The following is a 576,716-nucleotide window of genomic DNA, read 5'->3' on the forward strand; positions in this document are numbered from 1 at the left end:
ATCCTCAAAACTCACCAGGATTAAGTAAATACCAGGAAATGTAGAAAATTTGCGAGAGATGAAAGAGATTACAGAGAAAACTGCGTATTTACTTTCCAACCTAAATTGACGATTTATCCAACAACGCCTCAAGGGAGAGTACTCCAAACAGTTCCCTTGCCAGCTATGATGTTGAAAGTGATCCAGACCCTACAGCAAATGAAGCTGGGGCAGGACCATCAGACCCCAGAACTAGCCAAGCGAAAATGAACACAACCAGCAGTAGAAGCCTTGGTTACAATTATTTTAGACCAAATACAATGCTACAGAAAGGGAACACGTACACCAAATCAAAAACGCGTATGTTTCCAGGAACCTCTAGTGGACAACACAACCCCAAGAAAAGACACAAGAGAGGTATGAGAGTTGGGAATAAGAAACGCAATGGAAGAATACAAAAGTGCTATTAGACTAACACGCTCACAGACGCAGCTACAGCAGAGGGAACGGAGACGCCAAATCTAGTCGTGAACCTTTCCAGCCAACCGCTGTCTAACATGGAGATCCATGTACTCCACAAAGGACTCTCCTTTGCCCCCACAGCCTCAGTCAACCTCAATGAAGCACATATAGACCGATACAAATACACCAGAAAGCTTAAGCTTAAACATTTCTTTGCTAAGCAAGTTAGATGGCGCACTGAGGACAAGACCAAATCGACAATCAGCCAAATTAATATGGAACATATGGACCTTATTCACCTATTAGTCAACTTGGGGAACAAAGATGGTACCACCATCCACTTCAAAAAATATATTTTGAATTATCTCAGCATCGAGGAAAGCAATTTGAAAATACCTAAAATCAAGACCAAATCCAATTTCACCCCCAACTTACAACGTGACAATGCCATAGACATCTTCCAGCAAGCAGTGACCCGTGACTTACATTCTCTGGAAGGCAAGATGAGATATAAACAATGGATGGATCTGACGATTGGACACAACCAAGGGAAACTAGTCTAACACCTTCCATAAACCAACGGATCGGAATACCTTATTGCATTTCGACAGTGATCATCCACAACACATACAAGAGGATCTACCATACAGACAATTTCTGAGGAACCGCAGAAATTGTACCTCTTTGGATGATTTCTACCATGATGCTACTCTTCTGAGCAGCAGGTTACGAGAAAGAGGCTATCCGAAGAAAATGGTTTCTCGAGCTTGGAAAAGAGCCCGCTTTACCTGCCGGGACACACTTCTTACCCCAAAAACATCTAATGCAGGGGAAGACCAGATAACGTGCGTGGTAACCCATGGACAACATGTCTTCGACATCAAAAGGATCATCTACAAATACTGGCCCATAGTTAGACTCTGTTTACCAAACCAACAGAAACCAAGATTTGCATTCAAAAGGGCCCACAACCTAAGAAAACACTTGGTTCACTCAATGTACACCAAAAAGACAACCCAGGGAAGCCTTTGCAACCTCCGTCCCCTGACAGGATATTATCCCTGTGGGTCCTGTTCGGTTCATCAATTTACTCAGAAAATACAACAATTCCAATTGGGAGAGAAAACATGGACCCTGAAAGATGTCTCAAATTGCAAAACAAACCAAAATTTATATTGCATCGAGTGCCCATGCCATTTGCGATATGTGGGCCAAACGATGCGTAGTGTCGGCACACAGATCTCAGAACACCATTCAAGGATCCGATGCAAGAACCTCACCTCCCACCTAGTACAACATTACACAGAGAAGAAGCACAGTCCACAAGACCTGAAATGGTGGGTCCTCGAATGGGTTCGGAGTGGCCCCAACATTCAAGGCCAACTACTAGACGGAGTGTAGATGGATACACAGGATGAACTCGGTGGCCCAGGTATTAAATGAACAATTTTTTCCCCACCAGTGATCACAAGAGGTCTTTTCAACCCACACGGCCCAGAATTTGAAGAAAGTGCCCGACACATGTGGTTCTCACAAGGCAGTACACTCCCACTGCTCCATGAGAAGCAATATGGCAGCCAGGCAGATACTGTTTCCGGCTAGTCCAAACTGTGCGCGGCGGCCAGCCGGACCTGATTCCAAGTAGCCTTTTACATGCCAGCTTGGACACATACTATACACATTACACCCACCAAACCAGCTGGGTCACAGCAAACATGCACCAACCAGGGGCATACGGGTCTCTACTGCAGTCACACCTATGTATACAGTTTGCAAACATCAACTCGGTGTGGATTGGGAACTAACTACACGCAATCCAAACATGAGATATCCTAACATACAACATATATTCACCTCAAATAGAGGCGTATGTGGATCAGCAATTAGGCTCCCGCTCTACAAGACTTTGATTTCAGTGGAAAATCTAGCATCAGTGATTAAGGGACCCAGGCATTATTAAACAGACGCAGGCAATGTAACTACCAGCCATTCATTCCTTTTCTCTGCGCAACGCGAAACTCTTCTGTGTTCAGGACGTCACAACCAACCAGGGATCAAGAAAACCAGCACCCTGATTGGACGGCTTTGACACACTGCACACAGATTCCCTGCTACACGGCCCAACATCTCATTAATATAGCGTGGTCACCATCGAGGCAGCCCTACGTTTGGGAACAGCATATAAGACTGATTCCCCGTGGTTACCCCACGCAGCAGCACCCCAGCACCCACTTCCGTGTCTACCACATCACATCCAATCGGGGCACAGGCATTCCTGAACCCCGATTGGATGACGGAGACTCACCCACAGCCATTTGGGGCCTCGACCATTGCATGCACAGTATCCAGCTTCGCCGCACTGAATGCAGTCTCTCCTGACACGGCTCTCCAGACTGAGAGGACACCGCTGAGCCCGACGAGGAAGCCCTATACCCAGGAATGTTTTTGAGGATGGAAATCTCTCCAGACACACGATCTCAGGTAAACATGGCGGACGTATTGACAACAATATGTCTTTCCTGCTTCATGGATGGCAGCACTTACAGCTGGTTGCTGTAATATTTTATATTTTAACATTTTTATATACAGCCAGAGGACCCAGAATGTCTCCCGACAAGAGGACCTCATTACACTCTACCATATTGACGCAAGGTACCACCTGCTACGCCCTTCAAGATTGAATCACCACAAGGGACACCACACACGTGCCCGATTTTTGAAGGTACTTCTTTATGACTATATGCAAGAAGCCCATTCAGAACAGTTTAGGATAGGAGTTCGGTATCAGTTCGGGGTTTCCCCAACAAATGCGCGAAATGCAGAGAAAGGTGCACGCAATTACATGCCTCCCCTTTCTCTTTCTCCTTTCCCATCTCCTTATATGGGCACTTTCTTGAATGGATTAGTAATCCTTGTCCTCTCCCCACGGGACCTGTGCTTACCCTACATCTGTGGCGTTTAGCAGTTCTGTGGTGCTCACATCAATTTGGTACCCTGATTTGGATGCAGTTTTCCGGCTGAAGAGCGGGCCTCAAAGAGAAAACCCTTAGGAGATCTTTGGTGAGTCAACATACTTATGATGTACGCCAACCACAGAAGGCCAGAGGTAGCAAAACATTTTTTTACCCTTTTACTTACTCCAAGCCCACTTAAATGACAAGTTCCCACATTATCATTTTTCGATTGCATTAAATGCATGTTTTCATTACTAGTTGCCTAAAAATGTCCAGGAAGAAAACACACAATTGCTCCAAGATGATATACTATTTATTCTTTCATCTCCTGGCTTTTTCTGTTACAGGGGCCGTTTTTTCACCCGGAAGAAGGCGGCCGCCATGAACAACCAGAAATCATTCTGATTCGGTTGAAATGAGTATGCAATTGTCGCCAAAATGTAAATTCTCTGTAAGAGGGAACACCAAGTCCCACTCAAGGGTTTTCAGACTGACACTTCTTATGTGATCTACATTCACCTGTTGGTTGTACTAGAACCCCACCCCCTGCAACGTTACGTTTCTATGCACTAGACACTTGACATCTGTTTATTGAAGGTGTGGCATTTGTTCATTAGAATTCTCACTGCCACAGATACGGCATCTGTCTATCAGAATTTCGGTATATGTTTATCAGAAATTCCACTGCAATAGAGACTTGGCATCTGTGGATCAAAATGTTGACATCTGTTTTTGAGAATTTTTACTCCAATAGATATATTGAATGTGATTTATGTGGCATTATTTTCTCAAAACTTAGGTTTTAATTTACCATCAATATATAGGTGTATTCAATGTTCTTGTTTACTGTTCTTTATGTCTTTACTCTATTTCCCTAGATAATCAAATTAGTTTAGGGACCATTGTATTTTGTATGCTTTTATGTTTATGATCATATATTTTCCTGTTTCAAGCATAAAAAAATATTTGTTATATGTGCAAGTGTATATAAGAAAACCTTTTGTTTCACTACAATTAATTATACTCACTATGCAGCCCCTCAATGTGTGTTTCTTTCTGGACAATACTATGGTCTACATACTTTGGGATGTGTTCCACTAGTAAACAAAAAGGGTTCCCCAAAATAAAAACTCCCTTTTAGAACACTATCTATATGGGAAGAACCCCTGTGTAGCAGTACTTCCTCACTTTGGTTCATGGTTATGATTGGCCGAGTCTGCTACCAGTCACCATGGACAAACCAAACTTTTGATGTTGGCTAAATAACACGAGACATGGCAACCTCATGACCAACAAATGTCATGCTCTTAATGCACTATGAGATAACAAGGCGATCATAATCAAGGAGGCTGATAAGGGCGACAACGTCGTGATTATGGACAAAACTGACTACATCACTATGACTGAGACACATCTGGCAATGCACAGATGCTACAAAGTTCTCCCCAATAATCCCACCACAACATTGCTGACTCTGCCAACGAACTCCTGAAGAAATGGCACACACAAGGGCTCCTGACAGATGTAGAGCTCAAGTACCTCCAATCCAAGCATCCCAGGATGCTCACCATCTATTTCTTGCCCAAGTTCCACAAGGAGTTTCTCAACGTACCCGAGGGACGACCCATACTTAGTTTAATAGGATGGATCACTGAATCCTTTAGTAAATACATAAACATCCTTGCCCCAAAAGCACCAGAAATCCCTACATATTTGAGGGATACAATGCACTCCCTGCTTGTACTACAGGACAACACCTGGGGACTCCAGTATTCTCTGGTGACACTTGATAAAGGCATTATACACAGCCATTGACCATGGCCTACCCCTGAAGTCCATTGACTAGACCTTTGCAAAAGCTTTGGCGTAATTGTTTTTCCCCCATCTTGAATTTACCAAAGAATTCCCCGAGTTCTCACTAACCAACACCATTTTCCTATTCAACCAACTGTACTATAAACAAATGAAGAGGATAGCCATGGGGACAACATACGCCCCAGTGATGGCCAATCTCTTTATGAATCAGTACGAACAGGTCCAAGCCTTATCTAATCCAGATTTCAATGGTCTAATTCATAAGCGGTATCGATATGTCAATGATATCCTCATGATAGGGACAGGTACACCCGAGCAACTTAATCACTACAAGGACTATCTTAATGTCAACAAATTCAGATTGGAACTAATAGGTACCTCCAGTGATCGCACAATAGACTTATTGGATATTATGATCAGCATCCATGACACAGAATCGATAACAACAACATACAGCAAACCCACTGAAGTCAACTCCGTGCTCTTCGCCACCAGTTGCCATAGAGGATCAGTAATTAACATAACCAAAATTGAATTTTTCCGAACCAAATGGAACTGCAGCAGCAACAAAAAATTCAAAGCTGAGTGCACCCTCCTACAGCACAGATTCTCTGAGAGGGGCTACCCCAAGCAAGCCATTGACTCTGCTATTTCCATGGCATCGAGGAGAATACGGAGGGCCCTATTGACACCTAAAGCCACACCAACCAGAGCTGCACCTGCTGATGAAAAAGATACATCACCAGGTTCAATCAGGACAGCCATCAAGTCCAGAGAATCCTACAGAGGCATTGGCATCTCGTCAATATTGACATGGATATCAAGACTTGGATATCTCTGAGACCATTACTAACATACACAAAAGGCAACACTGCGGACAATGCTGAGTCCATCATATATGGCTCCACTCGCAACAACTACAAAGACTTGTCTCAATAGCAAGAAAGCAATGGGCTTCCACAAATGTGGAAACTGTAGCATGTGCCCACAAGCGAGAAATGCCAAAACACTAATGTTCAATGACACCAATGAACACCATGGCACACAATTCATTAATTGCAAATCTAAATTTTTTGTCTATGCCATAATCTGTAACTGTAACCACAAATACATCGGCAGCACAAAAAGAGAGTTGAGGATAAGGATCAGAGCATTCAAGATACCCTCTGGCCCTGCACTGGCAGGAAAACCACCAGCTTGATAAAAAAGACGACATGTCCATCCTGATCCCAGAGGCGATGACAGGGAACTGTATTTGCGACAATGTGAAGGGAAACTCATTTGTAAATATAGATGTGTCAGTTTAGGCCTCAACTCGGATCAGAAGCTAAATGGGTTCCTTTGAAAGGATTAATGACCACTCAATCCAGACACATACCCGTCCACCTCCACCTCTGTTCATTACCTCTTTCCAAGAGTCTTGCATCACAGGCCACTTCATGCCACGGGTCCAGCACAGAAAAGACCCCCTACTTATCAACTAACTACTGGCACTTCCATCATACATTGTTAGCAAAGCATCATCGAGCCCCATTGCCAATGATGAGCCAATCACAAGCCTCCTGCCCTAGTACCTTTCCAAACCCGCTCTCCCCGCCCCCCCCCGACCCAGCCGTCCAGTACAAAGTTGACCCATACCATGTGATTCACACATTCAGATCCGGTCGGTCCACCATGACCTCCCTTTAATATCTGAATCCTCACTTTAATGTAAACCTGTCTTCCACACTTGGATTGATGGTTTCTTATCTGTTTATCTAGAACCATATACCATATCACGGTATAGGCTTTACCGTGTACAGCTCACAGCAACCAGGCTTTCCTTGTTGTCCAAGCCTGATGCATCTCCCTGGTAACCTCAAATCAACGCACGGAATGCTGAACCATCACGACCAATCAATGGCTGTCTTCCTTCAGCCTATCATTGACGACTGTTGCATGGTTATTGGGATCGCTAAATAGCTGCCACTGTGCAGACCACTTACAGTAACTCAGATTCACAGGTAAGGTGTCGCCACATTTGACCACGCCGCACTAGTCTTCGCTCACCCTTAGTTACCTGGAGTCATTATACCTCACACAGGCATGTCGCTCATCGTTATGCGCGGACTTGCACGTTAGCCGAGGCCCGACTTGGTAAACCCTGACCCAGTCCATGCCGCCCATCACCCCCTTCTCGCACTCCTCACCTGCTGCTGAAACCAGCCGCCACTTACATTGGGCAACTTCACCTCCAGCATGCTAAATATCTCGTGACTACTACCAACGCCATCCTCTCTCACTGCCTGCCAATTCACATGGGGTTCTTACCCGTACATACCCACTTACCTTACCACACCTAGCTAACGGCACATAGACTTTGCACCTCGCCTTCCCACCTGCCTGTGGACTCCTCAGGCATCGTCTGGCAATACGCCAGACCAGCCCACTGCGAACGGTGCCCTCCATATCAGTATGCTGACCTTAATGCGCCCAAATGCGTACAACCTCCATGCTGCCTTACAATAGGTAGGCTACCCACTGATCCCCAGCCTCAGGCTAACCAATCCCTCCTACGGGACTGTCCTTTCGCATGCCATGCCTGATCTATCTTTTCGCACGCCTTGCCTGTGTGCCCCTGTGCCATTATGTAGGCACTGGACGCAGTCAATGGGACCCTCATTGTTTCACTCTGACGCCGTTCATGCACCCTTTTAAGCTCACTTCCCACTCGCGGGTTACAGCTATACGAACAATATAGCAGTGCTTTGCAACAGGATTACTTATGTGCTTCACCCATGCACCTCCCCTAACTGATGCCTGTTCTCCCCCTTGTTATAGTGGCTATCCAGCCTCTCCTATGCGGGACCAGAATAGCTAACCATCCCGGGCCCTCATTTTCCTTATACAAGGACCTCCAATCATTGCCTATTCTGGTAAGGACCACTTATAATCAGCTATTGACCTTCAGCCATTGGAGCTATATCTAATAACTCACCATCTAAGTCTTGTCTCCTCCTTGGTACATTTCTTTGATAATTGTATGTTACAAATCAATGTGGTTTTATATTGGACGCAATTGTATTCTGCCAATGTACATTTATATTTGTTACTGTCACGGCACCTCGACACTCACAGTGTATATATCGACGATGTGTGTTCTACTTATGTAAATGAAACAAACTTGTTGCGCGGTAATTCACTCACTTTGTCACAAACACACCCACATATCACCTTCACATGCACAAACTTGATAAAGACTTTGGTAAAAACACATGTTGGCTCTTCCACATGCAAAGAACACTATGTGCTAGGATAACGGTCACATAAATCAACAAGAAGAAAAAAACCAAATTGTGAACCAAGACAAGGTGTATTGACCTCCTTACCTAATAAGCCCTAGCCAGGATGTTAACGTAATCAAGCGCCATTACAACAAGGTTTGCCTACCCACTCATATATACTCTACCTTTGGCAATTTCAGATCTTTTTTCCAAGCAAACTATGTACTAGGATGCAGGATTCAATTAATTACCCGATCAGATCGAACAATAGCGCAGGGGTCTGTTGTTCCACCAAGCTCTCAACCCTCCTTTATCTGATTCAGTGGTACCTGTTCAAATGGAAACGTGCTGTGTTTTTAGCAGAAAGACACCTTTCCAGGAGGATATGGATTCTGATCTAATACCAAAGTGGAGGCGATGAATGAAAGCCACTTTCAAAACTCTGTTCCTCCTCCTCACCAGATTCGTCAATCAATGAAGAAGATAGAGAATCTTGCTGGAATGTTCTGACCTTCTTCTTTTTGATGGTTCTCCTCTCCTTGTTGAGATATGATCTGCTACGGAAGGAAGCCAATATGCCAAATCAGCAGGTATCCAGACACAGTACCCCTTTCCGGAACAGCCGGTAACTGGAAAAAGCCACATAGCTAAACAAAAAAACTGGATGATGGGGAGTCCAGCAAATGGTAGTTGGTTTCAATGTCCAGAGGTAAGCAGTAGAGAATCCCAAGAGACGTGTGTGAACTGACACAGAGAGATGTAGATTCCAACCAGAAGGGAAATCCCAGAGCAGGGGGCGTGGGGGGGAGAAATATGAAGAAAACAAACAGCACTTCCACCATAATGGAAAGGGAGCCGGGATCTCAAAGGAGCCAGAAGGGGAGAGAGTGCAGACAAGAGAGAGGGGTTCTGCAAGCAGGGTGCCAAAGAGGCCGAAAGAGCAAAGCAAGCAAGATAGCTGAGCGCTGGGCTCGAGAGTGAAAACTTGCAGGGTGTGACCCAAAGGAACGGGTTGCCACGCATTGAGTGCCGGCGGATGTGGGGATTAAAAACCACTGGCAGTGGCCATTTTGAAAATGAATAGACCGCTAACGCGTGTTCAGGATAGAATGTGGCGGCACATTAATGGTGGCAGAGCCTCCACCTGCTCCACAGTCACCACAAAGAAGGCTTTGTGACATCCACCACCTTTGCAAAGCTGCGATTTACAGCATGGCATCAGCTTTGCCTACCACCATATAAGGGGCTGGTAAGGAAGGAATGTATTCCGAGGCCTAGAACACATCTTCTGCACCAGCCTAAAGAAGTGTTAATTAACGGCACCCTGGAGGAGTTAGTGCAATAATTATGAAATATTTGCTTTTCATAAAAAAAAGTTTGAATGAGAATATGTATTAAAGCTATTACACTAGTAAAACACAAGATGAACGAAAGACTTCCCGCCTAGTAAACAGAGAGCCTAAAAACAAAAATGGTCTGAAATGTGTGGTTTCCTTATCACATTGTCAGTGCCACATTTATACATTACAGAATTACTTATGTGCTTCTGAGGGTCCGAGAGCTCTTCAACACTTTAAGTACTGCAGAAACGTGTCCTTGCTTTTTGCATTCGGGCCATAGGTGCAATGTGCACGGTAACCGTGCAGCACTTCATCTGGACATGTTTTACATTCATATTCTTGGCTACTTCCATAGCACCTATCCTCAACTCCTTCCGTCACCCTCACAATGAGGTTGGGAGAATTTGGAGGGGGAAATGTCGTGTTTCTACATGGTATTCAGCCGAACTCTGAATCAGGCTCTGATTTGCCATTTGCCTGTTGGACCCAAGCCATACAATTGAATCTCATCCGTTTCCCATCAGATAATTTTTTGGGTGATATTTACAGTCAACCAGGCTGAAAGACAAAGACAAAGTTTCTTCAAAGCCCTTCCACTGTTGATTAAACTAGTCTCCCGGATAGCCTGGATCAGGTTTGAATAGCGAAGATTTCTAGATATTACTTTCCCTACTGCAGATACTTATGCAAGGTAAGCACACCAGACCTAAAAAATAACATGGCATTGTTAGTTCATAGGCAGTTTTTGTTGTGACCAAACTGAAGAATTGAATTATGGCCAGGCAGATCGCTGTTGTCTTTCTTTTAACTGCTGTGTGATTTCCAAGTTCAACGGGAGTCGAGTCGTAATCCACAATAGCAATATCTGAGATTGGTTTCTAGTTTGTTCACTTTGTAAACCACTTGGATTTTATATTTGTTTTTGGTTGAGAAAGACATTATTTTTGCCTTATTTATTTTTATTTAATGGTTATAATAATAAGCTAATGTTGCTAGTAACTGCTAAAATCTCACTGGTGTTTCATCTAAAAGAATGGGGTTATCATTGAAGGAATAGAATGGGTTGGCCATCATATTTCCAGGGAAAATATTACAGAAGAATATACCTTGGGTAGGGTGCGACACAGAGAGTAAAGAGAAGGGTGACATGATTCAGTCTTACCAAAGTCCATTAGCTATCTCAGTTCTCTTGGTAAGATGACCAACATGACCAAGCTGAAATTGAATCCTTGTATCTGATGTAACTCTATTAACATATCCAGGAGTTCAGAATTCCCCATGTATTATGGTTATTTCATGTGTATTTTAATCGACTGACATAAGGGCCATTACATAGTCTGTGTATACAGACGAAGGGAGATTTCTCTTTTGTGCCCTGGATGTCGCAAAAAGACATTTCAAGAGCTGGTTTTGCGCACGCCTGAGGATAGTAAATTGCGAACACCAGACGGTGCGGTACTCGTTAGGTAAGGTTAAGTCATGGGTGCAGGGCATAAAATGCAGCTCTGGCACAAAAAGCTGCTACTATGTATCAAGAGAACAGTTGCGTCCTTATTGTTAGGCACTCCCGTCCCCTGCACACCAAAATCACTGAGATATACTCAGTCACAATTTACAAATGTTAAAGTTCGAGTATATGTACACCAAGGTTACTTTGTTTTGTTCTAACAGGTGTCAGAATTTAATGAATAATACATACAAAATAAAGATAAACAGTAGGAATAAACAATACAGATAATAAGCAGCACATCTGTTTGTCAATACAATTTTTCTTCATACTTAAAGCTTTGAGTATATCTACGAAGTGAATACAGAGATTCTTTTAGTGTAAGGATCTACAAATTAATGACATTCAAATTTTCTATGTCGATTCTAGTGCAATAGAATATCACCTTAATCATTGCTTGAGGAGCAGGTAGTTGATGCATTCTTCATAAGCAGTATTGTCTACCGTTGTCAGCATAGTTTCAAAGATAACACTCTACTATGATATGTATGCATATTAACTAGATGTGTTCAACATGTAATTCACTAAGATTCTTTAACCCCTTAAGTGCTAAGGACGAGGTATCTCGTCCGCAGCACTACGTTTGCAGTGCGGAGGACCAGACACCTCGTCCTTTTTAGCATTTTAGTCTGTGCGATCGCGATAACTGGAAATCCAACCGCGGGGATATGTGACGAGGAGGTTCTTCCTCACGGCCTGGGGGTTAGATTTCCTTCAGTTTCACATCAGAGTGCGTAATAAAGGCTGGTTCCTCCCTCCATCTCCAGCATTTCTATGCCATTTTGATCGAGAGAGTTGTTGTTGGAAAGGGGAGTGTCTCCCCTTTCCAAGGACACCTTCCTTGAAGAATTGCTGGGCACAGATCGCTCGATCCATGCCCAGCAATGCCCCTAGACAAGCAGGGAACCTTTTTTGAAGTGGGGGGTTGGGGTGGCTGCTTATTAAATACGCAGCCCCCTTCCCTACTGCCCCTAAAGCATGGAGCAGTATGTTTTGCCCACCCTGGGGGCAGATGGGCACAATAATGTGCCCATCTGCCCCTAGGGAAAGGGCAAATGAAAAGAAGACATCACCTCTGACCATCCTGGAATTCTGGCTGGCCTGTGTTACAGCTTTTCCCCCGGGAAAGGACGGGGACCCAGCTGGTGCTCCCTGGAACTGCTGTTGGGCTTGAGGACAGTCAGGCCAGATGGGAGACAGCCGCCCAAGGCCTGGGACATCACCACCAATCATCCTGGAGCTCTGGCTGGCCTGTGTTACAGCTGGTCTCCACCCGCGAACCCCAGCAGTGTGCCAATACTTCCTCAATTGGAAAAGCTGTAACGCAGCCCAGCCATAACTCCAGGATGGTTGGAGGCGATGTCCCCTGCCTTGGGCATCCATCTCCCCATGCAGGTCTGCGGTCTCCAAGCACAGCAGCAGTCGCAGGGAGCCCCAACAGGGTCCCCATCCTTTCCCTGAGGAAGAAGCTGTAATGCAGGCCAACCAGAGCTCCAAGATAGTCCGGGGGGGAGGTTCCCTGAACTTGGGCAGCTTTCTCTCATGTAGGTTGACCGTCCACAAGCCCAGCAGCCATTCCAGGGAGCCTCCGCAGAGTCATGGCCTTTCCCAGAGGGAGAAGCTGTAATGCAGCCCAGCCAGAGCTCCAGGATTGTCTGGGGTGATGTCCCTGGCCTTGGGCACCCGTCTCCCATGTAAGCCGACCACAGCAGCAGTCCCAGGGAGCCCCAGCAGCACCCCCCACCCCCAATTACCGCTGGGAAATCCTGTAAAAAAAAAAAACACAGCCAGAGCTCCAGGATGGTCAGGGTGATGTCCCAGGCCTTGGGCACCCGTCTCGCATGTGGGTCGTCCATCCCCAAGCCCAGCCTGGAGCTCTAGCTGGACTGTGTTACAGCTGGTCTCCACCCGCGAACCCCAGCAGTGTGCCAATACCTCCTCAAATGGAAAAGATGTAACGCAGCCCAGCCATAACTCCAGGACGGTAGGAGGTGATTTCCCCTGCCTTGGGCATCCATCTCCCCATGCAGGTCTGCGGTCTCCAAGCACAGCAGCAGTCGCAGGGAGCCCCAACAGGGCCCCCATCCTTTCCCGGAGGAAGAAGCTGTAATGCAGGCCAACCAGAGCTCCAGGATAGTCCGGGGGGAGGTTCCCTGGCCTTGGGCGGCTATCCCTCATGTAGGTTGACCGTCCACAAGCCCAGCAGCCATTCCAGGGAGCCTCCGCAGCGTCACCGGCCTTTCCCAGAGGGAGAAGCTGTAACGCAGCCCAGCCAGAGCTCCAGGATTGTGTGGGGTGATGTCCCTGACCTTGGGCACCCGTCTCCCATGTAAACCGACCACAGCAGCAGTCCCAGGGAGCCCCAGCAGGCCCCCCCCATTACCGCTGGGAAATCCTGTAAAAAAAAAAAACCCAGCCAGAGCTCCAGGATGGTCAGGGTGATGTCCCAGGTCTTGGGCACCCGTCTAGCATGTGGGTCGTCCATCCCCAAGCCCAGCCTGGAGCTCTGGCTGGACTGTGTTTTTTCCCTTCCAGGAAGGGACTGGGACCCTGCCAGGGCTCCCGGGGACTGCCATTGAGCTCGAGTACTGTCCGCCCAAATGGGAGACAGGCACCCAAGGCCGGTGACATCACCCCGACCATCCTGGAGCTTAGGCTGGGCTGCGTTACAGAATTTCCCTCCGGGAAGGCATGGGGACCCTGCGGGGCTCCCTGGAACCAAGTCATTCATTGGTATTGAATGACTATGCAGCATTTTGTACCATAAAAGTTCCCTATCAGCATAGTCCGTATTGTTTACAAACTGAGAAAAATATAAAATTCTTTGCAGATCAATTTAGGACGCACTAATAATAGATGCATCAAAGTTTCTTTCACTCCAATTACCTAACAAAATCTGCAATATTTGGACGTATCAGAGAGAGGACAATGAATATTCAATATCTCCTGCGTGTTTAAAACATTAAAACAAAATCACATAGTGCTGTTTCGAAAGGTACGAGAAGGGTATTTCACAATGTATGTTTCAAGACTAGAATACCACTTCCAATAAGTTACAGAGTGATAGGACAGTTTCGAATTCAGAATCACAACGTTGTTCCCCATCCAAATTATCGATTTTTTTTTTTTTATCTTGGATGGATTGTTAATAAGAATCTGAAGAAAAGATCACAATTTATGTAACAAAATTTCAACATCCCTTTTAAGAGAGTTTATAAATAGACCTGAATTTGTGTCACCAATTTTGGACTACATCGAGTCTTTTTTACTCACTATGCATTTTTGTAACGAATAAGTTCAAAAGGAATACATTTCGGTAAGAAAAACAAAACATTTCTCCACACGAGAGCCTCGATAATTTTTAAATAAGACAGTAACTCAGAGGGAAAAAATTACAAGCCGTATGTCAGGCGTGGCATTACTTTGGAACAATAAAACTCTACACAGCCACATCGAAAATGTCCCATATTTCCCTTCATTGACTCATTTGCCTGGAACCAGCAACTGTTTTAGTTTTTTTGCCGCATTGCCTCTATCGAGGAGGGCAGGAGCACTCCCCATTCCATTTGTGCCGCTTCAGGAGAAGTGGATTACCCAACCTGAAATTTGGACCCGGACCCATTTGCACAACGGAAGGCTCCACTAACCAAAGGTATTGAGATCTATGGACAGGAGTGCCGACTACCTGATCAACAGATGTCTCTGTCCATGTATTGCATAGAGCAAATGAAATGCTCACGACGCACAAAGCCGCACACAGCAACAAGCGAAAATGGCCGATGCACATTTGTCTTAGCGTCACAAAGCAACCAGGCAGCATCTTGATTGGCTGCAGTTCCTCAGTTATCCAGACCGGCTCCACCGGAAGGTGTGAGCCGGCCATCTTTCTAAGGGACTCTTCACAAGGGCAGGGCTGTCTGTGCCTGTCCATGGCGGTCCACAGACAGGACACCTTGCCACATACCCGACCTCTACACCAACTGTAAGTACTCTTCACCCAGTCCTAGATACTAGCCCATCAATATGTTGAAAGTCACGCCTTGATTACGGTCATCTTATCCTACTAATGCTATCAGGTAATAATATCGCCACATATATGGTCGCCGTAAATAATATCGCCGGGAAAATGTCGTGGCGATATTATTTGGGTGACCATATATGTGGCGACAGGGGCAAAAAAAAAAAAATGTAAAAAAAAATGTGGGGGTTGCGGGGGTGTCCCCCGCATGTTCCATGAAATAATGTCGCCACAAAAAATGACCATTTTTTGGCGATATTTTTGCATGGCAATATCTTTATGGCGACATTATTACATGGAACCCTACTAATGCCATACACTTCCCATCCGGCTATTCCTGCATAACTCATTTCGTCAAATATCCATGACCGTTGGCCACGTAACAATTTCTGTATGCAGCATACCTGCTTAATGCTCATCATCACTGGGACACTAATGTGTGTATTTTAACCCTGCCTCTGTATAAATTGCTTGGGTATGCTGTGTCATGCCCGCCAATTTGCTCACTGCATATTTGCCTGCTCACTGTCTATTAGTACCCTCGTCTGCGTGTCCTACCGTATGCTAATGGTATTAGTCTGAGGTATTTCCTTTAACCCATGCAACTGCCGACCTCACAACCTAACTGAAGCATACTGCCTGTAACTTGTGGCGCCATTCCATTAGGTAACACCTCATAGCCTACCGCCTCCCGAGCAACAAGAATACATATTGTCCTCGATTACCATTGCTTAGAACGCCCGACTAGCCTATCCTAACTAACTGTGTTGCATTACTGATTGTGCTGCTTTTTACCTCTACTAGTTAAGTGAACCTGCCTGTGTAGCACTACCTCCACCAGCAAATCGAACTAGCCTATCCTAACTAACTGTGTTGCTTTATCGATCTCTGCATCACTGATTGTGCTCCTGTACTAATTGTGTTGCATTACCTCTAGGGGCATACTGAACTTGCCTATCCCAGCAGCCTGTGGAGCACTACTACTACTACTAGTAAGATTGTGTTTAGTACATAACCTTCAGAGGTAGACACCTACAGCACTAAGTTTGTGACTGGAATATACACAGTCCTGCTACAAACTATATTAGCCATCATCTCAGTGTTTAGCACAGCAGGCCTAAACCCAAGACTTGCACCTAACCCCATCCATCCCTAGAGCTAATCTCTCAGCATTCATGGAGGCCACACCGACACTACTAGCACATTATAACCAGAAACAAACCCAGCTGCAATCATCTGATGCCTGCACTTAGTGTCTATATAAAATTAACATACCTTGTAGCACTGCTGCCAGAAACAACACACTCCGATCAAGGTTACGTAGATTATTCGAACCTCCAGCCAGATCAATAACTTCTACTAATATCAGGGAAAAATGCCCATCACCTGAACCACCTAAAAAAGATAAACTATGCCAGCGCCCTCAGGCCACTGGCACCAGTGAAGGAGAACCATCAGCAGAATAAACCCCTTACTGCTGTACTCAATGGTGCTATAATCACCTCTACCCCACAAATACAAGTGACAAACAACAACGTGCCGCACCTCAAGGGAGCGCTAATAAACGCCCGTTCTCTAGTGGCGCATACCTCAGAGATAGCCGACCTTATACAATTTAAAAAACTTGACTTCCTAGCTATCACCGAATCCTGCCTGCATATCGCAGCCGGCCCCGCCCTTAGGCTCGCAGTCCCCAATGATTATGTTTTACTTAGAGCAGACAGAACCAAGGCTCGAGGAGGAGGTATTGCTCTTATTGACAAATCCTCCCTCTCCATGAGACTAATCTCATAACCAGTTGTCAAATCATGCGAAGCCCCGACTGTTAAACTACCTACAGCCGGCTCCCAAACTTTATTAACCTATTATACAGACCCCCAGACCCCATTGGGTCCTTTGAAGAAGACTTAACTACCGTCCTATCAGAGAATCTAAAAAAACTCCTCGCAAGTACTCCTGCTAGGGGACTTCAACTTGGGATTTAAAGACTCAAATGACCAGCAAGCAACTATAGTTGCTGACACCCTTAACAAACTCGGATTCACTCAAAGAGTTTCACAGTCCACCCATAACAAAGGAACTCTTGACTGGGTGGCTGACTAGAATTGCAATGTGTCCATCTGGTCCATCACCCCTCAGTTTTGGACAGATCACCACCTCCTAGTATTCTCACTAGCAACCAAAATGATTACTACGCATAATAACCCCTCCAGCAAAGCAGTGATGGGGGACTCACAGAGAGTGGAGATTTCGCACTAAGTCTGCAAAATTGCGCCGAGTTCATAACCCACCAAAAGAGCTGCACACCCAGCCACATACACCAGCAAAGTGGTGTAAAAGCAGGAATAACTGCTGACATCTGTCACTGGAAATAAGCCCACAGAAAGGCTAAAATCTGAAAATGCCCCTAAATACAGTTTCCTAATCAGTGGCAATCTTCAAAGTGCTGTTTTGGCTCTAAATTCAGTTATTTTCCCCAGTGAATTATTGAAAGGAAAGTGTGCTGGAATCATGGATCCTTCAGGCAGTCAGAGGAATCCAGGCATCACAGCCCGATAGCTGCCTAAAGAAATTGGCTGTAAAACTCAGCTTAAAGGTATTTTCTTTGTCCTGAAAAATTGCAAAATCCACTTTTTCAAGCATGTTGGTGAAGGGCTAGTTCTTTTAAAATCCTTCATATACTGTGCTTATACTTTATATTTGAAATGAAAATAATTTAATGTCCAAGAGCCCAGTCTGGGGCCAATCCACATGTGAATTCTGATCTGACAGTGCCTGGCCTGGGAAAACTAACATCTCTGTTTGACACTCCCTTGGGAACAGGAGGGCTAATGGTTGTTAATGGTCCACACATAATCCCAGCAAGCAACTTAATGGAGCTGCATTAGCCATTTGTCTGCTGGCTGACCAAAGAACAAAGGACATGCTGAGAATTGGCCTCTGCAAGGAGGAGCAGGATGTGTGGGAGGTTTCTCATTGAACTTCAAAGGACTGGCCATCTGCTCACTGTGGAAGTAAGACAAGAAACCTGGACTGGATTTTGAATGGAAATTACTTGTTTTGGCCTCAGAACTTTATGACATTTAACATGACAGCCAAAATAAGTCGACAAGTGAAAAATACAAACTTATAAATCTGAACTCATGCTAGACAGTTGAAGATGTGGTAGGAGTTCTTACTACATAAGGAACCAAAGATACACTAAAACACGGATTGTGGCAAAACTACTAATGTTGCAAGCTTAAAATTGTATGTACACGATCCATTGATCAGCGCCGAGAGGTGCATCAAATTAGAAATGATTAATCCAAAGTGTTATGGGTAAAATTGATAAAAATCCATAGAATGACCAATACAGCTCTCACAAAGATGGAAATTGAATGTAAATGTAGACAATCAAATGTGAAAAATGTGTCTAATTTTATGTGGGTACATAATGGTAGAAATGTACATTTGTGCAAAAGTATGTTTTGAGTAAAAATCCAGGTGGGAGTTCCTAAATCCTGTCATTAGATGACAGCTCAGTGTAGGCTGCTAATCAAAACAAAGCACACGCCTGTAGCCACTCACAGACATGGGGGTGTGTTTTGAAGTTCTGCACACGCCATCAAATTTGCAATGGATAAATATAGGACGCGCACTACACATAAAAACACTGCTTCCAGAACAGACTGCTTCCAGAACCCATCCAGATGTCTGCGCAGCACCTTATTGCAGAACTTTTCAACTTGTAACTGACTCCAGAATTCTTTGAAAGATCCAGATTTCTTTGCAGAATCCAGATACTAGCATTGCAAAATTATTGCTAGCCTGACCCCATTGCAAAAATCCAAAACTTGAAGGGACTTAATTTTAATTCAGTTTGGCTGGCTACCATTAGACTTGCCCGCTGAAAACTTGCATCCGGCTATGTACCATTTCCAGTAACCAGAAGGGGCCCTTCCAAATCCAGTCTGAGGTGCAGCCCAAACTTGACCAGAACCGCACTGCTGATCCAAATCCCTCCAGAGGTGCCTGTTTGCCAGTAGAACTGCCCGATCCAATGAACAGAACTGATGGTCGAATTTAATTACAAAGGGCTGTAAGTATGAATAGGAAGAACAGTGGCCATTAATATATCTGCATTGTATGATCCCAATCTCAAACCCATCCCATCTTTAATTCTGACCCATAGTATGGTTATAACTATCCTTGCGCTTACTTTTCTCTCATTTGTGTTACTAAACCATAACTCCTTATTGATTTGATTAAGAAACGTAATTCCCAAACCAAACCATCAGGAATGAAGAGTTATGATCGGCTGTGAATAACTAATTCCTGTGTGGCATTCTCTTTTCCGTAGTCCTTAATATAGTATAAGAAAACCTATCTGTCATTTTTAAACCGGAATTTGTTTTCCATTTTCGCGCCTATTTTGCAAAAACGCCTCTCACAAAAACCTCTATAACTCCTTCAGTTTTAAAGATAGAAACAAAATTTCTCCTCTCATGCATACCCAACATCCTTAGCTATCTCCAGAACCCAAAACCGCAGTGCGAAACAGTTATACCCAAAATCGCATAAGGAAAAGTTTGCCGCGAATTGACGTTTTGAAAAGTTTACATGTGTGAATAGCTTTAAATTATTTCCCACTTTGACTGAGATTCCAATCGTTTTCTTTTGCTTAAATCATTGCTTTTGTTTGCTTGCATCTGTTCAAAGTGGCTCCCGTAGACATTTATAATAATTTAAGCATTTATGACCACATTTGGTGTGGTGCTCGGGCAATTTCAAAGCCATGCTGACAGTTGAAGTCAATTCCGTTTTTGTTTTGTGTTTAAAGGGGAAAGGTGGGAGTGATATTCTGTTTGATCTGTGTTATTCCTGAGTATCTGTTCTTTCCTCACATCTATTTAAATTGCCTATTGGTGGGTTGAGGGGTGTTGCAGGAGGAACCCTAACCCTAGTGCTATCTGTTCCAAACAACCCAAAAGTATCCTTTTCTTTGCTGCATTTGTTTTTGTGCTCATTACGTGATTACTAGTGAATTCAAGATATTATTCAGTGTTCTGTCACCCCATTGGTGATTGTTTTTACCTATTAAAATATATTGATATTTAAATTCTAAATACATAATTAAATGATACGGTTGTGGCTATGTTGGGGCAGGCTACAGCAGCCTGTGGGAGAACAATTCCTGAGCATTGATGCTATCTCCCTCACAACACTTCGGGTGGCCTTTCTTCCCTTTACCACCTAAGTGTTGATCCTGAGTAATACAAGGGGTCAGCACTTCAGCACCAGGGAATGTTGTGCATGAAAACGATTCAGGGCAGAAGCCACATGAGAGTTGACAATTGGTTGAAGGTGGAAGAGGTAGTGGCACAGGGGCCAAGACCTCATAATTTGCATTTGGGCTTTGTTTGAACAGTCATTTGATCTAGCGTCCTTGCTACCTTAGGAATTGGCAAGACAATGCACATCCCCTGATGTGCCCATGTCTTCATTTCACGACCACATGCTTTATCAGCAACTGCCTGTCTGTGAAGTAAATGGTTGCTGTGGCCCAGAACATCAGCTAACATTTCAGGTGGGCTTACCATAACAAAAACAGCACTGTGGAAGATGCTGGTGTGCCACAAATTGCAAGTGTAGAACATGAAGACCTCAGTGGCAACCAAATAGAACTCTACCTTCAACTTGTTGGAATGAATTTGTGAATAGTGCAAAGCGATCACAGATGACTTTAACACAAAGCAGAGCTCTGGATGTGGCTCTGCTCTCTAATGTCTGCAGCATGTTAAAGCCCTCAAGTGTTTTAGCCATAATAATGTTTCCCTCATTGCAGCTCTCCCTCCGCTATACTGGCTTGAACTGAACCACAGTCTTTTCCCTTCTGTAATGGCTTGGCAGGCGAAGAACGATGGTCTGGAGGGTTGCCCAGAGAAATGCCAGAGGTTAAGATTCATTCTAAACCTTCCAGCCATCACCTCCTTGTTTTTGCTATGTCACCCCGAGTGGGATGGGTATGCCCAGACGTGGGTCCCGTGCCTGCTGGGCCTAGAGACACAAGCTACTCCCCAGTGATGAGGCCCAACAAGGCCGAAACATGTTTGGGGATGCTTGTGGTCTCGTGCAGAAGGGATGTGACCTAGCAGTTCGGGCTGGACTGCCCCTTTTGGGGTGGGGCCAAACCTGATTTGCATATGGTCTTTTCCCTTCTGTAATGGCTTGGCAGGCGAGGAACGATGGTCTGGAGGGTTGCCAGAGCAATGCCAGAGGTTAAGATTCATTCTAAACTTTCCAGCCATCACCACTTTGTTTTTGCTATGTCACCCCGAGTGGGACTGGTATGCCCAGACGTGGGTCCTGTGCCTGCTGGGCCAAGAGACACAAGCTACTCCTCACTGATGAGGCCCAACAAGGCCGAAACATGTTTGGGGATGCTTGTGGTCTTGTGCAGAAGGGATGTGACCTAGCAGTTCGGACTGGACTACCCCTTTCGGGGTGGGGCCAAGCCTGATTTGCTTATGGTCTTTTCCCTTGTGTAATGGCTTGGCAGGCGAAGAACGATGGTCTGGAGGGTTGCCGAGAGCAAAGCCAGAGGTTAAGATTCATTCTAAACCTTCCAGCCATCACCTCTTTGTTTTTGCTTGAACTGAACCACACCAACATGGCAAGGGCTCGGTCCTTGGTAGGAGATGAAGATGCTGCACTGCTGGTATGGGAGATGCTTTCAACCCTGTGTGGCAATCCATGGGAAGTTGCATTTAAAAGGTAACATTGGGTACCTGCTGACTTCCTTTATGGACCCGTATCTCAAAGTAAAAATTAACCCCTTTTCATCCCTATGTTTTGGGTGTTTGAGAATTTAGCAAACATCACAAAGAGGAAACACTGCATAAATGGGCAAAGTTGCTTTGCTGCAGCATTTCCAACTTCAACTGGAGAAAGAATGCAGACAGAAGGAAGAAAGTGAACCAGCCCAAATGTTGCCAGCTGCACCAAGAGTGTCAAGCTCAAGACTGACCAGTGCATCAATGGGCAGTATATTAGTGACACCTGTTGAAAGCATTGTGAGAAGGACAGAGCCTACAGTAAGGACATTCTGTGGAACACTCCCCTAAGTGATCTGGGCATATTTATTTTTAAATAAAGTTGAGTCATTAACAAGAGCAGACCATCAGTTATGACTATTACCACTGATGGTAAAGGGTGATAATCCAGTTATGTATTGGTACATCAAGAAGGGCATCTTGCCAGCTGCACTTGTGTGATTTGCTTTTGAACTGGTATATTAACTCCTCATTGACGAGTGCAGTCAGAGAGTTTTTGGTGCGCCCAGGGTTTTGGTCTTGCAGTGCTGCATGAGGAACAACTGATATTACTAGAAATGCAGTTGCTTCATTGCAGAATACTCTGTTATCGAGTGCATTCCTGCCCCAAAGGCAGCAGGGCGCTGTACAACAAATACTGTATACAGAAAACGCTCCAATAGCCAACTGACCAGCTCAGATGATGGTGATTTTTGTACATGGTTAAATCAGACATCTAAATGTAGAGCACGGTTGAATGGTGGCAAACTTGGATGAGAAAAGGATAGCTTTAGTAGAGAGTCGGAGTTCGTAACCAGTTGCTGGCTTACACATGCGATTGCCTATTGTGCCAGTAACTTGATTTCTACTATTGTCAAAATCAAAAACTATTTGTCAAATATGTTTTAAGGTTTCTGATGGGGGCAGCCATCACTTAAAGTTCTCAGTCTCTCACACAGCATAGCATCTGAATACAGTTATCAGGCTCTCTAACAGGAGACACCTCCCACTGATGTTCTCAGGCTCTCTCAAAGAACACTGCCACCCTCTAAAGCTCTTGAGCCCTCCCACAGAGCCAGCGGATGCAAGTGGATCTAGGTCAAGCACCTACGCCCTACCCACCTGTCAATCACTACTAATCTTTGGGAGCCTTCTTGTTTTACAGCCATTTTTCCCTACTTTAAGCAGCCGCATAGCCTCTTTTCTTTTGCAGTTGGGAAGCTTGTTCACGTGAACTTGGCCCCACCCACCTGCTTAGCCCTGCCCCTTCCTTTCCTGTCTTAACTGTTGGATGAAGATTGTCTCTTGCTTGGGCATCTGAAATGAAAGGCAGATGAATTTCCTGTTTGGATCAGAAGGACCCAAAACACCTGCTCCACTAACATCAGGTAAGCTCCCTCAAATGTGTTTCACCCATCTCTCCTAACATCCCATCCCCACCATCACCAGATAAAGCCAACCACAGCACTCAGCAGCAACATTATGGACACTGCATCGCAGTAACCTTACCCGTGTTCCAAAAGACCCCATCAGCACTCCATCAATCCCACTGCATGAAAACAGATGCTCGCCAATGTGCGGTGAGCAATCAACCTTGTGGCAGACATCTCTTAACTCATCACCACACATCACTTGATCTTTATTACCAACACCTGGATGACACCCACCTGCACCCTCATGCTAGTTGTCCTTATCCTCAACAGCTACAGAGTTCTACATTGAGACATCCAAAAAAGATGGAAGGAGAACTTGCTATTATTCACAAAGCATCACGGCCATGCACCAAACTGCATGTTGCCACCATCGGCTGTTTGGAAAACCTCTCTCATCAGACATTTTTGACCTCATCTACTAACTACCCAAGCCCAACACCCCCTTCATCAAAGACTTCATGGACTTGGTTACCAGCAGGTCTCTCACGCATGCCAATAACATATTCTTTGGTGACATCATCCCTGGCAACCCAGCAACCATTCAATGAAGGAAGATTGCCAGTGCCTTCTTGACACTCTGAACCTTACACAGAACATTAAGACGCAACTGAAAGGAAAGGTAATATTCCTGACCTCATTATCACTGCATTGCTGACCCCCCCCCCCTGCATCAAAACTCTCCAATCCTGCGCAACTGGTTGGACCCTCTAGCAATCCCCTTTGACATTTTTCACATTACCCCAGTCAAACACATTTCATTGGAAACGCAGCAAACAAGCCTTCAGATCATTCAAGAACTGATCTATGTCAGACAAACCAGGGCTGCGACTCACTTCTGCAAAAAATCAACATAACCTTCACAACCAACATCAACCACCATGTCCCAAGACAACAACGCACCCTTAAGCTTAAACCATGGTATACTCAAGAACTCAAAATCAGCAAACGAACCGTCAGAAAAACAGAAAAGACTTGGAAAATCCAGCAGTGCATCCAACCTCATCCTGTTTGAGAAACTTGTGCTAAACACAGATGACTGATCACCACTGCAATGGCCAACTACTACCAATATACCATAGCCAAGACAACAATGAAGGCAGAGCTCTCTTCAAAGCTGTCAAGCAATGCATCAACCCTCTGCCCAACCATACCACACTGCAAAGAACAAAACACAGCCATCGACACTTTCTTCATCAAAAAGATCAGCATGATCCACAACACATAGATATCAAAACCACAATTGACAGCAAACTACACATCGGATCTTTCAAAACCACAACTACCTGGACACCTTTTAAGACACTGACTATGGAAGATATCACTGCCATCGTAGCATCCCTCAAGTCCCAATCGTACATGGACAATATCCTACCTGCCCCTGTACTCAAGATCCTTTCCTACTGAACACTCCTCCTTTATTTGACATTCATCAACATCTTCCTGACGCAAGGCACCCTCCCCTTGACCCTCAAGACCAGAAAAATCACCCACTTCTCAAGAAACAAACATTGGACCCTGACAACTACAATATAATTATAGTTGTTCTTTTATAGCGCGCTTGATACCAATGAGTGGCTTCTAAGCGCGGGATCGGAATGCAAACTTGTGTTGCGCTGCGCTGTCTTGCTTCCAAGACTAACATGATGCCCCTGAGCTATTCTTCCTCACCATACAGACCCATCACCCATCTTCCCTTCCTAGGAAAGATCATTGATAAATCTCCTTCACTGCTACCAATCTGGCTTTAGACGCAGATACACCAGAGAAATGGCTACCATCATGGTGATCGAGGATGCCCTTATGCCCCTTGATGAAGGCCATCCTTGCCCTCCTTGATCTTTCAGCCGCATTCGAAACAGTAGACCATCTTACACTCATCGAAATTCATCATTGCTGCTTGGGGATCAGTAAGTTCATCCTCAGCTTGTTGAAATCCTATCTTGCTAACAGCCATCAATTCATCCACATAGATTCCTCCAGATCACCAACCGTCCCTTCATCTGTAGACTCCCTCAACAATGTATCCTCGCCACTGTGATCTATAATCTTTACATGGATCTGCTCAAAAAATGCTCCAGACTCCACACTATAAACAAATGCACCAATACGCAGATGAAACTTGGCTCTACCTCAAGATATCCTCCATCAAAAAGACATCCACAGGCTCAAGACCGAATTCCTACTGCAGACCAACAACACCAAACACCCTAACATCCAGAACTGGCTGTTCACTATGAATCTCAAGGACTTCACAACCCAGCTGACCAACCGTACCATGTCCCATGGGTTCTACATCAATAGACATCTCTCCTTCAAACAGCACGGTTCATAGTCATAGTTTCAAATCAAAAGATTTGAAAAACAAAAGTTTTGAAACAAAAGTCTCGAAAACAAAAGCTGTGACATGCTATGTTTAACATGCAAAGTGCATTTCTTTCGAAACCAATCCGTCGACAATAGTCATGGATTGGTTTCAATTGAAATGCACTTTTACATGTTAAAAGTAGCATTTCAATGCTTTTTTTGGTAACGTTGAAACGTTAGATGGAGCTGTCCAGTGCTTTAATTTCAGCACTGGACAGCTCCATGTAATGTTTCAAGGTTTTAGTGTATATTGGGGGGTTCCCCCCCCATCCCCCCAACCCCCATGCCACCCTCCCACCCCCCAACCCAAGCCCTAACCCTAACCCAAGTTTCGAAAGGCAAACTTTCAAATCTTTTTCAACGAAATTGTCATTCTAAAGAATGGCATTTTCGAGAAAAAAAAAGATTAGAAAGTTTGCCTTTCGAAACTTTTGTATTGGAAAAAATGACTGGACACCAAACAGCACATAGCAAGAAAGACAGAAATGGCTAGGTACAAACTTTCTTAGCTGCAGAAGACCAAGCCCTACATCACAGAAAACAACTTCAGATCTGCTGTCCAATGCTTGGACCTCTCACACCTGGATGGTAGGAATGCCCTTTTGGAAGGCCTGACAGTGATTACCCTAGCACCCCTGAGATGTTTCCTACATGCTGCAGCACGACTCATCAAAGGACTCCTCAAACTGCTCTAGCTCCCATTACAAGAAAGTATCTCGAAATCCTGCTGCATCATCTACAGGGGTGTGTCTCCAAGACACCAAGCCACCTCAACGAGAAACACAGCAAATCTGGAGGCTTTCAATTCACCAGAAGAACATGTGCAGACTTGAATTCTGCCAGTGCAGAAAGGAAAGAACCAGAAGACAGGCCTTCTCTCTGTAGGCCCCCAGACTCTGGACCCACCTCTCCATCAACAACCGTGAGACAGGCATGGTATCAAGAGATGACACAGACAACCGATTGTGAATTCAACAGTAGAAGCTTTATTAAGTATCAGTATGGGTGTAATGCCTAACTTGCCCTATAGCTATTGTGGGGACATACCTACCGAAAGAAACTAAGGAAAGTCTATGGGCCTCATTACAAATCTGGCAGTCTGGAAATAAGGGTGTCGGTAGCAATGTATCACACACTTTCCGAACCACCAGACTAGGAGAATGCTTGCAGGAGCCGGTGCTCCCGACAGGTCTGGCCTGCCAGCAGCACCGGCCTCTGCAGACATGGTTTTCATGGAATTATAGAGGAGCAGGAAATCCCGCCCCCCTAAATCCTATATGTTGGAAGCCTGAGATTGTGTTGTGTTTGACACCAGCAGTTGTGCCAATTCTGCAGCGTATATTCAAAAGAAGATACCTATTAAGACAACCTTATCAAATGTATCCCCGAAGAGAACAATCTGAGGGAGGAGCTCCCTGAAGGAATATGAAAAAGAGCAAAGAATGAAGTATGTGACCTCATAAGAGAATATGGACGTCGTCTCAGAATATTGGCTAAAGAGGTTGTATGGGCCTTATAGAAACTAATGAAGAGGTGAAGAATCGAGTGAACTTTTAAACAAGGAAAAGAAGATTACACGTGCATGAAGCACTGCAGAGAACCAACCGTTAAATAATTGTACAGATGCTGAAACTCAAGTAGACCATGTCATCATCAGAAGCTATCTCTATGTAGTGAATAGCATGCAAGCAGAGCCACCATTGTATAGAGGCTGGACATCGGTATCATACATTTTAGTAAGCCAGGACCCATGAAGAAAGAAGAGAGAATTATGTCTCAGCAAGAATAAGTTGACCCATGGAGCTGCATGGAGAGGCTGTCTTAAGCAGCCAAGGTCAGTTATCTATTCTTGAAAGGAGTGAATCATCTCTTGTTATGGTGCAAATAAAGAACACCAAGAGTGGCAAGTGTTAATCATTTAAGACATCTAAAACTTGCAAAATGGACAAAATTGTGGTCTCCTGTCACTTGAGCCAAGGAGGAAAATAGAGTTCAACTTGGAGTTCTAGAACAACGATAGTCAGGGCCCGCACTCCCATATATTCCCAGAGACAAGGATACTTTGCAAGGCTAAGTTCAAGGACAATCTTCATGGTAGAAGGCATGGGCGATGAGATGTTGTGGCAATTGGCTGGGGAGGTAGAGTCAGGCCCACCTCCTTGTACCTGGGTCTGGGCTTACGTGCTGCTAAGTGAACCGAATGTTCCAGACATGGCAAAAGCATGCTAACCAATTGTAGATGGCCATATAACAAAAGACCGTATAGTTTGAAGACCAATTGAAAGCTGTGTACTTGATGGTTTTGAAGATTACATGTTTTAGAGGTAGGCATATATTGTCCACCTGACAGTGGGCAGCCAATCACAATCCTAGGTCCTATTTAATGTATACTTAGAAGTTCCCCTTAAGCCTATCACAATCCCTAGTAGGTTTTTCATGATTTGCCATGTAGTACGACGGCACCTCTGACGTATTTTGATTTTTGTAAACAAAAAAGAATAATAATTGCTGATGGAAATCGAGCGAACGTCCGTTGATGGTCGTAACTCCCCGTTTTAGATGGTACGACGTCCTTTCATCGCCTGCCTTTTCATTCCATCAAATGTGCTCATTGAATTTTTTAGGGGGGGGGGGTGGGAAAGGGCAGATAAGGAATTTGGCGTGTGGGCAATGGCAAAAAATAAGTGTGGGACGCTGGTTTAGGGCGGTACCCCCCCCCCCCAAAAAAAAAAAAAAAAAAAAAAAACATGAGCACATTCTATGGAATGTGCACGTTACAAAGCCTGGGGATGAAAAGGCAGGCGATGAAATGGCATGGAACCTTTTAGATAATGGTTAACAGTACTTTGGCTTCTGTCAACCCATCCATTACATGCACGTTCCTAAAGAGCCCTAAGCTTACGTGGTATCGGTGCGGATGGTTTAAAGATCCAAACCAGTTTGTCTACAGTATTTCGGACGATTGGGCATCCTACGCCATTAGCTGGAAGATTGCGGGGTTTCCTGTGGAGAGCGGCCAAACAGAAATAAACTTAAAAGAACTGAGATGGTGGGCAGGTTCCCCTTTGACGAAATCCCTGCCCGGTTTCCACGGGTGCTCTGCGGAAGGAAGGCAAAGTGGTCTGATTGAAGTAGGAGTTGATACCGAAGGCCTCGAGTCAATTAACAAATGGCGAGTAGACTAAGGGGAATGGTTAATAAGAGGATGGGATTGTAATAATGTTTCATTAACAGGAAATATTGTGAAGAAGAGATAGCGCCTATTAGCCCTCAAGGGAGTCAGAAGGCGACATCTCAAAACCCAGTGGGGTAGAGTGAAATATAAAACACGTAATCAGGATTACTTAATGTGATGTCTCAATACCTGTACAGGGTATAAGTGAAGGCGAAAGATGAGGTTTTGTTTGTAAATGTGTAATGTTTGACTAGTTGGAATGTTTGTTGAGTAAAAATATCGAAGAGGGAAAAGAGATTATGAAAAAATTGAAAAAGTTGAGGAGCAATAGTGATTGAGCAAAGCAATTGGTGCCAATCAAGAGAATAGATGCGTCAATCAAAAGAATAGACAGTCTAACGAAGTCTGGTAAGTATCGACAGTCAATTGAGAATAGACAGTCTAACGAAGTCTGGTAAGTATCGACAGTCAATTGAGACTTGTCATTATGGGGGTTACTCATCTCATGCACCTATGCAAGACACTGCCAAAGCACATGCCCAAGTTCAAAGAGTATAGTGCGGAATGGGTAAAAGGCACGGCAGATAAATGTTCATGACAAGGCGGATCATTGTCAAAAGCGGTATTGCAACACATGACCACATACTTGCACGCTGCGTACACAGGGAAGAAATTTTAGAGCTTTGGAAGATGTATCAAGAGGAAAGAGAAGACCCGCCACCTAAGGAGTGGATGCTTAATCAGCATAAGGAGGAAGGCGTTGAGCCCTCAGCTCCACTTACCTCACCTGAAGCAAAGGGTTTTGTCATGGAAGAAATAGGGGTGTATCCTTTAAAAGAACTGAAAGCAGCGGCGGGGTATAGTAATCTGATATATGAACCCCCCACTTACAGTTATAAGATCATACAAGACAAGGAAGAAAAGGGTGAGCAGTCAAATTTGTCAACAGAAATAGACTGAGAAATCAAGAGATGGAAAGGAGAAAAGGATAACGCTGATGAGATAGCGCCCATACAGAACTAATGGATGGGAGGACAGATTACTTAAGATAGATGGGAAAAGTATTGAGGAAGTTAGGCAAAGAGAAGATCAGGACGAAAAAGAAAGAAGAGATAAAGAACGAGAGAAGAGATTGAAAGAAAATGAGCAGAAAAGGAAAAGCAGGGAGCGAGGAGAACAGATATATAGCAGATGGAGGAGCAAGAGAAAATAGAAGAATGAGCAGAAGAACAAAGAAATTACGACAACAGACAGAGCGATAGAAGAATATAGAAAGGAAAGAAAGAGGAGGAAGAAGCACAAAGATAAAGGGACAAAAGATTACAAAGATGAAGGGAAGAAGAGGAGAAGAACGAAGGCCAGAGGAAGAAAGAATTAGAAGGGATGCAAGGAAGCAAAGGGAAGTAGATGAAGAAATAGAACAGAAAAGAAGACAGCAAGGTCTCGACGCCAGCCTCATTCGTAAAGAACAAATGAGGCCAAGCCCAGAAATACAATGGGACATAGCGGAAGAAATTATCCTGATTAAGTAAGTAATGCCAGCAGTACCTAGAGTAACATTAGAAGAAGAAAGATTTGATGCATAAAGCATTGGAGAAAGGATCAAATCAGGTCTATCAACAGTTAAGGTGAGGTAGCGAGTATGAAATTCGGTGGGACGGCGATCAATCCCCAGTGCCTCAATTACGAAGTGAGGAGGGAAGCCATTCAGTGATGAATGTCAAGCATTGTCTTTAAGCACACTGAATCTGGATAAGGGCGAAGGGGACAATAGTCACATCTGCAACTGGATAAAGAAGTGGGATGGGCGGATTTGGAACAGCCTAAAGATAGGCCACCAGATCCCATAGCATATCCTGAGCATCCCCAAGGATGATCACATAGTGAGAAGGGAGTGTCGCCACCATATGTAAGCAGGTTAAGGTCATTATGCACAAGAAGACAGACGGACAATTATCCCTGCCATGGATAGACTAATAGTGGAATCTAATTATAGGACAGGGTTTAGGCAGTTTCCCTTGTTAGGAAAAAGGGGGAGCCAGACTACAATACATTCCATGCCCACAGACGGACAAAAGATTCACGCTCCCTAGTTTGACTTTGGGTGCTGGGAGATGGATATATGAGGAAATACACTGGTCATAGGGGATATAAAAGGTGTCCTGGCAGCTGCTTCTCCCCTCTTGGGGAGAGGGCTGATGGCATATGGAGGAGAGCAGGATATTCAAGTGTGACTGCACAAAACACAGCGTGTGATGGACCGCCGTTTAATAATTGTAGAGCAGATGTTTGGAGGGCACTCAGGGTACAGTATCCTGACACATCAGATATGGGTGCAATTATGACACGTAAGATGAAGGAAAATGAAGACCCTATTGCTTACATTCAGGATATTCAGAAGAGATGGCAACTTGAAACTCGTGATCCGTGGGAAAAGACAGTGGCATAATTTTACCACATTTTATGTCAGGGGTTGCCTGAGCCAGTACAGAGGCAGATGAAAAAACAAGTAGGGATGGAAGCAAAGCCATGGGCTGAAGTACAGCTGACGATAGTACACCAATGTCGGTTATTACAAGAGAGCAAGATGAAAGATGAAAGATGAGAATAGGAAAATAGATTAAGCCAAATTAGTACAGAATACATTTTTAGAATTTGCCACAGAAGGGGCGCTTTTGAGAAGCGGAGAAGGATTATGAATGCAGGAAGCAACAAATGCATCGCAGGTGGATAATCTGCGCTGGATGGACCAAGATGGATATGGGTTTATACCACGAGGCAGAGGATTGGGTTACAGAAGAAGAGGAGGCGGATTTCAAAATAATCAAGTTGGGTTTCAAGGTACACAGAATGAGAATCAGAATGCTCAGGGAGGATATAACCAAGTAGGGACTAATAGGAGAGTTCCTCCAGTATGTTGGAATTGTGGAATGATGGGATATATTGTGCCTGTATGTGGGAGCCAAGGGAATGTACAGACAGAATAGACAGTTCTCAAGAGGGAGGCAGCTTATCCTCGACCATATAGTACACAGACCAGAGAAGGCTTTGCCCAGAATCACACATCTTATCAGACACGAGTGCCACTGAGTACAACAGCAGGGACAAGTACAAATGAATCCACCACGAGGGCAGTAGCAATAAGCCCCTATGCAGACACAGCAGTATGCAAATACAGGACAAGTATTGACACCTAGAATAGGAGGTATCACTGTGGTAGGTGGAAATTCTTTCACAGTGATGGGGGATGAGCCTGTATCCACAATAGGACAGCTCACACAGGGTGACTTGATGTGTTCAGAACTACCTGTGACACCAGAACCCCAAGGGGAACCAAGGGTCGATGTGACGATAGGAGGCAAATCCTTCTTTTTTCTTGTAGACTCTGGAGCAACTCGTTTGTGTTTACGAGAGGGAAAATATCCAATGCCAGGTATTGCCATGAATGCTCAAGGGTTCTAGCTACGAGTCGAGTTCCTTTTACTGATAAATTACCAGTCTCCATAGAAGAATGTGACATGTACGTTCCCTTGTTATATTCACAGCAGACACTGGTTAACATTTTGGGAAGAGATTTGATGACGAAACTTAACATGACAATTTAATTTACTGATTAAGGAATAGTGTGCTCCACTCCAGGACTACACTAAACCTGGGAGAGTTTATACTGGCATTCACAGGGCAAGTGGCTCTACAAGGTATTCCCGTAGATCCAAAGATGTTTCTATATGGAGTGAGCATTTTACTGACATGGCTGCCTGGTCTGGTGGGAAAGATTGTGAGAATACCCAATGAGTTTCTGTTTAGACCACAAATACCTATGGATGAGGAAGGTGGACAGACCATTCCTATAGAGTTGGAAGCAACCATAGTACAAAAGAAAATGGCAATGCTCAAAGGGATAGACCATGAGGGTAGACCCTGGATTACCATGATAGCTCTTGAGGAATGGTATAGATTGACTGACATAATTGATGACGATGTGTTCAGGGAGGACTGAACAGATGACGAAGTGGTGTTCTTCATGAGCATTACATACTGGATAACAATAGAGAAAAGGTAAGTACCACAGCGAATGACGATATTGCGGCAACAACCAGCATTTTTTCAGGAAGATTTGGAAAAGGTGCCAAGTGTCCTTTGGATTACAGGCCCTTATGATGTAGGTTAGTTGAAGCGGTTAGGAGAGGTTAAAATAAAGCTTAAGCCAGGAGCGATTTTACCTCGAGGAAAACAGTACACATGTCTCAAGAAGCCGATGAGGGTATATTCCAGACTACTTCAGCGTTGATGAATCAGGGAATTCTGGTGCTATCAGAATCATTGTGTAATGCTGCTGTGTATCCTATTAAGAATCTAAAGGAGGATCGTGGAGATGTATCCAGGATAGGAGACCGATTAACCAGATTGTAGATGCCGAGTTTCCTTTAGTTCCTAATCCGGTAACAATACTATGTAGTATCCCGTGGAAGCCCGAAATGTTATGGTGATCAATTTGAAAAATGCATTTTTTAATCCTGTTGCACAAGGAATCACAAGACTTGACTTCATTTACGTTTCGCTAAAAAAGACTGAAGCATACTAGGCTGCCTCAAGGGTACTTTGAGTCCCCATCAACATTTAACAAGAGTCATACAGATGGATCTAGGCAATATTGATCTCAAAAGTGTGGTGATACAATACGTAAATGACATCTTGATTTGCAGCACCACAGACTATGAGTGCTGACAGGATTCCGTTCAGTTGATGACTATTTTAGCAGACCAGGCATATAAAGTAGACAAAGAGAAGCTACAATATTGTCAACAAGAGGTGCTATATATAGGTCAGTTAATTTTGCATGAAGGAAAGAAAATGACACCTGAGAGCTGAGACAATTATGAAAACCTCAAAACCAAACACAGTGAGAAAGATGCAACAATTTTTGGGTTTGTGCAACTATGTTAGAGCCTGGTTGTTTGGTTATGGTATATATACACACAAGGCCGCTTCTTCAAGCATTAAAGAAAGCGCAAGTTGGTAAAACAAAACTAGAATGGACTAAAGAAATGGAGGAAGGATTTGAAGAGTTGAAAAAAGCAATTTGTACAGCCCTTGTTTTAGGAATTCCCAATTATGCTGAGGAATTGTATTTGTTTTCGCACACAAATGGGACAGTCACGACAGCAGTGCTTATACAGTGAACTACATTGAGGTACAAACCTTTTGCGTATTACAGTGCAATTTTAGACCTAGTTGTGAGAGGACACTTTCCTTGCGAACAATCTGCAAGTATTCGAGAAGTCTACAAGTATTGTCATGTGCTGCTTTATGACCCTCTTCGTAGAGCATGCTCCATTTGCCATTTTAGAGAAACCCAAGGGTAGATTGACATCCCAAAGCGCTTCAGCTTATGGAGTAATTATTTCTAACCTAGCGATTGAAATCGTAAGATGTAAAATAGTGAACCCTGCCACACTTATAGCTGGGTCAGTAAAGGAAGGCGATCATGTGCATGACTGTGCTAATTATGTTGAATGATATGATATACGCTGTGTGAAGGAGAATGCCTTAGCAGGAGGGGATATTCTCTTTATTGATGGTTCTCCAAAAAAGGATCAGACTAGTGGGGAAAGGCATTCAGGCGCTGCAGTGATAAGACACAGGTTAAAAGGAGAATTTGAAGTAGTGGCAAGTGCAAGGTTACCATCTAATTTTTCACCGCAAGCAGCAGAATTAGTAGCGCTCATTGTCGCGCTTGAGAAGCATAAAGGGTAGGAAGTGACTGTGTACAGTGACTCCGCCTATGTGGCATCAACCACACACACAGGGCTAGCATGTTGGAAAAGGAGGGGCTACATCTGTGTAGACAGTTCTCCAGTGCAGCATGTATCCTTATTGGATAGGTTCATTAAGGCACTACAACTCCCACTGGCCATAGCAGTAATTAAATGCGCAGCACATACGAAGCAAACAGATTTTCTCTCTTGCGGGAACAAAGCCGCAGACGAAGAACCCAAAAGGGTTGCATATTCCTCAGAAATGTTGAGTATTGACACAGAGTATTAAGGAAAAAGTAGTTACAACAATGCAAGTGCAAAAGGGGTTTAATTAATTGTCAATAACCCAATTACTAGAGATTCAAGGACGTGTGCTGCAGGAAGACCAAGAATTATGGAAACGAAGCGGGTGTTCTTTATTCCACACTAAGCTTTATGGTGACAGGACAGCACTGGAAAGCCAGTGATGCCAGTAACTTTATTGAAGGTTGCACTTGAACAGCTGCATTACCCAGCACATGTAACTAGAGAGAGTCTTGCTGCTGCGATTGCAGAAGACTGGTTCATTCGTAATTTGTTGGAACACGCTGCACTATTTATGGTGAACTGCATTGTGTGTCAAAAGTTTACTTCTGGGCATACACTGAGAACAATTAGAGGAGTAATACATTAAACGAAAGGCCCATTTCAACATTTACATATCGACTGTTGATATGCTGCAGGTATGTAATGGATATAGGTAACTATTAATGGTGGTGTGTCCCTTTATTAGGAGGATCAAGGCAGGTCTGTGTACACACCCTAATACCACCTGCGCAGCAAAGGTTTTAGTGCGCAAGGTATTCCTGAGGTGTGGTGTGTATGAGGTGTTATGATCTGAAAATGGGCCACATTTTGTCAATGAGCTATTTGAACAGATGGGCTTCTATTAAGCATAAAGCACAAGTATTCTTCTGCTTATTACCCGCAAGCAAACGGAATATGTGAGACTAAACGGCCTCTTCAAAGAAAGGATTGCCAAGATCAAATTGACTTTGAAAAAGGGACGGATGTATTGCCTACTCCTAGCCTTATATGCCCTTCATAATCAGACCACCACCTCACCCCGCACAAACTAGTTACAGGGCATTGAATGAGAACGCCCCTCACACCTCTGTCTAGGAGTAGAAGTGATGCCCAGAGAGTAGCTAAAACTTTAGGTGATGAGATGCATGATTACTTGACATGTATGACCTCTAGCATTACTTTCATTTCAGATCAAGTCAAGTGCCAGGGTGGTCAGGCTAAGAACACAGAAGAAGATATTTCGGCAACCAATCCAAGCAAACTATTATCACCACCTAAGTTATTTGTTGGGGACCTAAGCTTAATTAAAATGTTCACCAGAAGGTGACATGAGCCCCGTTTTCATGGCCCTTTTATCACCAAAGAAGTGTCCCCTTCTGCGATTGGGGTACAGGGAAGAAGAGCTTGGCTACACATGGGCGATGTGAAGATCTATAAAGGAAAGACCTACCTCCCCACTGTTGCCGATCCAGAAGCAAGACAAGAAGAAGAATTTCGGCATGTGCAGATCCGATCAATGACCATGAAGGATGATAAAACGAGTGATTAGGTTTTATATTGGACTGGAAGTCAATGGACACTCCTTATAGCTATTTTAGCAGAGAGTAAAAAGCCTTGCAGAGTATTCCAGAAATTTCTAAATGAACTTTTAGAAATACATATTGAAGCAGAAAATAATACATCAGAGATATTCCTAAATGTCAGTTCTTCATCAGAAATTGGAAACGAGATCAGTATTCATACTCACTTCATGGTGAATATTTGTTTTAAGTGATTAAACATATGGTACCTGCCGATAGTGACGTTCACCGGCTGGTGCTAGCGGTCTGTGTTTATACTTCAGTCTTACCCTGCTTATTAGAAGAGACAATAATATCCACACTTTCTTGCAGGATCCTAAAAATGTCCCAGTGATAAGAAGACTTCATATTAATATAATTGAACAGATTTTACAGTTACAAAGAAATTTGATGATTATATTAAAAAGGATTTATGAAAAGTGGCACAGTTCTAGAAGATGAACGAGTACTAGGATGGCATAAGAAATGGATGCCTATGTTCTTATTGTTCTTATGCATAACATAAACCTGCATGATTGTTCCCTTTGTCTTTCTGTTCCTCATCTTTCACAGTCTCTATCATGTTAATACTTCCGCTGAAGAAGCCCCTGTGGTTCTCCCTACTATGAAAACTTTTTGATTTACTTCATGATTACTATTCAGATTTTAGGAGACACAAGAGAGATGCAGAGGAAGATAGGGAAGGGATAAATACGTATTTAGATGACACAGCGCACTTGGGGAATAACATGGTACCAGCACATGAGACAAGTGGGGGAGAATGCATCTAAGGAGGTATAGAGAGGTCTGGGAAACCCTCTACCGGTACGAACATGGCCCATTGACCTGTTCTTGGGTGGATGGCTCCCGGGAGTGTCTCAACCATGCTTTAGCATTACCAGGGGATTCCAGACGTGGACCCTTTGCTCACTGTTCTCAGAGAGGCACAGCTCCACCTCACTGATGATGCCCAACAAGGCTGAAACACGTGTATGGGGTTGCTGTTGGTACTCTTGTTCAGAGAATTGCCTAGCATTTCGGTGCTGGACTGCCTCTGGGCAGGACAAAGACTGATATGCAGGGATATTTCTCCTCTGTGAAAGGGACAGTGAGCTAAAGACTTGGTTGAAACTCTCCCCGAGGCACTCCACCCAAGAACAGGTCAATGGGCTGTGTTCGTGCCGGTAGAGAGACTCCCAGAACACCCTTTGTTTTGCATCTAGGGAGGGTTGCTACGTCTGCTGTCTCATTCCCTATGTCATGAATACAGTACAAACTTTCTGTAACACTTACCGGAACTCCTCGGGAGCCTAACGCCTTCCTTGCCTGTGGACCCATTGCGCGAGCACCTTTGGGATTTCTTCCCTTTGTGACAATAGACCTTCTACAATTCCCTTTTAACGTTGCGAGGTGAACCTGTATGCCCCTGTTGATACATCCCTTCTCAACTGTGTCTTTATTTTGGGGAGCTCTCCATCCTGAATTCAACAGGGGCACGTTGAGAAGGAAGGAACTTAACATGGAAGGCTTAGGAGACAGAGTTCCTTGCTTAAGCTATGTCCTTGCTGTTCCAAGATTTATGTGGGTTAAATATCGGAGGTAAGTCTTTAGTCTCTTAAGATTCGTAGTAGTCCCTACGTTGGAGAGATCTCTCTTTCTAATACTTTTTCCTCTTTCTGTTGCAGGTTCTTTGAATCCCAAGAGGTTAATAGCTGCAGATGACTGTGGCGTTAACTAGGGATGAAGGAACGCTAACTAGCGTAAATTCATCTCAGCAGAGAGACTTTAGTCTTTAGACAAGCGCAGTGGTAATGGAGCAATGAAAATGAGAAGAAACGTCAGGTAAGTTAACTTATTTAAACTTCTATTTTCTTAGATTAAACTAAGTTCATTGGCTAATCAAATACCTTTTGTCTGCAGGGTTCTGGAATGCTGAGGCAAATTCCTTTGGACGCTGCAGAGACTGCTGAGGTACCTCAGAGTGAGATGCTGTGGCTGCGAACGGTGCTGCGTTCCTTTTGAGGTGCCGCGGCTGTGAGGGAGCTCCTTACAGGAATTACTGCGGCGACGAACAAACTCTTCTGACAGAGGAAATTCTGCGAAAAAGGATTTGGTTCGGTAAGTATTTCAGATAACTATGAATTCATGTTTCTCTCTGAAAACGAATGTCTCTAATCTTTTTCTTGACAGGGTGCTGTGGAGAGCGGCGCCGGTAGCGTTACCTGCTGTCAGCGGTGCAGACGTGAATCGAGCACACAAGCGGAGGCAGGGCTTAAGAAGCTCCCTCTGCTATAAGCATGGAGCGTGCAGCAAGTTTTCTCCTCGGGTCTAGCGGCGGCCATTTTTGAAGTATAGAAACCACTGAAGTGCTATGAAAGTCTATGAGTGCATGAACAATGAATGATACAAGTGCCTTTTCTGCCAGGCTTTAAGACATCTTAGACCTGCTGACTGAGATTGTGGACCTTGCTTCCCCTGTGTACCTAAATGGGGGCTGTGTTGGCTTTCTGGAATCATGACACTTTCATTGCTAGGGAGGATCCAGGGCACAATGCAAAGTGCCTCAGTCACCTTGCAACATGTACAACTCGCGGAAAATTCCACGGAAGCTGGGCAACCTTGCGATGGAGATCGAAATGGTTGTTTCCATAGAAGGATGACTACATCAAGATCTTACAAATGGAAAAAGGAACCTGGATGGAAGAGCAAGATGCTTGTGTATCCTGCTGCAGGACAGGAAGAGGTGATCATTGAAGAGATGAAGAGAATGAATTGCCCTGATGTGACAGAAATAGCTGAAGTATCACCTGGATGTTGGGAACAAACTCTGTTTTTGATCTATGGATGAGTAAAGTCCAAGAAGGGATGGGAAGAAGGAATTATGTCTTGTGCAGCTCACCTACTGAAGATGGAATATGTGCGAGAAGAGCAGAGGGGCGAATGATGGGCGTTTAAAGTCATGGGCCAAACACGCCAAACTACTGACATGGGTAGAAGATGAATCAGGTCCAGTACTTGTAATCCCATTGGTTAATGCAACACTGCTTCCGGAGGCACGGAAATCACATGGGATTTAACAAAGAATGCAAGACCACAATCAATGTTCCTAGGATGGGAGAAGGGACAGCCGCTGTTATGGACCGATATTGGGCTTGTGGCTCTAGAGCTTACATAAGGTTGCCCAAGGATTGGGGCGCAGTATGTTCTATAATGCTCATCCATGTTCCAGCATTAGTGATTCCTCAAAGAGCCCTGAAAATTGGTGAATTTCCAAAAGTGGATGCCCATTTGAGAAAAAGAAGATTGCTTGAACTTCTGCGTCGGACAAGGAGAGAATTATTTCTCAGCCAAATCTATAACAGCATATGGGTCCATTCCTGGGGAACATAGGTTGTTCAGTAAGACTGCCACAATATTAATGACTATATTCATGCCTGGGATCCAATCAGTAGCAATGCCAAGTGGCTACAGATCACCAGATGGGAACTTCTGCATACAATTAATGCTACCATAGAGGGATTCAACGCTATCCAGGAAGAGCTGAGGGCCATACGACTGATGACCCTCAGAACAGATATGTCCTTGATATGATCACAGCGATGGAAGGAGGAGTTTGCAACCAAATCGAGCCATCATGTTGCCCATTCCTACCTTGAAGGAAATGGGACCTTGACAGAGGCCATAACGTTGTTGACAGGCCTGCCTGCATAACAGGATGGAAGATGAGACAGATCACAGTTGGTTTGGCTCCCTGTTCACATGGATTACGCAGTGGTTGGCAAATATATTCAAGATCCTTGGAGTAATATTAGTGTTGGTGATCAGGATAGCAATTGCCCAATGCAAGAAAAAGGCCAAGTAGGTGGTAGGAATGAAGATTATGATCGATGTCGAATCTGGACCTAAAACCAAGGAGCTGACTGATGAAGTCGTCAGAAAATATATAGAGGCCAGCATCATAGCACCTGAAGGAACTGTCACGATCCTACTCATCTGCCACCCGGCACCGCTACATGCACACATTAAGAGACTCACTTGCAAAGTTAAAACCTGCACACTGCCTCTGCATTTATTTACTTGTTTTACCCCTGCAGTTTTGGACCAATCTAATTGCATGTTCCATTCCGGCTTTCGGGTTAAACCAGCAGATGCATTCTGGGACATGTATGCTGTCCAAAAGGCAGAGGGCTGGAGGAGGCATACTAAATACATTTGTTTGCAGAAAGCTACTAAGAGCTGCAGAGGACCTGATTGCATTCACCTGTTCCAAGCTACTGCAGGCTAGGCTGCAGAGAGCTAGAGAGCCCTTAATTAGAAACCAATGCTGCAGGCTACTGAAGCCAGGGCTGGGCATAATTGAACACAGCTGCAATCCGCTCCACCCTGCTGGCCTACTGGCTGGGAGGGTCTTTATAAGCTCACTTTGAACAGGAGCCGTTGTCAATCAACTGCTTTCACTGGGATTTGTTCTTGTGTTCCTTTTACCAGTTTTTGACCTTTCCTGGAAATCTCTTTTGGCCTTTGAATCCTGTTGCTGCTGATGCTTGCAGCTCCCTCTCCAGTCTGCTGGTGCCTTCCGCCCACTCCTCTGGGCGCCTACCTCACTGCTCTGCCGCACTCCATTGCCTTCCGCACTGCTCCTCTGGGCGTCCCGCCTGGCAACCCTGTCGCACTCCGCAGCCTTCCACCCTGCTCCTCTGGGCCTCCCGCCTGACAGTCCTGCCGCACTCCTCTGCCTTCTGCCATATTCCTCTGGGATCGTTGCCTTGCAACCTAGCTGTTCTAGCTTCCGATATCTTTCTGTCTTGCTTTTCTCTCTTCCAAGTTCAAACTCAATCTGTTGAGGTTTTCCTCTTTGTTCCTCGCCTACGATATTTACAGACTTCAGTCCTTAGTTCTAGTTTCTGTATCCTATCCTGTGCTGTACCTGGTTATTTCTTTCAACACTGCTTTCTACTTGTATTACATCTTGGTCCACTGTGGTGCCTCTACTTGAATCCGCTTTACAGTGTGACCCTGGGTTGGTCTCCATTCAGATCAGATAAGGGAAAGACTTCTGTTACATTCGCCTACCCCATTGAAGTCGTACCTGCCTCAGTATATGATCTTCAGTTTTACCCTTGCACTGAGTACAACAGTTTCCTCTGCACACCTAAGTCATGACGCTGCTGTATGACTGTTAAGAGAAATCTGCTGGTATCTATCCCAAGGGCTTTCCTTAATCCCTGGAGACCCCTCATCATATTACAGTACACCCTTACTTCCGATCAATCCGTGTTGCGCAGTGTACTTGCTTGTCCTTGCTTTTTCTCTGTCTTTGTTTGCAGCCTGCTTCTGCTCCTGCAGTTCCTGTGAATACCTGTTTCAACTAACAGCTTGGTATATACCCTTTTTCTGTTATATGCTAGCATTGCCTCCGGAATCTCCACTAATCTACGTGCATACCGTGAGAGATAGCCTCTACCCTGTGCTCTCTGTCCAGTCTTGTGACAGGAACGAAGTTCCTTTATCCGAAGAATCATAAGAAGTACATGGTACAATGGGTCTATTATAATCCGAATGGGCAATGAAACTACATGACCTGGAGGGCAGATGAAGATGTCAAATCAGCCGGCACCGTGAGCGAGGTGATGAAGATATGGACCCCAAAGGACTCAACCAGAGGTGGGAATGTAGAGGAGCAGCTGCATGCCTATGCAGGATATCCCACCCCCTTACTTCCTATATGTTGGAAGCCTGAGATCGTGCTGTGTTGACACCGGCACTTGTTCCAATACCACAGCGTATATTCGAAAGAAGATTAAGATAACCTTATCGAATGTATCACTGAAGAGACAACAATCTTAGGGAGGAGCTCCCTAAAGGGATATGAGAAAGAGCAAAGAATTAAGTCTGACGTCATAAGAGAATATGGACGCCGTCTCTGAATATTGGCTGAAGAGGATGTATGGACCTTATAGAAACTAATGACAAGGTAAAGAATAGAGTGAACTTTTAAACATGGACAAGAAGATTACATGTGCATGAAGCACTGCAGAGAATCAAACATTCAATAATTGTACAGATGCTGAAACACAAGTAGACCAAGTCATCATACAAGCTAGCTATATGCAGTGAATAGAATGCAGGCAGAGTCGCAATTGTATACAAGCTGGACATCGGTATCATACATTTTAGTAAGCCAGGACCCATGAATAAGTAAGGAAGAATTGTGTTGCAGCAAGAATGAGTTGTAGTGTGGAGCTGCATGGTGGGGCTGTACGGCCTAAAGTCAAGACTGAAGAAGCCAAGGTCAGTTATCTATTCTTGAAAGGAGCGAATGTGTGAAGGATGAATCATCTCTTGTTAAGGTGCCAAGAAAGAACATCCTGGGTGTTTTAGACAATCAGGATTTAGAGTAGCCCATGGCACAGAAAATGCGCTATTGGAATTAATATCTAAGCTTCTTGTGCGAATGGACAAGGGACTTTCATCTATGCTTATGCTCTTGGACCTTTCAGCTGCGTTCGACCTCGTAGATCATCCCTTTTTGGTCTCCAGGTTGGAGGAAGTGGCAAACTTTTCCCCAGCGGCTACTCATTGGGTCTCCTCTTTTCTCAATAATAGAGAAAGAGTTTGCCTTGAGATGGCCAAGGCCGTTGCAGTACCAATCGAATGTGGTGTTCCGCAGGGGGCATGCATCTCCCCTTGCTTGTACTATCTTTATGGTTCAATTTTTTGCATTGCTGGAACAGGAAGGGTTTTGGTTTACCAACTTTGCTGATGACACGCAGTGTGTCGTCCCCTTGCCGGGCTCATGATCGAGAAACAAGAATTGAATAAAGCCTATGCTAGTATTGAAAACTGGATGATTTGGAATGGCTTGGCTCCAAATAGGTCTAAGACCAAACTATTGATTGTTGGCTCGCAGTTCACGTTATCTAAATTGGGTTATGTGAAGATTACCTCCCCTCAAAAAAGTTAACTCATTAGGGGTTACTCTCGATCAGTGTCTCACCATGAAGGCCCATGTAGGGAGCTTGGTCTCGTCCGCTGCCTGCTACATTAAACTTCTTGCTCACCCGCGTCCCCCTATAACACAGGCTAATGCTGAGATTATAGTAAGAGCCATTGTTGGCTCTAAATTAGATTATTGTTGTAGTTTTTTGTAGCTGGTCTTAGTAAAACGGAAGTGAGCAGATTACAAGTAATCCAAAACGGTGCTGTGAGGGTGGTCATGGGCCTGTCCAGACGTGATCATGTTACAGAGGCTAGAAGAGCTTTGCACTGGTTGCCAGTGGAGCGCAAATACATTCTCGCCTCCTAGCGATCACATTTAAGTGCACTCTGGGCATTATGCCATGTTATCTGCAGGAACCTATTGCAAAAAAGGCCTCCAACAGCGCTCTCAGATCCAACAACCAGAAATTACTAGTGATCCCTAGATGCAGAACCCGGATTACAGAAAAAGGGGTCTTTTTCAGTTGTTGCCCATAAGGCCTGGAATTATCTCCCGCCTGATCTCAGATTCCAGAATAAGCTAGAACCGTTAAAGTTAAAACAAGGCCGTTTGGCTGACTTTCTCCTGGTTTCTCGATGTGCGTCCTCCCCAATAGTATCTTGCTATCTTGCATTATTGACCGCTTGCTTCCCTGTTTGTCTGCGCCCTCATGCCTATGGGTCCAAGGTTGCGCTATGCAAATAATTAAAGTAAAGAGTGCCAGGTTTTATTCATTTAAGACATTTAAAATCTGAAAAATGGACCAAATCATGGTCTCCGTCACATGGGCCAAGGATGAAAATAGAGTTCAACTTGGAGTTCTAGAACAACGATAGTGAGTGCCTGCACTCCTATGTATTCCCAGAGACAAGGATACTTTGCAAGGCCAAGTTCAAGAACAATCTTCATGGCAGAAGGCATGGGCAATGAGAGATGTTGGGCTAACTGGGTGGGGAGTCAGGCCCACCTCCTTGTACCTGGGTTTACGTGCTGCCAAGTAAACCGAATGTTGGGTCAGCATTATGACCCAACCCGGTGGCCATCTTGGATGTGGTTCGTGGCTTGCTTGGGCACAACGCTGGATGGGGATACATGGCAAGTGCAGCAGCATAGCGGTGAGTCGATTGGGGCTGCCACAAGCAGCCTGGAAGGAGCGGGGTATATCTGGTAAGGACAGGAGTCCTAACACATTCTTGATGCCGCTGGCAACATTTGGGCTGGTTTACTTTGTACCTTCTGTCTGCATTCTTTCTCCAAATGATGGCGCAAGTGCTGCAGCAAAGCAACCTTGCACATGTATGCAGTGTATCCTCTTTGTGAAGTTTGCTAAATCCTCAAACACCAGCCAAATGGGGACAAAAAGTGTTCACTTTTACCTTGAGATACAGGTCCATAAAGGACGGCAGCAGGTACCTAATGTTACCTTTAAATGAAACTACCGATGGATTGCCACACAGGGTTGAGAGCATCTCCAACATCAGCAGTGCAGCATCTTCATCACCTACCAAGGACTGAGCCATTGGCATGTTGATGTGGTTCAGTTCAAGCCAGTATAGCGGAGGGAGAGCTGCATTGAGGGAAACATTGCTATGGCTAAAACACTTAAGGGCTTTAGCGTGCTGCAGACATTAGAAAGCAGCTGCTACTGACACAGTGTGAAAAATGGCACATCCAGAGCTCTGATTTGTGTTACAGTAATCTGTGATGGCTTTGCACTATTCATAAATCTATTCCAACAAGTGGAAAGAAGATTTCTATTTGATGGCCACTGAAATCTTCAGGTTCTACAGTGAAACTTTGTGGCACACCTGCAGCTGCCACAGTGCCGTTTTGTTACAGTAGGACCATCTGAAATGTGAGCTGATCTTCTAGGCCACAGCAACCATTTAGTTCAAAGACTGGCAATTGCTGAAAAAGCATGTGGTCATGAAATTAAGACATGGGAACATCAGGGGACGTGCATTGTCTTGCCAAAGGCAGCAAGGACGCTAGATCAAATGACTGTCCCAACAAAGCTCAAATGCAAGTTATGAGGCCTTGGCCCCTGTGCCTCCACCTCTTCCACCTTCAACCAGATGTCAACTCCCTGTGGTTTCTGCCCTGAATTGATGTCATGCACAACATTGCCTAGTGCTGACCCCTTGCTTTACTCGCGGTCAACCCTTTGGGTGGCCTTTCTTTCATTTACCACCTAAGTGTCGATAGCCACAACCTTACCATACAATTCCAGTGTCACCTTGCGGTTAGAAAAAAACAGCACCTTGGAACTTTCAGCGGTGATCAACGTTTCCCATAACACACTGGAATACACTGGAATCATGGCTGTTGCTCAAACGAGTAGAGCAAGAGGTATATTGGCAATAATAAAGCCATGTTAGAATAAGGCAGGCACTGTCATGTGGCATGTAATGTTTTGGACCATGTTAAAATGCTTCCATATCATTTACTGGATGCCTTGGAGGATCACTGCTATGCATCTCTAGAGTACAGGGGTGGAGCTTGCCATCCAACTCCTACGCAATGATACAGCTACGGTATTACCAGAGGTGATGGTATGCAATGGTGGAGCTATGCTGTGTCTGTACATGGTGACACAGCACATGGGATAACTTGGTTGTGGTACCCAAGTTGGCTGCTGTCTTTCTCCCAACACACTGTTTTTTGGCGGATTGTGCAAATGGCTAGATTACATTGCTGTTTATACTGTGTGAAGTACTGCCACACTTTTGACCTTCATGTGGTCTAACAACATTCAGGTTGGGCTCCTCTGGCCATGATGATGCTGGTGGTGTTCTGGATGCCATGTAGTGATGTGCTTTCTGATCGGTGACAGAAAGGCTGTTACTCAAAGAGACTGCTCACAGGTGGGAGACGAGCTTCCATTATTACTACAGCAGATGTGTCTGGTACCATTCTCCTCATCTTCCTCCTCAGTATCCCTGCTTTCCAACAGCAACACATGTTCCTGACCGGAATCTGATAGATCGTAACATTCGTCTTGGTCATCATACATGCTGTTGTCATTATCATTATTATTTTTGGACTTATCAGTGCATGGGAAAATGGCGATTGGGACCTGGTCTTTTCAATAACCTCCCACAGTTGAACAACATGATGTGGTGTTCTTCCCTGATGTTCTGTACATAATATCTTTCCCCCCTCCCCTTATGCCCCAGAGGTGGTGGAAGGCGCTAAAAATGCAGCCTCCTCTGTTGGTCTTGTGAAATCCATCATTGCAACAGAGTCTCTGACCAGTGAATTCTGCGCACGACCACCTTTTTCACTGAATCGCTTTAAGCAATTTGGCTAGTGACTTCTCTGCTTCCTGGGGCCCCCTTCAGAGGTTCTGCCCCCATTAAATGCTCCCTCACATATCATACCTCTCTGTGAGGGGGGTCCTCTAACGCCCATACACCTGCCCATGACCTCCCCCAATTGCTGCACACCCAGTCTGACGGCCCCTGTTACCTTGCTCCCTAGGACTCCCAACTCTTATTTGTGTATGCTTCCACACCACCAATCCCATCACGCCCCATACCCATCCGCACCTTGCCGCCTCTTCCATGCCACACTGTTCCTCTGCACACTACACACACTCTCATAGAACGCAGACCATGCTTTCTAGGAGTATGCGTTTGGCTCACAGATGCGTCGGCGGGCCAGCCTTATGCTACCTCATATTCATCAAGGGTACATTTGATTAATAAGTCTTCGTCGAATAGGAGTATAACCCATGGTGCAATAGCAATGCATGTACTGGTTTACTGGTGCATGTATAGAGTGACTTGTGATAGGGTGTCACGAGAGTTGGATGATACCTTCAATTGACAAGATGCAAAAGAAATGAGCAGCACATATCGCAGACTTGTTCTGATGTGTCATTCACTCACTGAGTGGTTTATCACTTAGCCTCCATGAATCTGTGCTGCTTCCTCCCACAAAAATGACTTGAGTGTTTGCAATGCTTCACTTACGATTTCTCCACAGAATCAAAACACACGATGCGGCTGTTGGCATGCACATATTCACTAAGGCAGCCACATTCTTAGCAAGTTGATGACCTAGGAGACTTGTAATACTTTAAGGAAGATGTTCAAAAAGGTGAGTGTGTAAAGTTTAAGAAACTAAATAAATAATTTTCAAAGACGTATTGCCATACATTTTAAGTTGTGTGATCACAAAAACACGCCCGGGATATAAAATTACAGCCACTGCATGCGCCTTAAAAATCATATATACATTTGTGCAGTGTCAATTTGCTGCTGGAAAGCTTAAACTACCCCACATTCATGAATTTTGCTGCTGAAATATGGATGTTGATGTTCCTTGGGGAGGGAGGAGGGTGGCAGACATTTTATTATGTGCCATCCACATGCATCTTCAGCTATCTGTGTGGCCTCCAGTTGGGAGGGTCTCCCTCCTCGGGGCACATAGTGTCCTAACACCAGCAGGGAGATGATCGTTTGCCCAGTTGGGAGACAAGATGGCGTCTGAATGTCTGGGGATCTGCACTGTGCCCTAATACTCTCTGGACGTAAAGTGATCAAGTTTACTCCCATCCAAGGGCAGTGGCTTGGTGCATCACCAGAAAGCAGTGAACTTCAAAAATATATAATACAATTTTGCTATGGACAGCAGTGACATAGCAGGCAAGAGTACCATGGGGTATTCTTACCCCTTCAAAGACCTTTAAGAAGATGGAGTCAGATGGACACTATGATTTTCAATCTCAGTACTAAAATCCAGGAGGTGGGCTCCAAAGAGATCAACCACTAGACATCAGTGCTTGCCTGGGGCATCCTCAACTCTATGGTCATCTGGCAGGTTTTGTCTTCTTAGAAAAATATAAATTCAATATAATAGTTGCTATTTTTTTTGTTTTTACTATTCATGGCGCTGTAAGCACTGCCAAGAAGTCTGGGAGGTAAAGATGCAAGAGAGCTAGGATACAGAGGGTGCGGGGGAGACAGCTTGTTGGGGTGTGTGGGTTCTTAAACACACATTGACACCCCCCACTATCTGCCTATTCCTCTGCCTATTCCTGGCCAAAGCACATTTTGCTCAAAGAAATTGCAGAGACTGTGCTTTTAAGGAGATGCCACGGTCATTTCTAATTAGTCATCAGAAAGATAATAGCTGAATTTCAACTATTAATTAGCTATGCGTGCAATGAAAAGTCCTAAAACCAGTGGGTCTGCAGCCACGATTTATAAGCGGTTTGTGTGTCCCTGCATCTCCCGCTTGAACTGAATTCCTGGTAAGAACAAGCATTGACAAGTCCAACAGTTTTGGCTCTTCTGTAGGCGTTAGATAAGCGTTTGCCAATCATTTCCATATTATGGACAGACACTAATACCCTTTGGAGCTGCAATCATCTTATAGCCATGTAGTTCCACTGTAAAAGTACCTGGACAATGACTATCCAATGATTATTCAAAAGACCCAGATTTTGGCTTTGCGAATGCTTGTTTGCATGCTGTGAGTGTGCCCCTTTCTCTTGCTCCACGAGAAGAGTGTGCATCATAAGATGAATGTCCGTGAGCGGTAATTCTTTGATTTTTCTTGCCACCCTACCCCCGCATAAGCCTTTTTAATGGCTCCAAGTACTAAGCCATCAATTGAGATCACGTCAGCAGAGTACTTTCTAGGAGAAGGCGAAGTAGGCGGCTGCACAGGGCTCAGGTAGGCGAGGGGGCAAGTGTAAATCCACCCGCACCCCACGCGTGCATCAGGGACAAGTAGAGAAAGAATTATGCTATATCTAATTAACATCACTGTCAGTGGCACTCTGACAGCAGGCAAAGGGCAGAAAGAAGCTTACCTTTGGCCTGCAGTGTCCGCTTACCGCCCCTCCCACATGCAATTAGCACCTCTTTAACGTGCTAAACTCCTTAACCGGCGCAGGGCCCAGAGAGGAAAGGGGGAGGGGGGGAAAGAGGGGGAAGAGAGAGAGAGAGAGAGAGAGAGAGAGAGAGAGAGAGAGAGAGAGAGAGAGAGAGAGAGAGAGAGAGAGAGAGAGAGAGAGAGAGAGAGAGAGAGAGAGAGAGAGAGAGAGAGAGAGAGAGAGAGAGAGAGAGAGAGAGAGAGAGAGAGAGAGAGAGAGAGAGAGAGAGAGAGAGAGAGAGAGAGAGAGAGAGAGAGAGAGAGAGAGAGAGAGAGAGAGAGAGAGACTGGAGAAACTTAGTGCAAAAAGTAGTGGGAGAAAGATACAGGCTGAGATTTGGAACATTAACACAAGAAGGAGAGGACAAAACAGAAAGAAAATGGATAAGAATGTCAGAATTAAAGAAAAGAGGGGATGTGGGAAGAAAGTGAAAGTTGTAAAGAACAAAGGAAAACAGCCAATTGAACGAATTACGGTTGTGGGGTCACCCCTCCCCCCATTAATTAAATAAAGTTGACACTAATTGTGTCAGTCAATTAGCACACAGTAATTTATTTCAATGAAAGGACATGAACCCGAGTCTGACAATGGTGTCAGAGAGAAGCTGATAGGGATAAAGGTGATAGCAATATGGAGTGAGGCCGTGGTGGGAGAAAGACCTGGAGAAATAAGTGGCATGGAAAATTAGACACAGAAAAAAGTGAGAGTAGGACCGCAGAGGAATGGAGTATGAATGGGATAGATCAAGGAGAAAGATGCATAGGATGGAGTAGAGAACAATAGGGAGAAAGTGGGGAGTAGAAGAGATCTGAGGCGAGGCCAGAGGTGCATTGAATTAGGTGCAAGAAAGAAGAAGGGATGGAAGAGAAAAATGAAAACGAATAAACTACAGTTCAGTTATTATGTATTTCCCCAAAGATAACACTGGGGTTCCTGATGCTGCACTGACTGAGATGCGCGATCAACCAGTGGGCGGCTGTTGCTTAACAATGAAGGCAATTACAGGTGGATCGATCACAGACCCATATAAGTGTGCGGTGTTATGAGGAATTGATTGACACTACATGTCCCCAGAAGGAGGGATGAACTGGAGTTCCATGGCATAAAATATTAGGCAAAAAAATGTGACTCCTGCAAAAGTTAAAGAGAGGAGCATCGTGTGGCATTATGAGAATTTGGAGGCAACAGGAGTCTATCTCCATTGCCATGTCCTGAAGAAGGTGGCGTAAGCAAGCTGGCTCCCCGATACAGGTCGACCGACCATGATAATTGATATCCTTGTTAAAGTAAAGGGATACGTTGCTGAGAACTGGTAGACCAGCAGGGGTGCTATGACCATGGCACATCTGATTGGTGTTATAAGGTTAATCTGTGATACACTTTCGATAAAGAGTCAGAATACAAGTTTCATTTAGTACCTTTCTTAAAGGTATATCTATAGAAGATACCATCTCTTTGTTCTAGTTGTGCAGAAAAGAACCGCATAACTAATTCACATAAACTTTTTTTGTGTAGTTTAGGAACAGGGACAGTTCTCTCCTTGCTATCCATATTAGATAGGCAGCGCACCAGCGTAACCTACGGGGAGCGGGCCTAAGGGAGAGGAGAGTGCTTCGAGGGATTGATATAGTTTAGAAACAGTGTTTTTCTTTTTCATAAATTGTTGGGTTAATCCACCCATTTTTGAGATACAAAGAGAAAAATGAAAGCCAATGGGAGGGGGAACTGGGACAGATTGCGGAGAGCTGGCCACAGGTTGTGTGAGAGTGTTGGTTGCAAGAGAGCTTGGAACTTGGTGATGTAAGTTCAAGTGACCGGAGGGTTAAAACACAGAATATTCAATGGAGGAAGGTGATGTAAGAAGGAGGAGCGCTGGAGTGCACAGGAGTAGGTAGTGAAGGGGGGAGTCTAGAAACACTCTCCTCATCCTTCACAGCCTTATACCTTCCAATCTCACCTTGTTCTCCAAAAGAAGAGGATAAACGCAGAGCAGGTCAATAAGAGAGACAGTATGAGAGGCAAGATTTAGAACAGAGAGCAAGAAAGGAATATGGGAACAGGAGAGGAAGTAGGGACTAGAAAGACAGGTGGAATGAACAGGTGAACAGAGAGACCAGGCGAGTGAAAAGTGGGGCGGGGGGAGTGTTGAGGAGAAGGGAAGGGAAGGACCAAACTAACTGAAGTGAAAGAACTTACCTTGACACATCAGTTTGAACAAAGAATGAATTACAAAAGTCAAGTGCCTCTTTTTTGGTGGTTACTTTTTCATTGTAGCCACTAGATCTCATAACCATAGTGTAATTCCGAGTGAGGTCTAGGAATGCTCACCTCTACCTGGATCTTCGGTACCTCCTGCTCTATGTCAGGATGGATCTTTGTCTGGATCGGTAGTATCTTATCTCCTTGTTGGTAGTGTCCCTTCGTAAGTGTTAGAACCCTACCTATTCTGACAATTACTGGCATTGATATTTAGGTCGGTTCACAACAGTTCCTGAAAACATATTGCACACTGAATTCATAAATGCAAACGACCATGTGGCTGGCTAACATCTGGAAAATCTCAGGCAATTTTCCAGCCCACAAAACATTATCCTTCACTACACAACAAAAACGAGCTCATACATGCTTTTATGGTTTTTACAATTTTGTATACATTTTGTCATCATTTGTGTACACCACAGACTGAATCATCTCCTTTCGCACTCATAGCATCATCACTTGCAGGCTGCCATCCTTTCCCAACAGAAAGGTGACATATAGCTGAACTCATGCCTTTGGCGGGTGTCACCCTCCATGGACTCAGTTCATAAACACAGCTAGTGGACTCTGCAGCGAAATCTGATTTCATCTGCCAGGAGGACTCCGAGTTTTAGATGTATGGATGAGGTGTATAAAATAGGCAGATAGAGGTGTATCTGGATGGGGCAAAGCATTGAAGTGGGTGGGGAGTCTGCCTACCTCCTCCTCTGCCCCCTTTTCCCCATTTGATCCCTTTACATTCACTGAACACTCAACCCACACCCCCAACCGTGAAACGTCAATAAAGACTCAAAAGCATACGCCAAATACCAGTAGAGACATTCGTCAGGCTGGTGAGAAATAGCAATAAAGCAGGCTCCTCCGTGGACCCCTGCCCTCCAGATATCTACAAACAATCCTCACAGAGGGCACACCTCTGGAATGCTACAGAAACCTCTTTAACCTATCACTCGCAACAAGGAAAGTACAGTGATCGTTCAAATTGCCGTACATCAAACCACTCCTCAGGGACACAGCAGGCAATGTGGAAGATCTCTCGAACTACACACAGACCTCTCTCAAACATTCCCTACGCAGCTAAACTACTAGAAGACTATGTCTACGGACTAACACAGGAACACATAGAAAATAACAGCAGCTAAACCGTGCAACAAGTCAGCTTTAGGCCTAAGAGAGGGACAGACAGCACTCCTCTCAATCTGGGACAATCTAAAGACAAACACAGGCTCTTATACTGCTGGACCTCTCTGCAGCGTTCGACACAGTCAGCCATGACATTCACATCAAAGGACTAGAATAAATAGGAATCACTGATTTACCCCTAATCTGGATTAAATCATTTCTCACTGATAGAGTGGAAACCATTTTGATTAAATCTTTTAAATCCACTCCAAGGAAAACCAACTGTGGAGTACAAAAGGGATCGTCCCTATCCCCACTGCTCTTCAAGATCTACCTGAGCCCATTAATCAAGCTCATAAAAAGACACAGAGTTACGTGCTACAACTATGCATACGACACGCAAATAATTTACAAAATCGAAGACGCACAAGAAGAAAACTCAATGCTGGAAGACTGTCTACAAGAAATCTATGAATGGATGACCACAAACAGCCTCAAACTCAACCCAGGCAAAGCAGAAATAACGGTTATACCCAAAAACCAGGAACACAACCACTACATCCTAAGGCCAATAGCACTAGGAACAGCACCAACACCATCAAAAACAGTAAAAAACCTGGAGTCCTGATGGACAACGAACACTAGAACTACAAGTAAACACAATAATCAAGAAATGTTTCTTCCGCCTTCACATAGTAAAATGGATCCTACCATTACACTCCTTCACCCATAAAACACTTACCATCACCTTCCTCATCATGTCCAGAATAGACTATGCCAATAGTCTACCTCGGAATGCCGGAACGCCTGCTAAAGAAATTGCAATTTATCCAAAATGCAGCAACCAGACCTCAGACTATCGCGAAGGGAACACCACCCAGGTGCTAAAAATGCTACATTGGCTGCCCATCAAACAACAAATCACGTTCAAAACACTGTGCATAACACACACAGCAATCCATGGCCAAGGAGCAGAATTCCTACAAAAGAAAATATCGTCCTACCGACCGAAAAGACCACTCCGATCAAGCAACGACATTCACCTCGCACCAAAACCTTAAAGAAGAAAGAAACGTGGGGGGTCATCTTTCTCCCACCTGGCAGCAAAAACTTGGAACATCCTCCAAAGAAAAATAAAAACACAATACGAAGGATATGATGACCAAAAATTCAGAAAACTACTTAACACCTCACTTTTCACCTCAGAGCGACTAGGAATGACAGACACCACTGGAAACAGAACACAACCAGACAAGCAAACCTGGAAGGAAGAAGCCAGGGACGGACACTAAAAAACGTCCACCATCAAACAATAACCCCACTCTAGACATCACCCCAGGGACGCGCACCATAACTGCAGAGGGAGGAGCATTACCCAATTAACTGGCACCCCTGGAGGCCCCAGCGCGCTTTCCTGAGGGTGTGGGGACCCTGCACCAAGGGCTGGGGGGAGGCATGGGTAGGCACACCCTTGCCAACCTAAGAGCAATCCCTTCAACCAAACCTATCTACACCCAGGGATGGGGGGGAGGCCTTCACCACCACATGATGATAGACCGCTAGACAGCAAAAGATGAAAGCCACCACCATGTGCAGATCCCGGATAATGAACCGCTACAAATGCACAGCACAGGCAGAGACACTGGGCACAGAAGTCTGAACCAACGAGGTAAGAAAAGCCCCACTAACCCAACCCTAAAATCTCAAGTTCCACATACACCTCTTAAACACTAAACAAACACAAACACTTTTCTGTAGAGCAATCCGCAAACTCTTCATTACACTGCAACACAACAAAACAAACCACACATAGTCCCACACAACAGCACACAGTAATCTACCGAGACGTAAATCGCAACACAAGTTCACCGAATGGTGCAAACCGAACTGAAGCAGGACATCACAACTCTCGCTATACCTCTTCCCGCCACGCCCTACTAACCCACTCCACACTCCATCACACCGCCAGGGGACCACTCCGGTGGTGATAGTGCGTGGTATAAAAGATCTTTAACATTAACATTCAATCAACATCCTATCCCTACTTAATTTTAAGTCTGCATAACATTCCCATTAAAATTCTGCCGTTTTCCTGGAGCTAAACATTTACCATTTGAGCTTTGATATTTGATCTTTCATGAGAAAATGTGATGCATTTCATTTTGGAAGCTTTAATTTGGTTCGTTACCATTTAGTTTCCTCTTCATGACACTTGTTCATCCATATTGGTGAATAAGCAATGATTACGAAATGATCATTTAGACAAGAGAGACAAGTTATCTTGCCATTGCAGGCTTCCTTACCAATCCTTTTGCAGTGCCTCTTTCTCCAATTTACAGTTGGAATTCTGTGAAGCTCACTATTAACTAAAATAGATCAACCCATTATGTATTAACATTACTCCTACGTCCCGTCCCCTTTCCTCCATACTTATGGGACATTCCTCCGTCCTGTGGGACGGCAACGGAGCACTTTGTAAAAAGCATAACATTTTTCAAAAATGTGTCCTTCCTCTCTTTTTATGCAGGGTACCGCATACGGTCGTAGCCCCGAACTTCTTAGCACCGCCCAGTGCATCGCCCATCAGTCCTTTTCTCCGCTCGCTGGTGACTGGACGCACTTGCATCTTCGGAAGATTTTTTCCTTCCAGTTCCTCCTCTCTTGCTCTGGTTTAGCGGTCACGTGGTAGTCAGTCTATGCCGTTTCAGCTAGACTTTCCAAATTGTTCTCGTCAGCAATGCTTCGCTAGGGCGGATCCGCATCCTCTGTGCTTAGAGTTTTTGGCTCCGGACCACCGGTGGGACTCGTGCTTTTATTGCGACTCCCTTTCGGTCGTTTGGAGCGGTTGGAGGAGGTGTTTCAACGTACTCCCCCTGCGCATTTTCAAACTTTCATTGACGAAAAAAGAAACGCCTGTTGAGTTCTTTACTTTTTAGGGCACCCCGGCTGGGGGACTCCTTTCTGGGGTCTTCCCGGTCTGGGAGGAGCGTCAAAAGCTCTATTACCGGAGTTAGCCCTGAGGTGCCTTCCAGGCCTATAAGTTCTACCGGAGTTTTCTCCGAGGGCATCCGTAAGGGGCCTATTGACACCGGATTACATTCCGAGGCCCCTCCTCTGGGGGCTGTTTGTGGGCCCAGTTCTACTGAGGCTTCGGGTACCGGAGCTTGCTTCGAGGTCTCCTTGGTTGGAGCTTCCCGTAAAATCACTGGGGTACGCCCCGAGACCTCGGTTGAGGTTGTTGACAGCGAACAAAAGTTCGAAGCCCCTCGGTGAGGGGGATTTTACAGGACTCTGGTCCGAGGCCCATCATTTAGAGGCTAAGGTGACCAACAGTTCTGAGAGGCCTGTTAAGGTCTTGTCGGTGAGGTGTGTTCCTCATTGTTCCCACTCTTGCGGAGAACCCAGTTCTGTTTAGGGGGCACGGAGTGAGGTTTTGGACCGTAATCCCTCCATCACCGGCAGTGCTTCCTTCAAAGGCTAGTTTGGCTGTTACGATGTCACAGAAACATTCTAGGCCACATAGTGCCGGCTTGGCCGAGGTTCCTTGTGTTAAGGCTAAAATGAAGATCCCTGACCCACCTGTGGGGACCCCTGATTCACTTCCACACGTGTCGCAGTTCTCCTCAGGTGCCGACAAAATGGCGCTGTTCCCGCCAAAACCACAGTGGCCATTTTGGTTACAACCCTTACAACTATGCCATCGGCCCTAGGTGTAGGGGGTGCTTTTTCAGGTGAACATGTTTCCTTGTGCACATCCGTTTCGGCCAGTTTATGACTGGAACACTCGGATGCCACTACCGCACAATGTCTGGCTTCCTGCAGCATCAGCGCCCTTGATTTATGTAGACAATAGTGGGGAAGGGCCCTCTTGGTAACCCTCTCCCTTACGCCCCTGGAATTACTCCGCTCATGAGAGGCCTCCTCCTGTCGCACCTAAATCATCGGCGGCGGACGCCTTTTACGACAAGTTTCAAAAACGGATGCGTTCCAACCCCATGAAGGAGTACTTTTCGAGGCTTTTTCAGGGAGATATTCCCGCCTGCGCCGACGGTCCCGGCCACGGTGCCTGTGCCTCTGCTGGCACCGCCTTTACCGGCTGGGCCTCCCCCAACTATTCCACCCCTGCCTCCATTGTCCCCAGTGTGACTCAATCTGATCCGGACTTATCGGATGTTCAGTACAGCGAAAGACCAGCCACGCTCCGTCAGAGCTTTTCATGTCCGGGTGCTGGACATGATGTGTCTGTTAGATGTTCCAGTACCTGAGGCACCCACTCCGCATGAAGGCGTGCTTTCGGGGGCGTTCACCTTATCTCCTTCGGAGCATACTGGCTTGTTCTTGCAGGACGACGTTTTGGCCAAGGTCTGTAAAGTTTGGGAGAAGCCACACTCTGGACTGTTTGTCAACAAGAAGATTGACATGCGTTACTGGCTCCATTCTTCAGAAGAGGTGGCCTTAGCGTCGTGTCTGCCCCCCTCCTTCACGGTAGTGGCGGCAGCCACTTTGCAATCCAGACCTGCGTCAACCTCTTCCTCGACGGCTACGCAGGTTCTGGCCAAAGAGGATAAGCTTTTGGACTCCCTTGGGAGGAAGATTTTCGCTATCTCAGCTCTGAAACTGCGTCAAGCCAATGCAGAACTGGTGTTAGCTGGGGCGAATATGAAAATGTGGAAAGGTCTGTCGGAGTTTGAGGATTTTATTCCCACTGAAAAGTTGGAAGATTTCAAAGAGACCAAGGTCTTGGCACAGGATCTCCTGGAGGCTGCGGCGCACCACGTCGACACCTGGGCCTGGGGCCTTATGCTTGGTGTGGATAACTCTCATCAAACTTGGCTGCATGCCACCAAGTTCTCCAAGGGGGTGCTGGATAAGGTTTTGGACCTGCCTTTCAATGGCAAGGAGCTTTATCACTTTACAACAGACATGGAGCTGACAAAAACTAAGGACAGCACTCAGACCGCTAAGTCCTTGTCGGTCCTGGTTAAACCTCCTTTCAGGGCACAGAGATAATTGTCAAACCCTCGGCCTTCCTCTGGTTTCAGGTTTTTTTTTTAGATCGGAAATCCCAGAGGGTTGACACCCCTTTGGGAAATTCCCACCGAAGGCAGCAACTGAGTCGTTTTTTCTCCCGCTCCTCAGCCTCCTCCTCAGGTTCAGGTGGTGCTGCCACCGACAAACCAACAAAATGAGGGTTTTCTGCTCTTGCACGAGACCCCGGTGGGAGGACGCATTGAGTCTCATTGGGAGGCGTGGCAGACCATCAACGAGGACCGGTGGGTCTCGTCAGTCGCTCGGGCGAGTTTTTGCTTACCCCTTCCCCTCTACCCCACCCATCAATCCTCCCTTCCAGCAGTCGAGATTCAGAAGTTACTGAATCTCAGGGCAGTGGAACCCGTTCTTCTAGGGGAGCGAGGGGAGGGCTTCTATTCCAGGCTGTTTACAGTGCCCAAATTCAACCAGGCTGGCCTGCACACCATCACAGACCTTTCCCAGTTCAATCTCTCTCTACCCAAAGAGAAATTCAAGATGATCACGCCCTGTCAGATAAAGTCCTCTTTACAGATGGGCGATTGGCTCAGCGTGGTGGACCTCCAGGATGCGTATATGCATAACCTGATCTGGAATCTGCATCGGAGATACCTGCAGTTTTCTGTGGGGGAGGAGCACTTCCAGTTCCAAGTGCTCTCTTTTGGCCTCAGCTCGGCACTGCATGCTTTACGAAGATGATGTGGTTATCGCAGCTTATCTTCGGCTATAGGGTATCCATATTTCGACAATAGCTGCTGCGCAGTCCTTGTCCGCTGGAAGCCTCGAGCAATCTTCAGTCTCTCCTCCAGCTCCTGTTTCACCTTGGGCCGTCGGTGAACTGGCGGAAATCTTCCATGATGGTCTCGCAGGACTTGACTTTCCTGGGTTTTCGTTGGAACACGATCGACTGCAGAGTTTACCTGACCGGGGACAGAATGGCGGATCTGTTGGCCACGTGTCAGATGTTTGCGCAGTCGGAGAGCATGTCGGCCTGGAAGTTCCAGAGGCTTCTGGGCCTCATGTGTATTGGCTCTTCCCCTTGCTCGACTCAAGATGAAGCGGACACAAATGGCTCTTCGGAGTCCAGACTCCAAGATAATATCGATTCTGGCTTTCATGAGAGTGAACCTGGTGTGGTGGTCATCTCTCAGCAACCTGTCGGTGGGTGCATGTTTCCAAGACCAAGCTCCGATGGTGACGATCACAAGGGACCCCTCCCTTCTGGGGAGGACGACGTTGGATCTTCTTCAGGTCTCCGACCTCTGCTCGCCACAAGAGAAGTTCCTTCATATAAATCATCTGGACCTTCAGGCGATCTTCCTGGCACTCAAGGCATTCAGGTCAGTCATTGCCAACAAGGTGGTTTGTGTCCACACGGACAATGTGGTGTCCATGTTTTACATCAACAAGCAGGGGGGCACCAAGTCTCCTCTAGTGGATCTTGCCATTCAGATTTCGGAATGGGCGGTTCAGCATGGTGTCTGGCTGGTGGCAGTACACATCCAGGGCCAGCTGAACGTCACGGCAGATGCCCTCGGCCGACAAACAATGGTCAGCTACGAGTCGGAATTGAAAGCGGAGGTCCTCTTGCAGATATTCCTGTGTCGGTGCACTCCGGAATTGGACCTCTTCGCATCTTCGGCAAACAAGAAACTTCCTCTGTATGCCTCCATTAATGGGCTGGGAGCTTCCTCTCTGGGAGATGCTCTCGAGATTCCATGGCACAACATGAGGGCCTATGCTTTCCCCCCTCTGCCTCTGATTCATCGGACGATTTGCAAGCTGAAGAAGACAATGAATTGTTCTCTTCTGCTCATAGCTCTGGTGTGGCCGGCCAGGTTCTGCTTTTCAGAGCTTCAACATCTGTCGGTGTGTGCACCGATCAGGCTTCTGCTAGTTCCCGATCTGCTTCACCAGAGAGATTGACCGCTGTGGCACCCCTCCCCACAATCGTTCAGCTTGGCGGCATGGTGCCCGAGTTCAGATCTTTAGAACATCTTAACCTGTCTGCTGACAACACGTGCATAATTCAGGCAGCCAGGAAGCCCTCAACGAGGTCGCAGTATAGGAGCAAGTGGCTTTGGTTCTGTCACTGGTGCTTAGCCAAACAGTTGGACCCCAGGGTGGCTACAATTGACATGGTGCTGTCCTTCGTCTCATCTGGCAGAGTCGGGCATTCATGTCCTATCATGCAGGACTTATCTTTCGGCTGTGGCCACCTACCTATCCACGGACCAGTGCTCTTTCTCACTATAAAACCCAGTGATTAAACAGCACTTTGCGGGTCTTCTGCGTCTTTATCCTCCTGTTCGCAAACCGCATCCGGGGTGGGATCTGAATGTGGTTCTTACGGCCTTATGCCATAAGCCTTTCGAACCAATGGCTACGGTAGATCTTAAGCACCTTTTGTGGAAGGTGGCTTTTTTTGGTCGGTGTTACCTCGGCAAGGCGAGTGACTGAGCTCCAAGCTTTGTCGGTGGAGCATCCCTCCTTAGTTTTCCACAAGGAGTTGTCCTTAGGACAAATCCTTCTTTCCTACCAAAGGTGTTTTCCGATTTCCATTTAAATCAGTCAGTCAATCTCGCTGCTGTTTTCTTTCCAAATCCGGCTTCGGAAGCCGATAGGGTCTTGCATTGCCTGGATGTTAAGTTCTATCTGGACAGAACTTCTGAATTTATGAGTTCTTCTCAACTTTTGGTGACCTTTTGTAACCCGCAAAGCAAGCAGGCCTCCAAAGCGACTATCTCCAGATGGATCGCTGCCTCTATTACGGAGTCTTACACTGTTCAGGGTCTACAGACTCCTAAAGGGATTCATGCACATCTGGTACAGGGCAAGGCAGCTGCAGTTGCCTTTCAAAAGTATGTCCCCTGGGAGACCATTGCGAAAGCGGCTACTTGGGCCTCCCCATCGGCTTTTTGTAAACATTACTGCTTGGACTTGAGCTCCAGATCTGATGTCAGTTTGGCCAGGCTGCGCTGAAAACCCTTTTTCAGTAAGGGGGTTTCCATCCAACCGTAGTTCCTGTGAGGAGTGCTTGCAAATCTCCCATAAGTATGGAGGAAAGGGGACGGGACGTAGGAGTATAACCAGGTTACTCACCGTAGTGACCAGCTTACTCCTAGTCCATAATCCCCTTTCCTCCATACGCCCGGCCGCCGTCCCCTCTAATAACGTTCCTCTATTATTGCTAAAAGTTCTCTGACCTGGCAATAGAAAAGGACTGATGGGTGATGCGCTGGGCGGAGCTAAGAAGGGTGGGGATATGGCCGTGTGTGGTACCACACGTAAAAAGAGAGGAAGGACACATTTTTCAAAAATTTGATGCGTTTTACAAAGTGATCCGGTCCCGTCCCACAGGACGGAGGAATGTCCCTAAGTATGGAGGAAAGGGGACTATGGACTAGGAGTAAGGTGGACACTACGGTGAGTAACCTGGTTATTATTCTTCCCCAAATCACAACAAATGGTCTTCAAAACATTGAACATTCCCCTGGAAACTTCTGCTTTAGATGACACAATGTCAGAATATGGTTTCAGATTTGGCAGTGGCATGGCACATCTTGACTAGGCATCAAAGCATAAAAGGATTATTAATCTTCACGCTATACGGGGTCTACACCAGTACGTTCATTATGTAATGCCGAAATCATAGGGCTTCTGAAGTCGAGACAGAAATGCAAAATGTGGTTATACTTCAGTGCCTTGTTTTTGTTTACAGACCCTCTCTGTGGCAAGGGTAGCCCAAAGCTACTACCGATTCATATTATGCAATAACAGCCCCTTCCCATCATCCCCATGTGACTTCTGAGATGGGCCTGTCATAGCTTGCAATTTGTGACCATGCAGATGTGTAGTGCTGGGACACGTGTGCAGAGAGGGTGTCCGGTCCTGCCCATGCAGTAATAGGTCAGTGGAGGACAGTCTGCATGGGCATGGCCGAGGCCCCCTTTTACATCCAAGAATCACTAATTCTTTTGAAAATGATGATTTTGCCGTGCTGACAGGATGTACAGCGCAAGCGTTTGAACGCAAGAGGACGGGAAAACCGGGTATATATGCAACCTGGAATATTTGAGTGCAGTGATGCTTAACACAATGGGGTGCCACATATCTGTGAGAGGTATTGCCCTTTAATGTCCCTCTCATGAACCATTCACACGTATACTTTAAATTGCAGGAGCCTAGGAAATGGAAACACATGGATCAGAAATGTACCCTTTAAGTTACTTACAATTCTCACTTATGTCAACATATAACATTACTTATGCTATCATTATTTGTATTATTACTACCTTACTTTCTTCTTGAATTTCGGAATAAGAAACTATCAAGTCAACAATAGAAACACACCACAAATTCACAGAATCACTACAACAAGTTTAATAAATCAGATCGTATAACACCAAATTCGATTAAAGACAACGTGTTGTGAAACTGTTCTTAAGACGCCGAGTAAACACAAACCTTTATTTTTTGGCCTAAATGTTGCAGAAATAGACGGAACACCACTCAAGGGACAATAAAAGCACCAACAGACAATTACAAAATATTTCCCTCATGTTCTATCACATACAAAAGACAACAAAGTCCTGGCTACCTGTGCGCATCCTTTTCTATACTTCCTTACATTAAAAGTATAAAATCTTGTGACTGATGGTTACTTCAGACAATGTCTGGAGTACAGAGCACCCAAAACAGTAACGCCAAAAATCAGTGCCAACACTAAACGTTTTACAAAGTCAACAGGAACGCCTGCTTTCATCCTGGTGCTGCCTCACACGTAAGAGGTGGGGAAGAAGTGGGAAAGGGCTGGCCTCCTGCTGGGTCTAATTTACGTCAAGCTTAGCCAGTTCCTGTACATAAATACCTATGCTCTCACTGTCAAAGAGCACAAAATAAACCGTCTTGATTGAAGAAGACATTGTGGATACAAAATAGCTGTTGATCGCTTTTAGGATCAGTTGAGCTGCCGTTTGCTTGGGGAAGCCATTTCTGAAAGATACAAAAGAAATAGACAAGCAAGTTGAATGGAAGTCACTCATTCTGGCAAGGTGAACACTGTCTGCAACTCTTCAAAACCGCAGCGAAAGAAGCCTTAGCACTTGGGAACCCCCTTGCACGACTAGCGAGCTAGAAGGCACGTCTCTACAAAATTGAAGACAACATGCGATTGTGCATACTTTTTATCACTATGATCGTCCATGAACAAAATCAAATACATTCTCACCGTGGACAGTGAAGGTATCTTAAAATAAGATATATAACCGATAATGGCTGGTTCTGACGAAATTGGAAAACAAAAAATTCAAGGTTAAGTACTTTGTGATGTACCCCCAATCAAAAAACCTTTAAATAACTTAAGTCACATAATATTTTTGCGTTTGTAATTATGTTTTATATAGCGCAAACCCAGATTAGGAGCAACATGTGTTAGAGATAACAAGATGGGTACATTTACAAGACAATCCAGGAGCAGCGGTAATTCGGGGACAGTGGATCCCAAGCCACACCCAGAAATTCCATAAAAGCAGGGTCATACATTAATTTTCTGAACTGCAGGAGCATTGGCACATTCCTGCTTGGGACGGGGAAGGTATGCCAGTCTGTTGGAGCATAGCAAGAGGAGGAATGTTTCCTGGCCTTTTCGCCAGGTGCCACTTATAGTTCAAGCCATGTGGTAGTCAGGCTCCTGGACGAGTGTGCCAACAGAGTTGGTAAGTTTGGCAGTGAGTTAGGCAGGTGTTCAGACAGTGGTTGCCCTGTATGTGACACAGGTGCTTTGGAAGAAAATTGCGATGGTGATAGTACCAGGTGTACGGTACACAAAATGAGGGTGACGTGTTTGAATTTCTTGGAACTTATGAGGTGTCCCACAGCGTGATGGGTCCCCTTGAGACGTGCTAGGTATATGGCAGAGAGTCCAGCAAGGAGGGCATTTTCCCCATCAATGCAGGCAATCTCAGCGGCCTGTATCACGATCAGGAAGTGCTGCGATGGGAGAGGGAATTGATCTTGCTGAACAGTGAACTGATACAAAGAAGTCTGAGCCCTTTTGTTACTATGCCACTGGAAGAAGGTGATACTTTATATGATGAATCCAAGGGATTTGGTGGCGAGGATGAGTTCGGAAGAGTATCCATGAAACTGCATATCATTCAGCCATCCATGGATTATTTCCTATTTGGATGGGTGACCGGGGAGAACAAATTCGTTTTGGCTGGGTTGAGTTTTAGTCCACATTTGAATGGTGTCAAGCTGGTTGTTGTCGTAGTAGCAGTTCCCCCTTAGGTACAGCTGGGCATTGTCCGCATATTGGTGTAGAGATGTTAGGATCATTGCACAGTGACTCTAGTGATTCCAGATACATGTTGAAAAACTCTCGGGAAGCGTAATGAGCCAAGTGCGACTCTGCAGTTAACCGGGGGGTGTTGGGCTCTGAAAGAGCCCATCTAAACACATAAGAGAACCCCCGGAGAACAATGCATAAGAAGCCGCTTCTTTGTGAAAGGAGGCAGATCGAAGTGTGGTGGTTGACCGCATCAAAGGTGGCAGAAAGTCCAGAAGCACCAAGAGGCAAGAGGCCCATTTGTCAATGATCTGGAGAGCATCACCAATTACCGAGATATCAGCAGTTTCTGTGCTACCTATGGGACAGACCGCAGATTTGTAATACCTGCGCAGGTTGTGGGGATGATCTCCTCTAGGAGTTTACTGGCTACTAACTTATCAATGATTTTACCATAAATGGGAGGCTGATTGGCCTGTAGCTGGCATGGTCTAGTAGGGCTAGAGTGTTAAAGAAAAAAACATTTTAAGATGTTGGCAGATCAGTCCTGTCTGCCCACTCTATTTTATAAGGTGTTTTTATGTTTCTTCATTGCACTTTGACAGCCACCATTAACCTTAGTTGGTTAATTAATGCACTTCAGTGTAATTATGAGTTAGTCTGTAACAGTGTTTCACAGTATGGCAGATTATAGCTAGAGGAGGTATTTTCTTCATGTGGTATTTGGGAATACCACATGCAGATAACACCTCACAATACGAGGATTAATTCTGATTGAAAGGGTGGAGGTAGAATGACTTGTTTCTCTCCAATATGTTAAAAGGTTTTTGTCCCTTAAGTTAAGGGATGTGCTAGCACATGACATGCATTACTCACCGTAATAGCATTTCTGACGATTGTATCGGCTTAGATTCACATGCTCTGCATATGGTCCGACATCCAGTGGTAACTGCAGAGTATTGCATCTTGTCTTTCGGGGACCGAAAGGGGATGTCGGCATAGGCGTGTCTGTAACACTATCCCTATCGTGACGTGTAATGTACCCAAAATCCCTCACACGCCGAGGTCCCTCCAGTTGTATTTTACTGCCATGAGGGAACCCCAGGCTATTGTGAGTGAGTACATAAAGAGAGAAAGTAGTAAGACTTCTACGTTCCTTCCACCCCGAGCGGAGAGGCAGGGAGGGCGCATGTGAATCTAAGCATATACAATAATTAGAAATGCAATTACGGTGAGTAATGCATTTCTTCTGATGCTCGTTAATCTTCTTAGAATCACATGCTGTGCATAGACTAGCGAGCAGTACCCGGAGTTGGAGTTGGGTTGTGAGAAGGAACAGTAGTGAAAGATGTCTTAATACTGCTTTTCCCACCCAAGAATCAGATCTAGAATGAGTTTTGTAAAGGTGTGTACAGAACTCCAGGTTGCCGCTTTGCAGATCGACTCAGGGGGAACATTTGCAATGAATGCTATGGAAGCCCCAGTGCCCAGAGTAGAGTGTGCTCTAGGCCTGAAGGGCAGTTCTCTCTTAGCAAGAGTGTAACAGTGTGATGCATTTTACAATCCACTTTGAGATAGCTAATTTAGAGACAGGATTCCCTTCTCTACCAGCTGCCACTGAAACTAAAAACTGGTTTGTCTTCCTCAGTGGTTTTGTTCTCTCCAGGTAAAATATGACTGCCCTACGCACCTCTAGTGTGTATAGGCTTCTTTCGGCCATGCTAGTGGGATTCTGGAAGAAAGTGGATAGTTCAATTGATTGGTTCACATGGAACTTTGAAATGTACTTAGGCGCACATCTAGGATGAGCGCGCAGAACCACCTTATCCCTGTGGACTGTAACAAAAGGGTCTAGAACTGAAAGGGCCTGTAGTTCACTAACCCTTCTAATAGAAGTGATAGCCACTAGGAAGGTCGTCTTGTAAGCAAAGTCTTTTAGAATTGCTTTATGCATTGGCTCAAAGGGAGATCCAATGAGTCTGGTTAAAACCACATTTAGATCCCATCCAGGAGATGGGTGAGAAATGGGGGATGGATTCTCTTAACTCCTTCCATAAAAGCCTTAATAACCGGTATTTTCCACCACAACACTTTCTGTTGTGACATAGTGTAGGCTGAGAGAGCAGCTAGATGAACCTTTAGGGAATTGAAAACCAGTCCTGAGTCTAACAAATGGGTTAGGTAGAACACAATGTGTGTAGGTGAGCAATCAATGGGATTGACGCCCTTGGTATTACACCAGATGACAAAGCGTTTCCATTTACAGGAGCAACAATAGAACGTGCTAGGTTTTCTAGCTTTCCCGAGTATGTCCATGCATCTCTGAGGGAGTTGAAGGTGTCCAAAACTCTATGACCTCAGGAGCCAGGCCGCTAAATTCAGAGTTTGCGGGCATGGGTGTAGTGTCTCCCCCCGTCCTGAGACAACATGTTGTACGGGCAGGGTAGTTCCACCAGGGGGGGCGGAGAGGGACATCTCCATTCGATGAGCGAACCAGGGTTGGCGGGCCTACATGGGGGCCACTAAGATCATGGTAACTGGTTCCTGGTGCATCTTGTGCACTATCTTGTTGAGAAGGGGAGTCAGGGCAGGAGTTGGGCGAAGCGGAGAGAAAGTTCCCTGACCATGCTAACCAGAGTCTGTTCCCCTTGGAACGGTTCTGGGGATACCTGGAGGCGTATTCTTGGCATTGGGTGTTCTCCCGAGTAGCAAACAGGTCTATCTCTGGGAAGCCCCATTCTGCAAAGATGTTGAAGACGATGTTTTTGTGTAGACGCCATTCATATTCTAAGGGCAGTGGGAAATCTCTGCTGAGCACATCCGCCAGAAGATTGAGTCCCCCTGGAACGTGTTAGGACAACAGGAACATCTTGTGTTTGAAAGCCCACATCCAAATGTTTTGGGACAGCTTGGATAGCCCGGGAGAGTGTGTGCCCCCTTGTTTGTTTAGGTAATACATTGCTGCCGTGCTGCTGTCAGGACCAAAACTGTCTTCCCTTTTAGCTGTGTCTGAAAGGCCTTTAATGCTTTGAATAGTGCTAATAGGTCTAACAGATTTATATGGTTGGATGCTACTTGTGGGGACCACACTCCATGCGCTGTCTGCTGAAGTAGGTGAGCCCCCCACCCCGTGAAAGATGTGTCTGTCGTGAGAGTGGCTTCCACTGTGGGGGTGGTGAAGGTCTTCACCTTCAAGATGTTTTCCCTTGACCACCACTGCAGAGAGAGAACGAGGGCTGGCGAGACAACTACCAGGTCTTCCCATTGTCCACTGGCCTGACACCACTGGCTGTTGACCCACTCATGCATGGAACGCATTCGCAGCCGCGCGTGCAGAACTAAATAAATGCATGACGCCATCATACCTAGCAAGCACATTGCCTTGCGTACCGTCACTTCCCGACTGGCTACATACTGAGGGATCTGAGAATGCATGTTCGCAACCCTCTCGGAGGAGAAGACAAGACCCTCCTTTGTCTGAATCAGAGCACCTAGGAATTGTTTGGCTTGACTGGGGTCTAAGCTGGATTTCTTCTCTTTGATGGAGAATCCCAGACTGAATAGGAGGTCTATTGTCTTCTGAGTATTTCCTAGGGATGTCTCATAAGAGTCCCCTGTTATGAGCCAGTCGTCGAGGTAAGGGTAGACAGGGACAGATAGTCTGCGCAGGTGCGCTGCTGCCACTGCCAGGACCTTCGTAAACACCCTTGGCACTGAGGCAATGCCGAAGGGGAGTACTTTGAACTGATAGTGCTTGTCCTCTATCATGAACCGTAGGTATTTTCTGTGTGCTGGCAACATTGAAATAGGAAAGTATGCATCTTTCATGTTCAATGTTGCCATGTAATCCCCCTGTTTCAACAGTGGGATTACTTCCTGCAGAGTTACCATACAAAACGTTTGAGGTTTGACAAACTTGTTTGCTGGGCGCAAGTCTAGTACAGGGCGCATGGTGAGGTCCTTTTTGGGTACAAGGAAGTACACTGAATAAATACCCTTGTTTACCTGAAGAATAGGGACGGCTTCTATGGCGTCCTTTTCCAGAAGTGCTTCCACCTCTTGTTTCAGGATTCGCAGATGGTCTAGCGTCTTGTCTTGGACGGTCTGCGAATTCCACGCAGTACCCATGGGCAACTGTTTTTAGAACCCACTGGTCTGATGTAATCCCATCCCATGCCGAAAGGAAAGATGTTAAGCGCCTCCCGACCGGGGTGACATTGGAGGGGACCTGGAGTTGTGGCCTCTGCTCCTGCATCGCTGACCCCTAGATGGATTGTTGGCAGGGGTGCTTGATGCTTGACCTGAGTTCCAGTTGTTTCCCATGTTGTACATGTTTTGGGCGGAACGGGATTGGCTTCGAAAGGACTGGCAGGAACCGCTTCCCCTTTGAGAGGATGGTTTTTGTTTGATTTGTTACAGGGACTTAAGAGTCTCATGCTCTTTTTTCGCAGTCCCCAGAGCCTCATCGACGGAAGGTTTGTTAATAAGAGCTGTTTGGGTCTCCGGCTTGAAGCCCAAGTTTCGGAGCCAAGCATGCCGCTTAAGCAGTGTGCCCTGAGCCAGGGATCTTCCCGCCTTCTCCGCAGTATCCAGAGTGTATTTTAATACATTTTGGTTGACCTGCATGCCCTCGGCCACGATGGCGAGTAATTTGGTCTTTGCGGGTTCAGGTAACTCCTGGAGACCTTCTTGCATAAGGTTCCATTGCACATCAGCATAACTGGCAAGCAACATGGTGTTGTTTGCTATGCGAGTGGTAAAAGCAGCTGCCGTGGTAATATGTTTACCCAAGGCATACAATCTTTTTGACTCCTTATCGGGAGGTGCCTCTCCCGTAGCAAGGGGTAGTCCTGCCCGTTTCCGGGTGGTGGTAAACACTAGGGAATCGGGACTGGCGTGGCTTTTAATATATTGAGGGTCAGTAAGCGATGGCCGAAATAATTTTACCACCCTTGGATTTTCTGCTCTGGTCTGGGCTGGTGTGACAAGAGAAGGAGCCAATCTCCTCTTAATGGTGTTTAGGAGAGGAATGGCTTGACTTGAGGGGGGTTTTTCTTTAAGAATATCCTCCACGAAATCTTGTTCAGGTATGGCTTCTTGGGTGGCGATCCGAAAATAAATCGGCTGCCTTCCTTAAGATGGCATTAAAGGCCATCAGATCGTCTACTGGTGAAGCCTGGCAGGAGGGGTGGAAGGAGGGGAGTCCAAACACAGCACATCTGTGTCCTGATTGTGAGTAGAGAGCGCCCATGGCTCTGTCTCAATTTGATGAGTGTCCTCGCAGTTGTCCGTGGCATCCGCCTGGTCATCTGCAGTGTAGTCCTGTAGGAAGGTAGTATCTTCTTCCTCATCATATATGTCTTGATATGGGTCCATTTGAATTTCATCTTCAGGGTGGATAGAAGTGAAATGTTCCTGAGAAGGTTCTAAATGTCCAGGAAACCTTAAGGTTGCCACAGAACGAGGATCCTCCCGAGGTCTCTTGGGTGTAGGGTGCTCTGAAAGTGAGACAATCCTTTCCAAGCGGTCCATGCACCCTTCAAATCTTTCCCTGGTCCATTTAGAGGTACCAGAAGGTGCAAAAGGTTTGAAAATCTTCATTTTCTTGCCTTTGGCGCCGGAATGTATTAGTAATAGTGCTAGACAAAGGCTCCTGACGGTCTTCATAGTCTTTGCGAGCATCGGGGTGCTGTGGCGCGTCTTTAGACTTGTCCACGGCACGCTCCTTGCATTTCTGTGTCCCACCATTAGTGCCCTGAGATTTCAATATATAAAGTTATGGCGAAGTACATACATTGGGCATGGCTTGCAAGATCGAATCTGTTAACAGGCTATGCAAGTTGACATGGGTTGCCCATGATGCGCGATCCTGTTATTCCTGGACGACACATCCACATGGCCTTCCTGTATGAGCTATGGCTGTGCTTAAAATGGAAGCTGTAGAACTGCTACAGTAAATTATTTTATATAGGGGCTGCGAGTTCTCTCCCCTTGGGTGTTTGTATTTAACTGCACAATTATCCTCCGAGCTGTTTTTTATTAATGCATTTTATTCGTCAATTATGTTACTCTTTTTAATAAAATTGTATGTACTGTATTTATGCTATTTGGACTTTATGGCCCAAGAAGAAGCTGGTGACACTGCTGGGCTTTTATTAAATGAAAGAACGGACATGTTTCATCATTTCCTATTGTGACCACACACATTAAAGACAGTGGCAGTCAAACACCAGTAGACTGCCATGAAGAAAGTAATAAACGAGAAAACAGTCTATGTTGCTCAGACGAGGTCTATAATTACATATGTTATTTGTGCATTCAGAAATGCCAAGCAAGGGGAATGTCTGTAGACTTTGTCGCAAAATTGAGGAGAAACACATTGCATGTTTTGCTCGAGTTGTTCCATAACACTAAGGCAATTTCAAAACTTGGTTCTGAAAGGAAGAAAAAAAAAATACAGGTATAGTAATGTGTTCACGGAAAATCATGAGGTTATATTTGTGAGAATAGAGAAAATACTTGTTTACATTTGAATTTGTGGTCCCAAAGTGATTGATATCTGCTAAAGTGCATTCTCGAGTTCATGGATTATGGGCTATTCTGCACACACTGACTAATGGTTTCTAAGCCAAAGGTCAAAGTTAAGGAAGTTTCATGCTAATGTTAGTTCAAAAGCACCTCAGGCCTAGCATGAAGGAAATGAAATAAAATGTGAAGTAAAGTTATTTCAAGTTGAAGCTCGATAGAAGAGAATTCAATGAATGCCTTTCCTACACCATCTGTTTCGTGACCACGTAACTCAAGAATCCAGGTCTCCAATCTACCAATTTCAAGAAGAACTTGCAGAAAGGTTTAACTTTCTAGGGGACATTCAATTCTAAAAAATATTCATAATTCCAGTACCATTGTGGCCAGGGAATTAGGTATACAAGTTCAGCTTTGTTGTAATGCACAACCAAAATAATATAAATAATATAATATATAATATAATTAATTAATAATGCTAAATTCGGTTTTCTGTGCGTTGTAGAGTTCAGAGACATCTCATAAGCATTAGAACATGCTTCTAAACAATCTAATGGTATTTAGCACAATCTTAAATGTACACAAGTATAGCTATTTAAGAAATCATTACTTTAACAGACAATCACCCACTTGCAACGGTGGAGGCAAAATACAAGTTAGAAACACCTTCTGAAGACATTATAAACCTTCCGAGGATTGGTTATGGGGGTCATGCAATAGAAATGGTCTGCATCAGATTATTGTGATTTGGGAGCAGTATGAGGAATACAAATTCTAAACCCTATGGGCACAAGGGGAGATATTTTATTACTGAAAGTTAACACAGACAATTTGATCACGTAAATGCATGCCAAATCTACAGACAGGGAACCGATTCACTAATTCCACGGCACAGGAGGATTCACCCACAGAGCCAGAAAGGGGACACGGCAGGGGATACCAGGTTGCCTGGATGCAAGGGCTGAGAAGGGGAATTTACCTGTTGTTCAGGTATTTGCTGTTCCAGCAGCAACTATAGGGTCCATGAGGATGTATCTTCAATGCAGACTCTGGTCCAAAGGTTCCCAGTCAACAATTGAGAAGGTAAGTGGACCAATGCCTCTTGTTATTCAGATGCAATAATTTGTTAGAAATAGAATATTGGGAAGAGGAGAATTTCCGTCTCTAGATAAAATAATATAATGGGCCTCATTAGGACTGTTGCGGCAACATCACGAGTTGCTCGCGGGTGCCGCTCTGGACGCTTGGTCAGACCAGGCGTGCAGAGCGGCACCCGCGAGCAGACCAGGATGGTAGCAGCGGTACCGTTATAAACGGTACCGCTGCTACCATCCTCCCCATTCCCATTTCGTCCTATGTCATGCTTGCCTTCAAATTTTGGGGCACCTGTAATTTCCTTTTGCAGCACACAGCACATTCTGTGCATTGTTGCTGGAGAGCCCCTTGGGCATCCCTTTTATTTTCATTTTCTTTTGTGAGATTAGCACTCATCACCTTATGCGGAGTGCTGAGGGGGTTACACTGTATCCCCTTTCTCACTGCTCTGGTAACATTTCTATTTCAGTAACAAACAAACCTGAATGGCTGGTGGAAGTGGACATGTTCTACCGACTTTTGTGTAATTTCTATTTGCAGACTTTGCCCACAGCAGCCGTAATGCACAGAAGGGTCACCATTGGCCCAAAATGGTGACTGTATTCTTTTTTCGTCATTTCTGGTTTGCTTGTCCTTTCTTGGTCCTTCTGCCGTGCTGGGTCGGGGGAAGTCCTGGTTTGACCTTTGTCTTTGGCAGGAATACTTTGTGAAGCCTGCTGAGGCTCCACAGTGTCTGAGGACAGGAAGCAGGGGAGCATCCCGAAACTCTGCAGTTCTTTGTCTTCTGGCATGCCTGCCTGGAAGCAGTTCCAACTGGGAGGTGGGCTGTCCTAAAAGGATAGCCATCCCACAAAGTTTGAATGTAGCACAAGTGCTGATTGGCTGGGATCCTGGATAAAAGGCTTGGATTCAGAGACTGAAGACAAGTCGACCACTGGAATTGTAGATCAGAAGAAGAAAAGGACCAGAGACGCCTACAGCACCTCCAAGCAACCAGAGAAGACTGCTGAAGTGACCGTAGATATCCTGACCCAATTTTCAAATCGACAGCGATGTTGGTCTTATAACTGCATTATATTCTTGAAACAGAATATTTTACAAAGTTTACTAGAAAGTGCTTTTTACTTACCTTGAATTGCATACTGCCATTCTATAAGTCTTTTACACTGTGGTTTACTTACCAGAAATATTGCATTGGTTATATGTGTTTGCTAATTGCGATAGTACTTACCTTTTTTTGAAGATGTATCTTTCCCTCGTGTATAAATAAAATAAATAACTATTTTGATTCAACTCAAGTGTGTTTCTCTTTGCACCATATGTATGCTATACGTTCTTTGTACTTTCCCACAGCCCTCTCTCCCTCCCAAGATAAGCCTGGCTGCTCAATCACCTATCAAACCTTGTGTGGTACAGGCCTGTACTAGTAGTTGGAGATCTGTATTGCCAAGTAGAGCGAGTCGTATACATCTCTGCACCAAAGGGCCAGGTTATGAAGTCCTAGTGGTGGTGAGATTTTAGAAAGACTCCCTAACAGACCATGATTCGGAATTCCTATTGTGGTAGGAAGGGCTTATCTTCTGCAGGGATCGAGTGGATTGCAGGTTGCTGGGACTTTAAGGATGCTGCTTGGGGATGCTGAAGATTGGGCCCATGAAGTTACATGTTACTTAGTCACCATTGAATGTTATCCGGTCTAGCTAGATGGCCTAAAATGTTTTTGTAGGACTGAGCTCAGATAGGTCCTTGTCATCCATACTTGGATGAAAGCAAGGCACACAAGATGGCTTGAGCTCAGCTCTATGAGGTCTAACTGTATCACCACATACTGGTAAAGTGGGATGTTTGGATTAGAGTGGAGCGACCCCAGAAGCTCCATTAGGGAATTAGATGATATGATGTGATAAGCCATTTATAACGCGCCTGTACACAGGTGTTTCTAGGCGTGACATGACACGGAAGGGTAGACAGAGGGAGGATGAAAACGAACAATCTTACTAGGCCTTGTGTCATTCAGATCGTGCAAATGCAATGCGGAGGGAAGAGGAGAAGTGCCAGGGGGCACGCAGGACAATTGTAGTGGCAAAACGCGGTAGGTGCTGCCAGACGTGGTCAGTGCTGCCAGGGTGGTGGCTCAAGTAAGTGCAGAGAGACAGGGGACTGTAGGATTGCAGATACAGTCCTGAAGTGGGTGGGATGCCCAGAGGCAGTGCAAGGGGCGACTGGTCATGCAGGAGCCTTGTGCCCTTGAGGTTCAGTGGGTGGCCAAGTAACCAGTTAGCACAACAGACAGGAGCATCAGCAGGAGAGAGAGAGAGAGTGTTAGGCAAGATTGTATGCAGTACCCTGTGGGTGCACTACAACAACACTGACCTCCTGGCAATAGGAACCCAACCTTAGGTATAAGTCTGTACTACACAGGTTGGTAGCGTGTTGAGCAGTCAGGCTCATCTCAAGAGGGGTCAATGTGAGCTGTGTTAGGGAGAATTCTCAAAAATGTGCCAATTCCCTCCACCTTAGAGAGCCCCCAACAACTTTGCTAGATTTGTTTAACTCAGAGAGAGTGAGACCATTTTTCCCCACACTCATGTATTTTGAATGTGAATGTTACCTCTGTTTCTTTTGGCTATGGAGTCTGAAACTCCATAGGCATCATCTTTTACATTGCGTCACACAGCACCTTCAGTGCAGTGACACAGGGAAGTCTTTTAGATTTTCCAAGGTTTAAATAACTTCTCTGAGATAAACTACTGTTTCCCAGAACAGTAAAGTGAAATTGACTTTACTTAGAAGTGTACTTGCTAGACCCAGCACACCCTATCTTACAATAGAGTGGAATGCTGGAGGGGTTACTTGGTATCCCCTGTGTCTAACTGCTCATGTAACATTTTTATGTTACCCTTTCCTCACAGAATGGCTGGTGGCATTGGTTTCGTTCCAAACTAGCATGGTTTGCATTTACCAAGGCTGTTCGCAGCTTTGCTAACGCTAACCGCGGGAGCCATCTTTTTAAAAATGGCGCAGAGCCATCTTTGACAAAATGGTCCCCGGTCTTTGTTTTTCCCAATGTTTTTTGTGGAAAGGTCCTACTAGAGAGTTTCTCTGTGCACCAAACCAGGTTTGGTCTCTTTGTTCATTTCGCCTTAGGCGGGCCTCAGGAGTGAAACGCACCCCTGGCTCCAGAGTGTCTGTGGTAGGCAGGAAGTGAGGGAGGTGCCCGAAACTCCATGTGCTTGGTCTCCTAGGAGTCCCAAATGCACTCTGTGGTGATTAGCAGGCTGACTGTCCGCCAAGGACAGCCACCCTGCTGGGTGAGTGACAGCTAGGCTGGAATGAATGGGAGAGAACTGTATAAAAGGAGAGTCTTTTGGCTTGGAAGGCAGAGTTGACCACTGGACGAAGGAACCGAAGAAGAGCTTGAAGAGGACGCCTGCAGCAACTCCTGGACCGCTGGTTTGTCCGGTGAAGCCCTGCTGCAGTGCCAACTTGCCAAGGTAGTATCGACAGAGAAGTCCGTGCAAGGACGACTTCGCCATTTGAGTTGGTGGGACCAGTCAAAACCAAAGTAAGCCACCTGGCCACCCATCTCGTAGCTGGTTGAATTTCCTCAGAGTTGCTGCAGGAAAACGTATAGCCAGGGAGAGGGACACCAGATTGTGTCCGTTACTTATAAGCTGGCCTAAAGCTTTTGGAAGATCCTCCGGACTCCCACGAAGCAAGACTGGCCAAGCCTGAGCTCTCTCAGCAGAGTGCGGGACCCCAGAAGCAAGAACAGTCCACCTTGATGGCCAGGAACCACGTTGTTGTCATTTGCGGTAGCTGAAACGCAAAATAGCCACTGAAAGTGAAGTTTGCCGGTTGCAGGTTTTGACAGTCCCAGTGCATTGCAGGAGTCCCCATACGTCCTCCCTCTTGTCCCCACAACTCAGGCTCAGGAATAGTGAGATCTGCACAGGAACAGAGGTCATCCGCTGCATCTTTTCTTCTTTACCAAGGTACTGTAAAACAAGCCTAAGAACTTACCTCTTACTGTAGAGGTGCTTGTAACTTCCACAACTCACAAGTCTAAAAAGCTTGTGGCCCTACATTTGATTCTTCTTTTCATCAAAGACTCCTAAGAACTTGTGCAAAGACTTTTCCATTTACTTACCAGAAGTGCTTTATCCTATCCAAGACTTTTGCCCATTGCCTTTGGCTTAGCCTATTGAATTGAATAACTCTTCTAGTGAACTCTAAAAGTATATGCACTGCTTAAGAAATGTGTGGCCTCTTGTGTTCTAATAACCTTTGCCTTTTACCAACTTATTAAGAGTGTTCTGAATGCCAACAGTAAGATATTAATGTCCCCAGCACCCGTGTTACTGAAGTCACCTGTGGGTGTAGGTTGTGTCTGTGGGCCATCCCAAAAGGGTCTTGTCTGACACAGAAACTCAAAGTGTACAGTATTGAAGTACATTTGTGTGTTACTATTCTATTGCTCCCTTCTGAAGAAGGCTTTATAACTGACTGATAAATAAATTAATAATTGTTTATGCAAGAAACCTTGAGTGTAAGAATTTATTTGAATACCTGTAACTGTGAATCTTTGTGCAACTCCACTACTGCTCACATTTCCCCTCTTCAGATAAAACCGGCTGCTCAACATGCTACCAAAACTGTGTAGTACAAGCTTATACCAAAGGTTGGGTTGCCTATACCTGTAGTCATAGTTGTTTGTAGTGTTCCCAGAGGGTACTGCATTCAAACTTTTCCTAACAAGCTGTAGGGGAGTTCACAGAGATTCACAGTGACAACTATCCAAATAAACTCTTACACACAAGGTTTCTTGATTAAACAATTATTAATTTAACAGTCAGTTTGAGTAAGCCTTCTTCAGAAGGGGCAATATAAACCTAACACACAAATACACTCTTAGTTTCTATAAATCAATAAGTACCCATTTGGGATGACACACAGACACTACACCCTCAGGTGACTTAAATAGTTAGGACACTGTGGACATTAATATATCACTGTTGCATGTAGAACAATACAGGAGTTTGTCAGAGAGAAAGGTTATTAGAATCGAACAAGGGATGTTACAAATACTCTGAAGCAAGTAAGTACTTTTGGTAACCCCCAATGCAAAGTTAGTAAACCCGTTCCTGGAAGGAAGACAAAACACAATATCAGAGGGAAGAAGAGCCATTCAGGGAGCCAAGCCAGGTCAAAGTCGATTGGGCAAAAGTCTAGGTGAGCTGAAGCAATGCTTGCAGGTAAGTAAAAGTCTTGCACAATGTTTTAGAAATCGTTGAAGGAAAGAAGAAATCAAAGTAGGGGCACAATCTGATTAGGCTTGTGAGGTAAAGAAGCTGATAGCAACTCCACAGAAGCAACCAAGACAAGTCTCCACCGAGACAAGTGAGGTTACGCAACAAGAGTTAAGTTCTCTTAGAATTTACAGTAACTTTGGTTAGAAGAAAAACGGTTTCAGCTGGCTTCTGTTCCTGTCCAGCTCTGCAGATCCTGTGTTCCTGGGCCTCAGTGGCACTTCGTAGTTTCAGCTCCTCGCGTCTCAGCAAGTAGCACCACCACGAACTGTTGGCTTTTGAGATGGGCTTCCCCATCTGGGGTCCAGCACTCTGTTGAGGTGGCTCAAGCTCGGTCAGCCCTGCTTTCTGGGTTTCCAGAGGATCTTCCTTAAGTTCTTGGTCAACTTAAAAGCAACGCACACAAACTGGTGTTCCTCTCCCTTGATCTACGGTTTCCAGTAGCAATTGCAGTGGAAATTCAACCAGCTTCGAGAGGATGTCCAGGTGGCTTACTTTGGAGTTGATTGGTTCCACCAACTCAAGGGGTGAAGTCGTCCTTGCAGGGTTTCTCTAGTGGAGGCGAATTCAGAACCTCAGCACAGCAGCAGGGCTTCATCGGGCAAACCAATGGTCCAGGAGTTGCAGCAGGCATCTCTTCCAAGTTCTTCTTCAGATTCCTTCGTCCAGTGGTCGACTCTGCCTTCCAAGTCAAAAAGCCTTGCCTCTTATGCAGGTTTCTCCCATTCATTCCAGCCTAGCTGTCAGTCACCCAGCAGGGTGGCTGTCCTTGCCGGACAGCCAGCCGGCCAATCACCTAGGAGTGCATTCCTGTCTCCTAGGAGACAAAGCACAGGGAGTTTCGGGCACCTCCTTCGCTTCCTGCGCCTGCCAGACACCCTGGAGCCAGAGGCGGGCTTCACTTGTGAATCCCGCCAAAGACAAAATGAACAAAGGGTCCAAACCTGATTTGGCACGCAGAGTAAATCTTTGGAAGGACCTTTCCACAAAGAAATGGCAAAAAAACTAAGACGGGGGCCATTTTGACAAAAATTGCACCCTTTGGTGCTTTACTGCAGCTGCGAACGCAGCCCCCGGTAAAAGCACTCCACGGTGGTTAAAAGTAAACCACTGCCACCAGCCATTCACTGAGGAAAGGGTAACATGGAACAAGTTACTTACCTGTAACTGTTGTTCTCCAGCATGGGTCTGGCATGGATTCTCATGCTCATGAATATTCCCAGTCATCAGGCTGGGAATCCTCAAACAATCAGTTTCACTTCTTTCTCCTAACAACCAATCACTGGTCTCTGGGTCATACTGCCCCCAGCCAATGACTGCCCTCTACCTAAGCCCCTCCTCTGGCAGCCATCTTCAGATTTGGTAGCACGTAAAGTGGCAGTAGGACCAGGAGAAGAGCCGCAGAGGGGTAGGCGGGAGGGTTCGCGCATGTGAATCCATGCCAGACCCATGCAGGAGAACAACAGTTACAACAGTTACATGAAACACTTGTGTATAGGCGCGTTACAAATGCCATATCATATATCATGTAAGTAACCTGTTCCTTCTCCAGCATGGGGTCTGGCATGGATTCACATGCTCATGAATAAAGAATACATAGCAGTACACAAATGCACAACCACGGGAGGTGGCAAGGCTCAATATTAAGAATCTCAACATTAATCATCTCTTACCTCCTCACCAGGCTCACCTTCAAGCGAATAAGTTGCGCAGCACTGCTTGGACGACTCTGGAGTCCTACCTGGAGTCCTGGGCGAAGCAGTAGAATCTCATGAAGGTGTGCGTTGATATCCACGTAGCAGCCCTGCAGATGTCCAGCAGGGGCACACCAGACAGGAACGCCGTAGTTGCAGCGATTGCTTTGGTCGAATGGGCTCTCAGGCAGCCAGGCAACGGTCAGTTTGCCAAGCGGTGATAATGGGTAATGCAGCCGGGGAACAACCTGTAATGTAAGCCTTGGAGAGGGCCTTCCCTTGGTTCACAAACAGCTGTGACGTCTTCCGAAAACTCTGTGCGGTCCACGTAGAACCTCAACGCTCTAGCCACATCCAGCGAGTGCAAAGTCCTCTCAGCTGGAAATGAAGGTGACGGGAAGAAAACAGGTAACACCAAGGGATCGTTGAGATGAAAGTCCGACGGCACCTTGGGCATGAAGGAGGGATGCGCCTGTAGCACTACTCTCGTCTCTTGACATGTTAAATACGGTGATTTACAAGGGAGAGCCTGGATCTCTCCCACTCGTGCAGAGGTCATGGCCACAAGAAACGCTGTCTTCCACAATAAGAATTTCAGTGGTGCCGAATGCATAGGCTCGAACGGTGGGCTCGTGAGCCTAGTCAGTACCACATTGAGCTCCCACGCCGGGGCCGGAGCCGTCACCGGCGGGAACGAACAGTAAAGTCCTTTGATGAGCTCCTTGACCAGGCAGTGTGTGACCACAGCGACGACCGTCCCGGAGTTCTGGTGTAGCAGGAGATAGCCGCCAGATGAACCTTGATGGAAGCATGTGCCAGCCGTGCTTTGGCCAGCGACAGCAAATACAGCTGGGTCGATCTTCTGTGCATGGCATTAGACTGCGTACCTCTTCTACTTATGTCAGTTGCATTTCAGTGTAGACGAAGCCCTGGCCTTGGCAAGCACCTCTTTGCAGTCCGCCGGGATTACATATCCTCCAAACTCTAGCGCTGCAGGAGCCAGGCCTGCATCTTCAGCAACCCTGGGTCGGGATGCAGGATCACGCCTTCTTCTCTGGCGAGACATCTGCGACCACCGGGAAGCTTGACTGGAGGGGACACTGACAAGTCCAGAAGGTCCGGGTACCATATCTGTACGCCGGTGCGACAAGAACCATCCTGCACTGGGACCGTCTGAGTTGATGAGTTGCAGAAGCAACGGCAACTGAGGGATTGCATAGAGAAACAGGCCGTCCCAGGGGAACGAGAATGCATCCCCCATACTCCCCGGCTGGGGAAACCTGCTGGCGAACCTCCGGCACTTGATGTTCGTTGCTGTCGCAAACAGATTGATATGGGGATTACCCCGTCGGAACTGAAGATCCACTCGGTCCTGCAGAAGCTCCCACTCGTGGCATGAGTGCAGCTCCCTGCTGAGGGAATCAGCGATTATGTTCTTCACTCCTGCCAGATGAAAAGGGACGAGGAACATCCCCTGGGCAACAGCCCAGTGCCATAGCTCCTGCGCCTCTCTGGAGAGTGCTGGGGATCTGGTGCCCCCCTGCTTCTGGATGTAGAACATCGTGGTGGTGTTTTCTGTGACGCACCGTATCACCTTGCCCTTGAGGGACAGAAGGAAAGACTTGAGGGCCCAAAACACTGCCCGTAGCTCCAGTCTGTTGATATGCAACGTCTTTTCCTCCGGTAGCCACAGGCCTCTTGCGTGGAGACTTCCAGTGTGCGTGACCCATCCTTCCAGGGAGGCGTCCGCCATGACCGTCTCCTGATGAGGTGGCGTCCGGAAGTCCGAGCCCGCTGACAGATGCGCGCGGACACCCCACCACCGTATCGCTGGACGGAATTTCTTGTCGATAGAGATCTTGTCCTCCAAGCTTCCCTATACCTGGATCCAACGGGCGTCAAAAAGCAGCCTGCACAGTCGAATGAGGTATATGCATGGCAACATTATGCCGGGAAAGGGACTTGATGGACCTTACCCTTGCGATCTTCAGGGTCAACAGCTGTTGCACCTTGCCCAGGATGGCCGCTATTCTCCCCTCCGATGGAGACACCACGCATGACACCGTGTTGAGTCGAGACCCCAGAAACAGTGCGTCTTGCGATGGCACCAAGCAAGATTTTGCATAGTTCACCGAGAACCCCAGCTCAGTCAGCAGCTGGACGGTTTCCACCGTATGTGCGACAACGATCTCCCTCGATTTTGCTCGGATGAGCCAGTCGTCCAGGTAGGCGTAAACGTGGATCCCTCATAGATGCAGCTGCGCCGCCACTGGCGCCAGGCACTTGATGAAAACCCTTAGCGCGACTTCAATCTGAAGGGAAGGGCCTTTAACTGATAATGTTGCCCTTGAACCACGAAGCGCAGAAACTTGCGGTGTCCCTTGTGAATGGCGGTGTGAAAGTAGGCATCCTCCAAGTCCAGCGATGACAGGAAATCCCCCTTTTCCAGGTGTCCTAGAACGTGCTGAAGGGTGACCATCCGAAACTTCTGAGATCTGATGTACTTGTTCAGACGGCGGAGGCCCAAGATGGGCCTCCAACTACCAGTCTTCTTCTTGACGAGGAAGTACCGAGAGTACACTCCGGAGCCCCGGAGCCTCTTTGGGATGAGCTCTATCGCGCCCTTCTTCAGCATGACCCCCACCTCCAGCAGAAGCTGAGGGACGTGGGTTTCCTGCCTGGCCACGGGTGGTATGCAAGTGCAAGGACACTTTTATTGGAATTCCAGGGTGTGTCCGTGAGCCAGAGCATCCAGCACCCAACAGTCGGAGATGGACTTCCACACGTTGACGAAGTTCGCCAGCTGGCCTCCACCGGGGTGCGAGGCTGGGGGCCCGACGTCATGGCCGGTTCAATCTTGCTTCGCTGCGGAGGCGCCGGGCCTCCTGAGCCGAAGAGCGGGACGGTTGACAGTAAGACTATGAGCTTCCACCGAAGCACTTGAAGGAACCATGGGACTTTCCTCCGGAGGTCCGAAAGGATGGCCATCGCTGTTGTAGGGTGCCAAAGGCACGAGCTGTCTCGGTATCTGCCTTGATGGCCTGAAGGGACTCGTCTTTCCGCCATTGCCCATTTGGCGGAATCCTGTATCGGCAATGTCCATGGCCACTGTAATGGCATGGTCCGATGCCACCTCGTCCTCCTGCAGGATCTCCAAAGCTTCTGCTCTCTTGTCCTCGGGAAGGAAGTCCAGGAGGGGAGCGATCTTAAACCAGAGCTCCCAGTCGTAGCGCGACACAATGGCGACGGCGTTGACCGCCTTGATGGTCGTTGCTGCCGATTTTATGACTTGTCATCCCATGGCATCCAACTTTTTCCCCTCGCTCTCCAGGGAGAGGAGGTCATTCACACTGCAGAGCCACAGGATTTCTTCCTTGCCGCCGCAGAGACTACTGAATTCGGGGAAGGCTGGGACCTCAAACGCTGTACTTTTTTGTACCGGTCCCTCTTCGCCGGAGCCGAGGACAGGTTCTTCATAAGGGAGCGCCCCTCGTCCCAGATGTCATCCAACAGAGGAATCGACAGCATGGTCTTCCCCTTAGCCTTAGCCTTGCTGTGTTGGTACAGTAAACCTTCTTTCTTCTTTTCCTCAGGGCTCAGCTGAAACAGGTCCGAGGCTCTAGAGATCATGGCATGGCGGGGAGGCTCTGGGCGGCAGAGACAGGAGGTCTCCTAACCCGCCGTCATTGCCCTTGCCCGTGCCCGTTCCCGTCGTCGCTGTGTCTGGGTCTGTATCCTCCTTCGGTGGAGGAGAGAGGGGGGGTCATGGCTGAGAAGGCGGTGGAGGGTGAACTCTACTCTTCTTGGTAGGGGGTGCACCCGATGGCCCCAGTGCCGTGGGTTCTTCTGGTGCCTCAGGATCTTCCATCGGCGGAAGGGGCATCCTCGTCCGAATCTCTGAACACAAGGTGTGGAGTGCCTGGAGAATGTCCACCGAAAAGTCCACTGGGGGTTGAGGTGGTTGCTGAAGTGTCGGAAGTGGGAGCGACAGAGGCAGCGGTGAAGGGGTCTCCAACTCCTCCATGGCCTGCTCGGTCTCGTTGCCACTCTCGACCTCTACCTCCCATAGGCCTTGGCCTGGATGAATTTCTTCTCCAAAATGGTCTGGAGAGTAGAAAGCTCCTCCTTAGAGGAGATGTCTGTGCCCAGCAGGACTACCGTGCCCCCCCCTTCTTTTCAACCAGGGGAGACGGTTTTGGGGAGATGATGGGCATCGCCTTCCCCAGCGTCTTCTCTATGGGCTGAAACGACGATTCCCTCCTGGCAGGCAGGGAAACTCTCACCTTGGGGACCGTACCCTGCAAACCTGCGGCCTTTGCTAGGGACACCAACACGCCTTCAGTGGAAGGCTTTGCCAGGTGAATCTGGGCCTGCTCGACCTTGGAGGGGCCTTCAAATTGGGGGGAGGGTCAGCACCCCGCTCCCCCTTTGCTTTCTCCAACTAGTCCATCCGGGGCTTCTCCAGAAGCTTACCTGGGTGGTCTGACTTAACTGGAGCGCTGGCTCGTGGTCAAAGGTGCCGGGGACGCTGTGCCCGCCCTGGCTGCCGGGGAGCCTGTTGTAATGGCGCTCCCGGGCTCACAGTGCTTGGCCTTATGTTGGGCCCTCGTCGCCGTCAAAGGTCTTAAAAGACTGGTCAGATTTCTTCTTGTGACCAGGGGACTGACCCGTAGCAGTGGCCTTGGCCTGAAGCCACGCAGCGAGACGCCTGCACTGATCCTTCATGGTGCGGGGGACCATCTTCTGGCAAATCGCACAGTCATCCTCTACGTGCATTTGGTCGGAATGCAGGCAGTAAAGGCACACGGAATGCCCATCGTCGATGTTCCTCAGGCCGCATCCTGGACAAATCCTGAACAGAGGCGTTGAGTCTTCCTTCTCCTCTGCCATTTCTAAGCAGGGTAGGCCTTGAAGAAGCTTCTGGAATCCTCCAAGAAGAAACTTGACGTAAAATCGCCATTGAGGGGCGCTGAAGAATCCGAAAACGGGTCCCCGTTAATCTGAACATGGATCGATGGAGCTTAAGGCTCGATTGACCGGAAAAATAGAGTAGAACTCGAGAGCTGTAGCACAAGGACTACCAACACTTGAACGTGCAGTAAAAATCTGAAGATGGCTGCCAGAAGAAGGGCTTAGGTAGAGGACAGTCATTGGCTGGGGGCAGTATGACCCATACTGCCATTGGTTGTTAGGAGAAAGACAGTTCAGATGTGAAAATAAAACGGATTTTTTCTTTACCGAGGATTCCCAGCCTGATGACAGGGAATATTCATGAGCATGTAAATCCATGCCAGACCCCATGCTGGAGAAAAAATTGTTACATGAGAAGCTAGACAAAGGGGATAGATAGTGTGTGCTGGGTCTAGAAAGTTATAAATGTAAGTAAAGTCAATTTCACTTTACTGCTCTTGGAAACAGTAGTTTATCCAAGAGAAGGTATTTAAACCTTTGGGAAATCTGAAAGATTTCCCTGTGCCACTGCATCGAAGGTGCTGTGTGACAAAATGTAAAGATGAAGCCTCTGGAGTTTGTCAGACTCCACAACCAAAAGAAACAGTTCAAACCACATTAAAAAATGCATGAGAGAGTGGGGAAAAAGGGTCTCAATCTCCCCAGGTAAAAAATTTAAAGTTCTAAAAACCAGCAAAGTTGCTGGGGATCTCTAAGGTAGAGAGAAGTTACCACATTTCTGAGATTTCTCCTTAACAGAGAGAAAAAGAAGATGTGAAAGGGAAGGTCTTGAGTTGCTTCCAGAACCTTAGGTGGTCCTGCTCAAATTTGAGAGGAGAAGGCTGTTGCATAGGGGGGCCCAAGTCGAGGACAGAGATCTTCCCCCCACACTCTGCCTGGAGAAGCTTCTGACCCAGGGAGTTAGAGGATGATGAATGCAGGGCTCGAGAAGGAAGATGCTTAGGGAGAGAGAGTTGGATGTAGTGTGGTCCTGGGCCCCAGAAAGCTTTGTGGACAATGCAGAGGGTCTTGCACTTGATCCTTGCAGCCACCGGGAGCCAGTGGAGAGATTTCAGGGATGGAGAGATACAATCCTTTGGCTTGAGGCCAAGGATAAGTCTTGCAGTACTGTTCTGATTTGTTGCATGGGGCAAAGAGTAGAGGCAGGCAGATTTAGAAAGAGGCTGTTGCAGCAGTCCATCCTAGAGAGAACAAGGGCTCTGGAGACAGTGAACGTCTGGGGGGGGGGGGGGTGAAAAAAGGAAGAATACCTCTGAGGAGGTGCAGCTGCTAGTGTGACATCTTAGAGATGTGGGTTCTTGCCTTCTTAAATGTCCTTCATATTTTGAAGCTTAGACCTTTCCCCTACTGTCTAGGAATCTCTAATTCAGCTCTGTTTATATCTGCCATTAAGCTGCATTTATGTCCGCCATGCTGTGAAACCCAGGACTTTCCCCCACTAGCTAGAAATCTCAAAAACCTAGGTGTGTTTATACCTGCCACTCTGATAAAACCAGGCCTTTCTCCCACTAGGTAGGAATCTCAAATGTAGGTGTTTTTATATCTGCCACTCTGTGAGAACTAGGCCTTTTTTCCACCATCTAGGAATCTCAAACTTAGCTGCGTTTATATCTGCCACTCTGCGAAACACAGGCCTTTCTACCATTATCTAGTAATCTCACAAATTCAGCTGCGTTTATATCTGGCATTTTGTGAAACTCTGGCCTTTCTCACGCTGTCGAGGATTCTCAAATGTAGGTGTGCTTATATCTGCCACTATAAAGCCAAGGAATATTCATGAGCACAGAGCAATCCACAGCCGAGGAACAGAGTTCCTAAAGAAGAAAAGGAACAAGTTACTTACCTGTAACTGTTGTTCTCCAGCATGGGTCTGGCATGGATTCACATGCTCATGAATATTCCCCGTCGTCAGGCTGGGAATCCTCGGTAAAGAAAAAACCAGTATCAGTTTCGTTTCTGATCTGTCTTTCGTAGTAATAACCAATCACTGGTCTCTGCGTCATACTGACCACAGCCAATGACTGCCCTCTACCTAAGCACCGCCTCTGGCAGCCATCTTCAGATTTGGAAGCACGTGAAGTGGCAGTATGACCAAGTGAAGAGCCGCAGAGGGGTAGGCGGGAGGGTTCGCATGTGAATCCATGCCAGACCCATGCTGGAGAACAACAGTTACAGGTAAGTAACTTGTTCCTTCTCCAGCATGGGGTCTGGCATGGATTCACATGCTCATGAATAAAGAATACATAGCAGTACACACATGCACAACCACGGGAGGTGGCAAAGGCTCAACATTAAGCATCACATCAACTCAACATTAAGCATCTTACCTCCTCACCAGGCTCACCTCAGGCGAACAGGTTGCGCAGCACTGCTTGGCCGACCCTGGACTCCTCCCTGGAATCCCGGTCGACGCAGTAGAATTTCGTGAAGGTGTGCGTCGACCTCCACGTAGCAGCCCTGCATATGTCCAGCAGGGGCACACCAGATAGGAACGCCGTGGTAGCTGCGATCGCTCTGGTGGAATGGGCTCTCGGACGGCCAGGCAGCGGTCGGTTTGCCAACCGGTGACAGCACATGATACAGCCGGAGAGCCATCTGGAGATGGAAGCCTTCGAGAGAGCCTTCCCCTGATTGACAGGTCCAAAGTTCACAAAGAGTTGTGACGTCTTCCGAAAACCCTTTGTGCGGTCCACGTAGAACTTCAGCGCTCTAGCTACATCCAGCGAGTGCAAAGTCCTCTCAGCCGGCGACGAAGGCGACGGGAAGAACACAGGTAACACCAAGGGTTCGTTGAGATGGAAGTCCGACGGTACCTTGGGCATGAAGGAGGGGTGCGTCCTGAGCACTACCCTCGTGTCGTGGAAAGTCAAGTACGGGGCCTTGCAGGAAAGGGCCTGATCTCTCCCACTCGTCGTGCGGAGGTGATGGCCACAAGAAAAGCTGTTTTCCACGATAGAAACTTCAACGGGGCCGAGTGCAGAGGCTCGAACGGAGGTCCCATGAGCTTGGTCAGCACCACGTTGAGCTCCCACGCCGGGGCCGGAGCCTTCACCGGCGGGAACGATCTGAACAGTCCCTTCATGAACTCTTTCACCAGACGATGAGACCACAAGGACGTCCGGCCCGTGGTTCTGGTGTATCGGGAGATCGCAGCAAGATGAATCTTGATGGACGCATGTGCCAGACCAGCTTTGGCCAGCGTCAGCAGGTACGGCAGTACTTGGGGAGCCGTAATCCGTAGAGGGTTAATCTTCTGTGCGTGGCACCAGACAGAGAACCTCTTCCATTTGTGTCCGTAGCATTTAAGAGTCGAGGACGCCCTGGCCTTTGCAAGAACCTCTCTGCAATCGGCCGGTATGTCGTATCCTCCAAACTCTAGTGCTGCAGGAGCCAGGCCTGCAAGTTCAGCGACTTCGGGTCGTGGTGGAGGATGGCGCCTCCTTCCCTGGAGAGTAGATCCGCGTCCGCCGGCAGCTTGATCGGCGGGGACGCTGACAAGTCCAGAAGGTCCGGGAACCATATCTGCCTCGGCCACGCAGGTGCGACGAGGATCATCCTGCACCGTGACCTCTTGAGCTGGTTGACGAGCCGGATTAGCAGAGGCAAGGGAGGGAACGCGTAGAGGAACAGGCCCTCCCAGGGGAACGAGAAAGCATCGCCCATGCTCCTCGTCTGGGGAAACCTGCTGGCGAACCTCCGGCACTTGGTGTTCGTCGCCGTCGCGAACAGGTCGATCTGGGGTGTGCCCCACCGTCGGAAGAGGCGATCCACCAGATCCTGCCGTAGTTCCCACTCGTGGCACGAGCGCAGCTCCCTGCTGAGTGAGTCGGCGATGGTGTTTTTTATCCCTGCCAGATGAAACGGCACCAGAAAAATCCCTTGGGCGACGGCCCAATGCCACAGGTCCTGCGCCTCCTTGGACAGCGCTGGGGACCTGGTTCCGCCCTGTTTCCTGATGTAAAACATGGTGGTGGTGTTGTCGGTGAAGATCCTCACCACCTTGCCCTTGAGGGACGGAAGGAAGGACCTGAGGGCCCAAAACACTGCACGGAGCTCCAGGACGTTGATATGTAGGGACTTCTCCGTCGGGAGCCAGAGTCCCCTTGTGTGCAGATTTCCGGTGTGCGCTCCCCACCCTTCCAGGGAGGCATCCGTGGTCACAGTCTCCTGGTGGGCTGGGGTCTGGAAGTCCATGCCCGCCGTCAGATGCGCGCGGGTGCCCCACCACCGTATCGCTCGTCGGAAACTCTCGTCGAGCTTGATCCTTTCCTCGAAGCTGCCCGTCGTCTGGATCCAGCGCGCATCCAGGAATTCTTGCAACGGGCGCATCCGGAGCCTGCACATGGGAATGAGGTAGATGCAGGAAGACATCATCCCGAGGAGGGACTTGATGGACCTCACTTTGGCCGCGTCGGCCACCAACATCCGTTGCACCTTGCCCAAGATGGTCCTGGTCCTCTCCTCCGACGGGGAGGCCAGAAGGGACACTGTGTCGAGCCTCGCTCCCAGAAACAGTGCGACTTGCGCGGGCACCAGGTGGGATTTGGCGTAGTTCACGGAGAATCCCAGGTCCGTGAGGAGTTGGACGGTCCTTGCCGTGTGGACCACGGCGAGCTCCCTCGTCTTGGCGCGGATGAGCCAGTCGTCCAGGTAGGGGTAGACGTGGATCCCCTCGCAGCGCAGCTGCGCCGCCACCGGTGCAAGGCACTTGGTGAATACCCTGGGTGCCGACCGTAGTCCGAAGGGAAGGGCTTTGAACTGGTAATGACGCCCTTGGACCACGAATCTGAGGAATTTGCGGTGCCCCTTTAGGATGGGAATGTGGAAGTAGGCATCCTCCAAATCCAACGACGTCTCGAGTAGACTCCGGAGCCCCGAAGCCTCTTTGGGACGAGTTCGATGGCGCCCTTTCTGAGCATCGCCTTTACCTCCAGGAGAAGTTGAGGGACGTGAAGTTCTTTCCTGGCCACGGGGGGGACGCGCGGGCACCTTCTTTGAAACTCGAGCGCGTGGCCCCGGGCCAGGGCGTCCAGCACCCAACGGTCGGTGGAGATGGACTCCCACACGCTGACGAAGCCCGCCAGCCGGCCTCCCACCGGGGTGCTTCGGTGGGGGCCCGACCCCACGGCCGGTTCAATCCTGCTTGGACGCGGCCTTGCCGCCTTGACCTCCTTGGCGACGACGGCGGGGTCCGCTAGACTTGCCTCGTCCTCTGTAGGCCTCCTGCGACGACGAGCGGGCCGCTTGACGGTAGGAAGCGAAACCGCCGCCGGAACCTTTGGAGGCGCCCTTGCCTCCGCCGCTCCGAAAGGGCGTCCGTCGTTGCAGGACTCCAAGGGCCCGGGCCGTCTCAGTATCCGCCTTGATGGCCTGAAGGGAATCGTCCACTGTCTTCCCAAACAGGTTGTTCCCGTCGAAGGGCCGGAAGTCCGTAGCTTTGAGCCATCCACAACGTCGAAGGCAAACACCGTTGCCCAGCTGGCGGAATCCAGTGTCGGCGATGTCCGTCGCCACGGTGATGGCGTGGTCCGAGGCCACCTCACCTTCCTGCAGGATCTCAAGGGCCTCCGCCCTCTTGTCGTCCGGCAGAAAATCCAGCAGGGGAGCCATCTTGTACCAGAGCTCCCTGTCGTAGCGGGCCACGATAGCCAAGGCGTTGGCCGCTTTAATCGTCGTCGCTGCCGACGAGATGACTCTACGCCCCATAGTATCCAATTTCTTTCCCTCGCCGTCCGGCGGGGAAGTCGATGTGGAGGCCGCACCCCCCCCCCGCTTTCTTCCTGGCTGCCGCAGAGACGACGGAGTCCGGGGTAGGCTGCGCCCGGAGGCATAGGGGGGCCGTGTCCGGGACCCGGTACTTTTTCTCGTACCGGTCTCTTCTAGCTGGCGTCGTGGAAGGGTTCTTGAGGAGGGAAAGGCCCTCATCCCAAATGTCGTCCAACAGAGGCACTGCGAGGACCGTCTTCCTCTTGGCCTCGCGCCGCTGATAAAGGAAGCCTTCCTTTTTCTTCTCCTCAGGGCAGAGTTGGAAAAGCTCGGAAGCCCTGGAGATCATGGAGTGGAAAGATCCGATCTCGTCGGGCGGAGAGGCCCTGGTGGGAGGCGACGACGGGAAATCCTCGTCGTATGCCTCGTCGTCCGTAACCGTCGCTGCCGTGTCAGTCCCCGTATCATCCCCTCGGGTGGACGGGGAGGAGGGCTGGAAGGGGCGCGACGGTTGAAAAGGAGGTGGTGGATGGATCCTTCTTTTCTTGGTAGGGGGAACACCAGAAGGTCCCGGTTCTGGATCCCCCGACGGGAGAGGTTCCTCCGTCGGTAACGGTAGCCTCGTCCTTATCTAGGAGCATAAGGACTGTATGGCCAACAAAATGGCCGCCGAGTTGTCTTGCGGCGCTGGCAGAGGGGAATCCGACGGGCGAGCAGGGGCCCCGTCGGTATCCTCGACGATGTCGTCGTCGTCACCTGCGTCGGGGTCCATTCCGACGGGCTGGCCTTCTTCCACGCCTAGGCCGTGGCTTAAGACCTCGATCAGCTCCTCTTCTGAGGTTGAGGCCGACTCTACGACGACGCCCTGCCCCCCCTTCTTCTTCCCCACGGAGGGTTTCACGGGGGTCCTATCGATGGGCACAAAGGAAGACTCCCTCCGAGGAGGCAGGGAGATTCTGGGCCCTGAGGTCGCCACCACTGGTGCAGCCACCACAGGCTGAGCCAGGGCCGCCGCGACCGTTTCGATAGAGGGCTTGGTCGGATGGATCAAGGCCTTCACCACCTTAGGTGCGCTCACCGCCTTATCCTTGAGGGAGGGGGCACTGCCACGCTCCTCCTCTCCCTTAGAGCTCGACCGGGGCCTCTCCAGGAGCTTCGCCGGGTGCTCGGCCTTCCTCTTACCCGACCCAGAGCGTTGGCTCGTGGTTGATGGTGCCGGGGAGGGTGCGCCCTGCCTGGCGCCCGTAGAGCCCGACCGTTCGGCGCTCCCGGTGCCAGCGGACTCGCGGTGCTTGGCCTTATGTTGGGCCCCCGTCGCCGGGGCGCCCCCAAAGGTCTTAGAAGACCGCTCGGATTTCTTCTTCTTCTCGCCAGACGGGCTCTTACCCTCCAGCCAGTTGGCGAGACGTTGATGGCGGTCCTTCATGGTCCGTTCCGACATGTTGCCGCAAAACGCACAGTCCTTCTCCACGTGCGTCTTGTCCTCATGAAGGCAGTAAAGGCAGAAAGAGTGTTCGTCCTCCTTGAAGACGTTCTGCAGCTGGCATCCAGGGCAGACCCTGAACAGCTTTCCGGGCGTCGAGCTTCCCTTCTCCTGGGCCATCTCCGAGACAGGGCCTGAGAAGCTTCTGGAGTCCTCCGAAGTGTAGCTCGACGAAATCTTCACCCTTGAGGGGCACAGATGAATCCGACACGGGTCCCCGTTGATCGGATGTAGGATCGGTGGAGCTTGAGGCTCTTTTGACCGAAAGAATCGAAGTTTTTTGTAAAAAGCGCGAAAAAATAGCACTAACGCTCGAGAGCAATAGCACGAGGATCCCAACACATGAACGTGCGGTAAAAATCTGAAGATGGCTGCCAGAGGCGGTGCTTAGGTAGAGGGCAGTCATTGGCTGTGGTCAGTATGACGCAGAGACCAGTGATTGGTTATTACTACGAAAGACAGATCAGAAACGAAACTGATACTGGTTTTTTCTTTACCGAGGATTCCCAGCCTGACGACGGGGAATATTCATGAGCATGTGAATCCATGCCAGACCCCATGCTGGAGAATAACCATTTACCATCCCACAAGACCACTCGGATCAAGCTACGACATTCGCCTAGAACCAAAACCATACAATGAAAGAACAATTCGGAGGAGCATCTTTCTCACACCTGGCTCCTAAAACATGGAATTCCCTACCAAAAAACATACGCAACACAAGGGATCATCTGGAATTCAGAAAACGACTAAAAACTTGGCTCTTCACCTCATAATCAGAAGGGAACGGGTAGGAATCAAACTCGGTTAGAAAAAGGAAGACCAGGGAGGGACGTACAATCCATTGCCTAACCATCCCCAACTGGTGGGCGTAGGGAGGACATTTTGGACCTCTCATGCACACACACTGCCAAGTTTACAGATAACACAGCAGACAGGGACCCCCCCCACTAGAAGTCAAGGGCGAGACTCGTAACTTTCCTAACCTAATCATGTCTAACCCTAGGGCGGTGGGGGAACACACCTCCACGACCCATGTCCACATACCTCTAGACATCTACAGAAGATAATTACCAACCCGCAACGTACCTGCCGACTAGGATGCCAAACAATATCAAAGCATGCAGGATGGTCATAGAGGTCGACCACAGAAACCAAAAGAGGTAAGAAAACCTGAGCTGCTAACCCAATACTAAAACCTAATTTTTCCGCAAACTCTTCTCTTACAGAAACTCAGACGACCACATCTCTGCACAGCAAACCGCACGTACTTCACCACACTGCAACAACATATAACCATGCACAACAGCACATGGGAATCTCCCAGACTCGAAAATTGCACCCAAGCTCAGCGAACGGTGCAAACTGAACTGAAGCTGCCAACAGAACATTATATCTCACTTTCCTATTCCCACTGCACCCTACTAACCGCTCCCACAGCTTCCCTGTTTCACACCGTCCTTTTTCAGACCCGCCAGAGTGCCAGGGGACCACTCCGTTGGTGATAGTGCGGGATACAAGCAACCTTTAACATTAACATGTCTGAGATGTGAGGAGAGAAGGAGAGGGTGGAGCCGAAGATGACACCAAGGTTCTTTGCTTCACAGGAAGGTGCGGTGGAGGTCCAAGGGTGGGTGGCCAGAGTGCAAGAGGAAAAGCGGGAGCAGGGGTCCCAATGAGAAGGGTCTCAGTCTTACTGGCATTAAGGCAGAGATCGTTGGAGGCACACTTTTCCTGAATCACAGATAGACAGTCAGGAATGAGCAAGAGATTAGAGGAGGCTGAGGAGAGCCTGAAGGAGAGCCGAGTCATCCGCATAACACTGAAAGTTAGAACAGAAGGTAGCGATGAGGTGGGCCAGAGGAGCCACGTCATGGTTGAAGAGCCAGGGTGAGAGGTTAGAACCCTGGGGAACACCACATGTAGAGAGAAAGTGGGAGAGAGAAAGGACCCAAGTTAGACTTGAGAGGGTCGATCAGAGAGAAAGGAGGTCAACCATGCTGGGTCTGACCCTTGATGCCCAGGTTGTCACAGAGACGATTGATCAGGATGGCGTGGTTGACCGTATCGAAAGCAGACGACAGATCAAGGAGGATGAGGACAGAAGGAAGGTTAGAGTCAAGATTACAGAGCAGGTCTTCAAGGTGTTCGGGAGAGCAGTTTCTGTGCTTCCGACTGCTCTAAAGCCAGACTAGGGGTCATGGAGACAACCAATTCAGTATAGAGATTAAGCTGGGAGATGGCCAGCTTTTTCAGGAGTTTGTCCAGGAAAAAAGTGATGGAGATCCGGCGGTAGTTTGCTGGAGACGAAAGATCGACAGAGGGCTTAGTGAGGAGGGGGTGCACAAGGGAGTGCTTTATGGGGAAAGGGAAGGTTCCAGTGGCAAAAGAATGATTGCCGAAATCGGCCAAGGCTGGAGCGAGGGTGTGGATGTGATCCTTGATGGTTCTGGAGGAGCAGGAGAGCACCTGCTTTGACAAGACTTTCATAGATCGGATTTATCTAGAAACATTGTTGTGAGTGAACACGGGGAAAGAGGAGAAAGGAGGAGGAGACAGCCGGACAGAAGCCGGGAGTGGTAGAGGGAGAGGAAGAGGAGAGAGTGGACAGGATGTTCTGAGTTTTAATGGTGAAGTGAGAAGCCAGTGCCATGCAAAGGACCTGCGAGGGAACAGGAGAGGTGAAGACTGCAGCAGGATTGGCCAGCTCCTTGCACACTTTGAAAAGTTCAGACAAGTTGTTAGAGGCCACAGAGACACGGGCTTGAACGTAGGCTCTCTTCTTGGACAGGACAGAGTCTATGTTGCCTTTGGAGCAGGTGATAGGCCAGTTTGTCAGAGGATGAGCGTGATGCCCTCCACTTCCTCTCAGCCACCCTACACTTGGGTTTAAGTTGGTGAGGTCAGAATCATACCAAGAATTGCACTTAGATGTGGGCTTCAGACGGATCCTCATGACAGGGGAAAGACATCAAGAGTGAGCGAGTGAGAGATGCAGGTTGGATAGGGCTGTGTCAGAGTGTGAGTCAGCCACAGGTAAAGGAGGAGGAGAGAAAGTAGCAGCAAAAGCCTCTACCGACACACGCTTCATGGGCCGGATGACAAGAAGGTGGGTGGCAGTGCTGGAGTCAGCTTTACTTGGGGGACAGAGCGTCAGGGAGAAAAAAGTGGTCAGTCTAGGAGAGGCGTGCCAAGAGGGTTGGAGAGGATGAAAATAACTGGGGAGATGATTGGACCTTGTGGGATTCCACAGGTGATGGGACTACCGACCAACCAGAAGTTATCCCTCTGGACTGGTGTATCCATTCAAGAGATAACAGGCAAACCGTTTGAGCACTGTGCCTGTGAAACCCATTATGTTATGGAGAAAGCCGATTTATATGGCATGGTCAACGATGTTAAAACATGGCAGAGGAGGACCAGAAGGCAGGTGTCATCTTTGACCATGATCTGGGGATCATAGTCTATGGCCTGGAAGGTAGCAATCTGTGTTCATCTAAATCTGATTTCAATTGGTAATCACTGATAAGACCTTGTTGGATGATCAGATCATATAGTTGGTTAGTCATTGCTTTCTTAAGGAGTTCAATGATCCATGTCTAGTGTGGGCTTTTTGAGGAGTGATTGGATTAGTACTATTTTACGGCTGCTTGGAAAGATGTCCTGATTGAGCAAGATAGTTACTCTTAGGTAGGGGGTTTGAGCAGATCATGTTTGATATAATTAATATCAGCAGGTAGTGTGTTCTCCTTGCACAAGGTAGGGCTTCTTCAAGTTAGAATGACTGCAAGGTCTTAGGGAGTGAGGGGCCAGAATGTTGGCCATGGTTGGGATCTACGTAGTGAGACCGATTTGGGAGGTCACAGTTTTAAACGCTTCAATTGTCTAATTTTGTGGATCTTAACAATGAAGTGGTTATTAATTGCATTACATTTTTCATTGGACCCTTGCCTTGGATTACCGATTTGTATAGAAGGTTGGAGCAGTGTTTGCCGCAAAGAGGGCTTCAGTAAGTTAACAATATTAGTGATGTACTGTGAAGCTTTATTTGGTGATGACCAGTGGCAAGCCATGTGCTGTGGAGAGTCTTTAAAGTGAGGACCTTGTTCTTTTTGCACTTTTTACCTACCCTTTTTCTTTTGTGCACATGATAGGTATGTTTTCAGTTAGTTCCAGAGTACACCAAGGGGTGGAGGGTTTAGTGCTTGTGCGATGTTGCTTCATGGGGGCATGTCCATCAACCGGACCTGTCATTGTGTGGTTAAAAGTAGATAGTAGAATGTCACTGGTGGAGCTGGAAAAACTCAGGCCAGTGTAGCAAGACTTTGTTCCAGAGCTTTATGGGGTAAATTCTTGGAGTGCCATGGGCACAAAGTGGAACCATCAGCAGGGAGGATGTAGGAAAGATTAATTTTAGGGATATGGATGGTGCTGGTAGCATGCTCTGTCTAGTCAAGTGGGACAGGGTTGAGACATGTTGCTAGTGGAGAGGCGGAGAAGGCGGCATGGTGTTGCCCCAAAAATGAGTAGGGTCCAATGCAAGCTGTTTTATGTTCATTGATTAAATGTATTTAAGGAGAATGTCCCAAGTGCTTTCAGTGTTGTGAGTTCCTGGTAAGTAGACATCACCAAGGGAGATGTTTATGGAATATGAGACTGATGTTAATGTGACAAAGTTGTCAAGCCTCATCAAGGAATGTTCTTCACCAAAGATTTCAACAAAGGTAACAGGCGCCCCTCTCTCGGAAGAACAAGGCATGATAACCTGTTCAGTGGTTGTTAACCACATTGAGAGTTCGCAGCCATCTGCTTTTTGCTCACTCTACCTTTCACAGATGGGAAATATCCATTTGCATATCAGTCTTTGTCCCGCCCACATGGGCAGTCCAGCATCGAAATGCTATGGCAATTCCTCTCTGAACAAGAGTACCTACAGCAACCCCATACACGTGTTTCAGCCTTGTTGGGCATCATCAGTGAGGTGAAGCTGAGCCTCTCTAAGCACGGTGAGCAGGGAGTCCACGTCTGGTTGCCCCTAGGTAACCTAGGGTGACCAACCCCCACACACACACTGTACAAATGTGATCAGCTCTGCACCACAGCTCATAGAAAGGGAATCCAGACAGAATTTAATAGTATATGTATACCCTTGAACCGGTCTCAAAAGCAGAAAGGATGGGATACAGGGAAGGTGCCATAAGGGGGTGGCAATTGTCATCTCCCTGGCTTAACCGAGATAGCCACTGGTCCCCCATTATACGGGCAAGGCCAGAATTAGGGAAGATGACAAGGTAAAATAGGAACGTCAGGTACATGCTGTAAAAACATTGGGCATGCCATATTACACACAGTGAAATAAAATGAGGGATTGTTACACAACAACTCTGCGACAGTTTGTCAATTGGGTGCAAACAGAACAGGCACACGTCTTCCAATTAATTTTCTGCCTACCATTTTTGCCTCCTTAACTATCACATGCAGCACTCGGTACTCTGCTAATGTGAACCATGGTCCGAATGACCAGGTGAACTGGGGCATGTACACTGTTTTCAGAATCACAGGCATTTTCATTCTGATATGAGCTACACTACTTATGTTCTGAGGTCACAGGACAAGGGAGGAGGAATGGGGGAACCTCTGTACACTACCTTAGTGGATGGACTTCCTATGACCAGAGGTTCTCCTGAGCTCCTCTTCCAGTCTTAAGGTTAGTTACTCAACCCCATAATCAGGGATGTTGCATTCATATTTCCCTGATGCCATGGACTATTTGTTGCCCAGGACACCATGTTTTTTAAGGGAACTTTCCCAGGACAAATAAACCATCCGCTGCATGTGTGACAGCAACTGCTAAAGTAATTCAAGATTAAGTGGTAGCACCTGCTAATGTGATCTTGCAGTGGTGTGCTTACAGATTTTCCACAGAGACTGGGCTGCAGAGGGAATTGGGTTGTCATAGTCCTCAAAGGCAGCTAATGCCAGAGTGAAAAAGCAGAGTCCAGACTTTCCGTCATCCTAACTGCTATAAGTTGTGATGGAGGATCGGGGGGTAGGTGGGGTGGAGGCGAGGTGAGGCGACGCTGGGCCTGCCCTGAAGACCCCCTTGATAGGTATGAGGGTGGCTTCCTTTTTGCCACTGTGTGCCCTAATTCAAAACAGTTTTCAGTGAGAAAGTTAAAGGGTTTATGTGTATGTCAGTCACCCTGCAACCCATATCATGCACCCAATTTGTAAGAAACCTATAACACTGCACTCAGAAAACAGTGCAATGTACTAAATTTAGTGCTGTTTTTTTCTCAACAATATCTCACGACTAACCAAAATGCAAAGGTTTCAATGTGTAGGTTACAGGAAATTTATTTTTATTTAATAGCATATACAATGTGTGCACTGTTATGTTGCATTACCTCATCTCTGTAGCCAAACAATGATTGACAGGGCCTTAGCTGCAACCATTTATACATTTGCCAGCTTAGCTAAGAACAAGGAAGTGGTGGGTTTGCTGTCTCTGCCAGCTGGATCCCAAACCACAATTCAGTTGGCAGTTTTGAGCTGCGCACTGCTGAGTGTTTGTTTATAAAACCAATATAGGAAGTTGCCATTAAACGAAGAGTCACAATGGTCACTTTATAAATGGACAAGCCAGTATCATATAGTTTGCAGTGAGTTACACTTGGCAACGGTTCAGAAGATTTTACATCTGATACAGAAAGCCTTTTGACATAGCTTGCAGAAGAACAGGATTCTTTAATGTTACAAATATTCTACCTATGATAAAGAAAAGCGACTGCCACCCATGTATTGTTAAAGAATCGGATATTACAAATCCACACATGCAGGGAAGCCTTTTTTGTAGAAACATATATAAATATATGGCCCCAGCTCAAAGATAGGGCACACACGAGAGGCCAGCAGACTGGCCAGCACTTGGAAGCCAGAGGTGCTGTGGAGAGCAGAGGAGAGAGACACAGCCAGGTCCAAGGAAACAGATCCGGTCAACCTCAGAAGGAACCGTTTACTTTGAGTTTTTTTCCTCTCTAGACGAGAGTACACATGGATTACCCTATTGCATAGATACTAGAGGTGTCTAGTGTAGCTTAGCAGCAGAACTGTGTTTCCAGTGTTTTTGAACTAAACATCACTTTTTTAATTATTTGAATACTCGACATGCTCTTCACTTACATGATAATCTTGTTAATAGGTTGGATGATATGTTACGTTGTATCTGCTTTTATACTTGCTTGTTTAATAGAGATAAGAACCCTCCAAAAACAAGGCATTATTAAATACATTAAAATGAGAATTCTTTGTCAGTGTATATTTTGAGCACTTAGTCAGAATGTTATCTCTGAGTGAGTCAAGAACCTTCATTCCTGAACCGTATAGGTTTAAATCGGGATGATAGCACCAGAGCCTGGGCCCGACTGTCCTTATCCGCCGGGAGTCAGCCTAGAGTGTTTCAGACATGAATGACTCTGATGACCAGTGGTCACAGCCTCATAAGGGGTGGAGGCAAAGTACTCGTGGTTACACCCGAATCATAGGCAATCAAGATAGGTTGGCAGGCTGCGAGATGGCTCGAAGCTCACTCTACCATGCTCAGGAACTGTGTTCAGTGGCCTGCTGAGAATTCTGCCCGTCAGGGTAGAAGGTGTTTGTGGGGCATTGGTCGGGATAGGGACCAAAGTACAGGCTCATTTTGTCCAGAGGTCTACCCTGCTGTCTTGTTCAAAACTTCACACATTCAAAAATAACCCCCCCCCCCCACCACCCCTACTGCCACCAATACTGCCACCAATACACACACACTGTTCATGTGGCACCAGGCTTTCAGTATCAGAGTGATGTTGCAATTCTGCATGGGATTCTTCATGATTAAACACAGAGCATAAAAAAATGGAAGGTGAAGTGTGGATTCCTTAAAATGTGCAGAACCTTGGCGTAAAGAAAGGATGGGGAGGTGCGACAGCTGCAGGCTGTTGAAGAGCAGTGTGTTGGCAGTGACAGACTGGGTTTTGAGGTTAAGGGATATGATGGACATTCCAATAAGACTGCAGTCTTTCTGGCCCCTTTCTAGCTAACGGTCTCTAGTGGCTTTCCTTACTTGTGCGACATCTAACGGTTCTAGGAATTCTCTAATTTTCCTGCTGTTCTTAAGACATGAGGCCTGGTTGCCGATGACGAATGGGGTCAGCCCTACATCCCTCAAGATGGGGTTTGGAGGCCACATTGTTTATTTGTGTTAAGTTTAAGGGTAAAGCACTCCTACACTTAAGCAGGGAGTGTGGGAAAGAAGTGTCAGATGCTAGTCCTGCTGTCTTTCACTGTTCCTTCCTTTCCATCTGTGTTTGTTATCTGCACATACATCCCAAAGTGAAAACCACAAACAGCCCAATTGGACATTTAACATTTCCCTTTATTTAAAAAAAAAAAAAAACAGAAAAGAAGAATCACAGTAAATTGTTTCGCCATCTATTCTGAAAGCTTGTTTGTCTTGTAAAAAACATATTTGAATTGTGCATTTAACAAGACTAATTGCAAGCTGCACACCTTATAGGGATTTATGGTGTGATTTATCACTGGGTTGTGAGGGTCTTTAAGGTCTCTTGTGTTTACGAGTGATGTGCCAGTCAACTTTGACAAAATGTCAAATTGACAGTCACACATATATTTTAATGTGGACACACAATACAAGTAGCAGTTTAAATCATTTTGGATCTATGCAACGTTTTGCCTAGGCCAGGCCCTATGTTTCTTTGGTGAGAAATTAAGGAATCAGATGGGATGAAGTAACATTGCAGAAAAAAACAGCAGTGTTTTGCAATAATTTCCAAACATGTCGGCCTGTATCTGTGTGCTGTATTGCATTGTTTTAGGAAGCAAGACAGGACAAGTGTACGCTTTTTAGGACATGAAGATTTCATAAACATTTTGTCCCTTGGTCAAGTACATTTAAAAACAAAAAACATGTATTCCATGTTCTGGATTCCTCCCTTTACATTAGGTTCCCCTTATATACTATGTTCCTCTCTTCGTGATACGAAAGGAGATGATCCATGTTGAAGGTAAAATGGTATAAAGCCAAAAAATATCTCATAATATAGACCTATGTATCTTTAATCCTTGCTAACCAAGTTAAGGGGCATGATCCTTAATGAGTCTGAACCGTAAACTCTTTAGATATTATGCCAAAGCTCAACAGGCCATTTAATTGCGAAGATGTTGGATGAATAGTAGCATGGTTCCGTACTCTAGGAAAAACATTTCACCTGATATTAGAGGATTGCTTTTTCCTGGATTTCTTCACCTGAGAACTGCCCCTAGCACAATATGTGAAGGATCTCACTAAGGGCTGTGAGACATCAGGCATGATCATGATTTTAGCCTTCTCTAACGCTTTATCCTCAGCGGCAACCATTGTAGCTAGTTGGGATAATTTGACTTCAACAAGAATAAGTGTTCCTGCATTGGTGGAACATGCAAGAGTAAGTGATCAATCGTACCATACTGGGCCCAAGAATCGCCCGAATTCTTTCTTTGTTTAGGGTAATGGGATTCACTGTATGGCTTCCACCAGGTTGGACGGAGGTTGACTTGAAAGGCAAGGAACTTGAAAGTGTTTTTTGTCAGCTAATCGTCGTGTTTCCTGAAAGATTAGACCACTAAATACAGATGTCTCACTGCAACCAATCTCAGTAAGGAAAACAACCTGCGATTCAAGTGAACAATTTACATAGGTAGGAATATTGTATGTGTAACTGGTTGAAAAACAGTTCTGGTCATAAAAACATTTGAGCACAGTCCTTCTAGGATGGCAATATTTGATTTTGCTTAAGTGAAATTCATACAATTGAAAATAACCTGGACAAAACTCTTTCTAACAATGTGCTTTAGGAACAAATCTTACCCTCCACTCCCAATCGAGGGAAACGCAACAGACTTCAGCTTCTTCTCATCGGCAAGCGCCAGGCAATTCTTCACAGTTTTCTCCAGAAGTTCCTCACACTTATCTGTGCCCCATCCTGGACTGTTGCAGTGAATCACAAATTTGGCAGGTAACCCATGGCCAGCAGTGATAGCAGCTAAAGAGAAAGAACACAGAAATGTGCACTTACTGTAAGATGTTTCACATTACAAAGGAATAAAGAAAATAAAAAAATAAAACGTTTATACATGAATAATGTCTTGCATTAAAATAGCATTTTGATATGGTACAATTGTTAATCTCAATGTGCTCTTGGATGCGACCTCACTAAGTGGAGGGCTATGCGACAACATAGCGTTGCAGTTAGTTGGAAACTGGGCATTCTTGGGGCAGAAAGGAAGTGGATGGTGGGTTTGCTAGCTAGGACACACACGGGTCTGGCAGCGCTAAAAATGTGACTGAATTTCACTTGAGCAAAACCAAAAAGGGATGGCTTACAGGTTAACCACGGGCACAGCTCTAGTCGACTCACCAGACTATCGATTTTCAGCCTGCCAAGCCATTAAAGAATGGACAATCATTAGTACAACTATCTTGAGAATAAACCATAGCCCAACTTTAAAAACTGTACACTCAAAATGTACCATCAAGTTTGGACCATTGATGTTCAGCCTGTCAAGCCATTCAGAAGGGATTGTCCATATGCAAATAAGGCTTTGTCCCAAGCCAAAAGGAGCAGTCCAGGTCGAACTGCTAGGTCACATCGTTCTGTACGAGACCACAAGCATCCCCAGACATGTTTCGGCCTCATTGGGTGTCATCAGTGAGAAGTAGCTTGGGTCTACAGGCCCAGCAGGCTTGGGACCTACAGGTTTTGAATTAATAACTTCAGACTTTCAGCCTGCCAAACACCACATTTGCATCTTTTCCGGTTACGTTTAGTAAGAGGTTGTTGGACAGAGAAGCCCTCCAGGAATTTTTTTTTCTCATTACCCCTTTGGAATGGTAAAGGACTAGTGCTGATACAGAAGGGGCTGAGGGGGCTGGCCGAGTGTAGGGGTGAAGAGCATAAGGTAGTGTTGCTAGTGGCGAAGTTGGCTAGCCTGGCCTGTACCGACAGGTATGTTTCCCAGGGCCCACCAGCAATGGGAATGTGAGTGAAATCAACAGGTGGAGCTACACATATTTTGAGATGTCTTCTGAAAATTGGCACCCCCCAAAAGGTCTGCTCTCACATTCCACACTGAAAAAGCCTACACCTCTTCTTACAGTTAAAACATTCATTTGCTCTACTATCTGCCTGCATCCTCACCACTTAGGTTGGTAGCATATACAATTAGAATATTTAATCAGGAAATGCAGCACAATGTATACTATACATACAATCAGCCAAAAATTCAGATTCTTTTGTCATTCAACTAGCACACATCCAAACATGGCACTGAAGCAGCTCCATACAGTACTGTCTCTCCTGTTAACCAAAGAAAGTGTCAGCTGGTGCCAGCAAGAAAGACAAGTGCAATTTTCTCTTTTTAAATAGGCGAATTCACTATGCCAGAAGATGGTTTAGAGTAGAATGCAAAAGCACTGAAAATACCTTAAAGGTTGCATAGGAATTCAGGTTCCATGTAATATAGGTAACCAAATCTACAGCGATCTCAAACAATATAATGCGAAGCCTCTATAAATTCCCAGAATGTATTTACTTTTAACACTATTGCGTGGGATGAATCTGGGATATTGTCTCTCGAGACCTGGGCACCTCCTACTTTGAAGCATAAAAACGTAGCTTTGTGGATTAACTCCATCTGACAAACATTGTTGCAATTCGTACTTTATGCCGAGAAAAAGGGGTTTGAGTGAGCAATCATACCCCTAGTCGAGCAATGCTCCAGTTACATATTGTATGTATCCAACTTAAAAGGACTCCTTTATTAATCCATTAGTGTTTAGGGCATTATAATGCACCATACGCAATGCAGCTTCAAAGTATGGGGGGCAAAAGAAGATGAGGTAAAGGAAGGGAAGTGGGGAGGAGAGGAGAAAATGCCCAGGTGTGCTACACAAGGTCACGAGGCTGAGCTACGTACCTTGACCAACATGTATTTTCAGTTTTCATTTTTTTTAATAAAATGAATGTACACAGATTATGCACTAGATATCATTTCGGTATCATGACTAGTCAGGCGAGTCCTCTCAATGATTAAGGTCTGACTGAAGGTGGTGCTCAATGGTCACGTATGTGTGCTATGGCAGGGCTCTCAGATGTGGCAGAAGGTCTTCACTGAGCCAAGAACGGTTTGATCTTTGCAGACTTAATGATTGCAAAACTATGCAAGTTGGCTCATCCAGCCGTTTGAGAGTGGAACACTGTTTTTTTAGATAAGAGTGGGAAGGAAGAGCAAATGAAGCCACACAGGAGCAAAAGGTGAGCTGCACATATATCGGATTTGGTTTATAGTATATATGTGCATGTGTTGTGCAGTACACTTGTAAGAGTAAATAAATTCACAGGGTACAACTGGTTGGCAGGCAAGCATGTTACAACACAGGGGGCACTGAAAAGTACAGTGTACAGGGTGAAGACCTAACAGGCTTGTGTTTTAACACAAAAAGAGGATCAACACACAACTGTTTGCAGTTTTAAAGGAGCAGTGAGGTAAGATGAGTTAAAGAATGAGCTGTAGTTTAGGGAGTTTATAGATGACAAAGAGTGAAAGGAGAGGTTAAGAGAGGACATCTAATGCAATGCAATATAGGCACTTTTATAGTGTGTCATTTAAAGCAAGACCAGGTTTGTTTGAAAACTACTTTAAGACGAGACCCAGATTTCTTTGACTTAAATTGAATAAGTCTTTTGGGATGGTTTGTGGACCGAGGGGTATCAACAGCAGTGTCTAAGCCATCAAGAGGGTTGTGCCTTTGGTTAATTACACAACACACAGGTCGGAGGAATACCTACAGGGAATGATTTTAACAGAACAGAGTTACTCTTCAGTATAACAGCGCAGGGCTCCAAGTGAAACACAAGCAAGTGAAGGATATTTAAGCCACAGTCTACATAGCACTGTGTCCCTGAGCTAAAGTTTCCTAGACAACAACAGTTCATGGTCAAGGCTGTATCATCGTTACTTGTTTCACTCAAAGCCACTTACAGTTCCTGGTAATTCCCAGAGTGCATGACACCTCTGTGTTCGCCTTTGGAAAATACAGTCCCTCCAGGGATTTGTAGCTTGATTTCTTCCCTACCTGTCTCAGGTGGATTTTCAATATGTAGTCACAGATGTCACACCGCCCAGCCAATGACTATTTGTTAAGTCAATGTTTTCTCTACTGCTTTCCCTTGAATCTGAAAACTAAGACACCAGTAGGCTTACTCTACATTTTCCTGTCCATCACCCCGACTTTTGCATTAACCAGCAGCTGGAACAAAATCCACAACAAGTTGTGGGCAAGAGTCCTCCCTTGCAAATGCAGGGACTCAAGTGACTTTCCTCAGCCTCTGTTTGATTCCCTCGCTCCACCTCTTTACTGCAATGGATAGTGTGCCAAACCACCATTTATCATTCCAATGAATTGCCTATAGTATATAAGGCAGGGTATCAACCCCTGGCATTAGTTCTGCAGTAGTATGCGGTTTGTTCCTCTATGTGCACATTCCTATTCCTACAGCAGATACATACTGGCATACCAAAAGGCTTACAGACTCTGAGAAACTTCCTGGATGCTGCATAGATTGATCAAGCATTTCTGTAACCTAACAGACCGATCTCTTGGGCTCAGATGGGATTGACTCAACTCCAAGGTTCTGTGGGCACATGGGGTTCCCAGCCTTTGTTGCTCACATCCAAAGGAATTGCCTATGTTAAAAGATGTATCAAACCTGCCCTTTAGTTATGCAGAGTTTGGCCTCATGACTGGCACTAAGAAGGTAGCAAATCCTGTTAACATGGACTGAGGCTATTTGCAATAATATGAAGGTGTGTATTCAAGCACATCATGCATTTTATTCTTCACTCCATTGATAAAGGCCTGCGTTCCAAGAAAAGTGTTGGTTGCACCTTCCCGGTCACCTGGCTAACAACCTCCATCTTACACCTCAAATTAAGAGAATATTTTTAACTCACCTGCCACCTCCTCTAAATCACCAGCCAGGCCACCATCACCCTCTGACCATTTTGCACAGCACACCAAGCTTTTTTTTTTTCTTCACACAAAAGATAGCACCCCTGACATTATGCGTGGTGCTAATATTTGGCCAGCTTTTAGGGCCGTGACTAAGCCCTCGTTGAAGGCCCAAGCAAGTCAGTATGGCTCACAAAATCGCCTCATTATGACCATGCACAATAGCACTTATTTTATGTCCTTCAGTACAGGTGAATGTTTGCGTTTTGCTTGTCCGGATTCAAACCAAGGACCTGCTGGTTGAGTTGGCAATCTAGGTTCCGACTAATCTAACCCTTAGATGGATACATTTCTCATGTTCACTATTGAAACAGCTAAGTGCTTAAAAAAGCTATCTATTATTGATGCACAGAAATAGAAGGTGCTCTACATCTTACTCTCCACTCGTAAAATGTAGCCTTCCAGTTGCAGCATCTGATATTTGACAAACATGAATTCCTGAGCAAAGGATTTTTGGTATGATAAATGTACAATTGGTTAAGAAAGACTAAGAGAAATGCTGTCATAAGGAAAACACTATACACCTAAACTGAAAACTGATGGTTTTCATCAGAGAGCAGATTAATTAGGACGAAGGTTGTATCCAGGGTTACTAATAATGGCGACGGATAAAATTCATACTGAATGACCATGAATACGAGCAGATATTCCACAGTGGCTCTGTATTTATTTAACGTAATTTATAGATGTGCTGCTTGCCATGGAAATCCATTTGGGCGCTTTGCTGAAAGACAGATGATACATACAAACATAAGGTCCAAAAAAGAAAAATACACAGAATCGCACTCATCGTAAACTTGCTAGTACACATCTTGAGAACAGAGTTGGAGTTGTTTTAGTCTTGGGACATTCTTGGTGTATCTAAGTGACTTGTGGTGCAAAGCCACATTTCATTACATTTTATAGTTCGAGAAGCTCCGTTATATGTGTAATTACACAGAGAACTTCTTCCAGAACGAAGGCCCTTGAAATGCCAGAAAAAGGGAACTATCTGAACACAGAAAACACCATATCTGTCACACTTTATCATCTGGTATTTATCACTTTGGCACCAATATGATTTTAATTAAAGCATTGTATTCTAGGCAGCGTGGATGTAGCAAGGTTGCAAGCATTTCTAAGATTCTATATGGAAGGTTAAGGCTACTGTTTCAAAAAATTGGAGAAAATAATATTTGGCTCATCAATGGTGCAAAAAGGATTTCTGGACCTCTTTAAAAACACAAAGAGTGCTTCTTCGCCAGGTTACAATTTGAGTGGTGTTATCAAAGCATTTGGAAACATCCAGGAATACTATGCCCTCCTCTGCTATCAACAAGCCTTCTCCAGTTTCCCTCATGAACATACTGAACAACCTTAACATAAGACAGCTCCAATTTATTATAATTTATGTGCAAGTGGTAAGCTCAGCAGATGGTGAGTGTATCATAAATCCAAGAGAAATGTAATAAAAGGAACGAACATGTCTGGAATCTAAAAGGGGACTTTTATGCTGCACAGTTGACCTTTTTACAGTCCGAGATGAATATCTGAATTACGTGCGATTTTAATGTCTCCCCAGTCTCTTAAGTGAGGTATGTCCTCATTCGAACCACGAACGAGAAGGGGCGTCAGTTAACAAGAGCCAGGCATATGTCTTTCAAATAAGAAACAACATTTGGTGGGGCAGGCCCTCAAAGATGACTGCAAGCCTCAAACATCTGCTTTTAGAATGGTGAACTGCCTCATTCTGGAGCTTAATGATGGCACAAAACATTGGATAACATTTCTTTTAATGACCTCGAGTTTAAAGCTAAACACAAGGGGCCTGATTCAGGGAAGTGTTTTATAATGGTGCAATCCCATAGGAAAACGTTCCATGAATCAGGCCCAAGGTATTTGGACCAGGTTCCTAATAGTTAAGGAATGGCTCCTGCATTCTTTTTTTCAAAATTAAAGTTCATAGCAACTTTCAAAGTCAGGAACAGTGGCGTTACAAACAAAGCAAACAACCTTGATGGGCCTATGCCCTTTTCAATATTTAACATCCATCCCAGACTGTCCTCTGCCCTCCTCCCCCCACTCTTGCCCTCCACCTGCCAACCCTATCTAAATTGAGTGTCCAGTACAAATACAAACAGAAAAAGGAGCACTAAGCAATCACACATAAGCAACTCTATTGTACATATTTGTCGAAGATAGCGATCCACTACTCCTCCTTCGATTCATCCAAAAGACAAGTAAGATACTCCATGGAGTATATATACACCTCTGCCTCAGGAGCCATTCCCTTTTAGACGGCACATAAGACATTTTCCACTGTTGCCCCACGCAACTCCTGGCTGCCACCAAGAGAGTATGAGACATGTGACTTATCTTTCACCCCAATATGACCAGCAGCGGAGAGTGGACCCTGGAGATGCCATCAATTTCCTTTGAAATATTGAACAGAGAGCTTCATTGGATTTACCATTTAGATGCAGTGAGCCCCCTTTAGATGAATGAGGATTTCGACCTGGGCTCATACCTATAAATAGCTTGGATCTGGTGTCCTGATTCCATTTCTGGACTTCTCAGATAGTAGCCTTTAGATTGTGCACTCAAACGAGGCAAACACCCCTTGGCTACCTAATAGTATATTTTTTGGGTCTGATACCCAGTGAAATTGAAAGATCACCAATGTGTCATGTTTAGACAACCTTGTCCTTGATTGCCTTGCATCTCAAAAAAAGCTATACTCTTACTGTTTCAGGATCTAAGAACCTTAGACTGGACACTCATTGGAATTAGAGCAGCCCTTTGGGATCATTGTGATCATAATGTCTGTTCATGGACTTACATATTGGATATACATAGAAATAGGGCTGTTGAATGCTTTTGGTCGTTTCCCATTTTAGGGTACATCACTTCACAGGATATGGTCGCTCGATACCCATAACCCAGTTTTACTTTTCCTTTAAACCTCTAAATTTCAAAGCGAGATGTTTAATTGAAAATCATATCTTCTAACCCCTGATTTAGTTAATCTAAATTTATGAGCGGGCCTGGATCTCCTTTCCTGCCCAACAAGAATCTAATCTTCTGCATGGGAGATAGGAAGAGTCTTACTTTGCAACAATGGTTTGACCGCTTGTCATGTGAGCGTGTCTTTACTTATATTGAACATGCTTTTGAACACTGATCAGACAGCACGGTTCACAAGCGTGTCTGCATTTACATTGATGACGTCACAGTCGTCTTTACGGCATGACATCGTCACATTTCCCATTAACGCTGATAAGTGATGTGGCCATTTTTACAGCATACCCTACTGTGGACGCTGTTTACATACATGAGGATTCTCTTATATAAGGCAGATAGGTAAGCTTTTCTAATCCACTTCTGAATGGATCTGGCCCACTTATCCCACACAGGATTGGGCTTTTACTTCATCCCTGTTCTCTGTCTTCACAGATGAACGCTCAGACACAACTAACTGGGAGCTCCATTATCGTTTTCCTCTGACAGCATATTGTGGTAAGCGAGTTTTATTTTAACTTTGGAATAATGCCTCAGTGTTAGGAGGCAGGCCATTTTTATGAAATTCCATTTCATGTTTACAGAGAGAAGACGGACATCTCTTGATCTCTCACATGATCGCTATTGTTTTTTTTTTATAGAACATTCTTTTAACCTCAAAGTAGTGAGGTGAGTTAATACCTTTAGCATTGTTTTAGCCCCTGCTCAAGTAGGGGTATTATTTTAGGCAATAATGCATCTATCTTCTCCTATAGGATAACTCAATGGGACAAGAATATTGATTACATTGGAATATTTAGTTGAACTTAGTACCCATTCATGATTGACATCTTTCAAGGTACATTATCTTCCCACTTTTTTGGGGGTGGCTTAGTAATAGAAGCACTTTGTGGACAGATGGTCATGTTGGATTGAGACAGTAGTTTAGAATTTTGAAAAATATAACGATGATACCTGTGATGTTTATCTTTTGAATATGTTCTATCAATGAACAGGGTGGCCGCAAAGGGAGTTCACCAGTAACATGATGATTATTTCCCACAATCTTCTTTGATACTTCCTGCTAAGCATATTGAGGAACATGTTTCTTTATTGGAGTGATTTCCTGGAATCGTACAATATGCAGTGATTGTAAATTGGTTCTATATTGCAAACATAAATTATTGTTATTGATCATTTTGTAGATCAATCATTCTTTGAAGACCCCGGATGAAGAGAACATATCTCGAAACACGTTGGGTCACTTTTGTTGAATACAAGGTTTTATGAAAAACTGAGATAAATGTCTGGTGTTTGTATACAAACCAGTCCTTTCTTGAAATAATCATATATTACTACAATTGATACAAAATATTTTTTATAAGCTAGTGATAGAGTGCAGGGGATGGGAGTTCCCTAACCTTATTGGTTACTGCTCTATCACTGCCATTCCTGAATCGAGAAAGAGCAGCTGACCAGGATTCGGGGAATAGAGAGTGGCCATGGTGATGCAACAACCCCTTAATCAACAACAGCCTATCCTCTAGCTCATTCCTGACTTGTACATCGCAAAGCTCAAAGGATTTGGCAAGGAGCATGCCCACGCCTCCCTTCTTCCAGACCCTCTTCGAGGCCCATAATTCCTGTCCTACAGTTTTCCCAATAAATCTGATTCCTCCCCTCGTCGAAAGTGCATCTCCTGCTAAGTTTTCTAAAAAGGAGGGTGCGCTTATGTGATGAATTCAGTCCCTTAACATTCATCGTAGCAATACGGATCTTAGCCATGATCTAAAATGATCAAACCATACCTAATGTGCCTTGTGCATATCTGCACTTGTATGTCAACCAGCCAGACATTCAAACCTAGAAAAAGAAAATAAATAATTCCACCATCTGGGTACCCACCCCGCATACTCCAAAAACATAAAACTGCAAAACAGGTGACCCCAAGAACCTCAACCAATGAGACGACCAGTCATAAGCACCCACTAGGAGTTGCAAGACACCCCCCAATGTACGCCCATCACCATAAAAACCTCCCAAAAGATTCATTACAACACCTGAAATGCTCCAAAAATAAAACATACAACACGCCACACACGGATCAGTGTCAAAGTAATTGCTGAGGTAAACCTCCTTTATCTCCTCCTTGGCAGTCACCTCACTTTCCTCAGTGAAGGGAGGTTCAATTTCCAGAATTACTTGGCCCCAGGAGACCTTTTTCCATATTACCGGCTGCACAAAGGCCTGTTTTCCCTCATTTGCAAATGTCTTTCGGCATTGGGCCTCCTCTGGGATTTCCACAAGTCCCTTAACAGCTGAACTGCCAGGTCTCCATCTCTTAAATAATATTGTTCCCCTCCACAATCAAAGAATAGAGCCAAAGGATACCTCCATCGATATCTAATCCCCTCAAACTGCAACAAGGATATCAACGCTGTGCATTTACATCTTTGATCCAAGGTATTATGTAGATAAATCTTGGGATAAACAAACCAAAACTCCATCCCACTCAGAGTTCACTTCTCTCACTTTCTCCAGCACTTCCTCCTTATCCTTGAAGTAATCATTACAACTGAGCTAGGCCCTTCTCCAGTGAAAGCACCTTGATGAATTCTGTCAAACACAAATGTACCCGTCTCGTCCGCACCCACCAATGACTGAAACATGCCGCTCACCCTCTTTTCCAGGTCTCCAGATATTTTGCCAGCGACTTGAGGAAAGCCCCAGAGTCTTCTTTCATTTCTTAGATCTCTGTTCTCAATTTCGTCCAACTTTTGCCAAACCCATCTCTCTGAACTCCAACTCCTTAATTTGTGCTCCCATCTGGGTCTCCAGGACTTTTGTGGAGAGCTAGTTACTTTCCGTGGCCTCAACCCCATCTTCCACTTTCTCCAGCCTTTCCCTGAGGGCTGCTCTGGACGACTGTACCTTCACTCGGATGGCTTTAATCGCACAGAGAACGTTATGAATGTCAGACTGGAGGTCCTCCAAACCTCCACCCTGCTTTGCTTCTGCCATGGCAAAAGACTATGTGCCCCCGTGATGTGATTAGTAGGGAGTCTATTGCACAATCTCCCAAACCTGAGGTAGCTAACACAGCCTAAGGTCAAGGCTGAGTGCCCACCACTCCCCTTCCGTATCTGGCTGCTTTGCTGAACCTCCAAAAGGGAGCTTGCGCCAGACCTCCTCCAACGCAGCCTCATTGGGCTACAGGTATTATAGTCTGGGGAAGGACCATCTTCGAGGTCATATAAGGCATGTTATACCCTTACCCGTACCAAAAAGCCACTCTTCAAACACAATGTTGTCAGATCAACTCCTTGTACATGCCTCTCCAGGCAATCCTCCAGCGTCCTCTCTGTATGCCACTCAGGCATGGCCTCTGAAATGCCCCCCCTTGAACACTGGTTCCCCCTTGAACACCGGTTCAAGAGGGATTGGGGGGTCTGCAACAGTCCATATCACAGCACCATTATGGGTAGCGTGTGGTCCATGCAGCCATCTTCTCTGTGCCCCGTAGTGGGTGCCCTGGCTTAACACCATCTCACTGGACAGACTTTATTCTGAAGCCCAGACATTTCCACCCCAAATGTTGAATTACAACACATATATGCCTGCATGTGGCATGTCCTCCAGGTTGTGCAAGCAGAGGCACATGTAAAACATTAGATAAGTGCTATGGTTGTGTGGGTGGCCAGAGCAAAGCGCCTGTAAACCGCTGCAAGACGAAACTACAAACTGAACTGTATAAAGTTACACTTTGTAGGATCATCTTCATCATTCCGAAGATGAAATCTGTGCCAAGACCAGGGGCAAGCATTATGCTCAATTTTCTTTACTCAAAATCTTTAGCAATATGAAATATCACAAAAAATGGTTTCATCTTTCGCTCTATATGGGCCTATTAGTATAAGATTTTGTGTAAGAATAATGCACATGCCAAGTTAAGGGAATTTAGTGGGGCGTTATACGGTCGGTGGCACAACAAGAGTATTCATGTTCTGTTCTGCCAGTATCCTGTTGTTTAAACCCATATTACTTCGAATTAATTCACTGTGAAGGCTTTACTTCGAATTACTTTGAATTATGCAGATTTAGTTGTGTGTTAAGAGGTAAAAAGGTGGTGGGAAGTGGTTTGGTGTAGGGGTGCTAGTGAAAGGGATGGGGGCATGGATGGGTGAAACCCCCAATAATAAAAACAAATGGAAGTAACATTTCGAAGTCAATTACCTCAAAGTAATTTTTCTCAGCGAATTAACATGGAAACAATATTTCTTAAGGCCAACACCCTACTATGCCAACAGCAAACTGTTGGCCAAATGATGTGGCAGAGCATTCTCCTCGGGGGTGGAGTTGCATCATTCAAATCAAAAATCTTTTAAAAACATGGCTGCAAATGTACTCTGCTGTTTTACTGTTTTTATTCTTCAAAACCAGTAATACTGTCAATATTACAGGCCTAGAGAATACAACAATGAACAATTGGAGTGTGCTAATGCATTTAACAAGGGTCTTCACAATGCTAAGTGGTGTTCCTGTCTGCGGCTCCCGAGGCCACTGTATCACTCCTAGAAGAGCAACTGGCAAGACCAGTCTCGCTAGAGCTCAAAAAGCCTAAATTCTACCACTTGGGTGCCCTGTTAAATCCAATATGGGAATAACAGTTTGTCAGGTGCAAATGTACTTTCTTGAAAGGTTTGAAATGCACACTCTAGAACCATAGCTATGGGAAGGTCTTCCCAGTCATGTAAGTGATCAGGACTAGAAAGCAAATACCACACGTGCCTTTAACTTGAGGCATGATTGATGCAGCAAATAAATGCCACATCTCCTTTTGGAGCTTTGGCGCTCCAAATAAAATGACCCATCAACTCCAAAGGGAAAGATGGTGGCTTCAGAGAATCTATTGGTGGATGTTTTGATGGAGAAAATTGTTGCAATTTAAGGTGACAAAATAGTGGAGTGATTTAGCATTACACTGTATATGCCTGGTTCTTTTGCTCTGGAAATATTCCCCTCTGAAGCAAACTCTTGAACTGAATGTTTAGAAGCAGATAAGGACAAGTACTTCCTCAATAAAGAGGTTATGCAACAGAGACTGAATAAACTGGGTTTCAGCACACATTAGCAAATCAATAATACACGGTGCAGACAAGACCACGTCTAAGCATAGCAGATTTGCCAAAGAGGTTAATGTCTAAATACGTATGGTACCAGCTAATTAAACACAATTCTAAAGCCTAATGGTCTATGGGGAACCATAAAATACACTGGCCCATTTCTGAACATTATTAAAAGTAAACCTTACAGGCTAAAATGCCCATCAGCATGGTAACATCCACGCTGCTAGATCCACAGGGGTTCTGTTGAGAACTTACAACAGTATACTGCGGTCAGAAGAAGCATATTATTAATCAACAAAGGGTGATAGAAAACTAGTTATGCAATGTTTAACAACTTTCAGAGTAACAGAGGGCCATTCAAAAGGGGGCTTGTGGCAATGAGTCAGATGACTAACCATACCGCTTGGTGAGGGGCCCTAAAAAGTGTTCCTAGAATCCCCAAAAATAGGACTTTAAATTGGTGTAGCTAATAACAGTTAGAGGTAAACTTAGATTGCTTTTACGCGCGAAGAAGTGCGATTACAAGTCCTCTGCTCTTTAAGGGGGATTTGGCAGTAGGGGTTAAGAAAGGTTCCTCTATTTGATTGATATTCTAGCAGTCATTCTTGGTAAAAACCCTTATAAAAAAAATGATTGCAAAGGGAACAAATAACGGTCGGGACACATCAACATTAGTTCCCCATAAGAGTAACCATCATATACATGGAACAGTCAGCCAAGTAAAATATGCGTATAGTCACCAATTGTCACTCAATGTATGTAATTGGAAAGGACCATGCTCATCACCAAAGGGCAGTCAAGCTAACAGAAACAGCTATTCATTTATAACCGTATTAGAAATGCAATACCGTCAATGACAAGTCTCAAATCTTCCTCTGATGACTGTTGAATTCTCATTTTAAAGATTTCTGTCAATTCTTAGAACGCCCTGTCGATTCCATTGATCTTGAAAGATCTTGTGAATGTTCTTACAGCACAGAAGAGGAAGATGTACGTTATGATAGCGCATTTGTTGATCTGAGCTCTCAGGTAGGTCCACTCCAAACGATCACCCTCACTTTGCTAGTCATCATACTTGGAATCAAGTTTAGAGGAGGGTACTTGGATGTATCCATTGCTCCAGTATCTTGTGGATGTAAACATTTTGAAGTTCCTCACCGTTAAGGAATTCCTTGTTTTTCCTATCTTTAGTGACCAATATTCTGGTTGGGTCCTGTAGACCATAACGCAAGTTCCATTTCTGCAATTCTGGTCGAAGGGTGAGAAAGTGTGTGCACTTGTTTATAGTGCCTTTTGAGAAGTCTTGGGAAAACCTCCTTTATCATAGATTAATTTCACTCCATCCCTGCTCCCATAGACCTTGCTATCACTGAAACCAGGATTTCTCTATCTGACACTGCCACCATTGCGGCCCTTCATGGCTCCAATTATACTTCATTCACTCCCCTAGGCTGATTGGCAGAGGTGGAGGCATCAGACACCTACTCTCTTCCCGCCTCAATACCTCACAAATCTCCAATGCAACGTCCTCTCCTACCTCTTTTGAATTCACCATCTCCACTATTGCTGCCTCACTCTGGTCACATCATCTCCATCTGTCACCCTCCTGGTCCCACTCGAACATTCGTTGATGATCTTGGGCAACTCCTTGATGTGCTTTCCACTAAACAAACCCATTCTCTTAGGTGACTAACTTTTCCTCTACAACCACTTCTCAGAAATCTGAACTTCAGTCTTTTCTTAGTGACCATGCTCCCCACTCCATCCATAACCTACCTACCCACACAGAGGGTAACTCTTGGGATTGGTTATTCATTTCCACCTCTCTCTCAGCCGCTAATACTACTGTTACACCATCCATATCCACCACCATCTCCTTGCCACCCTCTTATCTTCCCTCATCTCCTCATGCTTTACCTATTACTAAAAGGAAATTTAAACATTCTGCCATTTCTCCCCTTTCGCTCCGACCTACAGACTCTTTCGTCCTTGACAACTGATGGTTTCTCCACCAACACTGCCTTCTACAGCTTCCAATCCCTACTAAAGGACTCATTCTCCTCTCACTTCCCACTGCTTACTTTCAACCCTAACTCTAAGCATCCTCAGCCATGGGTCACCCCATTCATACGCACAGACATTAGTCGGCTGCTGCGCAAATGGAGGGCTACCCACTCGCATGAGGACCTGCAACTCTACCTTTCTGCCTTGAACTCTCTCAAGCCCACTCTTGATGGAGCAGAAAGAGAATTCTACCCAATTCTCAGACTCACTGCAACTATCCACACCGACTACAGGGCACCCTACACTCACTCCTCCTAAGTCTGACTATCAACTCAACTCTCATATTTTGCTGCAAACATTTCCAAAATTAGAGATTCTCTCCTAACTTTCCACACACACCCTCCTCTACATTGTACACTCTGCCTACTCTACCATCATCCTCTGCCTCCAGCTCCCACTTTAGTCACACTAATACTGACAAAGTGCTCTCTCTACTGATGAAGGCTAACCCCTCTTGTGCCCCATCTGATTACTTGCTCCTCAGCTAGTCAAGCCCATTGCCCATTTATTGGCCTCTCATCGCTGAACTCTTCAACCTGTCCTTCAACTCCGCTTCCTTTCCCTCTGTTTTCAAAACAGCCACGGTCATCCCCATCTTAAAAAAGCAAGGGACTGACCCGAACCTACCAGCTACCTTTTGCCCTGTCTCTCTCCTTCCGCACTACTCTGAAGTGCTGAAAAGGATTGTGTTGAACCATCAATTTCTTAGACATCCACCACCTTTGAGACCCGCTACAAGCAGGTTTCCGCTCCCATCACTCCACGGAAACTGCTCTCATGAATGTGTCGAACTTCATCGCCTCTGCTAAGCACTCCAGCCTATCCTCTATCCTAATTCTCCTTGACCCGTCTGCTGCCTTTGACACTGTCGATTACTCATATACTCTTTCTTCTTGGGATTTGCGACAAAGCCCTTGCCTGGATTGAATTTTGCACCTCGTCAATTCTCTGTCTCCTGGAGCAAGAATACCTCTCAACTCACTCCTCTAACTGTTGGTGTACCACAAAGCTCGGTCTTAGGTTCGCTCCTCTTTACACTCTACACCTTTGCTCTTGGGGCACAAATCTCCTTTGGGTTCTCGTACCAACTCTTCACAGATGACACCCAGATCTTCTCCTCTGATCGCTCCATCAAAGTTTCCAGCCGTCTCTCTGCCATTAAATATTGGATGACTTTGCACGCTTATGTTAAACCCTACCAATACAGAGGTGCTCTTCTTACCTGCCAAAAGCTCTCTCTCATCTCTTCCTCAGTCTATCCAGATCCCACCCGACACTCTGCCCTACTCTTCTTCAGCTAAAAACCTCAACGTCATCTATGGCCCTTCTCACACCTTCTCTACTTTCATCTCCACAAATGGAACAGCAGCTCGCCTCAACCTCCTAAATATTAGGAAAATCAGGTACCTCCTTCCTTTCAACACCACCATGCAACTCTTAACCACTGCCTTCTCTAAACTGGACTACTGTGCGAGCATCCCCGTTGGTCTCCACAACTGTAGTTTCTATCCTCTCGACACACTCATTAACTTTTCCACCAGAACTCTTCCCTCATTTCACACCTACTTCCTCATACCGTCACCAGGCTGGATGGCTGATGATGCAAAACAGAGGTAGATTTCAATTCTCCTGGCTCACAAATCTATTCACGGTACTGCACCACACTATCTATTCTCCTCTATCTAACTCTACAACCCTTCTACTAATCTCTGCTCTGCCTCCTCGACTAACCTTGTGACTCCTTGCCCTCTCACTTCCGCTCGTTTTCTCTTCTTGCTCCATTTGCTTGGAATTCTCTTACCCCAGACATCCGAGAAACAGGCCACCCGGTTTTGTTCAAAACCAAACTAAAAGCCTACCACCTCGCTTCAGAGTTATCCTCTTATACCACCCCTCATCTGCCAGCTAGCTAACATTTTCCCCTCGTCTATAACCTGCCTCTGTCCCTAACTTCCTATCGCCTCCACTCTAGCACTTCACCCATCATGATCACATCCTGAGCACGGCTGGCCATACCGCCCACATGCATTTAAAAATGTCCAATGTTAATTGTCCTTAATGTATGTATGTTCACTTATATATTTTCCCCGGCAACTTTTCCTTGTGCTCCCCTCCACAACCTGGTCAGAATGTCCCTCAAACTCACCCCATTGTAAGAAGCTCACCGCTTCCCATTTAATCTGATTTATTATCTATTGCACATGTTTTGGTGATCAAAAGGGCATTGTTCTTCCTGTATATAAATAAATAAATATGTACTTTTTGTCCTTCCTGTGTAAATGGATTTTTCTTTTTGGCTTCCTGCAGGATAGACTCATTACGTGTATATCTAATACATAAACAAACAGTTTGGGAACTTGGTTTTGTCCAGGATTCTTAAGCCAGACACAGAGTACTCACTGCAATGTTAATGCAGGGTCACAAGTCAAACCTGGGAGTATGGGCATGAAGAATTGTATACAGGATACTGGATCATCCCATTACGTGAACCATTCTGAAAAAACATTCCTTTTCCTCCTACTAAGATCTTCCAAATTCTGCCATCTTATTCATCAGTTCTGAGACATGCTATTGTGTCATTGGAACCAATGACTTCAGCAGAAGACCAGTTGGATAGCATGGATGCTCCGGCCAGGTGAAGCCATTCATTCTGCCCCAACATCTAAGTGGCTTTTGTGAGTTTTTTTTATCTATTTTGAGGTTGCTAAATTCAGTGTCAGCTTCCGATATTTTATTATCAATGGAATTAACAGATCTGTGCATAGAGGCCATCTCTTGTAGAAGGTATAAAGTTGATTGCGAGACTTGTTGCATTGAGTCAGTCATGACTTGTACAGTTGCGTTTGTTTCCAATGGATGACACGCAGCAGTGATGTTAGAGATGTTAGAGACGGTCTGCATCTGTGGATTACCTTCAATTGGTTCTGCTGCCATATACAACAGTAAATGAGAATATAAGCATGTTGTATCAAGACGATAATAGAACATTCAAATCCAGCAATGCTATTCTAGGGTATTGAACATCCTGCAGGTTTTAGAAGAGGATCCACCAGGAACAACAAAGTGCTAATAGAGCAGTGCTAATATAGCCAACAAGGCTGATTTGGATTTCTGCCAATAAAAGAATGATATTCCGCAGACAAGACTAAGGGCCTTATTACTAATTTGGCAATAATGCAGAGGTAAATCCACCAATTTACTGCCAAAATCAGTTATCTTTACTGCCACTCAGTCCAGTGGAATTACCATGGAGTTCCCAGTGATGGTATGGCAATGTTAGTCCCCATTTATGGATCCAATGGACTCCATGAGAGTTTACCGTATTTACCGCAAGTAGTAATTCTGCCGATGTAAATCTCCCAATTTTTGGCATTTACGTGAAGGGCTTACCCTCCAGCACCAAGCTAGAGGTAAATTTTATTTCAGTTGAATTCATCAGCGTGCATAACTACAAAGTACTGCACAGAATAAACTGCATCTGGGCGCAGGTGATATACAAATCGGGACAGTTCTCAAGATGTTGGCTAGGATATCTATAGTGACTACCCAGATTGTGAGAAAAGAACGGTTATGAAAAACAATGAGATTCCAAGGAGCGAAGGGCGAGAAGGAGGTTGTTCCATACCCTTGGGGCAAATATCGAGAAGCCACAAGCACCTCTTGTTGAACAACAGCTTTTGGGAACTGTGAGAGGTCAGTAACGCGAGACAGACAACTGTTTGATTTATCAAAACATGTCATTTTAATCTCAAAAGAAATAGGATAAAAAATGCCTCACATCCCTACTCTGCCGAAGATTTCCCTGCCTAACCAATGTTAAGGGGAAACGCTCAAATACAGGATAACTGGCCCTCACACTTTGCAACACATACACAAAGAACCTATATGGCAATACAACATGACATGAACAACATTCAGAGTTTCTTAATACCCTTCTGATTTCCTGAGTAATTTCCCTTCCCCAGGCTTCAAAGTCAGGTCTGTTAATATTCAACCTAAGTGTCTCAAATCAGTTCTTGATGTTTCAAAGTATAAGTTTGTTAACCAACGTACCACCTAACACCACCAATGGTAATCCCAGCCACGATGCTTTGTCACCCCTTCAAGAAGATTTGCCACAGCTAAAAAGAAATGCAATTTCCATAACTGCCCTTGACAGAGTTCTTATTTTATTATTTTTATTTTGACATTTATATAACGCCCAAACCCTGAGGTATCACTGCATTCATTACATTGGAGACATTTGGTTACAGATATTGTTATTCATACTTATTGAAAAGCCATGTTTTTACAAGTTTTGAAATGGTATGATTGCTCATTTCTGATGTTCATCGAGAGGTGTTCCAGATGGAGGGTGATGTGACCCTGAAGCTAGAGCCACCTGCCCTTTTGTTTCTGAAACGAGGGGTGACCAGGGAGGTGCTGCCATTTGATCTGAGGGCTCTAACTCCATGTTTTTGGGTAAATACGTCATTGAGGTAGGAGGGTGCTACATGAGGAGCATGTTGCAGAAATCCAATTTCCGAAGGATTAATGCCCCTGCTAGCATGAGGAAATTAGTTGGAGTTAGAAATTGTCTGCTCAATGAGATTAGCGGAGCGGTATAGGCCGTGGAGGATGATAGTGCATTTATGTGTTTTTTTCATGGCCAGCTCGGCTTCAAGATGTACTAATAGGGTCTTCACATTTTTCAGGACAGGATTGGCGTTACCATCTATACAGATGGACGAGATGGAGGGGCCCAGGTATTTTAGGTGGTAGGGGGAGCCGGCAATGAAGAGCTCGGTTTTCTCATCTTTCAAGCATAAATTGTGTGGGGCCATCTGGTTTTGAATGGTGCTATACACAGTGTTTATGGTATTGGTGTCCTGAGAAAGATTGTGTGTGACGGGAATAAGTACTTGGGTGTCATCTGTAAAATTGGTGAAGATGACACCCAGGGTGTCCAGGTGGTCAGAAAAGGTGCTTGGTGTATGTATTGTAGCGTGTGGGTGAGGGTCAGGATGCCTGTGGTACATCTAATGGGGCTGGAATGGGGTTGGCGGCCGCTTCCCCTATGAAGACTATAGTGGTCGGTCGCTAAGGAATTAATTTATCCAGGCGGTGGCCTCCGGAGAGAAGTGGAAATGCTGGCTTAGATGTTGGCAGATTGTGCCATGGTCGACTAAGTCAAAGGCTGCAGAAAGGTCTAAGAGAAGGAGAATACCGAGATGGCCCAAGTCCCTGATGAAGTCTATTTGATGTTTGAGGCCCAGGAGTGCAGTTTCAGTGCTGTGTTGTGGTCAGAAGCCTGATTGTCTTTTACCAAGTAGGTGGTTGTGTTCGATAACATTCTGCACTTGTAGGTAGGCTACCCTGTCTAGAAGCTTGAGCAGAAAGGGCACAGTGGTGATTGGCTGGTAGTTAGCGGTGATGGTAGGGTTCGAGGGCAGACTATTTTGATTCACTTCTACTTGATTCACTATCAAAACAGTCACCTTTGTCTCACAGTACTCCACTTTGTTTAGGCTACTACAATGTTGCATCTACTGACAACCAGATATACTACCACGGCTTCAGTACTTTGGACTACTACTTCAGCTTCAGTGATTTCTACTTCTAGACAGGCTTCGACAAGATCCACTTTAAAGTACTTCAACAACTTCAAGTAGGCAAGGCACTCTTCCTCTGAATCTCTCACTTCAAAAGGGGCAGACTCTTTTCCTCTCTTGTCTGTCTGCCAAAATAAGAACCTGGGTTTGCCTTTAAGACTCTTTTCTCTCAGTCTTCCGCAGTTTTAGGCACTACAGGTTGTGTCAACTTCAAAATAGTCTTTACAAACAACCAGTTTCCCTTCCCCGGCTTTACCTGCACCTTTCTGTCAGCTATCAGCCCAAGTAATTATACGCAGAAGCCTTGGAAACAAACTCTTCGCTTCAGGTAGTGCTTACACATGTGTAATTTAGGCCAATTGAACTGTTATTAACCTCACAGAAAGTTAGAGTGTGTTTAACTCTGAGAAAGGTTGGTTTCACCGTTTCACTGTGAATATGGGGAGACTCTTGGCTTGGGCAATGCTTGTTCTCTTCAATAATAAATACACTAACTTCTTGTGTAGGTAAGGTATGCCGTTTTAAAGTACAGCATAAAGTTCAGTCTTTCTTTAGGAATCCCAATTAGGCACATACAACCACTTCTTAATGTGGTTTTCAAGGTTAAACCCCTTAAGTGCTAAGGACAAAGTATCTCGTCCTGAGCACCAAGTTTGCAGTGCTGAGGATGAGCTACCTTGTCCTTTTCATCACTTATCTTTGATGGGGCGGGTCGCCTCCCCCTGTTGCAGCTCCCATCTCCCCGACCCACAGGCAGTGAAGAAAAAAATGTGCCCTTCCATGTCTGGGGGTCAGGGTGTGGCAGCGATTAGGTTGCCACATGCTACGCGCGATGACGTCATCAGGATATGATCGTTACATGCTGAACATCACCCCCAGCTGTCCTAGAACTCTGGCTGGGCCACGTTACAGCTTTTCCCTCCGGGGAGGAATGTGAACCTTGCCCATGCTCTCTGGGACTGCTGCTTGGCTTGAAGACAGTCAACCCACATGGGAGACAGGCGCCCAAGGACAAGGGCAGCACCCCGTCCATCCTGGGCCTCTTGCTGGGCTGAGTTAAAGCTTTTCCCTCCAGTGAGGGATGGGCACCCTGCTGAGCTTGGGGACGGTCAACCCACATTGGAGACAGGTGCCCAAGGCCAGGGGCAGCACCCCCCGGTGTCTTGGAGCTCTGGCTGGGCTGCATTACAGCTTTTACCCTCTGGGGAGGGATGCGAACATTGCCCGGGCTCCCAGGGACCGCTACTGGGCTTGGGAATGGTCAGCCCACATGGGAGACATGCCCCCAAGTCTAGGGGCACCCCTGTCCATCCTGGACCTCTGGCTGGGCCGAGTTCAAGCTTTTCCCTCCAGTGAGGGATGGGGACCCTTCTGGGGCTCCCAGGGACGGCAGCTGGGCAGGGGGACGGTTGACCCAGATGGCAGACAGGCGCCCAAGGACGGGGGCAGCACCCCTGCTGTCCTGGAGCTCTGGCTGGGCTGGATTACAGCTTTTCCCTCTGGGGAGGGACAGGGAACCCACTGGGTCACCCCATGACTGGCGCTGGACTTGTGGATGGTCGACCCACATTGGGGACAGGTCAGGGTCCCTATCCCTCCCTGGAGGGAAAACCTGTAACGCAGTCAGGTGAGAGCTCCAGGACGGTCAGGGCTGATGTCCACGTCCTTGGGTCCATGTGGGTCTACCATCCACACTCCAGCGGCAGTCCCCAGGAAGCACCCCCACAACGTGCCCATTCCTAATCCAGAGGGAAGAGCTGTAACATAGCCCAGTCATAGCTCTAGGACGGTCGGGGGTGCTGCCCCCGGCATTGGGCGCCCGTTTCCAATGTGGGTCGACCATCCACAACTCCAGCGGCAGTCCCAGGGAGCCCCGGCAGGGTTACCATCCCTTCCTGAAGGGAAAAGCTGTAACGCAGCACAGCCAGAGCTCTACGACGAGCAGGGCTGATGTTCCTGGCCTTGGCTGCCTGTCTCCATTGTGGATTGACGATCCCAAAGTCCAGCGGCAGTCCCCAGGGAGCCCTGGCAGGGTCGAAAAAAAGAGGATCCAATGTAGGAGCCCTCTCGTCCCCTGCACTCCATCTATAATCCACCAAAGAGGTGGTAATTAGACATCAATGATACTACATTCAAGTTAGTAAGCTGAATTTCCAAAAACATGGTTCATAGAAAATACATTCATAAAGCAAAGAGTTCTAGAAACACAGACTGTGTTAAAAATTAGCAAGTATTTTCTAAATTACATATGCATGAACAAATATGGTGGCGAGCAAAAATACATTCCACAGATTCAATACAGTGAGACTTTATGCGTTTCGAGGCAGATCCTCTTCATCAGAATCCTATATTGAGCATATTTTTCGCAGAATGTTCTAAATCATGTCCACAATGGCAAATGTCTGGCTGTGAGGGCCTCAGACAATCACCTCATCTGTTTAACTCCCTCCAAGACTTCCTAGGTGTGACCTTTTCCACTACCAGGTTTGTATTACAGATTGTGCAGGTACCTTCCAGACACTCAAGCCACAAGCCACACTGCCTTCTTCCTTTCATCCCCTGTTGGTTCTCTAGCTACATCTCTGTCACTCTCCCTTCCTCCAAATACTCTTCTTCTCCAGGAAAGGGCTTCCCATGCATTGCAATACTGGACCCAACAGAGTAGAAAGACGGCAAACGGACAAGCGAAAATCTCACGCCACTGCCATTTTAGGGTGCTAGCCATCTTTACTAGTTCTTTGCGGAAAATGCAAATGTGCAGAAGTAAAAAGTATAGCATACGGTAGAAAAATATCTGCTACCACCAGTTCAGCCTAGGCACATTGTAAATGTAACGAAAAAGCTATTACAGAAAAAGTTATGAGAATACAAAGTATCTCAACTGCACTTCACTTTAAGGGGATGTGTGAAATTGACATAGCCTCTCAGTACTCAGTTTTATGGACTGATCAGTTCCCCCATAAGAATGAGCAAAATGGGAACAGAATGAAATCATTTTTTTGGTTCAGAATGAAGAGATTAACTACATTTTCATAAAAGAGTAGTTCTGGAACTGAATGACCAATTGAAGATCCAATTTGGAAATGGTCATTTTGTATAAAAACATTACTAAATGATTTAGGTCTCCCAATATTATGGAAGGCAAACATTGAGATCCTGAAATAATATTTTGGGTAAATTAAGTCAATTTATGAGGAATGGTCATTATGCCACTTTTTTGTGAGCCCAAACCTAGGAACAATGACAGTACAATATCCACTGCACTACTAGACGTGCAGCAACTGTGAAAATGATAATCTTACCCAAACTTATTTAATTCCACAATGATGCATGTTTTGCCTACACTTTTTGAAGAGGTCAAGCCCATTATTTGGAGACTGGACGGATGGGGTGTGTGGGGGTGGCACTGTAATTAGTGACTGCACCGGAAGATTGGCAACACCAGTCTTGTTCTAGTGGTACTTGGTGTCACAAGTACGCTTTGCAATATACTGGTTTCAGGGATGGTGACAATTTGCTGCTTGCAAAAGTGGAGCATATGTCATCCAGATAGGATGCATTGAATGCAACAGATATATTGTGACGGGGCAGACCACCCGCAAGGATTGGACACTGTTTTAAGCAAACATGGGGCTTGACAAAGTATAGTTATATCAATGTACAATCATATTTTCTTACCCGCACTGGACATTTGGAAAGCACACATTCTGGAGGTTACGCCCGATTCTGTGATGCACGCACGTTGGCAATTGTTTGACATTTGTACAAAGTAGCACCTGCTGTTAGGGGACACATTTCCTTCAGTGAATGCAAACCTGGTGCACATTCCTAGATCCCAACAGAGTGCGCGAAGGGTTTGGGTATGGGTATGGGGTTAATGTCTAGAATGTATTGCCAGCTATACGTTGGCAGGTCGTCACAACACACACTGCACTAGTAAAGTGGAGGTGGTCTCTTCAGATACAGCAGTGGATACAGATTTTGCTTGTTGACCAGAAATAGCAACATTATGATCACATTACAAGTGGGTACATCACTTATATTTTACAACAGCCAATCTATGCATGTTAAACCGAAATGGGGTGACATCACAGATTTGATGTGTTGCCTGCAAGCTTTTCCACTCTACATTACACCTGCACAAAGTTGTACAATTACTGGAAAGAGGTAAAAAATACACTAGGGGTGATCATTAATTACGCAGTCCCCCTTTCCTGGTGCTATTCATGGACCAATGTGAAACGTACTTGTGCGCACAGTTGCAAGAAGAAGGGATTTTGATAAACTGATTGGTTTAGAGATATGGTTAATATCACTGTGCCAGGAAAGAGAGAGAGAGAGAGAGAGAGAGAGAGAGAGATATATATATAAAATGGGATCTTATCTCGATAGTACACCAAGATACCCTCTCTGCTTCTCTCACGCTCACAGCACAGCACGGTTTGGCAGAGTTCCATGGCTTTGTGTTGGTGTTTTCACGGCTCCTGCAAGCATTGCTCTTGACACACCCATTAATCAACAAGCAGCTACTTAACAGACTCCACTGCACTCATGCGCGCGTGCTCACAGCAAGTGTGCAAAGTGAGCGGTTTGGGGAGTCAGAGGCTGGCGGTGGCCGGTAAATTGGCTGCGTGCCCTTTGAGACTGAGACTTTACCAAGCGTTGAACCTGAAAAACAAATGAAATTAGTACAGCGGGATGCTACCTTTAGTACAGCGGGATGCTACCTTTAGTACAGCGGAATGCTACCTTTAGATCTGTCTGTTTATGACTCCAAGTGAAATCACAGCCAGCGAGAAGAAAAGGAGCGGGGCGGCCGATACAGCCGATTGATAGCGTATATATGTTTATGAACATCTATGCATATATTTGCGCCGGCTCTAATGGTCCGGTGAATTCAGCGAAACTATAAAGATCTATAGGACTGCCGGCTCGAGCACGTAGTTTGCGATTGGATTGAGGCAGACGCTTATAGTGGTGTAGATGGAGGGGAAAAATAGCTAGTTGGATCATTTGGAAATCCGTGGAACGTACAGAGACGGTGAAAGAGACACCCGAGCAACAGAAAGAGCGTCAGACTCAGTAAAAGGTGGCAAAAGGGTGACTGTTGGTATTATACCTTTGAGCCCTAGACATTTGGAACCTGGGGAGTCCGGGTAGGTTACTGCTCTATGTTCGCCGACAGGGTGTGATTCCCGTCACCGTGCTCTGCTGCTGACCGTGATTGCCAACCTTATAGACGGATTTACCGGGAGTCAGGTGGAGGGTGCATGTCCATATAGAGGAACAGAAAGCAGTGGGAACGTGAAGCTAAAAGCGCTATTAATCCACATTCCAATCAACTAATGGCCGATCAGCAGATGGAAAAGAATTGGGTGCCGTCAAAGGAGGGGGGAAAGGTAATTTGACGCAGTATCTGGCAAATTGCATGATTTCAACCGTGATAACAAGAAAAGCGATACTAATGACTGAGGCGGCGAAAGAGCCCGGTATCACCCCTGAAGTTCCCATGCAATACTGGGCAGAGTATGACATCCCTTTGGCACAGAGGGACGGGGTAAGCGCATCCAGGACTAATAGATCAAACGCCAAAGCCCAGCGTCTGAGCTCTACATCTACATCAAAAGGGGCAGTACAGGGGAATTTTAAAAAACTAAATGCAGAGGCGTTGCCACTGGGAGAGGTGCAGCTGCAGATACAAAGCACCCCGCTTTAATGGGAATTCCAACCTTAAATATACACCAAACTAAGGTGCAAGGACATTCTGAGGCCAACTATTATTCTTCAAGTGGACTCATGGATCTCCCAACTGCAGGAGTGAAGTCCCAGAAAAACATGAAATATTTCTTTATGAAACTGGGGTGAAAATCAGTGCCAGAAAAGAAACGCAAAATAAAGGCTATCCAGGAACCGCATATGGGAATTTACGATCAGAGCTTTTTAGAAGCACACCCGACCGTGGAGAAAGAGCTCGGTGTTAGTGCAGATGGCAACCCCACAATAATTGATAGAGAAATCAAGTTGGCGGAAGTGATTGGCATTGATTTTCTGGGTGACTCAGCCTCGTGCCTTACCGAACATCTGACCTTTGACTCTGCAGATATATACAAGGTCCAAGAGGGTGGTGCTATGCACGAAACATTAAAAGAAATGGATGAAATTGACTGCACCATCAATCTCTGCCCTGAATCTGGTCTTAGGATCTTTTGTTAATCTTTATGAAAATATTAAAGATACCCTTACTGCATCAGTGTTACAGACGAGTGAAATAAAGCTACTTATCAGTATTTTAGATGATATGATGGGAAAACTAAACACAAATATGACCAATTTAATACAAAAACACTGGTTCTTTGCAAGAATAAAAAAAAAAAAAAAAAAAAAAAAAAATCAAAAAATTGAAAGTGTGGAAAGTACCAAGGAGAATCATCAGTGAATACTGATGCATCGTCTGAAAATGATGGACACAAGGAGCAAGGCAATGGTGGGCCCAGGAGATATCCAGAGCACGGAGTTAACTGATACTGCCCAGTGTAAGGAAGGCATGGTATCAAACAATGAAGAGAGACACAAGTGACCACAGTTCAAGGGTGTTTATTTAACTTCAATGAGTTGGTAAAACGCCCATCTAAACCTAAATCAAAAGATGGGAGCAAGCTGCGACGTTTAAATAATAATAACACAGTAAAAGTGGAGTCTGTCAAAATAAAAGGGCCTATACTAACAACCCTATTGCCAATCCTTACTTCTAAATACAAAATAGTTTGGGGTAACAATCTATGCAAAAGAAAGGTGTTCAAGAACTGATGTGTCAGGATAGTTGAGCAGTTCGCTTTCCTTCCCCATGTGTTCAGCACAGGGAAAGGCGGCACGTGCGGGCTTCGCACACACTCTAGCTTCTTGGCCACAAGGTAACAGTTCAATACATAGGCATCAGGGCCTTCTGCCAAATTCTCTCTCACAATGACAGTCTCTTATCGCAGAGGTCCTGATGCAGCAAACAAAACACAAAAGTTCCTTTCCTTTGTCAGGGTTTCACTTTCACAAGTTCAGCACCCCCCTTGTCCTGGCTCAGACCCCTTTTCTATAAGGTGCACAACTTGGTCTCCCTCGTTTGGGATCGGACCATGTATGCCCCTCGTTTGGCATCAGATCCCCTTTTGATACCAGAATTGAAGACTTTTCAATGTGCAATGGGTTTTAATTCACACAATTTACACTTCACATCAATCTTCTGCTTTTGTTTCTTTTGTCAAGATACCATACAAGACCTTCGATTGAGCACATTCAGTGCCGGACCAGTATTTTATCTTTTCTTCTAATGTTCAAATATTCACCAGCAATTTAGCTTCACTCACGTCTTTCATCACACGCGTTTAACAACGTTCCTTCCAGCCTCACTTTCCAATGTTGCCGCTTGCAACCTTGACTTCAACACAATCCGGTCTGCCATCAGTCTCCTCAACTCACCAGCTGTGTTGTGCTCCGTCGCTTCCTTGTTCTTGGAGCCAAGAACGATACCACACCGTCTGCTGCTCCTCCCCGCTTTGCTCAGTTACGCGGGAGGACCCTCAGTATCTTCCACACACAATGCAGGATTCTTCAGCCTTGTTTCATGGTCTTACGTTTTCTACCTTGAAGGTTTCTCGAAAGTAACTGCTTCCTGTCAAAAGGGTCATGCGTGTTGCCCTCTCACGAACCGCTCGTGTCTGGCTGTCTTTCTCACCTCGTTCAACTGCCAACTCGAAACTGCTGTACCTTTGTGTGTTTTGCCTCGCTCAGAGTGTGCTCTGCCTTTTATCCATGTGGGGAAGTGTAATGGAATTCAGGTGTGAGGGATTGTCGATAATTGCTTGACCTCACCTGATCATAGTATTGGCGCATGCCATGTACACAGCTCGGGTGTGAATGTTTTCTACCAGAGCCGGCTGTCCATGTAAAGGTGGTCAGGCAGGAAAAGGGGGGGGGGTTAAGGGAGGCGGGGCCAGGGGTTTGAGTTTCTAAATATCCCATCGGGTGATCCTCCCGCACTGGTCCACCCCCAGGGTCTGGATCCAAAGGCTATCGTTGTGCCCTGGCCACCGAGGGGTGAGGGGAGGGGAGAGAGAGAGCGAGCGAGCACGAGAGAGCGATATCCGTGGGGACAAGCGGGTGAGACACCTTCTGGTTTCTCACACCAGGAACCATCGTCGGGCCTGACACCTGTTGGAAGTTTACAGGGGATTGAATGGCAGAGTCCAAACACCATTGTCCGGTATGCAGAAACATTGTAAGCCCGATTCTGCACAAGCTCAAAGTTGAGTAATGATGAGTGAGGTAAGACCGGATATAGTCTCGCTAGGCCCTCCAAATTTGGTAGATAAAAGGAAGAGAAGGACAGGAAAGAAGTACAACAAGAAAATAAATAACAATCAGTTGCAAAATGGAAGAGGCTCAAGAAAGACCAGGTTTTGAGTGCTGCGGTTCCTGGTCGGAATGAAGGCAACCTAGGTGAAGAGTCTATTAATCCTGGGAAAGCTGGAAATCGAATGGAGGAAGTCAATGATATATCAATACAGGAAGATCTTATTACCCCAAACTTGGTAAATGAGATCAATAAGGAGCACAATGTCCCTACCCGTCAGCAAAAAAAAGCCAGGGGGTGGGGGGGCAAGGAAAAAAGATTAGACTGGAAAAAAGGCTCATTCCGCTCTTCAAATGAAGAAAGGATATGCCAGTGAGCAAACCCAGGTAGACTAGAAACATATGCAACTGAATCTGGACAGACAGGTAAATATTTCCAGGAAGCCTTCTATCCCACCAGCGATGAGACTGACCCCGATTTTTTTGATGGGGGAAAATAAACCAAAAAGAACGACAGAAGTAGGAGAGCCTATGCCTCTGGCATAAGATCCTCAAAGAGGCATCAGTTCAAAATCAGCGAGGTCTGATTGTGAATTTTCCTGTCCAACAGAATTTACCAACAGCGTCTCAGAAAATCAGCCAAATACAGGAGTGGGAGAACAAAGAGGATGCTTCAGTGGACGGTGAAGAATTCTCAAATCCTTCTTTGCATGTCCTCATGTCTGGTAGGAACATTATCGACTTCTGGAGAACAAATAACATTAAATAGACAATCCACTTTCAGAATAGTAAAGGATGTCCCTGAGCTAATCTTATAATCCTCTCATGACAGAGTACATTCACTTTTTATATCAGAATGCAACGGACATAGTTGAAGTGGGTCTTCAGTCTCGTTTGGGGGGGGAATGCCTTGTTGTCAGTAGTGTGAACATTTTTGGAAAAGGGTTTCAAGATATCTACCATCAAACCAAAAGAAAGTAAAAATGTTCAATGGACGGGAGGGCTGGACAGAAGCAATGATGGGTATGGGTTCCCAGGCGACGGTGCCCTCGACCTCTCAGGCAGTGGGGAATGGAGCCGTGGGAGGCTATAAGAGCAATGTTTGGTCCCACTTGCCAGGAATTTTGACAGAACATTTCCAGAAACTGGATGAAAACAATGCATTGGTTTAGTAAATGTTCAATTAAATATCTTAAGTTGGAACACAAGGGGTTATAGAAGTTTTACCAACAAAATTATGTGTGAGGAAATCTTTGGCTCTTTTGATCTAATCTTGCCTACAGGAAACCTGGATGTTAATCAATCTGAAATCTGATGGACTCACCATAATGGGACAAGTGGCGACCAGGGGGATCACTGGCCGGCCTTCTGGAGGATTAATCATTGCCTCCAGAAACTTCAAAATGGTGTAAATATTGAATGCTCACTATGGAATCCCGCTACTAGAGGGAGTATGAACATCAATGATGAATTGAAGAGAATGATTGTCTTTAATCTATATTTTAACACCTCCTGCTCCAGCCTCGATGAATATTTGGAAAACATTGGGGAAGTCATGTCTGATGCTACGAGTGAGGGTGAGGCGATGAGCACAATAGCAGGAGACCAGAATTCACAATCCCTGAACGTTGCACAAAATCAGAAGGGAACTAGGATGGGGGGAGTGACAGGTAAGAAATGGTGCACATTTTTTGAAGATTGGGACGTAGTGGTTTTTAACGGGAGTATGGAAGGAGACGAACGGGCGACCTATACCTGGGTAGGAAATCAGGGTAAGTTAGTTATTGACTATATAATTCTATCAAGAGATCTGTTTTACCAATGCCCAGGAATATGGGTGCGACCATCGCAGAGAAGTGACCATAATATGCTGACCGCTAGATTATTAGATGGGGGAGGGGTTAGGTAACAGGGGAGAGCAGATAGACCGCTTGGTCAACCAAGTAGGAAATCTACTGGCAAAATCCCGGGGAAATGGGAGATCCCTAAATAAAAAACTAAAAGAGTTTGTATGTCAGAAAACTGATGCGCAGGTAAAAAAGCTTGCTTACCACAACAGTTTTTGCTTGCCACAACAGTCATTCCTCTCCCTGACACCCCTTTTTTACCCTTTCTCTCTCTCTCTTTCTCTCTCTCCCCCTTTCCCTCTAGTACCCTCATCTTTGTTGTATTCATCTTCCCCCTTCTTTCCCATGACCTCTCTTCCTACTACCCACTTTACTCCCTACTCTCTCTCCCTCATCCTTCCTTCCCCATCCTCCTCCTCTCCTTCTACTATATGCAAATTGTTCTACATACTGTTTTTTGGTTTGACTCATGTAAATTGTTTGCTTCTACTGTTCCATGTTTGATGTATTCTTATTGTTAAACTGTAAAGCGCCTTGGATTAAGCAGCTATATAAATACAATAAATACAAATACAAAATAGTTTGAGTCTTTTCTGTGGGATCTGGTGAAGCTCCAGGTGGGTGGGAAAGCCATTAGACCAACCCAAAAATTCCATTTCGATGAAGCCAATTGGCTCAGAAAAAAAGAACTCAGAACAAATCTGAGAGCTGAGACTGGGGGCTACTGATAAAGTTTCTTTTCTGAAGGAGAAAAGAAATCATTACTACCGAAATATCAGATTTGGAATAGGGCCAAAAGGTTCCTGAAACTCCAGGGGGATTGAATGTTGGAAACACGGGATTCAAAGAATAGTAGGAATTTCTGGTCCCTAATAAATGGCAAAAGGGCAACACAAATGAGTACACAAAGTAACTGTGTCGTTGGATCTATGGATTAGACACTAAAGATCATTGTTTTGTGAAAGTATGGAAGACGGTTCAGGGCAACTTCCAGATGTGCCAGGGCCAGAGTGTGTCACTCCGGCGGTGGTAGGGAGCCAAATAAAACATTCATCATGCTCGAGAGCCGTCGGGCCAAATGGCCTTTCTAACACCAATTTGAAAGGGGATGAGGAATCCTGGACTGGAATACTACACTCTCTCTTTGAAAATATAATTGAAAAGAGTCAATGTCTTTATAGTTGGAAGTCTGCAGTGGTTATACCGATCTACAAGAAGGGCAAACGAGCGGGTCCGAATAAATATCGCCCAATTGCCCTCCTTAAGGCAAACACTAAGATCTTTGCAGGGGCAGTGCTGTTGGGAGTCCTGGCCGGAAAATAACAGTATTCTTTATAAAGCTCAAATTGGGTTTAGGCGAGGCTGATCTACAACTCTAAATGGGCTAGTAGTGACCTGATGAGAGATCAAGCATGGCAGTCTGGTAACCCTCCACTATATGTAGCCCTAATAGATCTTAGTAAAGCCTTTGATACCATGAACAGAAGCCATTTGTGGGGAAAACTAAAAGCTTGGGGTATCCCGCCCAGGCCCTCTTGGCTATCTGGATATACCTGCATGAGAACACCCATCCAGATTAGGTACTCTGGGGCATCTTGCTCGATCCATACGCACAGAGAGGGGGGTGAGGCAGGGCTGCATGCTCGATCCTTGCCTCTTCAATCTATATCTGGCTGATCTGAATGAGGCTCTGAGTGCGCATGCGTTTGCTAGCCCCAAGAAAGGTGCATGTGGGGTCATTTGGGTGGCCTATGCTGACAACATTATGCTAACATATTTTACTCTGTGGGTAATCCAGCAGCTGGTGATGGTGGTAATGAACGATTATGTAAATAAGAAATGGTGATTAATCCTGGTAAGATTGGGTCAGTAAAAAAGAAGGGGCGGTTGTTCAGTTTGTCGCTGGAAGGTAAGCGTATGGAAAAGGTTCTGGAAACTATTTGGGATTCAGATTAACATCTTACCCAAATAAGAAGCAGGTGGGGTATGACTTGAAAGTCAAGCGTGACCAACTGGCGGCCCAGATGAAGAATATTCAGGGAAGACTGTTGATTCTCATTGATTCCCCTGATAAAATTGTATAAGGGTAAAGTGATTCTGACCTTGGCATATGGTATGGATGGGGAATCTCAGGCTTGGGATATTGATTTGGATCTCCTGTATGGGAGACTTTGGAAAAAGGTCCTGGGGCTGCCACTATCCTTATGAATTGCCTCGCTGAGTTTTGAGGTAGGTTTAAACTCTCCTAGGGCAAGTATGGAGTGGAGATCGGTACAACTTTATAGCCTAATGAAGAGGCCTTTGTGAAAACACCCGCTATGTGGACATGCACGAGGAAGAGCCTAGACAATTTAGTCACTTTATGAGATCTTTGAGGAGAAAAGTGCTGAGCATTCTGATTAATATTCCCAGTAAAATGGCCAAAAGGCTGTTAAATGAAGGGAACCAGATTAGAACGATTGCAGAAATGTGATTATTTAAACTCCATGGTATATCTCAGTTTTGGATAAGCCAAGAGGGGTTCTATCCAACTATCTGACCCGAGTCCCAGACGGCCGAGCAAGACTAGCCCTTTTAAGATGCCGTCTGAATGCTCTGCCAACTGGTGAAATCCTGGCACATAGATCCAGAGTTCGACCAATAAGAGATTGTGTTCTACGTGTCAAAAGGCAATCTGTCAATGCTTTTACCATATTATGATTGAGTGCCAAGAGCTTAGAGAAATTATGATCTCTGCATTTGGTAGATTTCTAAGTGCCCAGTGGTGGCTTCAGACGATGGACTTTTGGAACCGATTGTGCTCAGCACATGAAACTTTTCTGTCTTTAGAACTAGTAAAAGTGTGGAAATTGAAGGATCTATATAATGATTCTACCGGAGGACAGGTTGGAATGTATATTGTTTTTGTTTCTATCACTGATTTTAGGATAATTGTTACTCTTCTGTTTGATGATATTTATTAATTATGACATACATTTATTTTTTTTAAAGGAGGATTTTGATACATTGAATATAGAGGCTTCCCTGCAGCAAGGCTGACTGGTAAAGAGATATGATTAATATCACTGTGTCAGGAAAGGGATGGATTCCTTTCCTCACCTAGCTATATTCAAGAGATTATGATGCTGACCCCTTGCTTGTTAATATTGACTACTGGACACCACTCAATGCTTGCCACTAATGCACTCATATTGAATGTAAATATGTGTTCATTTTCTATGGAATATTGAAGTATCAATATAAAAGCATTGTGTGCATGAACACTGCGATGTAGAATTGAGAGTCATAAAGGAGCAAACTAACACTTTCTTTTGTGATTGCACTGTGCGTGACATACAAATGGCGACCATCTTGTTGAGGCGGAACTGCTTTTCTGCTTTTCATTTTTAAGTTTATTAAGTTATTTTTAAGTCTGCTTTTAGTTTTATGCCCGATCATTGCCACCACTTTTCTTAGGGATTTTATTTTGTTGCTAAGACTAATGTTTTCAGCACGAGGAAAGAGCGATATGTCCAAATGTTGCTCTGAAGTACAGTACTTAAAGCATGATTTGTATCGATTCACCAAAAAAGGCAAAGCATTTAAGGTATTGGATTGGAAATAGAAATTCTTGGATTCAGAAAATCCGGGCAAGCCTTGGGGTGGTGTGCTGGGTCAAATATAGGGTATACAGGGAAAGAAAGTGACACTATAGATTGGATAAGAACACCAGGCCTATAATCAACATAAAGCCTTAAAACATGAAAATTATTGTTTTTTTGAAAGAATAGACAAATAAGGTAAGAGCATATCTCATGCTGGACTGTTTTGTGTATTTTGAAATCAAACAGACTTTGTTTCAAGTGGCTTAGAATCACATGTGGACATGCAATTGACTCTTCACGTTTGAAAATATTTCTGAGATCGTGAGATCGGGTTAGTGTGTATATACGTATCTGCATGCTGTTTTAGCATTCCACAGAATTAATATGGTGAAATCATCAGTGTATATCATAAGTTGCGAGACACAATGGGTCATCCGTGAACTATAGCCTTCATTGGACTTCTGCTTTTTCATGTTGGCCAATCTGTACCCCGTAGGTGCTTCATTGTGATTCTATAGACGGAAGAATAAGAATGTCTACCATGCGAGGCACAGGCATTGAACACTCACACCTGTACTTCATCAATCAACAAAGAAGGGAGCGAAATGGAGATCCATAAGTAAAAGGTTAGGCCACATTTATCATAAACACTTGTGGAAGAATTCAAAGCAAAAGTACACCAGTTTTCTTGAGCATCCCTGCCCAACGCATAGGATGCACCCAAACAGCCTCATTAGCATTAATGGACTCAGCTCACCACTTCGACCTCATTATCACCCATAGCCACCATTCTCACTCAGTAAAACCATTCAGGGGAAAGATGATTTTTTTTTGTCTCAGAAAAACTGCACACCAACCCTAAGACTCAACCTTACCCGCAGATAAAGATGCTATTAGAACAGGCAGAGGAGGATCATGGCACCATCGTCAATTTTATCAAACCTAAACTCGAATAGTTCCCCCAGTAACAATGCAAAAAGGTTTTTGTCACAAAACCAATCAACTATTATATACAGTAATTAATTCAGAGCAGGCAAGCACAATCTAAATTGTCTTTTAGATGATGATATTCCTACAACCGCAAATCACCCAAGTCAGACACAAACATGCTATAACGGTGGGACAGTAACCGACAATGAATCGGATGCTAAACCAACATGAAAAAGCACCCAACAATGCACTAGTATTTCCCCAGAGCATGAAATTCTTCTCACATTTGTGAATGCAAAATAAGGATGGGGGAGGGTAGTGTGCACCCCCCACCCCCACCCTAGGTTTGAGCGGTGGGATTTCTGCTGGGCCCATCAAAAATCTCAAGAGTGCATAGAGTGCAATACAAATTAACATGGCATCAACACTACAACACAACAAACGGCGAGGACTGATCTTCAGAGCAGAACAGATCACTGCCTATGGATAGATTATTTCAAAATTTGGCAGAAATGACTTCACCTGTGCATAAGAGTTCCGTGCAACACATAAGAAGTTTAGCAGGATTTGCACAAAGCATAACTAAACTATACAGCATGCACTGATAGCCTATTACCCAATGAACAGTTTATATGAAAAAACCCACCTCCTGCTGTATCCAGTGGTCCATTCTTTTTCCGAAGTTCAACAACTGCGTCTGAATACTCTTGGCCCCCTTTCTTCGCCAAAGCGATACCTGAACAAAGAAAATCTCATTTTAGCGGTATTAGAACTCCAATAGCACAAAAAAAAGATATTTAATTTTCATTGCCACATTTCTTAGATTTCTGAGCAAAAGCATTAGTCAGATCTGCACAGTAAGATAACAGCATTTAAGGGTGCAATTTCGGGACGTAAACATCTAGACTACGTCAATTCTTTCCCAACATATGCTTTAATAGCTCAGCAATTGTGACACTCTGGCGTGTACCCCCATACTGATTTAGAAAACAAAACAATACTACGTGAACATTTTATAGATTTGTTTTTGCCAGAAGCCGAACATGAAACCTGTGATTAAGTCATCTGTTGCATTATGGGGAAGTGATGCATTTGGCTTTAGACTTCAAGTAGAAGCTTATGATTTAAGAAGTAAACTAGAAGGAGAAAATACATTGTATCTCTGCTGGAAGTTAAATTTGAAAAAAATAAAACAAAATCTGTGTAATCTAGGGGACATGATCTAAAACAGGTATCACCTGCGGCAGAAAAGACATCTACCATTGGCAAGGCTTATCTGTAGGGCTGGAAAGCTTTCTGAAAAACTTCAAAAGAATGATGCATGATAAAAGGAGGTCACTCCCTTTTGTCCCAATCTTCACTTAGAATTACGTACAGAGTCACCCAAGTGACCTAAGGGATGCAGATATTAAAAACAGATAGCGACGAGGAATCCTTGGTGATCGAATAAAGTAAAAAGGTTAAGGGTGAACAGACAAAACGGTCTTAAATGTCAAAGCTAGAATATGAGACCACGGAAGAGGGCAAGGGGTGATTGGCACCCTTCATTAAGTCGGTCTTGTTTAATGCTTGCACTGTCAGCTCCCAAAACGTAGTTGAGTTGCGATTATAGATGTCCCACCCAGTGCTCTGGAAAAGGGGGCACCAACCCAAGGTGCAAGAGGCATTATTGCCTCCATCTATTGGAATTCTTCCTGTACTTTTAAGAGTTGATCGGATACATCTTGGTGCAAGGATGGCAGTCTCCACACACAAGTCAAGATGGTCAAGGAACTGGTAATAAGATCATTTGCCTCAATGCTCTAGTTACCTCTATCAACCTGGATGGTTTGTAGTCTGGGTATGCCTGACTTTGGGCTGGAATGAGGATGGTGTAAACATATGGATTGTTTGTTTGAAATGTTCTCAGTGTAGTATTGTCCGGTCACGATATTGTGACCAATTTAGACCCAGTGGGGTTTGGTTTGTAACATTTAACATACATGGACCCAAATCCTTGACAGGGGAGTACACATTTTGCATATGTGGAGGGCTTTAAAGACTGATGTGGCCCATGGTCTGAAGACGTGCCCCCTACACACAAACTAAAAGAGTATACGGTTTTGATACAAACAGTATGTTGATTCCATCAGGGAAAATACAAAAGGGGTAATGATCCTGATGAGAATTCTTTTCTTTAAATGTATTTATTTTTGCATTTGTAAAGCGCCTAAGCCCGGAGGAATCAAGGGTCTGTTTCAAGACCAGTTACGCAAAAAGGAAGCTTCATAAGATGAGGGTGGTGGGAAAAGCATTACAGACATATGAGAGGTTTCACAATGTCACTTGCGGAGGCATGCATGGGGCATGTCTCATCATATCCACAGGTTAGGAAAATAGCCAAGTTTTTAGGGCTTTTCGGAAGGCCCACTATGATTTCTCCGCTCGTAGTGCAGATATGAGGGCGTTCCAATGCTTGGCTGCTAGCATAGGGAAGCTAGAGCCTCCTCCTTTGACTCGAGTACATTTGGAATTGTGAGGTAGTGTGCGTGCAATGAACTGGCTGGTCTAATTGAATTGGCTTTTACAATCCTTTGTGCCAGGATCATTGGTGCGGTATCCGATAGGCATTTGTGTGTGATAAGAGAGCGCTTTGAATATGATCCTTTCACGAAAGTGGAGTCAGTGGGCTTCCCCTTCTGGCTGCCAAGATATTTTCTCTTTTGGAGATGTAGGGTGCAGCACGCAGGGCATTGTTTTGGATTATCTGCATTTTGTTGATTTTTTGGGAGGTACCTGCAAAGAGGACATTAAAATAGTCTAGTCTGGCCTCAATTACAGCTCGAGCAATGGTAAGTCAGCTGGAAGGTGTCAAGAATGATCTGGCAGCATTGATGAACTTGGATGTGTAGGCAGATAAGGAGATCAAGTTCACTTGTCGCATGAGGGAGAGAGTGGTGCCCAAATGGACTCCAAGCACCGTCGATAGTGAAGGAAGTGAATTGAAAGTTGAGTTTCGTCCGTGTTGCTGGTGATCCTACCAGTAGGATCTCAGACTTGTTGTCACAGAGGCATAATTGGTTTGTGGCCATCCACACCTAGATTGTCGAGTACATTTTATTGATATTGATGGAGTCAGTGTCATAAATGCCGGTCAAGGGAATGGAGGATCTGGGTATCGTCTGCATAATTTGTGTACGAGATGCCAGTGGAGTCCACAAGCTCAAAGAGGGGTTTGGTGAAAATGTTGTATAGGGTGGGGGAAGACGCAGGAGCCTTGGGGGACCCCACAGAGAATGGGAGGGGCAGCGACTGTGTCTGAGGAGACTCTCATTGATCTTCCTTTAAGAAAGAAGGCAACCCAAGTGGTGGCTTATTGGGAGAAGTTGGCAGCTGCTGTAAGGTGATGGCAGAGTATATTGTGGTCCACTAAGTCAAAAGCAGGCGACAGGTCAAGGGGGAGGAGAAGTGCATGTTTTCCCTCGTCTCTAAAATTGTCAAGTTGGTTTTTCAGGTGGCATGTCCGGGATTAAAACCGGATTGTGGTGAATTTAGGATGTGGTTGGTCTCTTGTATTTGAATGTAGGCTGCCCTGTCTAATAACATTAGCAGGAATGGGACTGTGATGATTGGCCGGTAAGCTATTGGCTATAGACCAGTTGGTCGTTGGGGAAGGAAGGCATCTTTTTCTGACAAGAAGTGTTCGGGCATATACTACTCAAGATAGCCGCGATGTTTACTGTGTAAGGCACCCCTCGAAGACTTGCTTTACTTTTTAATCCTGTGTATACTTTTATTGGAAAGCACCCTAAAATGTCTATTGCATAACTTTCATTTCTTTCAATGTCGACCGGCCTTGTATTTATTCCTTAGTCAGTACTCCCCTAGTTGGCTGGACTCTATTTTCTTATCTTCGTAGAGCACTAAAACAAAGAGAATCATTGCTGAAATTGTTATAGATGACGGTTGTAAAATATTTTATTGTATGCCAATGGTTATTAGTACTGAATATTTGCTAAAATATACTTTATTTATTGGTTTGTATTTGTGGTGAAGATGCACCCTCAGTGCTGCCATCACATGGCGGGGAAACAATTTTCACCATGTTGAGTTATTGGTCCCGAGGAAATTAGTCTTGAGGATGGACTTGGGGCACTGGAGTGCTATTCTGGACTGTCTTTGCACTATATGCTGATCCCACAGTCAGAATATGCTGATATGGACTGGAGCTGGGTAATGTGAAGAGGTGAGGAAGTAGGGCTGAGGGGGCCAGGAGGAAGGATGGGTCATAAAGTTCATCAATGTTATTGTAGCAAAGATGGTTTTGTTTGAGAATGCAAAGAAAAGATCTTGATGCACAAAAGAACAGATGAATAGCAGATCATAAAAATGTGCATCTCAATCACTCTCAGACAATGAATCATACAGATCCATCGCCTACATACTATTTCCTTGAAAGACCGCACCTGCTAAATCCGGTGAACGGAGGGGTTTTTAGTTAAATTAGGCCTTCCTGCAGATGCTGTGACAGTGAGTGACACATCTGTTCTATCAAAATGAAATTAGAATGTCATCAAACCTAACCATCCATTGCATCTTTGTATATTGCACTATTTGTACCCAATAGGCTTGAAATGGTTAAGAATGTGCTTGTATTTTTCATTTGATCATAATCTCAATGCTGTGCCCTATATTACAAGGGTAAGCCATTAGAGTGGGGGAAAATGTGAATTTAAATTTTGATGAACTCCTCAGATATACTGCTGCCTTTATGAATAAGAAGAGTCTGTGCTAACTGCCATGTTAAACAGTGCTTTATTGCCATTCCAGTGCTTGTGCTGTTCTAATTTGCATTGGTTAATCAGCCTTTACCGTTCACTACCTAACAGTGCTTGCTTCCATAGTTCACGTCTCTCGTGCGTTTCCCTTCTGCATTAGAAAAGCGTGTTTTAGAGGGGCACCTTGCTAGACGAGGAGTCATTAGTAAGCTAGCCATTATATCCTGAACCGTGTGAGAATCGCAGAGGTAGATTGCACAGAAGGAATTGTAATTCATCTTAAAATGTCTTTCACTGACATCCAGATTGTGACTTCTCAAGCGTGAGAACGTAGCCTTTGCCTATGACTTGAATGGTGAGACTGAACAGTCACCCGAAGCATTGTTGCTTGTCGATATCCTGCAGTGCTTGAACCACGCCTTCCATTGAAATGCATGTGTATTCTTCTCTATAAAAGTGCTGTGCAGTGAAATAGGGGAGTTGTGGCACAGGGTTTCGTTCCGTCATTGGCTTGCTGTTGGTCCTTTGCAGACTGCTATTAAAGACATTCAATAATCCACCTGGATAGTCTGTGATTGTTTTCCACAACACTAGTATATGTTTTCTCACCGCCACTTATTACCCAAGTAGTACTTAAAAGCAGACTTAACAAATATCAGGTTCTACAAACATTTAAATTGTATCAAAACGTAAGGGGTATATAGGTAAGTGGTATTTAAGCATGGTAGGATTCTGAATGATAGGGTTCTGGCAAAAACGAAACTTCAAGGAACTTCACTGCTGTGTTTTACAATTTATGAGCATCCCACAATCACAAACTGCCTTCTGTATATGTTAAAGGGGTACACTACCATGTACATCTTCATATTTTCTGACTACTTATTGAGGCAATATATTTTGATTACGAACATGTTTAGAATCCACACATAATGCTGTATTTTATTTTGCAGCTCCAACTTCAGCATCTGGATTACAAGGGAACATAAAAAGCAACTGGGTAAGCAGCACTCTCAATCAACTTGCATGAGCAGGATTCCAAAATAGATAAGCAGACACTAGTGACCCATAGGGACAGAGGTGACCAGAGAGGGTAAGGAGACATCAGGGGAAAAGCAGCTGCATATATCCCAGGGAAATAACAGACTCATCGACAGTCCCAATGGTGCAGGTGGAGTCACCCTCATTGACCCATTGCCTGTGTAAAGGTCTAGGTGCTGGGTATCGCAGCGTGCATTCACCACATTTTGCAGTGGGACCCCTCATTTTGTGTGACACCAGCGTGTAGTACATGCAATATTCAGATGTGCAGTTAGCTTTGGGTTCATGGTTCACAGAATAGACCTTCCATTTCATTCTTCTGTAGTTTCACTTTCAGGGTATGTACTCCCTGTTGAAGTGCCGGTACATATGAGCAATTTCTCTTTCCCGATCCTTCATCTTCTCCGAGGTGCTAGTATAACCTTCCTCACACCTCAAGAGTAAGAGCATTCTAGCACTTGGACAATGCTGAGAGGCTGACAACGTGAGAAATACTGAGAACAACAAAGAGAAAACCAGACAACATGCTGCAACTAGAGTCACAGTGAAAATGTGAAAAAGTTACTGTAAAGATTATGACGACGTAGAAAATGACCACATGGCCTACAAATGCTGAGCACTGTAAAGCAACAAAAGAGGATTCTGACTTTAATAGTCAGAAACAAACAAGTGTGCTGATGAGGTTTGGTTTGCTATGGGGGCACATTTTAAATATTCAGTACATCACAAACATACACTTTATCAACATTATGTCTTTTTTTGTCCGTCAATCCTTAAACTGAGCACATATTTGCCCTTTAAAAAAAATATGGCATTTTCGCCTCTCAAAAAAAAATACAATAGCGTGTTAATTCCCCGTTGACTTCCATACTGCTGTTAACACAAGCAAGCCAAAACCAACCCTGAAGCCACCCATAAGGAGTTTGCTTGCGAATCCCAGATAAATAAAGAAAAATGAAAAACAAAATCCTACATTAACCAACTATTTGCAACAATATTTACAACATGTATTGAGTCATACAAAGATATAACATTAACCATGAAAGACACCTTTGGATTAAAGTTGCATGTAGGAACACAATATCACTAGCAGCACTATGTTTTATTGTTATGAGTATCATATTATTATGGCTTGTATTATTGCTAGTAATGAAAATTATAACATGCTTTTATATAGCTCTTCTTTTTGAGTGATTCGCTGCACTGTAATTAACCAGCATTACTATTTATTTATTTATTGGCACTCCATTTATCAACGTTACAAGCACGAAGGGCTGAAATAGCCTTGGTGAGATATGAACAGGTCACCTCTGATAGAACAAATCAGGGATTGCTTAGCTCACACAGCGATAAAAGTGGAATGTCAATACTAAAAATGCTACAAGCCTGCCTTTTTTATTATTCTAATGATGGGATATTGGCCAAGTCTGCCAAGAATTTTTACTCAGACTTGTTAGCTCATTGTACTCGTTTTCAGACTGTAATAAACGAGTTGCACATTAGTGTTTAGCCGTACAACACAATAGATATAAAAGTGCGAGTACTTACAAAATACATGCATCCTTCTTTTCAAAACAACCACAGCAGCCAGAGTAAAGATGCATTTTATACATTTCTACAACAGGGCTTTGGTAAAGAATACTCTTCATTACAACCTTTCCTGCTAGCATATCAGACTGCATGGTTTCTTACATTATATTTTTTTTAATCACGCAGAGTCTAAAATTGGACAGCACATTACTGACGTTGTTCACTCCCAACAATCAGGGTGCACCTGTGGCAGCTAAACAATTTGATATTTTATATAGTTAGTCTATATTCTGAAATTGAGCAGCAAATTCAAATATTCATTAGTGTTTTACTTTTATTGTAATATTTGTGTGTGATTAGCAGGAATGCATTGTACATTTCTTGAGTTGAGAACATTTACATTGCTAAAACAAAGTTTAATTTCAGGTTTCCATCATTGACTTTCATACAGTTTATCATATAGTAGAATATCGAAGAAGATTGCAGATGCCAAAGTTAACATGAAACACGCTTGTTAAGCAGCATTTAGTTTTGGTGCTCTCCCAGGAGCTGCAGCCACTCATTTGCAAAGGGAGAGTTTAGGGTTAATAGGGTTCAAAAAGAGAGCAAAAGGAGAATTACTATTGCGATCAACCCTCTAAATTTCATTATTAGAGGATGAGAGAGACATAGCAAGCAGAGGTTAATCATCAAAAGCAAAGCATTTGTGGGCTTGCAATCCTTCGTCCAAGAGTGACAACCAATGAGAAGTCACCATAGTGGTAAATCTACGATAAATACATATGTATACATTCCTAAGTGTGAATGCAATGGATATGGTATTCAAATCTAATCAATCTTCCATCCTATCCTCACCAACCAATTTGAAATGCTCCCTCTCATAAAATATGTTTGACAGTTCTCTCAGGTGTGGACTGTCTAGGCAAATGATTATGACTGTTCGTTAGTTGTATTGAAAACGTCAGTGCCAACAACATATTTGCTATTGGCGAAATCAGATCAATGCAGCTAAAAAGTGCACCATACTGTAAAGTCCAAGCACCCATGTGGGGCGCTGACTGAAAAGGCTGAAATGGCATGCACAAAAGTACTATTGCCTTTTGAGTGCCTGTCTACTGAGGTCACAGAGTGCTGGTCACTAAACGGGTTTCCAACTTGAGGATGAGTATTTATATGTCTTGTGACAAAACTATGCCATCGCTTCAGTGCATTATATATATTTACACACACACACACATTTAGGGTATCTATAGGGTTACTGAAACTGTTCACAGGTTTTCGGAAATATAGAGAACCAATAAAGTGTGCCATGTTCAGGTGTAACCTACTCATGCATGCCACCACGCATTAAGGAGTTGTTAAACCAGAGACAGACTAGGCAGTCCAAGGATGGCAATGGTCTTCAATGAAAACAGACATGAATGTCGTAGATGAGTGGATAACACACATCCTATGGTCGAGCTGCTTTATAGCATCACGTCCAAAGAGCAGGTTCTCATGGCATTTTGTGAGTAGCCTAAACTTGATCATAAATAGGCGCACATTTTATAAACTCTAGAAGTTTAAGTGCAGGCAACTCAAAATGCTGATTTTGGAACCAAATTTCTTTTAAGATTAGCCAATAAACTTGATGACTGGGATTTGTTTGTTAGAATAAGTGGGCCATTGTGCCTTAAGAAGTCGCCTTAACGTATCTCAGTGCAGACTGGCAACAAATTTCACCCACACGAGATGGTTTATACACGTTATTCCTTCTCAATTGTTGGCACTGGCAGGAAAAAGGAAGGCAATGCATACCCACAAAAAGATCAAGCTTGGACTGCTGCTTTGACCATACACACACACACAAACTCAGCACTGTTGAACTTTCCATTACCTACTTGACCACCGGTGTAGAAGTCAGAGTTTGTTGGGTGAACGACAGCTTCACTCTCAATCGTGGAAATGTCAGCTTTTGCAACTTGCAACTACAACAGGTAAACAAATGGACATCAAGCAGGTTGTATGGAGGGTGTATTTGCAGGCGCACCACATATTCCTAATGTAGGGCTTGCAGTGCCCTCTGGCATGTCAAGCATAGCAGTGGAAACCAATAGTGTTCACAGCTGTGAAGGCATGTGCTTTGAAGGTGAAAGACAGAATGGTTGAATTTAGCAAGCTAGAAAGAAACCAAGCTTTGATGAGGGTTTCTTAGAAAACCTATTTCCAAGTCAAGAACAGCACCATAGGTTTTGATTTGTAGAGCTTTGTGCTACAGCACCAGCAATGCCAATACCACTAAAATCTAGAAACGGTAAAAAATGGTTCACCGGGTCAAACAAAACAATTAGTTTCTCTGCTTTGTCAGAGTAATAAACTTCTACATTTTACCTCCTAGAACGGTGGAATTAATCATCTAATCTGCTGTGCATCAACAACCCTTTCTATTTGTAAAAATAATATCAGCGTATTGATGGCGGCTGTTGAAAGTGTGCGTTCACAGCGGGGGAAACATTCATAACATAGCTTTGACTTCTCATTGGGTAATTCCAATGTTCTTGTTTGGGTTTACTCAGGAATGGCACCTTTTGCATAATGTCTAATAGGGAATGTATGGCAATGTCATATGATAGGCTTAAAGGTAAAAACATTGCAGCAGAATTCTGGCTTATTCTACAATTGAAAATAACATTTATAACAAACACAACATTCCAGAGTGCTGTAATGATATTCCTTTCTTTGGAAAATAAGAGAAAGGCAATATATCATTTGTTGAGGGCAACAACAAACCCACACTTTAAACAGATAAATAATTGTCAATTTCTTTGGGCTATAACATGGCTCACCACCAGCAGCTCCATGTATTGCATCCTTCGTTGTTTCATACAATTGGTTTCCTCCCAATTGTATTTGGTAGCCAATGGCCTCTTAATTTGATCGTGGTCCCTACTGACCTGTTACGGTCACATTTGGTCCCTTCCAACTTTCCCTCGCTTTTCTGTTGGCAACTAAAATTCTATTTGTTTAATTTGTTCAGTTGCTAGCGGCTGATTATGCGGTCTTTTGTCACTAATGGCCTTTTGTACTTCCTTGCTCAGCGATACAGAAACCTCTGCACTACCAACAGAGCTGCATTCTGTGCTTTTTCACAGGACCACACTTCTGCTCACAGCAGTCTCCATACCGTTTAGATGGCTCATTTCTCATTCCATGAATGAGGCGCACACTGTGTTCCCATAAGGCAATCAAGAAGTATATATCATCCCCCATGACACAGCTACACTCTAAGCACTCCACATTGACTGTGGTACTATCTCACAGTCTTGTTGACTACCAAAGGGAGGTAGGGATAGGTCTCATGATCAAGGGTTGTCCCATCCGCTTCGCTTCCTCCCCCTCCAACTTCCTCCCCTATTCCTACGTGAAAATTGCTGTTCAACTTCGCGCACCAATCCCTTATCCATCCTACCCACCGACAGATCCTTGAACTCTCTGAAGTCCTATTTCCCTGGTCTCATTCTCAAAACTCTCCCCATTGCTGCCCCAACCACCCTAATGGGTGACTTCAACCTTCCAAACATCTCTAATGCCCATCGTCTTGACTCAACCAAGTGCAATTATTATACCAACCGCAACTCATTTCCACTGCTCCCATTCCCATAAACTATCCTCCTGACAACTATCCTCCTGTCCCCCTCCAACTCCCTCCAACTCCTTGCTCCCTTCCACTGGAACTGTCTCCCCCTTCACATCGCTCTTCTCCCTCCTACCCTTCCTTTTGCTCTTCTCTCAAATCTTATCTTTTTCACTCACTTCCCTAACACCCCACGTTTCCTCTTCTCCTCCCTGCCCCTCTCACCTCTTTACTCCTGCTCTTCCTTACCTTCTCCATCCCAGCTACCTCCTTTCTCCCTTCCCCCTGCTCTCTTCTAGTCTTACTGTTTCCTCTCTTCTTCCTCTCACATTCTTCAATTCCCTTTTTCCCCTGCTCTTACCTCCTCTAACATCTACCACTCCCTTGCACACCTCTGCCCCTTCCTACTACCTCCTCACCTCTGCAATATTGTAAAAAAAAATGTATGCTGTTTTCAGGTTGTAATTCATTGTCATCTTATGCTTGCTGTATGTTACTTGTTCTCATGTAAAGCACTTTGGAGTAAAGGGCTATATAAATTCAATAAAATACAAATACAACACACCCCTTCTTGTCCCTGCTCTATATCCTCCTCTGTCTCAGCCAACGACTTTGCTTCTTACTTCTCCTGTAAACAGCCTAAAAGACAAACACTGACCGCCAAGCTGCCCCTCCCTGCAGATCCATTTGACCCACAGACAATCAAGGGCATAGTGCCCCATGACATTCTGTAACATCTCCTAATTTCTTTGTTGCATCTGCAACCATCACTGCTTGCAACAGAACACCAACTGTCCTACACATTTTAAAAAAATGACCTCTGCAATTGACACTGCAACCCCCTCCAATCTGGGTTCTGCAGCAAACGTCACTCAACCATGACTCCAATGTCCCCACCACTACTCGCTATTCCAATTTCTCACAGATTCCCAATCTCCATCTCTCTGCTACTTTGAAATAGTCCATTATCCCTCTTTCCCTACTCTCTCCAACATTGACATCTGGGACTCTGCCCTGGGCTGGATCGGCTCCATCTATCAAAATGGCCATTCTCCATTCTCTATTTTATGTAGTACTGGCACCTACACTCCAACCACCCTATCAGTGAAGATTGATCAGGATTCTGTTCTTGACCCATTCCTCGCCACACACTATACCTACTGTCTTTTCATTCAGCTTTTTCTACCCCAGATTTTCTGAAGACAATAAAACTTTACCCTTCCCTTGTTGAAGCAACTTCTCATATGCAACAGTCTTTCTGCCATCACTCACAGGATGGAACGTGTTTGTTCAATGCTCTACTATTCTAGCATCCAAGCCACCTACCTAGCAGTATTCAATATCTTTCCCGTTCTCGCCTACCAGTTATCCTTCGACCATGACCTCCTTGCTCCATCCACCAAGGTCTGCAACACTGGAGTCCTCATATAAAGTGAAGTAAAGATCCAACAACTCAGTCACAGCAGCCAGAATATGCCTTCTGAACATACATTAGCTCTGTCGTCACTTGGCCTGCCACTATATTAAAGACATAGCTAACCCAGACAGCCAACTTGTGTGCAAAATGTTCACAAGTGTGCACAGGACCTGTGGGCGCAGCATGGTGTTCCTCCTCCCTCGGCGTTGTCTATCCCCCAATCTTTGTTGCCCATTCCTGGACACTCATCCGTGACTTCGAAACCCAGCTTGATGTGGAGGGTCAGATCTTTTGGTGCACTTTGGATATGCAGCAATTATGCCACTACACCACAAATAGCCAGCCTAGGTGAATGGTGAGATGGCCATCCTTGCAGTGAGATGAGACTCTTCTGGAGGCAGCAACAAGACTAGAGTGCAGCACCACACTGCTATTATGAAGCATCACTACTAAAAGCTTAGTTTCCCTCAGTCCCTTTCAGTTACACTTCCCTATTATGGTAATGTGTGTGGTAGAGCTGCTAAAAAATTCAGAGAATTATAGCGAATTAGATACTGCATGATTGTACTCAAGCTAGACTAGAATGTGTTTGAGCCTTGTCCGAAGTTGCGGCAAGGGCCTTCTGATTTGACCAGGCATGGTTACACTATCTGCAATATTGGTTTTAAAGCTCCCTTAGCACGCTGGTTGCTGTAGTCATTGTGGTTTTACTTTTTCCAAGCAATTTAACCAATTCAGCACCTTTGGAGAAACTGCTTGGCATGACATTAGTTTGAAACTAAAGTTTGCTTGCATTGTCTTCTGTAAGTTTGCCAATTGAAGTACTTCAGCCCCATCTGATTTTAGCACCCATTGCCTCTGGTTTTCTAGCTAGTCTTTGCAGACACTCCCTTCAGTCCATTGATTATCTTGAGCATGCCCAAAAAAAGGATCCTTAAATGAAGAAGAGGTTGATGCTTGGACCCTGCTCATTGAGAAACATGCAGTCAAGCAAAAATAAAATGCACACAAGTAAAGAACATTTCTAGGGGATACCATGCTGTACACGCCTAATAAAAGTTTAACCCAGAAGCAACTAGGCCTAGAACAAAATCCAAGGAGTTGTGGTAGGTCAGAAGGAGACAGACTGAACAAATTATTTATTGAAATAATAAGAAAATGGCCTATCTATCCCTACTCTAGGGGTTTCCCTACCCAACACCACCAACTAGTGCTTGTCGTCAGCAGTGAAGTCAGAAAAGTAAACAGTCTGTCCACCTTCCCAAAGTGAATCTCTTCTGGCCCTACCACCAAGGAAAAAACAACAAAAGGTCCAGGAGAATGACTACCTTCTCCTGGATAGGCTGTTCAGCTCTAATAGGTGATTTTCAAATAGTTCTTGGCCATCTCTTGAATTCATTCCTTTAGTTCTTCTCTAGGACATTTCACCACTCCTGGCATCCCCCTTTCCTTTTAGAGATGGCCCTTTTCTCCTTCATATATTGCAGTGTTCACCCCGTTGGACTACGTCCTCTTGAAGTGTCTGTAAGGTTCCCTTTCCCCAGCACTTTAAAGAAACCCAAATGCTCGTTCTCCTGTGATTCTCCGCAATCCTTTGCTTCCTTATTTCTCCAAGAATGTGTTTTACACAAATCTTTTCTTTGCCTACTAAGGTCATTTTCGCTTAGGACTGAATCAGATATTTCCAACCAATGCAAGGGTTTTATTGCTCAGTTCCAGTCTTGTAGTGCTTAATGAGACAGGTTCCACATATCTGGCTTTAGGGTTATTCTCACTGGGACGAGTAGACCAAGTCTTGTATTTATTCTCACTGTAGTAAACACATATTGTGCCACTGACGAGTAGGCCGAGTCCTGTAGTTATTCTCGCTCTTACAAAACACTTGTTGTATCAATGGGACAGGCAAACTGCATGTGTCCCTCCTCCCCGAACCTCTCTCCGGTTCTGCCGCCTTTCCCATTACCGTCTGGTTCACAGGCTTGCGTCACCAGATCTCTCTTTGGGGTATGTCTCCAGCATTGGGACAGCTCCTGCGGTCACACCAACTCTTCGTGGTTCTTCAGTGTGGCACTGTGTAGCCACTGCTGCAGCAGTCTCAGTGCTGTTTCTGGACTGAACATTCCATCTTTCCCAGGTCTCACCACCATTCACTTGGTTCTCCTTTTCGCAGGGTTCTCTTCCCCTGCATGACATAGACCTCTGTTTTCCCTGTCCCCCTTGGGTACGCCTACTGGCTAAGTCCTCACAACTGAGGAACTCTCAGTTCTCAGCATCTACCAAACTACCTGTGCTTCACTCTCCATCGTAAGCCCTTCTTCCATTTTTATATCCAAGTTCTGGGTCCTCCCCAGTATAAGATTAAAGTCCTTTCTCTCTCTCTTTGGTGAGTATTCTCTCTTACTCATCTAGGCTTCTTCGTTGCAGTTTGGTTATCTTTAGCCCATGGACCGATATGTATTACTTGCTCTTCTCTTCTCTTCTCTTCTCTTCTCTTCTCTTCTCTTTGTCCTTGTGATTTTGGCAGACATTTCTTCAAAATGAATGTTAGGGCTAACATTACAATAACAAACAGTGGCTTGCTCTGATGGACTTCTCTAAAGCATGGATTTTATTGATGGTTCACAAGAAAGGGTTTGTGGGAGTTCCTTGATGGAATGGGAGTCCTTGTCCTCAAGAGGGTGAGTCTCTTCCTGTGAGGTCCCGCTTACCATCACCACTAAGGGGACTGCTGCGTAGCAGGCTCACCACCAAAGCTTCACAAGGAAAGGCTCCTCTCTGGGGAGAAGTGACAAAACCCTGCGATTTGTCACAGAGTGCAATTTGGGAAAAGAAAGAACCACATCTTTTTATGATGCAGCCAAAAGAGTAGGACAGGAGATGTAGATTACAGAGTTATAAAAAAAGCAAGGTGAGCAAACCCCAACTCAGGGTACAAACAGGATCCAAAGTGATGATCGGAACTATGGCAAAAAAGGCAATTACCAGTATCTGTATAGAAAAGAAGGAATTGTATTTATAAAATGTTTTAAATTACAATGGAGGGATGTACATAATGACAGCAGGCAAATGTGCATTGGAGGTAGAAGAGGATACAGTGTTTGCAACATTAAATAACTGGCCAACACAGAAGAAAACTGCAGATAAGACAATGGGGAAAATAACTCTCAAACAATACCTCACCGGCAGAGGAAGAATTGGGGATGGCAATGGTGAATAACAAAAGGACTCATCAGGCCACACTACAGCATCTCCACAAGACCTATCCCTGAAAAAGCAAACAACAAGGACACTGACAATTCCAAGCACTAGTGTAATGGACCATATGGGCCAGTATTGAGGTAAAAGGGTCTTGCACCTGTGAAAAATCTAGGGAATGTACCCCTTCTCCCCAAGGGGGTGCCCCCCCTTGTGAGGTTAAGGAGGTGAGCCTGATAAAGATAAACCAATCAGTACTTAACTCGAATAGCTTTCCCTACCTGAAACTCGGGTGCTTGTCAGGAAGTCTGTGTATGTCCAAATCAAAAGGCAACGTCCCAGTCAAAAAGGTTTCTACGCTATCCATGTCACAACAAACAATAATAAAGTTCTGTTTCTGCTCATAACCCAGGAGAATGACTCCCTTCTCCTGTATGTAAAGAGCCCCAAAGACATCAAATTGTCTCAAAATAAGAGTTCCATTAAGTTCCGGCTATTTGTGACACACAAACAAAACAGTTCTACAGGATCCTCATGAGGCTAGGAGAATGACTTTCTTCTCCTAGATGGTTCCCCAATGATCCTTATAGTTTTAAGCAAAATCTGTAATTCCTTTACGGAGGTTTTCACACTTTCAGCTTTCTTTATATTCTTTATTTTGCCTTCACTAGGATGACAAAGATGCTCAGTTTCCCTCTCGACTCTACAGCACCATACTCTTGTGGAACTGTCCAGGTGTGAGAAACCCCAAGGGTATTCTCCCAAGTAGATCACAGGAATCCCTTATTCAGGTGGCCAGGGAAGAACTGGCCATGTCAGATCCCAACCCTAGGGGTAGATAAACGAGGGAGGTTCACCTGGGTAGGGGAACCCAGGGTTATGCTCAGGGGAATAGCCCAGGTGAGACACAGTATTATACCAGGGAAGAAGGAGAGAAGGACGAGATCCCTAAAACCTTTGTAGGTTGCACTACTGTTGGGCAAGAATTGATGTAACGCTGTGTGAGACTACACGACACTTGTCCTCTTGGTATTAGGTAACCCACCTTTTGGTATAGGCCTGTACTACACAAGTTGGTAGTGTGACTGAGCAGCCATGCTCATCTCAATAGGGGTATGTGTGAGCTGTAGCAATGAAATTCACCAATACAAGTAGCCAAGTAACACTTACACTCGAGGTTTTAGTTATAAATAGTTATTTATTGAACATCAGTTTTTAAATAGGCATTCTTTAAAAAGGGCAATATAGGCACCAATCAAATATACTTTAAAATACTTTTTCAGAATCAGCATAAGTTTAGTGGATACTCTTTTGACATGCTTTTTACACACTACGTACACCCGCAGTTGACTTCATTCACATGGACAGTAATGGCATTTATATATCACTAATACACTTTGTAGAGTCTGCGGTTGCAGAAAGGAAAGGTCCTCTTGGTATTAGGTAACCCACCTTTTGGTATAGGCCTGTACTACACAAGTTGGTAGTGTGACTGAGCAGCCATGCTCATCTCAATAGGGGTATGTGTGAGCTGTAGCAATGAAATTCACCAATACAAGTAGCCAAGTAACACTTACACTCGAGGTTTTAGTTATAAATAGTTATTTATTGAACATCAGTTTTTAAATAGGCATTCTTTAAAAAGGGCAATATAGGCACCAATCAAATATACTTTAAAATACTTTTTCAGAATCAGCATAAGTTTAGTGGATACTCTTTTGACATGCTTTTTACACACTACGTACACCCGCAGTTGACTTCATTCACATGGACAGTAATGGCATTTATATATCACTAGTACACTTTGTAGAGTCTGCGGTTGCAGAAAGGAAAGGTTAAAGGAAGGAAAAGGTTAAACAGGTTCTCAGGGCACGCGAGTATACCTACATTTTTCAATGAAGTCTAGACAAAACCTTTCCAAGCAATAACAGTCGAAAAACGAAGTTATCACCTCTGAAAGACAGGACATATCAAAATCAATGGACTAGAAGAGTCTGCAGAGAGCCAGGACAGCCAAAGTCAAGTGGGGCACAGTCTATGAAGCTGAGCCACTTTGTAGTTACTAAATGTCTTGCACAAAGTTAGAGAGTTTGTTGTAGAACATAACTGTAGGGTCACAACCTCTTACAGTTGTGGAGGGTAGAGCTGAAATCAACTCTAACACAAGTAGCTACTGCAAATCTCAACTGAGAAGAGCAATGCAAAAGACACTGAGGTAAGTGTCCCAAGTCTGAACACTACCACTGGTTAGAAGAAGAGTGGTCCAGCTGACTTCTGTCCTGTTACATGGATGCAGATCCAGGTTTCCTGGGCCTCAGTCGTGGGGACAAGAGGGAGGACGTTTGGAGAACACGTGCAGAAGCAATTTGGAGGTCGGTGGCAGCTACAGGCTCTTTTCAGATCAGCTGCACTTTGTGGTTTCAGCACGCAGTAAGCTGCACCACCGCGGACCTTGGATACCGGTTGGGCTTCCTTCACTCCTTGGGTCCTGCACTCTGGTCGTCCTGCTTCTAAAGGGTCCTTAGGAGACTCCTGAAGCTTCTGGCCAGATTGCAGACATTCCACTCTACTATGGATTTCTCAACCCCTGGCACTCGGTTCCTGCAGCAGCAAAGTAGTACAGCCAGGCTGGGAAGGTGGTCCACTGGAGTTCGTCTGGGGGTTAGTTGGTCCCACTAACCCAAGGAAAGAAGTCGTCCCTTCTGGAGTTTCTCTTGTCAATCAGAAAAGGGAGTTTCAGCACAGCAGCAGGTCTTCACCGGGCAATTCAAAGGTTCAGGAGGATGCAGCAAGCTTTGTTTCTCGGTTTCTTCGTCGGGTGTTCTTCCCAGTGGTCGACTCTGCCTCTAATCCCAAAACCCTCGCCTTTTAAGCAGGTTTCTCCCATTCATGCACAGCCTAGGCTGTCACTCAAACAGCAGGGTGGCTGCCCGGAAAGGGCAGCCAGCCAAACAGGACTGGGTGCATTCAGGCATTCCTAGAGACAATGGCCAGGGGAGTTTCGGGAACCTCCCTCACTTCCTGCCCTTCCAGACACACTGGAGCCAGAGGCAGGTTTCAGGACCGAAGCCCGCTAAAGGCAAAATGAACAAATGGCTCAAAACCTGGCTTGGCTTGCAGAGTAAAACCCAAGAAAGACCTTGCAAACAGAAAATGGCGAAAAAAGAAGACCGGTGCCATTTTGACAAAATGGTCACCCATGGGTGCTATACTGCAGCTGCGGATTCAGCCTGCGGTTGGCAAGCACAATGGTAGGAAAGTTAAACCACTGCACCATCCATTTAAAGTAGTGAGTAATATTTTTTGTACATGAGTAGGTAGGATAAGGGGCTACTAGGTAACCCCCCCAGCACTCCCCATACGATGGTGTATGCTGGACCTGCAAAGAGAAAGGGTAAGTAAAGTCAATTTCACTTTACTATTCTTGGAAACAGTAGTACACACATGAAGTTATTTAAACCTTATGAGAAATCTAAAGGATTTCTCTGTGACACTGCACTGAAGGTGCATGTGTCTCCATACAAAAAAGTAGATGCCTATTGAGTTTGTCAGACTCCAAAAACAAAGGAACAATATAATCCAAATCAGGTCAAAACACATGAGAGAGTGAGAAAAAGAGCTCACTCACTCCAGGGTTAAAATTAAAAAGTCGTGAAGTCAAGCAAAAGAGCTGGGGGTCTCTAAGGTTGAAGGGAATTAGCACAGAAATGAGAATCGTCCCCAACAACTACATCCGTCTCACTTCCTCCCATTGAATCTTTCTTTCCAACGACCCCTCCGTATATAACAAATCCCTTAGGATCCCAAATCCTGTTACACGCAGAAACTATCTCCCTGTTTTCCTGTGTCTTACCCTAATACTCTGGGTCATTCTTTTGAAAGTCCCTCTGGTCATTTTCTGAACACCCAATCTGCATTGACAAAACACAACCGTTCCCACAATCCCCCTGTTCATTTCACGATAATAATCCCAGTCATTCTGTTTGTTTCACAAACCCTACCAATCTCACCCTTCTGAGTTTACCAAATCCAAGTCCATATAACACCTTTTCCCCTACCACCATCCTTTTCCAACACAAACACTTTCCCATACAATGAAGAATGATGGACTAACCACAGAGCCGTTTACCTGACATGTCCCAACACAAAAGTCAGGCAATTGACCAGAATCACACACACCTGACGGCCCTTTACCTTCCCCACAGGGGTAAAAGGCAACAGCACACAACGAGCAAGGCCGAAACGCATGAGGAGGCAGCTACACCAAACGGGCAGTTCAAACGGAGGATAAAGATGACGGGACCTGGCAGGACAAAGGCGGAAATATCCTTGCCCTTTTCAACTCAAGCCCGCAAATCCTCTGAAAGGGAAATCATAAGACCGGGAGTTACAGCTGGCATGTGGAGGAGCAGATGTCAATGGTACACAGGGGCTTAGATAGCACAGGAGGGGAGATGTGCTGGCTACCGTGATGTCGTACTTGACTCCAGAGGAAGACCAGACAGCGGGTTCAACACAGCCGGGGAGTCGGAGGAAGCTGATGGGAAACCGACATGTGTTGAGCCCAAGGATGCAAGTGGCAACATTTGATGAATGCAAGACCCTAAAACAAAGAACTTGTGTGTATGCAAACTTTGTGAAAGCCCAGTGAAGGGCGAGCTGCAGAGTGGTCAGGTGTCGCAGGAGTGCTCAGTCGAAGGACTCTTGCCCCTTGAGTGTTGAAAACTGCAAGTACCAGAAGGCCCTAGGAAAGAACGACGTGATATGTCAGAGTGTTCCTACAAAGGTCACAACAAAACATTTGTACATTTGAAAGTCTGACTCTTAGTTGAGAGAAAGCTAGGGGAAGGAAACCCTGCTTTCTGAGAAGACTGTGAAATAAGGTAAGTGTGAACCCGACAGAGGGATGCCGAAAGAAAGCTAGCTGAAGGGAACCCACGCTTTCTGATGAAAATAAACAAATCACAAACTGTGTGGAAAATACATGAATTGTGTTAAAGAAGGCCGTAGTGAACCCGACGGAGGGAGGCCCATTTTGCAAGAAGGATCCGAGCCCAGAGGAGGGAGATCCAAGGGGCGAAGAGCAATCGCCCAAGGTACAAGATTACCGAAAGAACTTCTGTCTGTTTGGTTCCACGAGTAGTGGTGAAGAATAATACACCCGGGAACAGTGCATCAACAAGAGTTTAAAAAGACAAAGCTCCTGAAGGTTACGAGCGATATTTGGAAGGCCGTAGTGAGAGGGATGTCCAATGTTGTAAAGAGGATACAAGCCCGGCAGTAGGAGGTGCTAGGGGCGAGAAGCAGTCACCAAGAGGTGCAAAAAAACAGAAGGAACTTTTGTTTGTTTTTTGTTTTGTTTCAGCCATCAGGCCTTCCTGGCAAGAGACTTTACAGAGAAGAGTCTCGGTCCCAGAAGGTTCTGATATTGTTGAACTGGAATTGTGAGCCTTGTGCTAGAGAGGTCCAGCAGTGCACTGTGCTCAAGAAGTCCTGCTTTTTCCTGTGCCAAAAAGAGTGGGGTAGGGAGACCCAGCCATATCATCCAGACTATCATTTCTGGTGAATGTTATCCCATACTCTTTTTGTAACTTAGTGGTAAGGATTGGCAATTTAATTTTTTTAGTATAGGCACTATTTTATTTGATAAGACACTACTAGGACTGCCTTATTATTTGATGGTCGTAGCTTGCTTTTCTCACCCATTATAAAGTTCAATAAACACCCTAGAACTCTGAACACTTCTGTCTGTCTTTACTGTTGCCACCATGAGTTCCTTAAACCTGGAAATTGTGCTACAAAGTGATTCACTACTTTATCTTATCTGTATCTTCCCGGCCCCCTCCCAGACTTATACCTGTTCCCAAAGAACTCTTCAACGTTTTCGTGAGGTGTCTCAGGTCCACTGCCTATACAGGAACTCTGGGCATCCCGGAGGCCCGGGGAGTGTTTAGGATACAAACCGCGCTGCTGGGAACACCAAAAAGACAGCAGAGCCGCAGCAGAGCGAGAGGGGCTCCCGAACGCCACTGAAGCCCCGTGACAGAGCCCATTCACTCCAGAAGAGCCGACACATGTGCAGAGCGTGCAATAAGGTGTACAGGTGACCGGTGCGGTGCTGAAAGCCTAATAAGGTGGTGGTACGAGCTTAGATCCTGGGAAAGGAGGGTCAGGGACCCTGCAAACATGGGAGAAACAGTTGATTGGACATGGGCTTGGACTAAGGCTTGGCAGGAGGGTGAACCAAGCCTACAAAGTGGAAAAGTCAGAAATGCGTGTCTAGGACCGACACCCATATAAAGAGAACCGTGATGATATGAGAACCGTGAAGAACATGCAGTACTTGGAAGGCAAGTAAACCACCTATGTACGTGACCCCACAGCTTGGATGAGCATCCAGGTTTGGTTATGTATGTCGGGGTGCCTATGAGTTTTTTTAATATGCCTTAAGTATTGTATATTCCCGGCAACTATGGGCATGAAAAAGGTTATGACAATAGCCCTGTGAGGCTATTTTTTAAAATCATATGAAAAATAAAAATTGTTAATGTGTTACATGCAAATTGGGTGCTCTCTTGTGGACAGATTATATGCAGAGATCTGTTAAACGTGTGTTGTATCCATTACCAGCAAGTGGAAGACAGGTGGGGTAGCCTGTGTCCCCGCACCAGAGATGGTGCCATCATTCCTCCCCGCCCCCTTTTTTCAATTAATTTAAGCAGCACGGTCCTTCCGGCTTTTCATTTATAACTATGTAGATCTGACCCTTACATAGTCAGACCATAGATAAAAATCAATCTATCTGTGTTGCAGATCACCAGTTGATGACCACAACTAGAGCCGAGAAGCACTCTCCACTCCTGGCAATTGATGAACGTCATTTTCTGAATACCCAAGACTAGTCCCGAGACACAAAAGCTATTGAAACAGGTATGCTATGTCACACACACATGACAAGAATTCTTCTTCTACGTAGACACTTTTTTAATTTGACATTTCCTTATTTATCCATAGTGACTTTGGTGCAACTGTTAAAACGTGGAAGAATAGCCATCAAACTTTGCCCATCCCAGTCCTGAGGAAAGCTTCTGAACACAACTATACCAACACTACGTTTATGTTCTAAGCTGGAAACACAAAACAGTGTCAACTTGATAGGTGCATCTCCACAAGAACTGAACTCTCAGTCAACTTGTACTAACCCTCACACTGGCTATGGCTATGAGACAACCACATTATATGATTGTACAATATAATGAAACGCATGGGCTTTTAAGTTTTTGCTTATGTATATAATTCCTAAAAGGATGGTTTTCATCCCATTTTTCCTTTTCTTGTAATAAAGCATGTTTTGTACCACAAAAGGGTTGAGATCTACTGAATGAAAATACAGATCTCAAGTATTACTGTCTGTTTCATGTATAGTGTACTACACCTGTAAGTGTTTAGAGGAAGAGGTAGCCTGAATCCACCCCCACCCCCCAGCTCCCTACAGGTATACATTTGCAGCAATCCCATCAGCAACAATGTCTTCTTTTTTTTAAATTTCTTTATTTAAGCCATATTCGAAGTGCACATATTACCATAAAAAAGGCAACAACTCAAATATGTAACAAGTATTTTTTTTTACAATAAAATGGTCACCACAGCAACATCACAGAAATGCCTCAGAGTGAGCCCCAATCATGACTAAAGGATGCTAACTCCCAAAAAGACACCTATGGAAGAAACCAGCTGTCCAAAGATGTTACCAGGGGAACAAAATGAACTACGAGACCCTGGATAGATGAAATCATTAGACACTGAGATAAAAGCGCTCAGTAAACCAGAAACTACACAAAACGGGAAGATCAATGATTCTGTATAACACAGAAGCAATCGCAAATCACTGCTCATTGGGCGTCATAGCGCATGGATATTTGCAGAAGGGCAAAAAAAGGCTATACAGAAGGGTCAAATGTCCTTTAATTTTTACATTAGGGCAGACAAAAGTGCAGCCTTGGCTTCGCCCTTCCTATGTCCGGTTCCAAGACTTACCATTCAGTCTTTTTCCAATCGCCAAAGGAAGTGATTGACTAGCAACGAAGGACATTTTAAGAGAGGAAGGTGGGCTGGCGTAAGCATGAAAAGGAACTCTGGACTAGGAGTACGTTTGTCACTATGGTGAGTAACATTTTCTTACTCCCATGCCCAGTTCTTTTTCCTCCATACTTATGGGGGGTTCCCCAAGTACTGAATTATTGGGTAAAGGGTTGTAAATCCATATGAGGATTTTGAGAACTGCCTGCCCAAACTGAGCATCAGTCAAAGCAGTAACGTTTGAAGAAGGCAGATAGAAAACCCATTTAGCTGCTTTTGCAATGGACTGCCAGGGAACACATTTCTGAAAAGCAACCAAGGCCGCATTGGCCCTTACTGGGTGCGTGTCAAACCCTTTCAGTGTTGGAAGACCCAGAGTAGAATAGGCTTCCATGGTGGCTTTGGAGAGCTAGATACCTCTCTTCGAATTGCCAAAGTTAACAAAAAGGCTTGAAGCTGAATTTAAGAGCTCTCCTAAAGTGTAAGTTATGCAGGACTCTTTCCAGGTCACAGGATAGTCGTAGAAAGAATACTGGTAAGAAAATTTCTTGATTGATATCAAATTCTGTAAACACCTTCAGTAATATTGATGGGTGTGTGAAAGGACCACTTTATCCTGATAAACGTTTGTAAAAGGTTCCTCAGCCCAAAGAGCCAGTAGCTCGCTAACCCTTCTAGTTGATGTGATTGCCACTGGAAAAGCAACTTTCCATTAGATTAATTTTATATCAGTTGTGGGCATAGGCTCAAGTGGATTGTGACAAATTGGGTTGGGAGCAATATAAAAGATCACATTTAGCAATAGGGGATTTAACCAGAGGATAAAGTTCAAAAGGCCATCAAAGGGGGGTTTTGCTACTAGGTTTGGCAAGGGAAAATAACTGTTTTACGGCTTTAGATATGCTCCCAGAGCTGACAAATATTTTCTGCAGGAATCTATCTGGATCGCTGTGGCTGCAAGATTTGATATGAAGGAAAGAACCTTGTAAAAAAAGAAGCTGAGCAGGCAGTATATCTCTTATTTAAACTCTAGCAGCAAAAGCAAGAAGCCTTACGTGCTGCCTGAATGATGTGTAGGTTTTAGTTTGAAATACCAAGCTAACCTAGTGATCTCAGGAACCACAGTGCAAGGTTTAGTGATCATGGGAGCAATGTATTACCAATCCATTGTCCTGATGAAGCAGGTCTGAGAGATCTGGAAGACAAACGGACTGGAAAGTTGTGAGGGTCACCATTTCGGAAAACCAGAACCGCAATGGGCACCAAGTTTCTATGAATACGAGAATTTAGTTGGTTGTGTTCCGCAGTTTCAGTAATGCGTGATGGATTGAACGAAGATGGGTGAATGCTAACACATTCATATTGTCCAAGGAGCTCTCCAGAGCATCCCCAATGAGTCTGCCCTGCAATCCTCTTTTGATGCATAAAAGGAACGTTTCTTTTTTTCCCCCCGACCGTTACGAAAAGGACGACATGGGGAAGTCTCCACTCAGGTCTTGTTCAGGACATCAATGTTCAGCTCCCACTCATGGTTTGCTGTTGCCAGGCAACTGTGGGAATCTGCAGCTGAATTTTCTATTTTTGGAATATGAAATGCTCGAAGCCATAATCCTCTCTTGATTGGCCATTCACAAATACCAACTGCCAGCAAGATAAGGGCGTAAGATTTAGGTACAACGGGTTTGTTTATTAACATTGATAGCGCTTTGTCGTTTCAAATGCATACTGCCTTGTTCACAATATTTGTCTGGAAGGCTATAAGCACCAGGAATATTACTGTAAATTCCAGGACATTGCAACAAATCGGAGGATGTCGTCCCTCCTCACCTAGGAGAAGACCTTTCCCATGGGACCAGGGCCCTGTGCCAGAGTACAATAGCCCCCCCTCTTGTTGGTGCACCGAGGGAGGATCACACGGGGATAGAAGACCCCTATGGGATTGGGGATGACTATTCTCAAAGAAAACAGTATTCCCCCACCTTAATACATCCAATCCCTTCTCAAATACCAAATCATCCTCCGCTGCTATAGGGAGAGCAAATGTACTCTGTTGCAAGATCAGTCACTTTAATATACTTGACAAACCTAAAATACAAGAGAGTGCCAAGTATCTTGCATCAGAGTTGAAAATTAGTACCGTGAAGATGATGATCATGGAGAGTCTGAGGATCACTTGGAGGAAACCAAGTGAGTGGTCTAGCTTTTCTGGAGATCTCATTCCCCCAAACACATACAGCTGGCCAACGTCGGAGTTTAAAAGGAACTCGGCTGTGAGAAAGGAGATGAATGATCTGAGGAGAAGGAACTGCGGCATTCCTGCATCAGGTGGGCAGAGAAAAGCCAAAGGGGAGGAAGCTGCTGAGCGGGGAGAAGGAGAACCCGAACCGAATGCGGTCTAAGCTGGATGTGCCATTCAGGTTGCAGCAGATGTGCATCTCAGAGCACCACAGGCGCCAGTGAAACACTTGAAAGGTAGGTGCACAACCGGGTAAAGAGCGACACCTGCGGAATCGCTGCAGACCCCACCATTCATCAGAGATCTTCCGGAGCCTGGAGGAGCAGCGCCAAGGCTGGGGAAACCCTGGTACCAGTCAAGATGAAGGAAACAGGTATGCAGGTTTGCCAGCAGGCGTTGGAGGTCTCGGGGAGCAAAAGGGTGAATACTAACATTGGAGAAAAAGGGTCTGTGACACTGAAGGGACATTGAAAGTCTGTAACCTGCACCCACAAGGAAATTACAGTATAAGAGAGGTGGGGACCCTGGCAAACGCCAGGCGAAAGAGAATGATATGCTTGGCAAGAGAGTGAACCAAACAGATACGATAAAAAATTTCACCCGAGACCTACACCCATATGTGAAGCCGAGAGTAACCACGATAACAGAATCATGTGTTTGGCAGGAGAGTGAACCAAACGTATATTATACCAAATTGCTAGTCGGGGACTCACACCCATGTGAGAGACTGAAAGGGGCAAGGACCCCGGAGCTGGGAAAACAGAACCCTACAACCTATAACACACTGTATCAAGTTGACAAGACAAATAATTATGAAGCTAAAACAATATATTTCTTAATTAATAAAAGTCTATACCCAGAAGCATGCCACCATGGTGTCCCAGCCTTACCTCTGCACCCTTACAACATTTATCTGGTTCTTCCTCTCTACTGGAGTCCTTTCATCAAAAACTTCTAGATGCTCCCAAGTTGCCCCAACTCAATGAGGGGGAATCTGTCGTAATCATAATGTGAGGGGCAGGATCCAAGAAAGTTCCAACCTACGATAGATTGTTGGTGTTCGACAATCATATCAGATCATGTCTCATACCTGTTGTCACAGGAACTAAACAAGAATGAGCATTTGAATCTTGAGACCATGCCCGACTCAATGCTATTTGCGCCCGTTATCTTTAGCCACACTAATGGTATTGCTCAAACGCAGCGGCTATTAGTCCCAGCAGTCACTTAAAATGCCAGAAACTCTTGTACGTTGATTAAGGAAAAATAGAACAGGCCTTTGAGAAGTCCAACATTCTCTCTTTAGAGAAAAATACCCTTGAAAACACTGTATCCCAAGGAAACCTTATGAAAATCTGGTCTTGGGAGATCGTCATGGACGATTTCAACCAGGTTACTAGCAGGCATAGGCGATCAAGCAGATGGAGAAACAGTCTTATCAGACATGGACAATGAGACCTCAAGGGCCAATCGCCAAATATGGATACACATGGACTCCATGAAGTGTCAGGAAGGCTGTGAATGCTGACATCCTCTTTGTTAAGACTCTTGAAGCCAAGTTTAATCTAAAAGAAAGAGCTGTTTATTGGCAGTGAGCCTCTCAGCTCGAGAATTGTTGGAATTGTCAATTAGAAGGCTCTATGGGTATATGGAAATAGGCATTTTTCAGATACACTGCACAGATTCAATCTCCCTATTGTAAAGTAGATCGAATCTGTTTAGGGGTGATCATCTTTAACTTTTCTTGGGGAAAGTGAGGTTAAAATGCAACAAGTCAAATATCAAGCGCAAGCCAGCTTGGTTGGGTTTTGGCACGGAAGAGGCAGGAATGAAAGCTCCCTCCTCGGTTAGTGGAACATCTTCTATTGCTTTCATAGAAATAATTTTTCTAATCTCTTCTGGTAGAGCTGGGCATCCATTCTGATGAAGGGGAGGGGGGAAAGCTGCAATAGGGGGATGGGGCGGAGAAGAGGAAGGTGGAAGCCGTTTTAGGCAACTGAAATTACCCCAGAATCTGCGGTGATTGTCTTCAGGGATTCCCGATGATGGGAAATACGCCCCCCATCAGAGTTCCATGGGACTAATCCTGACCTCACAGGTTTTATCTGTGCTGGAAGAGGATGATCCAGTTGATGAAGTGGAATGGGAGAAGAAGCCTCTATCTGCTGTGTTTTGCTGTTTACTTCACTGCACACTAGGCAAATCGTCTGTTTTTGTAGACTTTGACCTGACAACCTCAAAATCCTGCAAAGGAGTGGCAACGAAAATCAGACCTTTTGAGAAAGCAGATTTTTGAGACACAGTATCAGGTAAATTTTCCTTCTTGAGTGAAATTCTCCCCGCCTGCGAGTCTCTCAGCATTTTTTGCTGGACTATTGGATTTTTGGACTGATTCTCCGGAGTGAGTGGAACATTTTTCCACACTCATTCCGTTACTCTAACCTCAGGGGCCCTTTTTACCTCTTTTTGGTACCTTTTAATTGAGTTATGCTTTCCTCCATGTTTTCTGGCATCTACATTTTATTATTATAGCACACAGCACTTTCTGTGCAGTGTTTCTGGAAGCTCCTTCAGCTTTCCTTTTGAATTTACCTGTGTTAACACAAGTTACCAGAGTAGGGGGGGACACCATTTTGTCCCTCCTGTATTTTTTATTTTTTTTAGATCAGTACACCCCACCTTATGTGGAGTGCTGAGAGGAAACAGTGTCTCCCTTTCCATTAACTTCTAGTTACTGTTACACGTTCATCTGACACGCTGGTGGCAGTGCACCTTTTTGCACGACTTTTTATGGACTTTTGTCGCAGGCTCTATTTGAATCTGCGGTAAGGGAATAGGAGTCACCATTTGCCTAAAATGGTGGGTGTACTTTTCAAAGCCCTGTTCATGATTATTTGTTCTTACCTGAGCCTTCTTCTACCTGGCCCTTTCGGGGCGGTCCTGATGGGACTTTTGCCTTTGGCGGGTTTCCCTTGAAAAGCCTGCCGTGGCTCTGTGTCCCAGAAAGGACAGAAAAGAGGGGGCGGTGTCAGTCTAGAAAAACCAGACACCCCTCGAACGGAAGGTAATGCATGATAAATGGTTGGCCGAAGACCAACCGCCTCATTTAAAGTGTTAAGAATGACAATGCATTACTTACCGTAAAAGCATTTCTGATGGTTGTATCTGCTTAGATTCACATGCTGTGCATAGGTCCGACATCCAGTGGTCACTGCGGAGTATTGCATTTTGTTTTTCGTAGTCGAAAAGGGGACGTCGACAAGGCATGTCTGTAACACTATCCCTATAGTGACGTGTGTTGTACCCACAATTCCTCACGCGTCGAGGTCCCTCTGTTTGTATTTTTCTGCCCTGAGGGAGCCTTCTAGACGTGAGTGAGTACAGAAAAGAGAGAAATAGAGAAAGATGTCTATGTTCCTTCCATCCGAGCGGGGAGGAAGGGTGGGCGCATGTGAATCTAAGCAGATACAACCATCAGAAATGCTTTTACGTTAAGTAATGCATTGTCTTCTGATGTTTGTTAATCTGCTTAGAATCACATGCTGTGCATAGACTAGCGAGCAGTACCCGGAGTTGGCGGTGGGTTATGAGAAGGAACAGTAGAGAAAAGATGTCTTAATACTGCCTGTCCCACCTGGGAGTCAGATCTAGAGTGTGCATCTAGACAGTAGTGTTTTGTAAAGGTGTGCACAGAACTCCAGGTAGTCGCTTTGCAGATGGACTCAAGGGGAACATTTGCAATGAATGCTATGGAGGCCCCCGTGCCTCGAGTAGAATGTGCTCTTGGCCTAAAGGGCAGTTCTCTCTTAGCAAGAGTATAGCAGAGAGTGATGCATTGGACAATCCATCTAGAAATAGTGGACTTTGAAACTGCATCCCCTTCTCTTCCTGCTGCCACCGAGACGAAGAACTGATTAGTCTTCCTCAGTGATCTGGTTCTTTCCATGTAGAACATGACCGCTCTGCGCACATCTAGTGTGTGCAGAGTCCTTTCTCCCAAGTTGGAAGGATTTTGAAAGAACGCTGGTAGTTCTACAGACTGGTTTACATGGAATTTTGAGTTGAATTTTGGAGCAAACCTTGGGTGAGTGCGTAGAACCACTTTATCTTTGTGAACTGTAACAAAGGGGTCTAGAACAGAAAGAGCCTGTAGTTCACTTACTCTCCTGATGGAGGTGATAGCTATTAGGAAAGCAGTCTTAAGGGTGAGGTCTTTAAGAGTTGCTTTGTGCATGGGTTCAAAAGGTGATCCCATGAGTTTTGTAAGTACCACGTTAAGGTCCCATCCGGGAGCAGGGTCAGCTATCGGGGGGTGTATTCTTTTTACTCCCTCCATGAAGGCCTTTCTAACAGGGATCTTCCACCACGACACTTTGAGTTGGGAAGTGGTGTATGCAGAAAGTGCCGCTAGGTGGACTTTAATGGAATTGAACACTAGACCTGAATCTAATAAATGGGTCAGGTATAGAACAATGTGTGGGAGAGCAGTCAATTGGGTTGATGCTCTTTCCTCTGCACCAGATGACAAATCTCTTCCATTTGCTAGAATAGCAGTGGCGAGTGTTAGGTTTTCTGGCTTCCCTGAGGATGTCCATGCATCTCTGCGGGAGCTGTAGGTGTCCAAATTCTACGACCACAGGAGCCAGGCTGCTAAGTTCATGTTCTGGGGGCATGGATGCAGCATTCTGCCCCTGTCTTGTGACAGCATGTTGTACGGGCAGGGGAGTTTCACTGGGGGAGATAGAGACATCTCCAACAAGTGAGCGAACCATGGCTGTCGGGCCCACATTGGGGCCACCAGTATCATGGTTACTTGTTCCTGGTGCATCTTGTGCACCACCTTGTTGAGAAGGGGAGTCGGGGGAAAAGCGTAAACAAATTTCCCTGACCATCGAATCGACAGACCGTTCCCCTTGGATTGGTTTTGGGGGTATCTGGAGGCGTAGCTTTGGCATTGTGAGTTCTCCAGGGTTGCGAACAGGTCTATTTCTGGGAATCCCCATTGCGTGAAGACGTCGAAGACGATGTCTTCGTGCAGTCGCCATTCGTACTCTTCGGGCAGGGGGAAATCTCTGCTGAGTTTGTCTGCCAGCAGATTGAGTTCCCCTGGTACATGTTGTGACAGGAGGAACATATTCTGTTTGAGAGCCCACTTCCATATGTTTTGGGCCAGTTTGGACAGACCTGGAGAGTGGGTTCCCCCCTGCTTGTTGATGTAATACATGGCTGTGGTGCAGTCTGTAAGGACCATCACTGTCTTGCCTTGTAGGTGTTCCTGGAAGGCTTTTAGCGCCTTGAACACCGCTAGTAGCTCCAGAAGATTGATGTGTTTGGATGCTACGCTCGGAATCCACTCTCCGTGAGCAGTCTGATGGGATAGGTGAGCCCCCCATCCTGTGAGGGATGCGTCTGTGGTTAGAGTGGCTTCCGCCGCGGGTGTGGCAAAGGGTTTCCCTTTTTCTAGGTTTTCTTTTGTCCACCACCGTAGCAAGAGAACTAAGGCCTGCGAGACCACTACTAGATCGTCCCATAGTCCGCTGGCCTGACACCACTGGCTGTTGAGCCACTCTTGCATAGGGCGCATGCGCAGGCGCGCGTGAGGTACCAAATAAATACACGACGCCATCATGCCTAGCAAGCGCATTGCTTTGCGTACCGTCACCTCTCGACCGGACACATATTGAGGGATCTGAAACAACATGTTTTGAACCCTCTCTTTGGAGGGGAAGACAAGGCCATCCTTTGTTTGAATTAGAGCCCCTAGGAATTGTTTGATTTGGCTGGGGTCTAGGCTGGACTTCTTTTCGTTGATGGAGAAGCCCAACTGGAACAAAAGGTCTACAGTCTTTTGGGTATTGGAGAAGCATGTTTCGTAAGAATCCCCTGTTATGAGCCAGTCGTCGAGGTAAGGGTAAACTGGGATGGACAACCTGCGCAGGTGGGCCGCTGCCACTGCCAGTACCTTCGTGAATACCCTCGGTGCTGATGCTCTGCCGAAGGGTAGCACTCTGAACTGGTAGTGTTTGCCCTCTATCATGAACCGGAGGTATTTTCTGTGCGCTGGCAACATTAAAATATGAAAGTATGCATCTTTCATGTCCAATGTTGTCATGTAATCTCCCTGTGATAGCAGTGGGATCACTTCCTGTAGGGTCACCATACGAAACTTTTGGGGTTTGATAAACTTGTTCGCTGGGCGCAGATCTAATACAGGGCGCATGGTTAGATCCTTTTTGGGTACAAGGAAGTACACTGAATAAATACCTTCCGTTACCTGAGATAGAGGCACGACCTCTATGGCTCCCTTTTCCAGCAGTTGCTGTACTTCTTGTAGAAGGATGGCAAGATGTTCCGGTGACATGCGTCGTCCCCTCGGGGGTTTGTATGTTGGGGAACTGTTGAATTCGATGCAGTATCCGTGGGCTACAGTGGAAAGTACCCAGCGGTCTGACGTTATACCCTCCCATGCTGGAAGAAAGGATGTTATCCGGCCCCCGACCGGTGTTGCATGGGAGGGGATGCGAATCTTCGCGTCACTTGGTGTTGTTAGGGGCTTGGGAACCTCTGGGGGTGGAACCTCGCCCTCTTCCTTTGCCCCGACCCTGTCCTCTTTGACTGTACTGGCCACTACTGGTCTGGAAATTGGTGGCAGGGTACTGTTGCTGCTGGTTTTGTTGTTGGCGTTGGCCATGAAAAAAGCGTTTATTGCCATATCCGCGCCTGGTAGCGGGCTTAGAGATTTGGTCAAGAGTTTTGATTGTATCAAACTCTTTTTTAGCCATCTCCAGAGCCTCATCCACCGCCTTCCCGAAGAGGTTGGAGTCCTCAACAGGTTTATTTATTAAAGACGCCTGTGTCTCCGGTTTGAACCCTGAGTTGCGCAGCCATACGTGACGTTTTAGGACTATTCCCTGAACTAGGGAACGTCCCGCAGTTTCTGCCGCATCCAGAGAGCTCTTTACAATACTCTGGTTGACCTGGGTTCCTTCGCCAATAGTTGAAAGCAGGCGTGTACGTAATGGTTCCGGCGCTTCTTCGGCGTCTTTGCGCAGTTTGGCCCACTGCGCGTCCGCATAGCTAGCGAGCAAAGAATTGTTGTTGGCAATTCTTGCCGAAAAAGGCGGCCGAGGATGTAATTCTTTTAGCAAGGGCATATAACCGCTTGCCCTCCTTGTCAGGTGGTGCCTCACTGGTGGAAAGTGGTACCCCTGCCCTCTTTCTTGTGTTGGTTACTGCCAGGGAATGTACAGCGGGTCTGAGGGTGAAGGAGTGAAAAGTTTTTCAATTCTAGGATTGACCCCTCTGATTAGTGCGGGTGTGGACAGCGAAGGGATGATTCTTCTCCTCACCGAAGCGAGGAGGGGAATTGTCTGACTGACTGGGGGTTTCTCCTTAATTACCCTTTCTACAAAGTCTAATTCAGGAGAGAACTCCCCAGTGTCTAGTTCGAAGTGTGCTGCTTCTTTGCGCAACAGGGCATTAAGTGTGGGTTGATCGTCAATGGGAGACGTGTTTCTAACCGGTGAAATGTCAGGAGGATTTAGGTTCAGGACATCAGTGTCGGAATATATTGATGGTGATTGCCAGGGGTGAGAAGGTCCTTCTTCTGGATTTTCTCCGAAGCCTTCTCCTACCGAGTCTGGGTTGTCCTCCAGACCTTCCTCCTGGTTCCGTCCGTCTTCCTCGTCCATACAATCATCCTCTTCCTCAAAATAATGTTCTTCCCCAGTGAGGTCATACACACTGTGGAAGTCTGAGGCTGTGTCCTGGTGGGGATTGACTAATCTTGGAATTTTGGCCCTGGGGTCCTCCTGAGGCCCTTCTCTTATTCTCTTTGGAGTGGGAGGGTTTTGGGCATTCATAAACCTCTCCATCCTTTCCATGCAGAGATGGAGCCTTTCCATGGTTTCATGGGGTACCCCTGAGCGGTCTAGCGGGGGAAAATTAGTGTCTTGTAGCTGAACACGGTTCGACCTCTCCCATAATGTCGAGGAAAGTGTCCCGTCGCCTTCCGAAAAGCCTTCAGGTGTGTCTTTCGACCTTTGCGTAGCGCTCGACGTGTCTTTCGGCGTACGCTTGTGGGCGTCGGCTACCACGATCCTCGCCAAGCTCTCAGCGACTCGTTTGTCAGCGGGGAGCTGTGGTTTCGACGTTATGGGTGTCGAACGCTCTACGGCGGCATGCGCTTTCTGCTGATGCGCTCCGGCCGATGATTTGGGGGCGGCGCCCTTATTTGCCGAAAGCCCAGTCGCTGGTCGCTTCGAACCCGAACAGTCCGAGGAGGTTGCCGGTGAAACATGCGTCTCCTAGGGCACTGATGCTCTCTTTGCCTTTGGCAAAGAAGAGCCATGGGTTGTGTGCTTATGTGTGGTCTTGTGTGCGTCAGTGTCGCCGGGGTGTTCATCCCCATAAGCAGGCCGTGAGCCGAGCCCGTCGGGGCCGGGGACAGACGACGAAGCGCGTGTGCGCTCTCTAGGGGGGTTTACGACTTCCGTAGCGGAGGTCGTGGTATCACGTTCCTCGTCACTGTCGGAGGTAGCGACGGTGGGTGGAGCGTCGGCCTTCGACATAGCGTAGGCCGCCCACCTTTTGACCCTACGGTCTTTTAGAGTCTTCGGCTTAAGAAGCCGACAAGCCGTGCAACCTTCCTCCTTGTGATCGAGGGGCAAGCAGCGGTTACACCATGAATGCTTGTCCTTCCAAGTAAACTTGCCCTTGCAAAGCGGGCAAAACCTAAAGGGTGTCCTCTCCATAGCTGAGGCAATAAAACGTGATAACCACCCCAAGGGAAAGGAAGGGGAAAAGGAAAGGCATTCTCAGAAAAGAATTAGAAATGTCCCACGACCCCCACTCTCCCTACTATATTTGGCCTGCGAGGCCAGGCCACGTGTTCAGCAACGCCGAAGGATCTCCTCCGCTCGTCCCCTCCATCGAAGATCTTGCTCGGCGGAGAAGCTTCACAACAGCGTCGAGGGGAGGATCGATATGTTCTATATTAATATAGGAAAACGACCAAAGGTCGAGGAGATGAAATCTGCAATGTCTCTCGAGGAGCTCCGCGTAAAGGCGACCAGTATCTGGGCGGAAATAAACAATCTGAGGGACCTCGACGCGTGAGGGATTGTGGGTACAACACACGTCACTATAGGGATAATGTTACAGACACGCCTTGTCGACGTCCCCTTTTCGACTACGAAAAACAAAATGCAATACTCCGCAGTGACCACTGGATGTCGGACCTATGCACAGCATGTGATTCTAAGCAGATTAACAAACATCAGATATATGCTTATTAGTCATTACGTAGCTATTAGTTCAACTAGAGTGCGGCCATTTTAAGATGACCAAAATCGCCATTTTGTTTTCTCTCTCTGCTCTCTCTAACGTTGCCACCTTGCCTCATGTAAAACTGCTCTGCTGTAGTTATTATTCCGCTTCAATTGTCCAAGGTTACTAAAGACATGTTGAAACATTACGCTGGAGAGCCAGACAGAAATGCCCGGTTCCCTCTCTCACATATCCTTGAAGGCAAGGAGCAAGGCATTTTAATCAGTACACAGATGCCAGCGAGTCTCCTTAAAATAGCAATGTACAAAACTAATATTAAAAGGTTTGAATTATGGTCTTCTTACGGCCCCCCCTTTCTGAGCACTGTGAGGCCCCAGAGAGCAAGCTGACCTCTAGAGCGTGAATCGAAACCAGGAGATAGTGAGGCCTGGAATGTGCCAGTCCCCTACGCGCAGCTTGCCCATGAAAACAGAAGCGCTGTGTTCTCTCAAATAAAGAATGGTGTCTGTAAATTCGAGATTGCAAACGGTTACTAAATATGGTGGTCTGAGGTGTCATATTCGTCACCATGGTCAAACATCGCCTCCAATTCAAAGGGAATGATTAGGGGCGGCATCAAATGTGTCATTACTGATTATAAGATCCTCATTTTGTATATATGTAACTGATGTACAATTTTCGCTCTCTTGCGTCCCCCGAGGTCCGTTACACACGTCACGGGGCGTGGGACCATTTGGCCAACTGGGACTATTTGTTTTGCAATAAACCCTAGATTCTGGGAATACAACCTCGTGTCTGGCGTATCAGTTCATGTGTGTGGTGATTGTGTCTTGTTTCCACATCCGAGGGTCCCTCAGGGGCCCCTTCAGCGGAAGGCAGTGACCGAAACCCCCCTGGTCTTTGTCCTGCAGTGTGCCTGCCTAGAGTCAGTTTGTGCTGGATAAATGAATGTCTGGTGATTGGTGGGCTCAGTTAGTATTCCTGCATAAAGGACAAGAGTCCTGGAACTCAGAGTCAACCACTGAAACTGAAGAGCTAAAGAAGAAAAAGGACATCCACAGCTACTTCCAGCAACCGCCAGAGCCATCTGAGTAACCGCTGCAGTCCTGACCTCAATTTCTGTGTGGCAGGGAAGCCCCAAAGCAGACAACTGCCTCGCTTGGACTGGTAGGCGTAACCAGTTACAAGACTAACTGCATTTTGCGCCCTCCCTGGAAGAGCTGTGACCTCTACCACCCGAAATGTACCAATACCTGGGGTCCTACGCCATTTTACAGTGCAGTGTCAACTGAAGCACGGCTTCGTCCCTACCTCTGCAGGCATCCTCCTGGAACTCCAGAGACTGGATCCCGCTACTGAAAGTCCCCTCCATCGAGACATGGATAGAGAACCGCACCAAAGTCTACCGCACGACAACCATCCTTCAATCAGACCTTGAAAAAGGCACCAACAAGCCAGTGCTGCGAAGATATTTGACTGGGTGTCCAAATACTCGCAAGCAACCACCAGATCTATTGCAAATTCTTTTCCTCAGTCACCAAGAGCAAAACACCCGAACCAGGGTCTGCCGTCACGTCTCTGTGGGAACAGTCCTGCTGCACAAGATTCTCCACCAACAAGGTACTGTGCAGCCCCTAATATACCTGGCACCTGCTTTCTTGTTCCGGTGCATCGGAGGGTTGCAGTTAAGCTGTTACTTGCATTCCCTCTTAGGCCTCCATTGAGCTACATTGGTGTGGACAACCCTTTGCGCTCTGTACCAAAGACATCTGCTGCTACTTACCTGTAAATGTGAAGGACTCATAGTGACTGCCTTGTTTGCTGCTTATATGCTTTTCCTTCCTCTGCCCTTGGTCACTGGACCCCCAAGTGCCCCCTTTGACTCTCTAAGACTTACCTAGAATAGGGTTTGACTTCTTAAGACTGACTAAGCAGGGGTTAACTTAAGTATACAAGTTGGTCTATAGTTTGCATACTTGTTTCAGAAGTTCCTACCACTTCCGTGTTACTTTAAAAGTGTTCTAAAGTAATCATCCTTTTATGCTGGTTATATTCTGTGTTTAATGCTACTGCATGATAGTACTTAAAAGTTATAAACTTCAGTGTACATAACATAAATGCTTATTTCTATATACTTGCATACTAGCAGTGGTTTCCTTGTACTAAGTGCGTATTGGCACACCTGCTCTTTAGTATTTATATCCTGGAGATAATAGACAGCCTGGAAAGGGATTGCCTAGATTGCCCAAAATGGTGTCAATGAAATATCCAGCATTATTTTATGCTGAGGACACGGTTATCTTAGCAAAAACTCCCACAGGCTTGGACAAGGCACTAAATACATTTATGTCTAAATGTCAGGAACTGCACCTTGAACTGAATGTAGATAAAACCAAGGCTATGGTGTTCAAGCAGCAATTCGCTAAACATTGCTCATTGTCGATAAAAGTAAATCAAACCAAGCTGGAGCAGGTTAGACATGACTATCTCACCATCAGATTTCACGAATCGGGTGGGTGCTCCCCTGCTCCTCCAGAACCATCAAGGACCACATCATCACCCTCTCTCCAGCCTTGGCAGAGTTCTGCAATCGCTCTTTTGCCCTAGGAACTTTCCCGTCCCTCTAAAGCACTCCCTTGTGCACCCCTCATGAAAAAACATTTCGCCGATCCTTACTGTCTGGCAAACTACTGTGTGATCACCATCACTTCTTTCCTCGGCAAACTCCTGGAAAAGCTGGCCATATCCCAGTTTACTCTCCACACCGAATCTGTTGGTTGTCATCAGTCTGGCTTCAGAGCAGCCAGAAAAGGAACAAGTTACTTACTTGTAACTGTTGTTCTCCAGCATGGGTCTGGCATGGATTCACATGCTCATGAATATTCCGTCGTCAGGCTGGGAATCGTCGGTAAAGAAAAAAATCTGTTTCAGTTTCACTTCTGAACTGTCTTTCTCCTTCTGGACATTCGCCAGGCGCTGCACAGCTTGTGCTCGGAAATCTGGACGAGGATGCCCCTTCCGCCGGCAGGACACTCCACGGCACCTGGGCCATCAGGCGAACACCCGGTCAAGAAGAGGAGAGTTCACCCTCCACCACTGCCTTGTCACCCTTCGTCTCCCCCCCTTCCACCGAGGGATGAGACGGACCCAGAGATGGCAGGCACGGACGACAGCGGGTTAGGAGACCTCCCGTCTCTGCCGCCTAGGGCCTCACCGCCCGACAAGATCAGCTCGTTCCACGCCATGATCTCCAGGGCCTCAGAACTGTTTCAACTAGCCCCTGAGGAGAAGAAGAAAGAAGGTTTCCTGTGCCAACACCACAAGGCTGAGAGGAACACTGTGCTTTCAATTCCGTTCTTGGACGACATTTGGGACGAGGGACTCTCCCTGATGAAGAATCCGTCCTCGACCCCAGCGAAGAGGGACCGATACGAGAATAAGTACAGGGTGCCGGACTGTGCACCCAAGTGTTTGAGATCCCAGCCTTCCCCCGAATTCAGTCGTTTCAGCGGCAGCGAGGAAGAAATCTTCTGGCTCTTCCACATCGACAAACTCCTCACCCCCGGACAATGAGGGGAAGAAGTTAGACGCCATGGGACGACGGGTCATCACGTCGGCAGCGATGAATCAAGGCGGCAAACGCCCTCGCCATCGTGGCGCGCTACGACAGGGAGCTCTGGTTTAAGATCACTCCAATCCTGGACTTCCTTCCCGATGACAAGAGAGCGGAAGCATTGGAGATCCTGCAGAAGGGTGAGGTGGCATCAGACCATGCCATTACAGTGGCCACGGACATTGCCGACACGGGATTCTGGCAAATGGGCAACAGCGTTTCGCTTCATCGGCGAGGGTGTCTAAAAGACACTAACTTCCGCCAGGAGGTACAGTTGAGGGTGTTGTACATGCCCTTTGATGGGGAAAATTTGTTTGGTAACACCGTGGACGAGTCCCTTCAGGCCATCAAGGCGGACGCCGAGATGGCTCGCGCCTTGGGCATGCTCCAACAGCAACGGCCGTCCTTTCGGACCTCCGGAGGCAAGTCCCAAGGTTCCTTCAAAGGCATCGGCAGAAGCTCCTCGTCCTACCGTCAACCAACCCACTGCTCGGCCCAGGAGGCCTACAGGGGCCGCAGCAAGTCTGGGAGGAGGTCGCCATTGTCGTCAAGGTCCCCAAGGCGGCGCCTCCACAGCGAAGCAAGATTGAACCGGCCGTGGCATCAGGCCCCCACCCGCGCACCCTGGTGGGAGGCCAGCTGGCGAACTTCGTCAGCGTGTTGAAGACCATCTCCACCGACCATTGGGTGCTGTATGCTCTCGCCCACGGACACACCCTGGAATCCCAACAAGCGTGTCCTTGCGTACCACCAGTGGCCAGGCAGGAAAACCACATCCCTCAGCTCCTGCTGGAGGTGCGGGCCATACTGAAGAAGGGCGTGATGGAGCTCATTCCAAAGAGGCTCCGGAGTGTACTCTCGGTACTTCCTCGTCAAGAAGACGACGGCCGGTTGGAGGCCCAATCCGAGACCTTTGCCATCTGAACAACTACATCAAATGCCAAAAGTTTCGGATGGTCACCCTTCAGCACGTGCTAGGACAGCTGGAAGAAGGGGACTTTCTATTGTCGCTGGACTTGCAGAATGCCTATTTTCACATCCCCATTCACAAGTGGCACCGCTAATTTCTGCGCTTTGTGGGTCAAGGGCAACATTACCAGTTCAAGGCCCTTCCCTTCGGATAGAAGTCAGAGCCAAGGGTTTTTACCAAGTGCCTGGTGCCAGTGGTGGCACGGCTGCGTCTATGAGGGATACACGTTTACCCCTACCTGGACGACTGGCTCATCTAAGCGAAAACGAGGGATATCGCCATCGAACACACAGCGAAGACTGTCCAGCTGCTGATGGAGTTCTCGTTAACTATGTGAAGTCCTGCTTGATGCCATCGAAAGACGCAAGGTTTCTGGCGTCTCGGCTCAACACGGTGTCATGCCTGGCGTCTCCGTCGGAGGAGAGGATAGCGGCCATCCTGGGCAAGGTACAACGGCTGTTGACCCTGAAGATTGCAAGGGGGAGGTCCATCAAGTCCCTTCTCGGCATGATGTTGTCATGCATATACCTTATTCGGCTGTACAGGCTGTGGGTGCGCCCTCTGCAGGATGCCCTTTCTCGATGCCTGTTGGATTCAGGTATCGGGAAGCTTCGAGGACAAGATCAGTCTCGACGAGAGTTTCCATCGAGTGATACGGTGGTGGGGAGTCCGTGCGCCTATGCCAGCGGGCACAGACTTCCAGACCCCACCTCATAAGGAGACGGTCACGACGGACGCTCCCCCTGGAAGAATGGGGCGCTCGCACACCGGAAGTCTCCATGTAAGAGGCATGTGGCTACCGGAGAAGTCTTTGCATATCAACATACAGGAGCTGCAGGCAGCGTTTTGGGCCCTCCAGTATTTCCTACCGTTCCTCAAGGGCAAGGTGGTGCTGGTCTTCACGGACAACACCACCACAATGTTCTACATCCGAAAGCAGGGGGGGCACCAGATCCCCAGCGCTTTCCAGAGAGGCGCAGGACCTATGGCACTGGGCCGTTGCCCAGGGGATGTTCCCCATACCGTTTCATCTGGCAGCAGTGAAGAACACAGTCGCCGACTCCCTTAGCAGGGAGCTGCGCTCTTGCCACGAGTGGGAGCTTCGGCAGGACCAAGTGGATCTTCTGTTCGGACGATGGGGCAATCCCCAGATCGATCCATTTGCGACGAACACCAAGTGCCGGAGGTTTGCCAGCAGGTTTCCTCACCCGGGGAGCATGGGGGATACATTCTCATTTCCCTGGGATGGCCTGTTCCCATATGCGTTCCCTCCGTTGCCGTTGCTTCTTCGACTAATCAACTCAGATGGTCCAGGTGCAGGATGATCCTCGTCGCACCGGCATGGACGAGACAGATCTGGTACCCGGACTTTCTGGACTTGTCAGCGTCCTCCCCCACCCCCTGTCAAGCTACTGGCTGCCACAGATCTTCTCGCCAGAGAAGGGGGCACGATTCTGCACCACGATCCATGGTCGCTGAACTTGCAGGCCTGGCTCCTGCAGCACTAAAGTGTGGGAGATATGATATCCCGGCGTACTGCAAGGAGGTGCTTGCCAAGGCCAGGGCTTCGTCTACACTGAAAAGCTATGGGCATAAGTGGAAGAGGTTTGCCGTCTGGTGCCCTGCACAGAAGATCGAACCTCTGCGAATTACGGCTCCGCAGGTGCTGCCATATTTGCCGTCACTGGCCAAAGCAGGTCTGGCTCAATGTGGTTCTGACTAGACTCATGGGTCCTCCATTCGAGCCTATGCACTCAGCACTGCTGAGGTTTTTGTCGTGAAAAACAGCGTTCCTTGTGGCCATCACCTCTGCATGACGAGTGGGAGAGATTCAGGCCCTGTTCTGTAAGCCACCTTACTTGACTTTTCACGACACAAGGGTAGTGCTGCGGACGCACCCCTCCTTCATGCCCAAGGTGCCGTCGGACTTTCATCTGAACACGCGCTTGGTGTTACCTGTGTTTTTTTCAGCGCCGGCTGAAAGTACTTTGCACTCGCCGGATGTGGCTAGCACGCTGAAGTTCTATGTGGACCGCACAAAGAGTTTGACGTTGCACCTTTTTGTGAACTTTGGCCCTGTGAACAATGGGAAGGACCTCTCCAAGGCTTCCATTTCCAGTTGGCTCTCCGGTTGCATCACCCATTGTCACCGGTTGGCAAACCGACTGTTGCCTGGCCATCTGAGAGCCCATTCGACCAGAGCGATCGCTGCAACTACGGCGTTCCCGTCTGGTGTGCCCCGGCTGGACATCTGCAGGGCTGCTACGTGGAGGTCGACGGACACCTGCACAAGGTTCTATTGCGTCAACGGGGATTCCAGGGAGGGGTATAGAGTCGGCCAAGCAGTGCTGCACAACCTGTTCGCTTGAAGGTGAGCCTAGTAAGGAGGTAAGAGATGCTTAATGTTGAGCCTTGTCACCTACCGTGGTTGTTCATGTATGTACTGCTATGCATTATTTATTCACGAGCATGTGAATCCATGCCAGTCCCCATGCTGGCGAAGGAACAAGTTACTTACCTGTAACTGTTGTTCTCCAGCATGGGTCTGGCATTGTTTCACATGCCATCCTTCCCGCCTATCCCTCTGCGGCTCTTCTCTTGGTCCTACTGCCACATCACATACTACCAAATCTGAAGATGGCCGCCAGAGGAGGGGCTTAGGTAAAGGGCAGTCATTGGCTGGGGGCAGTATGACCCAGAGACCAGTGATTGGTTGTTAGGAGAAAGACAGTTCAGAAGTGAAACTGAAACTGATTTTTTCTTTACCGAGGATTCCCAGCCTAACAACGGAGAATATTGATGAGCATGTGAATCCATGCCAGACCCCATGCTGGAGAAATGGAAACTGCTGTCCTGAACACCCGTGAAGATCTGCTCGCTAATCTCAACTCTAGTGTTCCTTCTGTCCTCATCTTTACTCTGCTTTCGACACGGTCAATAATGCCATCCTGATAAATTGTCTGAGTAAGAACCTGGGAATCACAGATAAGGCATTTGCTTGGTTGATTGCTTTACTCCTGGACCGACCCTCCTAAGTTCAACTTGGGTTCTTTCCCTCCACCACCTTCTCTCTCCACATGTGGTGTTCCCCAGAGCTCTAACCTCTCACCATGGCTTTTCAACGTCTACTTGGCCCACCTCATCTCTACCTCCTCTCCTCTCGCTCATTCCTATCTGCGAATCAGGAGTGGTGCGCCTCCAACGATCTCTGCCTTAATGCCAGTAAGACTGAGATCCTTCTCATTTAATCCCTGCCCTGCATTCCCTCTTTCACTCTGGCCGCCCTCCTTGCGCCCTATTCCTGTGAGGCAAAAAACCTTGCTGTCATCTTCGACCCCACTCTCTCCTTCTCTCCTCAAAGCACAGACATCGCTAAGAAGTCCCACTACCACCTGCACCTCCCCTCAGAAGTATTTTTCCTTTTCTCACTTTCCCCCAGAAGCTCACTGTCTCCAGAGCCCTGGTTCTCTCTAGGCTGGACTACTGCAACAGCCTCTTTCTCAATCGGTCTTCCTCTACTCTCCGCCATCTGCAATTAATCCAGAACAGAACTGCAAGACTTATCCTTGGCCTCAAGCCCAGGGACCGTATCTCTCCAGCCCTGAAATCTCTCCACTGGCTCCCGGTGGCTGCAAGGATCAAGTTTAAGACCCTCTGCATTGTCCACAAGGCTTTCTGGGGCCAGGGCCCATACTACATTTAACTCTCTCTCCTCGAGCCCATTGCTCAGCCATCGCCAACTCTCTAGGGGGTCAGACGCTTCTCCAGGCAGAGAGTGGGTGGTAGACCCATCTCCTCTGCAGGTGAGTCCCTCTGGAACGACCACCCTGTCCAGCTTGAGCCAGACCACCTGAGGTTCTGTAACCAGCTCAAGACATTCCTTTTCACTTCTGCTTTCTCCCCCTCTCCTCTGCTGACCTTCCTGTCTGCTGCACTGACATGCACCAGCCCTCACGTAAACATGAAAAAAGCACAATATTTGTTGTTGCTACACAAAACAGTGCTCTAGTACAGTTTCAAAAGACGAATTGTCCCCCCAAGTATGGCGTAAAGAGGACGCAACATACCGAAACAATCTATGAGAGACTAACACACAGATAGATAACATTATTCTGAAGCTTGCATTTTGGTACAAGAACTTCAAAATCTGTTTGATGGTATAAAGGGTCATAATGACCTAAACTTAGAAAGAAAACCCAATATGGAACAGTACGTAAATATTAGCAACGACAAAGAATGGAGGATAATGGATATAATAAAAGGGCATATGCAACTCTTTTCTGAAGTTAACTCAGAAGAGGCAGGGACTGCAGGAGAAACAAGCAAAAGATTGAACTCCTAAAAGAATTTGATGAGATCACTAACCCCTTTGTTTACAAAGGGAAACGGATGAAGATACCCACCGAGGGAAATCCTGGTAAACAAAGATTAGTTTTAAGAACAGTGCCAATGCAAGACGTAAAGAGCTATCAAAAATGGTACATAATTCAGTGGTGCCAAGTAAAATACTGTCAAAGAAAACTACAAGAAGTTGGAAAAAGTAAAGAAGGAAATGCTAATGAAAGGAAAAGAGGACAATTTAGAGGAAGTAGCTCTGGAATGAAAAGGTCTTCAAATTTCAGGAATGCATAGCTAAAGGAATCAGCATTAAAACAAAGTTAATGGACCATGATTCCAGAACTGGAATTAGGTTGTGTGAAAATTAGAATCCTCAATGTCGCCCAATATAGAGCATATACCAAGACATTCCTGAAGAAGGTCATCATGACATCTCTACGGAACATGAGGAAGATAAGCCAAACAAAATACAGCATCCACTAAGCCTTAAATGGACAAACTTTCCTGGGAAATGATAAAACCCAAGAGCTCTCAGACTCACTACTTACCACTCAAAAAGAACATATACCTTGACCCGAAACCCAGTTTAGGCGCCAGGGGCACCTTGGTACAGATACCAGTCAGATCTTCCCAACACCTTGGGTAGGTCTTCAAAGCTATTCATGTTGGCTGACCGGGCTGGCAAATAGCCTGGAAATAACAGATAGCCTTTCCAGGATGCATTTGAGAAAGGTGGTGAGAACAACTGGGTACACACCATAGGCTGCTGCTTCTGTGTTAGAAAGTCCGGGAAACCCATTGGTGGGCAGGATCATGCACCAGTGAACTCTATTCAGATGTTTGAAGCGCCAAAGTGAATCACACTGGGATCAATCAGGTCAGGCCTGCTGAGGAGACAAGCACCAATGGCACATGTGTATGTCAGCTTCCGAAAACTGTCAGGCACTTAGAAGATCCTATTAAACAACATGCTTGAGTCATGACCAGAGAAGTCAGCAAGAAGTGCAAAGGAAAGAAGCCCACGCACCATTTAAAAAGAAAATAATCAATCCTAGGGAAGGCGAAGTGCAAAGTGTGAGGCACAGAAAAACACATCCAGTCTCCAGTACGGACTAGGTAGTCTGGACAACTGAACCCTGTGGATGAGGAAGGAGGAGCCATGGCATGCACAGAGCTGGGCATGTGCACTGGGTTTCCCTTGAAAATGCTCCAGTCTCTGCACTATGCAGATGTCCCATGAGTCTGGGGAAAAGGGGACAAACTTACCAGCACTAGAATTGCTGGCATAATGTGTGACAGATGCATTATGATGAGGGCAGGAACAGCATGGCAAAGGCAAGAAATTGAGCAGCAAAATGAAATATGCGGCACATCGCCTTCCGAGAGAAAAGTGCAAGCAGGTAGGGAAAACATGCACCAAAATGGTGATCAAGACATACAGCAACATGCTAAAATGCATTACAGTAACTGGAAGATGTGAATCAATTGAAGGTATAAAGTCACCATCATATTGGAAAAAAAACAACGAGAAACACGTGTTTCATGCTAAAGCATGGTTCCATGTTTAAAAGTCAACTTCGATTTGTGAATGTGCCTGACGGTAGACTACTGAAAGTCGACCTCCCCAAAGCCATTGGCCATTTTTAAAAAGGCATGATTTGCTTTTCTTTTAAATGTTGTTTTTTCTTTAATTAGAGTTTCTCCCAGCACCATGTCCCATTTTGCATTTCCTTGATTACCTCTCTTCTTCCCCGCTGCAAGGCTAACTTCTAAATCGAACCACAACCTGTAACGCCGCCAAACTGTAACCGCCTGCAACCTAACCACAACCCTTACACCTCCGAACATCCACTTATTGCAATAGTCAACTTTCGTACGTCGACCTTTAAAATGGCCGACCTATACCAATGCCATATTAGGCAGCATCACATTTGAAGGTTGGCTTTTGCATACAAGAGCAAACATAACCGCCTTTTTGATGACTTACTCAAGATCAATTAGAAATTCAACAAGTTAGGCTGGTTCAACTCTACTTATTTATTTGATGTGTACCTTGGGAGAACTAGCAGATCTAAACTTGTCTAAAGCAATTTAAAAAACATTGAGCAGCTCAAGTATGTATTTATTCAGTTAACTAATCTAATTGTGTCATTAATGGGCCATAAATGTACACACACAGTGATAACGTGTTAGTACAGTTTTTCTGCAGACCTACCAAAGACCTTTTGTTTCAGTTTTCAAAATAAGCCTCCTCCAATACCATTGCAACAAGTCTGTTTCAGCTAACAGGGTTCTGAATAAGATTGGACTCATGTCTGAAGGGTATCAGGTAATATTATCCCCATAAATAATGTCGCAATACATATAGTCGCCGGGAAACGGCATAGGCGACATTATTTCGGGGTAAATGGGAGTGGAGATACGGGGTGTCCCCCGCTCCATTTAAAAAAATGTGGGCGTTGGCAGGGTGTCCTCCGCAGGTTCAATGTGGCAATATTGCCGCTAAAAAACTGCGCCATTCTTGTATGGCAACATTTTTGTAGGGATATTATCACATGGAACCGTCTGAAGTCCTGCAGAAGGCCAATTGTGAATAAAGACAACGCAGAAACAACAAATGACAATGCCATAAGTATTTGAAGAGTAACAATAGACATTGTTGCTTTCTTAGTAACATCTGATCTTGGTGAACCATTGTCCATTTCCATCCAATATTTGCCTACACTATACATGAATACATTTGTAATAGTGACTGTATGATTATCTCACAACACCCTTCACTTTGCCAGTCATTTTGACACCCACTGTATTATATTGCTTGTAAAAATATTGCATGACCAAATAATTGTTAAATGTCTTAATACCCATTTCTAATACCAGTTTTTGTTTCCATAACCAGCACAGAGACATTTTGTAACACCCTGAGTTTATAGTGCTACAAGATCAAACGCAACCCACTTCACCCTGGACAATTTGCTTCACTTGTATCGAGCCTGCTGCATTTTGAATTTTGCCTCTGGCTGTGGTCATCGAATGGTGAGCATTCTTTTTATTGTAGCAGGCTGTGACAGCATTGCCAGTTCACCTGAATGATTTTCCTGGGAAGGGTAGCTATATAATCACACGTTAGTCCTTCAAGAGTTCCAAGAACTCTGTGACTTGGACAAACTTCAAAGGAGGGACGAAAGTGCAATAGGTTGGCTGGACATCAAAAGGAAATGGAGGGGTGCATGTTTGTGTCAAGCATTATTCCATCTGATCAATATCATTCCTTAGAATAGGCAACCCTTGTTTCAATTTACAAATAAGCTAGTTTGAGGCAATTATACGCTACTCACCATTAAGAGTAAGGGCACTGTTTTAAGTCTAAAGCTACTGCCACAACCGCAAATTGGATTGAGTTGCAGCTCCTACTGTTGGTATTGGAGACAGTCTCATCAACATACTTTTCGCAAAAACTGGAGATAAATGCAACTTGAATAGCATGAAGTGTCTCAGTTAAAAGGTGTATAAGGAGCATCATTTAATATACAGAGAAACGCCTGAAGTGTACAGCAAAACAGTTAAGGTGAAAACAAACATTTCATCTGATTTGGTTTTCCGAGACTAGTTCTGCAGAAAATGTTGGCATGTTCAAACAATCATTGATCCCTTTCATACATCAATGAGGATCACATATATGGTTTGAAATTAGAAACGGAAAAACAAAAAGAAACTAATGTGCCTTGTAAACCGAGAAAAAAAATGGAGTCCCTGCAAAAAAGAAATAAACAACCCCTCTAAAAAGCTAACAGCCTGGCCTAGAGCATTATGGAAAACAGGTGCAATCGGGGAAACGTGGTGGACATGTAGCCAAAGAGACCCAAATTAAAAATGGCAACATGTGACGAATGGCACTTGACATTGTGCACCATGCAGGTCCATTTTACAGATTTGCAATCAAAGGAAATCCAGTGATGACCCATTTCATGCCAGTATAGGAGAGCGCACTCCAGGTTCCATAATGCTCCCCACACTGTTAACTCTTTCAGCCCTGTTCCCCAATTACCTAGGTCATCTTTAAGGTCAATTTCTGCATTTGTAGGATTGATAACAGCCTCCACCTCATAGCCGGCTAAATTACTGATCGCACTGTGAACAAGGTGCAGCTGAAAAGAAAAGCAGGGTGTGGAAAGTAACAGGAGAGCCAGGAAATGAGAGCCAAGCAGTAGAAACATATGCAACACCACACGCCAAGGTGCAGAACAGCATGCAGCGTGAAATAAACAGGCATTTCCCACCAAAACACTAAAGAGTTATCAGTTACAACTCAGGACATGGCTGTGCAAATCCAACATGTGTCCTAATTTTCAGGGGAGATGGTGCCTACACAACACACATTGAAGAAAACAGTTTTGAAGCTCTAGAAAGCAGCAGTACTACCAACATGAACACAAATAATGTTTTTGAACCACATCTGTGATTGCGGAAGGCACAACCAAATGGCAGCCAGAGGGCTGCTTGTGTTAAAGGTATATTGCTCCCCACAGAACTAGGCATTGCACATTTCTCAAAAAGCCTTTGAAGGCGGCCTGTGGCCTATTACATGGCAACAATGCTTTTGTGAACACTGCTTTACATAACAAGGATCGTTACCCTTTAACTGCACTTAGGGTGTATATACACGTCCTAATTTCCAAATTCCCCAGCAGTGAAAGGTTAAAAAGGTATTAATAAAACATGTGAATATATTTTAATACACCATTATGTGACAAACTAAGGCCAGAAGTTACAGAAATCCCAGAAATTCAAACTCTCGGAACTCATATTTGGAAAACGTTTGCAAGATTGACAGTCTAGGGCAAAACACTACATTTGACCAAGCTGGTTGGTACTGCTGATTTACGTGAGCCTACATGACAAGTTGCATAGTGCTCTGCTGCAATTCAAACATAGATATTTGAATACACCAGTCTGGAGGAAGAAAATAACTCTACCTTGGATTGAATTATCTTAGCTCTGTTGGGTCCAACTGCCACAGGCTGCTATTACGAAACATTAGCGACTGAGTGATATTACATAAGAATCTTACCTTCTGTCTGCAGTAAAGCAGGTGGAGATGGCATCATAACCACTACCCTCAAAGCAAGGTTGATACAAATATGGCACTGGAAATCTTCTATTGTTCAACATGACTGCATAGTGAGTGTGGTCTCATAAGGCGAGCTTGGAAGCTTCTGGGCCTAGCCTCTGAAGTCCCTGTGTTGAGCATGCTTACAATAACCAGACAGACTGAAACACTTGCATTATGAGACCAGGTTCACTAAGCACACTCACTATCATGATCAGACTCCCACCCAAGTGTAGGGGTCAACATCTTAAGTTTTCTTAACTGGGGTGATAGCAGGGTGTTCCAATTATACACTACGGGAATCAGAAATGAATCAATAAGCGTCAAGGAAAACACACACTGGAAGACATTCCTGTGCAACGAGTAGTCAAAATATAAAAAAGGCAGATCCGACCATTAAAAAAAATAAACACAGTCCATCGATAAAAACCTATAGTGGCTAGACACACATCGAAAGGAGGGCAGCCAAGTGGAAATAATTAGTGGCTTGGAAAGAGCCAGTTCGAGCAAAATATTATAGATTTCAAGCGGAGGAAGGTTTTGATAGACTTCCATTGGTTCAAAATTTTAGGGATAGAAAATCGGTGCATATCACCACCCCACTCAACACACACTCGCCTATTTGCATTTTGACTTCAAGTCAACAACACTAACAAAGCTTGCTGGCATATTATTTGATGTAGCTGAAAGTACAATATATAGCAGACTGCATTTGAGGAGTTGTCACGTATTTCAGTGTGTACAAACCTAAAGTCTCAAAAGCAAATATAGCAGTGACTTTCTCGTGGGGAAAAAGAAAGTGGACCAGTGGCGCTACTCAAACAAAAGCAGGGCAAACCAAAATTGACACATGCATGTATCCCTGGATCACCTTATCCTTGCAGTATTACAGATAACCAATTATAGCCCGTGTTATTTGAGCTTGAAAAGGTAAAAAGGGCATGTCACAAAGTCGTTAGGAAGCACCACCAACCATACATGGTTCAAGCACTGTGACTTTAGTGGGCTTTTACAGGCCGCAGGATGGGGAATAAAAATAAAGATTGTTAACCAACCGTAGACTCGTAAACAAAACAGTTGTCACAGTTTGCTAACATGGCCCCTGGTACTTCCGAGAGGTTCTGAAAAGTACTCCAGGCATATGTGGGTGTCCTCTTTTTGAACTTTGTACTAGGGGGACACTTGCTTCCCCTGGAATGTCACACTATTCCCAATGTCCGTCTGGCCACCCCACCAATGGGGTGGTCTCATGTACCAACCCATTTTAGCAAGCAACCTCTCTCCTTCTCCATGAGTCAAGGTTTCTGTTACCAACCGACTTTCTCCAGGTATTGCCTTGGCATCAGTTGTAGCTCCTCCTTTCAAAGGAACCTTTATCCCAAAAACGACACCCATGTCTTTCCACTGTGTTCTTCACAGCATCCTACACAAAGTCGCCCCTTAAAAAAGAGGGGAGGGAAGGACTGGATGCTATATAGATACCCAATCACCAGCCTTCATTGGGGTGCTGAACCATTAGCCTCCAATTCCTTCATACTGCCCTTATGACTCATGCCTATGTGTCCGTTACTATACCTTGACTCTAGTCCTCGAGCTGGCTGTCTCTAACCGCCTTGGCGCGCCACTGTATGCTGGTTCACCCTGAAACTTCTCCCCAATAACAAATTGGCTGCCGTTGCCTTACTCCCTCTCTAGCACCCTCTCTTCTCCTCCAAGGAACTTCCCACTGTCGTCCTCCCTCTATTCCTGCCTCTCTCTCCTCCGATATTCTTTGTGTGTTTTCTTTGTAGCAGTCGTCAACTCTCCCCTTTCTTCACTCCCTTGGTCCTCTCTTCTGTCACTTTCGTTCCTCTTGACTCTTACTTCCTTCACTACCGCTCATGGTCTCCCAACTTCCTGTATATAACACATCCAAATCCCTATGCACCTCCAACTTCTCCTGCAACTCCAAATGCCCTGTGCCAATAAAAACTCCTGTGCCCATCCAATTCCTTCACTTCTTCATATGGTGCACTGCTTCTCATAGCTCCACACTACGCTTTCCCTTGTGTTTTTTTATTAAAGAGGTTGCACCAGACCACTAGGTAGGGCTTGTGTGGAGGACCTGCAGCTAGGCGCAGTCACTTTCCATCCACAGGGATTGGTTAAAATGCAGATGCTTCCCGTGCTAATCTGGATCTCGTTTATAGTTATTCATTTTTCCCACAGCACGGACTGAGATTTTTTAAAATGGCCAGAATCACATATACAACCATGAACTGGCACAACATTCTCTGAACAGAGCCGGAAGGGCCAGCAACTGATCAGCAGTCCCTCACACGTGCACTCCGCTTTAGCAGCAAGAGAAAATGATTATGGTAAGCTCAGAAACAATATTAGTACAGTCTAAGCTGAAAGGGCCAACAGCTCTTGAAAGTGACAGTCAGGCTTTATGTACATATCTGCATGTGTTGCATGAAACCACTGATCCACTAGCAATAGAGGAGATGACAAAGTGGCAAAAGAGAAGGCAAAAACTCTGAAATTTGAGAGTTGCAAGAAAATACAAACAGAAATCTATTACAAATAGAAACAGAGAAATAAGATAGGGTTTCTGAAACTTGTGATATATTTGATCCAATCTTCTTTATTAAGCAACACAGGCTTTTGTTGGCCATGAGCCACTATCTCTTTAGCCTTCGGGGCTATGCTAATAAAATAGCCTGACCATTAGCCTATCAGGACGTTCAATGGACTGGTTCACCACTGATGAATCTGAACATTAATTCGAAGGGATTGAGTCCTCTGACGTATTCCTCATCTTTGATAATACGTCTCCAGCTTGCTGGCCTCAGAAATGTTTTCTGTAGAAGGCACTGCGCGTCGACGTCCGCCGAGTCGATGTCCCTCGGCGCCCACTGTATCGGCGCCGACGTCACCATGCCCATAAATAGCCATGCGCGGCGTCCGTTGCTCAGTTCCGTTTTTCCGCGCTTCGTGGTGCCTCGGAACATTGTTGCTCAGTTCAGTCAGATAAACCTTCTACATCTACTCGAATATACCAACTCGTTCTCGATGGCATCTTCATCTGAACCGACAACGCCGCGATCCAGCTTCAAAAAATGTCGAGACTGCGGTAAAAAAATGTCGATAACGGATCCACACAGGATCTGCTTGTGGTGCTTGGGAGCCGAGCACCATTGTTCGGAGTGTGAGGACTGCATGTCCATGACGGCGAAAGCCTTGAAGGAGCGCAAGGGGAAGCTCGAGAAGTCAGTCAAAACCTCCTCGAAAGTTTCTTGGGCCGAGTCGATGCATTCGTCTCCTCGCCGTCGAAAACATTCCCATTCTAGATCTCGAAGTAGCTCCCACCATTCGTCGAGATCAAGACACTCAAAGAAGAGACGTCGAAGATCCCCTTCCTCGTCGTCTTCTGTTTCCCCAGAAAGGGTCTCCTGCCCCACAAAACACAGCTCTCAGGCTGAGTGGGAGGAATTCAGGAAGAAAATGTTAAGCGTTCGAGAAAGCGGCCTCGACCCCCTCGAAGACAGCTGAGGGTGATACCCCGGGTGAAAAACCCCAAAAATCAAAACGCCGCGAGTTGCTGCACCCGGCGAAACATTCCACCTGAGAGCGCCACGGGCCATCGGGTAAGAAGGCACCGTCTTCGACGCCGTCGTCGAAGATCCCTTCGACGCATGGATCGGCGCCATTGACGCCGTTGTCGAAGGGTTCTTCGACGCATCGGTCGATCGACTCGACACCATCGTCGACATTGACGCCGATGAAAGAGAAGACCGCGGCTACTCCACAGCCAACGGTGATTCCAAGAGCCTCCGGCATGACGCCGAGACCGTCGTCGACATCCTCGAGTAGGATCCCGATCCTCTCGAGTTCAAGGCCTCTTCCAGTTTTCTCGACGCCGTTCTCGGCGGCTTCGAAGCCTGTCACATCGACGTCGACGACATTGACGTTTTCTCGCCCAATAATGACGAGTTTGGCTCCTTCTGCTTTAGAAATGGGTTTTACACCATTTCAGAGGTCAGAGTACCCTGGATTATCTTCAATTTATGAAGAAGGGGAAGAGTCTGACCAGGAAACCTTCGGGTTGCAGAGGACCACAATACCTGTTTCAGAGGATTTCACCTCTGAAGAAAGAAGTTTGAAAGACCTACAGGAGTCATTACATGAGGCAATTGGGCTGGACACTTCCCCAGAAGTGGAATTTGTTAAGCCAGACCCAGGGGAACATGCCGAAACACCCTATAGAACCCTGATGGCAAGGATTATTGAATTTATGGGTTGGTCTGCGCCTTCGCCTGTTTTTTAACAGGATGACCTGACAGACATATTAGACAAAGGTCCACAGGAGGATCCTGTGGTCCCCTTCCATGCTGCCTTACAAAGAAAGATTGCATCTAATTGGGAAACTCCTGAAGTTATCCCTGCTGTCAATAAAAGATTATCAGCCAAGTATAGGGTAGCTGCAGCTGACCCTGAATACTTATCAAAACACCCGACTCCAGAGGCCTGGTGGTCCAAGCGGCAACTTCATCAAGCAGCAGGACCGCTTACCCTACTGTCCCACAGGATAAAGATGACAAGAGGTACGATTCTATGGCAAAGAAAGTCTTCTCTGCTTGTAGTATGGCGTTGAAGTCCATCAACGCCACCTGTACGCTCGCCAGGTTCAGTCACACACTGTGGGAGTGTGCTTCATCAGCGGCTGACTGCATACCCGAAGGAGAGGAAAAGGAAGCCTTCCTTAACATTATTAAAGATGGCAAAGATGCCATGTGCGAGTCACTTCAAACTGGCATCGATTCCGCTGACAGTATCAGCAGGGCCATGGCGGCAAGTACAACAATCCGCAGGCATGCGTGATTGCGAAAGTCTGGCTTTGCTCCAGATGTACAGGCCAGACTTTTGAATATGCCCTTTGACGGCTCTTCGTTATTCGGAAAAAAGGCTGATGACAGTCTGGAAAAGTTGCAGACATCTAAAGCAGCAGCAAAATCGTTAGGAGCTGCAATCCGCCAAACTCCTTTTCGCCCCTCAGGAACCTCTGGAAGAGGAAAGTCCTTTTGCTATTATTCCGCATTCGTGAAAGGCAGAGGACAGCCGGCTCAAAGAGGCCAAAGGAGATCCACCCGAGGTGGACGGGTCAAAAGTACTAAAGCCGCAGCAGCAGCAGGTGCCTCTTTACCCTCGGCATCTGCATCAGCCGCCCCCAAACCACTCCGAGGTATTTCCACACAAAACACCTGTAGGGGGCAGGTTAACTCACCATCTGACAGAATGGAAGGCTATAACGTCAGATGCTTGGGCATTGGAGATAGTTGCCCAGGGTTACTGCCTACCCATTCTACACATCCCTCAGAGTCATCCACCGGGGCACAGCTCTCTAAAAGTTCCAGATCCGCTCCTCTTGCAGGAAATTATAGACCTGCTAGAGAAAGGTGCCATAGAACCGGTACCTGTAGCAGACAGGAACAAGGGCTGGTACTCCCCCCCTACTTTCTCATACCAAAGAAGGACGGAGGACTGAGACCCATCCTGGACTTGGGAGAATTGAACAAGTTCCTCAGGAAGGACAAGTTCAAGATGGTAACTCTCTCTCAGATCCTTCAGGCCCTCCAGCTCCAGGACTGGCTGGTATCCCTGGACCTTCAGGATGCTTATTTTCATGAGCCAATCCATCTCAAACACAGGAAATACTTGAGGTTCGCAATTGGCGACTCTCATTATCAATTTCGAGTTCTACCATTTGGGCTGACCTCCGCCCCGAGGGTCTTCACCAAGCTAATGTCGTTAGTGGCTGCGAGTCTAAGGAGGGAAGGGATCCACGTCTACCCCTACCTGGACGATTGGCTGATCAGAGCTGTATCTTCGGAACAAGCTCAGATCCAGCTAGATTATGTCTGCCACTTCCTTCACAAACTGGGCTTCTCCCTCAATTTAAAGAAGTCACAGATGATACCATCACAGAGACTCCAGTTCATTGGAGCGGTCCTGGACACTTCCCTGGGAAAAGCCTCGCCACCAGAGGTGAGGGCTCAAGATATTCTGCAGATGGTCAACAAGTTTCAAAATGCCCAACGTCTCCCAGCCTTCGCCTTTTTGAGGTTGCTAGGCCTCATGGCATCCTGCATCTTCCTTGTGCCAGAGGCTCGCCTGAGAATGAGATCTCTTCAATGGGCACTGAGAACTCAGTGGTCGCAATTCTCAGGGAGAATGACAGATCTCCTCCGGATCCCGGACAAGGTAGCCCGCGACCTTCAATGGTGGGCCTATCCAGAGAACATCTTGAAAGGAGAACTGTTTTGGCAACCATGGCCAGAGATAACAGTAGTCACAGACGCCTCACTCACGGGGTGGGGAGCCCATGCCAACGACTTGACCATCAGCGGTCGTTGGTCTCCATCAGAGTCCAGACTACACATCAACCTATTTGAGCTGACAGCGATCAGACTAGCGCTGAAAGCTTTCCTGCCATCAATACAGGGGATAAATGTCCTGATAATGACAGACAACACAGTAGCCATGCACTACCTCAACAAAAGAGGAGGCGTAGGGTCACTGCCACTGTGCAGAGAGGCAATACAGCTCTGGTTTTGGGCAATTCAGGAAGGAATCCCTCTATCGGCAGTCCACCTAGCCGGAGAGAAGAACTTGACAGCGGACGCTCTGAGCATGCAGAGCACAGTCTCCCACGAGTGGGAGCTGGCTCTGGAAGTCCTTAAAGAGATCTTCGCCCTGTGGGGAACCCCTAAGGTGGATCTGTTCGCCACAAGCACCACCAGGAAGTGCGATCTGTTCTGTTTAAGGGAATTTCCCCCGAGAGGAGCTCTAGGAGACGTGTTCGTAGTGGACTGGGAGTTTCCACTCCTTTACACGTTTCCACCAGTCCTCAAATGATCAGGAGGTTGAGAAGATTCCGGAAAACCATGATCCTAATTGCCCCGGACTGGGCCAGGAGAACGTGGTACCCGGACCTTCTAGATATGTCCATCTGCCCTCCAATCCGTCTGCCACTCAAAGAGAATCTTCTCTCGCAGAAGGGAGGTCAGGTTCTCCATCCAGACATCAGAACCCTCAACCTTCACGCTTGGCTTCTGAAAGGGTGAGGTACAAGGATTGGGACCTCGCTGATGACGTCATGGAGGTGTTGCTTTCGGTCAGAAGGCCATCAACAAAGTCTTTATACCGCTGGAACAAATTTTGCAGCTGGTGTAGAGAAGGGAATATCGATCCTTTTTCATGTGGTACACAAACAGTGTTATTGTTTCTACTCTACTTGGCAAACTCAGGCCTTCAAGTTGGCACTGTAAAAGGCTATCTCGCAGCGCTTTCAATCTTCAAGCGCACTGCGGAGGAACCATTTTATTTCAAACTACCTCTAGTGATACAATTTCTCAAGGGATTAACTAATGTTTATCCTCCAAAACCATTCCAAGTTCCCTTATGGGACTTAAATTTAGTCTTAAACTTCCTAATGGGCACTCCTTTCGAACCACTTCACTCTTGTTCGCTGAGATTTCTCACGCTTAAAACTGTCCTATTGGTAGCACTAACATCCGCTAGGAGGTTGAGCGAGCTACAAGCTCTCTCCTGTAAACCCCCACATACAATTTTCCACAAGGACAAAGTTGTCCTACAGGTGAAGCCTAATTTCCTCCCAAAGGTGGTTTCTGAATTTCATATTACTCAGAAAATTACCTTACCTTCGTTCTACCCTCCTCCCTATCCAGGGAAAGAGGAAGAAAGGCTACATAGGCGGGACCTAAGGCGAGCTCTAAGCTTTTACATCAACAGAATGGCTAGGATCAGGCAAGTAGACCAACTGTTTGTAGAATACTCAGGTCACAAATTGGGATTACCCATAACAAAACAAACCATTTCCAGGTGGATTATTTTGGCCATTCTGGAATGTTACAAACTGGCAGGGAAAGAGCCACCCCAAAATCTTAGGGCTCATTCAACCAGGGGTATCGCAGCCTCTTCGGCCCTCCAAAGAGGGGTACCGGTCAGAGACATATGTGCGGCTACCACATGGTCGTCCGCACATACATTCGCAAAATTTTACAACCTGGATTCCTCCACTAGTCAAGAGACCAGATTTGGCAAAGCCGTATTACATTCGGTCCATCCCTAAAGGGATACATGACATTCTTACTCCCACCTCCAATTACATGCCACTGTATGGGAGTCTATCAAAGATAAGGAATACGTCGGAGGACACAATCCCTTCGAAGAACAAGTTACTTCTTACCTTGTAACTTTCTTCCAATGGGATGTTCCTCCGACGTATTCCTTATCGCCCCTCCCATCCATCCCCGCAGTAATACTTCCCTTGCGGTTGCAGCTTACGCTCCTTCAAGGTCAATAACCAATTCAGGCATGGCTTTTCTTATGCTACAAAACGGAACTGAGCAAAGGACGCCCCGCGTGGCTATTTATGGGCATGGTGACGTCGGCGCCGATACGGTGGCCGTCGAGGGACATCGACTCGGCGGACGTCGACGCGCAGCGCCCTCTACAGAAAACATTTCCGAAGCCAGCAAGCTGGAGATGTATTATCAAAGATAAGGAATACGTTGGAGGAACATCCCATCGAAAGAACGTTACAAGTTAAGTAACTTGTTCTTCTCTTTGTCTGACAGGAGAGTATTCTTATCTACCATGTAGTCCGACTGGGCTTTTGTTTGGGTCTTTATATACTACCCGATCAATTTGATTGTCACTTGATTTTAACAAACATTTCAATGTAGATCATTCTCCAAAGTCCTTTCCGTTTCTCACAAGCTTATCCAAGGACTGATTTCCGCTCCCCTCTGTGCTGTTGAAACTTGCATAGGAACTCACTTTCATTTTAAAACACACTGAACACTGGAAGTACTTTCGATCAATTCAAATTCTAAATCCGACAATGTCTCATTTTCCTGAAACCCTGTCCGATCCTCCAAACAGTTTGTGCTACATAATCTTGACCTACTGTTTAATTCCTCTTGAAATTTCCCCTGACCGAATGTCCTCCCTAAACTGTAGTTGAAACTTTCAGTCATACCAGAACTGCATTTTCTTAATTTCTTGGCTTTGCTATTACTATTCTTAGTAAACCCTTGTTCTTGCCCAGTAGAATAACTACTATTCATTATACACTGGAGTGCCCAAAAACAAATGCACCTTTACAGCCTCATCTTAATGGGCTTGCTTATAAAACACACGTCAAATTTGCATCAACTTCTGTCTGTTTTGAATTTTCAATGTCACTTTGTTTTGCTTACCGTCTTCCATTTTATGCCCTTTAGTTACTTCTCATTAACCCGCTAGATGGGTGTGTTCTGCATTGTTTGCACTTGGTCTACACTCATGACCAATATGCTGCATTTACATATCTATAGTTTTCATTACTCTGGCTAACGATTTGGGACATGTTTTCTGTGCAGAACTGTCTGTGATCCTGCTGGAAAAGTTTTTAAAACAGTCAATTTACATTTTTAAAGTGCTTTGGATACAAGCACAACATAATTAATGACAAATTTAAATTAACCGTCAGAGGGACACACCTTTAGTTAACAACAGAGGCCTTCATAACCAGTTTTGCAATATTAGGTAAAAATATGAATTACTGCACATTTTATTCGAAACACTGAGGATATGGATAAACTAACTTTTCTAGTAATTTAGTAAATGCATTCTGTTAACGCATACTGCACCACTATTAGCAGGCACCTCAGTGCCATGGCATACTGTAAACAGAAGAGTGATGCGCTAAAAAAATTTTTTTTAAACTATTGGTTGATAAAGTGCTAAATTGAGAACTTCATCAAAACAATGAGCATTTCTGTACAGTGCTCGGTTGTACATTCTGCTGTGAAACGGTAAATATAAAGTACCTTCTTTGTGATTAATATTGGCCTAAGCCTAGTGCTCTACGAAGAAAACTGCGTTGCAAAGTTCTGATTTTTGGATCGACTTTGCTGCCAATTTAAGATTCATCCGCAATTTTGATTTCTGTTCATACGATTCTCTTTTCTAAAATGGTGGACTGTGTTTTCAACCTGCAACCAAGCCTCCCAACCTTTGAGTCCTGTTAATGTTTAGGTTGTCCGAGAGCTGACTGTTTAGACCAGGTAAAGAGACCTAGTGCTCCATATGAACTGCCATCAGAGTATTGTCTGCGCACATAAGACTCATCCCTGTGTAAACGTAGGAATGATGTAAAATAAAGCTCAAGCGTAGACACAGGCCAAAATACATTGTGTAGAAATATAGACTAAGGCTTACCGCGGGATCCGAGAATATACACCACCATTGTAACTTGATGGAAATGCAAACTTATGTAATCCTTCTGCATATTATTGTATAAGCTGTATGAGAACTAGGCACGAACTCTAGACCACAAATTATTAACGAGAAGAGAGGCTGGACAATATTATTCAAAATTGTATAAAAGTACGAATGTTAAGATGTCCAGCACTCTCTCACCTCTCATTGTCAGGCTGGTATATGTTGCGGGGTGTTATCTGGGTTTCTTTGTAAACTGTGTAGAATAAAAGATCTGTGAATCTTTTCAGCCCATGATTGGTGTATTTCATTTGTGGTACTCAGCCTCGATATTTCTTTGCTCTTACACTGCAGACAAATATCAGTTTTATGGTGAACAAAAGCATGTATAATTGTTTCCAAAACCGCTATATCATTTTGTTCATGTAGACTTGACAACGGGTAATCTGTATATGATCAACAAATAGAAATACAATTGGCAAAGGGAGCAATAAATACTATGGCAAACGCAGCCAACCATTCCGCAAGTGGCAAACAGGAATGGTAATCTCGAATTAGGGTATTAGAACTTTGCAGCACATGAGCCGATCATGTATCCTCTGGCTCGACCCTGGGCTCTGAAACAGCTAATGGTAAACCAAATTACTCTATGTCAACATCTAGTGTACAGGTTGCATCTCACTGAATGAAGCAAGGGTGCCTGGGTTTACAAAATAGGTGCCTTCTGAAATAAGGCGACAGGCACCCATCCAGCAGATGTTCCTCCCAATGATAAATCAAGCATCATTGTGATGCCAGAGCACCCCGTTGTCGGGTTTCAGAATTATAGAATAAGCAACACAAGTTGATGTTACCGTTCCGAGTGGTTCTACATCACAAGGAAAAGATCACAGCACAATACACGTGCATCTAGATTTGCTGAGTGCTTAGAGTTAGGGGAATTTGTGGCAAACACATACCATATCCGATCAAGCGAATGCACCTTCATTTCATGCAGCACATATCACATTGCAATGCCAGGGTACATTGTTGTTGCTCCGCACATTCATAGAAGCAGGTGGCAGAGGTAAATGCTAAGGCACCTCAACTGTATATAATGCCCTGTTTTACTATTTTTTTTAATAGTCAAAAGAAAATTGCTATTTTTAAGACTAGATGTGGTTAATTAGATCCGGTGAGATGTGTAAGAAACCGCCCTGCGATTTAGAAGTTGCAAATGTTTCATCTGTTCACAACAATATGCGTGTGGGTTTGTGTGTATAGATGATCATTTGTGGGTTCTAATACAACAGCAATTAACCCAATCTGGCCTGGGGCAAATTTACTGTTCCGCTTGCCTATTCTCACGGATCCTGGCAGAGCTGTAGTTCAACTAAATTCAGCATTGTGTGGCTGACATCAGACCATTCCTATAACCATTTGCTTGGACACAGTGAAGCAGAAAGGGGGCATTCCTCAAAGACGAATTGCGGCTCTGCAAGTTCTGCTTATGGTGGTTGTTCTGGCATCTTTACTGTGCTACAGTCTGTATCTCACAGGCTACACCCGCAAGCGCCTTACGATGGAGAAAGAAATCAACAGCTGGTTTAACACTGCAGTCGGAGGAGCACCCTTTACTGTTGCCATTTGATGAAAGATGCAGTCCACCCTATCGGGTGTCTACTGAGTAACCATGCTATGGAAACTCAGGAGCAGGAAGTTATGGGAGCAGTGGGGCCAGCAATCCCACCACTCCAAATCTACTGTATGTTAGGTGGTTATTTAGCTGGCAGATTGCTGTGGTTCGTAGTGAAACCGGACTGTTGAGGGGTGAAAACGGTTCAAGCATCTGTGCAGTAGTAGGTTTGTGGACAAAGGTTCAAACAGGCCACAAAATCTGCACTTGGCACTAGGCTTTGGCTAGTGATAATTGACTCTTGGTGATTAAGAGATGGCATGCTGTGTGTATGTGGAGAACTAAGGGGGGGCGGGCAGTGACTTTTTATGCTGGGTAGGAACTTGCAACTCGCTATTGCTATTGCTGGTACAAAAGATCGGACCGATGAAAAGTTGCAGTATACCACAATGTAGTATATCACAATGTAGAAGGTGAATGACTGAGGCCAGCTTTCTATGGGAGTACCAATGGCTTTCTTTAGTGACAAGGGCATGCACAGGGTGAGTGGAAATCAGAAAGCAACCAAGAGCAAGGAGAATACCAGGAGATTCCTTTTTGGAGATATGCGGTTTACCCGTCTTTGACTATGAACAGGTAACGATATACAGTTTTTCTACAGCTGTGGGAGCTGAAATACCATGGTCCCCGATATGACATATGGTATGATATAACATTTATTACGCGCCTGTACACAAGTGTTTTTAGGCATGACAAGACAAGGGAGTGGAGGGGAGGGAAGAGCGAGGGAGGACAAGATAAAAAGACCTTACTAGGCCTGGAGTCATTCAGATTGTGCGATGGCCACAAAAATGCCGGCGTTCCATTAGATGTTCAGAAAGGATATTAGTAACATCCAAAACCTTAATGCCAGAGTCCTTCTGCAGATGGATTTGAAATCGTTTTCTTGTATAGGCCAACAAAACGAATGACCATTTAATAAAGACGCTAAACGTTTGATCTACCAGAGGCATAATATCTGATCAACCTACATTTTAGAAATTGCACTTCTGCCGTCTCACGCATCTCTTCTAAAGATACATTTGGAAAGGGTAAGGCATTATTTTCCAGAAATGTGATGGTAAGGTGAAGCAATAGCACAGATGAGGATTACCAGGCACAACCTGCAAAGAAGTAACCTTACTTCGAAGGGATTGTGTCCTCCGACGTATTCCTTATCTTAGATATCTCTTTCCAGCTTTGCTGGCCTCGGAAATGTTTTCTCTCTAGAGGGCGCTGCGCGTCGACGTCCGCCGAGTCGATGTCCCTCGACAGCCGCCGTATCGATGTCATCCTGCCTATAAAGGCCGCGCGCAGCATCCGTTGCTCAGTTCCGTTTTTCCGCGCTTACTCAGTGCCTCAGAATATCGCTGCTCAGTTTCGTAGAGAATTATTCCATTTTCCTCGAGATATTCGATCCATACTCGATGGCTTCCTCGTCTGAACCGACGACCCCTCGGTCCGGCTTTAAAAAATGCAGAGACTGTGGAAAAAAGATGTCGCTGACGGACCCTCACATGGTGTTTGGGAGCTGAACACCATTGTTCGGAGTGCGAGGACTGTATGTCCATGACAGCTAAGGCCCTGAAGGAGCGTAGGGGGAAGCTGGAAAAAGGTAAGACTTCTAAAGCTTCTTCTTCCTCGACGAAGTCGAGACATTCGTCTCCTCGTCACCATTTGCGCTCCAGGTCTCGAAGCCGGTCCCATCACTCCTCGAGATCAAAGCACTCGAAAAGGAGACGCCGAAGATCCCCGTCCTCCTCTTCCTCTGTTTCACCTAAGAGAATCCCTTGCCCCACGAAACATAGTTCCCGGGCTGAATGGGAGGAATTCCGAAAAAATATGATGAGCGTCTTCGAGAAAGCGGCCTCGACCCCCTCGAAGACTGCCGAGAGCGATGCTCTGGTCGAAAGACCCAAAGGTCCAAAACGCAGCGAGTCGCAGCACCCGGCGAAGGAAGCTTCTCGAGCGTGTCACGAACCCTCGAGTAAAGCAAAAACCTGGAATCCTTCTTCGAAGGGTCCGTCGACGAGGGTTCCGTCGACGCCGAGGTCGGTGTCTTCGACGCCGTTGTCGAAGGGACCTTCGACACACGGGTCTGTCGACTCGACGCCATCCTCAACACCGGCGTCTACGCCAAGGAAAGTCACGGTTGCGGCGCACCCAGTGGCTATTCCCAGGTCTTCGATGACGATGTCGTCGAGATTGTCGACATCCTCAAGCAGAATTCCGATTCTATCGATGACCTCGAGGCCTCCACCTTTGTTTTCGACGCCACGTTCGAAGCCTTCGACGTCGGTGTCAACGACATCGACGTTTTCGAGGCCGATTACAACAAGTTTGGCACCCTCTGCCTTGGAGATGGGTTTCACACCCTTTGTGAGTTCAGACCAATTGAGAACAATGTCCTCAATTATGGAAGAGGGAGAACTGTCTGACCAAGAAGAGACATTTGAGTTGCAGGGATCTGCAACCTCAGTTCAAGAGGAGTTATCCTCAGAGGAACGCAGATTAAAGGAACTCCATGATTCCTTACATGAGGCAAGTGGTTTAGACACTTCCCCAGAGGTGGAGTTCGCTAGCCCAGACCCAGGGGAGCATGCTGAAACCCCTTACAGAGCCTTAATGGCCAGGATCACAGAATTTATGGGGTGGTCAACACCTTCACAGGCTTTCCAACAGGATGACCTCACGGATATTCTTGATAAAGGTCCACAGGAGGATCCTGTAGTACCTTTTCATAAAGCTCTTCAAAGAAAAATCATGACGAACTGGGAAACCCCAGATGTCGTCCCGGCAGTAAATAAAAAACTGTCTACTAAATACAGGGTATCTTCTGCAGACCCGGAGTTTTTGTCCAAACACCCATCCCCAGAAAGTCTGGTGGTACAGGCAGCATCTTCTACTGACATCAAGACTGCTTACCCTACCGTTCCACAGGACAGGGACGATAAAAAATACGATGCTATGGCTAAGAAAGTTTTTTCGGCATGTAGCATGGCGTTAAAATCTATTAATGCTACTTGCACCCTTGCTAGATTCAGCCATACACTTTGGGAGTGTGCTTCTACAGCGGCTGACTGCATCCCAGAGGGAGAAGAAAGGGAGGCGTTCCTAAATATCATAAAGGACGGTAAAGACGCTATGTGCGAATCCCTCCAGACGGGCATTGATTCAGCTGACAGTATCAGCAGAGCAATGGCGGCAAGTACAACAACCAGGAGATTTGCTTGGTTGAAAAAGTCTGGTTTTGCCCCAGATGTGCAAGCCAGGCTCTTGAACATGCCATTTGATGGCTCTTCTTTGTTTGGGAAAAAGGCGGATGACAGTTTAGAAAAACTGCAAACATCAAAGGCAGCAGCAAAATCCCTAGGCGCTGCAATCCGTCAGACACCTTTTCGTCCCACAGGAACCTCTGCGAGAGACAAGTCCTTTCGCTTCTACTCTGCATTCGGAAGAGGTAGAGGACGACCGGCTCAAAGGGGACAAAGAAGAACTACCCGAGGTGGACGGGGTAGATATTCAAAAGCCGCAGCAACAGCAGGTGCCTCTTTACCATCGGCATCTGCATCAGCCGCCCCAAAACCACTCTGAGGACTTCCCTCACAAGACACCTTTAGGAGGCAGGTTAACTCAACATCTGGCGGAATGGCAGGCTATCACGTCAGATGCTTGGGCATTGGAGACAGTTGCACAAGGTTACTGCCTGCCTCTCCTACGCATACCTCAGAGTCATCCACCGGGGATCAGCTCTCAAAAAGCTCCAGATCCGCTCCTCTTGCAGGAAATTTTAGACCTGCTAGAGAAAGGTGCCATAGAACCGGTACCTGTAGCGGAGTGGAACAAGGGCTGGTACTCCCCTTACTTTATCATACCAAAGAAAGACGGAGGACTGAGACCCATCTTGGACTTGCGAGAATTGAACAAATTCCTCAGGAAAGACAAATTCAAGATGGTAACTCTTTCTCAGATCCTTCAGGCCCTTCAGTTACAGGACTGGTTGGTATCTCTGGACCTTCAGGACGCTTATTTCCATGTGCCAATCCATCTCAAACACAGGAAATACCTGAGGTTCGCAATTGGCAACTCTCATTATCAATTTCGAGTGCTGCTATTTGGGCTGACCTCCAACCCGAGGGTCTTCACCAAGTTAATGTCGGTAGTGGCTGCAAGTCTAAGGAGGGAAGGGATTCACGTCTACCCCTACCTGGACGATTGGTTGATCAGAGCTGTATCTTCGGAAGAAGCTCAGATCCAGCTAGATCATGTTTGACACTCCCTTCACAGACTGGGCTTCTCCCTCAATTTAAAGAAGTCACAAATGATACCATTGCAGAGACTCCAGTTCATCGGAGCGATCCTGGACACTTCCCTGGGAAAAGCCTCGCCACCAGAGGTGAGGGCTCAAGATATTCTACAGATGGTCACCAAGTTTCAAAATGCCCAACGTCTCCCAGCCTTCGACTTTTTGAGGTTGCTAGGCCTCATGGCATCCTGCATTTTCCTAGTGCCAGAGGCTCGCCTGAGAATGAGATCTCTCCAGTGGGCACTGAGATCTCAGTGGTCACAATTCTCAGGGAGAATGACAGATCTTCAGGTTCCCGACAGGGTGGCTCGAGACCGTCAGTGGTGGGCCTGTCAGGAGAACATTCTGAAAGGAGAGCAGTTTTGGCAACCCTGGCCGGAGATAACAGTAGTCACGGATGCCTCACTCACGGGGTGGGGAGCCCATGCCAAAGACTTGACCATCAGCGGTCGTTGGTCTCCATCGGAGTCCAGACTACATATCAACCTGTTAGAGCTGAGGGCCATCAGACCTGCGCTGAAGGCTTTTCTGCCACCTGTACAAGGAAAGAATGTCTTGATAATGACGGACAACACAGTGGCCATGCATTACCTCAACAAAAGAGGAGGCGTAGGATCACTACTTCTGTGCAGAGAGGCAATGCAGCTCTGGTTTTGGGAAATCCAAGAAGGAATCTCTCTATCGGCAGTTCACCTAGCCGGAGAGAAGAACTTGACAGCGGACGCTCTGAGCAGGCAGAGCACAGTCTCCCACGAGTGGGAACTGGCTCTGGAAGTCCTTAAAGAGATCTTCGCCCTTTGGGAAACCCCTCAGGTGGATCTGTTCGCCACCAGTGTCAACAGGAAGTGCGATCTGTTCTGTTCAAGGGAATTTCCCCCGACAGGAGCTCTGGGGGACGCGTTCATAGTGGACTGGGAGTTTCCACTCCTGTACGCGTTTCCACCGGTCCCCGTCATTCCTCAAATGATCAGGAGGTTGAGAAGATTCCGGAAAACCATGATCCTAATTGCCCCGGATTGGGCCAGGAGAACGTGGTACCCGGACCTTCTAGACTTGTCCATCTGCCCTCCAATTTGACTTCCACTCAGAGAGAATCTGCTCTCACAGAAGGGAGGTCAGGTTCTCCATCCAGACATCAAAACCCTCAACCTTCACGCTTGGCTTCTGAAAGGCTGAGGTACAAGGATTGGGACCTCCCTGATGACGTTATGGAGGTGTTGCTTTCGGCAAGAAAGCCAGGAACAAAATCTTTATACCGCTGCCGTTGGAACAGATTTTGCAGCTGGTGTAGGGAAAAAAATATCGATCCCTTTTCATGTGGTACACCAATGGTTTTGTCCTTCCTACTTTATTTAGCTAATTCAGGCCTTCAAGTTGGCACCATCAAGGGCTATCTCGCAGCGCTATCCATCTTTAAGCGCACTGCGGAAGAACCATCCTATTTCAAGTTACCCTTGGTAATACAGTTTCTAAAGGGGTTAACTAACGTTTATCCCCCAAGACTATTCCAGGTTCCCCTAGGGGATTTAAATTTAGTCCTAACTTTCCTGATGGGCACACCTTTCGAACCACTCCACTCTTGTTCGTTAAGATTTCTTACCATTAAGGCTGTTTTATTAGTAGCACTTACATCTGCTAGAAGGGTGAGCGAGTTACAAGCTCTTTCTTGTAAACCACCTCATACAATCTTTCACAAAGACAAAGTTGTTCTGCAAGTGAAGCCTAATTTCCTCCCAAAGGTGGTTTCTGAATTTCATATCACACAGAAGATTACCCTTCCATCTTTCTATCCTCCTCCCCATCCGGGGAAAGAGGAAGAGAGGTTAGACAGGCTGGACCCAAGAAGGGCTTTAAGTTTTTACATTAGTAGACTGGCTAGGATAAGACAAGCAGACCAGCTGTTTGTAGGCTACGCAGGTCACAAGCTGGGGCTACCGATAACTAAGCAGACCATTTCCAGATGGATCATTTTAGCCATTTTGGAATGTTATAAACTGGCAGGAAAAGAGCCCCCTCAAAATCTTAGGGCTCATTCGACCAGAGGTATGGCAGCTTCATCGGCCCTCAAAAGAGGAGTGCCGGTTAGAGACATATGTGCGGCTGCCACATGGTCGTCCGTCCATACCTTTACAGGGTTTTACAACTTGGATTCCTCCTCCAGTCAGGAAACTAGATTTGGAAGGGCAGTATTGCACTCTATTCATCAATAAGAGGAAGCATGAAGTCAGTACTCCCACCTCCAATAACAGAATACTGCTATGGGAGCCTATCTTAGATAAGGAATACGTCGGAGGACACAATCCCTTCGAAGAACAAGTTACTTCTTACCTTGTAACGTTCTTTTGATGGGATGTTCCTCCGACGTATTCCTTATCGACCCTCCCATCCATCCCCGCAGTACTAATTCCCTTGTTGTTGCATCTTACGCTCCTTCAGGGTGATTAGTCTAGTCCAGAAAGAATTATTGTGGGCTACAAAACGGAACTGAGCAACGTACGCTGCGCGCGGCCTTTATAGGCAGGATGACGTCGACGTCGATATGGCGGCTGTCGAGGGACATCGACTCGGCGGACGTCGGCGCGCAGCGCCCTCTAGAGAGAAAAAATTTCCGAGGCCAGCAAAGCTGGAAAGAGATTTCTAAGATAAGGAATACGTCTGAGGAACATCCCATCGAAAGAACGTTACAAGGTAAGAAGTAACTTGTTCTTCTATGTTATCTTGCCTTTTAATCCACACGTTGCAGCACCATTCTAACAGAGAATGTGGCGAGAAACAAATGCAAAGGATGATCATTAACAGCATAATTGGACCCTAAAATAGACATCGCAGTTAAGATGGCACAAGCCACTACAACCAACCAGTACTATAGCACCCACAGCTTGCAGCTGGTGGGTGTATTGAGGCCTAGATTGCAAGTTGCTAGAGTGTTTCCTCATCTCACTAGGCCAACCTTGACTTCAGTGATGGAATTGATGTCTTGACTCATTTTCTAAAGATATATGCCATTTGTTAGCAGACCTAATGGCAACAAGCTGATCTTTAATAAAAGAAAAAAAATTCAATGTTCTTTCGCTTACGCAACATCGGGTAACATAAAATAAGATGGCACTACAGTGATGCTACACCTAGTTATTTTTCCAATTCATCCTGTGAAAGTAGTCGACACCCTTGTTTACTTGTTTATCAAAGATTCGGATAGGGCTGAAAACAAATAAATACTTACAAAACAGGTTGAAATCCTCCCATGAAGTTTATTTGAAATGGAGAGCCAGCAAGCTTTTTAAGTGTGAACATTAAGATTTTACAGGTTATTTTCTTCCTCCAATTACTGGGTTACAGGTAGGGTTAGCACTTGATTTCATGTCTGGAAGGACATTGTGTCCTTGTACTGGGTTTTCACTTATCAATACATTTATTGCGGATAGCTTTAGTTTTGGGTCACTTCAATTCATTAAAATGGACTGAAATAAACTATGGTAAAAGCCAAGCCCTGGAGTGAGTCAAGTGTCCTTCTTGAGATGGAATCACGTGGCAACCATATGTGAAGCATTAGTGGTTAGACAATAGCATTAGTGCTGTCCTTTTTCAATTGCAGTCTGAAAAACTTGGTCTGAGTGTGTACTATTACTCACAGCAACATGCAGCTCTGACCCACCCTTACCCTAAAGTCACAGCTAAAGCGTTTTCGACTGACTTAAGAAGAAACAAACATACCTTCTGTCCGAGGAAGAGGTTTTTAGTGGACAGGACTGTAAATCCATCCAGACTGCCATCTAGGGTACCGCCCGTTTTGCTGTTTTCTCCTGGCTTCTTCTTACAAAGAAAACATGAAAACATGGCTGTTTTGTTAATACAGAATTGCTCAACAAAAGGTGAAAAATCACAGGTGATTCAAAACAAAGCTCTCACGTTTCTCAGATACATGCGCAAGAAACCCCAGCCTCTCCTATTTTTCTTGGAATTCTGGAATTGTAGTTTTGCCTTTTACTAATCCCAGAATACCAAGAAATGGAACAGGACAGGATGGCGTTTTCACACATGGAACTGGGAAACTATCCATGATTAACTCTTCTCTTTGAAGGTGTAAGCCCGCGTTACTCACGTTATCTTCTTTGTGAATCAAATAGTGCCTTTCCAGGAGTAAGCAGAGAGTAGCCCAGATTTAACAGCAATTTCTTAATGAATCAGCCACTAAGAACTGTTGTTGCCAAGTGTGTGTGCGCAATGAGGCAAAATTACCACCAGGACATCATGACACTAGTTTCATGATTATTTTCTCACTTTAAACGAACCAAACACTTGTATTTGATCTTTAAATGCCAACAGTATAAGCACCTGTCACATCAGCCACAGTGTGAAGGGGAGGAGCACATCATGGATTGACATTGCGATAGCAGGGATCCAACTTGAATCCACCAACACCAGGATTTTCAATTGAACACGTCTACGGAGACTTTTATTTAGATATTTGCAAACATGCCCTCCAAATGTCCAGGAAAACTCTGAGCTTCTCTTTACCCTTCAGTTCTCTTGTCCCTCACATAGGATGCTCTCCAGCAGACAAGGCCTCAGTACGAGGTCAGCGATAACCAGCAGGTGCTACCGGAGGGTGGCTGCCAACCTCGAAACACTGAATCCACCTCCTGACTTCCCGGTGCCACCGGGACATTACAAGTCCCGACAGAGCGGGAAGTCAGGTGGGGTCTCCGAAGCACCGGCACTGTTGCTTCTGTGAAAAGTCTGCCTGCAGGGGCTGTTGCGCTCGGCAGGTCTGACCCCACCGGGCACAACGGCCCCTGCATGCAGACTTGTAGTGTGGCGGTCTGAAAGCAAGGGTGCCAGTGAGCCACACTTGGAATGCGGCCCAAGAGGTCACCTAAGTCACGCAATGATTTGTTAACACCTTTCCTATTTATCAACACCTTTCCTATTTATCGCAGTGGGAGCAACCAGCTTTTATCCTCAAAATGTTTAAAATGTGTCTCTTGTGACAAGACCATGCTGCAGTTCATCTTCGTAAGATAGTTATAAATCTCACAGCATTTAGCAGTGTGCTTCCTCTATGTCTTTGTAATTCCAACACACAAACTTTACTCTGCTCCCACAAATACCTCACTTTGTCAAAGATAAAAACTATTAAGAAACAGTACATGCTGGATTTCTCAGCCATATACGTGTTTTGCTTTGCATTTAACGAAGGTTGGGTTGCCATTACGTACTTGGCTAAAAGTACATGAGACTGAGGGAGTCCTGGAATTGGGCGTCTTTGCAATATATTGAGAATATCTAGCAAAGAGTATCCAGTTGTTGTGGATGACAGGTAACGGTATACAGAAATCTGGGACGTGGACAATCTAACAGACCTAGTTGATGCACTTACTAATGGCTGGTTTCATAATTTATGACATGCATTACTTACCGTAAAAGTATTTCTGATGATTGTATCTGCTTACATTCACATACAGTGCATACATCCAGTGGTAACCGCAGAGTATTGCATCTTGTCTTTCGAGAATCGAAAGGGGACGTCGACATGGGCGTGCCTGTAACACTATCTCTAACGTGACGTGTAGTGTAACCAAAATCCCTCACGCGTCGAGGTCCCTTCTTTTGTCTGCCGTGAGGGAGCCTTAAAACTATCACGAGGGAGTACAGAAAAGAGAGAAGAAAAAAAAGCTGTAGATATATATGTAGTGTGGAGGAAGGGTGGGTGCAGATACAATCATCTGAAATGCATTTACGGTAAGCAATGTATGTCTTCTGATGCGTGTTAATCTGCTTAGAATCACATGCTGTGCATAGACTAGCGAGCAGTACCCGGAGTTGAAGGTGGGTTGTGAGAAGGAACAGTAGTGAAAAGAGGTCTTAGTACTGCTTTTCCCACCTGAGAATCAGACCTAGAATGAGTGTCTAGGCAATAGTGTTTTGTAAAAGTGTGTACAGACTTCAGGTTACCGCTTTGCAAATGGGCTCTAGGGGAACATTTGCAATGAATGCTATGGAAGCCCCCGTGCCTCGAGTAGGGTGTGCTCGAGGCTTGAAGAGTGTAATAGAGTGTGATGCATTTGACAATCCACCTTGAGATAGAAGATGAGACAGGGTCTCCTTCTCTACCTACTGCCACTAAAACGAAAAACTGATTTGTCTTTCTTAGTGGTCGAGTTCTTTCCCTATAGAACAGGATGGCCCTGTGTACATCCAGTGTGTGCAGGCTTCTTTCTCCCATGCTTGAGGGGTTCTGAAAGAACGTTGGTAGTTCTATGGACTTAATTCACATGGAACCTTGAAATGAATTTTGGCGCAAACTTGGGTGAGTGCGCAGAACCACCTTATCTCTGTGAACTGTAACAAAGGGGTCTAGAACTGAGAGGGCCTGTAGTTCACTGACTCTCCTTATGGAAGTAATAGCTATTAAAAAGGCAGTCTTGTAGGTGAGATCCTCAAGACTTGCTTTATGCATGGGCTCAAACGGAAATCCCATAAGTCTAGTCAACAACACATTTAGGTCCCATCCGAGAGCCGGATTAAAAATGGGAGGGAGAATCCTCTTTACTCCCTCCATGAAAGCCTTAGTAACTGGTATCTTCCACCACAACACCTTTTGTTGCGACATAGTATAGGCTGAAAGAGCAGCTAAGTGAACCTTTACAGAGTTAAAAACCAGGCCCGAGTCTAGTAAATGAGTCTGGTACAAAACAATATGGGTAGGAGAGCAGTCAATGGGGTTGATGCTCTTAGAATTGCACCAGATAATAAAACGCTTCCACTTACTGGAGTAGCAATATCGTGTATTAGGTTTCATTGCTTCTCTGAGTATGTCCATATATCTGAGGGAGTTGCAGGTGCCCGAACTCTACGACATCAGGAGCTAGGCCGTTAAGATCAGTGTTTGCGGGCATGGGTGAAGTGTCTCCCCTCTGTCTTGAGACATGTTGTACGGGCAAGGCAGTTTCATTGGAGGAGATAGGGACATATCCATCAGATGAGCAAACCAGGGTTGGCGGGCCCACATGGGGGCAACCAATATCATGGTGACTGATTCCTGGTGCATCTTGTGCACTATCTTGTTGAGTAGGGGAGTTGGGGAATGTGAGGGGTGAGCGTAAAAAAATTTCCCTGACCATGTGATCCAGAGTCCGTTCCCCTTGGAATGGTTCTGGGGGTACCTGGAGGTGTAGTCTTGGCATTGAGCGTTCTCCAGAGTTGCAAACAGGTCGATCTCTGTGAAGCCCCATTCTGCGAAAACAATGGAGACAATGTCTTTGTGTAATCGCCATTCATACTCCATGGGTAGTGGGAAATCTTTGCCGAGTACGTCTGCCAGAAGATTGAGTTCCCCTGGAACATGTGACAACAGGAACATGTTGTGTTTGAGTTCCCACTTCCAAATGTTCTGGGATAGTTTGGACAGCCCCGGGGAGTGAGTGCCCCTTCTCTGATAAGATAGTACATGGCCGTGGTGCTGTCTGTAAGGATCAGGACCATCTTTCCTTGCAGTTGTGTCTGAAAGGCTTTCATCTGTTGAAGCACTGAATTGAGAAGTTCACATTAATGGCTGATTCCGTTTGCTTCTCTATTCTCTACTCCAGGAAGGTGAAGGTCTCAAAGAGTGATGTGGAGATCGACAGTTAGTCTACATAGCACCAGTGGATTGGTCCCGCCACCCTTATTTGATATAGTACATGTAGGTTTTCTGTTATGTATTAATACAGTCTTGCCCTCTATGGGAAGACAAAATGCACTGATGGCTAGTTAAATGGCCCTGAGCTCAAAGACACTGCATTGATTCTGCTGATCCGTACTGGACCAAAGACTGAATGGAAAGTTTATTTATGGTTGCTCAGAGGTGTGGAATATGTAGTGGTGATCACTTTTTTTTTTTAACTTTATTTTAACGTATAGTGATGATCACTTAATGGGGAAGCTCGGCATACGGCATACCCGTTAGTAGATTCTCCTCTGGGGACAACCACAGCATGGTCTAAATGCACATTTGTTACTCGAATGTTCCACTGGATGTTGTTGTGACCACTTATTTTGAATCAGGAAAAAGGAACTGCCAAAATGCAGGACACAATGGGCCGTAGAAAGCGCTAAAACCACCAGGCAGATAGATATTTCTGCCTCATTAATTTATGAATCATTCCCCAAAATCTTTTGTCCTGTCGGAAAAGACAGCGTTCGGGTGGCATCCCAATGGAGACTGATAACAAGTATCTAGTGACTGAAACAAACTGGAATTTCTCCGGAGTGACTGACGGGCCCAGTTCGAAGAAAGAGGATGCAGTAGAATACATAAAGCTGAGCATGCCCCTTGGGGATGATGGGCCTCAAAGCATAGTCGTTGAGGTATTGGTAGAGGGGGGTCCCCTTCAGACAGATATGAGTTGCAATGATTGAAATGAGTTTTGTAAAAACCTTTGTGTCTGCATTCAGTGCAAAAAGGTAGAAAGAACTCTTTACTGCATGTGCGAATCTCCCAAAGACAGAAACTTTCTCTGAGGTGGCCATATAGGGACATGGAGATAACATACTTCAGGTCCATTCACTTTAAATTAGAGCATAGGGGATGTGTGCAGGTGTTATCTTGAACTATTATAGGGTAGGAAAGGAATTGAGGAGGCAGCAGGCACTGTTCCCAGGCTGGTCTGTTTTTTCTTGGGAACAGTAAACAGCCTGGAAAAAAATCTTTGGCCACTCAAGTCGGGAACATACCACTGTTCCCCGTGCAACCCACCCACCACTCTAGCTCTTCCCTGGATTGTGTCCCTGTCCATGACGAATCCTTAGATTTCCTCTCCTCCTGAAGCATGTATGTGTGCCAGCAAGTCTCCAGAAGGGGCCTAACCCACCCCCCTTTTCCCCACACGCTGCAGAGCAACAACTATGGTGGTCCAGGATGGGCATGGATCCCATACGTATTCTCAGTCTCATCCATGAGGAGGGTTTAGGTGGCTCTGTATTATAAGTGCAGGTCCCCATTTGGTTTTTGTCCTTGGTGGTCTAGGGGTTTTATACACTGATGCTGCAGGGGCTTGCTCCCTGATGCGGCTTCCTTTTGCTCTTTGAGAGGTGGCATAATGACGAGGCTCCCCTCTCTCTGCCGAGTTGCCTTGGTCTTTAGGTGCACCACATCAGCGGTGGCCGGGCCCGCTTCAGAATCACACTCTCCGCATATTCGGGTGCAGTAAGGAACGGACATCGGTGGGGCCATGATCAAGTTGTGGTCCTTCTTCCTGTTCATGTCAATGGATCTATTCTTCTGCACCCAGGACGGAGCCTTTTCGGCTGTCTTCTTCTCCTGGGCCAGCAGTCCCACAAGGAAAAAGGATACTAGCCAGTAGCTAGGCCCCGAGGTAAGGGTGGAGACAAGGGTCTGCAAAAATACATGCAAGCACTAGGGAAATACATAATATGGGGTGGGACCCTCTGGTTTGAGTCTGCTCTTAATGTGAGAAACTCATGGTGGCAACAAGGAACACACAAGTGATCACAGTTGAAGGGTGTTTATTGATTAATGAATGCTGTCTGCAGGTTGGAAAAACTCCCAATAACCTAAATCTAAGATGGGGGCAAGCGTCAACCATCAAATAAAAATAAGGCAGTCCTAGTGGCGTTCTGTCAAATAAAAAGGGCCTATACTAAGAAACCTATTGCCAAATCTTACAACTAATATTAAAAGGGTGTGGGATAGTTCTCAAGAAAAAAAAAAAAGTGTTCTCAAATAATATGTCAGTATGCGGTAGCCTGGGTCTCCCTTCGCCACGTTTTGGACACAGGGTAAGATGGGAGCTTCGCAAGATGGGAGCTTGGAGCACAGTACAGTCTCTGACTTCTGCAGCACGAGACAACAGTTCTATTGGCAGCTCTCAGGACCATCCATGGCTAAGGCTCGTTTTCTTGAAAGTCTCTTGCCTTAGAGGACCTGACGTATTCAACTAACAAAACAAATACAGAGTTTCTTTTCTATGGGCTTTGGGTGACGACTTTCACCCCGGGATTCCCCTCTTCTGGATGCAAATCCCTAGAAAGTTCTTTAGTGATATCAAGATCCTGGATAAATAGGTTTTCTCGTTTTCAATTGCCTCTCTGGTTCCGAAATAAAGTTCCTTTAACAAATAAAAGTTAGTTTCCAATGTTCACTGGGTCATGGGTCCCCCTGGATCCCCCTCTTCTGGGCGCTGACCCTTCTTACATAAATCTTAATGTCTTTTTAAACAGTTCCAATGGGCATCCCTCCGCCGGGTTCACTCTCGTCAACACACTGTTTCTTGGGACTTTAGACTTGCCCCTTCACGTATCGTATCTCTCAATTTATATATCAGTTCTTTTCTTACTTGAAGTTTGGATGATAGCTTCACCCCTGAAGTCTGTCGGGCTCGGACCCCTCTTGCAGCTAGAGCTTGGGTGATGGCTTCCCCTCACCGGGTTTACTGTGGCTCTCGATCATGGTGATAGTGGCTCATCCCTGGGTCCCTCTCTTCAAGGCGCTGACCCCTCTTTAATTTCACAGTTCTAATTTTACTCAGTTAAATTTTTGCGTGATTCACTTCCCTTGCTTTTCAACAGTTTGTAGATCAAAGTCTTTTGATTGTACATGGATTTTGCATTACCCTCAGTATGACCACTTTGACCTTGTTTGGTGACTCTCCTACGGCCTTCCAGTACCTGTAGTTTCGCTCATATGGGAATCAACCAGTCTCTCTTGAATTAGCACCCACGTTGTGCCTGTTCTTGCTCTGCAGTTGGTCTCCCCTTAACACTTTTTACAGTTCATTATACACTTCATTAAACTTGGTTCCAACTTGCCACTTTGCGCTATCAAATTCAACACAGCACAGTTCTCATAGATTCTCCCCTCGACTCACCGGCTGAGATGAACCACTTGGCTTTTGGCTTTCCTGGAGTCAAGGCCGGTACAAAAGGAGCAGAGCTTGCCTCAGACCTGCTTATCTTCATAAGCTTGCCCTGTGTACCATTGACATCAGATGCAAGACACTTGTGCTATTGTTCGCAGTCTTAGACTCTCTTCCACGAAGGTTCCGCAGGCCTGGGATGAAAAGGGCAATGTCACTTCTCTCCTCGCCACCCTCTCGATTCCTGCCGCCTTTCTCCTTCTTTTGAACTGCCGCACCTCCGTAGCCGTGCCTTTGTGCTGTCTGCCGTGCTCGTCCTGTTGTGGCGAGTGTTGCCAGTGGGAAGTGTCTACATGTGCCTTGACCATGACCAGCATGTGCACGAGCTTGCCCCCACATTTACATTTTGGGGAATTTTGATGTGCAAACATGCTGGTCCTGTCCCAATCGGACAGATATCCATAAAGTACGGAGGAAAGGGTACGGAACAAAGGAGCATGTGCTGTTTTGGTGGATGGTTTACTCCTGATCGGGGTGGCAAAGAGTAGTCATCAAGGTAGATGACAATGTGTTTGAAAAAGACTGAGGATTTTGGAGCGGTAGGGCAGATGAGGGACAGGTCTGTAGAGCAAGGGGTTGTTGGCATCATCAGTGAGTTTCTTAAGAATAGGAATGACAGTGGCTGTTTCACAGCATGCAGGAAAAATGCATAAGAGAAATTAAGGTGGGAGAAGAAGTGTGAGGAGGTAGATCGATGCAAGTGCTCTGATTGTTTGAGGTTAATAGGCACACAGGAAAGGTTGGCGGAGTGTAGAATTGGTAGGAGTTCAAAGGGAGAGGTGTGGGGAAGTGAGACAGAAAAGGCAGAGGACTGAAGATTGAGAGAAGAAAATATGAAGGAGGAGGTAGCAGGCCAGAAGGGTTCTTAAGTTATCACATATTTTTGTCATTTTAAATGAGAAGTAGGGGGCAAAGTCATCAGGAGTGAAAGATGAGGTAGGGGTGTTTTTTTTAGGAGGAGCGGGCATAGCCTGTGTGTTTATGGAGACCTTGCATGGGTGGGAGAGGAGAGCAGAAAGGAGGGTGGTGTGGTAGGATATTTATTTATGTATTACATTTATAAGTAGCGCCCAGTCCAGGGGGTATCACAGCACTAAGAGTACGGTAGAGCGTAAGTAAGGTAGGCATTTCCAACAAGCATGTTACAGTTCTGGCAGGAGTCACATATATTTGTTGAACAGTGTTATTACTTTCTTTCGAAAGAGCGAGTAGGCGGGTTCATCTTGAATATGTTGTGGGAGGGCATTGCGGAGGACGGGTGCAATGGTGGTGAAGCTGGAGCCCCCAGCTCTTTCTCTGGCGAACCTTGGTGTGAACAGGGCCGAAGTGGAGGAGAAGCGGAGATTCCGAGTGGTGCGTTTCTTTGAGATGTGGTTGGTAAGGGGGGGGGGGGCAGTGTTGTGTAAGCAGCGGTAGGTGATGGTAAGGAGTTTGAATTCGATGCATGCTTTGATGGGGAGCCAGTGTACCTCCCGTCTGATTTATGAAATATGATCGGAGTGTTTCAGGTCCCAGACTGCTCTGAGTACATGGTTTTGTAACAGGTGGAGTTTGTTGATGTTATTGGTTGAGGTGCAAGCTAGGATGGCGTAGCAATAATCCAATTTACTACCTATGATGGCCCTAACCAGTGTCCGGCAGTTACTCGGGGTGAGGAATGTTCTGGAGGGGTTGATAAGTTTAGTGGAGTAGGCAGCTGATGAGGTGATACTTGTTTCTGCATGTTTAGTTCCGAGTCGAGGTAAACGCCAAGTGATTTGACGTGGGCGGAGACTGGGATGACGTTACCGTTGATGTAGAAGGAGGTGAAAGCAGGACTGAGGTGTTTGAGGCAGTATGAAGGAGCTCAGTTTTATCATCGTTCAGGCAAGGATTGTGGGTAGCCATCCATACCTGGATGATACTGAAGATACGGTTAATGTTAGTAGAGCCAATCTCAAGTTGCCGGTGATTTTGAGAAGGACCTGCATGTCGTCAGTGAATTTTGGTGTATGGTATGTTAAGACTATCCAGGTGGTCGAAGAGGGGTTTGGTGTACATATTGTACAAGGTAGGGGAGAAGCAGGAGCATGGGGGACACTGTGGGAGACAGGGATGGTGTCAGCTGTTTCAGTGCCCACAAAGACCCTGGTGGATAGTCCAGATAGGAAGGATTTGATCCATAAGGTAGGTTCTGGGGAAAGGTTGAAGGTTGTGGTGAGGTGTTGACAAAAGATTGCATGGTCTACTAAATCAAAAGCTGCAGAGATCTCCAGTAGGAGGATGGCAAGCTCCCCATTGTCTCTGATGTGATCAAGCTGGATCTTTAGATCCAGGAGGGCGGATTCAATGCCGTGCCTGAAGCCATATTGTCGGGAACCTAGTAGGTTGTGGGTTTTTTAAGGTAAATTAGCAGTTGCTAGTAAGCAGCGCGGTGCAGGAATTTGAGGAGATAGGGTACTGTACTAATCGGGCAGTAGTTGGTGGGGTCTAAGTAGGATTTCTTCAGAAGTGGGGTGACCCAGGCTTCTTTGACAGAATTAGCAAATGAATTGGATTTGAAGGATGCGTTAATAAAGCTGGCTATGGTCGGAGCAAGGGGTTCAGCACACATTTTAACAATGTGAGCTGGGCATACGTCTCCAGAGCAGTTGGAGGCTTTCAGATGCTGGATGGTGGTGAGGACTTCAGATGGAGTTATGGCAGAGAATTGAAACTGAGGAGAGACGGTGGTGGTCGGGGTGGTGCTTACCCAGGGGATGAGCGGTGCAGGGAGGGACTTTTTGAGGATGGCTTTATCCTCAAGATTCAGAGTTTTGGTGACAAGGGCTGATTGGATGATCGAACACCATGCTTTATTTTTGGGGGGCCTAGGGGTTTCAAGCTCTCTGAGGATTTTGAAGAGCTCCTTGGCGTTAGAGCTTGTGTTTCCATTCTTATAGATATTAGCTTTAGTGGCAAAAATGGCTGTTTTGTAGGTGCTGGCTGCATGATGGAGAGCAGTTTTGTTGATAGACAAGGGTTTCTTTCTCCAAAGATGTTCAAGGGAGTGTTTATGATTGCAGAGGGTAGCAAGTTAATCAGTGTACCAGTTCTGGGGATTACATTTTTTGGGCAAAGTAATTTTAAGGGGGGCATGTTCGTCAAGAGCAGTGAGCAGTGCGGTGTTGTCTTCGGGGGCTGGAGTTACCTGGTACGGAGTCGAGAGGCAAGAATAGAAGGGGCTAGTAGCTCGGCTGTGAGTTTGCGGGTTTGTCTGGCGGTGCTCTGCGGGGGGCAGGTAGTTTGTGTGATTTTGGTGGTGGTAGTCATTGTAAAGCAGATTAATGAATGATCCGACCAAGGAAGTGGGTCAATAGATACAACTGTGAGGGGTGTGTTGCAGGAAAGTATCCAGTCAAGGATTCTACCTTTTTCGTGGGTGGGAGAGCAGACCAATTGAATGAAGTTCATCTCTTCAAGGGTTGCTGTGAGAACTGTGGCATTTTGGTTAGCGGGGTCTTTGAATCTTTGAAGCCTAAATTGAAATCTCCTAGGAGAACAAATTTGGTATTGGGCTTGGGAAGGGGGGTAATGAGTAGCAGGAATGTCTGTCGTTGGGAGCGCCAGTGTGCGAGGATTGGCAGTAAAGGAGTAGTAAATTGATCGTAGTCGGGGGGGGGGGGGGTGGATGGAAATCAATCTTGGCCAGTAGGCGTTCATAGCCTGGGAGACTTTGGAAAGGGGAGGCTCTGATGGGGAGGGTGGATTTGGAGATGATTGAAGCGACTCATTCTTGGTCGTCTTGTCGGTCAGCACATAGAGTGAAATACCCGGTGGGTAGAGCAGTGATAGGAGGGTTCCTGCTGCTTCATGTAACCAAGTTTCGGAGACAGCGAATATATCCAAGTTGTTGGCTAATAGGAGGTCGTGGATGTCAGAGGTGTGGGCTCAGATGGAGTGGGCACTGACCAACGCACAAGCAAGAGATTTCTGTGAGGTGGGGGGTGTAGGGGCGTTGGGTGTGATGGGCAGGATGGTAGTTGCAGTGGGGGGCAATAGGTATAAGGGGTGGGGGTTTTGGATTCTCAGGGCAATGGCATATGGTCTTTTGGGGAATGGGGGGGGGGCACCGTAGCCTGGAGCGGAGTCTGTAGACGGGCTGAACCTAGACAAGGTGCTTGGTACTCTTTAGGGGGGGGTAGAGGGTGAGTTTGGTCTCGGGCTGGGGGGTGGGGGCTGCGAAACCTGGAGCATAGTCTGTGTAGTCAAGCTGGGCCCAGGCAGGGAGCCAGGTCCTCATGGGGTCTGGGTTTGGCGAGTTTGGTATGTGATGAGGATGATTTAGCAGAGTAAAGGACAGGATGTATTAAGTGCAAGGAGAGTTTCTTTATAGGTAGCAAGGAAACTGGTGGTGTGATCTTTGTCTCATCTGCATAGAAGAAAGCACATGGATGTCCTTAGCTGTTGGATAGCTGGGGGTTGTACATGGTTGTGGTTGACAGGGGATAAAGTAGTACAAAGAATAGTGAAAGACAAAGGGAAGGGAAGATCTTTGAAGTGGGAACTGAGAGGAACGATGGGTAGTAGAGAGGATTCTATTTGTCCAGGTGATGAGCCATGGAGTCAGGTATGGACTTTTTCTTCGCGATAGTCAGGGGGATGGGTAGATCAGGTACTGAGAAGGTGTGGTGAATGAGTGAATTATCAGAGGATCAATAGAGAGGGCAGATGTGTGGGTGGAGGATAGGCAGATGAGACCTAGAGAGTTCTCACCATTGTGAGAGGGGAGGTTATTGAGGCTCAAAAAGGAGCAGTCATAGAGAATACAGTGAAGTTGTTGTTGGTGATCCGTAGGTATGATGGAGAGGTTGAAGTTACCCATCAGAACCAGAGGAACATTGGCTGGGAAGGACTCAAATAATAGGTTAAAATCTGAGAAGAAGAGCTTGGGATACCAGGTGAAAGATAAATGAGGAGGGTGATCAGATTGGTGGGAGCAAACATTTGGACAGCTGCACGATTAAAGGAGCAGGGGGTTAAAGTCATGGGGCCTCATTACAAGTCCGGTGGTAACTGTGCCGTTAAAACCCACAGGTTGCCGCCAGACTTTCATATTTTACTGGTGCATGGCTTGCCGGAAACACCGCAGCATTACAACCCTGGCATTCCAGGAAGTCCGGCTCCTGTAATTGTTAATCCACATTCCCATTTGAGTCCCTTAGGGACCACGGATGCACCGGCACCGTTAATAACGATGCCAGTGCTTCCGTGTAACTATGCGGGCGTGTTCCATTCGCAGGCGGGAAGGACGGCACCCGCCCGCAGACTCGTAGTGTGCTAGACCGGTAACAACGGTGCCGGTAGGCTTACGGGCACCGTTGTTACCGGACCAGCACACTTGTAATGAGGCCCATGGTCTTGCTGATCAAGAGACCCATACCAACACCTTTTTTTGGCGAGGGGAGTGGGAAAAGGTAGTGAAATCTAAGTGTAGAGCAACAAGGATTTCTGTGTGATAGGGGTTAGGGGGGAAACCAGGAATCTGTGACAGCTATTGCAGAGAGCTTAAGGTGGAGAGAGTAGAAGTGGTCTGTGCTTAAAAGTTTTTCTGCAGATGGAATGAGCATTCCAAAGAACAATCGAGAGGTCAGTAGTGGGTGAATGGCCTTCGGGGGAATGGTAGAACAGCAGCTGAGGAATGATGGACAGTATAGATCTGGTTATAGTTGGTAGTACATGGAAGAGTGGAACAGCCAGGATAACATTTAGAGGGGTAATAGGGATGGTGAGAGCAGACGAGAGGGCTTACAAGAGAGGTGGGACAGCACAGGGGGAATACGCAGAGACCATGAGCAAGAGTTATCGAGAGGATACAGAGTAGAAGGAAAAGGTTAAGTAGGTGATTGGTGAGAAGGGATATGAAAGTGGAGTAACCTGTAGATAGGGTAGAGGAGAGATGAACATGATGGGAGCACAGTTTGTGGTTATGGTCAGAAACAGGTGAGTACTAGGTTCTGTAGGTTGGTATTGACTTAACATCTCTTTGTAGTCATTTTATCAACCTCAGCTAGTATTATCCATGAAAGGTTTCAAACGAGCGATGACAAGTTTTACACAGGTCCCTAAAGCAAGTGTTTCATTTGTTGAGCTATCTTACTGGGCTTGATAGTATATTTCTCACGGTCAACAAAACGCTTTGGGAAAGATGGTGGATCAGTAGACAACAAGATGTACTGGAAAACTGTATGATCAAATGCCTGATGGTATTACCAAAAAAAGGAATGAGAAGTAAACCACATTTGAAAATGTGCTCAAATACACCATCGTCTAAAGGATGAGGGTTTGTTCATCTGCAAGTTGTGGGGAAAAAGCCTAGCTAAACTGGGAGGTTACTCTCATGCCAGATATGCCACTACGACAACACTCTGCTTCAGTGTATCCCTGCCAGAACAAAATCAATGGTTACAAATGCTCTTGGTCTGCTTATTCTCCTGCGAGCCAAGATAAACTACTGCAGTTCTATGTGCGGGTATACTCTCCTGCCTAACAGAACCAACTGAGACACAGTTCTAGGACTTGATACACTCTTGCAAGGCCCAACTACAACTTGTACGTACTTCTGTGGTAAGGGTCAACTTCAAAAGGTTTTAACAATGTCTTCTGCTTCACACAATTAGGTTTAGGACTTTATTCAAGTGAAACAAGAATCACACTGGTGATTATCTGGACTATTACACCAGAGTGTTTTGCCACATGCAAGACAGGCAATGCGCCCTTCCTCCGGAAACTCTTATCAGAAGGGCAGCCTCTTGCCAATCGTGTTCCACCTTTGCATTCTTAACCAAATGCTGATAATAACTTCTCTTCTCCACACTTCTTTGGCTTTGGCAATGTGGGTCTAAAACTTTCTCTAAACCTGGGCAATATTCTTCACACATGGTTAGGCTGAGTTATCTTCGTTTGGCTCAGACAACCCTGGTTGTTTCTCAGTTGCCTTAATGTGCGTCCCTTTTGGCTTTGCCAATAGTAGGTATGTGCCCTTTTTAAGAAACTGCCCCTTCGTGTGATTGGTTGTTCTAATCACCCACTATATCACAATCACCTCCTTCTGGTGGGATCTTTAAAGTCTCTTTATTCCATTGCCATCTGCCTTTATATCAGTTTGGTATGCGTTCTGATCAGTAATTTGTTTTACATCCGTTCGGTATACAAAAGGGAGTCTGGGTTCAAGCAACTGGTATGTTAGGTAAGATTTTTCATATTTCTGATTAATCTTCCTGACCTGTGTCAACCCCAGAACCTTTTTCTTGGACTTGGTAACTATTTTGTCTTGTCCCTAGTGTTTTACTCTTTTTATGGGTGATCTTTTTATGTCTCTTCAGAGTTTATAGTTGAAGTTTTAGTTTGAAGCAACTTTTGGGTTTAGGCTGGGTTTCCCCTTTGGGCTCCCCAGTTAATTTCTCTTTAATGTACTTGGGTGAACTACCGTTCTCAAAAGGGTAAAGAGGGGTTTTAATCCCCTTTATATTTTATATAGTGAGCCCGCACACCCCACCTTATGTGTAGTGCTGGGGGTATACAATGTATCACCTTGCTTACTTACTTGTAGCATTTGTGTTCCAATTGCAAGTTTACTTGAATGGATAGTGACAGTGGTTTCACCTTAGTGATTGTTTTGTTCATATTTCTAGCAGGCTGATAAAATAGCCTCAGTAATGCTAGAATGGTGGGTTCCTTCTTTTTCGCCATTTTTAAGTATCATTGTTGTTACAGAGGTCTTCCCTGCCATTCTAGGTGGGAACGACATCAGTGGAAGTTTTGTCTTCAGCAGGAATTCTTTGTATTCCCCGCCAAGCCTCCAGAGTGTCTGAGAAGTGTCACGCTTACCTCCGGGGCCCTGCAGGAGAGCCTGGTCTTGTCTGTAATGCCGAGTAGCCCCTTACTGGTGACCTTCGTCTGGACGTTTATCCCAGCCACACCATCCCCCACCGGCCAACTGGGGATTAACCTCCAAGGGACCGTGAGGTTGGGAGGGGCCTGGGTGATTTCGGGACTTCTGGGTTGTGGTGTTCTGGGGTATTAGATGAACCTGGAGATGAACACAGGGTAAATCTACTGTATATTAGCGGGATCTCCCCCCTTCGCTCCCCTCTCCTCCCCAGGACGTGGCTGAATGGAGCGCATCGGCACAGCTCACCTCATTTGTAGCGTTGATGGTTCCAGGCGTCTGGGGCGTATCAATCTCCAGTTACTTCACTGAAGACGCGTGGTCAGACAACTGCAGCACACAGGATACAGTGGCGAACAGGTAAGTCTATTTGTAACACAATGAGCTGGAACAGGAGTTTGTTTTCCCACGATTGTTGGCTTGCCTTTAACGGTCTTTGTCCTTTGCCCCAACCAGGAGCAGAGCAGCTAACGGAGGACCCGAAGTAGAGAGCTGGAAAAGGAGAACTCGTTTTCAAGGCACAGTTGGAGTTCTCGAGGAGGCGGGTAGGTCGAGGGTAGGAGCAGGATGCAGAGTCCTTGCTTTTCCTGGTTCTCGGACACTGCGGGCGAGGCAGGTTTCGAAGGCGAGGGGAAGAACCAAAGTCCAAAGCAGAGATGCTACGAAGAACCAAAAGTCAACAGGTGAACTTCTGTAACCGTGATGCTGAAGGCTGCGGAAGAGCACTGAAGACCAGAACGGCAACCAAGGGGATACTGAAGGATGCTGCAGGTCAAAGCGGTAAGCGTAGAGATGCTAAAGGATACTGACAACAGGAGCGGTAAGTGGAACACTACTCTTGCTAGGAGCAGACAAAACGCTAAGCACAGGGTGCGATACACTGCACAGTTTTATAGCCCTGAGCCACACCCTGTCAGGGCTAGATGCGCAAGGGCGTTGGTTTCTCGCACGTGCTAGGTGTTTCTTTGCACGTGCCGGGCTTGCACATGCTCAAAGCTCCTTGGCTCGTGCCGGGCGTTGCCTCCTCTATGGTAGGCCCTTCCTTACAGGCTGCAGCGGTGTGGCCAGCCCAGCCCCCCACAGGCTTGCGCCAGCCATCATACCTGCCCACCGTCTCCCTACCTTATTAGAAGATCCTGACCTGCCCGCCCAGGCCCGCAATGGTATCGTGACAAGAAGGCAGGAAGGGGGGGGGGGGGGGCGGAGGGGTGGAAGTCCAATTCTCTGCAGCCCTTTTGTCTTTAACCTTGCCTGGAAGGAACCAACTCCCAGTGGAGGGGGGGGGGTGCCTGCCCTGATTGGATGATCATTATGTATTTAAAAAAAAAAAAACTTATGTCAGAGCTGAAGATACATTCAAAGATGATGGCAGCATGATTAGCGATTATGGTTGTGCTTTCACGGCTCATCCAAAAGTAAAAGCCATTCCCTATTCCTGCTGGACAGCAAACTGCTCAATCGATTCATGTAAAATACCACTGAGTGGTACAGATGCTCATAGATGCAAGTTTGTTGAAATCGGAGATGTTTCCATATCGTCTCAGTAGTAGAAGGGTGATTGTATATCATATGTCATAGGCTAAGGCACGTTGTTATATGTAACCAACTGATTGGTTGTATAGCCTTGCGCTGTTCATGTATTCTGTACTTGCCTTTAACCTAACTGACTTTACCTACAGCATCTCGCTGAAGACTTAACTTTGCATACCTGCATTATAATGCCGACTCCTCGGTTAGAAGTCTACAACCTTAGCGCGTTCCATCCTGTTTACTTCCCATTATTTGCAGATCCACCCCTGTGCATAATGTCTGGTTTTGACCTGCAGCCCCATGCTGCTTAAACCTATTCTATTATGGCTGCAACCTACCTAATTGTGCAGTAACTCACCTGACAAGTCTAACGCTGCACCATTTGTCTATTGTATCGTCTTTAACCGTAATGTAACCTTAAGCAGTGAGCAACATGAATATGACCGTAATTTAAGTACTGAGTGTAACATATATGCAACCGTAACCTTATGCAATGAGAGTAACATGTATGTAACAGCACCTTGATGCCTAAGGGTTTAGTGCGCTATACAAATGTAAATATAAATAAATAACTATTGCAAAGAAGGTCAGTGCAGGTCAACCACACAGCAGACCCAAGTAAACTACCAAATTCCGAATTACTATAGATAGAGCAGAGATTAGAAATCCCACCATACCATTTTAACAGAGAGCCATCATATTTTACACCGGCCCGGACTTCAGAACCTGAGCACCACATTAATGGACCTAAAGACATAAGAGAAAACAGGAAACCTCTGAAACAAGTGCCCAAACTTGAAATTAGGACAGAAATACCTTTTCAAATGGAATTAATTCCACAATCCCTCCAGGGATGCCTCCATGGGGCCCTACCATGCCTGGAAGATTCACTCTGAGGAGTATCTCTAGGTCCAGCTCCTGCTGCAATTCCCTATGGACAAATGGAGGAGTTCATCTCTACTAATACCTGCTAACATAGGGGGTTGTCAGATGAATGACCCAAGTCCTAGTTTTAAAAAGTGAATTGGCAAATGCCCCGATTCAGGAGAATGTCAGGCCAATACACAAAACACTGAGATCTACAATGCCTGCAGGGCACCTTGTCCCTGGCAATCTCCAGTATGCTAATTTGCATACATGGGTAAACAATGCTGGTGAGAAAGACACAGCAAGAAGCTCCATGGGAGCGATCAGATTCTGTGCGTACCAAGATAGTTGCTGTGCAGTTTAAAGGCTCAGGCCGACTTGCAGGGTAATGGGCGAAGCCAAAAAAGGGGATGTAAAGTCACGTGCCACTAAGAACTAGTTAATCCTCTTCCAAAACTGATACAAACGCTCATGTAGAGTTGAGTGTGGCCTGTCCTCTGTGGAAAGTCTGAACCTCTACGTAAACAGGCCTATTTTCAAAGTAGTAAAAGTGTTTGGAGACAGCAGAGGAATGCGTTTGAAGAGTGGTGAAGACTGGAAAAGGATGTTGTGTTGAGGAAAGGGGCAGGGAGAGGAAGCCAGCATTCAGAAGAGGAGCCTAGACGTAAAAAGGAGTATGGAAGTGAGGATGACAGAGGTTTGTGGAGGAGGAGATGAAGTCTGAGGAGGACGTAATAGAGACTGAAGAGAAGGACGTTCAGAAGACTGAAGAGGAGGTGGTAAAGACTGAGCAGGAGGGAATAAAAAAAAGCTAGCAAGAAGGAGGTGTAGAATAATAATGGTAAGAAGAACTATATCTAATGTAACCAGATGTTTGGAGGGACAATAGCCAGAGAGAGCGCAACAAGGAGTTTAGAAAGAGAGAAGGAGGTGGAGGAAATAGAAGAGAAGTAGGAAGAATAGGCAGATTACTAGCCTAACAGGAAGACGTTAAGAAAGGGTGGATGTACAACAGAGCATTGAGAAGGTGCAGATGGAGCAGAACAAGTTACTTTCTTACCTGGTAACGTTCTTTTGATGGGATGCTGCTCCGATGTATTCCACATCTTTGACAGTAATTACCACAGCTGTGCTGCTTCGGAAAACTTTCAGCATAGGCGTTCTGCGTCGATACGCTCCCTCAAGGACCTCTTTCGAAGGTCGACGTCACCGGATGTTACATCTAGGACGCACAACGCCCGTAGCCTCAGTTGTCGTTTTTTCCAAGAACGTGTGGCACCACCCACCGGCCCGTATGACTGCAGAAGGCCTTGCAGAAATGTAAGCTGCAATCGCATAAGAAATTCAGTAGAGGGGCAGGCTGGGAGGCTACAATGTGGAAACGTCAGAGGAACATCCCTTCGAAAGAACGTTACCAGGTAAGAAAGTAACTTGTTCTTTGAGGGGATTGTGTCTTCCGACGTATTCCACATCTTTAACAGACTCCCAAAGCAGTACCAACGTATGGAGGTGGGAAAAGAATTTACACTTTATCAATTTAGAATGCCCAATCAAATTGCGGAATACAGGACTGCCTTACCAAAGGCCAAATCTTGCCCATGGATAGAGTCCAGGGAATAGTGTCTCACAAAAGTATGGACAGAGGCCCATGTGGCTGCTTCACAAATATTATGAATGGGAACACCTCACTGCAGAGCAGTGGAGGCAGCCACACCCCTAGCAGAGTGAGCCCATAAACCTACTGGAGGGTCCTTACCCGCCAACCGGTCACATCCAGAGATCGTCGAGATGATCCATATGGACAAGTTCTGCTTGGAAACAGCCTGACCTAAACGCCTTCCAGCGTAACCAACAAAGAGCTGATCGTCCACTCTGACCCGGGACATCCGTGAGAGAAATTCAAAGCTCTCCTAGGATCCGACCTATGGAGCCTCTCCTCTTCCTTGCCAGGATGTGGAGGAGGATAAAAGGCCGGAAGAATCACATTCTGGCTTAAAAGAAATTCCGACACAATCTTCGGAAGAAAAGAAGGATGAACCCTAAGGACAAAGCTGTCCTTAGGGAACACCGTGAAAGGTGGCTTGGCGGAAAGTGCCTGCAACTCACTCAGCGAGCGGAAGTAACCGCAACTAAAAATACAGTCTTAAAGGCCAACAGTCTCAATGTACAAGAATGTAAGGGCTCAAACAGAGCTCCCATTAGGAATTTTAGAACTAAGTTCAAATCCCATCCCGGCACCTGGAAAGGTGACGGTGGAAACACATTAGTTAGCCCTTTCAGAAACTGAGAAATCAAAGGAATCTTAAAATAAGAACACTCCTCAGACGAGCGCTTAAATATTCACAGCACCGCCAGGTACCCCTTAATGGTATCTACGCCCTTGTGGGTAAAAGAAAGCAAAAAAGACAAAAGCAAAGGAATGGAACATTGAAAAGGATCCACATTCTGTGCCCTGCAAAAGTCGCAGAACTTCCTCCAAAGGCAACGGTACAGGGATTTTGTTGCGGCCATTCTGGCCGAAAGCAACACCTCCATCACGTCTTCAGGGAGGTCCCAATCCTTATACCTCAGCCTTTCAGATACCAAGCATGAAGGCTGAGACACCTCGAGAGACTCGACCCCCCCTCCCGTGAGAGCAGATCATCTCGGTAGGGAAGACTACGTGGAGGGCAGATGGACATGTCCATAAGGTCCGGGTACCACGATCTCCTGGCCCATGCCAGAGCAATGAGGATCATCTGGGAACCGAACCTCCGTTACCTCCGCAACACTTGCGAAATGACAGCGACTGGAGGGAACGCATACAGCAGTGGGAAGGACCACTCCACTACAAACGCGTCCCCTAAGGCTCCTCTTGGAGGAAATTCCCGCAAGCAGAATCTTTCGCACTTCCGGTTGACACTGGTTGCGAAGAGATTCACTTGCAGGGTTCCCCAAAGGGCGAAGATCTCCAACAGAACTTTCTGAGCCAGCTCCCACCCATGAGAGACCGTGTGCTCTGCCTGCTCAGAGCGTCTGCCGCCGTGTGTTCGTCTCCGGCCAGATGAACTGCCGAGATCGAAATTTCCTGCTGGATGGCCCAGAACCAGAGCTGCATCGCCTCCCTGCACAGTGGGAGTGACCCTGCCCTCCGCCCCTTTTTGTTGAGGTAGTGCATGGCCACTGTATTGTCTGTCATAATCAGGACATTCTTCCCCCGTACAGATGGCAAAAAAGCCTTCAGGGCAAGCCTGACTGCCTGCAGCTCTAACAGATTGATGTGGAGTCTGGACTCCGACCGAGACCAACGACCGCTGGCTGTCGGCTCGTTGGCATGAGCTACCCAACCCGTGAGGGATGCGTCCGTCACGATCGTCACCTCCGGCCACGGTTGCCAAAACGGAGCCCCTTTCAACATATTTCCTTCGACGGTCCACCACAGAAGGTCCTGGGCGACCGATGCGGAATCTGAACGGGATCCGACATCCTGCCGGAGAACTGTGACCACTGCATCTTGAGCGCCCACTGCAGAGATGTCATCCGCAGCCTGGCCTCCGGCACCAGTAAAATGCAGGATGCCATGAGACCGAGCAATCTCAAGAACTCGAACACCGGGAGACTCTGGGCATGTTCAAACTTTTCCACCAACTGCAGAATGTTATCAGCCCTCACCTGGGAGGCGAACACTGCCCCAGGGATGTGTTGAGCACTGCTCCGATGTACTGGAGCCGCTGGGTAGGTGTCAAATGAGACTTCTTTAAGTTGAGGGAAAAGCCCAGCTTGTGAAGGGAGTGGCAGGTGACGGACAGATGATCCAGGACTTGCTCAAGAGAGCGCGCCCTGATCAACCATTCGTCCAGGTAGGGGTAGACGTGAATCCCCCTTTCCTGAGATATGCTGCCACCACCACCATGAGCTTGGTGAAGACCCTCGGGCGGAGGTCAATCCGACGGCAGGACCCGAAACTGAAAATGCGAGTCGCCAACTGCGAACCTCAGTTACTTTCTGTGCTTGGGATGAATCGGCACATGAAAGTAAGCATCATTAAGGTCGAGAGACACCAACCAATCCTGGAGTTGAAGGGCCTGGAGGACTTGAGAAAGAGTAACCATCTTGAATTTGTCCTTCCTGAGGAGCTTGTTCAAACCACGCAAGTCCATGATGGGTCTCAATCCACCGTCTTTTTTCGGGATAAAAAAATATGGGGAATACCATCCCTTGTTCCTCTCCGCTACAGGCACCAGTTCTATGGCACCTTTCTCCAGCAGGGATAGGATTTCTTGCGCAAGGAGCGGATCCAGACTCTTCAAAGAGAGCTTCCCCAGTGGATTGTCGCGAGGCCTCTGCCGGAAAGGAAGACAGTAGTCGTGGGCTAGGATCTCCAGAACCCACACATCTGAAGTAATGGCACGCCATTCTACAAGATGCTGCGCCAGCCTTCCCCCAACCGGCGAACCATGGGCCACAGCCTCATGACTGTACCGCTCACCGGGTATCCACGGGGACGTCACTCAGCCTGTTCTGACCTCTTACGACCTCGGACCCTTCCCTGGAGTCTACTCGACTGGAGACTGGGCCTGAAACACAGGATTGGTAGAGTTTAACTCCCTATTGTCTCTGTGTGCTTGAACCCCTTCTTCCCCGGGGTCCAACCCTTCCCTTTGATCCACAGCTCACCTTGTTTTCTTGGAAAGTGTTCTCTCCGCCCTGCTTTCAGCGCAGGGGCGCGTTGATTGATGCGGGCTTGTTGCTGCCTAGTTACTTCACTGGCAAGAGTCCACCAGGTAAGTATAACGAGTCTTTTGAACAGTTCTCTAACTTCGTTCCTTTCATTCCTTAGATGATGGCGACGTGCTGCTGAGATGAGTAGCGCTGAAAGCGAGTGAGAGCACAATGCGCGATGCAACCCTTTCGTATTTGTATTGAACTGAGTTCTTTTTCTGTGTCTTTTAGGTGCCACGACGTTTTCAGCGTGGATGCCGGTTATAAAGAAGAAATGCAGTGAGTAAGCGCGGTATACGGCGCCTCTAGATGTTTCCATGCTAACCTGGAGTGTCTTTTCCCTCTTGCAGATGGATGAGAAGTTCCGGAGACAGAGTTCCCCCAGAGCGGCTGGGATTCAGGTAAGTGTTTGAAGCTTGTACAGTCTTTAAAAATAAGCGAAGATTTGCTTAATGCTTACTAATACCTTTTTTCTGTTCTTTTTCCTTTTCCTTAGGAAGCGGCATGCCGGGATGGGAAAGACACTGCCGAAGATGCCCGCAGCACAGAAGAAGCGATGAATGATGGGCAGAAGCGCCGCAAGGTAAGGCTGTTCCTAACGGTGTTCTTGTTCTAGCAGGAGCTGAGCGCAGAAGAAAGATGCAGGCCTACTGGAGACCGATCCGAACACGGTGAGTGTCACGCTGCAGGTGCAGAAAACACAAAGCATGTTTCTCAGCCTGGGCGTGGCTTAAATAGTCTGGGTCTCCCAGGTGTCTCTGGGCTGAACCACACCCAAAAGACTAGACTGTATATGCAGTTCTGGGAACCGACATATGTGGGGGCATCCATCTTGTCCCCATCAATGCACTACAAGTCCAATCCCCAATGTTATCCTATGGGAGGGAGTGAGTGAGTCCGGTGCCACAAGCGCCAAGTCTGACTCCAAGTGGGTCTTTGGAGGGATGGAGAGGCCCTTGAGGGCCATGTAGGTGATTGTGGCCTGGCTCCAGCCTGACATCTTAGAGGGCTGGGGACATGAGGGGCAGGAATCATGACAATGAATGAGCGGAAGCGGCTGCGGCAGTACCTGAAGGCAAGGAGGCAACTGCCCGAGCAGCTTTGGCACCTCGAGTACCTTGTTTTCCATTTCTGGTACTCCTATGTTGGCCCCTTTGACTGGCAGCTCCCCTCGATCTACCAAAGGAAGAGTAGTATCGAAAGGTACCTCCCCTCCATTGCTGTCCCCTAAGACGAAAAGGCAGAGGTTGACGTACTGCAGCGCTCAACGACTTCGCTGCAGCTTTGGAGGTCTGCAACCTCTCAAGGCTCTCGTCAGCCTTGCTGCCAAAAAGATGGACACCATCAAAGGGCATGTTGAGAAGCTTGGACTGCACATCAGGAGCAAACCCCGACTTCCGCAACCACGCAAACCTGCGCATCACGGGGCTCGCCGCCATGGACCGGCTGACACAGTCTGCCACGTCCAGACCCGACTGAACGGATTCACACATGGCATCCTTGCCATCTTGCACAAGGGCTAGAAAGCCATCCCGTTCCTCCCCTTCGGGAATATGTTCAGCCGCCAAAGATACACAATTCCACAGAGTGTGAGTGAATCTTGCTAAGGCACAAACAGAGTTGGCTGCCTTTAAAACCATACCCCCAGATGAAAAAACTTTCAAAGCGCTTGTCGTCCCTATATGGAGGGATGGTAGGGTACGCAGCCTGCTTCGCTGGGGCCGTAGCTGCCTGCACCACCAAACTCTCCGGCGTGGGGTGCGTAGACAAGTAGCAGGGGTCACCACTGGCTGGACGGTATTTTTTCGGAAGCGACTTGTTCACTGCCGGGAGACTCTCCGGAGCAGTGCAAGCCGCTGCCACCCTTCTCTGTAAGGCTATATGGAATGACCACACCGGGTCAGTGGGTGGACCTTGGTCCAATATATCTGTCAGGTCATCCTGCAGAAAGTCCACAGGTGGAGCAGACCACCCCAAGTACTCAGTCACCCTCGACATGAGACGCCTGTACGAGGACTTGGCATGTGTACCAGGCTCAGGCCTGCCAAACTCAACCTCCGGAGAGGTGTCCAGACCAATGGCGTCACGTAAGGACTGACGTAGGTCTTCCATCTGACCAGACAACAGGACATCAGTAATCTCAGGAGGACCCCCTCCTCATTCGACCCTTCTTCCACCTCTGAAATCTAGTCCAAAGGCTCGAATAAATCAAGCCTGGGGGGGATGACCAGAGAAGGGCTCAAAGACAGGCTTCACTGATTTACTGAGGGCCTTCCTTGGGGTTTCCACAGACCTCCGGGGCACCTCCGGTAATTCCGGCTCAAAAGGCATCGTGGGCACCGATGGAATTGGCGCTGACGTCGACCGAGGCGCTGACGGCTTTGACAACTGCCTTGAGGCCGGAGCCCCGAGCGTGTCCTTAGACGGCCTCGGTGCCGACGACTTTCTCGGAGCCAGAGCCTCGAGAGAGTCCCTCGATGGACATGGCGTGGATGCCTTCTTAGAAGGCCTCACAGGCTCCGACGGTCTCGAGGACCAGGACCTGGATCTGGCACGGCTATGGCGATCAACCTTGTCCGATCGGGACCTAGACGGTTCGCAATGATCGCGCCGACCGCCCGAACGCGAAGGCGTGAGAGTGGTGGCTCTAGCTCGTTCCTTGCCAGCTTCTCTCGAAGGCGCGGACGGAATGGTGCCCTGCAATTTGAAAATCGCCATCATCTCCTTGCGGAACGCGTCCCATCCCGCCGACGATGAATGCTTGGTGGGACAAGCTACCCACCGTCTGGCGGAGTCCTCTGACGAGGACGGGGAAGGCGACTGGTGACGGCGCTTCCGAGAATGCCTAGAAGAGGCAGAGGAATGGCCGGAACCACTCCGACAACGAGACCCCCTGGACTTGCGCCGACACGGAGAGTCGCCCCTCGAGTCGTTCGGTCGAAAGCCCAGCAGATTTCCACTTATGGGGTTTAGAAACCCTACCTACCGTTAACAACTTCTTCCGCTCCCGCAAGGCCTTCGAAGTCAGGGACTGGCAGTCATTACAGTCGTCGGTGTCGTGGCTTTCGCCCAGGCACCAGAGGCAGACGTCATGTGGGTCCGTGATGGACATTTTGGAACCGCAGTCCAGACACTTTTTGAAGCCTGACTTCAGGGTAGAAGAAGACATGATCTCAACTTTCACAACGAAGTAGAAGAATCGAGCGCGGCGAGATTCCGAAGCGAACACGTGCGCGGAAAAAACGGAACTGAGGCTACGGGCGTCGTGCAACCTCGATATAACATTCGGTGACGTCGACCGTCGAAGGAGGTCCTCGAGGGAGCGGATCAACGTCATCGACGCAGGACGCCGAAAAAGTTTTACGAAGCAGCACATCTGTGGCAATTACTGTCAACAATGTGCAATACGTCCGAGGACACAATCCCCTTGAAGGAGTTTTATGGTGGACAGGAGAGGAAGAACGTGAGAGGTCCCCTTAGGCCGAAGGCCATTCTGAGAAGCCACAGAAGCAGCCCAGAACAGGGTTTGGTTAACCATACAGTGCCTGCAAAAGATCAGCCAAGAGATAAGGACAAGAAATATGGGACAGGTTCAAAAGGAAACCAGAGCCAAGAAACAAGTGTAGAGCTGCTTAAACACCCAGGACTATGAGCATCTGTGCCCGCAAGGCAGATCTTGGGATTACACTGTCAATTGAGAGTATTGACACAGACTTAATAGGAGAACTATACCAAACCAGATACTTTTATTTATGCAGACCATGGTTCAATGCAATTTATTTTGGACTATACCAGAGGACGTGGGACCTGATAAAATGAACAGGTAGGGGAATCCAGAAGGAAATTGGAAACCCAGAGAGTGGGTCCATAAACGAGAGAAGCCATCCTGATTAACTACTATAGTTTACAGATTTCCATAATCCCAGTGCATCTATGATCAATTTGAAAACCCATTTACTTTCATACCTTACTTACTGTGTCTTTGTGAAGCTGACCCTGCTTGCCCTTATGGCACAGGGACAACAAATAAGCTCATATTCCACTGTCCACACAATGCACTCCTACATTTTTCTTGGAAAGTTAAGATCATCATGAAGTTAACTACTGCTTGCACCAGAAATACATATAACAGCTTTAACGATTGGTCTAAGTTAAACAAAATGTTGCACAGAAAATGAGGATGCAATTAAAATAACCTACCTTTGATTTCCTTGCTCCTTTTTTGCCTCCTGCTTTCTTAGCTGGTTTCTTTGATGCCAATATTTTGACCTTTTTTGCTGTAGGCGGAGTGATGATGGCTTCCAATTTTCCTTTCGTTCCTCTCTTCTTAGCTAATAGCTCTGGATGAATATTTGGTAGCACGCCACCGCTGGCTATGGTCACACCCTTTAACAACTAAAGTTTATAAAGATCCAGCATTAGCACGTTTGCATGCAGCTAGTCACTACACATAGAGAAGATGTCATCTTGATTACAATTTTCCCAATACCTCCCTTTCTTCCCCTCTTTCAGTTACTGACTTTGCTATTTACTTCAACACCAAGGTTGTGTTTTACTGCTCCAGTGTGTCCCTCAGCCCAACCCCCGAACCCATTGCCACTCCCTCCGCCCCAATCCAATCCTGTTATGCCTACATGTATTCCTCTTTCTGATGCAGATGTTGCAACCTATCTGTGGCGAGGCATTACCATAGCCGCCCCATCTTACCGTCAAACTTCCTCTACGATTCCTAAACTCAATCCCATACCATTCCTTTGTTTAACTATTCTCGGCAATACTTTTCTATCTAACACAATTTTTCTTTCAAATTTAAACATGATTCAATTCTTCCTATTCTAAAAAGAAGCTTCACTTGAACTAGCTTTACCTTCTAACTTTCGTTCTATTTCCATTCTACCCTTTGTCTCTAAGCTTCTTGAATGCATGATTTATATCCAGGTTTCTACTCACCTAAATCACTTCTCACTCCTTCCAATACATTAATTTGGTTTCCGTCCCCATCACTCCACGGAAACTTCACTGCTTTATGCATTTAATTATTTTCTCACTGTTTGCTATACAAACCTCTCCTCTTGTTAGACCTCCCCTCCACCTTTGAAACTACTCTTCTCTCCAGTCACTCCTTTGTTGGTCTTAAGAGGCCTGTTCTTGAATGCTTTCCCTCCTATTTTACTGAGCGCACCTAATCTATCTCTTGTGCTCGTACATCTTCCTCGACTCTTGCTCAAGGATCAGTCCTCAGCTCTTATTTCCTCTTTCAGTATCAACACCACTTCTACTCAGATGACTACCAAATTGTCTTCTCATTTGCCTCCTTTACTGAATCTCTACATTCACTTTTTCTGACCACCATTCAATCTTAGATGTCTGATAATGTTCTCATCCGTTTCCCCATTTCTATCATAAACACCTCCTTCAGATGTTTTCCCCTGCTTTTCTGCTTTCTCTTCTTGCAACATTGGGAGTCATTTTTGACACGACACTTTCATTTTCCTCCCATATTGTGAAAGCTATTCGGCCCTTTCGCTTCCAGCTGTTCAAAATCCAGACAGCCTGTCCCTTTCTTTCCTTTCATGCCACTGAAGCGGTTTCCACTAGTTTTCTCCTATCTTGGCTTTTCCTCTGATTTCCTCATTCGCCTTTCCATATATCAAGTCAGTCTGCTTACTCTTTTGTTTGAGGTTTCATTTCCTCTGTATCGTTTAAGAGTCTTGAGGAACTAGCTCCAACTTCTATATTGTCCCTGATATTCTTTTATTCTCCCCAGCTGTACTTTCAATCTCATTTTTTCTTGGCTGTCCCCCACCTCTCTTGTGCATAGTCCAGATTGTTTTTTTTTTATTTTCTAGCTCAAACAGTTGAACAAACTCCAAATGGCTGTAATGAAGGTGCTGATTCAGTGCCAGACAGGGGGACACACCTACCAACTGAGGGAATAAACAGGGCGGGCAGAGACACCTCCTAAGGGGGAGAAAACAAGGGAATTCTGGTAGCCATAGATTTATTGTTCTCTCTCCCAGGCTCCCTCTCTCGCTCTCTCTGCATCTGTGGTTCTGTCTTCCTCTCTGTCTTCCTCTCTCTCGCTCACTCACTCTCAATCGCTCTATCCCTTTCTCTCCCAATCGGTCCCTCTTTCTCTCTGCATCAGTAATTCCATCTCTCCGTCTCTCTCCTTCTCTCCCTCTGTATCCAACCTGGATGGGTATATCTGGTTTATAAAATAGCAACATGAGGGCACTCATAGGTCCCAGTAGGAGGGTAGAGAAACCACAGGTAAATACACATTCTGGAAGCCTCAAGGTTGGGTTTCGACCAGAAGGCCTGCCTAGTACACATGTGCTGTGCACTGCAGCCTAGGGAGGGGGGAAGCTGAACCCAAGCTGCTCCTCTGCAGCAGACCAGTGTCACTGATGCAGCACGGGTGACGTGAACAAGGCCGCCAAACCAGTCCCACAGTGGCTGACGGGAGCTGAGGAAGGTGGCCCTATTCAGGAGAACATACACCCACATGCACACATGCAAAATCAAGACTGTCTTAATTGCTCTTTGGCTAGCGGGCATGAGAACGGGGAGGTGGAATGGAGCCGCGTGCCTTGAAGAACCAATTAGACAGTAAGTTCCGCTGTCCCTGGGAAGTAACCAGCCGTCACAGAATACACTACAACGTTCATGAAGGTCACATACTCGCAGGTGCCGTGTGAACGTCTCCCTTCCCACTCGTTCAGGGTGCCTCGTGTTCCTTCCGCTGTGGTGCTGGCCAATGGCAGGTGAATAAAGAACCAGAGGTGAGCACAAATGAGTATTAATTGAAAACTGTTTGCGCGAGGAGCGGGAATCAATCTGGCGCCACATGGGGAGGAGATGAACTAAAGAGGGCAGATCTGTTTGCTCCAATCATGTTTAACTAACATATGGTTAGCTGTATCTTAACCAGTAGTGTTCATTGAAACTGAAAAAAACACTAAGCTTTTAAGTGAAACTGTTTCCAACATTATAAACATTGTATTACGTGCATAATATAACAAGTTACTTACCAACTGGTAACGTTCTTTCGACTGGATGTTCCTCCAACGTATTAAACATCTTTGACATGTAATGTCCACAGCTGTGTACTTCGCAAACTTTTTCGGCAGAGGGCGTCCTGCGTCGATGGCATCGGCCCAATGTCCCTCGAAGGCATCCGTCGAGGGCGATGTCACTGGATGTTATAAATAGGATGCACGGCGCCCGTAGCCTCAGTTTATGTAATGTTATGTGTGACATGCACATATCCAATGCCTGCTTGACTGCACATAGCCTTGCGGAAACGTAAGATGCAATAGCATAGGAAATTCTCCAGAGGGGCAGGCTGGGAGGGCGATGTGGAATACGTTGGAGGAACATCCAGTCAAAAGAACGTTACCAGTTGGTAAGTAACTTGTTCTTCGAATGGATTGTGTCCTCTAAAGTATTCCACATCTTTGACAGATTCCCAGCGCAGTACCAGAAAATGGAGGAGGGAAAAGAATTTAGAATACCCAATCATATGGCAGAATAAAGAACCGCCTTAAAGGCCATATCTTGACCATGGAGAGTATCCAGAGAGTAATGTTGGACAAAGGTGTGGATAGAAGCTCATGTGGCTGCGTCACAAATATTCCTAATAGAAAATCCCCGCTGCAGGGCTATGGAAGTAGCCACTCCCCTAGTGGAATGAGCTCTCAACCCTTCAGAAGGGTCCTTGCCCACCAATCGGTAACATTCGGTAACATTCAGTAATGGTGAGGATAATCCACCTGGACAATGTCTGCTTGGTAACAGCCTGGCCCAATCGGTGTCCAGTATACCCCACAAAGAGTTGATCGTCCACTCTGACCCTGGACACCCCGACCTATGGAGTCGCTCCTCTTCCGAAGAACCACTTTCTGGCTTAAATGAAATTCAGATACTACCTTAGGTAGAAAGGAAGGGCGTACCCTCAGTCCAGCCCTATCCTTGTGGAACACAGTAAAGGGCGGCTTAGATGAAAGTGCCTGCAATTCACTCACTCTGCCAGCGGATGTAACCGCAACCAAAAACACAGTCTTGAAAGACAACAGTCGCAAAGGTTCAAATGGAGCACCCATCAGGAATTTCAAGACCAAATTCAGATCCCAAACCGGCACCTGGAACGGGGACGCAGGAACACATTAGTGAGCCCTTTGAGAAATCAAAGGAATCATAAAATAAGAACATTCTTCAGACGAGCGCTTGAAGATAGACAGCTACGCCAGGTAACCCTGAATGGTACCTACTTGAAGGCCCGTGTGGGCCAAGGAAAGCAAGAAAGATATAACCATGGTAATAGAACACTGAAAGAATCAACATTTTGTCCTCTGCACCAGTCGCAAAACTTACGGCAACGGTACAGAGATTTGGTTGCTGGCCGCCTGGCCAAAAGCAACACCTCCTTTACGTCATCCGGGAGGTCCCAATCCTTTTTCCTCAACCTTTCAGATACCAAGCGTGAAGGTTGAGAGTCTTGACCTCTGGATTGAGAACCCGACCCCCCTCGTGCGAGAGCAGATCCTCTTGGCAGGGAAGACTGCATGGAGGGCAGATGGACATTTCTAGAAGGTCTGGGTACCACGCTCTCTTGGCCCAATGTGGATCACGTGGGATCCGAACCTCCACAACCTCCTTAAAACTTGAGGAATGACGGGGACCGGAGGAAACGCTTACAAAAGTGGGAATGACCAATCCACTCGAAAGGCGTCTCCCAAGCCTCCTCTCGGAGGAAATTCGCTTGAGCAGAATCTCTCGCACTTCTGATTGGCACTGGTTGCAAAGAGATCCACTTGTGGGGTTCCCCAAAGGGCGAAGATCTCCAGAAGGACTTGCCGAGCCAACTCCCACTCGTGAGAGACTGTGCTCTGCCTGCTCAGTGCGTTCGCTGCCGCATTGTCCTCTCCTGCCAGATGAACTGCCAAGAATGATATTCCTTACTGTATTTCCCAGAACCAGTGCTGCAGCGCCTCACTGCACAACGGGAGTGAAACTACCCCCCCCCACCCTTTTTCGTTGAGGTAATGCATGGCCACTGTATTGTCTGTCATAATCAGGACACACTTCCCCCCGTCCCCCCGTACAGACGGCAGAAAAGCCTTCAGGGCCAGCCTGATGGCCCTCAGCTGTAACAGGTTGATGTGGAGTTTGGACTCCGATGGAGACCAACGACCGCTGGCAGTCACTCGTCGGCATGAGCTCCCCATCCTGTGAGGGAAGCATCCGTCACTATCGGCACCTCTGGCCACAGTTCCCGAAACGGCTCCCCCTTCATCAGGTTCCCCTTGTTGGCCCACCACAGCAGATCCTCTCAGACCAAGATTGGAATCTGAACAGGATCCAACATCTTGCCTGAGAATTGGGACCACTGCATCTTGAGAACCCACTGCAGGGACCTCATCCTCAGTCTGGCCCCTGACACAAGAAAAATCCAGGATGCCATGAGGCTGAGAAACCTTAAGAATTCGAAAGCCGGGAGACGCTGAGCATGTTGAAACTTGTCCACCATCTGCACAATGTGATGAGCCCTCACCTTGGGAGGTGAGCACTTCCCGAAGGACGTGTCCAACACAGCCCTGATGTACTGGAGCTGTTGGGAAGGTGTCGGATGCGACTTCTTGAAATTGAGGGAGAAGCCCAGCTTGTGGAGGGAGTGGCAAGTGAGACAGATGATCCATCGCCTGCTCGGGAGAATGCGCACAGATTAACCATTTGTCCAGGTAGGGGTCGACGTGAATTGCCCCCCCCCCCCACCGGAGATACACTGCCACCACCACCACCATTAGCTTGGTGAAGACCCTCGGGCGGAGGTCAATCCGAATGGCAGGAACCGAAAAACTGAAAGTGCGTGTCGCCAGCCGCAAACCTCAGGTATTTTCTGTGCTTTGGATGAATCGGCACATGAAAGTAAGCATCCTGGAGGTCCAGAGACACCAACCAATCCTGAAGTCGAAGGGCCTGGAGGACCTGAGAAAGAGTGACCATCTTGAACTTGTCCTTGCTGAGAAGTTTGTTCAACCAACGCAAGTCCAAAATGGGGCTCAATACCCAGTCTTTCTTTGGAATCAAAAAATATGGGGAATACCATCCCTTGTTCCTCTCCGCTACAGGCACCTGTTCTATAGCGCCTTTCTCCAGCAGGGTAAGGATTTCCTGCACAAGGACCAGATCTGGAAGCTTCAAAGAGAGATTCCCAGGTGGATTGTCATGAGGCTGCTTTAGGAAGGGAAGGCAGTAGCCGTGGGCAATTGTATCCAGAACCCCTGCATCCGAAGTAATGGATCGCCATTCGAGATGCTGAGAAAGTCTGCCCCAACCGGCGAATAATGGAACATGGCCTGATGCTCGTTTGGAAGCAGCTGTGGCAGCGCCTGAAGGCAAAGAGGCAGCTGCCTGAGCGGCTTTGGCACCCCTATTTCCCAGACCACCACAGGTACTTTTTCACAGACCCCTTTGACTGGTGGCTCCTCTCGTCCTGCCAAAGGAGGAGTCGCACAGCTGCGCTCAAAGATTTCGCTGCAGCTTTTGAGGTCTGCAATCTCAGGGCTCTCGTCAGCCTCGCTGCCATACAAAATGCGCGCCATCAAAGGGTATGTTCAAAAGACGGGCTTGCACATCCGGAGCAAAACCCGACTTCCACAACCACGGAAATCTGCGTATAACGGTGCTCGCAGCCATGGACTGGCTAACACTGTCGGCCGTATCCAAACCCGACTGAAGGGATTCACACATGGCATCCTTGCCATCTTGTACGAGAGCAAGGAACCCATCCCTTTCTTACCCCGGGAATATGCTCAGCCGCAGGAGAAACAATTCCACAGAGCGTGTGAAAATCTTGCTAAGGCACAAGTGGAGTTACCCGATTTCAGCACCATAATCCCTGCAGAAAACACCTTGCATGCCCAAGCGTCGAAGCGTTTGTCATCCCTATCCGGAGGGATGGTAGGGTATGCAGCCTGCCTCGAGGTGGCTGTAGCCGCCTGAACCACCAAACTCTCGGGAGTGGGGTGAGATGAAAGGTAACTGGGGTCGCTACCAGAAGGGCAGTATTTTTTAGTTAACGATTTGTTAACAGAAGAGATTGCAGTGTCTACCAAGCAGCCGCCACCCTTTTTTGCAACGTCAAATGAAAAGGTCAGAGGACGGACCTTGATCCAAAATATCCATTAAGTCATTCTGAATGAAAGCTTCAGGAGGACTGGACCAACCAAGATACTCAGTGACCCTAGACATCAGTCTCCTGTAGGACGACTCAGCATGAGCCCCAGGCTTAGGCATGCCAAACTCCACCTCAGGAGAAGTGTCCAAGCCACCGGCATCATGAAGAGATTGCCTTAACTCTTCCAATTGATCTTCCAATTGACTGTCCCTGGAAAAGACAGGAGCCACTTCAGGCTCAACAGGGTCAAAATCTAAATCTGACCTCTCCTCATCCTCATCCTCCTCCTCATAGATGTCATCCAGAGGGAGGTAAAAGGCCTGCCTCGGGACAGAAGAGAAGCCTTCCTTGGAGAATCCACAGTACCAGGGACCTCCATCAGCAAATTCTGGCCAAAAGGCCCCGAAGGCGTCGAGGGCGCAATGGCTTCGGCATAGAGAGCACCGACGGCTTTGGCGTCGAAAACGGTGCCGAGGGCTGGTGCGAAGGCAAAGTTTCGACGTCCGTATCCGACGGACCCAGCACCGACCTCGAGCCCTTACCAGGTTTCTGCGGTCTCGCTGGGGACAAGGACCAAGACCTGGAAGCACGTCTCTTGCGACCATCTCGAGTCTTGCCCGAAAGGAACCTCTAAGGTTCCTGAGAGAATCGAGCCGAGGACCCGAGCCCGAAGGCACACGAGCCACGATCGAGACCATTCCATGCCGGCTTCCTCTAAAGGCGTGGATGGAACTGTGCCCTGGGATTGGAAAATAGCCAGCATCTGCTCCCTGAAGGCAGCCCATTCCTCCGGAGTCGAAACACTTAGTTGGGCAAGCCACTTTCCTCACGGCTCCATCCTCTGAGGAGGACGGGGAAGGTGACCAGTGACGGCGCTTCCTGGAATGCTGAGACGAGGAGGACGAATGGCGGGAACCACTCGGGACCGAGATCCGCCAGACTCCTTCCTACACGCAGTCGCCCCTCGAATCGTCGGTGGATATCCTCTTAGAGGTTTTACAGGACTTACTGGGTTTAGAACCCCTACCTACCTGGAGCTTCCCCTTACGCTCCCACAAGGCCTTAGCAGTCAGTGACTGGCATTTGGAGCAGTCGTCGGTGTCATGACTCTCGCCCAGACACCACAAACAAATGCAATGCAGGTCGGTAATCAACATCTTCGATTGCAGTTCCGGCAAGTCTTGAAGCCAGACCGCGGAGTCGAGGGGGTCGAAGAAGAAGACATATTCATGAGGAATACACAAGGCACGCCGAGTCTCCGTAGCAAACACGTTTGCGGAAAAATGGAACTGAGGCTACGGGTGCGGTGTGTCCTATTCATAGCATCCAATGAAGTCGTCCTCGAGGGAGGCCTTCGAGAGACATCGGCCCAACGCCATCGACGCAGAATGCCCTCTGCCGAAAAAGTTTCCAAAGTACACAGCTGTGGACATTACATGTCAAAGATGTGGAATACGTTGGAGACAATCCATTCGAAATGATGTTCACTGTATACCAGTTTGTCAGCTGACATCAATCGGTTCTTGTCCACTCCTCAGTTTGATTTGTGCTCGCCCAGCTGTAATAAACAGTGTTCCTTCTTGCTGGGTGTGCGCTCCTTTTTGGACTACCTGTGGTCATTATTTATTACAAGTTTCAGAGGACCCAGATACATTTTTGGAGGCACCAGAGATCCTCAGTTCTCTCGGTTCACATAGGGTATCTCTTACACCCTCCCTGGGGGCACGGTTCTGGCGACTGCAAACATGATTCCTGCACCTCACTGAGGAGGTCCTGCAGACGCTGAGTTCATGAAGGCCTGCGGTGTCCCGAGCGCAGCCTGTGCTCGGGAGAGAGTGAGCACACACAGGAGGCTCGGTGCCGAGGGGATTCAAGGATCAAGGACATCAGTGTACCTGTGCAAGAAAGCGCTGCATCGCGGTTGCATTACCGCAGCAAGGGAGGGATAGCATTTGATGACGTTTACGGTGTCTATCCAACTTTACAACCCCACAGCGGTAAAACACAGGGATAAGGAAACAGAGAAAAAGAGGGATAGGGACACAGGATGGGAGGAAATACATAAAAAGGGGGAGGAGAAATACCCAGCAGACAATGAAAAGAATACACGACTACAGGTGCATGCAGCCCTCCAGATAAGGTGCTTATCTGGCCTTTTCATGCTCTTAAATCTTGTGAATAGAGCACTTTCCTATTTGTATCCATTACAAGGCTTTTCTTGGCAGCACCACCATAAATCATGGAGTTCACTGCTGACATCCAACTGGGTAGTGAGCGTTTTAAATTTGTTCCAATGCTTTGATTTTTCTGTGTTACAATGTTATTTAAGATTTTTGCATCACTAATGTGCATTGGAAATTGCTTTGACACTTTAGGAAGTTTCATTATAATTGGCATTCTTACAAAGCCTGATTTTGAAGATTGGTGTAGCACAGTGTAAAAGTGTGTTCTAGCAAAGGCTGCATTTGTGCGTTTATCGCCGCCGTTTTCATTGGTTTTAATAGAGGACACTAAGCGGAAGTATTTTTTTCAAGTTTACTTGCGATTTGCATAGGCATTTCATGCTACGTTTTCTCTTTATCTCACAAGCACATCAATGGCATTTAATAGCTTGAGGTTTTTGATGCATTTTATGAGAGCCACTGAGCAAGCAGCTGTTTGGCATTTCTCATTAGGAAAGGCTTTTGATGTTAAATTAGAAGATAGGTTTGGTATAGTTTTAAAATATTGCAAGTTTTTGTCTGTGTGCGAATGCATGTATGAAAGGGCACTTTCACTAGTTAGTCACAGCAGAGCGAGCAAGGAACGACTGGATGCATGGTCTGAATGTTACTTTTACTACCCCACCGTCCCCTGTACTGAACAGGTATAATTCATACAGATAGGGAGGGTCAAAAGCTACCAACAATTCTTTGATGGACTTTTATATAATTTTAATGGGACATTAGCAGTCCTTCCCCGAATCCCATCAGGATTAGCCATTATATTTTAAATGAGACCAGGTCAACACTTCCCAACATTGCTGTATAGATTTCAAGTAAGGTTGACTGTGCTAATACGTCTCAACAGCTCTGCTATATCTTTAAGCACAGTACTCTAGCTGCTCAGCAGAGCTGCCATATGGGACAATGAACTAGTCACAGAAGGGCTAAAACACATTTATTGGCGTGATAACCCGATTTCTTAGCAGGACTGCTAGGTTTGGGAACAGTACCTTCATTTTTGAATAGTGGCATTGTAATGACGCAGTACCAATATGTGTTTGCAGTTTCAGTATGTAACTAAAACACTGAGGAGAAACCGTCTCTAAGCTCTCTCCTCCATTCTCCTGAGGTGGTAGTATGTACAGTGGTGGACAATGTGAGAAAAATTGCATTGCTCTGGTAGACTTCAACCCATCCTGCTCTCAATATGGTGCTTTTCCCAACTTCTGATTCTCCCATGTCCAACTATTGTGTGACATTGCCAAATCTCTAGTACCTCCTATAAATCTCCTGCTTTATGTCTAGGATAGTTCATTGAAAGAGGCATGGAGCTTGGGAGGAGCCAGTTATGTCAGGCAAGCCACGCATGGGACTGCCGATGCTCCACGACCTAAAAGCCTTTCAGACAAGTTAGTTTCCTGACTAAGCCTGTCAGGAAACTTAGTTCAGAGGGTTGATAAACCTGCCACGCAGATCAATGTTTCACCTGCGAGTTCCAAACCCGTCAATAGCGCAGTGAGCTCATGCATCTGCATGCAGTGATGAGTTTAAGATGGAGATAAAAGGTTTGAATTGTAGCAGAACCGACTTAGCTTTTCGGAAGGTAAATGTTTGATGGTTCAGAACTCGTAAATCTCAGTGCTGCCATACTTGGCATTTAGTGCAGGTAAAGCATTTGCATAGAAACAGGTTCAGCATCTGCTGATAGGAAACTCTAAATCTGCAATTTCTAGCCTAACTTCAAAAGCAAGTTTGCATAAGGAATCGCACCCTAATTTTCAAATACACCTACAAGTTATTGCGGAAGAGCGCATTTTACACAAGTGTAATACATTATTTGAAGCCAGATAACATGAACTACGACTATATTATTTTGTCTATTTTCCAAACATTTTACTTTATGCCCATATTGGATGGCTGTCCAACACCTTTTACTCACTTGCAAAGATGAATACTTGTTTTTACTCTCTTGAATTAGGATTTACTCTTCAAATCTCAAAAAAGGGAGTAAAATACTCGCACATCAAAATCTTATCTGGAGCATTGGGTGGATGCCCTATTTAGCAAAGCTGAGAGGGTAATAGAGGAGGAGGTGCGGAGAAAAGGGTATAAGGGAGAATTGTTGACCGGATCAAATTCAAAATGGACAATGAGGAAGAAGACAAAAAGAGGAAATGGGAGAGGGCAGCGAGGATAGTGCAGCCTCAGATAAGGGAGGAGTAGGAGAAGAAGGGAGCGATGGAGACTGCGACGAATTGACACCAGTCAATGGCAAGAGAAGGGGATGAAAGCAAAGACGACAGGACAGTGGGGAGGGTGGAATGGACTGGACAACTTCCCTCTGCAGTAGAAAAGGTAAGATACAAGTAGATGTGGTCCAGGCCACCAAAGGAGCAGGAGGAGCAGGGTCGAGGACGAGACAAATGCCACTGTTACAAAAGGGAAAATGGGACACACATTATATACCATGGCAAACAATGGAAAGAGACAACTTAATATGCAGCCTGACCTCCCTTGTGGCAGGAGCCAGAAAATGGATACAGGCACTCAAGAAAAAGACAGGTGGGCTGACATTGGCAATAGGGGACATGAAGTGCTTATTTGCGACCATCATAATGGAACAAGGAGACAAAATATGGGAACAGGCAGGGTACAAGCGGCTGAAGTTAAGCACAAATGCTCATGATGGGGCTCCATTTAATAACTGCCAAAAGCTACGATCTAGGGATAGTGATGGCACATAAGATGAAACCTGACAATGATCGTGCAAACTACATAAAACCAGTGCAGGATCTCTGGAGACAGGATACACGAAGGTCCTGGGACGCGTGCATACCTCCATTTTACCACATATTGGTCAAGGGGCTGCCAGCAGAGGCTCAGGCAGCTCCAGATAAGATAATGGGAATGGAAGCAAAGGAATAGCCAGAAATATAGGCAATAATAGTGCATTACTGTAAACGGACTCAGGAGAGCGAGAGGCAGGTGGACGAAAATGCTGCCAAAGCGGAAAACAAACTGGTACAAAAGAAACTGGCAATGTTTGTGCCGGAGTACAGATGTAATAAGGCAATTAAGAGTAGATAAGCCAAGCCAGAAAACATCTATGCACCTTCTACTCCACAGGGGAGTTAGGGCTGGAGCATGTGAATCTAAGCAGATGCAAGCATCAGAAATACGATTATTGTGAGAAATGTATCCCTTCTGAGGCTTGTGGATCTGCTTCGATCACATGCTATGCATAGATTTGCGAGCAATGTCTAGAGAAGGCATTGGGTTGTGAGAAGGTACAGCAGCAAATAGATGTTGTAGCACTGCTTGTCCCACCTGTGAATCTGCTTTAGAATGTGCATCAATGCAATATGGAGCTCCATGTAGCTGCTTTGCAAATGCCGTCCAGCGGGACACTTGCAATTAAGGCCAAAGTAGCTCCTGTACCCCTGGTAGAGTGAGCTCTTGGTGTGAAAGGCAGTGTTTTGTTTCATAGCGGGTAGCAGAGCTGTATGCATTTCACTATTCATCTGGAGATGTTTTTTGAAACGTGATCACCTTCCCTGCCAGGTGCTATGGAGAGAAACAGTTGGTCTGTTTTTCGTAGCGGTTTGGTTAACATAGTAAAGAAACACCCTCCTTACATCTAGTGTATGGAGGTTTATCTTAGCTTGAAGGGTTTTGAAAGAAAGCAGGTAGTTCAATGGAGGTGGTTGACATGGAACTTGGATATGAACATAGGTGAAAACCTAGGGTGTGTTCTTAGTACCAAATTGTCTTTGTGGACAACAAAGAAAGGGTCTTGCGCTGATGAACCTTGTAGTTCACAGACTCTTCTTATGGAGGCGATGGCCACCAAAAAAGCCATTTTATATGTTACTTGTTTAAGGCTGGATTTGTGCATAGGCTCAAACGGGCGGACTACTGGCTTTGCGAGTACCACATTTAGATCCCACCCTGGAGGTGGGTTTGAAATGGGGGGCTGTGCGGGGGGGGGGGGTAAAGCGTTTTTACTCCTTACATGAATGCCTTAATAACAAGGACTTTCCACCAGGACACCTTGCTCTGAGAAGTGGTGTACGCGGATACAGTCGCTAGGTGAACCTTGATGGAGTTGAATACTAGACCGGAGTCTAGTAAGTGGAGCATGTAATGAAGAATGTGTGATGGAGTACATTTAATCAGGTTTCCATGTTTTGACTGGCACCATATTACAAATATTTTACATTGTGCCTGGTGTTTGGTTTGCGTGCCTCCTTGAGGATTTCCATATACCTTTGAGGTAGTTTTAAATGGCCAAACTTTACTTCAAGCTGCCAAGTTCATGGATTGAGGATGTGGGTGTTACGTTGTCCCTCCGTGCTGGGTAAGCATGTTGGAGGGGCACAGGACTTTGATTGGATTGCACATCGCCAGTTTGCGCAGATGCAGGAACCAAGGTTGCCTCACCTACATTAAGAGCAACCAGGTTCATGGTCAGTTGTTCCTGGTGCATTCCATTCACTATCCTACTTAGTAGCAGTGTTGAGGGGGAGGGGGGGCGTAGGCAAATTTCCCTTATCAGCTCATCCAGAGGGCCTTCTCCTTGGATCAGGGTTGGGGAAACCTGGATGCGAAGTCTGGGCATTGTGTGTTTTGACTTGTGGCAAACAAGTCTAAGGGAGAATAGCCCCAGAGGGAAAAAATATCATCTGAATCGTTTCTTCTGAGGTGCCACTCGTGCTCTTCGGGTAGAGGATCTGTGCTTAATGAATCTGCAAGACAATTGAACTCCCCTGAAACATGTTGTGACAAGAGGAACATGTTCCGCTTGAGTGCCCACTTCCACATTTTTTGTGCTAGCCTGTACAGACTTGGAGAGTGTGTGCCTCCCTGCTTGTTTATGTAAAACATGGCATTGGTGCAGTCTGTGAGGATTTGTACTGTTTGGCCTGACAGATGCACTTGAAATACTTGAGGGGCTTTGAGCACTGCTAGTAGCTCTAAAAGGTGTATGTGATGTTGGGCTCCGATATGGGTCCACAGGCCAAGCACTGTGTGGTGAAGGTAATGGGCTCCCCCTCCGCCCGGTGAGAGACGTGCCTGTTGCAACAATCGCTGGCACTGTTGGGTTTTGAAAAGTTTTTCACTTCAATAGATTTTCCTTTGTCCACCAGCTTAGCGCTTATGGTTAGCGAAACCACCACTAGATAGTCCCACTGACAGCTTTCCCGAGACCACTGTTTCGCTAACCACTTTTGCATTGGGCGCAAGCGCAACCGTGCATGCGTGAATGGGTAAATGCATGAAGCCACGTTATTTGGCAACCGGCTAGATACTGAGGTATTTGCGGCAGTAGGTTTTGCAATCTTTTTGTTTGATGGAAAGACTAGACCCGTTTCTTTCTTTATGACAGCTCCTAAGAACTGTTCCATCTTGCTTGGAACAAGACTATTTTTTCTCGTTGATTGAGAATCCCAAATGGAGCAGAAGATTGATTGTTCTTTGGGTGTTTTGCTTGCAAATTTGAGGGCATTCCCGTGTTATCAGCCAGTCATCCAAATAAGGGTACACTGGGATTGATTCTCTGCCTAAGTGCGCTGCCACTACCACTAGTACCTTGGTGAATACCCTTGGAGCAGATGCTATGCCGAAGGGTAGCACCTTGAATTGGTAGTGTTGGTTCGCTATTTTGAAGTGCAGGAATCTGATGTACGCTGGGAACATTGAAATACGAAAGTATGCATCTTTCATGTCCAAGGTTGCCATGTAGTCCCCCTGTTTTAGCAGTGGGATTATTTCCTGTAGCGTTGTCATGCAGAATTTTTGTGGCTTGACATAGGTGTTCGCAGGGCGCAGGTCTTGGATAGGGCGCATTAGGTCTTTTTTTTGGCACAAGGAAGTACATTGAAAAAATACTCTTGTTTACCTGGTTTGCCGGGACGATTTCTATGGCGTCCTTTAGTAGCAGTGCTTTGACTTCTTCTAATAGGATGTGTTGTTCGTCCTGTATAGTTGGTCTGTCTTGGCGGGTGGTTGGCTGGTGTTTGTATTGTATTAGCTCTATGCAATAGCACCCCCGACCCTCCACTATGGAAAGTACCCATTTGCCCAACGTGATCCCCTCCCATGCGTGGCTAACGTGAGAAATACAACCTCCTACTGGAGAGGCATGGGAGGGGAACTCTAGCGGGTGGTTATTGCTTAGGAGGGGTGGAGCCCCCTCTTGAGGAGGAGGATCTGCCTCTGCTTCTGGACCTTCTCTGGCCCCTTTGAAAGTTCTGTTGAGAGGACTGGCCTTGAGAGGTACCCCAGGATGAACTCTGCCCGCCCTAGCTGTAGTTGGAGGACCACTGGGAGTTTTGCTCTTTAAACCAGCGTGTATTTGAACCTCTCTGCACAAAGGGTTTGTTTTTGTGAGCTGTCCCAGGGATTTGAGTACATCATATTCCTCTTTAGCACTTTTTATTGCATCCTCGACCGTTTCGTCGAATAATGCATTGGGCTCGATGGGTATGTTTAAGAGAGTAGCCTGGGTTTCCAACTTGAAACCCGATTGACGAAGCCATGCATGAAGGGTACCTTCTGCCACAATTCGCCCCATATTGTCTGCTGCGTCCAAGTTGTTTTTAAGAATGCAGCTTGATACTGGTCTCCCTTCAGCGACAGTTTGGAAGAGCTGTGTCTTTAGGGGTTCTGCGACCGAGTCCGTTGTTGTGCGAGCTCGTCCCACTTGTGGGAATTATAGCTGGACAATAGCGTAGTGTTGTTCTCTATCCTCACTTGATGGGCAGCCGAGGAAGCCAATTTCCTGCCCGGGGTGTATATCTTCTTGCTTTCCTTACCAGGAGGGGTTTCGGCAGAGGCTAAAGGTGTTCCTGCTCTCTTCCTTGTGGTGGTGACTACTAGAGAGTGAGGCTTTACTTGCCCACTAATGTACAATGGGTCTGATGGGGCTGGCTGGCTGTCTGGGGATGTCCTCTACAAAGTCTTCATCTCCATCTTAAAGTGTTCTGCAGCCTTGTACTGCAGCTGGTTGTTCACCGGGGAATCAGCCACTGGTTGGTCGGTATGGTCTGGGGATTGGATGATGCATACATCGTCATAATATAGGTCTATGTCCCCTCTGTCCCCCTGGTCTGCTGGGTCTGTAAATGAGCCAGGGTTTTGGGAGCCTTGAGTGTTGTAACAATGTGTGTCTTGAGCCACCTCTTCATAGGATGAGGCATTAGCTTGCATTGCATCCAAGAGGGCTTGCTTGCCTTCATGCTGTTTGTTAGCTGTATCGTTTTGAGGGGGGGGAGGGGGCCCTGGAGGCTGCAAAGTTGTTCTGGGCGTTGATCAAAGAAATTGACAAAACTAGACACTCTCCTCATGACCCTATCAAACAGTTCCAGGGTTCACTGGGAGGAGCTTAGTCACACTGAGGGGGTAGGTGTAGGCAGAGGCTCTGGTGCAGGGGGCTGTTTGTGATGCATAGCCCCTGACAGGGTGTCTTTAGAGGTAGAATAATCCCTAATCCTTGAACCTTGTGATTTTGAGGCTTGAGGTGTCGAGGACTGAGTTTTTCGACATTCTTGCCTTGAGCAGGGTCTCCGGGACGGGTTTCTTAATTAAGTCCCTCATTTTGGATTTTGTAGTAGGGGTCGTCGACATATCTTTCGATGCAGATCCACAAGCCTCAGAATTATATAATAGTGCAGTGGTCACCACGCCTATAGTGGAGTATCAACATGCATAGGAAATCCGAAAAATTAATTGCTAATAACTTTTGATTCATATGGCAAATTTGGCTGAACCTTTGCAGACAATTTTGTATGCATTGCGCCCCCCCCCACATCCACCCCTGACAGAGAAAGATCAGTTAAAAAATTAAAGTTGTACAATTTGGGAGTTGGAGGGCGGCCAGGTACCAAGTTAAGAGCACAAACTATTTACTGTAGCCGCAGTTATACAGCAGGATAATCGTGGCTACAGAAGAAAAAGACGAGCGGGAATGAAAATGCATCACATAGAAACGAGTGTTGGGGGGGAATGGTTGAGGGCTAGGGAGGTGAGGAGACCTTGGTGGGAGTGGGGAGAGCAGAAACAGATGATGGGGCACTTTGCAAGTCCCTGGGAGGGCAGAGAAGCATTTCTGTTTTTGTTGTTTCCCGATAATCACGGGTATCTATCAATGTAACGCTCACCTGATTCCCGTAGAGGCGCCGGTCTTGACTGGGCGTATACCGTATCTGCAAAGGTGATGTGTAACACACGGCTGGCTCTTTGGGCTGGACCTCTGTGCACTGTATGTCTGACTTGAAGGGTAAGATGTCTGCAGATAGAAAATATGGGATTAAGGAACTGGGTTATTGAATGTCTCTCTCTTCTTCCCTTTCTCTTCTCCTGTAGAACCCCAAAGGTTAACGCTCTCACCTTAGGTAAGTGAACGCCGTGCTCTCCATCTGCCTCGGGGCAGGGTGCTGTAACCAGTTTCTTCACTGGATAAGGGGAGCAGGCCTCTTGACTTCAGAGGACTGCTGTCCGTCGTTTACTGCACGAACGGTAAGTTTCCAGTAATTCTAATGTCTTTAAAGTCTTTAGTAATGATGTTTCTTGTTTTGCAGGGTTCCGGCGATGGCGGATGACGGGCTGAAGTGAGTTGAAGATGGAGCCCGTGTGATGAATAGAAGCGCCTGGAAGCACGTAAGTAAGCGCTTGTTGCCTGCTTCACGATGCGCTCTAACTGTCTTTTTATTTTGCAGGTACAAGTTCGGAGCGGCTGCAGGGTGCCGGAATACCCACTGGGTTAGATGTGGAAAGGAGTAATGGCACGTGAGTATTAAAGTTCCCCAATGTCTTTAAACGCACCTTGTTTTGTCTTTCAGATGCGGGATGCAGCGCCGAAGGCCTCCGGAGCGTGCAAAGAGTTGGTAAGCTTTTGTCTTTCAGATGCCGGAATGCAGTGTGAAGACCTCCGGAGCGCTCGAAGAGTAGGTAAGCCTTTGTCTTTCAGATGCCGGAATGCAGCGCGAGGCGTTGGTGACAGCCGATGGATCAGGTAAGTGAAGAGCTGTCATTGAAGACCGTAATGCTAACCTGTTCTTTCTTGTCTTTATAGGTGTTGCTGAAGACTGGATTCAGGATGGTAAGCCTTTTTCCTTAGGCCCAGGATCAGATGCAGAAGACACGATGAACGTTCTGCTGCAGAGGATGCAGAATAACGCAAAGCAAGATTCATTCATCGGGTGTGGTTTACATAGCCTCCTGTAGTGCTTAGGTGTCTCCTTCCACAGCCACGCCTAGGTAAGAAAAGAGTTCCTGCTTTCCAGAAGAGTTCCAGTGTTCTGAATCTAGGGAGTGGCTCCTGCCCCACCCAACAGGAAAAGTAGTTCCAAACAGAAGAGGATCAGAGGCTCAACTGGCAGGCAAGTAAGCAGCATGGTCTGCTGCAGGTAAGTCCACCCAAGCATTATGAGCCCAGCGCTTCCAGCGCTGGGACTGGGCATATTTATGAGCCTGGTGCCACTGGCGCCAGGACTGGGTCCAAAAGGTCCCAATTGGGACTGGTTGGCACTCGGAACCTGGGTTATGGATCTGCTTCCAAGGGAGTTGGGAAAACCCTGACCTTTTGGAAGCAGAGATCATGACAATCAACTACAGATAACTGCGGCCATCTGTAATACATAGTTATTATAGCCACGATTATGGAGGAAAAGTTACAAAGTATATTTTTTGTTTTACATCTACAGTAAGGTGGAGGGTGAAAAATCACTGCCATGGCCTGGTAGTGTTTTGAACAATAGAGTGGGCATGGGCAAAGGCTGGTAAGTGTTGCAAACTATACAGTGGGCACAGCCAAAGGCCATGGCTAATAGCTTGGTAGTGTTGTAAAATATATAGTGGGCACAGCCGAAGAGCGGGGAAAAAGCAATGGTAGAACAATACCCTTGATATTCACTGAAAAAAATTATTAGTCCAAGTTTAGTCAAGTTGCCCAAGTTAATTGCGACAAACCCAGCACATTTAGAAAGTAATCACTGGTTTAACTCTGTGCATTCCCGTTGAAAAGCCCATGAGCACATACATGTAATATAAGAGAAGGGATTCACAATAACATACAAAATGGCATTATGTGGGAGATGGCATTATAGGGGACAGCAATGGGAGCACACCGAGTTAAGCTGGTCATGGCTTCCCAAATGCACTGAATTTCAGGGGCGTTGTTGCAATACATTTGGACAACTTAACTAAGGCTTTTTTCTATATTGCATACATTACTTACTGTAATCATATTTCTGATGCTTGTTTCTGCTTGGATTCACAACCTTTGCATAGGTCAACATTCAGTGGTAGGTGCACATGTTTTCGAAGTTCGAAAAGGGACGTTGACTGGGTGTGTTTGTAATATCCCTACTGTGATGTCTACTGCATCCATGATCCCACAGACATCAAGGTCCCTCAAACGGTTTGTTTCTGACATGAGGAACTATGGAGTATATGTATGAATAGGTAAGTTGTGATGAGGTGTGAAACATTTATGATTTGCCCTTAAACTTTCAACTCCAAGAGGGGAGGTTTTAGGGGAGTTTTCCCGAAGTCCTACTTGATAGTAAGACTTCTAGTTAGCTATCCCAGTGGTTTGCAGATCCCAAACTCTTAGTATCAGCCTGTACTAACTCAGCACCTTGGCAGAGTGGCAGGGCAGTCAGACGTATCTTAAGAGCAAGATATGAGCTGTATGTAAGTACACTGAACCCAGCTAGTAAAGTACATCAGAGAAATAAATATATATTAAAATATATATTTATTAAATTCACACAAGAGTCACAGTTAGATATTAAGCACAATAAAACATCACACATAGATCTACTTCTCAATACTTTCAAATAGACACTTCTTAGTTGCTAAACGCATACAATTGATACAGGAGTTTGACAGTTCCATCATTAACACCGTGCACTCACAAAATAATACAGTAATTGCATTTAGTCTGCATACACATAAGATAGTGATTTTTTAGAAGGAAAACAGTAGTGTTATCCTAGTAGAGCTTCAGATTCTAGAGGCAGTTTCACAGCACAGTAAGTACATTGAAGTCAAAAACGCAACCCTACCTAAAAGGCAGTTTGTATCGGTTTAAAGTCTTGCAAAGCAGAAGAAATCAAAGGTTTCTGTCAATACTTTTTAGTCTCTAGGAAGGAAAATACAAGAAGGCTTAACCAACGTTGGAGAGCCTGGTAAAGGACTCGCTAGAGGAACACAAGCAGTGGCTTGAGTCAGAGGTAAGAGGGGGTTGCCCTGGACACCTCTACAGGCACTCACAAGCTCTGGAGCGACTTTCTAGAATCAGGTAAGCAATACCTTTTTACCCACAGTACCTTAGGTTAGAAGAACATGTTTGTGTGGGATGCTCCACAATGTTGCAGCTCTGGACCAGACCTCTGGATACCTTGGTATGATGAATGAAGGAAGAACAATGGACAGGATATCACAGCAGCAGTCTCAAGGGAGTACATGGGGCATAACTTTCAGCAACTTCTTGGTTCACTTTGCAGTTTTAGCACCTTTTCTGAAGCACCAACAAAGTACGCAAATCGCCCGGTAAATCTTCACCTCCTGCAGTCCCGTACTGTGATGAGGGGGTCTGGGCGAGTTGGATCGTATCTATGTAGTTTCCTTGAGGGCTCAAAGATTTGGCCTTTCCACAACCATGCACTGAAAAGGGGCAGCTATTCTTAGTATTGGGGTTCTGCAGCTCTGGAAACTCCTAGGACCTAAGGGACTGAGTATTCCCCCCAGCCAAAGGGAAGGAGTCATCCTCTTCGGAGCTCCTCTGTTGCACAGAAAACTGGGTCAGGACAGAAGTGGTCACTTCACGATATTACAAAGGGTCTTCAGGTGTCTCTGGTCGTCTTCTTCTTCGGTTACTTCAGCTTCCAGTGGTTGACTTGCTTTTCACTCCAGAAGCCTCACCTTTTATACAGTTCCAGCACACACTCGTCTGCAATCTCTCAAATCATTTTACAGAAAGGGGCATGTGGCTGTCCAATCACAACAGCCAGACCCCCTGTGGGAGCTGGTCTTATTCAGGCACTCTGGCTGGCAGACAAAGGACAGGGTGGTGCAAAACACCTCCCCCACTTCCTGCTTGCCCAGACACTGGAGCCTAGGCGGGGACACCCAAGGGTTCCCGCCAAAGGCAAAACACACGCACAGCCCCCTCACCCCCCAGAATGGTAGAAGAAGGGCTGACAAAAACAACCACGCTAGAAATGGTGAAAAAAGAAGTGGGTCCCAAATTGGTACTTGGGTGCCCCTACTGTGCACTACTGAGGCTATGAACACAGCCTGAGGTATACAAAGTACACAATAGTTGGTAGAACACGTCCACTGCCACGAGCCATAACTAGGAGATTGCCTATGTGACTAAAAAGTTACAGGAGCAGAGAGACGGGGGATACTAGCTATCCCTTTGGCGCTACATATAAGGTGGTGTGTGCCAATCCCAGACTTTACATTTCTGGGAGAGATACCAAGTATCTCAAAGGAGGATCCTAAGGGGGCCCAGCAACACTGCTCATAAGGAACTGTGTGCTGCAATAGTAAAATACAGATGCCTTTGAGAGTTATGGAGTAGACAGACTCCATAGTACAGGTACAATACAAATAATATTGTATCGATACACAAGAAAGAACGAGTGGAAAGGTCCAGAAGTCCAGCAAAAAGTGCTGGGGGTCTTACTAGGATAGGGGATGAAGCATAAAAATTATAAATCTCTAACAGGAGGAAGGGTGGGCGCATGTGAATATAAGCAGGTGCAAGCATCAGAAATACAATTACGGTAAGTAATGTTTGCCTTCTGAGGCTTGTGGATCTACTTAGAATCACATGGTTTGCATGGATTAGAGAGCACTACTCGGAGAAGGTGGTGGGTTATAGAGCAGCAAAAATATGTTTTACCACTGCCTAAACCACCCGTGTGTCACCCTTAGAATGTATATCTAAACAGTAGTGTCGTGTGAAGGTATGAACAAAACTCCAAGTGACAGTTTTGCAAATGGCATCTAAGGGGACATTTGCAATGAAAGCTAGAGCAGCCCCTGTGCCCCACGTGGAGTCCACTTTGGGCTTGAAGTGTAATGTTCTCTAGGCAAGAGAATAACAAAGTTGGATGCATCTGACAATCCATTTTGAGATAGCCAATTAAGAGATAGGATCCCCGTCTCTTCCTGTGGCTAGACACATGCAAAAAGTCTGTTTTTCTGAGCAGTTTAGTGTTTTACAGGTACTAGATGACAGCCCTTCTGACATCTAAGGTATGTAGACTTCTTTCTGCTGCATTTTTTCAGTTTTGGAAGAAAGCAGAAAGACCCAAGGATTGTTTTGTATGGAAACTTGAGATGAATTTTGGAGAAAAACGTGGATGTGTGCATAGTACCACCTTGTCTTTGTGAATAATGACAAAGGGATCTTGCACTGAAGGGGCTTATATTTCACTTACTCTTACTGATATGATGGCGCCAAGGAAAGCAGTTTTATATGTAGGATGTTTAAGACTGGCTTTGTGCATTGGCTCAAAAGTGGCCCCCATGAGTTTTGTAAGCACCAGACGGGAGTTCGATTTGAAACTGGTGGGTATCGTTTTTAACACCCTCCATAAATGCTTTCATCACAGGTACTTTCCACAAGGAAACTTTACTTTGTGATGTGGTGTAGGCTGAGAGCCGCAAGGTGCACTAGTAGGGAATTAAAAACTAATCCTGAGTCTAAGATATAGTAAATAGTGTACTATATATGAAGGTTAACCGAGTAATTTGGTTGATGTTACGTGCTTTACACCATAAAACAGTGTTTCCATTTGTTGAAACAGCAGTGCCTTCTATTGAGTTTGCATGCTTCCTTTAAACAATGTCCATACACCTTTTGTTTAGGTATAAATGATCAAACTCTATAACCTCAGGAGCCAAGCTGCTAGTTCAACGTCTGAGGGCATGGGTGAAGTGTTGTCCCTTTTATGACATGTTTTATGAGCACAGCAGTTTCATTGGAGGACAAAGAGACAATATCAGCAGGTGGGAAAACCATGTTTGCCGTGCCCACATAGGAGCCATCAGGACTAAGATTAATTGCTCCTAGTATAGTTTGTGGACTATCCTGTTGAAAGTGGAGTTGGTGGACTGCGCATGCACGCCCGACGCATGCGGACCTAACTGCCTCGGCTCCTGGCGGCCGCTACAAATATCCTGCAAGAACGCCCGTTAAAGTGTACTATTTCCACCCCAGCTGCGCCCCGGGGTAGCAGATGCAGTAGAGAACCAGTGCCTGCAACCCCGAAGAAAATCGGAGTAGGAGACGCGAGATCCTTCCCGAAGTCGGCAGACGGACGAGGCGCGGCCGTTGAGGCCCCGACACAGCGCCCGCCCCCTCCACGACACGGCGTGCGTGGGGAGCCCTTCCTGAGAAGGCACACAGAGACAACCCGACTCCAAGAACCGGCGCCCTACAGATACTGCTGGAGACCCACGGCGATCTCCCCCGTCGACCCGACACTGGCAGTGGGCGAATCCTCAAGGCGCTTCTCCTGGCCCGTCGGCGAGGTGAGCAGGTGAGGCTCTGCGGCTCGAAGGCCCGCACAACTGTCTACCTACGCTGCAAGTCTTTTCCCCCCTCCCCCCAACCAGCAGGACAGCGGCACCGGGGCCGAGCTGCAGCAGGACAAGGAGAACCGGGGGCTGCGCTCCCCCGTGGACCAGAGATACGCTGCCAACGAACTATATTAAGGCGCAGCCGGCGCACAGACACACAACGGGCCCCTGCGCTGCTTGGGAACACCCGCTTGGCATACGCTAGCCCTTTTCCAAACTCTGCATCCACACCTTGGATGAACACTTGAAGCGGCTGTGCCCGCGCTGCACGGGGCTGATCAACCGCGACATGGGGAAGGAAAAGACCAAGCGTCAAACACTGCAAAGCAAAATGGACCTCTACACCATGGAGGCCCCTCCAGGCCGCAGACCTCAGCCCCCAGAAGACGAAGCGGCCGGCGACGAACCTCAGGACCCCCCAATTTCCTTGACGGACCTCATGAGAGCGATTGGGGAATCGAGGACATCACTGGAACTTAAAATGGGTGGTATAGCCACCGAGGTGTCCCTTATACGCCAAGACCTCCGCAATCTATCGGCCGGGGTTGGTGAGGCGGAACAGAGTGTCGGACACAGAAGACACGGTACACCGCTTGGAGCAACAACTTGCCGCGATCACCCAAAAAATTGCCCAACTGGAATACCGTGCTGAGGACAGCGAAGGGAGAGCTCGGCAAAATAACCTCAGGATCCTCGGAATACCGGAGAAGGAGGAAGGCCCCAGCGCTGAACTGTTCCTAGAGGATTGGCTAATTCATGTCTTTGCCCCCAAAAAACTATCCAAATTCTTCTCCATAGAAAGGGCGCACAGAGTCCACACCGGTCCACCTATCCCGGGCGCCCCGCCTAGAACGATAATTGCACGCCTGCTGAACTACCATGATCGAGATGCGATCCTACAAATGGCAAGGGCCTCCGGCCCGATTACATAGAACGGCTATAGGGTCTACCCCGACTACACCAAGGAAGTCCAAAAGGCCTGCCAATCTTTTGTCTCGGTCAAGAAGAAACTTCAGTCGCTTCCTATCAAATATGCTTTACTTTTCCCGGCATCGCTCTAAGTCCACTATGAGGGCACCATTCATCTATTCTACACTCCCAAAGAAGCATGGGACTGGCTGGAAACCCAAGTTCTCACGGATTCCAGAACGAGGCGCACACCACCGGGCCCACCCACACAGAGGCCCCGGCCTGAGCGGCTCTCGCCCCCTCGATCTCCGGCCAATGCAGACAACGACATGACGGGGACCCCCACGAAAAAGGGGTAAGGCCCACGCAGTGGGGGGGGACTAATCTGCAATGTATTAACATGGAAGCGCTCACCTAGCGGCCGCCGCTCCTAATGCGACACGGGCGTTAGCGCAGTCAGGGTTATCCCAAGGAAGTTTACCAAGTTATAAGTTAAATGTTTGGGCGACAGGTGCTCCCAGTTGGGGGGGGGAGGGGTGGGGGAGGGGGGGAGTACAGGGCGGGGGGCGTTTTGGGCATCTAAGGAACCATGGGACAAGAAGGCTTGAAACCGACAAACACAGGCAAGGAAAACAAACACCGTCTTTGGCCAGGACCGTGGACGCCATTATCAGCCAGTCAGCAGGCACCTCAATGCGAGGCAACCCTCGGATGTCTCCCTTGGAAGGAAACCGTCATATGTCCCCAGAAAAAGCGCAATTGCCACCGATCCTTCCAGATGTCCCAACAAGAAGACTCACGCAGATAGATTGAATTCCAACAAGGTAACCATACTGTCCTGGAACGTCAATGGCCTAGGCTCCAGTATAAAGCGAAGGTTGGTGCTCCAGTACCTAAACAGACACTCGCCAGACATTGCCCTCCTAAATGAAACACATTTGATAGGCACATACGCCAACTTTTTCAAAAGATCCAATTATTCGCATACCTACCATGCCGGGTTCACGAAAGGTGCCAGGGGCACGATGATACTCGTTCACAAACGAGTTCCCCTCCAGGTAAGGAAGATCAGGACCGACCCCCGAGGCCAATATGTACTGTTGCTAGCTGATATCTGGGGCGAGAAATGGGGCCTGGCAGCAATCTATGCCCCCCCACCCCCACGCTGGAGAAAGAACTACTCTCCGAACTACAGAGCCTGCTCCTGGAAGAAGAGGCTGATTTTTGGGTGATTGGGGGGGGGACTTTAATGAAGTAATGGACACCACAGTCGATAGATCCTATAGGAGACCTGGAACCCGCCCCACCTCCACACCGATCGCCGCTTTCGCCGAGGCCTTGGGACTGACGGACACATGGCGTTCGCTTCACAACAACGAGGCTGGCTTTTCCTTCTATTCAGGCGTCCACAAATCGTTCTCCAGGATCGATTATGCCTTTATCCCCCGCAACATAAATCACAGGCTTCGACGCTGAATTCCTTGCAAGAGGAATTTCGGACCACTCTCCGCTCCTCCTAACCATGAAAAATTCCTACCGCCACCCAGACCGTAACTGGCGCCTAAACGCATACCATCTCCGCCTCCCTGAAAACGCTGAGGAGCTTGAAAATAAGACAACAGAATATTTTGAACTCAATGAAGGCTCCGTGGACTGCCCGATCTCGATCTGGGAGGCGTACAAGACGGTCCTCCGGGGGGGAAGCTATCTCAGCGGTTTCCGCCTATCAACAACGTCAAGTCCAGAAGGTCAGAGAAGCAGAAGCACGAGTCCTGGAGTGTGAACGGCAAGTCTTAATACACGGCACCCAAGAGGTAAAGGAGGCGATGCTCACGGCGCAAGACGCCCTTAGCAACCTATCCCTAGATAATGCACGAACTGCCCACCAATTAGTCCGAAGCCAAATATATGAACGGGGCGACAAAGCTAACAAGACTCTGGCCTGGTTAGAGAGACGCGAACAAAGCAGGGGACATGTACGGGCCATTAGATCTCCAGATGGAACACTGCTGACAGAAGCTCTGACATTGTCGAGGCATTCGCCGACTACTACAAAAATCTCTACACCCCACCCACTGAGAACCCGCCAGTTGAACTCTCATGCTACCTCGACCGAATCGAGATTCCGATACTCCCGCAGCACCAATCAGATCTCCTGAATGCCGACATCACCGACACCAAGGTGCAAGAGGCGTTGGCACAGCTCCAGTCCAGGAAAACGCTCGGAGCACTCCCCCCAGACCTCAGGAAGGCATGCATCGTAGTCATACACAAGCCTGGAAAACCCCCGGAGGAATGTGCCTCCTACCGCCCGATAGCCCTGATCAACGGCGAGGCCAAGGTCCTCGCCAGAACACTTGCCAATAGACTACTGCAGGTGATTGAGACCCTCGTCCACCCGGACCAATGTGGATTCATGCCCAACAAATCAACTCGAATGAACTTACGTAGAGTCCAATTGGCGCCGAGCAGAGCGAAAGAAATACCAGCCCCACTCGCCCTCCTGGCGATGGACTTTGAAAAGGCGTTTGACTCTGTGGGGTGGGAAGCTCTGTGGGCGATCATGGCTAGGATGAACCTGGGGCAGACATTTATATCATGGGTAAAACTTCTTTATGCATCCCCGGAGGCCACGGTGAGGGTGAACAGCAGGTCTTCCAAATCATTTCCCTTGGGTAGGGGCACGAGGCAGGGGTGCCCGCTATCCCCACTCCTCTTCCTCCTGGCCATTGAACCGCTAGCAATTGAGCTTAGAGCCAATACCAACTGGACCGGTTTAGTTTGGCCGGAAGGGGGAGAGGACCGCCTTTCGCTCTATGAGGATGACCTTCTTATATACCTCAGTAACCCGTGCATCTCATGCCCGGCTGTCTCCCTCATTCTCAGGAAATATCAGAATTTTGTGGGCCTAAAGGTCAATGATGCCAAAACCATCTTTTTCCCAATTCACGGGGGAGAGTCTGCGATCCCGGAGACCTGCACATACCATGTCTCTATTAAGGAATTTAAATACCTGGGCATACGGCTTGACCTGACGCTCGAGGAGTATCCCCGACTTAATCTACAACCAGTAATTGAGCTGTTCACCAGAGACACCCCCCATTGGCAATCACTTCCCCTATCGCTAATGGGTAGAGCCGCGCTATTCAAAATGATGACCCTCCCCAGGCTGCTGTATGTCCTTCAGAACGCCCCACTCCTCATCCCCCGAGAAACCTTCGCACTCATTGACAAGTACCTACGCACACTGCTATGGGGCGGGAAACAATCCCGGATCGCCCTTGATACGCTCCAGGGATCAGTATGGGAGGGAGGCATCAGTTTACCCTGCATACGCACCTATTACCTGGCGACACAGATAGGAGTGGTAAACAACTGGATGCACGCAGACCCCACATTGCCACACATTCGTATCGAACTGGAGATCATGGCCCCATTAACACCGCTGGAAATCCTGTACGCCACCCATGACCAACTCCCGGCGCTGCCCAAAATGACCCACCATATACGTCACGCCTGGCGAGACGCACACAAACTAATCGGGTGGAAAGGACAGCCAACGCTATCACAACCCATATGGCACAATGCGCTCCTCCTGGAAACAGTGAGAATGGGCACCTTTGGTCACTGGCATGCAAAAGGAATACACACACTAGCACAGGTGATACAAGGGGGTCGCCTCCTGGGCTTTGAGACCATCCGAGAACAATTCGACCTGGCACCCATTGACCAGTTTCGGCATGCGCAACTAGCCCACGCTATCCGCACCCAATTCCCTAACACGACAATCAAACCCCCCTACTCCCCCATCGAGACCAATATCCTCCCGCAACGTATCTCCTCTAAGGTCACCTCCACTCTTTACCAGGCCCTTAACTCCTTTGGGACTACACAGCTAGACGGGCTCAAAGCAAAGTGGGAAAGGGATGTAGGTCACCTTGAACCTGAAGATTGGGTTGATGCATTAATGTCTCCTAGAGAAATTGGTATAGAACCCAAGCTTAGGCTAATACAGTTGAGAATCCTCCATCGCTCATACCACTCACGTGCTGTAATGGCCAGATGGGGTGGACTAGAAGACGGGACATGCGTTCGATGCAAAAATGAACCTGCCACCATCTACCATATGATATGGGACTGTCGGGTGTTACAGGCCTTCTGGGAGGACTGTATTAGTACAATCTCTGCTGCCCTGGCAACACCAATCCCCAGGGATCCCAAAATGGTACTCTTAGGCATCTGGGGTGAAGTAGACCTGTCAAAATATGAGAAAAGGTTTCTGGCAATTGCGTTGGGGCAGGCAAAAGACTTATTGCAGCTAATTGGGGATCTGCCGACTCACTGTGCCTGAACCGCTGGAGTAACGAGCTGGACAGGTTCGCAGCTTCAGAGCGCCGGATTTATAATGCACGGGGCTGCCCCCGTAAATTTGAAAAAATCTGGGGTAAATGGCTAGATGCTCACAGAGATCCGCTGGTCGGGATAGACCAATATCACTGTTACCATTGGTTACCTGCCTTGTTTTGTTATTGTCTCACGGTCCTCGGCCTTATGGGTCTCTCCTAACTGTTAATAATGCTATGCTGCCTTTATCCTATGTATGCCGATGTTCTATGTTTGTTTTCCAATGTTTTGTTGTTCAAACTCAATAAAGAGAGTTATAAAAAAAAGAAAGTGGAGTTGGTGGAAAAGCATACGCAAATCTCCCAGACCAGTTTGTTAACAGTGCGTTGTCCTTAGATTTTGTCTGGGGAAACCAAAATGCATAATCACGGCATTGTGCGTTCTCTTGTGTAGCAAAGATATCTATGTCTGAAAAAAAAAAAAACTGTTTGTGAAGACGTCTTGTAGGACGTTGGCATTCAACTGCCACTCGTGTTCGGACAGGAGTTTTGCACTGATGCTTAGTTCGTCTGCTAGAGAATTGTGTTCCCCTGGAACACGTTGTGCTAGGGGAAGGAACAAGTTACTTATCTGTAACTGTTGTTCTCCAGCATGGGTCTGCCATGGATTCGCATGCTAATGAATATTCCCCGTCACGCTGGGAATCCTTGGTAAAGAAAAAAAATCAGTTTCAGTTTCATTTCTGAACTGTCTTTCTACTAATAACCAATGACTGGTCTCTGGGTCATACTGCCCCCAGCCAATGACTGCCCTCTACCTAAGCCCCTCGTCTGGCAGCCATCTTCAGATTTGGGAGCACGTAAAGTGGCAGTAGGACCAAGAGAAGAGCCGCAGAGGGGTTGGAGGGAGGGTTCACATATGAATCCATGCCAGATCCATGCTGGAGAACAACAGTTACAGGTAAGTAACTTGCTCTTTCTCCAGCATGGGTATTGGCATGGATTCACATGCTCATGAATACAAGAATACATAGCAGTACACACATGCACAACCATGGGAGGTGGCAAGGCTCAACATTAAGCATCTCTTACCTCCTCAACAGGCTCACCTTCAAGCGAACAGGTTGGGCAGCACTGCCTGGCCGACTCTGGACTTCTCCCTGGAATCCCGGTCAATGCAGTAGAATCCCGTGAAGGTGTGCGTCGACCTCCACGTAGCAGCCCTGCAGATGTCCAGCAGGGGCACACCAGACAGGAACGCCATGGTAGCAGCGATCGCTCTGGTTGAATGCGCTCTCGGACGGCCGGGCAACGGTTGGTTTGCCAACCGGTGACAGTACATGATGCAGCCGGAGAGCTATCGGGAAATGAAAGCCTTCGAGAGGGCCTTCCCTTGTTTCGCAGGTCCAAAGTTCACAAAAAGCTGCAATGTCTTCCGCAGGCTCTTCGTGCAGTCCACGTAGAACTTCAGCGCTCTAGCCACATCCAGCGAGTGCAAAGTCCTCTCAGCCGGCGACGAAGGGAAGAAAACAGGTAACACCAAGGGCTCGTTGAGGTGGAATCCGACAGCACCTTGGGCATGAAGGAGGGGTGCATCCTCAGCACTACCCTCGTCTTGTGAAATGTCAGCTACAGAGGTTTACAGGAGAGGGCCTGGATCTCTCCCACTCGTCGTGCGGAGGTGATGGCCACAAGAAAAGCGGTATTCCACGATTGGAACTTCAGCTGTTCCGAGTGTAGGGGCTCGAAGGGGGGACCCATGAGCCTGGTCAGCACCACGTTGAGCTCCCATGCCGGAGCTGGAGCCTTCAACGGCGGGAAAGAGTGGAACAGTCCTTTCATAAACTCCTTCACCAGGCTTTGAGACCACAGCGACGACCGCCCCGGAGTTCTGGTGTAGCGGGAGACAGCCACCAGGTGGATCTTGATGGAGGCATGCGCCAGCCCCGCCTTGGCTAGCGACAGCAAGTACGGCAGCACTTGCGGGGCCGTAATCAGTAGAGGGTTGATCTTCTGTGCACGGCACCAGACAGAGAACCTCTTCCACTTATGTCCATAGCACTTCAGAATTGAGGACGCCCTGGCTTTTGCAAGAACCTCCTTGCAGTCTGCCGGGATATCATAGCCTCCAAACTCTAGTGCTGCAGGAGCCAGGCCTGCAGGTTCAGCGATCCCGGGTCGTGAAATAGGATGGCGCCTCCTTCTCTGGCAAGAAGATATGCGTCCGTCAGCAGTTTGACTGGGGGGGGGGGGGGGTGCTGACAAGTCCGGGTACCATATCTGCTTCGGCCACGCCGGTGCAACGAGGATCATCCTGCACCGGGACTGTCTGAGTTGATTGATGAGTCGCAGAAGCAACGGTAATGGTGGGAACGTGTACAGGAACAGGCCATCCCACGGGAAAAGGAATGCATCGCCGATGCTCCCCGGCTGGGGAAACCTGCTGGTGAACCTCCGGCACTTGGTGTTAGCTGCCGTCGCGAACAGGTCGATCTAGGGACTGCCCCATCGTCAGAATAGGAGATCCACTTGGTCCTGCCGAAGCTCCCACTCGTGGCAAGAGAGCAGCTCCCTGCTGAGTGAGTCGCAACAGTGTTTTTCACTCCTGCCAGAAGAAAAGGAACCAGCAACATCCCCCTGGGCGATGGCCCAGTGCCGCAGATCCTGCGCTTCCTTGGACAGGGCTGCGGATCTGGTGCCCCCCTGCTTCGGGACGTAGAACATCGTGGTGGTGTTGTCGGTGAAGACCCGTACCACCTTTCCCCTGAGGGAGGGAAGGAAAGACCTGAGGGCTCAGAACACTGCCCGTAGCTCCAGGATGTTGATGTGTAGGGACTTCTCCTCTGGGAGCCACAGGCCTCCTGCATCATCTCCAGTGTGTGCTCCCCATCCCTCCAGGGAGGCGTCCATTGTCACCGTCTCCTGATGTGCTGGGGTCTGGAAGTCCGTGCCCGCCGCAAGGAGCGCGCAGGTGCCCCACCACCGGATCGGTTGACGGACCGTCTCGTTGAGGGAGATCTAGTCTTTGAAGCTGCACGCTGTTTGCATCCAACGGGCATCGAGGAACTCCTGCAATGGCCGCATCCGCAACCTGCATAGACACACGAGGTAGATGCACAATGACATCATGCTGAGCAGGGACTTGATGGACCTCACCCTGGCCACTTCCATGGTCAACTGCTGTTGTATCTTACCCAGGATGGCCTTCGTCCTTTCCTCCGACGGTGAAGCCACTGTGCCACTGTGACGAGTCTGGCTCCCAGGAACAGGGCGTCTTGCGAAGGTACCAAGTGGGATTTCGTGAAGTTGATCGAGAATCCCAGATCCGGTCTTTGCAGTGTGATCGACTGCAAGTTTCCTTGACTTTGCTTGGATGAGCCAATCGTCCAGGTAGGGGTATACGTGGATCCCCTACAGGCGCAGCCGCACCGCCTCCGGTGCCAGGCACTTGGTGAAGACCCTTGGTGCCGACTTCAACCCAAAAGGCAGGGCCTTGAACTGGTAGTGTCACCCTTGGACCACGAATCGTAGGAACTTTCGATGCCCTTTGTGTATGGGGATGTGGAAGTAGGCATCCTCCAAGTCCAGCGATGACAGGAAGTCGCCCTCCCCCAGCTGTCCCAGCACCTGCTGAAGAGTGACTATCCAGAACTTCTGGGACTTAATGCATTTGTTGAGGTCGGCGAAGGTCTAGGATGGGCCGCCAGCTGCTAGTCTTCTTTCAGATGAGGAAGTACTGCGAGTATACTCCGGAGCCCTGAAAGCCTCTTAAGGATGAGTTCTATTGCGCCCTTTTTTAGCATTGCTCGTACCTCCAGAATCAGCTATGGCACATGGTTTTCCTTCCTGGCCATGGGTGGTAGACGGGGACACTTTCTTTGGAATTCTTTGGAGTGTGCCCATGGGCCAGAGCATCCAGCACCCAACGGTTGGTGTGATGGACTCCAACACGCTGACGAAGTTCGCCAGCCGGCCTCCCACTGGGGTGCTCGGGTGGGGGCCCGACGTCACGGCCGGTTCAGTCTTGCTTCGCCGAGGCCTTGCCACCTTGGCCTCCTTGGCGATTTGGCGATGACGACGACGATGTCCTCCGGCCTTGCTGCGCCTCTGTAGGCTTCCTGCGATGAGGAGCGGGCCGCCTGGTGGTACGACGCGGAACCGCCACCAAATCCTTTGGAGGCACCTTGAGACTTGACTCCGGAGGTCCGAAGGGACGGCCGTCATTGATGGAGAGAACCCAAGGCCCAGGCCGTCTCGGTGTCTGCCTTGATGGTCTGCAGTGACTCGTCCACTGCCTTGCCGAACAGTTTGTTCCTGTCGAAGGGCATGTCCAGTACCCTGGTCTGTACGTCCTGATGGAAATTGGTGGCCTTAAGCCAACCGTGCCGGCAAAGGCAAACGCTGTTGCCCATCTGGCGAAAGCCGGTGTCGGCGATGTCCGTGGCCACTGTGATGGCGGGCGTGGTCCAAAGCCACCTCGCCTTCCTGTAGGATTCCAAGGGCTTCTGCCCTCTGTCGTCTGGCAGGAAATCCAGTAGGGGGAAGGAAATCCAGGAGGGGAGCGATCTTGAACCACAGCTCCCTGTCGTAGCGTGCCACAATAGCGAGGGCGTTGGCCGCTTTGATGGTTGTCGCCGCCGACGAGATGACCCGTCGTCCCATGGCGTCCAGCTTCTTCCCCTCGCCGACCGGTGGAGAAGTGGAAGTTGATGCCGTTGCCCCTGCCGATTTCTTCTTGGCCGCCGCGGAGACCAATGAATCCGGGGATGGCTGTGCTCTGAGGCACATAGGGGCGGAGTCTGGGACCCGGTACTACTTCTCGTACTGGTCCCTCTTCGCAGGAGCCGTGGATAGGATCTTCAGCAGCGACGGTCCTTCGTCCCAGATGTCGTCCAGTAATGCGACTGAGAGGACGGTCTTCCTCTTGGCCTCCCGTCGTTGGTAGAGGAAACCCTCCTTCTGGTCTTCGGGGCAAAGCTGGAAAAGCTCCGATTCCCTGGCGATCATGGCGTTAAAGAAGCCAATTTCAACGGAGAGTGGGGGTTTACCCGGGCAGGGGATGATGTGAGGTCACCACCGTCGTCGACGTCCGTCCCGTCTCCGTTCCCGTCTCATCCCTCGGTGGAGGAGATGGAAGTGAAGGCTGGAAGTGAGTGGATTGACCTCCGCTTGTTCGGTGGGCTCCCCAACGGTCCAGGTGCCGCTGGATCATCCGCTGGGGGTAAGGGCAACCTTGTCCTTATCTCCGTACACATGGTCTGGATAGCCATCAAGATTGCTCCCGAGTTGTCCTGTGGCATAGGCTTTGGTTGCGACGGGAGCGATGGCAGGGGCGCGGGGACCTCAGTTTCCTCCGCGGCCCGCTGCTCCTCGTCGGCGGCACAACCGTTGCTCTCTTTGTCCGCCTTGTCGGGATCGCTCCCGCAGGACCTGGCTTCCTCGAACTTCTTGTCCAGGATCTTTTTGACACCAGCCAGCTCATCTTCGGAGGTGGTATCTGTGTTCGTTATTGCTACCGTGCCCCCCCCCCCTCTTTCTCGTCCCGCGGTTTCACAGGGTCTTCTCGATAGGCTGAAAAGATGATTTCCCTCCGGGGTGGCAGGGAAACTCTAGGCCCGGAAGTCATCTCCACTGGGGTAGCCTCCACACGTTTTGCCAGGGCCGCCACAACTCCTTCAATCGAGGCCTTCGCCGGGTGAATCAGGGCCTTCATGACCTTGGGCGTGTCTGGGGACTTCACCTTCGGGGGAGAGTAACCGCCCTGCCCCCCCCGACCCCCTTTGGCTTTCTCTGTCAGGATCGACCGGGGCTTCTCCGGAAGCTTACCTGGGTTCTCAGACTTCCTTTTCCCCCGAGCCAGAGCGTTGGCGTCGGTGACATCGCACCCTGCCTGGCAGCCGAGGAGCCCGAACCAACGGCTCTCCCGGTGCCCGTGGACTCGCGGTGCTTTGCCCTTTGTTGGGCCCCCGTTGCCAGAGCGCCCTCAAAGGTATTAGAAGACCGCTCTGACTTCTTCCTCTTCTCACCTGCTGCTGGGCTCTTCCCCTCCAGCCAGTTAGTGAGTCGAGTCCGACGGTCCTTCAATGTCTGGACGGACATGTTCTTACAGAGCGCGCAGTCCTCTTCCACGTGCAACTTGTCATTGTGAAGGCAGTAGAGGCACCGGGAGTGTTCATCCTCCTTGAAGACATTCTGTAATCCACATCCTGGGCAGATCCTAAACAGCTTGGCTCCAACGGGCGTCGTGTCTCCTTTGTCCTGGGCCATGTCCACGTGGGGTAGGCCTCAAAGATCTTCCGGCAACCTCCAAGAAGAGAAAACTCGATGAAAATAACTATTAGGAAAAAAGGAAAATGCAGTAAAAGCTCGAGAGCTATAGCACTAGGACTCAAAACACTTGAACGTGCAGTAAAAATCTGAAGATGGCTGCCAGAGGAGGGGCTTAGGTAGAGGGCAGTCATTGGCTGGGGGCAGTATGACCCAGAGACCAGTGATTGGTTATTAGTAGAAAGACAGTTCAGAAACAAAACTGAAACTGATTTTTTTCTTTACTGAGGATTTCCAGCCTGACGACGGGGAATATTCATGAGCATGTGAATCCATGCGGACCCCATGCTGGAGAAACATGTGTTTTAGTGCCCACATCCAAATGTTCTGGGTCAATTTGGACAGCCCTAAAGCAGGTGTTCCTCCCAGTTTGTTTGTGTAGAACACGGCTGTGGTCTTGTCTGTTTGTATGAGCACTGTCTTCTGTACCGTTTGAATGCTTGTAGAGCTTTGAAGACTGCTAGCAGATCTAGAAGGCCGATACGCTTATTGGTTAAAGCTTGTGTCCACACCCTGTGCGCAGTTTGATGGAGAAGTTGAGCTCCCCACCCGGTTAGAGATGCGTCTGTAGTGAGTGCGGCTTCGATAGCTGGGGGTTTTAACGGTTTGCTATTAAAAAGGTTTTCCTTTGTTCACCACTGCAGAGATAGAAACACATGATACGAAACCACTAGATCGTCCCACAGACAGCTTGCTTGCAACCATTGTTTCGTTAGCCACTCTTGCATAGGATGCATACGTAACCGGGCGTGAGGCACAAGGTACATTGAGGAAGCCATCATTCCCAAGGCGCGTGACCTTTTGCACGGTTACCTGATGACCGACTATGTATTGTGGGATTTGAAACAGAATGTGTTGTACCCTCTCGTTGGAGGCGAAGACTCTTGTTGGAGGGGAAGACTAGTCAGTCTTCTGTTCGAATTATTGCCCCCAGAAATTGTTTAACTCGACGGGGCTCTAGACAGGACGACTTTTCGTTAACGGAGAAGCCTAATTGAACAGCAGATTGACTGTTGAGTATTTTGCTGACACAATTGAGGTGTGTCTCCTGTTATTAGCCAGTCGTCTACGTAAGGGTACACTGGAATGGACTGCCTCGGTAGGTGTGCGGCCACCACCGCAAGGCCCTTTATAAACATTTGTGGGGCTGAGGCTATACCGAATGGTAGCACTTTGCATTGGTAGTGCTTGTTTCCCACTTTGAACCTTAGGTATTTCCTTTGCGCTGGCAATATTGAAAAATGAAAGTATGCATCTTTCATGTCCAATGTTGCCATGCAATCCCCCTATTTTAGTAGAGCAATTAGTTCCTGCTGCATAGTCATCCTTAATTTTTGTGGCTTGACATAGGTGTTTACAGGGCGCAGGTCTAAGACTGGGCGTATGGTTCGATCTTTCTTTGGAACAAGGTAGTATGCTGAATAAATACCTTTGTTTTCTTAAAGGGGTGAAACTAGCTCTATCGCTCCCTTTTGAAGTAGTGTTAAAACCTCTTCTTGTGGGGGGCGCTGCTGCGCTCGATGAAGATGGCCGTACCTGCATAAGGCTCTGCAGCCCGGCATCTTGGTGCTCCATTAATACTTGGTTCCAGGAACAAACCACTGCTGAAATCGACTACCTGATCGCTAGACATACGTGGGGCGAGTTTGCTGGCTTTTCTCCCCCGCAGCCAAACTTTGAAGCCACAACAGCCGCAGCGGCCTCCAATCCTGGAGGCCTGTGCCTGCTCAACTGAGTGCCCTGCCCCCATTGAGGTTCACCGGGACCGACCACAACTCTGTGTCGACGACGACAGCTGGCGATACATCGGCCTGCCCTTCAGGTGCTGCAACCGACTGCTGCAAGGAGACCCTGTGCGGACACCGAGCAGGAGGGCAGCCACTCCGGCACACTCTCCCTGCAACTCCCGCCCTGCCGCCGCAGCCCGGGGCCACTGGCGGATCAGACACATGGGTGGCAGCCGGCCAGCCTGGTCCTACGTGTGTGCCGCGCTCCCCACACCGCAAGCCTGCCGCTTAGGCTCCTCCATGGTATACCGGAATGGCCAACCCCTATGATGAGATCGAGGAACCCAGCCTGGTCCCTGCTGGGACCTATGCCACTTTCCCCATCGGCCAACTCCTTGCACCCCCCCCCCCCCCCCCCCCCCCAGCTACTGTCTGTACCGCTCCACAGGCCCTTTGCCTCACCCAAAGACCAGCTGGCACAGGCTGGTTGGCATATACTAAGGGCTGTCACACAGGAGGCCGGGCCCACAGATTTTGTTCCTCAGAGCTAATGCCTGCATTCTGGAGACCGGCTACACGAAAACTGCTGGGCACAAACATTACAGAGCTGCTGCTCTTCACCCAATGGACACAGTGGGACCTGGGGGCGGCGGTGTGACAAGTGTTGGGAAAAGTGGCTCTCTGGGTGTGTCTCAGCCCTTCCCCTGGCTCAGAACTTCAGTGTAGATGCCACCATCCTGATACACTACCTTAACATTGAATAACAAAGGAGGTGTTGTGGTGTCCTCCTGCACTGAACATTTAAAAGCAGCTGAAGTGTTTGGGTGTTCTCTTGCATTGACCATTTAATAACTGCTGAAGTGTCGTGGCAATCTCCTTTCCCACAACTGGCCTACCGGTCACAACTGTGCATTACCCTGCTCGACGCATCATAAGCTGGGAACAAAGGTGACACGTATATAGGGATCTGCTGACCTGCACTCCTACCAGCTCCTGCCCGGCACATCAGAAGATACAAGGTGCTGCCCCGATCAGCAGTAATAGACTACACCCCACTGCACCATATCTAAGAACAGAGCCATATATACTCTCCCGAATACCTCCGTGTGCACTCCGAGACCACTACACACCAGAGCACTGGAGGGTGGTGGAATTACTAAGCAAGACAACTACAACCCCCTCGACTGCATAGACCACAGACTGACAGATAGTTGCTGCTTGCAACACCTGTATCTCAAGCTACTGCACAGGAACTACCTGCGCCGCACCCTCTGTACACTCCAAGGCACTATAACCAGCCCTACAGATAAGGTGCGTATCTGGAGTTTTTACGCATTAAAAGAATGTAAATACGCCACATTTTATTTTTATTACCATTTCGTACCATTTATGCAGGCTGGCCACAGTACTTTTTTGTGAATGCCCCTATTCTTTCTTTCCAGTAGATGGCGCTGGAACACATATTTAGAAAGTGCTAGCTTTGTGTTAACTACTGTGCCATATTACTGTAATAGGAGTAGGACGTACACTTTGGGGCATGGTGGAAAGGGTGTGTGCTTAGCACAGGAATCACTGTAAGCGGTCGCTTTTTTTAATAAATAGTTCAAAACGCACAGGTTCTGTCTGGTGAGTTTGATTGGGGACGGGGACCGGCCTGAAACAGAAGTACCAACAATGTCATGCATGGCCCTTGATTTATTTGTCCGAATCTGAACGGGGTTATTCGCTACCACCCACGTTCGATCCATGGAGAAGGGGCATAACCTGTTTTTATTTTGGATGTGGTACGTGTACTCTTTAACGGGATCATCCCCCTAGCAGATATAACTCTCGAAAAAGTGTTCTTCGTGGACTTCTGCCCGATTTTCCATTTAAGGAGCACACTAAGCATGTTTAGAGCTATAGAATCAATGACTGGGCTCTGCAGCGGCTAATTGTGATGCTGGAAATGCATCGGAGGAACAGAGCCTCCGTATCCTTGTCCCTTACTGTTTTTATCGTCTGTTTTGTCGTGTTTTCCGCGCAGGAGTTCATGTGGGACTCCTGGCGGTGCAGCTCTCTCCTTTGGTTTTTGGTGAACAGACCCATGGGATACCCTTATGGCACCCATGGGTAGGGGTGCAACCCTGTGCTCCTAGTGTATGTTTTTGGGTACCTGTGTGTGACCCACAAAGCAGGGTACGGGCTGGTGGCAGCTCTGTGCTGAATTGACTGGTGCCCTGAGCGTCCTCCATTTTGGGATGCCCAGGCCCTGTCATTGGAGAAAAAATGGCCCCCGTGGTCTCTTGCCTTCCATCGCCTGTTACCTTGATCTTCCCGAAGTCCCGGGAAGCCCCGATTCTGTCCCTTTCCCCTAACTGGCTGTTGGGTGGAAGTTGCATATATGGTAGTGTGGGGAAGTGCTGACCAGACTGGCTGGAGCCTTCCCAACGACCGTATGTTGTGGGTACGCCTGTGGGTGGGACCTGGGTGAATAGAGTGTGTGAGGAATATGTATTCTATGTTGTGGGTGTCTAGTATCTGGTGTTTGACACAATGAATGAGACAGCCCTGCCCGAAACCGGTATGAATGCAGTGTGGAGTGTTGAATGGCTGGGTACTTGTCCCAATACACATAACTTGTTGTGAGTGTCTGGAGAGAAGTGAATGGCCTGAATGCACTGTGTGCCTGATTGGCTGCCTGCCTGCATGAATGCCCTTCACCGTGATTGGATGCTTGAGTATGACCCCAACGGAAAGAATGGGAGAACAACAGTATATCTGGGGACCTCTCACTGCTAGGAATCGTGTTCAGAAGCTGAAGTCCACTACGACGAGTAACTGGAGTAACTGAAGCTTGACGAGAAGAGTTGCTGTTGCTCTCCTTCACAATCTGAAAGCTGCTGTGCCTCCAAGGACTGACCCAGAGAGGACCTGGTAAGGTGTCCTCTTCCCGAGCTACGAGGGACCATTGTGCACCAGCTGATCTTTGCCAAAGCTCCCTGGTAGACAGACCTTCGACAGGCTGCCGACCCGAGACGGGGACTGCTGCGGAATCACAAAGAGAAGCGCCCGGACTGTTGTCCGCCACTGTCGACGTCCACCATCGCCGACTGGAGCCGCCGTGCTCCCGTTTGCCTAAGAACTTCATTTGATCCAAGGACGCTCTCGTCCGCATCGTCGCCACTGCATCCTGCTGGAGAAGGCCTGACCGTCGACGCGCTGAGGAGCATCCGCTGGTGGATTTCCCGCCACCCAAAGACCACAGAGACGGCGACGACTCGACGCCCTTGCTGGGCCACAGTTCTTCAAACTCTTTGCTGTCCAGAACTATTAACGCCCAGGTGCCCCACACCCCTCTTCCTTGCAGGACATTTACGCTTCCCAGTCAACGAGCACCGCTAGGAATGAAGCTGCCACTTCACCGTCGTAGCTCACCCTGTCCTCCGTCGGACGTTCGACGACCATGACTCCTGCCTTAAAGGGAGGGCACTCGAGAAGGGCCGTCGATTCCCCGCCGAGGAACGCTACAATGCCAGGTACTTTGGGGTTGCAGAACTATTGGGAAGTCTAGTGTGAACAATATATGGACTGGGCTTGTATCTTTATTCTACAGGTTGCCCAGGTGTGGGGGGGGGAGGAATCTCCACACAGAGCTGTGTTTAACGGTAGTGACCAGTATTCTGCCAATTGTTCAACCATCTTGCTTTCCTTCCTCTCTCTACTGCTGGTTTCCTTTTTATTGATCTGTGTGACATCTTGACAGTATAGTTGATGCACTTTAATGAGATCTGAGAATATCTGTGGTACCACTGTAGAACTATATATATTTACAATTATTGATTTTCGGAGCACAAAGTGAGTTATTGTGATAGTGTACACAACCTTGAATATTAATTATATAAAGACTGTTTTAACTAATACAGTGTGTGGCCATACCTTTGTGGGTGCTTGGGGACTACACTGTACTTAAGAACCAGCCTGCATCTCCTCCTGAGAAGCTAGGCCTTGATTGCTCGACCATAGCTACCGAATAGAGAATCTTGGCTGGGGTCCTCTGTGCCTCTCCTCTACCATATAGAGAGCAGAAGTACAGACACCCCCCTCCAGTCTTTACACTAATGTAGCCTGCAAGATTGTCCATGTCCCTTACATATTAGTGCTGTCTCTAGCAGACTGTGGAAATACGACTTCTGGGTGGTGGGACCTCTGTGATGTCTACAGCACAGTGTGTCAAATGACTAAAATCATGTTCAATGCAAACTCGCGTCAAATGCAACCTCGTGTGAAATGCAGCCATTCGCACGTGACTGGCAAAGGAGTTGATTAGCAATACACGTTGTGTAGTCCACACATTTATGTATAGTTTGTGTCATTGTTTTTTATTATGACTTCATATTTTCTTTTGTAAACAGCATTTGGACCATACTACTAGTAAAAGTAGTATAAGTATCTCCGCTGAAGGGCCCATTGAGCTGGAAAAGCATCCGCCACCCACCGGAATACTGCAATGAGATAATCCTGCTAGCCTATGAGGATTAAACTATCAGAAATAACACGCATACAGAGCCCAGAAATTAAAAATGTGCATGACATAACTGCTATCAAAAACATGAATGCTATGTACCATCCTCCCTTAATGTAAAACAATGTTAATGTGGATTCATTCCAAAGTACTGGGACGTGGAAGAGGTGCAGGTGTAATTTAGGCAGATTATAAGCAACAAAGCATTGCATGTATAACTATAACGCTGTTAATAACTTGCCTTCATACATAGATTTTACTCCCAGAATGTATGCAGTTTCGTAGCTATAAATAAATTCTTACTGTCAACCAAGCATGCATCACATTTAGATAGAATTGTGAATATTAGCTTCTAGTATAGCGGACTGTGGTAGAACCAACATTACATTTTCTCCCCTGTTGCTCCCAGCCACTGAAGTTGCTTGGGCCGTGCAGAGTACTGCCCCACACTCTGCAATGTTCCGTTATGCTCCGATATTGAATCTTTCATTGCACACCATCTGCCATTTTCACACTTTTCACACTTTCTAGGACCTTCAGGATCTACAAGAAGTGGGTGTTTCAAATTTAAAAGAGAGAGTTAACTCATTGTAACATTGAAGCTGCACTGGAACAGTCTCGTTACAATGAGTAATGAAGTTAGATGCCCCCTACACAAGTAAGTTTGCCACTCCTCCACCGTCTCTGAAGTTAGTGCCCCTCCGAACATTTGAAAGGTTAGCCCCCGCCTAAATTTTAACCTAGGTGCACACTTGTCTTTTGTTAGGCAGAGAGGCGAGGAAAGCTTTTTCGCCGAAACCGACTGTGTTAAAGTTTGTTCACAAAAATGTACTTGGAACAAACACAGTAAAACATTAAAGCTGTTACTTTCAAGAAAGACTTCCATCACCTCTCTGCATATTGCGCTTTAAAATATACAATTCGATAGCATGTGTTGGATACGTTTTACTCTCTTGCAGACGAGAAAAATCATTTTTACTCTCTTGATATTGCATTTACTCTCTAATTTGAAAAAGCATGCGTAAAATACTCCCACCTCAAAATCTTATCTGGAGCACTGCCTGCAACCCACTGTAGAGGGGCCTGGCTAGCCATGGCACAAAGACAATAAGATGCTAAAAAGCACAGGGGAAAAAGCAAAGCTCGATCAACATGTTTGCGAAGCTGAAGCCCAGAACAGGTGGAGAAGATCCAGTGTAATGGTGCGACTGGAAGCGTGGCGGAATCACGTGAGCCCAGTGAGCTGCAACAGATGATAGAATACATGCGCAAGGGTTTTACAGCCTTACACACCAAGCTAGATGATATGAGCAGCACCATCAGCTCAATTAAATCCTGGATGGATAAATACGATCTTCGAATAACGGAGGTGGAATCCAGGGTGAGCACGACCGAAGATGAGGTACATTCTCCAAGAGCCGACATTACCTCACTTTCAAAACAGGTGCTAACCATAAGCAAGAAAAGCAACGATCTAGAATCCAGGGCCCGGAGCAACGACCTGCGTATTATAGGAGTGCTGGAGGATAATGCGACAGGCCCGATGGAAGAATACGTGGATCGCACTCTCATGTCTCTACTCGACAGCCCAAAAAGGTCACCATACTTCACTATAGAACAAGCTCACTGAAGACTTGCCCCTAAACCCAAGCCTGGCGCTCCGCCACACCCAATTAGGGCAAAGCACCAGGACAGAGATGCGCTACTACGGGCTGCAAGAACCAAGGGAGAACTTCTGTTGTGCTCCAGCAGGATCCACCTGTACCCAGACCTCGGTATCGGTGCAACGGGAACGTAAAACCTTCATGGCTACAAAGAAGAGACTCCGGGACCCTAACGTGAAATATTCCACACTCTACCCGGCCAAATTAAGAAGGAACATTGCAAGAAGGCATATTTCTTCACAGTGCCGGAGGTCGCTATGCAGTTCATGGATGAACACTTCCCTGGTTGACCACACGTTATTGTCTTGCACCTTCTATGACCGCTTTGCTGGTCCTGCTACTTCCACCGACATCAGTGACAACATGCAGCAGAGAGATGTAAACAGATCTAGGGGCTTTCATGTTCCTAGTTACTCAGTGATATGATACCTGTAACAAAGTACCTGTAACCAAGTTTAAAACGCAATAAGTCATTGCACCGATGCCGGGCTGTAATCAGCCAGCAGCCCCCCAGGCAAAGTTGCAAATGTTGTTGGGAAGGTTGGGTTGGGGCAATCGTTCCTCTGATTGGGAAGGGGTGGGATCTATGGGCAAATTTCCAAAATGTGCTTGATGTTTATGTTTTGTTTGGCGACAATCGATGGAAATGTACTGGGCACCTGCTAGAACACCTTATTCCTGACACTGGGGAACCTTATCATAATCAGGGCAAATGGGGAGTGAGCCGTTAAATTTCATGAGATGGAATGTGCACGGACTCAGGAACCCGATAAAAGACGAATAGGCTCCAACTTTACATAGAACTGCACAAGATACATATCCTAGTTCTACAGGAAACTAACACTTTAGACACAACTAGTGCTGGGTTTGCCAAAGGCTGGGGTACTCAACGTTATTACACATAGTACTCATCCCAGAGCAGGAGGGTCATGACCATTATACATAAATCTATGCAATACACTAATGTTAAGGCGCATGTTGACACGCTGGGACGGTATGCGTTATTGCGAGGCATACTGATGGTCCAAGAGATAGTTCTATTGAATGTACACAGGCCCAAACATTGATGACCCAGAATTCTACATGGAATTAGTGGGTCTACTATCACTCTACCCCATGAACCCGGTGATATGGGGAGGCAATTTCAATACAATAATAGACATTGATCTTGATAGATCAGGCTCCAGGCACCGACAGTTGTCCAGAGCCTCCTTGGTACTACAGAGGAACCAATCGGAGTTGGGGATGGTTGACGCCTGGACACTCCTAAATCCTGCACTGCGTAAATACACACATGACTCTACAGTGCATGACTCCCACTCCAGGCTAGACGCATGGTGGATATCTGACACATTGCCAAATCAACTTGGGGAAACCGACATTTTGCCCAGCACATTCTCGGATCATTCCCCAATTACTCTAAAGCTGACCCTAGGTACACCACCTAATGTGCACAGACAGTGGAGGTTCAAACCACAATCATGAAAAGATGCGATCTTTGGGACTGAATAAGGTAAGCGAGTTGAAGAATACTTGAGACGAACACAGGCTCTGTTGACAGTCCTGCATCCCTATGGGAAGCCTTTGAGGCATACATATGCAGCATTGCTCTGGTGACAAAATCGGGGATTCTTAAGACAATACGCAGAAATATTCATGCCAGCGAACCAAGGTTGCGTTTCCTTGAGCAGGAATATGCAACCAGACCAGGCAATACCACCTTGGTGGACATTAAGACTGAACTGGACGCATTGCGAGAAGTGGCTGAAAGGGAGCTGAAGTTCCTAGACAACCCAGTACAGGCTAGGAAATATGGGGCGGGTGAACGTCCCGGTAAGCTGCTAGCTAGAATAGTACAACAGGTGAAAGGCAGCCACCATATTCCGCTGGTGAAAAATGCGACAGGTTGGATGGTGCACATCACACCGAAGGTGAGCCAAGTTTTCCCATTCCTTTTACTCTGCATTATATGCAAACAAAGATACTGCAGATTCCTCAGACATAGAGGCTTATCTGGACGACCTACCACTGTCAATACTATCTAATGAAGCCAGGGCTGACCTGGACCTCCCCATTACTGCAGACAAGCTGTCGTGAGCCATCAACGCCCTCCCTTCCAGCAAGGCCCCTGGGCCAAACGGACTCTCGATGGACTTCTTTAAACGCTTTAAATCCTACCTTTCACCTAAACTGGCTGCTCTATGGCAAGAGGCCAACACTCCTGGGATACTTACTACCCCCCCAGACTGCGTGAAGCAGCGATTACTGTCCTGCTAAAACCCGATAACTCTCTAGAACAGTGCGGCTCCTACCGCCCACTCTCACTTATAAATTCTGATATGAAAATATTTGCAAAGTGTTGTCCCTACATATTGTGCGCCCGGATCAATCCGGCTTCGTCCCTAGCCGTTAAACAGCACTGAACCAGTGTCGTCTCTTTAATGTGTTGGCTCAGATTGACAATGCAATTTTGGCCGAGGGTTTAAATCATGGGTGAAACTACTATATACCAAACCCACAGCTAGAGTAAAAATAAACTGTTCCCTCTCGGCTTCTATAGATCTAAGCAGTGGGACCCGGCAGGGCTGCCTGCTGTCCCCCCTACTATTCGCCATAGTTATGGAACCGCTTGCTGACATCATTCGGTGTAGGCATGCTTAAAGAGCATGCTCAAAGAGGGGTCCGACTAACAGGGACACCAGAGATCATCTAATTGTATGCAGACGATGCCCTGCTATTCGTATGCAAACCGGAGAAACACCTAGCACCGATTATGCAAGAAGTACACTTATTCGCAACTCTATCCAGTGTGCGTGTAAACTGTGCTAAATCTGAACTGTTTCCACTTACGGAGAGGACAAGTGCTCCACCTGACCTCATGGGCTTTGCCTAGGTCCCTTTGGAACTGAAATACCTGGGGGTGGTTGTGACGTTGCAGAAGGCTTCCCTCTATACCCGCAACTATGGCAAGTATCTGCTTCAACTGACTAATAAACTACTGGCCTGGTCGACACTCACAATAGCGGGGTCAAACAGTGATCAATAGCTTCATATGGCGATCCTGTACGGTCCGAATTAAATGGGATATCTTACTTGATGAAATACCGGGTAGCTGCTCAAGCACACTATGCGCTTTACTGGTTCGACCTAGACTCGCAACACCCTCATCTGAAAATAGAACGACATGCAGCAGGTACCCGCGATATCCGTTTGCTGGTACTATCACCGCGTTGGACGGACCCGGACGTTAAGGACCCAGTTCTCACGAATGCATTGGCCTGGGGCCAGATATGGAAAATAGTGTGCAACTCCCAACCCTATCATTTGAATCTGCCACTATGGAACTTCTTCCCGCTCCACCCCCAAATAAGCAAAACAGCGGCACAACAATGGGCGACGGATTGGTACATGACCATGGGAGATATATTCGAAATGGAAACCTTTGCTACATTCCAAAGCCTTCCAAGCCCCTCACGAAGACAAACACAAAGCTGGCTACAATATGCAGACTTCGGCGGACAGTAAAAAAAGCATGGGCCACATTCCTGGTACGACCACCTGATGAGCCATTATTAGAAATAATCATGAGCATGATCTCCACGCGGGGTGGGTGGCAAGGCTTTAAAGTCTACTACAAGACTGTGGCAACAAATCCTTAGTTAAACTCTGCGACGCCTGGACCAGGGACCTGGAGATGGACATCACTGATGATATAGCAGAGGCTTTGTGTATTCAGACTCGTGCAGTATCCTTCAATTCTGGTTCCGATTAATACAGTTCAAAGTGTTACACAGTAACCACTATACCACTGCCAGGCTGCCCCTTTTTTCACAACACACACACACACACCCAGTTCTGCCCCAGATATCACACAAAGTGGAATACCTCCATGTGCTCTGGAGCTGGCCTAAACTAAATGGCTACTGGTATGGGATCTGCGAGGTTATGTCACAAATGTTGAATATGTTGAATGATACTATTGAACCCCACCCTGCTGAATTGTACGTTTCATACATTCAATGGTTTACAGTGCCGCCAGTATAGACTTGTAAGCATTTGTATGCTCTTAGCTACTCGTTGATAACTACCACTGTGGATGTTCCCTACTTGCCCAACAGTGACACAATGGCTGTGTGCAGTTTCATGGGCATCCAACATGGAGGAGCCCAAAAGCAGCAAGCCCCAGGATATATGGCCCCACCCTTCCGTGATTATATGGCATCAACCCAGCATGACACCTAATTCGCCCCATCTGTATGCAATGTATTCCTTGATTTCTGTCTCCTTCTTCCCTTCCCTCTCTGCGGTCATCTTCCTCGGGCAGAATGCCCCACACACCGTCATTGAGATCTATTTGTAATAACATGTTACAGTCACTGTACTTCTGGGGCCTGCAATCAAGGCACGGCCCACCCATTGCTACACTGCCATTAAGTTAAGCTAGGGTTTCTGTTGTAATGTCAAGCACTCAAATAAAATTAAAAAAAACTCTTCTTGTAAATTCAAGTGGTGTTCTGACGACATTCTTCTTGATCGAGGAGGATGGCGGTGGTGAGGCGTTTCTATGAATTATACTGAATAACCTTTGGCCATGGTTGTTAGCACCCATCGATCTGACATTATCCCCACCCATGTGTGCATGAAAAGATGTTATGCGACCCCCCCTACTGGGGAAGAATGGGAGGGTATGTGGACTGGAGCAACATTTGGTGAAGGGGGCAGTAGAGCCTCTAGACCTTTAACTCTCCTAAACCCTCTTTGTTGACTGCTTTGAAAGGAGGAGTATTGGCTTTGGGGAATGCACCAAGAAGACAAGGAGGCTCCAAAGCTAGACTGCGAGGCCCTTATGAAGCTCTGGCTATGAAATAAACTCTAAGCATTGAAGGTGCTTCGATGGATGAAGGGTTTATTAGAAATCTGCCCTGGTGTTTTTAAGGTTTCATGCTCCTTTTTGGTGGTCTGCAACTGGTTGCCTACTGCCTTGCCAAAGAGGACAATCTTCAATAGGCATATTTATTAAAGCGGCCAAGCTTCGGGTTTGAACCCTGAATCCCGAAGCCATGAATGGTGTTTGAGCAAGGTGCCCTCAGCTATCACTCTACCAGAAGTCTCTGCTGAATCTAGAGTGTTTTGAAAAATATTCTGGGCTACTTGTTTACCTTCCGTAGAGATTTTGACTAGGTGGGACCTAACTGGTTTGGGGGGGACGAGTTGTTAGGCATTTCATCCCACTGAGTATTATTATAAATTGCAGGCAAAGTAGTATTGTTTGCTATGCGTGTCAAATATGTCCCAGAGGTGGTCACTCTCTTGCCCAGGGTATATAATATTAACATGCCCTCTAGTGTAAAGAGGGTCTGAAGGAGAAGGCCAAAAAGGTGTAAAAGCCGTAAAAAAAAAAGAAAATATTTCCTGGGGTTAACTGTATGATTAAGTGAAGGTGCAGTAAGAGATGGGGCAATTCTCTTTTTTATGGACTGCAAGAGAGTAAAAGTCTGATGGCTTTCCTCTCATTTAAAATATAATCTATAAAATCAGTGTCTTCCACCGTTTCCTTAGTTTGAATATTAAAATAATGCGCAGCCCTTTTTAACGAGTCATTGAATAAAAACTGATCATCAATGGGGGGGAAACCTGCCCGCTCTCATCCGGATCATAGTGATCGGGATCATCTGGATTATCATACCACACATCATCTACATCCCCCAGATCTTGATTGAGAAGTTTGAGTGTCAACGTAAATTTGCTCAGCAATGTCCCCAATATTATGTGTGGGAGAAGGCGGACGCCTTGGGCATTTAGCTAAAGGCTGCCCCATTTGTAAGTATATGGTCTTTTGACTAGTTGGGTACTTTTCCATAAAAGTTACTAAGGAAGAGACATTGTTCATAGTGTCCTTGAAAACGTTCTTTAGACCAGGTACCGGTCTTGGCGTGTTTCGGGTAGAGGGAACACAATAGGTTCAGGGTCCTCCCTATGCCTTTTCTTTTGAAGGGATTGAGATAAAGGGGAGGTAGTCCTAGTATATTCTGGCACCATTATTGGGAGAGTAGGTGTGTGAAAGATATGTTCCTGAGACTTTTTATGTGTTTTTCCTTGCTAGAATGAGTTGTGTGGGATTTCGACACGTGTTTCAGTGTTTGTGAAACATCCACTGAGGGACTTTGATGCACATCCACTGGCGCCTGTTCAGTGTTTTCGCCTTGCGCTAGACGCGGGTGTGGAAGCGCAGAGGGCTTATGGTCGGTAGGCCGTGATATGCCTTTCGCCGGCGTGCAGTCTTCTTTCGATGCATCCGGTGAAGAACGGCTCGGGGATGTGTGCGAGTGTCTTTGTGCCCAGTAATCTTCCCCATAGCATCGTGCTGCGACTGCCTTTCAGGGCTGGGACGGACACATGGGAGACGTAAGGTTCCCTTGAAAAATATTCGGCTTCCGAAACTGAGCCACCACTGCCTTGGCCTTCCAGGTACAACTCCCAAAAAGGTGCCAGTTGCGGTCTCAGACTTGGCCATCACAGTGTGGTGAGTCGTTCTTTAAGAGTTTGGGGCCTAAATAACTTGCACGACACCACTCTGGGTGGTCTCGGGGAAAGCCTTGGTTGCACACTCGATGGGTGTCTTACCACTGGTACTTTCTGTTGCAAGAAAGACAGAATTTAAAATGAGTCTCTCCACTGCAAAATTTTTGTGAAAAGGCAGCCAGACAAAGGCAGTATATATGGGAAGTGGAAGTATGCATTCTTTATAAAGGTAATCAGTCCCCCCCCACTCTCCCTACTGCAAAGCCAAAGACTGGTGTCGGCAGAAGCCTGTCGAAGAGTCAAAGGATTCACCAGATTCAGCAGTTGGAAGGTCTTCAGTATGTTCATCGAAATGTGAGTCGAACTGCGATCGTCAGAAGAAGTTAAAGTTATAATTAATAACTAACTCTGAAAAGTAATAGTGCTACAGACTCTGTCTGACCACAATGGTGGAAAAAAAAAACAATCTGTGGGACCTTGACGCGTGACATCACACTCAGGATAATATTACAAACGCCCAGTCAATGTCCCTTTTCGAACTTCGAAAACACCATGTGCAATACCCCTCACCTACCACTAGATGTCGGCCTATGCAAAGCACGTGATTCTAAGCAGATCCACAAGCCTCAGAAACAAATATACACACATATATGAATTAAAATACATACAAATATTACTTTCAAGGCTCTATGACAACTTGGATGCACTCTACGGATGGCGCAATGAAAGGAAAAACATGAAGTAAACCTCCAAGACTCTCAACAGAGTGGATCTCCCACGTGCAGCCCTGGAGAGAGTCCACCACAGAATTAAGTAATTGCCAGGCAGTGTTCTATGTGGAAACAGAAAACACACACATTGAAAAGCAAAACACTATGTCATTTCATCCTCAGTTTGGTACAAGTGTGTCTTTCTTCGAAAGGTTACAGGGTATGCCCCCTCACCGTCCGTCCGCGCTGAAAGAGCATGCAAGCTTGGGTCGATCACACTTTGCTGCCTACTCCAATCCCTGGCCACCTATTAGACCTGCAGAGTTAAGCTTTTATCATTACATCACCCTTCACCTTATCCCAATGATCATTGTGCATATGATACAATCCCCCGCTCTATTACCACCCCCAGAAACAGAAAGATGCGTTTACTTACGTGAATTGTGCATGGCCAAACTTTGAATAACAAACACTTGACCATGTAATTACGCCAATGTGTCATTCAGTGTTTTTTAGTTAGGTACACCACCAAACATAGTGCAAAACAAAGTCCATTATCGTGACGTGCACGCGGATGCGATAGCAGCGTAACATTCACATCCAAAGCCATCTATGAAGTGTGTTTAAGAAACACGCGTGTTTAATACTAGGTGATGCAAGTTTGTTGAATGATCGTATCGTGCCTTCATATTAATGAAGCTTAGGGTCTTACTGATAACCACCATTACATTATGTTAACAGATACAATTATGTGCTTGAAGGCTACACAATACATACACACACCAGTTAGCCGTGCTGCAAGGGAATACTGGCTATAATTAAGGTAGATGCTAGATTTGAAAAAAAAGGGGATATTTGAAGCCAGCAAAGCTCTCCCTTGGCGACAGCTCTATTGGTTTTTTGAGAAGTTGTTTTTGCTACTCGTTTAAGAAGAAAACGTTGTCAGCATGAGTGGTTCCCATAGAATTGTGTGGCTACTACACAAACAAGTTGCAGACGAATAGAGATATGAGAAAATGTTACTCAAATGCGCCAACTTCAATAATTTTATAAAAATATACGTGGGTGAGTCAAAATAAGCATCCAATTAATAGTATTTAGCTTGAGTCCATATTCATAGTATGAAGGAAAGAAAAATGGAACCAATCCAAGAATGTTGATGCTCTCAAAAAAATTCTTTCATTGAAAAAACAAAATGATAATATTCTTTGGGCCTCATTACGACCCTGGCGCTAAGTGAAAAACGATGGCGGTAAATGGTTACCGCCATCGTTTTCCGCCAGGTCCGATCATGACCCGTGACCGTTAACTACGATGCCATTAGCGGCATCGTAGTTAACGCTGGCGCTAACTGCGCCAAGGGTGCGCGCACGCGACCGGCCACACCGTACTTAACGCCATGGCGGAAAGGCACGCAAATGCCGACCCAAGCGGACATGCACCTAACGCCATCAACCAGCCCGTTAAGTACCTTACCGCCATGGTGCAAATAACGCCATCGCGAACCAACCGTAAAGGGCCATGTTAAGTGAATGCAGCTGCCACAGGTGCACAGAAACAGCACAGGTGAAGGCAATACAGACTCAGGGAAGCACAAAAAGAGCACACCCCACCCCTTCCCACACCCAGTCACACTCCACAATGATGCCAATACGACTAGCAATGTTGGGGCTGGAGGACCTGATAGCAATGCATGTGCTACAACAGCAACAACAACAACAACAACAACAGGCAGCACAGAGGAGGAGAAGGAGGGCAAGGCAGGCCCAGCAAGCCCCACCAGCACAGCCAGTGCCACCACGCAGGCAGCCCCCAATCCCACGCATCAGAACCAATCTATTCAACCTCACTGCTGAGCAGATCCACACCCTGTACCGTTTGGACCGGGACACCATCACCGCCATCGTAGACATGACACACAACGACATCGTCAGCATGATAGAAAGTCCAACCGCCATCCCCCCCCTACTAAAGGTAGTGTCTGTACTCCACTTCCTGGCCACAGGCACCTACCAGCACACAGTGGGGCACCTGCATGGCATTTCACAACCATTATTCTCACGAACACTCATCCAAGTGCTCGATGCCCTCCTCAAGCACACAGACGACCACATCTCATTACCACGGACTGCCCAGGAGATTGCAAACACCAAAGTGGGTTTCCATGCACTAGCCGGCATACCCGGTTGCATTGGTGCCATCGACTGCACCCATGTGGAATTGGTGGTTCCACGTGCCATGGAGGTACCGTACCGCAACCGGAAACAGTTCCACTCAATCAACGTGCAAATGGTCTGTGACTCCAACAAGATCATCACACATTGTTGTGCCCGATTCCCCGGATCAACCCATGATTCACTGGTCCTGAGGAACTCCACAATACCACGCTACATGGAGCGACATGCAGGCCCAAGATCCTGGCTACTCGGTGAGTCCAATGTCATGGAAGTGGGCAGGTGAATGACGTACCGATGCATACTCCACCTGGCAGAAAGGGGGGGGGATGATGCATACTCCACCTGGCAGAAAGGGGGGGGGATGATGCATACTCCACCTGGCAGAAAGGGGGGGGGTGATGCATACTCCACCTGGCAGAAAGGGGGGGGGGATGATGCATACTCCACCTGGCAGAAAGGGGGGGGGGTGATGCATACTCCACCTGGCAGAAAGGGGGGGGGATGATGCATACTCCACCTGGCTGTGAGTAACACAGAGAACGGAGACAGCGGATGGGCACTCACAATGCACACAACCCCTCTGCATACATTGGGTGATGGCATGCAAAACAGGCCATGGGAGCCATGAGCATATACTGGTTGCATTGTGTGAATCAATCAGTGCATGTAGAAGTGAGCCAAAGTAACAGTTGGATGCGAGCCATGGCGGAACACCATGTTTCTGATCAGACAACATGACTGACACATACATTCTCGCCTACATACAGGTGATGCAGGCTATCCCCTGAAGAGGTGGCTCCTTACACCAGTCCGGAACCCGCAGAACCAGCACGAGGAGGACTTCACCCGTGCACATACACGTACTCGTGTGGTCATAGAGCAGACATTCGGACTATTGAAGGCACGGTTCCGAAGCCTCAGCAGGTCTGGTGGCGCACTCCTGTATGGCCATGAGAAGGTGGCAAAGATCGTCATGGCATGTGTCATGCTACACAATATGTGCGTCAGACGGAATGTACCCCTGCCCCCTGACGCAGAACTGCAACCACCTGACGATGAGGATGAGGAGGGTGCAGATGGGGCGGCACCCCATGGAGGAGGCGATGCACAGGAGGGGCGTGCAATGCGCCAAAGTATCATCGACCACTGCTTCTAGCACACACGGCTGGTGTTTATCACATGGAGACTGCACTTGGGGCACTGTGTGTCTCTGGGACATGCACACTGTGGACTGTACACCAATAAAGCACACATACGCAATGAAAATGTCCACACATTTCATTTTTTGAAAGAATAAAGTGTATTGAAACTATGAACTGTCGTGTCACACCCCCTCCCACCTCCCCCCTGCACACCCCAACACACCCCCTCCCACCTCCCCCCTGCACACCCCAACACACACCCTCTAGGTGTCAACAGATGCCTGTGACAGTGGCCACAGGCTGTTACAAGCCCCCTCTCCCGGCCCCCGGGGCACCCCTGGCTGTGGAGCGCAGGTTACGACCGGAACGTCGCACGGGGCTGCTCTGCGCAGAACTGGCAGTGGAGGATGTCCCTGGCTGCCCCTGTGCATGCACGTCCTGTCGTGTGTGGGTGAGGCCAGTGACCGCACGACGCAAGGCCGCAAGTTCTGCACAGATGTCCCTGGACATGGCCTGCATGGCATCCCTCAGGGTGGCAGTGCTCTGCGCCACTTCGGCCCTTAGGGTCTCCGTGGCCTGTTCAATGCTAGACCTAGCCCCCACACATTCCGCGGCATGCTCATCCAGCATTGCGGACAGTTGATGCTGCCGTTGAGTGATGTCCTGGAGGGACTGCTGGCCGTGCTGGCCCATGGCCAGTGCTGGTGGAGTGATGGAGGGGCTGCTCCCCTCCTGTGGAGTGTGGACAGGGCATGGGGTGGATGGCCACTCCTCTACCTCTGTGTGCCCTTGTGTGTGACCCTCATGGGGGCTGGCGTCTGAGAAACAGGGGGAATGTAGTAGGTCAGTGGGGCTTCTGACCTCGTGCTCCATGTCCGAGTCTGAACATGCAGCTGTTGCAGCTGTCTCCCCGATGTTGCTGCTGGCCGCTGACCCCCTGCCTCCTGTGGCAGGCAATGTCGGTGGAGGTGGAGCAGCTGCTGCTGGCCTGCTGCCAACAGGGGTGCTTGCCGGTGGGACCTCCGGTATGCCTGCAGTGGGACCTGCTTGTTGTGGGGTCTGCCTCACTGCAGCTGAGGTTGAGGGTGCAGGGCCGTTGTTGATGGCCTTCTTGGCTCTCTTTGGCGCAGGGGTGTCCTGCTCCTCTGGGTGTGAATCTGTGCCTGTGGTGGAGCAAAGGAGGGAGGGCGTTATTGATGGGTCTGCGTACTTTGGAATGAAATGTTTGACATTATTGTGGTCAGTGGATGAGGAAGATTTCAGGCAGTGCCATGCAGGTTGTCTCCTTTTGGTGTGGTATGTGGATGCAGGTATGCGGGTGCCAGCAGTGTATGCAGGGTGGTGCTCGCATGTGGCTATGGGCAGTGTTGATATGTGTTGCATTTACACTCTAGGGCAACCTTGTGCTACACATGATTGGACTGCTGTGACTATGGCATGTCTTGTTTGAGGCACCTACCTTCATCGCCTGATGTCGGGGCTCCCCTTTCCATCCCTCCAACGCCTTCAATGGATTCCATGCCAATCGTGGTTGCACAGATCTCCTCCCACGGTTGGAGTTTCAGGGGGGATTCCGACCCTCCACCGGTACCCAGGGCAAGGTTGCGGTTTGCTGAGATGACGGCTCTGACCCGTATGCGTAGGTCATCCCAGCGCTTCCTGCACTGCTGTGGGGTGCGGGGTACGGTCCCCACCGCGCTGACGCGCTCAGCCACCAGGGCCCAGATGGCCTTCTTTTTCCCGATCGCTGTCCTGGTCATGTCCGGGGAGAAAACGACACCTGCGTTGTCTTGCAGGGTCTCCGCAAGCATGCAGAGTTCCTCCCGGCTGAATCTCTCCTGGCGCTGGCGGTCACATGCCTTTTTCACAGATTTAGGCATTTTCGGGTACTTGGATGGGTGGGTGGTTGGTTGGTTGGGACATGTGTCAGGGTTGGGTCTGGTGTTGTTTGGTAGGATGGCGATGGATTGTGTTTTTCAAGATGGCCGACGGGCTGTTTCCCGTTCCGGCGCGATGACGCTATTTCCGGTTCGACTTTTTACGGCCGCCGCTAATTACGGCCGCCGCTATTTACGGCCGCCGCTACTTACGGTGGCCGCTACTTACGGTGGCGGAAGTGCACCTTGCTCGCTTAACGATGCCGGTAGGGGCCTTTTCCGCAATGGCGTTAATTGCATTGCCGCCATGGCGTAATGCTCGTGCGCGATGGGTCGTAATGTGGCGCTCATTACGCCATCGTCCCACGGCGTAAACGCTCATTACGCCATGGCGGTAATGACGGGCGATTACCGCCGGGGTCGTAATGAGGCCCTTTGTAATGATAATAATATTCTTTGTGTTAATATCACACCTCGTAGTATCCAAATCAGGTTTCACTCAAGTTTTGAAGATGAACACAATTTTGTGTTCGTACAGAACAAGCTTAAAAAATAATAGTGTATTCTGTATTGTATTTGATTAAATTCCCCATAATTGGTTGACAAACACGTTTCAAATGTCCTATTTGCGGCAATAACACCTACCTCAAACCCGACTTTACTTTGCCTGGAGTGAAGAGTCTATGGGGTACTTGAAAAAAAAATAAACAAGACTTCATTGGCATTTCAGTGCACAAGACTCATAGGGGACAAAAAAAATGCGAGCTATCTCGATAAATCTCATTTGAATGCACTAAACCAACAATGTTAATCCTGTGGCCACCGGACCGAGCATGGCCCAACAACACGAGTCTACCGGGAAGGGCAGCCTTGGGGGACATTAAGAGAGTGGCCGACAGACAAGAGACAAGATAGGGCAGACACAATGAAGTATGGGGTAAACAACTACCAGGCGTCAAGACATTTTGAGCAACGTCCAATCACTTATTCTTGCTTTTCAAGGGCAGACACTGAGACCAGCAGCTTGAGGAGGACCACGGCCATCGAATTGGACTAGGCAAGCAGGTGCACTGCCAGACTTAGAGTCTCGCTCATAGTAACCCAAGTAACAATGTGTTGTTGATAAATGGGACAGAGAACACCTTTTTCCATATTACAATAGCCACTTGCAGCGCTAGGCATGTTCAACCGCTCCCTCATGTCAAGTGACCCATGAATATTTGCCCTTTAAGAATGCGGCAAGGCAAGCCTGGTAAAGGGTTTATCGGGGGGTGGAAGTGGTGAACCGTTACTTAAACGTTTCCAGCAGAAGCAGTTTGTGCTCAATGGTCGTTTTCAATTTTCAAGAGATTCACAATGAAAACAACCTTTTTCTATTTCAAGTGAGAACACAATGGAAATGGAAACATTTTTTAACATGCCCAAGTGCCCTTTGAGACCTGCCAGTCCAAGTTACAGCAGTGTAGCATGATATTGGGCCCTCCCTCACAGTGCCCAATGTCTCTATATTGCATTGCCTAAAACAAAGGTGGTTTGCGTTTCCCTCGAACACACGTCTAATCAGCACATAACAATGTATGGTAATGTCCACTTTCTCTTGCTTCTTATCGCTGTGGATAAAACGCCATTGCTCGTCCGGATGTATAGCCATCCTGGCGTGCTGGCATTTATTTAATTGTGCACTGAGTGGCGGTACTTATCCTTAAACAGGTCCTTCACTACAGGTCCTGTACATTGTTCAGATTTCTGCATCAACCTAGTGACAAGGAGTTCCAAGCAACAAAGGCTGCAGAGTGCGAGACTGCAGCTGCTGGGTCAAGTCTCCCAATTGTATGCTATACAGAGCCGGGCTGCAATTTGAGTGTGGACCGTGGCCATCGCTTCCAAACCAAAAGGCATGGGCATAGGTACTGTAGGTGTTGGAATTACCTCTGGAATCAGGCCTTTGAACTAGGACCCCTCCGGTCTGATCTTATCACTTCAATTGGCACACGGGGTGCGGCCAATCGGATTGCGGGCTGTAACCTGTAATCTCAGCATGCGTTCCATGGAAGATGCAGGCATTGTCACCTGCCACGGCCTGCCATCTTGCTTCTGTACGAGCCCCGCCTCCTATAACCATGGCAGTCATTTTGGTTAAGTATTTTTATTCAGTCAATGGGACGTGCGCGGCGTCCCGTTGAATGAAAATACAATTTTCTTAAGCACCCCGGGTTACCGCTTTCGTAACCTGGGGTGTTAATAGCGATTCCTCTCCTCCCCCCCCCCTGCCGCTCCAAGGGCTGGAACGGGGTGTAACGGCCCGGTGCCCTCGTTATAGGCCCCCACTTCACTCGGGCTATAACCCCTCTGTTTCAGCCCTTGGAACTAGGGGGTTAACGCTATATTCAAACATCCCTTCGGGAGAGATATTGGGGTATACGCACAGTGAAAGAACCAAGAATGCAAATAGCAAAAGGGCCCATGTATGTCACCTACTTGGGACAGAGGGTGGTGAAAAAGTTTAATTGGAGCAGGCAGTGTAGACTACCAAGATTGGCGCCTTTGTAGTTATGGTCCAGGCCATGTAAAGTTCTAGTAAGGATCCCAACCCGGATGAAAAAGCGAGGAAACAGAAGGTAAATAGGACTTTAATCTAGATCCCAGGTTCTTTGTCATGGAATCAGACATTCCTTTTCCCCAACGCTGGATGGAAAGCACATCCCACTGAACTCGCTATGGGCAACTGGGGGGCCAGTACTGTTCAAAAATACCCATGGCACCATCTTCCAAAAGCATTGTGGGGCCTCTTGGTCCCTCCATGAATCTCCCAATGAGGATTAGAGTCCTCAAGTATATTGTTAACAACTGCCCATTGGCCCAACTAGGTCAATAAACACCTGCCAAACATCTTAAAATTAGTGTTCAATAAGGAGATGGGCCTATATGGGGCCGGTAAGGATCTGTCAGCCTTTTAAAAAGTCAGGACAATAGTAGACCTTCTCCAAATAGTATGTATGGTTTGGGTGGTGATCACTGCATTAAATAGAATGGTTAGTAACGGCCCACACAGCTCCACTAAATCACAGTACAGGTCTGCAGGAATCCCATCTGGGCCAGGAGAGCGATTAAGGGCTTGAGATTTGATCGCTTGTGTAACTCAACAAGTGAAAAGGAGTACCTGGGTCATCAGCTGGTAAGATAGCTCAGCAGGTTGAGCGCTTGCTGCTACGATCTATTTGCGATCTGCAGGTCGCAGGTTTGAATTCTGGCAAAGGCCAACTCTTCCGGTCATCCTTCCGAGATCGATAAATGAGTACGAACTTCGGTTGGTATGACCATGATGTATGTGAATATGTTCTGTGCACAGCGCTTAGGCGTAAGCGCTATATAACTAACAGACCCCTATCATTAACCTTGCGCAGAACAAGGATGAAAGCTTTCCCCTTTTTGAATTCTGTCTCACGTGGAAGGTAATCCTCCTAAACTGCATGCTATTTAGTTGAATTCCCTTATCGCAATGGAAGGGACTTATGATGCCTTTATGGCAGACAGATTCCACGCCGATAATCCAATCTGATCACTTCGTTCCTCAGCCACAGTTCTGCTGATGATGTATTGAATACATTGCAAGCGACAGAAAGTAACTCCAGCTGATCACGCCTAGACTCCATTGCAAGTGACAGAAAGGAATTCCCATTCCTTTCTAGCAGCAAAAATGTAGTACACTGCCACTTGAAACCAGAGGCATTACCCATCACCTGGCTTTTTAGACAAAATCTCTGAAGACGGACCATGACGAAATTTACAAATAGAGAAGCTCAATCTACTCGAGTGCCAGAATGCCTTTATTGTGTGACCTTTGTGCTTAGGGAATTCATAAAACAGACCCACAAGTCTGGAACAAGGCAGCCCAACCTAGCCCTGCAACAGTGCATTGGCAACATAGTGGAGGGGGTGCCTTGTTGTATGGCTCACTGAACATTTTGAACACTGCATAGTTCAGCGGGTAGCGATCTTCAAGCAAGGACATACTATAGAATGCTCCCTCTCGCTACCGTCTTCAAAGGAACATAATTCTACATGTCGCTGCAGGGGATGGGGTGCATAGAGAAAGGGCCAACCAGATTGTCGCCCGAGTGTCAACGCTACTGCAACTCCGATTTTTCATATTCAGGCAAGCGTGTTCTCGTAAGGCCATGTTCAAGGTTATGGCTTGCTAGACTGGGCATTTCTTTAAGGGCACAAGGGGATAAAACTCCATGTGACGTGATCCATGATCCTGCGCCTTGTTGTAAAAAAAGTCTACACACTGGTCAACTTGTTGCCCAACACAGCGTCTAAATACGGTGAGAAAGCGGCAGTGTTCACCATCCAATTCCAACCACCAAAACACAAATTTCTAAAAGGTTCAGTCTTAGGAGGGAAAAAGTCCAAGCTATGCAACAGACTGCATGCTCGGCGCATGATTGGGGGATCGAGCTCCAAGTAGGGGAAGACAAATGCTCTCCTGAGGCAATATATAGTTTTCAACCAGGCATCATGATGTAAAATGAACATGTGCAGTAGGCAAGTGGGCAATACAAACCACTGCTCTAGGGCAGTCTTCAGGATATTTGCTTAGAACGCTGTGAACCCTCCCATGTGATGTATTGTTATGGCACTGTATGCTTGGGCAAAATTTGAGCCACTGGTGATGTGGCCACCAAAACTACCTGCAAGACTCACATGAGGCCTCATTAGTGTCTCACGTGCTAGTAAGCCTCCCCACCCTCTCATATTGATAACTCTCCCCCTCTTCATCCCAGCAGTGCTCTCCTATTTCTATATTTATTTTCTGTTTTTAAGTCACTTTGATCCCAATACATCTCATATTTGTCCGTTTTTCTTTTGACAATGCCATCCTTTGTGAACAAATCTTCATGTTTGTATGCACTTCGTTTATAACTGTGCTTGGCTGCCTCAAACCCAAACTACTGCTGCACCTCAAAAGCATGGCATATAACAAAGTGTTCACATTACGCAGATATATATAGCTTCCCTACTGGCGCCTCCAGAACATCAGTGAATTCAGTGCTACAGAGAACCGCAAACTACAATAATCCAATACAGCTCAATGGTCAATCTACTATTTTCTAGGGAAGGGATGCCACTGCTTGAACCCTCCGATACCTAGAACTTAATTATGTCAAACCAGTGCATGATAGCATCGACGGACACATTAAGGGACTGACCTATGGTTCTAGTTGGTAATATTTTCTCACTCATGTACAGAGAAGCCTTAATGTTTTTTTGTTTTGTTATTGGATAGTTTCTTTTGAGGCATTCCATATTGAATGATACAAAAACAACTGAGCAAAGTAACAGAAAACAAGTGCAGCTACTTCCACTCAAACACTACTAAAGGAGGCTCCAAAGCAGCAAACAAAACGTCAAATACATTTGAAAAAGGCATGAACAAATCCAACACCCAGCAGATATGTATACCAATTACTGAAGCATTCTGTTGTGAAAGTGAACTACGGCTTACCTGATTTAATTCTTCATCATTGGCTATGGCAAGTAGGATGTGTCTTGGAGTAACTCGCCCTTTCTTGTTGTCTCTTGCAGCATTTCCAGCCAATTCCAAAACTTCCGCTAACACGAAAAACATGAAAAAGTACATTAGCGAGGACATTTGACAATTTAATTCTGCTCCTATCAGTTTCTTAACGATATATTTTGTCTCAATTTGAAATCATCGCCTGCTAGCACCGTGGAAACACATGTTAATGAATTTTTAGATATCCAGGTCCACAGACAGTAATTTGGCAGTTATGTTTCTTTGGCTATGTTATATAGCACCAACAAACCTCCTTTTGATGGCTTCAAAGAGCTCAGACATTTTGAAGATCGTGACAATGTCACACGCTGGATACTGGAGGAAACAAGTAGCCTGTGAGACTGGGATCACCTACTGATCCATGATTCAGGCCCCAAAGAGGGTATACAAAGGATTTCCACAGGCCCCCACTTCATCCCCAGCCTGCTGTGAAAAATCATTTCTACCAACAGTCTCCCCTACTGCATAGGAAACATAGGTTTACTGATAAATGCCCAGAAAGGGAGAAGGAGAAGCAGGCATCACACTGCCCCACTCACGAAAGCATCCTCAAGTAAGTGTTAAAGACTCGAATCAAGCAGTCCCACTAAGTCAGTGCCTTGTCTGGGATTGCTCAAGGGAAGCCCTTATTTATATATGTTTATATCCAGTTTGTGTACTCTGGATGACAACCCTTATATAACACCCCTCTCTTAGAATTCCCCTGACCCCACTGAGCCAAGAAGTAAGTTTGTTTTGCAAATTTAAAAGGTTTGAGAATTAAATAAACATATACATATATAAAAAAAAAAAAAAATATATATATATATATATATATATATATATATAATTCTCAAATAAACCTTTTAAATATATATCACACTTTTATAATAAATTACTAATTGATATCACACTTAGACATATGACAGTGAGTGATCAACAATGGATGATGTGATACTAGCACACTGGGTAATTACTTAGGAGTAGTATAGAGAATAAGGTAGCTGAGAATGCTTTATATGGTACAAGGAAATGCAAGGTGGAAAAGAAGCAACACAGGAATAAACTTGATATGATTTCAGCAATACATAATATAATCACGTTTCCCCTTTTGGCAATTCACCCCCCCCCTCTATGCAATGTAAGGAGGTGGAAGTGACACACACACAGTCTTCAGGAATCTAACCACAGTACAATACGAATTCAGTTTCCCCCTAGCAAGCTTAGAGAAACAGGGATGATTTTAAACACAGGCAAAGTACTTTAAAAGGTAGTATGCAAAGAAGGGAAAAATATGCTAACATTATTTTAATTCCCTCTAGAGGTTCAGGGTGGGTGACAGCTACTTTGTATTAGTTCAGGATCACTTTAGCAATGCTCTATGAATGATTGTCAGGTGGCAAACGAATTTCAGCAAAGGAAAGCAAGGAGCTGCTATTTTGCCAAGTGAAGAAATTGAGCCAAATCGCAATTCGCGGCAATTTTTCCGAGTGCGTCGAGCGCGATTACAGAAAAAGTATACTGAATAGAAAGTCGGTTCTGGGTTCGTTGGAAAGCCCAGAATCTTAGCTTAAATATTTTGTTCCTAGGACAAACGGTTCCGGAGATACGGACGATTTCGTGAAGGTAGATTCTCAAAAGAAAAGTCAAGCTCAGAATGACAGATGACAGTTTTCAGGTTTGAGATCACAGAAGGAACACAAGATTTCTAGGATGTAGTTCTCAATAGGTTAAAATAGTTTGAATTAGATTATTTTAAACTAAGAGATTGGGTTTTGCACAGTTCTGGCGGTACTCACACTATATTTTGGACAGGAATGCGACTTCGCCACCGACAGTCTCTGCCTGGTTCTGCTCACAGCGATCTGGGTCAGCTCTGCTAGCGGCACTGCACAGCAGTCTGGATCTCTGGTTCTGGCAAAAGTTCTTGGCGCTGCATGGCGGTCTGGTCTCTGGTTCCGGGTACAGCACTGCTTTCTGGGTGTTTCTGGCACAGGGTTTTAGGCCAGAATCAAACAGCTCAGCCCGGCTGTTTTACTCTGATGTGCCCCTTGGAAGTCTGGGGTGAATCAGTTTGCAAAAGATTTGGAGGCCTGCTGACACATTCTGAATTCAAAGTTCTGGTCTCTGTCTGGATTTGAAGTCTAAGTACTGGATCTGGTGTCTTCTGGCAAAACGCTCCGCAAGCAATCAGCTTGAAGTGGGAAGCGAATGTCCCTATCTGTCCTGCACAGTCTCCTTTTAGGTGTTTAGAAAGTGGGAGGGTCGGCTCATCTTCTATGCCCAACCCTCTCAACTTATCATTGGCCAGTTCCTCCTCTCTCCCTTGATTGGGGAAACTGGGTTGTGAGTCAGAGTGATGAGGTAGGTTTATGGTCAGAGGATCCTCCCCTTGTCAAATTGCACACAAATCTATTTCTGATCCAAATACATATTTATCTATGTACCAACCATTTTTCTAATATTATATGTCCAGTTAACATTTTCTGTAGCACCAAACCATCCGATCCCTGTCTTTGTAAGATGTCGTGTCCACTTATGACAGAATTCTGCCCTTATCATCCAGATAACGACCTCTAAACCTTTCCAGATTTTACACAAATGTGCACCAGGGATATGGGTTTCAGATGATAAAGTGTCAGATTTTTAACATGCATACATTTGGAGTAACAACCTTTTTTCCGCTACTATCCCCAAGAACATACCACAGTGTCCTAACACCTCTTAAAATGTGCACAGAAAAATCAAGAATGATGATGTTATTTATATAATTTTTACAAGTCCGCACTATGAATTATCCATCTTTTTAAAATTATGCTCTGGCCCGAAAGGGGTGTGGTTTTCCAAAGCACATGGTGGAATTTCTGGTTTATCCACTTCCCCCAAGCTCAACTGGCTCACAGATGCAGTGCCCCTCCCCGATTCCTTCCAAGAAGAAGCCATTTGCGACCCCCCTAATTTAACATTTGCCTGGGCCAAGGACAGTGCTTTGTTTAGTTTCCTGTAGTCCCCAGGTGTTCCTCCCCTAATTTAATCAGAGAGGTGTCATCTCCTTTTGGCAGGGGCAGCAGAATGCAGCCAGTCCTGGGAAGAGTGGCTGAGCAAGTTCACTCCTGTCAGGGGTAGTTGCCGGGCAGAATTCACTCTCTTTAAGCCGGGTTCAGCTAAATGTCACTTTGGTACCCAGTTTTCTACATTCGAATCATACTGACAATTTTTACACATGCAGCTAGAACGCTGATTCTAAGTTCAAAACTATGACATTTCAACAGTTGCAAACTATGTGACACTCAACAGTAGGTCACTCATTTATTTTAAACATTTAGATTTTAGTGTCTTTCAGTCCAATTTCACTTCAGCTGCTGACATCCACAGCTCAGCCAGTTTTGTTATAAACATTGTTTTGGGCTCTTTCTTTCCACAGATTTTGTATGCACACAAGTCTACCTTCTGCCAAATGTCTGCTGGTGTTCATTGAGATTTTTGAATATCTTGCAATGTTTAAAATAGGCATTTTTAGCTTGCATTTCAAAGAAACAAAAGGTGATTGCAAAGCGCTTTTTGAGCCAACCGGCACTGCTGTTTTTCCTTTGGCACACATTTCACCCATGGCACTCCTGGCCCATCACGCTCGCACTGGTGGGTGGCAGGTCAGGGGAACATTTTGGTGTGCGCCAAAAAGGCGCGGTTCTCCAGGATTCTGGCGCAAATGTGGGCTTTTCCGCCCTCTTGGATTTCCTAAGCCCACAGCACAAATGTAGCAGCATAATAGTCCAAACGTGGGTCAGGACACCCAACAAACCCCCCCGCCCGACTGCGCTTTGATTTCGAGTCGAGGTGGAGTCGCGTGCAAAGGATGTTTTGATCCACACGCTGGTATGTCCGCATCATCTTCTTCCAATTCCGAAGATGGCACAGTTCAGCATCTTTTCCTCCATCCGGTTGGATCGATCGGTTCTCCTCGCCGGTCCTGATGGGAATATTGGGCGGTACCCTGGGCCCCTCGGATTTTGCTCCCAGTCCCAGGGTCGTTCTCCTTGGTCAGTCTCCATGGTTTCATCTCTCCTAGGATGATAAAGCAAAAGCGGCAATACCTATTCATAGACATTTCTCCCCCACTATTGATATAGTGGGGTGGCATATACATTTTATAGTCAAAAACATGAACATATACATTTTTTTTTAATCAGGAGGCAAGAACATATTCAAGAATCATAGAATTTTATAGGCTATATGTGGAATATTTTAGGGTGGAACTGAATTAATCTGGAGCGGTCCCCTCTGGTATTGCAGAGGACTCCTCCAGTTGCTGCAGAGTGTGCCTGGGATGGCAACACTTTAGCTGATTTATATGTACCCACTTGTCTTCCCCTTCTGACAGACTACCTTTGGGGATGCGGATCTTATACGCTACTGGGGAGACCTTGTCTATAATTTCAAACGGTCCCTTCCATGTAGGCAAAAATTTTCGCTGTTTGGCCTGGTTTCTTTGGAAATTGTATAGATAAACCCGGTCTCCCACATTATATTCCTTCCTGGTGGTCTTCAGGTCGTAGTGGGTCTTCATGCTATCAGCTGATCTTTCTAGATTCCGCTGAGCATAGGCAAAAGCATGTTGGAGGCGTTTCCTTAAATTCTCCACATACTCGAGTTGTGGAGGCATTTATCAACGTCTGCTCTTGGGTCCTGTAGAGCAAATGCTGGGGAAGCACCATCTTGCGTCCAGTCATCAGCTCAAATGGTGACATTTTAGTTGCAGATGACAGGGTAGATCTGATGGCCATTAGGACCAGAGGTAATCGGATATCCCAACTTGGCCCAGAATCTGCCACAAACTTTTTTAAGATGCTCACAATGGTCTGGTTGTAGCGTTCTACTGCCCCAGAAGAAGCTGGCCGGTAAGCAATATGTAGCTTCCTTTTTACCCCCACTATCTCCCACATCTTTGTCATCACTTCACTGGTGAAGTGGCTACCCCTGTCTGACTCAATCCTTTGAGGTAGACCAAAACGGGAAAAGATGTGGTTAATCATCAGGGCAGCTGCTGTTTCTGCCTTGCAGTTTGGGCCCGGGAGACATTCCACCCACTTGGTAAACAAGCATGTAACCGTCAACATGTACTTGTTTCCTCTAGACGAGCGAATCACAGGGCCTACAAAGTCGATCTGACCATGGCAGTGTCATCCCCCTCTTTTGGAGAGGCGCCCGGTGTGTGAGGGATGATGGCTGAAATTGTGCACACACAAGACACCCCTTCAAGTATTGGTCGAGGTCCTGCCCCATGTGTGGCCAGTAAGCAACCTCTCTTAAGATTTCAAGTGTTGTGTGAAACCACCTATGACCGGCTGTGGCCGCATCATGGGCGTGACTTAACATCAGGCTTCGGAATGAGGTAGGGACCACCCACTGATCATGGCCAGCTTGGGATTTCCTTACCAACAAACCGTCTTGGATTCGGAACATCTTTGGACATTTCATCAACACTCTAAGGCCCTCGTTCCCAATGTAATCGGTATCCGTCAGGGGAAAGTTCTCAGGGTCCTCAATGTGTTGGTAAAACTTACCAATTATTGAATCCCCCTTTTGAGGCGTAATTAAATTAGATTCAGGGGTCTCCGTTCTCCATTGTGCAGTTGAAAGATCACTGTGAGCATTTGTCTGGGACCTAGTGATAGCAGTGACCTGGATTTCCCCCAACAGGGACTCTATTTCTATTAGATCCCCTTGGATGGCCCCGTTTTTGGCCAGCTGATCAGCTAAGTCATTTCCAGTTTTGTCTGGTCCCTCTACTTTGGAATGACCCTTGATCTTTTTCCAGTAGATGGTCATCCCATTCGAGGTGACCAGGTCATCAATGTTTTGGATTAACTTCCCATGTTTCAAGGGTTTGTTATTAGCACATAACATGCCTCTGGTTTTACAATTAACCAGGTGCTCCACGAACCCGTTCCGTACATAATCCGAATCTGTGATTATGACCAGTTCGTGGAGTTGATGTTGGACAGCAGTGAGGATGGCTTGATGCACAGCCATCAACTCTGCTACCTGACTACTTCGGGGACCAATTTTGTACCCAGAGGAGGGTTCTGGGGACTCATTCACCCATGCATTCCCTACGCCGGCCACCAGTTCTTTCTCCCCGTTGTTGTCAACATGGTAAGAGCATCCATCCACATAGACAGTGGGCATTCCCTCACACTTGTCTTCTTCAAAGACTTTGTGGGGGAAATTAAGGTATGCCTCCATGTTGTCCTTGATTTTTAGACTTTCGTCCTCGAGACAGTTTTCTCTGGCACAATCATGCAAGTCAGCCAGACCTTGCGCGAGGGGACTCTTCTTGTTTAGGCCATATCTGACCTCCACAGGAAAGCCTTGCATTGACAGAATCCAGGAAGTAATTCGGGAATTACTCACATTACCGGCCCGGATTCTGTCACTTTGGAGATATTGCAGAGGCTGGTGTGGAGTCTCCACTATGATGTGTTCCCCCTGGATGAACGGGCGGTAATTCTTCAATGCCCAGACCGTTGCCAGGAGTGCCTTTTCACAATCGTTGAATTTTTCCTCCACAGAGGATAAACTTTTGCTCGCATAGGAGATTACTTTATTGACCTTGTCATGCTTTTGGTATAATACTGCCGTCAAGCACGTATTAGAAACCCCTGTCTCCAGGAAGAACTCCTTGTTTCTGACAGGGTAAGCTAGGCAAGGCGCTTGTGAGAGGCTTCTTTTGAGTTGTCTTACTGCGTCGGATTGTTCTGGACCCCATTCCCACTTGACCCCCCTTCAAGAGATGAATCAGGGGTCTGGTGATCGCTGCGTTGCCCTCAATGAACTTTCTGCTATAATTAGTCAGTCCAAGGAGGCTCCTTATTTCCCGCAGAGTTGTGGGATCCTTCAGTTTCTGAAGTGCTTTTACTTTCTTTTCTTGTGGACAGAGACCCTGAGGAGTAATCTCATGCCCCAAGAAATTAACAGCGGTTCTACACCACTGTGCTTTCTGAAAGGAATGTTTTGCTCCGGCGGCCCTCAACTGTGTCAGAACATAACGGATCTCCGCTACGTGTTCTTCTAAAGATGAACTTTTGATGAGGACATCATCTACATAAGCCAGGTTACCCCTCGCACCCAGGTCGGGCATGGCCTTATGTAGGAACATGTTGAATTCATTGCCGGAGTTGAGGTATCGGAAGGGAGTTCGTGTCCATGTGTACTGCTGGCCCCCAAAGGTGAAAGCCAGTTTGTATTGGTCCTCCCTACTGACAGGCACGGTCCAGTATCCATTGGTCAGGTCTATTGCAGTGAATATCTGTGACCCCTGAATCTGGGCCAGCCCTTGGTCAATGTAGGGCAGGGGCCATCGGGAAGTATGGACCCATTTGTTGAGCTCCTTAAGGTCGGCACAGAGTCTCCACTGGCCGTTTGGCTTCAATATTCCCAGCACCGGATTATTGAAGGTGCTGTGTACTGGACGGATTATTCCCCGGGACTCAAGGTTCTTAATTATTTCAGTAAGGGACTCCATGGATGCGAGAGGCAAGCGATATTGTTTCACAAACACTGGAGTCATGCCAGGGTCCGTGGGAATTGTTGTTGTGTGGATGTCGGTGCGACCACAGTCATATGAGTCTACCGCAAAGAGATCTTGGAAATCCAAGAAAACTTGTTTCAACTTTTGCTTCTGTTCCAGAGTCACACAGGCATCAGCTAGGTTGACCCTCTCTTCCACCATCTGCCTGAAGCCTGGAAAGACTTCTGGTTTAGCTATCTCAGTGGCCTCCTCCAGTTGGGTGGAGAAGTCCCTGGTCAGAGTGCTGATTTGGACTGGAGGCTTCAGGTGGGAAAGACAGCCCTCATGGACCTGGAAAATCACCTCATCCCTTCTAAAGTCACAAGTCACATCTTCCTTACCATAAGGGCAAGAAGTGTACACCAGGAAGTTCCCCCCATGCCGGGTAAAGATCCCGTCTGGTGTTGTATTGTCATCACTGTCACTGTCAAAACAGTCCTTGGGGATTGGTCCTAACAGTTAATTTCCTAAATCAATGGAGAAATGTTGGTCATCAACCGCCATTCCAATAATGGTGCCTGCGGCTAGAGTAATACTCTTTAAGTCGCTGTTATCCACCTCTATTGGAATGGTGTCATGTTCTATGTTGACTAATGGTGTTGGGTTTACCCCTAACCCTTGCTGTTGGAGAGAAGCATTTAGATGAATATAAGCATCAGGGTTTTTCAATTTTTGTCCTCTTTTAACTTTCACTTCCAGGGAGAAATGCCGGGTCCTTTCTGGGATGGTGACTTCCTCTTTAATCTGAATTTCAACTGCATAAAGTAGCAATTGAGCTGACCTAAATGCTTTTTCTGGATCATCAAAGCCCATGGGATTATCCGCTAATCGGGACCAAGCTTTGAAGTTTATTAGGTCCAAACTAATGGCAAAGCGATTGAGAATGTCACTGCCTAAGTAAAAGGCGGCAGTGATGTCTCACACGACCCAACAATTATGGACTATGCTCTTGTTGCCAATGGAGATTTTGAGCATACACCTGCTTGGCAGGAGAGGTTTCGAATTGGGTGTTTCCAGATCCATTTCCCATGTGTCTATCAGTTTGAATGTGGGAATGGCTGGATCTTTTGGGAGTTGGCGGAACATGGCTTCGCTGATGAAGCTCTTAGCATTGTTCACACACACTCGAGCGAGAACAGAGTCCTTCCCATCATTTAACTGAACAGGGATGAACAACTGCTCTCCAATTTGCTGAATATCAGCCAGGCTCTGAGCTGATTTCACATCTTTCTGGACTATAGGAGTGGGAGTGTCTCATTGTGGATTGGTAAAGAATTTCAGAGTGTTTCCTTCCAGTGTGGAATACCACCTTAAACTGGAAGGAAGGTTGATTTTCAGAAATAGAGAGGACACCCCCATCACCAGTCTGTTGTCCTACTGCTATTACTGTCACGTCTGGACTTTGGTTGTTCTGGAAGTGAAATTCTATTTGGTCAGATTTTTGTTCAACCATGTGGCAGGTGCCATTTAAACTAATATGGTTGACACTCTGTTTTAATTTTATTGGTCGGCTAGTCTGGGTCCAGAGGACCTTGTTTACGCAATCTATTAGGGGTGACAACCTTCTCAGGAGGTCATTCCCTAGTAAACAAGGGGTGCCCTCTGGGGTCACTACTTTGACCGGGTGTTTCACCTTGTGTCGCCCAATTTTGATGTCCAAATCTGCAGTCCCCTCGATGGGAATTTCCTTCCGGTCAAAGTTCTGGAGTTGTCCAGGAAGAGAGGTGAGGGGAATTTGGTACTTCTCCCCCCTACCTGAATTCAGTTCATCAAAGGCCCTTTTGGACAGAAGGGTAGCTTGGGATCCAGTGTCCACCAGTGCCAAAATTGTACCCTGCCCCTGTACTTGGACAGCGGCATAGTATCTTCCCTCCATCTCCTCAAGGGGGCACAGAATGCACATTTTTGGACAACTGGTGGGCTAACTTTCTGGTTTTGGACATGGCGAGAGAAGAGATTTGGGCAGAATTCTGTGGAGAGTCATGGGAATCTGAAAGAAAAAGTTTGCAACTGGATATTGATGCGGTTTTTGGTTCCCCTGGTTCCAGTTCTGGGCCGCCCCCCCCTTTTTGGAGGCAGTCACCTGGATGGGTTTGAACCAGGGGTTTTCGGTCTTGTTGGTTCTGGGATAGAATGATGGGCGGCGACAGCTCAATCCCCACATCTACCCAGTCTACTGATTCAGTTTTAGGTTCCCCCGGTTCTGGGCAGCCCCCCGCTCTTTGGAGGCAGTCACCCGAATGGGTTTGAACCAGGGAAGTTTGGTTTTGTTGGTTCTGGGATAGGATGATGGGCGGCGACAGCTCAATCTCCACATCTACCCAGTCTGGATTGGAATCTCTTGGGACCCATTTTTCCTTGGGAGGAGTTCCCCCCATCTCTGAAGGAGAAGATCCTTTTCCCAGGATCTTCTGAGGATCCCTCTCCCTCAAATTGGAAGACCTGTACCTCCTCCACAAAATGGGTCCGTTTGGGTACTTTGTTTCTCCTACCCCCCCCCCCCCCCCCTCTGCTCCTTGGGAAGCAGACTTTCAGGGGCAGGAGATTTTGTTTCCAGTTCCTGGTTTTCCAGGGGCTGTTTACAAGTTGGGAAGGAAGCTTCCTCCAAGGATGTACACCCCTCTTCCCCTTGTGCCTCCTCCCTGGGAAACGGTGGGTTATCGGGGTGCTGCCCCCGTCATAGTTCTGGAGCGCCAGGCCCAGAGTTTGGGGCATTCTGTGGTGGCATGCTCATCTGAGGGTTCTGTTGAGCCCTCAGTATGTGACCCAGATCCCGGGCCATATTTTGGACCTGGCACTCAAGTTCGGAAATCCGCTCAGGCTGACACGGGGTTCTGTTTTCTCCCCTGGGCTGATCCCGGGAAGGGTAGCTATCCCTTCTCTGGTAACACCCTGAGTTGGGAAGATTTGGGTACCCCTCCACCCTTGGCCTCCCCTCTCCAGGATTAGGTGGTCTGGGCTCAGGGAAGTGGGGAAAGAAGGATGGATGATTTTGGGGTTGGAAATTGGGTGGATACCTGGGAAAAAAGTTCTGCCCAGTGTTTGGGGGATTTCTGCCCTCCTGTGGGAAATTAGGAGGGAAGTTCCCTGGGTCAGGTGCTTGGCTGGATCCCCCCCTTGGGCTGGGGGAGTCCACACATAACCCAGGATTGGTCTGTTTCCCTTGTAGCGGGGACTTACATAGTCAGGGGAGCGGGGGACCCCATTTGTGGGACTACCTCCTCGACGCCCTGTCTGTGACTGGCCCGAGGGCCTTCTGGGCTGTGAATTATTTGGTGCAGGCAGGTTTTTAGGTCCCCCCCATCTCCAAATCTAAAACGGGGGCAACCTTTACCTCTGCCACCTTGGCAACAGCAGGGGTGCTGTTGGTTTTGTTTTTTTTTGGCTGATTCTTGTTTTCCACCGGTTTCTGCACCTCATAGATGCGGGTGGCTTGCTCAATGACCCAGTCTAAAGATCTTTTCTCGTGAAAATCTCTCACGAGCTGGGTCATTATGTATTTGGGGAGAGCATGGAAAAATGTGTTGATGAATTCTCTGCTGTCCGTGCGCACCCTTCTGGTGGTCTGCGCAAAGGCACGCTTCAATTCTTGCACAAATTCTTGTGGGGCCTGATCCTCCCCACATTGCAAATTGCAGGCTGCCTTGCGAGCCTCTTGGGGATTTCTATGCACAGAAAAGTGTTTCAAGATGGCCACCCTATAGGTGAACCATCTTGAATGATTTTGGTCCTCCAGCCCCACAAAGAAACTGGAGTATTCTGGGGAGAATGTCCATTTGACGTACTGGCTGCAGCTATTGCTGTCCTTCAAATGGAAGGTCTCCATCATTTGCTCAAAGAGCTCCAAGTGTTCCCACACAGAATACTTGGAGTTCTTGTGATAAGGCGTGATGACACTCCCGATTGCCTTTATCTGTTTTAAGGGGTCCTTAAGCAAGGCCCTTTTTGCCTTATTGGCCTTTTTGGTTTGGGTAACCCTGGTCCATTCATCCTCCGACTCAGAAGCACTGCTCCCAGAGGTGCCCGTCTGATCTTCCAGGTTTTCCCGGATTCTGCGAGCCTGGGAATGGCTGGCAGAATGTGGGGACCTGGTCTCCTGTGTCCTGTGACGCTCAGAGGAGTCTTCAGATCCCTCCTTGCTACCAGGATTTGCTGGGTACCCCCCCACTGACCTAACTGGGCAGAGGTTTTCAGGATGCCCTTAGTGGGCCTACTCTCCTGGGGTTCCCCACTAAATTGCACTGTGCTTAGGTGCCCATACCCGGATGCCCGCCCATCCATTCCTGGGAGGTACTGGCCTATGAGCCCCATCCTTTTGGCTGGATAGTAATCTGCCATCCCTGTGGCCCCGTGCTCATGTGCGCCAGGGGACATGAGGGTGGCAGAGTCCAGGGACTGGGAGAGATGAAGGCCTCTGGTACTAGGGCTCCTGAGGTTATGCTCAGGTGTTTCCCTTTCCCAGCGAACTTCATCTCTATCAGCCCCTGCTCCTGGTTGCAATGCAAGAGCCTGGGCTTTCAGTTCCTCAATCAAGGCCTTAATAGACTATCAGTCTCTCCTGCATGGCTACCTGTCGCTGGAGCCCATCATTGTGCTGACAGAGAGCCTCATTCTCTCTCTGTGCCTCCCGATTGGTCCTGGAGTACTGGGCCAGTCTTTGCTGCAGGAGGGTTACCTCCCGAGTCCCATCCCTACTGGCCTGCTCCTTTCTTGCCAGAGCATCTTCCACCCTCCTGGTGTGCTCTCGCAAGTCGTGATGCTCTTTTTGGAGGTCACCCAGCCCCTGGAGGGCCAGGTGATTTCCTTCAATTTGTTCTTTTAATTGGCAGACTTCCTGGCCTAAGGTATCCCTTTCCTGAGTAAGAGCCTGCATCTGTGCCGCCAGGTCGTCCCTCTGCCGTTGAAGGGCACCAGCTTTCTGGCGCTCTTCATCAAACTCTGCCTGGGTATCCAGGTCTTTCTAAATCATTTTATTGCTTTCCTCTTTCTCTGTCTAGTTGGATTTGCAGGGTGGCTACCTGCTCTGTGCATGCCCTGTTGAAATTGATCTGTTGCTCCAGCTTTTTCTGGCACTGCAGTAAGGAGTCCAAACTGTCTTGGTGCTCCTTCTGCAAAGCCAGAATTCTGGTATCCTAGTCAGCCTTTTCCTGTTGCAGGATATCCATATCCTCCTTTATTTTAATGATTTATTGTCTACTCTCGTTTTCTGACTCCTGGCTTCTGTGCAGCCTCTGCTCAGAAGAGACCAGGTCAGATTGGGCCTTTTCTAATGCCATCTGTTGCTTATTTGCCAGATCTTGGCCTTCAGCACATTTGTCCTGCATGGCTTCCATATATAGATACAAATATGCCGTTATCCTGGCAATCTTATTGTGTTCATCTTTGGCTTTAGGAGCCATATATAGTTCACTCAGGGCCACATGTAAGGGACCCTGATCTCTCCACATATCTGACCCAGTTGTAGTGACCGTTGTGTGATCGCCTGCAACCATACATTTTGGTCCTGTTCAGACCATTCACCTCTCACAAACAGTTTATGTAAGAGGTGCTCCCTAGCTATCTTCATATCTACCAAGGTCGTCATTCTGGAACTTGATTTCCTTCCCGACTTACAGAAGTTTGTATGTTATTTTGCAAAACAGACCGTTTCCTTAGAGTGTTCCTTTGAGGAGTGCTTTACAGCGTAACACAGCGTGGTGGTCTAACTGGATATGTATCCTGTCAGCTGGCACACTGTATTGATCTGCACAAGTGACAGATCTAATCCAGAATCCCCGGCTACGAGCCCCCACTTTGTTAAAGACTCCAATCAAGCAGTCCCACTAAGTCAGTGCCTTGTCTGGGATTGCTCAAGGGAAACCCTTATTTATATATTTTTATGTCCAGTTCGTGTACTCTGGATGACCACCCTTATATAACACCCCTCTCTTAGAATCCCCCTGACCCCACTGAGCCAAGAAGTAAGTTTGTTTTGCAAATTTAAAAGGTTTATTTGAGAATTAAACAATATATATATATCGCACTTTTATAATAAATTAATAATTGATATCACACTTGTGAATATGAGCCGTAATCAGCAATAGGTAATACTACAATAAAGCATTCTCTGATACCTTATTCCCCTGTTCCTAGTCATAAGTCACCAGAACTGTGGTATGTATGGCAGAGAAAAAGGGTGGATCGTAACGTACGATTCCATCAACCCCTTCCCTCTTCGACATACTAATAATAAAACATTTGTGCCGGCCTGGATTTTCATGCCAATGCTGTGGATTCCTCTGGAGTCTGCCTGCTCTTTGTTAGCGCTGCGTACCCTGCCTACATGGCATCCAGGGTTTACTTTATTTGCACAGCAGAGTGCAAAAGGGCGGCAGACAAATGCGTACACTGCCTTTTTACCCTCCCCTTTTTCCGTCTGGTGTGCAAATGTGGAAAATTAATTGGTGGGGACCAGTGTATTCAAAGGTGCACACGCAACAGGTATCTGCCGCCAAATGAAAGTAGACTCCAATATGAGCTCTTTCGTGTTTGAGATTCTGTTTCCACAATAAATGTTCTCCAAGTGCTCTGAATTAATAAAAAATGTAATATAGTAGCAAACCACACGTTTTCAACGCTCACCTACAGCGCAACTGCATTCTAAAAGCCTAGCATTCCAAGCATAACTTACACATACTATTTTGTTTAACAAAAAAGCAAGACATCAATTGGTCCGATATCCCAGTCAAATAGCTCAGTCAGTTAAGTTCTCGCTGAGATTTGCTTCCAATGCACATGTGGAATCCTAGTAGGACAATAGGACAGACTCAAAATGTCATTCAGTGGTCGAGAAATGGATAGCATGTAACTGGATAATATTCTCACCCTCGATTTACAGCACAGGGAACTGTGGTAGTAAGTCCCACGGTCGACTCAAAACACGCATACAGCTCACCCTGTGAATCAACAGCACCCCTACATCATGAACCACAGCGACACAGTGTCAGGTCCTAAGAAATTCCCAGAAGGTTCGGCCCAGTCTATCCTACACGATTGGCCGTACGCACCTGCTTGGTTTTATGTTGGAGAAAAGAGGCAGCCTACAGAAGAGTTGTACTTCCGAAACGTGGTTTGTCCCAACAAGAGCCGTGGTCTATTGAGCCATTGCGCCAAAACATTCTCGTGTGTCTAGAAGCAAAATATCCACGGGTGGGTTTGAGAAGACCATGTAAGGTGTCATCCTGAATTCAGATTAAGTGAAAATAAAACCGGTGCATAGCTCATGAAATAGCTCATGAAAGACCTCCACAACTGGACTTTCCTCAATATATTCTATGAGGCAAGAGTGTTGGGAACACAGCAATATGTATCTCTGTCTTCTGCATGCAATCCTACCATCTTGTGGGAGGCCAAGGGTCACAATGAGAGGGAGCTAAAAGCAACTTCTCAGTGTCAGGCATCAGCCAATAAGCAGGCGCTACCTCTGGAGAACAGGAAGCTAGCACGCATCATGCAGCAAGTGCAACTTCCACATAAGATACAAACCCTACATTTTTGTCCATTATACATCATCCATTACATACATTTTTGAATGGCACCATTTGGCCTGGGGAGTGAAAAGTAGCTCATGGTGGCAGTGGTTGGGGTTAAGCCATTCAGGTTCATGTAGGTACTAGCAAGAGTGAAATAGCTCCCAGCAACTTCAATCCCGAGAGGCTGTGTCAGCGCTGGGGTGAGTCACTATGTCAGAGAGCCTCCTTTGAAGGCTTATGGGCACACCCGCAGATGCAGACTAAGGTCTACAGTAACCAATGCAAAAGTCAAAAGAAGCATTCCACTATTGCATTGCAGACCTGTAGAGGGTATGGGAGAGAAAAAAAACAAAAATAAAAGACGGAGAGAAAAATAAAGGGGAGAGAGCCAGAGATCGTTCTAGTGCAAGAGCGAAACAAAACGAGGAAGATTCATGTTAACACCACCAGTGATTGCAACTCAGATAGAACAAATCTTTTCAGCCAAGATCAAGGTTCTTTAAAGCACAGCTTGAACAACATTGAAAAGAGCACAGGACATGATCGTTTTTAATTTGGCTTAGGAGGTTATAGCACTGGATTTAAACACGCATTGAGGGTGTGTAACCCATTTCGTAGAAGAATGCAGTTAGCATGGCCTGGTCTGTACCATATTTATGCCTAGGATCGTGACATCTGCTGTGCTACTTATTAAAGATATGAACGGTTAAAAAAAAAAATATATATAGTCTGGTTATCCTCAGCATAAAAGTCAATATCTCTCTTGACAGGTGACCGGTGTGTTGCCCCGCATTGGGCCATGCTTTTCTGCACACTACAGACTCATCGGTGGGAGAAACAATGGAGAATGCTTCAGCTCACCCATAAAAGTCCAAGGACTTTATCTGCAGTAGGCTGAAGTTTCTGCTGGCAATACAAACCCCGTTTTCTGCACAGGAAATATGTCGTATTTCTAACGGTAGTGGAGCACCGCCCTTCATTTTTATGATCTGACCTCAGGCGGGGGCAGGAACATCATGACAGCCTTTAGCACAGCGGGGCCAATGCCTGGTGTGTGTCGTTAAAAGTTGCCATCCCTCCACTTCCGGAATCCGGATTTATCCTAGGCGCCTCGCTTGGCGCTGCATCATCAATCTCAATATTTTTTGCGAAATACTTACTGCAAGGTGAACGTACAGAACATAACTATATTTTCTTTCCAAAAAGCTCACAGGAAATATGAATACGCACTTATCATTTAACATGACGATGCACTCTATAAATCAGCTGCGCGAATGTATTTTCGTAAAAAGACCAAAGTCGTTTGAAATCTGAACAATTGCAAATGTTGTCGCTCCAGGCGCTGTGCAGCATTTCGCCATGGCAGTGTCGCACAGCGCTATCCCACCGCGCTACTCCAGCCATCGTCGAGCACACCCAAGATAGACGCTAGCAACATTATCAGTGTGTGGAGGTTGATTTGTGCCCCCCCCCACCCTCCCCAGTGCTACGGCGCTGCTGGTGCGAGGGCTGGGAGCCGGCGTAAGCGAGGCGCACGCTGCACTAATAAAAGATGCGTCCAGCCTGCTCACTCTGTCTGCCAACTGCCCCCCTACAGGATGGCGTTGAAGCTTTTATATTCACGCACCGCTTTAACGCTGTGACGTCGACATAACATTCTTCTTTCCCCTGGTTAACACAAATACAAATATTTTTAGCATTACCGGTACACGGTCGGGGAAAACTTCTTGAAGCATGATGCGTTCTTGTTGATGAACCTCCCATCAAGACTTGCAGTGATCATAGTTCCTCTTTGCCGGGTCACTGTCGGGGGTGGCATCGAAAAGGCTCGCCAGCTTGGTCCTTGATGGGTTTCAGAGGATCGCCTATGTAGTGGTGTGAATCCTTCGCTTGCAGCTCATTCGCTCTGGCCCTCTTGATATGCGTTTTATGTTTGTTTGTGGCTCTTGCCTTTTAATGGCAGTTGTGAGGTATGGAGGAGCGCAAGACCGCTTCAAACATGTCGTCTGCCGGGGGAATATGTGTAGACGCATGGAGTTTCACCCGGTAGTTTTGGAGGAACCGGCATAGTTCGAACTCCCATAGGGCTCCTTGAGCCTTTGCAATCCTGAGGACCTTATTAATGGTCCTCAAAGCTTTTCGTGTCACTGTTTGCCTGGGGCCATGGCAGGGAGATGAGGTGGTGTGTTATCCGGAGGTCATCCATGTATTTGGCAAATGCTCCCCCTTGGAATGGGGGCCCATTGTCGCTTTTTATGTACCATAGTAGCACGTGAGTTGTGAACATCTTCCCCAGGCCCAACAACCAATTTCATCTCCCCCCCATCATGAGGGTTCGTCGATTGCCACTTAGAGGTATGACCCTTCTTGCACAGTGCAGAAATCTATGCTCACCGATTGCCAGCGTGCTGTTCCTCTTGGGTTAGATTGGATGGGTTCTGGTAGTGGCGGCACGGGAGGCACGAGGATATGGTGGCCTCTACCTACGCATCAAATTCTGGGACCACACTGTCTCTTACTTGTGCTTTGGTCCTCATCATGCCCTGGTGACCTTCGTGTGCCAATGCCACTATTTGGTCATGCAGACTAGGCAATACCAGAATGTGCATGCCCCTAAGAGGAGGCCTTCATACGTGATGGATAGTTCGTAGCAGAATATGAACGCCCCTGCCAGGAAGTTCTTCATGTCCATAGTACAGTTGGGGTTGTTTTGAAGGAAAGCGTTCCATTCCCCTGCCAGGATAGCGTTCTGGTTGAGGGTGTAACAGCGGTTGCCATTTGTGGCTTCCACCAATTCAGATATGCTCACGGCCTTTGGTTTCATTGACTGGATGACCAAACATATGTGTTCTTCCGTTTCCACCAACTCTTGATATTTCTGCAGATGTGGCGGCTCGAGGGTGTCTGGACAGAATGTCTGCGGGGATGTCTGCGCCTGGTCTGTATACGAGGTCAAACTCTTATTGTGTCAGCTGCAATAGCCATTTCCCAAGAGGGATCACATGTTTGCATATATTCCATGGGAGGAAAGAACCTCATTCTCAAGGCACGTTACCATAACGTTTAGTATCCGCTTTGTAACAAAGACTGCTGTGTGAAGTCCCTTTCAATGACACCTGCTGACTGGCTTCTTTTCCCCACAGGTATAGCATAACACACGAAAAGCAGACAACAACCATAAATCCACTTCTACATCATGTTAGCCTTAACAAAGTTTCATATAATGGATAGGAATGCTTTGGAAAGTGAGGCAGTTGTGCTACAATTTAAAGTCAGCATTAACAGCATGCAATACAAATGGATCTGCTGCAGAGCATGCAAGTGGCAATGGGACTCTCCACAAAATAGCCCCAATATGAATACAATATCAAGAATTTCCACACGAATTTAGTGCTTTTCATGCGCCAAGTATGTATTATATAACGTGCAGTAAAATCAATCCTGTTCAAGCAGCTCACTACAGCATTCTCCTAGACTCACCAGTCAGATATTCAACTACAGCAGCCATATACACCGGCGCACCAACACCAATCCGGTACTTTGGTTGTCCTTTCTTGATGTAGCGCATCATTCGGCCTACTGGAAAAATGACCCCAGCTTTGGCAGACCGAGAGGTCTTGCTCATCTTCTTCTTCCCACCTCTGCTCGACATCTTTAATATTGATGGTTAAAAGCTGCAGCTAAAAGAAAAGAAAAAACAGCAATTCATTAATCAGCACATGAGTAGTCAATTCACTAAACTGAGTTGATCACTGGACATTCTAAACCTTAAAAAGAAAACAATCAATTACAACGAACTCAATTAAGCATGAACTCTATGAGAATAACTGAATGGCAAAAACACGAGACAGCACTCACAGCAGCTATAAATGACTATTCTGAAATCCACAAACAAGTGAACTGGAACAGTACCGTTTGCTATGTTCAAAGTCTTCAACGGTCAGCACTTTGAATGGACGACCCTTCCTAATGACCATACGCATATTTCAGGAAACAATGTGCGAGTCAAAAGGCTAAATATGTTTTCTTGTTGTATGGACCAAATTTCACCAAAAACATCTGGCACACCTGGGTTAACACGCCCTGGGTACCATTCAGTATGGCGACTGGCCAATCTGCAGGCTGTATGAAACGGCACAGCATGCATATACTGCCCAACTGTTATAGCGGGACACACCGTGAGACGCCATTAATCCGTGCAGTCTGCACAGAGCTGCGGGCAGAGCTCTCAGCGAGGAGCTCCCTACTCTGCTTGGGAGCGATGCACTCAGTGCAGCCACACTGCCCACATCGCTCAACCCAGGCCGCAACGGAAAGACACGGCCCACACACAAGAATGTCTTGCCCCTTAGGGTAAAGGCCTCACATGGCGGCCTCACATGGCACAGAATCTCCCCTTAACTGCCCCAGACCAGCCGCCATAACTTTGCCGGGCCGTACCTGGCAGACACATTACGGCCGTTTACGAAACCCTGCCACCTCCTCCTTCCTCAGCCTTGTACGTGCTCATTATAGTTAGAATGTGAAGAAAGCAATGGGGGGGGGGCACCCAAAATATTGAAATTTCTCCACCTCTTTTAAAAGCCTGAACATTTTCATTTAGACATTAAATTGCTTTGTTTTACTATACTTTTTCTTTAAGGAATGAGAGGTACACTAATAGCTTTAGAGAATACACCCTTGGACCCGGTCTTGCAGATTTGACCACCTCAAAATAGGCAAATGCTCCCCAAAACGAGGAATAAGACAGGTAGAACATTGTGCCCTGCTTTCACCAACACAGGTCCATGGATATGTTTGGACCTGTAGTGCATGTAGTAACACAGGAAGAAACTAGGATTATTACTGCCTGATCGGAAGTAGTAAATCTGTATCTTTTAATTTGCATAAATAACTGTGCAAAGAAAGTTATATACAAAACATTTCCGTTTTCCAGTTAAAACATAACTTGACTATAAAAATACTCCCATTCAGAATTGGAATTACATTTTTACTCCCTAAACATTTTTTACTACCAACTTTAAAAAAAAAAAAAAAAAAACAGGGGAGTAAAACACTCCCACTTCCAAATCTTATCTGCAGCACTGCTTGGACCACACCAGAAGTTATGGGCCTGCATGCCTCATTAAACGCTTGCTACACCTGGGCCTTTAAATAGGTTTTCAGGGTCCATAGCTCCAGGTACAGTCCTAGTGTTAAGTCTATAAAGCTTAAATAGAACGCCCTAGCAGGTGTTTCTCAATCTTGATTTGTCAATCTGTGGGCTACAAGAACTGGTATAGCCCGCAGATTGATTACAGTCCAAAAATCGGGTGTTCGCAAAGCAAGCAGCTTCAACGTTGTATTCTGCAACGTTGAAGCTGCTTACTTTGGTGTGTATGAAAGTGTTTAAGTACACCCGTGTTCTCAGCAGCATTTTTGTAAAATAACGAATTTGTCATTATTTTACAAAAATGCTGCTGAGATTTCCGCATTGCGCCTGTTAATCCTGACGTTGCACTGTCGTGAACTGCGAGGACGCCCAGGCACACTTGAAAGTACTGGTGGAGCCTGGGCATACTGATTTGGCACAGTGAATCATGCTCTTTAGCACATTGCCTTGTGCGCCAAGTTCAGAATCGGGCCCCAGGGTGTTCCAATAGCTTTACAGACCTGCAGCGAGGTCCGTACCGGGCGTTATGGTCCGTCATACCTCGTTAACTCGGTCTTCAGGGCCCACGACGCCCAGTACTGCCCTCGCTGCAGGTCTATAAAGCTATATTATGCACCAGTTCCTACATAGAAGGATAATCTTGTACACGTGGCGACGGACTCGCAGAGCGTAATCTAAGTCTGACCCGCTGCCGCTTCGATGCCGCTTCGATCACTATTTCAGATGGGGACATATTGCACAATTCACACACACTGCGATAACGGCCATTGAATGAGCCACCACTGTGACTCAGCACGTTCTACCTGCTCACAAGGTGCGGATCCACAAAGCGTCTGACGTGGATGTGCCTTTGTTATATTCACAAGTAGTGAAGGCTCAATTTGTTAAGAGAGCAGAAATGGCGCCAAAATGCCATGATCATACTGTTGTTGAAGCTGCCCCTCAGAGAGCTGCCGTTGTGTTCATACCTGCTCATCCAGAGTTGCAAAACGGCGCTCCCCAACACAGTACTTTGCTGTATAGATGTGGGTTCTCATTCCCACCGCATTTAGGTGACATAAGTGACAATCATGCTGAAATAGCCATCCATGACACGGTGCTGGCGTAGAGAGTTGTCCCTGAGACCCAGTCTAAGGCCCACACACCAGTGCACAATTTAAACTTGTCTCAATCTCCTGTACTGCATCCTAACTCCTGAGTGTCTTCAGCGGATATTTCGCATGTTACCAGGCTGTCGTTTGTACAGCCCATCCCTCGTCCTTCATTGGGGCTGGCGCCATCACAATTTGTAAAGAATGGCCCTATACTAAGTGCGCTGAACAACAGTATATACACACTGATAATGTTATATATGAGCCCTTGCTGAAAAAATCCGAACTCCACCATGACCCGTTAATAAAGGTTGACAAATAAATTGGAGTCGATAATTCGAGAACCTAATCAGTGCCCTTCAGAAGGAAAATCAGACTCGATATTGGCTACTATGGAGGTATCAATCTGCCCCCCCCCCCATCACCTTAATTGTACCCAAAGCCAACTACCCATCACAGCCAAATTAACGGTAATTGGCGTGGCGCATGCAAATAAAACTCATCCAAATTTACCAGCCCAGGTGACGGAACAGGCAGTGGGTGATGTAAATGTTAGCTGTTCTGCTGTATGCTTAGATGAGGATATCATAACTGTTTCAGCTAATAAATTACTGTCAATGAAAGTGATTGCAGTGACTGTCCTGTTTGCCTCCCAAGTGGCGCCCTCTTGCAGTGTATTTGAAGTATTCCGAATGCCAAAATAGAAGGACAAGCCTGGGCTAATCAGTGTACCGGAAATTTCAGTAAAAAAAAGTTAACTCAAACCAAAAATAAAAATAAAATTAAAAAATAAATAAATAAATAAATAAATAAAAATGCTGCTAGTAAAGTACCTAAGAGTCACACAAATACTTTTATTCATGCGCTCTCGACTCCAGCTAAAGGTCAAGTTCTAACATCCAAAGCCAGCACCCAGTACATTAAAAACGCTCATGCAAGAAATCCTGCCCAACTAAGCCCAAGTGTTATCACGGGAAAGTCGCCCGATTCCCCCTCCCTGAATGATTATATGAATTATTCTACATACTCAATATCAACACTACCGGACCCGGAGAGGGAGCTTGAGGTAGATGTTTTCCCCCCCATTCAAGCGTAGTTGCTCGATCAGTCAAGACTCGGGAGGTGGGTGGGAGCTTCCAGACTCTGGAGGATAAAAGAAACATGCCATTGATGCAGGACATAGCCCACGGCCTAGACGGGGCAATAGCCTCGCACCGAAGATGGATCAGGCAGACTAACCACACGGACGTGCCTCCAGGGGCTCTTTCTCCCTCTCCTCTTCCAGTCGGAATAGGTCCCGCTGAAAATACAAACCTCTTTTCCCTGTGCTGGGAATCGTGACACCATTGAAGGACAAGAATGTATCACCTTACAGATGTTAGATAGAAAGAGATGTGACCCCTACCCCAGCAGAACACTATTCTAACGGTATTTAGTGAGATAAAGAGCCTGAAAAAAGTATATTCTAATGAGACACAAACATCCAATTCTCAAAAAAACGTAAATTAGACGCTGTGAACAGAAAGTATCATCTCAAATAGTGAGAGAATGTATATGGAGGGAAAGCGTAGCTCTGGAAAAAAAGGCATAAAACTGTCCATCTCAAATACTACACAGCCAGCTTAAATTCCAATCAATAAGATAGGTAAGGCACGGAAAACAGTACAAACTAAAGAACGGTGAGTTTTGAGCTACCTGTAATCAAGCAATAGGACATTCATAAATGTAATAGGACATTCATAATGAGTGCAACAATCGCACAACAGAACCCCTCGAGAACTCAAAAGAAACATCTAGGAGCTCACAAGGAGAGGTACAGGTATCATGGGCAAGGCTAAGATAAACGCTCGAAACAAGCAAATAATTGACTCTAATCTGTAGATACAAATCCATCCTGACCCCTCTGGCTATAAAATTTGAATTTGGAATACAAGAGGGTTCGTGCATCTCTTGGACCCCAAGACTGCCCACCACCTGTTACTGTATTATATAATAATACTGCAGGAGACCTGGTTGTATGATCGGCCAGTATGGCCCAACTACAAAATTGCGTGGATTCCTGCTATTAAGCAGACAAAAGGGCATCCTATGTCAGGTTTGTTAATTGCCATACATTTTAAAAAGACATAAATGCTAACCTAACCCTGTGGGACTCTTCTCACCCCTCCTTACAATTCAAGCTAGTACTACAGGAGTGCATTTAATGGCCACACCAACATATTCGCAATTGTAAAAGTATATCGGAATCCTGCAGCAATGGAGGATGACATTTTTTTATAACAACATTGTGCAAATTCTTGATATGATCGCATGCGACCCGGAGAACTATGCGACCCGGAGAACTATATAGTATTGGTTGACCTAAACAGGTCATACTTGGTACAAAAAAAAAATTAAAGTTATCCCTAAAGTGAAAAGATGGAATACTTTGATCAGAGAACGTAATACGGATCTTGCAAAGCTTACATCCCACCTAAACCTATGTGGAAAAGGGGAAATGCCACAGCCTTAATTGATTACGCATTCCTCACAGTTGCTGCTTTACCTTTAGTGGCAAATTTTAAAATAAACAACACAACCCTTAGTGACCACAATATTCTTCAAATTGAGCTTGCAAAAACAAAACTCCTCTAGTGGAAAATTTTCGGCCAACAAGTATCCATCACACAGGGGCAGAATAGAATCAAATGGCATCCGCCTATGCTTGACCTCCTTTCTGCTAGACTTAGTAAGTATGAAAACGTCATGTTCAATGATCCCATTGCGGATTACACACATGACCTGCAACGCTGGGAAATTCCATTTATTTAGCTTTGATCATAGCCAGCTCCTGCCCACGGTATTGAAGGCAGCACTATAGTTATATAGGCTAAATATACAGGTAATTTCCGAATGAGCCAAGCTTGTTCTATAGTAGTAATGAAGGACAGTCTGTTGTCTGCAGTGCTTAATCCCGGTCTAAAGGAGGGTATGAAGTTATTTTGTGTGCTCCAAATACTTAGTTCTTTTAATATCTTTAACGTGCAGAAACATTACCAGTTGCATGGGGTTGCTTGGAATGTCTGAGAAAATCTTGGCATCGTAGATAAAAAAAGAAATGTTGGAGGGCAATTGCCAACCCATTGTTTTAATCTTGTTTTATTTTTAAAATTTCTGGCACATACTTCAATTTTGTATTGTTTGATGATTATTGTTCTGATGTATTGCTGTATTCATATGTGGTTTATGGATTCTTAATCAGAATAAACTTTGATGATGATGTGGAAAATATTTCTGCAGAAGCATCGAACATAGCCATTAGTCAGTAATTACACAGAACTTGTCTTGAAACCTTCTTGTAGATTGGCAGTATAATGCTAGTCATTGTTGTTGTTGGGTAATCCCCATCAGAGTAAAGAGCTGATGAAGAGCACATGCCCATGCTTGCAGGTCGTTCTTGATCAGCTGATTCCCAGCGCCATCTTGGCCAGGCACTCTAGAGGATTTACACGTTCCAACAAGCTTGGCTATATCAGCCTGCTCCATACAGTATTCCAATCGCACTTTGACTGTTTCAGTACTTGCTGCCATTGTGCCGGAGAGGACATCCTGGGTTGCCTCTATATGCCTAACCCAGTCAACCTCAGGTACATCACATACAACCGGGCTATAGGCCTCGTTTTGGTGTCATTTTAATGCTACTGTACACTAACAAACCATTTTTCACATTCTTTTTGATATTTGCGCTTCTTCAGCCAAGTTCTGTATTGCGCAGAGCATTTTCTTTCTTACAAGTAGGAATGCATCTTTGGTTCAGGTTGTTCACGTGCAATCGCCCTCAGTTCCGATCTTAGTTCACTTCTTTTATTCCTCAAAGCGAGGTCAAATTCATGTTTGTGCACTATCCTAATCTCATTGGCACCTCCATCCAATAACCTTCTCTTACTTTCCAGAACTCTCGAGTCGATTTCCTTCACACAGCTCTCATATTTATCAATACCATGTTTTGCCCTTTCCGTAGTCATCTGATTAATGTGTTGCAGGTCATACTCTGAAATTAATTTTGTGAGTAAGTCTTTAGCTACCTAACCTGCCCTTTCCAGGTGGCTAGTTGACCAAGAAATCCGATTATTCTGACAATTGACAATGAGCACACCCTGGTTGACCCCCCCACGCCACCTCCGTCAGCAGGCAACAACCAGTTCACTGCACTTATTGGATGGTAATCATCACTTTACTCTGTCTGTAGAATGCACATTTCTGCTATCAACGTGGTGTACTGTGATAAATATATAGTCAATAATGCTTGAGCTACAGGTAGAGGACCATGTGAAGTGAGGGGGTGTATCAGAGGAGTAACTACCATTCACCATGATTAGTCCTAAGGAGTACAACATGCTCGCCCAAGTCATTCCTCGTTTACAGACTTGCTCCAGTCTTCAGTAAGTGCAGAGGCGAAAACTCTGGTTAATGTTAGTTTCTTCTATCGCAGAGTCTTTAGGCATCCTAGCTTTGAAATCACCACATACAATGACCGGTTTGGACCCCTTGTGGATTTCAGAAGAAATTCATTTTATGATATCACAGTGTTCCACTACGGAGGGGGGGAGATCAAAGGCTGTGATAATAGTACTGTCTTATGCTGTCCATCGTCTTCTTTTATGGACATAGTTATTGTTCCTGCCAGTAGATTGTTCGAGTGCATGGCTATTTCTGTCAATTGTAGGGGATGTCTGGCCCCCAGGGCAAGACCCCTCTTAGGTCTTCCCCTTATGCCCTGGGTGGGCAATTTGGAGATACATTTCCATCCATCCACAACAAATCGGATTTAATAGCCATGTTTCTTGTAAGGCGATTATTCTGAAGTTGTCGATGGCCTCCAGTAATGTCCTCGTTCAAATAGGTGTTTATGTCCCCTAGTGTTCCAAGATATCAACAAGATATTTCGTTTATGCCCATTCTTCTCAGTGACAGTGCCTCGACAATCTGTTTCTGCATGATTAATTACATTATGGCTCATATGACCTGGGCCGCCTCACCATTATATTTTTCCTGCCGCATTCTCTTTTTGATCAGTGTAAACAAATCATTAATTTGGTGCACGTGTTTATCAAGCAGGCTAGTATAATTATCACATTTATTGGTGATTAGGTCACAGCATTGCCTTAGCCATTTTATCAACTCTGTCTGCGAATCCAGATTCTCACTCATCGTGTCACATTTTTCCACCAGCGTGGTCAATCCTTTTTGAATATGCCATGGATGCAAGCAGCTAACATTGTCTAAATGACTTGCACAGCCAATATCAAGTGTGCCAGCAACTTCCCCCACCCCATCCCATTTCTTTTGCCATCCCCCAAAACATCAAGCCGACAATCCACTATGAGTGGTGATGAAGTAAGATTTATCAGTGAGTGCAGAGTAGCATGTAGCTCCACAGCATTATCAGTCTTTGTCATCACTGTTCCTTGTGTTGAATGACATGCATTACTTATCGTAATAGCATTTCTGATGATTGTAGCTGCTTAGATCACAGGCTGTGCACATAGTCCCACATCTAGTGGTAATCGCAGAGTAGTGCATCTTTCTTTCGAGGATCGAAAGGGGACTTCGACATGGGCGTGACTCTAACACTATCCCCAACGGGACATGTAGTGTACCCAAAATCCCTCACGTGTCGAGGTCCCTCCAATTGTGTTTTTTCTGCCATGAGGGAGCCTTATAGTCAGCGTGAGCGAGTACAGAAGAGAGAAGGTAGAAGATGTCCATCTTTCTTCTACCACATGCAGGGAAGAAGGGTAGCCACATTTGAATCCAAGCAGATACAATCATCAGTAATGCTATTACGGTAAGGAATGCAAGTGTTCTGATGCTTGTTAATCTGTTTAGAAATCACATGCTGTGCATAGACTAGCAAGCAGTACCCAGATATGGTGATGGGATGTGTGAAGGAACAGTAGCAAAGAAATGTGTTAGCACTGCTTGTCCCACCCGAGAGTCAGACCTAGAGTGTGTATCTAGGCAGTAGTGTTGTGTAAACGTGTGTATAGAACTCCACGTTGCTGCTTTGCAAATGGACTCAAGAGGAACATTTGCAATCAATGCTATGGAAGCCCCTGTGCCCCGAGTAGAGTGTGCTCTAGGCGCGAAGGACAGATCTCTCTTGGCAAGTGTGTAGCACTATGTGATGCAGTTTACGATCCACTTTGAAATTGCCGATTTAGAGACATGGTCCCCTTCTCTACCAGCTGCCACTGAAACGAAAAACTGGTTGGTCTTCCTTAGTGGTCTTGTCTTTTCCAGGTAATAGCTCTCCTCACATCATGCGTGTGGAGGCTTCTTTCGGCCACGTTAGTGGGGTTCTGGAAAAAAGTGGGTAGTTCCATTGATTGGTTCACATGGAATTTTGAAATAAATGTAGGCGCAAGACGTGGGTGAGTGCGCAGGACCACCTTATCCTTGTGAATCGTGACAAATGGGCCTTGAACTGAGAGTGCTTGCAGTTCACCAACTCTCCTTATTGATGGGATAGCCCCCAAGAAGGCGGTATTGTAAGCGAGTGCTTTAAGGCTAACCTTATGCATAGGTTCAAAGGGAGGCCCCATTAGTCTAGTAAGTACCACGTTCAGGTCCCCCCCGGGAGCTGGGTTGGCAATAGGGGTATGATGTTTTTTAACCCCCTCCATAAATGCTTTAATGACAGGAATCTTCCACCACGAAACCACCTTCTGGGACGTGGTGTATGCTGAAAGTGCAGCTAAGTGGACTTTTAGGGAATTGAAGACCAGGCCTGAATCTAGCAGGTGAGTTAGGTAGAGGACAATATGTGTAGGTGTGCATTCAAGGGGATTGATGCTCCTGCAACTATACCAGATGACAAAGCGTTTCCATTTGCTAGAGTAGCAGTGTCTGGTGTTAGCGCTTCCCTAAGTATGTCCATACATCTTTGAGGGAGTTGGAGGTGCCCGCACTCTATGACATCAGGAGCCAGGCTGCTAAATTGAGCATTTGAGGGCATGGATGAAGTATTTCTGCCTTGTCTTGCGATAGCATGTTGTAAGGGGATGGCAGCTTCCAGTGAGGGAAGACTGACATTGCCATGAGATGGAAGAACCAAGGTTGGCGGGCCCACATTGAGGCCACCAGGATCATCGTGACTGGTTCCTGGTGCTTCTTGTGCACTATCTTGAGCAGGGGAGTCGGGGGGGACGGGGAAGAGGCAAGCGTAGGCACATTTCCCTGACCATGTTATCCAGAGACCATTCCCCCCCTTGAGCAGTTCTGCGGGTACCTGGAGGTGTAATGTGGGTATTGTGTGTTCTCCAGAGTTGAGAACAAGTCGATCTCTGGGAACCCACAGTCTGCGAAGTCGTTGAGAACAATGTCTTCGTTTAGTCGCGACTCGTACTCTACGGGTAGTGGGAAGTCTCTTCGGAGAGCGTCCGCCAGAAGATTGAGTTCCCCTGGAACGTAGGAACATCTTGTGTTTGAGAGCCCATTTCCATATGTTCTGAGACAGTTTGGATAGCGGTGGAGAATTAGTGCCCCCTTGCTTGTTCAGGAAATACCTGGCATTGGTACTGTCCATGAGGACTAGGACTGTCTTCCCCTAGAGGCTTGCTTGGAATACCTTCACAGCCTTGGACACTGCTAGCAGTTCCAAAAGGTTTATGTGGTTGCTTGCTATCGCTGAAGACCACACGCTGTGTGCCGTCTGATGGAGGAGGCGAGTTCCCCCCCACCCAATCAGAGATGCTCTGTGCTGAGAGGGGCTTCTACTGCGGGGGTGGTGAAGGTCTTCCCCTCCAAGAGGTTTTCCCTTGACCACCACTGCAGCGACTGAACGAGGGCTGCCGAGACAACCACTAGATCGTCTCATTGTCCACTGGCCTGACAGCATTGGCTCAAGAGCCACTCCTGCATGGGGGGCAGACGTGCATGAGGAACTAGGTGGATGCAGGAAGCCATCATCCTTAACAGTTGCATAGCTTTGTGTACAGTCACATCGTGACTGGCTACATAGTGATGTTTTGGACCCTCTCGTTGGAGGGAAAGAAGAGGGCGTCTATGGTCTGAATTAGAGCCACCAGAAACTGTTTCACTTAGCTGGGGTCTAAACTGGATTTCTTCTCGTTGATCGAGAACCCTAGACTGAATAGGAGATCTATCATCTTCTGGGTGTTTGTAAGGCATGTTCTGTACGAATCCCGTTATGAGCCAGTCGTCGAGGTAAGGGTAGACTGGGATGGACTGCCTGTGTAGGTGAGCAGCTTGTACCGTCCAGTACCTTCATGAACACTCGTGGAGCGAGGCAATGACGAAGGGAAGAACCTTGATCTGATGAACCTTAGGTACTTTGCATGCGCTGGCAACATTGAAATATGAAAGTATGCATCTTTCATATCCAGTGTTGCCATGTAATCCCCCTGCACTAGCAGCAGGATTTCTTCCTGCAGTGTTGTCACTCTGAACTTTTGTGGTTTGACATATTTGTTTGCTGGGCGCAGGTCTAAAACAGGGCGCATGGTGACATCCTTTTTGGGTACAAAGATGTACACTGAATAAATATCCTTGTTTACCTGATCAATAGGGACGACTTCTATGGCGCCCTTTTCCTGAAGGTTCTGCACTTCTTCCAGCAGGATTTGCAGGTGAGCTGGTGATAGTCGTCTGCTCTTTGGAGGATGGTATTGAGGTGGCCGGTGAAACTCAATACAATAACCGTGGGTGACGTTCTTGAACACCCACTGGTCTCAGGTGATTCCCCCCTCCCATGTGAGAAGGAATGATGACATCCGTCCCCTGACCGCGGAGGCATGGGAGGGGACCCGGACTGGCTAGTCCCTTTGGTGCAGACACTGGGGAGCCTCTTGGGGTGGAGTTTCTGCCCCTTCCCTATCCTCTGCGCTGTACCCTTTGTTGATACTGGCTCACGCCAGTTGAACCCTGTCTGGAGGACCATGTGGTACCCCCTGAGCCGTATTGTCCACGTGGAGATCTGAAGAAGGACTGCCCCCGAAAGGAACAGCGAGAGTTTGACCCTCCCGCTGTTGAAAGGGCTTGGCTGTTATCTGGTTGAGTGATTTTAACGTCTCGTGCTCCTTCTTAGCTGTTTCCAAGGCTTCGTCCACAGCCTTACCAAACAAATTAGACTCCTCTACTGGCTTGTTTATCAAGGAGGCCTTGGGTCTCTGGCTTAAAACCTGAATTCTTAAGCCAGGCGTGCCTCTTGAGAAGAGTGCCCTGTGCAAGAGATTGTCTCTGCATATTTTTAAGTATGTTGTGTGTCAACAGCTTACCCTCAGAAACTACTGCCGGCAGCGTATTCGCACTGGTTCAGGAACCTCTTGGACGCCTTCTTGAAGCAGGTTCCACTACACAGCGCTAGAACTCATGAGAAGCTTGGTATTGTTCGCTAATCTGGTGGAGTCTGCTGCTGACGTGGTGATATGCTTGCCAAGGGCGTAGAGCTTTTTGAAATCCTTGTCGGGGGGAGCCTCTGCAGTAGATAGTGGCACCCCAGCCCTCTTCACGGTGGTGGTAACAAACCGGGAGTCTGGCGTGGCATGTCCCTGAATATACATCGGGTCCGATGGAGAGGGGTGAAACTGTTTCTCAACCCAAGGGTTGACAGCTCCTGTGAGTGAAGGGGACAGTAAGGAAGGTGTAATTCACTTCTTGATGGGATTAAGCAGGGGAATTGTGTGAGGTTGCCGTTTAGGATATCCTCCACAAAATCAGATTCTTGAATAGCCTCCCGAGTGGCTATCTGGAAGTAGTTTGCTGCCCTTTTCAGGATGGCATTGAAAGCCATCTGGTCATCAATAGGCGAAGGCTGCTTCTGTAGAGGAGGGAGGGTCCAGGCAAATTACATCTGGATCAGAAGTTGGAGTGAGTGAGAGCCAAGGTGCTTCACCTGCTGGCTGATCTTGTCCCCATTCTGGGCACTGGTCAGCTTCATCATGCCCAAAGGTATTGTCATCATGACTATAGGGATCCTCATATGTCTCTTCTGGGTCTGAAAACTCAACTACTTCCTCTTGGTGAGTGAGTTTGGGTTGTAAGCTTCTGCAGCTTTGGCAAAATGGGGCAGGAATCCTCCTCCCTAGGTCTTTTAGGCATAATAAACCTTTCAGAAAAGTCTACAAACTGCGACATCTTGTCCATATAATTTTTGAATCTCTCTCTGGTCGACAGAGATGAGGCAGAAGTGTCTGGAAGAGGGAAAGGCTCTCTAGAGGGGATTGATCAGATAAAAGCCCTAGAGAGGCGTGGGGCCCTTGGGTGTACTCCTCTTGACAAGAGGGGGTGCCCATATGTCGGTCTGCCGCCGAAAAACTATAGCCGCAAGACTCTCACGTAACTTCAGTGGCTGTGCAAGGGATTTCGTCGTGCCTACATGCGTCGTTGCGGTCATCGGCAACGCTGAAACGTTTGGAGCTGACGTGCTCTTAGACGGCGTGTCAATACTCTTGTGATGTTATCGGAAGAATGCCCGGACGCATGCCAAGAATACAGATGCGGGGAGGGCGCAGAACCGTGAGGCACGGACGAAGATTGACGTGCGTGTGGAGCCTGATGCTTCCTTAACGTATCGGTTGAGGAAGATGGGGGGGGGGTTGTTGTACGTTTATCCTTTGGTGGTGCATGTGTGCCTACTGTCGCAGGGGTGTGATCTCCCCATAGCAGTACCGGCAGCCCGCCTGTCGGGGACAGGCACCTGGGAACCTGAAGCCACTGAGCCAACAGGGCAGCTACTTTCCGCTTCGGCGGGCCCACATAACGCAGGCTGCCCACCGCTTTGTCCTTCAATCTTTTTTTTTTTTAAACTTGGTTTTATTAGCTTTTATAAAGAGAACAAGACATTTTCAACATAACAAAAGATACAAGTGTATCCCACTTTGGCAAAAACAGTCTAGATCTCCCGAGCTCCCCCCCTACCTTAACCCCTCCCTGCCCCATGCCCCCCCCAAACTCCCCCTCCCACCTACCCCACCCCTTATCTAAATTAGCTCTTGTTCAATGGTATACGTTTTTTCTATCAATGCCTCAGATGCAAAGATTCTCATATTGTCTATATATAGCCCTTGTCGGCTCCCTTCTGTGCCCTTCCCCCTCGCTTCCCCTTCCCCACTCCATGCACCCACTGGGTTAGTCTGCGTGAATACCTTCCTCCAGCCCCCATTTGAGCAGCAAGGCAGACCGTTCAGCTTGAAATTCTCCCATCCTATCATTCACCACCACAGTAAGCTTCATTATCATCATGTTTTGCACTTTTTCTTCCCATACCACTTTCGTGGGGAGTGTTTCATTTTTCCAACATTGGGCGCTCTTAACATGGCTTCCCCATCTTTTTGTGGACGCCCTAACAGACACTGAAGTAGGTCTAGGTCCAACCCTATTCCTGTGATCTCTTCCATCCAGCTCAACACCTCTTTCCAAAACACTTGTACCTTGGGGCATCGCCACCACATGTGGGACAGGGTTCCCCGGTTCTCACAACCCCTAGGGCACAAGGGAGATGCTGCCGGAAACATTTTAGATGGTTTCACTGGGTCCCTGTGCCATCCCATTAGCATTTTAAAGTTATGTTCTATCGTGGAAGTAAAAAAATCCTCCCTGGAAGACCAATCTATATATGTTCGTGCCCACTCCTCCTAGGGAATCTCTTCACCCATCAACTCTACCCAATACCTCTGGAAGGTTTGCCTCCCCTGTAGACAGGTCTCGTTCATAGCTTTGTATAGCTTGGACAGTATACGCTTACTTGTTGTGGACTGGTCCAGTGCTTTTTCCACAGCTGTTAAATTTTCAAGCTGCCCCCCCTGCGTCTGTCAGGATACCCTTAATGCAGAGATATTCGAATATTGAAATCGAGTCCCCTCCCAGTCCATCCCATACCTTAACCTATTCCTGGAAGGTCCCAGCCTCAAACAATTGTCCCACCCTCCCAAGCCCTGCATCTGACCACCTCTGCGAGCGTGCAAATCCCTGGTACCCCAACTCAAATGGTGGCCCCCATATTGAGGACATAGGGGAGGGCCACGATGTATAACCCTGTGTGTCTCTGGATTCCCGCCAAACTGACCAAAAAACTACCAGATGGGACCGGATGCGTTTCGGTATCGATCTGAGGGGGGGGACCAAAAGTAATCCCCCAACCTACCGAGGGTGTGCTACAAGATCTTCCAAGTAGCTCCAATAGGTCCTCAGATCTTCCAGCATCGCCCCGATTTGTGCTGCCTTACAGTAGTAGTGGATTTCCGAGAAGCCAAATCCCACTTTGTGCCTTGGAAGGGTAAGGGTTGCCATGTTCACTCTTGGGGTCTTGTTTCCCCATATAAATCTACAGAGCTCTCCTGTGACTGCCAAAAAAAACTTGTCCGGGAGCTGCCTTGGAATGGCTGCAAATAAATATAACAGTCTGCGAAGCACAATCATTTTTATGGAGGTCATCCTGACGTACCATGTCAGTATCAATGGGTGCCACCTCTTCAGGTCTGCCGTCAGCTGAGCGTAGAAGGCGATTAGTCGCCACCATCTCCTCTAGATTCCTGGTCACCCAAATGCCCAGATATTGAATGCTCCTCTGGTTAGATGTCATGCCTTGTAGCTCTCTTTCGCATCTGGGAGGGGACTCTGCTCCAATAACAGCAAGATAGCAGATTTTCCCACATTGATTTTGAGTCCAGAGAGGCAGCCATATGCCGCAATCTGGGTCTTTGGAGCTGGGGGGAGAAATTGGGGGACCTGAATATTCATAAAGGTAGGCCAGTAGATCATCAGCAAACAGTTACATTTTGCATTCGATTTCTCCCCCCGCTATACCCTTATTTCGGTCATTCGAATTGCAATTGCCAATAACTCCATGACGAGGGCGTACAGCATTGGAGGGAGGGTACATCTGTCGATCTTTTAACATCTTAGGACGAAAACGTTTACAAGACTTGCAGGATCGCTCGTCGTGGTCACGAGGTATGCACCTATTGCACTTGCAATGGGTGTCCTTCTAAGGGTATTTAAATGGAGTCCTCTCCATAGCAGAGGGAAAAGGCGGTAGCCAGACCAGAAAAGGAAAGAGGGGGAAGAGGAAATGCATTCTCAGTTAAAGAATCAACCCTGGGCCCCACTCTCCCTACTCTAAGGGCCTGGCCGCAGGTCCGAGGCAACGCGGTTGATAGATGTCGATCACTGCACCAGTTGGCGGAACAGCAGTTAGATGTTATCAGCGTAGAGATCCACAAAGTTGTTGTCGAAGAGAAGTCAAAGACTAAACGACCATCGGTCGTGGGACAATAAATAATTATTTGCAATATAAACTCTGCCGAGCTCTGCATAAGGTGACCAACTAGTTGGGCGGAAAGAAACAATCGAGGGACCTCGACACGTGAGGGATTTTGGGTACACTACAGGTCACGTTAGGAATAGTGTTAGTCACAACCATGTCGAAGTCCCCCTTTCGATCCTCGAAAGAAAGATGTAATACTCTGCGATTACCATTAGATGTCTGACTATATGCACAGCATGTGATTATAAGCAGATTAACAAGCATTAGAATCACAGTTTTTAAAGTGCCAGTGTTACTCGAGGTAGGTGCAATTTGTGGTGATTTAATCCCAGGCTGCAGTTCCTCTTCCTCACCATTGTACAATGCAGTACATTGTTCGACACAGGTTGAGAAATGGTGATCGCTCCGATTAACGGGGCCCTCTGATTTGCCAGTAACAGATATCAATCGCGGGCAGCGTTGTGCCGGGTGGAACGGTGCAACAATGTGCTCAATTGTTTTTGAGCCCATGCATGGCACAGATGATCAAGCTCAGCCATCAACTCTGTGTGAGGGGTCTCAGCTATAGGATTAAGATCCTCTGTAGTAGGAAATAAGTTGCCAATTTTTGCACAGTTCTTACTAGCTTCTTCGAAGTTCACTACCTTAGATGTCTTCCGAGGACATGATCTAGTGAACCTCCGCTGCAGAGGCTGTTTTGATGATTCAATCATTTCCACCGCACAAAGCAGAGCCACATCGCCAGTTTAATGGTCTATGTGTATTTCCTCCACATTTCGTGTACTTGCGGTGCTAGTTTTGATAGGGTTTGCCCATGGACACCAGTCCGCCATGTCGCTTAGTGGTGGAACGTTGATGCAGTTGCGCGTGTCGCTTCAGTGTCCCCAATGCCCTTTTGTGCCACCAGGAACCAGTTCTCTTTTATCTTTTATTCTCTTTGTACCAAACTGCGAATGCGTCTCTTCAACATCCCTGAACTAATCAGAAAGCAGTTCATGAGCGAATACCGCACCCACAGTCACCACTATGCAGTCGGTCCCAGTGTTCCCAAGACAGATACTGTTCCAAACTAATGCCGATGGTTTGCACAAGGTACTGGATGGTTACAAAAGACAGCCAAGCTACTGTCAACGCCAAAGGATGCAATCACAAGTGTGTTAATTTGTGCATTAGCACAAAGACAAAGGGCTAGCACTTGAACTGAGTAATAGTACACAATCATGCATTAATTTGCATACTTTTGTGCAATCCACTCTAACGCTGCAGCACAGCCCACTCATTCTCAGTCTTGGGCACAGGATGTAGTTGGCAGGCTGTAGTTAGCAGCGTGCAGGCAAAGTGATAGCTGCAGCCACCTTAGCATACAAAGCCTTGTAAACCCCAGGCTCATGCAGTGCCAAATTCCAAGGCGCCAATACCTCCAAAGCCTCACCTGAGTTTTGGTGATACACCTTAGTTTAGTTACCTTAGTTTGGTCACCACCACCAGGGAAATCCCAATGGCCCCCCCGACTTCTCCGCGGGCCGCAGATCAATCTTTGATGCCGACCCAAAAGCCAATACCTCAAGCTCACGGCACCATCAGCTCACAGTACCATCTTCACAGCATGCCAAGGAAAACGAAGAACCTGCACCGAGCGCAGTGAAGACGGGTGGCTGATGCTGGAGTAAGGTACCTTTCAACATTACCTACACGATCGTCAAGCCGCACTGACTAGCATGAAACACACCTCCACCTGCTTCTGACAAGCCAATCTTTCCTCGCATTATTGTATGTAGTCATTTTAATATAGACCAACTTTCCATAGCATGCTCCGTTGTTGTGGTAATATGCTGTTGGAGGGGTCTATAACCTGGGGCTCTCCTGATGTTTTGGATTCCAAACGCAATTTTCAGAAAGATTGATGATTAACTATAACTTCTATTTTATTTATTGCAAAAGATTCTTCTATTTAAATTGTTCTTGATCTCTAAGGGTTACCTTGCTATTATTAATATTGGAGTACCGAAATAGAGTTGCAATGTTTTATGGTTAAATATTTTGGTAACTATTTTATATTGAATCAGGTCCATTTTACCCCGAGATGTATTATGAGATTTACCACTAATAAAAAGGCGTTTGTTGGTCATGTGAAGATTCTACCACTGACTTCAAACATTGTATGTTTCAATGTAAATCTGCATTTGCCTTCTGTGAAAGGATTTGGATGATATTACAGAAAATATTTAATTTTAATGCACATCTTAGATTAATTATTGGATTTCACGGTAACATTGACATTGCTGAAATCTCTTCCCGTATTCTGCTCAGTCTTTTTGTCTTTATTGGTTTCCATCTATTCTTCAAATTTGGAAATGCGTCTATCACTTGACTTACCCAGCTTGGGGGAACTATATCTGCTATGTTCATAGGATTGAAAAAAGTTGTGCTAATTCGTTCAACAATATTAGAAGATATAACCAAAAATGGAGTGCTTTTACCGACTACATAGCTGCCTCCTAGAAACTATTTAGGTAGGATGTTAATATTTTCATATCCCCCTTCCCTTCCTCCGTCAAGTCCTGTCAATTAATGTATTAACATATATGCGTTTCCTCATGCAATTACTAACTTATTATATTTCATTAATTGTGTTTTTTTTTCTTATATACTTCCTCAAAATATTTTATCATCCTTTACCCAGGATGCATTGAATCAATTTTATTTTAATTGTTATGCTTGTTTGATCAAATGTACTTTTAGCATTTTGCTATGCTATTTATATTATTTATATGTTATATGCTATTATAATATTTAATTGCTTAATAGAAAAATCATTTAACAAAAAAATAAATCTGATCACTAATAGAAAATAAAAGGTGGCAGCATGACTTATTTAGCTGATCAGCGAATATCTATAAAATTCCCCATCTATAGCCCAATTTTCCTTTGAATGGCTGTCCATTAAATGCTCCATCAGTGTACTTGTAGCCTAAGGTCCAGCATGCCATAGCCCCTCCTTCCTGAAAGAACAACTTGCTCTTTTAATAAACCTACAACTGAAAAAAGGGCAAAGTCCGTCTAGGGGACCTGCGCCTGTATACCGAATGTGTGCTAAACAAAATGACTCATGAGATAATAGCCTGCATTCAGCTTTACAGTGCATTGAAGAGGCTAATAATGTGTCACACTTAACACAAATGCCTTCTCTTTTTGGCATTCAAAGTGTACAGTACAGCACAACCAGATAGGGATCCTTAGGTTACAGAGATTACAACATCAGGAGCCAAAGGTCTCCTGAGTGGGTAAGGGTGTGTGCTTCAAAAGCTCTTGGCCAAGTAAAAGTGAAAGAGTGCTTGCACTTGAGATAGTAGGGTAAAATACATGTTGTAGACAAAAAATAAGCATGAAATCAATGCCGCTGTAAATCATATACATTTCAAGTTGAAGTAAAAATAACTAGCAGGAATTGTTCTAATCCGTTGAAGTGTCTCAATTCTTAGCAGCCTTACACTATCACAAAGCAGAAACTTAGACAAGAAATTGGAGTAGAATGTAACAGAAAGACCAGGTACATAGCACGCTTGCATTACTTCTACATATTCTTTACAGACATTATACAGAATAATGGGGTCTTTATTTCACATATATATTTCTAATGGCTGAATTCCTTATAATTTGAGTACATTATAATAGGGTGCGAAATGAGCTCCCAGCACTAGCCATTGGCTAGTGATAACGGACTCTTGATGAGTAAGAAATTGTGAGCTATGTGCATGTATACAATGGAGGTGGCACAAGACTTTTTATGACTGGCCAGTAGTTTGCAACTTGGAATTTGTACCCCAGCATTAGACGAGTTATAGGAAATAAAACGATTCACATTGTCAGTCAAAACAGGAACATTGCGTCCTTGATACAATAAAAATTACAAATTACACTGCAGGCAGCAGCTGCCATCTGACAGTCGAAAAAACTCTTGAACCTTACCAGAAACAATGCCATCTTACAGAGAACTCCAGTGTAAAATAAATGACCAGTAATTCTGGACTGGTTTGCCAGCTGATCAACTCTGGAAGGTCTTTCAGCCTCCTCATAACTGGAGGCAAGCAGCTGGACAGACCCTACACTGTCACCCCTTAGTATCGCTTAGACACGGTAATAGAATATACCCACATTGCAGCGTCCTTCCTTTCCCTCAGGAGGGCTAGACAATGTCTTTCATCAGCTGATTTCAGGAAACACTTCTCAGCATTAGGTCAATGGCACAGGGTTTCAAAAGTGAGCTGTCAGTGATCGTACTCCCGGAGAAGTACAAATGAGATTAATGCAGCTGTACTCTGTCTATGATCATCAAGGTCTACCTCAGCATGGACTAGAGAAATGCAAGGGAAGTGGAGTCATCTGGAGTGGAGAGAATTAGGGAGAATACAGGCAGAGCTCTCCCAACATGACCGACCAGATCTGTATTAGAATTCCGAGACTCACCACTGCAAAAGCTGTATGACATAGCTGGAGCTTACCCCCCTCGCTACCCCCCGCCCCCCATCTATCAGAACTCCCAATAATTATCCCCTCGGTCAGGTGACTTGGGGAACTCTCCAGTATATTCTGTCTTGGGGAAAGGACCCAAACAAAAGCCTTGATGAGTGGAATTGCCTTTTGGGAAGGGTGTTATTTTTTTTTATTTTTTTAATAAAATAATTTGGCAATTCCATCTCAGAAAGGGCAGTCTGCTACCCAGACCCCCACTTTAAAGCTCCATGCCAAAAGCATAGGGACACCAGCACCCTGCTGTATATCAGGCTCCTGATCTACAGATCCTGCCCTCTAGTGAGACAGACAGTTTGGAGGTAAAGGTGCCCCGATTGACAGCTACAGTGACAGCAAAATCACTGCAGTGCAGAGATTGCATTTAAATATGCACCTCTGTTCCAAAATCATACAATTAAGTTAAACTCTCAACTTACTGGCAGGATAATCTGGAAATAGAAGCTATACCTAGGTTTTGGTATGGTGGCTGATGGTTCACACAATTATTAAAACCCAGATCTCATTTGTAACGTCAGTGTCAACCCTGCAAGCTCAGAGCAGTGATGATAGGCAATGCGGATTCCAGATACTTGTCTGTCACTGTTCCAGTGAATGGGACAAAGGACAGGATGATTGCCTCGGATGACACTCTGGAAAGTTGGGTAACTGCTCCCTGACAAGCCCAGTGACTCACAACAGGATATCTCCAGGGAGCTTGGCTTGAAAGAAGCCATTCCATAACAAATGGCCACTACATGGAGCTTGACTGCCACCTACAAGAGATCCTTCACCTCCTGTGAACAGAGTCCTGTTTCGAGCGCAGAAAGACGCTAGTCCTTTCAACAGAGAACAAGTGAATCCTTTCCATCCTTTTAGGAGTCCAAAGATGAATCAAAGAATGAGTGGTAACCCTCTCCTTTTAAATGAAAAATGTCACAGGGAATTAGTTCAAAGCAAGCTTGATAGAAGTGATATTATCCCTGTTTTAACAATTGTCCTTTGCCACCCAGAGTACCATCAAGTCCTGATACCGATGCAGGAAATGGAGGGGACAGTAAATATCGCCACCTGCTGACTTCAAATGACTCCAGTTGTCAGCACCCTGGTGCAAGAGTGGCACCATTATGGCAAGTACTGCCTTTGAGGCACTGGTCCTCATGATATCTGAGAAGTGTGCCTGTGCCCTAAGGGAAGACGTTAAACTTCCACAAGGAGAATCAAAGGAGCAACATCCTTGCTATTGTTGTACCTTGCTCTAGTGCAGACAATCAGACCAGACACTAATACACATCAGTCCTATATAGCCTCAGTCCTGCTGACACTAATGTGATATATACTTGCTGTAAATTTACAATTCTGTGATTCTAGCAGCGACCATGCCAACCAGAGCATGATTTATACAGGCTTTGCAAATCAAATCCCACTAGACCTGGAGGGTGAGTTCCTTAGTTTACATACACAGCCTAAGAGAAATGCACTTGCCCCAAGGTGACTGGTGACAAAATATTTACCACTGCTTTTTGTAAAATGGTGCTCGTTGCCATAAGCACACTTCATATTTGGTGCAATGCTGTCAAGCATGTAGTGAAACTTGTATTTGCCATTTACTGCAAAGTGTGTTTGCAGTAAATGAAAAACATTCCCATACTTGCCAGCAAGGTCGAGTATTGTGCAAATGGTCCTCGCCCTTCATAAAAACTACTCCCCAATGCTAGTGGGCTAGTAGATTTTGCGAACCCTGTTATATTTATAGATTTAGTGCCACAAGACAGGCTAATTACACAAAATATTACAATTTGAATCAGAGGAGTAGATAGTTAAAAAGCCATCTCTCACCGCAGGAACGTCAGGAATACACATGACCTTTGAACCTGCCCTTACCCCTCGGCATTCTGTGACAATGAGCCATAAATAAAAGGACAAATAGCTTTAGTTTGCATCCCATATAGAAGTTATGTTAGTGGAGAGCTGTGTATTGGCTCATCGTTCCCCATTGGTAACTGGGTGGTTCCTCACAACCAGTAGCTGCTTTAAGTGTATAGCTCCTGCTCATCACATCTTGATTTCGATCCCTGCCTTTATAAGCTTCCACTGTGAGCTCAAAGCAGCAAAATGCATACACAAGGTACCAAAGGTGTCCGTCCATTTATATTAACACCATACACATGGATATGTATGTTATATGCAAAAAGCAAACAGGTGTTTGGGTATTTGATAGGCATAAATGCAATTGTTGCTTTCTTTAATGAACAGCAAACTGTGACAGAGCAAGTTCAGTTCAGGTATGGCAATTTCTCTTCAACCCAATAAAAAGGAAAAATGTGCTTCCATGCAGCATCAACGTTATATTTAGATGGTGTGCATGTCATTGTAAAGTCATCATCCTACCAGACATAAGGAGACATTCCAAGAAAATTCTGCCTTTCTTTTTCAGAGGAGACCATAGAGCGGCGAGAAGTAGGACGAGTGAGTAGCAGACAGAGGAAATGTACCTTTAACAGAGAGCATACATTTGAGATACACATTTGTGTTTGATTGCGCTTCAGACCCTTACTTAACACAAACAATACTTGCCTCACAGCAGTGGTTCAAATGTATTACTGTAGACTTGGAAACAAGAGCGCTTCTGGCCTAGCATTAGTGTTGACACCCCTGGCATTCGTAGGTGCCAGTACAATTGCTATAATTGTTTCCATGTTTGATCCATGTTTGAACTGTTCATCTCTGGCCGGTCTGTCCGCCCTGTACCATCACGATTTAAATCTTTTCTGGCAGATAAGAGGTCAAATAATCTCCCTCCCTTCCTGCCTCCCTCCTTTCCACTCCTGGTTCACACCTCTTTCCTGTGATGTCCCCCAGGGCTCTACTGTGTCTCCGATTCTTTTTAAAGTTTACTTCCAGTCTCTCCAGTGCTACTGCTACACCGATGATACCCAGATTATTATTCAATTTAATCTGGCTCAACCGAACGCTGCATCTCCGTTTACGGGTTGCTTGGATGCTGTGGGTCAGTGTCAAAAGTCTTCCCCTTCTCACCCGTTTTTCCTGTTTGCTTGCTACCTTCTTTGGTGGTTTCTTTCCCATGGTCCGGATTTGTATAAACCCATGTGCGGGTCTTCGGATTCCAGTGTGAGAATGATATCTCTACTCGAGGATACGTTCAGATGTCCAGGACGGAACCAGGAAGGAACAATGTCCGCCCTCTGAGGCACGGAAGGCCGTGACTTGAGCGCAGGCAAAAATCCAGGAAGTTCGGAGGCAAGTTTGAGGAAAGGAAGGAAAGGAGGAGGATTCAAGGAACCGGGGACAGGATTCAGGAAAAAGCCCCGAGCGAACTCCGGCAACACACGTCCAACTGCGCCGAGCGTGGAGCGCAAAGACTGGCAAGCTGCGTTCCGTATCAGGCGGCCATGTTGGGAGGAATACTGCATTCAGTCCTCTATGAGTCAGGGACCACGAAGTCCAGAATGGACGCAGGCGACGGTTCATGACAGTCAGTGGATGAGCTGCAATTGGCTAAAGTTGAAAGGGGACAAGACCGAGGTGCTGGTTGTTGGTGCCCCATCTGCCTCCGATTTCTGGACTCCTCTTCTGGGCTCCTTCCCCATCTCGGAGGCGGTGGTCTAAGGTTTGGGTGTACAAATCCCTGCTGCTCTGTCAATAGTGGTTCAGGTTGCTGCCACCTGCCAATCAGGGCATTTCCATCTCAAAATCCTGCAGAAAGTCCTAACCTTTCTTCCTTCGACGGTTCATGCTCCTGTTGTGGCCTCAGTGGTGCTGAGTCGGATTGATTATTCTAATTCTTTAGATCTTGCACAGGCCCACTATATCATCTGCCATCTCTAACTTATGCAGAACCTGGCGGCTAGATTGGCTACGGGTGCTGCGTTTGGGGCTCACATCCAGCCTTCACTGTCTCCCGGTTGGGAAGCGGGTTGAATTCATGGCCTTCTGCCTTGTCCAATGGGCCATCTACACTAGGGGTGCTGAATATTTACAGGAGAAATTTCAGCCCTATATTCCTGGCCGTTTCCTGCGATCGCAGACTGGTTGTCTGATTCAGGTTCCCCGATTTCGGTTGTCAAGGGTGGGCGGCAGAGCTTTCTCGGTCGCTGTCGCAAAGCTATGGAACGCTTTGCTGGCTCATCTCAGCCCCACTAAGAACCACTTCGCATTTAGACGTTTGCCAAAATCTCTTCTATTCTAATCCTCTTTAGGCAGGCCCCTCTTGCTGGTTGTTGTCCAATGCCAAGATGCCATTGGTGACCGAGCGCTTTATAAAACCTGGTACGCTTTATAAAAACAACCACTAGATCATCCCACTGTCCGCTTGCCCGAGACCACTGTTTCAACAGCCATTCCAGCATTGGACACATGCGCAGGCACGTGTGAGGAACTAAATAAAAGCAAGAGGCAATCATCCCTAGAAAGCGCATTGCTTTGCATACAGTTATCTGGCGACCAACCCTGTATGGAGGTACCTGCCAGCTCCTCTTTTGTGTTTAGGACAGCCCCCAGAAATAGTTTTGTTTGGCTGGGGACTACACTTGATTTTTTCTTGTTGATGGAGAAACCCAGATTGAAGAGTAGGTTTATTATTTTTTTCTTTCCCAGGTAAGGGAAAACTGGGATGGATTATCTGCGCAGGTGTGCTGCCACTACTGCGAGCACCTTGGTGAACACTCTTGGTGCTGAAACGAAGTGCGAATGGGAGTACCTTGAACTGTTAGTGTACCCCCGTCATCTCGAAACGCAGGTATTTTCTGTGCACAGGGTGCATTGAAATATGAAAGTATGCATCTTTCATGTCCAATGTCGCCATGTAGGCTCCCCGTTTCAGGAGTTAAATCACCTCCTGAAGCGTGGTCATGCAAAACTTTTGTGGTTTGACATATTTGTTCACAGGGCACAGATCTAGTACTCGGCGCATGGTAAGGTCTTTCATTGGCACAAGGAAGTACATTGAATAGATACCCTAGTTTACTTGGTTTTGCCGGGACAATTTATATTGCGTCTTTCTCAAGCAGCGCCTTTATTTCCTCCAACAGTATGGCTGTTTCTTCTGAGGTTAGTTTCTTTTGTCTTGGCGGGCGGTATGGTGGTTTCTGAAGCAACTTGATGCAGTACCCGGCTGTTACGGTGGACAACACCCACTTGTCTGATGTTAACCCCTCCCATGCATGGATGAATTTCATGATTCGGCCTCCTACTGGAATGGCATGGGAGGGGACCTGAAATGGCGTGTCATTGCTTGGGAGGAGCTGAGCCTCTAGCAAGTGAGGTTCTGACTCTGCCTCTTTTATTCCCCCTTTGAAAGCTGGATGAGGAACCTTGGCCTTGTGACTGGCCCCAGGACGAGCACTGTCCTCCTTGAGAATAGCCCGAGGAACATCGTGCACCCTGAGTTTGGGAATAAGGCCCGTTTGTTAACTGCCCAAGGGATTTGAGAGTGTCGTACTCAATCTTGGCACTCTTGAGGCGTCCTCTACGGCATTCCCAAATAAAACGTTTGGCTCTATTGGCATGTTTAAGAGGGTTGCTCGAGTCTCTAGCTTAAACCCTGACTTCCTAAACCAGGAATGCCACTTAATAAGCAACCACTCTGCTATAATGCGTCCTGCGTTATCCGCCGGATCCAGATTGTTTTTCAGAATGCAGTTGGAGATATGTTTACCTTCTGAGATGGTTTTAAGCAGTTTAGTCTTTAGCGGCTCTGGGACAGTTTCTAGCTGTTGGTCCAGCTCATCCCATTTATGGCAGCCGTAACTAGCTAACAGTGTCTTGTTGTTAGCAATTCTTGTCTGGTATGCTGCAGAGGAAGCAAACTTTCTCCCAAACTTATACATCTTTTTACTGTCCTGGTCTGGCGGGGCTTCTGCCAATGCCAGGGGAGTGCCTGCCCTTTTTCTGGTGTTGGTGACCACTAGAGGATCTGGTCTGAGCTGGCCCCCGATATACAGGGCATCAGTGGGCGCAGGTCTAAATAGCTTTTCGATCCTTGGATTGACCGCCCTTGTAAGATTACGCCTCTGTACTGGCTGCAGAAGAGGTATGAATTGGGTGGCAGATTTCTTGTCCCCAGGATCTCCTCCACAAAGTCCTTATCGACATGAGTCTCTTGAGTGTCGATATTGAAATGTTGTGCCGCCTTTATTAGCAGTTTGTTATACTGGAGTTGGTTGTCAACTGGCAAATCTGCTACCGCTGGACCCGATGGTCTGGCAACTTCACTATGTCAATATCATCATCGTTGTCGTAGAACTGGTCTTTGTCTTGGCCATAGAGGGGCCCCCAACAACCCCCCCACCCCCCGAGATCCCACTTGGTCATCATAACATGATGGGTCTTAGTATTAAGTGGTGTCTTGGAATGCTATGGCCGGAGTGCCTAGAGCAGAGGTGCTCGGTTGTGGCTCAAGGCAAGACTTTTTGGCAGGGGGTGGCTCTTCTGATGCTCTCCTGGCTGTGAGGCGTCTCTGTAAACAGTCAATTGTTAGGGGTGTTTGTCCATGAAGTCCACAAAACAGGACATTCTCCCTAAAATTGCATTAAATTGTACTGGTGTAAAATGACATGATGGTGGGAAACCTGTGTTGGCAAGCTCCTGGGAGGGAGTGACATCCTTAACAGGGGTTGGCTTGGAGAGAATGCTATCTTTATGGCGCATAGCCCTAGAGAGGGTGTCTTGTTAGAAAACTGTCTTGGCCCAAAGACACCCAAGGCGTTGAAATCTGTTTTTTTCAGCCACCTTGCCTTGAGTAGTGAAGCACGGACGTGTTTCTTGATTAGCGCGTGCATTTTCGATGCACTTTTAGGGACTCGGAAATGTTCTGTGACTGTTCTTCGGCGCGGGAAAGGAGGGTCTTTTTTATATGCGGTGTCCAACCCGACCTTTGCTTTTGGTTTTTGGGAACTGCCATGAGGCGAAAGCGTGCACAATGGCCCAGAGAGTGAGGAACCGGAGGCTTTATCCCCAATCACTGCATGGGCCTTGACGTTCAACAATGTCATCGAGTGTCAGACGTGGGGGTATGTCCTTAGCGTATTTGTGTTTGCGTGTGCCCTGGCCGCCAGGGGTCTTCTCCATCACATGACTGCCAGCCTGCTTCTCGGAGTCGGATGCCTGCACTTGGGGTTCCGACGGATCCCGCTTGCCCTCGGCAGCACACATGACCCCGTAGCCGCCCTCGCTGGAGTCTTCCGTTAAGTCTATGCGTGAGCGGCCCAGCGTTTCGTCCGCCGATCATTTAGGGTTTTCAGTCAAAAAAGCTGGCAGGATTTACAGTGCTTTTCGGCGTGATCCCTCAGGAGACAGTGATTGCACACTCAGTGCATGTCTTTCCACAGGAATTTACGGTGGCAGGAGGGACAACTTTTAAATGGGGGTTTGTCCATTATGATTTAAAAGGTCAGTTGGGCAAAAATAGAAGAATGGGGATGATGGGATAAACATGCTCTAAAAGAAGTCAGTATAGAGAACCTCTCCCCCCTCGCTCCCTACTGTAATGGGCCGAAGCCCGAAGAGGCCCATAAGGCCGCATCTGGTCATGGATCGAGCAGTAACTAGTAAGACTACTCTTTTAAACATCCTCTAAAGAAGTGAATTAGAAAAGAAAAATAGTGCACATTTATAATAAGAGGTCAAGATAACAAGGAATAACAGAGCAAGCAATGCAAGACAGTGAACAGTTCTTTAACATCTTAGAAAAGATTTCTTGGCAGACATCATGTACATGGGTGTAGAACAAAATAGACACACTCCAGACGAGATTTGTGCAAATGGCACAATGTTTTGTGAATTGTGCCTATTGTTTCTCAAGTAAAAATGAATCATAGTTCCATGTGGCCAACTGAAGCAAAGCAAACTGAAGGCAATTTAAAACCAATAGGTGGAAACTGTCAGAAAAGAACCAAAAAAAATACAAATAAAAAAAAAAAAAAAAAAAAGGCATAGAAGGCATCTAAATCTTTCAGCCGTCAGGAACATCGGTCCATCGGACTGCAGGTAAATTCGGAGCTCTACTCATTCATCCTAAGCAAGGGCTGACTGGTGGTCGATTATTAACAGTATCATAAAATGTATTAGTTTAATGTATATATTCAAATTTACACTAGCTGGAATTACATGGTTTGCTGCATTTAATCATGTGTTTCCGATGTATTCCCTGCATACTTCCTTCAGGCGTCAAACACTCCAAACAATAAATGTGGCAAGGTGGTCATCATTTGAATATAATTCAGTCCCCCTCAAACATTCTTGGGTGTCAGTCCGAATCCATCATTCACAACTACGGGCTTGCAGAGCTTATTGCCTTACTCACGAATCTGAAAGGACGTTTCTCACTGGGACACTTTCTTTCATAACCCCTCAACCTCTTTTGGTGGACTTATTGAAGGAGTTTGCAAATTGAATAATGTGGCGTGGATGCCCACCCCAGACTTAACCTCAATCTAATCAAAAAGTGTCAGCTGTTTGCTTCCAGGGATTCTTCTTTAGTAACTCCACCTTGGTGCTCATGGTTAGCCATGCATAAGGTCATACCTGTGTCAGTCGTGCCTTGGGGACTTTCCTTGCATCACCACATCATCACCATTAAAGAGCCACATGGCACAGAAGGCAACCAGGACTGATTCACACAAATGGGCTACATTTAAGTATAAGAGGGTGGTCAAAGCCTTTTAAAACAGCAACATTCAGATTACTATATCAAAAACAGAACAGGTTTCCATCTGAGTCCTCCTGTAAATTATGTCAAGAGCGTACAATCCTCCCATGTCCTAAGCAACAATGTAGGACATTTTTCATAACTAAAATCCAGTTACTCGTTCACCAATACTATCACTGCTCAGATGCTTGTTCAGAGCACTGGCAAAGAATCATGGCACAGGCAGCACACGCCAATTCAGAATCGAGAAAATAAAACCATTCATCTGCAATGAATTTCTGATCCACAGTTCAGGCTGCTTTCTCAAATTTCCATCACCAATGTATTGATTATTAGGTTATGCATGCGTTTTGTTTCTATTAAATGCAGGGCGTGCAGTTGATGGTCGGTAATTAACAAGACGAAATACAAAATAAGTAACAAGCTTGTTTAGCAAGACTTTGGAACAGGTCAAGCCCACCCAGAGGTCCAACCCGCCCAGCTTGCCTATACCATCAGCCTCCCCATATATGAAATGAGCTTCTTAAGGATATCTCAGCAAAAAGTATTTGCACATTCCTTTCCTGTGGATTACAATAATTATCCATGTTCACAATGGTCAGTCAGCAAATGTCATGTTTAAAGATAACAAGTAACTTACCTGTAACTGTTGTTCTCCAGCATGGGTCTGTCATGGATTAACATGCTCATGAATATGCCCATCCAATGACAATCGTATCCCTATGCCCCACCCCCGGTAGCCATCTTCAGATTTGGTAACTTGTGTAGTATTAACCAAGATGAGCCACAGAGAGGGGGGGGGGGAGTTCGCATGGGAATCCATGCCAGACCCATGCTGGAGAACAAAAGTTAAAAGGTAAGTAACATGTTCCTTCTCCAAGATGGTGTCTGGCATGGATTCACATACTCATGAATACGAATACATAGCAGTACAGAAAACACAGCCATGGGCGGTGGCAAGGCTCAACAGAAGTACAATAACTTACCCCTGGAATGCACTCACCTCAAACAGGTTGTGCAGCACAGCCTGGCCGACTCTGGACTCCTCCCTGGTTTCCCTGTCAACATAGTAGAATTTTGTGAAGGTGTGCGTCATGTAGAAGCCCTGCAAATGTCCAGCACGGGAACGCCAGAGAGGAAAGCCATAGTAGCAGAGATGGCTCTGGTGGAATGGGCTCTCAGCCGGACTGCTAGGGGTCTGTTGGCCAGCTGATGACCGTGCATGATGCAGCCGGAGAGCCACCTGGATATAGAAGCCTTCTACAAGCCCTTCCCATAGTTCACAGGTCCAAAATGTATAAAGAGTTGAGATGTCTTCCAAAAAGCCTTCATGCGTGCTACATAGAACTTCAAGGCACACAATGTCCATTGTATGCAGCAACCCCTCAGCGGGTGAAGGCGGCTCCGGAATGAAAATTGGCAGTACCAAGGGTTCGTTGAGATAAAATTCAGAAGGAACCTTCAGCATTAAAGAGGGTTGGGTCAAATATGATCATGAAAGGACAAATGGGGGCATGAAAGGACAAATATGGGCATGAAAGGACAGCCTGAATCTCCCCGACCCGTCTGGCCGAGGTGATGGCCACCAGGAAAGCGGCCTTCCATGAAAGGAACTTCAGAGGGGCCTAATGGAAAGGCTTAAAAGGCGGTCTCAGGAGCTTAGTAAGAACTACACTGAGCTCCCAAGCCCGAGCAGGAGCCTCGACTGTCAGAAAAGTCCTGAAGAGATCTTTTAGAAATTCCTTGACAAGTCCAAGACCACAGAGGGTCTGCCCGATCTTGTGTAACAGGAAATAGCCGTGAGATGCACCTTGATGGAAGCGTCGGCCAGAACCAGCTTTGGCCAATGACAACAGGTATGCCGGAGTTGCAGAGCTGTGACGTGTAGAGGTCCAATCCCTTGAGTCCCACACAACATTGTGGATCGTTTCCATTTATAACATAACATGAAAGTCTAGAGGATGCTCTAGCCTTGGCCAGGGCCTTCCTGCATTCTAGGGGAATGTCAGTGTCCAAATTCTAGGGATGCAGGAGCCAAGCTGCGAGGTTCAGCGACACTGGATCGTGGTGCACTATCGTCCCTTCTACACTGGAAATGAGGTCAGAAAGAGGAGGCATCGCCATTCGGAGGAGCTCTGGGCACCATATCTGGCGGGACCAAGGCGGTGCAATGAGAATCATCTTGCGGTGGCAATGTTCGAGTGTGTTGATCAAACGTAACAGCAGGAGTATCGGGGGGGGACACATAGAGGAAGAGGCCCTCCCATGTGAATGAGAACACATCTACCAGGCTCCCTGGTTGGTGGAATCTGCTGGCGTATGTCTGGCACTTCAAATTTACTGCTGTGGCAAAGATGTCGATCCGGGGGCGGCCCCACATGCAGAAAAGATGTGACGTCTGCGTGGAGTTCCCATTCGTGGCAGGATTGCAGCTAGTCCGCGATAGGGTTCTTGATGCCCGCCAGGTAAAATGGGATAAGAAACACGTCTTGAAAATGGCCCTGTGCCACAGTGCCTGCGCCTCCATTGGGATAGCGGGTCCGGCCCGGTTTCCTGATGTAGAACATAGTGGTGGTGTTGCCTGTGGGTATTTGCGCCTTTGTTTGTGGATGATGAAGACGTGCAGCCGGCCTCTGTATGACTCTTATGAAGAGGAGCAGGAGGGTTGGCGGTAAGGGGTGGTTGCCTAGCCCTTAGACGATCTGAACATTACTCTGGATGACGATTGTTGTTGCTGTAAAGTCCCCAGTGACCTAGCAGTCTCTGTGTCTGTCTTTATTGCTTGCAATGTCTTACCCACCACCTTGCCAAAAAGGTTATCTCCATCGAGGGGCATATCGATGACCTTTGATTGCACATCCGGCCTGAAATCGGTGGCCTAAGCCATCCCTGTCGTCTTAGCGGCACTCCATTGCCCATCTGGCAAAAACCTGAGTCCTCTGGAAGGAAATCCAGGATTGGACCAAGCTTATACCATAACTCCCTGTCGCAGCGAGCTAGTATGGCCAGGGCATTGGCAGCTTTTACCATCGAGGTGGCCGTATAGATAATACGCTTGCCAATTGGGGATGGTTAGGATCGTAGGCACGGTTAGGATCGTAGGCATTTAGGTACCAAATCTGAGACACTATCAGGCCGATTCATGGAATTAATGTGCGCCGAAAAAACGGCGCACGCGTGCGAAAACGTGCGATTTGCAGTGAAATAGCAAAAATCGCAGTGCAAGTGCGATTATCGCACAGAAAACATCGCACATCAATTCATGGAAGTCCGTGCACGCGCAAAATGTGGGATGTGCGCGGCGCACGCTGGCGCATGCTGGCGCACAGGTCATTGAACGCCGTGCGATAAGGCCACAGCGAATTCGCACATTGCGCGGCGCACATAACAAAAGTAGGCGTAACACGGGGCGTCACACGCAGAATGGGGAACAACTCGTGAAAATGTGGGCGTCACGGGGGAAGTACAGGAGGCAAGTGCGCAGAACACCCACACGCTCGCCTGCAACACGTTTTCATGGAATCGAATAGGGAAAAACAGCGCACGGCCAAAGACGCGCACAGGCCCATACATGTCCGCCACACAAAAGCAGGCGGTAGCGTCCCTGCGCAGGAGAAAAAAAAAAAAAATGGGCGCCAGAGAAGGCCCACACGCGATCGGGCCTGGGGGAGCGTGTGCGTGTATTCCAGAGGTGCGCAAGAAGTTTCACACGCGATCGGGCCTGGTGGAGCGTGTATTCCAGAGGTGCGCGAGAAGTTCCTCACACGCGATTGTCCTGGGCGCGTGTATTTCAGGGGTGCGTGAGAAGTTTCACACGCGACCGGGCCTGGGGGAGCGGGGTACGTGTATGTCAGGGGCTCGCGGGTGTTTTTACACGCGACCGGGCCTGGGGGAGCGGGGTATGTGTATTTCAGGGGCTCGCGGGTGTTTTTACACGCGATCGGGCCTGGGGGGAGCAGGGTACCACTCACCGTCTGCCTTGCGTGTAGAAGAACGCTTAGCCAACACCCACCCGCTGTGAAGTAATAGCGTGTGAACCCCAACGCCTGCAAAACACACGCACCGCACCCCACCCCACGAAAAGCAACGCCCGTGCTAGATACGTCACAGACACGCATACGCGCCAAGGGCCTTTGGTCCAATGGAATCGCGTATGCGTGCTGACGCACTTACGCGCTAAGGGCCTTTCCTCGATTCACACGCTGACGTGCAGAATTTTCACGTGCCAAATCACTCCGTATCAAGCTGGCCACGCGTAAGCACACGGAAGACCACGCTCCTGCCCAAAAGGCCGAATTACTGCCCCCCAGAGCCCCGAGCAGCCTCCCACGAGCCATCTGCTGCTGCCTGCCTGCCTGCCTGCTGCCACCGTGCCCTGCCATTTGGTGCCTGCACATCAGCCATCTGCAGGGGTCCAGTTGCTGTGTCCACCCCTGCTGGAACAGAACACTCCCGACTGGGATACCATCGCTCCACAGCCCAGCCCCAGGACCCAGTTGCCCACCCACGCCTGCCTCGGGGGGTCGCCATGTCGGGGCAAACACCATCCAAGACCAGAGGGGCAGAGGGTCACCAGCTTCAGTCAGAAGGAAGTTGGTGTCCCGGTGGAGCTTGTCCTGGGGCATTATGATGCCCTCTTCGGATCACCACGCGCCGACAAGGAAGGACGGGACAGGATCTGGGACGACTTTGTGGTTGCCATCAATGCGGAGGGGGTGGCAACCCGCAACATCAAGCAAGTCAAGAAGCGCTGGGAGGACTTCAAGTCCAGGACCCTCAAAGGCCCGGCGCCTCGTGGAGGGGGGCCCGGGCAGCACGAGTACCACCCAGCTGAGGGTCCTGGAACGTGTATGCCCAGCGCTCCATGCCCAGATCCTTGAGAGGCAGACCCGTCTGGAGTCGAGCGGTAAGTGGCCAAGCATTGCTGTGTGAGACAGGGCATGTTGCAGCGTGCTGGTTGTCTGATACTTGCCTGTATGTGTGACATAGGCCATGTATGCGTGTGTGTGTGTGCAGGGACATCATGGTCATGCATGTGAGACCAGTAATGTGTGAAGCACACGGTTGGTGTATGTGTTGAAATGTAACATGGTGAGTCCTATGCAGAATGGACACATGAGAGCATGCCAGTCTCTGTTCCTGGACATGGGTGTGGGTGAGGGATGGGTGCTGATGCCATGTACATGTATGGTGTCCATGTCTGTTTCTGACCTGCGTGTCTGTGACTTGTAGATGCCATGGATGCATGACACATGTCTGTGACAATGTTCAGATTCACTGATGCCGCATAGTTATCCTTGCATCCACTGTGTCTGGGGTGTACGAGTCCAGATGGATGAAAGTACGTTGAAGTGTGTGCATGTGATAGGCATGACCCATGATGCATGTGAGTCCAAAAACAACATTGTATGCTTCAAGAGTCCCTTGGACATGTTTGCTTATGTCCATAGCATGCGCCATGCCTGTTAATGCATGTGTTTTGCCTGCACTGACCCATGTGTTGTGGAGGGACATGATGGAAGTGATCTTTGACAGTGCCACTCATCTGCTATTGCTTCCTGTCTAGGGGACCATTGTACAGTACCCTGATGCTTGTGTTCTATGTCTCCCTCTACACAGCGCAAAGTGAAGAAGAGGGCGGAGACGGCGCTGTGGAGCTAAGCGGCGGGGATGCCCCCACGGCTGCAGCGGAAGGGGTGGGTGAGCCCCCCCAGGGGCTTGCAATGGCGGAAGACGGTGTGGAGCCATCCAGGTTGGTGGTTTCCACAGAGGAGGAGGAGGCCGCTACTGAGCCGCACATGGGGCCTGGTGGGGGCATCCCTGCTGGTGCAAGTGGTGCAGTCCAGGGGCAGGGGCAGGGGCAGGAGGCAGCACAGGTCGCCGTGGAGGTGCCTGTGCATGTCACTGTCCCTGACACTGTGACTGCACCACCATGCACCAGCAGGGATGCCCAATCCCAGGCCCGTCCGCAGGTAGGGGAGATGTCCATGTCATCTGACTCCCCTCCACCTGCGGACGAGGGGACCCCTGGCCGTATGGAGAAGGTCCTGATTGGTGTAGCGTTGCGCACGGCTGTCATTCGTTATGAGGTGCGTGCTTCCCGTGGGGAGCACGCACGTCATCACGAAGAGCACCGTGCCAACGTGGCCCAGTTGGGAGCGGTCATGGTCGGGGGTCTCGTACATGTGTCGGGCACTCTGGCGACCCTCTCCTCCTCTGTGGAGGCTATGCGCCAGTCGTACTCCAGGCCGTCTTCCGGCCCAGATGCCACCAGGGCCCCCTGTGGACCTGCCCCGACCAATGCAGCCACCTCGGTGGGGATCCCATCCCTGCCACAGTCGGGAGTCGGAGGTCCAGCAGGGGTGGACACACCAGCAACTGGACCCCAGCAGAGGGAGGATGTGACGGCATCATCGGGCAGGGCACGTGCACCACGGCGTCGGTGGTTTCCATCAGCCTGGATGCCGTCGTGCTGGCACAGGCAGTTGCGTCGGAGGCAGCGGCAGGCTCGACGTGGGAGGCATCATGGCTCGGGGCCATCAACATCAGGGGTGCAGGCATCGGCCGGAGGGCAGAAGAACCCTGGAATGGGAGTGGCTTCCGTGTGGGAGCGGTTGGGCCAGCAGATAGGTGCGGAGCGGCAGCGGGCAGAGGAGGAACGGCTCACAATGGTCAGGGCAGAGAACTCCATGCGGAGGGCGCTGAGGCGGGCTGAGTGCCTCGAGGGTCTTCGCAGGGAGTTGGAGCTGGACACTGCATTATCCCTGCGGGACCTCGGGGCCAGGGAACATGCCCGCCTCCAAGCCATTGAACAGGAGTTCGATGATGCCCTGGCCCATGACAACAACCAGTGAGCCGTCGGACTAGCCCGCTGCCCTTGTAAATAGTTATGTAGTTAGTGTTAGGTTTCCTTTGCTTTTTTATTTATTTTGGACAATGGGTCACATTTTTGTATATAGTTTTATTTTATTAGGTAGTATTTTTATGTAGGTTTCATTTCTTCAGTTGGGATCATGGACCCTGGTTTGTTTATCTGTATGTAGTTGACTGTTGGATTTTTTTTTTTTTTGATTTATCCATGGAGCAATGGTTTTCGGTTTTGTTTTTACCTTGGATTTACTTTCTTGAACTGTGACTTTGGACACCTTTCCTTTGGATTATGATTTGTCGTTTTTCATTTTTTTACGGACATGCTGCTTTTGGTTTTTGATTCCCATTGTCATTTGTTTATTTTTTATTCCATTTATGCTGTTTTTAATACATTTTTTTCATCAAACTTCAATGTGTAGTATCATCTCATTGGTATCATGCATATCATTATATGGGTTTTGAGATTCACTGACACCCATTGGGTGTATGTGAGGGCATTGTGTTCATTTCCAAACTTGCTACTGGGGTTCTATCATGTCATTGCCATTTCTAAGTGGGTGGATGCAATACTCGAGTGGGTGTTTTGCATTTGGAGACTGACCATAAGGGCCAGGGATCTAGATTGTGATGACATGTTGGCTGGGGGACATGTGTGGGGGCCTGCTGGCAGGTGCCCCGCAATGCTGGGGGGTGGGGGGGTGGGAGTGCAGGGGGACATGAGTGGGACATGAGTGGAGGCCTGCGGGCAGGTGCCCCGCAATTCTGGGGGGTGGGGGTGCAGGGGGACATGGGTGGGACATGAGTGGGGGCCTGCGGGCAGGTGCCCCGCAATGCTGGGGGGTGGGCGTGCAGGGGGACATGAGTGGGACATGAGTGGGGGCCTGCTGGCAGGTGCCCCGCATTGCTGGGGGGTGGGGGTGCAGGGGGACATGAGTGGGACATGAGTGGGGGCCTGCTGGCAGGTGCCCCGCAATGCTGGGGGGTGGGGGTGCAGGGGGACATGAGTGGGGGCCTGCTGGCAGGTGCCCCGCAATGCTGGGGGTCGGGGTGCAAGGGGACATGAGTTGGTGATCAGTAGTGCAAGGAGACATGTGCCTTTGCTGGGGGGCATGCCCATGTTGGGTGGGCTGCCTGCGGGACATGACCAGGGATGCAGGGTAGTCCCCTGTGGTGTGGGCTGCCTTCAGGGGCCGTGGAGGGTGTACAGGGGACACCTGGGAGGACCCACACTGCCAAATCACATGTAGGACTCCCCGGCATCCCTGAAATACACGTACCCTGCTGAAATTGCGTGTGAAAATTCTCGCGCACCCCTGAAATACACGTACCCTGCTGAAATCGCGTGTGAAAATTTTCGCGCACCCCTGAAATACACGCACACGCTCCCCCAGGCCCGATCGCGTGTGGAACTTCTCGCGCACCCCTGAAATACACGCGCACAGGCCAATCGCGTGTGAAACTTCCCGCACACCTCTGGAATACACGCGCCCAGGCCAATCACGTGTGGAACTTCTCGCGCACCTCTGAAATACACGCGCCCAGGCCAATCGCGTGTGGAACTTCTCGCGCAGCCCTGAAATACACGCACACGCTGCCCCAGGCCCGATCGCGTGTGGAACTTCTCGCGCACCCCTGAAATACAAGCACACGCTCCCCCAGGCCCGATCGTGTGTGGAACTTCTCGCGCACCTTTGAAATACACGCACCCAGGCTAATCGCGTGTGGAACTTCTCGCGCACCTCTGAAATACACGCGCCCAGGCCAATCACATGTGGAACTTCTCGCGCACCTCTGAAATACACGCGCCCAGGCCAATCGCGTGTGGAACTTCTCGCGCACGCGTGTTCCCGAAACCCGTAATACACGTTCCCCGCTTTGCGTTTGCTGTTTGCCAGTCTGGTAAACTGGTACAGGGTTGGCGCAGCCCTTTGCGATGGTTTTGCGATCTTGATGGCTTTTCCTTGCGCGAGGGCGTTCTTGGGGGCGTAACTGGCGCTGCTGCAGGGTCGCTGCGCCACGTCTGCTTTTGGAGGCAAGAATCCATGAATACGCTGTGCGCGGAAATTGATTTTATTCCACGCGGCTGGCGCAGCCATTCGCACGGGCACGCTGTGCGCCAGCCGCGTGCGACACTTTTGTGAGGAATTCCATGAATCGGCCTGTATACTTCCTTCGTATCCGAGCCCGGCGGAGGGGAATCTGGGGTGAATCGTGAATCACCTGAGAAATTGGATACATGAAAATCCAACGAGCATTGTGTTAAAGAGGATGCAAGTCCGTCTGAGGGGGTAAAATCAGGTAAGTCTATTGTGGTGAGGAGGTTTCCCCTTGTTTGTCTTTGTTTCACCTTGCTGTCCTTTTGTTTTCCCCTTAGGGGCCGGGGTTCGGCAAAGATGCAGTGGAAGCTGCGCCGACCCGTGAAGAGGAATAGTACCCCCGGTGGTAAAATCAGGTAAGTCTATGGGGGGTAATATTGCCTCTGTGTATTCCCTTGGCTCAACTTGCTGTTCTTGTCTCCCCTTAGGTGCCGGAGTGCGGCGGGAACATGCAGGAGGATGCGGTGGAATGTGAAGATGCTGCGAAGGCCGGTGAGTTCATCGCGGCGCTGCAGCAGGCGAGGCGGCGCGCATAAAATAACTTCTTTCTTCCAGCTCGAAGGCGCGATGGATCGGGAATTCAGGTAAGGATCAAAGGTATTGCTCTTGTTCTAACCTTTTCTCCTTCTTTCTCCCTTTTTCTAGGAGCTCCAGACTCGAGGCGGGCGTGGCAGAAGACTGGATGCAGACTTGCAGGCACGGTGAGCGTTACGTTACTGGATGCAAAATAACGCGAAGCTTGTGCTGCTCTTCAGGCGTGGTTTAAATAGCCTTCAAAGTAGTCCCAGGTAAGTATTCCTCCCCAACGCCACCCACGTAAAAAATAGTCCCTAGGTAAAGTAGTCCCTTCCAAGCCTCTTTTGGCTTGGAGCTCTTGCAGCATGGTCTGCATCAGGTAAGTTTTAATCTATGAGCCTGGCGCCTATGGCGCCAGGAGTGACTCTCCATATGAGCCTGGCGCCATAGACGCCAGGACTGCACCCAAATAGACCCTAGCAGGGGTTGTTGAGCTTGCTTGGGATAACTTGATGCCTGCTTCCGGGGTTACTGGACTTGGTCTGGGTCCCCGGGGGTAGGCACCATGACAGTGACCAGGGTATCATTCCCCCTGGTTCTGTCAAGAGGCTAAGAGAAGTGGAGCTGCTTCTTGACCTTGTGTAAACCTGGCTCAAGGGAAGAGTCAAACTCCTTGAGATTGTGAATTGTAGAAATCTGAGAAAGGTCAAGGGAAGACCCATACCCCGGTGTGAGAACCTTACAAAATATGAAGACACTCAGGGAAAGAAAGCCACCCCCCCCCTTGAAACGGTTTCAGCACCTTTCTTTGGAACTTTATGGTGGAAGTTTGAAAAACAGCAGCGAATGGCCAGCTGAGAGACATTTTGCTTTTCACTTTATATTGAGTTTAGCGTGTAAGGGTCAGGTAAGGATTTGTACACAGGACGCAGAACTTCACTCTGCACCTTCTGACAAGGACATCATTTAGTTTAGTTGAGGCAGGGAAGCCCCTCTTGGAGTTTGCGCGAGATAGGATTTTCTCCAACCCCCTTTTATTTTGGTTATCAAAAGTCTTTGCCAACCACCATGACAGCTCTGTGTTCACGTCTTACTCCCGATTTGTTCCAGATGTCAGGAATGGGATCTGCTGGGGCCTTTCCTCTGTACCTATGATAAAAAATTAGGGATCTGAACGGAACTGAGTCTCAAATAGAAGTATCCCCGGAAGAACAAGGAAGGGCCATTAAATCAACTATCTTAGAACACCTTAAAATTCCTAAACTTAAAAAAAAAATATTACAACCCTTAATTGACAGTAATTGTCTATCGGATTACAACATCTGTTCTAATACTAAACTTAAATTAGTTTTGCGTACGGACAAAAATCTGCCTCCGATAGGTTCCCTAGGAATAAACCCTAGCCTTAAAAGACCCACTTTCAGAAAACCCTTTTTGGTTCCTCCTTAAAAGAGGAAATAGATGATATTGAAAGTCAAATAGAAAATCTTACAAAATTTGAAGAGATTATTTTTCTTTTCAGAACCATTGGAAACACCAGTTACAGTTGAGGACATCTCCCACGAAACACCCATGTAACTTAGCAGTGTGTCCACCTTAGACACCCTGTCAGAACGCCTGGTGACCCACCAGATCCAGGCAGATACTCAATATCAAGCCAGATTGGAGCGAGTCATTGCTGCCCAACAAATATTTATTCTCCCTCATGGGGTGTTGCAACCATATAAAGAGAAGACATAGGCAATTTGTTTCTTCATTTTAAAAGACTGGCACAACAATTCCACTGGGGAGATGAGTGCTATTTGGCTCCTCTGTTAAAAGGGAAGTCACAAACCGCTTATCAGATCCTGAACCCCCCCTTGGAACAGCATCATTAGATGAAATTAAACAAGCTCTCTTACGGAGGGTGGGTCAAACCAAAGACTTAAAGAAATCCATCTTAATCAAGGAGAAACACCAGTGAAATTGGAAGCGCGAGTGCAAAATAATGTACCTTTATGGTTGGGGGGAAAAAGAAATTCTACCCGAGGTCACAGAAGCCTAGCCTTGAAACAGTCTACCAACTCCCTGTCACCATTTCTACAAAAGCTGTCCTTCAATTGAATAAACCTGCCATGGCTACTGCTATTGAAACAGCTGAAAACTTTGCAGAGGAGAATACATAAAGAATGGGTGGGTAGAAAAGACCCACACTTTTACCCAATTAATTCTTCCCATCTAGGGGAAAGAGGTAATAAGAGAACAAGTCCAGGAAAGCCTATACAAGGTAGGGAGGAAAGCCGCCGAAAGAAAGGAAAGAGGAAAAGAAACATCAAGTTCCCAAAGAACGAGGAGAGATCTAAATCGAGGAAGGAAGGAGCACCAGAATTCCCTCTGTGGTTTGTTTTTCCTGTGCTCAACGGGGACATGTAGCATGGCAATTCTCATCCAACAGGAAAGAAGAACCCATGGAAACTGGGTGTATGACAGGAGAAGAAATGAAGGTAATTAAATTTGGCATAGGGGGAGTTCCTAGAAACCAGGACGTTACACCCTATATTGGTACCAATTTCCCAAACTTTAAGAACATCATAGAGAATGTTAACTCCCCTCCCCCTTTATTCCCCGGTAGACTCCTGGAAAAAATAGGAATTTGCAACCAATGAAAAAGTCTGGGCTTTGAGTCACCGTAATGAAAACCCATCTTTTTTCACCTGATGGGAGGACTACCTTTCTAAGGGGAAGGGTATGTGATTAATCTTGCAATGTCATCACTCCGTTACCGGGGAAAGCCTTTCCCCATGTGGCCAGGGAAAGGCAGAATCTTCCTGACCCTGCGGGTGGCTATCTGAGGGAGGTCCATATGAGGGGAGCCTAACTTCATGGCAGTGAAATTGACTCTGTTAGAACCACACAAACCCCAATCCTCCATGCCATATTGTAATGTTAGACAAGAACATCCAGTCATGACAAATAGGAAAACTCTTTCATATCTGTATTTGAAAATGTTACACAATATTGAGACGAGGTGGAGGACTAGAGCTATGAAGATTGCTGAGGCTAAAAATTTGCTGGGCAAATTCAATAGGTGCCAGGACATTCAGAATCACCAAGAATTGGAAAAGGTGGAGTCTCACATGAGTTTAGAATACCGATGGAAGCAGGCTGCAGCTAGGAACGAATTCCTGGAGGCACCGTACAAGGAGGCTCTGAAGCGGTAATATGTGAATGCTGTGAGCGGACAAAGCTACTGAGGGAAGTTCGAGGCAAAAAGAATTATTACAATTGAGCTCGCACATTCACATCTCACAGGAGGACATTTAGGTCAAGCCAAGACTAAGGCTCACGTGGCCAACAAGTTCTACTGGCCAGGAATACATGTCAACACAGAGTACTTTGTGCAAACTTGTGAAATAGGTCAGCGCACCAGCACCCAATTGCCACCACCAGCCCCCTTAAATCCATTACCCATCATCTAAGTACCGTTTTTGAGGATTGGGATGGACATCATTGGGCCCCTCAAAAAACCTAAGCTAGGGAATAAATATGTGATGCTGATACTGGACTATGCCACCCAAAACCCAGAGGCATTTCCCCAGCCTAATAACACCAGTATAGTGGCCCCAATGGCCTGGAATGCTCTAATGCCAGCATTGAGAATCGTAACATCAACAGCAGATTTAAAGAAAAAACTGCAGACACTGCTTTTCTCCTAGTCCCTCCCATTAGATTCCTCCTCTGGTTCTTCTGGCCTGTGCTCTCTCTAGGTGTTCTTTTATGTTTCTCTGTACAATATATGCGAGTCAGCACCCGTAAGCCTTCGGGTACCAGGTGCGCTTTACAAATGCATAACATAACCACTCAACAGATACTCAAACATTTACTAGCTACATGATATTACCACCCCCAAACAGATGCGTTAGTCGAACGGTTTAATAGACCATTCTTAGAAAGCTTGTTGATAAGAATGGGTCAAACTCTGACACCATGATTCTATGGGCACTGTTTGCTGTAAGAAATACACAGCAAGCCTCCCCTGGTTTATCACCCTTTTTTATTGTTCATTTATAAACGTGCTTAATGCCAGAGAGTGGTTTATAAGCGCGGGATCGGAATTCAAACCTGTGTTGCACCGTGTTGTCTTGCTCCCAAGACAAACGTGTTGCCCCTCAGCTATCCCTTCAAACTATTTTATGGGCAAAAAGAGAAGTTTTAGATATGCTTCAAAGATAACAAGGGTGCAAGGGACCCAAAAAGCAAGAATTAAGCGCCAGGGTGCCGAAAGCATGAACAAAGTGTGCAAGAGGCACAAACAAAATAAGAACTAAAAGGTTTGTCAAGTGTGCACGGAAAAGGTGAAGCAGCACAGGAAGATGGTGCAAGAAGCACCTGACGATAGAATGAAAAGAAAAGAAAAGAAACCAATGAGTGGCAAAAGGTCAGAGTGGTCATGCTGAGGAAAGTAAAGAAACTAGCATTTTTTAATGCCTCCAATTCTATCCCTTAAGCGGATGACCTGCAGGAAAGTTTGTACATGAGAAAAAGGCACATCCTGTCTTTGTGTTTTGAAAGCTGGAAGAGGCCTGGACTTGGGGAAGGGATCCCCGAGAGGCCTATTGTGAACAATAGACTGTTTTGCGTTGAAAGCTGAAAGTGGACAACTTTAAGCTTGAGGAAGGAAACCACAAGGAACTCAAGAACATTGCAGGTGTTTGAACTCATTCTAAGGGACCTGCGAAGAAGTTCATACGAACAGCCATGGTGATTGAATCCATCTTTGTGACATTGACCAAAGTGCACCTGGTGAGAAGCCCACCTGAAACCAACTCTGGTTTTGCCATTTTTGGTGAACCACTATTTTTCCTTCCCAAAGAACTTCCTATAAAATGTTTGTACAGCATGAGGTCAAGACAGACATTTATTTGGACTCTTAGATGATGACAGCCATTAGAAACATCAGTCAAGAGAACCATCCTTTTGAAATTCGGGTCAGTCAGGCATTCCACCACCGCAGGAGCCTTAGTTAATAAAGGTTTTCAAACTAACACTTGAGTCTGTGTCTCTCGTGATAGCATACCTGTCCCACATCTAGCGTCATAGAATTAGATGACATATTATTGGAGGTCACAAAGAAATGTTGATGCCGATTTCCTGGATAGTGAGGACAATGTAAATTTAGTCCCGATAGTAGATGCACATGGTTTTGCAGCAGATAATGTATGGTATAGTCATATGAGGAGAGTTGGGAGAGCGAGAGAGAGAACTGTAGGATTTTGCTACATTTGCTCTCTCTTCCCCCATGATTCTGGTGTCGCTAGGGTGTTTAAACCGGATGAAATGGAGTAAGCATACATACTGCGTCTAGTGAACTTAGCTTTGTGCAGGGTCCGAGGGCAGTTCCCAGGGCAAACAGTCACAGCAATCATTTTACCCGTTGACAAATGTTCAGCTACAGATCGTAAAGAGAAGAATGTTCAGTGCACACAAAGAGTTCAGTTGAGTTTAAAAGGGGCTATTATCACGAACAACTGATGGGAGCAAGGGGTGAAGAGTTGCCGAGCTGGAGGGATGAAGGGATTCTCAGAATGGGTGGCACGTGTAAACCAAGAATGTGGAAATGTGTACCAGAAGTATTACCATATCTGACATGGCTCAAGGAGCCACAAAAATCTGTTTGTAACTTACACCCATTTTTCTCTGTGTTTTAAGAGCGAGGGCGCTGTGCCTATTGGCACAAATGGGAACTGCAGTCGCACGTTTCGCATTACTGACTTGGCTGGGTACAGCTGCACTTCAGTGTTTTTAGGACTTGCGGACCATACGCCTACAGGCAGTTATCTCAAGCCTGTCGAGGTGTGTGCAGTTCCGTCACGTTACATGTGCCTGTCCTTGTTATTCCAGAGGAACATTTAATCCTGGCCCGCCCAATGCTCAAAGCCACATCCGTGCACCCTTTGTCCCCTATGCCCCTTGCATCATCACATATAAACACATCAATGACTGACTGATCATGGAAAGGAGGGACTATTACAATGGACCGAGTGGTCCAATTATCTTTTGGTGGCATCTTCAAAATCTTTAATGGACATCCCGGAACAGTATCGGTTAAGAGCGTTTCCATATCACTATTCGTCCCACCTTGCGTCCAAGCCGTGGCAAATGCAAGTGGCTCCAGGTGACCCGGTACAAACACATGCGATTTGTGAAATTTTCAGAATCAGCTTTCAGTGCCATCAAGGAAGAACTGCGGGCTCCGAGGCTCACAACCTTGCAGAACAGGTATATCCTTGACCTCATAACAGCTATGGAGGGAGGGGTCCATCAGAAGATGGAAAGCACATGCTGCACGTTTGTGCCTTCCAATGATTCAGAGAATGGGAACCCGACTCATATTGTCGCGTTGCACAAGTTTATAGAGTGATTATGGAGGAGGCAGAAATCCCAAATGGCCCTTGGTTGGACTCTCTATTTTCTTGGGTCCCATCCTGGATGAGCCTAGCTGTAAAAGTCCTAATGCCAATTTTTGTCTTTTCCTTTTTATCTTTTGCTCTTGTCAAATGCTCACGATTTAGTTCTTCCCAGGAACCAAAAGCAACTGCCATGATGACGGTGACCCTGTCCAAAGCTAGAGCCAATACCATTTCATATCAACTAGGTAGTCAGACTCAAGCGGTCTTGTGACCTCCACCAAGTTGGGATGATTGTGTGGAGCAGCGGGTAGTTTGCGGAAATGGTGGGGGGACGAGTTGGGATTGTTCAGCGGAGGAGTATGCCTATATCAAGACCAATGTGGGAGACGATTATAGGGTTTTTGCCTCCCAGAGAAGGTTTTAAATAACAGGAATGTGGCCTATTAAAGTATTAACTAAAGGGGGGAATGTTGGGGTGGTCAGGAAATGTCCCAATGAGAAAGAGGGGTTCATGCTTTGTGCGCCATATTTGTGAATTTGGGGAGCAGCACATTTGGGGCGATGTTGCAATTTTATATGTATCCAGCATAGTTACTGTGAATGGGATGTGTTACTTTAAGTGTTACTTTGTGCTTAAGTTGATATATTTCAAATTTGCACGTGGACAGCACACGAAATGTTAAAATCGCCAATGAGATATAAACCCAACCTAGATTTGGTGGTGTGCTACGAAGTGCCTAGAAGCTGGGCAACAAGGAGTTTAATAACGTGCATGCGAGGAAGTGCACTAGTCTCGAAAAACCCACTGTAAAGAAGACACAATAGGTATTAAACATGCATGCATAGACATAAACACAGGGGATTTACAAATCCATATGCAGTGTGCTTGTTTCATAAAATTGGTTAAACTCTGCAGTCAGTGGTTTGCAAGGTGAATTCTGAGTAACTGGGAAAAACTGGTTGTGCAGGGTTGGAGGCCAAACGAGACGTAATGATTAACTGCAACATTAAGCAGATGGTCAGCCAACAAGCCGGCCAGAGTTTTTATGGCTTGGCAGTATCACAGAAGGAAGATCTAATCTTTTAAGTAAAAAGGGAGCTTGTTATTTATTGTTCATATCCGCCCATTCGTTTTTGTTTGAAGTACTCATGCAAACCATGTGCAATTACTCTTAGGGTTATATCCCAGACCAGCTCGGACTTGTAATACATTTTGTTTGTATATGAATGTATAACTATGCAATGATGTCACGACCTACCACGGACAAAACCTAAAAAACGGTGCGTTGTACACATGAACTGAAGATGCTACTAAAGATAAAACGTAATCAATGAGAACGTGGAATTTGGAGAAAGATTCAATTTCTTTTGTATATGTCTTGACCAATCAAATGTGGGGGTGGATTGTTCTAAAATATATCGGAGTGTTTGAACATTTATTTAATGTGTCAACTTGAGTGGTTCGGGGAAACTAAGTTTAGTTTGACTCTACAACGTCATCTAGCTCCTCCCGTCCGATTGTACAATAAAAACTTGCTTTATGTACAAATGTGCACTCGTGGCGGGCCTGCTTTGGGTTAAGGTGTTTAAAGGCCCGTCCAAACATTTCTCTATAAACATTGCAGACTTAAAAGTTATCAATCACAAAATACAAACACAATATTAAAACACACCAACAACCCACCACTGTAAAGGAAGACACAAAATATGTAGTCTTTTTAATAAAATGGGCTCTCTGAGTCCAAAAATCAGGGGTAGACGGGCAATAATCTCAGTAGCAATGTTATTAATAGGGCTTCAAAAAAGGTAAATAGTAGCCCATGGGAAAGAACCAACAGAAATACTTTACAGTTTTTTTTCTGGAGACTTGACAGAGGCAAGCCTGGCTTCTAGGTGCTTTCAAACAGTTCAAGACAGGTTGAGTTGGGCTTTCCAATCGGTCGACTCAGTATCAAGGGGGGGCTAAGAGGGTAGTGAAGTCAGTGCTCCTAATGGGTTGATTTGTAATCGAGGCAGTTCAAGTCAGTGGCTCAGTAAGGCTTAGAAAGCGTAGAGTGCTAAAGGCAGCTCCAGAGGTCTTATTATTGTGGCTCGTAAAAGTGGTCAAGTTAGTTTGCAAGAGGTTTGATGTGGGAAAAAGGATTCCAGAGGTGTCCTTTGAGATCCTGGTCAGGGTTCCACAGCAGCCCAGGAACAAAGGAGAAGATATGTCCTTCTACCTTCCCCAGCCAGAAAGGTTGCTAGAGAGCACTTGCAAGGCTGTAACTTCCAATAGGCAGGGTCCTGGTTACCGTCTCGGGAGGACAGCTCAGGGTCAACCCGCTCACCTTGAAAGCAAGACCACGCAGAGCAACGCAGGTTCAATTCCCGGGTTCATGCTTAGAAACATTTGGGCATTAAGCATGTTATAAATAACCAATTACAATTACACTTACACTGTGCCAATAGAAAGCAGGCCTAGCAAGGATCGAAATTATAATTTGTTGAGCAGGAGCAAAAAGCAGCTCCTGGACATCAGTCATAACTTTTAGGCAGGCGCTACCTGTGGGAGCCAGGAGCTAGGACATAATGTGCAGCATACCTAATTTGGCTGCAAGATGCAAACTCAAACAATTGTACATTATCCAATATACTTTAAACGTCCCTTAGGTGTGTCCTTAACTGTCATTTATACAAATTCTGAAACCTACATGCACAGTTAATATTACGTAGCATGTTTGTATGGCACCACTTGCCTGGGGAGTCAAAAGTAGCTGTTGATTCCAGGCCAACCAGGCTCTCCCTGGTTATAACCAGGAGCTAAATAGTTCCAGCTCCTGGCAATTTCAAACCCTGCCAAGTGTAACATCGGGGCACTTAACACTTTCATTTGAAGTGGTTGAGGGAAGGGTCCGCCTACCTGCTTTGGAAATGTCATCTTTACCTCAATAGTTGAAGGCTAGGTCCAAAGATGAATCAATTAAGTGCATGTTCTGTGACAGAAGGCCATCTGGAGTAGGTGGGATAGCCCGCAAAATTAAGGGTAATTCTGTTTCTGAAAGTAGGTTCTGCTAGTCAGAGACCACTTTTATAATGCTCCATCCCAAAAAGCATAATGCAACCATGTACCTTGCTGCGACACTCTTATTGACGTCCCCAGCAGCTGCCCTTCAGTAGCAACAGGGCAGATTCAAAGGTCACATGTATATTCCTGAATACAGTTGCTGGAACGTAAGAACAGGGGTGTTTAACTGTAAGCAACTCTAGCTCAAAATATAATAATCATGTATGCCAGCAGTCTGGTGGCAGTGTAGGAATAATTAAATAGAAGTTATGTCTTTTTATTTTTAAACGGTGGCTACTGAGAATACACAATTACACAGCCAGAAGCATTGCATAGAATTTTGTCAGCTTGCTGAACAGCAACTCATTCATGATATAGTCTTGTGTTTATTTAGCTGTACGGATTGACTGAACAAACAACCACCACATGAATCAATAGAGGTGGCATTCTCTTTGATCACGCCTGAGAAGGCTCGTCATATCTGCCAGGTACCAAACACTCTCTGGGATTTCAGATGGGAACTAGTAATTCAAAGGCAGCCCCTCCATTACAATGGCCACCAACCACTAGGGTGTGGATTACTGGAGCCCTTTTGATATTGGCAGACAGAAAAAGGGGGTGGATATAAGGTAGCCCAGGAGAGATCTAAGGTCACAGATGCCCCTCATTATCTTGCATTTCACTAGGGCTCACAATCTTCTTGTCCCACTCCCTACTTAATATAAACAAAACACTCTAGATATGACATCAAACGGCAAAGGACACGTGTTACAACAGCTTTGATTGGATCATTAAAAACAAGCTGGCTTTGGACTGATCTGCTGTGGCATTTAGCATACATAAGGGGTGGTGATCCTACCCTTAACTGATGTATCCTTGGACATTGGTTGAAGAAGGATTCACTGGAAGCAGATCAAGAGTATAGTGTACTCCAAAATCGAATGACAAAGAGGTGAAGACCAGGCACTCCAAGGAAGAAGAAAGTTCATATACCTAACCACCCCAAGGACACATGTGTGACGGGCATATGGATGGACTAGTTCTACAGCATCCGAGACCCTGGTCTCCATGACCCTGCTCACAAGAGGTGACAGAACCCAGTAAGTGCCAGTTACAAACCTTCCTGTTTGGAAAGGGCAGAACAAAGGACTCACCTTGCACCCGAGATCCAGGACTGGGTCTCCCAGCCATCAAAAAACCAAGAAAGCGACCCTTAGCTACTCCTGCAACCCCCAACTCTTTCAATACCAGTTTGGGCACCTTCTAAATATCTCCCTTCTCGAGCTCTTCGATCACCCACCTCCAACTCCCTCAGGGTCAGTCGCTTCTCCAAGCAACAAGTTGGTGGGAGATCTCTTTCCTCGGCTGGGGCCTCCCGCTGGAACAGCCTCCCTGCCTCCCTTAAATTGGAGGAGAACCATCTCCGGTTCCGGAAGCTCCTCAAAACCTTTCTCTTTGCTTCTGCTGTTTCTCCTCCCCTCCTCTGCGGACCTCCTAGTTGTAACTGGAACTGCACTGGCTACCTGGACACCCTCTGATCTCGAGACCAGGTCATCCCCAGCCAGCGTTTCACACCTGCACTGCACTGCCCAGATATATCATTAGATATACCTGGGCCCGCTTTGAATTCCTTTGTTTGAACTGATACTATTTCGGTATTCCCGCATAGGAGTACCCACTTTTGACAGAATTTACCACGGATATTGAGAAATGTAAGTGAGTAAACTGTGGCAGCCCATACGTTGAGCAAGGAACACTGGAACCATCATTACAGTATTGACGCACTACCCCTACACGTATAGCTGATTTGAACAAGACCTCAGCTGGAATAGAACAAAGGTACAATACACAGCTGAGCTGCCTGGTCAATGAAGTAATCATTTGACTCATCTCGTTTTTGATGCAAGACCAGTAAGGTGTACACTGCAGGGAGTGTATATAGTTCATTATAAGGTCAACTTGAGATATATGGGTATTCACAATGGTCAACAAGCTATAATGTTATGTTTTTCACTCTCGTTTGAGATAAATGATGTTATGCGTTGAATTATGTCCACACATTGTTTGAAATAGGTTTATTAAATTAATGGGGTGTTCTATACCTCAGACTCTGATTGATGTTCTGTGATCATTTTCAAGAAAATCGAACCCTGAATGGTCTTTTTGTATGTATTTTTACAGAATTATTTGCTCCTGAAGAAGCAGTTGATTCCCCGAAACGCGATGAGCTTCAAAAACTTTGCAATCAAGATTTCCCGGCGTGTTGTAGGGTTCAATTTAGGTTTAGTAAAATTCTCATTTTTTGCTATATCTGAATTAATTTGTGCTAAGATCTTTTGATTTTGTGAACCTCAAGAAATTACAAGTAAAAATTCAATATTTGTTATAAAGCATTTGACTGTGTATTCCGTTTCTGCGGTGTGGAGGGGACGGGAGTCTCTCAAGTTTTGGACACTTTTTTTGTACTTTGGGTGTTTCAGACCCCGTGTCAGTGTCTGTATTCCTCCGCTGCACCCAAAGTTGTTTTCTTAACTTATACCTAAATACAGTTATCATAATTTTACAATGGTGTGCACGTATAAACTTTCGATTAATGAAGAGGTTTAGTCTTACTTTATTAAAAGAAATGTTAATTATTTGTTTACTTATTTTTGAAATTTTTTATCATTAGGTGTGTGGGTTTGCGTCTAAAAGCAACTCCATTGGTCTCTAGGTGGATGCTCTCATTTTTTCAGTGATCCAAACCGGGAACAAATATTTAAGCAATAAACCCACCACTGGGGGGCCATTACCACATCCATTAATGCCCCAGGGCCATAGTTACAAGCCATAGTGAACCGAGAGCCTTAAAGAAAGTCTCGGGCATTACCAAACGCGGTAATGGCCCCCCAGTGAGGTGTTTATTGCCATTAGTATCCTGGCACCTTGTAAAGGGATACTAATAGTGTTAGGTTTTGAAACGACAGAATCGTAGTTTCGCAACTTACTTTTTTTTTTTATTTTTTATAAAATGGCTGCCCGGGATCATGGAGAAGGGACTTTACCTACCTCCTTTTCCCTTTCCATGGTGGACATTCGGACATCAGAGCTGCGCCAGGAACACTACAGTTCCCGGAACCGGCCACCAACAAGGAAACTGAAGGTGTGTGAGCACAGCCAAAATGTGTGGAAAAGGGCAGTGGGTTTGTGGGATGTGATGCAGGTGCGCAGGCGTAGTGCACTTACATGGAAACCCGGAGAGGGGACCGTGTGGTAAAGCCCTCGCTTCAAGCATCTTCATTGGCTGGTAGGCTACCACACACCCCCTCCGGTGTACCAATTATATTTATTGCATGGTCTCATTCACTGCGGATTAGAGCAACACTGTCTCAATAACTCAACAGTATGTTTATCAGATTTAGTTACTGGTTGCCTAGTCAGTGCAAAGCACTTATTACTTGTTTTTTTGGTGGTGGCAAGAGCTGGTCCAGGGCACTGTTGAATTCCAGAGAGGGTGCAATTTTTGGAAGAATATTCATATGTCTCTAGCCACTAGACTGGCCGGGTGTGGACCAAATAGGAGGCATTGGTGAGTAGACAGTCATTCCGCATTGATGGCAGACATTTTGGAGGTGGGAGCTGAAAAATGGCTGAAAGTTTGAGTGGTCAGATAAAGCAAGTGGTTACAGATTATTCACATTACAGTTCAGAAGAAAGGAAAGGTCTGAAATGTTGTATATAAAAAAGTGTGTGTGTTGTGTTGTATGCATAGGGCCAAAGTTGGGTTTCAGGATTCTGCAGGCAATTCAAACATTTTGTTAAAGCCAGTGGTGTGCGTTTTTAGTTTGAGGAGCCATAAAAGTGTGAGTACAAGTGTGCTGTGGTTTTGCGGTTCGGCAGGCGAGTGTCGTGGGGCAGGTAAGACTCTGACTGTTGGAACAGTATCAATGAAACAAAACAAATGTAAAAGCTAAAGACCAACACGATTCTGTGCCGATCTTTTCTCAGAGCTGGGCTTTGCTACCAAGAAAGCTGTAGCTGAGCAACAACCGAAATCGATTTTTCTGCCGGGGGTGGCTGCGGGATCACTTTTGAGCCCCTGAATCTAAATATAGTAGCAAACAGAACATTTTAAACACAGATTCCCATACGGAAGGAAATGGAAGGAAAACGAGTAGCTGTAGCACCTCTGTGTCTGTATGTACGATGCAGAGTAACAAAAAACAGCTGGGAGGCAATTCGCAGGTAAAAGGGAACTTAGCCTCTCATCGCCTAGTGAAAGGGTCTTTAGCCGATCAAACTGAACAAGAACTCATGGAGGTTTGTGTGAAGAAGAATGTTGCTTTGAATGAAGAAGAATGTTGCTTTGAAACTAAATACAGCTTTGCCAGAATCGCTTGAAACATCAGCATTGCAAGCTCTTGATCTGAATGGCGGCGGAGGTGGTGATAAGGGGATTCTAGAAGCCGCTGCCTCTTGATTATTGAATAAAACACTGGATAGACATGGAGAGGATGAGATCGAGTTAATGCCTTGGCCCGATGAATGGCAAAACTCCAGATAATAGAAAAAATGCCCTCAAATCAGGAAATGGCATCTTGGTGAAAACAGGGAGAAAGACTTCAACCTCGACCCCGAAAGGAATACCGTTGAACTCATCGAAAACTCTGCTAGCATTGCAAGAAGCATCCAATAACAGCATTATTAATAACCTGCCTCCTGCTACCAAAACATATCTAATTAACTCACTTGCCAAAGCACAGGTGCACTGCACTCAGGATGAAGTCTCCCGGGCAACTCAATTACCAGGAATGGAACTGGGTAATAGGAGTAAGTCCCAAAAGATAATATAAAGGACTTCTTCCTAATGTTAGGAAAACGTTCAACCACCAGGAGGAAACTCTTGAGAAAGGGATATGGAAATCGTTATTTCGGACAGAAGTATATTAGAGGCCCTGCCAAGAATGGCGCCCCTATTTTGCTTCCTCCGGGATTAAGCATCATAGATGTTATTGAACTAAACACACCAGGAAATTTGCTAGGGGTCCTCAACACAGACCACGGTTCCATCCTGACTGAACACCCTGTAAATAGCTCTATTGTTTACCCTGAGGTTGCATCCAGGCACGCTCCACAAGAAAGTTTAAAGATTATAGACGACAGGATTAAGCGGAGGAAACGACAATGGCTCAACATGTGTTAAAGACTCTAACATTAAAGATCCAAAAATACCAGAAAAGGCCTCAGTTGAAGTGGACTTCTCCAATTCCTTTTTTACATGCCCAGATGTCTGATTAAACAGGTAGACTTGGGAACCAAGCAGTGCACTCTCAATAGAAACGCAATCCTGAAGATAGTAAAAGATGTGCCAGAGGTATACCTGCTGTCCTGCCATGACTTGGATTGTATTATTTCCCCAAAGAACACTGTACGTATATAGTGGAAATAGGTCTACAATATCGTTTGGGGGTGAATGCTTTTCTAGCTTCTCAAAATAACCTTTTAGCCAAAGGTTACAAAGTGTCTACCAAAAAATAATCGTATAGAAGTCTAAAAAAATGTTAAAAGTGGGAAATGTGGGAGGACGAAAAGCAATCTGGCCATATCTGTAATGATTTGAAAAAAGTCAGAAGCAGGGGTGAATGAACTAGGAAATGCCAGTAGTAATGTGTTGTCAATACTTCCGGAAATTCTAACCAAAACCTAGAGGCCAAAAACGCCTCACTTTAGCAAAACGATTATATAAATGTACTCAGTTGGAACACCAGGTGCTACAGGAGTTTTACAAATGAGGCTACCAGGAAAGACAGCTCTGAAACCTTAGACATAATCCTATTACAGGAAACATGGTTACTAGACAAACTAAGAATGGACGGCTTTAACATATTGGAGGAAATAGCAATTGGCAACGTGTTGGACCGCTCTTCTGGAAGCCTTATCATAGCTATGAGGAACTTCAAAGTTAAAAAAGATGACCAGTCTAAAGTGCAAGTGCTATGGCATTCTTGCAGCCAAATTATATTTTCGCTCTGACAGAGCATTGAGATGACTGCTGGTGGTAAATTTGTATTATAGCCTGCATGCTGCGACCTGCTGGAATATTTGAGACAGATTGTTAGTTAGTGTTAGTAGAGATTTTGGACCATGAAGATGGGGGGCTCACATACTAATGGCTGGAGATCTAAATTCGTACCTTTTGCCCATATCAAGGATTGAAAACAAAAATTCCATTACACTCGAGAATGGAAAAAAGTGGCTACATTTTGTGGATGACTGGGACCTTCTCATTTGTAATAGGAACGTGGAGGGAGATCTAGTACTGGTCCTCACATGGAAGAATGATACATTCAGATCGATTCTCGATTATATAAAAGTCTCTACAGCCATTTTTGGGAGATGTGGAAAAATGGTTGTAAAAACAACAGATAAAAGTGATCACAACATATTAACCTTAAGATACATTTTCCCAGGTGAGGTGCCCAAGTCTGGCTAGTTTAGTGGCAATTCCAGTTTAGTGGTAAATCAGGACTGGTTAGATTTTAACGGGAATGGTTGAAAATTGAATAGCCCGCGGAATAGCCAGCAGCTGGGAGAAGGATGCTGTGTTGGCGTGAGGGACAGGAGGATTTAATCTATTTCCATTGATTGCAGCAGAAGGCCATGCTCCCTTGAATTTATAAGCCCCGACCCGGCCCCGCAGTGGTGAAGCCCGCGGCAGGGAGAAGGGCGAGGTGTTGGCAAGCTGCGGCAGAGAGAGCAACTTGGGTCAGGAGGATTTAAGATCTAGACACTGGACACCACAAACAAGTGGCCCGAGTCTGTACCCCAGATTACAAGTAAGGCGAGGCTAAGCGGGAGCCAAGTGGGAAGTAGGGGCTAGCTAAACATAAGGCTGAATCACAGAAGGCATAGCCCCATTAACCTAGAGTAAAGAGTGACGGATGGGTTAATTACGCAAGTGTGTCAAAAGCCGTCCAAAAGATCAACCAGAGACTGCTGAAGCTTGACAAAAGGTAGACATTCATCCATCTATCTACTTTACCCATTTCATCCACTCAAAAGTAAGGAGCAAGGGGGGGTGGGGCAGGTGGGGGGTTGGGGAAAGAGTCGGACTCCGGTTGAACCCTAAGCCATTCGGGAATGCCTCACTCCTGTTAACCCTAGCAGATCTTCACTGTCAAATCACTATTAAATCTCACAAGATTGAAAACAGACAACGATTGGGTCGTACGATCCCACTGCCTTTCCCATTATTGACTATTGTATATCCAACTAATTATTAAAAGCCTGACACTACAATTTGACTGTAAGTAGGGAGCGGGGGAGGGGGGTCACAGACTGTGGTTGCTCTTCGTGCCACTCGGGCGTGCCTCGCTCCTATACAAGCCGATAAGAGGGCTATTCATCATGGACAGATTTTAAAAATCATGTTAATTGATCCATACTAATTTTCTTGTGTCATCATACTGTACGTTGTGTTTTTAAACAAAATACTGTTTTAACTAAAGTCTATTTTAAAGCAATTGTAATTACTTATGATCTAGGACTGATAATAGCACGACTGTAGGTATGGTTTTAAAGGCAGGACTTGTAGGGGTACTTCGGCGATCTAAGATCTGAGGCTTTCTATAAAGTAAAACTTGTTGCATTTTTGCATAGTGCACTTTATAGTATCTTACTGAACTAATTTGTTCACCTTAGCACTTTGCACATTAATACACAAAATAGTAGGCAATTATCGAGCCTTGGGGGTGGAGGCAGATTCAGCTAGCACTCTTGCTTCTATGCCTCCTGCTATCTATGCTTATGCACTTAGAGGTACACCGAACTTTACAAATAGTTTATAGGCATTTCCACCAGCCTTCATACCACATTGCCTATACTATATAGCCCATAGACGCTTTTTCGATTCCTTGTCTTTTTGCACATTGCACAAGCACCTGGAGTTTTTTTGTTGTTGCTGTAGGCTTATCCTCCGGCCGAAGGGCGAGGTGTTCCAGCTGGGAGAACACCATTAGGACTGTGGCGTATAGCATCCAGCTCTTGATTGTATATGCTAGGATAACTAAACCGAAAAGACACGGACATCCCTGACCGGGGAGAGTAAAGCCCACGGCAGCTGGACGGGTGACATCGGACAGACAGGAACACAGGCGTCACACACAGAGACTGAGTCAACTAACCCAGACATCCCCACCAACACTTTCGTCCGCCCCGTAATTTAATTGCCGTCAGATACCACATTGGTGTGGAATTGTCGGGACGTTGGCAATCTCCCCACTACCTGAGAGGTTGTCATTGGCAGATGCACTGGCCACTAGAGCCTAAATGGAGGATAAGGGGAGCCATGAGAGAGCATGTTAGAGGCGAGGACTAGGAGTATGGAACCTGTATGCCGGTCGGACCCAGATCAGGAAAGAGCCGCAACAGGGGAGAATACGCAAGCCGAGCGCTACAATTCAGGATATAGATGCAAACTAACCAATCCTACTAACAATGTCCCTTTCTGCATACACCTCTCAAACTCCAAACCAAACACAACCAAAACCTACAGCACAACAAACCGCACAAACTTCTCTACATTGCAAAAACAAAACAAAAACACACACAGCCTTGCACAACAGTACACAACGACTACCGGCCGCAAACACCCCAGGCCCAGCCAACGGACCCACCGGGCTGAGGCCGCCAACAGCACATCACTGCTCTCTTGCACTTTTCCTGCTTCCTCCCACTAACTCAACCTCCCCTCCTCTTTCAGAGCCGCCAGAGCGCCAAGGGACCACTACGGTGGTGATAGTGCGCGGTACAAATGTCCTTTAACATTAACATTTGCTGTAGATCTACATACAGCTCTCAAAGCGCAAATTGGGTGGGCTCCCTGGAAAACCCTGTTTGCCGTTGCCAGTATTGTTTTGCTGTCCTGGGAAAGTGAAGTTAGCGGGGGTTGCAAACCGAAGATATTACCATCTGGGAAAATGGTAAAGAGGGAAGCGGAGGCAACAGACCACCCGGGAGCCACTAGAAATAAAATCTCCACAATGCTCCAGCCAATAAAGGATGTTAATCAGTTTCTCTCAGAGATTAAGGTATTTGTGAATGATCTGGATGGGATTGAATGTGCAGAAGGGAATGAGGAGGGAAATACATGTGAAGGCACAGCAGCAAGGGATATAAGGGTAGAAGTTCCAGCTAGGGCAACAGCCTCTAACTGTTTATCAATAAATAAAGACCTAGATCTGATTGACCTAGGTGACTACGAGCCAGCGGCTAAAGCCAATGCACAAGGAATGGCTAGCAAACTGGTGGTGAAATGAGACTGGCTGGCCCCCTTCGAAGTTGCACAATCCCCTGGATAAGTAGATGGGAATAATTAATTAGCAGTTCCCAGTGAACGATAAGGTCAGGGGCCAGGAACCCGAGATGCCTTATATTATTGAAATCTAACAGGAACCAATATCGCCAGAGAGCGGGCCCAAAGAACAAACCGTGTCTGTTAATGCTCAACAACCCAAGGTCCCCGCAAATGATCCAGCAAATGTGCGAAACCCTAAGATCCCTACCATTCGACAAAGCCTAGATACGAATGGTAAGGTAGACGTAACGACATTTACTCTCCCAATAGCGTTATCAGGTTGTTACAATGTTCTCTTCCCTAAAATCAGCCGAGTTGGCAGCAGATTCTCAGGCCAACTCTCAAACAGCAGAGAAGGAAATAAGACCGACCGATATGTAAAGTCATGGCCAGAAGTAAGAGGAAGGTTAAAAAAAAAATGTAAAAGGCGGGGTTCTAGGAACCCTATAAAGTCCAACAAGTTACTGTGAGCATCCAGACTGATAATACCGATGACCAAGAAGGGGAGACAGCTAAAGCTATAAATTGATTGCCAAAGAGTTTTACACTAAATAAAGTAAAAATCAAATAAATAATCGGAGCTAAAAGGTTAAATATAAGGTGACCAAGCAAGGCCTAGTTGAAAGACAGACTGAATTGAATTGATATTTTATTTGTATCGCACTCGTACACAAGCGTGGCAAGGAAGAACAAGAGAGAACAAAACAACGATCTTACTTGGCCCAGTGACATTGAGAACACGCAAGTGCACGGAAGAAGGAAAATGGGAAAAGTGCATGGAAGGGGGCAAAAGTGGAAAGTGCGGAGCAAAGGAAAAACAGATAAATAATCAAAAATAAATAAAAAAGGCAACAAACATGCTAGTGCAGCCAGTAAGTGGCAAGTTTTGGGTTTAAGGCAGCAGGCAGGGTATGTCTGATAAGTGCAGTATTGAAATGGGGGTGGGGAGACTGTATGGTTACAGATACAGACCCCAGTGCAAGGGGTGGCCAGGGGGCCATGCAGGTGGGTGGCAGGGTGAGCAGGTACATGGGCCCGGATGACAGAGGGTAGGCCAGGTGCACAGTGCCGAGAGAGAACAGATCAGCAGGGGAGAGGAGGGGCGAAGGCAGACGCAAAGAGGAAGGTCTTGAGGTGCTTCCGGAACAGGAGATGGTTCTCCTCAAGTTTCAGAGTGGCAGGGAGGCTGTTCCAGAGGGAGGCCCCAGCCAAAGACAGAGGTCGACCCCCAGCTTGTTTCTTTGAAAAACGACTGACCTCGAGGGATCTAGAGGAGCGAAGAGCTTGAGAGGGGAGGTTTTCACAGAGGGATAGCTGAAGGTATTTTGGACCCAGGCCCCTGAAAGCCTTGTGGACAATGCAGAGGGTTTTGAATTTAATCCTTGCATCCACTGGGAGCCAGTGGAGAGATTTCAGGGCTGGAGAGATACAATCACAGGGCTTGTGGCCAAGGACAAGCCTTGCAGTCCTGTTCTGGATTAGTTGCAAAGACGGAGAGTAGAGGCAGGTAGATTTAGAAAGAGGCGGTTACAATAGTCCAACCTAGAGAGAACCAGGGCTTGGGATACAGTGAGCTTCTGGGGGAAGGAGGGGAAGGAGAGGAAAGGCAGAGTACCTCTGATGAGGTGCAGTAGGAAGTTTGACTTTTTAGAGACATCAGAGATGAGGGTAGAGAAGGAATGTGTGGAATCAAAGAGGATCCCAAGGTTCTTGGCCCCTGTAGGTGGGGTTAGGAGGAGGGCCAAGGGAGGCCAGCCAGAGAGGAGAAAGGAGGGTAAAGGTGTGCCAATGAGGAGGATCTCCGTCTTGCTGGCATTCAGGCAATGATCGTTGGCGGCATACCAATCCTGAATGGCAGTTAGGCAATCAGAGATGAGAGAAGGAGAGGAGGTGGCTGAGGGAGCCTAAAAATTAGTTGAGTGTCGTCGGCATAGCACTGGAAATTAGTGCAGAAAATGCCAATGCAGTGGGCGAGAGTTGCCAGGTATTGGTTGAAAAGCCAGGGCGAGAGGTTAGACCCCTGGGGATGGATGATAGGAAGGACCCAATTTGGACCTGGGAGGGTGTATCAGAGAGGAAAGAGGTCAGCCAGGCCATAGCCTAATCAGTGATACCTAGGTTGTCACGGAGACGGTTGAGAAGGATGGTATGGTTCACCGTGTCGAAGGCAGAAGAGAAATTGAGTAGTATGAGGACAGAGGGAATGTTAGTGTTGAGGTTGGAGAGAAGATCTTCACGGATGTTCAGGAGAGCAGTTTCCATACTTCTGACAGCTGTGTGTGCCCTGCAGAGTGAGTGAGGCCAGAGGGGAGGATAGAAAGGGAGAGGGAGTTGCAGAGGTCATGGAAGAGTACAGAGGAGGAACCAGGAGAGTCTGGATGGATATTGAGGGAATTGAGGAGTCGAGTGGTAGAGGCCAGGAGGGAGGAGCAGAGGTCTGCCCACTCAGAGAAATTAGGCGATTTGACCAGGAGGCCGGTAGACAGTAGCCACAGTAAGAGAATGGCTAAGAGTTTGGGGAGAGCCTGCAGACAAGGCATTCAAAAGAGGAGTAGGTCTGAGTGGGAATGATAGAAGCAGGAATCCTCTCAGGAAAGATCAGGGCTACACCCCCACCAGATTTAACTCCAAACGGGTAAAAACACAAGGGTGCAAAGCCCCGTCCAACATGGCACGGTCACAAATAATATGTCCAATATAGGGACAGGCGAGAGGAACCCATGGGTGAGGAGGTCTGGGATTGAATTATAATTTGATAAGCCATCCCAGGAACAACAGGTGGGCTTTGGAAGTCTTCTCTATGGCTGGGGCTCCCCCATAGACAGGCCCGAACTGTATACCTCTGGTAAACTATTTGTCTAATGAGTATAAAAGGAGTGGTATGAACATATTACTAAGGAGGGATCCTCATCCCTCAATATTGATGATGAATGTTCCACAAAAAGGGCAGGGCCTGTAGAAGGACCAGGAAAGCCTTAAGAATAAATGTATTCATTGGCTGTGTCATGTAAAGGGCTATCGCTCAGGGATGATCTGGTCTTTTGCCAAAGAGCTAGATGGCCAAATTCCAATCTAGATTACATACAGATGTTCCTTTGCTCATGGTCCCTTGTAGAAGGCCTATTAAGTATTGATCATAGGGTTCTATCAGTAGGAAAATCTGGAGTTGCACTAAGAGACCCAGAATACCTAGAAACACTAGGGAACAGTGCCCTTCCTAACAACTTGAGTAGTAGGGATGTGAGGTGCAACTGGGAAATATCACATATTCCAACTGGTCTCTTGAGGAGGGAGGTGGCCCAAGGTCAATATCGGGCCAAAGAGGCAATAGAGAGGATGTAGATTGAGCGGGAACAGGAAGTCGTCTCTTGGGGTGGGAGTAGGGGGTGGAATTCTCGTTGGTGTCCTGGAATATCGTGGGACTAAATAGACTAAAGGACGAGGACTGGGTAACCTATATGCAAGGCTTCAAAGTAAATGTAATTCAGGAAATAAGGTGTTTGGCCCTGAAACATCTTCAAGGGTATCGAACATTCTTTGAGGCAGCAACAAAAGGGTAAGAAGGGAAGACTGAGCGGTGGATTGCTAATTTGGATAGATGTGGGTCTGGGCTGGAGGCCTGGGGTAAAACACACTAACTGGGTTGACTTGCAATGGCTATCCATTCGTACTGGGGATAAGGAACAACTACTTATTTAACATCTACAACAGGCCTTCCCTTAAAACTGGCCTGGAGAGTCTTTATGCCCTAAGGAAGTGTTTTGAGTCAACCCCAAGGATGATCAATAAGTGGGTATAACTATAGTAGCTGGAGGCTATAACCTCCAGATTGAACCAGTGGGGCTGTTGAACAATCTATGGGAAGACCGGGATCTTGCCTGGGACATCCCGGATGCAATAGTTCTGGCGCCAGCAAGGCTACACTGTGTTGCTGTGGAAACGACTTGCCTTTCGTATAGTTTAATTTGAGAGCCTGCAACAGGCGTTTTTCGAAAGATCAGCCAGCAAAATCAACATATAGGGCTACATCGACTCACCGCTCATTGATTACATTTTAGTACCAGGGGGTGTCTGGCCTAAGGTCATGGACTTTGAAGTCTACCATAGACAGAGAGCCACCATCTTCCCCTCTGTGCTCAATTTGATAGTAGGGTACAAAAGCTAGCAAACCTCAAAGCACCAAGACAAACACACACACTCGTTGCAGGTGGAAGGCCACGCCCGTAAATCAGTTAAATGGCCAAAGCTAATGTTACATAATGGGAAACAAGATCTATATAAATCAATTATAACCAACATAGAATCCACATGTAACCCCGAAATAGATTATAGCTTGGTACTTGAGGCATTTGCCAATATGAAAAAAGATCTTCCACCCCATTTCTCTGAGCAGAAGAGGCCCGGTAGGAAGAAAACACAGCAAAATAATGAGTGGTATAGCGATCGAGTGCCAACTGGCAAAAAAAAACACAATTCTGGGTTGCATCAACATAAAGGGGCAGTAGATAAAAAGAAATTAGGGCAAGCTCGATATGAGTATAAATAGCTGATTGCTACCAAAAAGAATGATTATGTACAGGAAAAGTGGAGGGCAATGTCTGAGGAACTGCAAGACAAAAATAATGTGCTATTTTGGCAGTTAGTTACAAATAAAAACCTAGGAGGTGAACGTATAGGCGCAGAGGAATGGCGATCTCACTAGGAGACCCTATATGGTAGTGAGGTCCAGACTGACCCTGCAGAGGTACGCCAAAGGAGGCTGTCACTGAGTGATGGCGTGGGGAGTGTGTCACTAGAGGATGTGGTGCAGGTCCACCCAAAACGGGGCTAAGGCAGCAGGCCCAGACCTTATCCCAGCAGACCTATTCAAGGACGATTTTAAACATCTGGGCCCCGGTGTTATGCAGGATATTCAACACAATCATTAGGGAAGGTGCGATTCCAGAATCTTGGCACAGGGCAACTATAATCCCCATCTATAAAAAAGGTGGGAAGGAAAGTCGGGCCAACTACTACCCAATATCCCTCTTGGACAGTAAGGGAAAACGATCCTATCGAAAGTGCAAATCTGGGCTGATGACAATAAGGTAATAAGTGACCTTCAGGCAGGATTTTGGAAAAATAGGGGGAACAACAGAGAATTGTTTTCTGCTATATATGATCATTCCGAAATACACAATGCTGAAGCACATGAAACTGTATGCTATGTTCGTCGACCCGAGTACAGCTTTTGATTCGGTTTCCAGAGGGAAACTCTGGAAGATACTTTCCCTACGTAAATCTCAAGCCGACCTGATCAGACTCATCAGGCTACTCTATACAGACAATAAAGCCTCAGTCTTCTATGAGCTAGGAGGGGAATTGCCTGAGGAATTTAATGTATCCAGGGGGATGCATCAGGGTTGCCCAATGTCCCCTATTATATTCAATCTATACATTCAGGAAATTATAGACACCCTCCTCTCAGAATGCCAGGACTGCCCCAAATTAGATAAGGATAAAATACCTGCCCTATTCCATGCCGATGATGCGCTAATCCTTGCAACAACACTGCAAGGGTTGGCAAAATCATTGTCACGGTTTGTGCAAAAGTGCGATGAACTGGAGCTGCACCTGAACACTGATGAGACAAAATCAATGGTGTTTAGACCCAGGCTTGCAAAAAATATATCCATAAATCTGGGGGTGAAAGGGAAACAAATAGAGCAGGTAAAAGATTTTGACTATTTGGGGATCTGATTTCAAGAGACCAAGGGGTGGGTTGCCCAAGTTCGCTCTGCAGCCACCCTTGATACGTTTGGGGGGGGGGGGGGTAGGTCAATAGTAGCATTCCATACAAGGCACGCTGTGGTGCTATCTCTCCAGCGCTAGACCTGTATGGGAAACAGGCAGTTCCTGCTGCCCTATTTGGGCCGAACTATGGGGGCATGGTAATTTGGAGAAGAACTGTCCATTATTGAGGCAAAATTCCTGGAAAAAAAAAAAAAAAAAAAAAAAAAAAAAAACTTGTCCTTGTAGCTAAAAGTACTCCAACTGCATTGTTGCTCCTGGAGCTAGATGTATCCCCAGTGGCTTCTCTTTCATCCCTAGGGCAGAGTCTTTTTTGGTTGAAACTTTGGAATCAAGAGGGGCTGGTGAAATATAAAGAAGCATTGTGCCACATAATGTCCCTGGAGGGAGGGAAATCACTAGTTTGGGTTCACCATGTAAAGAATACGCTTCAGGAATTGGATGGTGTTAACGTATGGGAGAATCCCCAAAACCAGCTGCTTGGCATTAGAAAGGAGCCAAGGTCACGTGCTAGGGAAGGATTTCTGGTTAGCGCGAGAAGGTTAAGACTGGGCCCCGCTTATTTCGATCTTTGGTCCCCAGGTAGGAAATTCTACCAAGATCATATCTCTCCGCCATCTGAGAAATCCCTTTATGTGCAAGTGAGACTAGGGACCTTCCAAGTGGCAAGTTTTACGGCCAACTGGAAAGAATCAAACTCTGTGAAGTGTACGTTGTGTGGAGGGGTGGGGGGGTGGAGAGGGGGAAGAGTAGAAACTGACTTTTTTGCTTTGCGGGAAAACTAAATATTTGAGGAAGGTGTACCTGAAGTCTGTATTGAGAGAAGCAGGGATGAGGGATACCATAACAGCAATGAGAGTCCTAAGACAAAGTACCCAGCAAGCTGTGGGTTTTGCAGTGGCTAGATACACCCACATATCCTGGTTGTTAAAGAGGAAGCGAACCAAACTGCACTTGTAATATATTTAAATTTTCTGAAAGCCTAGAGGCTGCCAGCAGGACTCCTCTTTGGGATGAATTTTAAAGTTGTGCAATTTATATGCTCTATTTTGCTGCTAAAATTGAATTGCCCGAATTACTTCTGAAAATTATGATGTGTTTATATTGATGTATTTTATAGCGCTTGGATTATTGTTTTTATGTAATGACTTGAAGATTTTTATGTCGAATAAAAGTATGTTGACGGACTGAATAGTAAACTAAAAAGGCCTTAAACCAAGACCAACTAGCCTGGTATTGCGACCCAGACAGCTTCACATCATTCAAACGAGAAATGGATAAACCACAGATGGCGACTGTCAAATATTTGAAAATAAAGAAAATCAAATATATAACTTTGACCAGGAAAGAGACTTCTGGAAAAACCTGAGACTACTAACAAATCCTATATCCCTGGCTTGAAAAGAATTAAGGGGAAAAAAAGATTGATGCAAGAGAATTCAAAACCTGGAATAGATCCAGTGAACATCTAAAATTGCAAAGGCAGGGGGGAAGTCGATGCTGAACACTCGGATAGCAAATCATTCTACACATTTTTGGGCATTAGTAGATAAGGGGATACATGCTCCGCTGCAGAGCCAAAGTAATAGTGTCTCAGAAGAGGTCTGGCTGGAACATTTTCGGACCTTGTTCTGCAAGTCTGAGAAATAATTTGTTGTAAATTGGCAGGAGACTTCATGGCCATTTATGATATCAAGGGAAACAGTGGAGTTTCTTATAAAAAAAGTCCTCCTCATCGAGAGCCCCGGGTCCCAATGGCCTCACAAACTGTATCCTGAAATCGGACGTGGCTACCTGGTCTGGGGTTCTGCATGCACGATTTGCTAATGTCATTGCTCTTAGAAAGTGTCCTGAAAGTTGGAAGACTGCCCTGCTTATGTACTGGAACAATAACAGCAATAGTACGGATCCAATCACCTATCGTCCGAATGCCCTTCTTGATGCAGACAGTAAGATCTTTGCAGGAGGAGTGCTGCTAGAGCTTGAAAGCTGGGCAGAGACAAATGGTGTTCTGAATAGATGCCAGACAGGACTCAGGAACGGAATGTCCACTCGCCTAAATGGACTTATTGTTAATATGCTTCGGGACAGTGCATGGGAAGCAGGGAAGTGCCCCCTGTAAATGGCCATGGTAGACCTCTATAAGGAGTTTGACAATATAAATAGGTCACGCTTATGGGAGAAACGAAGATATCCCGGACTTCTAGAAGCAAATGTTTACCTTCATGAGAATACATCTACCCAGGTCCGGCTCGATGCAGAGGGTCATCGATCTTCCATGAGAAGTACGGAAAGGGGTGCAAGGTAGGGTTGCGTTTTGGCCCCCTGCCTTTTTAATTTATATCTGACAGACCTGGATAGGTTTCTAAGGGAGCATGATCTAGCAAGCCCGAAGATTGGTGGTAGGCAGATTACTTGGTTGGCAGACGCCGACAATATAATTTTGCTGGACTTTACACCCCGGGGAATACAGCAATTGTTGTCGGCAATGTCTTCATAAGGTAATTAACTCCTCGTTAGAACCCTGGGCAAGTGAATAACCCTTTCCCATTGGTCAATTTGCAGGCTATAAGAACCTGTATAGCTTGCAGTTTCATTATAGCCCGTAAATTGCCGTTTTCTTTCTTCAGCTCGAAAAGTCATGCTGAAACAGCGATTCATCCCCCTATAGTGACCAAAGTGAAAATGACATTTTCCTACAAATACAGTCCTATAAATAAGTATGACTTATATTTTTGTCATGCTACTTTTCATGTTTTTTTAAACTTAAATATTCCACAAGGAATATTTAAGTCCCCCAAAGACAATAATAATTTTACAAATTATATAATGAACTTTTTTCTCTTTGGCCACGTGTTCTTATAGCCTTTTGTAATGTTATGTTTCATGTTTGTTTTTTTTAACTGAAAATATTCCATAGGGAATATTGAAGGTCCTCAAAGAAACAATGTAATACTACAAAAATTATATATTTAAATGAACTTCTTTCTCTTTGCGCATGGGTTCTAATAGCTGTATTTACCATGCCCTCGGGCCATACCATCGTTAGGGGCACGCATACCTCGTTAAAGGCCCGAGCGCACTCCTCTTCAGGGCCCAGAACACTCGGTACGGCTCTTTGGCGAGGTCTATAAAGCTATATTAATCCAGGGAAGACACAGATTATGAGGTTTACTAACCCAACAAGGAAAAAGGTGGATTTTAGCTGGTCTGCGCAAACGCAGCGAATAACAATGACCAGGGATTGTATCTACCTTGGCTTTCGAATGCGGTCAGGCCCAAATAAGAAATGGGTTGAGGAAGGATTAGAGGAAAAGGTGAACCAAGCACTTCGTAAATGAAGTCCATTAAAAATGTATTTTGTAAATATTCGATATTGCCTGGGGCCCGGGACACAGGTGAGAAGGCAGAGGAGTCCCTATCCGGTCTGCCATGGACGGAACGACTGGAAGGCTGGTGAAGCAGAGGTCCAGGCGTGCGAGGAAGCTAGACAGCGCAGTTGAGTGAAGGCGCGCATCCGGCAAGGAACCACAGGCTACGGAGTTTACAGCAGACCATAGACCGAGAGAAGATGCGAGAAGCCCGAGCCCAAGACTGACCAAAAGACGCCTAGCAAGAAACCTACATGTAAATGGGTTGCCGTACAGTTGACAGGGCTGCAACAGGTGTCATGGAAAACTCTAGACCCACAGAGCCGGGGTGAAGAGGGAGCTCCTAGGGTATAAACAAATATTAAGAACACAAAAGACAGAAATAGAGAAAATCAGATCTGGGACCCGGACCCACAAAAGAAGATCCATAGAAGTCATCTACTTCGTGGCAGTACCTGGCAGGAAAGTAAATCAGGTCTGCACAACAATGGTGTAGAGAAATACAGGTCTGGGACCCGCACGCACAAGAGAAGAGAAGAGAAGCTGAAGCCATATTCCTCGTGGCAGTACATGGGAGGAGCGTGAACCAAGTCTAGAGACGAGGAAGCCTGGGTCTGGGACACTAAGTGAGAGAAAGGCAAGGGGAAGCAATTCTTTGCCCCTGGTTGTGTTGTGTTGAACTGTGAAACCAAAGTGAGAGAAAGGCCAGGTGAAGGGAGTCATTCCTCCTTGTCATGTTGAGCTGTGAAATCAAGATACAAGGATAAGGGAGTATATCTAGAATGAGGAAAAGGTGTCATAGGGAAGGGGGCAGCGCCTCTCACCCTTCGGTGTCCCGCTTCCATTCCACAAAGACCCCTCACCCAGGTGATCCTCCCGCACTGGTACACCCCCAGGAACTGGATCCAATAGCGATGGCTGTGTCCTGGACACCTGGATGACAGATCCCCAGGAACCAGCGAGTGAGACACCTTCAGGTTTCTCACAGTATGTTTCTTGCTTCTTCTCTTGACTTGTATAGTTAAAATGGAAATGTTTCAGCTAGTGGTACCTCATGCTCTCAATGCATATGTGTATTTTGTTGAGGTGCAACAGACTGTTGTGCGAGTCCATGTTGCAACTGGTCACACAGCACCCAGCAAATCAGAACAAAAAGAAATGGACATGCTTTTGTATGGTTGCCACGCAGTAATGTTGGATCTGTATCATCATTCACTAACAGTTTAACCTGTTAATGTACTGAACTATTTTTTTTTGTGTGTTGCTTTGGTGTCCAATCAAAATTGTTGACAACAAAATTAAATAATTCACACAGCCGCCAATTTCCCAAGAATTTAAATCATTATATAAGACGCCAGCTGCAATGTAAGTTTTGGAATTGGAACTAGCTTAGTATGTTTCACAGTTCTGGAACAATGTATTTCAGTGTATATAATACATTTGGTGCCCCATTACCTTACATGTATGCTACTTCTGCCAATCCATTGAGATTCTGGCAGCATAGCTATTCCAGTGATCGTAATTGGGATTTATTGACCACGAGCAAAAAGCAGCTCCTCAGTATCAGGCATAACCAGATAGGCAGGAGCTACCTCTGGGGAACCAGGGGCTAGTACATAGTGTGCAGCCAAAGTAACTTTGCGCAAGATGTAAACTTAACTTTTTGTCCTTTTGTATCATTCAATATGCTCTAAAAGTCCCTTAAATTGTGTTCTTTATTCTCGTTTTACATATATTCCCTAACATACACAGTTAATATCACATAGCTAGGTTTGTATGGCACCACTTGCCACAGGAGTCACAAGTATCTCCTGGTAGCTTTTGGTTTCAAGCTAACCAGGCTCCCCTTGGCTAAACAGAAGCTACATAGCTCCCAGCTCCTGGCAATTTCGAGCCCTGTATTGCTCATTTTGTTCTGCTAAACAATATTGTGTGGAAAAGCTAAAGTTAGCAATTGAGTGCCATTGTGCTCAAAATCAAATTAGGTAATTTTAAACTAAAAATAGTGGTGAAATAGTTCCGCTATCTGTAATTACTTCTATTCTGTTACATAGGGAAAACATATGTGCTTGTAAATTGTATGCACTTACTCATGGTTTCTGGAACTGCAATGCAAGCATATGGTGGTGGTGGTGATCATAGGCCCTCAAAGCACACAGAAGCAAGAAAATATCCAAGTTAAGTTTCTGAAGCTAGCAGTAGTTTAATGTCAGTGAGTTTTGTATAGTGTGACATCTGTCATTTGGGGGGTCTCTTGAAAAAAAAAGACAGTGGATTCTGAGGGATTATTTTGTCACTGTGTCCCATTTCTGGGCCCCCTCCTTTCACCAATTGTATTGCAGGATTAGGAAAGGTCTGGGATGGGCCCAGCTAGCAGCCTTTCCTACCTACCACATCCCAATAAAGCGCAGGATGTTCACAATATAAGTACATGTTTGCATTTGAGAAGGAGCGAAATGGGTTCTGAACATTTGCAGCATTATATATTGCAGTGTAGTTATAGCTGTGAATGAATGCACATTGTTGATTAACGATATGCCCTGTTCACGCCGCCATGCACATTAACGAATTAGAATGCCATATTCCACAAATAAAATTAAAGAAGAAGGTTTGGCCTACTTCTTACTGCTAATGAAAGTATGCACAAAAAGCTCCAGATACATTTAAAGATGAGAGTAGGTAATTCACTATTTTTGGCAATAGGGGGGGTACAATTATTCTTTTAGCAGGCAAGTAAAAATAGATTTAAAAAAACAGATGTGTTTGTTGTAACACATACTTTCTCTGTGGTCATACATGAAAAGATGCGGGTTTTTTAAAAAAAATCTGAAGGAACTCTTCAGATATATCACAGAAGTAGAGCACCTCTCTGTTGCACGCACACCGATGTCTCTTGTCTGAACACATCAGCGCCTGCAAAGGGCCAAACGCCTCGTTACCTGTAATTCCCCGTTTATGGGAGTATTCCTCTAATTTTAGGGATTAAAAGCGGCAGGTCACTTATTGGAACGGCTGTATGCACATTTAAAAAGCTAAAGCCCTCTCTCTATATGGAGCACATGTGTAAACTAGAAAAATCTGCAGGCAGCACAAAATGAAAAACTCACTGGAAAATCCAGTTTTAAATAGTTCTCCATTACAGAATTAGCTGCACTCACATTCAGCAATCCAGGGGCCAACATGTTTGAAAGCTGCAAATCAACCTTTCTAATCTCTGCCCTAAATGGGATAAACTACACATCTGTGGTGTGAAGTGAAATGATATGTGCACGGATATAGGATCTATTTGTTTAACTGTCCTCTTAAAGGGTTATTTATTTTTTAAATACAAGAGAATATGGATTCCCAAAAATAGGACTTTTTAGGTCTAGCGGTAGAGAGCTTGTTCTCTGCCAGCCTACTGCAGGTACATATGTACAGTGTTGGCATTGTGTACCTGCTTGGCTAAGCATATGAGCATCCTGCTGAAAGCTCAGTTCCCAAAGCTGCCATTTTTTTAAGAGCTAGTGTTTCTGTTTATGGTAGGGTTGGGGGGACTTTTTTTAAAAGAGGTTTTAAAAAAAGTCTAATTCCCCTTCTGCTCGTTACATTAATGTGTTTTGCTTTCTTCTATAGTGTTGAATTTCATTGTGCCCGTCCTATTAGTATTGATTATGGCTGCAATGGTTTGTATCGTTAAACTACCTACGAACTTCATTCCCAACCAATTATGGCCGCCATTTGCCAAGCAAATTCTGCAGTAATTTCTTTAATTCATTGACATGCGAGGTTACTAAGAATAGGAGTAGGAGCAGCAGTCGGAACTGTGACACCAAGCAGGAGGTGAGAGCAGACATGGCGTTATAGAATATCTGGGATCCCATGCAACTCCACTCTCCACTGACCTTCAGCTGTCTTCTGAGCCCATCCTTTTGATTGACTGTAGACTCTTCGGCATGCAGGTGAGTAGCCACAGCCCGAGCCTCAGAAATGCCTCAGAATTGCCAGACCGAAGTAGCCGAGGACTGAGCTCTGTTCTGGAGTGATGAGTTATGAGCACTTTTTCGTGCAGGTCTGCTTCCTACTGAAATACAAGGCTCAAGATGCCCAGCAGTGCCTGCCTACAGCATGAGTGGCAAGAGCCAGGCTCCTATTTGAAGTAAAAGCTTAATAATGCCAACATGTACTCCACTTTTTCCAGCGTGGTGGTGCCTTATAAGGCACCAAACACTTGCCAAAATAGAATCCTTAAACACATGCTGTTACCAACTCTGATACAGCACTTTCCTTTGTTTTTTTCTCTGAGGGCCCCTCTGCTGCGATGAGACTGGGCTACAGCTGAACACCCATGTCAAGCAAGGTTGCAGCACTGTGGAATGCATGCTATGCCCCAGGCAGCCCAGGCCAGCTCATGACCCCCTTCTGAGAAGGTACACAGCTGGCAACACTGCTGAAACTTGATCGGATCCCCAAGGCAAGGGGCGGCCTCACAGATATGACAGAAAGCATTTTGCAACTGCAGCAATACTCCTTCCCTCTTTTTCTCTCCCATGGACCGGTTTGTTATTACACGCGCTGTTTTATGGGTGGAGAATGGTTTTAGTCACTCCATTTGTACATAAGGAGAAGTCACGCCGGTGGGGATGGCGGGGGGGGGGGTTAAATGAGCTGGTCTGTTTGCATTACATGCCATGTCTCTACTTCTGGTCTCCATTGTATTATTTGTGTCCGAGTGCCTGAGGGGGTGTGGAGGGAGCAGGACGAGCCTGTAACACATGCTTTGCCCAGACACGCATACACCTTAAGCCATTCTTTTCCTTGCCTAATTCCCAGTGTCCACTGCCCTACAGGAAATTCAAGAAATAAAAAAAGCAGAAATAGGTACAGATGTCCTAGGACATCTAAAGTGTCCGCGAACACCACAGGACTGCTCCAGGACATCTGGAGTGTTCGCGGACTGGCGGGGGGTGAAACAGCCCGTTTTTTGGCTTCTTATGGCCATATCTCATTCCCCCCACATCTCCATACATTGTTTGTTGAATTTGACAAGTGCAATGTTGCTTTTTATTTTTAATGTTTTCATTGCGCTGTCCGCGGACCCCAAAAAAGTCTGCAAATCCAAGATGGCGGGCGTTTCAGGAAAACCGACGCATTTCACGTTTCTCACCACCCAATCAGCGGCCACGTCCCAATGTCTGCAGAAGACGCAAAATTCAGCAAATTTTTCTGGCCAATCAGAGGCTAGTCCGTGCACCGAACACATTTTTTTGCCTTAAGATTTGGTTGTTTAAAAAAAATGTTTTTAAAAAATTTTTAAAAAATACTGGTCGGATTTACACCAAATTAACAAAAGCACAAGCCGCTGCTCCTGCCGCAAATTTGGGGAAAATCCGTCCAGCGGTTTGGGCTGTAGGCGTGAGCAAGGTTTTTTTCCTATTACGTCTATGTAACGCTCACCTGATTCCCGTAGAGGCGCCGGTCTTGACTGGGCGTATACCGTATCTTCAAAGGTGATGTGTAACACACGGCTGGCTCTTTGGGCTGGACCTCTGTGCACTGTATGTCTGACTCGAAGGGTAAGATGTCTGCAGATAGAAAATATGGGATTAATGAACTGGGTTATTGAATGTCTCTCTCTTCTTCCCTTTCTCTTCTCCTGTAGAACCCCGAAGGTTAACGCTCTCACCTTAGGTAAGTGAACGCCGTGCTCTCCATCTGCCTCGGGGCAGGGTGCTGTAACCAGTTTCTTCACTGGATAAGGGGAGCAGGCCTCTTGACTTCAGAGGACTGCTGTCCGTCGTTTACTGCACGAACGGTAAGTTTCGAGTAATTCTAATGTCTTTAAAGTCTTTAGTAATGATGTCTCTTGTTTTGCAGGGTTCCGGCGATGGTGGATGACGGGCTGAAGTGAGTTGAAGATGGAGCCCGTGTGATGAATAGAAGCGCCTGGAAGCACGTAAGTAAGCGCTTATTGCCTGCTTCACGATGCGCTCTAACTGTCTTTTTATTTTGCAGGTACAAGTTCGGAGCGGCTGCAGGGTGCCGGAATACCCACTGGGTTAGATGTGGAAAGGAGTAATGGCACGTGAGTATTAAAGTTCCCCAATGTCTTTAAACGCACCTTGTTTTGTCTTTCAGATGCCGGAATGCAGTGTGAAGACCTCCGGAGCGCACGAAGAGTAGGTAAGCCTTTGTCTTTCAGATGTCGGCATGCAGCGCGAGGCGTTGGTGACAGCCGATGGACCAGGTAAGTGAAGAGCTGTCACTGAAGACCGTAATGCTAACCTGTTCTTTCTTGTCTTTATAGGTGTCGCTGAAGACTGGATTCAGGATGGTAAGCCTTTTTCCTTAGGCCCAGGATCAGATGCAGAAGACACAATGAGCATTCTGCTGCAGAGGATGCAGAATAACGCAAAGCAAGATTCATCCATCGGGTGTGGTTTAAATAGCCTCCTGTAGTGCTTAGGTGTCTCCTTCCACAGCCACGCCTAGGTAAGAAAAGAGTTCCTGCTTTCCAGAAGAGTTCCAGTGTTCTGAACCTAGGGAGTGGCTCCTGCCCCACCCAACAGGAAAAGTAGTTCCAAACAGAAGAGGATCAGAGGCTCAACTGGCAGGCAAGTAAGCAGCATGGTCTGCTGCAGGTAAGTCCACCCAAGCATTATGAGCCCGGCGCTTCCAGCGCTGGGGCTGGGCATATTTATGAGCCTGGTGCCACTGGCGCCAGGACTGGGTCCAAAAGGTCCCAATTGGGACTGGTTGGCACTCGGAACCTGGGTTATGGATCTGCTTCCAAGGGAGTTGGGAAAACCCTGACCTTTTGGAAGCAGAGATCATGACAGTCTATGGGGAAAAAAAGACATTTTGGGACCCCTCCTATAACTTTGCCCCTCCCTTGACCAAACATAACCAAACCTTTCAAAATTCAGAGTGGGAAATATACTTTTTTTTGCAAAGTTTGGCGAGGATTCGTCCAGGGGGAGCAAAGTTATAAGTCACCCAAAAAGTGCTCTTCCTATGGGTTTAGCAACGTAACCATAACTACATGGCTGCTACTTCAAGGGAGGTAGACTTGTTGGTGTGCTGGTTTTAAGCTAAAACTTGCTTTTGCAATTCATCAGTCCCTAATCTAGCACACATGCCTCTGTAGGTCTACGAGTGTAGATGGTTGAAATATCCACCATCATTCTGTGCTTCTCTTAATAAAGAAAACAAGCATTGGCACCAAAGCATTTGTATGTGTGAAACATGACGTGTGTATGGCACAACAGCATTATAGTTGCAATGTGTATGAGCAGCAGTACTGCAAAGTATAAAATAAGCACTATTGCATAGCTATTTGCTATGCAATTCTGTAACTTTGCTAATTAAATTGAAACTTGTGTAGCAAAGCTAGCTACTTAAGTCAACCAGTTCAATGAAAAGCACAGTTCATCCTACATTCCTCTCTTGCCCTCTGGGCTATCTCCACCCTCTTTTCTCTGTTCACTGCAAATTCCAAGGGGCAAATGGATGGAGAGTGCAGCAGTAATCCTCTCCTCCACTCTTAAGTGACAAAAGATGTGTGGAGGGCTAGGCAAGAATTTTTTTTCTTGTTTAAATAATAATTGCAAACCAGAAGTAAAATTGGGACGATACTTTTATTAAGCCAACTATATCCTGTCTGGCAAAGACCAGTATGTATTTATTTTAAAAGAAGGTCATGTAATTCCATTCCTAAAAATAAGTTGTTACATAATGCATAATTGCAGTATTGCTAAGGTAAGACACTGCATTGTCTCCATGCTTTACAGTAACTATTAGTTTAGTGTATCTAAATCTCAGTGTTGGGGAAGATGCATTATATTGACAAGAACATGTTTGAAAATGTACAGGATCACAGTCAAATGCTTTTGATAGCAAACCTAGTTTTATGACCTGCTGGTTCTATATATCTGCGCAACTGGTGCTCAACCCATGAGCTTATTCCATTCCATGTTATCACCCAGTTTCTTTATATCAGCTGCCCTGAAAGTGAGATGGCTAAAAACTACAAGATTCCACCCAGTTTTCCCAGTTCTCTGCCTGCTACACCATTCACTTTGCTTAGTCTCTTACTTTCGTTCCTCTTACATAATGAATAAACAAAGCCAACTAGATGTTTACGCAAAGTACTGATCACTAGTTTAATCCAGTCTGTACATCTAGAGATGTACTCCAATACCATGCTTAGTCTCCAGAGCTCACTTTGCTCTATAATAAAAACATACCCTGTCAAGACCATGTCAAGACCACAGAAAAGACAAACAACAGAGAAGAGAAGAAAAGAAAAATATTACGGGTTCAGATCATTCATCAATATATAAAAACATAATCGGGTGATGTATCAAGCAATCGTTTCCTATGACAGAGTGCTATTTTTTTAGGTACGAAAGTAGCAACCAGCCTATTTGTGGTGAGTTTGCCCATAACAGGTAAATTAGATCTAACCTATATTGCACAGCACCCATTTCCCATAACAGTGGTCATATGAGCCCTTTTCTCGCCTGTGCATATGCAGGGCAAAAGAGAATCAGGTGTGCCAAGTCCTCCTATGGGGTTTTACAAGTTGGGTAAGATTTATCTGCACCCACCCCAGCCAATGTTGCCACCAATGCCTTTAGTGGGAGGTACCTTGCCCTAGATACAAGTACACTATCCTTGGGGAATTCTTCCCATAATAAGTAATGCTGAACTCCCGGAGACATAATGGTCATTAACTCTTGATTTTTTGGATTCATAATTTCACTGCTTTCTCTATCCAGGGGCACAGCCTCATAGAAACACGCAGTTCATCGATGGATTTCTTCTCTGGAGAGCACGCTACTAGGTGGATACCGATGTGTACAGTTTACCCCCCTCTGCTGCTTCCTGATGTTGGCTAACCACAGTTTATTATCTCCTGCGTCCTTGACTATCAGGAAGTTGATCAGTTCCTGAGTAAATGTCGCCCTACTATTACCCATTAGTCTGAGCCGGTATAATACTGGGTGCAGGGAGACAGCATGAAAAGGTACAAGCCTTCCACACAAAGCCTGGTGTCAATCATAGTGGGGGGAGGTATCCCTGCTACGGCATCTTCTGTGTTATCATATACGTTATCCACCGTTCCACCCCCAGCTTCACATTAAAATCACCTCCAAGTATCCAACACATATTTTGCCCATGGGGAACCTTACAACAAGTTCTTCCAACACATGGGCTAAAACGCCCAGACAATTTATCATATGTTTGTGGGGACTATTATAGAAGTGCACCACTAAAAAGGTCCACTTGTCCTGGTCTTTGAATTTTGTCCACCAGTATAAAGTGCACCAGAGTTGCCAGGACAGCCTGCACACACTCCAAGTGTGTTTTAACCAGTATACATAGCCCACCATAAGTTCTTCCTCTCTTGTTTTTCCTCTTCCCCCGTACTGATGTGAAACAAATCCATTCACACTTATTTCATCCCTGGACCATGTTTCTTGGAATAACGCAATGTCCATCTCCCCGAGTACCCTCTGTGACTCTGTGCACTCTAATCTAGTTTTCATTGCAGCCACATTCCATGACAATAATGACAGGGTATCTCCCCCATCTGACTCCACACTGGGGATACCCTGAGCGACGTTCAATGCGGCTTATTGTGGCCGCCCATGGGCCACCCCCGGGCACAGACATCATTCAATATCATCCACATCAGTGAGGCAAGCAAATTCATTCCTAGACAATACCGGGTCTGGTGCTCTACCAGCCAGACCAGTCACCCCCCTTTCACTATGAGACACACCATATGGCAATTGGACCACTTGGGGTGACAGGGGGGAATCCAGCAAGGACTTGTGGATCTATTTAGTATACCTCTATGTACTGACCCTCGCTTCTTCCTATCTTAGGGGTACAAGAATTTTAGCGACACCAAGCATGTGTTGCGATTATGACTAGGGGTACCCAGATTGGACTCTACCAAATACTTGGCCACATGTGCATTTTTAAAAAGTCAACACCACTCAGTCACCAGCTATTGACTTGTCCTTGGTACCCACCCATGGTGTTCTGCGGGCCATTAAAATCATACGCGGGTCTATAAGTTCTCCCTCAATATGTGAGTTAACCCACTCAGCTGATTTGTGAATCAGGGACCCACAATCTTCAATGCAACCTGCTCCCAAAGTGGGTACATTTAATATTACACCCACCAGCGGTAGTGCCTCCGGTGACAACTGCAGAGGATATCACCTTAAGTCTGCCTGATCCTGTTCAGCAATTCTAGTTATAACTTGTTCTATACCTAGAGTACTTCGGGATTTTGAGCACAGAGGTAGTGGCTGTGAACATTCTGACCGCTGAGCGAGCATGCCTTGGCTGGGAGGATGGCCTGGGTGGAGATGTATCTCCACGGGAAGCACAGGTCCTTTACCCCTGGCCTGCTCCCCGTTTACTCCCACATTCCTTTCCGGGGCTTCTCTCTGATCAGCCCTCCTCCCAGATGGGTTACAAAGCAAACTTTGCATGACCCGACTGCCCAGCACCTAAACCTCATTTTTTAGTGACCTCACCTGGTTGTCCAGGATTGACAGGGTATTCCTAATGTCTGTTTTGAAGGTCATCAGGAAATTCATGACCGGTCGATAATCAGTCATTACTTGGGCCCTCAACCCCCTCCACCCTCCTTCGGTACTTGATAATTCCATTGCCCCTAAGGAGGGGTTATTACTCAAGCCCTCGTGGGTCCATTATGTTGATCAGCCTGTTCCTGTCTACTTGTTGCTGTAATCAGCGGTTGGACTTTGGATACACCATCCAGCCCAGGTAACAAGCAAGAAGCCATCATGGGACTTAGATTGACCCTCGCCCTCTGATCTGTACTTGCTGTCCCATGTGTGCCTAGTGGGACAGAATTATGCAAAGTGGCTTGTCTATCTGTGGAGATAATTGCTAATACCTGCCACCCTAATCTCCTTATCTAGACAAATCACTTTTTGTAGGTAGGAGTCCCCCTCACCCTTAAGAGCCCTGCGGGTCCCCAGAAACAGCCTCCAGTTCCACTGCTTTCTCCAGCAGAGGGGAATTATCTTTATCCTTGACCTTTCTTACTTTCTTAGAGCCCTTGGTGTCAAGGAGGCTAGTAGTTGCCTTACGTTTCACCATGGTTGATACCCCTTATAAACAGACACACAATTGTGCTCCCCTCCAAGCCTAGAATAGCCTTAGTTTGCCACCAATGGGGATAGACAGTGGTGATGTTAATAAATACAAATTAAATGTAAAAATCTGAATTAAAATGTAATAAGACTAAATAAAACTTTAAAAAATTGATGATGTTGAAAAACATTCATAGATTCCTAGTTAATAAAATCAACATTAAAAAGTTAAAACCAAGTTTGGGAGCAAAGAGACACCCTGTGCAAAGTTCACGGGACTGTACAACTAGATAGCCAACTTAAATTTTAAATAAAGTGAACTGGGGCAACTCTTGAAATGCTGGGGTTTACATTCCTTAGTGTTAACGCAGGTGCAAGCGGTCCAGGTCCCCAAGTCTCGAGATAGCCAAAGACCCACCTGGTTCAGAGTGACTTTTTGTTAACCACCAGGCCACTGTGAGGGAGAGCAAGCTCGCAGCCCTCAGGGGACCCAGTAGTCAAATAAACCTATCGATGGTCCGTTGGTAACAAGGGGCTGCAAAGCGTCACAGAAAAGGGACCCTGTCAGTGCAAATCACAGCTTCACCACAGCTTGTTGGAGCGCACTTTTGACCCCAAATATCAATGCAGATCATCCACATGGATTGGTAGGCATAGAACGCCCGACAGCTTGAGGAGCTGCCTTAGTCCGTCCCTCCTCTCCGTCTCACCCAAAAGGTCCGATTAGTAAGAATAGTTAGACAGAACTGTCCCACTCTGAAAGTAGACGCAACTTCATCAAAGTTTGATTCCAGGGAGGAACAAGCCATAGATTTTAAACCATTTAAGCCGGGAACAGAATGCGGATGGTGCAATAAAATATTTCTGCCCCCTTGTATCCTCCAAGAGGTGTGGCGTGATGATAGCAGCACGCTGACCACAACAGAGATCGTACAACACTATCAACGTACTTTCCCGCGGCAACTTCCCAGAGCAGTCCGAACAGTATCAGTATGTGCCAATGTGGGTGGGGTGTTCCTTGTTTCTCTGCTCTGCCTAGTCCTATCACCAGGGTCGAGGACAGCAGGGTCTACTTACAGGGTCTGTGTGTGGCGGGTTATGACAGAGTGGAAACATGAGCCACCCAGCTAGACCCAGAAGGCTAACTGAGCCGTTCAAGGATAGTTAGGAATTGGGATTGGAGGAGGGGGAAGAAGGGGCAGGGGCTCAGGAAATTACATATTAGGCAATGAACTACATTACCCAGCAGCCCTTGGGACTTTTTGTAGTTTTGGCCCTCCGCGCATGTGGCCAGCTGACACTCATTAGTACAGTTTATCAAGGGCCAACAGCGCACGGCAGGTGTGGCTTATTTTGTGCACGGGGCGAAGCCATGCCGGAGAGTTAGAACGTCTGCTCCATTATCCATTTGTTTCCTTCCCTCGGAATCCTTCAGTAGCGGACGAAGTACACATGGGGCTTCCATGTCGGGTGGTCGGTCCCGTTGAAGTGGACACGTTTCTCAGTGCAGCGGATGAAGGAGAACTTGCGCTGCTGCTATGGGCGATGAAAGACTACATCGGGGAAGGCTTGCGAGCTTCCCGGTCGAAAAGATAAGTGTTGAACTCTATGTTATACAAACGCTGATGCTTCAGTCCTGGTAGTTTCTTTATGTTGTGCAGATGCCATCAGGTGGTCTGGCATTTCAGGCGCACGCTGGATTATAAGTTATGCGCATGTTGCTTAGAAAGGAGAAAATTAACTCTTACTAACTAGGTTGTCTGGAGTGTAGGTGCTTCAGCACGTGAGGCACTCATTTGGGGTGCATTGCCTTACTCAAGTCACAGTGAAGTAACTGGTGTATGCAGAGTGAGGCAATTAACGACAGTCCAAGAGCTGTGTCTGCTCCATGTCTAAACAAGTTCATGTTGCATGTTTTGTAAGTATGCAAAAGCTTGCCCAGTGGGCCATGTGTAATGTTTTTTCATGTTGGGAACACCTCCCATATATATAGGTTTCATCCCGCTTGCTTCTATGTAATCCATTCTATGGTCTGTTCATGGGTGCCTGTATCAAGGGGTACTAGAAAATAACCAGTGCATCAAGGTCTGTACCAAGTGGGTTGTTGTGCTGGAAGCAGTGTTTATGATATATGTTAAGTTGTCAAGATATTAGACAGTGTAGGTTTTCTCCTGTTACTTCCCCGATCCTTTCCACATTAAGCATTTCCCTAATCCTCTCTCCGGTGTTCCTGCCTCCCCCTTCCCGTCCACAACCTCTCCCTAACCCTCTTCCCCCCTCCCCATTGGCTGCCACGTGGTATCCTGTTGTTGTATATCAGGTAACTGTGCCAACCACGGGTGGAGGGTCGACTTCATTCGGCTTCTGTAGTTCGAGGGAGAGTGTCGACACTTCTCACCCCCATTATTGTGTACAGGACTTTGACAGATACCTGTCAGACTCACTTGGAATGCCACCCCCCGCTGCCGAACACTGCCAAAACACTTCTCCTCTCTTACGCTATGGGAGGGAGTGATAAGGGCTCCCGGGGAGGGACAACTTGATTGCTGGGCAATCCAGTTAAAGGTGCAGGCAACCGCAGCACCCGCCGAAACCGCCAAACACTTCTCACTCCAACATTGTAAAGACAATCATCAAGGGCTCACAAAGCCTAATCACCCTCTCACATGGTTGGCCTCTGGATGGCAGAGTGTCAAACAAAGTGTGTTTGTGCTGGCATGCACCATTTTATATAAAGTGCATTTACATTTTCTCTCAGTTGCCATGGGTCCAGTGCATTTCTCTAAGTCATTCGACCTGCAGTTCTAGCTGAATTGTAAAGATTGTAAAGAGTTTGCAAGGCCCGATTTAGCTCACCAATGTCCTCTGACTTCAGCAGTACACAAAAATGCTGTATTGGTGCCCGCTTTATATCTTGGATAGAAAGAGCTTCTGGTGACAAAAAAAATATTTGTGAAACATTGCTAATCAAATGGGTGTGTTTGCTAATCAAGAAAATTGGAATTAGCAAACTCTGCTAATCAATTTTTGAAAACTAAATGTATGCCTTGTACCGGAAGCTGTGCACAATTTGTATAGTTGTTGCATTCCAGCTAGTGCAGCTAGCCTGTATAAATTCCAACATATTGTTTGCTAGATTATGTGTTTCTCTGTAATCTTTATGCAAGCACATTTTCACTCCCAGCACAAAGATACTGCACACTTTTCTGGCAAAGAAAAAAAAGGCTGGCTGGTCCAAGCCCATTTAAATCCAACAGAGAATATTCTGTATCTATTGTGCTTGCCTGTGTAGCTAATCCTAAATGCAGGGGTATAATTAGGATCACTAAAATGGTCGTGTGATGCCCTGTCCTCATGCAAAAGGACCACGTAGAGCCGTACCACATAAGTATCCTCACGATTACGAAATTCAATACCTAGCTGGAAGATGTCGTGTGTAGCCTTCAAACGAAAGCTCTTTCAATACCATCTGTCATTTTCGGAATGGGAAAAATTCAATAATTGCGAGGGTCATTACTAGCTAGGTGGGAAGGGCAACTCTAGCAGCAAATGCAAAAAAACTGCCAGAATTATCTTTCATCCAATTCAATGTTTGGAGAGAAGGTTGGAATCCCACTGGCGATAGATAGTAGAGGTCGACTTTCAGCCAAGTCTGCCTATGTTTACCTCCACCTCAGAGGTGGACTTAAAAATTCCAAAGTGGACTCAAGCTCTTTTGTTTATTTTTTTTAAACTGTGCAGTCGGGAAGCACATGCACTTCCCTTCAATGCAGTAAAAAAAAAAAAAAAAAAAAAAAAAAAAAAAAAAAAAAAAAAAAAGAGGTTTACAATGGGACATGGAAAGGGGTGCCCACACTCACTATGTATGCATAAAAAGGTCAGTATTAACCCTTGTATGCATGACATTAAAAAAGTACAGTATTTTTATAAGCCACTACATAGTTTATCCTTTTCCACCATCACATTGAAGGTGGAAATGGACATTTAAAAAAAATATGTAAAAGGACAATACTTTAGGAAGGACCATTGATTGAGGTGGCACCTGAAATATTCCAGAAATACCACCTGCATCACTTGGGAAACTCTGAATATGGAGGGCTTGCAGAAATATTTACCGCCCGTGGTAAAGCTGGAAAAAAGTAGGCCCAGCTCATAAAAAGGGCTTGTGACTGCATCGTTTCACACTGGACTATACAGCCCTGTTCCTAAGTCTTTCAGTCTCCTGTAAGAAGGATGCTATGACACCTTGTTTGGTGGCAGGAGAACAATAATTCTGTTCAGCAAATCTTTTTGTGTGAATTATGACCATTGATTGAGAAGTATATAAATGTCTAAATAATGTTTAAATATAAATATAAATTCCAAGAGCATGCGTCTTTTTGTCAAGCGCGCATGGTTCCCCATAGTTTCCTATTAAGTTATATGTTGCACCTGTGTGTGATGCTGGAAATAGATTGGAGGGACAGGGCCTCCCTGTCCCTGTCCTGTACTCCGTTTTCATGTGTGTTCTGTGTTGTTTTCTGCACAGGAGTCCATGTGGGACTCCTGGAAGTACAGCTCTTCCTCTTTTTTTGTTTGGTGAACAGACCCTTGAGATACCCTTATGGCACCCAGGGGTGGCGGCACAACCCTGTACCCCTAGTGTATGTTTTTTGGCACCTGTGTGTGGCCCACAGTGCAGGGTATTGGCTGGTGGCAGCTCCATGCTGAATTTGACAGATGCACTGAGCATCCTCCATTTTGGGATACCGAGGCCCTGCGATTGGAATCAGTTTTGTGGCATTGTGGGGGGCAGGGGTTGGGGGCTGAGTCCAGGCCAGACTGGCTGGAGGCTTCCAAGTGACTGTATGTTGTGGGTACACCCTTTGGGTGGGACCTGGGTAAATGGAGTGTGTGCCCACTATGCATTTCATGCTATTTGTGTCTGGTTTCTGGTATGGGACACAAAGATGGAGACAGCCCTGCCCGAAACTGGTATGAAGGCAGTGTGGAGTGCTGAATGGATGGGTGCTTGTCCCAATCCACATTCCTTGTTGTGAGTGTCTGGATGGCAAAGAATGAGCTGAATGCACTGTAAACCCGATTGGCTGGCTGCCTGTCTGAAGGCCTTTCTGAATGATTGGTTGCCCAAGTGTGACCTAGCAGAGTGAATGAGAGACCGAACAGTAGATCTGGGGACCTCTCACTGATGGAAATCGTTCAGAAGCTGAAGACAAAACTTGATGCTTAGCCTTGAAGCCCAGCTGGAAGAAGAAGGATTTGCTGCTGCTTTCCTTCGACGCAATCCGAAAGCTGTCGTGTCTCCAAGAACTGATCCAACAGAGGACCTGGCTAGGAGACCTCCTCCCGAGCTACGAGGGAACATCGTGCACCGGCTAACCTTCACCAACGCTCCCTGGAAGTCAGTCCCAAAAGACTGTCGACCAGAGACGGGGACCGCCGAGGAAACATTGAAGTAAAGCACAAGGACATAAACAACCATCGCTGTCAACCGAGGTTCAGAGGACCGCTGTAACCTCGTCGACCGGAACCGCAAGGCTCCATTGCCTAAGACACAGAGAGCAGGAGTACTGATACACCCCTCCAGTCTTTACCCTGTGACCACCTCATGACTTTCCAATTGGCTTAGAAGTTTTGATATATCATCACTGTGGTTCATTTCTCTGTCCGTCACACATAGCGATCAATGGAAATACTGTAGGGAAAAGTATGCGCCATGTATAGAACATTTCAGAACACCTGCAAGAACGTGTGTTTAGGAGAGTGCATGTGTGTGGTGGCAGTACCTGGGCATATAATGAATATGGCATGTGGTGGCACTAGCTGGCATGGGCTGGACTTACATTGTATATGATGGCAATACCTGGCACACAAGGGGCATTTAATGGCGACTGACAGTACCTAGCAGGTTTTCAGCATAATTGGCCGTGTGCTAGAAATCCATGCTTACATAGGCAGATTATGCCAATATGGGCCATATAATCAATGTATGTGGTTATAGGATTAGAGCCGCTTATTGATGTGTAACCATTCCTACACGGAATCATTGATGGACATGACACGAAAAACTCCAGCCGGGGTAAATGTTTCGAGATGCAAGGCCAGACATAAAAAAAACAAAAAAAAAAAAAAAAAAGCTCAATTACCGCCATGCACGGATTACACAATTTACTTGCCAAGAATGAATTATCATTAGTTCCAACTGAGGCCCGACGAGCCGACTCCATCCATATAAGCAATCAGTATCACATGAAAACATCCTGAACCACACATCCGCCAATGCCTGGCAGTATATCAACCTGTACAACACATCTTAACCCCTTAAGTGCCAGGCTATTATGTGAGTCTATGCAAAAGGGACGAGCAATCTCGTCCTTGGCACTAAATTAAACAAAGGCATCGAGACCTACTGGCTTTGCCAATATTTCTTTTAACAAGAGCCAGCGTGTCTGGCCCCAAGTGCACGTTCTATAGGCTCATGTTCCCTTACACTGTAAAGCCGATGTAACGTACAATTTCACAGCATGGTTATCATAAAGTACTGAAATTGCAGTGTTGACATATTAAATGCAAAATCCTATTTTGGAGCCCAGTGAGGGTGCAAGCGAAAACGAGTACATGCGTCTTTCTTATTTACACTTTCAGATTGCGGTCATGAAGCAGCTGACAAGCTGTGTGTAGAAAACGTAGCTCAGGTGTCAGACCTGTAATTATAAGGTCCGTGCGGGATGGAAGGCGCTGGCGCCATAGGTAACACCTGCTCCGCATATTCCGGTTGCTAAGCAACAGACAAACAACAGTGGCAGACAGATTTGCAAGAGTAGAGCGATTGCACAGTCGTTTTAAACGGCGATGCCTCAAACAAGTTTAGCAACAATACGATGAACTCTCACCCATATCCTGAAATACAGGTTTGTAACATGTCCTTAACAAGAAGGTCTACTTCAAAAAGCCGCACCGACGTGCACTCATCAAATCACGAAAGTGACTCAAGGCGAGCAATTCGCACACTCTTTCCGAAAATGTAAGATGACCCTCGATCAGCAGGGGCAGCTTTTGCAGACGTGAAATCCCCTGCGAGGATTGAAAATAGCTTTTTATAACGGCTTTCGCGGAGGCAGGTGCTCCTCCAGCCAAATTTCACCTTACTGAAATTGATATGTCTCAATATTTTAAATTACCTTGGATTTGCACTCACAGCTTCAGCCCAAAGTGCTGTCAAAAGTGCTTTTAAAATGCCCACAGAGCTTAAAATAAAAAAAGAAATGAAAAGATAAATATCGCGATTCAGGAACAATTTCTGAAAACAGTTTGTGTACTTCTAAATCAGACATATTTCCTGAAAATATTTAAAACTATGTGAAATGAATTACAGAAAAGTGTATGATTTATGTAACAAGAATACTTTAAGAAGTTATGCTCTTGGGTAAGAAATATACTTTTGTGCGTGGCTTGTCTTCTGCATGTAGACGTGAAATACATATATACCTATTTTCCAGCCTTAGCAACTTTCAATATATGAAGTTTTCATATTTAGCCAATAGAGCTCTTTGGTCTGGCCTCTACTAGACAACCTGGGCCTAAAAGACTTCTTCGCTACAGATTTTGAGAATATAAGGTAATGCTGGATGCATGAGGTACTCGAGCAATCCTGGAAGTGTGTTGGCTTGTTTGCCTAGGTGTTCCTATACTTTGTACACCAGGTCCAACTCCAGAATGTTAATTCTGGGACTGCCAAGCCTGAGCCAAGAGTGGCATAGTCATGGAAATACTGTCTATATCAGTGAATGTTGTTAGTAACAGAATGTAAGGCAATGGAGGGGTTAAACTGGTGGATTAAAATTAAAACACATGGCACCTTGATGTTATAAAAGGTTATTATTAAGACTAAGCCCCTGATTCATGAAATTATTTGCACGTAAAACGCACATTTGTGTGCCATTCATACCTCAAACAGGGATTTTCGGCAAGAATGGCGCGCAAATAATTCCATGAATCAGGGTCTAAGTAATATCTTAGTAGACTTAGTTCTGTGCCTTGGGGGGAGGCTTGGGGAAACCCCCATGAAATCATAATATTTGCGAATATTGATGCCCACACAAAAATCTGTCTTTTTGCATGCAGCCTTCAATATTCAGAAATATCACATAGAACCTTGAAACCTCCTCCCCGTCAAAAGCAGGCTTGCCCCAGTAATTCTACATTTTGGTAAAGAGCACAAGACACTCCTCTTTAAGGAATGGATCCTCCCTAACTAGTTCCACACAGCCTCCACACCCCACGTAACCTGGGACTGTGCGATCTGCTACCCACCCCTGTTTTATCTATAGGTTGCTTGTAAATCCCTTGCTGCCAAACTGCCCTCCCTTATCCTCCCCATTTGTTAGCTCCCCGCTCCCCCGTATTTCTGCTTCCCTCACTGTATCCTTCCCTCATGATTTGTAAAGTGCTTGTTGCTTTCCAAAACCCGGTCTGCGCTCAATAAATACTCTAATAATAGGAATAACTGCACCTAAGCAGCTAGTATTAACGAAACTGGTCCCAAAAAAAAAAAAAATAGAAGAGAATACATAAAAATGCAAGTGAAAAACATGTAGATTTAGTTAGGTTTGAGAACAAACATACAGATCCTAACAAACATACATTACACAACATGCTCCTACAGCCTAAAACATGACATGGTGTAGCATAACACAACACAGCATAGCATAGCAGGGAGAAAAATATCAAGTTGCAAGCTACTAGCCAGCCATAAAAACTCACTCGCCAGATCAATTTTATAGACAGGACACCATTTCTTACTCGCCAAGAGTCAATTATCACTAGCGAATGGCTAGCGGCAAGTGAAAATGTTGCACCCTGTACAGCATACAAACCTAAGTGAGCACAGCTTTTCAAAGCATGGAAGAGAATAGACAAGATAGCATACATGTAGTGCAGAAAGATATTAAAACATGCCATAGCTTTGGACGTTTACAAATAATAATGTAAACAAGCAAAACTATTTGTATAAATCATTGCAAACGTAGCGTGTACCAAAAAATATATTAGAGTGGGTGCCACACACACTATGCCTTTGACACCCTTCCTTTATTCTACCCTGGGGTAAACTGTTTTTTCCTTTCATTAAGAGGTGCTTTCTCTCCCAACTACAAGAAGAAAAGCGTGACCCATGGGTTGGGGACAACTGCCTCAAATCATTCGCCTTGTCAAGCCTATTCTAAATGCATTGGAAACTACTCAACCTAGTCCATCACCCGGCCCCAAAATGATGGTCAACGAGATGACCATCTTAAAAAAAGCGTAAGTGTTACCTTTTCTTGGTTTCCAAAAACCTTCATTTCAAATAGTAAACCAATTGTACTACTATCCACCAAAGAAAATACATGCACTAACAGACAGATTATCACCCAATCCCCAGTCCTTTTTTGTGGAATGCTTCGATTTGCCGGCCATGGCCACCAGTGGGCAGAATTGGAAATGTGATGGAGAATGCCAATAGCTATGCGCCTGGGAATCCCCGAACCATGAAAGGGTAACAGCTTCTTGTGTCCTAAATCTCATGTTTAGTGCTTTAAGGGGTTCGGGGGGGACGGGGTAGGGCGGGGGTTGCTTGCCCCAGAACAGTGTAATCTAAAAGCAAGTTACAAGTAGTGGGACTTCACATCATGGAAAAAATACTTTGAATTTAAATAAACATGAAGGTATTATTAACCTGCAAGCTGCTGCCTTGCGCCACTAATAGCAAGGGATTAGGCTATGGAGAGATCTACAGCACACGGTTTCTGGGTGGGATCATGGAACACAGGAGGGGTCCAACACCGTGCAAAGTCCTCTGTGGGAGTCTGTGTCCGTCGTATAAACCTAGAAGGATGTTGCCTTGCATACTCTGTGTGAAGACATGTGTGTCTGGGGCTTGTGATGTCATGCATATTGGTAGAATGTGGAGTGGAGGATTTGGGCATACCTGTGTGAATGTTCCTGGAGTGAGAGTCGAAACATGGTCTGCTGGTGCATAGACGTGCTGGTGGGTCGCTGCCTACGCAGTCACCTGATGAATTTTTACCATTACCTGGTCTACTCCAATAAATACATGACTTGAGTCTGTAATGATGTCTTCAACTGCAGAATAAGATGCATACGAAATTCAAGAACCATGGCAAAGAGGGTGGGGGGGGCAGCAGAGAAAGGGAGGTGACTAGGTGCCCTCCCTCCCCCGATCCCCAGGGTAGATAATCTTACCTGCACCAGAGCTTGAGGTAGAAGTGTGGCATCAGCGATGGAGAAGGACAACCCAGGATCAGTCTTACTGCTGGACTGCTTCTCACTAGAGGATCGCTGCCCATTTGTGGTCGGATTGGCGCTGTGCTGGTGAGGCACTGAAAACCTGTGTAAACCTGTGTTATGGTAATACATGCACGAGTCTCTTTAGAACCTCGTGCATGTATATTCCATTTGAGAGTGCCTCGCCAGTTGGTGCTTCCACTGCGACTACCCCGGGGGCCTCGAATAAAGCTCCTACTCACTTCCACATTAGTGTGCCTCTTTATTACAATGGCGACGAGGCACCGTACCCCGAGGCCCCCAGGAGCATATCATGCCACCTGACTGCGAGCACAGCCCCCCCCCTTTCGCTGCCGCCGACTTCTGCTGACAGCTGACAGGCAGGCCCCTGCGGGCGCTGCCAAGAGAGGCCTCGACATCCTTTTCCCCCACCTTCAGTTCCACACTGTAAAGGGTGCCGCTCCTCCCAGCTGGGAGTTCAGAGCGGCGCACATTGCACTCCTGCCCTACTCCAAAAGTGCTTCAGACAGCAGGAGCTGTCCATCTATAAGGTCAGAGGAGGGGGGAGGACGAAGTGAAACTTACACTTTCCTTTCATTTGGCATTTTAGGTGTAAAACGGACGAGGTGAAACGTGCGCTTTCCTTTTGCTGGCATTTTTTTGTGTAAAACCCACACCGCTGCCATGAGCAGAACCCTACATCATTTTCAAAAGCTGCTAGCTGTTGCCCAGCAACGCACACACAGCATTAGCAGTCTTCATTCTCTCAATGGCTACTCTGACCTTCCGGGACTAATTGCTCACTATTCTTGGTCCATTGTGACATCACAACTGAACATTCCATCAGGTCTTCCCTGAACCAGCCAACCTGCGCTCCCAGCCCATTGTGAGGTCACAATCTGTACTAAGGACCATCCATACACTGAAGCCTAAAGACCCTGCAGTACAGATACACCTGGGCATTCTCTGAATCGGGTCCCACCCTGCCATTCAAGCAATTCTATAAAGACTGTATCCCAGCGCCTCCTTGCTAACTGCCACTCAACGCCATTCCTCACCACTTACAACCTAGAATCAGGCACACCACCATGCAGGGCGTTCCGCCTCCCACCAAGTTTCTTCCATGCCCTGGGAGCCCAACATGCCCATGGGAACAATGGATCGATGGATTCCACGTCTACCTCAGAGCCATTGGGGGCAGCAAATTCAATGATGACCTCAAGGAGGCGACCCTTTTGAACTGTATAGGGGCAGAAGCACTGAGACTTTTCAGGACCCTTCCCGAACCCGGCAACATGGGAGGAGATGGCAACCACAAGTTTGACATAGCATTGGCCAAACTCACCAGTCATTTTGGCAACAAGACCAACGTAGTACTGGAAAGATACAGGTTCTTTTCCAGAAAGCAGCTCAAAGGCGAGTGTATTGATTCATACATAGCGTCCCTCAGGGCGCTTATGTCAACTTGCAGTTTCACAGGTGTCTGTGATGAGTATTTGAGAGACCAATTGGTGCTAAATGTAGCTGATCCACGCATCCAACAAAAATTGTGGCAAACCAAAAATCCCACCCTGGTCCAAGCCACGGAGATAGCAAGGAGCATGGAATTGGGAGATCGATGCATGAGGGAAAGACGTGACCACACGACCAGTGTGGAGATCAAATGTGTCAGCCCTGAGTCCGAGCCTTACGAGCCTCTAGTAGCAGCAGTAAGAAAGGCTCCGCCATCAAGGGGTTCGAAATTTGGCTCAAACAGAGCGAGGCCATACAACTCCCAGAATCCAACGCGCTGCCAGAGGTGCGGATGGTACAAGCATGCAAATCCTGACAAAGAATGCCCCGCCATCGCTATGGAGTGTTATAAGTGCAGCCAGATTGGACACTTTGCCAAAGTCTGCAAGAACACACGGGGAAAGACAACCAGATATGGCAATCTCACCAGGCGACCTTTCATCAGACCGTCCTCTGTGAGTCATTGAAAGCAACCAAGAGCACAATGACATGTTATCTATCAGTCCAATGCAACAAACGGTACAAATACTCACTGTAACATCCCAACAACAGAGCAACGGTCCCTGGGTCAAAATGCAAATCAACAGCATATCATTACCTGTAATGGTAGACACTGGCTCCCCCTACACCATCGTGGATCTCAAGACCTTTTTGAGTGTACTCTCTGGCAAGATACATGACCTGCGAAGCACTTGTGTAAGAGCTACCGGTTATGGAAAAACACCCATCGAGATAATGGGATATGTGTGGGTGAACCTCAAGTTCCATGACAGAGAAACATATTGCAAACTCTTTGTAGCCAAAGATGGCTCCTCTGTTGTGGGATGGGAAGAACAAGCTGCCCTTCGAGTAAGAATACACCCTGGAGAAGAAATCCCCGTGCTGAGTGTGCTCAATAATGATATGGACATCAAATCTAATCTAGCAAAACAATTCCCCAAGGTGTTCTGCGACAAGATTGGACTCCTAAAAGGTTTCCAACACAGAATAATCCTCAAAAGAGGTGCTGTCCCAGTGGCCCACCGAGTCCGCAGTATTCCCTTTGGAACAAAAGAGGCGTTGAAGAAAGAACTTAAGCGCCTCTGCGATGAAAATATCATACAGCCCATCGAGAGTTCAGAATGGCTTGCCCCTATTGTCTTAGTAAAAAAACCGGACGATTCCATAAGAATGTGCATCGACTTGAGAGACCTAAACAAAAACATATGGGTTGACAGACACCCACTTCCCAATATATCTGAACTCCTATCGACCATGAAACCTGCAAAATACTTTACAACTCTGGACCTCTCCTCAGCCTATCACCAGATAGCTTTGGAAGAGAGCTCAAAGAACCTAACATCTTTTGTCACACCTCTCGGTGCATTCATGTTTAACAGAATGCCATTCGGACTCGCTTCAGCCGCAGCAGTCTTTCAGAGACTCATGTCACATCTATTTGGAGGACTTGATGACATACACTGCTTCCAAGATGATATCCTCATATCAGCCAGTACAGAAGAAGAGCACAACGCAAAACTTGTGGGTGTCCTACAGGTCATACAAAAAAGTGGGCTCACACTCAAATTAGAGAAATGCAACATAAAGTGCGACCGAGTTTCATACCTGGGCCATTCCATTGACGCCAACGGCATCAGCCCCAAGAGGAAACTCATGGACACCATAATGAATATTGCCGAGCCTCAAAGTAAAGACCAATTAAGGAGTTTCCTCGGGATGACAGAATACTACTCCAAGTTTATAAACAACTATGCTGACAAGACCAAAAACATGAGGAACATCTTGAAGAAGGCAGCCAAATTCATATGGTCCACTGAATGCAAGAACGAATTCGAAGAAATCAAATTCCAAATTAACCAAGCTCCAGCCTTAGGAATGTTCGATTGTAAAGCCAAAACCATCATATCCGTAGATGCAAGTAAAACCGGACTGGGTGGTATCCTGGAACAGCAACAAGATAAGAACATCGTGACGATCGCATTCGCATCGAGAGTACTGAGGGGAGCCGAACTAAACTATTCCACCATTGAGAGAGAAGCTCTGGGTCTGAGGTGGATTCTTCAGCATTTCAGGAACCTAATTTGGGGCTTACCCGTCATACTGAAAACAGACCATAAACCTCTAGTAAATGTCCTTCAGTCCAAAACCCCTCACCTCATATCACCGAGAATAAGACGTTGGTTCCTCGACATCATGCAATACAACCTCCAACTATGCTATACTCTTGGTCCACAAAACCAAGTAGCAGATTGTCTTTCCAGATTATCGACCAACATCGACACTGAGATTGCATCTCCAGATGAAGACATCATAACTGTCGTAAACCCTGCCATCTCTAGAGATGAATGGAAAATTAATGCCAATACTGATCCGGAACAGCGAGAAATCAGGGAAGCGATAGCTAATGACTGGGTGGAAACGGGAGAGGCTTTAACTACCTTCATTCCCTTCAAGGAAGAGTTATCCATGGACAATGAGCATATCTTCAGAGGCGATCGAGTAATCCCACCCACCCAACTCAGAAAAAAAGTACTCCAACTGGCACACGAAGGTCACCTAGGAAGGAGCTTGACGAAAAACAAGTTGAGAAACAACTATTGGTGGCCAGGAATGTGGAAAGAAGCAGAAGAACTGGTCAAAAATTGCTCCACGCTTGTCATGAGTGACAAGTCCAAGATCTTAAGAAAGACCCCCTTACAGCCTATTGAACCTCCCAAACATGTGTGGTCTAAACTGGCAATCGACATCATGGGTCCATTCGAGAACCTCGAAACAGTCAAAGTATATATCATAGTACTTGTCGATTACACCTCTAAATGGACAGAATGGGGAATAGCTGAGGACAATGTGACCTCAAAGAAAGTCACAGATTTCCTGACAGATCTTCAACAGGGAGGGAGATCCCAAGGAAGTGGTTTCGGACAATGGGTCTCAGTTCATGTCTATGGAATTTGGGGAATTCCTCAAGAAAAGGTCCATCAGCCACATAACAACATCTTTGTACCATCCAATTTCCAACGGACTTGTGGAACGCATGATCGGCTCGTGAAGAGCGTAGTTCAACTGGCCATGGCCAACAACCTCCCGTGGCGAGAAACCCTCAAAGAAGCTTTACATGCGTATAGAACAACCCCACACACCACCACAAACATAGAGCCCTTCACCCTCATGCGAGGTAGGGTTGCAACCAACCGATTTAGACCGGCGTGGATGTTCTTAAACACGGGAGAAGCAAGAGTGAACATGGATCTACTTCAAAAGACAGTAAGAGAAAAACGAGCAAAATACAAAAGACAATATGACTCCAGACATGGAGTAAAAGAGATGATGGTTCGTGAAGGAGACTGGGTATGTGTCAAAGAACCGAAGAAAACTCTCAAGGGTGAATCCATCTTCAGACCTCCACAGAGAGTTGTGAGTTGTCATGGGAAGTCTGTCATCCTCGATGATGGAAAGAGATGGTCTGGAGATGATCTCATAAAAGTAACAAAAGACATCCAAGAGACCAGCATATCTAAGGACAACAGTCCTGACAGACCATCACAACACACCTCACATTCCCTAAGAGAATCCCTCCGTGAACATGTGGACAATAATAGACCTCACTCCATGCATCAAGGAGTCCCCACTGGAAGAATGTCCAGAAGGAACCGCAAAATCATCCAAAACTTCAACAATGACTATGTCTATTACTAATGTACCCCAGTTTACCCATCTTCCCTCTGCCTCTCCCACTTGACCCCCCTTTTTTCCCCTTTCACCATCCTGTTTTTCCCCCCCTGTTTTTCTTTTTTCTTTTTGCCTCAGGTGGTGGAGATGTTATGGTAATACATGCACGAGTCTCTTTAGAACCTCGTGCATGTATATTCCATTTGAGAGTGCCTCGCCAGTTGGTGCTTCCACTTTGACTGTGACTGTGACACTGGGCCTCGAATAAAGCTCCTACTCACTTCCACATTAGTGTGCCTCTTTATTACAACCTGGGAGAGGCCTGCAGATGGTCTGTTGGAATGTAGTCTTGGCGAGTGCCTCCGATGCTCCGTGTCCCAATGTGCTGCGGGGTCTGTGTGTTATCGAGAGACCCATAGTGGAACCGAAAGAGTCTACAGGTGCCAATAGCATCACGGGTCCCGTTCACCCGCTTCCCAATGAGGGCCCGCAAACAGCCAGCGCTTGCGTGTTCGCCAGAGCTGAGAGGGTGCTCGGGAGGGGGAGCTCCATCCTCAGTGCAGGTATCGGGCCTACCGAGGGTGTGAAGGGAGTGATGTCCTGCCCTCGTGTTTACATGGAACGGCGGAAGGACAGATTTTGCGAGAGCTCAGCTGCGTCTTGTTCCGGCCCAATTCGTCCCGTATGTGAGCAGTGCACAGCCCCCTGGCCGTACCCTTCCTAGCGCACGTGGGTTCCATTGGCTCAGTCAGCTCGCTACCAAGCGATGGCCTATTTATTTTCTGCATTCTGGGGACGAGGACCACCTGACGGGAAAAGTGCCAGAAGAGCATGAGAGCTGGTGTGAACGTTCTTTGAAGGTGTCCTCACTGGATGTGCCAGGCAGAGTTCAAGTGCCGTCATCTTGCGCTGCAGATGACTGTGCAGCTGCGCTCTTTGGGGAATAGTGTGACGCACGTACACTTTGTCTACGTTATTACTTGGGGTCTGGTTTCCAACATAGGTAGTTAGTATAAAATAAAGAATTGTGCTATTCATGCAGGCATTTTCTTCCACATGCAGATATTTGAGTGTTGGCCAAATAGTTACACATTTTTTGCAATTCTATTTTGCAAAGCGTTTTATCTTTTAGATGTGGGCCAGCACATGCCTAATATCTTTTTGAAGAGCTGGCTGGGTATTCCTGTAAGTGGAGGGTGTCCCGTCTTTGCCCATTTGCTTTATAGTGCTAATAGTATTATTTTTTATATTGCTTGGCTCAGCTGGTGGGTGGAGGTTGGGGGTGCTAACGTGCCTTATTTAAGAGGAGTTCATTATAAATAATGATTGATGTTTTACAGAATCGGCTTTATGGTATTGCTGGAGGCAAACGTATGAAGGTTAAGGTGCTTCATTTGTATTAGCAGGTTTAGGGTGTTATCATATTAGTGGCAGCATTAGTTATGCAGGTGGGGTTATGCAGGCTGGTTCTGCCTGTGGGCAAAGGGTTGGAACGGTTTACCAATTTTGGAGGTGTACCTGTGCTTTATGGAACGCTTTATTGTGATGAAGAAAAAAAACGACTCCAAAGTTCCTGGAGCGACTGCTTGACCAATTTGCAAAAGGAACGCCTTCCTGAGCAGCGTCCATAGCCACGTGACAATCGGAAAGATAATCCACGCATGCCAGGGGAACGTCAACCTCGTCCAGCTCCTGCAACTGTTCCTGACAATCCAGCATGTCTGAACCGCCACACAAGTCAATGTCGCCTGATATCACTGAGCTTGTGGAGCGGTGCTTGGCGCGTGTTGTAGAATGTATTGTTTTTGCTTGGGGCTGTGTTCTGTTGGATTTTATGAGCTTGCCGGGCGGACGTCCCAGTGTATACTCCATACCGTAACTTCAATAAACCCACTTGTAACTTACCTTTCTGTGGCGGTCTCTTTTATGGAAGGACGTTACATCAATGAGCTTAACAAGGAGGTAAGTGAATAAAGTGTGACGAAAGGCTTTTCTCCGATTCTAAGTAAGGGACAATTGATAGAATGCGTTCAATTGTTATCCAAGAGCTGGACATGCAAAAGCGGTGCTCGCTGATATTGAGTCATCTGGTCCAAATTAATAAAAGGGCAGAGTGTGTCAACTGGTCACTGGAACTGCTAGGTTCTTGCCTAAAACGTCTAGTAAAAAATGTGGTGCTTGTAAAGGGGGAGGGTGGGTAGAGACGATTCTTAAACATCACTTCATTCAATCAATGAGGTTGGGACAAGAAACTCAAGTTAACTGCCAAGTGGCTCCATGTTATGAGCTACACCTTTATATAGACCTAGGTTTTGCACTGCATGTTGTGAAATGCTCTGATTACTTACCGGTAATCTTCATTACTCCTAGGCCTACTCTTCCTCGTCACAGTACTTACTTCATGAGGCACCTGCCTTTGACACAGGACCTTCTTCTATTTCTTTAAATCTCTATGACTCCTCCCCCACATCCATGTCACTCAGTTTCATATTACCAAGCCGGAGCATGGGACCTTCCCCGGAGGGAGGGTGAGGAGGGTCGTCAGTACTGTGACGAGGAAGAGTAGGACTAGGAGTAATGAAGATTACTGGTAAGTAATCAGAGCATTACCTCCACGTCCACTCTTCCTCGTCCCAGTACTTACTTCATGAGGTATACCAAAGCAGCAACGGGGAAAAGGTCCCAATGAGACACAGAGCCAAAAACAGTGCAGCAAAACACACCCACAATAACTCTTAAATCACATCCCCACAGACAAAACTCCAACCACGAAGGAACCAACCCCCGAGTGGGAAAAACTCAACCCATAGCGGTTGATGAAAATGCGTAGACCAGCCAAGGCGGCAGCCATACAAATCTCTTGCAGAGAAAAACCCTCCTTGCATCGGCCCAGGAAGCCGCCAAACCCCTGGCAGACCGCCCCCGATTGTGCGCAGGCACAGGCAGGCCAGAAGCCACATAGGCCCTAGAGATCACAACCCAGAACCACCGGAAAATGGAAACTACAGATGCGTTATGCCCAGCCCCAGCCGGACCACAAGCAATCAGAAGACTATCAGATTGGTGGAAAAAGCAAACCAAGCCAAATACTCCAACGCGTCCCGTCGGACATCAATGTTAAGCCGAGCCACCTCCTCAGGCGTTCTTGGATCATGAAAGAAGTCAGGGAGAACCAGACCCTGAGAGGTGTGAAAACCGAGAGACAACTGAAGGGAGAAACATCGGACCACACCCCGGCACCACCGAGTCTGGCAGCACCCTCAGGAAAGGAGCGTGACATAAGAGAGCCCCAATCTCCCCAAGCCTACGGGCAGAAGTGAGGGCAATAAGAAAAGCAGATTTCAGTGTAAAATGTTTGATATCAATCTCGGAAATGGGCTCAAAAGGAGGCCCGTGAAGGAACCGTAATACAAGAGGGAGATCCCAAGAGGAAAGCCCTTTATCAGCACAAGGACGGGAAGAAGAAAAACCCTGGATCAATTTCCCCACCAACACCTCCCCATCCAAGTGACCGTCAGAGTCCCCCAAAAGTAATTTCATGGAGGCCTACTGAGAGCGAAGCCTGGAAAAACTGCCAGGCCCCTGTCAAAACCCCTCCTGGAGGAACTGAAGGATAGCAGAGGCCAGAACGCAGGGGAGGGATCCCAGACCGCCCATACCAGTCTCGGAATTGGCCCCAGTGTCTGCCTAACACCTTCAGAGTGGAGGGTCTAAGAGCATCCATTTGGACCCAACTACAGGATCTGAGAACCCCTGAGATATCAACCTAGACTGAGCAATAGCCACACCGCCCATTGCATCTGGTGGAATTCCAACCGCAGATCCCCTTGAAGGGGACACGGCCACCTCGGAACCAGCCAAGGTTCCTAGGACCGAAGCTCCAACAGAGAGGGGAGCCAACTCCGGCGGGACCAGAACGGAGCTAACAACAACAGTGTCACCCTGGACACTCTGATGCGCCAAACCACCCGGGGCAGAAGGGGAATAGGCGGAAAGGCATAAAGGAAAACCCCAAGGCCACTGTACAGAGAGGGCGTCCATCCCCCAATCCCCTCAGCCTGAAACCTAGAGCAGAAGAGGGGAACTTCTGCTGAGGCCGGGGATGCAAACAGGTCTAGAACCAGGGACCCTAATCTGACACAGGTCACCGCAAAGACCTGGGCCAACAGGACCAGTTCCGCAGAGGAGTGAAAACCGGCGTCTGAGAAGATCCGCTTGAACATTGTCCACCCTTCTGATACGTGAGGCCACCAGATGAGAGTCCTCCCAGGTGCCTATCAGCGCTGCCAGAGCATTCAAGGAGTGGCCGGAACCCCTTTTGCAGTTGACATATGCCAAGGCCGTCGTATTGTCCGATCGGACCAAAAACCGCCGACCGTCCAGCAACTCCTCGAAGTACACCAGAGCTTGGACAATGGCACAACTCTTGCCAATTGGATGATCGCCGGCTCTCCCCAGATCTCACAACCCTTGAGCTGAGAGGACCCCCAATGTAGACCCTTTCTGCTGGTGTTGGTAGTAGGAGAGGCCACAGGAGGAAGGACCATGCACACCTCAGCCTGTAGACCTGAAACCCCCCGCCACCATAGCAGGGACACTCGCAGCTCTGGGGACACTGAAAACAAAACTACGAAAGCTGAGATGTCGGGAGCCAGTGGGAGAGAGTATAAGACACCAGGAGACGTAACCGAAGACGGGCTCAAGGAACTGAAAAACATGCAAGACGCCACGTGCCCCGTAACTTCAGCAACAGGCGAGCCGAGACATACTGCCTTCTGAGAACCCAGCCCAGAACAGCCAGCAAGCGCCCCCCCTGCACAACATCCAGAGTACGCTCTCCCCAGACGTCCGGACAAGCAGTGCAGGGTCTTGAGACCCATAAGCAGGTGACACATCCTAGAAGGCATAGGGACCAGGAACACCCGCAAGTAGAAAACTTGACCCTAAACAGGGAGAGGAACGGGCAAGACGGTAACCCACAACAACCGTTCAGAGAGAACGGATCCCATGGCCAACTACTTGGACCGTGAGCTGGGTACCAAAGTCCTAACCATGCAAACCTGGACAGGAGGAGACAGGAACGGCAACTGATACCCCTCCAGAAGGAGCCCATTACCCAGGAAGCCGAACCTCACCGGTCCCATACACCTCCGAGAAGATAGAGACGAGGAGCCAGGGAAAACCGCCAGTCACTGCACTTGCACCAGAGGGAAATCACAGGACGTTGAAACAGGCCTGCGCCACAAAATAACAGCATGCTTGTCAGCCCACAAAAAGATCTGACCTATCAAAAGGAAGATACTGGACAGCCCAGAAGTCCAGCAGACTATGGCCCCCTCAGCTGACAGAGGAGCCACCAGGCTGGCGTCAAAAAGGCAGAGTACTGTCACAAAGCGGGGCAAAGCAATCCATCCCGGATAGCCGACATCAAAGGCAACCCCCTACCTGAGGTATGCCTATACTGGAAAACCCACTGAAGTGACATCCCCCTCCACCGGCACCAGGGGCTCTGAGAACCCCTCTAAGCACAGACATGTGCCACCATGTGCCCTATCACTTCCCACAAGTCTGAGAGGAGGCGTGAAAGCAACACGTCGGCACCGGAGGACCTAGGCCCTAAAAGAAGAGACACTGGGAACCCCCTGCATGGCCGTTACTTCCATGATGCATTTTCTATAATCCCATGCCGGACAAGGGAAAAGCAAATCAACTCCTTCGACTTTCTCTCGCGCAGTTTAGAGGAAGAGGACAGGACAAGGAGTCTGCGTCCATAGCTAGCACAGACCCAAACACACCACTAACACCCCACATGACTGAGAGGTGGCTTGAGCCCTGTATCCTGTAGCTGGTAGCCCCATGCTCTAGATCGTTCCAATGCGTCGGTCTAGGAAGGTTGAAGGACCGAGTCAGCACCGCTGATACTCGAACCCGAAGTGTAGACTATGCCAGGCCGGTACCCTTCCGGCCGCTTGCAGAAGTGTCAAAATCTGCGCCGTATTCACAGGCAGCACGCAAGGAATGCAGCCAACATCCGGTGCATCCTGGGCTGTGTGTGTCTGAGGAGCGGGTGGTATGTGACATGCCTGAGACAGTACAGAGCCCCCACACTTTCAAATACTCTGTCACAGACACCCCACGACAAGAAGCAGAGAGGCCTCACAACAAAAAGGGAAGGCTATCCCATACTGCCAAGTGCTTGCCATCATTTCCAATAAAGATGTGTACACAGAGCACGAGGTAACGGCCTTTCGAAGGAGTCAAGATGGCCATACCAGCAAGAGAGAGGAAAACATCAAGCACAGTCCTCCCCTCTCCTTACCTTCCCCCAGATAATGCAGCTAACATCCGGTGCATCCTGGGCCGTGTGTCTCTGAGGAGCGGGTGGTATGTGACATGCCTGCGACAGAACAGAGCCCCTGCACTTTCAAATACTCTGTCATAGTCACCCCACGACAAGAAGCAGAGAGGCCTCACAACAAAAAGGAAGGCTTAGCCCATACTGCCAAGTGCTTGCCATCATTTCCAATAAAGATGTGCACACAAGGCACGAGGAAAACGGCATGTTGAAGGAGTCAAGATGGCCATACCAGCAGGAGAGGGGAAAAATATCAAGCACAGTCCTCCCCTCTCCTTACCTTCCCCCAGATAATGCAGCTAACATCCGGTGTATCCTGTGCTGTGTGTGTCTGAGGAGCGGGTGGTATGTGACATGCCTGCGACAGAACAGAGCCCCCCACTCCCAAAGACTCTCTGCCACTGTCACCCCACGACAAGAAGCAGAGAGGCCTCACAACAAAAGGGAAGGCTAGCCCATACTGCCAAGTCGAATCAAGACGGCCAAAACAGGAGGAGAGGGGAAAAACATCAAGCCCAGTCCTCCCCTCTCCTTACCTTCCCGGGGCCGTGCAGGACCCGGGACACAATGCTCACGCTGCGGTCCGGAGCCCAGCAAAGAACCGAGCGAGGCAATCCAGCTCAACTGTGACCCCAAGCCCCGCAGGGGGCCCAGGAGCAGCGCCGCACCTGAGGGAGCCGAGGGCCCCGCCACACAGCCCCCCAAGGGGGCCAGCAATCGGTGCTCCCTGGTGCCCCGCACCGGGAAGAAAAAGTCCAACCTGCCGGAGGCAGCAAAAATTAAAACTGAGTGACATGGATGTGGGGGAGGAGTTATAGAGATTTAAAGAAATAGAAGAAGGTCCTGTGTCGGAGGCAGGTGCCTCATGAAGTAAGTACTGGGACGAGGAAGAGTGGACGTGGAGGTAATGTAGGCCTGCATTTTCAATGGGAAAAAAGAAAGTAGAGGTAACAGGGAGGATGTCCCAGGAGGATAGCTCATTGGCAACATTCTTGTCTTGGAAGCAAGACAACACAGATTCGAATCTCAGTCTGCGCTTAGAGACTGGTCTCCGGTATTAAGTGGGTTATGAAAGATTAATTAACAGCAATGAGCATGCAAACTAGGACTGATGCGGGGATTGAGGCCACTTGATAGCTAAGCAAGTGCTTGTATGTTTGCAAAGCAAAAGAAAAACAGATCACCACTCTCAGAATAGGAAGAAAAAAACGCACTTATGAGCTACCCACAAGTACCACTGGGCAACTTGAGAATTCTGGGCATTGTGCCATAGAACGCAATATCATGGAGTACCTAGTTTCCATAAATCCCAATCTGTATGTGAAAAGTTTAATAAACTATAACACGTTATACAAATCCCAATCTGTCACCTTAAATGCAGGGCACATGCGAGGCATGGAGAGATCGTCCGTATCTGTATTTTCCTCTTTGCACTGTGGAATTTGTACTCTTGAAATGATAACAGTAACACAATAGATCAAAATATAATAATCAAAGAAAAATTGAGCAATGGGCGGGTTACTCAGCACCGTGATGTCTATTTACACGAGTGCTAAAGTATAAGTACCCAAAGACGATTTAGCTCATTGTGTAAATAAAACGATGGCACTCATTTTATGAACACCCTTTTATGTCGTACAATTAGTGACACAATGGTGGCAACCCCATTGTATTAAAAATACATTAAAAGCATGCACGATTCTACTTTGCTTTATACAAAAATACAGCAACCATTGCAAACGCATACGCCGCCCTTGCAGCCTTGAACTTTCCCCCCGGGATAAAGGCACACAGCAGCGTGTACGGGCAAGCAAGCTCTCGCTAGGAACGCCCTCCTCCCTGACTAAGCTGCTCGGTGCAGAGGTCGCAGCTGCGCCTTATTGTTAGGCAGAACCCCTTCAAACAGATCTATTCCAGCCACAGACAAAGCATCTAAAAGTGCGATCCACTAGAACAGCGCTCCGAAGAGAACATCGTGAATGATGTACTTCCTACTAGAGCGAGTCCATTGATAGCAAACAGTAACAATACCCTACACAATCCCCTGAGATAAAATTGGTTAATAGCGTTTGCAAGACACTATTATTAATAAATAAACACAATAAAAGTCCCAACAAAAGATGCCGATATACATTCTCTGTATCATTACAATATCCAGATGAAATGTCACATCCACAAAAAATGCATGCATGTCAGCCACTTACAGTGAGAATACACCAATATGTCTCCTGTCTCCCTTCTCTGCCCCCGGGTGAACTGGAACAACTAGGTTGAGTCTGTCATCCCACAATCCGTAGCGTCAGTTCGTCACATCCCCTCTCTACCATGGCAGCTGGTAAAGCAGAAACGAGTAGGCAGTGTTTAATTAGCAGACTGCACATTATCAGCGTGCCGCATCTTTCTGCATTGTCTTCCTAGAGAGGTAATGTAAACTTGCCTCTGATTGGATACTTTTGGCAGCTCATGGCCGGATTTTCAGCTATAGCTCCTGATTGACCGCTGTTGTTCTGTTCTCTTCCTGGTTGCTGACTAAGCACATTCGTTGGATACAGTAAGAGACAGAGAGAACTGTACATTATTTGCGAGCAGGGAGTCATGAAAATTAAACACTGCCTACTCGTTTCTGCTTTACCAGCCGCCAATGTAGAGAGGGGATGTGACGAACTGACGCTAAAACTACTAGGAGTATTGAAGATTACCAGTGAACAACCGTAATGAGCAGAGTGTTTGGATTATTTACAGGTAATCCTCATTACTCGCAGTCCTGCTCTTCCTCGTCCCTGTACTCAAACGTGGTGGCCCACCTCCCACAGGGACCACTTTTCTATTTTGATTTCCCCTGGCCATGCCCCCTCTTCCCCTCGCCTCCAGGCATAATAGTCTGCCTCAGCCGCAACATTAATTAACACCGCCGGAAAGACCCATTTGACAACAGAGGAAGGAGGCGGGGAAACCCATAATGGGACAAGGAAGAATAGGTTTAGGAGTAATGAAGATTACTGGTAAGTAATCCAAGCATTACCTCCACGTCCACCCTTCCTCGTCCCAGTACTCAAACATGAGGCATGCCAACTCTAAAGAGAATGGACAGAGGACACAAACACCACAGACCAACTGGGATATGCAAGCCAACCAACTCCAATTTATTGAGGCATACAGTCCAAGACAGCACCAATAAAAGCAAGTCACAGAAGTGCCACAATGAAGACCCCAGCCCCGAAAGCCCCAGCTTCCCTACAGTGGAGGTTCAAACAGTAGTGCCGAACAAACGTGTCCGGGTCAGACCAGGTGGTGGTGCGACAAATGTCCTGAATATGAACCCCACGTGCCTCAGCCCAAGAGGAAGCCATCCCCAGTGTGGACCTAACATGGACCCCAGAAGGGAGGGGAGAACCCAAAGAAGATTAAGCCAAGGAGATGGAATGAATCCCACAACCAGCGACTGATCACGTGAACAGACGCCCTCTTACCAGGGGTAGCACCATCAAACGTGACAAACAGGCTGGAGGAGGAACGAAGGACCCTACTGCTCTCCAATTAAACCAGAACAGCCCGCCTGACATCCAGAGAAGACCGGCGGACCTCCTTCAGGGACGGAGGACGAGGGAGAGGGAAAAAAGGAAAGAAGGACAATCTCCTGTGAAACATGAAATTTGGAAACCACCGAAGAAAGGAGGGGTGACATTTAAGGAACAGGCATCTGTGGAGGCAACCAGATAGGGTGCCTCGCAGGAGAGGGCGCCAATCTCACCGAATCTCTGCGCCGAGGTGATAGCCACCAGAAAGACAGTTTTTAATGGTCAGAATCTTAAGACTCCCCTTCTTCAAAGGCTAAAAAGGAGAGGACTGCAGAGCCCGCAGAACCAAGAGGAGATCCCGGGGGGCAACCCTGAAGCAGAAACAGGCCTAGCCAAAGTGAAACTCTTGAGAAGCCTCCCCCACCAAAGAGTGATCACCCACATCAGGACCCTCAAAAGAATGGATGGCAGCCTACTGAGCATGCAGGGTGGAAACGGAGAGACCCATGTTGAAGCCGCCCTGCAGAAACTGCAGGACTGGAGCTCCAGAACCCAAGATTTTATGGGTCTCCTATGCCCCCTGCTCCCCGCAAAAAGTAATTCCACGAGAATGAGGGCACGAGTATCCAATCTTCCCCAGCCCTAACTTTAAATTATAGTGCTCAGATGCCCCCGTCTCAAGACCCCAGCATTCCAAGGTACCAGCCAGCCCGGACTACCGACCATGAAGATGTGAGATCGCCAATCGATCAGAAAGCAGGGACATGATGCCCCCACCATTAGGTCATGTGATTTGTGCTGCGAGGTAACGCATTTAAAAACAAGGGTAGAGAGTTTTGGGAAGACGCTGTGTGTCTGTAATCGAGCTGGGGTTTGTAAGCTACCGTGACCTCGAGAATATCCTCTGCGCCCATGTCTGCAGTACCAGGTGCACATTAGGTTAGAGATAGGAAATGTACTGTTTTTCTGTTCTTAATTGGTAATTAAATGAAGCTTTGCGCCTGATGACGTATGAAAAGGAGGCCACGTGGAAGAAGATGGACAGAAGGGGATGGGACCAATGGCCTGGCATCCCGTATGGAGTATGTAACCTATGTATAGGGTTGCACCAACCAGCCATTCAGATTTGTAACCTATGTAACCTACCGTCATTGATGACGCCATGGGCCCTTTTAACCAGGGTCAGATTGGCCTGTCGGCCCGTGGCCCCGCCGAAATCATGACGAGGCCCTGGGGGCCGGTTCCCGAAGCCCATGCCTAGGCCGGACTCCGGGCCAGGTGTGGGCTTCAGGAACCAGACCCCGGGCCTTGCTGGGTGCGTAATTTACATAATTGAACTTACACAGCCTTTGGCGGCCCGCCGCGGATGCAGAGGAAGGTAACACCAAAGTATTACCTTTCTTTGATGAATGCATCGAGCCGGCGGCCAACTGCCGCGGCCCGCGACACCATGGCACCAGCAGCAGTCGGTGTTACAAAACACTGGGAGAGAGCGGTAGGGCTGGGCGGGGCCAGGGCTGCCTCAGCCCAGCCTGCTCCCTCCCAATGATTTGTATTACAAACTCACTCTAAGCTGCTTTCCGTCACCACAACCGAGTCTGGAAAGGATGCCTCCAACCCGAGGTAAGCGTGATGTGTAGCTGAACTAAAAATAAAGTACTACTGCTAATTTGGTGAAATGCCAATGAAATGATTGGGCATTAAGAGGCCCATAAACAGTTGAATTCACACTTTACCTAATGGACAGCCGCTGTATTTTAGTCATGGATTTCCTTTAATGCTTCTCTTTTTTGCAACTCATTGTGTTGTAATGCACTCAAATTCCTCTCCAGATCTGCTCTGAAATCCCTGAAATAATGAAAGGAATCCTCCCAGAAGATGTTAGTGTTGGCCTTTTAGAACACAGAGCAAGCCAGCCAGTGGCTAGAAGCCATGTCTAGGTGGGTGCACTGTTTTCTGGCTGTTGGAGCAGTTCACGCTCGCGAGGCACGTCTTATATGGATATAGAAACGAGTGATTAGAAACTCAGTGATACAGCCTGCATTATATTTCTGTGGGTGCTTGTGGCTAAGAGGGGCAACATCAGCCCAGTGTCAGAAGCTATCAAAAAACGAATGACCAAGGTCAGGGCAATTTCTGCTGAAGAGTAACCACTGCTACACCCTGAGTGGGTGACCCCTTGTGTGGGTGGTCACAGAATTCTCATGAAACTGTTCTTCTGCACAAAAGGGTTTTATTTTGAAGTGCAGTGGTGTAGTAATACACTGGTATTTTTAAAAAACATAGGACATTCACATTTGAGGACATACAAAGTGTAGTACCTAAGTACGAATGATCAAGTAGTCAATATTTGAGACATCTACTTGTACAGTTTGTTCATTCTCTATAGGTTCCTTGGGAAGGAAGCTTAGAGAATTCAGTGGAATCATAAACAAGTGGGGGGCACATAGATTGTGGGCACAATCAAGAGTTGAACAACAACATATAATACATGTACAAGTGGATTCGCAAAGCGTAATAAAGTGCAATAAAATGGGAACATATACAGTATACAAAGGCATAATATTGATGGATTTAACACAAATAAAAGTTTGAAAAAAAAAAATACGAAAGGCAGGAGGGAGAATAAAGGCGAAGCATAATATAACACAAAAAGAAGAGTGAACAAGAGAGTGAAAACAACACATAAAGCAGATTTATAATAAAAGTAGAAAGGACAAAATGTTGCAAGACAACGCCCATTCTGGTGGAGATGCAAATACAAATCCCAGTACAAGTGAACAGGAAAATGTTCCCCAAATGGGGACGAGCACACTATTGTCGACAAATCCATTAAATTATTTGAGAAAGCCAACCCCATTCATGCTGGAGCCACAGGAAACACAGGGTCAAAGGTGGCAAGAGTGGATTGAGGAATTCGAGGAGTTTTTAAGAGCTGTAGGAGATCAAAATGCCCCAAATAAAATGGACATTTCACGAATCTAGTAGGAAAGGAGATAAAATGCATCATTAAAACTATTCCAATACAAGAAAGAATGACATATCCGTTATTGGTGGCTGTAATCAATACACAAATAATAGTCCCATTGAAAAGAGACTATGAGAGATATATTTTCAATCTATGCAAGCAAAGTCCGCACGAAACTATAGCCCAATTTGTGTTGAGATTGCAGAAGAAAACACCCTTCTGTGAATTTAGCAATTTTAATGATGATGAGGCAATAAGGCTGAGAGTGATCAAGGGTTGCCTGTCATCACAATTTAGAAAGCACTTATTTAAGAAGCCTCTCCCGATGAAAGAAGTGTTGGAACTGGCCAGAATATGAGAGGGAAGATGTGCAAGCGGCAAACATGGAAAATCCCAAAAATATAGAAACCGTGGCTGTCATGAATAGAAACACCCAATGGCAGAGAAGACATCCTGGAATGGGATTGCCTAACCTAATGCGCAGAGGTGGTAATGAGAGACAGTGCTAGCGTTGTGGCTTCGAATTTCCACACAAGGGGCCCTGTCCTGCAATGGGTCAACTATGCCTAAGGTGTGGACAAGAGAACCATTTCCAAACGATGTGTAGAGAGAGGATGAACATGCCGGTGATGAATAATAATTCCCAGGTCATAGCAAATAGAAGGTACAATGTTCAAAGGAATGGTGAAGTGCAAAATTTTGGTGAGAGGGATGTTAGACCTTATCTTGGGGCGAGGATGAATTCACATTCCACTCAAAATGGATTTGTACGAGCCATGGATGAATTGCAGATTGTGAACACTGATCAGACTATGCAGGATCCAGGGCAAGGAACAGTGACTGTTGATGGTCCCAAGCTCAAGAGATAATAAGATATGATGACCCATATGAGAATCCACCAATACAGAACATGTCGTACGAAGAGGAAGTGGAATTGATGAATGGTCAGAGAAACTATGAATATGATCGATACAGCAGAAAATATGTGAGGCTGATAAGTAAACAGCAGAGCGATAAAAATGCAATAAGAGTAATAGTAAATTTGAATGGAGAGGATATACCATTCCTTGTAGATACGGGAGCTACAGTCAATGTTATGAGTGAGGAAGCATATGGAAAGATAGCTAAACAATACCCACTAATGATCTCAAAAGCTGCAATTTTTCAATGGGGGGAGGAGCAACCATTGTTAAACATAGGACTGTTTCATTGTGACCTAATCTATAAGGGCAAGTGTGTTACGACTACAATACACTTCATCAAGAGCCCAGTGCTTGGGAGATGCCTCATCAGCTGCAGGACCGCGACTAAGCTAGGTCTCATTGACGTAAGATGCAATCAGTCTGAGAAGATACGAGGAACTCCGTCTGAACCTCAGATGATAAGATCTATGTTAGATGAAGAAGTAAATTTAGAGCGGCTGAAGATAGAATTCCCTAAATTATTTCAGGGGATCAGCAAGTTAAAATCAAATGAGGTGCATCTGCATATTGATGGTTCAATTCCACCTGTCCCACAACATCCAAGGCGTGTGGGTTTTCATCTGCAGAAAAGAGTGTCGCAAGAGCTTGAACAATTGAGAAACAATGACATTATTGAAAGAGTGGAAAGTGTGCCGACACCATGGGTCTCTCCACTTGTGGTGGTTCCCAAAGCTGATGGACGACTTCGGCTCTGAGTGGATATGAGAATACCAAATACAGCCATCTTGAGGGAGAGACATCCAGGTCCAAACATAGAAGACATGATCTTTCATTTGAATATGGCTAAGAGATTCAGCAAGTTGGATTTAAATCAGGGATACCACCAGTTGGTAATTGACCAAGCATCGAGACCAATAACCACTTTCAGCACTCATGAAGGGTTATATAGATACAAGAGACTGAGTTTCGGGATTTCTTCGGCTGCTGAAATTTTCCAAGAATCCATCAGGAAAGTGATAACACCAGTGTCTAATGCATTCAATTATAGTGATGACATTCTCGTATACGGAAGTGATCAAATCCAACATGACAAGGCATTGAGACAAGTGTGTGAGTTGCTACAAAAAAGTGGATTGACATTGAATACACAGAAATGTGAGATAAACGAACAGAGTCTGAAATTCTTTGGGCACATATTCTCGAAGGACGGTATGAAAGCGGCTCCAGAAAAAGTGAGAATGTTATTGAATCTACAAGCCCCGAGAGATGTGCTCGAGATTAGATCTTTCCTTGGAATGGCGGGATATTGTGCAAGGTACATGCCAGAATATGCTACACTGACAGAGCCTTTAAGGAATCTATTAAAGAAGGATATGGAATACGCATGGACTGATAAATGTGAAGAAAATTTCAGAAGGATAAAGGGTGAATTGGCTAATGACAGACAGTTGGCATATTTCAACCCGGAGTGGGATACTAAGGTGATAGCTGATGCCAGTCCAGTGGGATTGGGTGCAATGTGTGCGCAAACCGATCCTAATGAGAAGTTGGAGAACAAGTGAATGAAAATCATTGCATATGCGAGTAGAGCCTTAAGTGACATTGAACGGTCTTACTCGCAGGCGGAAAGGGAGAGTCTTGCCGCTGTGTGGGCGTGCGAGAAGTTCAATCACTTTATAATAGGAAAATCCTTCGTGTTGTTGACGGACCATCGGGCATTGGTTTCGATATTCGGAAATCCTAGGATCAAAATGCCCCCGAGAATTGAGCGCTGGGGCATGAGGCTGCAAGAATATGACTACAAGATAGTACATCGACCAGGGAAGGATGCAAATCCAGCTGATTATTTATCGAGGCACCCAGTGAGCAAGGCGGATGTGACGATCGAAAAGGAGGAAGAAGAGTACATTTCATATGTCTCATTGAATGCATTGCCGGTGGCGATAACTAAAGAGATGTTTGTGGACAGAGGCCGAGCTGATCCAATGATCAAGGTGGCAGTTAAACTTACAGAAACTGGAAGGTGGCAGTGCGCAGATCAAGAAAAGGATCTGGAGGAAGATGATATGAAAGATTTAATGAAGTTGGCGAGAGTAAGCAGTGAATTATCTGCAACCAAAGACGGGATGCTTCTCTGAGGTAGTCGACTTGTAGCCCCTAAGAGTTTGAGGAAAACTTTAGTGATGCTGGCTCACGAAGGGCATAGAGGCATAGTGAATACTAAGAACATTTTGAGAAATCAAGTATGGTTTCCCTGCATGGAACTGATTGTGGAGGACGTGATACAAAATTGTTTTGCCTGCCAAGTAACATCTCCCATGACTCAAGCAACACCTCTGAAGATAGTGCCTTTGCCTGTTGGACCTTGGATACGTGTGGAATTGGATTTATCGGCCCACTAGAAGAAGGTGGATATCTCCTGGTGGCTATAGATGAATACTCAAGGTTTCCGTTAGTAAAACAAGTTCAATCCACGGCGTTCCATCATGTAGTGGTAATATTGGAAGAGTTGTTTAGTGAGTGGGGAATCCTCAAATCGTCAAAACAGATAATGGGGCACCTTTTCAAGGACATGAATTTAGAAAATTTGCTACTCATATTGGATTTCGTCATCAAAAGATTACACCGTTATGGCCGCAAGCAAATGGGATGGTGGAAAGATTCATGAGTAATTTGAAAAGGGCTAGACAAAGAGCTGTTGTGGATAATGTACCATTTCCTCAAGCAGTTTCCCAGATGTTAAGGAACTACAGAAATACTCCCCATGAGATGATGGGGCATCCTCCTGCAGAGTTGATGATCCGTTATAAGCCTCGAATCAGACTTCCTCGGCTGGAGGATTACACCGCTGAGGAGGATGAAGAGATCAGAAAAAGGGATATGATGAAACAATTGAAGACTAAAGAATGGGTGGATCGAAAGAGAAAAGCTGCTGAGATGGTACTGCAGGAGGGAGATATGGTGATTGTAAGGCAGAAGCAGGGAAAGAAAACAGACTCCAAGTATAGACCTACCCGGTTGAAAGTCACAAATGTAAAGGGATCTTTGGTCACTGCAACTAGTGCCGATGGCGACGTCACGAGAAATGTATCCTTTTTCAAAAAAATTATACCCCAAGGGCAGGAGAGTGGGAAATGTGGGCAGAGTAAAGCACAGAGTGGTGACATGGATATTGATTTAACTTGGCTATATGTAAATGATGGACTGTTGGATGGGGGAGAGGAATTGGTTTCGAGGGATGTAGGTGTAGAAGAGAATGGAGGTGGGGGTGTTTTTGGAGGGATAGACCATGAAGATGAAGGGAGAAACTCGGATGTTGGTGAGAATCCGAGGAACATGGACATCAGGGATGAACCTCATGGTGGACATATGACAAGCAGATCCTAAAGAGTTATTCGCAAACCAGCGAGACTTATTGAACATATGTAATGGTCAATAATTTTGATCATGTTAATAAGCAGTTATATGATAAGTAAGGGGGGGTGTTGTGCAGCATCTTATATGGCGGTACAATGTATAGAATTTAGGATATGAGAATGTTAAGTAAAAAAACTCTAGAATGTTAAGCTAGTGGAAAGCAGTTGATAGATTAAATAAAGGAGTGAAGATGTCAATTCGTGGCTGACCTGTGATTTATAATAAGAAACTAGAATATAACAGTGTCTAGTGGCATGTATTAAGATGTGGCATTTATAATGCGCCTGTACACAAGTATCTCTGGTAAATGAGTGGCAGAAACACACTGGACTCAGTTAGTGCCTCATGAAAGCTTTTTACAACAATCACAACTATCTTATGAATACAAAATCAAACAAGATGTTTACGCAAATGTCCTTTTTGTGATAACCTCACAATATTGTGGCTTGCCTGGGGTTCTCGAAATATATACGTCTGTCACCCATAATCCTCTCCATCAAGGCTTTGCCAGCTTTATATAGGGGTCCCCAAACTCTGTGGTTGCACAGACCTGGGAAGGGAGGGTGGGTACTCTCTGGGGTCTTCCTTACTCTTATTCTTCCATGAATACGTTGTGTTCAGCGGTCTTCAATCGTCTTGTTTCGTGAATGAGCAGTGTCTGCAGTGTTTAAGGAATGGAGGGTTGATGATGGTCGTGTTTTGGAAACACAAACCTTAATTTAGCTAGCACAACGTTAGTGATGGCTGCAGAAAGGAGATGCTCCCCTGTGCACCCAGTATTGTCGTCGAGCTGCAGTGGTGTCACACACGATGTTTTAGGTAAAGAAAGCAGCCTCTTGCAGGATGCTCTCTAAGGTGCTCTGGGAAAGACGCTGACTGGGACCCAGCCTTTGTTGTTAGAATGCTGCATTTACAGTGGGCAGCCCAAAAAACAAAAAAGATCCCACCGTTAATAACCAGATAGGACAACGCGCACATATTTTGTTTAAATTCCATTCACCTAAAACGTGCTGTTTAGCTACCCAATTTATCGTCCTCCAAAGGAGGACAGGCTGGACCTCAGCTTATATAACCATGCCACCAGCTTCTGTTCTGTTCTTTGAGATGGTGATCAACTGGTTGCTGTGGAACAAAACAAGCATTGGTAATGCCAACAGTTTGGGCTTTTGTGTAAGCATGGGAAAGGCGCTTACCAGGCACTGCCGTAGTGGTATTAAATGGACATTGATGGAAGCAGTTGCAAAATGGTGTGAGCACGTGGACATCATAGCAGGGCCTGGAAGATGACAAATACTTACACAAGCAAAAACTGTTGGGTATGCCAATGATTGTTTTTAACATGACTTCAGTAAAGGACGCAGATAGTGCTTCTAAATCGAATGGCTGAAGTCAGAACTGGTTAAGACATTTTTGTTACATCAGTAGCGCATTTATATAATCAATTAAGTCATTAACTCTCAGAAGACTACTTTGAAAAAAACACTGGCAGGCCCTTTGAGTGGAATGTTTAACGATTAACGCTTGATTAAAGCAAGCTCAAAGAGTTCCCATCAGGCAGTGTTTAGGGTGGGGAGGGGCAGGAACTGGGTGATAATGGCCATAGGGATTAGCATGCTTATGGGCTTTCAATCAATGCCCAAACAACATCTACATTGTCAAGGCTCCATCCACCGGCCAAACGACTCAAAATGTGCTTTATTGCACATACTGTCGCCATCGGACTCGCCCGCACTCCGAATGCCGCTGGACCTGCCTCCGCCAAGCCCCCCAGCCACCCGTACATGCAGTCGACCAACCACCATGTTATCCCAAAATATCACTCGCAAACACATCACACATGCAGGCTACTACCCACATGTAACCAGAAGCTCTGCAGCAGCATGGCACACAGCACGAGACCAGGGCCCCCCATCATGACTGTAAAGTCGTGAATTGATGCGATTCACAGATGATGGTTTGAGGGCCACTTTTTTTAGGTGAGGGGTGGGACACTTTTTTTGGGTGTCCGGGCCTATTTCCTGTCCCAGTCCGACCCTGCGATTAACGTGTTGCTTGTGCTCATTTTACAAGAACGTTCTATGGCAGCAGAGCTCTTTGTTAGCGCATCTTTAGCTTTTGTGCAAGAGGTGTGCTGGGCCTTTTTCCCTAGTGGGGCGCATTTTATTCTGCAGTGTTGAGGGGTACAATACCCATCCTTCAATACCTGTCTGGGTGGAACACCAATGGGTACATGTGCAGCCTTGCCCGCATGTCCACAAACACACCAGCTGCCATATGACCCTACACGTGGAGCACTTCCCAGGCCATCACCAAATCCTGTGACAGCAGGCTCCCCAAGAAACACTGTAGGTGGACTGCCCGATCCAATGGCAGAAACAACGACCTCTGTGCCAGGCTAGAAGATCCTGGGATGACTGCTAGTTGATAATAAACCCCAGCACCTTGCACATTAACTCCACGTGTCCCAACAAGAGGTCCTTGAAGGAAGCCCTGATCAACCAGTTGCCCAGGTATGGATTCCTGTATCTCCCTGCCTTGATGATGCAGCGCCACTTTGGTAAACACTCTGGAAGTCTTCTTGAGGTGAAACAGAAGAGCCCAGAACCACAAATAGGAATTGCAGAAACTTCTAATGCGACCACCTGATCAGCACATGAAATTAAGCATCTTACAGATCCAGGAATGTCAGAATGTCTAAAGCCACTATCAGTGGATTTATCCTTTGAAGACTCTGGATCTTGGAGCACTGCGTCTTCACATTCATCCTCTTCAGATCCATCACCAGCTGAACTTGCCATTCAGTTTCAGGACTACAAAGATGACAAAGCAAAAGCCACAAGCTGTTCCTTCTCGCTCCTTTCTTCCACAAGTCCACAACCCCTGATTTATGGCCAAAGTACTTATTGAAACCCTGAGGACGGGGGCGACGGGGGAGAGGGCAGGGGTCACAATTGCTCCCATGGAAGGGGGATAAGATGCAAACTCAACCTTGTACCCCTACCTGACAATCCAGTTCACCCAGGTAAAAGAGGGTGTGGCCTCCCACACACTCCAGAACCATCTGCGTCTTCCCCCCAAATACTTGGCATGAGGACTTCTGTGACTGTGCAAGAAAAATGTCCTGCTGGACTTCTAGGCAATTTCAGATGGACCATGCTCGAGAATACGCTGCAGCCCCCTTACAACAAGGTTCTGCTAAGGAACATCCTTAGCCTCTCGGCCTCCACCGCCGAGGTTTATTGTCTGAGCACCTGAAAAGTTATTCAGCTTAATGTCCACCTTAAACACCTGATGCACTCTCTTCCAAAGCCTCAATAAGCAGCATCTTCCCCACAAAGGAAATTTCCAGCACAACCGCCTTTTGATGCCCATTCAAATGCCAGTCCCCGAGTTGAAAGTGATGGTGGCCAGGCACAGTAGCCCACATGATCACAGCCTGCTGCAATAACACTCTCATAAGTCAAGTACAAAGGGAGTTCCACTTGTGACTATAAAAAAAAGAAAATAGGTACACAGTTAGCTCCTTCTTGCAGTAGCCTCGCCACCAGCCAAAAACCACCCAATGCAGTCTATGCCATGTAAGAGGTACAAGTGGAGGCCCAGAAGACCATATGAGCACCAGTATCAGACCGTTTTAATGTTAAGGTTAAAGGTTAAAAGTTATTTGTACCGTGCACTATTACAAACCTGTCTAGATATGACTCAAGATAATATTCACAATTCTATCTGGATGTGGCAGTCGATAACATTCACAATTCTATCTAAATGTGGCAATGGCTAATATTCACAATTCTATCTAAATGTGGTACTACTAACATTCACAATCCTGTCTAGATGTGACTCAAGCTAATATTCACAATTCTATCTGAATGTGGCAATGGATAACATTCACAATTCTATCAAAATGTGTTACTGGCTAACATTCACAATCCTGTCTAGAAGCGTCGCAAGCCAACATTCACAATTCTATCTAGGTGTTATGCTGGTTAGTTTTAATGTCCTGGACAGCTATGTTCTGAGGGTAGGTTGAGTGGCAGGGCTTCCGGAGTACAGTGATTGCTCTAATCTCCATCCAGGCCACACCTACCTTGGTTTGTCACTGCTGGTTCATGGCTGGCCTCTGGCCTCCCCTGCTGACACCTGCAGACACAGTTGGGAGCCGCCGCTGTAGGAGCCACCATTTGCCTTGGGCCCCTTAGCCGCAGGGGCTGCACGGGCAGAGGGGCTGCCCAGGGATGGTGTGTTAAGAGGGAGTACTGGCCTATCATTACCGTTCTGGCGGGTGGGATGAAGGGAGGAGGGTGTGGGGAAGCAGGAAGAAGGGCGGGTCTGGAGTGAAGCACTTGAGAGTGCATTTTCTTTTTTTTTACATTAAAAATGGGTGCTTAGAGCGCAAGTGTCTGGGGGTTTTACCTGTTGCTGTGGCAGGTAATGGAGGTCTGGTGCAGGGGGACTAATTCCCCACTGCAAGTTGAAAATGCCCTAGTGGCCAATCACCATTCTGGTGAGTGGGATGGAGGGAAGAGGGAGCGGGGAAGCAGGAAGAAGGCTGGGTCTGGAGAGAAGCGGTTGAGAGTGATTTATTTTGTTTTTTCAAAAATGAGTGCTGGGAGTGCAAGGGTCTGGGGGCCTTACCTGTGGCTGTGGTGGGATAATGGATGTCTGGGGCAACGGGACTAGTTCCATACTGCAAGTTGAAAAGGCGCTAGTGGCCACTCACTGTGCTGGTGGGTGGGATGGAGGGAGGAAGGAGCAGGGAAACAGGAAGAAGGGCGGGTCGGGAGGGAAGCGCTTCAGAGCGCGTTTGCTTTTTGAATTTGTCTTTCAAAAATGGGTGCTGGGAGCGCGAGGGTCTGGAGGCTTTACCTGTGGCTGTGGCGGGGTAATGCCAAATCCACCTTCTAGTCTACATGGTATCACACAGCAGCACCCTTCGGCATCATAGAATAGTGCCCACAAGACTGGACAGAATTGTATACATCTGACTGTGTCAGAGAAAGATTCTTCCCTTACAAAGGATACGTGGGTTCCATTAGACCTGAAGCGATGCACCGCAACCTTCTCTGGCTCCTTCCATTACTTCAGTACTTCCTCCCTAATTCACAGAAGTTCACCTTCATAGTATGTCCTACGCCACTGCAGAAATCACTGGTGCCCACTGGAAATCCATGTAGTCAATCCACCTGAACGAGCACCGCAGGCCGAGCCTCCCTGTCCAGATATTCTCCCTTGTGTTTTTCCGACCCACCACCATCAACCTCAGGGGATGAGAAAAATCTCCAAGCAGAAGATTATGATAATGAAGGAAAAAGCACCCTCCTGCATTTTCCATGTTGGTATGACTCCACCATCACTGCCTCAGCAATGCCCACTTCTTTCTCTGCAGGGCGTCTTTCTTTCTGACAGAAGAGGAAGAACAACCAGAGACCTGCAATGAAGACATATGTTTCCTCTTGGCCGTGCACTTTCCAAGACTCATTTAAATTTTGTATTTTATTGTAGTTGTGTTTATTTGATGAACAGGGCTGGCAATTTCGATCAGTAGTGACTTACAATGACACATTTACAGATGGCGGAAGCCTTCCAACTCAGGCAGCCTGTGCAATAGCATAAAGATGAGAACAAGTAGGATGGCAGAGGGTGTAAAAAATGAGGGCATAAACCAGGGACTAAACAGAAACAAATATGTAAGAAAACAGGTTACTCACAAAGATAACATTAACAGGGGCAAATGCTTCAAACTAAAGCAGAGTACTAATTAAATATACAAAATTACATTATTAAGCATCACTGGAGGTCGTGGTAGGGTCAAGTAGGGTGGATGGGGGAAGGCAGAAAGAGTTCCCTCTTTAACAGGTAAGTGAAGTTTAAGCTGAGCTTTGAAGAGATCCACAGTTGGGCTGGCTTTGATTGTTAAGGGAGTGGGTTGCAGTGGAGCGGGGTGAGTAGGGAGAAAGAGGGGAAGAGAAAGAAGGCACAGAGAAGTTATGGGATGTTGAGACTGGGCACAGAGGATCGGAGGGAATGATATGGTGAGTAAACTGAGATGCAATTAGACAGGTACTGAGGAGCAAGACCATGGATAGCTTTGAAGACTGCTAGAAGGAATTTTAAAAGAGAGTTTTTGTGCATGGAGTGTCAACCAGCATGTTGATGGTAGGTAAAAGTGGCAGAGAATCTGAGTAAGTTTTAGCAAGTTAGGGCCGAAATGTTGAGGATTGTGCCTAGAAGGAGTAAGGAGTAGAGAGAAATTCCAAGGAGTAGGCTACAGTTTGTTGAGCACAAAAGTGGAGATTAGAATTTTAGCAGAGTGATTAGTAAGAAAGGACCTATTATAGGACCTATAGGTCCTATAAGGACCTAGCACCTACTGCCATAGGTATGGCCTCAATGCGCTGTGAGGATGAATGCCCTTTGGAAGACTGTAGTCTGTGTTGAAAAGCAATGAAAGGACTGGCGTAATGCGTGTGTGGATTTATTGACAAATCGAAGGTAGGTAAAGAGTGGCTAGGTCTCCAACAACAGCCCATATTGCAAAGGCGTGAGGAATGAGTGCTGTGTGAAAGTGTCAAAGAGTGAAGCTATATGAACAGCTTGACCATATTTTGCTTGGGACTCAGCAGTATTCTATGGTCATAGTGAAGAATGTTAAGAATGAGGTATTAGTCAAATAGCATTCATCTCAAAGGTGTGAGGCTATGTGTGAGCTGCACCACCTTTTTTATGTGGCGCTCAGCTGTGTTCTGTGGGTGAAATGAGAGTGCAGGGAAACATCACATAGCTGTAAGCATGGCAGGGCGTCATAGTGGCGAGACTCAGTGGAGCACTCGGGCGGCAAAAGCAAGTGATGCAAAACATAATAGTGGCAAGATTCAAAGCAAAAAAGCTACATTTGAAACAATCTGGGAAGCAAAATACAAGTGTGGCAAAATACAACCGCAATATGCAAGTGTGGCAAATTGCAACATGGCGAGACTCAGGGGGTCATTACAAGTGTCCTGGTCTGGTAAAAATGCTGGAAAAAATGCCTTTTAATACCGGCTCTGGCATTTCTACTGGACTGGCACACATCAAGTTTGTCATTGGGGGCAATTGATCTACCGGCAGGCCTGACGTGCTGGCAGATCAGGCCCCTACTGGCAAAGAAATGCTGCAATTACTGATACCAGTGCCAGTAATTGCGGCAATCCCATCCCATGGAGTCCTAGGGGACTCCACAGGAATGGGAACTTACTGGCATGCTGCTGCCTGTAATATCCCGGTAATACTGGTAATACTGGGATATCGGGCGGCAGAGACAGTAAGTGCAGATTGCTGGTATCCCGCGGGCAATACCGGCAGGATACCAGCAAACTCGTAATGAGGGCCTCAGTGTGACAAAGCTACCTTTGGAACACTCTGGGAAGCAAGATGCAAGTGTGGCAAAGCACAACAGCGGTAAGACTCAAAACAGCAAACCCATATCTGGAACATTGGTGGAAGCAAAATGCAAGTGTGGCCAAATACGAAAGTGGCAAGATTCAAAGCAACAAACCTATATCTGGAAAACCCTGGGAAGCAAAATGCAATTGTTGCCAAAGACAAAAGTGGCAAGATACAAAATAGGTGTCCCTTACCTGAGAGTAGCTGTACATGGAGAGCGTTGCGCCTGGCTGTGGTAGGAGGCAAGGCAAACAGGGAGGGAAGGTGCCCGAATTAAGGCACGTTTAGCCTGTGCCCTTCGCCAGCTGCCCAGGCAAGGCTGCCCTGGGAAGGCCAGAGATGAGTGCTGTTCCAGCAGCATCAATGAGGGCATCGGGATTGCGGGGTGAGGGAGGGGCGTCAGGCTGTTTTTTTTAAGTTAAGGGAAATGAAGGGAGGTAGGGGTGGTGTGGGAGATTGGGGATGAAGTGGACGGAACAGATGGAGTGTTTGGAATAGTTAGATGGAGTATATGGAACAGATGGAGTATATGGAACAGATGGAGTGCATGAATCAGATGGAGTACATGGAACCGATGGAGTGCATGGAACGGATGGAGTCCATGGAACAGATCGAGTCCATGGAACAGATCGAGTGCATGGAAAAGATTGAGTGCATGGAACAGATCGGGTGCGTTGAACGGATTATATGCATGCTATCAATAAAGTGCATGGAACGGATAAAGTGAATGGAATGGATAGAGTGCATGGAATGGATAGAGTGCATGGAATGGATCGAGTGCATGGGACGAATAGAGTGCATAGAATGGATAGAGTGCATGGAATGGATAGTGCGCATGGAATGATAGGAACAAATGGAGTGGATAGAACAGATGGAGCGGATTGAACAGATGGAATAGATGTTACGGATAGAACTGATGGAGCGCATAAAAGCGAGAGAGATCATGGAATGCAGGAAACGTATAAAGTGCATGAAATGACGAGTGCATAGAACCGATGGAGTGTAGGTGACGGATGAAGTGCATGTGACGGATGGAATGCATGGGACGGATGGAGTGCATGGAACGGATGGAACAGATGGAGTGGATGGAAAGGATGGAGTGGATGGAACAGAGGGAGTGGATGGAAGGGATGAAGTGCATGTGACGGATGGAATGCATGGGACGGATGGAGTGCATGGAATGGATGGAACAGATGGAGTGGATGGAAAGGCTGGAGTGGATGGAACGGATGGAACAAATGGTGTGGATGGAACGGATGGAGTGGATGGAACAGATGGAGTAGATGGAATAGAACGATCAAATCAAGATGGCGGAATGGATGGAGTGGATAGAAAAGATGAAATGGGCAGAACGAATAGAGTGGGCTGAACCGGATGGAGATGACCGAACAGTTTATGTAGATGAATGATCGAATGGTAGAATGAATGGAATAACTAACACACCAAATAAAGAACCAGGCGAAATGTGCGAACAGACGAAGCCGAATGAACAGACTGGGTGAATAAAACGGATAGAATAAATGGCTCAGATGTGCACTTGATCTCAAGCACCTACTAAAAACCACCTTATCACATCACCACGCTTACTCTCTTCTATACACCACCCCTCAACTAGAACACAGCGATACTATGACACATTGATGAGGCCCAACAAGGCTGAAACACATGTATGGGGTTGCTGTTGGTACTCTTGTTCAGAGAGGAATTGCCATAGCATTTTGGTGCTGGACTGCCCATGTGGGCAGGACAAAGACTGATATGCAAATGGATATTTCCCATCTGTGAAAGGTACAGTGAGCAAAAAGCGTGTGCTGCAAACTCTCATCTCAGAACAGGTTATCATGCCATGTTCTTCTGGAGATGAGCGCCTGCTACCTTTTTTGAAACATTTGCAAGGAACTTGGGGTTGGTCACCCTGAGTTACCTGGGGCAACCAGACGTGGACTCCCTGCTCACTGTGCTCAGAGAGGCACAGCTTCACCTCACTGATGAGGCCCAACAAGGCTGAAACATGTGTATGGGGTTGCTGTTGGTACTCTTGTTCAGAGAGGAATTGCCATAGCATTTCGGTGCTGGACTGCCCATGTGGGTGGGACAAAGACTGATATGCAAATGGACATTTCCCATCTGTGAAAGGTACAGTGAGCAAAAAGCGTGTGCTGCAAACTCTCATCTCAGAACAGGTTATTATGCCATGTTCTTTCTGGAGAGGAGCACCTGCTACCTTTTTTTGAAATATGACACATTTGGTATAGCTGGTGTCATACCAACACCTGCCACATACTTTCCATCATCCTAACTAAACACAACTGGCTGCACACCCACCAGCCTAGGCGTTCTCCTCAGGCCTAACGCAGCCAGAATCAGTCTTGGTATCACCCTGCCAGAACGAACACATACTCCTGATCTCCCAACCACCACACCTATCGCTAAGAAGCAGCTATCATAAGAGTGCCACACCAGCTGCACACATATCCTGTGCTCACACGTACCTTATGACTCTATCTCTCTACTGACTTGAACTACGGTTCCCAAGGGCGTTCAACCTACCAGCACCTTGAGATCATACCAATGGTACATAAGGCACTATATAAATGCAAAGTAACATAACATAACATGAGAGTAGGCCTAAGGCCTTCAATTATCTTGGGGTCTCGTCCTCGGGGCGGCATGATGCACGTAGGCTTCTCCCGCTTTGCTTCCATGTTTTGCTTGGTGATGCTGTTCCGGGTCACGTGAAACCAGCACCACCAATCAGGGCCTAAAGAGGGCACGATGGAGGAGTGTTGAGGTAGGGGTTTAGGAGTTTTTTTGTAAGTTAAGGGAAAGGAAGAGGACTATGTATGGGGAGGGAACTGGTAAATGAGGGTAGCCCTGAGGCCTTCACGTACATGGGGTGGGGTTCTTGTCCTCGAGGCAGAGGGAAGCAAGTGGACGTACCCCACTTCACTTCCCTGTTTTACTTGGTGCTGCTGTTCCGGGTCATGTGACCCCAGCAGCATCAATCAGGACCTATGGAGGGCAGGATGCAGGAGGGTCGGGAGAGGGGTTTAGGAGGTTTTTTTAAGTTAAGGGAAAGGATGGGAGTTTGGGGTGGGGAACGAGCTGGGGAATGAGTATATGCCTAATGCCTTCACTTACCTGGGGGTAGGTGGGCTTCCCCCGCTTCTCTTCACTGCTTTGGCTTGGTGCTGCTGTTCTGGGTCAGGTGACCCTCAACAGCACCAATCAGGGTTTAGGGAGGGCATGGTGGGGGAGGGTCGGAGGAGGAGGTTTAGGAGTTGTTGTTTTTTAAGTTAAGGGAAAGAAAGGTAGGTAGGGGTGGGGAAGGGAGCTGGGGAACAAGTGTAGGCCGAATGCCTTCACTTACCTGGGGCTTGGCCATGGGGTTCTCATGCTCGAGGCAGTGAGAAGCATCAAGGCTTGGGGAATGAGTGTAGGCTTGCACTTACTTGGGAGTGGGCCACAGGGTTTTGTCCTCGATGTGGTTGGGAGCAAATGGGTTTCTGCCACTTTGCTTCCCCATTTTGTTTGGTGCTGCTATTCTTGCTGACCAGACCCCCAGCAGCACCAGTCAGGGGCTAGGGAGGACAGGATGGAAGAGGGGGTTTAGGAAGTTTTTGTTAAGCTAAGGCAAAGGAAGTTGAGTAGGGTTGTGGAGGGATCTGAGGACAAATGTAGACCTAAGGCCTGCACTTAACAGGGGGTGAGGGGTGGGGGTCTCATTCTTGAGGCAGCAGGAAGCAAGTGGGCTACCCCTGCTCCGCTCCCCTGTTTTGGTTGGTGCTATTGTTCTGAGTCGCGTGCCCCCCAGCAGCAGCACCAATCAGGCCCTATGCACCAAGTAAAACAGGAAAGTGAAGTGGGGGAAGCCCTCTGGCTTCCCACTGCCTCCAGGACGAGACTCTCTCCGTCAACCTCCAGGTATGTGAAGGCCTTAGGCCTACATTCATAACCCAGCTACCTCCCCACCCCTATCCCCTTGCTTTCCCTTAACTTAAAACAAACCTCCTCCCCTGACCCTCCCACATCCCGCCCTCCATAGGGCCTGATTGGTGCTGCTGGGGGGCACGTGACCCAGAGCAGCATCACTAAGCAAAACAGGGAAGCTTGTAACTGTCCTTGGTTTTATGAACCACTTGCACGAAGCAGTGTCTTGTCCAGTTTTTTTTGTGTGACATTCTTTCACAAAATCGAAACTTACCCGTATATGGCTTCAATCACTGAAAACAGGCTGCTATTGTTATTTGACCTTGAGTGAAAGTCAGCAACTTTTCGAAGGACAAAATGTATTGAATACACACAAAAAATTATAACATTTACTATATTGAAAGGGGACATATGAAAATGTTGTTTGCGTTTCTGCAATCTTTTGTTCAGAGCGGTTACTTCCTGAAATTATGTAAGCTCAACTACACATATATTTGTGCGATTAAAAACGGCATTTGTGCTGTATGCTTAATGACTAATTCAGCGACATGAGAATGTGCGATTTGATCAAAAGAATTGACACATTACGTTATGTTATATTGAATGATATTTATACCGTGCACTATAAAAAAACTGAGTGTGTAACTCGCGGTTTGTTTATCTGTCTAGTAATGATTGTTATTTGTGTATAGTTTAGTGAGGAGTGAATAGAGATTTGATTTTATTTTGGACGTATTGCTTACTGGCCTTGTTATGGGTTGTTAGCTGGAGCCTATAGTGACGATCATTCACCGAAGACCCACAACCACAACCTGTATGCAGGCTAATGATATCTAAACCGCTTTGTCCCATGGAATATCCTGGTGTGCTGTCACAGTTGAATCGCTGTGCACCATAAAGTGGGAGCACGGGGGAGGGGCGGGGACTGAACTTTTTCAGTGGGCACTTGGTTCTCTTTTCGATCACTAATCTTACCAGTTCCATTATAATGCCATCTGTCTGTGGTTCAACATAACACAATACTATCTCTATCCTTATTTTCTGTTGGGGCCCGCTATGTTAAGTGGGTGCATCTGGTTCTCCATCCCATTGGGAGTTATACCTGCTTCACAGCGCTAACCTTTCATGCATGTCATGGTCTCAAATACTCCCCCATGTTGTCATGTGTGTGTTCATTCAGTGTGGCTTGTGTTTATGATTAGGTTTCATCTGGTTTCTGAATTATATGGTAACTTGTTAAATTCGATTACAGAACAGCACTTCTAAAATACATTATTTAATTCTGTTATCTACACAGGTATAGTATACGGTTGTGCGTATGCCATAGTTTCCAGCTACCATTGGATGGATTCTTCAATCAACATTGGCGGATAGTCATAAACGGTTCTTATTGTATAACTGTCATGTGGGATGACCGACCGGGCCCAATCTGCCCTTTGGCGGTACCAGCAATAAGGAGCTACCTGTCAGCGTTCACAATGTAACAAAGTGCTGAAGCGAAAGCATAGCGCTTGAAAGTGCAAAGAATCCATATCTTCTCACCAACGCAACACCATGTGCATCATTAGAAGGTTTTACTGGTGTAACATAAGGACACACAAGAATTGGAGTACAGGGATTGATTGTTCATTGATCGCAATCGACGTACCATGATGAAGTTGTAAAGAACATTTGAAGCATGAGATGTTCGCTAGCTATAACTTGTATGGGAAAACAATATTCATTTTGTGGACTTAATATTCTCTTGTCAGCATTATTTGATACATAAACGCACTTGTTACATTGCAGAATATCAATGTTTTATTAAAATAATGTTCTGCTATCCTATTTGGGACATGAAAGAAAAGTTACGCTCTGAGAGGATGTGTGTGTTTATCTTCCTGGTTCTGCCTTAAGTAACGTTATGGCGTGGGTGATGACGGGACACATTTGGCTACACTGGCCACAAACTTCATGAAAATAGGTGGAGCATTTTGTTTGAACTAGTGGTGTCAACTTCAGGGACGGGTGATTTTATTTAGTGCTACAAGGGCACTTGAATTTAGGGTGATTTATCAACGGGTAAGATTAGCACAAGATGGCCGCGCCCAACTGTCATGTCACGCGGGAGACTGGGGTCTGCCGCTCCCATTTCCTCCTGGCGAGTCTACCCGCGCGTTCGCGTCTGGGGACTCGCCGGGAGGGGAGCAACGGATTACAGGGCCGGCGGCCTTCGGCGCATGCGCGGAGGTCCTCTCTCTCGGTTCCGCGCATGCGCCGTGGGGGCTTGCCTTCCAAGCCTCGTTCTGGGTTCGCCGGCGCCCGGAAACGGAACGGTTTGCGTTCCAGGCCTCTCGGGCGCCGGCGGCCCATAAAAGAGGCCGCTAGTCAAAGCTGCCCGCGTCTCAACGCGGTTTGCTTCGCTTTCCTCGTTGTTCCTGCCCAGCCTTACCTGTGGCCTGTCCTGGGCCTACCTGCCTCCAGCCTTACCTGTGGCCTGTCCTGGGCCTACCTGCCTCCAGCCTTACCTGTGGCCTGTCCTGGGCCTACCTGCCTCCAGCCTTACCTGTGGCCTGTCCTGGGCCTACCTGCCTCCAGCCTTACCTGTGGCCTGTCCTGGGCCTACCTGCTTGCCTCCAGCCTTACCTGTGGCCTGTCCTGGGCCTGCCTGCCTCCAGCCTTACCTGTGGCCTGTCCTGGGCCTGCCTGCCTCCAGCCTTACCTGTGGCCTGTCCTGGGCCTGCCTGCCTCCAGTCCTTACCTGTGGCCTGCCCTGGGCCAGCCTGACTCCAGTTCTTATCCGGGTCCTGTCCTGGGCCTGCCTGCCTTCAATCCTCACCTGGGTTCGGCCCTGGGCCAGCCAGCCTCCAGCTACTACCTAGGTTTTGCCCTGGGTCAGTCTTCCCTCAGCCCATTCCGGAGTTCTGTCCTGAGTCATCATTGTGTAGAGGGGACTTATCCCACACTAGCCTGCATTCCCCCTGTTCCATCTTGGGCACGTTCCTACAGTTCTCTATTGGCCAGACTACTAGTTCCAACTGTCCTCACTCTTTCCTGTCTTGCCTGACTCCGAATCTCATCCTGTGTACCATTGGAACTATCTGCACCAGCCAAGCTCCTTTGCCTACTACGAATACCTTTCTGCTACACTGGTCTATCTATCAACTGTCGCTGCACTGAGGTTCTTGGAAGATTCATGGTCTGGACAACAAGCTCTACCTGGACTATGGTTCCCTCCATCTGAGCCTACATCCTCTTGTCACGCTTACCTGGGAGAGTGCCTTTGTGACATTGGGGGTTGGTCCATCCTTCACCCAGTTCCTCATTTGGGTGGTGGAGAGGCTGATTCCTCGTGCCGCTATCTCATCAGTTCCTGGACTCCAGACTGGCGACCTCTGCAAGACCAACCACCAAGACTACAGGTACGCGGTCCTCTCGGGCCAATCAGCTTGACAGATTGAGACGCCTTCCTCCTGATTCAGAGATGGATGAATCGCAGGACATGAGGAACGAGTTGCTAGCGCTCAGGGCCGAGATGACCGCCCTGCGTCAGGAGAATCAAACATTACGACAAATGATAACGCAAGGAGCACCTAGTACCTCTCAAGGAGAGGGATCATTGGCTCATACAACACCCATCAAATTCGACGGAGACCCTAGACGGGTGGCGGAGTTTTGTAACCACTGCAGAATACACTTTCTCTTCAGGTCTACCTACTTCAACACTGATAGGGCCAAGATTGGTTACATCTTGGGGAACCTAACTGGGAACGCATTAGCTTGGGCAACTCCGTTTGTGGTTACGAACAGTCCTATTTTGAATGACTTTGCTGCCTTTGAAAAGGCCTTTCTTGAGGTATTTCAGACGCCGAACCTGGCCTCCGTTGCACAGAATCAATTGATGGACTACAAACAGGGAAGCAATGACGTCATCACCTACATCAGCCGTTTCCGACTTTTGGCTACTGACTCCCAGTGGCCCGAAATTACACAGAAGACACTGTTTCGTCGAGGCCTGAGAGAGGAGTACAAGGATGAGTTACTTCACATCCCTGAACCAGAGAGCCTTCAACTCTTGATCGATCAAATACTCCGTATTGACCAAAGGCTAGCCGAACGAAAGGCTGAGAGACGTCGGCTTGACAGAAGCGGTCCCCGGACAACCAACACACCTGCTGGTTCGTTTGGGTCGACCGAGTCCGGACCTGAGCCCATGCAAGTAGGAGCCATGAGGGGACCTTTGACGGAAGAAGAGAAGAAACGAAGGAGGTCTTTGCGTTTGTGTCTTTACTGTGGAGCAGCTGGACATTATTTGGGTACGTGTCCTTTGCGTCCGCAGAAGAAGAAGTCGGGAAACTAGGAGACCTGTCGTATACAGGAAGGGCAACGACAGGTCCCATTCCTTCCTCAGACCCTTCTGTTATTTGTTCTATACGTCTGCCCATGCAACCAGCGGTACTACAGACCCTGAAGGTCCGAATTAAACTACCAGACAAGAACCTGGAAGTATCCGGTCTACTGGACTGTGGGGCTTCCGGCAATTACATCGACGAAACGTTCGTCACCAGACATAAGATACCACTCGTTTCCAGACACACGCCTCTGTCGGTGGAGCTTATTGATGGTACTCCCTTGTCTTCTGGACCCGTTAGTCAGTTCACAGTTGGACTGGCCCTTCTGATTGCTGATCATTACGAGGAACTAGCCTTTGATGTTATCAAGTCACCGAACTACAAGATGGTTTTGGGATTACCTTGGTTGCAACACCACAATCCTTTGATAGACTGGAGAACCCAGACCTTGACCTTTTCATCCGAACGGTGTGCTCAAGAATGCAAGCTACCCGTTCCCACCAGGACCGTCTCGACTTCTCTAATAACGGACAGCAATGGGGTTCATCTATGTTCCACGTCTCTGGTCCCACAGGAATATTCCGAATTCAAACATGTGTTTTCTGAACCTGGCAACATACCCCTTCCTCCACACCGTTCTTTTGATTGCTCCATTGACCTGCTACCGGACCACGTTATTCCCCATGGGAAACTATATGCTTTGACACGTGACGAGAAGCTGGTTCTTCAGGAGTATTTGTCGGAGAGTCTAGAAAAGGGGTACATTGTGCCATCGAAATCGCCTGCAGGATTCCCCCTGTTTTTTGTAAAGAAAAAAGAAGGTACATTGAGACCCTGTGTCGACTACCGGCAGTTGAATGACATAACAGCCAAGGACCGGTATCCTTTACCCTTAATTCGCAGCATCCTTGAAACCCTGCATACTGCGCGAATCTTCTCCAAATTGGACCTCCGCGGAGCTTATCATTTGGTGCGCATCAGGAGTGGGGACGAGTGGAAGACAGCTTTCAAGACATCTTTTGGGCATTTTGAATACAGGGTTATGCCTTTCGGCCTATGTAATGCTCCCGCTGTTTTTCAACGATTCATGGACTACATCTTTGGTGACCTGTTAGGGTTATCCGTTTGGGTTTATCTGGACGACATATTGATATTCTCTAAATCCTTAGACGAGCATGTGGAACATGTTCGTGAGGTCCTTCATCGGCTGTCCGTCAATAACCTGTTCGCCAAAGCGGAGAAATGTAGCTTTCACCAACCCAGCATTGAATTCTTGGGATTTGTTATCAATCAAGAAGGCATTGGGATGGATCCCAAGAAGGTGCGAGCCATACAAGAATGGAGACATCCACACGATATCAAGGCTCTCCAACGCTTCCTGGGATTCGCAAACTTTTACAGGCGCTTTATCCCACAGTTCTCACAGATCTCGGCGCCCCTCACCAGGCTAACCAGCAGCAAGATCACGTTCGAATGGGATCTCGTGGCTTCCCGGGCTTTCGACGTATTGAAGTCGGCCTTTATGGCTGCCCCGATCCTGCGCCATCCCCAGGAAGAGTTGCCTTACATAGTGGAGGCCGATGCTTCCAGCTTTGCTGTAGGGGCAGTCCTTCTTCAGAAAGATCCTATCACGTTGGTAGAACATCCAGTAGCCTATTATTCTCGCAAGTTGAGTCCCAGCGAACGAAACTACGCGGTGATTGAAAGGGAACTGTTAGCCATCAAGACCGCATTCGAGGAATGGAGACATTTTCTCCTCGGAGCACGCTTTTCTGTGGAGGTGCGGACAGACCATCGCAATCTGCAATATCTTCGCTCTCTGCAATGTCGGACTCCTCGTCAAGCCCGGTGGGCCTTCTTCTTCTCTCCGTTTGAGTTCCATGTTACTTATATCCCGGGAACCTCCAATACGAAAGCGGATGCGCTTTCCAGGTCCCTGGAAAACGTAGATGGGACGCCCTGTCCAGAACAGCCACTGATTTCTCCTCGCCATTTTCTGCTGGCCTTGTCCTCTCACCTTAAGTCCATCGCGGAAGCCACTCGGTCGGATCCAGAAAGAACGTCCCTTCTTAGTCGGCAACTAGTATCAGAACGAGACGGACTGTTGTTTTTTCAAAGAAGACTCTACATACCCAGAGGAGCCATTAGAAGGGGCATTCTACACGGATTCCATGATTCACCCATAGGAGGACATCGCGGGGTCAGAGCCACTCGAGAGTTGATATCCCGACAGTTCTGGTGGCCTGGTTGGGCGACCGAGGTCCAGAAGTACATTGACAGCTGTCCAATATGTGCCCAGTGCAAGGTTCCCAGAAGACGACCATTGGGTTTGTTAATGCCCACCGAAGTGGCTCCCTATCCATGGCATACCATCGCCACCGATTTCATTGTGGATTTGCCTCCATCTGAAGGGTACACCTGTATAATGGTGGTTGTGGACAGCTTCACCAAACTGGCCCATTTCATCCCATTCCGGAAAATCCCTACAGCTACTCAAATGGCTTCAGCGTTTCTGCACGACATCTACCGGTTGCACGGCCTACCGGAGAAAATCATATCGGATAGAGGTACCCAGTTCCTTTCATCATTTTGGAGACAGGTGTGTGGTCATCTGGGAATACATAGAGCTCTAAGCTCAGGCTATCACCCACAGACAAATGGGCTAACCGAAAGGACCAATCAGACTTTGGAGGGGTACCTCCGCTGTTTTGCCAATGCCACACAGTCTAATTGGAAAGGTGGGCTAGATCTGGCCGAAGTATCCTACAACAACACTGTTCATGCCTCCATTGGAGTCAGCCCATTCTTCTGTTCCACTGGTCTACATCCTCGGTTAATGCCTTTTCAACCAGTTCCGTCTAGTACTGTTCCCTCTGCTGATGGTCTGGTCTTACACATCCGGGAACAGCAAGAACTTGCACACAAGATCTTAAGTGAAGCCAAGGATCGGATGAAGAGACAGGCAGACAGGAAGAGGAGTGCAGAACCTAATTTCCAGGAGGGCGACAAGGTGTGGTTGTCCTCAAAGAACCTGCCTCTCCGCAATCTGCCCGTCAAACTGGCCCCTCGATATTTGGGACCCTTTGTTATCACCAAACGGTTGTCCTCTGTAGCCTTCCGTCTTCACCTACCCTCTTCCTGGCGTGTACATCCCGTTTTTCACGTGTCCCTGTTAAAACCCTATGTGGTCGATGATTATGGCCGCACCTCTCCTCGTCCGGCCTCTGTTTTGGTACAGGGGGGCCCTGAGTTTGAGGTACACGAGATCTGTGATGCCCGGTACCGTAGAGGGGTGCTCCACTATTTGGTTGACTGGAAGGGGTACCCGGCCTGTGATCGTACCTGGGAACCGCGCCAGCACGTGCATGCTCCCCGGCTGATACGTGAGTTCTACGTACGGTTTCCCTGGAAGCCTGGGGCCCCGGGTCTTCCTGGGAGGGGGCATAGTGTCATGTCACGCGGGAGACTGGGGTCTGCCGCTCCCATTTCCTCCTGGCGAGTCTACCCGCGCGTTCGCGTCTGGGGACTCGCCGGGAGGGGAGCAACGGATTACAGGGCCGGCGGCCTTCGGCGCATGCGCGGAGGTCCTCTCTCTCGGTTCCGCGCATGCGCCGTGGGGGCTTGCCTTCCAAGCCTCGTTCTGGGTTCGCCGGCGCCCGGAAACGGAACGGTTTGCGTTCCAGGCCTCTCGGGCGCCGGCGGCCCATAAAAGAGGCCGCTAGTCAAAGCTGCCCGCGTCTCAACGCGGTTTGCTTCGCTTTCCTCGTTGTTCCTGCCCAGCCTTACCTGTGGCCTGTCCTGGGCCTACCTGCCTCCAGCCTTACCTGTGGCCTGTCCTGGGCCTACCTGCCTCCAGCCTTACCTGTGGCCTGTCCTGGGCCTACCTGCCTCCAGCCTTACCTGTGGCCTGTCCTGGGCCTACCTGCCTCCAGCCTTACCTGTGGCCTGTCCTGGGCCTACCTGCTTGCCTCCAGCCTTACCTGTGGCCTGTCCTGGGCCTGCCTGCCTCCAGCCTTACCTGTGGCCTGTCCTGGGCCTGCCTGCCTCCAGCCTTACCTGTGGCCTGTCCTGGGCCTGCCTGCCTCCAGTCCTTACCTGTGGCCTGCCCTGGGCCAGCCTGACTCCAGTTCTTATCCGGGTCCTGTCCTGGGCCTGCCTGCCTTCAATCCTCACCTGGGTTCGGCCCTGGGCCAGCCAGCCTCCAGCTACTACCTAGGTTTTGCCCTGGGTCAGTCTTCCCTCAGCCCATTCCGGAGTTCTGTCCTGAGTCATCATTGTGTAGAGGGGACTTATCCCACACTAGCCTGCATTCCCCCTGTTCCATCTTGGGCACGTTCCTACAGTTCTCTATTGGCCAGACTACTAGTTCCAACTGTCCTCACTCTTTCCTGTCTTGCCTGACTCCGAATCTCATCCTGTGTACCATTGGAACTATCTGCACCAGCCAAGCTCCTTTGCCTACTACGAATACCTTTCTGCTACACTGGTCTATCTATCAACTGTCGCTGCACTGAGGTTCTTGGAAGATTCATGGTCTGGACAACAAGCTCTACCTGGACTATGGTTCCCTCCATCTGAGCCTACATCCTCTTGTCACGCTTACCTGGGAGAGTGCCTTTGTGACATTGGGGGTTGGTCCATCCTTCACCCAGTTCCTCATTTGGGTGGTGGAGAGGCTGATTCCTCGTGCCGCTATCTCATCAGTTCCTGGACTCCAGACTGGCGACCTCTGCAAGACCAACCACCAAGACTACAGGTACGCGGTCCTCTCGGGCCAATCAGCTTGACACCAACCCATTGTTTTCGCATGTGTAGATGTGAGGAAAAATAAGGTACGATGCATAGGAAAACATGTTAAGATCGATTACAGTATGCTTAAAAATACATGTCTGAACAACCGGACGACGACATTTTTGACCGAACGTCCCCTTTAACTTATGAAGACAACAGGTATTTACATACTACAAAATAAAACCACCTTTTCGCTACCACATTTAGCAATTTAATTTAGTTATGAGCTTAACATTTTTTACTTCACCATGAAACTCCAAAACATCTATTGCTATTACCACTAAGTGCTAATAGCTTTATAGACTTTGGGAGGGGTTATTGTTATGTTATGTTATGTTATTTGAATTTGTAAGGCGCCAAAGCCCGTGGGCATCCAGGCGCCGAAAGACAGGGGAAGATGCAGATGATGCAGATGCTAACACAGACAGTCATTATCGCTTAGGATAATGATCCTCCCCAATTTATGGCTTTCGAATAGCAACACTTGGGTCCAGATTCTCAAAATATAGCGCAAATGAAAGGAGCACAGAGAATGAACTTGTTTCATTTGCATCTTTTTCAGAAATGCTCATGTCTCTTTATTCACAAAGGTGACCCGAGCATTTTTGGAGTGACTGGACAGTGGCACAAAGAGGCCCTCTAGCATTGGGACACGCACCGGACATTAATGTTTGGGCTCCAAGCAACCATGTGGTTGCTGGGAGTGTATTTCATCGAGACATTCTGTCAAAAGGGCCTATCTCAATGAAATGATTAAAAAAAGAACAAAGCATTTCTATCCTGTGTGACAGCCTTGGTTTAACTCGCAGCTGTCGTATTACACAAATAAATCCTGACATGGTCAGAAATGACACAGCCATGAAATGTACACCCTCCCTGCGCCTGTTCCAAAAGGGGGTTTCTGAGCATTTTAAAGCACGTCCCATTTGTGAATTTGGTATGTGCATTAAAATGCTCAGAAACTCCCCTCATTTGCACAAATGTGCAAGGGGGAAAAAGGCTGTCTGAATGAGCACATTCACTAAGGGATGCCAGCCCCAAACTGTTCTCCTGAACACACATGAAACCATGCACGCAAATCTTGCATTCAACTCTCCCGCTGTTCTCATTCTCCTTGATCTCTCCTCTGCTTTCGACACTGTCAACTATTCCATCCTCATAAAGCGACTCCATGACACCCTCGGCATCACTGACCGGGTACTGGATTAACTGACCTTTTTTCTCACTAACCGCCCTTTCCAGTTGGAATTGAGTCATTTCTCCTCCACCACTTCACTCTCTACCTGTGGCATCCCCCAGGGTTCTACCCTATCGCCTTGGCTCTTCAATATCTATCTTGCCCCTCTTGCTCACCTGATTTCCTCCTTCTCTCCTCATTTCCAGTGTTAAGCCAATGACATACAGCTTTCCTACAAACACCCCTCCCTCTTGTTCATCCTCTCTGATCCCTGACTGTCTGCCATTCAGGCATGGTGTGTGGTTAACAAGCTCTGCCTTAATGCTAGTAAGACAGAGATCCTTCTGATTGGGAAACCTGCGCCCTCTTTTCCTCCTACCATCTGGCCACCCTCTTTGGGCCCGCTACCCCCACCTTCTTGTGAGGACAAAAACCTTGGGGTCATCTTCGATTCCGCTCTCTCCTTCATCCCTCACATCATAGACCTTACTAAGAAGTCCCACTTCCACCTCCACCTCTTTCTTCCCTTCTGTACTTCCCCCAGAAGCTCAATGTCTCCAGAGCTCTGGTCCGCTCCATGCTGGAATACTGCAACAGCCTCTTTCTCAATCTTCCTCTTTCCTGTCTGCGCCCCCTCCAGTTAATCCAGAATAGGGCTGCTAGACTTATCCTTGGCCTCAAGCCCAAGGACTGTATCTCTCCAGCCCTAAAATCACTCCACTGGCTCCCAGTGGTTGCAAGGATAGAATTCAAGACCCTCCGCATCATCCACAAGGCCTTCTGGGGCATGGGACCATGCGATCTCCAACTATCCCTCCCTAAACACTACCCTGCTAGAGCCCTGTGCTACTCTACCGCCAACTCTTTGACTGTCAAAAGCTTCTCCAAGCAGGGAATGGGGGGCTGGTCTCTCTCCTCGTCTGGCTTCTCCCTTTGGAACAGCCTCCCTGCCCCTCTCAGACTTGAGCCAGACCTCCTCAAGTTCCAGAAACTGCTCAAAACTATGCTGAATTTGGCCTCTTCCCACTCTCCCTTCCCTTCTAATCACCCCACGGCCGCTGTGGCTGGAGGCCTGATCCTCATGAATCTCACAGGATTCCAGGCCCTTCTCTCCAGTCGATAACAGCCCCCCCACTGTTCTGCCCTTGCGGGCCCCTCCTTGGTGACTCTGCATCCCACCCTTGGGAGACGCCTACACCAGCACTTATCCCAAGGTTCTCCTCCTTGGCTCCACTTAGCACTTCCCTACCTGGCCCTCCACAAGCACTTGCCCGCTCCTCTGCCCACTCCTCCCTTCCTATCTCCTGCACTTCTCCTCACTGCACTTGCACGTCCGAATGCCACAAGGCCGAGTAGGACCATGACTGTTTTTGCCATTGTTATTTTTCCACTGTTCCCTTCCTATTTAGCATTGTGGCTCTTTGAAACACTATCCAGTTGTATAAGCGCCTAACAAATGCTCAATAAAATAAAAAAAATAAACCCTGGAGGAGGTATACAGGGGATCCCACGGCACTCCTTGCGTGGGTTCAGGTCAGGGGTAAAGCTCTTGACCTGAACCAACGCAAAGACCAAGTCACATTTAAACAGAATACACACCCGTGGTCCACCAGCAAAGCTCACAATCACAGTATTCCATCTTGGGAAACAGACATGCTTGCATGCTGTGTGTTATATCTGTCTATATTATAACAGTCAACATTTGTTTGTGGGCTTGTGGCTTGGCAAAGCATTGTTCCTTATACAATTCGACACCGTTTCACAAATCTGACCCTGCGAACATTGCTGGCTACATGACATTTGGACACCCCACCACTTTCCCTGGATTTCAGCAAAAGTCAAAATGTGTTTGTGGGTTTGTGGCTTGGCGAAGCATTTTTCCTTATACAATTCCACACTGTTTCACCAATCTGCACCAGATTTTGCATAGTTACCTGCTAGGACCCTACGGATATTACTGGCTACATGACACTTGGATACCCCACCCTGTTCCCTGAATTTCAGCACCTTCACACATGAGGCGGTTGCCTGAAATCGCTGAAACATCAATGTGGTCCTAGAAGGACCGGTCCTGACACGAGCAACATAACTTGTGGTCCAGGTACCTTGAAAACCACGTTTCAAGGCCCTAGGATGCACGGTTTCTGAGATATTTGCACCGTAATGCACCGCAACAAATTTGCACCACGGCAGGGGGGGGAGAGAGCACAGTAGGTCCCAGTATGCAGCAGCACACCAACTCGCCTCCCCTAACTTCTGCTCCGGGGTATGTCAGCCAGCCACACACGCCCAATCTCAGTGCAGTTTCCTTCAAAGTGCAAAGCACATCAAGCGATAAGCAAATCAGAACAGGGATCTACAGGATTATTGATTTTCAACAATTGATGAGAGTGTTTTCATGTGTTTCTACAGAACCCTGTCGGAGAACAGGTACTTTTGCTAGTAGTTATATATAGTAGAAAGTGACGAAAAAAAAGTGGTATGCAGTGCCTGCATGGTAAACTGTTGGGACAGCTGTTGGTAGAGGATTTTTTCTACCTCTATTGTTCGAGGGGGACCTATGTTGTGTTGATCGAGGGCAGATTGCTTAACGTCCCCATAACTGCGTGGAGTGCAGTGAGGAAAAAGTGGCGAGAAGTGGTCTGCAGCGCCTACCCAGTACACTGCTGTGACGGCCACTGTTGGAGGATTTTTACTACCTCTATTGTTAGAGCAGGACCTGTTGTGCTGAGCCAGGGGAGACTGCTTAAAATCCCTATAACCATGCAGAGCATGGAGAAAGTGGCAAAAAGTGGTCTGCAGTGGTCCACAGTGAGTCTGCTGGGAGTCGGAAGAGGGGCAACCTTTGAATTGATGCGTCCCCATACCTGAAGCAGTGTCCCACTGCCTGTACACTAATTACATTCTTTAATAACGCTGTATGACACTTTCTTTTTGTATGCAAGTGCAGGGGTGTGTTGGGCGTGCTATGCCGGCCGCCTGTCGAAACTACCAGCTGCAGAGTTCGGTACGAGTTGCCTGTAATCGAGTATGGTTAGCAAGAAATAATATCTAGAAAAGAAATAAAAAAGGCAGATCTCTAGCCAAATCTGCAGCTGTTGGCATTATTTCCAGTGGTTGTGAAAAGCAAGGAATGGAGGGAAACGAGAAGGGGAAGATCACTGCTTTTCTTAAACCACAGCCACAGCATGTACCGTTCTTGATTACTATTCAGGTTTATTTACCTGAATCTATTATGGAATCGATTGTTCCATCTGACTCGTCATTGGAACCTGCTGACAACAATTCCCTGTTGAGTCTTTGTCTAAGCCTGCAAATAGAGGTGATTAATGCTCCACAGATTGATAGGGGACAGATTCTACCTTTTTTGAATGGTAAAGAACTGACATCCATGGTGTCCTCTAATCTTACTAAAACACCTGATCAAACACACATTGCGGCAAAGGTATATGCCTCCTGTGATGAATCCTACGGATCCCTCACTGTACCCCTGCCTAAAGTCTCCTCCCAGGTGGCCAGGGAAAGGCAAACACTTCCTGATCCTGACCTTGGGAGTGGTGTACTGCAAGAGGATCACCTGGAAGGAAACAAGGCCCAGGGTGGTGAAGTGATCCCATTGGATGAGACACAGTATTCTCCTTTGAAAGGGACCTTTCTTGTATACCAAAACATAGAATGGCCTATTGCCATTATAATGTATCTGAACCCCATGTTAAGTTTAGAAATCTGGGCCAAGTTGGTGCAACATATGTAAATAGCCCACTTAAGGAGGAACCCATTGGACCTTATATGGCTGAAAATCCTCCTTGCTCCCAAAGATACAGAGAAAGGAAACCGGTAAAGGGTTCCACTTCTGTGATAAAACATGATGAAACATTTGTAAAAGTGTACCAACAAAATAGTTATAAAGTTAAAAGGAGTAAATTAACAGTTAAAACTAATTGTGTTACTTGGGACTCCAAATCCCATAATCTCAAGAGTACCTGGACGAAGAAGAGGGCTGAAGAGCAGTGTAGGCCTGATGGTCAGGCAATTAGGCTGAATAGCCCACACCTGAGGGAGGCTGAGAGACTTAGAAAGCTCCCTCAGGTGCAGGCCATTATTTGTGGTCATGGTTGGAGAAGCAGTAGCAGTTGAAGCAACATAGGTAGTTGCTGGGGCAGGAGAAAGTGACAGAGGAAAGCACATTGCTGGCAGAATCCACAGAAGTGGAAGGAAAGAAGGGATGCCAGGATTTTCCATCCGCTTATTCCAGTTACCAGTCCTGAGTTGGTCCTCCCTCCCCCCCAAAGTCTGCATTACAGAGGTTTTGCAGTGGGAAGCCTAAGGTGTGAACATTTTCCCCCATGTGAACATGATTGCAGAGCTTTCGCAGTGAGATGCATGCAGCAGACCGTGCCTAGAGGCTGGTGTGCTCCAGGGAGTCATGATGAACTCCATGCCTGTGTGGTGGGACCGAAGGCAGCTTGCTGAGAGAAGTGTAACTGGTCGAGAAAACACACGTAGTAGAAGTCCTGCAGCCTGAAACAGAAGCAGAGCAGCCTGTGGGTGTTTCCGCGCGTCCCCAATTCTTCAGGCATCGCCAATGGGCAACAGTAACCAGTTGCTTTTCACTCGTGAGGGAGTGAAATTGAATGAAGATGACCGGAGCCTGTCAGACAATGGAATGCAACAATTGTAGCACATGTGTTTAGATAAATACACCGTCGAAGGAGGTTTTGAACATTTTTAATTATAAAAACAGCTTTAACGTCAATAATCATCATGTATACCTAAAAGTGATTCCAAAGCGAAGACAAAGCCTGAGTAAAGCCACAATAACATTGTATCTTGTGAAACAAAGTGTTAAACCTCAATATTGTGAACCATAGAGAACAAACAAGCATTACCTTAAACCCAGAGTTGAACAAGATTTGCCCTCAGTCAACAGACTGAAGTACAGATTTCTTTGGAAATAACTGTTGTTCCCAGAGGAAAGCCGGGTGATATAACATCTCTAAAGGTAGAGCTTGTAAATGAATGACTATGGTGTGGAAGAAATAACAATTAGTCATGAACTCACGTTGCCAAAGCCAATCGAGGTTAGATTGGAAGAACTTGGTTGGTGGCTTGACAAAAGACAAGAGTAGTTGAAAAGTGGCCCTAGAAGAAAGTTGGTGCTAAGAAGAGCAAGAGAAATAAATTGCTTGTCAAGCAGAGTTAAAAGGACATTGGCGTACATCTTATCTTTGCTACAAAGTTGTGACGTGTTGTTTAAAGCTGTTTAAAGTTGAAGAAGTGTTAATCTTGGGAAGTGTCAGTGGAGCTGAAACTTCAGAAGCAGTCCAACTGGGGAGGGGGCGCTGTTGCGCTCGGAGAATATGGCCGCCTGATTGCATGCTCCATGCTACGAGGCACCTTCATGCATTTAATCCTGCCTTGGTGCCTCTTCAAACCCTGTCTCAGCTACCTGACCCAACTGCTGGAAGTCCGGGCGTGTGCTGCCTGAACGCCTCCTGCCGGATCGGCCCCACTGCAGAGTTTCAGCCCGTTGAAATCGGGCCGGGAGCTGGCGCTGCTCCGTCCCGTCTCTCTGCTCCAGGAGAGCGTGCCTTGGCTCCGTGGTTCCGGGTCCTGCTGTGGGGGAGGGGCACTGTGCGGCGCAGCGCTGTCCTCTCCCCCACTCCTCATGGGACCGCAGCTACCCATGCAGTGACATCGGCCCCCTGACTGGGACCCGGGGGCCACCCCCGAATCCAGAGCGATCTGCTCCGGCGCCCCCCCTGGGCGGCGTGCTGTCTCCTGGTGCCCCTCGAGGACCCGGACAGGGGGTCCTTCGGCTGGGGACCCACTTGAGGGACATCGTCACCCCTCCCAACTGCGGTGAATCAATTGGAGCCCCCGGTCACTCTGCCCACCCGCCCTGTAGTGGCGCCAGCTCGGGCTCACATCGCCTTCCTATCTAAAGACACGAAAGACATCCAGGCCTAATTACAGCAGCATCTACTGCAAAGGGCATCACACTCTTCAGCCCCTCAAATCTGCCAGACACACTGGGTCCCTGCCCTCAACGTAAAACAGTGAACACTACTGGGGAGACAGGGGCTCCTTGGGGCCGGGGCCACCTCATCCCTCGCGCCTCTTAAGCGCTGCATATTACACCCAGTGCTGGCTCCTGGTGTGGCTCCCCACCCCCAGGCACGGATCCTCTTATTCCCCACTGAACACCAGCGAGGGGTCTCCACTGCGGCACCACGCCCACTGTTCCCTGCGCCCACATACACTAGTGGATCCTCCGGGCCCTCAGGCCCAAACAATCTGAGGTCGGAGGCACGCTACGCTGGTCCCTTCCACCTTGACATGCGCCAACTGGATCCCCCGCTCCACCAGAGTGTCTTGGGGCTCGTGGACCCCCGCATTGTCTACTCTACCGCTGCCGGACCCCGGGCACCCTGATTGCCCCTCAGTGACCCACGTCTACGGTGCTGGAGTCTTTGCCTCCCCAGCATTCAACACGAGGAGTGGTCTCCTCAAATTCACTTAATCACGTCAGCGCCCATAGCCATTTCTTCCTTCACCTTGGCTATAGTATACTGATGCCCGGTCTTTGGCCCTTACCCAAGATTATCAAGGCAATCAACATTGGTGAACTCACTCCCGGGCCACTTCGTGCTCTCACGCTCCCGCTGGCCGGGGTGGCCCCCCCAGTCCTCGACCGGGCAATCAACAGTGATTAGAGACCCTATGGCCTACTACAGCACTGTATCCCACCTTGTTACCAAGGTCTTCTGTGCTCCCACAACACCTCGAACAGCCCGACTGAACTTCCATTGTGACCTATCCTCCCCCCCATCCTGCCCCTCCTGGGCCTTTGGGCCCTTCATTTGGCATCATGACCAAGGGAACTGGAAAGAAACAATCCTCGATTACCATGTTTACTAGGACCCCGGCAGGACTGGTGGGGGAGGCGTCCGGACATGAACCGTCCAATTCATCAACGTCAGACCCAGCCGACTCCGAAAAAATTATGGAATACATCCGGGAGGGGTTCACCACACTCCACAGCAAGCTTGACGACATGAATGGCACTATATCCTCCATCAAGGCTCATATAGAAAAGACCAACAGCCGGGTCGCTGAAATTGAGACATGAGTGAGTGCCACTGAGGATGACTTGAGCTCCCTCAGGGCTGAGGTCTCTATACTCTCTAGCCGTGTCACCGAGGTTGAGAAAAAGAACGAGGACCTCGAATCTCACTCGAGGCGTAATAGCCTCCGTATTATCAGAGTACCTGAAGATGGCATACAGGAACATACGGAGGACTATGTCGAGAGTATGCTATTACAATTGCTAGATTCTCAAAGCTCTCCCCACAGTTTGCAATCGAGAGAGCCCATCGTGCACTCACGGCAAAGCCCAGACCGGGCGCACCACCATGGCCCATTATAGCAAAAGTCTTAAATTTCCGTGACCGTGACGCCCTCCTCAGGGCATTGAGAGCCAAGGGAGAACTCCTTCTGGGCGCTGCCAGGATCCACCTATATCCGGACTTCTCTGTTGCGGTCCAGCGGGAGCGCAAAACCTTCTTGGCAGTGAAGAGGAGACTGCGAGATCTGGAGGTTAAATACGCCATGCTATATCCCGCCAAATTGAGAATTGAATATTCTAACCGGGTGTACTTTTTCACGATTCCTGAGGAGGCCTCCAGATTCATCGATGAACACTTCCCTGGCTGAATCTCCTCTGCAACAATCATTGTTAATGCTATGTTCCTTGTCTGTATGTTTGCATTCTGGGTCACTGGTTTACCACAACAATGTCTAACTTTTGAATGAGTGTTGGTAGGGGCCGCCCCCGCCTAGATGTCCCAGTTGCCCGAGACATGCATGTTTTGGTCCCTAGATCGGCCTTAAAACCCTGGGGGAGCCCCTCGGACTCAACGCTGAAGGCTTCTCTAATTAGATTCTGGACGACTATGAAAACAGGGAAAGGCGCAACAACCTAAGGTTCTTTGGGATCCCGGAGACGGAAGGCGAGACGGAGAGAGAGCTGACTCGAGCGGTGAGAGACATCATCACCCTCTTGTTTGCCGAAGAAATGACGACGGAACTCACGTTTGACCGGATGCACAGGGCTGGGGGAAGAGCGGTGGGGCCCCAGAACGGTCCTGGCTCGCTTCCACTATTACACGGAGAAAGCCAAGGTTCAGGAGGCTGCGAGGAAAGCGGGGGAGATAACCTACAACGGCGCTTGGATCGCCATTTTTCAAGATCTCTCAGCCTACACCCTAGCCAAGCGGAGGATGTGCCGCCCTCTGACTCAACAACTGAAAGAGAAGGGTGTCCGGTACAGATGGGGATATCCCTTCTCCCTGTCCTTTGAATATTCAGGCCAACGCACAATGCTGGTGACTGAAGAAGACATCAAGTGCGCTATCCAAGACTATGTGGGTGAGTCCCCCCCCGGAGGGAACCAGTGGGCCCGGAGGCGCTCAGGGGGAGCAGCCCCGGACAGCCCAACCCCGGGAGGAGAAAAACCGGCGCAAGGAAGTTCAAGAAATTGAACACACCACCAACATCAAGGGAGGAAGACCGGGCCGACTCGGAGGGATGACACCAGCGACCCCTCGGAGACCATTGGGTCTAGATAACAGGAAGACATTGGAGATAACCGGATTGCTGCTCCCCCTCGAACTGCAAGTATAAGGGGACCTAGGGGGGTTCACAATGCTGGGTACTGAGAGATGCATCAACCAAGGCCCGGGAGAGTTTCCAAACTGAGAGGGTCAGGGGAGCAACAAGATGGGGGAAGGGGGGGGCTCACGGTAGAGAGCTTGGGATAGGCTACCCGGCCGAGAGGAACCGGCTGGTGCTCCAGCCAACAATCCAGAAATGGAAGAACTATATGGCTGGACGCTGGGGGGGGGGGTGGGGGTTTGTTTACGAGTTGGGGGTTTGAGGGCGGGGAACGCGTGGGGGGGAATGTTGGGGAATTGTTTCAAAGAGGTCCAAACAAGAAATCACAGTAAGCAGGGACGGAGCACCTATGCGACACCAGTGACCAAAGGGAAAGGCGACAATGACCATGGCTGACGGCCGACCGGCCCTAGGGGTGGGAACCCTGAATGTGCGGGGCTTGAACACCCCCACGAAAAGATCCCTAATCAGCAGGGAGTTTAAGAGGGCTAAGTTGGACTTACTCTTCGTACAGGAAACTCACTGGGTGAGGGGGAGGGAGCCCAAGCTGCGGGGAGGCGGAATTGAGGAGACATTCTATGCATCCCACAAGGGAAAGAAAAGAGGGGTCGCAATTCTGATCGCTATAGGGACGGGCTTCGAGAAAGACTCCATCCTAAGGGACCCCGAAGGCCGCTACCTCTTCGTACGAGGCTCCCTACAGGGATCGCCCATTACCCTGGCGGTCGTATATGCCCCGAATGAAGGCCAGGCCCTATTCTGGGAGGGAGTGGGGGAAAAGCTGAAAACCTTCGTCCAAGGCCCACTGGTGATGGGAGGCGAGTTCAATATGGTCCTTGACCCATCCAGAGATAGACAGCGGGTGGGTGCACCAAATCCCAGACCAGCAGGTGACGCCACGTCACGCAGCTTCCAAAGGGTGAATGGCGACCTGAACTTGGTGGACACGTTACCCACCCCCCGAGTGGGGTCCCCCGCTTTCTCATACTACTCCTCCACCCATAAAGCCTTCTCCAGAATAGATTATATCCTTGCGGATGAGGTACTCCGACCACACATAGCGGGTTACAGAATAGACCCCGTCCCATGGTCGGACCACGACTTGGTCAGGGTCACACTGGCAGGGGACTGGTGCAGAGAAAAGAGGGGACGCTGGAGATGTAAGGATGCCATATTGAGAGATGAGGTCCATGCCCAGACTATTCTGGAAGCCATCACAGAGTTCTTCGAGCTCAACGACAATAGGGAGGTGGGCACACACACCCTCTGGGACGCCTTCAAGGCGACACTAAGAGGGACGCTCATAAAAATTGGTTCCCGACAGAAGAGGGAAAGGGAGACCCAGGAGAGGATACTGAGGGAAAAAATAGCGCACCTCCAACTGAGGGGCTCCCCAGCCCAGACCCTAGAGCGAGACCGCGTGGCCTCCCTGGAGGACTACAGGCTCCAATTGAAAGACCTACTCCTCCATAAAACGGTGAAAAACCTCCAAATGGTCAAACAGAAATACTATGAGAAGGGGGACAGAGCGGATGGGATCCTGGCCTGGAAATTGAGAGAGGTCCAGAGGAGCAGAATGGTAAAGGGAGTGAGGGACAGCGAGGGTATATTGGGCTATGGCATCCCCCACATGAGCAAAGCCTTCCGTAAATACTATGAGACACTATATGCCTCCGAATATGACGGCGGCGATGCCCATATCGAGGAGTTCCTCGACTCCATACAGATACCCTCCCTCTCACGGGACCAGGCAGAGGGGCTGGAGGGCCGGGTGACCGAGGAGGAGGTGGAGAAGGCGATCAGTGGGAAGAGGGTGGGGACCTCCCCGGGGGAAGATGGCTTCTCGGTGTATTTCTATAAGAGGTTCCGATCCACCCTGTCACCATACTTGGCAAAAGTTTTCAATTCAGTATTGGAGGGGGGTACTCTCCCCGACTCCATGATGGGAGCCATTATAGTGGTCCTTCCCAAGAAAGGTAAAGACCCGAGGGAGTGCTCATCCTACCGAACCATATAATTGCTTAACATCGACGTCAAAATCTTGGCCAAGGTGGTGGGTAGGCGGATGGAGGGGATAATGCAGAAGCTAGTCCACGAGGACCAGGTGGGTTTCATTAGGGGCAGACAGGGACCGGATAATATCCGCAAACCGATAGACTTGATTCACTTCGGCCAAAACTCAAATCTCGAGGCATGCATCCTGTCCCTGGACTCCGAAAAAGCGTTCGACAGAGTAGAATGGTGATACATGACCCTCCTCCTCCAACGAATGGGCTTTGGGACGCACATCCTGAGCTGGGTTGCCGCCCTCTATAGATCCCCCACTGCTAGGGTCCAGGTGAACGGAGTGCTGTCGGAATCCTTCCCTCTTACCCGAGGGACTAGACAGGGCTGCCCTCTTTCCCCCCTTTTGTATATCCTCACGATGGAGGCTTTGGCCATAGCGATTAGGTCCCACCCAGACATCAGGGGTATTAGAAGGGGAGAGGTGGAATTCAAGCTGTCCCTGTTTGCGGACGATATCCTAGCATACCTAGTGGACCCGGGCGCTTCGATTTTCCCCTCTTGTCAATGGTTAGCTCCTTTGGGAGGTTCTCGGGCCTGAAAATAAACACCACCAAATCTGTCCTCCTCCCGATGCTCATGGCAGACCCGGTACTGGACCCCCTGACTAGGTTCTATGGGATAGCGGTGGGTAAGAACACCATAAAGTACCTGGGGGTTCTCCTCACTAGGACTTAACAAAACTGGGGTCTTCCAACTACGAGCCCATGCTAACCGAGATTGCCTCTGACTTGAGGAGATGGGGAGGAATGATCCTCTCATGGTACGGCTGGATGACAGCAGTCAAAATGAACATACTGCCTCGGCTCTTATACCTCTTCACAGCCCTCCCTACCCGGGTACCCGCTCAAACATTTATAGACCTACACAAGGGGGTCAGGGACTTCATATGGCAGGGGAAAACCCCGCGGTTAGGCAGGGCCACGTTGACGCTCCCGAGAGAGGAGGGGGTTTCGGGTTCCCAGATTTTCAATTGTATTACCACGCAGCACAACTGAGGGTCCTCCTAGAACACATGAAGGAAAGCTTGCGGACATATTGGTCATACCTAAAGGACATGGACGTCCACCCCCTAAAAGTCTGCAACCTCTTGTGGGCTGCTCGCAAGTCTATCCTGAAACAAGCACTGTCCCACACGACCCTGGGTGTCCTCTGGGACATTTGGAGGGAATGTCCCCGGACAGCGCACCTTTCCTCGTGGCCGTCCCCCATATCCTCCCTGTGGGGGCCCCCCCTGAAAGTGGGCAGCAGAGGGTTTAGACATTCCCAGAGTTGGTCTGATGCGGGACTGGAATGGGCGGGCCAGCTGTTCAGGGAAGGAGAATTCTTGAGATATGAGGACCTCGGGAGGGACTGGGAGGTGGGACCCTATCCATCTTCGAATACCTCCGTCTCAAGGGCATCCTCAACGACCCTGCTTGGGGCCCTAACCTGCGGAGACAACTAACTCCCTTCGAGAAATTCCTCGACTCAGCAACCTCCAGAAAGGGGGCGGTCTCCAGTTTATACACTATGCTGAACACCCATGACCTCTAGGCTAGGTGAGGGTTCCGTGTTTTTTGGAACGATCTGGCGGGGGAGGAGATATCAGAGGACGCCTGGGCTTGAATATTCAGGATATCGTTTCATGGCAATCTTTCCACCTCGGACATGGAACACAACTTTAAAATCCTGCAGGGGTGGCACAGGGACCCAGCTAAACTCTCGAAAATGTTCTCTGGGGTATCACCCGAATGCCCGAGGGCCTGTGGTCAGAGAGGAACTAGAGGTCACATGTGGTGGCTATGCCCGAAGGTACATACCTATTGGGAGTCGGTGAGAGATTGGATAGCGGAGGTCACGGAAGACCCTCTGCCCCTCAACCCGCTGACCATGTTGCTGGGCCTCCCCCCGGAGGAAGCGGAAATACATCGGTACCCAAGGATGTGGGAAACTATGTTGAGAGCAGGCAGAGTGGCCCTAGCCCAGAGGTGGAAGAGCCCGGAAACACCTTCCAAAGAAGACTGGACTAAAAAACTTAAGAACATGTTGCTGATGGACAAACTGACTGCCTTGGTGAACAAGGATTCATGCTCATTCCTCGCGGAATGGTATGGGGTCCAGCAGACATGGGGATGGGATGTCCACTAGCTCCGAAATCGTGCCCCCGGATGGTCAGGGCGTGACCACCGGTATGAAGGACAATATCCAAATGAGGGGTCCCCTCGACCTGGGGCGATATCGGCTTCAAGCCAGTAACTGAATGGGTCACATGTTGCGGCGCTTCAAAAATCCAGGAAAAGATGTGAAAGTTTGGTCTCTTTACTGTTGTTATTGTTTGGGGCGGTCTCGGAGGGTGGGTTGGAGAGGGGGTTGTGTAGGGGGGGGAATGGGGGCTTTAGTTAGGCCCCATTTTCTGTTTCTATTTTTGCAAAATGCTAATAAAACCAAAGTTTAAAAAAAAAGGCTTGGTACCCACAGAGGAGGTAGAGCATAGGGCAATACGGACCCGATGTTGTTGCAGACCTAGCCAGGCGGTGCACCGACCATGGGGGACTTCACCCTATACACCCGCAGCCTCTAATGACTACCTCTGATCTGTTAATTGAGGACGCCTTGACATTCATGAGTTGGAATGTGCGAGGTCTGGGAAACCATAAGAAAATGAGACAACTACAGCTCCAGGCCGAACACCACAGGGTTAAAATCCTGTTTCTGCAAGGAACACCCGCCTGTACTGAGTATTGTGAAAAATTCACCAAAATGTGGGGCCCCCAAAGGTACTATACTAACTACTCTACCCAAAGCCGTGGGGTTGTGACCCTAATTCATAGGATCCTTGAGTTTAATCCCATAGCTACACAGATCGACCCCCAGGGCAGATATGTACTACTCCAGGGTATCCTGCAAAATAAGGAGGTGCTTCTGTTAAATATCTATGGTCCCAACATCGATGAGCCGGAGTTCTATTTACACCTCAAGTCCCTCCTTGACAGTTTCCCACTGATACCAATCCTTTGGGGAGGTGATTTTAACACAATATTCAATATAGACCTGGACAGATCCGGCTCTAGACCCCGCCTACTTTCCAAAGCTGCCCATACTACTCTGTCATCTCTCCCCCGCCTGGCCCTGGTGGATGCGTGGAGACTTCTCTACCCCGACTCCCGCTCCTACTCCTTCTATTCTTTGGTACACGACTCCTATTCCCGAATCGATAAATGGCTAGTGTCTAACATACTCATACGGAATGTACTCGCCTAATAAGCCTTCCCAGAACTCTCTCTGAACATTCACCGGTAACTATCACCCTGGGTTGGGGCCCTGAGCGTGACCAAACCAGACTCTGGAGAATGAAACCACACTCCCTCCTCGACCCTGTTTTCAGCTCTGATTTGGAGTCGGCTATCGAGGAGTTCTCGAAATCAACACCAACACAGTGTCCTCACAGGCCACCCTCTGGGAGTCCTTCAAAGCTTATATTAGAGGTATCGCCCTGTCCAAGGAAAACGGCATCCTTAAAATAATTAGCAGGGAAATTGCCGAAAGCGAAGCTACACACTGTCCGCACTGGAAGCCCAATGCTCGCTATAACAAACCCCTGAAATCCTAGCATCAATCGGTACGGAACTTGACACCTTCCGCTCTCTTGCGGACCGTGAACTAAGGTTTCTTGATGGCACGGGCCTCGCGAGGAAATACGGCGAGCGCAAACACTCAAGCTTCCTCCTGGCCAGGCTCCTGAGAGTTCGGCGTCCCACCTATCCCTGGAGTAGAAAGACCCGATGGAACCCTGGCCACGTCACCGCAAGATATTAATTCCGTATTCCTCTTCTTTTACGAATCCCTATATGCCAAAGCGGACAGCGTCACAACATCAGAAATCGACGCCTACTTAGATAATCTCCCCCTCTCGATCCTCTCCCTTGAGACCATTGGCTCCCTTGAGAATTCATTCACCCCTGAGGAATTTTCAGACGCCATAGACCCACTCTCTTCAGGTAAATCCCTAGGGTCAGACGGTATCCCCATAGAATTCTACAAACACTTCAAAGCACTCCTACTTCCTCGCTTAATGGCCCTTTGGGAAGAATCAGTGGAAGCAGGCCAGTTCCCCCCTTCGCTCCGTGAAGCCACAATAACCGTCTTGCTAAAACCCGGTAAACCCCCCACTCAATGTGGCTCCTACCGTCCACTTTCACTTATCAACGGCGACGTCAAGATCTACACCAAACTACTGGCCCTAAGCCTTGCCCCTTATATGCCACACATTATTCACCCTGATCAAGCAGGATTTATCCCGGGATGCTCCACCTCCCTGAACATGAGGTGCCTCTTTAACATCATAAGTAGGGTGAACCCAAATGTCCGCAGTAGCAGCGACACCCGATATGCAAAAAGCTTTCGACTCTGTCTCATGGAAGTATCTTTGGCGGGTTCTCAAAAAATGCAAATTCGGCCCCTGCTTTCTCTCCTGGGTCAGGCTGCTCTACTCCTATCCTGTAGCCAGGGTCCGCACTGAAGACCGATGCTCCCCCCTCTTCCAAATAGCTAGGGACACGTGGAAGGGCTGTCCCCTTTCTCCCCTAATCTTCGCCATTGCGATGGAGCCATTTGCAGACATGCTTCGCCAATGTCATGCACACAGGGGGTCTGCGTACCGCTGGTTCCTCGGATATAGTGTCCCTATATTCCGATGATGCCCTTCTCTTCATTCGTTCCCTGGACACAAATTTGCCCCCGATTTTAGAAGATATTCCTCTTTGGTCGAATTTCTGATCTCTAAGTGAATTGCTCTAAATCCACCCTTTTCCCGCTCACTGCTGCCACACCCCCCCTACTGACACCCTGGGATTCACATGGGCCCAGTCAAACTTCACCTACCTAGGCATTGTAGTGTCCCATCAAGCTGAACGGGTTTTTGAGGAGAACTACCAAAAATACCTCACAACCATTACTGCAAAGTCACTGGGCTGGAGCAAACTCCCGATTTCACTTGTGGGCAGGATAGGGATACTGAAGATGGTAGTATTGCCTCAGCTCCTGTACAGGTTCGCCAAAATCCCCCTGTGGCTGGGCAGCGGGTTCTTCCAGGCGTTGACTCGTACCGTCAATACCTTCCTCTGGCACTCGGGCGTGGTCCGGCTTAAACTGAAGACCTTAGCCACCCCAATGGAGGTTGGTGGCTTCAGGGCTCCTGATTTCCTCAAGTACTGGCTGGTGTCACAACTCCAATATACTTCATACTGGTTTAACACATCAGATCCCTCACCCCATGTCAGACTTGAAAAGGTATCAGTAAGCGACCATGATATCCGCTCCCAGGTTGTCACACCCATGCCGATAGGATTAGACTCTCTCGACCCGGTGACCTGCACATCTCCGGCCCTATCTAAAACATGGCAACTACTAGGCATCACCCAACCCTTTCATGGTAATCTACCGCTATGGAGCTTCCTCCCAGAGGTCCCACATGTACCTTCCCTCAATGTTCGCCAGTGGGCCGAGGCTGGATATGAACTGCTCAGAGAAATTTTTGAACAGGGCAATTTCATAGAGTGGCCAGACCTCCCACTGTCCCTGAGGTGGAGACCTTCCTTTTGGCTTCAATACTCATCCCTCTGGAAAATCCTCAAACACAAATACTCCAGCTTCCTGGCACTGCCGCCTGATGAGCCTGCAATTACGGAACTATCCTCTCCCACTCCCATGAGGGGCAAAGTCTCCAGACTTTATACTCTGGTGCAGGCCAGATCGGCCCCCGCATTCTCCAAATTAAGACATTCCTGGGAGGTTGACCTCGGACTGGAAATTTCTGATGAACGGTGGGCCCATATGTGTTCACGCATTCCTGGGGTATCCTTCAATTCCTGCTTCAAACTGATCCAATTCAAGATACTTCACTGGTACCACTACACCCCGAACAGGCTGCACCATATCTCGAATGACCTCTCCCCGAGGTGCCCCAGGTGTGGCTGCGATGATGCTGGCTATATCCACATGAGCTGGTCCTGCCCCCGCCTCACTCAATTCTGGGGTGCAGTATGCTCTACTATGTCAGCTATCCTCGAACATCCTATCACTCCATCCCCAATGAGGTGTCTTTTCATGACTTTCCAGAACTCCACTGAGACTCCAAGAAACTGGTTGGCCTCTGCATGCTACTTGCAGTACGCTCTATCTTACTCTGCTGGTTCCAGCCTACCACACCTACTCATGCACAGTGGCTCAGGGCGGTCACATGAACCTCGGACACCGAAGAATCCTGGGCGGTACAACAGCCTACTCACTCAAGACCTAGATGTCAGTCTAGAAATCTAATTTGAGACTGCAAACGTATTTTGGTGGCCGTGGGCCAACCGTCTCATGCACGATACGACAGAATATAGGTTTTCGAGTGTTCTAATGAACAGCCATTTTGGTGTAACAAGAATCGCCATTTTTGTTTTCTAACCATTGCTCATTGCTTTCTGTTCCTATTGCTTTGCAGTATATTTTTCGCTTACATTGCTTGACTGAGGAACAATGCTGTCTGTATATGAAAAGAACAAGGCCACAGGACCGAGAGGATAACAAGAGTTTCGTTGAAACACAAACGTAGGCAGCGCCAGGAAGAATGCCCGGCTCCCTCCTTAATGTAGCCTTGAAGCAGAGCCGCAGGGCATTTAATCATTTCACAGCTGCCAGCTATGTAGAATATGTATTATTCTAACATATTCTATATGGTAGAATATGTTAGAATAATACTGCTAAAGGCTTGAATTATGCTTTTCTAACGGCCCCCCTTTGCTGAGCCCGCTAAGAGCATGTCGGCTCCCAGGACACGAATAGCACCTGATAGATAGCAAGGTCCGGAATGTAACCCCCTCTGCATGTAGCTCGCTTCCAAGAACAGAAACGCCATTTTATCTTCAATAACCAAAAGATGCCTACGCACTCACAAATTGCAAATTGTTACTTGAATAGATGTTTGAAGGTGTCATAGTGGCCGGAGATGTCCATCGTCACACCAAGTTCAAAGAAACCCAATGAGGAGGGGTGTTAACCATGACATAGCTGATTGTTTGATATGCATTTTGTATATATGTAACTGATGTACGTAATTCGCTCTCTTGCATCCCATGAGGTCTAGAGATACACGTCATGGGGCGTCGAGACCGAGTTGGCCAACTGAGACTTTTGCTTTGCAATAAACCCTAGCTTTGGGAATACAAACTCGTGTCTGGCGTCTCTATCGTGTGTGGTGACTCGCCTTGTTTCCATAGACGTCAGGGTCCCCTAGGGGCCCCTTTCATAGGGATATCTGGTTTTTGCACATTTATGTCTCCCACTGAAACTGTCTCAGACCCTGCATCTCCAGCTCTCTCCCCCCACCACTCCCCTCCACCTCCTGAATTGCCTCCTTCTTAGCCTCGCACCCACCTCGGATGTATCCCTCATGTGTATAAACTGGTCTTAGTACTTGTTTTCTATATCTGCTCTGCATGCATTGCTCTGATTGTACATGCCTTGTGTGTTACTCACCTGCTCCTGTGTTACCAAGATAAATAAATAAAAGTTTTTTAAAAAATGAAGCAGTCCAACTGAAACACTGTGAAGTACAAAAGTGAAACTTCTTGGTGTACCTTTGAAGGAGTTAGGTCTGCAAGGAGAATGGACTAGACAGTAGTGAAAGTATAAGACGGGGTGTGAATTATCCAGGTAGAAGTTGAATGTACTGTGAAGGGGCAGCAGCCAATCCCATCCCCATATCCTGTGGAGTCCCAGAAGGATCTTGTGTATCGCCTACTATGTATAATGTGTTCACTAAACCATTGTTTGATGATCTGGACCATCTGGGTGTCACCTACACGAATTATGCAGATGACACCCAGATCCTCATACCTCTGACAGGCGATTAGGACAAAAACATAGCTCTTATAAACAGAATTTACCTCATCATTTAGGCCGGATGGCCACACATGGTCTGTGCCTTAATGATGAGAAGACTGAGCTGCTCCTCTTAGACACACCCATCAATATAAAAAAACTGATCAATCAATACCCCTCCTTCAACATTGATGGAAACGATATCAAGGGTTTTACCTAGACTCTTCCTTGAGTCTGCGCAAACTGGTTAGTGCAACAGCCTCGGCAACAGCATACACCTGCAAGCTCATCCACGCCTGCAAACCCTTTCTTTCCACAAAAAGCTGCACCACTCTGGCCAGTGCTCTAGTACTGTCAAAAGTTGACTATTGCAATGCATTGTACTTAGGTGCCCGTAAACATACCATCAATAAACTCCAGATCTGCAGAATAATGCACTCAGAACTGCCTTGGGTATGCTTAGAAGACAACATATCTCTGCAACTAGGCGTGACATCAACTGGCTCTCCATCAAGGAGAGAATACAGCTCAAAACAGCGTCCTTGACTTACAAATGTCTCAACAATTCAGCCCCTCAATACCTCACTGAAAAATTCACCAAAAATAACCCTGCCCAACGTCCTAGGACATGTAACTCTGGGCGCCTAAATGTTCCCAGGTATAAACTTAAAAAATCAAGGGACAACAGCTTCCCAGTTATGGCTGCTCAACTCTGGAACTCCCTACCCACCACATTAAGATCTGACCAATCCTTCTACGAATTCAGGAAAGACACTAAAATCTGGCTCATCTCCAAAGATGCGCCATACTAGACCCTGTTAGCCATCCTTAAATCTGAACCATGTATAGTAACTCTGTGCAACATAGACCTCCTGTAATAAAGTAACTGTATACTCCTACATTGTCTGTCTAACTGTATATTGTGCAGTGTGTATATAACGAAAACTGTATTTTCATGTATCCCTGTAAGAAATTGTATTGCCCTGTATTGCCTTACTGTATATTGCCTTGTGTGTAACTAAGAAAATGCATATCCTTGTAATGTGCCCAGATACCTCTGGGTTTGGAGCGCACTATAAATAAATGAACAAACAAACAAACAAACAAACAAACAAGTTGTCCTGAAACAAAGGAAGTTGTTGTGTTTCATGGTGCTAAGAGGGGAGCACTGTGAAGAGAGCCGTTTGTGTTTACTATGCTAAGAAAGAAACACTGGCATTTCCTGGACAAAGAAGTTGTTTTGTTTCATCATTCTGAGAAGGAAGCGCTATGAAGAGAAGCCAATTTCAGCATATTTGTGTTTTGTGAATCATATAAGTTGCAACAGAAATCATCCTGACCAAGATTCACCTTTGTACTGTTTAAGGAACTTTCAACTACAACAAGCAGAAGCCTCTATTTGAAATTTCAAAACAGTGGCCTGTGGCTCACTATATCTCCTTATTGGAAAGTCTAAATGTCCCTTATTACGGTTGCTTATCTGTCCCTAGTGGGCACAGATATGCTGCCTATCTAGGAAAGGCGATAGAAGAAGGGCTGGCCCTAGCCTAGCTCACTAATTTCCTATCTTGACTATGCGGGAGTTTCACCCTGCCAGGCACCCCACATCGGAAGGAAGCCTGTCACTAACACAGAGAAAGAAGAAATCAAATTTCAGTCAACACAAAAAGAAAACAATCTACCTATAAGTGGCCAAGCAATAGCCAGTGGGGAGCATTTGGAAGAACTAACCCTAGAAACACACCAGAACTGTGACTGCTTAAAGTAGAAGAAAATAAACCTTCTGACCAGTGCAGAGGAGAAGTGTGATTACCCTTTGTTTTTATGAAGACACAACCGTTGGTTGTGATTTGGCCTGGAGAAAACAGCTAGACTTAGCAACATCCGTAGAAACCGGTAGACCGATACTAAGTGTTCAGGCCAATCCCCTGAACTGCCAGGACTCTCAGATTGATCGAGCACCCGGGTGTTATAATTGTGATTATTTACTTGCACAGCAGAATAATCTGCATGAGTTTGATACACTTAAGAGGGAGAGATAAAAGTATAGAACACTCACCTGAGTGTTTGGGTTTTAACTTGTAGTCAAGATAGGAATGTAGTGAGCTAGGCTAGGGCCAGCCCTTCTTCTATCACCTTTCCTAGCACATCAGCGCCCACTAGGGACAGATAAGCAACCGTAATGAGGGATATTTAAATTTTCTAGTAGGGAGATTTAGTGAGCTACTGGCCACTGCGTTGAAGTTTTGAATAGAGGCTTCTGCTTGTTGTGTGTGATAAGTATTGTGAGTATCAGGTGGAAGCTGCTGCTCGAGAGGCCCCCCGCAGTGTTTTGGAACTTTGAACTATACATTTTTGAAGAGGGATGGGGAAGCCTGCCACCCCATCCCGCTTCCTAAATTCATAACGAGGAGGGAGGCCAGAAAACACTGCAATCACCCATTCTATTTCGGACAAATTCCCAATGGACCTATGATTGATAAGTATGTCGAGAGGTACCCACTCAGCCAGCCATTCAGACCAGGGATGGTGCAGACCTATCCCCGTGTGGATCAAGAGCCAAAGGCCATGAACAGAGACACCTCTATTGACAGCCTGTATTAAGCATTAAGAAGCCATGTTGCTGACGTCATTAGGGACACCACGACATAACAGCGTTAGACATGAAGTACACGTGTCATCTGCACCTTGGGACATAAACATGCACGGGAATACATGAAAAACACGAGCGTACAGTTCTATAGTTAGAGGACAGATACAGTAACATACTGGCATTGCTTGAATTATTTTTGCCATCAGACAAGTGCAGCAAGGCCGAAAATGCAAGGCACAAGACATCCTGAACAAGGCTTGCATATGCGTGGATGCAAATAACCCAATGCAACTGCAGGAGCACCTATGGGACCTGACAGGACCAAGTGTGACTAACCTATGGAAATGTAGAATAGTATGGACATTGCAGAAACCGCATTATAAGGTTTAGGAAATGTACAGCAGGCCCCAGGCCTCAGAGCAAGAGACAAGCTGAGCTGATTCAGGCTGGACAGAGAGCAAGACATGTGAGACAGGACCCGCAACCAAGGCCAAGAGATACAGATGACATTCCAACCACAGACGACAAAGGGACCAGCTGCAGACAAGACTAATAAATCCTCATAATTCTGAGCTGCATAGCTCAAATTTGTGGTCTCTGAACAAGTGACACGGCCAAAGCAGACAATGGACAGCGAGCAGCGGTGGGAAAGGAGCACTGGTCCCAGGCCGCCAGACACAGACAGCGACAAACATGCAACAATACGTAACAAGTGTTGCACCGATCAGGAGAGCACTCTCATAAGCTATGGTGGTGTACACAAGTTACAATGCAGACACATAGTCATTCTTGTTACCTTGAAGAGGTACACAGCAAGCTGAGAACCATTGCGGATCCCAGGTCTGGATACATAAGCTCTAGCCAATCACAGTTAAGACCCTAGGGGTGGGTAGCAATGGGCAAGAACCAAAGGTAAGTCCACCACACTGCAACATTCTTGTAGTTAGTAACGTGGGGATGGACCAAACAAGCCACCTGACATGCAAGGGCCAGTAGAGTAACATCTATATAGTCCACTATAGGCAGTAGAATACTCGATACTCAATCATGTGGCCCGATAGGTTTTCTGGAGCAGGGCCCAATTGTGACATCATGCTGAAGACATATCGCATTAAAACCAGCCTGCGAGCCAACGAGAGCGAGATGTGCATGGATTTTTCCTGTTTCTGTGCTGATCCCTATTGGTTTTGCCTGTAATAAACCACAGTTTCAACTTGCCGTTGACTGAGTCCTCTGTGTATCCTGGTGGAGGGTGTTGGGCCCTCCAAGTCTACAGACTTCCAGTGTGCATACCTTGTGTTGGAAGTTTTTTTTAAGAACCAAACTTTATCAAGAACTGTTTTGCAACTCTGTTTCAACCACAGATTTCCTTGTTCTTTTTTGTTATTAAATAGAACTGACTTTGAACTAAAACCTGGGGAATAGGAGATCCGCAAGGTTACAATCAAAGACTTTGAAGGTGTTGCAAAACAAGAATTGACATTGTGAATTGCCATATATTTTCTTGTTTATGTATAGGTGTAAGGGCCAATTTTGTGTTAGAGCTTTTTCCTTAGTTTATTTAGGAAGTGAAATCCCTGTTAGAGTAGGGCAAGTGAGGCGTTGGTTTGACACTTTAGGTTTAATAAAATGGGATTGTTTGAAAAATCCTCTAACATTTGTCTGCCTCACATTTCTGATCCCTCACACTCCTCTCCAACACACAACGATTTTTTTACTTCCAAGAAGTCACCTGAGGATGAAAATATGTCAGAGCCAGAGTTTGTTATTATATTAAAAGCACTGTTCTCTCTAAGTAATACCATTTTCAAAGAACAGCAAATAATGAAAAAGAGTCTTATGACCATGGTGGATGTGGCCTTCTCAGCATGTGGGGCCTATAGGGGTCCCAGATATGGGCTCTACAACTGTGGTCTCAAGTGACAAGTCCTGTGATGTATATCCCTCGGTGGTTGTGATCTCACGGATACTGGAGAGGCTCTGATGAGCAAGGGTTCTGAAGAAGCCACTCCTGTTGTAGTTGAATGTGTGGAAGAGATAAATACAAATGAGGTACAGAAACAGAAAAATAGAATTAATTGCGCTAGCCAGAAAAAACAATCGGGGAAATCAGAGGCAGCAAATTATGACCGACAGTCGTCTGACCTTTAACAAAAACAACGGTTCAATTGGACCCGGTCAAACCTTGGCTGAGTCTTTTCCACTGGACTTAGAATGCCACAAAACATATAGTGGGTTTGGGCGAAAAGCAAAACAGGGCATGGTTGATAAGCTAGAGATTAATAAACATCAGTCCAGCTCACTCAATGTATGGCTGCTTAATAAAACCACAGTGCGGCCTTGTTCCCATCTTGATCTTGGCAACTCCTAATGTTTCTCTAGATTCTGAGCTTTTGGGCCAAGTGCAGAATTCAAATCCTAGCGAGCCCCCCAAGAGACCCTTCAAAAGCGTGGCTAGTCTGTCGGTAAAATCTAGTCAACGTCTATTAAAGGCCAAATGGGGAAGTAGACACACTGCAAAGAGAATCAAGATCATGGATTTATATGCTACTAACTGTAGCCCATTTGTAAATCGTAGTAATACCTTGGAGTTAATGCAGTCTATAGCTGAGCTACAGTTTCTTACTACTAGTGATATATCCCTTGTTGAAATCCCTGGTTCTGGTGAGGAGGCAAACTGAGCAACGGTCCACTTTGTATCCCATATTGTGGTAGAACAGATAATGACACACTTCCAGCCATTTTGTCACATGATGGTTATCAGATTTTACACAGATGTACATGCTGTAATGGCTTGAAATAGTCAACGTGACAGACCACGTGGATGTTGAGTTGGTGGGGCATTGGGAAAGTACCACTGCTTATAAAGGGGTAGCAACAGTACATATATACAAAATACATTGCAAATGAAGGGCTAATTGAATAATATACATTAAACAACATTCGCAATGTTAAAATGACACAATAAGAGGAACCATTCATGAATTTACACAATGGTTTTTGGGTCCTTAAAATGAAATAAATAAATGCGGGTTCCAGAAGGTGTCTAACTGTCACTGTAATATATAGATCAAAAGGTAGGAATGCCTCTAATGCCTCATTCAAAGGGCTAAATTACATAATGCTACACCAAAATTAGAATACCACATGAATTATTTATGTAATCAATATATCATTGTGTAAAGCCACTTTGTTGGATACACATATTACCAATTGAACAAATACAAACACAATTTCATCATTAAAAAAGCATCACAATATACATACACATGAAATATCATAAAGTGCAATGTGTAGTGTGCAAAAAAAGTGCTAATATCAACCACCACAAACCGACCGCTGCGGATTGATGATAGAGGAAACTCTATCCACTGTTAATAAGCGAGGGTCCACAGATATCTGTGTACCCTAGAAACAAAACCCCAGACATAGGTGTGCTGATTGATAACTGACATTGCAAGGCACAGGCAGGCTGTTTATTCTGAAACCTTCCTCCATTAAAGGGATGGGACGGAACTGTCAACGCGGAAAAGTCTGCTATACAGTATCTGAGATGGGCAAAGCAATGAAGCTGGATCAGTGGGAAATTCTAGCCCATTGAAATACATGCACTCCAGTGAACAGAATGAGGTCCCACAGAAGATAATGGCTGTTGTGATGAACCTAAAAGTATCATCAAGTTTCCTCAACACGCCAACGTTGCACTGATGGTAAAAAGAGGAAAGATGCATGGCAAATTCCCTTTTCCTCCTATTCTAAACCGGGATGCAACACATCCTGACAAATGTCCCAAAAAAAGACCATTAATTATAACTGCTGGATGTACTGTGATGAGGAGGCTCAGACAGAAACTGTTGGGAGATGCCCAACGTGCTAGTGGTTATTTAGCTGCCAGCGAAATTCTTCCCTTTAAAAGAGGAGTAGAAAATAGGAACCGTTGTTGTAGTAGTATCAGTAGAAGCAGAGGAGGTTGGACTAGTAAAAGTGGTAAAAGCAGAGGACGTGAAGGAAGAAACAGCAGAGGCGGCAATAGTAGGGTAAAAGGAAGAAAGCAGGAAAACATTTTCTGATGGTGGACGGACAAGCAACAGCAAAGAAGTTGTAATCAAGTCCCCGGAAGAGCAGTTCGTTTGTTGCAAGCTGTAAGCAGCGGGAACTATACTGCGTGGTGTAATAGATGCCTACAGAGAAGAAACTGTGTATCGCAGGAGAAAATCAAAGCTTCCGTAACAAGATAGGAATGAAGAAGGACCTGCAGTGATACATTGCTGAGTGCAGCAATGTTAAGAAGAATGGACATAAGCTTCTTATTATTAAGATCACCAAATGGCGGACAACGCCGGTGAAAACTGGGGAGGCTTCCGAGGCGGCTTTGGCGGCAGGGGTCGTGGCAGAGGACGGGGCCGCGGAAGAAGCCGTGGGGCCCCGCAAGAAGGCAGATGAGAAGGATTGGGTTCCTGTAACGAAGCTTGGCCGACTTAAAGATAAAGTCTCTCGAGGAGATCTATCTCTTTTCCCTCCCAATCAAGGAGGTGGAGATAATTGATTTCTTCCTGGCCTCCTCTCTAAAGGATGAAGTACTCAAGAACATGCCTGTCCAGAAACAGACCAGGGACGGGCAACGTACTAGGTTTAAGGCTTTTGTTGCCATTGGGGATTATAATGGCCATGTTGGGCTCGGGGTAAAATGCTCCAAGGAGTTTGCGACTGCTATTCGTGGCGCCATCATTCTGGCGAAGTTGTCCATTGTGCCAGAAAGGCGAGGTTACTGGGGTAACAACACTGGCAAGCCCCACACTGTGCCTTGCAAGGTGACTGGTCGCTGTGGTTCAGTTCTTGTGCGTCTGATTCCTGCACCCTGTGGTACTGGCATTGTGTTGGCACCTGTTCCCAAGAAACTATTGATGATGGCTGGTATTGACGACTGTTACACTTCAGCAAGGTGCTGCACGGCCACACTGGGCAATTTCGCAAAGGCCACTTTTGATGCTATCTCAAAGACTTACAGTAACCTGACCCCAGATCTTTAGAAGGAGACAGTTTTTACCAAGTCTCCATACCAGGAGTACACTGACCACTTGGCTAAGACCCACACCAGAGTGTCTGTGCAGAACACCCAGGCAGCAGCTGTTCCTGGTGCTACCCCAACATAACCTGTTTATGCCAGAAAATAAAAATAGTTAAACATTGAATTTCTTTTTGTTTAAAAAGGCAAATGGACATAACTTGATGTTCAATAGTGGAGACGGCGGAAGACCAATTAGTATACCCAAGAGTCGGCAGAAACCAGGGCTGCACTAACTGGGTCTACCTCTATCTTCACAACATATAAAGGCTACTGAAATTAAAGCAATATTTAAAGTGACACTACAACAGAAGCCTGCAAGTTCCACAAAGCACCTGCAAACTGTGGGCCATGGCGGTTGCAGCGCTGTCCATGTCTCGCGGACTAGGGCACCAAGGAAGCTCAAGGGCACGCACAGGAGAATAATCAGGGGGGCAGGGCAAGGGACCAGGACACCAAGCAAGGGCTGCTGCTTAGCCCTTACAAGAAAATAGGTAGGGGGAGACAGCCTGGCACCACCTCGCCTATCACCCCACTTACCACACTACAGGGAGGGAGAGGCAAAAAGGGGAACCTCAGGGCCAAGGTGTAAGGCAGGAAAGAGGGTACAAGGCCACACACCTAGGTGTGAATGGCCTTTGGCACCAGCCGGCCATAGGGGCAGGAAGCCTCTGGTAAGATGCATGCCTGCAGGCAGTGCAGAAGAGAATGTAAGCAGAGACCTGGCTGTTGGAAAGTCAGTTCTCTTTGGTGCTCTGCACGGAGCACCACTAGTCATCTGTGAACGCAGAAGACTCTCTTCTTTTCTTGGCATTACCCTGCCAATCGTTCACCGTGAGCTTTGCCTTGCTCCAGTGATTTTAGCAACCTGTAGGGTGCTCAGGAGCTTGGACTTGCCCCGAGTATTACTAACTCGTAATCCTGCAGGAGCTTCGCCTTGCTCTCATGGCCGCACAGCAACTTTACCTAAGTTGCAACATTCAGCGAGGGACGAGCTGTGAACAATTTCAAACGCGGTGAAACGAAGAGGAAATTGAGCTTCTGTGGCAGCAGTTTATTCGCCGCCGGGGAAAGCGGGAGAGAAATAACAAGCGAAAAGAAGACTTTAAGTAGCGAAAGCAGGTAGACTTACCGGCGGACGAAGTAAGCGGGAAGCACACCAGTCACAGCGGAGAAGAGAAATGATCAGTGAGCCTGGAACATGGAGCGAGGAGCAGCAGCGGGCCTGGACTGGAGTTGCTAGGCAACAGAAAGCAGCTTGCAGGTCACGGGGCTGGAAAGGCAGCATGTCAGTTTCTACTGACTGAAACCAGGTGTCGGTGGAAGAAAGACAGAAACGGAGCAGCATTTTGTCCCAACCCAGAAAGTGTTATTGAAAATAAAACACGGACACAGGCTCCAGCAATACTGAAGCCTTGCTGTAGTATAATACCTTCAATGAAGACAGGAGCCTCTGATCTGGTGACGATGTATTTATTCACTTAGACAGCTTTGTGCAGCATGCAGACACATTTGTGCATTAAAGATAAAGGCCAACGGGCCTAAAGTGGCAGAGGGAATGCTGCCGTGATGATCTGGGTCCAAGTCGTGTAAGGAGCGGGCCCCGTAGCAGGAGGGCTATGCAGGACGCACCTTCGCGTCCTCCGCTCGTCCCGTAATGCGCGCGAAGCTTGGTCCACTGGCGAGATCTCGCGAGAGCGCGGGCTCTCGCGATGTCTCTACACATCTCCCTTTTTCAACACACATCAAACTCATTGTAAAACATAGTCATTATATCTCACCGGTCTTCTGTGTTCCCTTCTGGGACGATCAACAGTCTGGGTGAAATTCTCTTGTTGGTCCTGATCAGGATCTTCACCCAATGGTTCCGGTTCAACTTCTGTTTCACCCCTCTCTCTGTCGTCTCCTTCTGGTTCTCTTTCTTCGCCTGCTCCAAAATCCCTTTCGGTTTCCGCTGGTGGTCTCTCTGGGGTCTTTGCTCCTCCTCGATTCTTCTGGTATAATGCTACTCTTTCTAAATTCCACGCTCGCCCATCTTCCGTGCGGATGTGGTTTGCCCCTTTGTGGATCACTCTGATGGGTCGGCTAAACCGAGACCCTGTGCTTTGATCCTTCTTTGGTAACTGGATTTTGACCAAGTCTCCCTCTCCGATGTTTGACGTCTGCTTGGTTCTTCTTCTTCGATCGCTCCATGATTTCATGCGTGCCTTGTCGCTTTCAATTCTCCAGACTACTTCCGCCATGTCCACCGCATCATCCTCACGTATTTTCGACAACCATGGTGGGTTCAGCGTGGATGCAGCACTCCTCCCTCTCAACAATTTGAACGGGGATATTTGGGTGATCCCATTTGGTGTGAGTCTGTGGGCTGCTATGGCCTCCTTGGTGGTTTTGAGCGGGTCCATGCCCGAAGCTGTCGCCAATTGGATGGTGCCTTTTATGAACCTGTTGGCCCTTTCGACAAGCCCATTTGCTTGTGGGTGATACAGGGCCGCTTTCTTTTGTTTTATGTTGTTTCTTTTTAAGAACTCCTCCATGTCTTTCGAGACTAGTTGCACCCCATTGTCAGTGACTACTTCCTTGGTAAGACCTTCCCTCTGAAAAATTTCTGTAAGTACTTCTATTACAGTTGCCGTAGTTATGTTCAGGACGAACGCGGCCTCCACCCACTTGGATAGGTAGTCAACCAGTACTACGCCGTACCGGTGTTCCGGTGCCATTGCTTCCAAAGGTCCTATGAAGTCAATGCCGACCTTTGACCACACCGCTTCTGGAGTTTCTGTGGGTATTAGGGGTGCTTGGCGAACCTTGAGTCTCTTGTCACTGTTGAGGCATTCATGGCAACATTCTATCATGGATCGAATTTCCTGGTCCATGGATGGCCACCAGTAGGCCTCTCTCACTCTGCGACGGGTCATGGTGTTTCCCAAGTGGCCCGCGTGGGCTCTACCTAGGATGATTCTTCTCATACCTGTGGGAGGAATAATCTGGTCTGACTTCATGATTATTCCCTCCGTTTCCGATAGTTCATCCGACACCTTCCAGTAGGGTCTCATGCCCTCGGGTAACGCCTTTTCACTCGGCCAACCTTCCTTTGTCCATTTGCGGATCATGGCCATGGTGGGGTCTTTTCCATCTTCCTCTTCCCAGTGTCTCTCACTGAGTTCCAGGTACTCTGGCGCTCTCACATCCATAATCGATGCCACTATGCATTCTCCGTGGAGGAAAGTGGTAGCTTTATCCTTACCCTCCGGCAGTCTCGACATGCAGTCGGCTTGTGAATTTTTCCAGCCTGAAATATGCTGGATCTCAAACGTGTACTCTTGCAGCTTGGCTGCGATGCGTGCCAATCTGGGCGTGGATACTTTTGTGCCTCCCGGGCTAAGCATATGGATCAGGGGCTTATGGTCAGTTACCAACTTGAATTTGGTGCCCCATACATATGTCCTGAAATGCTCCACCGCCCATGCGCAGGCCAACATTTCTTTTTCAATGGTGGAATAGTTCTGTTCCGCCTCTGATAATGCTTTCGATGCAAAGGCCACAACGTGTTCAGTGTCGCCTTTCTTTTGTGTGAGCACTGCTCCCAGCCCATAGGCACTGGCGTCGGTGGTGACAACCGTTTCCCACGCGGGATTGAACGGTTGGAGGCATGGTGCTTCTACGATATGCTGTTTTATCTTCACCATCGCTGTCTTTTGGGGTTCTTGCCACACAAATTCCGAGCCCTTTTTGCGTACTTCTCGAAGGGGTGCCGTGGTTTCGGAAAACTTCGGTATGAACTTCGCATAGTACTCAGCCAGTCCCAGAAATGACCTTACTTCCTCTTTGCTGACTGGTTCCGGTGCTTTAATGATTGCTTGCATGAGATTCTGTTTGGGACTGATCCCTTTTTCTGAAATCTTATATCCTAAGTATTCAACTTCTTTCACTCTGAACAGACATTTCTCATAGTGTAACCGCACCCCAGCTTCTTGTAACTTGTTTAAGACAATTCTCAACATGGCGTTGTGCGTCTGCTCATCTTCCGCATACACGAGGATGTCGTCCTGGAAGTACACTACATTTTTAACTTTCTTCAGCAAGACGTCCATCATGCGTTGGAACGCCGACGCTGCTGATGACAACCCGAATGGCATCTTGGTAAATTGGTATGTGCCAAATAGAGTGATGAATGCCGTGAGGGGTTTCGATTCATCATGTAGCTGTATTTGGTGGTATGCATTCCTCATGTCCAGTTTCGAAAATATCCTGGCTTCTTTCATTAACAGAATGAGTTCATTTATGCTTGGAAGGGGTAGTTATCAGTGATGACTTCCAAGTTTAAGCTGCGTAAGTCTATGCATACCCTGAGTTCCTGTGATTGGGGTTTCTTTATGAGCACGACGGGGCTCAGCCATTCTGATGCTTCGATTTCTTCTATAACGCCCTCCATTTTCATCTTTTCCAGCTGACTTCTAAGGGTAGCCCTTGCCGTGGCAGGTACTGGCCTCACTCGGTGCTTTACAGGGACGGCATTCCTTTTGAGTATTATCTTGTGGAGAAAACCCCTGATGTGTCCCGGCTCCTCAGAGAAAAGTGTTGGGTAGTCGCTTTTGACCACGGGTCCTCTCGTCACCCTGACTGACAGGACTTGTTCTTCAGTGCTGGGATCCAGTCTGATCTTCAGCTTGTCCTGGTCGTCCCACCCTAGCACTGCTGGGCCTTTGTGACTGAAATAGACCCTGGTCGTGGTTCCCCTTCCTTTGAATTCCACTTTGGCTTGGATGTATCCTAGTAGTTCGACCGACGCCCCTCCAAACACCGTAGGTTTGTGCTTCGTTGTGAGCACTTGCACCTTTTCCTTTCCCACCATGTCCTTGTACGTGCGAAGGGGAAGGATCGTTAGATCGGACCCTGAATCTGCCATGACCCTAGTTTCTATTCCATCAATCTTGATCACGCAGTGGGGCTTCTCTCTCCTCGCTGTTGTGCTGTTAACCATGATGACAGTGGGTCTCCCTTCATCTTCGGAGGATGACTCTTTCTCCGGATTGCGATCTGCATTGATGCTGGAGACTTTCTTGTTCCTCCACCGACACACGATGGAGAAATGGCCAATGCGTTTGCAAATTGAGCACTCCTTGTCTCTGGCTGGGCACTCCCTGTCAAACGCCAGGTGTTTCGTGCTGGTGCACCTGTGACACTTTAGGGGTTCTTTTCTGTTCCCTCTCCCTTCTTTCGTGTCAGCGGCCATCCTCTCTTTTCTTGCATGGTAACCCACTGCCTGTATTTCTGCCGAACTCTGGGCCCCCGTGAGCTCCTTACGTCTTCCCGCCGTTTCTTCGACTGCCCTAGCGATCTCAATCGCTTCCTCCAACTGCAGTTCTTTTTCGACAATAAACTTATCTTGGACCTTCCGGCTGTTGGTGTGGACGACCAACATGTCACAAATGAGACTCTCCGCGTTGTTGCCAAAGTTACACAGCGCCGCCAATTCCCTCAGCTTGGTGACGTAGTCGTCAACTGGTTCAGATATTTCTTGCCTTCGTGTGTAAAACCGTATTCGGTGGAGCACTGTGTTCTCTTTACTGGCAAACCTTTTTATGATTCTCCTGACAGCCTCCTTAAAAACATCGTCATTGTCGCCAGCCACTGGTATTGGGGTGAGACTCTCAAATATTCTCTGTCCTTCCACTCCCAGGGCATTTAATAGCATGGCCCTGCGCCTAGCCGCTGAAAACCCCGCCCCTCCTAGGGCCTCCACATATGTCGTGAATAGGGGCTGCCATTGTGGCCATGGAATGGCAGGCCTACCTGGAGTTTGGAGAAATGGCGGCGGTGGCGTTGCTCCTTGCATGTTCCTCCGTAGGTTCTGGTGGTGATCCTCGTCGCCAATTTATGTAGTATAATACCTTCAATGAAGACAGGAGCCTCTGATCTGGTGACGATGTATTTATTCACTTAGACAGCTTTGTGCAGCATGCAGACACATTTGTGCATTAAAGATAAAGGCCAACGGGCCTAAAGGGGCAGAGGGAATGCTGCCGTGATGATCTGGGTCCAAGTCGTGTAAGCAGCGGGCCCCGTAGCAGGAGGGCTATGCAGGACGCACCTTCGCGTCCTCCGCTCGTCCCGTAATGCGCGCGAAGCGCGCGGGGGCGGAGCTTGGTCCACTGGCGAGATCTCGCGAGAGCGCGGGCTCTCGCGATGTCTCTACACTTGCATTTACAGCAAGTGAGTAAATTATATCGGGGCAGAAATGTAGTAGGCGGCAAACAGAGGAGGCATTGAAGCAGGAGAAAAGTGCACAGAGCATAAGGAAGGAAAGGTGAAAGACATGTGGAAATACCACGTGATAACAATAACAGTAAAAGCAAATAAAGCAGCAGCAGGATGGCAAATGTGAATACAAAGAAAAGCACAGCAACAGGGAAAACACCAACTGCAGCAGAAAAACGTGGGAAGAAGCCGGTAGAGTGGGCAGCGGAAAGCTGAAAAAATAGATGGATGGCCGTGGGTGCGCAAGAGGTTAGATGAAGATTCTGATGAGGAGGACAACATTGTAGAACTGGACAAAGACGAGCCCCCAAGGAAAAAGGCGAAAGCGGGGGGAGCCAACCTCAGCAGGGGAAGCAGGCGGAGAAGGGCTGAGCAGCACAAATGAAGGTAAAAATGTGACTGATATGAATGCATTTATGGAAATGTTTGCCAGTAAATATATGGGACAGCAACAAGTAATGGTAAATGCAAAACTGAGAACATTGAAAAACTAATGGCAGAACTGGGGGAAAACCGAAAAGTGATAGAACAGACAGAAAATAATGGGCCAGCCATAAGTAGTCATATACATGCATGGTTGGGGGAGCATAATAGCAACCAGAACACCTCATCTACGGACAATGCCATAGAAGGGGGTATGGCGCTCACACCAATTGTAATAATAGGCAACCCGAATTGGGGGGCCAACCACAAATGGGATTATGGGGTCACCAACCACAGAGCAGAAACAGGCAATATAAGAGACACCACTTCCATGAGATTAGCAACTGCACACCTTTAGAGACGAGCAAAAGGGATCCAGGCCTTAATGCCATCAATAATTAAGCAAATAGAGAAGTCAATGCAGGACAAGTTCAAGATCATTAGCTTGGAACATTGACCAGGTAGCCAACGACAATATTTGGAGAAGGGAGTTCATTGAAATATTTTCACTGTTGGAAGCAGAACAGAAGGGGTATGATGTATACAGGGACCCCAAAAAGATAGAGGAGACAATCTTAGCCTGAAAAGCATAGGAGGCACACAATTTTGATAACTGGAGTAAAGAATTTAATATCATGGCAATTGTCATTTTAGAAAAAAATTCCCAATGCGGGCATGGCGCTTTTCTGCCTACCAAGACAAAATATGGCAGGTTAAGGAGTCATTTGAAGGAGATGCATGGCTTACGTATGATGAACAGTTCAGAAGAACCATGGCAACCCACCCAGAAATAGAATGGGATCAAGTAGAAGCATATATATACACAAAGTCTTAAAAACCAAATCACCATACTGTGCAGACAAAAATTCGGCACAGGCCAAAAACCAACAGAACAATTGTGGGAAGGCCAACGACACCGAACAAAAGAGCAAGGGTGAACAGCCCTTTGGTAAGAGGCAGCCACGGTGGCCTATGTCAAATACCCGCAGTCAGAGCAATAACAAATAATATAATGCCAATAGAACCAATTTCACGTATCGGAAATTTGAAAAAGGCTATTGTTCATGGGGCAAAGAATGCAGATACAAGCATGCCTGCACCCAATGTGGGGGACAGCGCAGCAGCAATGGGTATACTAAACTGCCCAGCAAAACCACAAGGAGAGATGAACCATGAAACAGCTAGAAGGGCAAGGGGAAACTGCGAGGAGGAGGCCAAACTCTGGGCATCGGACATACTAAGAAAAACACCCTTAAGAATAAACAATTTTAGGTGTTTTTTGGAAGACTATCCCACCAAGAGAATAAGCCAATCCATAGAGAGGGGTTTTACAGAAGGTTTTAACATCCCTTTCAAAGGAAAAGGGTCTACTATAATACCAGCTAATCTTAAATCTGCAAGAGAAAACCCCACCTTAGTAGAACAGCAAATACAAAAAGAAATACAATTAAGGAGAATTGGGGGACCCTGGCAAAAAAATGCCCTTTTGCCAATATATAGTTTCACCAGTGGGGCTGGTACCCAAAAAGAACCTGGCTAGTATAGAATGATACATCACCTGTCATACCCAAAGGGCAAGTCAGTAAACGATGGGATACGTACCACAGAGACAGCAGTGTCTTAGAAACACTTTCAGGAACCCCTAAGGCTAGTAATGAAAGCAGGCAAGAACACATTAATGGCAGAATTAGATATTGAATCAGCATTAGACTATTACCAGTACATCCTAAGTCATAGCCCTGGCTGGGTTTCACATTTGGCAATACGTTTTATGCAGACAAATGCCTGCCGGTGGGGTGCGCTATATCATGTACTCTGTTTGAACAGTTCAGTTCATTCTTCCAATGGGCCTTTTTAAAACAGTATCCAAACACAGAGGCAGCCCATTATTTAGATGATTTCTTACTGGTAGGACGGCCAGGAACAAATGGATATGAGCAATCACTAAAAGAAATGATAGCAATGGCCAAACACTGGGGCATCCCATTAACTGAGGGAAAAACATCGCATCCCAATACAAACATAATTTTCATGGGAATTGAAATAGATACAAAGGCAGGGGAATGTAGGATCCCAGCAGCAAAAAGATATGAGCTGTTCAAAAACTTTGCAGCACTTAGGTCAAGAAACAAGGGTACAATCAAAGAATTATAGTCACTAGTAGGCGGTTTAAATTTTGCTGGCAGGATAATACCACAGGGAAAAACATTTGCAAGGAGTTTAGAATGAAAGGCTAGAGGTATCCAGAAGCCTCACCTACACATAAGACTTGGGGAAGAGGTGAAAAAGGATTTAGAAGTATGGGAAACATTTTTGAGAGAATTCAATGGAAAAAGAATATGGCGCACGACATGGAACACCAGCAAAAAACGGGTTTGGTTTACGGATTCTGCTGGAAGCAAAGGCTTTGGAGCAATACAAGAAAAAGCTTGATGTGCAGGACCATGGCCAGAACATTGGCACACACAAGGGCTGACCAAGAACATAATTTTACTCAAGCTCATACCGATATGGCTGGAGCTCCAAATATGGGGCGAACGCTAGGCTAACTCAGAACTAACAGCAAGGTCAGATAACATGGCAGTGGTTGGAATCATAAATAGAAGAGCAACGTCATGTCAGTCAGTTTTAAAAATCCTGAGGGCTATGGCCATAAAAACACTGAATAACAATATCGAGTTAAGAGCCAAGCACATAGCTGGCACAGATAATAACATTGTAGATGCTTTGTCTCGCTTCCAGTGGGACACGTTTTGCAAACTGAAGCCAGAAGCAGAATCCAAGATGACAGAAATACCCAAAGGAATGCTGGGACATACTGGCAGTGTGATGACGAGCTCACCCAAGTCAACGCCGGACGGCAGGGACCAAGGTGAGCAAAATGTCAGACCAGGCATCTCTGAAACGGGTGCTAAAACGAGCAGACCACAGAGTGGTGGCACAGACCCTGCCACTGGGTCCCTAATAGGGCTTGCCAAAAAAAGCGGTAGCAAGAAATACTGGAAACAGTGCTAAAGGTTACTCAGAGAGAGCATGTAGAAATGTTAACAGAAAAAGATATCAATCCATTTTTAGAATGGGCATACAATCGAAAAATGAAAAGGGAATGGGCAAGGAGACACTTAGCAGCAGTTGCATACTTTTCAAAGACACAAGGGGATGTAGACTCAACCTGCAGTGCACTGATAATATATGCATTAAAGGGGTGGGGAGAAATGGGAGACGCATGCTAAATTTTGAAAAGTTGGTAGTATTGTTGAAGTTACTAGAAACTGTGTGCACCGACTGGTATGAAACACAACTTTTTTAAACCGCTTTCTCCATGGCATATTTTGGGGTTTCAGAGTCAGCAAACTCATTGCATCAAGCACCAAGTCTGCTGATGGCCTGTGCATGCTAGAGGTTTGGGTGGAAAAAGAATACATGGCAATGGACATACAGATGTCAAACACGGGGGCCAGTAGGATGTGTACTATTTATTGTATTGAGGATAAAGGGCATTGCCCGGTTTGCATCCTAAATCAGTACCTCAGGCACTGTCCCAAGGTAGGAGGATGCATCCTAGTACATATAAATGGGAAGGCGCTAAGCCAAATCCAATTCTAAGCAGTCCGCTAAACAACCATCAACAAAGCAGGTTGGGGAAGCCGTGAATTCGGAACACACTCGTTCCGAATAGGGGCAGCTACAACAGCATGGCAAGGGGGGTCTGGAAGAAGATAAAGTTAAGCATATAGGAGATCTGAAGTCGGATTGCTACAAATGATACATAAGGCCAAAGCTAATGTAACAATGTTTTTTCCCCAACAGAACGAGATGCCCCGCTTAAGTTGGCATGGGTTATAGGAAATGTTTTCATTTTTAAGACAGGGAGATGGTCTGGAGAGACAAAAGAGGAGATGGTTTTTAGGAACACCATTACATCATGGTGTGGTTACAGGGGCCTAAATTGGGAGGAAATACATGACAGGCTAGCAGACTTGGTGGCCTTCAGGGATCCACCTGAGTTTTTCATAATTCACTTAGGGGGCAACGATTTGGTGGAGCAACGCAGGAAGAAATTACTTGCAGACATATGGGCATAATTGGCTGGAATAGCACACAATTGGAGAGACACAGGCACATTTTATTCAGCCATTCTACCAAGAAAATCATGGCACGGGGCAAATTCCTATAAAGCAATTGACAATGCAAGAAAAAAACTCAACAGAGGGATAGAAACATTTTTCATTAGCATGTATTTTCATTTTATTATACGTCACACCGCAATTACACTGGCGGTCCTGGATCTTTTCCACCCAGATGGAGTCCACCTATCGGGTAAAGGAATGGAAACATTCCATGATGAGATGATTGAGAACATAGCAACAAGAGAATGCTAATAATACCTGAACTTTTGGGGGGAACATGGAAGGCCAGGAACCCATCCAGGTGTGGCGGCATGGGGCAGGTAGATGCCACTGGCCCAGTGCCCAACAGATAACATTTATTATCATTGTGTTTGTTTGGATAAATACATTTACCCAATTGTTTTATGATAATACTGTTTGCAATAAAAACAACAGCCTTTTTATTGCCAACCACAACATCACGCCTCTGATCATTTCTTTATCATAGCACCAAAGGTAACGGGTCAGGACGGCTCTGGCCTCCTCAGATTATGGCAAGCAGCCAACTCAAGCAGGCTCCCTCTTGCCTCGAGTGAGCAAACTGTGAAGAAAAGGCCTGCTGGGGAATACGGACCATGTCTCTCGGACATGATTTAGCCTCGGGAAGCTACCAGCCGGCACGTGGAGAGGCAGCAAAGGCGCACTCCTTGAAGAGGAAGATGTCAGCACTCCTACGCTTCACACCAGATTGGAATTACCCGGAAAGGAGAAAGAGGTTGCCATACTTAGAGGGAGCGGGCCCGGTCCCCAAGGAATAGTACCAGCCATCACCCGGTGACCTCTCCAGTAAACCAGACACCACAGGTACCAGGTAGGGACAGTGGGCTTTTGGAGATCTTTTCTTGGGTTGAAGTAAAGGTAACCTGCCAGGGGTGACGTACACAAATACAGTATACAAATCTCCATTGACATTGAGGGTGAGTTGTCTAATTGTGCTCAGAAGTCGCATGATAAAGGTTTAATCTCCCCTTTCTCGAACCAATGACTTTGGTAGTGGAATGTTTCACACTACTTAACCCCAGAACCAAAGAAACTGGAAGGGTGTTAAGGAACACAAATTGGACAAATAGTGGCATACTGGACCAGAAAGACCAGGGAAGCGGATGTTCCCCCTGGCATGAAAAAGACCCAGCAGTAAGACCCAGGTAGAGGATTTTCCCCTTGGCATTGAATGGACAACACAACACCACGTAGACAGGGGTGCATGCACATTGAAGAAAGGCTGCAGGGTGGCAGCTAACAACATTATTTGCCATGGTAGTAGTTTAGAGTATTTAAGTGTGAGATTTTGGACACAGGACAGTGGATATTATTTTGGACGTCCTGACAAAGACTGGTCCAACCGTTAGTTTTGTTGAGACAGGGAACCCCATCACAGAGTTAGGGATAGTGAGACCTTTTTTACAAATCCTTTTATTATTTAAATAAAGTGAAACCACTAACTTTGTGTCCATCTCCTTACTTCAGTGCCGCGCACATTGCATAGGAATTCATGTAATTTATACAAATCAGTTTAACAGTGCATATTCTCGCAGTCATTTCTGTTCTGAGATCTGCCTGCAACTGGGACAGACCTTATCTATCCAAAGGTCACACCGTGTAACTGGGTGACTGCCCACAAATCCACCTCAGCAGGGACTGGGGGCCCACAGATCACTGTCTTGTGGACCAGTTACCATTTTCTGGGGCCTCTTTTTGGGGGCATTACACAAATTGGATGCCCAGTACTGTATGTGGGGAAGTAGGAGAACAATTAAGTTTGGGAAAGGATGGAGAATGTGGCTTGAGAGTGCAGAGTGTGGTCACGGTTTGACAGCATGCAGTGTGTGAGGGTGAACACATTTTGTGCTAACATTTACATTACTATAGCCTTCATTATTTTTAGCAGCATGAATTGCTACCAGAGCAGTTGTCACTTTTAAACTGCCCTCACTAAAGTTATTCTGTTACTTTAAGGCTGGGTGTTCAGTTCTGAAGAGTATGTATTGTGCTGTAGGAAGAACTATTCTAAGTAATTATGCTGACAGGGCCATAAAAGTCATGAGTTGTGATCACCAAATCTTCACAAATAGAACGACCTGCGAAACAAGCCTCATGTTAGATTAAATGAATGTGGATTTAACGATTTGAAACAGCCCCCATATTTGACTCTAAGTGGGCATTATAGCTTTGGAATGGCGTCCCTCCCATAAGAGAGCCCTGGGACTGGAGCATGTATTGCGGTCAATTAATTGGTGTAGAAGGGCCCACGCAAAGCCCATGCAGTGTGGGGTGCCCCACCTCACCCCTCATCTGGGCTGGGCAGAGGCCTACTGCGGCTGGTGGGCAAGTGGAAGGGAGCACTCCGCCTTGGGCTCAAATGTGCATTTCAGGCAGGAACCAGGACGCTCTCCCTGCTTCCTGTAAGCATGGAGCTTGGGTGCTGGAGCCCTGGAGAGATGACAGAGCCTTGAGCGGGAAGCAGCTTAGAAAGCCTTTTTATTTTTTCAATGTGTGTATATCTGAGTGTTTGCGTGCATATCGGGGTTGATGTGAGTGGTCTATGTATGTATAGGTGTGAGTCTGTGTGTCGTGTGAATGAGGATGCAGCATTGTGAATGTTCTGGTGCGAATTTGGAGAATGCAGTGTGAATGTTCTGGGTGCGCTGTGTTTTGTGTGAATGCGAGAGAAGGTGTATGAGTGAGTGAATGGTGAGTGAGGGGCTGGGTATGAATGTGATTGTATGCATGGAGACACTGGAGGTACAGGGGCCAGGCATGACATTTTTTCTGGGCATCTATCATAGATGCCCAATAAAAAAGATGCCATGCCTCCCCACTCGGCCCTTCACAACCTCACACGCAAACACACTTACTCACATTCATAATCTATGATCAAGCAAGCATGATAAACCTAGTCATTTCTTACTGTGGCATCACATATTTTACTGGGCATCTATGATAAAGCGTGCATCGTAAGTGTGGTTACTTGGTTATACTGGCCTTTAGGCACAGCTAGACCGGCCCTTTCTTACTATGGAATTACATTTTCTACTGGACATCTAAGATAAAGCAAGGATGATAAGTGTTAACATGTGGCTAGACTGGCATTTTGGTGCAGCCAGACTAACCTTTTCTGACTGTGGCATGACATTTTTCACTGGGCATCTGTGGTAAAGCAAGCATGGTAAATGCTTGACTGGCATTTTGGTGCAAGCAGTCGATCTATAATTTCTTATGGTGACATGTGGTTAACCAGAAGAAGGACTCAGATGATTGTGAGTCATGTTTCAAGAGTTTTATTAAAAAGAAAAGGAATCAAGCACCTAACTTACCCTATTTCTACAAGGAAAGTTCCCTACCTAACAAAACAAAAACTAAGGGTGGATGCTAAAAGTGCAAATTAAAACTCTTTACTCTGAATACTATTTAGCTAACTGTCCCTAGCACTATAGAAAATACCTAACTAGAAGACAGACAAGGGAAAGCTTTGTACATTAGCCTCAGCAAGACTTCTGCATGGCACAGTTTATACTTGACTTGTTTTCAGTGTCCCAAAGTTCCTTTTCCTTTGCAGACTATCCTTACCATCCTTGATACCAAATTCAGTTTTTTTGTCTCTCCTTTTAAAAAAGAAAACACTCTTGATGCAAACAATTCCGTTCCTCTCGGTTTATTTGAGAACACACAAAAAAGTTTGTGTCCCTTCCTCCTTTGAGGCACTGGGACTCCCCAAAGGTTTGTATATAGCTTCTTTACTTTCACACAAGTTATTTTGGATAGGGTGGTGGCCCACCCTGATTGTTAAAACCTACCTCTCCTGTTAAATGAGATTCGTAAGTGTGAAAATCCACGTTGCCTTGTTCCTTCCCCTTTCGATGTTTAACTGAGAAACAAAATGGTTTTAGATCTAAAAACCATCTCATTACTCAGGCGTTAGGATCTTTTCTCAGACTCATCCACGTTAGGGAAGAATGATCAGTTACAAGCCGGAATCTCCTTCTGGTACGGTAGTATCGTAAGTTCAAGATTGGCCACTTGATGGCTAGGGCTTCAAGTCCTACTGTTGCCTATTCCTGTTCTCTAGCAAATCCTTTCTGGCTGGTGTATAGGACTGGATGTTCCAAGCCATCATGTTCTTTTGACAGCACAGCTCCTATTCCGACTTTAGACATATCTGTCTGCAGAATTAATTCTCAATAGAAATCAGGCATTTTTTGGACAGGCTCATAGTATAAGATGTGTTTGAGGCCTTCAACATTTTGTTGGTCTTCACTCCCTCAGTCAAGCTTTTGTGGATGTGAATTCTTGAGCTCGTCAGTAAGATTGGCGGACACGGTGAAATTGTTGGGTATAAACCTCCTATCGTAGTCAGTTAATCAAGAGAAAATCACAAGGTTCCCTTTTGGCTTTTGGTACAGGTGTTGCGGCTACCACTTTGCCCTTTTCTGTCTGGGGTTTAATCAGTCAGTTTCCCACAAAATAACCAAGATACTTTACAGCCAACTGGGCCAGGTGACATTTCTTAGGGTTGGCTGTTAAACTGGCTTTCCAGAGGGCTCTTGCTATCACATGAAGATGGCGCATGTGTTTGGGCCAGGTCTTGCTATGGATAATAATGTCATCTAAATAAGCACCCTAGAAACTAGAATATTATGATTTTGTCCATCAGACGTTGGAAGTGCACCGTGCAACCCAAAAGGTAGTACTTTCAATTGGAAGACTCCTTGAGGGGTGGCAAGGCATTTTATATCCTAATGGGGGGCCAGGGGGTTTCAGCGGCACCTGCCAATAGCCTTTCTTTATTTCCATCATGGAGATATACTTTGACGACTCTAGCTTCTTCATGAGTTTGTCAGTTCAAGGCATAGGACAATTATCAAAGGTAGAGATGGAATTCAGTTTATATGCAAAATCTCCAGAACTTGTCCGGCTTGGCTACTAGGACAATGGGGGATGACCAAGGACTTTCTGCGGGATCAATGATATTAGCCTTCAGCATCACCTGGAGCATGGTATCAATAATCTTCCTTCTTACCTCCAGGATCCTGTATGGCTTTAGGTTTACCAACTTCTTTCCCCCTTTCATGTATTTTATTTATTGTTTGCTTGTTAGGTGCTAATACAATGAGAAAATACTGTTTCAAAGCGCCCACAGTGCAGGGATGGAGCAAGGGTGGGAAATACATTACAACACTATTACAACATTAATTATTATTATTATTAGTAGTATTATTATTATTAATAACACAATATTTAAGAGCAGAGGAGGGAGGGACGAACCTACTATGCCTTGTGAGTATTCAGAACATGCAGAAAGGAAAAGGGAAGAGGGGGTAAGTGCAGGGGAGTCTGGGCTTGTGAGTGAGCCCTAGAAGAAGTGCTAGGAATGTTGGGTGCTACAGAGCCATGTGAAATGTAAGTGCGAGCCTCCAGAGCGCAGTGTGTGCAGATGTAAAGTGCTGTGGATAGACAGGAGCTGAGAAGAATTGGTGTGCAAGGTCAAGGCCCTGTGGATGCATAAGGACCAGGAACACTGATTCAGCAACTGTGAGATTAGCAGAGGAGAGAAGAAGGGAAGGAGGAGGAAAAGAGGAAAGTCTAAAGGAGATTCCAGAATTTGAGAAGATCCTGCTCAAGGAGCAGGTGTAAGGGGAGGCTATTCCAAAGGAGGGAGCCTGCAGAGGAAAGTGAGCCACCCCCTGCTCTCTGTTTAGCGAAACGCCTTACAGACAAAGAGTGGATGCCAGAGGAATAAAGTGGTCTAGAAGGAGAGTATTTAGTGAGATAAAGTTGAAGATAGTGTGGTCCTCTGTCCCAGAAAGCCTTTGCAGAGGGATTTGAATTTAATCTGTGCAGGAAACGGGAGCAGTGCAGGCATTTTAGTGCAGGAGAGGTGCAGTCCCTGAGCTTAAGACCATGCATAAGTCTTGCTGCCCTATTCTGGATAAGCAGGAGGGGTCGCAGAGTGGAAGAAGGAAGATTCAGGAGGAGGCTGTTACAGTAGTCATGTCCAGACAGAAGCAGGGCTTGAGTTACATTGAGCCTCTGAGGGAAAGTAAGAAAAGGTAAAATTCCTTTGAGAAGGAAGAGCTGATAGTTGTACTTCTCGTCAATGTCCTGAGTGTGAGGGAGGAAGGAGGGAGACGCGTTGAAGATGACTCCAAGGTTTCTGGCTTCAGTTGAAGGCGCAGGGGGAGAGCCCAAGCAGGAAGGCCAGAGTGAGGGGAAGAAGGAGTGAGCAGAGTTCACAATGGGAAGGATCACATTTTTACAGGCGTTGAGGCAGAGATGACTGGAGATGGAACAGGACTGGATTGCAGATAGGCAGTCGGGGATGATGGAGGGTGCAAGAGGGTCAGCAGGGAGACTGAAGAAGAGCTGTGTCGTCTGCCTAACACTGGAAGTTGGAGTAGAAAGAGGCGATGAGGTGTGCAAGGAGAGCAAGGTAGATGTTAAAGAGCCAGGAGGAGAGTATAGAACCCTGGGGGACACCACAGGTGGAGATGGAAGTAGGAGAGGAGAAGGGGTCCAATATTACTTGGGAAGTGTGGTTAGTGAGTAAAGAGGACAGCCAAACCAGTGCCCATTCCAAGATATCAAGTGTATCATGGAGCCTTTGTATGAGGATGAAATGGTTAACTGTGTAAAATGCAGAGGAGAGATGGAGAAGGAGAAGGACAGCTGGTGGGTGGGAGCCCAGAGAAGCAAGCAGTTCTTCACAGGTGTTCAGAAGAGCAGTTTCCTTGCCTCTGGCCGCTCAAAATTCAGATTGATGGCCGTGGAGGCAACAAACAAGTTAAGTGTGAAAGTTGAGTTGGGGCAAGGCTAGCTTCTCAAACAGCTTCCCCGGGAAGTGGGTGATGGAGAAAGGATGATAGCTGGCAGGGCAGGAAGGGTCCACAGCTGTTTTTATTCAGGAGTGGGTGCACAAGGGAGTACTTAAGGGGGAGGGGAAGGATCCAGTGACAAAAGAGTGATTGCAGAAATCAGTGAGAGAAGGGGCAAGAGAGCCAATGTTATTCTTGATGGTCCTGGATGAGCAAGGGAAGACCTGTTTAGAAGAGACCTTCATGGAGCGGACAACTCTGGTAACTTCTTCAGGTGTGACAGGAGAGAAGGAGGAGAGGAAGAAGAAGGAGGGAGGAGGGAGGGGATGAGGTGGTTGGGATGTGGTATGGGTTGTGAGGGAGTGTGGAAAGGGTGGTCAGAATGTCCTGAGTTTTGGTGGCAAAGTGTGAGGCCAGTGCATTGCAGAGGGTGTGGGAAGGGGAGGAGGAGACTGCGGGACGGATGGCTAGTTTCCTGCAGATTTTGAAAAGTTCAGCCGAGTTAATGGAAGCGCCAGAGACCCGTGCCTGAATGTGGGCTCTTGCCTTTGCACAGATGGGGAATCTGTATTCTCTTTGGAGTAGGCAGCAGTCAAGTTTGTGAGAGGACAAACCTGAGGTTAACCACTTCCATTCTGCTGCCCTGCACTTTCGTTTCAGGGCTGCAAGTTCGGTGTTGTACCAAGTGTTATGTTTTGAGGCAGGTTTCAGACGGATCCACATGACGGGGCAAGAATGTTAAGAGTGTTGGTCATGGAAAGCGGGAGGTTGCTGAGGGCAAAGTCATGGGTAGAGTCAGAGATGGGGGCTGGGGGTGAGGGGGTGAATGTGAAGGTGAAGACAGCTGCAGTCACTCATTTCATCGGGCGGATGTTTATGAACGCAGTTGGTGTGACTTTTGGGGGGTGCGGTCAGGGAACCAATGGCACCCAGATGAGAAGAGAGGAGAGAGTGGTCTGACCAGGCGAGAGGGGTGACTAATGGGGGAGAGAGAGAGGTCAGAGTGTATGAAAGCATCAAGAGTGTGTCTAGCTGTGTGGATTGGCCCAAAAGTGTGAATGGAGAGGGAAAGCGAGGTGCAGAGGTCAGTGAATAGAGTGGATGCAGAGCCAGGGGAGTCCAGTTGAATGTTGAAATCAGCCAAGACGAGAACGTTAGAGGTGGAAGATAGTAATGAAGAGAAGACGTTGGCCCATTCAGAGTGGAATAGGGAGGTGGTGCCTGGAGGCCGTTAAATGGTAGCAATGGTCAGGGTGGAGGTGGGAGAGGTGACCAACTTGCAAGCCAGGCTTTCAAAAGAGGAATTGGACTGGGTAGGTAAGATGGAAGCTGGACGCCACTTGGGGAAGATTAAGACAACACCCCTACAAGTGCAATGAGGTCGAGGCTTGGAGATGATCTTGAAGCCATAAGGGAGGTGTGAGTCAAAAGCAGTGACTGAGGTGGCATAGAACCACGTCTCAGCAAGAGCGAGAATGTCGAGGTCAATGTCTTCAAGAAGGAGACAGAAGTCAGAGGAGTGTTTGTTGGCTGAGCGGGCGTTAAGGGTTGCCATGGAGGTGATCAGTTCTTTTGAAGGTTTTCTGAAATGGGGTACAGGGGCGTGGTAAACCATTCAGAAGAGGGAGAGAGAGAGTAGAAGGGGCACATGCAGGCGAAGAAAGAAAGTTAATGAGAGAAGGCCTGTTGCGGTCAAAGAGAAGGAGGTTGGGCTGTGGACCCTGAACCACAATAGTGCCAGTGTGATAGACATTAACGAAGCAATGTGCGGGTGGGAAACCGGCCAAGAGGACTTCCAACTTGGTGCCACCGTTATTGGAGGAAAGTGTGGAAAGAGAGAGAGAGGAGATGAGATTGGGGTCCAAAGATCAGGAGAGGGTACAGAGAAAAGGATATCACTGAAAACCTCTCTAGAAGAAGCAATGATATAGGTCTCTGCAATGGGCAGTCCAGGGTTTGCACTCAGGATGTCTTTTTTGTGCTTTTTCCTGCTGGACTTGAAGAGAGATGGGGGATAGGTGATAGTGTAGCAGTTAGAGAATATAGGAGCGATGGAGAGAGCCATAGGAAGGCAGAGGTTTAGCCAGGAAATGAGGAAGGAGTGTCAGCACCACACAGTTCTGACTAAACTCACTCAGAGGCCTAATCGATTGAGTCCGAGGGAATAATGGAGGCAGCAAACAATGCAAAGCAGATGGTGAACAGGTAATGCTAAAAACACCCAAATTCGATTTTAAAAGCACACCCCAAATACAATTTTAAATGTCGGCCGCAGACAATGCAAGGCAGATGGTGTACAGGTAATGCTAAACACAAATGAGAGTAAAAATTAAATCAGTGAAAGGAAAGCAGTTAGTTAAGCCAAGGATGGAGGAGGTGAAAAACACTGAATATGCTTCAGGAGAGTTAGTGTTGGAGCACAGCCTAACTCACTTTTATGACTGCAGGGATCACGGAAGGCCTCTGAACCAGTGGCAGTGATGTAATTAGTCCGGGGACGGATCATATTTAGATTTGTGAAATGTGTGGCTCTCCAAGCCTGCCTTGGCCCAGACAGGCACAGACAGGGCCTTTGAATGCAGGCCTTTAAATCAGGGGTCGAATCACGCCTTCCGGCTCCCGATTGGCCAACAAATGCAGGGCACAGACCAATCCAGAGCTAGATGCAGTCAGTCAGCCCAGCACTGCAGCAGGCCAGAGTCCAGGGTGGCCATGTTAGAAGGTGCTATTAGCATTGCACCTTGTGGTAGAGGCCCAGTCAGTCGGAACATCAGGCCCTTAGTTGTAACACGAATCACACAGCAGCTGAAGTACAAAGCCCAACAGGGCAAATATGAATAAAAGTGCTCACATCGCAGCGCTCGCAATTCTTTTTTTAAATATGCTGGCCCAGCAGGGCTTACCTCTTCAAACAAACAGCATGATTCAAGGCTGTGTATGCAGCCCTAGAAGCCTCAAGTGGGAGCAGTACAGATGATGTTAGTTGCATGATCGGGTTTTCAGGCTCTTGTAACCTGGTTTGCATTTTCCAGCCATTAGACACACTGTTAGTGCTTTTCTCAGTCCCCCTTTCATATGCTCCCTCACACGGTCTGGTCCTGGCGTCTGTTACTGGCCTCCCGGGCCACTACAATTCCTGCGTGGACACGGTGCCAGATGAGATGGGTGTCTTTCCTTCTCTGCTCCCATTCCGACCTGAGCTTCAGATAGAACGCCAACCCGTAGGCATTCGGTTAGCACTTCGCTCGCCCTGCTTGCTTCTGCTGACTCCAAGGCTCAGTATGGTGCCGCCCCTCCAGGACGTTAATACTGTGGAGCCTTACGTCTGCGTAGCAGTCCCACTGCCACCTCCATAGGAGTCTCTCTTTGCATTAAAATACGTACTCTTTTATACATGTCATAGAAACAATATGAACTGTGTCCTTCTTTGTTGACCACAGCATTCAGTTTGTGTTGAGCAAAACATGAAGCCAAGAGAGGTAAAGAAGGATCTTTGTGAAATACTGTGGTTGCAGGAAATATACAAGCCTTTTTCATATTCATATATGCATTCAAGGTGGCTTGGACAGGGAGTTCCATTCTGGAATGGTAGTCCTTGTCCCCAAGAGGGGAGTCACTCTCAGTGAAGTCCCACTTGTCCAGATCCCTAGGGAGGGTCTTGCATAGCAGGTTCACCTCCCTAGCTTTAAAGGAGGTGACTCCTCTCTGGGGAGAAGGGACGAATTGTCTGGATTTGTCACACATGGCATTTTGTACTGGGCGTCTGTGACAAAAGAAGCATGATAACTGATTTTATGGTGGTCATTACAAGTTTCCTGGTATCCTGTCGGTAATTCCGGCGGGATGCTGGGAAAATGACCCCACTATTCCCAGCTAAAATGAAGGGTCATCGAGATACAACCGGGGGCAAACAAGGACACACTTTTTCCAATACAATTGTTGGATATCAATAGATTTGTACAATACGGTATAGTTTTTTACTAAACACATATAAAAGAAACTTTGATAAAAAAAACTATACCGTATTGTACAAATCTATTGATATCCAACAATTGTATTGGAAAATGGGTGCCCTTGTTTGCCCCCCGTTGTATTTCGAGGGACGCTTCAACTTCACTATTTTCGGATCTGGTAGCACAGATCCAACAAGGAGCACCTTAAAGCTATTGACATAATTAATTGAATCAAGTATATTTGTGATTACCCGAAGGAAATTGAGGGCACCTCCACAACCCGACATTCTTACTACCATTACCAGCACCTGAAATCACGGTATTACCGGGATATTCCAGGTGCCGGTAATTCTGGCATATATTTGCCCGCAGGAGCCTGATTTACCTTCAGCTCTTCGCTGGAGGTAAATCAGTGTCCCCACTGGCAAACTTGTGTTTTGCCAGTCTGGGAAAATTGCAAGCAATTTTCCCACACCGGCAAAAACGTAATGATCCATCTAGACTGGCCTACATTGGTGCAGCCAGTTTGAACATGTTTTTTTGTTATTGTGACATGGCATATTTAATAGCAAAGCCGACAGGAGTATGTTTTTATGTGCAGGTACTGGCATATATTAGAAGGGCCAGCATGTATATGCTTTCTTATTTCATCATCACTGGCATTATCCACAAAGCAAATATGAGTATACTTTAATGTGGGAATACTATATATCCATGCTGCCAGTATTGAAATATATGGGCAGAGCCAGCATGAAAATGTTTTTTATTTTGGCATATATTGTGAGGACAGGCATCATGAAAGTTTGTTGGGAAATGCTTCTGTGCACTGTTGGTGACTTGCATCTATGGGATTTTTTCATGATTTCCCATTCAAAACTGATTGCAAGCTGTCTGGCTTTTTACGCAATTTTTCACATAAAGTGTGCTATATAATGGACATTTTTAAGTCATTATTCAACAAAAACAAATTCTAGGGGGCAAACCCCCCCGAACACACCTTAGTCGGTTTGGTCTCCATGGATATGCCTGGTCACTCTTGCATTTTTGTGGTAAATATTTACAGACCAAAAATTCAGCAGCTGCCATTGGTGGCTGGCAAATTTGCCAGGCGCCAGGCACCACCCCCTTGATTCTATAAGTGACAAATGTAAGCTTTGATTGAAAAACATTCTTACATCTTTCACTTAGTTCAGTGTATGGTGTGCCCATGCATTAGCGTGATCATTATGGACATTGCGCATGTGTGGTGGTCCAGGCCAGGCTGGAGTGTGGAGGGGCTCTTGCTTTGTTGAGGAGCTTGGTGGCTCCCTCAGCACAACCCGCAAGGGGGTCCTGCAAATTTTGCGCTACGCCGCTGGATAACTTGTGAATGGAGGGAAAGCTTAGCAATGCCAAACAACCTGGTTTGCATAAACTGAAGCAATCGCCTGGCTTCGGCTTGCTTGTCAGATGACTGCTACAATAGTTTGGTAACTAAATGCCCTGGGCCGGTACAATGTCCTGTTGCCGACAGTCGTTTTTTCGATGGAATTTTTACCGAAAAAATTCCATCGAAAAAACTCATCAACATATATATGCAGGGTGTGCAAGAGGTTACAAGGAATATGGGGAGCTCGGGTAGGGTTAATATATGGAGAAAGGGTGCTTTTGGGGAAACCCAATTAAAACATGTTTTGATTAGTTTTTTCGATGGATTTGTTATGGAAAAAAATCCATCGAAAAAAAGCATCAAAATATATATGCGGGGTGGACAAGGGGTTAAAGGGGATATGGAGGGGCTCGGTTGGGTTAATAACATGGGGAGATGGGAGGCTTTTGGGGAAACCCCCAAAATAAAAATAAAAATGTATGAGTTTTTTCGATGGATTATGTACCAAAAAAAATCCATCGAAAAAACGACTGTCAGTAAAATGACATAGAACCCCTGGAACTAAAGTATGGATTGTGAATTAATGAACCCTGCCAGGCAAACCTCTCCTTCTGCGATTGTAGAACCCATGTCTTCAGGTCTTGTACTGGGTAAAAAGTTGGTCTCTAAAGGTGGGGTTTAGTTCTTGATCCCATGATTCTTTTATTTTCTCAGGATATGTTACTTGTTGTGTGAAGCTTCCATAGGAAACCATTAGCACATACAAGTGTTTCTATGTCCTGTATCCTCGTACTATGATATAACCCCAGTGTAATATTAAAAAAGGACGCATTTCACCGACGACCGCACCGCAAGGGAATGGGGCATGACTTTCTGCCGCGCATTCTCCGTGGTGTGGGGAGAGGAGGAAGGTAGACACGGAAGGGAGGTGGGGGAGAACGTCAGGATCCCTGGTATTTGTTGGGCAAGCCAGTCTATGCTTCACGCATGCCTCTCTTATACACCCTGCATGCTGTGGGTCTGAGGGGAATGCACAGGGGTGGGGCTGGTACTCTTAGAGGGCCAAAAACAACATACAATTAGAGATGGGCACCTTTTCCACAACAGGTTAATTTCATCCCAGAGTTCTAAGAGACGTCGTAGACTGCTCAAGCATCATTCTTATTACTTGAGGTGAGATGCGGTTGCCAGTCAAAGGATCGATTCTAAAGGGTCGACAGGTCAAAGGATCGACACCAAAGGGTCGACAGGTCAAAGGATCAAAATTTTTTTTTTCACATATTTTTCTTTTTTTTGGGGGGGGTCCCCCCAAACCCCCCTTTTTTTGCTAAAAACCACTTTTTTTCCCTAAACGAAAACCTAAAAAAATATATATAATTTAAAAAAAAATTTGATTCTTTGACCTGTCGACCCTTTGGTGTCGATCCTTTGACCTGTCGACCCTTTAGATTCGATCCTTTGACTAGACACCGTGAGATGCCACTCAAACCCTCCCAGTGTATTCCCATTTTTGATAGTTACCCACTTACAATTCTGTGTGTGCCTGTGGATTTTTCATAGTGGGGGTGCATTTCATTCCTACACCTCAAGCTTTGCATCATTAAAGGTGGCTACTTTGTGATCGCTATTTATATTCGCCTGTTGTCACTACAATTTCGAGAATCTGTTAGGAATTGTGCAAGGTATTTTTCTGAGGTGGGACATGGTGCCAACATGCATTGGTACCTTTACAAATTGTCTGAAAGAATATGGGTTGGTCAAATGAATGTTTCAAATAAAAGTAATTTGCCTTGAACCAGTTAAAATTTAATTTTGAATGCAGTATCATTCAGCTGGTGATTTATTCGACTGGTTGCTGTGTTTTCTTCACCTCAGCAAGCAGTAGAGACTTTTACTGTTTGAGGAAATGAAGGCAGACCTGTAGCACGACATTTCGTGTAGCCAGGTGTTTCTGGTTATCAGAGGAGTGAATTATCAAGGGCAGGGAGGTACACGCAAAAGAGTGTTACATTATGAGACGGGGGCCTGCATTCAACGTTCTGCAATTCTATATTGCCGATGCAGAGAATGGTTTCAAGTGATCACAACACGGATGCTGTGTAATTAGAGTGCCATGCCTTCCTTCATTGTTCTGTTACATTAAACATACATGACTCAATATTACTTGCTAACCCCAACCAGAGCTTCGCCATTTGCTCGAACGAGTATTGTTTTGGCAAGCTTCGCCAGACAAAAACTAAATAAACTCAGGTCATTCGCATGCTGTGTCCAAAAAACAGCAGAGCTTCTCCTGCAGTTCTCTTTGCAAAGTGCCATAAAGATATTTTAAAAAAATGTTACTTTATCTAAATTCACTTTACTGCTTTACTGCTTTTCGAATTAGAGTCGAAAGGTGTTTCACAGGGAATGGGTTACAGAAAATAGATGTGTAAGTCAGCACACGCAGAACATTTAAAAACACAATGGCACTGAAAGCTAACTTTTATGCTACATTTTGGATGCATAAAAAATGCCTTGTGGCTTCACTTTGTACTAACTCTCCACCATTCAGGAAAGAAAAAGAGGGGGCGGAATTACCCTGGTGCGCATCACCGGAACATGACCATCAACGCGGATCCCAGCCTGTGCATCCCTCTTTGTTTGTTTCAACCTCAACCTTCAACCACCTTATTTACTTTTCTCACCGCTGTCTCATAAATCATCTTCCCAGAGTTCACAGATGCTATCCAGGGAGAACTTCTAAGCGCACCTTAAACATATGGTCAGAAAGACACACGGAGTCAACACCGAGGTTGCTACGCATGTGGAATATCCATCTCAAACAACTGAGAAAAGGAGTCCGACGTACAGCTGGCCACCCCCTGAAGGCGACTCTCTGCAAGGTGGGCCGAGCAGCAACAGCTCCACAGCTCCTGTCCCCACTTGATCACCCTCGCATCCTTTTCGTCATCTCAATGCCAATGCTCGACCTGCCCATCCGCAAGTAAATAAAAGCAATCAGCAGGAGAACATGGCCAACCTAGAGGAAACCAACGCACTGATGGAGAGTTACCTAGCGGCCATACATCCCCTGAGCCAAAGGTAGAATCAGGCACCCGTTAGAACGTAACATTTTACCAGGAGATTCTGCCTTTTTGTGGCACTGTAGGTGCTGCCGTGCCCAGGAAAGTTGTCTGCTTGCCTTGCGTAGCTGCTGGACCAGTCCAACTCCACCAAGGCATTTGTTCACGTGACCTGCCCCATAACAAGTTATCTGGTGTTCTCTGTATAAACACTCTCCTGACTGAGGGCTGCTCCACTCACCATCCGAGCAGGAGGTGCTGCCCTTGTAGTCTGCCGTCATGGGGCCTGGTCATAGGCCTCAGCTCCCACGCTTTTGGCGAGTATCACCCGCCATGGAAATAGTTCAATCACCTGCCAAGCCTCTTGCCCACCCATATAATTCAATGGGCTCTCAGCAGCCCAAGACAACATTGTCTACTTTCAGCCGCCCTCTGAAGTTGAGTTGTATGCCTGTCACGTTGAGGCCATTTTGGGTCATCATTTTTCATCCATTTAAGGGCAAACATGAAAGTGCATTGTACGATCCTTGTTAGCCCCTGTTCACCGCAGACATCATTGTACACATAAAGGTATTGTGGTGATGTATGGCAACAGCCAGCCTGCTGCCTCAAACCTCACTGTGCGGCCAGACCTGGCTGACTATGGTTGTCATATCTACTGCTGTGTATAGCGGCCCTCCCAACACGGTTGATTCCGTCTCTCTGGGGTCTTACACGTTAGGGATCATTCGGTCAGGACATACTCGGCCTATTTATACTAATGTGGTTCCACCTGAATGTCCATCGTATTCACACCTCGCCAGTTAACATGTTTCTTTTTTCTGACCTTTATTTTCCGTTATAATGGCTGGTTCGACCAGAGTTTATTGTGCTCCTCATCACTCTCACTCCTCGTCTCTGACCTATGTCCCTGCTAATCTCTGCTATACTTCTATTTCTCCCTTTCTATCACCTCTAATCTCATCAGCACTTGTGCAGTCATTGTGCAATGAGGCTCACTTTACCCTTGATCTCTTTCTTCAACGTACTCTCCAGTTACTGAGACTTGGGCTTCTCCAGTTCATACAGCTTTTCCCGCTTCCATTTAATTTTCTTCCTTTTCACATGTTCCATGTCTCTCTGGTAAAGGCGGGCTGCACTGGCATTTGATATTCTTCTTCTTACACACCCATTTCCTCTGCACCCACTTGCCTTCTTATGTCTCTTTTGAATTTCACCAGGCAGAAAAATTCACTAAACCTAATCCCACCGAATGTCCTATAATCTATTGGCTGCCCGGCCTCTTCTTTCTTTCTGTGATGATTTAGACTCTCAACTCTCCTGCCTACTCGCATCTATTTTGTCTTTCTTGTTACTTGTTGACCTTAATATTCATCTTCATAATGTTAATAGTTCTCCTTTTCTACCCTTATTGCATTCTTTTCATTTTACGCCAATCCCTACTCATTCTTCTCAATCTTCTGTTCCTATCTTGCTCCTATCTTTACATCTCTTAATAGTACCTATTCTTATTGAAGATTGCTTCCTTGTATCTTTTTCCCTTTTCACCCTCTAGTGACCCTTTGACCTCTCCTCATCCATTACCTCTCCGAACATGTGATTTGTCTATTTATTCCTCCACATTTTCTACTTCTTTTCCTTCATTCTCAACATTTATCATTTCTGGCTGCCATTGAAGCTGCTTCGATTTTTCAACTTCTATACGTTCCAGGCATGACTATTTCTCCTTTTCATAAACCACCTCAACCTTGGCTTAGCCCAGCACTTTAGACCCTCCGCATCTCTCCTCTGCGAGCTGAAGCGGCATAGCAAATGTCCCATTCCTCAGGCAATTCAGCTTCTCTCTCCCCTATTCCTCCTACATGTGATCAATGTATTTTTCATGCTAAGAAACAGGACTTTGCTGATGTTTTACTAACTCGCTCCCGTGATAACGTTTTTAGTATTGCAAATCAATTACTGTCTCTTTCTAATCCTGATCCCACCTCATTTTCATCAGTCATTTCTATGCAAATGATTCTCAAAAGGTATTTTCTTTTCCCTCTTTTACTGATTCAGTTTCCTCTTCTCTGTCATTCTGCATCTCTACCTTCCAGGAATAGATACTTACTCACCCTCTACCACTCAACCCTTGTAAATATGACATTTTCTTCTTTCGTCCCCTTTCTCCATCCTCTTTTCCATCTCCTTCATTGGTTTCCTTTCCACCCGCTTATCTTCCACTGACTTGTTCAAAATGTAGAATTTCATTTTGGTCCTTCAGTCTTTTTCATTACACATCTCACTTACAACACGTTCAACCTCACTTTCCATGTATAATGGGCCTCATTACGAGTCCGGCGGTAACCCTGTCGGTGCTACCGCCGGGTTGCAGTAGGACTGATAATATTTTACCAGTGCCTGACTTCCCAGTGCCAGTGTGAAATTACAAGTCTGGCGGCCCCGGAAGTCAGGCGCCGGGAAAATGTTAGTCCCCATTCCCATAGAGACCCATATGACTCTATGGGATTCTGGACTCGGAAGTGCCAGCACCGTTTGCAGTGGTGCCAGTGCATCTATGAAAAGCCTGCCTACGGTGGCCGCTGCACCCGTCAGGGTGAGACCTGTCGGGTGCAGTGGCCCCGGCAGGCAAACTCGTAGTTTGCTGGTCCAGAAACAAGGGTGCAGATGAGCTTACCAGCACCCTTGTTACCCGACCAGCAAACTTGTAATGAGGCCCATTGTCTTGCTAGTCTGACTGTTTTTTAACGTTCAGGCTACGAAACCTCTTATTACTACTCTTACTGTTTCACAACTTGATCATCGTTCTATGATCATGGTTGGAATTCCAGTGCACACTCTTGCATTCTATTTTTAATTAATCAATTCAGATTTCATTTAACCTTGCACATGGATCTTCCATTTCCTTCTCCCGCTCTTCCCTTCATTGGCTTCCATATCACTAAATCACTAATCACCATATCACTGACGGCTTCTTTTAAATTTCTTATGCATAGTCTTTATGTATGTTGACAATTTGGCTCCTGTCTATCTTTCTTTTCTGATCTCTTTATGTTCTGCTTCACTTTTCTGTTTTCTTCATCACAATTTCCTTTAGCTGTTCCCTGCCTTCCTTGCACATAATATCATTTCCACTCTTTTTCTCTTCTAGCTTCTAAACACTGGAAATATCTCACATATATGCTGTGGCTCTTCTTTGGATATTTTCTGTTCTTTACTTAAAGATAATGTTTTTCTTTCTTATACTTCTTCCTCCTGATGTAGCATTTGTATTGGTGATATTGTAAAATTGTTGTTGGACATTATTCTTTATTAGTGCCCGACTCAGAGCCTCCTCAGGGCTGGAGGACACCATCTCCCCCACTGGGGAACACAGTAAGTGCCCCCCGTGTCCCTCTCCTACTTACCTTCCCCTTTCTGGTACTGCATCAGGAACAATAGTATTCCTGGCACCTCCGAACCTGATCGGCGACATGCCACCATCGAAAGGGAGAAGGGACCCTGTTCTATGGGTGCCTTATTTTTTCTTTCTTTGCACTTCTGAACTGATTATATTCCGGTCCAGCGGGCGGAGTACTAATAGCAATAAGCCCCGAGCTGGGGGGCGCATTACTGCTTCAAGTAATGCCCCGGGGCCTTCGTTAAGGTAACTATGGGCCCCGTGGAAATAGCTGAAGCAGTAATGCCCTCACCGCTCGGGGCTTATTACTTAATGATTGTACCATTTTTTTTATTTGCACAAAGCTTTGGTGAAAGTGCTATACATAGCCAATATACACGAATATAAACATAGCTGGAGCATTGGAAAAACGTACTGCAAAAAAAGTTTGCCAAGCAGCTTGATTCTACGTGCTCGAAATTACAAAGCAACAAAATGAATGACACCATAAAAGCAAAGAAACTTAACTGCACTGAATGTGTTAGACTGGCAGCACATTCACAGAAAGAGATGTTCGAAATCATCAAAGGAATTGAAACCGAATTCCTGCAACAGCACCCCAACATCTCAAGAATTACACATTTATATATGAGCACATTACCTGGCACGCACAAACAAAGGGAAGGTGGTTCAACAGAACACAGATAAGATGTCATAAATCTGGGAGTCCGAATCAGTATCCAAGCACAACCTGACCAAATCAGTCCCACCTTTTTTCAGAAAATGTAAACCCATCACAACACTGTTAACTGACAAACTAGGAAGGACTAGTAACAAAGCATGCTAACCACTAGACCCTTTCCTTCAGGCGTTGTCAAGGACATTCTCCCCAAGGAAACCCTATCCAGACTCTCGTGTAGAAAGACTGCTGCTGCAATTTGACAAAAGAGATAAAGGCTCCAGATACGATCTTTAAGTGGGAACATTTCCCTCACTATTTTTTAAGTTGGGAGTAAAATGCTTTTTAGTAAATAAAATAGTAATTCCCAGTTGCAATGGCAGTATTTATTAGATGAGTAGATATATTGTACTCTAAAACAGCTATAATTTTGTAATCCATACTTCTTTGCACATAGCACGTAATGCACCTTAAAAGATTCAGTTTTGACCTTAGTGTTCTTCTTCAGTTCAGGCAGTAATATACTGAATTCCAAGGGGAATTAGCATTCTCAGGATAAACTCACTTTATAGAAATGATTAAGGACAATAATATCGAACAAACCATAGGGACACAATACAAACAATATCTTCTCCATCAAGCCTAAGGATTGAAATACAGGTTTGATGAGCAGTAGCTTAAAGTAGTTTGTGGGTATCCGCATCATCCAGTAAGCAGGAGCTTCCTCTGTGGATTGAAGGGCTAGTCTAAAGTATGTTGAAAATCTAAAAAATATATAAAATAAAATATAGATCATAACATTTCATCCATTATACATGGCTTATTTATGCTTAAAATATCTCCTGAATGTGTTCTGATGTACATTTATAAACAGTGCCATATCTGTAAGGCACCAGTTGGCATGGGGAGTTAAAAAAGCACCCTGATAGCTGTTGAAATCAATCTACTGTTAAGGATTTCAATCAGGCACACACCCGGGTCTCGCCTAGCATGCAATGCACAGATGAAATACTTATTTATTATATCTATAGGTTCAATATTCTGAGTGATATACCACTCATATCACACCCATCTCAAAATACCCCCCCAGGTCACAGTGGACCAGGAATCGGGCTGGTTGATAAAGGTAAATATTTATTTATTTATTTTAAATTCAAAGCAAACACAAATTTGAATATGTATATATATATATTCAATGAAAAAGCGTTGGTAAAGGGACGTTATGGTTAAGTTGCGCTACTAAAAACCTATGAAATTCAGTGAAAAAACTTTGTTAAAGGGCTGTTATGGTTCCAAGTAAAACCGAAAAACCCCTGAAATTCGCCAGTTATGGTAAGCTAAGCAACCATAACCCGCGCCAACACCGTGCACTGCTAAGCCTAACACCCAGGACATCAAAGATGACATCACAAATGTCATTGATGACATCACTGATGACATCACATGTCTGACGCCCCCTTTTTTCCTTTCCTGACATATCTAGGCCACATGATTTTCTTCAGTAACAGTCAGGAACTAAAAATTGTAAATGTACTATATTTGTAGACTTATCCTTCAAGTATGTTCTTACAATAATTCCCTTATGGTCCAGTCATATCATATGAAACATATACATAGGGGAAGACACAACCTTGAAAGACAGCAATCCTTTTTGTGCATTAAAATTATCAGTGGAGTTATCAGCACTTTCTGTTAGTTTTGATGTTTTTTCATTACTGTACTTTCCCTGTATATGCTCATATTTGTATATGTTGTACTCACACTATTTTCCTTAGGGTCCAGACACATCATATGATATATATAGATAGGGTAAGTAACAGCTTTGAAACAGAGCAATCATTTCTCTGCATAAAGGTAATCAGTTAGGTTATGAACACTTTCTGCTACGATTGCTGTTTTTTTTCTTACTTCAATTCCCTTGTATATATTCATATTTGTATGTGGTGTTGTCTCTTTGTGATTTGTCTATAATAATGCAATTATGTAGTAAGTGGGTATTATTATCTACTTATCACAAGTTTCACTGTACGCAAAACTCTAATATGAAACCAGTTATCATTTCACTATTCAACATGGCAAGCTTATGAATATTGCACCTCCATCATGTATGCACACAATGCCTTTGTTTCTACATGAGTACCTTAGTTTACTGGATTGAAGTTAATATTAGAATGCTATTTATATCAATGCATAGCTTAATGCACTGATTAGCACTTGATATTTATTCCAATAATCTTTGACACTTTTTTAATTAACATTACACTAAGAATCCCTTGTACAGACTTTTCATGAAAGGTCATCAGTGATGTCATCAATGACATTTGTGATGTCATCTTTGATGTCCTGGGTGTTAGGCTTAGCAGTGCACGGTGGTGGTGCGAGTTATGGTTGCTTAGTTTACCATAACTGGCGAATTTCAGGGGTTTTTCGGTTTTACTTGGAACCATAACATCCCTTTAACAAAGTTTTTCACTGAATTTCATAGGTTTTTAGTAGCGCAACTTAACCATAACGTCCCTTTACCAACGTTTTTTCACTGAATTTCATAGGTTTTTAATAGCGCAACTGCCATAACGTCCCTTTAAGAAAGTTTTTTCACTGAATTTCATTGGTTTCTATTAGTGCAACTTTACCATAACGTCCCTTTAACAACGTTTTTTCATTGATTTTCATAGGTTTTTCTTAGTACAACTTAACCATAACGTCCCTTTACCAACGTTTTTTCATTGAATTTCATAGTTTTTTATAAGTGCAACGTAACCATAACGTCCTTTTCAATGGATGAAGACCACTAGCATCCTTGGTTCTCAAAGTGGGAACCCGGGGTGGTAAAAAAAAGATTTTTCTTCCCAAACCGGAACGCCTGCGGCGTCCCGGTGTAGGAAGGAAAATCTTTTACCAAGATGGACACCATGGAAAGGTAAGGCGGGGTGTATAAAGAGAACACAACAGGGCATGGGTAGGGGGGACCAGGAGGGAGACACGGGGTATGAGAGGGGCATGGGGGTAACAGGAGAGAGACACAGGGCATGAGCGGGGGGGTAACAGCAGGGAGACACGGGGCATGAGCGGGGGGTAACAGGAGAGAGACACGGGGCATGAGCAGGGGGTGGGGGCAACAGCAGGGAGACACGGGGCATGAGCAGGGGGGTGGGGGAAAACGAAGGAGACACGGGGCATGAGCAGGGGTGGGGGGCAACAGCAAGGAGACACGGGCATGAGCGGGGGGTGGGGGAACACGAGGGAGACACGGGGCATGAGAGGGGGGTGGGGGGTAACAGAAGAGAGACACGGGGCATGAGCGGGGGGCAACAGGAGGGAGACACGGGGCATGACTGGGGGGTGGGGGGCAACAGGAGAGAGACACGGTGCATGAGAGGGGGGTGGGAGGTACCAGGAGAGAGACACGGGGCATGAGCGGGTGGTGGGGGGCAACATGAGAGAGACACAGGGCATGAGTGAGGGGTGGGGGCAACAGCAGGGAGACACGGGGCATGACTGGGGGTGGGGGGCAACAGGAGAGAGACACGGGGCATGAGATTAACAGGAGAGAGACACGGGGCATGATCGGGGGGTGTGGGGCAACAGCAGGGAGACACGGGCATGACCGGGGGTGGGGGGCAACAGGAGAGAGACACGGGGCATGAGTGCGGAGTGGGGGGTACAGGAGACAGACACGGGGCATGGGTGGGGGCAACAGGAGACAGACACGGGGCATGACCGGGGGTGGAGGGCGACAGGATAGAGACACGGGGCATGAAAAGGGGGTGGGGGGGTAACAGGAGAGAGACATGGGACATGAGCGGGTGGGGGGAACAGGAGACAGACACGAGGCATGAGCGGGGGGGCAACAGGAGACAGACACGGGGCATGAGCGGGGGGTGGGGGATTACACGAGACAGACACGGGGCATGAGCGGGGGGTGGGGGGGTACAGGAGACAGACACGGGGCATGAGCTGGGGGTGCGGGGAAGAACAGAGACAGACACGGGGCATGAGCGGGGGGTGCGAGGCAACAGGAGACAGACACGGGGCATGAGCAGGGGGTGGGGGGCAACAGGAGACAGACACGGGGCATGAGCGGGGAGTGGGGGGCAACAGGAGACAGGCACGGGGCATGAGTGGGGGGAACAGGAGACAGACACGGGGCATGAACGAGGGGTGGGGGAACAGGAGACAGACACAGGGCATGAGCGGGGGGTGGGGGGCAACAGGAGAGACACAGGGCATGAGCGGGGGTGGGGGGAAACAGGAGAGACACGGGGCATGAGTGGGGGGTGGGGGAACAGGAGACAGACACGGGGCATGAGCGAGGGGTGGGGGTAACAGGAGAGAGATACGGGGCATGAGCGGGGGGTGGGGGGAACAACAGAGACAGACACAGGGCATGAGCGGGGGGTGGGGATCAACAGGAGACAGACACGGAGCATGAGCGGGGGGTGTGGAGAACAGGAGACAGACATGGGGCATGAGCGGGTGGTGCGGGGCAACAGGAGACAGACACGGGGCATGAGCAGGGGGTGGGGGGCAACAGGAGAGACATGGGGCATGAGCGGGGGGTGGGGGGCAACAGGAGACAGACACGGAGCATGAGCGGAGGGGTGGGGGGAACAGGAGACAGACACGGGGCATGAGCGGGGGGTGGGGGGCAACAGGAGAGACACGGGGCATGAGCGGGGGATGGGGGGCAACAGGAGAGACACGGGGCCTGAACGGGGGTGGGGGGCAACAGGAGACAGACACGGGGCATGAGCGGGGGGTGGGGGGCAACAGGAGACAGACAGGGAGCATGAGCGGGGGTGGGGGGGAACGGGGAACAGGAGACAGACACGGAGCATGAGCGGGGGGGTGCGGAAAACAGGAGACAGACACGGGGCATGAGCGGGAGTGGGGGGCAACAGGAGACAGACACGGGGCATGAGCGGAGGGTGGGGGCAACAGGAGACAGACACGGGGCATGAGCGAGGGGTGGGGGAAACAGGAGACAGACACGGGGCATGAGCGGAGGGTGGGGGGCAACAGGAGAGACACGGGGCATGAGCGGGGGGTGGGGGCAACAGGAGACAGACACGGGGCATGAGCGGGGGGTGGGGGGCAACAGGAGACGGACACGGGGCATGAGCAGGGGGTGGGGGGCAACAGGAGACAGACACGGGGCATGAGCAGGGGGTGGGGGGCAACAGGAGACAGACACGGGGCATGAGCGGGGGGTGGGGGGCAACAGGAGACGGACACGGGGCATGAGCGGGGGTGGGGGGGAACAGGAGACAGACACGGGGCATGAGTGGGGGGTGGGGGGCAACAGGAGAGACACGGGGCATGAGCAGGGGGTGGGGGAACAGGAGACAGACACGGGGCATGAGCGGGGGGTGGGGGGCAACAGGAGAGACACGGGGCATGAGCAGGGGGTGGGGGAACAGGAGACAGACACGGGGCATGAGCGGGGGGTGGGGGGAAACAGGAGAGACACGGGGCATGAGCAGGGGGTGGGGGAACAGGAGACAGACACGGGGCATGAGCGGGGGGTGGGGGGCAACAGGAGTCAGACACGGGGCATGAGCAGGGGGTGGGGGGCAACAGGAGATAGACACGGGGCATGAGCGGGGGGTGGGGAGCAACAGGAGACAGACACAGGGCATGAGCAGGGGGTGGGGGGGGAACAGGAGACAGACACGGAGCATGAGTGGGGGGTGCGGAGAACAGGAGACAGACATGAGGCATGAGCGGGTGGTGCGGGGCAGCAGGAGACAGACACGGGGCATGAGCAGTGGGTGGGGGGCAACAGGAGAGACACAGGGCATGAGCGGGGGGCAACAGGAGAGACACGGGGCATGAACGGGGGGTGGGGGCAACAGGAGACAGACACGGGCATGAGCGGGGGGTGGGGGGCAACAGGAGACAGACAGGGGGCATGAGCGGGGGTGGGGGGGAACAGGAGACAGACACGGAGCATGAGCGGGGGGGTGCGGAAAACAGGAGACAGACACGGTTCATGAGCGGGGGTGGGGGGCAACAGGAGACAGACACGGGGCATGAGCGGAGGGTGGGGGGCAACAGGAGACAGACACGGGGCATGAGCGGGGGTGGGGGCAACAGGAGACAGACACGGGGCATGAGCGGGGGTGAACAGGAGACAGACACAGAGAATGAGCGGGGGGTGCGGAGAACAGGAGACAGACACGGGGCATGAGCGGGGGGTGGGGGGCAACAGGAGACAGACACGGGGCATGAGCGGAGGGTGGGGGGCAACAGGAGACACACGGGGCATGAGCGGGGGGTGGAGGGCAACAGGAGAGACACGGGGCATGAGCGAGGGGTGGGGGGAAACAGGAGACAGACACGGGGCATGAGCGGAGGGTGGGGGGCAACAGGAGAGACACGGGGCATGAGCGGGGGGTGGGGGGCAACAGGAGACAGACACGGGGCATGAGCAAGGGGTGGGGGGAACAGGAAACAGACACGGGGCATGAGCAGGGGGTGGGGGGCAACAGGAGACTGACACGGGGCATGAGCAGGGGGTGGGGGGCAACAGGAGACAGACACGGGGCATGAGCGGGGGTGGGGGGCAACAGGAGACAGACACGGGGCATGAGCGGGGGGTGGGGGGGAACAGGAGACAGACACGGAGCATGAGCGGGGGGTGCGGAGAACAGGAGACAGACACGGGGCATGAGCGGGGGTGGGGGGCAACAGGAGACAGACACGGGGCATGAGCGGGGGTGGGGGCAACAGGAGAGACACGGGGCATGAGCGGGGGGTGGGGGGCAACAGGAGAGACACGGGGCATGAGCGGGGGGTGGGGGAACAGGAGACAGACACGGGGCATGAGCGGGGGTTGGGGAGAACAGACACGGGGCATGAGCGGAGGGGGGCAACAGGAGACAGACACGGGCATGAGCGGTGGGTGGGAGGAACAGGAGACAGACACGGTGCATGAGCGGGGGGTGGGGCAAACAGAAGAGAGACACGGGGCAGGAGCGGGGGGGTGGGGAGAACAGGAGACAGACACGGGGCATGAGCAGGGGATGGGGGGAATAGGAGACAGATACAGGGCATGAGCGGGGGTGGGGAGAACATGAGACAGACACGGGGCATGAGCAGGGGGGTGGGGGGCAACAGGAGACAGACACTAGGCATGAGCGGGGGTTGTGGGGGGCAACAGGAGAGAGACACGGGGCATGAGCGCGGAGTGGGGGGTACAGGAGACAGAAACGGGGCATGGGTGGGGGCAACAGGAGACAGACACGGGGCATGAGCGGGGTAGTGGGGGGCAACAGGAGAGAGACACGGGGCATGACCGGGGGTGGGGGGGTACAGGAGACAGACACGGGGCATGAGCAGGGGGTGGGGGGCAACAGGAGAGAGACACAGGGCATGAGCAGGTGGGTGGGGGGTACAGGAGACAGACATGGGGCATGAGCGGGGCTTGGGGGGGAACAGGAGACAGACACGGAGCATGAGCGGGGGGTGCGGAGAACAGGAGACAGACACGGGGCATGAGCGGGGGTGGGGGCAACAGGATACAGACACGGGGCATGAGCGGGGTGGGGGCAACAGGAGAGACACGGGGCATTAGCGGGGGGGTGGGGGGCAACAGGAGAGACACGGGGCATGAGCGGGGGGTGGGGGAACAGGAGACAGACACGGGCATGAGCCGGGGGTGGGGAGAACAGACACGGGGCATGAGTGGAGGGGGGGCAACAGGAGACAGACACGGGGCATGAGCGGTGGGTGGGAGGAACAGGAGACAGACACGGTGCATGAGCGGGGGGTGGGGCCAACAGAAGAGAGATACGGGGCATGAGCGGGGGGTGGGGAGAACAGGAGACAGACACAGGGCATGAGCAGGGGATGGGGGGGAATAGGAGACAGATACGGGGCATGAGCGGGGGTGGGGAGAACAGGAGACAGACACGGGGCATGAGCAGGGGGTTGGGGGGCAACAGGAGACAGACACTAGGCATGAGCAGGGGTTGTGGGGGGCAACAGGAGAGAGACACGGGGCATGAGTGCGGAGTGGGGGGTACAGGAGACAGACACGGGGCATGGGGGGGCAACAGGAGACAGACACGGGGCATGAGCTGGGGAGTGGGGGGCAACAGGAGAGAGACACGGGGCATGACCGGGGTGGGGGGGTACAGGAGACAGACACGGGGCATGAGCAGGGGGTGGGGGGCAACAGGAGAGAGACACAGGGCATGAGCAGGTGGGTGGGGGTGTACAGGAGACAGACATGGGGCATGAGCGGGGGGTGGGGGGCAACAGGAGAGAGACACGGGACATGAGCGGGTGGGGGGAACAGGAGACAGACACGGGGCATGAGCGGGGGGGCAACAGGAGACAGACACGGGGCATGAGCGGGGGGTGGGGGATTACACGAGACAGACATGGGGCATGAGCGGGGGGTGGGGGTGTACAGGAGACAGATAAGGGGCATGAGCTGGGGGTGCGGGGAACAACAGAGACAAACACGGGGCATGAGCGGGGGGTGCGGGGCAACAGGAGACAGACACGGGGCATGAGCAGGGGGTGGGGGGCAACAGGAGGCAGACTTGGGGCATGAGCGGGGAGTGGGGGGCAACAGGAGACAGGCATGGGTCATGAGTGGGGGGGAACAGGAGACAGACACGGGGCATGAGCGAGGGGTGGGGGAACAGGAGACAGACACGGGGCATGAGCGGGGGGTGGGGGGCAACAGGAGTCAGACACGGGGCATGAGCAGGGGGTGGGGGGCAACAGGAGACAGACACGGGGCATGAGCGGGGGGTGGGGGCAACAGGAGACAGACACGGGGCATGAGCAGGGGGTGGGGGGAACAGGAGATAGACACGGAGCATGAGCGGGGGGTGCGGAGAACAGGAGACAGACACGGGGCATGAGCGGGGGGTGGGGGGCAACAGGAGACAGACACGGGGCTAGAGCGGGGGGTTGGGGGCAACAGGAGAGACACAGGGCATGAGCGGGGGTGGGGGGCAACAGGAGAGACACGGGGCATGAGCGGGGGGTGGGGGGCAACAGGAGACGGACACGGGGCATGAGCGGTGGGTGGGGGGCAACAGGAGAGACACAGGGCATGAGCGGGGGGTGGGGGAACAGGAGACAGACACGGGGCATGAGCGGGGGTTGGGGAGAACAGACACGGGGCATGAGCGGAGGGGGGGCAACAGGAGACAGACACGGGGCATGAGCGGTGGGTGGGAGGAACAGGAGACAGACACGGTGCATGAGCGGGGGGTGGGGCCAACAGAAGAGAAACACGGGGCATGAGCGGGGGGGTGGGGAGAACAGGAGACAGACACGGGGCATGAGCAGGGGATGGGGGGGAATAGGAGGCAGATACGGGGCATGAGCAGGGGATGGGGGGGAACAGGAGACAGACACAGGGCATGAGCGCGGAGTGGGGGGTACAGGAGACAGACACGAGGCATGGGTGGGGGCAACAGGAGACAGACACGGGGCATGAGCGGGGGAGTGGGGGGCAAAAGGAGAGATACACGGGGCATGACCGGGGGTGGGGGGGGGGTACAGGAGACAGACACGGGGCATGAGCAGGGGGTACGGGGCAACAGGAGAGAGACACAGGGCATGAGCAGGTGGGTGGGGGGGTACAGGAGACAGACATGGGGCATGAGGGGGGGTTGGGGGGAACAGGAGACAGACACGGAGCATGAGCGGGGGGTGCAGAGAACAGGAGACAGACACGGGGCATGAGCGGGGGTGGGGGCAACAGGATACAGACACGGGGCATGAGCGGGGTGGGGGCAACAGGAGAGACACGGGGCATGAGCGGGGGGTGGGGGAACAGGAGACAGACACGGGGCATGAGCGGGGGGTGCGGAGAACAGACACGGGGCATGAGCGGAGGGGGGGCAACAGGAGACAGACACGGGGCATGAGCGGTGGGTGCGAGGAACAGGAGACAGACACGGTGCATGAGCAGGGGATGGGGGGGAATAGGAGGCAGATACGGGGCATGAGCGGGGGTGGGGAGAACAGGAGACAGACACAGGGCATGAGCAGGGGGGTGGGGGGCAACAGGAGACAGACACTAGGCATGAGCGGGGGTTGTGGGGGGCAACAGGAGAGAGACACGGGGCATGAGCGCGGAGTGGGGGGTACAGGAGACAGACACGGGGCATGGGTGGGGGCAACAGGAGACAGACATGGGGCATGAGCAGGGGAGTGGTGGGCAACAGGAGAGAGACACGGGGCATGACCGGGGGTGGGGGGGGTACAGGAGACAGACACGGGGCATGAGCAGGTGGTGGGGGGCAACAGGAGAGAGACACGGGGCATGAGCAGGTGGTGGGGGGGTACAGGAGACAGACATGGGGCATGAGCGGGGGTGGGGGGCAACAGGAGAGAGACACGGGACATGAGCGGATGGGGGGAACAGGAGACAGACACGGGGCATGAACGGGGGGTGGGGGATTACACGAGACAGACACGGGGCATGAGCGGGGGGTGTGGGGCAACAGGAGACAGACACGGGGCATGAACAGGGGGTGGGGGGCAACAGGAGACAGACACGGGGCATGAGCGGGGAGTGGGGGGCAACAGGAGACATGCACAGGGCATGAGTGGGGGGGAACAGGAGACAGACACGGGGCATGAGCCAGGGGTGGGGGAACAGGAGACAGACACGGGGCATGAGCGGGGGATGGGGGGCAACAGGAGTCAGACACGGGGCATGAGCAGGGGGTGGGGGGCAACAGGAGACAGACACGGGGCATGAGCGGGGGTGGGGGGCAACAGGAGACAGACACGGGGCATGAGCAGGGGGTTGGGGGAACAGGAGACAGACACGGAGCATGAGCGGGGGGTGCGGAGAACAGGAGACAGACACGGGGCATGAGCGGGGGGTGGGGGGCAACAGGAGACAGACACGGGGCTAGAGCTGGGGGTGGGGGGCAACAGGAGAGACACAGGGCATGAGCGGGGGTGGGGGGCAACAGGAGAGACATGGGGCATGAGCGGGGGGTGGGGGAACAGGAGACAGACACTGGGCATGAGCGAGGGGTGGGGGTAACAGGAGACAGACACGGGGCATGAGCGGGGGGTGGGGGGAACAACAGAGACAGACACAGGGCATGAGCGGGGGGTGGGGGGCAACAGGAGACAGACACGGAGCATGAGCGGGGGTGTGGAGAACAGGAGACAGACATGGGGGATGAGCGGGTGGTGCGGGGCAACAGGAGACAGACACGGGGCATGAGCAGGGGGTGGGGGGCAACAGGAGAGACACGGGGCATGAGCGGGGGGTGGGTGGCAACAGGAGAGACACGGGGCATGAGCGGGGGCTGGGGGCAACAGGAGACAGACACGGGGCATGAGCGGGGTGTGGGGGGCAACAGGAGACAGACACGGGGCATGAGCGGGGGATGGGGGTCAACAGGAGACGGACACGGGGCATGAGCGGGGGGTGGGGGGCAACAGCAGACAGACACGGGGCATGAGCGGGGGGTGGGGGGCAACAGGAGACAGACACGGGGCATGAGAGGGGGGTGGGGGGAACAGGAGACAGCCACAGAGCATGAGCGTGGGGGTGCGGAGAACAGGAGACAGACACGGGGCATGAGCGGGGGTGGGGGGGAACAGGAGAGACACGGGGCATGAGCGGGGGGTGGGGGGAAACAGGAGAGACACGGGGCATGAGCAGGGGGTGGGGGAACAGGAGACAGACATGGGGCATGAGCGGGGGTGGGGGGCAACAGGAGTCAGACACGGGGCATGAGCAGGGGGTGGGGGGCAACAGGAGATAGACATGGGGCATGAGCGGGGGGTGGGGAGCAACAGGAGACAGACACTGGGCATGAGCAGGGGGTAGGGGGGAACAGGAGACAGACACGGAGCATGAGCGGGGGGTGCGGAGAACAGAAGACAGACATGGGGCATGAGCGGGTGGTGCGGGGCAACTGGAGACAGACACGGGGCATGAGCAGTGGGTGGGGGGCAACAGGAGAGACACGGGGCATGAGCGGGGGATGGGGGGCAACAGGAGAGACACGGGGCCTGAACGGGGGTGGGGGGCAACAGGAGACAGACACGGGGCATGAGCGGGGGGTGGGGGGGCAACAGGAGACAGACAGGGAGCATGAGCGGGGGTGGGGGGGAACAGGAGACAGACACGGAGCATGAGCGGGGGGGTGCGGAAAACAGGAGACAGACACGGGGCATGAGCGGGGGTGGGGGGCAACAGGAGACAGACACGGGGCATGAGCGGAGGGTGGGGGGCAACAGGAGACAGACACGAGGCATGAGCGAGGGGTGGGGGGAAACAGGAGACAGAAACGGGGCATGAGCGGAGGGTGGGGGGCAACAGGAGAGACACGGGGCATGAGCGGGGGGTGGGGGCAACAGGAGACAGACACGGGGCATGAGCAAGGGGTGGGGGGAACAGGAAACAGACACGGGGCATGAGCGGGGGACGGGGGGCAACAGGAGACTGACACGGGGCATGAGCAGGGGGTGGGGGGCAACAGGAGACAGACACGGGGCACGAGCGAGGGTGGGGGGCAACAGGAGACAGACACGGGGCATGAGCAGGGGGTGCAGTTAACAGGAGACAGACATGGGGCATGAGCGGGGGTGGGGGGCAACAGGAGACAGACACGGGGCATGAGCGTGGGTGGGGGCAACAGGAGAGACACGGGGCATGAGCAGGGGGGTGGGGGGCAACAGGAGAGAAAAGTGGCATGAGCGGGGGGTGGGGGAACAGGAGACAGGCACGGGGCATGAGCGGGGGGTGGGGAGAACAGACACGGGACATGAGCGATGGGTGGGGGAACAGGAGACAGACACGGGCATGAGCAGGGGGTGGGGGGCAACAGGAGTCAGACACGGGGCATGAGCAGGGGGTGGGGGGCAACAGGAGACAGACACGGGGCATGAGCGGGGGGTGGGGGGCAACAGGAGACAGACACGGGGCATGAGCAGGGGGTGGGGGAACAGGAGACAGACACGGAGCATGACATGAGCCGGGGGTGCGGAGAACAGGAGACAGACACGGGGCTAAGCGGGGGATGGGGGCAACAGGAGAGACACAGGGCATGAGCGGGGGTTGGGGGCAACAGGAGAGACATGGGGCATGAGCAGGGGGTGGGGGAACAGGAGACAGACACGGGGCATGAGCGAGGGGTGGGGGGAACAGGAGACAGACACGGGGCATGAGCGAGGGGTGGGGGGAAACAGGAGACAGACACAGGGCATGAGCGAGCGGTGGGGGGCAACAGGAGACAGACACGGAGCATGAGCGGGGGGTGTGGAGAACAGGAGACAGACATGGGGCCTGAGCGGGTGGTGCGGGGCAACAGGAGACAGACACGGGGCATGAGCAGGGGGTGGGGGGCAACAGGAGAGACACGGGGCATGAGCGGGGGTGGGGGGCAACAGGAGAGACACGGGGCATGAGCGGGGGCTGGGGGGCAACAGGAGACAGACACGGGGCATGAGCGGGGGGTGGGGGGCAACAGGAGACAGACACGGGGCATGAGCGGGGGGTGGGGGTAACAGGAGACAGACACGGAGCATGAGCGGGGGGGTGCGGAGAACAGAAGACAGACACGGGGTAGGAGCGGGGGTGGGGGGCAACAGGAGACAGACACGGGGCATGAGCGGGGGGTGGGGGGCAACAGGAGAGACACGGGGCATGAGCGGGGGGTGGGAGGCAACAGGAGAGACACGGGGCATGAGCGGGGGGTGGGGGGAACAGGAGACAGACACGGGGCATGAGCGAGGGGTGGACAGGAGACAGACACGGGGCATGAGCGGGGGGCAACAGGAGACGGACACGGGGCATGAGCGGGGGTGGGGGGCAACAGCAGACAGACACGGGGCATGAGCGGGGGTGGGGGGCAACAGGAGACGGACACGGGGCATGAGCGGGTGGTGGGGGGCAACAGGAGACAGACACGGGGCATGAGCGGGGGGTGGGGGGCAACCGGAGACAGACACGGGGCATGAGCGGGGGGTGGGGAGCAACAGGAGACGGACACCGGGCATGAGTGGGGTTGTGGGGGGCAACAGGAGACAGACACGGGGCATGAGCAGGTGGTGGGGGGCAACAGGAGACAGACACGGGGCATGAGATGGGGTGGGGGGGAACAGGAGACAGCCACAGAGCATCAGCGTGGGGGTGCGGAGAACAGGAGACAGACACGGGGCATGAGCGGGGGTGGGGGGGAACAGGAGACAGACACGGGGCATGAGCGGAGGGTGGGGGGCAACAGGAGAGACACGGGGCATGAGCGGGGGGTGGGGGAAACAGGAGACACACGGGGCATGAGCAGGGGGTGGGGGAACAGGAGACAGACATGGGGCATGAGCGGGGGGTTGGGGGCAACAGGAGTCAGACACGGGGCATGAGCAGGGGGTGGGGGGCAACAGGAGATAGACACGGGGCATGAGCGGAGGGTGGGGACGAACAGGAGACAGACACAGGGCATGAGCAGGGGGTAGGGGGGAACAGGAGACAGACACGGAGCATGAGCGGGGGGTGCGGAGAACAGAAGACAGACATGGGGCATGAGCGGGTGGTGCGGGGCAACAGGAGACAGACACGGGGCATGAGCAGTGGGTGGGGGGCAACAGGAGAGACACGGGGCATGAGCGGGGGGTGGGGGGCAACAGGAGAGACACGGGGCATGAACAGGGGGTGGGGGGAAACAGGAGACAGACACGGGGCATGAGCGGGGGGTGGGGGGCAACAGGAGACAGACAGGGGGCATGAGCGGGGGTGGGGGGAACAGGAGACAGACACGGAGCATGAGCGGGGGGGTGCGGAAAACAGGAGACAGACACGGGGCATGAGCGGGGGTGGGGGGCAACAGGAGACAGACACGGGGCATGAGCGGAGGGTGGGGGACAACAGGAGACAGACACGGGGCATGAGCGGGGGGTGGGGGCAACAGGAGACAGACACAGAGCGTCAGCGGGGATGAACAGGAGACAGACACGGAGAATGAGCGGGGGGTGCGGAGAACAGGAGACAGACACCCGGCATGAGCGGGTGGGTGGGGGGCAACAGGAGACAGACACGGGGCATGAGCGGAGGGTGGGGGGCAGCAGGAGAAACACGGGGCATGAGCGGGGGGTGAAGGGCAACAGGAGACAGACACGGAGCGTCAGCGGGGGTGAACAGGAGACAGACACGGAGAATGAGCGGGGGGTGCGGAGAACAGGAGACAGACACCCGGCATGAGCGGGTGGGTGGGGGGCAACAGGAGACAGACACGGGGCATGAGCGGAGGGTGGGGGGCAGCAGGAGAAACACGGGGCATGAGCGGGGGGTGGAGGGCAACAGGAGAGACACGGGGCATGAGCGGGGGGTGGGGGGAACAGGAGACAGACACGGGGCATGAGCGAGGGGTGGGGGGAAACAGGAGACAGACACGGGGCATGAGCGGAGGGTGGGGGGCAACAGGAGAGACACGGGGCATGAGCGGGGGGTGTGGGGAACAGGAAACAGACACGGGGCATGAGCCGGGGGTGGGGGGCAACAGGAGACGGACACGGGGCATGAGCAGGGGGTGGGGGGCAACAAGAGACAGACACGGGGCACGAGCGGGGGTGGGGGGCAACAGGAGACAGACACCGGGCATGAGCGGGGGGTGGGGGGAACAGGAGACAGACACAGAGCATGAGCGGGGGTGCGGAGAACAGGAGACAGACGCGGGGGTGGGGAGCAACAGGAGACAGACACGGGGCATGAGCGGGGGTGGGGGCAACAGGAGAGACACGGGGCATGAGCGGGGGGCTGGGGGGCAACAGGAGAGACACGGGGCATGAGCGGGGGTGGGGGAACAGGAGACAGACACGGGGCATGAGCGGGGGGTGGGGAGAACAGACACGGGACATGAGCGGAGGGGGGCAACAGGAGAAGGACACAGGGCATGAGCGGTGGGTGGGAGGAACAGGAGACAGACACGGTGCATGAGCAGGGGGTGGGGCCAACAGAAGAGAGACACGGGGCATGAGCGGGGGCGTGGGGAGAACAGGAGACAGACACGGGGCATGAGCAGGGGATGGGGGAATAGGAGACAGATACGGGCATGAGCGGGGGTGGGGAGAACAGGAGACAGACACGGGCATGAGCAGGTGGGTGGGGGGCAACAGGAGACAGACAATAGGCATGAGTGGGGGTTGTAGGGGGCAACAGGAGAGAGACACGGGGCATGAGCGCGGAATGGGGGTACAGGAGACAGACACGGGGCATGGGTGGGGGCAACAGGAGACAGACACGGGGCATGAGCGGGGGAGTGGGGGGCAACAGGAGAGAGACACGGGGCATGACCGGGGGTGGGGGGGTACAGGAGACAGACACGGGGCATGAGCAGGAGGTGGGGGGCAACAGGAGAGAGACACGGGGCATGAGCGGGGGGGCAACAGGAGACAGACACGGGGCATGAGCGGGGGGTGGGGGATTACACGAGACAGACACGGGGCATGAGCAGGGGGTGGGGGGCAACAGGAGGCAGACACGGGGCATGAGCGGGGAGTGGGGGGCAACAGGAGACAGGCACGGGGCATGAGTGGGGGGAACAGGAGACAGACACGGGGCATCAGCGAGGGGTGGGGGAACAGGAGACAGACACGGGGCATGAGCGGGGGGTGGGGGGCAACAGGAGTCAGACACGGGGCATGAGCAGGGGGTGGGGGGCAACAGGAGACAGACACGGGGCATGAGCGGGGGGTGGGGAGCAACAGGAGACAGACACGGGGCATGAGCAGGGGGTGGGGGGAACAGGAGACAGACACGGAGCATGAGCGGGGGGTGCGGAGAACAGGAGACAGACACGGGGCATGAGCGGGGGGTGGGGGGGTAACAGGAGACAGACACGGGGCTAGAGCGGGGGGTGGGGGGCAACAGGAGAGACACAGGGCATGAGCGGGGGTGGGGGGCAACAGGAGAGACACGGGGCATGAGCAGGTGGTGGGGGAACAGGAGACAGACACGGGGCATGAGCGAGGGGTGGGGGGAACAGGAGACAGACACGGGGCATGAGCAGGGGGTGGGTGGAACAACAGAGACAGACACAGGGCATGAGCGGGGGGTGGGGGGCAACAGGAGACAGACACAGAGCATGAGTGGGGGGTGTGGAGAACAGGAGACAGACATGGGGCATGAGCGGGTGGTGCGGGGCATCAGGAGACAGACACGGGGCATGAGCAGGGGGTTGGGGAGCAACAGGAGACAGACACGGGGCATGAGTGGGGGAACAGGAGACAGACACGGGGCATGAGCGAGGGGTGGGGGAACAGGAGACAGACACGGGGCATGAGCGGGGGGTGGGGGGCAACAGGAGTCAGACACGGGGCATGAGCAGGGGGTGGGGGGCAACAGGAGACAGACACGGGGCATGAGCGGGGGGTGGGGAGCAACAGGAGACAGACACGGGGCATGAGCAGGGGGTGGGGGGAACAGGAGACAGACACGGAGCATGAGCGGGGGGTGCGGAGAACAGGAGACAGACACGGGGCATGAGCGGGGGCTGGGGGGGCAACAGGAGACAGACACGGGGCTAGAGCGGGGTGTGGGGGGCAACAGGAGAGACACAGGGCATGAGCGGGGGTGGGGGGCAACAGGAGAGACACGGGGCATGAGCAGGTGGTGGGGGAACAGGAGACAGACACGGGGCATGAGCGAGGGGTGGGGGGAACAGGAGACAGACACGGGGCATGAGCGGGGGGTGGGGGGAACAACAGAGACAGACACAGGGCATGAGCGGGGGCTGGGGGGCAACAGGAGACAGACACAGAGCATGAGTGGGGGGTGTGGAGAACAGGAGACAGACATGGGGCATGAGCGGGTGGTGCGGGGCATCAGGAGACAGACACGGGGCATGAGCAGGGGGTTGGGGGCAACAGGAGAGACACGGGGCATGAGCAGGGGGTGGGGGGCAACAGGAGAGACACGGGGCATGAGCGGGGGCTGGGGGGGCAACAGGAGACAGACACGGGGCATGAGCGGGGGTGCGGAGAACAGGAGACAGACACGGGGCATGAGCGGGGGTGGGGGGCAACAGGAGACAGACACGGGGCATGAGCGGGGGTGGGGGCAACAACAGGAGAGACACGGGGCATGAGCGGGGGGGTGGGGGGCAACAGGAGAGACACGGGGCATGAGCGGGGGATGGGGGAACAGGAGACAGACACGGGGCATGAGCGGGGGGTGGGGAGAACAGACACGGGACATGAGCGGAGGGGGGCAACAGGAGAAAGACACAGGGCATGAGCGGTGGGTGGGAGGAACAGGAGACAGACACGGTGCATGAGCGGGGGGTGGGGGGAACAGGAGACAGACACGGGGCATGAGCGGGGGGTGGGGGGAACAACAGAGACAGACACAGGGCATGAGCGGGGGGTGGGGGGCAACAGGAGACAGACACAGAGCATGAGTGGGGGGGTGGAGAACAGGAGACAGACATGGGGCATGAGCGGGTGGTGCGGGGCATCAGGAGACAGACACGGGGCATGAGCAGGGGGTTGGGGAGCAACAGGAGACAGACACGGGGCATGAGTGGGGGGAACAGTAGACAGACACGGGGCATGAGCGAGGGGTGGGGGAACAGGAGACAGACACGGGGCATGAGCGGGGGGTGGGGGGCAACAGGAGTCAGACACGGGGCATGAGCAGGGGGTGGGGGGCAACAGGAGACAGACACGGGGCATGAGCGGGGGGTGGGGAGCAACAGGAGACAGACACGGGGCATGAGCAGGGGGTGGGGGGAACAGGAGACAGACACGGAGCATGAGCGGGGGGTGCAGAGAACAGGAGACAGACACGGGGCATGAGCGGGGGGTGGGGGGGCAACAGGAGACAGACACGGGGCTAGAGCGGGGGGTGGGGGGCAACAGGAGAGACACAGGGCATGAGCGGGGGTGGGGGGCAACAGGAGAGACACGGGGCATGAGCAGGTGGTGGGGGAACAGGAGACAGACACGGGGCATGAGCGAGGGGTGGGGGGAACAGGAGACAGACACGGGGCATGAGCGGGGGGTGGGGGGAACAACAGAGACAGACACAGGGCATGAGCGGGGGGTGGGGGGCAACAGGAGACAGACACAGAGCATGAGTGGGGGGTGTGGAGAACAGGAGACAGACATGGGGCATGAGCGGGTGGTGCGGGGCATCAGGAGACAGACACGGGGCATGAGCAGGGGGTTGGGGGCAACAGGAGAGACACGGGGCATGAGCGGGGGGTGGGGGGCAACAGGAGAGACACGGGGCATGAGCGGGGGCTGGGGGGGCAACAGGAGACAGACACGGGGCATGAGCGGGGCTGCGGAGAACAGGAGACAGACACGGGGCATGAGCGGGGGTGGGGGGCAACAGGAGACAGACACAGGGCATGAGCGGGGGTGGGGGCAACAACAGGAGAGACACGGGGCATGAGCGGGGGGGTGGGGGGCAACAGGAGAGACACGGGGCATGAGCGGGGGATGGGGAGAACAGACACGGGACATGAGCGGAGGGGGGGCAACAGGAGAAAGACACGGGGCATGAGCGGGTGTGGGGCCAACAGAAGAGAGACACGGGGCATGAGCGGGGGGGTGGGGAGAACAGGAGACAGACACGGGGCATGAGCAGGGGATGGGGGGAATAGGAGACAGATACGGGGCATGACATGAGCGGGGGGTGCGGAGAACAGGAGACAGACACGGGGCTAAGCGGGGGATGGGGGGCAACAGGAGAGACACAGGGCATGAGCGGGGGGTGGGGGAACAGGAGACAGACAGGGGGCATGAGCGAGGGGTGGGGGGAACAGGAGACAGACACGGGGCATGAGCAGGGGGTGGGGGGAACAACAGAGACAGACACAAGGCATGAGCGGGCGGTGGGGGGCAACAGGAGACAGACACGGAGCATGAGCGGGGGGTGTGGAGAACAGGAGACAGACATGGGGCATGAGCGGGTGGTGCGGGGCAACAGGAGACAGACACGGGGCATGAGCAGGGGGTGGGGGGCAACAGGAGAGACACGGGGCATGAGCAGGGGGTGGGGGGCAACAGGAGAGACACGGGGCATGAGAGGGGGCTGGGGGGCAACAGGAGACAGACACGGGGCATGAGCGGGGGGTGGGGGGCAACAGGAGACAGACACGGGGCATGAGCGGGGGGTGGGGGTAACAGGAGACAGACACGGAGCATGAGCGGAGGGGTGCGGAGAACAGGAGACAGACACGGGGTAGGAGCGGGGGTGGGGGGCAACAGGAGACAGACACGGGGCATGAGCGGGGGGGTGGGGGGCAACAGGAGAGACACGGGGCATGAGCGGGGGGTGGGGGGCAACAGGAGAGACACGGGGCATGAGCAGGGGGTGGGGGGAACAGGAGACAGACACGGGGCATGAGCGAGGGGTGGGGGGAACAGGAGACAGACACGGGGCATGAGCGGGGGGTGGGGGGCAACAGGAGACGGACACAGGGCATGAGCGGGGGGTGGGGGGCAACAGCAGACAGACACGGGGCATGAGCGGGGGTGGGGGGCAACAGGAGACGGACACGGGGCATGAGCGGGTGGTGGGGGGCAACAGGAGACAGACACGGGGCATGAGCGGGGGGTGGGGGGCAACAGGAGACAGACACGGGGCATGAGCGGGGGGTGGGGGGCAACAGGAGACGGACACGGGGCATGAGTGGGGTTGTGGGGGGCAACAGGAGACAGACACGGGGCATGAGCAGGTGGTGGGGGGCAACAGGAGACAGACACGGGGCATGAGATGGGGGTGGGGGGAACAGGAGACAGCCACAGAGCATGAGCGTGGGGGTGCGGAGAACAGGAGACAGACACGGGGCATGAGCGGGGGTGGGGGGGAACAGGAGACAGACACGGGGCATGAGCGGGGGGTGGGGAGCAACAGGAGACAGACACAGGGCATGAGCAGGGGGTAGGGGGGAACAGGAGACAGACACGGAGCATGAGCGGGGGTGCGGAGAACAGAAGACAGACATGGGGCATGAGCGGGTGGTGCGGGGCAACAGGAGACAGACACGGGGCATGAGCAGTGGGTGGGGGGCAACAGGAGAGACACGGGGCATGAGCGGGGGGTGGGGGGCAACAGGAGAGACACGGGGCATGAACGGGGGGTGGGGGGCAACAGGAGACAGACACGGGGCATGAGCGGGGGGTGGGGGGCAACAGGAGACAGACAGGGGGCATGAGCGGGGGTGGGGGGGAACAGGAGACAGACACGGAGCATGAGCGGGGGGGTGCGGAAAACAGGAGACAGACACGGGGCATGAGCGGGGGTGGGGGGCAACAGGAGACAGACACGGGGCATGAGCGGAGGGTGGGGGACAACAGGAGACAGACACGGGGCATGAGCGGGGGGTGGGGGCAACAGGAGACAGACACAGAGCGTCAGTGGGGTGAACAGGAGACAGACACAGAGAATGAGCGGGGGGTGCGGAGAACAGGAGACAGACACCCGGCATGAGCGGGTGGGTGGGGGGCAACAGGAGACAGACACGGGGCATGAGCGGAGGGTGGGGGGCAGCAGGAGAAACACGGGGCATGAGCGGGGGGTGGAGGGCAACAGGAGAGACACGGGGCATGAGCGGGGGGTGGGGGAACAGGAGACAGACACGGGGCATGAGCGAGGGGTGGGGGGAAACAGGAGACAGACACGGGGCATGAGCGGAGGGTGGGGGGCAACAGGAGAGACACGGGGCATGAGCGGGGGGTGGGGGGCAAGAGGAGACAGACACGGGGCATGAGCAAGGGGTGGGGGGAACAGGAAACAGACACGGGGCATGAGCGGGGGGTGGGGGGCAACAGGAGACGGACACGGGGCATGAGCAGGGGGTTGGGGGCAACAAGAGACAGACACGGGGCACGAGCGGGGGTGGGGGGCAACAGGAGACAGACACAGGGCATGAGCGGGGGGTGGGGGGGAACAGGAGACAGACACAGAGCATGAGCGGGGGTGCGGAGAACAGGAGACAGACACGGGGCATGAGCGGGGGTGGGGGGCAACAGGAGACAGACACGGGGCATGAGCGGGGGTGGGGGCAACAGGAGAGACACGGGGCATGAGCGGGGGGGTGGGGGGCAACAGGAGAGACACGGGGCATGAGCAGGGGGTGGGGAACAGGAGACAGACACGGGACATGAGCGGAGGGGGGGGCAACAGGAGAAGGACACGGGGCATGAGCGGTGGGTGGGAGGAACAGGAGACAGACACGGTGCATGAGCGGGGGGTGGGGCCAACAGAAGAGAGACACGGGGCATGAGCGGGGGCGTGGGGAGAACAGGAGACAGACACGGGGCATGAGCAGGGGATGGGGGGAATAGGAGACAGATACGGGGCATGAGCGGGGGTGGGGAGAACAGGAGACAGACACGGGGCATGAGCAGGTGGGTGGGGGGCAACAGGAGACAGACAATAGGCTTGAGTGGGGGTTGTGGGGGGCAACAGGAGAGAGACACGGGGCATGAGCGCGGAGTGGGGGTACAGGAGACAGACACAGGGCATGGGTGGGGGCAACAGGAGACAGACACGGGGCATGAGCGGGGGAGTGGGGGGCAACAGGAGAGAGACACGGGGCATGACCGGGGGTGGGGGGGTACAGGAGACAGACACGGGGCAGGGGGTGGGGGGCAACAGGAGAGAGACACAGGGCATGAGCAGGTGGGTGGGGGGGTACAGGAGACAGACATGGGGCATGAGCGGGGGGTCGGGGGCAACAGGAGAGAGACACGGGACATGAGCGGGTGGGGGGAACAGGAGACAGACACGGGGCATGAGCGGGGGGGCAACAGGAGACAGACACAGGGCATGAGCGGGGGGTGGGGGATTACACGAGACAGACACGGAGCATGAGCGGGGGGTGGGGGGGTACAGGAGACAGATACGGGGCATGAGCTGGGGGTGTGGGGAACAACAGAGACAGACACGGGGCATGAGCGGGGGGTGCGGGGCAACAGGAGACAGACGCGGGGCATGAGCAGGGGGTGGGGGCAACAGGAGGCAGACACGGGGCATGAGCGGGGAGTGGGGGGCAACAGGAGACAGGCAGGGGGCATGAGTGGGGGGAACAGGAGACAGACACGGGGCATGAGCGAGGGGTGGGGGAACAGGAGACAGACACGGGGCATGAGCGGGGGGTGGGGGGCAACAGGAGTCAGACACAGGGCATGAGCAGGGGGTGGGGGCAACAGGAGACAGACACGGGGCATTAGCGGGGGGTGGGGAGCAACAGGAGACAGACACGGGGCATGAGCAGGGGGTGGGGGGAACAGGAGACAGACACGGAGCATGAGCGGGGGGCGCGGAGAACAGGAGACAGACACGGGGCATGAGCGGGGGGTGGGGGGGCAACAGGAGACAGACACAGGGCTAGAGCAGGGGGCAACAGGGGAGACACAGGGCATGAGCGGGGGTGGGGGGCAACAGGAGAGACACGGGGCATGAGCGGGTGGTGGGGGAACAGGAGACAGACACGGGGCATGAGCGAGGGGTGGGGGGAACAACAGAGACAGACACAGGGCATGAGCGGGGGGTGGGGGGCAACAGGAGACAGACACAGAGCATGAGTGGGGGGTGTGGAGAACAGGAGACAGACATGGGGCATGAGCGGGTGGTGCGGGGCATCAGGAGACAGACACGGGGCATGAGCAGGGGGTTGGGGGCAACAGGAGAGACACGGGGCATGAGCGGGGGGTGGGGGGCAACAGGAGAGACACGGGGCATGAGCGGGGGCTGGGGGCAACAGGAGACAGACACGGGGCATGAGCGGGGGTGCGGAGAACAGGAGACAGACATGGGGCATGAGCGGGGGTGGGGGGCAACAGGAGACAGACACGGGGCATGAGCGGGGGTGGGGGCAACAACAGGAGAGACACGGGGCATGAGCAGGGGGTTGAGGAGCAACAGGAGACAGACACTGGGCATGAGTGGGGGGAACAGGAGACAGACACGGGGCATGAGCGAGGGGTGGGGGAACAGGAGACAGACACGGGGCATGAGCGGGGGGTGGGGGGTAACAGGAGTCAGACACGGGGCATGAGCAGGGGGTGGGGGGCAACAGGAGACAGACACGGGGCATGAGCGGGGGGTGGGGAGCAACAGGAGACAGACACGGGGCATGAGCAGGGGGTGGGGGGAACAGGAGACAGACACGGAGCATGAGCGGGGGGTGCGGAGAACAGGAGACAGACACGGGGCATGAGCGGGGGGTGGGGGGGCAACAGGAGACAGACACGGGGCTAGAGCGGGGGGTGGGGGGCAACAGGAGAGACACAGGGCATGAGCGGGGGTGGGGGGCAACAGGAGAGACACGGGGCATGAGCAGGTGGTGGGGGAACAGGAGACAGACACGGGGCATGAGCGAGGGGTGGGGGGAACAGGAGACAGACACGGGGCATGAGCGGGGGGTGGGGGGAACAACAGAGACAGACACAGGGCATGAGCGGGGGGTGGGGGGCAACAGGAGACAGACACAGAGCATGAGTGGAGGGTGTGGAGAACAGGAGACAGACATGGGGCATGAGCGGGTGGTGCGGGGCATCAGGAGACAGACACGGGGCATGAGCAGGGGGTTGGGGGCAACAGGAGAGACACGGGGCATGAGCGGGGGGTGGGGGGCAACAGGAGAGACACGGGGCATGAGCGGGGGATGGGGGGGCAACAGGAGACAGACACGGGGCATGAGCGGGGGTGCGGAGAACAGGAGACAGACACGGGGCATGAGCGGGGGTGGGGGGCAACAGGAGACAGACACGGGGCATGAGCGGGGGTGGGGGCAACAACAGGAGAGACACGGGGCATGAGCGGGGGGGTGGGGGGCAACAGGAGAGACACGGGGCATGAGCGGGGGATGGGGGAACAGGAGACAGACACGGGGCATGAGCGGGGGGTGGGGAGAACAGACACGGGACATGAGCTGAGGGGGGGCAACAGGAGAAAGACACGGGGCATGAGCGGGGGGTGGGGCCAACAGAAGAGAGACACGGGGCATGAGCGGGGGGGTGGGGAGAACAGGAGACAGACACGGGGCATGAGCAGGGGATGGGGGGAATAGGAGACAGATACGGGGCATGACATGAGCGGGGGGTGCGGAGAACAGGAGACAGACACGGGGCTAAGCGGGGGATGGGGGGCAACAGGAGAGACACAGGGCATGAGCGGGGGGTGGGGGAACAGGAGACAGACACGGGGCATGAGCGAGGGGTGGGGGGAACAGGAGACAGACACGGGGCATGAGCAGGGGGTGGGGGGAACAACAGAGACAGACACAAGGCATGAGCGGGCGGTGGGGGGCAACAGGAGACAGACACGGAGCATGAGCGGGGGGTGTGGAGAACAGGAGACAGACATGGGGCATGAGCGGGTGGTGCGGGGCAACAGGAGACAGACACGGGGCATGAGCAGGGGGTGGGGGGCAACAGGAGAGACACGGGGCATGAGCAGGGGGTGGGGGGCAACAGGAGAGACACGGGGCATGAGAGGGGGCTGGGGGGCAACAGGAGACAGACACGGGGCATGAGCGGGGGGTGGGGGGCAACAGGAGACAGACACGGGGCATGAGCGGGGGGTGGGGGTAACAGGAGACAGACACGGAGCATGAGCGGAGGGGTGCGGAGAACAGGAGACAGACACGGGGTAGGAGCGGGGGTGGGGGGCAACAGGAGACAGACACAGGGCATGAGCGGGGGGGTGGGGGGCAACAGGAGAGACACGGGGCATGAGCGGGGGGTGGGGGGCAACAGGAGAGACACGGGGCATGAGCAGGGGGTGGGGGTAACAGGAGACAGACACGGGGCATGAGCGAGGGGTGGGGGGAACAGGAGACAGACACGGGGCATGAGCGGGGGGTGGGGGGCAACAGGAGACGGACACGGGGCATGAGCGGGGGGTGGGGGGCAACAGGAGACAGACACAGGGCATGAGCGGGGGGTGGGGGGCAACAGGAGACAGACACGGGGCATGAGCGGGGGGTGGGGGGCAACAGGAGACGGACACGGGGCATGAGTGGGGTTGTGGGGGGCAACAGGAGACAGACACGGGGCATGAGCAGGTGGTGGGGGGCAACAGGAGACAGACACGGGGCATGAGATGGGGGTGGGGGGGAATAGGAGACAGCCACAGAGCATGAGCGTGGGGGTGCGGAGAACAGGAGACAGACACGGGGCATGAGCGGGGGTGGGGGGGAACAGGAGACAGACACGGGGCATGAGCGGGGGGTGGGGAGCAACAGGAGACAGACACAGGGCATGAGCAGGGGGTAGGGGGGAACAGGAGACAGACACGGAGCATGAGCGGGTGGTGCGGGGCAACAGGAGACAGACACGGGGCATGAGCAGTGGGTGGGGGGCAACAGGAGAGACACGGGGCATGAGCGGGGGGTGGGGGGCAACAGGAGAGACACGGGGCATGAACTGGGGGTGGGGGGCAACAGGAGACAGACACGGGGCATGAGCGGGGGGTGGGGGGCAACAGGAGACACACAGGGGGCATGAGCGGGGGTGGGGGGGAACAGGAGACAGACACGGAGCATGAGCGGGGGGGTGCGGAAAACAGGAGACAGACACGGGGCATGAGCGGGGGTGGGGGGCAACAGGAGACAGACACGGGGCATGAGCGGAGGGTGGGGGACAACAGGAGACAGACACGGGGCATGAGCGGGGGGTGGGGGCAACAGGAGACAGACACAGAGCGTCAGCGGGGTGAACAGGAGACAGACACAGAGAATGAGCGGGGGGTGCGGAGAACAGGAGACAGACACCCGGCATGAGCGGGTGGGTGGGGGGCAACAGGAGACAGACACGGGGCATGAGCGGAGGGTGGGGGGCAGCAGGAGAAACACGGGGCATGAGCGGGGGGTGGAGGGCAACAGGAGAGACACGGGGCATGAGCGGGGGGTGGGGGAGACAGACACGGGGCATGAGCGAGGGGTGGGGGGAAACAGGAGACAGACACGGGGCATGAGCGGAGGGTGGGGGGCAACAGGAGAGACACGGGGCATGAGCGGGGGGTGGGGGGCAAGAGGAGACAGACACGGGGCATGAGCAAGGGGTGGGGGGAACAGGAAACAGACACGGGGCATGAGCGGGGGGTGGGGGGCAACAGGAGACGGACACGGGGCATGAGCAGGGGGTTGGGGGCAACAAGAGACAGACACGGGGCACGAGCGGGGGTGGGGGGCAACAGGAGACAGACACGGGGCATGAGCGGGGGGTGGGGGGGAACAGGAGACAGACACAGAGCATGAGCGGGGGTGCGGAGAACAGGAGACAGACACGGGGCATGAGCGGGGGTGGGGGGCAACAGGAGACAGACACGGGGCATGAGCGGGAGTGGGGGCAACAGGAGAGACACGGGGCATGAGCGGGGGGGTGGGGGCAACAGGAGAGACACGGGGCATGAGCGGGGGGTGGGGGAACAGGAGACAGACACGGTGCATGAGCGGGGGTGGGGCCAACAGAAGAGAGACACGGGGCATGAGCGGGGGCGTGGGGAGAACAGGAGACAGACACGGGGCATGAGCAGGGGATGGGGGGAATAGGAGACAGATACGGGGCATGAGCGGGGGTGGGGAGAACAGGAGACAGACACGGGGCATGAGCAGGTGGGTGGGGGGCAACAGGAGACAGACAATAGGCTTGAGTGGGGGTTGTGGGGGGCAACAGGAGAGAGACACGGGGCATGAGCGCGGAGTGGGGGTACAGGAGACAGACACAGGGCATGGGTGGGGGCAACAGGAGACAGACACGGGGCATGAGCGGGGGAGTGGGGGGCAACAGGAGAGAGACACGGGGCATGACCGGGGGTGGGGGGGTACAGGAGACAGACACGGGGCATGAGCAGGGGGTGGGGGGCAACAGGAGAGAGACACAGGGCATGAGCAGGTGGGTGGGGGGGGTACAGGAGACAGACATGGGGCATGAGCGGGGGGTCGGGGGCAACAGGAGAGAGACACGGGACATGAGCGGGTGGGGGGAACAGGAGACAGACACGGGGCATGAGCGGGGGGTGGGGGATTACACGAGACAGACACGGGGCATGAGCAGGGGGTGGGGGGCAACAGGAGGCAGACACGGGGCATGAGCGGGGAGTGGGGGGCAACAGGAGACAGGCACGGGGCATGAGTGGGGGGAACAGGAGACAGACACGGGGCATCAGCGAGGGGTGGGGGAACAGGAGACAGACACGGGGCATGAGCGGGGGGTGGGGGGCAACAGGAGTCAGACACGGGGCATGAGCAGGGGGTGGGGGGCAACAGGAGACAGACACGGGGCATGAGCGGGGGGTGGGGAGCAACAGGAGACAGACACGGGGCATGAGCAGGGGGTGGGGGGAACAGGAGACAGACACGGAGCATGAGCGGGGGGTGCGGAGAACAGGAGACAGACACGGGGCATGAGCGGGGGGTGGGGGGGTAACAGGAGACAGACACGGGGCTAGAGCGGGGGGTGGGGGGCAACAGGAGAGACACAGGGCATGAGCGGGGGTGGGGGGCAACAGGAGAGACACGGGGCATGAGCAGGTGGTGGGGGAACAGGAGACAGACACGGGGCATGAGCGAGGGGTGGGGGGAACAGGAGACAGACACGGGGCATGAGCAGGGGGTGGGTGGAACAACAGAGACAGACACAGGGCATGAGCGGGGGGTGGGGGGCAACAGGAGACAGACACAGAGCATGAGTGGGGGGTGTGGAGAACAGGAGACAGACATGGGGCATGAGCGGGTGGTGCGGGGCATCAGGAGACAGACACGGGGCATGAGCAGGGGGTTGGGGAGCAACAGGAGACAGACACGGGGCATGAGTGGGGGAACAGGAGACAGACACGGGGCATGAGCGAGGGGTGGGGGAACAGGAGACAGACACGGGGCATGAGCGGGGGGTGGGGGGCAACAGGAGTCAGACACGGGGCATGAGCAGGGGCTGGGGGGCAACAGGAGACAGACACGGGGCATGAGCGGGGGGTGGGGAGCAACAGGAGACAGACACGGGGCATGAGCAGGGGGTGGGGGGAACAGGAGACAGACACGGAGCATGAGCGGGGGGTGCGGAGAACAGGAGACAGACACGGGGCATGAGCGGGGGGTGGGGGGGCAACAGGAGACAGACACGGGGCTAGAGCGGGGTGTGGGGGGCAACAGGAGAGACACAGGGCATGAGCGGGGGTGGGGGGCAACAGGAGAGACACGGGGCATGAGCAGGTGGTGGGGGAACAGGAGACAGACACGGGGCATGAGCGAGGGGTGGGGGGAACAGGAGACAGACACGGGGCATGAGCGGGGGGTGGGGGGAACAACAGAGACAGACACAGGGCATGAGCGGGGGCTGGGGGGCAACAGGAGACAGACACAGAGCATGAGTGGGGGGTGTGGAGAACAGGAGACAGACATGTGGCATGAGCGGGTGGTGCGGGGCATCAGGAGACAGACACGGGGCATGAGCAGGGGGTTGGGGGCAACAGGAGAGACACGGGGCATGAGCAGGGGGTGGGGGGCAACAGGAGAGACACGGGGCATGAGCGGGGGCTGGGGGGGCAACAGGAGACAGACACGGGGCATGAGCGGGGGTGCGGAGAACAGGAGACAGACACGGGGCATGAGCGGGGGTGGGGGGCAACAGGAGACAGACACGGGGCATGAGCGGGGGTGGGGGCAACAACAGGAGAGACACGGGGCATGAGCGGGGGCGTGGGGGGCAACAGGAGAGACACGGGGCATGAGCGGGGGATGGGGGAACAGGAGACAGACACGGGGCATGAGCGGGGGGTGGGGAGAACAGACACGGGACATGAGCGGAGGGGGGCAACAGGAGAAAGACACGGGGCATGAGCGGTGGGTGGGAGGAACAGGAGACAGACACGGTGCATGAGCGGGGGGTGGGGGGAACAGGAGACAGACACGGGGCATGAGCGGGGGGTGGGGGGAACAACAGAGACAGACACAGGGCATGAGCGGGGGGTGGGGGGCAACAGGAGACAGACACAGAGCATGAGTGGGGGGGTGGAGAACAGGAGACAGACATGGGGCATGAGCGGGTGGTGCGGGGCATCAGGAGACAGACACGGGGCATGAGCAGGGGGTTGGGGAGCAACAGGAGACAGACACGGGGCATGAGTGGGGGGAACAGTAGACAGACACGGGGCATGAGCGAGGGGTGGGGGAACAGGAGACAGACACGGGGCATGAGCGGGGGGTGGGGGGCAACAGGAGTCAGACACGGGGCATGAGCAGGGGGTGGGGGGCAACAGGAGACAGACACGGGGCATGAGCGGGGGGTGGGGAGCAACAGGAGACAGACACGGGGCATGAGCAGGGGGTGGGGGGAACAGGAGACAGACACGGAGCATGAGCGGGGGGTGCAGAGAACAGGAGACAGACACGGGGCATGAGCGGGGGGTGGGGGGGCAACAGGAGACAGACACGGGGCTAGAGCGGGGGGTGGGGGGCAACAGGAGAGACACAGGGCATGAGCGGGGGTGGGGGGCAACAGGAGAGACACGGGGCATGAGCAGGTGGTGGGGGAACAGGAGACAGACACGGGGCATGAGCGAGGGGTGGGGGGAACAGGAGACAGACACGGGGCATGAGCGGGGGGTGGGGGGAACAACAGAGACAGACACAGGGCATGAGCGGGGGTGGGGGGCAACAGGAGACAGACACAGAGCATGAGTGGGGGGTGTGGAGAACAGGAGACAGACATGGGGCATGAGCGGGTGGTGCGGGGCATCAGGAGACAGACACGGGGCATGAGCAGGGGGTTGGGGGCAACAGGAGAGACACGGGGCATGAGCGGGGGGTGGGGGGCAACAGGAGAGACACGGGGCATGAGCAGGGGCTGGGGGGCAACAGGAGACAGACACGGGGCATGAGCGGGGCTGCGGAGAACAGGAGACAGACACGGGGCATGAGCGGGGGTGGGGGGCAACAGGAGACAGACACGGGGCATGAGCGGGGGTGGGGGCAACAACAGGAGAGACACGGGGCATGAGCGGGGGGGTGGGGGGCAACAGGAGAGACACGGGGCATGAGCGGGGGATGGGGAGAACAGACACGGGACATGAGCGGAGGGGGGGCAACAGGAGAAAGACACGGGGCATGAGCGGGTGTGGGGCCAACAGAAGAGAGACACGGGGCATGAGCGGGGGGGTGGGGAGAACAGGAGACAGACACGGGGCATGAGCAGGGGATGGGGGGAATAGGAGACAGATACGGGGCATGACATGAGCGGGGGGTGCGGAGAACAGGAGACAGACACGGGGCTAAGCGGGGGATGGGGGGCAACAGGAGAGACACAGGGCATGAGCGGGGGGTGGGGGAACAGGAGACAGACAGGGGGCATGAGCGAGGGGTGGGGGGAACAGGAGACAGACACGGGGCATGAGCAGGGGGTGGGGGGAACAACAGAGACAGACACAAGGCATGAGCGGGCGGTGGGGGGCAACAGGAGACAGACACGGAGCATGAGCGGGGGGTGTGGAGAACAGGAGACAGACATGGGGCATGAGCGGGTGGTGCGGGGCAACAGGAGACAGACACGGGGCATGAGCAGGGGGTGGGGGGCAACAGGAGAGACACGGGGCATGAGCAGGGGGTGGGGGGCAACAGGAGAGACACGGGGCATGAGAGGGGGCTGGGGGGCAACAGGAGACAGACACGGGGCATGAGCGGGGGTGGGGGGCAACAGGAGACAGACACGGGGCATGAGCGGGGGGTGGGGGTAACAGGAGACAGACACGGAGCATGAGCGGAGGGGTGCGGAGAACAGGAGACAGACACGGGGTAGGAGCGGGGGTGGGGGGCAACAGGAGACAGACACGGGGCATGAGCGGGGGGGTGGGGGGCAACAGGAGAGACACGGGGCATGAGCGGGGGGTGGGGGGCAACAGGAGAGACACGGGGCATGAGCAGGGGGTGGGGGGAACAGGAGACAGACACGGGGCATGAGCGAGGGGTGGGGGGAACAGGAGACAGACACGGGGCATGAGCGGGGGGTGGGGGGCAACAGGAGACGGACACAGGGCATGAGCGGGGGGTGGGGGGCAACAGCAGACAGACACGGGGCATGAGCGGGGGTGGGGGGCAACAGGAGACGGACACGGGGCATGAGCGGGTGGTGGGGGGCAACAGGAGACAGACACGGGGCATGAGCGGGGGGTGGGGGGCAACAGGAGACAGACACGGGGCATGAGCGGGGGGTGGGGGGCAACAGGAGACGGACACGGGGCATGAGTGGGGTTGTGGGGGGCAACAGGAGACAGACACGGGGCATGAGCAGGTGGTGGGGGGCAACAGGAGACAGACACGGGGCATGAGATGGGGGTGGGGGGAACAGGAGACAGCCACAGAGCATGAGCGTGGGGGTGCGGAGAACAGGAGACAGACACGGGGCATGAGCGGGGGTGGGGGGGAACAGGAGACAGACACGGGGCATGAGCGGGGGGTGGGGAGCAACAGGAGACAGACACAGGGCATGAGCAGGGGGTAGGGGGGAACAGGAGACAGACACGGAGCATGAGCGGGGGTGCGGAGAACAGAAGACAGACATGGGGCATGAGCGGGTGGTGCGGGGCAACAGGAGACAGACACGGGGCATGAGCAGTGGGTGGGGGGCAACAGGAGAGACACGGGGCATGAGCGGGGGGTGGGGGGCAACAGGAGAGACACGGGGCATGAACGGGGGGTGGGGGGCAACAGGAGACAGACACGGGGCATGAGCGGGTGGTGGGGGGCAACAGGAGACAGACAGGGGGCATGAGCGGGGTGGGGGGGAACAGGAGACAGACACGGAGCATGAGCGGGGGGGTGCGGAAAACAGGAGACAGACACGGGGCATGAGCGGGGGTGGGGGGCAACAGGAGACAGACACGGGGCATGAGCGGAGGGTGGGGGACAACAGGAGACAGACACGGGGCATGAGCGGGGGGTGGGGGCAACAGGAGACAGACACAGAGCGTCAGTGGGGTGAACAGGAGACAGACACAGAGAATGAGCGGGGGGTGCGGAGAACAGGAGACAGACACCCGGCATGAGCGGGTGGGTGGGGGGCAACAGGAGACAGACACGGGGCATGAGCGGAGGGTGGGGGGCAGCAGGAGAAACACGGGGCATGAGCGGGGGGTGGAGGGCAACAGGAGAGACACGGGGCATGAGCGGGGGGTGGGGGAACAGGAGACAGACACGGGGCATGAGCGAGGGGTGGGGGGAAACAGGAGACAGACACGGGGCATGAGCGGAGGGTGGGGGGCAACAGGAGAGACACGGGGCATGAGCGGGGGGTGGGGGGCAAGAGGAGACAGACACGGGGCATGAGCAAGGGGTGGGGGGAACAGGAAACAGACACGGGGCATGAGCGGGGGGTGGGGGGCAACAGGAGACGGACACGGGGCATGAGCAGGGGGTTGGGGGCAACAAGAGACAGACACGGGGCACGAGCGGGGGTGGGGGGCAACAGGAGACAGACACAGGGCATGAGCGGGGGGTGGGGGGGAACAGGAGACAGACACAGAGCATGAGCGGGGGTGCGGAGAACAGGAGACAGACACGGGGCATGAGCGGGGGTGGGGGGCAACAGGAGACAGACACGGGGCATGAGCGGGGGTGGGGGCAACAGGAGAGACACGGGGCATGAGCGGGGGGGTGGGGGGCAACAGGAGAGACACGGGGCATGAGCAGGGGGTGGGGAACAGGAGACAGACACGGGACATGAGCGGAGGGGGGGGCAACAGGAGAAGGACACGGGGCATGAGCGGTGGGTGGGAGGAACAGGAGACAGACACGGTGCATGAGCGGGGGGTGGGGCCAACAGAAGAGAGACACGGGGCATGAGCGGGGGCGTGGGGAGAACAGGAGACAGACACGGGGCATGAGCAGGGGATGGGGGGAATAGGAGACAGATACGGGGCATGAGCGGGGGTGGGGAGAACAGGAGACAGACACGGGGCATGAGCAGGTGGGTGGGGGGCAACAGGAGACAGACAATAGGCTTGAGTGGGGGTTGTGGGGGGCAACAGGAGAGAGACACGGGGCATGAGCGCGGAGTGGGGGTACAGGAGACAGACACAGGGCATGGGTGGGGGCAACAGGAGACAGACACGGGGCATGAGCGGGGGAGTGGGGGGCAACAGGAGAGAGACACGGGGCATGACCGGGGGTGGGGGGGTACAGGAGACAGACACGGGGCAGGGGGTGGGGGGCAACAGGAGAGAGACACAGGGCATGAGCAGGTGGGTGGGGGGGTACAGGAGACAGACATGGGGCATGAGCGGGGGGTCGGGGGCAACAGGAGAGAGACACGGGACATGAGCGGGTGGGGGGAACAGGAGACAGACACGGGGCATGAGCGGGGGGGCAACAGGAGACAGACACAGGGCATGAGCGGGGGGTGGGGGATTACACGAGACAGACACGGAGCATGAGCGGGGGGTGGGGGGGTACAGGAGACAGATACGGGGCATGAGCTGGGGGTGTGGGGAACAACAGAGACAGACACGGGGCATGAGCGGGGGGTGCGGGGCAACAGGAGACAGACGCGGGGCATGAGCAGGGGGTGGGGGCAACAGGAGGCAGACACGGGGCATGAGCGGGGAGTGGGGGGCAACAGGAGACAGGCAGGGGGCATGAGTGGGGGGAACAGGAGACAGACACGGGGCATGAGCGAGGGGTGGGGGAACAGGAGACAGACACGGGGCATGAGCGGGGGGTGGGGGGCAACAGGAGTCAGACACAGGGCATGAGCAGGGGGTGGGGGCAACAGGAGACAGACACGGGGCATTAGCGGGGGGTGGGGAGCAACAGGAGACAGACACGGGGCATGAGCAGGGGGTGGGGGGAACAGGAGACAGACACGGAGCATGAGCGGGGGGTGCGGAGAACAGGAGACAGACACGGGGCATGAGCGGGGGGTGGGGGGGCAACAGGAGACAGACACGGGGCTAGAGCAGGGGGCAACAGGGGAGACACAGGGCATGAGCGGGGGTGGGGGGCAACAGGAGAGACACGGGGCATGAGCGGGTGGTGGGGGAACAGGAGACAGACACGGGGCATGAGCGAGGGGTGGGGGGAACAACAGAGACAGACACAGGGCATGAGCGGGGGGTGGGGGGCAACAGGAGACAGACACAGAGCATGAGTGGGGGGTGTGGAGAACAGGAGACAGACATGGGGCATGAGCGGGTGGTGCGGGGCATCAGGAGACAGACACGGGGCATGAGCAGGGGGTTGGGGGCAACAGGAGAGACACGGGGCATGAGCGGGGGGTGGGGGGCAACAGGAGAGACACGGGGCATGAGCGGGGGCTGGGGGCAACAGGAGACAGACACGGGGCATGAGCGGGGGTGCGGAGAACAGGAGACAGACATGGGGCATGAGCGGGGGTGGGGGGCAACAGGAGACAGACACGGGGCATGAGCGGGGGTGGGGGCAACAACAGGAGAGACACGGGGCATGAGCAGGGGGTTGAGGAGCAACAGGAGACAGACACTGGGCATGAGTGGGGGGAACAGGAGACAGACACGGGGCATGAGCGAGGGGTGGGGGAACAGGAGACAGACACGGGGCATGAGCGGGGGGTGGGGGGCAACAGGAGTCAGACACGGGGCATGAGCAGGGGGTGGGGGGCAACAGGAGACAGACACGGGGCATGAGCGGGGGGTGGGGAGCAACAGGAGACAGACACGGGGCATGAGCAGGGGGTGGGGGGAACAGGAGACAGACACGGAGCATGAGCGGGGGGTGCGGAGAACAGGAGACAGACACGGGGCATGAGCGGGGGGTGGGGGGGCAACAGGAGACAGACACGGGGCTAGAGCGGGGGGTGGGGGGCAACAGGAGAGACACAGGGCATGAGCGGGGGTGGGGGGCAACAGGAGAGACACGGGGCATGAGCAGGTGGTGGGGGAACAGGAGACAGACACGGGGCATGAGCGAGGGGTGGGGGGAACAGGAGACAGACACGGGGCATGAGCGGGGGGTGGGGGGAACAACAGAGACAGACACAGGGCATGAGCGGGGGGTGGGGGGCAACAGGAGACAGACACAGAGCATGAGTGGAGGGTGTGGAGAACAGGAGACAGACATGGGGCATGAGCGGGTGGTGCGGGGCATCAGGAGACAGACACGGGGCATGAGCAGGGGGTTGGGGGCAACAGGAGAGACACGGGGCATGAGCGGGGGGTGGGGGGCAACAGGAGAGACACGGGGCATGAGCGGGGGATGGGGGGGCAACAGGAGACAGACACGGGGCATGAGCGGGGGTGCGGAGAACAGGAGACAGACACGGGGCATGAGCGGGGGTGGGGGGCAACAGGAGACAGACACGGGGCATGAGCGGGGGTGGGGGCAACAACAGGAGAGACACGGGGCATGAGCGGGGGGGTGGGGGGCAACAGGAGAGACACGGGGCATGAGCGGGGGATGGGGGAACAGGAGACAGACACGGGGCATGAGCGGGGGGTGGGGAGAACAGACACGGGACATGAGCTGAGGGGGGGCAACAGGAGAAAGACACGGGGCATGAGCGGGGGGTGGGGCCAACAGAAGAGAGACACGGGGCATGAGCGGGGGGGTTGGGAGAACAGGAGACAGACACGGGGCATGAGCAGGGGATGGGGGGAATAGGAGACAGATACGGGGCATGACATGAGCGGGGGGTGCGGAGAACAGGAGACAGACACGGGGCTAAGCGGGGGATGGGGGGCAACAGGAGAGACACAGGGCATGAGCGGGGGGTGGGGGAACAGGAGACAGACACGGGGCATGAGCGAGGGGTGGGGGGAACAGGAGACAGACACGGGGCATGAGCAGGGGGTGGGGGGAACAACAGAGACAGACACAAGGCATGAGCGGGCGGTGGGGGGCAACAGGAGACAGACACGGAGCATGAGCGGGGGTGTGGAGAACAGGAGACAGACATGGGGCATGAGCGGGTGGTGCGGGGCAACAGGAGACAGACACGGGGCATGAGCAGGGGGTGGGGGGCAACAGGAGAGACACGGGGCATGAGCAGGGGGTGGGGGGCAACAGGAGAGACACGGGGCATGAGAGGGGGCTGGGGGGCAACAGGAGACAGACACGGGGCATGAGCGGGGGGTGGGGGGCAACAGGAGACAGACACGGGGCATGAGCGGGGGGTGGGGGTAACAGGAGACAGACACGGAGCATGAGCGGAGGGGTGCGGAGAACAGGAGACAGACACGGGGTAGGAGCGGGGGTGGGGGGCAACAGGAGACAGACACAGGGCATGAGCGGGGGGGTGGGGGGCAACAGGAGAGACACGGGGCATGAGCGGGGGGTGGGGGGCAACAGGAGAGACACGGGGCATGAGCAGGGGGTGGGGGTAACAGGAGACAGACACGGGGCATGAGCGAGGGGTGGGGGGAACAGGAGACAGACACGGGGCATGAGCGGGGGGTGGGGGGCAACAGGAGACGGACACGGGGCATGAGCGGGGGGTGGGGGGCAACAGGAGACAGACACAGGGCATGAGCGGGGGGTGGGGGGCAACAGGAGACAGACACGGGGCATGAGCGGGGGGTGGGGGGCAACAGGAGACGGACACGGGGCATGAGTGGGGTTGTGGGGGGCAACAGGAGACAGACACGGGGCATGAGCAGGTGGTGGGGGGCAACAGGAGACAGACACGGGGCATGAGATGGGGGTGGGGGGGAATAGGAGACAGCCACAGAGCATGAGCGTGGGGGTGCGGAGAACAGGAGACAGACACGGGGCATGAGCGGGGGTGGGGGGGAACAGGAGACAGACACGGGGCATGAGCGGGGGGTGGGGAGCAACAGGAGACAGACACAGGGCATGAGCAGGGGGTAGGGGGGAACAGGAGACAGACACGGAGCATGAGCGGGGGTGCGGAGAACAGAAGACAGACATGGGGCATGAGCGGGTGGTGCGGGGCAACAGGAGACAGACACGGGGCATGAGCAGTGGGTGGGGGGCAACAGGAGAGACACGGGGCATGAGCGGGGGGTGGGGGGCAACAGGAGAGACACGGGGCATGAACTGGGGGTGGGGGGCAACAGGAGACAGACACGGGGCATGAGCGGGGGGTGGGGGGCAACAGGAGACACACAGGGGGCATGAGCGGGGGTGGGGGGGAACAGGAGACAGACACGGAGCATGAGCGGGGGGGTGCGGAAAACAGGAGACAGACACGGGGCATGAGCGGGGGTGGGGGGCAACAGGAGACAGACACGGGGCATGAGCGGAGGGTGGGGGACAACAGGAGACAGACACGGGGCATGAGCGGGGGGTGGGGGCAACAGGAGACAGACACAGAGCGTCAGCGGGGTGAACAGGAGACAGACACAGAGAATGAGCGGGGGGTGCGGAGAACAGGAGACAGACACCCGGCATGAGCGGGTGGGTGGGGGGCAACAGGAGACAGACACGGGGCATGAGCGGAGGGTGGGGGGCAGCAGGAGAAACACGGGGCATGAGCGGGGGGTGGAGGGCAACAGGAGAGACACGGGGCATGAGCGGGGGGTGGGGGAGACAGACACGGGGCATGAGCGAGGGGTGGGGGGAAACAGGAGACAGACACGGGGCATGAGCGGAGGGTGGGGGGCAACAGGAGAGACACGGGGCATGAGCGGGGGGTGGGGGGCAAGAGGAGACAGACACGGGGCATGAGCAAGGGGTGGGGGGAACAGGAAACAGACACGGGGCATGAGCGGGGGGTGGGGGGCAACAGGAGACGGACACGGGGCATGAGCAGGGGGTTGGGGGCAACAAGAGACAGACACGGGGCACGAGCGGGGGTGGGGGGCAACAGGAGACAGACACGGGGCATGAGCGGGGGGTGGGGGGGAACAGGAGACAGACACAGAGCATGAGCGGGGGTGCGGAGAACAGGAGACAGACACGGGGCATGAGCGGGGGTGGGGGGCAACAGGAGACAGACACGGGGCATGAGCGGGAGTGGGGGCAACAGGAGAGACACGGGGCATGAGCGGGGGGGTGGGGGGCAACAGGAGAGACACGGGGCATGAGCGGGGGGTGGGGGAACAGGAGACAGACACGGGACATGAGCGGAGGGGGGGGCAACAGGAGAAGAACACCGGGCATGAGCGGTGGGTGGGAGGAACAGGAGACAGACACGGTGCATGAGCGGGGGTGGGGCCAACAGAAGAGAGACACGGGGCATGAGCGGGGGCGTGGGGAGAACAGGAGACAGACACGGGGCATGAGCAGGGGATGGGGGGAATAGGAGACAGATACGGGGCATGAGCGGGGTGGGGAGAACAGGAGACAGACACGGGGCATGAGCAGGTGGGTGGGGGGCAACAGGAGACAGACAATAGGCTTGAGTGGGGGTTGTGGGGGGCAACAGGAGAGAGACACGGGGCATGAGCGCGGAGTGGGGGTACAGGAGACAGACACAGGGCATGGGTGGGGGCAACAGGAGACAGACACGGGGCATGAGCGGGGGAGTGGGGGGCAACAGGAGAGAGACACGGGGCATGACCGGGGGTGGGGGGGTACAGGAGACAGACACGGGGCATGAGCAGGGGGTGGGGGGCAACAGGAGAGAGACACAGGGCATGAGCAGGTGGGTGGGGGGGTACAGGAGACAGACATGGGGCATGAGCGGGGGGTCGGGGGCAACAGGAGAGAGACACGGGACATGAGCGGGTGGGGGGAACAGGAGACAGACACGGGGCATGAGCGGGGGGGCAACAGGAGACAGACACGGGGCATGAGCGGGGGGTGGGGGATTACATGAGACAGACACGGAGCATGAGCGGGGGGTGGGGGGGTACAGGAGACAGATACGGGGCATGAGCTGGGGGTGCGGGGAACAACAGAGACAGACACGGGGCATGAGCGGGGGGTGCGGGGCAACAGGAGACAGACGCGGGGCATGAGCAGGGGGTGGGGGGCAACAGGAGGCAGACACGGGGCATGAGCGGGGAGTGGGGGGCAACAGGAGACAGGCATGGGGCATGAGTGGGGGGAACAGGAGACAGACACGGGGCATGAGCGAGGGGTGGGGGAACAGGAGACAGACACGGGGCATGAGCGGGGGGTGGGGGGTAACAGGAGTCAGACACGGGGCATGAGCAGGGGGTGGGGGCAACAGGAGACAGACACGGGGCATGAGCGGGGGGTGGGGAGCAACAGGAGACAGACACGGGGCATGAGCAGGGGGTGGCGGGAACAGGAGACAGACACAGAGCATGAGCGGGGGGTGCGGAGAACAGGAGACAGACACGGGGCATGAGCGGGGGGTGGGGGGGCAACAGGAGACAGACACGGGGCTAGAGCAGGGGGTGGGGGGCAGCAGGGAGACACAGGGCATGAGCGGGGGTGGGGGGCAACAGGAGAGACACGGGGCATGAGCGGGTGGTGGGGGAACAGGAGACAGACACGGGGCATGAGCGAGGGGTGGGGGGAACAGGAGACAGACACGGGGCATGAGCGGGGGGTGGGGGGAACAACAGAGACAGACACAGGGCATGAGCGGGGGGTGGGGGGCAACAGGAGACAGACACAGAGCATGAGTGGGGGGTGTGGAGAACAGGAGACAGACATGGGGCATGAGCGGGTGGTGCGGGGCATCAGGAGACAGACACGGGGCATGAGCAGGGGGTTGGGGGCAACAGGAGAGACACGGGGCATGAGCGGGGGGTGGGGGGCAACAGGAGAGACACGGGGCATGAGCGGGGGCTGGGGGGCAACAGGAGACAGACACGGGGCATGAGCGGGGGTGCGGAGAACAGGAGACAGACATGGGGCATGAGCGGGGGTGGGGGGCAACAGGAGACAGACACGGGGCATGAGCGGGGGTGGGGGCAACAACAGGAGAGACACGGGGCATGAGCGGGGGGTGGGGGGCAACAGGAGAGACACGGGGCATGAGCGGGGGATGGGGGAACAGGAGACAGACACGGGGCATGAGCGGGGGGTGGGGAGAACAGACACGGGACATGAGCGGAGGGGGGCAACAGGAGAAAGACACGGGGCATGAGCGGTGGGTGGGAGGAACAGGAGACAGACACGGTGCATGAGCGGGGGGTGGGGCCAACAGAAGAGAGACACGGGGCATGAGCGGGGGGGTGGGGAGAACAGGAGACAGACACGGGGCATGAGCAGGGGATGGGGGGAATAGGAGACAGATACGGGGCATGAGCGGGGGTGGGGAGAACAGGAGACAGACAGGGGGCATGAGCAGGTGGGTGGGGGGCAACAGGAGACAGACAATAGGCATGAGTGGGGGTTGTGGGGGGCAACAGGAGAGAGACACGGGGCATGAGCGCGGAGTGGGGGGTACAGGAGACAGACACGGGGCATGGGTGGGGGCAACAGGAGACAGACACGGGGCATGAGCGGGGGAGTGGGGGGCAACAGAAGAGAGACACGGGGCATGACCGGGTGTGGGGGGGTACAGGAGACAGACACGGGGCATGAGCAGGGGGTGGGGGGGAACAGGAGACATATACGGGGCATGAGCTGGGGGTGCGGGGGAACAACAGAGACAGACACGGGGCATGAGCGGGGGGTGCGGGGCAACAGGAGACAGACAAGGGGCATGAGCGGGGGTGGGGGGCAACAGGAGGCAGACACGGGGCATGAGCGGGGAGTGGGGGGCAATAGGAGACAGGCACGGGGCATGAGTGGGGGGGAACAGGAGACAGACACGGGGCATGAGCGGGGGGTGGGGGGCAACAGGAGTCAGACACGGGGCATGAGCAGGGGGTGGGGGTGGGGGGCAACAGGAGACAGACACGGGGCATGAGCGGGGGGTGGGGGGCAACAGGAGACAGACATGGGGCATGAGCAGGGGGTGGGGGGAACAGGAGACAGACACTGAGCATGAGCGGGTGGTGCGGAGAACACTAGACAGACACGGGGCATGAGCGGGGGGTAGGGGGGCAACAGGAGACAGACACGGGGCTAGAGCGGGGGGTGGGGGGCAACAGGAGAGACACAGGGTATGAGCGGGGGTGGGGGGCAACAGGAGAGACACGGGGCATGAGCGGGGGGTGGGGGAACAGGAGACAGACACGGGGCATGAGCGAGGGGTGGGGGGAACAGGAGACAGACACGGGGCATGAGCGGGGGGTGGGGGGAACAACAGAGACAGACACAGGGCATGAGCGGGGGGTGGGGGGCAACAGGAGACTGACACGGAGCATGAGTGGGGGGTGTGGAGAACAGGAGACAGACATGGGGCATGAGCGGGTGGTGCGGGGCAACAGGAGACAGACACGGGGAATGAGCAGTGGGTGGTGGGCAACAGGAGAGACACGGGGCATGAGCAGGGGGTGGGGGGCAACAGGAGAGACACGGGGCATGAACGGGGGGTGGGGGGCAACAGGAGACAGACACGGGGCATGAGCGGGGGGTGGGGGGCAACAGGAGACAGACAGGGGGCATGAGCGGGGGTGGGGGGAACAGGAAACAGACACGGAGCATGAGCGGGGGGTGCGGAAAACAGGAGACAGACACGGGGCATGAGCGGGGGTGGGGGGCAACAGGAGACAGACACGGAGCATGAGCGGAGGGTGGGGGGCAACAGGAGACAGACACGGGGCATGAGCGGGGGTGGGGGCAACAGGAGACAGACACGGGGCATGAGCGGGGGTGAACAGGAGACAGACACGGAGAATGAGCGGGGGGTGCGGACAACAGGAGACAGACACGGGGCATGAGCGGGGGGTGGGGGGCAACAGGAAACAGACACGGGGCATGAGCGGGGGGTGGGTGGAACAGGAGACAGACACGGCCATGAGCGAGGGGTGGGGGGAAACAGGAGACAGACACGGGGCATGAGCGGAGGGTGGGGGGCAACAGGAGAGACACGGGGCATGAGCGGGGAGTGGGGGGCAACAGGAGACAGACACCGGGCATGAGCAAGGGGTGGGGGGAACAGGAAACAGACACGGGGCATGAGCGGGAGGTAGGGGGCAACAGGAGACGGACACGGGGCATGAGCGGGGGTGTGGGGCAACAGGAGACAGACACGGGGCATGAGCGGGGGGTGGGGGGTAACAGGAGACAGACACGGAGCATGAGCGGGGGGTGCGGAGAACAGGAGACAGACACGGGGCATGAGCGGGGGTGGGGGGCAACAGGACACAGACACGGGGCATGAGCGGGGGTGGGGGCAACAGGAGAGACACGGGGCATGAGCGGGGGGGTGGGGGGCAACAGGAGAGACACGGGGCATGAGCGGGGGTGGGGGAACAGGAGACAGACACGGGGCATGAGCGGGGGGTGGGGAGAACAGACACGGGGCATAAGCGGAGGGGGGCAACAGGAGACAGACACGGGGCATGAGCGGTGGGTGGGAGGAACAGGAGACAGACACGGTGCATGAGCGGGGGGTGGGGCCAACAGAAGAGAGACACGGGGCATGAGCGGGGGGGGTGGGGAGAACAGGAGACAGACACGGGGCATGAGCAGGGGATGGGGGGAATAGGAGACAGATACGGGGCATGAGCGGGGGTGGGGAGAACAGGAGACAGACACGGGGCATGAGCAGGGGTGTGGGGGGCAACAGGAGACAGACTCTAGGCATGAGCGGGGATTGTGGGGGGCAACAGGAGAGAGACACGGGGCATGAGCGCGGAGTGGGGAGTACAGGAGACAGACATGGGGCATGGGTGGGGCAACAGGAGACAGACATGGGGCATGAGCGGGGGAGTCGGGGGCAACAGGAGAGAGACAAGGGGCATGACCGGGGGTGGGGGGGTACAGGAGACAGACACGGGGCATGAGCAGGGGGTGGGGGGCAACGGGAGAGAGACACAGGGCATGAGCAGGTGGGTGGGGGGGTACAGGAGACAGACATGGGGCATGAGCGGGGGGTGGGGGGCAACATTAGAGAGACACAGGACATGAGCGGGTGGGGGAACAGGAGACAGACACGGGGCATGAGCGGGGGGGCAACAGGAGACAGACACGGGGCATGAGCAGGGGTGGGGGATTACACGAGACAGACACGGGGCATGAGCGGGGGGTGGTGGGTACCGGAGATAGATACGGGGCACGAGCTTGGGGTGCGGGGAACAACAGAGACAGACACGGGGCATGAGCGGGGGGTGCGGGGCAACAGGAGACAGACACGGGGCATGAGCAGGGGGTGGGGGGCAACAGGAGGCAGACACGGGGCATGAGCGGGGAGTGGGGGGCAACAGGAGACACGCACGGGGCATGAGTGGGGGGGAACAGGAGACAGACACGGGGCATGAGCGAGGGGTGGGGGAACAGGAGACAGACACAGGGCATGAGAGGGGGGTGGGGGGCAACAGGAGTCAGACACGGGGCATGAGCAGGGGGTGGGGGGCAACAGGAGACAGACACGGGGCATGAGCGGGGGGTGGGGGCAACAGGAGACAGACACGGGGAATGAGCAGGGGGTGGGGGGAACAGGAGACAGACACGGAGCATGAGCGGGGGGTGCGGAGAACAGGAGACAGACACAGGGCATGAGCGGGGGGCGGGGGGGCAACAGGAGACAGACACGGGGCTAGAGCGGGGGTTGGGAGGCAACAGGAGAGACACAGGGCATGAGCGGGGGTGGGGGGCAACAGGAGAGACACGGGGCATGAGCGGGGGTGGGGGAACAGGAGACAGACACGGGGCATGAGCGAGGGGCGGGGGGAACAGGAGACAGACACAGGGCATGAGCGGGGGGTGTAGGGAACAACAGAGACAGACACAGGGCATGAGCGGGGGGTGGGGGGCAACAGGAGACAGACACTGAGCATGAGCGGGGGGTGTGGAGAACAGGAGACAGACATGGGGCATGAGCGGGTGGTGCGGGGCAACAGGAGACAGACACGGGGCATGAGCAGGGAGTTGGGGGCAACAGGAGAGACACGGGGCATGAGCGGGGGGTGGGGGGCAACAGGAGAGACACGGGGCATGAGCAGGGGCTGGGGGGCAACAGGAGACAGACATGGGGCATGAGCGGGGGGTGGGGGGGAACAGGAGAACGACACGGAGCATGAGCGGAGGGGTGGGGGGAACAGGAGACAGACACAGGGCATGAGCCGGGGGTGGGGGGCAACAGGAGACGGACACGGGGCATGAGCGGGGGGTGGGGGGCAACAGGAGACAGACACGGGGCATGAGCGGGGGGTGGGGGGGAACACGAGACAGACACGGAGCATGAGCGGAGGGGTGTGGAGAACAGGCGACAGACACGGGGCATGAGCGGGGGTTGGGGGAAACAGGAGACAGACACGGGGCATGAGCAGGAGGGTGGGGGGCAACAGGAGAGACACGGGGCATGAGCGGGGGGGTGGGGGCAACAGGAGAGACACCGGGCATGAGCGGGGGGTCGGGTTAACAGGAGACAGACACGGGGCATGAGCGAGGGGTGGGGGGAACAGGAGACAGACACGGGGCATGAGCGGGGGGTGGGGGGCAACAGGAGACGGACACGGGGCATGAGCGGGGGGTGGGGGGCAACAGGAGACAGGCACGGGGCATGAGCGGGGGGTGGGGGGCAACAGGAGACGGACACGGGGCATGAGCCGGGGGTGGGGGGCAACAGGAGACAGACACGGGGCATGAGCGGGGGGTGGGGGGCAACAGGAGCAGGAGACGGACACGGGGCATGAGCGGGGGGTGGGGGGCAACGGGAGACAGACACGGGGCATGTGCGGGGAGTGGGGGGCAACAGGAGACAGACACGGGGCATGAGCGGGGGGTGGGGGGCAACAGGAGACGGACACGGGGCATGAGCGGGGGGTGGGGGGCAACAGGAGACAGACACGGGGCATGAGCGGGGGGGTGCGGAGAACAGGAGACAGACACGGGGCATGAGCGGGGGTGGGGGGGAACAGGAGACAGACACGGGGCATGAGCGGGGGGTGGGGGGCAACAGGAGAGACACGGGGCATGAACGAGGGCTGGGGGGAAACAGGAGAGACAATGGGCATGAGCAGGGGGTGGGGCAACAGGAGACAGACATGGGGCATGAGCGGGGAGTGGGGGGCAACAGGAGACAGGCACGGGGCATGAGTGGGGGGAACAGGAGACAGACACGGGGCATGAGCGAGGGGTGGGGGAACAGGAGACAGACACGGGGCATGAGCGGGGGGTGGGGGGCAACAGGAGTCAGACACGGGGCATGAGCAGGGGGTGGGGGGCAACAGGAGACAGACACGGGGCATGAGCGGGGGGTGGGGAGCAACAGGAGACAGACACGGGGCATGAGCAGGGGGTGGGGGGAACAGGAGACAGACACGGAGCATGAGCGGGGGGTGCGGAGAAAAGGAGACAGACACGGGGCATGAGCGGGGGGTGGGGGGGCAACAGGAGACAGACACGGGTCTAGAGCGGGGGGTGGGGGGCAACAGGAGAGACACAGGGCATGAGCGGGGGTGGGGGGCAACAGGAGAGACACGGGGCATGAGCAGGTGGTGGGGGAACAGGAGACAGACACGGGGCATGAGCGAGGGGTGGGGGGAACAGGAGACAGACACGGGGCATGAGCGGGGGGTGGGGGGAACAACAGAGACAGACACAGGGCATGAGCGGGGGGTGGGGGGCAACAGGAGACAGACACAGAGCATGAGTGGGGGGTGTGGAGAACAGGAGACAGACATGGGGCATGAGCGGGTGGTGCGGGGCATCAGGAGACAGACACGGGGCATGAGCAGGGGGTTGGGGGCAACAGGAGAGACACGGGGCATGAGCGGGGGGTGGGGGGCAACAGGAGAGACACGGGGCATGAGCGGGGGCTGGGGGGCAACAGGAGACAGACACGGGGCATGAGCGGGGGTGCGGAGAACAGGAGACAGACACGGGGCATGAGCGGGGGTGGGGGGCAACAGGAGACAGACACGGGGCATGAGCGGGGGTGGGGGCAACAACAGGAGAGACACGGGGCATGAGCGGGGGGGTGGGGGGCAACAGGAGAGACACGGGGCATGAGCGGTGGTTGGGGGAACAGGAGACAGACACGGGGCATGAGCGGGGGGTGGGGAGAACAGACACGGGACATGAGCGGAGGGGGGCAACAGGAGAAAGACACGGGGCATGAGCAGGGGATGGGGGAATAGGAGACAGATACGGGGCATGACATGAGCGGGGGGTGCGGAGAACAGGAGACAGACACGGGGCTAAGCGGGGGATGGGGGGCAACAGGAGAGACACAGGGCATGAGCGGGGGGTGGGGGAACAGGAGACAGACACGGGGCATGAGCGGGGGGGTGGGGAGAACAGGAGACAGACACGGGGCATGAGCAGGGGATGGGGGGAATAGGAGACAGATACGGGGCATGACATGAGCATGGGGTGCGGAGAACAGGAGACAGACACGGGGCTAAGCGGGGGATGGGGGGCAACAGGAGAGACACAGGGCATGAGCGGGGGGTGGGGGAACAGGAGACAGACACGGGGCATGAGCGAGGGGTGGGGGGAACAGGAGACAGACACGGGGCATGAGCAGGGGGTGGGGGGAACAACAGAGACAGACACAAGGCATGAGCGGGCGGTGGGGGGCAACAGGAGACAGACACGGAGCATGAGCGGGGTGTGTGGAGAACAGGAGACAGACATGGGGCATGAGCGGGTGGTGCGGGGCAACAGGAGACAGACACGGGGCATGAGCAGGGGGTGGGGGGCAACAGGAGAGACACGGGGCATGAGCAGGGGGTGGGGGGCAACAGGAGAGACACGGGGCATGAGAGGGGGCTGGGGGGCAACAGGAGACAGACACGGGGCATGAGCGGGGGGTGGGGGGCAACAGGAGACAGACACGGGGCATGAGCGGGGGGTGGGGGTAACAGGAGACAGACACGGAGCATGAGCGGAGGGGTGCGGAGAACAGGAGACAGACACGGGGTAGGAGCGGGGGTGGGGGGCAACAGGAGACAGACACGGGGCATGAGCGGGGGTGGTGGGGGGCAACAGGAGAGACACGGGGCATGAGCGGGGGGTGGGGGGCAACAGGAGAGACACAGGGCATGAGCGGGGGGTGGGGGGAACAGGAGACAGACACGGGGCATGAGCGGGGGGTGGGGGGCAACAGGAGACAGACACGGGGCATGAGCGGGGGTGGGGGGCAACAGGAGACGGACACGGGGCATGAGTGGGGTTGTGGGGGGCAACAGGAGACAGACACGGGGCATGAGCAGGTGGTGGGGGGCAACAGGAGACAGACACGGGGCATGAGATGGGGGTGGGGGGGAACAGGAGACAGCCACAGAGCATGAGCGTGGGGGTGCGGAGAACAGGAGACAGACACGGGGCATGAGCGGGGGTGGGGGGAACAGGAGACAGACACGGGGCATGAGCGGGGGGTGGGGAGCAACAGGAAACAGACACAGGGCATGAGCGGGGGTAGGGGGGAACAGGAGACAGACACGGAGCATGAGCGGGGGTGCGGAGAACAGAAGACAGACATGGGGCATGAGCGGGTGGTGCGGGGCAACAGGAGACAGACACGGGGCATGAGCAGTGGGTGGGGGGCAACAGGAGAGACACGGGGCATGAGCGCGGGGTGGGGGGCAACAGGAGAGACACGGGGCATGAACGGGGGGTGGGGGGCAACAGGAGACAGACACGGGGCATGAGCGGGGGGTGGGGGGCAACAGGAGACAGACAGGGGGCATGAGCGGGGGTGGGGGGGAACAGGAGACAGACACGGAGCATGAGCGGGGGGGTGCGGAAAACAGGAGACAGACACGGGGCATGAGCGGGGTTGGGGGGCAACAGGAGACAGACACGGGGCATGAGCGGAGGGTGGGGGACAACAGGAGACAGACACGGGGCATGAGCGGGGGGTGGGGGCAACAGGAGACAGACACAGAGCGTCAGCGGGGTGAACAGGAGACAGACACAGAGAATGAGCGGGGGGTGGGGGGCAACAGGAGACAGACACGGGGCATGAGCGGGTGGGTGGGGGGCAACAGGAGACAGACACGGGGCATGAGCGGAGGGTGGGGGGCAGCAGGAGAAACACGGGGCATGAGCGGGGGGTGGAGGGCAACAGGAGAGACACAGGGCATGAGCGGGGGGTGGGGGAACAGGAGACAGACACAGGGCATGAGCGAGGGGTGGGGGGAAACAGGAGACAGACACGGGGCATGAGCGGAGGGTGGGGGGCAACAGGAGAGACACGGGGCATGAGCAGGGGGTGGGGGGCAAGAGGAGACAGACACGGGGCATGAGCAAGGGGTGGGGGGAACAGGAAACAGACACGGGGCATGAGCGGGGGGTGGGGGGCAACAGGAGACGGACACGGGGCATGAGCAGGGGGTTGGGGGGCAACAAGAGACAGACACGGGGCACGAGCGGGGGTGGGGGGCAACAGGAGACAGACACGGGGCATGAGCGGGGGGTGGGGGGAACAGGAGACAGACACAGAGCATGAGCGGGGGTGCGGAGAACAGGAGACAGACACGGGGCATGAGCGGGGGTGGGGGGCAACAGGAGACAGACACGGGGCATGAGCGGGGGTGGGGGCAACAGGAGAGACACGGGGCATGAGCGGGGGGGTGGGGGGCAACAGGAGAGACACGGGGCATGAGCGGGGGGTGGGGGAACAGGAGACAGACACGGGACATGAGCGGAGGGGGGGGCAACAGGAGAAGGACACGGGGCATGAGCGGTGGGTGGGAGGAACAGGAGACAGACACGGTGCATGAGCGGGGGGTGGGGCCAACAGAAGAGAGACACGGGGCATGAGCGGGGGCGTGGGGAGAACAGGAGACAGACACGGGGCATGAGCAGGGGATGGGGGGAATAAGAGACAGATACGGGGCATGAGCGGGGGTGGGGAGAACAGGAGACAGACACGGGGCATGAGCAGGTGGGTGGGGGGCAACAGGAGACAGACAATAGGCTTGAGTGGGGGTTGTGGGGGGCAACAGGAGAGAGACACGGGGCATGAGCGCGGAGTGGGGGTACAGGAGACAGACACAGGGCATGGGTGGGGGCAACAGGAGACAGACACGGGGCATGAGCGGGGGAGTGGGGGGCAACAGGAGAGAGACACGGGGCATGACCGGGGGTGGGGGGGTACAGGAGACAGACACGGGGCATGAGCAGTGGGTGGGGGGCAACAGGAGAGAGACACAGGGCATGAGCAGGTGGGTGGGGGGGTACAGGAGACAGACATGGGGCATGAGCGGGGGGTGGGGGGCAACAGGAGAGAGACACGGGACATGAGCGGGTGGGGGGAACAGGAGACAGACACGGGGCATGAGCGGGGGGGCAACAGGAGACAGACACGGGGCATGAGCGGGGGGTGGGGGATTACACGAGACAGACACGGAGCATGAGCGGGGGGTGGGGGGGTACAGGAGACAGATACGGGGCATGAGCTGGGGGTGCGGGGAACAACAGAGACAGACACGGGGCATGAGCGGGGGGTGCGGGGCAACAGGAGACCGACGCGGGGCATGAGCAGGGGGTGGGGGGCAACAGGAGGCAGACACGGGGCATGAGCGGGGAGTGGGGGGCAACAGGAGACAGGCACGGGGCATGAGTGGGGGGAACAGGAGACAGACACGGGGCATGAGCGAGGGGTGGGGGAACAGGAGACAGACACGGGGCATGAGCGGGGGTGGGGGGCAACAGGAGTCAGACACGGGGCATGAGCAGGGGTGGGGGGCAACAGGAGACAGACACGGGGCATGAGCGGGGGGTGGGGAGCAACAGGAGACAGACACGGGGCATGAGCAGGGGGTGGGGGGAACAGGAGACAGACACGGAGCATGAGCGGGGGGTGCGGAGAACAGGAGACAGACACGGGGCATGAGCGGGGGTGGGGGGCAACAGGAGACAGACACGGGGCTAGAGCGGGGGGTGGGGGGCAACAGGGGAGACACAGGGCATGAGCGGGGGTGGGGGGCAACAGGAGAGACACGGGGCATGAGCGGGTGGTGGGGGAACAGGAGACAGACACGGGGCATGAGCGAGGGGTGGGGGGAACAGGAGACAGACACGGGGCATGAGCGGGGGGTGGGGGGAACAACAGAGACAGACACAGGGCATGAGCAGGGGGTGGGGGGCAACAGGAGACAGACATAGAGCATGAGTGGGGGGTGTGGAGAACAGGAGACAGACATGGGGCATGAGCGGGTGGTGCGGGGCATCAGGAGACAGACACGGGGCATGAGCAGGGGGTTGGGGGCAAAAGGAGAGACACGGGGCATGAGCGGGGGGTGGGGGGCAACAGGAGAGACACGGGGCATGAGCAGGGGCTGGGGGGCAACAGGAGACAGACTCGGGGCATGAGCGGGGGTGCGGAGAACAGGAGACAGACATGGGGCATGAGCGGGGGTGGGGGGCAACAGGAGACAGACACGGGGCATGAGCGGGGGTGGGGGCAACAACAGGAGAGACACGGGGCATGAGCGGGGGGGTGGGGGGCAACAGGAGAGACACGGGGCATGAGCGGGGGATGGGGGAACAGGAGACAGACACGGGGCATGAGCGGGGGGTGGGGAGAACAGACACGGGACATGAGCGGAGGGGGGCAACAGGAGAAAGACACGGGGCATGAGCGGTGGGTGGGAGGAACAGGAGACAGACACGGTGCATGAGCGGGGGGTGGGGCCAACAGAAGAGAGACACGGGGCATGAGCGGGGGGGTGGGGAGAACAGGAGACAGACACGGGGCATGAGCAGGGGATGGGGGAATAGGAGACAGATACGGGGCATGAGCTGGGGTGGGGAGAACAGGAGACAGACAGGGGGCATGAGCAGGTGGGTGGGGGGCAACAGGAGACAGACAATAGGCATGAGTGGGGGTTGTGGGGGGCAACAGGAGAGAGACACGGGGCATGAGCGCGGAGTGGGGGGTACAGGAGACAGACACGGGGCATGGGTGGGGGCAACAGGAGACAGACACGGGGCATGAGCGGGGGAGTGGGGGGCAACAGAAGAGAGACACGGGGCATGACCGGGTGTGGGGGGGTACAGGAGACAGACACAGGGCATGAGCAGGGAGTGGGGGGAACAGGAGACATATACGGGGCATGAGCTGGGGGTGCGGGGAACAACAGAGACAGACACGGGGCATGAGCGGGGGGTACGGGGCAACAGGAGACAGACACGGGGCATGAGCGGGGGTGGGGGGCAACAGGAGGCAGACACGGGGCATGAGCGGGGAGTGGGGGGCAACAGGAGACAGGCACGGGGCATGAGTGGGGGGGAACAGGAGACAGACACGGGGCATGAGCGGGGGGTGGGGGGCAACAGGAGTCAGACACGGGGCATGAGCAGGGGGTGGGGGGCAACAGGAGACAGACACGGGGCATGAGCGGGGGGGCAACAGGAGACAGACACGGGGCATGAGCAGGGGGTGGGGGGAACAGGAGACAGACACGGAGCATGAGCGGGTGGTGCGGAGAACACTAGACAGACACGAAGCGTGAGCGGGGGGTGGGGGGGCAACAGGAGACAGACACGGGGCTAGAGCGGGGGGTGGGGGGCAACAGGAGAGACACAGGGTATGAGCGGGGGTGGGGGGCAACAGGAGAGACACGGGGCATGAGCGGGGGGTGGGGGAACAGGAGACAGACACGGGGCATGAGCGAGGGGTGGGGGGAACAGGAGACAGACACGGGGCATGAGCGGGGGGTGGGGGAACAACAGAGACAGACACAGGGCATGAGCGGGGGGTGGGGGGCAACAGGAGACTGACACGGAGCATGAGTGGGGGGTGTGGAGTGTGGAAACAGAGAAATTGATATGAGGCCGGGAAGCCCAAAAGGAAACACACCAACACAGGTTACAAAGGACATACAAAGCGCTTTATTTCAAAGTTACAAAGTTACCAAAGTCAATTGACACGCGAATAGCTATTCGGCCCTCTGACTAACACGCGAACCTTCAACGTTAGGTTCGCACTGAAAGTGGGAGAGAGCGATTATCGGGATGCTTGGGTTTTTATACATTTTGTACTGCATTGGCCAGCCCTCTTGCAAGTTAACCATTCTTGGAACCATGGCTAGGGTTCGTAGCCAGGTCGAACACACAATTTCCATATATTAGATCAGTTCCGCTGATACGGTTACATATTTACACATAGGTTAAAGAGAGGACAGGGTCTTAGTTCATGACCCTAACAAGTAGCCTGCGGACATTTTATTAATTCACGTGTGCGGAGGTCACCATGGCCGAAGTCTTACTCGAAATGTCATTCGGCCTCCATTTTGTGATTCAGGGTGACTTCCACACTGCAAGAGTACCTAAAATGGCGGCTATATCCAAGATGGCGGCTTACACGATACATTAAGGTCAAGACCTTGCCGCGGAACCTATGTACATAGTATTCTTTAGACAGCTTGGCGTAGGCCAACATACATTTAAACAATGCGATTGGGGTCACAATATTATATCGATTTCCACAGACCCTCCTTTTGGCCTATGCCAAGTGCTAAAACATTATTTCCTAATACTTTTGAAAATACTTGAAGGCATTAGCATCCATAGGTTCCGCATCATTGTCTGAAATGTCAATAGCCATAAAGTTGTTCATAAGAACTTCTTGCAACATGAATTCTTTAGATGCTGTCTTCCGGGTGTATATTTTACGCCCTATTGCGCTCATAACTTGGGCACAACATCCCCCTATCATTCCGCATATACTCGGGAGGCATTGAAAACAGCAGCAAAGAAATAACAGAGTCCCTAAAATACCTAAAATAACAGAAAGCACCTTCCACCCCCAAGATCGTAGAGAATCCCAAAACCAAGTACTAAGGCTCCAGTCTCCTACAGGGATATGGACTTCAGAACTAAGAGTGTGTAAATTCTGAATTGCTTTGAATATTGTTGGTGAAGAATCTGGTACGAAAACACAGCAAGCGGACCCCACTAATTTACATACTCCACCTCGTTCAGCTAAAATGACATCTAATGCCATTCGATTTTGAAGTGCTACCAATCTTATCGCCTTTTGCTCTAAGGTCATATTGTAAAGTATGTCCGTGGTCCGGTTGATCGTTTTCTCCAACACCCTCGCTAATCCCCTAATGTTTTCTGAATTTGCTATTTGTCCCCAGAAGGGGACTACTGATTTGGCTATATCCCCGAACACTTGTCCAGGGGTATCTCCATCATTATCCCGTCGCGGGCGAGCCTTAGATACCTCTAAGGTACTGGCTATAAATACACCTGGTAACAATATCCCTAAATAACAGGTCCCCTGCCAATCCTTGGGCAACCAAGGAAAAGCTAAACTACCACAAACAAAATAAACGGGTCCCCCTACATACAAAGGCCTATTTTCCCCAGTCAAATTTACAATATTTATACAAGGCTCGAAATCTCCCATTGGCCTAGTGCCGTTTCTTTGTACACAGAAAGGGACAGAATCAGGACTATGATTTACAGAATAAGAAGGAGGCATGGCATCCTTATTGCCTATCGGAGCCATCTTGAAAGAAACTAGATTTTGAAAAGGAAAAGAAAGTTTATCAGACGGCCTAATAGAAGCGATATTAGGTCTACTCCTATTTGCGAAAAGCGAGCATCCCAGGGGAGTCAATTCACGTTTTTCAAATTCATTCAAATTAGTCCCATCGAAGTTCCCTGAGATGCTATCATTCCATCGGCCAAAAAAGAGTGCTCTAAGAGAGGCATAGCAGGAAGTTGTTAGAGGTAAGGGATGTATATACCATCCCAGTCCCTTGTTCCCATGTTGTGGTAAGTGAGTGCAGATCCAACAATTACTCCTATTAAAAATAGCATGCGTAGCATTCATCACTATCATCAGAGTGTTATTATAATATTTCTGTCTATGCCGAGAGTCCCTAGGGGACAGAGTGTGAAGGTGTACAGAGGGAGTCAAAACAGTTGGTACGATCTTGGTCGGTAACAGAGGCTTCAAAGGATAAATTTCTTCAAAATACCAAAGTCCCACGGCAGCAGTTGCAAAACTAACAATAATCAAAACGAGAACACAACAGTACGTTTTCAGGGCCCAGGCACATTGTCCATTGTTCGAATTGGTCACCTCCTTATCTAATAGTTCAATACGAGGAGCAGCGGTGAAGGCGGCAGGCATCATGGTTATCCCGATCGATGGCCCCAATGTTCGTTGCTGGCGGCACTTCGGCCGCGCGACTTCTTAGTCCTTCCCAACCCTGGCCAACAGAACCCTCCTTTTCTTTGTTCCAAAAAAAAGGAAAGACGATAGTATTTCAATCACTCCTTTTCCTTCCAGATGCACGATACTCGTGCGGCGATTCTATTTCCGTGGTCGAAGGTTGTACCTGATGGTACCCAAGTTTGTTGAATCCAAAAGCAGAGTATCGTCGCTCCCTGAGGGGAGCGTCGTATCAGTGGCGACGGAAGTCGCAGAGCTCGAAACAAGATTTTCCGGAAGTGATTGATCAAGGGAGTGCGGAGACAAAATGGACGGCTCCCCGAGCTCCTCAGGCTCGGAGAACTTCTCCGACGCACTCACAGCGCTGCCTGCTACTCCGAGATCAGAGATCGTAGCATCAGCGAGGGGTTCTGTTTCTTCTGTAACGTGTGGCGTCGGGTGAGGGATCTTCTTCACATGCGTTGCATGTACCCAGTTCTTCTTTCCTGCCACCCGTACTGCCGTCCTGGTGACCAATAAAACCTGGTAGGGTCCCCGCCAGCGAGGCGCGAGACAGGAAGACCTTTCGTAGGCCTTCACCAGGACCCAGCTGCCGGGCAATATATCGTGTCCTGGGCCCGTAAACCGTACAGGTAAGGCGGCATTCACCTGGTGGTAAATGAAATACAGATTTTTAGTCAATTGATTACAATAATCTACGAGCAATACATTCTCCACATCCCTCAGGGCTTTAGGTTTAGGGAGACCCCAAATATTAGCAGGCCTTCCCATTACTACCTCGAATGGAGAGAGCCCAGTCCTAGTCTGGGGTGTGGTGCGCATAGCTAACAACACAATAGGTAAAGCATCTGGCCATTTTAATTTAGTGTCGGCACATGTTTTTGCAAGTTTGTTTTTCAAAATACCGTTGTGTCTTTCTACCAACCCCGCACTTTGAGGGTGCCTAGCTGAATGAAAACGTTTCTCTATCCCTAAGGCAACACATATCTGCAACATTACGGCTGCGATGAAGTGGGGGCCATTGTCCGACCAAATTATCCTCGGGAGCCCAAATCGAGGAAAATAGTCTTTTACCAAGATCTTTGCGGTGGTCATGGCGGTAGCATCTTTGACGGGGAAAGCCTCGACCCATTTGCTAAAAGCACAAATGATAACAAGAACATATTTCAAGTTATTACATCGCTCCATTTCAATAAAATCAAGGTGAATGGTTTCAAAGGGGACAGAGGGGGGCCCGAAACTTCCCCTTGGAGTCACTGTCCCTTTACCCACATTGTGCTGTAGGCAAATCATACAATTCTGAACATATCTTTTTGCAGTTTCCAAAATTTTATCATTCACCCAAACCTGTTGTAATATCTTTGCAGTTTGCTGGGCACACACATGTGTTGGACCGTGTGCCATCGTGACCATTGCTAATACATAAGAATCAGGAAGCAACCATTTCCCGTCAGATGCGTCCACCCAACACCCTTCGTCATCCAATTTCCCCATGCCTTCAGCCCATTTCCTAGATTCTTCAACAGAGGCATCAGTCTGAATATCTCGCACAGACCCAATGCCTTCATCTATTATACAACCATCTCTCACTTCCCTCGAGGTATACATGTCTGTGCTAAGGTCTGTGGCTGTTTGTCTAGCTATCGAATCTGCAAAGGCATTTCCTCTGCCCACATCGTCTATGACCTTGCGATGTGCTGCACATTTCATGATCGCTAGTTGTTCAGGGAGTGAGAGCGCTAAAAGTAGTTGTACTATTAAGGGGCCATGCTGAATCTTGGTCCCGTGTGAGGTCAGAAACCCTCTTTCCGACCACAGTTTTCCGAAGTTGTGAGCCACCCCAAAGGCGTACTGACTATCCGTATAAATGTTAACTCTATGCCCTTGGGAGAGCTCACAAGCGCGGGTCAACGCTATAATCTCTGCGGCCTGCGCGGAGTTATGCGGAATCCTTTTAGTTTCTACGATCTTGTTCAAAGTAGTAACTGCATAAGCAGCTGTAGATGTGCCATTCGGAAGTTTAAAACAGGAGCCATCACAAAACAGCTCCCCTTCCGCATTCTCCAAAGGAGCATCTGAGAGGTCTATTCTGCCCTTTGTTTCTTGTTTGGTGGCATACAGGCAGTCATGTGATCCGTCATCGCCGCAAGCAGTAGTTTGCGAGAGAGGCAAAAGTTCAGCCGGATTGAGAACACAACACCTTTTAATTTGAATGTGAGGAGCAAATAGAACTAATTCGTACCTGGTCAACCGGGCAGAAGTAAGGTGTTGTGTTTGAGTTTTATTCAATAGAATATCGACAGAGTGAGGCACCATCAAAATTAAATCGTGACCATCCCCTCACTCTGTTTTACAGACGCAGCGGCAGCAGCAACAGCGCGCAGACATCGCGGCAAAGCGCATGCAACAGGATCGAGGGCGGAGGAATAATAGCCGCACGGCCTATTCTTCCCTCCATGTTCCTGCGCTAACACAGACAAAGCACATCCATTACATTCATGCACAAACAACACAAAGGCCTTATCGTAATTTGGTGTACCCAGAACCGGTGCTGAACACAGCGCGGCTTTGAGAAGCTCAAATGATCGTTGATTTTCCGATTCCCATGGCAGTGGCAGAGAAATGCCCTTCTTCGTCAAAGCCAACATCGGTTTTACCACTAGGGCAAAGTTCGGGATCCACAGTCTACAGTAGGACGCCATCCCTATCAGGGCTCTGACTTCCTTCTGTGTTTTTGGGACAGACATGCCAGAAATGTGTTTTATTCGTTCAGGTGTCAATCTTCTCCCCTCCTTTGACAGGAGGTAGCCTAAATAGGCAACCTCCTGGCAACAATATTGAAATTTCTTAAATGAAGCTTTGTGACCATTTTCAGCTAAATGAACAAGCAACAATATAGTGCCTTCTTTACAAGCTTTCTCAGAGTCTGCAGCCAGGAGCAGATCGTCTACATATTGAAGCAGCGTGCAAGTAGGTGGCAATTCAAGGGTGTCGAGCTGCTCTTTTAAGGCTCTACTATAAATACTAGGACTTTCAGTATACCCTTGAGGTGCCCTTGTGAATGTAAACGAGCGTCCCCCCAAGGTAAATGCAAACAAATACCTGCTCTCCTCATGTATCGGAATACTAAAGAAGGCGTTTTTCAAATCTACGACACTAAAGTGTGTAGCCGTAGCAGGGATCATTGTTAAGATCGTTGTTACATCAGGCACGATTGGAAATTGTGGGGCTACCACCCGGTTAATAGCACGAAGATCTATTATAAACCGGTACGGAATTGCATTGTCGCCTTTCTTATATACCGGCAAGATCGGACTATTACATAAGCTACCTGTAATCTCTTCGATCACTCCACGATGTACAAAATCGGAGACAATGCATTTCAGAGCGCGCTCACCTTCAATAGAAATTTTATATTGCGGAAGGCGCGGTAGCTTAACCCCATGTTTCAATATTATCTTAACAGGGTCGATGTGCAATATCCCGACATCATTGTCGTCCATTGCCCACAAACATTCTGGGACAATGTCAAATTCAGGAGGTAGAGGTCGGGTCAAGTATTGGGAGTTAAAGGGTTGCTGTGATGAAACTGTTAATCTTATTCCGTCAGGGGAACAATGAATCACTGCATTCAGTTTCTTCAACAAATTCAACCCCAGCAAATTTTCTCCACAGTTTGAAGTAAGAAGAAAAGGGCACTGGTCTGTAAAAGGACCCAAAGAAACGGATACCGGCGCAGAAACCGGACAAACAGTTGGTATACCAGAGAACCCTATAGAGACGTTTGTTTGCCCTGACAGTGGGATGTTTGGAACCCTCGAATGGTCGATGGAGCACTTTTGTGCTCCAGTGTCGATCAAGAACTGATGTTTCCTATTTCCCACCAATAATTCAACATAGGGGCCCTTCTGAATAACGGGAATAGGTAAAGGTTCCAAACGCTGCTTCGGGCAATCCTAATAAGGCAAGACTTCATCAAAGGGAAGTTCCTCAGAAAGATAGGCGGCGGAAGGGTGATCAAATATATTTCTCGAGTCCATACTCGGAGTCTGATTTTCCCGTGAAAAAGGTTGCTGGGGATCTTGTAGAAGCTGACCCCTATCAGGGCCCCCTGCTCCAGGGCGGCCCCGCGGTCGCCTACCCATTCCTCCAAATGTGCCTCCTGACCTCTGACGGAGGGCAGGGCACTGTGCTCGCCAGTGACCTTCCTGGCGGCAATAAGCACACTGATTAATATTTATAGAATTTGGAGGAGTATTTCCTCTTGGAATGTACTGACCTCTAGTTTGTGTCGTACCTCCTCTGGGGTTTCTGACAATTTGCTGCAACAATACCTTAGTCTTTAGGTCACCCCTTCTTTTTTCGATTTTCTCTTTTTCATTATTAACCCGATTCTCATAATACTGAGCCATATGCAAGACCTCTGACTGAGATTTTGCCTGCCAAGCGCTCTCTGAGGACATAATTTGTGACTGGATGTCGGGCAACAATCCACGCACAAATTTGTCCACAAACAACCTCTTCCCCGACTCTGTACCTAAATCCTGTCCACTGAAGTCGGAGAACACCTGTTCGAATCTATTAAAGAATTCAGTAGTACCTTCAGTTTTCCCTTGGACGCAGGCCGTAAGCTTGTCCCAAATAATCCTTTTTTCTGGAATTATAGTTTTTAATTTGGTGACTATTCTATCGGGTAAAGTGAGTATTACCTGGGGTGGTTTCTCACCAGCAGGTCGTTCCCCATCTATTCTAGTCAGATTTACCCATGTATCCCCTAACCCCGGTACATCATCTATTGTTCGTACCTGTTTCCATACATCAACAGGCAAAAGCACTGGAAACAATAAATCCATGTCACTTAAGGTGAACACAGAAGATTGCAAAATGGATTCTATTTCTTTATAAAATCCTGTCGGGTTCTTCCTGATATCAGGAACTGATTGTCTAATCGTGTTCACTTCCTGTCGAGAGAACGGGACGTGAACAAACTGTGATACGTAATGTGCAGGGATATCCACCGCGGCAGTACCAGCCGCCGCGTTGGCGGGGATTTCTACTTTTGGGACAAGGGTCGGAGGGACCTCTCTCATAGGCAACTGAGATATAGGGACCTCCGACCGCTTACTAAGTAATAAGGCCAAATCGAGCGCTAAAGCAGCTGTAGAAGTGTCGGGCGAAAAAGCTCTTTTACAAATACCTAATAACTCTGTGGGGCAACCAACCTTCTTCCTTATACATTCCTCCTGTAAATGCTGTACCATCACTTGGATTACCTTCCTTTGCATCTCTACCGTGTATTGACTATATGTGTCATATACCTCATCTGGCGGTATCGATGAATCCGAGATCCACCGAATCGCATCTCTGGTACAAATCCGTACTTCCTCAGGTGCTGATCTTCGGCACGAAAGGAACCGTTTCTGCACATATATCCTATCGTCTTCATCGTCCTCGTTTTGTAACCTTTCAAAGTCCCTTCTAAACTCAAACAACCTATCAACATGTCCATATACCTTCTGCTCTGTATCCCTCGACAGTGCCAAAGCGTTCAGATCTCTCACCCCTTGTGGGAGATCCGAAGTCTGCAATCTACCCCACATTACACCTAAATGAATCCCCAGTCCTTCAATAAAAACGTTTTTCTCGGGAAAATCGTGCAAATTAGATAATGTCGAAAGTACATCAGTTTGATCACCTTTTTCCATGCAATGTTTAGCCCAAGCAAATAGTTCCTGTTTCCTGCCCGCAGGAACAGTACTACGAGTCACAATTTTCGACCCTGCACCGGGATCTGATTTAGTGAACACGGGACTCCCCGGAATCGGAGGTGTAAGTGAACCTAGCAAGGGTGCAGGGGAAAGAGGTAATGTAGACAGAGGAGCGACAACCAAAGAACTAGGGGCAGTAGGCTGCGCAGGAGGAGTAGGAATAGCGATAGGAGCAATAGCAGGAATGGGCAAAGTGGCCACAACAGGAGCATACGGAGGTGGCGCTGAAGAATCAGGCCTCCGTTCGTTTAATATTTTCTCAATAAACTCCTCGGAAACATGGAAATCTTTAGAGGGGTAAATTTTCTGGACCCCGGGCGAGAAAGCTCTATCCATTTTCTGGGTTTCTTCTAATCGTTTTTCCTTGTCATACAACAATGCCTTCTCGGCATTCGTTTTATGACGTCGTGCATATTTATCCCTACTTTTAAGCTGCTGTAATGCTTCCTTTTTCCAATTTTGTAACACATCAAAGGCTGCTGGCCTAGCCTTCTTCTTGAGCAAGATCGACTCTAAGTATTCAATACGGGGGATCTCAAAGCTACCATTGATTGGCCACTGAAATTCGGAGGCATTTCTGGTCTGTCTGTGCCGAATGTCATTAAATACAATACTACCAATGCCATACTTACAGTACATAGTACACGCCGGCGACCCCTCCTGTGGTGCCGGACGGCTAAATTCCAAAGATTGTCGATCGCTGCGGAACAGAACCCTAAAGCAGCTAGACAATTTCCCAGGCATTTCTCAAAGAATTGGTGTTACCTGGTCCAATAATTGTGTCTGCAGATACAATACGCCAAATTCAAATTGTCAGGGTTAAATTAAGAGCCGGGTCACGACTACACCTGACCAAACCTAAGGAGGACCGTACGGTTTACAAAGGACTTCAACTAACGAATTTTACCTGCGTTCGGTGGTTTCGGCAAATCTGCCCGCCTCGGAATTGGACCCTCGTCAAGATGCCGTGTCAGACCGCACGACTATCGCCCAAGGATCGGATCGTGCAGCGCTGCCGAGGTATCGCGTCTCGATCGGTCGGGCCCGCAGAATCACACCGTCCGATCCCGATTCGATAGTCTGCGTCAACCTTCGATGATCCGGCATCAATCTTGAGGGTCCCTATTCGGGCGCCAACTGTGGAAACAGAGAAATTGATATGAGGCCGGGAAGCCCAAAAGGAAACACACCAACACAGGTTACAAAGGACATACAAAGCGCTTTATTTCAAAGTTACAAAGTTACCAAAGTCAATTGACACGCGAATAGCTATTCGGCCCTCTGACTAACACGCGAACCTTCAACGTTAGGTTCGCACTGAAAGTGGGAGAGAGCGATTATCGGGATGCTTGGGTTTTTATACATTTTGTACTGCATTGGCCAGCCCTCTTGCAAGTTAACCATTCTTGGAACCATGGCTAGGGTTCGTAGCCAGGTCGAACACACAATTTCCGTATATTAGATCAGTTCCGCTGATACGGTTACATATTTACACATAGGTTAAAGAGAGGACAGGGTCTTAGTTCATGACCCTAACAAGTAGCCTGCGGACATTTTATTCATTCACGTGTGCGGAGGTCACCATGGCCGAAGTCTTACTCGAAATGTCATTCGGCCTCCATTTTGTGATTCAGGGTGACTTCCACACTGCAAGAGTACCTAAAATGGCGGCTAGATCCAAGATGGCGGCTTACACGATACATTAAGGTCAAGACCTTGCCGCGGAACCTATGTACATAGTATTCTTTAGACAGCTTGGCGTAGGCCAACATACATTTAAACAATGTGATTGGGGTCACAATATTATATCGATTTCCACATGGAGAACAGGAGACAGACATGGGGCATGAGTGGGTGGTGCGGGGCAACAGGAGACAGACACGGGGAATGAGCAGTGGGTGGGGGGCAACAGGAGACAGACACGGGGCATGAGCGGGGGTGTGGGGCAACAGGAGACAGACACGGGGCATGAGCGGGGGGTGGGGGGGAACAGGAGACAGACACGGAGCATGAGCGGGGGGTGCGGAGAACAGGAGACAGACACGGGGCATGAGCGGGGGTGGGGGGCAACAGGACACAGACACGGGGCATGAGCGGGGGTGGGGGCAACAGGAGAGACACGTGGCATGAGCGGGGGGGTGGGGGGCAACAGGAGAGACACGGGGCATGAGCGGGGGGTGGGGGAACAGGAGACAGACACGGGGCATGAGCGGGGGGTGGGGAGAACAGACACGGGGCATGAGCGGAGGGGGGCAACAGGAGACAGACACGGGGCATGAGCGGTGGGTGGGAGGAACAGGAGAAAGACACGGGGCTAGAGCGGGGGATGGGGGGCAACAGGAGAGACACAGGGTATGAGCGGGGGTGGGGGGCAACAGGAGAGACACGGGGCATGAGCGGGGGGTGGGGGAACAGGAGACAGACACGGGGCATGAGCGAGGGGTGGGGGGAACAGGAGACAGACACGGGGCATGAGCGGGGGGTGGGGGGAACAACAGAGACAGACACAGGGCATGAGCGGGGGGTGGGGGCAACAGGAGACTGACACGGAGCATGAGTGGGGGGGGTGGAGAACAGGAGACAGACATGGGGCATGAGCGGGTGGTGCGGGGCAACAGGAGACAGACACGGGGAATGAGCAGTGGGTGGGGGGCAACAGGAGAGACACGGGGCATGAGCAGGGGGTGGGGGGCAACAGGAGAGACACGGGGCATGAACGGGGGGTGGGGGGCAACAGGAGACAGACACGGGGCACAAGCGGGGGGTGGGGGGCAACAGGAGACAGACAGGGGGCATGAGCGGGGGTGGGGGGAACAGGAGAGACACGGGGCATGAGCGGGGGGTGGGTGGAACAGGAGACAGACACGGGGCATGAGCGAGGGGTGGGGGGAAACAGGAGACAGACACGGGGCATGAGCGGAGGGTGGGGGGCAACAGGAGAGACACGGGGCATGAGCGGGGAGTGGGGGGCAACAGGAGACAGACACGGGGCATGAGCAAGGGGTGGGGGGAACAGGAAACAGACACGGGGCATGAGCGGGAGATAGGGGGCAACAGGAGACGGACACGGGGCATGAGCAGCGGGTGGGGGGCAACAGGAGACAGACACGGGGCATGAGCGGGGGTGTGGGGCAACAGGAGACAGACACGGGGCATGAGCGGGGGGTGGGGGGGAACAGGAGACAGACACGGAGCATGAGCGGGGGGTGCGGAGAACAGGAGACAGACACGGGGCATGAGCGGGGGTGGGGGGCAACAGGACACAGACACGGGGCATGAGCGGGGGTGGGGGCAACAGGAGAGACACGTGGCATGAGCGGGGGCGTGGGGGGCAACAGGAGAGACACGGGGCATGAGCGGGGGGTGGGGGAACAGGAGACAGACACGGGGCATGAGCGGGGGGTGGGGAGAACAGACACGGGGCATGAGCGGAGGGGGGCAACAGGAGACAGACACGGGGCATGAGCGGTGGGTGGGAGGAACAGGAGACAGACACGGTGCATGAGCGGGGGGTGGGGCCAACAGAAGAGAGACACGGGGCATGAGCGGGGGGGTGGGGAGAACAGGAGACAGACACGGGGCATGAGCAGGGGATGGGGGGAATAGGAGACAGATACGGGGCATGAGCGGGGGTGGGGAGAACAGGAGACAGACACGGGGCATGAGCAGGGGTGTGGGGGGCAACAGGAGACGGACTCTAGGCATGAGCGGGGATTGTGGGGGGCAACAGGAGAGAGACACGGGGCATGAGCGCGGAGTGGGGAGTACAGGAGACAGACACGGGGCATGGGTGGGGCAACAGGAGACAGACATGGTGCATGAGCGGGGGAGTGGGGGGCAACAGGAGAGAGACAAGGGGCATGACCGGGGGCGGGGGGGTACAGGAGACAGACACGGGGCATGAGCAGGGGGTGGGGGGCAACAGGAGAGAGACACAGGGCATGAGCAGGTGGGTGGGGGGGTACAGGAGACAGACGTGGGGCATGAGCGGGGGGTGGGAGGCAACATTAGAGAGACACGGGACATGAGCGGGTGGGGGGAACAGGAGACAGACACGGGGCATGAGCGGGGGGGCAACAGGAGACAGACACGGGGCATGAGCAGGGGTGGGGGATTACACGAGACAGACACGGGGCATGAGCGGGGGGTGGGGGGTACCGGAGATAGATACGGGGCACGAGCTGGGGGTGCGGGGAACAACAGAGACAGACACGGGGCATGAGCAAGGGGTGGGGGGAACAGGAAACAGACACGGGGCATGAGCGGGAGGTAGGGGGCAACAGGAGACGGACACGGGGCATGAGCAGGGGGTGGGGGGCAACAGGAGACAGACACGGGGCATGAGCGGGGGTGTGGGGCAACAGGAGACAGACACGGGGCATGAGCGGGGGGTGGAGGGGAACAGGAGACAGACACGGAGCATGAGCGGGGGGTGCGGAGAACAGGAGACAGACACGGGGCATGAGCGGGGGTGGGGGGCAACAGGACACAGACACGGGGCATGAGCGGGGGTGGGGGCAACAGGAGAGACACGGGGCATGAGCGGGGGGTGGGGGGCAACAGGAGAGACACGGGGCATGAGCGGGGGGTGGGGGAACAGGAGACAGACACGGGGCATGAGCGGGGGGTGGGGAGAACAGACACGGGGCATGAGCGGAGGGGGGCAACAGGAGACAGACACGGGGCATGAGCGGGGGTGTGGGGCAACAGGAGACAGACACGTGGCATGAGCGGGGGGTGGGGGGGAACAGGAGACAGACACGGAGCATGAGCTGAGGGGTGTGGAGAACAGGCGACAGACACGGGGCATGAGCGGGGGTGGGGGGCAACAGGAGACAGACACGGGGCATGAGCAGGGGGTGGGGGCAACAGGAGAGACACGGGGCATGAGCGGGGGGTGGGGGGCAACAGGAGAGACACGGGGCATGAGCGGGGGGTGGGGTTAACAGGAGACAGACACGGGGCATGAGCGAGGGGTGGGGGGAACAGGAGACAGACACGGGGCATGAGCGGGGGGTGGGGGGCAACAGGAGACGGACACGGGGCATGAGCGGGGGGTGGGGGGCAACAGGAGACAGGCACGGGGCATGAGCAGGGGGTGGGGGGCAACAGGAGACAGACACGGGGCATGAGCGGGGGGTGGGGGGCAACAGGAGACAGACACGGGGCATGAGCAGGGGGTGGGGGGAACAGGAGACAGACACGGAGCATGAGCAGGGGGTGGGGGGAACACTAGACAGACACGGGGCATGAGCGGGGGGTGGGGGGGCAACAGGAGACAGACACGGGGCTAGAGCGGGGGGTGGGGGGCAACAGGAGAGACACAGGGCATGAGCGGGGGTGGGGGGCAACAGGAGAGACACGGGGCATGAGCGGGGGGTGGGGGAACAGGAGACAGACACGGGGAATGAGCAGTGGGTGGGGGGCAACAGGAGAGACACGGGGCATGAGCAGGGGGTGGGGGGCAACAGGAGAGACACGGGGCATGAACGGGGGGTGGGGGGCAACAGGAGATAGACACGGGGCACAAGCGGGGGGTGGGGGGCAACAGGAGACAGACAGGGGGCATGAGCGGGGGTGGGGGGAACAGGAGAGACACGGGGCATGAGCGGGGGGTGGGTGGAACAGGAGACAGACACGGGGCATGAGCGAGGGGTGGGGGGAAACAGGAGACAGACACGGGGCATGAGCGGAGGGTGGGGGGCAACAGGAGAGACACGGGGCATGAGCGGGGAGTGGGGGGCAACAGGAGACAGACACGGGGCATGAGCAAGGGGTGGGGGGAACAGGAAACAGACACGGGGCATGAGCGGGAGATAGGGGGCAACAGGAGACGGACACGGGGCATGAGCAGCGGGTGGGGGGCAACAGGAGACAGACACGGGGCATGAGCGGGGGTGTGGGGCAACAGGAGACAGACACGGGGCATGAGCGGGGGGTGGGGGGGAACAGGAGACAGACACGGAGCATGAGCGGGGGGTGCGGAGAACAGGAGACAGACACGGGGCATGAGCGGGGGTGGGGGGCAACAGGACACAGACACGGGGCATGAGCGGGGGTGGGGGCAACAGGAGAGACACGTGGCATGAGCGGGGGGGTGGGGGGCAACAGGAGAGACACGGGGCATGAGCGGGGGGTGGGGGAACAGGAGACAGACACGGGGCATGAGCGGGGGGTGGGGAGAACAGACACGGGGCATGAGCGGAGGGGGGCAACAGGAGACAGACACGGGGCATGAGCGGTGGGTGGGAGGAACAGGAGACAGACACGGTGCATGAGCGGGGGGTGGGGCCAACAGAAGAGAGACACGGGGCATGAGCGGGGGGGTGGGGAGAACAGGAGACAGACACGGGGCATGAGCAGGGGATGGGGGGAATAGGAGACAGATACGGGGCATGAGCGGGGGTGGGGAGAACAGGAGACAGACACGGGGCATGAGCAGGGGTGTGGGGGGCAACAGGAGACGGACTCTAGGCATGAGCGGGGATTGTGGGGGGCAACAGGAGAGAGACACGGGGCATGAGCGCGGAGTGGGGAGTACAGGAGACAGACACGGGGCATGGGTGGGGCAACAGGAGACAGACATGGTGCATGAGCGGGGGAGTGGGGGGCAACAGGAGAGAGACAAGGGGCATGACCGGGGGTGGGGGGGTACAGGAGACAGACACGGGGCATGAGCAGGGGGTGGGGGGCAACAGGAGAGAGACACAGGGCATGAGCAGGTGGGTGGGGGGGTACAGGAGACAGACGTGGGGCATGAGCGGGGGGTGGGAGGCAACATTAGAGAGACACGGGACATGAGCAGGTGGGGGGAACAGGAGACAGACACGGGGCATGAGCGGGGGGGCAACAGGAGACAGACACGGGGCATGAGCAGGGGTGGGGGATTACACGAGACAGACACGGGGCATGAGCGGGGGGTGGGGGGTACCGGAGATAGATACGGGGCACGAGCTGGGGGTGCGGGGAACAACAGAGACAGACACGGGGCATGAGCAAGGGGTGGGGGGAACAGGAAACAGACACGGGGCATGAGCGGGAGGTAGGGGGCAACAGGAGACGGACACGGGGCATGAGCAGGGGGTGGGGGGCAACAGGAGACAGACACGGGGCATGAGCGGGGGTGTGGGGCAACAGGAGACAGACACGGGGCATGAGCGGGGGGTGGAGGGGAACAGGAGACAGACACGGAGCATGAGCGGGGGGTGCGGAGAACAGGAGACAGACACGGGGCATGAGCGGGGGTGGGGGGCAACAGGACACAGACACGGGGCATGAGCGGGGGTGGGGGCAACAGGAGAGACACGGGGCATGAGCGGGGGGTGGGGGGCAACAGGAGAGACACGGGGCATGAGCGGGGGGTGGGGGAACAGGAGACAGACACGGGGCATGAGCGGGGGGTGGGGAGAACAGACACGGGGCATGAGCGGAGGGGGGCAACAGGAGACAGACACGGGGCATGAGCGGGGGTGTGGGGCAACAGGAGACAGACACGTGGCATGAGCGGGGGGTGGGGGGGAACAGGAGACAGACACGGAGCATGAGCTGAGGGGTGTGGAGAACAGGCGACAGACACGGGGCATGAGCGGGGGTGGGGGGCAACAGGAGACAGACACGGGGCATGAGCAGTGGGTGGGGGCAACAGGAGAGACACGGGGCATGAGCGGGGGGTGGGGGGCAACAGGAGAGACACGGGGCATGAGCGGGGGGTGGGGTTAACAGGAGACAGACACGGGGCATGAGCGAGGGGTGGGGGGAACAGGAGACAGACACGGGGCATGAGCGGGGGGTGGGGGGCAACAGGAGACGGACACGGGGCATGAGCGGGGGGTGGGGGGCAACAGGAGACAGGCACGGGGCATGAGCAGGGGGTGGGGGGCAACAGGAGACAGACACGGGGCATGAGCGGGGGGTGGGGGGCAACAGGAGACAGACACGGGGCATGAGCAGGGGGTGGGGGGAACAGGAGACAGACACGGAGCATGAGCAGGGGGTGGGGGGAACACTAGACAGACACGGGGCATGAGCGGGGGGGTGGGGGGGCAACAGGAGACAGACACGGGGCTAGAGCGGGGGGTGGGGGGCAACAGGAGAGACACAGGGCATGAGCGGGGGTGGGGGGCAACAGGAGAGACACGGGGCATGAGCGGGGGGTGGGGGAACAGGAGACAGACACGGGGAATGAGCAGTGGGTGGGGGGCAACAGGAGAGACACGGGGCATGAGCAGGGGGTGGGGGGCAACAGGAGAGACACGGAGCATGAACGGGGGGTGCGGAGAACAGGAGACAGACACGGGGCATGAGTGGGGGGTGGGGGGCAACAGGAAACAGACACGGGGCATGAGCGGAGGTTGGGGGGCAACAGGAGAAACACGGGGCATGAGCGGGGGGTGGAGGGCAACAGGAGAGACACGGGGCATGAGCGGGGGGTGGGTGGAACAGGAGACAGACACGGGGCATGAGCGAGGGGTGGGGGGAAACAGGAGACAGACACGGGGCATGAGCGGAGGGTGGGGGGCAACAGGAGAGACACGGGGCATGAGCGGGGAGTGGGGGGCAACAGGAGACAGACACGGGGCATGAGCAAGGGGTGGGGGAACAGGAAACAGACACGGGGCACGAGCGGGAGGTAGGGGGCAACAGGAGACGGACATGGGGCATGAGCAGGCGGTGGGGGCAACAGGAGACAGACACAGGGCATGAGCGGGGGTGTGGGGCAACAGGAGACAGACACGGGGCATGAGCGGGGGGTGGGGGGGAACAGGAGACAGACACGGAGCATGAGCGGGGGGTGCGGAGAACAGGAGACAGACCCGGGGCATGAGCGGGGTGGGGGGCAACAGGACACAGACACGGGGCATGAGCGGGGGTGGGGGCAACAGGAGAGACACGGGGCATGAGCGGGAGGGTGGGGGGCAACAGGAGAGACACGGGGCATGAGCGGGGGGTGGGGGAACAGGAGACAGACACGGGGCATGAGCGGGGGGTGGGGAGGACAGACACGGGGCATGAGCGGAGGGGGGCAACAGGAGACAGACACGGGGCATGAGCGGTGGGTGGGAGGAACAGGAGACAGACACAGTGCATGAGCGGGGGGTGGGGCCAACAGAAGAGAGACACGGGGCATTAGCGGGGGGGTGGGGAGAACAGGAGACAGGCACGGGGCATGAGCAGGGGATGGGGGGAATAGGAGACAGATACGGGGCATGAGCGGGGGTAGGGAGAACAGGAGACAGACACGGGGCATGAGCAGGGGTGTGGGGGGCAACAGGAGACAGACTCTAGGCATGAGCGGGGATTGTGGGGGGCAACAGGAGAGAGACACGGGGCATGAGCGCGGAGTGGGGAGTACAGGAGACAGACACGGGGCATGGGTGGGGCAACAGGAGACAGACATGGGGCATGAGCGGGGGAGTGGGGGGCAACAGGAGAGAGACACGGGGCATGACCGGGGGTGGGGGGGTACAGAAGACAGACACGGGGCATGAGCAGGGGGTGGGGGGCAACAGGAGAGAGACACAGGGCATGAGCGGGGGGTGGGGGGCAACAGGAGACAGACACGGAGCATGAGCGGGGGGTGTGGAGAACAGGTGACAGACATGGGGCATGAGCGGGTGGTGCGGGGCAACAGGAGACAGACACGGGGCATGAGCAGGGGGTTGGGGGCAACAGGAGAGACACGGGGCATGAGCGGGGGGTGGGGGGCAACAGGAGAGACACGGGGCATGAGCGGGGGCTGGGGGGCAACAGGAGACAGACATGGGGCATGAGCGGGGGGTGGGGGGAACAGGAGACAGACACGGAGCATGAGCGGAGGGGTGGGGGGAACATGAGACAGACACGGGGCATGAGCGGGGGGTGGGGGGCAACAGGAGACGGACATGGGGCATGAGCCGGGGGTGGGGGGCAACAAGAGACAGACACGGGGCATGAGCGGGGGGTGGGGGGGAACAGGAGACAGACACGGAGCATGAGCGGAGGGGTGTGGAGAACAGGCGACAGACACGGGGCATAAGCGGGGGTGGGGGGAAACAGGAGACAGACACGGGGCATGAGCAGGGGGGTGGGGGGCAACAGGAGAGACACGGGGCATGAGCGGGTGGTGGGGGGCAACAGGAGAGACACGGGGCATGAGCGGGGGGTGGGGTTAACAGGAGACAGACACGGGGCATGAGCGAGGGGTGGGGGGAACAGGAGACAGACACGGGGCATGAGCGGGGGGTGGGGGGCAACAGGAGACGGACACGGGGCATGAGCGGGGGTGGGGGGCAACAGGAGACAGGCACGGGGCATGAGCGGGGGGTGGGGGGCAACAGGAGACGGACACGGGGCCTGAGCCGGGGGTGGGGGGCAACAGGAGACAGACACGGGGCATGAGCGCGGGGTGGGGGGCAACAGGAGCAGGAGACGGACACGGGGCATGAGCGGGGGGTGGGGGGCAACGGGAGACAGACACGGGGCATGAGCGGGGAGTGGGGGGCAACAGGAGACAGACACGGGGCATGAGCGGGGGGTGGGTGGCAACAGGAGACGGACACGGGGCATGAGCGGGGGGTGGGGGGCAACAGGAGACAGACACGGGGCATGAGCGGGGGGTGCGGAGAACAGGAGACAGACACGGGGCATGAGCGGGGGTGGGGGGAACAGGAGACAGACACGGGGCATGAGCGGGAGGTGGGGGGCAACAGGAGAGACACGGGGCATGAGCGAGGGCTGGGGGGAAACAGGAGAGACAATGGGCATGAGCAGGGGGTGGGGCAACAGGAGACAGACATGGGGCATGAGCGGGGGGTGGGGGGCAACAGGAGACAGACACGGGGCATGAGCGGGGGGTGGGGGGAACAGGAGACAGACACGGAGCATGAGCGGAGGGGTGTGGAGAACAGGCGACAGACACGGGGCATGAGCGGGGGTGGGGGGAAACAGGAGACAGACACGGGGCATGAGCAGGGGGGTGGGGGGCAACAGGAGAGACACGGGGCATGAGCGGGGGGTGGGGGGCAACAGGAGAGACACGGGGCATGAGCGGGGGGTGGGGTTAACAGGAGACAGACACGGGGCATGAGCGAGGGGTGGGGGGAACAGGAGACAGACACGGGGCATGAGCGGGGGGTGGGGGGCAACAGGAGACGGACACGGGGCATGAGCGGGGGTGGGGGGCAACAGGAGACAGGCACGGGGCATGAGCGGGGGGTGGGGGGCAACAGGAGACGGACTCGGGGCCTGAGCCGGGGGTGGGGGGCAACAGGAGACAGACACGGGGCATGAGCGGGGGGTGGGGGGCAACAGGAGCAGGAGACGGACACGGGGCATGAGCGGGGGGTGGGGGGCAACGGGAGACAGACACGGGGCATGAGCGGGGAGTGGGGGGCAACAGGAGACAGACACGGGGCATGAGCGGGGGGTGGGGGGCAACAGGAGACGGACACGGGGCATGAGCGGGGGGTGGGGGGGCAACAGGAGACAGGCACGGGGCATGAGCGGGGGGTGGGGGGCAACAGGAGACAGACACGGGGCATGAGCGGGGGCTGGGGGGCAACAGGAGCAGGAGACGGACACGGGGCATGAGCGGGGAGTGGGGGGCAACAGGAGACAGACACGGGGCATGAGCGGGGGGTGGGGGGCAACAGGAGACGGACACGGGGCATGAGCGGGGGGTGGGGGGCAACAGGAGACAGACACGGGGCATGAGCGGGGGGGTGCGGAGAACAGGAGACAGACACGGGGCATGAGCGGGGGTGGGGGGGAACAGGAGACAGACACGGGGCATGAGCGGGGGGTGGGGGGCAACAGGAGAGACACGGGGCATGAGCGAGGGCTGGGGGGAAACAGGAGAGACACTGGGCATGAGCAGGGGGTGGGGGAACAGGAGACAGACACGGGGCATGAGCGGGGGGTGGGGGGCAACAGGAGTCAGACACGGGGCATGAGCAGGGGGTGGGGGGCAACAGGAGACAGACACGGGGCATGAGCGGGGGGTGGGGGGCAACAGGAGACAGACAGGGGGCATGAGTGGGGGTGGAGGGGAACAGGAGACAGACACGGAGCATGAGCGGGGGGGGGTGCGGAAAACAGGAGAAAGACACGGGGCATGAGCGGGGGTGGGTGGCAACAGGAGACAGACACGGGGCATGAGAGGGGGTGGGGGGGAACAGGAGACAGACACAGAGCAGGAGCGTGGGGGTGCGGAGAACAGGAGACAGACACGGGGCATGAGCAGGGGGTGGGGGGAACAGGAGACAGACACGGAGCATGATCGGGGGGTGCGGAGAACAGGAGACAGACATGGGGCATGAGCGGGTGGTGCTGGGCAACAGGAGACAGACACGGGGCATAAGCAGTGGGTGGGGGGCAACAGGAGAGACACGGGGCATGAGCGGGGGGTGGGGGCAACAGGAGAGACACGGGGCATGAGCGGGGGTGGGGGCAACAGGAGAGACACGGGGCATGAGCGAGGGCTGGGGGAAACAGGAGAGACACTGGGCATGAGCAGGGGGTGGGGGAACAGGAGACAGACACGGGGCATGAGCGGGGGGTGGGGGGCAACAGGAGTCAGACACGGGGCATGAGCAGGGGGTGGGGGGCAACAGGAGACAGACACGGGGCATGAGCAGGGGTGGGGGGCAACAGGAGACAGACAGGGGGCATGAGTGGGGGTGGGGGGGAACAGGAGACAGACACGGAGAATGAGCGGGGGGGTGCGGAAAACAGGAGAAAGACACGGGGCATGAGCGGGGGTGGGTGGCAACAGGAGACAGACATGGGGCATGAGAGGGGGGTGGGGGGAACAGGAGACAGACACAGAGCATGAGCGTGGGGGTGCGGAGAACAGGAGACAGACACAGGGCATAAGCTGGGGTGGGGGGAACAGGAGACAGACACAGGGCATGATCGGGGGGTGGGGGGCAACAGGAGAGACACGGGGCATGAGCGGGGGATGGGGGAAACAGGAGAGACACGGGGCATGAGCAGGGGGTGGGGGAACAGGAGACAGACACGGGGCATGAGCGGGGGGTGGGAGGCAACAGGAGTCAGACACGGGGCATGAGCAGGGGGTGGGGGCCAGCAGGAGACAGACACGGGGCATGAGCGGGGGGTGGGGGGGCAACAGGAGACAGACACAGGGCTAGAGCGGGGGGCAACAGGAGAGACACGGGGCATGAGCGGGGGTGGGGGGCAACAGCAGAGACACGGGGCATGAGCGGGGGGTGGGGGGAACAGGAGACAGACACGGGGCATGAGCGAGGGGCAGACACGGGGCATGAGCGGGGGGTGGGGGGAACAACAGAGACAGACACAGGGCATGAGCGGGGGTGGGGAGCAACAGGAGACAGACACGGGGCATGAGCGGGGGGTGGAGAGCAACAGGAGACAGACACGGGGCATGAGCAGGGGGTGGGGGGAACAGGAGACAGACACGGAGCATGAGCGGGGGTGCGGAGAACAGGACAGACATGGGGCATGAGCGGGTGGTGCGGGGCAACAGGAGACAGACACGGGGCATGAGCAGTGGGTGGTGGGCAACAGGAGAGAGACGGGGCATGAGTGGGGGGTGGGGGGCAACAGGAGAGACACGGGGCATGAACGGGGGGTGGGGGCAACAGGAGACAGACACGGGCATGAGCAGGGGGTGGGGGGCAACAGGAGACAGACAGTGGGCATGAGTGGGGGCGGGGGTGAACAGGAGACAGACACGGAGAATGAGCGGGGGGTGCGGAGAACTGGAGACAGACACGGGGCATGAGCGGGGGTGGGGGGCAACAGGAGACTGACACGGGGCATGAGCGGAGGGTGGGGGGCAACAGGAGAAAAACGGGGCATGAGCGGGGGGTGGAGGGCAACAGGAGAGACACGGGGCATGAGCGGGGGGTGGGGGAAACAGGAGACAGACACGGGGCATGAGCGAGGGGTGGAGGGAAACAGGAGACAGACACGGGGCATGAGCGGGGGGTGGGGGGCAACAGGAGAGACACGGGGCATGAGCGGGGGGTGGGGGGCAACAGGAGACAGACACGGGGCATGAACAAGGGGTGGGGGGAACAGGAAACAGACACGAGCATGAGCGGGGGGTGGGGGGCAACAGGAGACGGACACGGGGCATGAGCAGGGGGTGGGTGGCAACAGGAGACAGACACGGGGCATCAGCGGGGGTGGGGGGCAACAGGAGACAGACACGGGGCATGAGCGGGGTGTGGGGGGAACAAGAGACAGACACGGAGCATGAGCAGGGGTGCGGAGAACAGGAGACAGACACGGGGCATGAGCGGGGGTGGGGGGCAACAGGAGACAGACACGGGGCATGAGCGGGGGTGGGGGAACAGGAGACAGACACGTGGCATGAGCAGGGGGTGCGGGGAACAACGGAGACAGACATGGGGCATGAGCGGGGGGTGTGGGGCAACAGGAGACAGACACGGGGCATGAGCAGGGGGTGGGGGGCAACAGGAGACAGACACGGGGCATGAGCGGGGAGTGGGGGGCAACAGGAGACAGGCACGCAACATGAGTGGGGGGGAACAGGAGACAGACACGGGGCATGAGCGAGGGGTGGGGGAACAGGAGACAGACACGGGGCATGAGCGGGGGGTGGGGGGCAACAGAAGTCAGACATGGGGCATGAGCAGGGGGTGGGGGGCAACAGGAGACAGACACGGGGCATGAGCGGGGGGTGGGGGCCAACAGGAGACAGACACGTGGCATGAACGGGGGTTGGGGGGCAACAGGAGACAGACACGGGGCATGAGCGGGGGGTGGGGGCAACAGGAGACAGACAGGGGGCATGAGTGGGGGTGGGGGGAACAGGAGACAGACACGGAGCATGAGCGGGGGGGTGCGGAAAACAGGAGACAGACACGGGGCATGAGCGGGGGTGGGGGGCAACAGGAGACAGACACGGGGCATGAGCGGGGGTGGGGGGAAACAGGAGAGACACGGGGCATGAGCGGTGGGTGGGGGGCAACAGGAGAGACACGGGGCATGAGCGGGGGGTGGGGGGCAACAGGAGACAGACACGAGGCATGAGCGGGGAGTGGGGGGCAACAGGAGACAGGCACGGGGCATGAGTGGGGGGGAACAGGAGACAGACACGGGGCATGAGCGAGGGGTGGGGGAACAGGAGACAGACACGGGGCATGAGCGGGGGGTGGGGGGCAACAGGAGTCAGACACGGGGCATGAGCAGGGGGTGGGGGGCAACAGGAGACAGACACGGGGCATGAGCGGAGGGTGGGGGGCAACAGGAGACAGACACGGGGCATGAGCAGGGGGTGGGGGAACAGGAGACAGACACAGATCATGAGCGGGGGGTGCGGAGAACAGAAGACAGACACGGGGCATGAGCGGGGGGCAACAGGAGACAGACACGTGGCTAGAGCGGGGGGTGGGGGGCAACAGGAGAGACACAGGGCATGAGCGGGGGTGGGGGGCAACAGGAGAGACACGGGGCATGAGCGGGGGGTGGGGGAACAGGAGACAGACACGGGGCATGAGCGAGGGGTGGGGTGAACAGGAGACAGACACGGGGCATGTGCGGGGGGTGGGGGAACAACAGAGACAGACACAGGGCATGAGCGGGGGGTGGGGGGCAACAGGAGACAGACACTGAGCATGAGCGGGGGGTGTGGAGAACAGGAGACAGACATGGGGCATGAGCGGGTGGTGCGGGGCAACAGGAGACAGACACGGGGCATGAGCAGGGGGGTGGGGGCAACAGGAGAGACACGGGGCATGAGCGGGTGCTGGGGGGCAACAGGAGACAGACACGGGGCATGAGCGGGGGGTGGGGGGCAACAGGAGACAGACACGGGGCATGAGCGGGGGGTGGGGGGAACTGGAGACAGACACGGAGCATGAGCGGAGGGGTGCGGAGAACAGGAGACAGACACTGGGCATGAGCGGGGGTGGGGGGCAACAGGAGACAGACACGGGGCATGAGCGGGGGGTGGGGGGCAACAGGAGAGACACGGGGCATGAGCGGGGGGTGGGGGGCAACAGGAGAGACACGGGGCTTGACCGGGGGGTGGGGGAACAGGAGACAGACACGGGGCATGAGCGAGGGGTGGGGGGAACAGGAGACAGACACGGGGCATGAGCGGGGGGTGGGGGGCAACAGGAGACAGAAACGGGGCATGAGCGGGGGGTGGGGGGCAACAGGAGACAGACACAGGGCATGAGCGGGGGGTGGGGGGCAACAGGAGACGGACACGGGGCATGAGCGGGGGGTGGGGGGCAACAGGAGACAGACACGGGGCATGAGCGGGGGGTGGGGGCAACAGGAGACAGACACGGGGCATGAGCGGGGGGTGGGGGTCAACAGGAGACAGACACGGGGCATGAGAGGGGGTGGGAGGGAACAGGAGACAGACACAGAGCATGAGCGTGGGGGTGCGGAGAATTGGAGACAGACACGGGGCATGAGAGGGGGTGGAGGGGCAACAGGAGACAGACACGGGGCATGAGCGGGGGGTGGGGGGCAACAGGAGAGACACGGGGCATGAGCGGGGGGTGGGGGGAAACAGGAGAGACACGGGGCATGAGCAGGGGGTGGGGGGAACAGGAGACAGACACGCGGCATGAGCGGGGGGTGGGGGGCAACAGGAGTCAGACACGGGGCATGAGCAGGGGGTAGGGGGCAACAGGAGACAGACACGGAGCATGAGCGGGGGTGCGGAGAACAGGAGACAGACACGGGGCATGAGCGGGGGTTGGGGGGCAACAGGAGACAGACGGGGGGCTAGAGCGGGGGTGGGGGGCAACAGGAGAGACACGGGGCATGAGCGGGGGTGGGGGGTACAACAGAGACAGACACAGGGCATGAGCGGGGGT

General features: G+C 49.0%; 1 protein-coding gene and 1 pseudogene across 4 annotated transcripts; one reads left to right on the forward strand and one right to left on the reverse strand.

Annotated features, from left to right (window-relative positions):
• Positions 1 to 62,119: 62,119 nt before the first annotated feature.
• On the reverse strand, positions 62,120 to 412,721 carry MACROH2A1 (macroH2A.1 histone). 4 transcript variants are annotated; one of them, XM_069652584.1, is made up of 9 exons: positions 412,510 to 412,721; positions 310,750 to 310,949; positions 292,138 to 292,244; positions 230,940 to 231,134; positions 204,531 to 204,626; positions 183,526 to 183,625; positions 136,050 to 136,139; positions 100,740 to 100,914; positions 62,120 to 62,755 (listed from the first exon to the last, which is right to left on the reverse strand). In XM_069652584.1, the coding sequence occupies exons 2-9, from the start codon at positions 310,919 to 310,921 to the stop codon at positions 62,590 to 62,592; spliced, it is 1,101 nt and encodes a 366-aa protein (XP_069508685.1). In that variant the 5' UTR covers positions 310,922 to 310,949; positions 412,510 to 412,721; the 3' UTR covers positions 62,120 to 62,589. The 4 variants fall into 4 exon arrangements, with proteins under 4 accessions (XP_069508685.1, XP_069508684.1, XP_069508686.1 ...); XM_069652583.1 differs by having other exon boundaries at positions 204,531 to 204,629; XM_069652585.1 differs by lacking the exon at positions 183,526 to 183,625 and adding an exon at positions 144,605 to 144,695 and having other exon boundaries at positions 204,531 to 204,629; positions 412,510 to 412,705.
• A 55,568-nt stretch (positions 412,722 to 468,289) lies between these two features.
• LOC138579858 (small ribosomal subunit protein uS5 pseudogene) lies at positions 468,290 to 469,155 on the forward strand (annotated as a pseudogene).
• The last annotated feature ends 107,561 nt before the right edge of the window (positions 469,156 to 576,716 follow it).

Source organism: Ambystoma mexicanum, chromosome 3p (assembly GCF_040938575.1).
Source record: "Ambystoma mexicanum isolate Mex_15411 chromosome 3p, UKY_AmexF1_1, whole genome shotgun sequence".
Classification (NCBI taxonomy): domain Eukaryota; kingdom Metazoa; phylum Chordata; class Amphibia; order Caudata; family Ambystomatidae; genus Ambystoma; species Ambystoma mexicanum.

Coding starts and splice junctions, on each gene's coding strand:
- MACROH2A1 (XM_069652583.1), bottom strand. CDS start 310,921: ATGTCGAGCAGAGGTGGGAAGAAGAAGATGAGCAAGACCTCTCGGTCT. Junction 204,630..230,939: donor AAGGAGCAAGGAAATCAAAG/GTAGGTTATTTT, acceptor TTTCTTTGTAAG/AAGAAGCCAGGAGAAAACAG. Junction 183,626..204,530: donor ACCTCTTCCTCGGACAGAAG/GTATGTTTGTTT, acceptor TTTTCTTTTCAG/CTGCACCTTGTTCACAGTGC.